This window comes from Rhinolophus sinicus, linkage group LG10 (assembly GCF_036562045.2).
Source record: "Rhinolophus sinicus isolate RSC01 linkage group LG10, ASM3656204v1, whole genome shotgun sequence".
NCBI classification, from domain to species: domain Eukaryota; kingdom Metazoa; phylum Chordata; class Mammalia; order Chiroptera; family Rhinolophidae; genus Rhinolophus; species Rhinolophus sinicus.
The window spans coordinates 42,652,478-43,224,949 of record NC_133759.1 but is presented as its reverse complement, the minus strand read 5'-3'; the positions used below and the strand labels follow the sequence as shown (position 1 = coordinate 43,224,949).

The following is a 572,472-nucleotide window of genomic DNA, read 5'->3' as shown; positions in this document are numbered from 1 at the left end:
TTTTGTTATTTTTGCTATTGAATTGTTTGAGTTCCAAGTAATTGTTTTTTTCTTTTTTGTCCTGCTTTACTTTTTAACCCTGTTATTTATTATTTTTAACATAGGTAATATAAGCCAATTGGGGAGGGAAAAACCCCACAAGAAATCTAAAAATGTTAAATACAAAGTTTCCCTCTACTCTCTGTCCTGTTTTTCAAGCATAATCATTCTTGTAGATTGTTTTCTTCTTCATACAAAAGTTGTATGTGTGTGTGAGGGCAGGCATACCTGAGTACTCTTATACATATATGTACTTGTATATTGTTTTTACAAAAATAGAATTATTGTCTTGCAGGTTGCTGTTTTTTTATTTTTATTACTCAATATGTTGTCAGTATAGTCTCGTTCTCTGTAATGGCTGCATAATATTCTTAAAATGACGATCATAATTTATTTAATCTTTTTCATATTGACAGACATTTACAATCTCTCCAACTTTACACAACGTAATTTTCCTAATAATAATGAAAATATTTACTGAAGTTGGCAAAATGATTTAATCATTTTTCTTTAATAAATGAAAATATTCAAAGTTATTTCTATAATATCACTTTCACTTGTACTCCAGTGTTTCTTAAAAGATACCAGTGGTTAATAGTTGTGGCACTTTGTTTCTCTGAAAAATATTTCTGGGTTTGTGAAAATGGATTTACTCCCAGGGGCATGTTGAGCAAGTGAGTATCATCCATTCTGTGTTTTAATGGGAAACAGTTGAGAGCTGCTGTTTTTTGTGGTAAATGTACTGACTTATTAAACTATTTTCCTGTGGTTGCGTATTTCCTGACAATAGACTTTTGACCTGGCGATGCTTATCATCATATACAGCACCAACGCTCAAACAAAGAAGTACATTGAGAGGGTGCTAAGAAATAAGATTCGATCAGGCTGCTTTGAAGAAGAACTGCTGCAGAGTGCATTTTATATTCATTACTTTGTAAGTGTCAGAGAATTGGACTACATTACTGTGAAAGGTACAGAGAGGTCATTTTAACCTTTCCTACCCAGTGTGGGAATCCTGACAACACCACCTTTGCTGGATGTGGATCTTTGACAGGGACTTCAGTATTTCAAAACATAGTCGGATTGTTACTTACCTTAATTGAGACATTGTTGACAAAACCAACCTAAGTTTTTTTTCATCTTTTTAACAAAAAGGTCACAAAATTGATTTATGTTGAGCTTAGTAGACTTAAATTCTTTTTTGTACGAAGTATTTGAATTCTGATCTTCTAATTACATACTTATGTAACTTGATTTTTAACCTGGAATGGAAGGCTTTACAACTCCCATGTAAAATTTCATCATGTTAACTTCAAGCCTGTTGAGACTTGCAAATTTTAATTTTGCAGTAATCGTTTTAATTATCTAGTTCTGTGCGATTAGCTGCTTTGACAAACTTGCCTTCTGTAGCTGTTCTAAGCAGTTTTTAAAAACCCTGAGCATAACAGGATCAAAGGAATGGCTAGTAGAGATATAATTATGCATCTATTGAACTATAACTATTTGGCCATTCAACATTCTGACCTGAGGTGATCATTCCTGTTGAAATGTAAACCATTCAAATTAGAATTTTGTAAGCTAGGAATGGTGTTTTCAGGTGAATAATTAGGATTATAATAGTGTATACCTTCTTAGAAAACTGGTAGACCAGTGGTTTGGGGCTTGGCTTAGGAACTATTGAAAATATGAAGTCGGATTTTTAAGATTTTATATTTAGAAACGGATTTAATGTTTGTATTATTTTATGGTTCATTCTGACAATGATATATGTTTTGGGCTATAATTTCCAGAGGGCAGAAACCATGTATAATATTTTTTACTACATTTTCCTCAGTAAAGCATTATACCCAGTTCAATGCTTAATTTAAGATTATTTTTTTTAATTGTGATGATATCAGTAAAGAAGCTGGACTTAATAACTTATTTTTTACTCTGGGTCCATTAAGGCATCTTAATGTCTGAAAAACATTATCATGAACAGTTCTCTTCTTGATCTTCTTTAAAAGAAATTGTTTTAATTAGCATTGAACCTTATAGATTGATTTCAAATCATAACCAAGGCAGAGCAGGCCTATTACGTCCCCAGGGAGGCAGTATGATTGAATGAGGAAATTGTGATTTAGAAGCTCTGGCTTCTAGTGCCAAATTGGGCTGATAGGAATAGTGCTATTAAGCTTGTAATTTAACATATTTGAGCTTCAAGGTCAATTGTTATTTATATGTTGAATCCCATTGATCCTGAGAGAAAACTCAGAATGATAAACGATTATTCTGAGTAAAACAAAGATGAAGGTTCCTTAAGTTAAAATGAGAGTTGGCAAGGAGAAATCTCACATCCCCGAAGGGTTAGCAACTCTTGTTGCTGTACTGAGTTTCTCCTACAGCTTGTTTTCTCTCTCCTCTTCCTCTCTCAAGGTTCTTAAGGATCTTTGTCCGTCCATTCTATCGCTGGCTCAGAATTTGTTGCACTCCCCTGACCAGAGTATCATTTTGTTTGGCAGTCTCCTATACAAATATGCATTTAAATTTTTCGACACTTACTGCCAGCAGGTATGTTGAAATATTTATTTTGGAAAGGAGGGAAAAGGGAACAAATGCAATTCCAAGTGACTTGCATGTGATCTGATATTTGTTGTTGGTTGGAGGCATTGAAGGAGAAAGCACTCTGAACTGGGAGTTGGGAAAAGGTATTTCTAATCCTAGTCTCAATAAAATGAAGAGATGGGACTGGAGGATCTAACTCTGTGTTTTGAGCTCTAAAATTTTCTGCATCTAAAATGAAGATCCAGATCAGATAAACCATGGCTTAAAGGGCTGGGGTTGACAAGCAGTTTTCACAGTATAGGAATTACAGTTTTAAAATTTAGTTGCAAATAATCAACTGCCAGTTGATCTTCAAGTGCTCTAGAAAAAAAATGTGGCAAAAAAACCAATGAAGGAGAAAGCCTGAGGGCTTAAACCTATTCTCATGAACACGAGACACAAAATTTAATAGCACACAACTAGAGAGGGAGGGCTGTACTTGTGGAAAGTAGTTATAAAAACAAAGAACGAAATGTCTCATTCTGTATTTGTTATATATACTATACCTATTATTAACAATATTAAAACACACTTGAATGGAACTCTTCAAAATGAAGTTAAAAATTACAAATTGAAAACAGGGAAATCGACTTAGCTGGCATGAGCTAACTATTGCAGCTGAGAAAGCCATGTGACTCAGTATGGAGCAGCAGTATAAAGGAAAGGGAGACTGGCCTTTAAGACATTTTTTGGAACCATCTTAATGTCTTAAAAACACTATCATAGCCCATGTTTGCGTGAAACATACAAGTCTAACCGATAAAAACTTGCACAACCTTTAGCTCCTTAAGTGCCATTTTTTTGGTAGATTAAGTACAAGTACAGCTTAAAGGCTAATATTTAACCCATATGACAAAGAGAAAGACGATTCCAATGAACAAAACCAGCAGGGCTTAGCGAGTGCTCACTGATGAATTATGGGACATGACTGAATGGTAGATTGGCAGAATCCTAAGCCTCCTGAATCCAACATTAATGAAAATTAGATACTAAAAGTAGATGATGGGGTCGGGTGGGTTGGGTTTTTAATCAAGATGAGATTGGAATGGCCTCGGGCATGAACCCCTTTAAGATGGCCGTACCATATTTTTGCCTCACACTGCCCTGTTGACTCTTCTCTGTATAGGAAGCTATTGGTGCATTAGTGACCCATGTCTGCAGTGGGAATGAAGCCGAAGTTGATACTGCATTGGATGTCCTCCTAGAGTTGGTAGTTCTAGACCTATCTGCTATGAGGCTGAATGCTGTCTTTGTGAAGGTATATCTGAGGGATACTTACTATGTTAGCAACAATTTATTTTGTACTCTACATATTGAGAACTATAATCGATAGGGGACAAGAAGGAGGTGAGGTGATGGGCAAATAATAGAAAAAAAAAATAACTCACCTATATATGGATTAATTCATGCAGCAAATACTTCTTTATACTTAGTTATGTGCCAGGCTCTATTCTGGGTGCTGTGGATACGAAAGTTAGTCCTGACTGATGGAAAGTAAGACACATAAGCAAGTCATTATAAATACAACCTAATGAATTCTTTAATAAAGTGCTAGAGATACAACAGAGGAGGAATAGTTAATTTGGATTGGGGAACTGAAGACGTCTTCAAAGAGGAGATAGCATTTCAGTGATTCCTGAAGGATGGGAATGATTTGATGAGAGAAAGTAAGGGAAGTGCATCTAGGCAGAGGACGGTTTGAACGGAAGCAAATTGGCACCTTGTCCCTGGTGTGTCTGAGGGATGGATGACAAGCAGACCAACGTGATTGGCGAATAGGTTATATGGTGAGCTGGTGGGACGTGAGATTGGGAAGACATGGGACAGGGACAGATTGGGAAAGGTCCCAAACACTGTGCTAATGAGTTTCAACTTTATAGACAGTAAGGAGCTAGTCCAGGTTTTTAACGGAGTTGACATAACCAAGTCTGGGCTTTGAAAGATAACTGTAGCTCATGTTATCCTCATATTAAAGATGAGAAAGCTGAGGCTTCGCCCAAGGTCAAAAAGTCAGTGCGTAGTTCCCTTGTGACTCCTTCAGAATAAATAAGTACTTCATGGAGTAGAAGCTGAGGAGGGATGATGTGATAAGGAATACAGTGGAGACATGACTTTTGGCGTAATATTATTTTCACTAAGAAAAATTCAAGAGTGGAGAAAAAGAGAAAAAGAATAAGGAGAACTAGGAGGTATGTTAGGATGACTAAGCAGAATGTCAGCTCTCCGGGCCCTGAGCATAGCCTTAGAGAACTTTAGCTTTTGTGGAACAGATGCCTGCCTATCTATGTATACCTCTTATAAGGATTTAATGTTTTTGATTTAAAGGAAATAAATGTTAGTTGTTAACCACATCATTGGCATTTTTTTCTCACAGGGCATTTTAGATTATCTGGATAAAATGTCCCCTCAGCAAATACGAAAACTCTTCTGTATTCTCAGTACACTGGCATTTAGTAAACAGCATGAAGGCAGCAATCATATCCAGGTAAGAGGCAGTGTGTTGAGAAAGAATCGTAAACCTCTTCCATTGAAATTTACTGAAAAAAATCACTCCAGCCTTTGTAGCAGTAGAAAACAGAGTACATAACCATAGCCCCCAGCATTTGTTTATTCTTTTCTTTACCACAGACATTAAGTGCCTACTGTGTGCCAAGCACTGAGATGTTAGGTATATGAGACCTTCTGCCCTTAAGGAACTTAGTCTGTTAGGGTAGACATGGGTCTGTAATCAGCTAACTGTGAAACGGAGTAAGAAAAGCCCTTCAGGTTCTGTGCTGAGTACCTTGGCACAGAGAATTCTCTTATTCCCTAAGGAACATCTACATCTAACATGAACTTCATCAGGGCTAGTTTTCATTTCTGGACACCATTCATTGAAAAAGCTAGGCAAAGGACTAAAAGAAGAGATTCAGGTTGGAATCATAACTCATAGCTTTTTTGTATCTTTGGTGCCACCCTGTGGCAGTAATCCACACTAAACTATGACTTTGAACAACCAGCACCATTTTTTAATTAAAAAAAAAAAGGCTAGGTACTATGCAGGGTACAAAATTCAAAAGTATAGAAAGGTAGTGAAAAATAAGTCTCCCTTTCAGTCCTCTAGGCATCTAATTCTCTAAAGCCAATCACTTTTACCATTTCACAGGTTTCTGAGATGTTCTGAGCATTTACAAATTTGTATTTACCTATATTCTACTCTTCCTCCTCTTGTTCTGCATCTTGAGTTTTTCGTCTAACAGTACATTTGGAGATTGCTTCATATCATTAATATAGAGCTATGTCATTTTATTTTTTAGTTGTAAAATATACATAGCACATTTTACTATTTTAGCCATTTTTAAGTACAATTCAGTGGCATTAAGTATATTCCCAGTGGTGTACTATGGTCACCACTATCTATATCCAGAACTTTTTCATCGTCCCAAGCAGAAATTCTGTACCCATTAAGCAATAACTCCCATTACTCTTCTCCCACCCCCTGGTAACCTCTCATCTACTTTCTGTCTCTGATTTTGCCTATTCTAGGAACCTCGTTTAAATAGAATAATGCAGTATTTGTCTTTTTGTGTCTGGCTTATTTTTCACTTAGCATAATATGTTCAAGGTTCATCTATGTTGAAGATGTTCTATATTTTAGAACTTCATTTCTTTTATGGCTGAATAATATCCCATTGTATATATATATCACATTTAGTTTATCCATTCAGCCATTCATGGACACGGGCCTTTTTCCGCCTTTTGGTTATTGTGAATAATGCTGCTATGAACATTAGTGTACAAGTGTCTCATTGAGTCCCTATTTTCAATTCTTTTGGGCATATACCTAGAAGTAGAATTGCTGGGTCACAGGGTGATTCTATGTTTAACATTTTGAGGAACCACCAAACTGTTTTCCACAGTGACTGCACCATTTTACATTCCCATGAACAATTGAGGGTTCCAATTTTTCTACATCCTCACCAGCACTTATTTTTCATTTTTTAATTATAACTATCCTGCTGGGTGTGAAGTGGTATATTACTGTGGTTTTGATTTGCATTTCTCTGGTGGCTAATGATGAGCATCTTATCATGTGCTTACTAGTCATTTGTATGTCTTCTTTGAAAAACATCTATTCAAGTCCTTTGCTCATTTTTTAAATGGATTGTTTTTCATTGTTGATGTGTAGGAATTCTTTATGTGTTCTGGATATTAACCCCTTACCAGATGCATAATTTACAAATATTTTCTCCCATTCTGTGGATTGTCTTTTCACTCCCGATAGTGTCTTTTGATGCAGTTTTGATGAAGTCCAATTTATCTATTTTTGTTGTTGCCTGTGTTTTAGAATCACAGTAAAGAAAGACCATTGCCAAATCCAAAGTCATGAAGATTTTCCCTTGCGCTTTCTTCCAAGAGCTTTATATTTTTGACTTCTAAATTTAGATCATTGATTTGCTCTGACTTAATTTTTGTATATAGTGTAAGATAAGGGATCAACTTCAATTTTTCGATTGTGAGTATCTGGTTTTCTTAGCATCTCCTGTTGAAAACAGACCATCCTTTCTCCATTGAATAGTCTTGGCACCTTTGCGGAAAATCATTTGACCTTCTATATGAGGGTTTATTTCTGGGTTCTGAATTCTATTCATTAGTCTGTATGTATTATTACGTTAGTAGCACACTGTTTTGATTACTGTAGCTTTGTATTAATAGTAATTTTGAAGTTGGGAAGTGTGAGCCCTCCAAATTTGTTTTTTCAAGATCATTTTGGCTATTTGGGGTTCCTTGAAATTCAAAATTAATTTTAGTATGGGTTTTTCTATTTGCAAAAATGCTATTGAGATTTTAATAAGGATTACATTGAATGTGCGTATCACTTTGAGTGGGATCATTATCTTAACAATATTAAGTGTTCCAGTCCATGACCATGGGGTATCTTTCCATTTTTTAGTAGTTCTTTAATTTCTTTCAGCAATGTTTTGTAGTTTTTAATGTACAAATCTTTTGCCTCCTAGTTAAATTTATTCCTAAGTGTTTTTCTGTATTATTTTTGCTGAGCAACCAACAACATTATGATAATTCACATATGCTTATTGAGCAGCTATCACAACAGTAACAATAATAACTGTTGTTATTGAGTGTCTGCCATGTACGAGGCATTGTTCTAGGAATTTTTCATAATTTTTCTTTGGTCCTATCAAAACATTCCTCATTTTATAGATGAAGAAAATTAAGACTCAGAGAGATGAAATGACTTGCCAAAGGCCACACAGGTAGTAAATGATAGAACCCTGGTTGTTCCAGGCTTTTTGGCTCTGATATCTGTAGGCCCTTTTACTATAAACCGTTCCAGCATGTTCACTTTTCTCTGTCATTGTCTCCTTGCAGGACGACATGCACTTGGTGGTACGGAAGCAGCTCTCTAGCACCATATTCAAGTACAAACTCATTGGTATTATTGGTGCTGTCACCATGGCTGGCATCATGGCCGCAGACGGGTATGCATGGTAATTCTGACTTCTGTGGCTCAAGTTCAATTAATCAATAGTACTTTGTAAAGTATTATTTTGTAATACTTTACAAAACAAAGTATTACGTTGTGCAGACATCATTATAGCAGTAGACATTAAAACCATAATAAGGAAAGTGAACAAATGTTTGTTGGTACTTTTCCATGGTCCTTTCTAGTCTTGACTGTATGTACCACATACAGTTTTTACAGAATTGTGATCACAGTCATTGTAATATATTAAAAACTAGGGATTGCCAAGAAATAAAGTTCTAGAGCTGTTTCCACAAAAGGGAAACCCTGATCCTCTTGGAATGCATTTTTCTGCATCTGCTCCTCTCCCAAGTACTAGACAATACAGGCTTTTCCATTGCTGTGTTATGCCTGTCTGGGACATCATGTTTGATACAAATAAAGTATTCCTATGGATTTTCCCCCCTTGTACTTTGATGCCACAATTGTTGCATTGAAAGAAGCATCAGATTTGGGGCTTGATAAGATATTTTCATTGCTAAATGATTTTGGAATACAGTTCATGCTGCTTGGAAGTGATTTGTCAGGAATTCTTGAGGCCTCAGGAGACAGCCTTAGAGTCAGCATTAGTAACACTTAGAGGTTACACAGTGTACTAGTTAAGAGTTCATTCTCCGGAGCCATACTGCTTGCCTGGGGTCAAATACTAGCTCCATTATTTATTAGCTGAATGATCTTGGGCAATCCCTCTCTGTACTATACGTCTCTGTGCCTTTGTATTCTCACATCTGTGAAATAAAGATAATAATAGTATTTACTTCATAGAGTTGTTGAGAGCATTAAATGGTTAGAACAATGCCCAGTGCTTGCTCTTGTAATTATTACTAATTTTAGTGTAACCTTCAGAAAAATCTGGAGAGCCATTCTTTGCTCTAATCCACAGTTTGTGTGGCCTAAATAAATACTCCTCTGTGCCTTCACGCACTTTTATCTCCACCCCTATCCCAGGGAAGGCAGGATTCTTAAACTTACTGCCATTTGTTACAAAATGTTACATAAGTGAAGCTAAAATTCCTTGTTTTTAGAAGTAGATCTTCCAGTTTGACCCAAGGGAAAACAGACCTGAGCAATGAACAGTACACACAGGTGAGTGCTTAATATGTCGTTGGATACATTTTTGAGGAATTGAGGAATTGATGCTGGTCACTGTCACTTTACCAGAAAGTGTGCTGCTTTTTTCAAAATACGTTTTCCTGAACTCATAGCTTTTGTGATTTGTACCACTCTTATGGCAATTACCATCTACTGGCTTGGGGTGCATTTATTTCTGTATCTGTCTAATCTCCCTAATTAAGTCATAAATTCCTAGGGAGCAAGAAAGATGGGCCATGTCTGGAGAATAGCAGATTGACTAGAGCATAGGGACAAGTAAGTGTATAATTGGAGAGTCGAAGATAAAGCTAGTTTGGAAATAGAAAACAGAGGGCCTTGAATGTGAATCAAGACATTTTGATTTAATTTTTTGTGTATAGATAGTCCTTAAGGGTTTCTTAGCATAGAAATGGCATAATCCAAGCTTTGCTTTAGAAAAATTAATCTGGCTGCATGTGTCTAGTGGATTGGAAAGAGACGGACTGGTTCCGAGGTTCAGGAAAACCTCAAGTGAGAAGGAGTAAGCTTTGCCAGTGAAATTGGGAAAGGAAAAACCTACTGAATGGGCTGGATGGTGTTGAGGCAGCATTGGCAGCCCAAGGGCCGAACCATCCTCTCTCTTCACTGCGGCAGGTGACCTCCTTGCTGCAATTGGTTCATTCCTGCACTGAGCAGTCTCCTCAGGCCTCTGCACTTTATTACGATGAATTTGCCAACCTGCTCCAAAAAAGAAAGCTGGCTCCAAAAGTCCTGGTAAGGTCACGTGTCTTTTCTTAGAGCAACGAAGCATGAGGGCTGCTTTATTATACATTCTTCAAGCTTTTTTCTCGGTTGCTCTGCAAAAATAGATCGTCCTCTGAGCTCTCCCATATTCTAACTCTTCTGACTCCTTCTGCCCCAGGCCTCTCCGCGGAGGCGTCCTTCCCATAATAACAGTAGTAATGGTGAGGTGTAGATAACGTTGTTGCTGATGTTGACAGCCAGCTTCTATCCTATGCCAGCCACTGTGTTAAGCACTTTTCATGCATTATGTCTTTGCCACTTCATAATAACGAGGTGTGTATTAGTGCTATTTTTAGAAATGAGGAAAGTGAGGCTTAGAAGTGAGGAAACTGAGGCTTAGAAAGGTTCATAGTTTGTCTAGGGCTCCATAGCAAGTACACCCTGGACTGTACAGCCTTTTTTGTTTGCTTCCTAAAGGAATGGGTTGGGCAGACCATCCTTAATGATTTCCAAGACTCCTTTGTGGTGGACTTGTGTGCTGTTCCAAATGGGTAAGTACTGTTTACCCACTGACTTGATTGTACTGGTGAAGGAATTATGTCAGTAACTGGTACAGACATCACAATGCCCTTGACCTCAGCCAAGTCTAGCCCATTCCCACAGTTTCTTTCCTCCCCACCCCAGAATCCCCAGCTCCAAAATTGCTAAAAGGTTCCTTAGCACTATTCTTTATCCTGTTTTTCATTTCCCCTCATAATAGGGGAGATTGATTTGTTCCAGTGGTTTTCCCCCATAGACTTGCATACCCTTGAGTCGGGGCATCAGATTCTGGGTTCTCTCCACAGTGACTATCCGTTTCCTGTGAAAGCTCTCTATGAGCTAGAAGAATACAGTAGTTGTGATGGGATTGCCGTTAACCTCCTGCCACTGTTGTTCTCTCAAGATTTTGCAAAAGATGGGAGTAGAATGACTTCACAGGACTCAGACCACAAGTTAGTATACTTTTTCTTTTCCAAAAGCTCTGCTAGTGTTTTGAATATTCACAAGGAATTCCACAGTTCTTGGAATCTTTGGGGAACTTGATTGAAAAGGGTTTCTTCCAAGACGGGTGGTATTTGGATGGGTTAGTGAGAATTGGGTAGACACCCTGTTTTTTTCTTGGACCCTGGGGTTGGGATTTGCATTGCCTCATGACAGCCAACCGGTTTCTGTGAGGCTATTTTCGTTTTCTGTTCTTTTTCCCCCTCTCATAGACATAGTTTTCTGTCTCTGTCGCTCTCACTCCCTCCTTTCACCTTGCCTCCATTTCTCCTAACATATGGGCCTTCATTCTAGCCACCTCTGTCTTCTTCCAATTTAGTTTATTTATTATTTATTTGCTGAGTGTCCATTAAGTTTCTTGTCATAAGTTCTTAAATGTAGACATCTGTTTGGGGCAAAACTCAATTATAAGGTTGGACTCCCTATAAATGTGGACTAATATGCCTATAAACTGTGATCTAGAAATGTTTTTCCTTCCCAGATTGGTGTCTCCATTGTGCCTGCCTCCCTATTTCCGGTTACTGAGACTTTGTGTGGCGAGACAACATAATGGAAACTTGGAGGAGATTGATGGTTTATTAGGTATAGGATGAAGTTATCAGATCCTTTCTTCTTTGTAACTTTTCTTTGGTAAATTTGAATAAAGGGCAGACCAATACCTGGTGTGTGTGAGAAGGAATTTTCTAACTTCACAGACTAGTATAGCAGTAATAATGGAGTTACAAAGACAAAATAATACATACAGAATTCCATAATGTCAACAGATCGATTGTTATTGTAGTTCCATGTCGCTTTTTGGTCCTTGCCCCTGTAATTGTTGTGAAGACTTCTTAATTATATTTGTTGACTGCTGCATAATATGGAAGTAGTTTTGAGACTGATCAAAGCTTGACCTTCACATACAAGTGAAGGGGGAGAAAGAGAGCTAGTGCTAGAGGCAGTATCCAGGTTCTGTTGAGTTGAACTAAAAGGAGTTAGATATGTTTGTTCTCTTTCAGATTGTCCTATATTCCTCACTGACCTGGAGCCTGGAGAGAGGTTGGAGTCCATGTCTGTTAAAGAGCGTTCGTTCATGTGTTCGCTCATATATCTTACTCTCAACTGGTTCCGAGAGGTGAGCAGAGTTACTGGAACATTTCACCTATTATCTGTAGTTCCTCTCAAAAGAAAACTATTTTCTTGGTTCTCATGAGACTCCGTAAAAAGTCTTCCCCAAACACTAAACCCTGTGTGTGTACTTCTCTAGCTGTTAGGTCCCACTCCTTCCTAATTGTACGTACCTTCAGATGTAGCCAAATCGAAATACTAAAATTCACTTAATGTTGTCCATGGTTTACTACCTCCAAGCCTTCTCATGGTATATACTTACTTCACTTACTTCTGCCTGGAATAACTTCACCTTCTCCATTGTGAAAATACTGGTCATCCTTGCACAGGAACACAATGTTTCAATTCAGTGAGATTAATTGAATGATAGTTGTCCCCTTCCTTTAGAATATATTCATGCTTAATGAACTGTCCAATAAAATGAAATATAAGGAAAATGAAATGATGAAAATGATAGTAACATCTTACATCTATATCTCACTTTTTTCACGTGCATATTATTTCTGAGAATGTTCATTCGCTTGAATTATCTCTTATCCTCATAGTTATATTATGAGTAGGCAAGAATGGGTATTATCCTTTTTTTAACACATGGAATTGCAGGTACAGAGAGTTCAAAGTCATTAAAATTTATCAAGCATTTATACTATGCCAAATGCTGGGTTAATTTCTTTACTTACACTATTTAATTCGTGTAACAACTATACTCCCATTTTATAGTTGAAGAAATAAAAGCTCAGAAAGGTTAAAGACTTGGCCAAGGTCACACAAGTAAGTAGCAGAATAGGACTTGTTTCATCAAAGTGTGTGTTTCCCTAGCTACTGCTGTTCCACCTGTTACTTAACTTGTAATAACTAGAATTAGGATGAGAAGGCAGATCGCCTATATTGGCCCAGGGCTTTTTCTCTACAGCATCTTGCTGAGAACACTTTTATATTACAGACTAAATTCACAGATCCTGCTGCTGAATCTTTTAGCTCTGGATGGACAATGTAAACAAGGTTAAATCTGAACAGTTGGAAGTATGAGGATAGAATTTGTACTTTTGCAGGTTGTAAATGCCTTCTGCGGGCAAACGTCGCCCGAGATGATGGGGAAGGTGCTCGCCCGATTAAAGCACATTGTAGAGCTACAGAGAATCCTGGAAAAGTACTTGGCAGGTAAGGGAGGTGTCCTACTCAGACAGCAGTGAGGCGATAAAGAATTTAGCTCTTCAGCCAGGCTCAATGATCGCTGTTCCCTACCCATCTAGGACAAATGTTCAACAAAATTTTAAAAATGACTGCATCCATTTTCCTCTCACTGATAACCTCCAAGAGCTTTTGCTGCTTGAAAAAATATAAAACATTGGTTGGGCTTTTGTGAAGTTACTTTGCTTCTTCGGAGGTCAAACTTCTGGTGTGATTTGCCTTCGTGAACATAATTATGAACCCATAGTAAAGCCAAAAGCTGTTCATACCTTTTGACCATTAAGTAAACTGGTCCTTTTAAAGTGCTGGCTTGATTCTCTGGTGAAAAAAATGAAGCTTCCCTCAGGCCCTCATCTAAATCACTATGTAAAACCAACTGTTACGTGACCAACTATTGCTATTATCTTTAGATTATAAATGTAAATTTATTTTTAGTCCATATCTGCTTGGATATTTTATATCATTATTTAGAATGGTTTTATGTTAATTATAATCAGTTAATATGATATTCCCATAAGTTATCTCTGGCCATTTTCCTAAGCCAAAACAGTTAATGTCAGATGACTTGAATGCATCTTATAGGCAGTCAGCCATGCCTGGTGTTCTGGAAACTAGTTTTTAAGTCAATTAGGTGATCAAACATTCCCAGTCTAATGGTGGTATATGGTTGTTATATGTTGAGCTTGTGCCTGCTATCTGTTTCAGTCACCCCAGACTATGTTCCTCCCCTCGCAACCTTTGACTTGGAAACTGTAGATGTAATACCTCATACTAGTACAGCTGTTTCAGCAAAAATCAGAAAACAAGGAATGACAGGTAAGTATGTTCTTATCTTCTTATTCTGTGTCTCCGTATGAGCTGCACTGAAGTGACGTAAGAGATTATACACATCAAGACATCAGTAATTGGAAAGATTATATAATTGAACCATTTCTTTGGAATGGTTATAAATGAGCTATAATTTGAGGTTATAAAATTACCTCCTCTGTCTTTAGGTAGTCTTTAGTAGGTTGTTTCCTGAAGGCACTGATATTTAGCAGACATGATTATTGCGTTCTTGAATCACTTGTTTCTTTTTGAAATAGGAAGAGGAAAGAAACGAAAAAGAGGTGGCAACAAAACATCCTCCCATGACACGCTTTCAAAGGAGGATGGTTCAGAATGTGACTCTACACTACCTGATAGAGGCCAGCTGGAAAAGGTATTGGAATGATGCGTATCCATAAAGGGTGTGACAGCCCAGTGAGAATAACAGAGGGCCAGCTTCATTCTCTGCATTTTACAGAGGGAAAAATTAGGACCTTGCAGTGTCCCTCTCAGTAGCAGAGTTCAGGTTAATCTGCTGATAGTGGTCAAGTTACACTACCACACACTGTTTTTCCTCATTTTCTTGAGCATTTGCTCCCTTTTTTGCACCCTAGCAGTACTTAGAATTCTTATAGCAATTTTCAAATTCTGTCTTCAGACATAGTTATAGATATACTTCTTTTAGCCTCTTTCCCCTTCTGATCCCAGATTATCAACTTCTCAGTAAATTGAAATAACATGAAATGCTTTGTTCAGTTTCTGGTACTTAATAACCAGTAGTTCCCTTTTCCTGTAACTCTGCCACTCACAGTAGGGTTCCTGTGTTTGTCGTATTGCCTGAGCCACATGGATCTTGATTATTTCTGTTTCCTTAGCTGCTGTTCATTGAGTGTTTAATATTATGTATAGCTCCTTTCATCCTCCTAAAAACCCCAGGTTAGTAATCCATAACATTTGGTAGGTGAAAAAACTAAGACCCAGAGAGGATAAGTGACTTGGCCGAGGTCATGTGGTTAGTAAGTGCTTAAGCAAGGACGTAAAGCCAAATCTTTTTTTTTTAAAAATTATTTTCCAATTGCAGTTGACCTACAATATTATATTAGTTTCAGGTGTACAAAATGCTAATTAGACATTTATATACCTTACAAAGCGATCACTCCAATAAATCTGTCTATCTGACACCATACATAGTTCTTAAATATTATTGACTATATTTTCTATGCTGTATTTTACATCCCTGTGACTACTTTTATAACTGGCAGTTTGTACTTCTTAATCCTTTTTACCTTTTTCACCCATCACCCCAACCCCCTTCCATTTGGTGACCATCAACTTGAAGAAGCCAAATCTTTCTGTCCCCTAAGCTCATAGAGGACCACACCATTATGCCTGATTTGTCTAATACTTCATCCCTAAGTAGAAACCAACCAGGACCCTCAATGTGTGACCTATATCCCAATATGAAATTAGGTGCTCTGTCTTAGGAATATTTATGGACTTTGGTGAAAGTTGGTGATGTGATGAAAATGTAACTTTACATAAGATGAATGCATAAGCACTTGGAAATCTTCATTAAAAATTAGAGTAAATAGAATCCTTATTTATGCTGTTGGTTGCTGCCCCTTTCTACCCAGGATTTCAAAGGGAAAGAAGAAAAGACAGTGGCACTACAGAACTACCATGCTTTTTTCCGGGAGCTGGACATGGAGGTCTTCAATGTTCTCCATTGTGGGCTTGTGACCAAGGTCATCTTAGATTCTGAAATGCACACTGAAGTAAGTGACAGAGATGAAATTCCAGAACTTAGTCTTCTTTCAGAAAGTGCCTCAGCTCCATTTTTATTTCAAAAAGAACACCATGACATTGAGAAAGGTTGGACTCTGGCTTCCAAAGCCTTTATGTGTGGAAATGAAGATGAATAATCATCCTCATCATCTTGATATTTATAATTCTAAGTTTTTTATGATGTTAGACATTATAAAGGATCTTGCTAAAGAGGTGATCCTTATCTTTGTTACTAACGATAAACTGTTTGGATTACTCTCACAGAGCAGCACTGTTCCAGATTATAGAGGACAGCGCTTTTTTCAATTTTTCATGGCATTTGTTCAGCATCTACAGCTGCTTATGGAGACCTTTTTGGTGTTTGCCACTAATCTAGACATTGGCACCTCAGTAGTATATACAGTATGATGCTTGCCTTCAAATCATTCATAATCTAATAAAGGTAGTAGACATAATTAGCGGTGCATGCTATATTTATTGATGGTTTGAACCAAGTACCAGTGAAACTGATGAGAGAATGGTATTTATAAGGAAATTGGAAGTAGAAAACATTTTCACAGAAAAGATAACTTGATACAGGATTTCATCAGAGTAGAGTTTCTCTAGTTTAAAAAAAAAAAATTGAGAAATAGCATGGATTTTTACCATAGATTTTTATAAGAATGTAAGCTGCTTCAGAATAGACAGTATCTTTTTTTCCCCCCAATCTTTCTATATCCACTTGTGCTTAGAGATTCTCCATAAATGTATACTGAGTTTATAGTTTGAAGTAATACTGCATTTGACCCATTCTGTTTCTGGTAATGTAATACACTTACAGGGATCCTGCCCAGAGTTGGTAGCAAAACATTAGGGGAAAGAAAATGAAAGGATTATTTGATGAACAGAGAAAAGTGAAATTCCCTTGAGTTAGTCATTTTTTTATCCCAGGGTACTTAGAAAATGCACCTTGGGTTCACAGCTGGAAGGATACACAGAGGTATTTATTTCTAGCGAAAAAGTGTATCTTTTAAAGCTACACTATTAAAATTTTGTTTTAATAATTTGAAATTTTGTTTTAATTTAGAAATGCTTAACCTTTTGATTTGTTGACAGAGCACAACAGCCATTTATATGAAGTGGGGAGAATTTTCCCCTTTTTTGGTAATGGTCAGATTCTTCACCCATTAGGAAGAGTAAACATGAAATGTGCTCCCCAGAATAGATGGCTAGGGCATGCTTGGAATTATTCTTTCTTTCCTTGTGTCAGGCTACAGAAGTTGTGCAACTTCAGCCCCCTGAGCTGCTTTTCCTACTGGAAGATCTTTCCCAGAAGGTGGAGAATATGCTGACACCTCCTATTGGCAGGAGAATCCCCTTCCTCAAGGTTAGTATAGGCAGAAGCACAGTCCCTAGTCTCTGTGGATTTGGAAACAAGGAGATCTTAATAGTGAATAAGTTGTCACTTTCTCTGTGTTTGGGTCACTGGGTAGCATGGTGGCAGCCTCATTGCCAGACCATATTCACCTTACTTTAGAAAGGAACTCTGAAATAGAAAACAAAAAGCCACCCAAAATAGGAAATATATTTCTAAATGGCCCAAGCATTCCTGAATCCTGTTCTGTGCTTGGGATTTGGCTTTAACAGCCTCCCAAACTAAGCCCAGGCCCAAACTTCAGTGTAGTGGTCGGCCGGAACCTTGCATGTGTACGTCGTGTACAGGTGCGCCATGGCATCGTGTGAAGGAGCTGAATGATGCAGACAACAAGATGGGAAAATTTTAGGATGTAATACAAGATGTAAACATTTAAACATTCATATATCCATTTACTTGATTCTTTCTTCTTTGTCCTCACTGTTTGCTCTACGTTCTTATCAGCCTAAATGATTTGTATTTCTGTGTGAGCTTTATCTCATTAGTAATTATGGGTCTATACTTCTCAAACACTGGTCATACTCTACAAAAGCCAATCTCTTTGTTACTTGATGATGGAGCAAGATTCCTCTGTCAAAATAGTTTTAGGCCAACAGTTAGTTTGTTTTTCCGCCCTTACCTGGTGGCACAAGTTTAACTAAACTCCATAATAAACTCTTAGTTTCAGAGAAGTTATTCAGCAGTTTATTCCCCAGTAACTCTGAATTTATTATAGAGTAAAGGAAGCCAGAATATTGGATTCTCACATCTCCATCAGAGATCTGCCCATGAAATTGCTCGTTGTATTGTTCAACTGCTGACCCCAATGTGTAACCATCTGGAGAACATTCACAACTATTTTCAGGTGAGAAGCCTATCTTATCCTTGTAGAGACTTAGAAATCACTAATATATTTAATTTTTGCTAAGAAATATTGAAGGAAAATGAGGGCAGTTGCTAAAGCAACTGTCCTAAAAGCATTTTTTCCTTTTAGTGCTTAACTGCTGAGAATCATGGTATAGCTGATGGACCAGGAATGCAAGTTCAGGAATACCACCTAATGTCTTCCTGCTATCAGAGGATACTGCAGATTTTTCATGGACTTTTTGCTTGGTGAGTGTGTGGCAAGTATGGTAAGTAGAGGTAATCCAGTATGTACTCGATTTTACTTGGTAATCACCAAAGCACTAAGGTATAGAAAAGAAGGAAAAGGCTCCAAAGCCTTATGTAAATACGGTACTTATTCTTTTGGAGTGTTTTTGTCTACATCATTTCATTTGATCTTACATCCTCTGTGTCATTTGAAAATGAGATGACTTGCTATTGGCTAACCTGTAATAAATCTGGCCATGTGATTCTTAGCCGATTCAACACCGGAGAGATTGTTACTTAGAAGTTGTTACTAAACAAGTTCTGGATAAATTCCAGATTATGTGGTAAAGAGCTTAGTAGCACAGTTGGAGCTGGAGTGTTTAGAGATGCCTTCGTGGAAGCAATGGGACTTTGTCAGGGCCTTGAAGGATAGATGGCCTTTTGGGAGGTAAAGGAAGGGGCTGGAAGAGCCAACATGGGCGAAAGTGGAAATGAGGGAGGTGTGTCCATTAAATGCTTTTGTTCTTCCGGGGCTGGGTCCTGGCCCCTCTGTTCTTTTCGGTTTCCTGGGCAATCGCACCCAAGCATAAATTTGTGATAAAATTTGTCTTCTGAGCTATAGGCATTTATATCCAACTGCCTACTCAACACCCCCTGAGATGTGTCATTTACACCTCAGACTCATCCCATCTGAAATGGAGTGTATCATCCTTACCACTGCTCCTTCAGCTTTGCCTGGCTAGGTCAATGGCACCACCAGCTGTCTGAACCAGAAACCAGAAGTTATTCTTTGTCCTTTCCTCTACTCTCTATTTTTTCTCTCTCATGTCGATCACAGAATTCTGTTGATTTTATCTTCTAGATAACATCGAAATAGCAGCTGTTCCCGTCCTTCTCTACTGCTTCCAGACTCCCGTCACCTCTCACCTACTAGATTGTTTTCATAGTTGGTCTCTCTGCCTCCGGTTGCCTTCCCTTGGTCCATTCTTCACATAACAGTCAGAGTGATCTTCCCAATGCAAACCCAGTGTTATCCTATCCCATCTTTGGTTTCTGATTACCCTTAGGTTTTTCTTGAGTTCAAACTCTTTTCCCTAGCTTGCAAGACCTTCTATTGTCTGACTCCTGCTATGCCACTCATTGTCTTGTACTCTGCTTTCTAGCTCTCCTGAATTAATTTCAGCACCCTATATAGCTTCCATCTGAAATGCTTCACACGTACTCATCCTTTTACTAGGATCCCCACAAACCTTGATCCCCAGTCTTTTCTAGCTCAATCTTGACATTTAGATTTAAACTTCGTCAGGGGCATCTTCTCTGACCCTTAGGCCAGGTAGACCTTTCTGCCTCTCTGACCCCGAGTTTTTTTAATAGGCTGGTATTTTCCTATGGTAAAACTTATTACATACTGTTATAATTACATGTTCATCTGTTTTCCCTTGGAGAAAAAAATAAAAAAGAAGAACCTGACCCATAATAGGCCCTCAGAGTACACTTGTTGAAAAAAAGAAAGACTATCAGTGGTGATGTGGAAATGTTTCTAGAGGAGAAGATCTAGGGGTTCAGATTGTGCTGGGCCTTGAATGTTGTCCGGGGAAGCAATTTTGGAGTTTTATGATCACAGACATGATACAATGAAAGCAGTGTTTTAGAGGAATCCTTTTGGCAGCGGTGTGCAGGAGAGATTGGAAAGGAATGCAAAAAGACAAGTTAAAAAGTATTGCTGTGATCTCCACATGTGATGATAAGGGCCTGGCCTAGAGTGATGGCCTTGGCTTGAAAAGGAAGGGACCGTAGGAAAGAAAATCTGAAGATAGAATTGTCAAGACTTGACTTAATAATATAGAAGGAGTAAGTTCTTTATTGAGCACCTACTATGGATTAGACATTGATTTAGCAATTTGACAAAATTATTCCTGTTTTTTTTTAGAAGACTGAGACTTATCTCCAACATGTAGGGAATGAAGAAGAGCTTTTTTCCCTTGAAATTAAACTTAGGTGGATTGTTATGTCTTTAAGGAAAGACTGCTTTGGATACACTTCATTTTCTAGTCTGATATTCAGAGCAGTGACTAAATTTGGCACTTGAGTACATTCAGTACTCTAGTTCTCCTTTTTCCTCTGTTGATTTATTGATGCTACAGACTAGCGGCCAGGATCCGCAAATGCTGTCCAAGCAATCTTCTTGCAACTAAGCTAAACCATCTTACCTTGATTTTTCCTTAGGAGTGGATTTTTTCAACCTGAAAATCAAAATTTACTACACTTAGCCTTTGAGACCCTTACTAACCGACTGAATCAGAGAGAGCCTGACCAGTCCTTGGAAGAACTGCTCACGTGAGTCTGACTACATATCCCAGAGAGTTTCCCAAGAAACTCATAGGAACAAGATTGGCAAGATTTCTTGGAAATAATTTGGGTGTCTCTCAGTAGTTGTAAGGGAAATTGGTATTTTTGGTTACTTTTCCTCAGTTAGATGAGCTTTCTCACCTATGTATTCAAATAAATCCTGAAGCATCAGAAACCATTGAACCATCTTCATGCATCCTTCATCTTGTAAAGTTTGCCTTTTTGGGTAATAATGATGACAGCACTGACCATCTATATAGTTAACTCTTTTATTATTTTTAATTAAAGTTTATTAGGGAGACAATGGTTAGTAAAGTTACATAGGTTTCAGGTGTACAATTCTGTAATACATCACCTATATATCACATTGTGTGTTCATCACCCAGAGTCAGTTTTCCTTCCATCACCATATATTTGATTATAGTCAACTCTTGATAATCCTGAGATGTACTCTGTCTGCCAGTAGGGTTGGGTAATTAGGTGGCAGCTAGTTATCATTGATTGCCTGTATCTTTCCCCCAGTCTTGGAAGAAGAGGAGCCTAGGTTGAGGGCAAGGCAGTGGAGGAGAGAGCTGGGGAGAAGATTGAAGGGGCGTGGCTCCCAGCCTCCTACCCCAGCTTCAACCAGACTAATGTGGTTTTTCTCTCACCTCTGCTGGTAGCCTAGGCTGTCACTGGGTCTGCAATCAATGCTTGTCATCTCTACCTTTAGGGAAGGACCTTCTTTCTTTTTTTTGGGGGGGGGGAACCTTATTTCATTTTAAATTTGTTTGACCTCCTTCCCACCAATCAATCAGGAGTTGACTCTAGTTTTATTTCAACTACAAGTTTGAATTGTGACTCCTATCTCCCATTACTTCAGTGTATTGAAAGCTGACAATATATGGTACATTTATTAAAAGCTCTGCTTTGTCTGCTTCATAATTTCCTTTCACTTTGTCCCTAAGAACCGCGGCATAATTGAATCATTTTCTCAGTGTGCTGCCTAAGGCCTTAAAGAGCACATTATTGATCCAGGGTTGCACATATAAGCATGGCCTAGACTAGTACTTGGGCACCTGGGCACGCATGACCCCTTCAAGGCCTACGTTCCACCACTGGGCTCTGTTCTGCCCTAGCTTTCGCCATACAAAATTATAGTTCTCTATCAAGGTCTTGAAAGAAGGTTGTTACTAAAGTATCTGAAAATGAGGATTCTGATTAGACCATCAAACACTTAAGTGGACTTGAACAACTCATAGATTTAGATATATCTATAACACTTGTGATGCTTTGTTTTTTTCTGTCTCCTTACAGCCAGAGCTTCTATTACTTGCAGAATTTCCATCACAGCATTCCCAGTTTTCAGTCTGCTCTTTATCTCCTCAGACTTTTGATGGTCATTTTGGAGAAATCTACAGCTTCTGCTCAGAAGAAAGAAAAAATTGGTGATGGGCCCAGATTCTCTTTTTTTTCCTTCATAAATAGGATTAATAACACAAGCTTGTAAACCTGGGGCTTTCTAGGACCTTGTATGTTTTACATGTAGATCCCTCCATAACTGTGGATGTGCCCTCTTGCTGTACCAATAGGACATTTTCCCAGAAGGAGCTATAACTGATCTCTGGTAACATTGCTTAGTCTGAATTTGGTTAGTTCAGCTGACTAGATAATTTTCTGCTTGGCTTCTGTTTATTCATGTCCTTCCTTTATTTTATTTAAATTATCTGAGACATTTGACAAAAAGAGACATAAATCAAGAGGTTAATAAAATGGGAGAAAAAAGAGAAATCGGGATTAAGTGTAAAGAAAGTCCTAGCCCCATCCATGATCTCTTTCTTTGATTATCTTTTATCATAACTCTTAGAATGCAGCCCGCTGATTATACATACTGATTGGCAGCACAGACAAAAAGCAAGAAGAAAGTGCAAAACAAACCTTTGGTTATCCCTGTTGATTAAAACGGGAGGGTTTGGTCTGAATCTAGGTGGCCACTGCTTTTTGGCCTGCTCAGGAGGAACAAGACTAGCTTTCCCACTGCCTAGCAACATTCTTTTTCTCTGTGTGTGTGTCTACATAGTTTACGTGTGTGTGTGTGTGTATGTGTGTGTGTGTGTGCGCGTGAAGATGGAGTGAGAGGGTCTTAGACAAATGGGTTTATTTCTGGTAGAACAGCCAGTGGAGCAGGCACCCATGACATTTTTTTTCAAATGATGTTAGACCAGGAACTTTATAGTCAATATAAAAACAATTCTTTTAATCAATAATCATCCCCAAAAGCCTGAAAAACAAGAGTGAGGTCTATATTCCATACATGAGGTAACTTTGTCTTGTTTCTCCAACAGCTTCCCTGGCCAGACAGTTCCTCTGTCGGGTGTGGCCGAGCGGGGAGAGAGAGAAGAGCAGCACCCCTAACGACCAACTCCAGGCTTTGCTTGGGTGAGGGACTGTTTTGGTCCCTATGCCAGTAGTCTTCCATTTTGCCACTTTTGTGGTCCCTCATCTGGTCAAAGACTGAGAAATTTCCTTGGTTAAGAACTTGGAAGCAATGAAATAGGTTTGAAATTAACAGGATTTTGAATATGTGGACCATAAGAACTTCTAATTCTGTTTTCTATTGTCAGCTAGTTTCTTATTAAATCATGCAGGAAGTGCAGAGTCTGCAGTTGTGTTCTGCCTTGTTAACCAATGAGTCGGGTGTTTATTGATTACCTATCATATCCAAGACACATTCACCACTTGCAAAGTGTCTAACTGTATTTCCAATTGAGACATCTTTTTCTTCACCTCCTGTCAAGTATCTGGAATCTTTATTTTATTTAAAAAATTTTAAATGTCAGTAGTTGTTTTAAAGCTTAATACCTGGTAATGTCTCAAGAGTCTTGACTAAGGAATTCCGTAACCTGTATTCGTATCCCTGTGGCTGTTGATGCAGCATCTACCTGGAGCACACAGACAGTGTTCTGAAGGCCATAGAGGAGATTGCTGGTGTTTGTGTCCCCGAACTGATCAACTCTTCTAAAGATGCATCTTCCTCCACGTTCCCTACACTGACCAGGTAAGGGAGTTCTCTCCTCTGGTCCTTCCCAAAGTTAGATTCACACTGTCCAATATATGTCATTCCCAAATAACTACCTTATTCTTCATTTGATTCTGATACAGATGGTAGGTACAATCATTCATTTAACACATAGAATGTCTGCTGTGTATTCTTCCTAAGGGGCTCTCAACCAGCCCATGTAAAATGACCTTATTGAGGAATAAATTTTCAGTAGTTACAGCCTTCAAAGGCAATGAATATTTGGTCGCCAAACTTCTCCTATTACTACTTTCATTCTTTAACATGACATTATTTTTCCAATATTTTAACCACCGTTAGAAGGATAAAGTGATTGGTGTATCTAATCATGTGTGTCTCACTTGATGGGTTTTGTGTCTCATAATATTATTAATGATTATTTTATATTCCTATAGTATTTACAGCTTATGAAACACTTTTACATTCTTTATGTCATTTGATCCTTTTGGGGATTTTGTGGAGTAGGTATCATTAACCCTATTTTGGGGGTTGGAGAGGGAACTTGTTCAAGCTTATACAGGCCATAAAGTAAATATGGAAGCAGGAACCTAAAGTCAGATCTTCTCACCATTACTTCCTGGCTCTTTCCACCAGCACCCTATCTCCCTTCATAAAGTTAATTCCATTGTTTCACAAACCACCTACTCGGGCTGATTTCTAAATCCTTCCTGCTCCCTCATCCTATTACAGTGGACCCCAGTGAAAGGAGACTCAGAGAGGTATGGAAGGAAGTGACTTGGTTCCCTAGCTTCTTCCCAGGAAGTTGTTTCTAACCAGGGCATCATTGTGTGGGCATGCACTCTTCCCCTCTTCTAGGCACACCTTTGTCATTTTCTTCCGTGTGATGATGGCTGAGCTAGAGAAGACAGTGAGAGGTCTTCAGGCTGGCACAGCAGCAGACTCGCAGAAGGTGAGTCAAGTACTCCCACCCCCAGAAATAGACTGGATTACAGTAAGTCTATACTTAATGTTGTCAATAGATTCTTGGAAACTGCAACTTGAAATGAACCTTTGTATAATAAAACCAGTTTTGCCCTAGAGTAATTGATGTAAACAAGAATTAAGTTCCCACGGCATATTTCAGGTCACAAAAAATCACCAAACTTCTAAATGAAGACCCAAAACACTTCTAATATTAAACATTGAAATAATTGTGAGCTATATGTACATTTAAGAAAGATTAATAAAAACAAATAAGATGATTATTTTCTAACCCGCCTGTTCTAGTTCAGGGTTACAGGTGTCTGTAGCCTATTTCAGCAGCTCAGGGTGGGTGGGAAGCCTCCCTGAACAGGATGCCCTTCCATACACACACACACAAACTCTCTCTCTCTCTCTCTCTCTCTCTCTTGCTCTCTCTCTCTCATCAAACTGGGATGGTAGACATGCCAGTTACCCTACAGTGCTCACCGTTGGCATGTGGCTGCAAACCAAAGTACCTGGAGAGAAAACCTACTCAGACAAACTCTACACAAGACTGTGGTCCCAGCCATGAATAAGATGAATAGATTTTTTCCCCTCATTATAACAAAACGATATTGAACGAAACAATGTTATTTGAGGACCTGCTGTTTTTTAAAGCTGCTGAATCTTCAATTCCTTTGGTCTAGGGTTTTTTCTAAACTATGTCCTTGATTTACTGAGATCCAGGATTTTTTTTTTTTTTTTCAAAAAGCTCCTGGCTTAATTTCCTTTCCCTCTAGTTGGAGGTGAGGCTTGGGCTCTGTTTTGCCTGGCTCCCTCCCAGAGAGAAGCCTGGACTGCTCCATAGACCCTGGCTCGGGTAAAAATCTCCTTGTTTGCAGCTTCCTGTGCCCGGCAGAGTGCTGCTTGTGAGCTGGCATGAGATGAGCAAGCCTCTTTGAGATGTGGTGGTACCGAGCCTGGGTAGCCTGCTAACCAGAGCTAAGACCGCTGAGAGCTCAGGCTAGCGTAGGGAATCAGAGAAGTCACAGGGAGCAGATGGCCAATCGAGGCTTATTCCTACTTGGAAATTACTGAAGAGAAGTCATCTTATTAGTCTCTGTAAGGTACCCGAATGTTTTCATGTATACACAGGCCTCAGAACCATCTTGGGGGAACACTAGGTGCCACATCTCTTTAGGAGGCTAATTGGCTTAAATCTCTGAATAACTGTGTAATTAGGAGGAGTACAGTAAGAGATGTTCTTGGCTTGATTCAGAGGTGCTTGTGTATTTGGCTGTTTGCAGATTCATGAAGAGAAGCTCCTCTACTGGAACATGGCAGTTCGAGACTTCAGTATCCTCATCAACCTGATAAAGGTGAAAGTGAAGGCTCCTTGACCCGTCGCATTGGCTGACTGCAGAACCAACAAGAGTCCTGGTTTCCTAAATGGACTCTCCCTGCTCCTCTCCTCACCCTTCCTTGGTGACCTGCTCTCCCCATCTTTTCCCCTTGTGCCCCTACCCATCCTGGATAACCCCTTCGTGCCCCGGGCAGTGTCTTTTTCCTTCTGTCCCTTCCTCCTTGTCATCTGTGTCACAGTACTTACTAGGAGATGGCTCCTTCCACACATCATTCCCCCACTCTCTCAGCTCACCTTGGCTCCTCTGTGACTGGGCACATGCTCCACTGTCTCCCTCTGCCAACCCTGAGTGCCTTCTTTATCCCTCAAGTACACTCTGTGCTCTGAGCCACTCCATGGTTTTGCTCAGGCTGTTCCCCCAGCTGAGAATGTCGTTTTCTCCTCTGTCATTCTCTGCCTCTACTCCTCTCTTTCCTAAGGCTTCCGATGGAGGTTTTGGACCTCTGCAATGCCATCTTAACATCCCCAGTTGGAATCAGTTTCTTGTTCCTCTTTGCTGCCCTCTTCCTTTCCTTGAACTTTAATTGTGATGATTATTCTGCTTTGTAATTAATTTAACTATTGACGGGCCTTCATTTTAGAATTCTCTGCAACACTGAGAGCTGTGCTTTGTACAATGAGAAAGAGGCTGGGGTGTTCAAAGGAGCAGACCTCAACTTTGGTTTCTTCTCCCTCCAGGTGTTTGATAGCCGTCCTGTTCTGCATGTATGTTTGAAGGTGAGAGACTAACCGGGCCCTCGTTAGTGTTATTCTCCTCTGGCTCTCTCTAGAGAGGGCCTCAGCTGGGAGGACTTGCTTAACACCTTGCCCACAAGCCACAGTTTCCCGAATCTGTGCTAACTGGTGGTAGTTGAGGAAAGACAGTGGGTACATTTTCCTATACTAGTTGGATAACTAGAGAAGCCAGTTTTCCTATGAGTCTGAAAACTTTTGGTTTGAGTCTTAGAATTAGGAGGAGTGGCTTCAGGGCAACTGACTTCAGGAGCAGTAGTCAGTTCCTACCATTCCTTCGCGGGCAACAGGGAGGAATGAGGAGCGCATGATTCTTTTTAAAGCCCATTGGTGGCCTCATGAATGTGGGAGCTACTATCCTCATTAACTACTGAACTCCTCTCCCATGGGAGTAGCCTAGATTAGCCCTACATTTAATGGTATACACAATGCGTTAAGCGCTAGTGAATGTTACGGGAGAATGCTTCTTCCCCACTTGTGGTTCCTTCCAAGTGGATATCACCCCATTCTTATCTTCTGGCCTCTCTCTACCTTTTTATTCACTCCACCCTGGTGCTAGTGTGGGAGATGGGTGAGTAGGGGGAGTGATTTATGTGGTTGGTAGATTTGGCAGTTGGACATGCACTTTCTTGGCTCTACCCAATTTTTTCCTCTTGGGAGTAAGTCATCCTCAGGGTGCTGGGGTTCCCATCTGTTCTTCTGTGCCCTCATTCTTAAGCTGAGCAAGGCCCCTGCCTTGGCTGTGTCTAGGGCAGGTGAATCTGCCTAATTCTGGGCTTAGTTAGCAGGCCCACTTAGTTTTTACATTAAGCTACATTCTCCAAATTAACCTTTGGTCCCATCCCAATTTATGTTTTATATACAAAAATAAGAAACTCTACTCCTGGGCAGGGTGATGCTCTGCTGCCTCACGCAGGGCCTCTCAGGTGAAACCCCTCAGCTGGAGGTCGTCACCCCTGTCTCTCTTCTCTTTTTCAGTATGGGCGTCTGTTTGTGGAAGCATTTCTGAAGCAGTGTATGCCACTCCTAGACTTCAGTTTTAGAAAACACCGGGTAAGAGCAAAGACATGCTTTGTGCAGTTGTTCAGAAGATATGTCCATGGTGACTCCTGGGCTGGGTAGGTGTGGGGGCAGCCCCCTTACCCGGGTTCTGGGCCACAGTTCTACTTGGGCACCTTTGGTCTACTTCAGAGATGCCCATTTAGAATTGAAAATTCCAGTGTAGGCTGAACTCCTCAGACCCACTCTGGTTCAAACCCACCTTTCCTTCGACTTCTACTACTGGGGGGTGGTTTTTCCTTTTAGCTTGATTTTATTGTGTTGCTGCACTTCCAGGACCTCATGCATCAGTGTGTTTGCTTATTCCTTTGTGAGGCTCTAGGTCTACTGTCAGGAATAATTTGAAAAATCACTGGTGTCATAAACCTTTCCTGTTATAATGGGCAGTCTTGAGAGTTTTTTTATAGCCAAGTGGGATCCAGAGGTAAAGTGGTGAAATAAGGATAGACACAAAGATTATTTCTTACACATATTTAGCAAGTTAAACTTTGCACAACACTCTCACAATATTTGCTTGGTCCTTTATAACCCATCAAGAGAAGGGGGAAGACAGCTAGCCAGCACTTCTCCTATTTGGGGGCCAGATGAAGTTGCTTATTGATATACAACTGGAATCAGCTAGATTTATCCTCTTTGGAGCCTTTGATTACAAGGATATCTGGCATCTAAAATAAAATGAGAGTATTTCATGTGGCGTTTATGAATTTTGTTGGCTATAGGAAGATGTTCTGAGCTTACTGGAAACCTTCCAGTTGAACACGAGGCTGCTTCAGCACCTGTGTGGGCATTCCAAGGTAAGAGGGAAATAGGTCATATCACCAGCCTGCCTGTGGGCTTAATCAACAGTTGCGATCGGGAGATACACAGGCTTCAATTCCTTCCTTTTTATACCCTTCTTCAGCCTTTATTTCGGGGACTGCGTCTGTCCGAAGACAGTGTGGGGACAGAGCGAGGAGTGCAGTTTCCAGGCTGTCGCTCTCACATGGAAAGGTGCTCACTCGGGTAGTAAATGGCCATCAACTGTGATTGGATGGCCGTCAGCTGTAACCAGTGAGCCATTGGCCACTAATATAACTGCCGTGGCTACGCTAGCAGCAAATGGGGGCTAGCAAGAAGATGGTGGCTGAGCTAGCAAGCGAGGATTGCAGTTAGCACGGCAGGTTATAGTTAGCAAGTGAGGTTGGTTGGCAGAGAAATGGAGGGCAGGTTGCGGATTGTGTGGCTCCTGCTTCCTGTGTCTCCAACCCAGCCGCCAGCGAGACTATAGTGGTGTGACTCCCCTATCTGTAGCTCTGTGGGCGTTCCTTTTTGGCCTCGCCATGTCCTGCGTTCTTATGTGGGGAGCAGGACCAGAGACCCCGTATGACACCCTGCATGACAGGCAGTTTATTCAAAGTGGTCAAATCCTTAGGGGCTGGTTAAGATCCCTCAATCATTTAGAGGGGTGTTTCTGCATCTGAAATTTGACTCAAACTCCATAGCCCTATTTCCTTTGGTGAGTAATATGGAATGGTGGTGGAAGTGTGATTGCTACAAAGTACACTGGGTAGGAGGAGTATTATGTAAGTGATGACTGCTGGAGACGAGGTGGTTCTAAAAGTAGCTATCTTTAGAGCTTGTCAGCTGTACTCCTTACTTGTAAAGGAACGCATCTGTCTCTTGTGAGAACATTTTAGCAGTAAAGGACTTTTCTACTTGAAGCTTACAGTTGAAGCTTTTGTCTAAAGGAGCACAGAACCATAGAGTTCTTTAGTCACTTGCAAACCAAATGATTCTTGAATCCAGTTCCTATTACTTCCTTCCTTCCCTGCTTCTAACTTTATAAGGTGCTGAACTGTGGAATTTTAGGGACTTTCAACTAGACAGCTACTCTGTTGCTTAATATTGGTATAATGTATGTTCAAGAATATTTTAGGTAAATCGATCGCTCACTGGTCAGTAAGAGGTTATGAAGAAGGACCTAGAGGAGTTGATGGTGTTTTCTAGGCTCTCTGAGCTTGAAGGACAGCTGCCATTCTCTTCAGAACACTCTGCCAAACTGCTGCTGTTTGATGGAACGTTTCTCTGGCCTGTACTAGCAGAGTGTATGCTTTTATACAGGTTCAATATGTCAGGAGTGCAAAAGTTTCTGTGTAGGAAATGTGGAAGCATGATGATAAACCCAGAAGAGCTAGATGCATTTCTTTCCATTCAGATTCACCAGGATATGAAACTCACCGAACATGTGCCTTTGCTCAAAAAGACCCTGGAGCTGTTAGTTTGCAGAGTGAAAGCCATGCTCATCCTCAACAATTGCAGGGAAGCTTTCTGGCTGGGCAATCTCAAAAACCGGGACTTGCAGGTGAGCCTGGGGCCCTACCAGCAATAATCTCCTACTCCTATTCTTTTTGAGAGCCTTGGAAGGTATGTAAGGGAGGTCACCTGAGCCCTGCCCTCTCAGTAAGTCTGCTCTTCTCTTAAGTCTGGGCCATTTAGCTCTTAAAGTTAGGGTACATTGCCTATGGGCCCTGGTTACGGACTGTACCCGTTAGCCCAGCCAGCAAAGGCCTAAATGTGCCACTGATACAAACAAGGCCTCAGAGATAGAGGAGCCAGATTAATAAAACCTCTCCCATCAGCCAGAAGGGCACTTTTAAGTCTTACCGAGGGTAGATTTATAACACCATTTTTGTACATGAACCAACTTGTTTTGGGTTTTTTCCTAAAGCAGTCTGTCTTATTCCTGAAATTATTCTCTGGCTAAATTTTAACAAGTGAACATTTCTAAGGTCTTCAGTTGTCTGATTAACTGGCTGAAATCTTGTGTTGTTTATAGTACTGCTTTGGAGTGATAGCATTTTTCAACTAGTGTCCAGGCCCTTTTTACTCATGTTTACAATACCTGCATTTTATAATCATATATGAAAAGAATAGCACCCCAGAGAATTAGCTTCTTTTTGTGGCATCAACCTTACGAGGTAGATACTTTTGTTTCCATGAGAAATTGAAGCTCAGATAGGTTAAGTAACTTAGCTAAAGTCATTTCAGCAATGAGTAGAGCCAAAGTTTGAGTCCAGACAATCCTGTTCTCAAGTTGATGTTCTTAAACCACTTCAGTGTCCACTAAATGGCCATTCGTGGTTGGTGTGTTAGAGTGCTCATATACCTTAAGGTATTTGAGAAATTTTAGAGCTGTCTTCACTTTAATTGAGTATCAATACAATCTGGCCTTGTAAAATCTAATATGATATTAGAATACAAAAAAAGCACTTTTTGTAAAAACTACATATTGTATCAAAACCACATGCATCTCAGAAATCTTGGGTTGATTATCACTTCGCTAGATGCTGGATCACAGTTTAGTGCCCATGTTTAACCATGTTTAAATGACTGAAATATCTTCCTTTGTATTTATTGCCTGTAAACTAAGCCTTTCTCCCCCTTGAGGCCCCAAATGTGATCATTATAACCCACCATTTGTCTTGGCCCATCCACATTTAGGGTGAAGAGATTATATCCCAGAATTCCCAGGCAAGCACAGCAGATGAGAGTGAGGATGACACATCATCCCTGGTCTCCAAGAGCAAAGCAATGGAGGTATTTCTGCATAAGGCACCAGAGCATGGCATTGATGTTGCATTTCCTGAAGTATTCTGAGTTGGTAGAGAGTGCAGAACTTTCCCCACTTATGTTTATAATCAAAGGCTTCTATGCCTCTCTCCATTCCCTCCAAAAAAGCTTCTGTGTTTATGTGAATTCAGTGGAGGCCCAGGAAAAATACCCGCACAGTCTTTTAATCACTCAAGTATCTCAAGTTGTGGCATATGTTACAGAGTTGAAAATTCCCTTCCATTATAGTCTCCTATTTTCCCTGAATTCATATCTAAAATTATTTTAGAGAGGAGAAAAAAAGAGGTCAAAATGTTCTCTGAGTGTTGAGAAGAATGAGTTAAACCATTTAAACATGCTGTTTGACTATATAAAATAGAAATGTGAACACATTTGGTGAAAGCCAGAGCATAGATTCAGAAGCTGCCACAACTGAGGACTGAAATAAGAGTAGGGATCTTTATTCTTTTCTGGGCTATTACAGATACTTCCAAAATTTTAAAGAAAGCTAAAGAAAAATGTGTATGTTTATAAAATTTTGTTATAATTCAGGTGGGTTATGGATACTGAGAAGCTCAGATTTAAGAACCCTTGCTGTGGAGCCTACCCATAATGCAATTTGAGGCTGATGCAGAAAGATCACCTAGTATGAAAAATTATTTTGTTACATGGTCTTCTGTTTTATTTGTATAGAATACTTCTATCTTGTTCTCAAAAAAATTGAAGCAGCCAATATCGTATTAGTTTGGTACTTTCTCCTAAGCAAACCTCCTGGATTAGAGTTGCAGACCTGAGTGAATTTTACACTGGATTCCTCTTGGGATACACAAGATTTTTTAACTTAACATTTCATTCTATATTAAATGCCTACTTTGTTCCTATGTTACATATGTACAGTAGAGCAAGAGGGCCATGGCTTATTTAAAAATTATGCAAACTTGGTTCACTTGCAGAATGGCATAAATCAGTATCAAAGTGGCTTCCCTCCATGATCTTGGCTTAGAGGTCATGATATAAGAATGAGGGAGCCTTTGACTCATTTTTCAAATGAATGGTTTAAAACCTATCATTTGTTTTAACAACAGTACAGTGCAATTTTATTTATTTTTTAAATTAAATGTATTAGGATGACAATGGGATATAGTACTATTTTAAATACTGAGGTAGTATTTCAGTTCATGGGGTCACCCAGATGACCTAAAATATTTAATTATCCTTTGCCCCTTAGGTTGATGAAGAAGGTGAAGCAAGTGATGGAGAAAAGGAGCAAGATAGTGATGAGAGTGATGACAAGACTGACTAGACCGCAGAGAAAATGATGCCCCCTCTTTTGTTCGAGATTTGAAATTGTCTGCCTTACTCACTGGAAGCATCATATTTTGTCCTTAAAGTGGGGGCTTTAATTGGGAATTTCATAGATTGTCTAACATCATCAAAGACCCTGGCTCAGAATTCCAAGGTAGCATCTTAACAGTTTGGACAGACGTGGCAGTGCTAGGCGTATGCTGCAGAGTAGTCATGAGTCTGGGCTTTGGGAGCTAGTTTTGAATTTATGGTTAGAAGTTATGTTTGTATCAGTTTTACAAATAAATTCTGTTTTAAGCTCTGCCTCAGCTATCTTTTTCCTCTTTCTGGATTTCCTTCATTAGTCAAGGGTTAGATGGAATTGAATTGGCTTTTGAGCAGAGCAATAATGAAGACTGGTGCCAACACATCAGTTCTACCAATTAAAGTCACGTTTCCTATTCTAAGGACCATCTTTTCTTGAGATGAGAAGATTGTTGTGATCTTTTTGGAGGAGTGATGAAATTTGTCAATGCCCAAAGAAAGACAAAAGGAATATTTTGGCTGCTTTTTAAAATTCTTTGGTTGTCATGTAGATATAAAATGGGGAAAGGTACTATCAAACTCATGTTAGCTCTGTATATGTAATGTTTATTTTATTTCCATGTTATTCTGAGTTAAACCTATAATCTAGTTACAACGATGCTACAAAATTACTTGAAGTTTATTAGAAATAGAATGTTCAACTGAAATGGGGAGCTCTCATGTCTTCTGCCAGAAAGCCCAGTTTCCCTGATCTCTGCACTGTACACCTGAAGCTGAACAATAATGAATGCCAACTATAATTTTATATATATAGATATATATGTATATATATGTATATATATGGTTATAGGAAGCAGAGTACAACATTAGGAATAGAGACAGTGGAAATGTAATGGCTCTGTGCGCTATCAGAGGGATAGTGGGTGGGGGGGGTTCACACAGTGTGAGGGATATAAATGATAAACGTCTAAGTATTGCTTTGTCTTGTGCACCTGAAACTAATAAAATTAAATAAATAAATAAAAAGCCCAATTTCGGTCTTGCTACCAAGTTTTTTCTTGCCAAGCTATAAATGTTATTTAATATTTGGTAATATTTCTACCCATTTTTGTATTCTCGGTGGTATAAGGGTGTGGCTGCTTAGGTTTCTTTGTTGTTTTGGTGGGGGAGGTTGTTTTTTGTTTTTGAAATTAATCCTTGACCCACATATAGGTTTTTGACCCCTTCATCTTCCTGTATACAAAAATCCATATCTTGTTTGACCCTCCTTTGTTTCCCCAATTCACTGTGGTCTTAAATGTTTAAGTGAGTTCACACTAGACTCATTGGTTTATACGGTTTATTTAATGGTTCTTTATCACATGTACATGTCAGTGCTAGTTTGACTCTCTTTTAAATGGTTGTTTAACTTTACAATGGAGATGTTGTCCCTTGCTCTGTCATTGGCCCTTTTTTGGAGGGGAAGGAAAGAAAGGGACTCCTGAATTGTCACCACTTGACAGAAAAATAAGATGGCGGGGGCAATGTCACAGTTTCCTTTACACGGACAGGTTTCTGTAAGCTTCTGGCACATAGCACAGGGCATGGTGTGAGGAACGGGAATCAGACGAGGACCCTTTACTTGGAGTGTTGCAAGGCAAAGGTACACTTCTTGTATGTAGCGTACAGCAAGAGGATAGAGCGCAGCATCTGCTTGCACATGGTCACTGTCATCTGAATCTGAGGTTCCTTAAGTCCAGTGGGCCACTGGTGCTCCCGGCTGATGATTTTGCAAAAGGCTGACTTGTCTGAAACTCGGAAGGTCCCCGTCCACTTTGGCGGCTGAGCCGTGATGACCCTGCCAAAGACGGAATCCACTCCACTGAGGCGGACAGGCTGGGGCTTCCTGACCAGCCCTTTCTTATTGTTTATGGTTCGGAGCTCTGATGTGTGGCAGGGTAACTTGGGACTCACCCCAGGTTCCAGGAATGGGCTATCTAGAACTAGAGTGACCTCTTGGAAGCATAGCTGCACTTCAAGGTCAGAAGGGGTGTGTGGGAAGCAGGGGGAAGCCCTAAAAGGGTGCTTGGAAGAAGGTGTGGGTGTTGTATGCCGTAGCCATTGGAAACTCTCGTCCAGTGGGGTCCATGGTGACCAGAGCTGGTATCCTGCCATTGACCGTCCTAAAGGAGAGGAATCAGAACATGGAATTTCCCTGGCAATGTTTTGGTGAGGGCATCGCCATTCAAATTCACATCTCTTTGTCTCATTATTGACTAACTTACTCTGTAGTTCCCATGAACACATTACAATCGATGTTAGGGTACTAGTCATTCTATAAAGGGCAGTAGGGAATGGTAACAAGTATTGAATCTGGCAAGTGCTATGTGTACTAAAACTTTATTAAACCTTATTACAAGCCTCTGAATGTAGGTTTTAGCCCATTTTACAGATGAGGAAATGGATGTGTCCTAAGTGGAGTATCCCAGTTCACCATTAGGACCTGTGCTGTGTTGATAACTGCAAAAGACAGAATCTACACCTGAGGTTGTAGAAGCTGCTGGCACTTCATGAGGAGACATTATTTGTGGTCAGAAGCTCAGAAAGGCCACATCTTACTAAATATTTGGGTATCTGAATCCCCATGTACTTTACACTAGTGGTTCTCAAGCTTTGATCCTGGAACTAACATTTTCACCATCATCTGAGATGTAGAAATGCAGATTCTTGGGCCCCACGTTAGACCTATAGAAACAGAAATGGGGGTAGGACCCTGCAGTCTGTACTTAAACCCTCTGGGGATTCTGAGTGCACTTATAGTTTGAGAACTTATTATGCTGTTCCTTTTAAGGAATTACAGCTTTTACTATTCTTAATTATGGAAACAATCTCCTCTTGGCCCTAAAAAAACTGTTTTCTGACACAGGCGAGCTGCTGTCTGAGCCCTGAGCTACTTATGTACCACCTCAGAGGAATTGTAACAGGCTGGGAGGGAAAAAAATGTCTCCAAAGACCAGTCTTTAAAAATTTCTAAAGATTTTTCTGGTTCTTCTAGTAAAATAAGACCCAGTCTTACATAAGACCCGATCTTATAGTAAAATATTTTAGTAATATAAGTAAAAAAATATAGTAAAATAAGACCGGGTCTTATATTTTTGCTCCAAAAGACGCATTAGAGCTAATTGTCCAGCTAGGTCTTATTTTCGGAGAAGCACCGTAGCAGTTTCCTTTTCTTTCCAGCCAAGTTTATTTCTCTGCCCCTTTTCTCCCAGAAAAGGTAACAGCAGCAGATCTGACCCCATCCCATCTAGTAATTGCTCAAGAAATGCTCTGAAAAATTGACACCTCCACCACAATTTGTGAGATAAAGTTCACATTTTAAAAAGAATTGGTGGCATTTCAAACCAGACCTGCCCCAGACAATGGTTAGTATAAAGGAGATTTGTTGATTTCCTCTAACTGGTGTGTTTCTCCTGACCTATGCAGGCCTTTGCATATTATGTTCAATTATCTGGGCTGCCTTAGGATGAGAAACTGACACCCAAGGAATAGTTACCTATTCCAAATAGCCTATGAAAGGCTTCTGATGCTGGAGACCATGACCCTATGAGCATGCATCCAAGGTCAGCGTACATCACCATGGCAAGGTGGGTGGAGGGTGAGAATATGACCAAAAGAAGTATTTCATCCCAGCACCCTTTTCCTGACTCACCTCCTAAGAGCAAATGGGGCCAGAGGTAAAAGGCTATGTCAAATGTCCAGCCTAAATATTCCACAGAACCAACATGGGATGAGAAGGGCTTCTGACCCCAGGTCTTTCCACCACTTTCACACAAGGTTTACATAAAGATGGTCCACCGCCATTCCCACCACCCAGGAAGTCACCATCATCCACTCCAAGAGGGGTTGAACCTAGGAAATCTGATCAAGCTGCTCTAATAGCTCCTAGATAGGGAACACCTTGTTCTCCTGGCCAAAAAGTCTTCCCCTTCATACGGCTCCTCCCGTTCCAAGGAACCGGTCCACCGATGTCCCCACCTGGGAAAGGGGAAGGCAGCGTCAAAGTGCAGCAGAGGTCCTGGTGAACTGTGAACTGCGATCCCTAGGGGCTGAAACTGCCCGGAGTGTGGGGAGCTTCCCCTCCCAACTGGAAGAAGGGGCTTGTCCCCCGGAGTTCCCTACCCAGGGGCGGGGGCAGCCCTGCTCTGCCCAAGATGGAGGTGGCTGTGGGAGCCAGGCCCAGCCCCACCATCTGGGCTGGGAGCTCACCTGCCGAACTCCGCGGGCCGCACGCTCCAGAGTGGCGGCTGCTGTTCCCGGGCCGCATCTTTCTTCCACCGGGCGCCTGGCAACCGCCTTTGTGACCCAGGACCCCGAGCCTGAGCCGCATGGCGTGGGGGTGGGGGTGGAGGACTCGAGGTGTCCCGCTGGGGGGCGTCAGGGTTGGAGTCGGAACCCCCTCCTTGGAACGCCAGGTCCAGGACTCAGCTTTCAGGGATGAGGGTTCGAACCCCGTTCCCTCCATTCGTCTTCCTTCTCTCCACCTCTCCACAGTTGTGTGCCTTTGATCTAGTCTCAGAAGATCGGCACGCTGTGGTCAGGAATCTGCATAAAAGTCCCGGGACCTGTAGTTAGTGTTAAAAGTCCTTATTAAACCCTGCTCAGTGGATATTCAGGCTGAGGTATCCAGAGTTCTGAAGGCTTTTGTTGCTGCATTGGAATCCCAGTGCAAGGAGACAGAATTTATAAATGCTCGTCTATGAATAGAAAGATACATGTCTTCCATTGACTTCCTGACTGAAAACCTTTCTCTGCCTTCTATTGAACCTCAAAAAAGATAATGCCCGCCGCACCGGTGGCTCAGATGGTTGGAGCTCCCTGCTCCTAACTCCGAAGGCTGCCGGTTAGATTCCCACGTGGGCCAGTGGGCTCTCAACCACAAGGTTGCCAGTTCAACTCCTGGAGTCCCACAAGGGATGGTGGGCTGCGCCCCCTGCAACTAGCAAAGGCAACTGGACCTGGAGCTGAGCTGCGCCCTCCACAACTAAGATTGAAAGGACAACAACTTGTTAAAAATCCTGGAAAATACTCACTGTTCCCCAATAAAGTCCTGTTCCCCTTCCCCCCAGAAAGATGATGCTGGCCCATTCTCACAAAGCTGAAAAACTGACCCTTTCACCACAGTGTGAGTGATCTGACAAGTTTCTAAGCATCACTTAGGCTAAGGGCAGACAGATCTACCCAGCTGACTCCTGTTGCCTGGTTATCTCAGTACCTGGCAGTGTGCCGTAAGTACTTGGGGAAGGAATTAACGAAGGGCTCACCTGTCCTTCCCTTATACAAAGTGTAACGGCACTTTGCAAACTGTAGAACACAGCATAAATAAGCACTATCACCATTTGGTCCTTTGCATGAAACCGAAGAGGGGAAACTGGGGAACCAGCTGAGATCCTGGTTTGAAAGGACAGATAGCCTTGAGGAACTTGTCAAGAATTATCAGATGCCCTGTGTGCGTGTTTGTGTGTGTGTCCCTGTGGAAAGAGAGGTAAGTGGAGAGTTTGGAGAAGTCAAACTGGAAAGAGGGGCAGAGAATGATGACTCGTGGAAGAGACTAAAATGATTTTGAATTACAATTTTTTTTGGTAAGTTTTAAATTTTCCTCTTGAAAGAAACCTGTTATTTAAAAAGTAAAGAAAGCAGTAGTTTTCACTGCATAGTTGTGTTTTTTAAATAAAAGTCCCCAAAGCAAAATTGTATGATTAAAAATTGTTGGCTGGAGAGGGCTACATGTGTTATGACAATCTGCACCACAGTCCCCTGTGTAGTCTGCCCAGTTCTAAGGGATGTAGTCTCAGAGGTACCATTTGCCATCACCGTGGAGTCTGATACTCCACCTAGCTCCGCTACCATGCACATATGGAAAATCTTCCATACTACACGTTACTGATGACCTACAATATCAACTTGGTTTTTTTCATGCAGCACTCAGCATTCTGGTTGCATTGTTCTACGATTTTCACGGCAACAGCCACATTGGCTGTGCTGAAAGCCAAGTTGATACTTTCAAAGCAGCCCACAACATCGTCATGGTGCACATGCCATATACATAGCTGTGCAAATGATGGTCCTAGTGCATGATTGCAAGTAGGCTTAATGCAACTGACACACTTCAAGAATTTGATTCCACACTGATGATTATACCTAGAGTCATTGACAAGATCTCCAAGTTCCATGAAGCATACGACAGACTCAAATTGAAAACACATCTGATTCCCCTATGCTGAGGCAATCTGCCACCCTGAAGCACTCCTGTTAACCCAATACCATTCTCAAAGGGCTTGCCTCTGCAGCCCTGCATCACACATTGGAAACTATTTTCCTACAATGAAGAACTACCATGCTGGCAAACCCATAACTGGAGGACTGACTGCCTGACAGCAAACTCCATGAGGCATTTAGGGGACAACTCCAGAAGTCCAAAGGAACATTCTTCACTCCAGGACAGCATTATATTCTTGAGTTGTTTGGAACTACAGGGGAGACCTGGAAAACGTGTATGGGAAGTCAAGCAAAAGGAGAAGAGCTGCGCTTGACTTGTCCATGGAAGACCATTAATCTTTTTTTTTTAAGTGGGGAAGGGGAACAGGACTTTAGTGGGGAACAGTGTGTATTTTTCCAGGATTTTTTCCAAGTTGTTGTCCTTTCAATCTTAGTTGTAGGGGGTGCCATTCAGCTTCAAGTGGTTGTCCTTTCAGTCTTAGTTGTGGAGGGCGCAGCTCAGTTCCAGGCCCAGTTGCCATTGCTAGTTGTAGGGGGCGCAGCCCACCATCCCTTGCAGGAGTTGAACCAGCAACCTTGTTGAGAGGACTTGCTCCAACCAACTGAGCCATCCGGGAGCTCAGCGGCAGCTCAGCTCAAGGTGCCGTGTTCAATCATTAGTTGCAGGGGGCGCTGCCCACCATCCCTTGAGGGAGTCGAGGAATTGAACTGGCAACCTGGTGGTTGCGAGCCCACTGGCCCACGTGGGAATCGAACCGGCAGCCTTCGGAGTTAGGCGCATGGAGCTCTAACCACCTGAGCCATTGGGCCGGCCCCAATCATTTTTTAATTGTATATGTGTATATATATATATATATATATATATATATATATATATATATATATATATATATGTATATATATATATGTATATATATATATATTTAATTTTCTGCTTTCTGCATAAAAATACATGTAAACTGATAGTAAGTGCTTTGTGAAGAGTCAGGCACTGTCTCTTAGTGCCTGACTCTTCACAAAGCATTTACTCATGATCAAACTTAGTGTTTTATTTATCCTTTCTCACATAATTCTCCCAACAATTCTAACCCATCCATGTCGTTATTTTTGTATTACCAATGCTCAGAGGGGTGAAGTGACTCTTCTATGGTAGATTTATGATTTAAAACTGAGATGCCCTGCAGATCTGACTTCTCTGACAAGTAAGCAAAATGCTGACTTCAACGGCATCAGGTGGGAAGCAGGGTCTTGAATGGCCCAGAGGAGCCTTCTGGATGTCTGGGGTTCTATATTTAGTCAGTATTTATTATTTAAAAATCATTATATGAATATGTACAAGAGTTCAGGTAGACTTTAAACTGTTTTCAGATTGGTACAGTGAAAGATATTGGAATCTGGAATTAGCTGGTGAAGGTCCACCACTTAATTGGCTGTGTGACCTTGAACTTCAGTTTTCTCATCTGTAAAATGAGAAACCTCTTCGTGACTTCCACAGGGTTTGTGAGGGTCCAGTGAGGTAATAACTAATAAAAGCAGTTTTATAGGTTGTAAAATATTCTGAGTAAAGGACTGTTAGTAATGGTTTTTCCTCCAGCTACTGCTAGAAGTAATGACTGTTTCACCACACTTTTAAAGTAAAAGGCTTTACTGCACAAATCAGATTAAAAATAAAATTGTCCATAATTCCACTACCTTAACAAACCAGATATTGACATTTTTTGTATATTGTTCTTATCCTCAAGCAGTCATAATTTTTGTGTAGTTGTAATTAAAGAAAAAATTATATTTTGTTTTTCCCTTCAACTTCTCATGTGTTATGTTGCCAGTGTTCATAATTAGCATTTAAATGACTGCATAATATTGCTGTAAATGGCTATACCATTGTTTACTCATTCCTCAACTATGGATATTTAGAATTTAGTTGTCTCTCTCTTTTTTTTTTTTTTTTAATAATGTTACAAAGAGCACCTTTGAGCTTAAAGTGTTGTTTTTTCCTTTTTCAATGATTTTCTTAATGAAATGATTAGGTCAGAGTCCGAATATTTTTACAGCTCTTGTTTATCGATTTACAAATTTTCTTCTGAAGGGATTGTGCCAAGTTTACAACGTGACCAGCTATTTACGAGTCTACTAATTTCCTCTTAGCCTCTCCATCACTGGATATTATTATTTTAAAAATACGTATTCATTTGACAAATCCAGGTGGACCATCACGCTGTGCTGTTGAAAGGCATTTTGAAAATGACTTGTATTTAATGTGGTTTAATCAGTTATGCCCAACTTAGTGCTGACACAGACCGCAACCTGTTTGGAGCAGCTGAGTGAGAGGGTGACGCGGGACCACGCGCCTCCAAATACCCTAAGCGCAAGTGACCTGGTTTATGGTGGGTGAGAGGCTCCTGGCACATGCGCACTCAACTCTCCCCGCCGGCGTTAAGGCGACTTTTCAGAGGCGTGGGAGCAGGGCAAAAACGCAGGCGAGGACGTGACATTGCGCAGGCGCATCACAATGCCCGTTGATTCGTGGGTGCCCAGGGATGGGCGTGGCCTGGCGGCGCAGGCGCACGGGCGATCTGGAGGGTCGGGGCGCTTGCGCAGTCGCTCTTCATTAAGCGGCAGCCATGGCGGGACAAGAGGATCCAGTGCAGCGGGAGATTCACCAGGACTGGGCGAACCGGGAGTACATTGAGGTCATCACCAGCAGCATCAAGAAAATCGCGGACTTTCTCAACTCCTTCGGTCAGAGGGCGAGCAGGGGGAGGTGGGATAGAGGGAGGCCTCTGAGGCAGTTTGGCGGGGGCGCTGAGACGCTTTGAAGGGGTTCTCTCTGGGAGTCCCCGGCTCCTGCTGCTTTTCGCTTCCTCCTTCAGGCCCCACCTTCCTCCTCCCTGCCTCACCCTCAGGCTGCACTGGGCAGTTCCTATAGGGTTGTCCTGCTCTAGGCTGAGCTCTTCGCTTCAGTGCCATTACCCCGGACCCATTAACAAAACGAGTCTTGCCATTTTCCAGACTCGTCAGGCAGCTCCATCCACCTTCTGCGGCTTTTCTTCTCTTCAGTAGTCTCCCTGCTTCCTTTGTGCTACGGTTTCCTTCCAGTTCCCACTTGGCATTCAGAGGGCGCCTTCCAGAAGGCTTCCGTGGCCGTGTCCCTGCCCAGTTTAAAGACTCTTGATGGTTCCCCATCTCCTTCAGGATCGAATCAAAACCCTTCAGTGCCATGCTTTTTAGTCGCCCCTTCAGCTAGTCGCCCCTTCAGCTACTCTCCTGCCTGTCCCTTCTTGTCTTCCGTGTTTGCTGTGATGAGAGTGGTAGACGAGGTCAGAAGTAAGGTCCAGATCGTGTAAGGCCATTGGAAATCTCTGTATTGCTGACATCTAGCTGGCAGTCCTGTCTGCTTCTAGCAAAATCTTTCCTAGTCATGGCAAGTGTTCTTCAAGTGTTTCTTTAAGACAACTGGGCACTGGGTAGACTTTCTTATGTAATCACAAGGTGTAGAGATGACATCTAGTGATATTTTTCCCACTCGTGTGCTTCTCTTCCACTAATTCAGCAACATTTCAGCAATTAAGGTTTCGTAGGGAAAATGATGTAAAAAATATTTTTAAACGTATTATTTATTTTCTAGCTAGAGGACTGATGAGTTCTAAGGACCGAACATTGCCAAAAAGCATTTGACAGAATTTTGTCAAAAAGCGTCAGCAAGAGAATCTAGATCTTAGTGCAAGACTTAGGCACTGTGGGGGGACACAGAATAAGAACCTATTTCCTGCGTTCAAAGACTTTCTGTATTGAGGACGAAATAGTAACTTCAGAACAAAGCAGAACATTGTTTTTGTATTAATGTATTTACATAGAAGATGTATAGAACTGTAATCTTGATGTGTCTTGGTGCGGTGGATTTCCTTACCAGGAAATGGGGGTGAAGGTAGTATTATTGGGAGAAGTACCTTTCTACTCAGGCAGTCTTTTTAAATTCTGTGCAAACGCTTTAAATGTTAGTTTTCATAATTGGTTTCTCCTGCTTTCTCGGAGCTAAAGTATTATTGGGGGTTCTTCACAGCATTCTTTACTCATAACATTCTCTCAGTGGAAAGGCCAGATAAGAGAAACCAAAATATTGCATACTAGGGAAAGAATGGAATGATGACAGGATCACAGCTTTGGCTTAGTCTGGAGAGGCACTGGAAAATAATAGGAAAAATCACTGATGTGGAGAGTTTTAACTTTAAAAATCAGAATTAAAAGACTTCATTTATCTGGTAGGAGTTAATATCCGATAGGTACACACAATATCCAAGCAAAGTATTAATATCAGTTCAGTCAATAAAGCATCTAAAATAACAAGTCAAGCTGGGGCTCTTTTTTTAAAATTTTAAAGTAATCTAGTAGCTCAGTCCCCCAAATTTGGATTTGGTAATGTAATATCTTCATTTGTGAGCACTGAATTATATTAATATTAATAAACTTTTAATTCACATACCTTTATCTTTGACATAAATCTTAGCATCTCACACCCACTAAATTTATATAGTGGGTGAGTCTTTTGGAACTGACCGAAAATTGAAGAATTTGAGCTTAGGATTTGCAGAGGAGAAATGTCTCTTTTCTTCCTTTATTAGCAAGAGAATACCTGCTCTAAGATCTTATCAAATGTGTGTGCGTCACATTTTGTGATCAGATAGAGAATAAAGACTTCTTTTTGTTCAAGATTTCCAGCAAGTCCTAGGCTGTGGAAATAGACACACAGAATTCCAGTCTTTAGGAAAGGGAAGAAATGACTTCCCTTAGCTTAGGCTGTTATTCTCCCTAAAGTAATGATAATGGCCTGATGTTTGGAGTAATTACTACCGCGTTTCCCCGAAAATAAGACCGGTCTTATATTAAGTTTTGCTCCAAAAGACGCATTAGGGCTTGTGTTTAGGGGATATCCTCCTGAAAAATCATGCTAGGGCTTACTTTTTGGTTAGGTCTTATTTTCGGGGAAACACGGTAGGTGGTTTTTGAAGATTTTACAGTGTGAATTTAGTCCTGTTAAATAAAAGAACAATTAAATTACAAGTAAGAACAGAATTATGAAGCAAGATTAAAAGTTAAAGCAATTTGATTTAGCAGTTAGGTATAAAGCTTGCGAAGATTGACAATATCATGATATAAGAATTTAGACAAAGGTCATCAGGCTGGGAAACTGGATAAATCATAAGGGTATATTTTGAGTATATTGACACTTTGAGTATATTGTCTTGGCATTGAATGACCCAGGATGAACGTGTGTGGGATGTATTTTCCCATTCTAAGCCCTTAGTGTGACTCCTTAGTGCTGTGGGCTTGTATTGAGTTTGTGATATGATTTGGTGGTGCAAAGACTGAATAGGCATTTACTTTGAGGAGGCATCTGGAACTCTGAAAATGGCAGCAATCCTCCAGTCTTCACCTAACCAGAGTCTGTAGGCCATGAGGTTTGGAGAGGGATCTGTTTTTCCAAGACAGCTAATGACGTTCTTGAACAGCTTTTACCCTTTGATTCCAGCTGGTGAGAAGAGTTGTAATCTCTTTGTGGTTTTCTCTCTGAGTGTTGGAGCACCATCTGAACCTGAGGACGCGCAGCCCATCATGCAGTGAGAACTTCCTAATACTAGGCCGATTCTGTAGTTTGAATCTGTGAAGTTTCTAAAAATGAATTGCCACAGATATTTTTATACCTTTTTTCCTGATTAAAGCTATGTGCAGAGAAATGTAACAAAAAATAGAAAATGTGACTATTTTAACAAATAGAGCATGCTTGTTGTGACCCAGCTGTGTGTCAGATGCTATGATAAGGGAGTAAGTCAGAATAAATGGACATAGTAATCACTCCTAAGAAATCTAGAATTTTGTTGCAGAGGTAAAACTTACCTGCACAAACAATTCAAGAGAAAGACAGTGTTGATTTTTGTAGACTAAGGTTATGTGCAATGAGAGCTCAGAGAAGGTGCTGTCTGCTAACCCATCTGTCAGCAGTGATAATGTACATAGGCGTCCCCCCTCAGCCGCTGTTTTGTTTTCCAGTTTCAGTTACTCGCAGTCACCTGTGGTTTGAACATATTATATGGAGTATTCCAGAAATCAGTAATTTATAAGTTTTAAATTGTGTGCTGTTCTGAGCAGTATAATAAAATCTCTTGCTATGTGCTCCGTCCCACCCAGGACGTTGTTCATCCCTTTGTCCAGCATATCCATGCTGTATATATAACCTGCGCCTGAGTCACTTAGTAGCTGCCTGGGTTACCATAGCCACGCCGCAGTGTTGCATGCTTGTGTTCAAGTAGCCTTATTTTACTTAATAATGTCCCCAAAGCACACGAGTAGTGATGCTGGCAGTTCGGCTTTGCCAAAGAGAAGCTGTAAAGTGCTTGTGGCATATCATCGGAAGGTCAGCAGTAGCCTGATGCCACATCACAGTACCTGTGTCATTCACCTCACTTCATCTCGTCACACATTATCACAAAGAAGTACAATAAGGTATTTTGAGAGAGAGACATTCGTGTAACTTTTATTACAGTATCTTATTGTCCTGTTTTATTATTATTGTTCATCTTACTATGCCTAATTTTTAAATTAAACGTTAGCATAGGGATGTCTGTATAGGAAAAAGCATAATACGTATGGGGTTTATGGTTCCCCTGGGGGCTTGGGACTCATCCCCTGCTTACAGGGGGGACGAGGACAAGTGGCGTTTTCAGTTAAAGTCTGGTGATAATGAACACATAAATGCACTCTGGTTTTAGATTTGTCTAGCTGCTGAGTGTTTTCCCAGTGCTTTGTTTGAACCAGTATGTCTTTAGTGGGATCTGAAATATAAGTAGAGTGTCCGGAGTTCAACATTTTGTATTTCTCCACATTCTCCATGTGGGCCAGTAGCATTGTGTTCTTGGATTCTGATTCATTACCAGATTGACACAGCTAGAACAGAACAGCCATCCGGAAGAAACCTTCCCTCTTGCCACCCTGCCCTCTGGATAATTTTGGCTCTTTCTATGGGAAATAACAGGTTGTCAGTGATAACATTCATGCTGTTACTCAGTAGCATACATGGTGTACCTTTGAGCTTCTACAAACAAAAGCAAAAGAGATTTGGTCCCGTTGGGCAGTCCTAGCAGTGGCAGTGTATCCAGGAAAAGGGGCGCTGAGGTGCTTCTACTCAAGCTAGACCTGGGCATTAGACGACGCAGTACTAGCAGACAAACGAGATTAAAAGGAAGAATGAAGAATGTCCAGAATAGGCAAATCCATAGAGACAGAACGATCAGTGGTTGCCAGGGGCTGAGGGGAGGCAGAATGGGGCATGATTATTAATACTAATAAAGAAAGGTTTCTGTTAGGGATTATGAAAATATTCTAAAATTAGATTATGGTGATGGCTGCACAACTCTGTAAATATTCTAAAAACCATTGAATTATATATTTTAAACAGGTGAACTTTGTGGTATGCATATAAATATATATGCATGTATCAATAAAGCTATTTTTAAAAAAAATAATGAAGAGTAGTAGTGAAGATGGATGAGTGGGAAAGGATCTCATACGGAAATAAAAAGAAAAAAACAACAACTAGAAAGTGAAAGAATTGGGCTGTAAGCAAATTTTAAGAGATGTGGGAATAAATTACAGCCCCAGAGGCTCAGAAGGGTGGTAGCCGTGTGCAGTGGGACAGTGTGATGGGAAAGGATACCAGACTAGAGCGTGAGGGAGCTGGGTTTTGAACTCAGTCCTGCTACTGTTTTGTCCCATCGGTGACCCCTGATAGGCCCTTAACTTATCTATGCCTTAATTTCCCCACTTGTAAAATTAGTGGAGTTACATGAAAGTCAAGTTTTTGTTGCATTAATGTGCCAGAATCCATCATTTTTTTCAGTAAATATCTGTATGTCAGGCAAGACACTAAGGTTACAAAGATTAATAAGAGACAGTATGTGCTTTTGATTAACTCATTCTACTGGGGAAACAGACATGTAAATAATAAATTACAAGTACATAAACATTTGGAGTTGCATGAACATTTTCTCATGTGATTATTCTTCAAATGTAATTTTAATGGCTGTTTCAATAGTCTCATATATATGCCATGCTTTCCTAAGTAATAGTGGTGAACATTTTTGTTTGTTAAATCTTTATCCAAAGGGAGAAGTGATAACCTACGACTAAGTGCATAAATAACTTACAAATCAGAAATTCAACCATAAATGTTTAGGTAAATACATAAGGGAGTGAATGTATCCATCTGGCAAAGACCCCGCAGAGGTCGAGTTTAAACCAAACCTTAAAGAAGAATGTTTAGACAGGCAAGATGAGCAAGATTTGGATATGATGCAATGAAAATTGAGGCAAGATCAGGGTGTAGGAAGATTTGTCTCAAAATGGGTACCGAAGCACTTTTGCATAACAGCCAGGGAAGCGATGAAAAGGAAGGTTGTGAGCTAAGTGTTAAGTCATTGAGTGGGAGGGTGTCGCAGAGAGTGGATATTTTAAACTTAAAAAGTGAAGATTATTGAGAGATGACTGAACAACAGTGTTGGAGGAATGATAGGAAATAATTAGCATGGCTAGAAACCATTTTCTCCTGTATATTGAGACTAGTTGGAGAAAGAATAGGCAAGTAGTTTGTGTTAGAGAAGTTTGCAGAGGAAAAGGTATTTTAGGGGAATTCTAGGCTTCATTTTGGGTGAGGTGGTGAAAGAAGATTGGAAAAGGTACAGGAAGAAAAGGAATTTTGCAGATGGAATGTGGGCTCCACAAGGTATGTAACGTTCTCCGAGTTTTCAGCCCTTCTGAAAGGCTGTGCAGATAAGAATGAAACGTAAGCGCCCTCCTAGAGCTGCAGTAGTGCTGTGGCTTCCCTGAGCTCGGAAACACTGAGGCCTTTCCGCCTCCCCACAGTCTCCTGCATTCTTGGCCTCAGCTTTTCTTCCCTATTGAGATTATTTTCTTCCTCTTGTCATTTTCCTTCTCTTGAAACTCTTAGTTTGCCTATTAGCAGATAGCCATCTGTACACCCTTGGTGTATTAGTATTCTATTGTTGCCATCACAGATTATCACAAGCGTGGCAGCTGAAACCACAGAAATGGGTTATTTTACGGTTGTGCAGCTGGGCGGTCCAGCACTGGCTCACTGGGCTAACGCGGGTCAGCAGTGTGCCTGCCTTTCTGGAGGCTCTAGGAGAGGATCCGTTCCCTTGCTTGTTGTCTTGTTGGCAGACTTCATTTTCTTGCAGCTGTAGGACTGAGATCTCTGTGTCCTTTCTGGCTGTCCGCTGAGGGCTGTTCCCAGCTTCTAAAGGTCACTTGCAACCCTTAGCTCATGGTCCCCTTCCTCCATCTTGAAAGCCAACAATGGCAAGTTGAGTCCCTCTCACACTGCAAATCTCTTCTGCTTTTCCTCTTCCTTTCTTGTCTGTATTTGTGGATTTGTCTTTGGGTTGGGCCCATCTAGATAATCCAGGATCTCAAGGTTCTTAAACTTAATCATATCTATAAAGTCCCTTTTGTCATGTAAGATACATATTCCCAGGTTCCAGGGGTTAGGAGGCCACATCTTTGGGGGCGATTATTTGGTAGGAAGTTCAACAGATCCACTCTAAGCAGCTGTGCTCCTAAGATACTTCTCACTTTGTCCTCTGCACTCCCGTGCTTTGTCCATCCATCCCATTTGTACTCTGCATGATACATTATTCCTCTTTTAAGCTTGGGTGGGTGTGTGTCTTTGTGTATCTGTGTGTGTCTGGATGACAATAATCCTGAACATCAGTCTCGTTTTACCAGATATGTCTTGTCGCTCAAGACTCGCAACATTAAATGAGAAATTGACAGCTCTTGAACGGAGAATAGAGTACATTGAAGCACGGGTGAGTATGGCTGGCAAGATGCTTCCTCATGAGGGTAGGCAATAGTTGTGCAAGAGAGAATGCACATTTCCACTTATCGCTGAAACAAACCTAGAAGCAGAAACAGGCTTAGAGAACTTAAGTACCTGGCCTGGATTTGAACCATGTGTCTGAGACTCCAAAGGTATCTTATTTTCCACCACTCCCTACTACCTAGGATTGAAAATAAGATTTTTAAGACCCTATAATCCCTTTGAATTTATCTAATTTTCAGTTTTTCTTCAACAGGTGACAAAGGGTGAGACCCTTACCTAGAACTGTGCCAGGCTGCTGCTGGGAAGTTGCTTTACAGAACGCAGGCCTACGTGGGAAAGGCCCCAGCAGCCTTCAGCTCCTTCCTCTCTTCTTAAAGAGCAACGGGGCTTATTCTTGTTTTTCTTTCTTCAACAATGTGGCCTTTGGGCTCTGCCATGTACATCTGGCAGTGTGATGTGGCATGTGGGGAGAAGTTCCAGGGGAACTGTTGAAAACATTAGGCATTTTACCTTTTCAGTAACATTTTGTAGAACTACTTGTCAATGTATTTGAGGCACTCAGAGCCAAAAGCCTGGGACTCTTCGTGAAGGTCCTCCCCACCCCTCTCTTTCTCTCTCAGACTTTCCTCATAGCACTCATGGCCTCTGCATTGAATCTACAAACAGTCTCTGTCTCCTCAACACCTTGGTTGGGGGCTAGGAGACACACATGCCCTGGCAAGGTGGCTGCCAGAGCATGTGGTTGCTAACCCACCAGTTTTTCATCCTTTTGGGGAGGTCAAGGCCAGGCCCCCACTTGGCTTGAAGGGACATTTTCAGAATTTTCTTTCTGTCACTTGGGGTGTCTTTGCCTCTCACATTTCCCTAATAAACTCCTCAACTTTATCTGACTGCTGTGATTGTGGTGGGGAGAGGAGCTAGAGATGGGGTTCACCTACAGAAATCTGATGTGTGGGATTGTTCTAACATAAAACTTTCAGGGGTAGCTGTTTGATCAAAGCCTAGGTGGCTTACCAGCTGGAGCCCCCATATTTGGACTTTAAGCTGACTAATTCATCCGGGGAATCATTCGGTCATTCAGCAGACATTTACCAAGTACTTACTGTGTAGGTACTTTATGCTTCAATAAAAGATACAGTGTGTTGAATCAGGCGTGATGCTTATAGTCTATTGAAATAACAGCATTCACACAATTTAACCACAATCCAGGGTTTTATATCCAGGTTTTATAAGGTACAGCTAAATGTCTACTTTGGTAAAGAAAATTGTTTGAACAGAAGAGTCTAAAACTTTTCATCCTAGCGTCCAAAACTTGCTATAAACTTGTGCCAACCTACTTCTAAAGGCTTGTAAGTCACATAGAAGTCACATAGAAGTCACTGTGCTCCGAGTCACATAGAAGTCACTGTGCTCCGTACACACTAATTTCCCACTATTCAAATTCTATTTGCCTTTCCAACTGTAGCTCAAGCCAAACTTCCTCCACAAAGTTCTCCAGGACTTTACTTTTTCATTCAGTACCGCCCTTTTCCTTTTCTCAGCCCCTCCCATCTTATCATGCTAACACTACACTTCACCTCTGGGTTTGTGAATTGTTCTCCAGTTTAGCATCTGTATTGTATGTCTGTCCGTGAATTGGCCAGATGGGTGCCTTGGAGAAAGCACTTAGTCAGTAAATACCAGTTGAACTGACTTGTAGAGCTCACGCTGCGTGGCACTTTTAAAACCGCTGCTTAGCCCTTTGAAAGACCATTTAAAATAGTACCTTCACTTAAAAAATGGGATTTTTACAATGGAAACAAAACTGACATCCTTTAGTAAGTGCTGTTTTTTGAACATTATTGAGCTCATTTAAGTTCATTATTCATAATATCTCCCCTATCCTCAGGATAAAGAAGTAAGTACTTCTAAAGTTTAAATTTCAGGTTATCTGGTACTCTGCAGATAATTGTGTTCCTACTCTGTAAGGACTATAACGAGATACAATAGGGGCAAAAGTGATAGTAATCTGTTACATTGGTGCAAAAGTAATTTGCAGGTTTTGCAATTATTTTTAACCTACTAAACCACAATCATTTTTATTTTTTCTTTATTTTAAGTGTGTTTTTCCAGGACCCATCAGCTTTAAGTCAAGTAGTTGTTTCAATCTAGTTGTGGAGGCACACAGCTCACACTGGCCCTTGCGGGCATCGAACCGGCAACCCAGGTGTTACGAGCATCATGTTCTAACCAACTGAGCTAACCGGCTGCCCCATAAACCACAATTACAGAAAAAGCCCTTCCTTCAATGAGATTACATGTGAAAATGCTAGATAGTTTTTTTGTGGTTCTATAGATATTAATCCTATAGATATGAATGTCAAAGTAAGATTTCTAAAATAGTTGCTGGTGTAAAGAGAGCAACTGGTAACATTTGGTATGGGAGACAAGTAAACTAACTCATCCTCCTTTAATAGTAACTCCTCCATCTTTCCTGGCGCTGTAAGGTGTCAGAGTGCTTTCCTATGTTCTCGCCCCTTTATAAAATGAGGCTCTGACTCACTCAAGGATATATATCCAGTATTATCTACAACTTACTGAGTGTTACCATATGCTAGATGTGCTAAGTGCTTTATGTACTTTTATTTCATTTGATCCTCAAACCCAAAGAAGTAGGCATTCTTATCTCCATGTAGTAGGTTTAAAACAGGTTTAGAGAGGCTGAAACTTGTCCAAAGTCCTCCGATTTAAATGAAGGTGCTAAGATTTGAACCTATACCTCCCTGACTCAGATTGCTCTGATCATTCTACTTTGGAATGTGGTATAACCAGATCTAAAACTTACTTTCTCAAACCTAGTCCAGTGCTGTTTTACTATACTCATATTAGATATTTTTAAAATAATCACGCACATCTATGTTAGGCTTAAATGCCTACTCACCATCCTTCCTTTTGTAACGAAGGCTTCATGGGTTTTTCCTTGCTGTATCTGGCAAACACTGCGTTGGATATCTATATTGTCTAATTTCACTTCTTCCAGCTTCCTTTCTCTGAAGGTTTAACAGTATGTTGTGTTTTTTGGAAGTCTTGGCCTAAGGAATGTAATCAACTCCAGCACTTCCTGTAGCTGTCTCTGGGTTAGAGATGCTTCTGGAGCCAAAAGTCGTAGTTATATCCCCCTTCTAAAAGACCTTACTTGGTCATGCTCCAGAAACTGGGATTTTACTCTGCTCACAGGTCATTGCAGTCTATAAATAGTGTTATGCTGAGCCGCCATATATTTCGTTCCCAATGTGTCACTTCAACTTGCGCAGCTAGGGTACTGATTACAGGCATACTTGGTTTTATTGAGCATCACAGATGTTGCATTTTTTTACGAATTGAAGGCAACACCCTCCACCAGCAAAAAGATTACAACTCCCCTTATTGCAATACTCAGTTGGGTGTGGTGGTCTGGAACCGAGCCAGCAGTATGTCTGCTCGAGGTCTGCCAGTACGAACATTTCACTCTCACTGAGGATGATAGTTATATTTTACATTTTAACCTATGCTTACTAAATCTTTTTTTTTTTTTTAACAATGTTTCCTTATAACCAAGATGTTGACAGGATAGTTGTTTTGATTTCAAATATAAGGAGATGGGGTTTCAGAGAGGCTAAGTAAACCCAGATTGTCTGATTCCAAATTGTTCTCAGTTGCCTCACCATAATGAAAAATTTGATTGAATTTTTTCTTCTTCCCATATTGTAGGGAAGTTATCTACACTGTGCTTCTCTTTCTTTCCTCATGAAATCTTAATGATTTCTGAAGGATAATTATGAAGGACTTCCCTATTTTCTAACCTGAGTGGGAAATGAGCTAAATAATGAAAAATGTATCTGCTATCCATGAGAGCCTTCAAAGGAACCTCCTCACTCCCTTACACTTGCAATGGTTTTCAACCTGTAATTTAATTCATATATTTATTGAAAAACTAGAGTAAGGCATTTGAACCAGCAAATCTATTAGGCATAAATAGACTACAAATCTCTTGATAATAAAACAGTTTTCAATCTATTAAAAGTAAGCTCGAACTGGATTTCAGAAGCAGGAAGAAATAGGGAACTGATTTTTTTTTTAGTATTAGAAATGTACTAAGTTCTGTCATCTTGCTCTTGTTTAAAATTCACTTAGTTCACTTAAAAAGTTCAAAATCAGTCAATATTTTGAACTTTCCACCTTTATTTCATGAGGCTAAACCCATGTTCACAAACATCTTACCGTAGGCCACACTAAGTGGATAGAAAGCCTCTTCATTTCTAGGCTCCTTCCCAGCATTGGTACTCATTCAATTTCATACTGTTGCCTGCAGAAAAAGGTCTGCCCCCACTTGCCTCTGGAGAATGTGAGTTAGAAAACTTACTCTGACAGCTTGGAGACAGCTGGTGCCATTGGTAACTACAACAGTATAGCTGATTTCTAAAGGCAGTGTGGCTGTCAAGGAGCTTATATAACAAAAATCAGATTGGATTGGGGCTCTCACGTTTACTTTCTGAAGAAAAGCTAGCTTGTACTCTAGGTTGTCCAAAGGTTAGGATTAGCTGGAACTTAACTCATAGAACTTTAAGGTGAGAAAGAATTTTAGAGAGAGTCTAGGCCACTCCTGCCTGTTGAAAAATGAAGAAACCAACCTAGATGTGTGACATGCCCATCCAGTTATGTGGTGGCAAAGCCAACACGAAAACCCAGGTCTCCTTGTTCCTGGTGCAGAGCCAGAGCCATTCAGGGTCTCCCAAGTTGGTTTTCTGTGCCATGTTGGTTTTCTGTTTCCTTTGTTAGCCTCTCCCTGGGTCTCTGACAACTTGAGAGAGCAAAAGGGCAATTGTCATGTAGCTAAATAGCATCCATTGATATCACCATATGCATTTGAAAAATTCTGGGGCAGAGTTTCCTTTGGCATCTTTGGGCTTTGATCCATATTCCTCAACCATAACATTTTTTCAAAAATAATTTTTTTATAAAGCAGTTTTCAGACTTGTAGAAAAGTTGCAAGACTAGTACAAAGAATTTCTATATATTCATCATAAAACATTTTTGAATTGAGATGTATCCTCAACTCTGAATTCATTCAATGTGACAATCCCCGTGTGACTTTAAGAGTAAACATGGAAAATAAGTGGGTCATAAGGGGAAAACAATTTTGTTAATACAATTTTTTAAGAGTTAAGATGTTTCAGTTTAATCAATGATAAGTAATTTAGTTTGGCTTTGCCTAGGAAGTTGTTCATTAGCATTAAATACATTGTATGTCTACTATGTGTGAGGCACTGAGATAAAATGGTGAGAAACAGACACATGGCTCCTATTCTTGGAGCTTATGGTATAATCATTATTTAGTGTATTTTCCCCAAGCAACCCAAAGGACAGCAAAATGATATTTGCAGAAAACCTCAGGAAAATACAAAGAACATACATGAGCAATGCAGTATCAAATTTATTAAATAGAAACATACCATAGGCCAAAATTGTATGTAGAAATCAAGCTTTTTGTTTTGGTTTATGATTATTTAAAATTTTTTTACCATTAGAAAATACATCACTAGATATAGATATGGGTGTACACTAGTGTTGAAAAAGCATTAAAAGATAGGCTGGATAAATATATAAAGAACTATTAAAATTCAGCAATAAGAAAACCTAATAAATGGACAAAATACCTGAAATGACACTGAAGACAAAAGGATGGCAAATTCATGAAACAATGTTGCATGTTAGTTGCTGGGAAATACAAAATACAACTTCAAGATACCATTATATGATCTATTAGACTGGACAAATTTTTTTTAAAGGAACAAAAACAAAAATTTAACAATACTAAGGGCAAGCAAGAATGTGGAGCAGCTGGACACTCACACATTTTTGATGGGAATGCAACAATATAGCCACTGGGAAAACAGTTTAGCAGTTTCTCATGAAGTTAAACATATACTTAACGATATGACCCAGTTATCTCACCCCTAGGTGATTTTCACCTAAGAGAAATGAAAACATATTCACACACACAAAAAACCTGTATGTAAGTGTTTATAGTTATAATAGCTAAAAACTGGAAAAAAGTCACCAGGTGGTGAGTTATAGTGTAATACCGTGTAATACCACTCAGCAGTGAAAAGGAATAAGCTGTTACATACTACAACATGGATGAGTCTCGAGTGTATTATGTTAAGTGAAAAGCCAGACCCAAAAGGCTACATACTATATGAATGCATTATATGACAGTCTGGAAAAGATAAAACTATAGGGACATAGGACAGACAGATTGATCAATGGTTGCCAAGGCATAATAAGCCTGGGGGGCAGGGTTTCACCACAAAAGAGTTTTGGGGGTGATAGAATATTCTGTATTTTGATTGTAGTGATGATTACCCATGAATAACTCTATGTAAGTGTAAAATAAACTTAGAAGAAAATGAATGTCCTGGATACATAACACATCAAACTCATGACATTCGTTACCTCTGGGGAGGAAGGAGGGAATTGGGGCCAGGGTGGAAGTTACAGGAGATTTTTGCCTTATTTTTTTTTAAGGGAAGTAAATATGACAACATGTTAATTTTATATGATGAGATCATCAGTGTTTGCTTTATTGTTTTATTCATATTTTTAATTGGTCAAAATATAAACAAGACAAAATATATTGTCCTAAAAGAAAATTTAGAAAAGATGGAAAAGTAGAAGGGGGGGCAAATCACCAGTTGTCTTAAAACATTATGGTGGGGCCAGCCCGGTGGCTCAGGCAGTTGGAGCTCTGTGCTCCTAACTCCAAAGGCTGCTGATTCGATTCCCACATGGGCCAGTGGGCTCTCAACCACAAGGTTGCCAGTTCAATTCCCGCAAGAGATGGTGGGCTGCACCCCCTGCAACTAGCATCGGCAACTGGACCTGGAGCTGAGCTGCGCCCTCCACAACTAAGACTGAATGGACAACAACTTGACTTGGAAAAAAGTCCTGGAAGTACACACTGTTCCCCAATAAAGTCCTGTTCCCCTTCCCCAATAAAATAAAAACAACAAAAAAAACTAGTCACTTTAAAAAAAACAAAACATGGTGCATTTTCTTCTGTTCCTGTTTGTTTTTGCATAGTGGAAAGTGTACTGTAAGACAATACAGTTTGTAGTTTTACTTAGTATATCCTAAACATATTTTCCTTGCTTTTAAATGATCTTTATACACATTATTTATAATGATGCAATATCACTTTTATGGCCTGTGTTTAAACAACTGCTCTGATTTTAGGGATGTAGGCATTTCTATAATATCAAAGTGGTATGATTCACTCACTAGCTTGGGAGTACGAAAGCGTATGTTTGCATGAACCCTGTGAGTTATGCTGGTTCTGAGCCATTGTAACTTGATTCAACAGGAATTCCTGTCCTTCCTTGGGGTTCTCCACAAATGTTTCGATGTTGTTGATGTTCATTATCGCTGGAAGTCCAGCATGACTGCAGGTCATGTAATCCTGCTGGAGGCCATCAGGATATGCCATACCTATATAAGGCACTGCCAGGGAGAGCCCACGGCAAAGTAACTAGGCTCAGAGTGTTGTTCCTTTGTAGACGTGTCCCATTCCTCAGATTTCACTCGTGCCATTTTCCTGCAAGGTATCATGATGAACCTCTGTGATCCAGCACTCTCCTCTGACCACCCTTTTCACACCTTATTTACCCTTCAGTTTCCTTAGCTGTAAAATGGAGGTAATGACATAGCTTTAATGCACATGGAATGCTTAGTACAGAGCCTGGCACTTCATACATTTTTTCCTTTCTCCTTGAAATTCATCTTTGACTAAAATGAAACCCTCTGAATCCTGTTATTTCTATGCTGATTGTTCACTTAGAGTCTATCACACATCACTGAACATTTAATTACGCAATTGTGTACCATCTTCCTTGATCATCAAACTTCCAGCCTTCGATAGCACCTTGTTTCTCCTTTGTTGCCCTGGTCATAATTGCAAGTTTATTTTTATTTCTGTGATTGATTATTGTGTTACCCTTCTATTGAAGTGCTGTGAAGGCAGGGTCCATGACTGTTCTCTGCAATATTCTTAACACTTAGCACAGTACCTGGCACATAGTAGGCCCGCAATAAATATTTGTAGAATGAATGAAGAAATGAGTGGTTATACTTTGTAGTTTTAATCTCCCAGAAATAAATGTCTCGTTTCTTAAATCTTCACCATAGTTTTCTGCACATAGTATATCTGATTGTTTTTCCCTCCTCACCAGTCACCTATGGCTTTCAAGAATTGATTTAGGTCAATTCTATCTCAATAAAACTGGGGGGGAGGAGAACCCATTTAGTTTAATTATAAAGGTAATAAAACTACATTCCAGAAAATGGCAGTGGGCAGTGGGGGGAATAAATGTATATGAGGACTGACAATTAAGTTTACGAACTTGTTGCCATGTCGTTGCTAACCTTTTTTGATATCAGAGAGATTATTCATTATGAATTTGTATAAACTGACAAACAGTTAACCAAGTTTACAATTTGGAAGTGCTGGAAAGGCTGCGTGAAAAAGTTAGACGACCTGAAGTTTCGCCAACAATTCATGGCTCTTACATCACAACAATGCACCAGCTCACACGGCACTGTCTGTGAGGGAGTTTTTAGCCGGTAAACAAATAACTGTATTGGAACACCCTCCCTACCCGCCTGATCTGGCCCCCAATGACTTCTTTTTTTACCCAAAGATAAAGGAAATATTGAAAGGAAGACATTTTGATGACATTCAGGACATCAAGGGTAATACGACAACAGCTCTGATGACCATTCCAGAAAAAGAGTTCCAAAATTGCTTTGAAGGGTGGACTAGGCGCTGACATCGGTGCACAGCTTCCCAAGGGGAGTATTTCGAAGGTGACCGTAGTGCTATTCAGCAATGAAATATGTAGCACTTTTTCTAGGATGAGTTTGGGAACTTAATTGTCTGATCTTGTATATTTTAGATAAATGTCATCACACTGCAAATACAATTTGATGGCGCTTTCTCCCTTTTATTTCATTTCCATATACTAAATAAGCTTTCCCTCACTTTAATGGGGTTGCCATTTTCCAACATGGTTTGTGGAGTTTGTATCAATCTTTGTGAGGCAGTTGAAGAAACTGAAAAGAGTTTGCTTAGGTGGGTGAAAATCAAATCTAACCTTCTGCAGGTTTGGTTGAGAACCAAGGGTGTAGCTAAAAATAAATTAAAAAGTCAGTTTGCTCCCTTCTCTCTGCCACTTCTTTTAAATGTGGGGCTGTAGTGCTAGTCTGTAGACATAAACATTTGGCCCTCTTTTGCCTGGTCTACCAGGTAAGTTTCCAGTAAGTGGTAGGAGTTCTGGGCTTGGAGGCAGTGGGTATAAAACCAATGAGAAGCAAACTGGATTGGGGAATCAGTGCCTACTGTGGGGTCTGCCCTGTCTCCTGGGGGGCATGAACTCTGATTTGACATCCAGGTTGGATATTTGTATGATGGGAGATAGGAAGGGAAAACTCTTAATCTTTATTCAAAGTCCATCTCAGATATAACTCCTCCTGGGAAGACTTGTCTGATTCTTTTCAGATTCAGCCAGTTACCTTCCACCTGCTCTTTTACAGTCACTATCACACGACTATAACATGTCCTGTATGCTTGCCCAGTAGCCCAAGAGCATTTTGAGGGCAGAGATAGTACATTTAACTCACTTTATAATAACTACTGCTATTTGTTGGGTGCTTACTATGTGCTAGGCATTGAACACTTTTCCACTTAATCCAAAATGCCAGTTTCAAAGATGGGCAATTCAAAACTCAAGAGAATTGCAAGTTTTGTCCAGGATCACATATCTAAAGCTAAACCTGGAATGAGAACTTCACACTCATGTAGGTGTGAATTTCGGAGGGCACACAGACTACAGTGTGAAAAGTTATTCACTTTTCAGTTTCCTTTAATTTTTCTATTATGTATGTCCAGGACAAAGTTGGTTTGACAACTAACGTTTGGCATCTGACATCTAACACTTGGCTGACCTTTTTGAACCAAGAGTAGGCTCAGAGCCTAGATAGACAATAGATAAAATATAGTAACTGTTGTTTTGTTTTCTTTGAATTTAGTTCCACTCCTCTATAGCAAAGGATCATGAATTTCCACTGATGGTAGTGATACCAAATTTTTCCCCAAACTTGTTTAATTGCTTGCGTATGCATAGAATATCTTTGAAAGGAAGTACAAAACTACTGGTGATACTTGCCTCCAGAGACTTTTTCTGGGTGGCTAGGGGAACTGGGATTCGAGGCAAATTTTTTATTTTATTATACTCTTCCGTACAAAGTTTGAATTTTGTGATCCAAAATAAGACACAACAAATTTGACTGAGAAAATGATTAAATAACTAATACTGCAGCTAGTAGGGAAAATAGGGCAAAAACACATGAAGGTCTTAAGGGAATGAATGAAGCTCCAGAAACGCTGTGTCAAGAACTTACAGCGGGGGAGACATAGCAGTGATTCCGTCCTGGTCAGGAGTACTTGGCCCAACAAGGACCAATCTTGCCCCTACTGGCTTGAGAATCAGCGGAGTGTATAACATAAAGAGAAAAAAAACTGACAGGAGGGGAAAAACCCAATTTCTAGGAATAAGCCGGGCGCCAGGGGTCCTAGCGCCGCCCACCGCCTCAGTGAGGTTGGGCCCGTGTAGTCCGAGGACTCGCCGGCTCGGGCGCACCGCCAGCCGACCCCTTCGAGGGTGCGCTGTGCCCCTTCCCCGACCGAGAGCGCGCGCGAACGGCACGTACGCCTGTCGGGGACGCGCACGCACGCACGCAAAGCCCCGCCCCGTGCGGCCCTAGGACCCGCCGGCGTCGAGACCTGGGCTGTCCAGGCTCCGTGAGGTAATGCCCCGGAAGGCGGGGGACGTGGAGGAGGCCGAGGCGGGCGCGGAAGAGCTGGGTGCTGAGGAGTCCGGCCCCGAAGAGTACGGCCGGGAAGAGGCGGCTTCGGACGAGTCCGGCCCTGAAGAGTCGGACCCGGAGGAGCCGGGCCCCGAGGAGGAGATGGAGACCGGGCGGCCGCTGCCGGTGCTGCGCTCGGTGAACTCACGCGAGCCGTCCCAGGTCATTTTCTGCAACCGCAGCCCGCGCGTCGTGCTGCCGGTGTGGCTCAACTTCGACGGCGAGCCGCAGCCCTACCCCACGCTGCCGCCGGGCACGGGCCGCCGCATCCACAGCTACCGAGGTAGGCAGGCCGCGGTCTCCCGCTCGCGGCCCGGCCGCGCCGCCCCTGTCGTCGCCGCGCGCTTGGGCGCCCGCCCGCCGCTGCCGAGCAGCTGTGCCCCGCTCGCTGCCCAGCGCCCTAGGCCCGATCGCAGCCGTCACCGTGGCACGAACTCACCACATCCCTCCACCATCTGGGGAGGCAGCTGCTGTGGTCCTTATGATTCCCATTTAGTGATGAGGACGTGAGACCCCGGAGAGGTAGTGACAGATCCAAATCGACGCTGTTCGCGGCAGAGCATTCTTCTTTCTAAGACTGAATCGTTTTGCTTTTGCGGGTGGCTTTCCCCCCCCACCTCTTGCACGTGTAGTTACCCCTAAAAGAGGTGTTCCATCCCTAATGCCCATTGTTTCAGTCCGTGCATGGGACACTATCACGTTCTCCGATGTCCCCAGTGGGCCAGGTCCACGTAGGAGAACAGTCCGGTGGGGACACGGGCGAACGCATAAAGAGATGAGAACAAGCCAGTGTCACAATTGCTGCGATAGGAACGGAGCACGGCGGGCTGCGGAGCTTTGGCTCTGGGAGCCGCTCCTGCTCAGGGAAGGGGGTGTGTGTGCACACGTGTGGTTTCAACTAGGGAGAGCTTCCCAGAGAAGAAAGGGGTGCTGTAGGGTGAATGGGAGCTAACCATCCCAGGAAAAGAGTTCTAGGCGGTGGGATCCGCATGGACTAACACCTGGAGCTTTGCAGGTAGGAGGAGAAGAAGCGGTGCAATAATGGAAGAGGAAGCCCTAAAGGTGATTGTTTACCTCTAGGAAAATGGGGGCCATTGAAAGTTTTCTAATAGGGAAATGACATTGCCAGATTTACATTCTGAAAAGATCACCCAGAGATCGTTTCTCTAATCTCCTACTTTATCTAGAAAATTGTATGAATTTTGTGTTCTTCTCCAAAATTTATCAGTGCGTGATTTAACGTAAAATGTTTCTAAAAAATGACCATGTGGCTTTTTGCTCAGGCCTATGGTGCCGGCAGGATGGGCAAGTGTCACGGTCTTCGGTCTTCATACTGCCCAGAAGCTTCCGAGTCACTGATGAGATCAGAAGTGGCATGATACACAGTACAAGAAAGCCCATTTGGGCACAATCCTGAAGGCCAACCCTTCTGGAGGCACTTCCCATGCAAAGGGAATTGTGCTGGAAAAAGTAGGGGTTGAAGCCACACAGCCAAATTCTGCCATCGGGAAGTGTGTCAGGGTCCAGCTGATCAAGAATGGCAAAACACATCACAGCCCTTGTACCCGATGATGGTTGTTTGAATTTTATTGAGGAAGATGATGAAGTTCTGGTTGCTGGATTTGGTTGCAAAGGTCATGCTGTTGGTGACATTCCTGGAGTCTGCTTTAAGTTGTCAAAGTAGCCAGTGTCTCTCTTTTGGCCTTATACAAAGGCAAGAAGGAAAGACCGAGATGTTAAGTTTTTGATGGTGAAAACATAGTAGTAATAAATTTTCATAGGCAAAAAAAAAAAAAAAATTTACCATGTGGATGTACTGTTCCTGAACTGTACACTTAAAATGGTTTAAATGGTCAATTTTATGTATATTTTCCCACAATAAAAAAATTACCAGTTTATGTTTCTTAAATTTCCCTACTAAATCTTCAAGTAAGTTTATGCCCCAGAAACACATGCTGTACTTATTCTGAGACACCTCCTCTCTCCTTCAACATCTTAGGCCTGGGGGTTTGCCTCCTTCCTCCCTCCTTCCCTTTTTTTTTTTTAATATGATGTATTTGTTTCTTAAATTTGGGTATAATTTACATGTAGTATAATGTACAGATTTTAGGATTTGATGTGTTTTGACAAATGTAACAACACCTAGATCATTTAATAGATTTAAACATTTCTATCACCCCAGAAAGTTCCCTCCTGCCCATTTCCACTCAATCCCTTCCCTCCTAGAGGCAACCACTCGTCTGAATTTTCATATCATAGATTAGTTTCCTCTGTTCCTGTAGAATGTACCCTTTCTGTCTAGCTTCTTTCTCTCAACATGTTTTTGCTCCATCTTATTTTTGAGAAACTCAGATTTGAGGATTTGGTGACCTTCTCTCTTTTAGTTTGCAGTGTTTGGTGTGATTTGCAATTCATATACTTTGCTTTTCTTCCATGGTGGCAGAAAGGGGTTGGATTTGGAGCCTCAAGTACATGCTCTTCTGCTTACTGGCCCTGTTGCCTTGAGCAGGTCACTTGGCTTTTTCAGATCTATTCTGTCATCTGTAAATGGATCTATTGTGAGGATTGAATAAGATAATATTACTGGAAGGGCTTTGTATGATATTTAAGCAGAATGACAAGTATTTCAATGTCAGTCCAGGGACATGGAAGAAATAGGTGAGTGGCTACTTAACAGCCTCTGCTTGTCTTAACAGGTCACCTTTGGCTCTTCCGAGATGCAGGGACATACGATGGGCTTCTGGTTAACCAAACTGAACTGTTTGTGCCATCTCTCAATGTTGATGGACAGCCAATTTTTGCCAACATCACACTGCCAGGTACTGATGTTCCATCCTTTTAAAAACATAAGGATGTTGTACTCAGTAGAGGATAGGCCACTCATGGGATCCAAGCCCTTACTGATTTTTGCCTGATGTTAGGTAAGGTATTCAAGCTTTCTGAGTCCTATTCTCCACCATAAATAAAATGGAAGTAATGTATTAGGTTGCTACAAAAAAAGTAATTGCAGCTTAAAGGTTAAAAAGAATTGCAAAGCTGCAGTTACTTTTGCACCAACCTGTTTGTAGGCTCTGTATTGAGCAAAGATGTCGTGGTGTCTCAAAAGCTCTTTGGGCTTGTCAGAGATGGGCTACATTAAAATCTCTGATTGTAGAATTATGAATGCATTTTGTTTCTCTGACCTTAGAGCAGAATTACACCCTGGAGTCTCAGGGGAAGAACAAAATGTAGAGAATGAAATATCATGGCTTATTTATATATGACTTCTAGTATATATTTTTTAATGTTATTTAACCCAGTGAAGCTCACAGTACCAATTAGGGGTTAAAAAAAATCACCGAATTGAACATTAACCTCTTAGTTTACCATTTGTTTAAAACTCAAGTCATTTTATTAGGTTGAACCCTAAGAAACTGATGTTCTTGTGGGTTAAAAAAAAACCACAAAAACCCAAATACCTGCAGCTTCATAAGGTTTAAACTAGTATGTGTGTATAGACCCTATTTTAAGGAAGTGGGTAGACAAAAATGACCATTGATAAGTTAGATGGAATAAATTTTGCCTCATGGGGTACCCTTAAGGAATAAGTTCCCCAGTGAGTATAAAATTGGATTAAGTTCCCCCAAAATCCAACTATCCACTGTTTTGGTTATCTATTGCTGTGTGACAACTACCCCAGTTTGATTTGTTCATAATGCTGCAGCCTGGGCTTAGCTGAGCTAGGTGGTTATTCTGCTCATTGGGAGTTGTTGGTGTGGCTGCCTTCTGCTGGCAGGTTGGCTGAAGGCTGGGCCTCCCTCGCAGGTGGTCTCAGTGCCTGTTCCTCTTTGTGTGGTCTCTTCTGCAAGGTAACTCAGCGCTTCTGAGAGAATAAAAACGGAAGTGGCCAGGCTTTCTTAAGGCTTAGGCCCAGAATTGCCATGGTGTCACTTCACCTACATTCAGTTATTAAAATAAAGCACGTCACAGGCCCAGCCCACTTTTAAGTGGAAGTTACTACACAAGGTCATAAATACCACAAGATGTCCATTAGGGCCATCATGTTGCACTCTGCCACAACACTCATTTTCTTTGCCCAAAGTAAGGTCCATCTGTAGTAAATGTAATTGCCAGAGTTGGCAAAGCCTCTTGCTCATCCCTTGTCCCAAGTCCTGCCTGAGTCTGCTGCTGAAGATTTTGGTTTTCTGCCCTTGTACAGTGTACACCCTGAAAGAGCGATGCCTTCAGGTTGTCCGAAGCCTAGTTAAGCCTGAGAATTACAGGAGACTGGACATCGTGAGATCACTCTATGAAGATCTGGAAGACCACCCAAATGTGAGGAAAGACCTGCAGCGGCTGACACAGGAGCATATTGAAAATCAACGGATGGAAGAGGAGACTGAAGATTTTAATTGAAATTTGTACTCCTGAGTCTCAGCTTTTGATGGAATTGACCAGTCTTGATCTAGATATAGGACTGGTCACTTATTTTCAGTTTCAAATTGTCTCTTTCTTGGAATGAAAAATGTTCCATTGCTTAAAAGAAAGTGAACTGACTTCACTTGGTATTGTGATGTTTAGGGGCAAGTATCACAAATGTAATTTAATGCCTGCCCATTCTAGAAGTATTTATCAAGGGAAAGTAGTTGCATTTTTGCCTTTCAGTAAGTCAAGAAAGTTTCTGTGTAAGGACTTTTGTGTAAGTAATTCAATGAGAATGGTAGCATATTCTTTGATTATAAGTAAGCAGTGGTGTCTGCTTTAAATTGCTGTATTGTGGTTGGTGATGTGTCTGCCTCCCACTTGGAGAAGACCAAGCATCCTTGAAGCAGGGACAGATCTGTTTCCTCCAGTGCCTCGCACATTCTGAGCCTTCATCAGTGTTTGTTGAATGAACAAACCAATGGATACTTTGGTAGAAAATGTTTGCTCTTTTGGGGGGGGGGACAGGGGGGACGTTAAAGTGTATACAGTAAATGTTTTAAAAGGAATCATTTTTATAGGAAGCACTTTTTATAATTTTCTAAGTTTTGCACTTTTTTCTGTTCACTATTGTTACAGTGCTGTTTTATTTCTGTTTATAAACCGGGATTACCTTTCTAAAGTTACTGTGATGATAGCTTATTTGAAACTTGACTTATGCACAGAAAATAGGAGAAAATAGCTGTCCTCTTGTTTAATGCTAATGTTAAGGAGCTACTACTGTACTGTATATAGGTTTTTGCCAAGTGTGGGCATTTGTTTCTTTTTGTAAATGTATGACATTTCTGTTTGGTTCAGCATTTTCAATCAGGCAGGATCTGGTGAAACTTTGCACCTGCCTGGAGGAGAGGCTGAAGCCCTCTAACTTCTGGGAAGTTACTCCTCACACACAGTGGAATACTTCTGTCAGGCTTCCTTTGTTTGTAACTAATAGTTTTAAAAATCCAGTAGAGAAAATTTTGGAGAAGACAGAAAAGTAAAAGGAAGAAAATGATCACTGTGAGTACACGACTTAAATACAACCACTAACTTAACATTTTGAACTTTTAACCTTTTTTAAAGGGCAACTTTTGGTTTATTTTTACATAGTTGAGATCACATTATACATCCAGTTTTGTATTCTTTCTCATTTAACTTTATAACTTAATATTTTTCCATGGTATTATAAACAGGCTTCCTTTTGTAAATAATGTTAGGATATTTCTTGGCATCTTTAGTTCCTTATGCTAACCTTTGAGCAGAAATTCCTGTGCTCTGAAATCACAGTGAAGTGAAACAAATGCCCTATAGTTTTCCCACTAAGCTTTTAAGTTTCATTCAATATTACTTCCCTTTTCCAACATTGTGCAAATAAGTGTGTTGTTGTTTTTTTTAAAGCATGTTGTAGGACGCATTCAGTGACACACCTCTAAATATCTAATTTTTTTGTTCAATTGTTGGGTTCAGAAGGCAGCTGTTCAAGGGTGGGATAGGATGGGGATTTAAGGAAGTCTGCTGGTGCTGGATTAGTTCAACATTGGTTTTATTTTTTTAAACTGTCTTTGTGTCAAAATGAGATTTCATGTTCCTCTTGTTAAAACATGCAGTTTGAGTAGTGTGTTTTGTGTTGTCCAAGGAAGATTGAAGACCTGTAGCATGAATAATACGTTTTTCATTTAAGTCTTTGAATGTATTAAATGTATAGGAGACTGATGTTTCCTATTTTGAGTTAAAAAGAAAAAAAAGCTGTTCTTTAATACATTAAAGGGTGCTGAGTAAAGGAAATAGGTAGGATGTGTGTAGTGTTATTTTAACCAAGTTCTTCTCTCTTGGAGAGTTGTGAAAGCTGCCTTTGTTTAAAGGCTTAAGGTGGGGAGGGGGGTAGCAGACACAATCAACTAGCTTCATTCTCAATCCTCTTTCCAACCCTGGATTTTTTTTTTTAAAGTTTCTTTTAGCTTTATTTTTCTCCTAAATGAAATATGACTAAAAAAAATTTAAGCACTACAGAAAAGTATTAAGAAGTATTCACATTGGGAACAAAGTATTTTTGTGTTTTCATGAAAACAACTAAATAGACATCTCACTGAAGAAGATACACAGAGAGCAACTAAGCATATGAAAAAATGCTTCACATCATACTCTATTGGGGAAATGAACATGAAAAGAACAATGAAATACCACAAGGCACCTATTAGGAAAGCCAAAATCTGGAACACTGAACACCACATGCTGACGATACAGAGCAACAGGCACTCTCATTTCCTGCTGGTGGGAATGCAAAATGGCACAGCCACTTTGGAAGGCAGTTTGGCAGTTTTCTTACTAAACGTACTCTTACCAGAGGATCCACCAATTGTGCTCCTTGATATTTACTTGAAGGAGTTAAAAACGTCTAAAACCCTGCACATGGGTATTTTTTTTAAACCTTTTTTTTAGGGGAACAGGACTTTATTGGTGAACAGTGTGTACTTCCAGGCCTTTTTTTCCAAGTCAAGTTGTTGTCCTTTCAATCTTAGTTGTGGAGGGTGCTGTTCAGCTTCAAGTTGTTGTCCTTTCAGCCTTAGTTGTTGAGGGCGCAGTTCAGCTCCAGGTCCAGTTGCCATTTCTAGTTACAGGGGGCGCAGCCCACCATCCCTTGTGGGAGTCGAACTGGCAACCTTGTGGTTGAGAGAACGCGCTCCAACTGAGCCATCCGGGAGCTCAGCTAAAGGTGCCGTGTTCAATCTTAGTTGCAGGGGGCAGAGCCCACCATCCCTTGCGGGACTCGAGGAATCGAACTGGCAACCATGTGATGGAGAGCCCATTGGCCCATGTGGGAATCGAACCGGCAGCCCTCGGCGTTAGGAGCACAGAGCTCCAACCTCCTGAGCCACCGGGCCAGCCCACACATGGGTATTTATACCAGCTTTAGTCATAACTGCCAAAACTTGGAAGCAACCAAGATGTCCATCAGTAGGTGATGGATAAATAAACTGGGATACATCCAATGGAATATTACTTAGCACTAAAAAGAAATGAGCTGTGAACCATGAAAAGACATGAAGGGAACTCAAATGCATATTACTAAGTGAAAGAAGCCAATCTGAAAAGGTCACATACTACATGATTCCAACTAGACGACATTCTGGAAAAGGCAAAATTATGGAGTAAAAAGATTAGTGGTTGCTAGGGTTTAGAGAGAGAGAGGGATGAATAGGCAGAACAGGATTTTTGAGGGCGGTGAAATGATTCTGTGTGATGTAGTGTCATATAGTGCACTACATTAATTACTACTACACTACACTACACTATACTATACTGTCTGTGACATGCACTTGTCCAAACCCATAGGATGTACAACACCAAGAGTGAACCCTAAGGTAAAATAGGACGTGTCAATGCAGGTTCATCAATCCTAACAAACGCGCCGCTGGCAGGGGATGATGATCCGAGGGAGACGGCGTGTGGGGGCAGGAGGTATATGGGAAGTCCCTGTACCTTCCTCTCAATTAGGCTGTGAAGCTAAAACTCTAAAAAAACAAAGTATTAAAAGAAGAACCAAAAGGTACATGGTTAATATTTCACCAGTGTTTATGTTGAGAAGGTGGTAAAAGGAGAGGACACTGGGCTCGGAATCAATGCACTAAGGACATGAAATAGGTATCAGTGTTTTGCACTTTTGACGGGAACACCAATGTGAGATTTTCAGATATTTTCGTGCCAGATATCTGTGTCTTAGCATTCTTGGCACCTTAGTCCCGCTCTGTGCTAGTCACGGGGCTGCCTGGTACCCCTTCAGTAATTCCCTTTTCTGTTGGAATATCTAAACTCCTTGCCCCAACAAAATATTTTCCTGGGGGCTTGGTCCCTTCACCACATACACCCAGTAATCCATTGGCAGAACACAGAAAAGTTAGATAGATTTGTGATGGTAATCAAGAGGATTGGGCAATAGCACTGGGTACATAACAGAGAAAAACCCACAAAACTTGTTTCAGAATTTGGAACATGAAACCTCAGAGCATTATCCATCAGCTTAACATAAAAACGAATAACAATATGCTCTCTCCCTAGTCTTTGGGTAGAAAACACAAGATTGTTTTGTTCCAGTTGGGTGAAGTTAAGAGTCCTAGAGAACAGGCTGGCCCCACAGATGTTAAGAGAGCTAAGACTACTGGAAGACCCAGAGGGTGAGACTATGGGAAGGTGTTCATTCTCATTCTCTCTGTCTCTGTCTCTGTCTCTGTCTCTGTCTCTGTCTCTCTCTGTCTCTCTGTCTCCCTCCCTCCCGCCCTCCCTCCCTCTCTCTTCCTCTCTGTCCCTGCTCCCTCTCTCTGAGATAATAGAATATAGAGTATTGGTCTCCGCCCCTGGTTGCTGGCACAGGACTTTTAAAACTCTTGCAAATTCCTAAGTGATGAGAGCACCACAAGCATCTTTCATTCCAGTGAGGGGACTGGGTGGCTCCTGGATAGGGGCTGGTCATTGGAAAGACCAAGCCATGATTGGAAGCTTGGAATTTTCAGTTCCATCCCACTCCTACTTGTCCAGAGAGGGGACAGGCCTGCTATGGATTAATAATTGATTATGCCTACGTAAGGAAGCTTCCCTAAAAACCCCAATAGCACAGGGTTCAGAGAGCTTCCAGGTGGGTGAACACATCCACACCAGGAGGGTGACACACCCCACTTCCAAAGTGTGCTGGGGACCATCCCAGACCTTGCTCTATGTATGTCTTCATCTGGCTGTTTATCTCCATACTTTATCATATCCTTTTAAAAACTGGTAAACGTGTTTCCCTGAGTTCTGTGAGGTAGTCTTAGCAAATTAACTAAACCTGAGGAGGAGGTCGTGGGAACCTCCGATTTGTAGCCAAGTGGGACAAGAATTGTGGGTAACCTGAGGAATATACTACTTGCGATTGGAGCCTGGAGTGGGATGGGAACAATCTTGTGGGGAATCTTCTAACCTGTGTGATCTGACGCTATCTCCAGGTCGACAGTGTCAGAATTGAGTTAAATTGTAGGACACCCAGCTGGTGTCAGAGAATGGTGTGTGTGGGGGGGAAAAAACCCCACACGTTTGGTGACCAGAAGTGTCATAGTAAAGTGTTCTGTGTAAAAGTGAAGGAGTGCCGGGGGCCCAAGACAGGCTGCCCCAAAATATCCCACAATAGCATATTGATTACTTTGAATTCAAGTTACTCGACCAGCGGCCCGTGCCAGAAAGGCACTTGGACCCTCCCTTATCTTCTTGAACACAAGAAATAAATGTCCCCTGTGAAAGTGTCCTCACCACAACTGGAAGATGGCCCCGTCACTAGGATTAACTCAGACCCTAAAAGTCTGTATAATCAAATCTTACTGCCTCTACTTTTTTTTTAACTTACTACTTTGTTTAAATTCCTCATTAATGAATATCCAGACCTTGTTAGAGTCCTTTCTAATGATCACTAACTTTTTTTATTCTGTCAATTTCTCACACATTTATTGTTTCACTGTCTAAATAATATAAAAAGTACCCAGTTCGATCATTTCTTTAAACTTCATTTTATGAACTGAGAATCATAATGTGATTTTCTTGTGTGCACATATTAAATTGATTTTTCTTTTGTTAATGTAGTCTTATGTCAATTTTATTATTTTATTACTGAATAAATAAGAAGTAAAGAAGGGTAGAGTGGCAGGAATCCTTACCCCCCTCCAACAGGAGAAATACACAGAAAGGAGAACTGCGTTCTTTCCTACACCGGAGAAGCAAAGACTAGGGTGGGGTTTTTTCCCTTAATTCACTCCTTCTCTTTTTTTGGACAATGATCATGCCCTATCAGAAAAACCAATAAAGGTATTTTTATTAGACAAGAAAAAACATGTGCAAAGTCTATAGAGAAGCTTTATTATTATTTCCTCTTCATTACTCTTTCTTCACACCCCAACTTCCTGATGTAATACTGGTTCTCAACTCTCCATGCACATAATTATAATTACCTGGAAGCTTTTTTGTTTTGTTTTTTAAATTTTTATAAGTTTATTTGAGTCAAACTTATGACATGTGCCAGGGATAAAGATCTCAAATGCTCCCCTTGGAAGCCGTTTAAAATGCCAATGTCTGAATCCCACCGCAGGACAAGTGAGTCTGGATCTTTGCAGGTAGGGCTGGGCGTGTATAGTGTTTTAAATCTCCCCAGACATTTCCAATGGCAGTGGGGATGGCAAACCACTGATTGTCATTTCAAGGGAATTAATTATGTAACTAATTACATTCAGTCTCAATAACTGTTTCTAACTGATCTTGTTAGGGAGGGTGTTGGCCTTTGAAATAGCTAATTAGGAGAAGAAATGAACTGTGCAGGATCGTAGGAAAATTTTCATCGTGAGGCAGCATAATAGAGCAAAAAGAGCACTTCCTTTGGCGTCAGATTTGGGGTGAATCCTGTCATTTGGGTAATTTGGCTTGACCAGGTTATAATGGATTTGAGCCTCAGTTTCCTCATCTGTAGAATGGGAACGATAAACTTACCTTGTAGGGTAGTTGTGTTGTGAGGGTCCCAGATGATGTATGCTAAATGTCTGGTACTTGGTAGTGAGTGGCAACTCTATTAATTAGTAATAGCAAAGACCTTACTTTGAAGAAGTTATCCTAAAGGATGGGGATGAAGATGGGCCCCTGAACTATTCAAGCCTGTCTGGAGGAGAAAATCCTAGGACTCATATCCCCAGTTTTGAGGATGGGGAGAGAAGGAAACTTGCCAAGAGCCCAAGGAGGTAGCAGAGAGAGAAGCTGCCAGGGCTTGTCTGTCTCTGACTGGCCAAGGTTGAACACAAACCTTCTGTTGTCTTAAAGCCTCATCAAGCAGAAGAGGCCTGATGGCACTAAGAGAGGAGTGCTAGACACATGCTCTGTGCTTGCAGAAGAGAGGGAGAAGCAGGTGGAGCACTTTGCAAATAGAGAAAAAGGGGGAAAGAAGAGGGCCCTTATTCTTCTTTGCCCTGGATGTAGGTGCTTTCCCACTCAGACGGTCCCTGGAGCTTCTCCACCTAAAATTCCAACTTCAACCACTGCTGAAACATGGGACTTCCCCTGAAAAGAAATCTCAGAACACTGAAACATGCCCCACTTCCAACATTAAGGACCTGGCCTCGCATAAAAGCAATCCTTTACTGGGCTCAGTACTTTACAGTTTATCCCAAGGATTTTGGGGTCATTTCAAACTTCACAGCCATCCTTCAAAAGGATAGCTGCATTACAAAAAATGTAATACAAATTTATCTTGCTCAAGAATAAAGAGCCAGACATACAGAGCTGAATTTGGACTCATAACCTGATAGGATTCTAAGGCCAGTGGGTGCTCTTTTCTTTTTTAAACGAGTTTGATGTCCTTAACTTAAGGGAAAACTATCTATGTACTGGAGGAGTATAGTACCTCACCAGCAGTGGAGCACTATCCCTCGTGCACTTTTCAATATTATCAATGGCAGTTGCTATTTTTCAAGTACATTCTCTGTGCAAGAAAGACCCTGGAGTAGCTGTTCTATATGTGCTGTATAAACTGATTTCATCCATTTCCCTCGCTCACAACTCTAAACAGTGGGAATGATTAGTCCCATTTTACAGATGTGTAAAGCAAGGCTTGGAAGTGAAATGGGTTTTTCAGGGTCACAAAGCCTGTTTTTGGCAGAACTGGGACTTGGCCCCAGGATTTCTCACTTTTATTTGTTTCCTTCTTCAGCAGCCATACTCATAGCTGATGTTTACAGCCACTAAGTGGTACTCTAGTTGCTTCTCTGGCCTCGATGATGTTGCCTACCCTCTTGGAACTTATTTCCTTCTGTGTAAAAATGGGATACTAATATCTATAGCATAGGCTTATGAGAATTACATAAAATGCTTTATGCAAAGCACACTGTAGGTGTAGATAAATGGTAGTTATTATAATAAAGAGGCAGTTTGATGCCAGTGGTCAGACTGCTAGAGTTCAAATCTCAGCTCAGCCACTTTGTACCTGTATGAGTTTAAGCAAGTTATTTAACCTCTCCGTGCCTCAGTTTCCTCCTCTGTAGAATGGGGGTAATAATCACAATTACCGTATGGGGTCATTGTGAGGAATAAGTAAAATAACCCAGGTGAAATTTGTTCAATAAATACTAGCAATTATAAGGTCTCCTCCCACCCTATTTAATAATTCAATTTGCCCCCCCCATATTCTGCTTTCCACTAGTAATATTTATCACCTAAGATAATGAATATGCAATTAGCCACTCCCACTCTCTTTCATCATACTCTACTTTTATCCTCTGATGTTACCTATCATCTATAATGCTAAATTATTTACTTATTTAGCATTTTTATTGCTTATTGTCTGTATCCCTCTAGGGCAGGGATTTTGTTCAAGGGTATCCCCAGATCCCAGAGCAGTGCCTGGCACATAGCAACTGCTCAATAAACATCAGCCATTATTATGATAAAGTCTATCTTGACTGGTCCTCCCTCTCCTGGCTCTGAATTCCTAATTTCCCTTAACCAACTTTACTTTTTTTTTTTTTTTTTTTTTTGGCATTAACACTTATTATTACCTTTTAACATACAACGTAACTTACTTATTCAGATTTTATATTATTAATAGTTATTGTTAGTTTCCTCCCACCACCTCCATCTCGATTGTAAGTCCCATGAAAGCAAGGACTTATAAAAGGTTTTCTCCATTTACGTATCTCCAATATCTAGAACAGTGACTGGCATAGAGTAGATAATTAATAGAATACTTGTTGAAAGAATTATATGTGGCGGAGCGCCGAAAGCACTGGAAGTGAAGTCAGAAGGCATCCTGGGACTGCCACGGAATTCTCGTGTGGCCTTAAACGTAGTCGTTCTCCCCTCTGGGCCTCCGTTTCCCTTCCCTGCTCTGACCCTTTTGGTTTCGCAGCGGCTCAAGTCCAGCCGGCCAGGTGGCGTCGCGCCGCCCATGGCCCCTGGGGGGCAGTGGTGCTCAGCGCCAACCCGCCCACTTCTCCGGAGGCGGGGCAGGGTGGGAGGGGTCCGCTCGCGGGTAGAGAAGTCAGGTCCGGCCGAGGCAGGCTCAGTCGCCCGCGTACCTCTCCGCCGGCCCTCGCTGTTCCGACATGTCCTGCTACATCTACCAGCTGCCCTCCTGGGTGCTGGACGACTTGTGCCGCAACATGGACACGCTCAGCGAATGGGACTGGATGCATTTTGGTGAGTGGATCCCAAGTGACCCCTCCCGGGGCCGTCCTCCAAGCCTCCTTCTCGTCTCTGTTTAAGTGGGTGGTGATCCGAGGGGCTCTGCGTGCTGCCATGTGGACCCGGGCTGCGCTGTGTGACCACAGGCGGGCCACTGTCCCCCTCGCTGGACTTAAGTGCGATCATCTGGAAGGCATTGTGAGATCTTTGAAGATTGCTGTTGTCACTCAGTCTGTCACTAAGTAATGATCATCTCGACTTTGCTGTTTACGGTAAAGCTTATAATTGCTGTCAGCAGTTACTGGAAGCTATCAGTGTGCCGCTGAGCGCCCGGCTCTGATGTAAGCACTTGGCCCAGATGATCTCATTTAGTCCCCACAGCCTCTCAAGTGCATATTTCATTAACCTCGTTTTACAGAGGAAGAAACAGATTTAGAGAGGTGGAGTCACTTGCTTTGGGGCATGGCCTTGCTGAGTAGAAAAGTGGGATTTGAAACCAGCGCCGTGAATCAAGACATTGTATTAATAATTCCTAGGTGTGTTTTGTTTGTTTGAGCCTGATGTTTGGCTGAGAGTGTATGGCGTCTAGGGGGAGTCTGCGCCGCGGCGCCAGTGGTCCTCAGGTTCCCAAGCAGAGGCCTGCCTCACAGGTCCGCCCAGCTGGTGATTTGGGGCGAGGTACTTAACCTCTCTGAGCCTCAGCTTCTTAATCTGTAAACTGGAGGTTGTTGCAAGGAATGAAAATTGTACAAAAAGCACCCAATACCTAAGTGTGAGAAATTCTTGTAAGTAATAAGGAAGTGTTAACAACGATCATTCTTAGTTTTATGTTTTAAGTCAGTGTAACTCATGCCCCATTTTAAAAATATTATCTATCTTTTCTTTAAAATTTAAATTATGGCATATACCACTTACACAAGAGTGTATAATATATATGTACAGCTGAGAGAACAATAATAAAATGAACATGTATGTGTTATCCCTCCACTTTGAGCAAATAATATGTATTTTAACTTAGTGGTTCTCAACCAGGGGCGATTTTGCCCCCTAGGGAACATTTGCAGTGTGTGGAGACATTTTTGGTCGTCAGAGTTTGGGGGATGCAATGCGTAGAGGCCAGGAATGTTGCTAAACTTCCTACAATGTGCAGGACAGCCCCTTCTGTAAAGAATGACCCAGCCCAAGTGTCAGGAGTTCTGCCGTTCAGAAACCCTGTTTGAAACAAGTAACAAAAATAATAAAAGCTGACTGCAAAATGCTGTGGGAAATAAACAAAGACAGCTCAAATCCCACCACTCAGGGACAGCCATTTTTAATATTTGGATGTCAATAATAATAAAAACAACAACAATAGCTAACATTTATTGGCTTCTTGCCATGTGCCAGTAGAGTGCTAGGTGTTTTATACCTTCTAGCCTTTTTTTCCTAAACATTTTTATTTATGTGTATAGATTTTTCAAAAACCGTATCATTTTTGTACATTCTAATAGCCTGCTTTTTTCACTTAAACATATCACAATTATTTCTTCTTGCCAAGTAATATTCTTTAGCAACATGGATTTATTTTCAGTGTATATTTTTATTAACTATTTTTAGTGGTAAAAGTAACACATGCACTAGGTTAAACGGTGTAAATAATGTACCTATGATAGAGGAAGGTAAATACCTTTCCCGGTCCTCGTCCTCAGCCTCCCTGCTCCTCTCCTTAGAGGCTGTCACTGGTAATATGTCAGAACACCTCTGAGAGTGTCTGTTGCTACTTGATTTTCTAGACTGCACTGTATCCCTTTGCTTGGATGATCTGTGACTTAACTATTTTGAATGTTTCTGGGCAGTGGACAAACTCTGTGTAAGAGACCCATGTCTCTTTTTCATGTTGGCCTCAACTGTAAATGCCAGAACAACTTCAGTTCCTAAGATGTTAATTTAGAAGGCACACTTAATGACTTTTTTTAAAAAACAGTTTTATTGAGATATAATTCACATACTATACAATCCACCGATTTAAACTCTACAATTTAGTGGCATTTAGTATATGCAGAGTTGTACATTCATCTCTATAATCAACCTTAGAACATTTTAATTACCCCCAAAAGAAACCCTGTACCCCTTAACCATCACCCCCACACTCCCACACATACCTCCCGTTTCCCCCTGCTTTAGACATTCCTAATGTGGACATTTTATATAAATGCAATCATACAATATGTGGTCCTTTGTGACAGACTTGTTTCATGTACCATGTTTTCAAGATTCATCATGAGGTAGCATGATCAGTGCTTAATTTTTATTACTGAGTAATATTCCATGGTACGGATGTACTGCATTTTATTTACCCAGTGATCAGCTGATGGACGTTTGGGTTCTTTCCCCTTTTTGGCTGTTATGAATAATGCTCCTGTGCACATTCGTGTACAAGTTTTTGTGTTGGACATGTTTTCATTTCCCTTGGGTCGATACGTACAGGGGTGGAATTACTGAGTCATATAGTTACTCTATGCTTAACATTTGGAGGGAACTGCCGTACTATTTTCCAAAGTGGCTGCGCCATTTTCTATTCCCACTTGAGGGTTCTAGTTTCTAGTTTCTCTACATCCTCACCAACACTTGTTATTGTCTGTTTTTTTTATTCTAGCCATCGGAGCAGGTGTGATCTGGTATCTCATTGTGGTTTTTTAAAATAGTTTATTTTAATAGCAAACTTACAAGAACAGCACAGAAAACAAACAAAATTAAAAACAGATACTTGAATGTAAGACAATTCAAAAAAGTATAGTGAATGGATGGAATCTACTATCGGATAAAAATGCTACAAACACCATTTAGTTGCTATCAATAAGAAATTTACTTGTTTTTAAAAAATCCAAATGCTGGCATTATTCAGAAAAATTTAACAGGTTTACTTTTATTGTTATAAAGTTGAACTGCTGAAACTTGTTCACTGAAACATTTTGACTTGCATTAATGTTTTATGCCCCTGCATTTATATTAAAAATTCATACACAAATGAAAATGGACAAACTGCCAATTCCTGACTTCTGTCCCCTATTTTTCCACTTGCAATCATATACTTAGGTATGTTTTAACCCTATGGGGAAAAAATATCTAACATTCAGAACTACCAATAACACGAAGAGAAAAAAAAATTTTTTTAAGGATGAAATGTTTCCCATTATAGTGGATTCTTAAGCATGTTCTTCACGTCTGCATGTGCTAGCTGGTTGTTTTTTGGCCTAATTGTTAAACATTGGCATGGGTGGCACACACTTGTAGGTTGGTATCTTCAAAAAGGCCAACCAGATAGGCCTCACTTGCCTCTTGCAGAGCACCAATAGCTGCACTCTGGAAGTGCAGATATGTTTTGAAATCCTGAGCAATTTCTCATACTAGATGCTAGATGGGAAGTTTGCAAATCACAAGTTCAGTGGATTTCTGATAACGTCTAATTTCACAGAGCGCCACTGGTACCAGGCCTGTCATGATGAGGTTTCTAACCCGTCCAGTAGAGGGCACACTCTCGTGAGCGGCTTTTGTAGCCAGTTGTTTCCTAGGTGCCTTACCACGGATGGATTTGCCGGCAGTCTGCTTTGTATGAGCCGTGGTCTAGAGACCTCCTTACTTACTCCCGTTCAAGTTCTGCTGGAGCTTGCTGAGCTAGAGGCTGCACTGCGGCTCATTTCTTTTTTTCAACAGTGAAAAAGTTTTATGTTTAGAATCAGCCAGCTGGACTCAGTTTAGATAATCCCAATTTTGTTGGCAACATCCAAAGCATCATAGTCAGGAGCCAATCGAACACATACAAGCCTTCTTCTCTCCATCAGGCCCGATCAGGGTGTTGACCTTGGGTGTGTCAATGTCCTAGAGCCTCTTCACAGCCTGTTTGATCTGGTGCTGTTGGCCTTGACATCCACAATGAGCACAGTGTATTGTTGTCTTCCGTCTTCTTCATGGCTGACTCGGAAGTTAAGGGGATGTGATGATGGCGTAGTGGTCAGCTTGTTTCTCCTGGAGGCGCTCTTCCGAGAATACTTGGGCTGCCTTCGGAGCCACAGTGTCTTGGGCCTTCGGAAGGTGGGTGACATGCAGATCTTCTTTTTTATGTGGCTGTGGACGCCTTTCCACACTGTTTTCTTTGTCTTCAAAGGCTTTGTTTGTTTTGGCTTTGGCTTTGGCAGAGTCAGGGGCTTCCTTCTCACCATCTTCATGAAAAACTCATTGTGGTTTTGATTTGCATTTCCTTAATGACTAATGATGTTGAGCATCTTTTCTTGTGCATATTGTCCCTTTGTAAATCCTCTTTGGGGAATACCTCTGACTTTTTAGGCTTTGGAGACACCAGAATTGCTCAAAATTCTCAGAGGCTTCTCACTGTGATTGAGGATATAATCCAAACTCCTCACCAGGCCGGCCTGGTCAGATACAATCTGGCCTCACTGGCTCCGACCTCCTCTCCGTCCACATCCTTTTGCTCCAAACACACCGGCCTCCTTGGTCCAGACTCAGGGCCATTGCACTTGCTGTTCCCTCTGCCTGGGACATTCTGCCCCCTGTGTTCCCCATGACTGGCTTTCTAGTCTGTATTAGTTTCTTCTTGCTACTGTAACAAATTATTGTAAATGTAATGGCTTAAAAACAGCACAGATTTATTATGTTTCAATTCTGGACGTTAGAAGTCCTAAAATCAAGGTGCTGGCAGGGCTGTATTCCTTCAGGGGGTCTAGGGCAGAATCCATTTCCTTGCCTTTACTAGCTTCTAGAGGCTGCCTGCGTCCCATGGCTTGTGGCTCCATCCTTCATCTTCAAAGCCAATAGTGTAGCATCTTGAGATCTCTCTCTGACCTCTGCTTCTATCAGTCATGTCTTCTCTGAATCTGGCACTCTTGCCTCCCTCGTACAAGGACCCTTGTGATTATATTGGGCCCACGCAGATAATCCAGGATCATCTCATCTCAAATGCTTAACTTAATCCCACCTCCAAAGTCCCTTTGCAGGTGCCACATTCACAGGTTTGGGGATTTAGGGCACTGACATCTTTGGGGGGGACACAGTCCGTCAGGTGTCTGTTCATATGTCACCTTGTTTGAGAGGTCCACCCTGCCCTATTGTTCTCTAGCCCATCACCCAGTTTTATTTCCTTCATTCCTCTGAAAAGCGTTGGCATTACCTTGTTCCTTGTGTGTTTGTGACTGTCTCTCCTCATAGAATGTAAGCCCCATGAAGGCAGGTACCTCACCCATCTAGTTCACTCTTCTATTCCCAGAGCCTAGGACAGCACCTGGCTGTGGGCAGATATCAGTGACCACATGAATGAATGATGAGCTGAAGGATGTAGGAATGGTGAGAACATGGTGTATGACCATTTCTTACCCCACAGAGACGGCTTTGGGACTGTGGTCAGCAGCTCTCCATGTTGGGTCAGGAGTCACGGGGTGGGGAGCCTGCTATGCCTCCCAGTTAGCTGGTCCTTGCCCTGTCACAGCACTCTCTGGTTCCTCTGCAGCAGAACCAGTGATTGCAATTGTCCTTTCAGTCCTAAAGAGTCTTGGCTTCTGCAAGTCAATGTAGAAAAGATAGTCCATTGGGGCTGATTGTGGTCCTGAGAGTGGGCAGGGGGTGAGAAAATCCTTAAAGTGACTCAGAAAATCACATAGCCACAATTACACGTGCTCTTTGGATTTGACAATTCTTGGATTTCTTGTCAGATGATGTGGCTGCCTCCTGTTCATTTCCCTATGATTGCAGCTGTATCCATGTTTGCCCTTGGGGGGAAAACTGGCTTCTTGCAGCTTCACCCCCCACCCCAGGCGAATTTTGAGGGACCCAGGGGCAGAGGTTCCTTTGTTGGACTGCTCCTCATCTTGCTCACTCATTCATGTGACAGCCTTTGTACACAGCCCTGCTTTGTGCCTGCCCAACTGTGTGACTTCAGTCAAGTGACTACCTCTCTCTGAGCCTTTGGTTTCCTCATCTGTAGAATGGGGATGAATTGCTGAGAGGCTTAGGGGACACGATAGTGGGGAAGGTCCTTAGCGTTTTCCCCTTCCCTCAACCTGGGAGGAGTCTGGTTAGTCCAGACAAGGGGCATTTGACCCTAGGGTGGGTCATTTCAGGAGGCTGTGCCAGGTCTGCTCCAGAGGACTTTGAAGATGGGCAAGCTTTTCTACTGTGTCAGGTGAATTCCTGCAGGATTCAGGAACTCAGACCTGGAGGGATGGTCTCCACATGGTGTTAACCAGCGGGGATAAAGTGTAGGTGGTTTAACAATTACAGCTAACAGTCACATCACATTTACTATGTGCTGAGCACTATTCTAAGTGCTTCTATAGCCGTAACTAATCTAATCCTCACAAAGACCTCCAAGATAGGTGCTGCTATTATCCTCGTTTGCAGATGAGGAAACTGAGGCATAGGGAGAGGTGAAGGGCCTTCCGCAAGCACGTGGCAGGTAAATAATAGAGGTAGGATTTGAACCCAAGCCTTTGAATCCAAAGTCAGCACCTGGACCATCTGGGCCTGTCCTGCTGACATAAGCACACATTTTCTATCTATAGAAAAGTCTGGAAGATTAGAAACAAAAGTATATCCAGTGCTTTCTTGAGGTCTTCCAAGTGGAATGTCATAGGGACTTTGATTTTCTCCTGTTTTCCCAGTGTTCTGTAATGACCAGGTATTACGTGTGTGTGTGGAGAAAAGAGCTGTGCACGTAGCAGGGCCCTTGGCAGAGCCTAATTGCCCCGGGACCTCTATCTTGTTTTGACCTTGTTTTAAAGGTCTAGTTAAATGCTGCAAGGTCAGTACCTTAACATATGTCACTTTCAGAGCTAAGATGTCCAAATTACAAGGCACCTTAGAGTTTAATTCCTATTTCTCCTGTGTTGCCTGTGAGGAAATGCAACCCACAGAGGCTAAGGGCTGTGGGTGAGTTCCCACAGCCATGGGGCACCGGGGGCAGCCCTTGGCATCATGCTGCCTGCAAGAGTGGGAGGTGCAGTTGACAGCTTCACTCCACTCTTCTCTCTCTGCTGCTGGAAGCAGGCCCTGACCTGCTGACATCACTTTCCACTGACCTGGAGTCTGGCCTGGGGTTTCCAGTGACTAACATTGCAACTCAAGGAACTTTCCATCCTCACAGGGCACTTCTCCTAGAAGCTTTCTTTCTTCAGGAAGCTGTCACAACCTCCCCCATTCCCTCAGAGGAGAGGGGATTGTGCAACATGATCGTGTCCCTGTCTGTCCCCGACCCCTCCACCCCGTGGCTCTGAGGTCTAACATGGTATCCGTGGCTCCTAGGAGCCAGTTCAAACTCCTAGCCTGGCATTCAAGGCCTGTCGTTTTGCTGTCCTGGGCTTCCTTTCTTGCCTCCCCTTCCTCACTCAGTTCACTTAGGTTTGTATTTTTCAAACAGAAAAGCTCCATGGGCTTCTGGTTTACTTAGGGTCTCTAGAGCGTGCCACAGACCTGGTGCTGAATCATGTTCTGTTGAATGAATGAATGACGATGTTCATAAAGGTTCCTACTCCGTGATTTCTGACATCCTAGAACTGGAGTGTGATTATTTTATTCCTAGTTTTTAAAAAAATTGTCTTTCTCATTTCATTAAACTCAGTGGGATACTATGTGACCATTCAAAAAGCCATTTATAAGGAGCTTGTTACAACTCGGAAATGCTTTTGGTAGATGGTAATAAATAAGAGCAGGGTGCAAAATCTTAGTTACAGTCGGGTGACAACTGCACTCAGAACCGTGTGTGTGTGTGTGTGTGTGTGTGTGTGTGTGTGTTTGAGAAGGGAAAGTACCGTAGTGGGATGCTGTGTAACTTGTTTCTTTTTTTTTTCTTGCATTGTCCAAGTTTTCTTCAGTGAACAACCATTAATTTTATAATAAAAAATGCAGAAGGAATGCCTTATTTTTAGTATTGCCAATGGTAGCCTCCTGTAAATTGTGTACAGTGCTTCAGAGTTGGCAAAGTGCTTTTAGATCCACAGGCTTTCTTGATCTTTATAACAGTTCTGTGAGGATGGTGGTCATGAGTGGGTGGGTTGGTTCATTCATTCATTCATTCATTCATTCATTCATTTGAGTTTCTCCGCCAGGGTTGGGACTTAGGCATGAGGAGATGCTCAGGGCAAAATTTAAGGAGGCACTTACTCTTCACATGCTCCAAGTGCAGGATAAGCCCTAAGAGTGAGTGCCTCCTTAAATTTTGCCCCCTGGGCACCTCTTTTGCCTCACCCTGGTCCTGGCTCTGCCCCCTCTCTGCCAGGCACTGTTCTCTCTTCTGGGGATCTAACAGTGAACACAACACATCAAACTCCTTGCCTACATGGGGCTTCTGTTCCAGAAGGGGAGGCAGGCAAAGTTGTTACTCCACTGTTACAGTCGAGGAAACAGGCTCCCCTGGAGAAGTGACTTGCCCAGAGCAAATAAGCAGCTAAAGCTCAAGGCCACTGACGCCCTCCTCCAGTAGTCTTTCTCCTAAGCCTTGTGTGGCAGCCAAGTCGCTCTTTATGTCCAAGGGTTAATGTGCTGGTCCTGTGGGTATGAAATGGACTCAGCATTTTAACTTGGGCTGTCTGGGGACCCCAGCTGATAGTGGGAGTTCAGGGATGGGAGGGGGCAGGTGGGGAAGATGTCACGGACAAAGCCGGCTGGCTAGCTGACACTCGCACTGTGGGACTGCCATCCCAACGCTAAGCAGATGCTCTCACTCGCCTTCCAGCCTCCTATGTGATCACAGACCTGACCCAGCTGCGGAAAATCAAGTCAATGGAGCGGGTGCAGGGTGTGAGCATCACCCGGGAGCTGCTATGGTGGTGGGGGATGCGACAGGCCACCGTGCAGCAGCTGCTGGACCTCCTGTGCCGCCTGGAGCTGTACCGTGCTGCCCAGATCATCCTGAACTGTGAGTAACCAAGGCGGTGCTGCATGGCCAGTGCTCAAGTGTGTTTCAGCAGGAGCTGCACTCTCGGGCCTTAACACCTCTTTAATCTGAAACAAACTTTGAATGAAAGGGTTTATCATCCAACTAAGAAATTAGTAACGGAGGTTACCTCTGGTCATGGGTGGAGGTGAAGGGCACACCCAGGCCATCTGGATCCAGAGGCCCTCCTTGTTAGCTTTTCTCACAGGAACATCCAGAATGCAGTGCGTGGGCTTCCAGGAAGCAGTGACGTATTTGCCTGTCAGCCTCTCTTCTGCTTAGAACTTTACACAGATCCCTGCTTTCCGGTTCCAGCTGCCTCAACCTCTCAGGGCTGTGAGTCCACCTTTCTTCCCCAACCTCCTTTCTCTTCTCCTTCCCCTTGTTCATTAAAACTATCTGAGGAGGAGAGATTAAAGCTTGTTTCCACATCCACAAATCCCCACCCGTTCTTTTGTTTTGAGAGCCTGGTTATGTTTGTACTATTGCTTTGAGTCCTCAGCAAGACACTTCCCCTTTCTGTATGTTGTTTTTTTTTTTTTTTTTTTTTATGCTTTCAATCTGTGTTACTTTTTGGAGGTGAAGGTGAATGTAGGGGGCAGGTAGGGAGCATTTTAAGTTTCTGTATTCCAACTGTCAAAGGCAGTTTCCGTTCCCAATTGTCACTTTAGTTAAACCTTATTTTGCATGTACTTGTTGAAGATTGTTTATAATCTTGGTCAGCTGCCTGCCACAGTTTTTGAGAACCTGACTTCTGCTCACCACTTTAATAAGAATAGATTTGAGTAAAACGGTGCTTAACAACCACACACACCAAAAGTCCTAGACGTAAGGTGGCTTCCCCAGAAACTTAGTCTCCAGGTAATATTATTTGTATTTAACAGAGGCGTTCTGAAGGTTGAGCTTCAACTGAAAGGTGATGTGTGGGAGCCATTGGAGGACCACATGTGCATCCAGTCCCTTGAAATCATGTACTGTGGGTGGCTGCTGGTCTGATTGTGTGAAGAGCTAGGTCTGTTGGGTCTTTGTTCCTTGACATTTTTTTGGCCTTAATTGCGAGGACCATTGTTATTCAATTTGTCAAACATTAAATGTTAGAAGAATTAGAAAAAATTAGTACAGAAGGCCTACTACACAGCTACCCATTCCTTCCTCCAGCAAATCTGCTTGCCAGTGTCAACCCCCCCCCCTTTTAAAAAAAGATTTTATTGGGGAAGGGGAACAGGACTTTATTGGGGAACAGTGTGTACGTCCAGGACTTTTTTCCAAGTCAAGTTGTTGTCCTTTCAATCTTAGTTGTGGAGGGTGCCGTTCAGCTTCAAGTTGTCGTCCTTTCAATCTTAGTTGTGGAGGGCGCAGCTCAGCTCCAAGTCCAGTTGCCGTTGCTAGTTGCAGGGAGCGCAGCCCACCATTCCTTGTGGGAGTCGAACCAGCAACCTTATGGTTGAGAGGATGCGCTCCAACCAACTGAGCCATCCAGGAGGCAGCTCAGCTCAAGGTGCCGTGTTCAATCTTAGTTGCAGGGGGCAGAGCCCACCATCCCTTGCGGGACTCGAGTTGAACTGGCAACCTTGTGGTTGAGAGCCCACTGGCCCATGTGGGAATCGAACCAGCAGCCTTCAGAGTTAGGAACATGGAGCTCTAACCTCCTGAGCCACTGGGCCGGCCCATGTCAACCCCTTTTTATTCTTTTAGCCTTTTCTTGGTAGTCTGTTGTATTAGCATTTCAGGTTCACTGCTGTTGCTAAGGGCAGACTACACGACTTAAATAAGACAGACATTCATTTCTCTCTTCTGTGACAGTCCAAGCTGCCCAGGGTATGGAGGACCAGGTCCTTTCTTTTTCATTGCTCTGCCGTCTTGGACACCTGGCTGCTGACTCACACCTGAGATTCCTACCCTATGTCCCCACATGCATATTCCAGCCAGCAAGAACAGCGGCCCTGGAAGCTGTACACCTAACACAAGCCATTGGCCAGGACCTAGTCACATGATCGCACCTAGTTGCCAGGGAGGCTGGGAAATGTAATGTTTAGCTAGGAGGTTATGTGCACAACTAACGTTTCTATTACTCTAGAAGAGGAGGGAATAAATATTGGAGGGACAGCAGTCTTTTTACAATCCTCTCCTTTGGGTTACCTAAATACCCATATATACCTGTCTTCCCGCACATAAAACATGCTTACCCTTCTCTAAGGGAGACAGGCCTGGAGTCCTAATCAGTTCCTCCCTTTAGCTCAAAGCCCAGGATCTGTGGGGAATGCGTAATTTTCTGTATGAGCCTCTGATGATCCAGTACCTCTCCCCCAGAGAGAAGTTACTTGCTCCCCTTCCATCAACACAGCCCAAAACTCATTGGTGGAATATGAACAGGAAGTCACAATCAAACCTCCCACTTGAAATCAGAAACACGATGACGCTGTAGTTACTTGTCTATAGCAGTTGACAAATCTGGCTGACAGGAACTGTAAAAGGTCCCTTGGCTAGCCGAGTAAGTCCTTTGTTTGGTGCACCTGGCATCCCCCTGTTCTCCGTAAGCCAGTGATTCTCAAAGTGTGTTTCCTTGATTTCTATGCCTCAGCATCACATGGAACGTGTTAGAAATGCAAATTCTTGGGCCTCACCTCATTTCCTGATTCAGAAACTCGAGGAGTGGGGCCTGAATCCAAAGATTCTGATGCAGATGAAGGTTTAAGAACCACTGTTCTAACTCCTGGTTCTCTAACTTCTGGCTCTCTCTTGGGGGTGGGGTGGGGTGATGTAGGCATTCTGGGGAGCGACCCTGTTCATTATTCTCTGTGGCCGCATGTAAAGTGGGAACTGGAGAGAAGGCTAGTGGCTTACACTGCCCATTTCCTGCTGGTGTGGGTTTAGAGGCCTGAGGGGAGGTGAGGGGTCAAATAATGACAAGCTGTTGTCATCCCAGCCTGTGGTTTCTTTGGCAGTACAATTCTATGAAAAGGCTAGAAGTTTCTGGTCTCTTGCCTTCTAATCAGTTATGATCCAGCGTAAACATAAGTCTGGAACGTTTGATCTTTCATTTAGTGGCCTGTGTGCTCGGCCTGCGTTGTCTCTTCTCCTAATTTAACGTGCTTACCTGCTCTCTCACTTGAGGCCACCTGAAACAATAAATCGATCGGATGGGCAGAAAGCACTCTTTTGTTTTTCTTTTTTCTTTTTCCCCTTACCCCCTCTTTTCCCCCCGCCCCCCAACTCTGAACCGAACTGGCGATCTGGTATTATGAGCATTGTGCTCTAATCAGCTGAGCCAGTGGGCTGCCAGCCAGCTGCTCATAGTGGCTCATGCCGGCTGCTCATGGCGGCTCATCTCCAGGTCAAGTCATTGTTCTCAATCCAGTTGTAGAGGGAATCGAAGCGGCGAGCTTGGTGTTATGAGCACAGCACTCCAACCACCTGAGCCACCCGGCTGCCCCAGGAAGCACTCTTAATTTGATTTTTGCCTTTGGGTTCTCTGTGGAACTGGGAAAGGTGAATGGTGATTAGAAAAGTTGGGGTCACAGTCTTATCTCCTGCCAACGCTGTCTCTTCAGGGACCCTAAAATTTAGATTGTCAACTACAGGCTGAGAGAGTCTTCCTTTGCAACTCTGCTTATACACGGTCTAGTTCCGCTGGAGTTCATCTCTCTTTTGTTGAAGCTTCCTGAAAAAGAAGCCACACACACCAACATTCAGAACATTTTCAATTTCTCCCCCTAATTACATGTGCTCTTAGTACATGGACTGCCTTCTGAGTGTCACAGGTGATGGTTTTACCAGCTTATTGCTTTGGTAAACAAGGAGTGACTAGCCTTCCAGGCTGCAATATCTGGATCCTTGCTGCCTGGAGCTCTACTCCTGGATACCAAATTCTGCATTAGTTATTATATTGTTTTGGCTGCTATAAGAAAGGCCAATAATAGAAACTTAAACTAAGCGATGGTTTCTTTCAATTAGTAATATATGTGTTGGCAATCCAAGGATGATGTGATGGATTCAGTGTCAGGGATTTAGGCTTTTTCTGTCTTATCATTTGGCTGTCTTTAACACGTATGTGGCTTCCATCTTGTTTGAGATACTTGCTTCTGCTCCTACTGCCATTTCCACAGTGCGGCCTGGAAGATGCACTTATCACTTCACTAAATTCTATTGGTTAGAATTTAGTCACATGACCATGCTTAGCTGCAAAGGAGTCCAGGAAGTGTAGTTTTTAGTCAGGAAACCATATATTTAGCTGAAGTTTCCTTAATGTAGGAAAATGGAGAATGGAGTTTCTCTACCACATTAGTACTATCTTATATTTTTATATTTAGCAATTTAAATATCCACTAACTTCGTAGAAGAGCTTTTGTTTTGTACACAACTCCCCTCCCCATTCCTCCCAGTACATTTATATCTCAATTTTTAGTTCCTCTACAATTGCTTTTGCAACTTTTAATGAATATCCTTACTTTTCTAGTTCTTTTTCCATCAGCTCTAAGCAATGTCTCTTGATGCTCCTCTCTGTAAGACAAAGATGTCCATTCCCTTGCCCTTTCTTACCTTTTCCTCCTCACGTTCACCTCTCAACTTCTGGCAAAGACCATTTGTGAAGTAGTCCTGCATGGATGTTGTCACGTCTCCAGGCTCTCCCGAGCCGACAGGGAAGAGCTAGGCCTTGGATGAAGCCCCGATCTCTGGTCAGAAGAGGAAGGGAAATGCTGCCTTTGTATCCTGGTTGAAAGATGCCTTGATGTAATGAGGAAAGTCCTGTGTGTGTATATGGCATCTGCAGGGCAAGTCATGGTCTAGAGTAGCATTTCCCAAACCATATGTCTCAGAAGAGTGTTCCAGCAAGATACCCTCCTACAAACGAAGGGTTCATGAATAACTAAACTTGGGAAATCCTTTATGCTTTATCAGTGCCACCTTTGGAGATTCACAATGTACACCAGCATATACAGGACTCTGCTAAGTCCTGCAGCAAAGAAACCTATCTAGGCCGGTGTTTTCCATTTATATTTGACCATGGAATCCCCTTTTCATTTGACACTTATTGATATTCCCATGGAACTAACACACTGTGGGAATCACTGCTCTGGTGAAAAAGTGACCATGGTGAAATTGCTAGGCAGTTCAGGGGAGACTCATGAGGGAGAGTCTGGGGGATGAGGGGCAGCATTTATATAGTCAGGGCAGCATTCAGCATCAGAAGAGTCTGACCCCAGGGGCTAGGGCTTATCATCACCCTGGGGCTTAAAACATGAGAGTCCTAATTCTAAGAGGGACTTTTGCAGACTACCAGGTTTAAGAGGGGCCTCTGAGCCAGGCTCCAGAGCCTATGTGCCATCATCTTAGGGAATTAGGAGCAAGAATCAGGGGAGAGGCCAAAGTGTCAGAGCTGTGGCTCCTAGCCAGTGGCGGTTGGGCTACAATCACTGCTGAGCTCTGGAGCTAGGTAAATGCCACCAAAGGCAGGCCGAGGAGCTGACCTGTCGATGGTGAGCGTCAGATGGCTCTAGCTATGAGGATGGAGGCCAGAAACCTCATAGGTGTGCCTACCTGTGAGGTGAAACTCCCCCTCGTTCCTCTCCATAGGGAGTTAGATACACAGAGCTGGATAAGAGACTCAATAATGAACGAAATAAATCTTTATCACGTGCCTGCTATGTACTAGGCACTGGGGACGCAGCAATGGAAATACAGGTCCCAGACCCCAAGGAACTTGCAGTGTAGCATGGGAGACAAATATTCATAGGATGATGACACAGACATGCATAACCAACAGCACTGTGAGTACTGAAAGGAGAAGTGTAGGTAGGGTGGGAAGGTAGGGCGGAGAGGGAAAGAGGGGAACATTTGATTTCATCAGGGGAAGCTTTCCCGAGGAAGTGAAACTGGAACCTCCATTTGAAGGATGCATGGGACAACTGAGGGAAGGGACCACGCGGCCATTTCTAGGTGGGGGGACAGCATATGCAAAAGCATGATGGTGGGAGGAGCAATGTTTGAGGACCCAAGAGAGGCCCTGGAGGCCTCAGCCAGAGGGCAGTGGGAGGTGGTGGGCTGAGACTGGGAAGAGGGCAGGGCCAGGCCATCCACGGTGGCACAGGCCGTGGTCACGAGTTTGCTTTCACCAGGAGTGAAGGGAAGGTTTTGGAGGGCTGGTACCTGGGCAATATCCCACTATTCTGGCCGCCGTGTGGAGTGGGGGCCTGGGTGATTCCGGGTGTCAATTGAATAGGAGGGCAAGAAGCTTCTAGAATCTGAAGGGATTTGGGAAGTGGCCAAGGTTTATTTTCCCATCTGCTGCCTACCATTCTCCTGGGTGGTTGCACAATTTTTGTGTAGTTTCTTCTTGGTTATGCAATCTTGACAGCTTCAAACTTTCAGTTTGCCATCTTATCCAAAGTCATTTCCTTCCTGGAGCTGGATTTTCGTTGGGTAGTCGAAGGGGGGAATTTTTGGCTGCTGTCTAAAGTGAAAAAGAAGAGAAAGAACTCTTCCTCTCCTGGAGAGTCTGAGCTGTTGTAAGGGCCAGACAGCGCTCGTGTGTTTGCTCTCTCAGAAGGTTTCCCAACATCTGTCCCTCTCCAACCACCAGGGAATAACAAAACATGGGTGGAAACCAGACCCTAGGTCCCCTGGGGACTTGACAATGGAGGCAGCACTGTGTTGGGCCAAGACCCCCACCCAGGTCAGGAGTCAGTGTATGTATCCGGGTTCTAGTTATAACTTTCTTTTTCTTTTTTTTAATTAAAATTTATTGGGGTGACAGCGATCAACACAACTACATAGGTTTCAAGCGTAAAATTCTATAATACGTCATCTATATATTGCATTATGTGTTCACCACCCAGGGTCAAAAAATATGGAACGCTTCATGAATTTGCGTGTCGTGCTTGTGTGGGGGCCATGCTAATCTTCTCTGTATCGTTGTAATTTTAGTACATGTGCTGCCGAAGCAAGCACGAGTTATAACTTGCATTTAGCACCTAAATATGTGCCAGGCAGCATTTTATCTCACAAATCTTGTTATCCCTATTTTATAAATGAGGATACTGAGGCTCAGAGATTACCGTGTTTACCCGAAAATAAGACCTAGCTGGACCATCAGCTCTAATGCGTCTTTTGGAGCAAAAATTAATATAAGACCCGGTCTTATTTTACTATAAGACCAGGTTATGATATAATATAATATAATAATATAATGTAATACATACCACAGTACAATATAGTATAATATATAATAAATACCGGGTCTTGTATTAATTTTTGCTCCAAAAGACACATCAGAGCTGATGGTCCGGCTAGGTCTTATTTTTGGGGAAACACGGTCAGTAACATGCCCCAAGCAATGTATTGCTAAGTAATGGGCCGGGATGGGAACTCAGGTCTGCTTGACCTTAACCCCTTCTGGGGTAGGTCCCTAGATGGCATCAAGTCTCATTTGTCTCCTCTGAAAAATAGGTATAGACATTGCCCTGTCTACTTTTCTTGTAAACTGGAAAGCTTCAAAACATAAGAGATGGTGAGGATTTTTTTTTTAAGTTATTGCTGTGTGGCCCAGCACAGGTCACCTGACTTTCTTTCCACACATTAGTTATTCCATTAAAAAAAGTGAAGCTTTAATCACCATGGGTTTCTTAGGAGTAGTGTGAGAATGAACAGAGGGGTATGTGAAGTGCATCTAAACCAGTCCCCATCTTTTTAGAGAGGGAGAGTGAGAGGCGGAGGGAAAGAAACTGTCACTTGTTGAGCTCTGGCTTTGTGCTAAGCCCTTGTAACTGGGCTCCTCTGGGTCTAAGTTTTAGGCGCATATTGAGATTATCCATTGATCAGGACAGGCTAGGATATGTTGCAGTCACAAATAAATAAACCCTGAAAACTCACTTGTTCAACACAACAAAGATTGATTTCTCAAAGTCCAATGCTGACTCCTGCATTCTTGTTGCCAGCTATATCCTCTGGAATGCTTGGGTTCCAAGGTCAGTGTGGCACGGGAAGAGAGGGATGGAAGAGGCTCACAAGCTCTTAATTGCTTTGTCCAGAAGTGACGGTAGCATTTCCACTTAAAATCTATTGGCCAGAACTAGTCACGTGGCCTCAACCTAATTGCAAGGGAGGCTGGGGTACAGGGAGTAAATGACTATTTGGTAAACACTGTCTCTGCTACAGGTTACTTCAGTTCAAGGAGGTTTCTGATTAATTTCTACTTAACCATAGTCTATGAGGTCTCACATGGTCTAACCCTTGCCCAGCTCTTTCACCTTATCTCTGCCACTTCCCCCCTCATTCATTCAGCTCAGCCACTAGGGTCATCCTTCATTTGAGGAGATACATCAAACTGTTTTCTGCCTCAGGACCTTTGTATATGCCATTCCCTCTCCTTAGAATGCTGGTCCCTCCCCAACTCCCTTGCATTCTTTCCATAACGAATTCTTCTTATCTTTTGGGTCTGTGCTTAAATGGTACCTATCCACAGAAGACTTCCCCGACCTCCCTATATAACTAGGTCTGTTAGGTACTCCTTTCTCCTCAAGTTTGTTTTTTGCATAGAGCTCATCCCAGTTTATAGTTGGATATCTCGTATTTAGCTAGCTTAGTGTCAGGATCATGTCAATTTTGATAACAGATGGCATCCTCCGTCCCTAACACAGTGGATGGATGAATGAGGAAGGACGAGTCATTTTTTTTTCTCATTCAGAATAATTTAATTACAAGGTCAGTTAATGGAAATTTCTATTACAAATACTTCATTTGCTATGTAATCCTAGAAATAATCTAAAAAGTAATCTACTGGTTAATAGGTTGTGACTTTCTAGGGCAGTGACACGATTAAAAAGAAACCATAGGCTTGAATCCTATGGACACATTAATCTAGATTTGATGTTGGTTCAGAATCTATTTGCAAAATTAAGAATAAATATAATCCATCTTGATCTGTAGGTTTTCTTTCCACGTCCATAAAATGAAGAGCTTTTCCTGACCACCAATTTTCCATACAACAAACAAGTAAATCTTGTAGCACTAGCCTTCAAAGCGAAGCTGCTAATCAGTGACATCCATAGCTTCATTAGTATTCATCATCCCCAAGGATGCTTAGTATCTTCATGTAACAGCTCCGTTACACCGACAGCCATTGTTCCGACCACACACGAACGATCCCCAAGTTCCGACGCAAAAAAAAAGGAGGACGAGTCATTTTCGTAGCTGTTGAAGTACAGGTCCAGTGGAGAACCAGAGAGGGAAGCAATTAGGAGAAGGTCGTGCCCTCAGATTTGCCTAATTTCATGTGTAGCTTGAATTGGGAATTTTGAGTGGGGTGTCTGTATTGGGGTGTGGACTTTGGATGCCCAGGAGGGTCGAGCCCAGGGAAAAGGGAGAAAGGAAAAGAGAGGGCTCAGAAAGCTATGTATGGTCAGCCAGCACCAGGGTTCTTTCAGTTATGGCGGAATCACTTCCACTTGTTGCATTTAGTTATGGTTGAATCACTTTCATCCATTTCAGCCACCTTAGTCAGCTGAAGAATAAAAACAAATGTATAAATATCACATCCTTGTTTAACTTGAGAACTGTGAAGGGTGGTGGTGGGGATTTCCAGAGTGTGCTCATGGAAGAAAGACCCTGTCAGCAGCTAGAGTTTCCTCTGCTCAAGTGTGTGACTCTTGGATTTGCCACCGTGTTAAATGTTCCCAGGCAATGGGGGAGGAGACCCCAGGCCTCTCTGCCAAGGGCCCATCATGCATAAACCTTTCACCTGAAGGAAGTGGGACATAAATAAACAAAATATAAATAACTCTTCTAGGTTCCACTTTATTGAGGTATTGAGCAGAGATAGCAATTGGACCTTTTCCCTAGAGCTGTTATCTGAGTTAAATAGGCCATGCATATGGGAAAGCACTTAGGACAAAGCCCGACCTAGAGTTAGGGATGGTGGTAATAGCCATAGTGAGTAATACTAATAGCTTCTAATTGTTGAGCACTTCCTTGTTTCATCCGCGTGGCACCTCTCTGCGGTGGGGGTACAGCTGCTTGTCTCATGTGTCAGGTGAGACGTAGACAGGTTACCTTGCCAGTGAGCCTGGCTGCGGCACGATGGAGTGCTGTGAGTTCATTTGACTGCACAGCATAAGTAGTTCATGCCCCTTAGAGGATGGGACCCCCTGAAATACAAAGCAGAGAGGAAAAGAAGACAGGCCCGTCACCCCCCTGTGAACTGGGAAAAGGGGCACAGAGAAATACTTCTTCTCCCCTACCTCTGCCCCTCTGGTGTCTGAAACTCAACCCCCATCACTCTGGGTTAAGCCAGTAGTTCTCAAATTCACCTAAGAAACTTTAAAAAACATTCAGCCTCTGATTTCATTGGTCTGAGAATCGATACGTCAACCTGTCAGTGCCCACAGCCACCAAAGCTGTTACTTCCATCACTGGCACCCACTCCGCATCCCGGGGGGGTCCCAGCAGGGAGAGGGACCCCGAACAGTCTGTCCTGTGCGTGACCTGGCCAGCTGCCATTGGCAAAGGCAGGCAGAAGCGGTCCCGCCTCTTCTCTAGCCGGCTTCCTGTGTTATGCTGCCCCGTGGTTACTGTGCCTTTTGAGATCAGGCCACTGCCCACTGAAAGTCCCCGTTTCCATTAGAGGGTTTAAAATGTTGAAAACAGTCTTCCATTCCAAATGCTTCCTTCAGAGACCCTAATTTGGTGAGCAAAAGTTTCTTTTTTCCCCCTGCTCCTTTTGGATAGGGAGAGAAGACAGAGGACAGAGGATGACCATTTGCACAATTTGTACCCTGGCCTTTGGCCAGTTGCTTTACATATCTTGTCCCTCTGAATCCTGGGATAATCCTATATTTTTATAGTCCTATATTTAATAATTATTCCGACTCTGCAGAAGACACAGATGATACTCAAGGGGTTAAGAAATTTGCCTTGGACACAGCTAGGAATTTTAGAGGCTGGATCTGGAAACAGAAGCCGCCCCACCCTTATTCTTGGTTCTATTGGTGTGTTTTTTTAATTTATTGGGGTGACAATTGTTAGTAAAATTATATAGATTTCAGGTGTACAATTCTATATTACATCATCTATAAATCCCATTGTGTGTTCACCACCCAGAGTCAGTTCTCCTTCCATCACCATATATTTGATCCCCCTTACCCTCATGTCCCACCCCCACCCCCCTTACCCTCTGGTAACCTCGGTTCTATTGTTTGATCACAATTTATATTTTTGGATCTCATGATACTGCAGAATCAACTTCATGTGTAGAATCTTTTTGAGACCATAATCCCAGGGGAAAGAGTTATTGTCCTGGAAGCCCGAGGCTGCTCCTACGCGTCAGTCATAGACGTGATCTAACCGGCCTGGCCTTGGCAGGCAGGAAACTCCGATGAGATTCAAAGCTTGTCGCCACCTTTTGTCATGAACTCTTTGGCCTCTTTTACCCTGTCCTGCCCTCAACGTGCTGTGTTTATTTCCACGGCACTCTAGTATACCAGCCTGATAGATGGGCATTATATATCTTCTCAGCTACCAGGTTTCCAGGCATGAAGGACCCAGAAACCACAATTTCTCCCTCTTCTGGTTTTGATGCTGGGAAAAGAGGCAAGAAAAAGCCTGCCAACTCTGTGCCTTCCAACTCAGATCAGGCGTCAACGACTCAAGAGTAGAAATGGAGATGTTTAAACATCTTATTTATTGTCTACCTCTAAAAGACATCTGAAAACCCACAGCATGCTAAGACGGGGGTTTCACAGGAAACCAAAACTTCTCATCAAGTTGTCACTGCCGGCCTGGGCTGTCAGCTGAGCTCTGTGGCTGGGTGCGGCCCTTGAAGTATGACTAGGTGGGAGGGTGGGTGTCAGCCTGAAAGGTGCTTACTGGCTCAGTCACAGGCTGTGTGGCCCCCGCCAGTGCTGCAGGACAGTTCTCCCCTCCACAGGTGTGTCCACATGCTTGCATGTGACCCATGGTGCCAGCTGTGGGCCACTGCATGTCACTGAGAAAGAAGAAGAAAAACAAAGAGAAAAACCGGAATCTCCTCCTTAGGATGAAAACATAATGAATCCTTTTATGTTCCCCATGGGTGGAGGCCATAGAGGTCAGCCACAAATGTTCCTGCCAAATGTCTCTGCAGAGAAGCAAAGATCTGTGCAGAAAGGGAAACAAAAGGGTCACCAGGAGTAGGACACTGAAGTTAGGTCAGGCTGGGATGGCCACCCTCACCCCCATTTGACTTATGAGGAAACAGGCTCAGCCAGGCCTCAAACAGGAGCAGTAAGGTGCTTCTTCTTCTGGGGCCACAGGCAGTTCGGGGTGCAGTTCCGACCTGTAGGAAGCTAGTGCAGCTGGGAGCAGTTTTACTGTTGTGGCCTGGCTCTGCAGGAAATGGCCGTCTTGGGTCCCATTTGCTACTAGGCTTGGCTAGGGGAGCGGGGGCTAGGCTGTGGCTGTCCTCACCTAGAGGAGAGCCACCTCTGCCTTTTTGCCTCATACCCAGATGTCATGAAGATGTCACTGACGTGGCCCTGTAAGGATCACAGGTTCCCATCCTGGCAGTTTGTGGGGCGAGGGTGCCAGGGAAGAGGCCATCTCCTGAGCCAGGGAAGGGAGGGCGGAGAAGATGAGGGCAGTGAGTGGCATGGGTGGCCCCTTCTGGGGGCAGGGGCACAGAATACATGTCTGTACACTTGGGGAGCAGGCAGCTGTGGTCCGGATCCACTCGTGAATCAGCATTCACCACTGGCGATGGTTCGGTTCTCATTTTGTACGAGGGACTGTGCGCTTGCCCCCGCCTGTGGAAGGCGGTGGTGTTTCCTAAAACAAAGATGTATGATCCGTGAGCCCGGTCTGCAGGGCTGCTGCTGGGGAACAGCCAGCTTCTAGGCCTGAAGGGCCTCAGCTGGTGGGAATTGGGGTGGGGGCAGTGTGTCCACGGACACCCTTCTGAGGTGCCTGAGGACCCCAGTGGGAAGAGATGAAGTCAGAGTTCTCCGGGGACCACACTGTGGGGGGTGCATCCTGCCTAGAGCCCTGCCTCCCCTCCGTGGTCCTGGAAAGGGGCTCCGCCTTCCTGCCTCAGTGCCCCTTTCTTTCACCGTCTTTCTCAGGCACGTCTCCTCACCTCCTCGAGTCTCAGTTTCCTTCCTTGCTAAATATCAAGTCCACGTCTGAGATAGCTGGTGGCAAAAGCCAGAAGTGAGTTACATCTGAATCTAGTGATCGCTTCCTTACTAATCTGGGCCAGATGGATTTCCCAGGGCAAACGGCTCCTTATTCACTCTAGTTGGGAAGGCTCAGTCCTAGTTATTAGTTTAGCTTGCTTACTGATTTTTTTCCCTTAAGAAACATACTTTATTGTGCAATGAATGCACTATCATTGTTGAAAAATTCTACAGTGTGAATAAACTGAAAAACAACCCCCCTTGCTCAGCCTACAATATAAAATCACTGATAACCACACCACCCAGAAATAATCAGTTAACATTTTGTGTATATTCTTCAGGTTCTTTTTCTCTTCATATATAGATGTCTTCTATACTTTTACACATATTTTACAAAAGCTAGTAACATACGCCTATGTCCGTTTTTTGTCACTCAGTATATGAACACCTTTCCATGTCAACGCATATACACATAACATCTTTTTAGTTACTATTGAAGTGTAAAAAACACACAAGTTAAAAAATGTACATGAGTAGTCAAATTCATAGAGACAGAAAGTAGGCTGGTGATAGCCAAGGGCTGGAGGGAGTGTGAATGGGTCGTTCTTGTTTAATGGGGACAGAGTTTCGATTTGGGAAACTGAAAAGCTCTGGAGTTGGATGGTGGTAATGGTTGTACAACAGTTGAATGTGCTTAATGCCACTGAGCTGTGCACTTAAAAATGGTTAATTGGTAAATTTTATGTTACGTGTATTTTACCATCATTAAAGAAATATAATAAAACTAAAAAAGAAAGTATAAACAATTCAAAGTATAAACAACACAAAGAGTTGTGTTAAATGAAAACAATGACTCGCATCCTGTTCTCTTTATACTTAATAGGTGGCTGTTAACCAGTATTTTAAAAACAGAACAACAGTAGCAATAATGAAGCCGCTGTGTTTTGAGCTGAGCAGTTTCCTTGCGCGGTCTCCCTTAGTTCTCATGAAAGTCATCCAGAGTAAACACAGCTGGCAAGTGAAAGAGCTGGTTTCCATCCAGACCCTGAACTCTAAACAGCTAAGCTCTGTCGCTTCTTTTATAAGACAGTTTTACTTAAGAGAATAATATACCAGTGACAGTAAAGGAGAAAGTCACCTGTTGTCCCCCCATTCAGCCTCCTTGTTACTTCCTTGCATTCCCTCTAGCCTTTCTTCACAGGTTCCCGCCCCGTTTTCCTGCTTTTCTGCAGGTGGGGCCCGGGGCAGTGCCATCTGCCCTAGCCAGATGGTGGGGACAGTGAAAGCAGCCCCAGGTTTAAATCTTACCAGCTGTTTGACTCAGGGACAAATCATGTCGTCTCTGAGAGTCTCAGGGTGCTCAAAAATGAACTACAGATACTTGTTACCCACCTGAGATTGTCGTGAACATCAAATCATCCGCATAGTGCCATGCAACTGTGGTGCCATGTGTTTAGGCATTATTACTACTGTTCAAGTCCCAGAGCTTGAGTTTGAAAGCGTCGGCCCCATTGTAATGATCAGTTTTGTTTGCAGAGACACAGTTTATCTGTTGGGATGAATGCTACTGGGACTCAAAGGTTGGAGACGGTTTGTCTCAGCTCCATGTGATGCACGTGTAAGAGTTTGCAGGCCGGTGGCCTTCCCCAGGACTTCGGTGTCCCCACTGTTTTGGTTTTCAAATATGGGTCCACCTCCAACCACCAGGGGGTGCAGGGCCTTGAATGCAGGACAGTAGAATTTGGATTTGATCTGGGAGGCAAGCCAGGGATATAAAAAGTCAGGTGAAGGGGGTGCTGTTTATCTGGACAATGGGAAGTCAGAAAGGCTTTCAGCAGGGAACTGCTGAGGCCAGGGCTGTATTTTGGTAAGATGTGGCCTGGAGAGGAGAACTAGGAGCTGGAGGCGGTGAGAGATGATACGAGGTGGAGAAAGCTGCTTCACATAGAGCTGTCGCTGAGAAGTGAGAGGTGGAGTAGGTGTTTGTGAAACACCTTTGGGGTTTTACAAATCCGTACAAAGGGGAAGTGATTACTCTCGTGAAGGCAGGTGACCTTCACCCACGCTTTTTTGGCCAGTCCTGCCTGCTCAGGCTTTGCGATCTTGGGCAAATCATTTAATCTGCTCAGGCCTCAGTTTCCCCATCGCTAACAGGGACGAAATGAAAAGTCCTTGTGAGGCTTTGATGTATGCCAAGCTGGACCTGGGTCTGGCACAGTTGCCACTCAGTTGACATAGCTACTGTTTTCAGCGTTCCTATATATAAAATGGGGAAGGAGACATATGTTTCCACTGCTTGTGGAAGGGGAAGCTGTAGGACTGCCAGAACTTCTATATTTAGGGGCTCCACGAGGGACTTAGCAGGATGGATGTCTCTCATTGCCCCACATGTTCAGGGAAATGTATCGTTTATGGGCTCTTTCATGTCTGTGCTCTCATATCCCCCCTCCCCACAGCCTATAAACCGGCAAGCAGATATTTTCATGATTATCATCTCCCTTTTAGATGTGAAGAAACAGGCCCTGAGAAGGAAGGTGACTTGTGTAAGGTCACACAGCTAGTAGGCTAAGAAGCCAAGTGTGTCTGACTGAGAATGTCAGAGCTGGACTGATCACAAGCGATTGTCACGTCTAACCACTGCGTTTTACAGCTGGGGAGACCAAGGCCCACAGAGGGAAAGAACTCTCCAGGGCGCACACTGAATTCAAAGCAGAGCCTGGACTAGAGCTCAGGTCTCTAGGTCTCTGGCTTCTAGACCCAGCCTCTGGACGGCTACCCCACTTCACTGAATGATAACTTTCTTTCTTTCCACCTTGTTTCAGGGAAACCAGTTCCTGAAATCAAATCTTCCATCCCGGACTTCCCAGATGCTGTGAAGCCAGGAAGGCCCTTGGCAGCTTCTGTAAGAAACACCAAGGATGAACCGACAAAGGAGCAGCTTGTGAGGCCAGCTACTGTTCTCGGCTCAGGTATTCTTAATTAAATTTCATTTTTTTATTTAAAGGAAATTTATTTAAGGAAATGATGTATCTATAAGGATATTCAGCTCAGCATATAAAGCAAAAAGTTAGAAACAACAGTGGGGGTGGTAAAGTTAATGACAGAAGGTTGTAACAACAACACTGTTAACATACTATTAACATAACAGTACTGTTAACAGTGATTTGGATGTATATACTTTCATGGAAACATGCTTACAATGTACTGAGTTAAAGAGTGAAAAAAGTCATAAAATAATATGTATCATGTGATACTGTTTTTATAGAAAGGAAGAAATAACTCAGTGAATGAAGGCTTTCTGTGTGCCAGACACTGACCTAAGCACTGCAAAGATGCTGACTTATTTCATCCTCAGTTAGCTGTATGAGTTAGGGATTGTGATTATCCCCATTCTACAGATGAGAAAACTGAAGCCCAGAGAGGCTGAACAGCCTCCCAGGGTCATAGCACGGGCCCAGGTATTTTTTTTTCTTTCTTTCTTTTTCTTTTTTAATTTATTGGGGTGACAATTGTTAGTAAAATTACATAGATTTCAGGTATACAATTACATCATCTGTAAATCCCATTGTGTGTTCACTACCCAGAGTGGGCCCAGGTATTTTACCTGTGGTTTCCCAAGTCCCCATTGCAGGCTCTGCGCTGGGAGCCTGATGACCTTTCTGTCTGCTCTCCACAGGCCTGTGGTTTGTCCCGGGCCTGGCCCTCACAGTCATGCAGTGGGGTGCTGAGGGGTGCTCCCTGCCTCCCATCGTCCTTCTCTTTGCCAGTCACAGATATGCTGCTTTGTTCTATGGCACCTGATGCACCAAATGGGAAAATGATTTGCTCAAGGTCACCTGAGTAGGAAGTAGCATCTGAGCAGTGTGATTTGAACGCTGTGTCCCTAGCCCCTGCATACTCCACTATTCCAAAGCCTTTCAGACCACTTCAGATTTGTCTCCATCCCCTCGTGCCCAGGAAAGGGTGCAGGGACAGTTTGCCAAACGATGGAAGGACTCAACCAGCAGATGACTTCTCCAAGGGGAATTGCCACTCATGCCCACATCTCCATTCTGATCACCTCTCCCTTGGAGCCTCCCTTCCACTCTCCTGCAGCCTCCTGAGTGGTGAGCCAAGGATCCCAAATCCACAAACTCTCAGTTCAGCAGTGTAGATCCTGAAGCCAAGGTCAGCACAGCTGAGGAGAGCATGCACAGGCTTTGCATTAGACAGACCTGCATTGGAATCCCACCTCTGCCACTTTTTAGCAGAATTCCTTAGCCTTTCTGTGCCTCAGTTTCTTCATCTATAAAATGGGCATCATGATAAAATATATGTCGTCACTTTGTGATAAGGAATCATACACCTCAGGGCTGCCACCATGTACAAGTGCTCATTCAATGTTAGCTGATGTTAGGAACATTCCAGACACCCCATATAGGTTGAGTCTGGAAAACTAATTCTAGCTCAAAAGGTCTGAATTATTTCCTGTAGCTAAAGAAAAAAACAATGCAGAACTTTGATCAGCAATTAAAGATAAGGGGAAATAGTCCTAAAGCAAACGTGATACTGGTTGATGGCCAACGGGAAACACAATAATCAAATAGGGAAATTCTAGGTGTGTGCTGGTCAGGATGGAGGAGGTTACAGGTGTAGTTTCTTCTTCTGATGTTCCTTATCTAAGTGACTGCAAAAACAAGCGTCATATGTCTCTGCCAGCCTTTGTACTGTTCACTTTCTTTTCTTTTTCTTTTTTTTAATGGATTGTATAATTTAATTGAAATAGAAGCAAAAGTTAAATATGAAACTCAAGGTTGAAATAAGATTTTGTCTTTAGAGATTCTACTGTCTAATACTTTATAACATTATTGTAGATTCTAAAAGTAACTTTTCAAAATTAATATGTATTCATTTTGTTACACATGACACCTTAGAAAGATAGTAACAGAAGAAAATATTTTAGCATGATACATTATACACATTTAAAGCCATAGTCATTATCTTACTTAAAAGAATAATTTGTCTCGATAAATTCAGGAACAACAGTGATGACATTAAAAAATGGCATCAATATTGAAAAAAACATAAGGACAGGATTACATTGATGTTCTGATAATAGAATTTGCTATATGAAGAAAGAAATAGAAGCAGCTAAAACCTAATAAAAAAAGAAAGTTTATACAAAGGCTAAGTTGGAAATAAATTTATACCAGTGTATTGGTTATCTCTTGCTACATAATAAATTACCCTGTCTTTTACGACCCAGTCTCTGAAGTCGTACAACTCTTCTGCCTCATTCTAATCATTAGAAGGATGTCATTAAGTCCAGCCCATACTCAAACGAAGGGGACTTAGTCTTCCCTTCTTTTTTTCTTTTTTGTAGATTTTTAGGATACATTTTAAAAATTAGTTTCAGGCGTACAAAACAATGTAATAGTTAGACATTTACACCCCTCACAAAGTGAATATACCGTTCACTTTCTTTTTTATTTTTTTTTCCTCCCCTTCTTCCGCCTCCACCCCCGCTTCCAGTTCCATTCATTTTCTTGAATGGCCCTGAGAAGCTCTTGTGCCTTGGCAGATTGAGATGATACATACAATCTGTAGACAGAAACAGGAAGTCGGTTGTCTTTCTCTAAATTGAACGTAAGAGAGTAATCATTAATTTCATCAAATAACCCAAAGTCTGTCTTCTCTTGGGAAAACCTCCAAAGTTCAAGCTGATTGATTATCTTGTAGGAGTGGAGAATGTGGGGGCAGTGGGGGCTGCGGTGGGAACAGCGGCTGCCTGCGTGCAGGAGACACTGGGCCAGAAGCTCCTAGTCAGGGCCTCACAAGTCACCCTGACAACCAGAGAGGCGGGGGCTCGTGATACCCACTTTGACAGCTAGGGAAGGATGCATGACCTGCCAGAGCTTCCTGGCTGAACGAGTGGTGGGGCCAGGATTCAGCTCAGGTGGGTTGCCCAGAGCTCACATAGTAACCCCTGTGTATACATACTGACCCCCTTGCAGTAGGTGGGGAGGAAGTTGGGGAGAGACATGGAGGAGGAAAACAGATGAGCAGGTGAGCCATGGACAGACTCTGAGCACCTCATTAAACAGATTCTCAAAGCTAGAATTCAGATGAAAGGCCTCTGAGTAGCTGCAATAACTATACAGAGCCTTAGCTATGGGAGAGGCCCTTGGGCTGTCAGTCAGAACCTGTTTATTCTTATTCTACACATAGTTTTACCAGCCGTGGTGTTCCATGTGTACCAGAGACTGATCTTTGTGCTTTATAACTGTCATCTCTTTTAATCTGGACAAGAGCTCTATAAGGAATGGACTATTATTACTTTTTTTGCATTTGAGAAAGCTAGAGAAATGAAGCATAACTCACCCAAGGTCAAATCTTTAGTAAAGATGGAGCCAGGACTTGAGCCCAGTTGTGTCTGATAAACAGAAAGGAGACTGGGAAGCTGCAGAGGCAGATCCACTGCCAGCCACTAGGCAGGGTACAGGGAACCCCAAACGAGACGCAGCACCACCACACGTTCTGTGCTCAGGCCCCCAGTGATGCAACACAGCAGAGCGAGATTGGAGGTATTCTGCTTGGGAAAGCAGATATTCTAGAAAGATTTTCATGGGAATTTTTTTTTTTTAGTAGTTTGGGTACACGAAGGGTTAACTCTTGGTGTTTTGGAAATGACCCTTATGTAGCCCAGTGTCTTCCCTGACCCAGTTCTTCCATGAGATTTGGCAAAGCAAGGGCTCGTTGTTATCTGATGTATCAGCCTTGCAGTAGTGGCCCAAACCTCATTCCTTTTATTTTTTTCCAAAACCACAGGAATAAATAGACTCAACCACTCCTCCAACTACTACTAGTAGCTCTCATTTGTCACAAGAGTAGACCTCAGTGATCCTCCCAACCCAAGGGACCTGGTATAGCCCCCAGAGTGAACCCCAAGCATCCAGTCAGATCACAAGTCCTGGCTGTGTGAGGTCAGCAGTGACCTTGGAGAGGACAGGGGCCATTGTGCAGCCCTGCTCTGATGCGAGCACTCGGCCAGGGAGCGGGGGCGGCACAGCACTCGAGGAAAGAAGCAGGAGGGAGATCGAGTTGGCCTGGAGCAGTGTTCTCGGGGTGTGGAGCCTGTGTCCCCAGTGGTACATGAGAACATGGACGTTAGAAAAAATATACATCCCATGTACAGAAACCTAGGGATTTCAAGGCCAAATGCATACTTATGTGAGTTAAAGTGGATTGAAAGAAAAACATCAAGTAACTCATAGTGAGGCAGCACAGAGACATAGCCAACATCTAGGAGGTGGATGAACGTGACCACAGTTTGGGGGACATAGGCCCAGGGTACTGGGCCAAGGTCAAGAGAAGGCAGGGCAGGGGCAGAGGTTTCATCACAGGGGTGGCAGTGACAGGACGTCTTTCTGCAAGGTGGGGTCCCTGCACCCGTGGGCCAGTGGGGGCCTGTACTCCAGAAGCCACGATGAACATGCAAAGATTTTCACAGGACAAATGCCTGAGAGAAAATGGGGAGAGAGCTAGGCAAGGCTGGGGGCACCTTTGGACCCCAGGGAAGGAAAGAGGGTGGGAAGGCGGGTGGGAGGGTACTGCCTGCCTACAGTCAAAGGCAGGCTAGTGGGTGTCCTTGAAAAGACTGGGGTCCCCATCAGAGTCCTGGCTCTCCCCTGAGGCTCCCCTCTGCACGCATGCCCTGTGGGGGGTGGGGAGCAGCCTGTGGGAAGCGTGGCCTGGGTGCAGATGTGGGCATGGATCTGCGTGAGCAGCAGGGCTCTAGGTCAGTTATGCTGCCAGCAGCTGGTCTGCGGCACGTTGCTGATGTTATTTATTCTATTTTTCATTCTGGATTTATTAAATAATTTGTTTGTTCGGCAAAAGTTTACTTCTGGAGTCTGAGCTATAGCTCTTACCCCAAAGCTCAGTTTACAGTTCGAGTGCACTGATGGACTGAGAGCACGTATGTGCTCCGGTGTGTGTGTGTGTTTAGTGCTCCGTGCTCACGTTCTCTGATACACTGTGGGTGTGCAAACATGGTACCTTCTCAAATTTAGTTCTTTCAAATATACCTAATGCTGAAAAATGTGAAAAACAAAAACAAAAAACTCCTAACAACTCTAGGAGCGGGAGCAGACCCAGGGAGAGAGGTTTAGGATGCCTCTTCTGTTGGGCTCCGTGGCGGACGAAAGAGCCTCAGGTTTTGTTCCAGGTGACTTGTTTTATCAGCTGCCTGGATCAATAGTTTAGCAGGGCTGATTCATCCTGGTACTATTTTCAGCCTTCTGAATTTTTTTTTAATGTGTGTGGCCGACGTTCCAGATTAATCACTCCTTTCCTGATGTCATAAACCAGAAATACGTACGGGAAGCTGGTGAATGTGGCCAGCAACCCTGAGGTCAGCTTCCCTTGGAAGGGCCGGCCCCCAATTACTCAGAGGCCTCAGTTTCACCCTCTGTAACAAGTAGAGGATAGTGGTACCTACCTCCTAGGACTGTGGTGGAGGTTAAATGAGGGTTAAGTGAGGCATTTATTGATTATTTATTTATTTATTTATTTAATTTATTTATGTTATTTATTTTTAAAGATTTCATTGGGGAAGGGGAACAGGACTTTATTGGGAACAGTGTGTACTTCTGGGACTTTTCCAAGTCAAGTTGTCCTTTCAATTGTAATTGTGGAGGGCGCAGCTCAGCTCCAGGTCCAATTGCTGCTGTTAGTTGCAGAGGGCGCAGCCCACCATCCCTTGTGGGAGTCGAGGAGTCGAACCAGCAACCTTGTGGTTGAGAGGATGGGTTCCTACCAACTGAGCCATCTGGGAGCTCAGCAGCAGCTCAGATCAAGGTGCCATGTTCAATCTTAGTTGCGGGGGGAGCAGTCCCCAATCCCTTGAGGGAGTCAAGGAGTCAAACTGGCAAACTTGTGGTTGAGAGCCTGCGCTTCAACCGAGTCATCTGGCACTGGCCCATGTGGGAATCGAACCAGCAGCCTTCAGCGTTAGAAGCACGGAGCTCCAACCGCCTGAGCCACCAGGCCGGCCCCCAAGTGAGGCATTTAGAACAGTCTCTGGCATGATGCTTTCCCACTGTCATACCTCCCCATGGTCTGGTGCCCTCCTACCTCATATCTACTTGTTGGAAATGTTTCCCCATCTTTCAAGCCCAGCTCAAATGCTCTTTCAACTCTGAAACCTTCCTGGATATCCCAGCCCCCCTGGCCGGCCTCTCCTGCCTCTGACCTCAGAGGCTGGTTATTGCCATTCCTACCATGGTGGAGGTTTCTGGAAGGCAGGCTTCATAGCTAATTTTCCTCTGAGTTTTTCTCTGCTCTTTGCAAGGGAAGTGGGACAATGTAGGGGTTGGATGTCACACAGATGCATTCCATTTGAAGGCTGGTACTGCCACTTACTGTGTGGCCCTGGGCAGGTGACCACCTCTAGTAACTCTGTTGATCTACTGACCAAATGGGGATCATTTATGGGACCAATCCCTAGGGCTGTCATAAGGATTCATTTAGGTAATGGCATGAGAAGTGCGTTGGGTGGTACCTGGGGGTATCAAGATATGGCAGCTGTCATTATGGACAATAAGTGTTTGTGGAATGAATCAGAGACTGGCTTGGTCTGGGGACTGACCGAGCTCCTCCTGCCTGCCTCCAGCCGGCCACTTCCTGACCCACAGTCTCTCCTTTCCAGGGCCCGTTCCAGCCAGAACCAACCTCCTGCCTCCTGAAGATGCCCCTCCTGCCTTAAAAACCAGCCTTCCTGCTTCATCTGATTCAAAGGTAAATCCCCCATCCACTAGTGATTTCAAATTACTCTGAGCTTCTAAAACTGTAAGTACTGGTCATCAATAAAGCTGGGGCTGGGTGGCGGGGGTGGGGGAGGGGGGGATTGGTGCACTTTAGTGAATAGTCTTTTTATTGGGGACTATTGGGGAACAGTGTGTTTTTCCAGGGCCCATCAGCTCCAAGTCGTTGTCCTTCAATCTAGTTGTGGAGGGCGCAGCTCAGCTCCAAGTCCAGTCGCCGTTTTCAATCTTAGTTGTAGGGGGTGCACCATCCCATGTGGGAATTGAACCTGCAACCTTGTTACCAAAAGCTCCCCTCTAACCAACTGAGCCATACGGACACCCCCTGAATACACTTTTTTGATGAACTTTTTCATTATTTGTGTTTAAATGAGAGATGATAACTGGCATCTTCCTTCCCCTCAAAATAAATTGGTTGTGGTTGTCATTGGCTTACAAACCACCTCCCCTCCAACCTTTTTCAACTGAAAATATGTCTGAGTTATCCTGAATTTTCAGTGACTTGGGTCTAGGGCCACATATGACTTTTGTGGGTCTTAGGCATTTGTGCCTTTATGGGCCCTTTCCTTCATTTAAAAAAAAATTAAAATTATATTTTACGATTGCGTTGATATAAAGATGAATGTAATTCAAGCTAGATTAAAAATTAAAACATCTTCTTCCACTCTAAAAGTTCATTTTTGTTCTTCTGATTTTAAAACAGTTTTATGGACCCCTAAAAGTGTCGTGGGCAGGGTGCCTGGTGAAGCAGCTAGCTCTGCGTGGGTCTGGTTAATGAAGCACTCCCATAAAGGAGACTGTCACTTCCACAGGGTTTTAATTACCTTTGAAAATTAATCATTGTCAAAGAGGACTTAATAGCTTGGGAGCGTGACCATGGTATCATATTAAATGAAAACAGCAGATACCAAAACTACGTGTGTGTCATGATTTCCATTTGTTAAATACATCCTTACATATCTAGTTGGGAAGAAATACACTAAGCTTTACTAACAGTTAAGTAGATAATGGGATTAAGGGAATTCCCCCCCCCCCCAATTTTTTAAAACTGTTTATTAGAGTATATATAACTTTCACAAACTTAAGTTTATGTACACCTATTTTTAAGAAGAGATTTTATTGAAACAGAGCTGCTTTTCATAGGCTTACACACGGTGTCAAGCAGGCTCTGGAGCTCGGATTACAGAATCGCGTTTGAGTAGGGAAATAGCATGTCCCATATTAATTCAGTATGAATCTCTGTCTCTTCTCTCTGAATCCCCAGGATTGCAGCACCTCTATACCTAAGCAGGAAACACTTCCGAGCCAAACTGGAGAAAGCCTTTTCTGGAGTGAGGTGGACGTGATTCAGGCAACCGATAACTTCAACCAAACCCACAAAATCAGCGAGGGGACCTTTGCTGACATCTACAGAGGGCAAAGGCACGGCACACCATTTGTCATCAAGAAGCTCAGAGAAGTGAGCACTTCTTGGTTTCTAGTAGGGGCTGGAGGCTGCACGGGTGAGGCTGGGTTTTCACCTTTCAATGTCTTTTCCCACAGATGCCCTGCTCAGGTCCAGGATCAGTTGAAAAATTCTTCCAGGCAGAGACACAAATTTATCATAGGTAAGCCTCCCCTTAGGAAAATACTTTGTTTAATAATGATGACAGCTAACCCTATGGAGAGCTTAAAACATGTGACAAACATGTTTTAAGCACTCTGTACGTATAAACCCATTTAATCCTCACAAGAACCCTATAATGTAGCTACTGTTATCACATTATTTTACATATGGTCAAATTGAGGCACAGAGAAGTTAAGTGTCTTGTCCAACATCACAGAGCTAGTAAGTGACAGAGCTGGAATTTAAACCTAGATTGGTCTGGCTGCACAGTCCATGCTTTTTCTATATAATGACTATATGCATAGATTAGAATTATAAAAGAACCTTGGTTCACTTGGTTCAACTGCTTTCATCCTGGAGGAAAGAAATACGTTTCTATCCTATTTTTTTCCTATGCCATTTTTTAAGATGGGCAGACACTTACCGATACCAACTCTAAGGGCAAATCCATTTTAAAATCCTAGTGCTCTAGAGCAGGATCTGGCAAATGACCCTCAGGCTTAATCTGGCCCTGCCTGTGTTTATATGACCTGAGAGCTAAGAATGGTTTGAAAAAAAAAGAAAAAGAAAAAGTATTTCATGATACATGAAAAGTATAAGAAATTCAAATTTCAGTGTCCTCAATAAAGTTTTATTGGAACACAGCCACGCTTATTTATTTCTGTATTATCTGTGGCTGCTTTTGTGTGACAGTGCACAGTTGTGGAATTGCAACAGAGACCATATGGCCTGCGAAGTCTAAAATATTTACTGTCTAGCTTTTACAGAGAAATTTTGCTGTCCTCTGATCTTGAGCAATAAGGACCTTCAAAAGCCATCCTCAGACCTGCTCATTTTATAGATGGGGAAACTGAGGCTGGAAAAGTGAAGTGAGCCTCCCTGTCATAGAGCTGGGTGGGGACTGGGAAAGAAAAGGGAAGGACTGTTTGGAGACCTGTGGACTTGTCCTGGTTCTGCCATCACTGACTGATGAACTTAACAAATGTATATTGGGCACCTGTCATATGCTTGACACCAGCTGTCATTCAACCTTTGCAAGTCATTGTCTGAGAAACTCTGCCAACATGCAGCGTTGGGCACGTAATGCATGATAGTTGTAGAGTATTTTAAGAAATAAAGAAAATTACAAATAAAAACATAAAAATCACCTATAATATCTCCAAATTAATATTTTGTATTAATATTTCGGTATATTCTTTAATCTTTATTCATACATATGTATGAATGCACACATACATACACATACTTATATACACATACACATTTAGTGGAAACTGGAAGTCTAATACCTTTCCACCTTGGCGTAGTGCCTTCCTGGAGTTGGCAGTCATTCCTTCATTCATTGATTTGGCAAATGTGAGTTGTCAAGGCCTTAACTTGGCTCTAGGAAGTGCAGACTGTGAAGAATACAGAGTCCCTGACTTCAGAAGTCTGGTGGGGAAAGTGAAGTGTAAATAACTCTAATGATATGAAAAGTGTGAAGTAGGATGGCTTGGGGGGAGTGGAGGAGGGCAGAGAGGTCCGGCAGTAGGCCATTACAACAGTCCTGGCGAGAGTCCATCAGGGTCTGACCCAAAGCAGAGGAGGGGGGAAGGAAAGGGACGTTTGGCAAGCTATTTATGACAATGAATGGTGACTAGTTAGATGGGGGAGGTAAAGAGGTTTCTAGGAAATTGGATGGATGGTGGTACCCTTCACTGTGACAGTAACTGTGGCTGGAGAAGCGGGTTTGGGGCTTGTTGAGTCTAGGCTGCTCATATAGAGCACTGGGGCTGGAGATGAGATTTGAGAGTATTCCTCATAGAAGTGGGAGATACCTGGCGGAGCAGCTTATAAGTCAAGATGATGAGCCTAACTGGGGAGACTCAGGTTTCAGAGGGAGGTAAAGGAGGAGGGTCTTGGTGAAAAAGGCCAAGAGTGGTCAGAGAGGTAGGAGGAGAGTCAGGAGGGACGGGTGACTTGGAGCCCAGCAGAAGGGGATTTCGGGGAGGAACTCCAGTTCTGGGAGTGAAAAGAACTACTGATCCTGGCTTCACTGCTTGTTAGTTGTAACCTTGGGCAAGTTCCTTAATCTCTAAATCTCTTAACCACCCCAGAAGATGGGGTGGTTAAGGTGTCATGCTTCAGAGGAGTGAAGCAGGATAAGTTCAAGCAACTTGCTTCCAGCTCCTTGAAGGCAGGCAATTTTCATCTTTCTATGCTGGTGCTGGGCCCTTAGGGTGGTGGAGAGGGCAGAAGAGGGGTGGGAGGTAAGGAAGTGGAGCAGCCTTTGATGACTCCTTCTGTCTGACTCCTCACCCCTGCACCGATGCCTGATTTCAGATGCTGCCACCCCAACGTCTTACCTCTGCTGGGCTTCTGCACTGGAAAACAGTTTTATGGCTTGATCTACCCCTACATGGCAAATGGGTCTTTACAAGACAGACTCCAAGATCAGGTAAGGGGCTGGGTCATGGTCAGAGAGCAGGACCAGGAAGCAACCAGTTAGAGAATCAAGGGTTAAGGACTTATAGATGACCAGAGCGGAGAGGGGCTATCCAGAGAGGCCCTTCAAGAAGAAAAGTTGGGTCAGAATATATAAGATCTGTCTAAACATCTTCAGGTAAAAACCTATAACAGATTTATTTGACAAGAGGCATTTCATTTAAGTCAAGATCAAGACAAAGGGTCCCATAGCACTAATTTTATTCAACATCGTTCTGGGGGTGCTAGCCAGTGCAATAGGACAAGGAAAAGCACTAAGAGATACAGAGTATGGAAAAGTGGAGGCAAAATTTTATTTAAAAATGCTATTCTAATGTATGTGTGTTTGCTTGTGTATTTATGGAATATACCTCTGGAAAGATACAAGAAACTGGTACTTGGGCTGCCTTTGGGGAGGAGAACTAGATAGCTGTGGCGCAGGACTGGAGGGAAGCTTTTACTACATATCCTTTTGTACCTTTCACATATTATACCACGTGACTATAATAGCTATTAAAATTATAATTTTTAAAACAAACATCCTTTCATAAAATCCTCAAACAGAGGGGAAAAAAAGTTACTCCACAACAGAATTATGGCTTTTTTGGGTGGAACCAGACAAAGCAGTTATTCATGTTTGCTTTGCTGACCTCTCACTATGTGCAAGGGCTTTACACATGTCTCCTCCAGGCTTTGCCACAACCCAAGAGGTTTTCTCCATTTTCCAAAAGAGTAGTCTCTGGCGCAGAGAGGCAAAGTGGCTTGCTCAGAGGAACACAGCTGATAAGTGTCAGGCAGTGGTTTAAACTACATTCATGTGTCTTTAAATTTCAGTTTTTGAGAAGAAATCTATTAACAAGGCCAGTTCTTAGAGGGTGTGGGACCTAAGACATGACTTGAAAACTATGGGGTGATTTAGTCTGGAAATTCAGTCTTAGAAAATAGTGGCAGCACCTGGGGAAGTGGGGGGACTTTAGCTGCGCTCTGCCACAATCCCCATCGGCCCCTGTGAAGTCTCTCCAAACACATAAAATGGGTGTAAGACCCACGTCCCTGGTGTGTCAATACAAGCTCCCTAGCTCCTCTCCCCATCAGCCCCTCCTAGAGAAAAATTCTAGAGCTGCCACTAAAATAGCTGCTGTTTATCAAACACCCAATGTGTGGCCGGCACTATGCTACGGGCCTACCATATGCTCCTTTAAATCCTTACAACCCTAAAGCATAGGGGTTCACATTTCCATTTTATATCTGAAGAAACCAAGGCTCAGAGATGTTGAGTGTCTTTTCCAAAGTTACACAGCTAGTGTCTCTCTGAGCTAGGATGTACACCTAGATCTGTCGGGTGTCAAAACTGGCACCCTGCCAGTACACCGTCCTGGCCGAGCCCTGTTGCAGAGGATATGAAGAGCTGGAGAGACAGGAGCCCAGGACCCTGCCATGGGGCTTTAAGAACTCCTTTCTTTCTCTTAGGGTGGCTTGGACCCCCTCCTCTGGCCCCAGCGCATCAGCATCTTCTCAGGGCTGCTTCGTGCTGTGGGGCACCTTCACAGCCTGGATATCATCCACAGCAACATCAAGAGGTGAGAGAGGTGGGCTCAGGCTGCAGGGATGAGGCAGCACACATTCCTGGGTCCCCTTCCTCTTCCTCTGTCTCGCTTTTTGCCTTGTCTCCCCAGCTCATCTCCCTTGAGTCTCTTTCTTTTTTTGTTATACTCTCAGAAAGAAGTATTTCTGGGTTGTGTCTCTGCTTGCTGTCAGCGTGACCTGCCTGCCTGTCACCACGTTTGTCTTTCTGAGCTGGTGTGTTACCAGCAAGCACCCCACGACCCTGATGTATTTACTTCCCACCCAGATGGTCTGCACCTGGTCCTTGGAGTTTGGGCCATGTCTGCCAAGCCCCCTGGGATTTTGAGCTCTGTGCTCAGGGTCTTCTCCGAGACCTGCTCCCCCCCGCCCCCCCCACACATACACTTGTGTACCTGTTAGTGAAAGCAACTTGAGTCAGGGAGGCTTCCTGCAGACTGACATGCACCCCAGCCTCTCAGTATCATGCTCCCAAACATCCAACAGCAAGAGGTCTTTGTCTGGGGACTGGCAGCGTGGGGGAGAGAGTCCAGAAAATACCAGAGGATTTGGCAAAATGGAGCTCAAAACCGTGTGACCCATACTTCCCCAAGGTCCTCTCTCTATTTGGCAAAGGGAAGCCTTTTCTCTGTCCTCTCCCCTGATTCTTGTTTGATCGCACAAACAACTGTAATAGCAAGAAAGGAAATGGAAAGATGAGAGGTCGGCCTGGCTAACTGCCTTGACTCCAGCCGGCCTCTATTTTTCTCTTTCTTGTTTCGCCCCTGCCCACACAGAATTCTTAGCTCTAAGGTAGCATGGTCACCTGGTTACCAATTATATTCTCTCCCCCTCTTCATTTAAACATGGTAAACATGTCCCCATATTGCATGTCATGATGTTTGGTGACTTCTTAGTCTTCCATTGCAGGGGTTGCCCATAATTTACTTACACACTCCTAATAGTGGACATTAGAATTGGTATATACTTAAAGAAAAAAAACTATGAGGTATTAGTTCTACATTGAATATTTTTGCACATGTAGCTTAGTGTTTTTGTCCTTCCTACCACTTTGCAGTACTTTTTGAGAGTTCACTCCCACGGTTTAGATGATTAGGTCCAAGAATATTTTTATTTCTCTTATTCCCCACGATCTGGGGAGGTTCAGTGCCAGAGGATGCTGGCATTTAGACTTGAGTCAGCTGGGCCAGAGCTCAGGGGCAGAACAGCGTTAGAAGGGACTGAGCCGGCACAACTTACGGGCTTGGCCAAGCTGAGGTTGACCAGGGTGGACGTCTGTGGGGATCAGGATAGCTGCCTCTCTTTGGTCACATCAAATGCCATTCCTGAGGCAGCAGGATTAATCTTAGCTCCTCCCCATTTGCTGGTGGGAGTGGGCTCTCCTCTCAGGATTGGCTCAGAAACTCCATGTTGAGGGTCTTCAGTGACCCTAACTTGCTAACGCTGACAGTATTCACTGCTAAGTTATTTTCCAAAAAGGTCTCCATGGCAACCTCTTCTTGTCCAGCCCCAAATGAGAAGTTTCTTTCTGCTTTGTTTTCCACAGCTCCAACGTTTTGCTAGACCAAAACTTGACCCCTATGTTGGCCCATCCAATGGCTCACATGTGTCCTGTCAACAAAAGATCAAAATACACTGTGATGAAGACCCACCTTTTCCAAGCCTCAGCTGCATATCTGCCAGAAGATTTCATCAGAGTGGGACAGCTGACAAAGCGAGTGGACATCTTCAGCTGTGGAATAGTAAGACCTTCTTTCCCTGCTTAGACTTGGGCCTATATTCATTTGTCGTTCCTACAGCTCCTTTGTAAGCACAGGCTATCATAGAGGCTCATAGATATGTCCCATCAAAATATAGTAAGGGTTGGCAAACTATGGCCCACAGGCCAAAACTGGCCTATGGCCTATTTTGTATGGCCTAGAACTAAGAATAGTTTTTACATTTATAAAAGATTGAATGATAATAATTTAAAAACAATGAAGACTATGTGACAGAGACTTGGTTTGTGGTTGACAAAGCTGGAAATACTTACTATCTAGCCTGTTACAGAAAAAGTTTGCCAATCCTCCAAGTAAAGGCACTCATGAGTGTCCAGATTCTAGTGGGCTACAGATAGTCTCCTGATTCCCATCCAGCCAGCCATCTATTTATCCAGTTGTATTTGTCTTTGTTTGTTCATCTATCTGTTTTGTCCATCTGTCCATCCATCTTTCCAGTCATCTATCCAACCAGTCAACACCCATCCATCCATCCATCTATCCATCCATCCAATAGCCACCCATCCATTCAGTATCCATCTACTCACCCAACCTCCCTCCTCACCACCATCCTGTCTGTCATTACAGTGTGTAGAATTTGTGTGGACTGCAAATATAATTCAAATAAATACCACCCCCAGGAGCTCATGGTCTGCGCAGTCTCCAGTGTATGTTTCTACAGCACACAAATTCCTTGAGATCTCTACAGGCTTGGTGTGTTTAAAGGTTCATGGCCAAATAGGTTTGAGAACTCTGTACTTCCTCTCTCTGACCACAGTCTCCTATCTACCTCCCCCACTAGTGCCCTTCCCCTAAGCCACCTTCTGCCCCTAGCCCAATCTCCACATGTCAGATTCCGCTTTCTTCTGTCTCCCAGCCCTTTGACCCTGCTGGTTTCCTTGGCCCCATCAGCCCCACTGAGTGGCTCAGCGAAGCTCAGCAGGGCTCGCCCAGGCTCCTGCTCTTTTAAGACCTGTTGGGACTCAACCTGCAGATTGCCAGACACTATAGTGTAGAGCTTAAATGACCTAGGGTACATCACCTATAACTCTGGGCCTCAGTTTTGTTCTCTGTAAAATGGGGGTACTGATACATGTGGAGATCAATAAGATAATATATACATAAACTGGTTAGCATAGTATCCTGCACATATCAAGATTATTATTATAGTGGTTATTTTTATTATTCCCACCTTCATACCCAAACTCCTGATTTCTGTTTACTCTTGACATTTTAGCTCAGCTCTTGGTGTAACAATTGGCTTTTTCATTCATTCATTCATTCATTCATTCACTTATTCATTCATTCACTCACTCATTCATTCATTCATTCATTCAGTGCCCACTGGCTCCCTGCACTCATTTTCTCAGCCCTGCCACCGACTGACAATATGATTTTGAATTTTGATTCCTCAGATGGGGAACACTGCATTTCTCAGTGTTTTTTTGTTTTTTTTTTGTTTTTTGGTGAGCACTAAAGGACCTCTGTAAAAGGCCCTGCACGGAGCTTATTGTGTGGAAGAGGCAGAGGAAATGTTTGTTTATTCATTTTCCCTTTATCCTCCCTCTTTTTCTGGCAGGAGCTGATGGGGGAGTCCCTTTTCAATTGGCTCCTGTCCACTTGCTGCAGGAGTGCCCTCTACTGCCCCCTCCTGGTCACTGCCAGTCTGTTATTAACCTTCGGAGCCCTTCCTCTGGGAGTGAGGAATTCTTGGCAGTAAATGTGAACCTATTATGAGTTGCTTCTGGAGAGGTTGTAGGAGAGAGATTTGACACTAAGGGTGGGGTACTGACTCTTTATATTCACAACCACTAGTTCCCCATTTACCAGATGAGGACACAGGCTCACATTTTAGTTACTTGCCCAAAGAACACTTGCACATGTAAGGAACAGAGTCAGAATTTTAACCCAGGTCTGTCTGACTATAGAAGCCCTTAACCTCCGTGCTATTATCTCTGCGAAGAATTCCTGTTCAAAGCAGATTTCCCATTTACTAAGACACATATCATGGCTTGTCAATTTTGTGGTGGCTTACACTGACTCAGGTCTGTGCTCCTTTTGTGAGCAGATAAATTAACGAACAAATGATGTTAATGAAGGTCTCTATGGATGAAATATGCTATTGATGTTGCTGAGATTTTCTGTATAGAATAAATATTTACAAATGGATTCCTTCTTTCCTGAGGTTGACATAGCAGTGTTTGCTTGCCATTTCTGATGGGTTTTTTAAATGAAATTATCTTTAAAATATAGGATGTGTGTGTATGTATGTGTGTATATAGATATATGTATATATAGATATATATGTGTATACATATGTAATGTATATATATACATTTATATACGTGTGTATATATTATATGTGTATGTGCATGTGTATGCATATAGTATATGTGTATATATATACATATGAATGATATGTGTGTGTAAGTGTGTGTGTATGTATATATATAAAACTGATGGTATTACACACTCATTTGTTTTTCCAGCCTCCCTACCTTGCTATCAATTAATCAAACCTTCTACTCCAGCTGAGAGGTATAGGTAGTTGGAGGAAGTATGGTGATAGTCTCATGTTCTAGATTTTTTGGGCAAGTGTCTGTGCTGGAAAATGGCGGAGCCAGGCCCGGAGCTCAGACTCTGTTACCTAGAAGAAGCTTCTCTCTTGGCCAGAATCTCTTGCCTGACCTTGTACACGAGTGCCTGAACTGTGCTAACTCCATGTTCTCTCCAGGTGTTAGCCGAGCTTCTCACTGGCATCCCTGCAATGGACAACGACCGAAGCCCAGTTTACCTGGTAAGGGAACCAGTCACTTCTGGCTGGGTGCTACATTTGGGTCTCACAGCTATGAAGGGTCAGGAGGGGAGGGGCCTCCACTGTACCTATTTTACAGATGCTAACGGGGCCTCAGTCTAGGGTTTAATTTGTGTCTGTGCAAAGTAGCTTTAATCTCCCACCCCACCTGCCAGCCAACAATTACTTTTTCATGATAGTAGAATTTAGAATGTTTAGGGAAAACTCATTTTTTTCTCTCTACACATCAGGCAGTCAAATAGAGTTTGTCCTAAAATTAGTAAAAGTTAATTTCAGTCCTTTTAAATTGGCTTTATAATAAATCCAATAACTTCCACTTTCGATAGGTTCAAAGAACTATCATATACTGTGTTTCCCCAAAAATAAGACCTAGCCTTATATAAGACCCGGTATTATATTGTTATATTGTATTGTATTATATTATATTATACCCGGTCTTATAGTAAAATAAGACCAGGTCATATTAATTTTTGCTCCAAAAGATGCATTAGAACTGATTGTCCGGCTAGGTCTTATTTTCAGGGAAACACGGTATGCAGTGCCATTTCAAAAATATAACAACACAGCTTGTTGGCACTTTCCATAAATTATCTTTCTGAATCATCTCAAAATCCCCATGAGATTGATAGAGGCATTATGTTGTTCATCTATAGATGAGGAAAGCAGATTCGGAGATTTGCGTGAGATCCTAGCTACACTAAGTGTTAGAGCTGTGATTCTGAGTCAGGTCTTCTGGACTGCATGCAGATCCTGAATTCTCAATCCCGACACTCTCCTGACTGTCTAATTCTCATGGCAGTCCAACCACTATTATCGTCATCCCATTTTTCAGATGAGAAAACTAAGGCCAAGGTGAAGAAACTTGTCTTGTGCCCTTCAGTGAGATCAATTGGGATTTGAACCCATGTTTTCTGCAGACTTCCAGATTCTGTGCAAGCTCTGGTCCTCTTCAGCAGTTTAAGAGGGGAGCCCCTTTTCTGACTTGTTGTTGAGGTCATTAGAGCAGTTGGCTTTTTTGTGACTGGGTCCCAAAAGCATTCCCTGAGCGTTGGGGTGGAGAGCTGACGGCCTCCTATACAAACAGAAAGTCACAACTTGTCCCTCTGCTGAACTCCCCAAGCTCCACCCCTTTTGGGCACCGAGCTCTAAATATTGCAAAGAAGACCATTTGGGCAGCTCGGATGTGGTTTGAGTGGTTTGGGGCAGTTTCTCATCTCCTGACATGAGAAACATCTTCTTGAGATGCATTCCCTAACAGTTTGCTGGGGCTCGCTGGGTGAATGTCACAGAAGGAGACTTTCGAGACGCTTATATGAAATTTGCTAGAAGGTGCTTTTTGCTAATGGTTTTTGAAAATGTGAAGGGTATAATTTTTTTAAAATCTAGTTTCTTTCTCTTCTAGACCCAAATATTTCTCTCTAGACCCAAAAAATTCTCTCATCATCTGTTGTGGTACATACACAATTCAGATTGTGCGTGTAATCAAGGTTTGAGTCAGAAATGAAAGCTGCTGATACCTAGTGTGGTCCAGGGTAGGAGGAAGGAGACCCCTCTTCCGTGATGGGGGGAGTGTTTGTGGCGACAGTGTTTTTGGAGGGAATTGAGTGGTTTCCCTCAAAATTTAAAATGTGTGTACCCTCTGATGCAGTAGTTTCACTTGTACACTAGGGAAACACACACAGTGAGGAAAGACAGATGAACAAGAAAGTTTGTTGTAACATTATTTGATAGTGAAGCACTACAAACAAGTGAAATATCTGTCATTTGAGAGGTGGTTAATGAAATTACAATATAATCATACACACCATGGAATACCATGAAGTTATTTATAAGTAAATAAACTTATGAGTGTAAGTTTATCAATATTTATAAATAAAGAGGACAAAGCATATATATGATAAATTTTGACATGTATGTATCTGTGGCATTATCACCAAACCAAGATAATGAACATACCCACTACCCCAGAAGTTTCCTCTTCTCCTTTGAATCCTCCCCCACATCCCTTCCTGCCCCTGCCATCCCCTGCAGCCATTGATCTGCTTTCTGTCACTGTACAAAAGTTTCCATTTTCTGGAATTTCATATAAATGAAGTCATACAGTGTGTGTTCTCTTATTGTCTGGCTTTTTCTACTCAGCATCGCTATTCTGAGATATGGCTATTCTCTTTGTGTGTGTCAGTGGCTTATTTCTTTTGTTACTGAATGGTGTCCCATTGCATGGATATGCCACCGTTTGTCCAGTCACCTGTTGATGGACATTTGGGGTGTTTCCACGTTTTGACCTTTACAAATAAAGCTGCTAGGTGCCTTTGTGTGGGGGTCTCATTCTGGACATATGTATGCATTTCTATTGAGGTGTAATTAACGCTTTTGAGGTGTACAGAATGGTATGAGTTTTGACAAATGTAGACAGTCATATAACTACCAGCCCAATCAAAATATGGAAAGTTTCCATCATTCCAGAAAATTCCCTTGGGTCCCTTTATAATCAGTCCTCCTTCCCTACTTCCAGCCCCTGGCAATTCCTGATCTAATTTCTCCAATTAAATATACACAGGTCAGAATTCTACATCCTAAAATGTTTATTTTATAGCATAAGAGATTGTCCCTGTAATTGTTAATAAAATTAAATTATTAATATAAGTAAATTTCTCAGCATGTAGTAATACAGTATATAAACGATAGCTATTATTACTACTAATAGACTGTTGAATGTTTACTCTGTATCAAGTATCACACTTTATGCTTTAGGTGTATTATGTCATTTAATCTTTTTGTTAGTCTTATTATCCCCATTTTCCTGATGAAGCAACTGAGGCCTGCCTAGATAGGTTAAGCCACTGCATTTATGGTATTTTTTGAGTGTACTATGGAATGCCCTGTGCATATTGAGAATTTAGCAATTCTCCAATTCTTGGCTGTTTTGCTTGTTTCTGGGATCCTTGCATTTCTTTTTTTGAAATCCTGTTGGTTTTCTGAGAAGTTTTTGCAGCGCTGGTGCAGTCACGGAGGTGGGTAGGTCAGGTGTTTTTGGGTCCCACACCCTTACAGCTCACTTGGGTGTGTCCACTCTTGTTCCCGCAGAAGGATTTACTGCTTAGTGAAATTCCAAGCAGCACCACCTCGCTCTGCTCCCGGAAGACGGGCATGGAGAACGTGATGGCCCAGGAGATCTGCCGGAAATACTTAGACAAGAGAGCAGGGCGGCTGCCGGAGGACTGTGCCGAGGCCTTGGCCACGGCCGCCTGCCTCTGCCTGCGGAGGCGGAACACCAGCTTGACGGAGGTGAGCTTGATTCTCAGCCTTTCCCCCGCGAAGAGCCCAGTCCTGGGTCAGCATGGCCTCACTTCTGGGGGCCGCATGGGTCTGCTTTTCCAGGGACTAGGTTAAGACTCAGGGTCGATCCCTTCACCAAGAAGTGATCTCATAAACCCGGGCTGTATTTGGTTTCAAGTCGTAGAATGTGTTGGAGCTCACGTCAGCAAAACAGGGCCATATATGGATACGGGTGTCTCAGGAGCCCTAGGGAGGTGTGCTGTTGGCCTCAGGGGCTCCGGATTACGCCCTCCGATGTTAGCAGAACTCTGCTTTCTCTGAATTTGCCTTATTCCTCCTCTTCTCTCTGTAGGCCCCGTTTTTCTTTTCCTTTATCTTCTTGGTTAGGGGATGTGGCTATATTCATTTACAAGTTATAGCTCTACCCTCACTGAAAGACCAAGTCTCCAGGTCCCAATGCCAACGTCTCTGAGAGAACCTGATTGGTCTAGCTAGGGTCAGGTGTCTACCTATTGGCCAATTGGGTAAGATGGGGGCGGGGGTCCAGTATATAAACCTGGCAATCCCGGGGTCAACCCCTGAAGGTGCAAGGGCCAGGTCCTAGAGAAAGGGCTAGGCAGACACCCCAGAAATCAAGCACCACAGGATAAAACAGTTTCCTATGGACAGGATATGTAGAGGTGGTAATAGGTAGAAATTTGGGGACCGCTGCTAGGTCTTTCTAAGGATAAAATTACTGCCCAAGAGGACTCTTAGAGATCATGTAGCTGAGTGATGTTCAAGTGTCTGGCAGCGAGGGACTCCTTGAAAGTATCTCATGAGTTGCTTTTGGCAGCAAGAGGGCTGTGGGGTGCTATAGGCCCCACCCATAATTTTAACCAGACACCACTTTCACTTCTTATAATTATATTGGGTTCTCAGTATTTTATCTGAGGAAAGGGTTTGGTAGCTGAAAAAAGTCTTCAAACATACCACTGCTGTAGTCCAAGCCTCCCGTTTTATAGATGGGAAAGTAAAGGTCCAGACAGGGGAGAAGATGGGGCCACAGAGTGAATTTCTATCAGAGGTCTCCGGTCTCCTGGTTCAGCTCAATGTCCACGGTCTTGCAACCTGAGCCATTGTTTTAAACCTGGGCTATTCTATGCCCAAGTGCCACAGGCTCCAGTCATTCCTTCAGCATTTGTATGCTGGGCCCTGGGGATATATGTAAACAAGCCAGGCCAGTTCCACTTTCCTGGATCTCACCGACATTGCCCAGTAATCAACTATGTGGTCAGTGCTGGGATAGTGTATGACAGGGGACTTTCCCAGGAAGTGGTATGTAAGCGGACGAAGAACTGTCTAAGCAGAAGGAACAGCTCATGCAAATGACCTTCGTTGAGAGAGATGTTTGCACGGTCAAGGGCTTAGAAGGTCAAAGTGTCTGGAACACAAAGTACCCAGGGCAAAGTCTTGTGATGAGGCTGCTGAGGAAGGAGGAGCCCAGTAATAGAAGGCCGTGCGGGCACAGTCAGGATTTTGAGGAAGTCACTGAGCATTTAAAGCAGGGGCAGGACATAATCAGATTTACGTCCTAAAACATCTCTCTCCCTCAACCACTTATTCTTTCATTCAAGCATTGATTCCTTCATTCATTTCATTCTTTTGTTCAGTGTATCAGTTAAAGTACTCTAGAATAAGCTACTATAATGAAGACTCCAAAATACAGTGGTTTAAACGAGATAGCAGATTATTCTCCTTAACTTCACAGTTTGAATGTAGGCAGTCCAGAGCTGATGTGGCAGTGCCACCGTATTGGGGACCCAGGCTCCTCTGTTGTTGCTCTGCTGTCCTTTCCAGGTGGCTTCCATTTCAGAGTCCAAGATAGCTACTCTAGCTCAGATGCATGCCAGCCACTGACAGGGGTTAAAAGGAAGAGGAGAACAGACCCCCTTCCTTTTAAAGGTGTGACCCGGAAATGCGCACATCAGTTTTTCTCATGCCTCGTATGCCAGAGCCTAGTTACGTGGCCACATGTAGCTATAAGGGAATATCGTCTTAAGCTTGGCAAATATTTATTGGGCATGCACTGTAGAGATTTATCTCAAGAGGTGACACTTGAACTGGGCCTTGAAGGATGAAGAGGCATTTGCTGTGTACAATAAAGGGGATAGAGTACTTTAGGTATAGAAAGAGGAATGAAGACTGGTCCTTGCCCCCAGTATTTTATAGCCAATCTAGGAAGAAGAGAGATCAACTGGGTCATGGACTTGAAGACAAACAGGACTGGGTTCAGTGGTCAGCTCTGCTACTCACTAGCTGGGTGGCCTTAGGCAGGGAACTTAACCTCTTTGATCTTTTAATTTCTTATCTACTAAAACCCCATTGAGCATCATGTGTCAAATGTGCTTTGTACATTGCAAGACACCAAGCAAATGAGTTTTGTTATTGTTATTAAGTGTATGTATGTATGATGCCCTTTATATGTGAGTGTGTGTGTGTGTGTGTGTGTGTATAAAGAAGAAACATTCCTTCCCTGCCTTCCTCTAATTTTCATAACCTCCCTAACCAGAGAAGCTCTTAAGGATAATATCCATATTACTTAGGGCATTTCTAGTTGAAAGTGATAGAAACTCAACTCAAACTCTTGCAGAGAGACAGAGAGAGAGAGAGAGAGAGAGAGAGAGAGAGAGAGAGAGAGAGAGAGAGAGAGAGAGATGGGGATGGAATATCAACGAGTGAATGAATGAATGAATGTATTGGCTCATTTAACCAAACAGCAGACAGCACAGGCATTGCTAGAGGAGCTAGATGCAGGGTCTCAATCAGCAAAGGTGCAGCTATCTGTGTCTGTGCTTGTGGCTGTCTCTCCATCCCTTGCCTCTGCTTTACTCTGTGTTGGGGCTTCATTTTCACCTACTGTAAATGGGTTTTCTGTGTGTGGTGAGGAGACTGGCTCTGCCAATAGAAAGGAAAGGGGAATCTTTCCTCAAAAAGCTTTAGGTGGAAAAATGCCAGAGAAGGATTTTGATTGGCCTGCTTGGGTCATGTGCCCAAACCTGGTCTGAGGAATGCGATACTATGATGGGTCTGCCTATGGCTAGGGTTGGGGGTGGGGGAGGGGGGAAGTTCAGTTCTTTTTAAAGGTTGGATGCTGTTCTTCCGGACAAAGCAACAAGCATTTAATTCTTTGGTGTCTGTCTCTCCAGAGGTCTGAGAGACCTGTTAGATTTTTCATTTCAGAAAGAATTCCTGGTGAGTGCTCTCATTTCTCTCCTCCCCTAGGTGTGTGACTCCGTGGCCGCTGTGGAAGAGCAGCTCAGAAGTCAGGAGACGTCGCTCCTTTGGGGTGGGCTTTCCGAGGGCACAGGCTCTTCCTCCAACACTCCAGAAGAAACAGATGATGTGGACAATTCCAGCCTCAGTACCTCCTCCTCCATGAAGACAGCACCCCTGTCTGGGGCTGCTGCTTTGCTTTCCCCCACAGAGGATGGAGAAGGCAGGATGCAGGCCGACTCCTCCTCTGAGCCCTGTACCAGTCCAGAACCTCCCCAGGACGGTAAGTGTGTGGGGATCTGAGTGCATATACACACTCGTTTGTGTGTCCCTAACTCAGCCCATCACCTATTCCTTCCATCGCCCTCCTTCACGCGGTCATTTGGTTCTGCAGCTGTTCACATACCAGCTGACTGCATAAAGAGAAACGTAGGGGTGTCATCTTTGACAGCTCCCTCTCCCTTTGGCCCCCGCTGTGTCCAGTCCATCACCCAGTCCTATCCATTGACCTAACTCTCTCTCAGCTCCATCTGCTTCTCTGCATGGCCCCCACCTCCCTCCCTTGTCTCAGCCACTGTCCTCTTGCTGGATGACTGCACAACCTCCCTTTGTCCTCCCTGATCCACTCTGGCCCCTCATCAGTCCTTTCTCCAGGGACCAACCAGAGTGGTTTCTAAAAACAACTCATGTCACTCCTTGCTTAAAGCTTTTGTGTAGCTCCCGTCACACTTAGGGACCAAGTCAGAACTTCCTTCAGACCGGCAAGTCTCTGTTTGGTTTGTCCCTGCCCACCTCTCCATCGTCACTTCACAGCATACAAGCCATCCTATTTCTAAAGATACCTTCTATATCTGCCTCTCCGGTCCAAATATACCAGGCTTCCGTCTGAAAGAAAAAGTTGGAAGGCCTTTTCAATGCAGTGTCCTTGTTCTCTAGTAAATGCGGTTCAATGAGTGTCCCAGGGCCTGACCACTTCTATGGCTCCTCCTCCCATGTGGAAGAGGGTGTAAGTGTTTACCCTGCCCCCTTCCCTACTTCCATAGGGAGGAGCATGGAAGCCCCCTCCTTTCTGAAAGGTGGGGGCAGGTGACAGGGCTTCCTCCAAAGGCAAAGGTGATAAAAAACCCAGAAACCTGGTTCAAGTGAGGTTCAGAGAACAAGTCTGACTTTCTAGAATTGTAATAGTAGTACCTGTTTCCAAATGCTTTTTGTTCAAGTGGCTTTTTTTTTTTTCCATTGAACATCAGCTACAGACACTTCATGGAAAATCGAGATTAACGAGGCCAAAAGGAAACTGATGGAGAATATCCTGCTCTACAAAGAGGAGAAACTGGACAGCATCGAGCTTTTTGGCCCCTGATGCCCAGAAGACAACGAGGACTGCTGTCTTCAATCAGAAAGATGACTGTCAAGTCAAGATAAAGGTCTGAGGCAGAATCCAAGGTCTCCCAGGAAACACAAACCAAACATCAGCTTTCTGGGGAGGGAGAGAAACTTCCATATTCCAGAGTAAAGGAAAAAAGAAGGGACCTCAGCCTTTATAGACACCAAAATCTATGAAGTCCTCTTCCTTTCTGGGATTTGTTAGTCAGAACTGGGTTTCATGAGACTGAAATGGCAACCCTGGTACATGGGCCCAGGATGTGGGCAATTTCGTGGTTCCGGGGAGGATGTGATGTTAACCACTCCAACAGATGCCGATACTCCGATACTCGTTCTCAGCCCTCAACCAACAGAGCTTTCTGAATGCTGATAGCACTTCCAAAGTTAAGATCTCTGGGTCATATTTGCCAACAGCTGCCTGCAAATTCCATGACCTGAAAGATTTTCAACTTGTGTCCCAGTGCAGTTCTTGACTCACTTCCCAAGGTCTCAAGTTTTATAAATGCCAGGCACCTGGCAAAGGGCTCTGTAGGTTTTCTGCTTTCTCTGTTGGAAATCTTGCAACCCACAGGTATTTATTTAATGTCCACTCTACACCCTTATCCTCCCATTCCACTAATGCTAATATTTTTATTGGAGCTTTTATTTTGAGAATATGTATTATTTATGGTTGAATATAGAATCAGGATAACTGATTTCATTTCTGATTCTGCTGCTAATTAAGTCAATCATTTAATTTCTGGAACCTCAGTTTCTTTGTAAGTAACACTTATTCATTCTCCCTCCCTGGGCTGTTGGGAAGAACACATGAGACATGGCTACAGAAGTACCGTATTTTGAAAATGCACTTGTCCTGTTTTATAAAATAAATAAAAAGACATTAAACTTAGATTTCTGCCATGTACCTAATGGTTATGCAGTGGGTATATTTCTGAAAAGTCATGTTGCAGATCTTTTTATGAAACAAATGTTATTTTAAATTCAGTGTGCCTTATTTTAAATAATTCTATAGTGATTTTTTCCTTTTTATTTTTGTAAAATAAAAATACATTGATAAAGTCAACAGATACCTTGTAATTAGTTTTGTGTCCAGATGAATTTCTTTGAAGAATAAATTCTGCATCCATGAGTGGGGTGTCATGGGGTGGCTGAGGTTGGGCACTGGCTGTCAATGTTGGCTATTAATAGCTGTGTAATCTGCCAAGTTAGGGAGTTACTCTGAGCCTCTGTTTCTTCATCTATACAATGGGGAGAATAAAAAATACCTGTTTTGTAGGTTTGTTGTCCGGGCAAGGGGCAGACCCTGTCTGCTGTAAGCAGTCAACAGCCCCCAGCAAGGTCAGCTTTGTACTGATATGTAATAAAGCCAGGTGGGCTCCAGCCCAGGTGGACAGTGAGCTGTACTGACACCCCTGTATTAAGCTCTGGTGGCTTTGAGAATTCAACGAAAGGGTGTGTCACGTGCCCCAAGTAAGACCTGGCATGTGGTAAGCACCTTACAATTGTGAGCAGCGTGTTTCCAGGGCTGTTTGAGCAATAGAGGGCAGATGGCAATAGGGTACTGGTTATCCAGACATGCATTTCCAGACTTAGGGCTTCATAAATTTCTGGAGATTCACTGAGAATCTGATGAAAGCTACGGACCTTCTTCCCTCAGCAAATTGTAAATACAAACATATACAACTGTATATGAATTCCAGGGATTCATTGGCACCACAGTGCCTTTTCATGAATCCCCAGAGGGACAGACAGCCTGAATTTTTTTTTTTAATAGATGCCCGTGACTGAAAAATCCAAAAGATTACATAGTGGAAAGGAAGGCTTTTAACCATTTGGAATTTAGTTTCTCATTTCTTCTTCCCAGAGGCAACCACTGTTACTAATTTGGTATTCTTCCAGAGATGATAACAACTTTTATCTTGTTGCTCCATTAGTCATCATGTGCGTCACATGCTGTGGAGTCGGCTGCTGGTGACCCTATGAATGAGTGAGGTCCACAATGTCTTATCCTCAACAGCCCTGCACAGCATGTAGATTTAGCCTATGGCTTCTTTATGGAATCAGTCCATCTTGTATTTGGTCTGCCTCTGTTCCTGCTGCTTTAATTTTTCCCAGCAATATTGTCTTTTCCAAAGAACCCTGCCTTCTCATGATGTGGCCAAAGTAGGACAGCTTCAGTTTTGTCATTTTTGCCTCCAGCAATATTTCAGTCTTAATTTGCTTTGGGACCCACCTGTTCATCTTTCTGGTGGTCCAGGGTATCCAAAGTGCTCTCCTCCAACACCATATTTCAAATGAATCATTCTTTTTTCCTATTAGCTTTCTTCACTGTACAATTTTTGCATCTGTACTTAGTAATTGGGAATACAAGGGTGTAGATGACCTTAGCCTTGGTCTCTAATGACACATCTTTACTCTTGGTGATCTTTCCTAATTCTTCCACTGCTGCCCTTCTGAGTTTCAGCCTTCTCTTGACTTCTTGGCTGCAGTCTCCATTTAAACTGATGACTGAACCAAAGTAACCATTAGTTAATAGGGAAATATAAATCAAAACCACTATGAAATACCACTTCACACCTGCTCAGATGGCTGGAAGAAAAAAGACAACATCAAGTGTTGGTAAGGATGTGGAGAAATCGGTACCCTTATACTTTGATGGTGATATTGTAAAATGGTGAGCTGCTTTGGAAAACAGTCTGGCAGTTCCTCAAAAGGTTCAACATAGTTTTCTTATGGCCCATCAATTCCACTGATATCTACCTAAGATAAATGAAACCATGTCCATTCAAAACTTGTGCACCACTGTTCATAGCAGTAATATGCAGAAGAGCCAAAAAGTAGAAAACTCAAATGTCCATCAGATAAAAGGATAAACAGAATGTGCTATATCCATATTATGGAATATTATTTATAAAACTTATTTAATTAAAATTATCTATAAAAAGAATGAAGTACTGATACATGCTGTAACATGGATGAAACTTGAAAAAGTTTTGCTAAGTAAAAGCCAATATATATTGTATGATTCCATTTTTATGAAATGTACAGAACAGGCAAATCTATAGAGACAGAAACTAAAAGAGTGTGTGCGTGCATGCATGTGTGCGTGCATGTGTGCGTGCATGTGTGTGTGTGTGTGTGTGTGTGTGTGTGTAGGGCAGAGGGTGAGTTTGAGGAAGGGAGTTGTAATGGTCACAAGATTTAGGGGTGATGAAAATGTTCTAAAATTAGATTATGGTTATGGTGATGGTTGCACAACGCTATATACTAAATATACTAAAAAAAGAATTATACACTGAAAAAACCGTTGAACTATATATATGGGTGAACTTTATGGTATGTAAATTATATCAATAAAGCTGTTAGGAACACAAATACACAATGGTTATTCTCAGGCCTTTAAAAATATCGTAAAGCTCCACTCTTATTATTGTTGTTATTATTATTATTATAACTACTACACACATTTCATTCGCACTGTTCTGGATCCTGTGTGTTTTCACATCTTTCTTGGCCGTACTTTTTCACCACTTCATTCTTTTGAATCACTTCATTCTTTTTGCCTGACATTCCACTGAATGTATATTCTGTAGTTATATAACTAGCTTTCCTTACTGCATATTGAGGTTGTTTTCATTCTTGTTACTACACAGTGCTGCCTTCCAGGGAGGTTGTACCAATTTGAATGTCCGTCGGTGACATAGATGGGACTGCGTTTTCCCACTATCCTCAGTTACAATGATTATCATGGTTTTTGATCATTGCCAACCTAATGGGTGAAAACATAATTTTATTTGTACTTTTTAAATGACTGAGGTGGTCATTTTCTAATATGTTAAAGAGGCTTTCATAATTTCTGCTCATTGGTTCATTTTTTTTGCCATTTTAATACTGAATTATCTCATTGCAAGAGTTTTTACATAGCAAGGCCATCCGCCTTTTGTCATGTGTTGCAAATATTTTTCTAAATTTGTACGTTGTCTTTTGACTTTCATTTTTTTTGGCCAGGTGGATATTTTACATTTTTGTGTAGTCTCTCTTTTTTTCGTGGATTCTAACTTCTAAATCCAATTCTGCCACTTTCTGGGTGTGTCACTTGGTTTCCTGCTCTGCATATGGGCTGGTGTGAGTTCGGTGTAATGTTGGTGTGAGTCCGGTGAACGTACCCGGATCTGAAAGCGTCCAGCTAAAGATGGCAATGGTGAGCAGAAGGGCGCGGCCCTCCCGGATCCCGGTGCGCGGACGCCCCCAAACCTCACAGAAGGCCAGGCCCAGGAACTGCGCCTTGCCTGAACTTCGCGCTCTTTGGACTCACGTGAGTGTCTCCGCCCCGCCTCTCTTTCGACCAATGGTCGAGTTTCATAAGGCGTAGGGTCCCGCCTCCCAGCCTCCTGACCAACAGTTGAGCTCCGTCTTGCTCGGAGTCCCGCCCCTCGCCGATTGGAGCAATGGGCGTCCTTCGTCCGGCTCAGGGCCCGCCCCCGCCGCACGCCGGGCCGCGGGCCGCAGGGCTCGTTCCGGGAGGCGGGCGCAGCGGAGGCCAGTGTGGTCGGATCTCGGGCGGAGTCCGGTCCGGGGCCGCAGGACTGGGCGGGCTGCGAGCGGGTGGCCGGGGCGGAACGTCCGGGCCGTGGGGGAGGTGGGACCGACGTCTGGGCTGCGGCGCAGGGACACAAGGGGCGGCCGGGTGGTGTCCTGAGGCGGCGGACTCCGGCGCCGCCGGCTGCTGAGGGGCGGCTCGCGCCCCTTCCGGCCCGTGCTGGTCGGCGGGGCCGCGGGAACAGGGCGGGCCGCGCGCCGATCCAGCCCTGCGGCCCGCCATCGGTGATCCAGGCCTCCGGGCCGCGCGCCCGCCGAAGGGCTGCGGGTCCGGCCGCCATGTGTGGACCTTAAAGCGCCAGTCTTGAAGCGCTTTGACATCTCTGAAGGGCTTTGCGTTGCAAACTAAATCGAAGCTCTTTGTAGTCCCGGAAGCGCTTTGACATCTCCGAGGTAGCGCTGTGCAAACTGAAGCGTTTGGTAATCGCGGAAGCACGTTGTGGGCTTGGAAATCGAACCGGAGCCTTTAGTAAATCTTGCAGCGTTCTGACTTCTTGGAAGCGCTTTGGAATCGCAAACAGTCGAAGCGCTTTGGCATCTCTGAAACCTAGAGACCTGTGATGGGCAGTGGAAAGAAGGGGGAAAGGTCAGTAGGGCCAGCCCCTGGCTCTGACCTGGCTTGCCCTCGCCCCGGGGACCCCGAGATGGCGGGAGTGTGAGGACGGGTAGCTGGGAAGGGTGGTGTTGGATTCCAGCCCGCCTCTTTACCTTGCAGGTGCCCATGGCGTCGGAGAGGCGCAAGGTCAAGTACCACTGGAGTAGCACTTCGGAAGGGTGTTCCCGCAAGCGCAGCTGCCTCCGGGAGACCAGTGATGTGGCCCCCTCCAGACGGCCAGCCCCTAGCTCTGCGTCGCGTTCTGGAGGGGCCAGCAGCCCCAAGCGCCTGAAAGCCCAGAAGGAGGACGATGTGGCCTGTACACCAAGGTTGTCTTGGGACTCATCCCGCCGCAGAAATTCTTCCTCCTCTTCCTCCCATTCCTCTGGCCCAGGTGTGGACGGGGCTGCCTCCAAAGGCAGCCTGATTCGGAGCACACGGGCGTTCCTTTCCTCAGGGGGATCTCTGCGCCCTGCCAACCCCTCTCTAGAAGACATGGCTTCTCTAGAGGAGGAAGCCTGCAGCCTTAAGGTAGGTGGCAGCAACGCCTTGCAACCGGTGAAGCCCATTCCAGGTGGCTTGAGATATTGGGAATAGGAATTTGGGTAGAAAGAGGCTAAAAAAGATCATATCCTTTAAGATCTCTGGGGTCTTCCCAGAGCTCTCTTTTGTGCTAACATGGAAGACGAAGCCCTTGGTCAGGGGGTGGGCTAAAGTTCCTTAGAGAGATAGTTTTCAAACCTGGCTGCACTTTGTAACTACTTGGAAAGCTTTAAAATGCTTATGGCTGCCTCCCACCCTGAGTTAATTGGGCTAGGGTGTAGGTAGTCTGGGCTTCCACATTTTTACATGCTCCTCAGGTAATTGTAATGTGCATCCAGGTTGGAGAATCACTGCAGTAGTAGGGGGATTGCATGCTCAAGAGACACCGATGTATTTTAGTTGTAAATTGAAGGAATTGTGGTCTTGTACTTTGAACCACTCTGAATCACTGAACCAGGGAATAAAATTTGGTTCTGGGTGTGGCTTATCACCAAAGTTAGGGTTTCCAGCATATTGGAGTTCTGGTTGGTGGGGCCAGGGGCTTGTTTTGTAGGTTAAACGTTTTGTTTCATCAATGGGAACACACAGGAGGGTTTCTAAGTATTTCTACTTCACAGGAGGTACGTTTCCTTCACTCAGTCATTTTATATTAACCTCTTTTTAAAAAACGAATAAAATTTTCCCGGTGTGTGTGTGTGTGTGTGTGTGTGTGTGTGTGTGTAAGTGTAACGTGAGTCTCTTGTAAATAGCAGCAAATACAGTTCAGTCTCTTGTAGTCTGCTGTTTTCCTGTTAGAGTAGAGCGACCACTAGCTAATGTCACCGGCCATACTGTTCAAGCTTCATCCACTCATTCAATCAAGTTTTGAACAAATGTTTATCGAGGGCCTAACTTGTGCCAGGCAGTGTTTTAGTTGCTTGGAGTTCTTCAGTGACAAAACAAAGATCACTGCCCTCTTAGAGTTTGCATTGTAGGTTTTGGAGCTCTGGGCTTTAAAAGGTGAGGAGGAGTTTGCATGTAGAGGAATGGAGAAAAAGTCTATTTGGGGGAAGAGGGGCTGTCCCTAGAGAAAAGTTATTTTACAAACGCAATAAAAACAAGGTCCCAAGGAAAGTGGGTTTGTCTTTAAGTCTTTGCTCAGTGGTTTTCCATGTGGAACTGAGAAATGAGGCTGTCTTTGGCTTTTGATGCTACCTAGGGAACCTTGGATGAAGTGCCCCAGGTGTTTTCAGTGCGGCCCTGGAAGAACTCGTGTATGAGTGGGCACCTGGATTTTTTGTAATGGTGAATTTAAAAGCTTTGTCTTAATATTACTCATATGTAAATCAGGTGAATATGGGACTTTGCTCATACCTTGTCATTAATCCTTGATATAAGTTCAGTGGATTTGGTTACAGCATAAAATAATATTGTCATGCAGGGTGTCAGGCGGGGTCTCTGGTCCCACTCCCCACATAAAAATGCAGGATATGGCTAGGCCAAAAAGGAACACCTACGGAGCCATAGATAGGGGAGTCATACCACTATAGTCTGCTTCTCTCTGCAATCCGCGCTTGCTAGCTCAGCCACCATCTCCTTGCTAGCCCCCATTTTCTGTTAGCGTAACCACAGCAGTTATATTAGTGGCCAATGGCTCACTGGTTACAGAGAGCCTGGAAACTGCACTCCTGGCTCTGTCCCCACACTCCACCCCTACAGAGTCTCGCCTCACTATCTGCGCAACAAGCGTCATCCGCAAGGGGCCCTGTGCAAGGAGCCTGGAGGTGAATGCAATATCCTAGACACAGCCAGACTCTCTGGGCACAGCCAGGGTTTCTCAGAGCACCACCAGTGCTTCTGGGCACAGCCAGACTTCCTGGGCTCAGCCAGGGTTCTCAGGGCACTGCCACTCTCTCCAGGCCTCTCAGGGTACCATGCTGGAACAACAGCGGCTCATAGTCAAGGTGCTTACATATTCTCGACAACGGCCGGTCGAGACACAAAAGCAAACCTGCCAGTTCCACTACATGGTGGTATGTTCCCAAGCAAACAGTCAAGCGGTCCATTAAATTAGGGATGGAAGGCAATTCCCCACAGTCTATAGTCATTTGCCAGGGCTGCGCATTGGCCCCACAATGTGTGCCCTCCCCACAGGGCGAGGGCTCCAGGTCCTCCCCAACCTGGGGGTGAGGGCCTCAGCAAGAACTTCCCAGCCCACAGGGCCACAACAACCTTCTCTTTCTCCGGCCTGTGATGGTTAGGGAACCATCGACGTCTTCCCACCCCTCGACAGGGGTCCAGCTCTCCGGCAGCTGCTTCTCCTGGTCTTCCTGAGACTGAGTGTTCAGAGGCACAAACTGCTCCACCACTCTTCGGAGAGCTTTGGCTGGCACCGTACCCTGCTCGTTGCGCCATGTGTCGTGCAGGGTGTCAGGCGGGGTCTCTAGTTCCACTCCCCACATAAGAACGCAGGATATGGTGAGGCCAGAAAGGAACACCCATGGAGCCATAGATAGGGGAGTCACACCACTGTACTCCGCTCCTCTCTGCAGTCCTCTCTTGCTAGCTCAGCCACCATCTCCTTGCTAGCCCCCATTTGCTGCTAGCGCAGTCATGGCAGTTATATTAGTGGCCAATGGCTCACTGGTTACAGCTGACGGCCAACTAGCCACCGCTGACAGCCATCCAGTCACGGTTGATGGCCATTTACTACCCAAGTGAGCACCTTTCCACGTGAGAGCGAGAGGCTGGAAACTGCACTCCTGGCTCTGTCCCCACAGATATCAATTGATTAAATTTAACTTCAATGACAATTACAGGTAGAGTGAAGCCTGGTATTACCAGGTTTCTCCGAAAATAAGACCTAGCCGGACAGTCAGCTCTAAGGCCTTTTTTGGAGCAAAAGTTAATATAAGACCCGGTATCATACCATATCATATCATACCCGGTCTTATGTTATAGTAAAGTAAGATCGGGTCTTGTATTAATTTTTGCTCCAAAAGAGACATTAGAGCTGATTGTCTGACTAGGTCTTATTTTCTGAGAAATATGGTAGGAGGGGTAGAAAATTAATCTTGCTTAGTCTTTCAGGGGTGCTGCATTCCTGGCTCAGGCTGTCTGTCTTGCAGCCCTGGAACCCCAGTTTTAGGGCGTGGCCTCTAAGCCAGGTGTGTCTCATCCTAGCACGAACCCACTCTTCTCTCATTTAGCTCTAAGGGGCCTTGTTCTGCCAAAATCAATTTAATGGCTAGCTGTAGGGCAATGGCAGTCCAGGCTCGTCTCAGATGTCCTCATGTTCACCAATGCCTTGCTTTGGGTCAGTGAGCTCTTAAGGGTTCTTGTGTCCCAAGCACTCTGTCCGCTTTTGGAGCCATGAAATGGCGTCTAAGGAGCACACATGGTTGGAAAAGTCATGAGACTGTCTCATGATGTGTTATGGTGGAGCAAAGAGGCCAGAATGGAGTCTGGAGAGCTAGGTAAGGGACAAATTGCTGCAGGGTTTTATTAGCCAAGGAAATCTGGATTTTATTCTAAGCCATTAGAGTTTATACAGGACTACACAGAAGGAAGGCAGATTTGCATTTTTGAAAGATCACTCATCTCATGTTGAATGAAGTTAGAATGTGAGGATGTTGATATTAGTAATCCTAACTGTCCATCTCTAGCACTGCTAAGGGTTCTCCCTGGCGTGTGTGTGTTTGAAAACAAGGTGTACAGTACTTTACTCATCTTGATGAATTAGAAAGTGCCTCTTATCTTCCCGTCAGTCTGTACTTCTTCCCCCTGTCTCTGCAGTCATGTGTGAACTTCTTTGGCTAGTAAGTCCCAAGTCCTGACAGCAAGCACAGCGGGGGGCACTCACAAAAATGGTGTGTTCTCCCCTAGGTCCTGCCACTGTTCCCGCATCACTCTTCTGCCCACGCATCCACCTGTCCTGTTTGCTGGTGACTTTTGAGGGGCACATACTTGGCTTTGTGTGTGGTCACCCCTCCCACCTTCCCATTGCCTCAGCACAGAGGGCTCTGTGCCACGTCAGAATATTCAGGGGGCAGATACTTGGCTTAGCTCGTTGTGGCTGCTGCGACAAAGTGCCACAGACTGGGTAGCTTAGAAACAACAGACATTTATTTCTCACAGTTCTGGAGGCTGGAAGTCTGAGATCAGGGTACCTGAATGGTCAGGTGAGGGCTCTCTTCGGGTTGCAGACTTCTCATTTGTCCTCACATGGCAGGGGTCAGGGGAGCTCTCTTGGGGCCTCTTTATAAGAACACTAATCCTATTCATAATGGCTTCACTTTTGTGACCTAATCACTTCCCAAAGGCTCTACCTAATGCCAGCACCTTGGGATCAGATTTCAACATATGAATTTGGGGCGGGGGCGGGGAGGATGCATTCAGACCACAGCTAGACTGGGCATTTTGGAATCACGAGCGATCTCTGCTGGCCAGCCTCACAGCGTTTGCTCATTATCACCTCTAGGACAATTGTATGAGAGGTTTCCTCAAATTCTAGGGGTGGCTGATGACCTTTGTTTCTAGAGAAGGTTAAATGTGCCTATTATGAGCACCTTCACCTACCTTATATTTAGTCCTTATGACATGTAAATTTTTACATTCAATATGGAATAGGGAAGGAAGAGTGGAAGGGATAATTTTAACATTTATGATGTGATAGACCTTGATCAAATATGATTCTCAATGTTTGACCTATAGACTCTTATATAACCCTCAGAGTCTTGTGAAATACGTAGTATTACCTTTACATATCGGTTAACAATTATTTGAGCACCTACTATGCGTAGGCACTGGGAAAATGAGCCTCAGAAAGGTTAAGTACCTTGACCAAGGCCGTGCAGCTTGTACACAGCAGAACGGTGATGTCCTCTAGATCCATCTGACTTCAGAGCAGGGCTCTTTCCACGGCCGCCCTCTGGAGCCCTGCTCTGTCCTGGCCCAGTGTCCGCTGAGGGATGGAGAGATGAGGAAGGCAAGGGCCTCTCCTTGAGGAGCTCTTTGCAGGGCGACAGCCCACACGGAAGAAATCATGATGGATCTTCACTGTCGAATGCTACAGCTTCCACGTGTGATCCCGTTTCCTGCCTCTTCCCCTCGTGCTTGGCTGGAAGTCTTGTTTAGAGGCAAGATGTGCAACAAATAAGGCAGCGGTTGACAGACTGAAAAGTCATTCATCACAGTGCAGTGTGTGGAGTTTGTAATAGCGATATTTGAAGTACTAAGGGTCAGGAATGAGTGACACACCATAGGGCAATTCCTCACAGAAGAGGTGTCATTTGTGTTCTGGGGGACAGGAGGAAAGGACATTTCAGGCAACAGGAACAATGTGTGTCCAGAAAGTGTCAGGAAATATGGCTGGTCTGAAGTGCTTTGGCCACTACTTGTTCCTGTGCGTCCTCCTTCCCCTCCTCTCCAGCAGCTTCCTTCATTCCCCAGACACCTGGTGTGTGGAGAAAGGTAGGAGATGCTGCTGGGAAGGCAGGATGAGGGCCAGCCTGGGAATGGCTTCTGATGTCTTGCTCAGGAGTTTGGGATGTATTCTGTAGGCAAATGGAGAGCCATTGAAGGGTTTTAAGCAGCAGCGTGACATTCCCCTCACTGTAGGGAAAGGATGGGAGGGAGTAGGCAGGGAACTGGTTAGGAACGATTGAAGTTGTTCAGGCTCGCGGGGATGAGCGCTGGGATGACGTCACCACTTGATCTTTCCCTTCTGCCCCCAGAGATGCACAGTTCACCAAGCAGTACTGCCAGGAAAAAATGAAATCTCTCCTTTATGAAGCCAGGCCGTTTGTTTCCGCTCTAGTACTTTCTGTCTAATCTGTGCCTTTATAGCCTCCTGTCCACTGTGGAAACCCTTCTATGGTGATCTGGATTCACCTTAGTTCCTCATGGTGTTTAGCATCTCAGTCTTTGATACTGTTTCTCCATTTTCATATTTTTGCTACTCTCCCTTGGTTTCAGTATGTTAGGGAGAACTTGCATTTGAATCCGGGTTCTGCCACTTACAGTCCATGTCCCTTTCTGTAAAGAGGGGTGACAGCTATGGCAGCTCTGTAAATTGTAAGTCCATATGAAAATATAAAAGGTATGTTATTCTATTCTTAACCTTTTCCCCCACAGGTACAGTCCTGGTCTTCTCTGCCAGGTTTGCAAACTGGCGGTCCTTAGGCTTAGTGTGGCCTACTAGGTCCTCACAGTATTTAATGTAAAATTTTACAAAGTTCTCATTAAAAATATATGCCTCCAGTCCAAATGTCCACCTTGAACCCAAGACTTGAGTAACCTCCTCACCGTCCCCATTTTCTACTTCCTTTCCTGTTTTATTTTTCTCCCTGGCACTTTTCACTCTCTAACATACATACTGCTTTTCCTCTGGTTTTCCCTTCCCTCACCAACTAGAATATAAACTCCAGGAAGCAGGCATCTTTGTATGTTTTATTGAATGCTAAACCCTCAGATCCAGGACAGTGCCTGCTGCGCGTAGTAAGTGCTCAACAAATACTTGCTGACTGGATGAAAAATGCATTTAATTTGAGTAAAATCTGGTTTTACTTGAAAAACCAGAATCTATACCTCTGGGTGTGTCCTGCCAAGTGGCTGCTGGTGGCTTGAGTTGAGGAGCTGTTGCCATTCAGAGGTGCAGGGGCTCCTCAGTTTGCTGTAGACCACAGCGTCCCGGGTCATTTTACACCTGGCTTGGGGGAGCAAGCTAGGGGCAGCTTGGCCCACAGGCAGAGATGGGGAAGTCACGGAAGGGATGTTGGGCTTTAAAGCATAAAACGAGTGAAGCAAGGGTATTGCAAGCAGGGGGAAATGGGATGTGCCTGTGACAATGTATCAGGGTGTGATGGTCCGAGGATGGCAGGTGGTTGGTGGCAGTCAGAGAAGTGGGTAGCGAGAAGTGGGCTGAGAAGTTGTGGCTGTGTCCTGTAGGGCAGGCCCAGGGAACCTTCAAGTTTATTTTTAATATTTATTATTAGACTTTCTTAAATATGAAAAGGTATAAAGGAAAAAAAATGGCCCGTAACCTCCTTTCCCAGATAATCCCTGTAGACATTTTTAAAAAATATTTTGTTCCCTATAGACATTTTTAAAAATATTTTTTTCTTTTTCAGTGACAGTTGACATATAATATATTAGTTTCAGGTGTACAATATAGGGATTAGATATTAATGTAACTTACAAAGTGAGCACTCCAATAAATCTAGTACCCATCTGACACTGTGCATAGTTATTACAATATTATTGACTATATTCCCTATGCTGTACTTCACATCCCCATGACTGTTTTGTATCTACCAATTTGTGCTTCTTAATCCATAACCCCAAACCCCCTCCCATTTGGCAGCCATCAGAATGTTCTCTGTATCTATGTTTGTTTTGTTTGTTTTATTTTGCTTTTCAGATTCCACATATAAGTGAAATCATACAGTATTTGTCTTCCTTTGTCTGACTTATTTCACTTAGCATAGTACCCTCTGGGTCCATCCATGTTATTGAAGAAGGCAAGATTTCATTCATCTTTATGGCTAAGTAATATTCCACTGTTTATATGTACCACTTCTTTATCCATTCATCTGTTGATGGACACTTAGGTTGCTTTCATATCTTGGCTACTGTAAATGAACATATGGATGCATATCTTTTCGAATGAGTATTCTGTATTTCTTTGGATAAATACCCAGAAGTGGAATTACTGGGTCCTTCTTTGTTTCTTGTTATATGTAGCCTTTGTTTTAAAGTCTTATTTTGTATGGTGTAAATATTGCTGCTCCACCTTGTTTTTCATTTCTGTTTTCATGAAATATCTTTTTCCATTCCTTTCAGGCTGTGTGTATCTTTTGATCTGAAGTACGTCTTTTGTAGGCAGCATATGTAAGGGTTTAGTTTTCTTATCCATTTAGCCAACCTATGTCTTTTGATTGGAACATTTAATCCATTTACATTTAAAGCAAATTTTGATATATAGTTATTGCCATTTTAGTATCCCCATTTTTTATCTTTTCCTTTTCCTTAAAGAAGTCCCTGTAACATTTCTTGTAATACTGGCTTGGTGGTGATGAACCCCTTTAGTTTTTCTTGTCTGGTAAGCTCTTTATCTGTCCTTCGATTCTAAATGATAGCTTTTCTGGGTGGAGTAATCTTGACTGTAGGTCCTTGCTTTTCATCACTTTGAATATTTCCTGCCAATCCCTTCTGGCCTGCAAAGCTTCTGTTGAGAAATCAGTCTGAATGAGAGCTCCCTTGTAGGTAACTTAACTGCATTTCTCTTGCTGCTTTTAAGATGCTCTTTGTAATTAACCTTTGGCATTTTAATTATGGTGTGTGTTGGTGTGGGCCTTCTTGAGGTCATCTTATTTGGGACTCTCTGTGCTGCCTGTGCTTGTATGTCTACTTCCTTCACCGGTTAGGGAAGTTTTTCGTAATTATCTCTTCAAATAGATTTTTCAATTTCTTTCTCTCTTCTCCTTATGGTACCTTTATGATGCAAATGTTGTTAATGCTTGATATTGTCCCAGAGACCCCTGAAACTATCCTCATTTCTTTGTAATTCTTTCTTCTTTTGGCTGTTCTGATTGGGTGTTTTCTGCCACCATATGTTCCAAACCACTGATTCAATCCTCTGTTTCATCTAATCTGTTGATTCCCTCTAAGGTATTCTTCATTTCAGTTATTGTATTCTTAATTTCTGACCAGTTCTTTTTTGTGTTTTGTATCTCCTTTTTTAAAAAAACTTTTATTTAAGTGTGTTTTTCCAGGACCTATCAGCTCCAAGTCAAGTAGTTGTTTCAGTCTAGTTGTGGAGGGTGCAGCTCACACTGGCCCATGTGGGGATCGAACTGGCAACCTTGTTGTTAAGAGCACCGTGCTCTAACCATCTGAGCTAACCGGCAGCCCCTCTATCTCTATTTTTATGTTTCCTATCTCTGTTGACGTTCTCCCTGAAATCACATGCCCAGTGTTTTGAACTCTGCATCTGGTAGATTTGCTTGGCTCATTTTGTTTAGTTCTGTTTCTGGAGCATTGTTCTGTTCTTTCATTTGTCTCGTCATTTTGGCTGCCTCTCTGTATTTGTTTCTAAGTATTAGGTAGAGTGGCTATGTCTCCCAGTCTTGGTAGAGTGGCCTTATGTAGTAGGTGTCCCATGGGGTCCCGTGGCACAGTCTCCCTGGTCACCTGAACTGGATGCTCCAGGTGTGTCCCTTGTGTGGATTGTGTGTGTCCTCTTGTTGTAGTTGAACCTTGATTGCTGTTGACATCAATAGGAGGGATTGATCTTCGGGCTGATTGGTTGTGAGGACTGGCAGTGACCATAGTGGGGGAGCTGTTGTGCAGGGGCTGACACTGTGGAGTAGGACTCACGTTAGCAGGGCTGTGGTGCCTGCCCAGTGTGCCCTTTGTGGAGGTAGTTGGGTGGTGCTCTGATGTGATCTGAAGCTGGCTACCAGGTATGTTGGTTCTGGGGCCTCTTGGGAGGGGCTCTGGTGCAGGTCAGGGTCAGCTGTTGCCTGTGCCCTTCCTGGGGTCACTTGGTATGAGCTACAAAATGATCTGCAGATGGTTGCCATGAGTACTGGGCTTGGAGGTGCCTGGGAAAGACTAAGCTGTGAACTGAGGCTGGCTGCTGCTAGTGCTCAGCTTGGGGCTGCTCAGGAAGAGGTCCGGGGCATGCTAAGGCCAGATGCTGCTTGTTTTGGGGTTTGTGAACCTTTGATAGATTTTAGGAAAGTCCACAGCATGAGCCAAGACAGGCTGTTTGTATGGAAAAGCCACTGGAAGCAGCTTGGGTGGGCCCACAAGTTGGGTGGGGTGGGGTCTCAGGGAATCATCAAGGAGGGGCAAAGGGTGTTAGTTAGGTTGATGGAAACTCAGATTTGGTGCCTGCCTGCTTGTGCAGGCTGGGTTGGGGTGGGCTCAACAAAGGAACAGTGGCTTCTGCTAGCATTTCTGTCTTAGAGAAAGGTGCCTCTCCAGCCCTGCCCTGAAGCTGGACAATTCAGTTACTCCCTATATGTCCCTGGTGTCTGTCGAGTTGCTTCCCCAGTGCTGGAGCCCAGAGTGAGTGAGTCCATCAGAGAGTATGTTTATGCGCGTGCCCTTTGAGAGAACACCTGGGATTCCAGTAGACCTCTGCCTTACTCAGCCATAATCACCTCTGGATTTCACAGTCAGAAGTTATGGGGACTTATCTCCCTGGCACTGGAATCCTGGGCTGTGGAGCCTGGTGTGGGGCTGGGACTCCTCACTCCCCAGGGGGGACCTCCACAGCCGAGAAATCCCTCCTGATTTTTAATTGGCACATGTGGATGTGGGGCTAGCCCGTTCTGCGTCTCCATCCCTCCTACTAGTCTGGAAGTGGCTTCTTCTGGTATATCCTTAGTTATAGGACTTCTGTTCAATGAGACTTCAGGTGATTCTCAATGATGGTTGTTCTATAGTTTAGTTGTAATTTCGATGTGATTGTGGGAGGATGCGAGCACAGGGTTGACCTACTCTGCTATCTTGACCTGGAAACTGACAATTAAAACAACATGTTTAACATGTTAGAAAATTCAGAGATATTAAAAATAAAAGTAAAAGCCACCTTTTCTGTCCATCTCCCCAAAGTTAATAGCTGTCAACAATTTGAGTACTTCTAGGAAAAAAATATTGTGCCTATACTGCTATCTAGATTTATATATATATCCCAAAAGGCTTAATGATTTACTTTATAAACAAAGATACTATGTGCTTCTTGGGAAAAAAATTCAAATAATACAAGAAGCATATAAAATAAGAGCTTAAGCCTCTTATCCTTTCCCCTTGATCCCCAAAAATATTCATTAGAAACAGTTTGTTTTTCAGACTTTGTTTGCAAATGTATATGTGTAAGGCAGTTTTGTCATTTCAAACGTGAGATTACACTGCGCTTGTTAGCTACTTTTCACTCTTACTGTGTTGTGTGGACATCAGAGCTTCCTCATTCTTTTTAAAAGCTGTGTCGTGTTTATTTAACTGCTCCCTTATTGATGGACATCTCTTGGAGTAGACTGTACTTTTCCTCAGTAGAGGAAAAGGATTAGCAGCTTAGTGTGGAGTTCCTTTCTTTAATTATATGTGCATTTGAGAGGAATTTAATATAAACGAATTATAAGTGCAAGTTGTAGGGGCTGTAGAATGCCTTGGGATAGTGGTCAATCCAGGTCACAGCTGGGTGTGTGTGGAGTTCACTGCTTTTGGGATGGTTCTGGGGAAGCTTTAGGAGCATTCTTAAACCACGCTGGAAGTAGACTGGATCTGAGTTTCACAGCACATTAACATTGCGAGCAAATAGTCTAGCTTCTTCCCTGTGGACTCCTGGAATGAATGGGTACAGAGGGGCAAAGAAGAAAGGGGCTGAGACTTCACCTGTATTTGTGTTGAGATTTGGGGTCAGGGGGTAGTTAGGATCTCTTGATTGACTGTGGTGCAGTCTCTGGGAGATGGGGCACCTTCCAACGCCAAGATTTTGATTTGGGGGAAGGAGTTTGCAGAGAACTTCAGGGAGGCTCAGGGTATACCGTGTTTCCCCTAAAATAAGACCTAACTGGAAAATAAGCCCTAGCATGATTTTTCAGGATGACATCCCCTGAACATAAGCCCGAAAGCATCTTTTGGAGCAAACCTTAATATAAGACCCGGTCTTATTTTCGGGGAAACACGGTAGTGGGAAGCACACAACTCTCAGGAGTGAGGAGATCAGCGTCTACTCCTCACGGGGCGCTTGGGATTCTGTGACTCTTAGCTGTGGGATTGGGTTGCTGGTTTCGAGGGTCCCTTCCAGTACTGAAATGTTGATCTTCTGTTTTGCCTCTGTGTGTTCTGAAGGACGTGATTGTCCTCGCCCTCAAGGAGCTTGCAGTTTAGTGTTAGTAGACTGTTGATCTCTCAGCTCATTCCTTCCACTTCTGTATGAGGATATCTCATGAGCATGAGAAAGTGAATATTAAGAAATGGCAGTAGTTCAGTCTTGTGCACTGGCACTTCTCAGTGCATGGTATGGAAATCACTACGCAGAGAAAATCTGTGTCTTAGCCACTATTACTTTCCCTTTGATTGGCGGAGCCCCCACTGATTCTCATTTGCCAAGTGCTTCATGTATGAAATCACCCTTTCATGATCTTTGGTTTTTCTTCCAGGTTGATTCCAAAGATAGTTCTCGTAATTCCATGAACTCTGAGTTTGCAGCTGAAGCTGAGGGTCAGAGTGATACAATTGAGGATCCAAACAAAACTCAGAAAAAGAAGAGAGATAGACTTCGAGACCAAGGGTCCACAATGATCTATCTGAAGGCTCTCCAGGGCATCCTGGGAAAGTCAATGCCTAAAAGGAAGGGAGAGGCTGCCACGAGGGCAAAAGCAAGCACGGGAGAGCATCCCAGCCGTGGAGAAGTACCAACCAGGAGTGGTACTGTGTCTGCGCCTCCAAAAGAGAAAGAGTCAACCCCAGAGGTCAGAGTAAAGGAGGAGAAGGCTGTGCTGGAGAGGAGCAGCTTCTGTGACCGGAGAGTGGTGATAGACCCCCAGGAGAAACCCAGCAAGGAGCCTCTTGTGGAGCGAAGGACAGTGATTGACAAGTGCTCTCCACCCCTGGAGTTTTTGGATGACTCCGACTCTCATTCCGAAAGCCACAAGGTGCGTGTGCTCATGCCATCCCGGGGTTGTTAGTGCTCTTGGTAAAATGTAGTATTTGGTCTTTCTCGTTTGATCCTAAGTGGTACTCATTAGAAGCAGTACTTTACTTAAGCAGAACTCCAGGAAAAAATTGATGGTTCACTTTCAACATACCTTTCAGAGTTATTAAGAAACTTCAATTCAGTGCTCTCCTTGGTTTTTTTTTGAGGATTTATATGTTTGTTAGGATATGGGTTTGTCTGCTGTACAAAGGCCAAAATAACAGTGGCTTAAAGAAAATAGACGTTTGGCTTAAGGGGGATGGCGCCCCAGTGTCAGGGACCCTGGGCCTTCTTTCCTGCTGCTCTGCTGCTCCTCAGTGCAGTTTCCATCTAGTGGTCTGAGATGGTTACTCTGACAGGATTCTAGAGCACAGTGCATTGACTGACAGTCCCGCCAGCAGGACAGGGAGGAGAGAAACGTATACTCCTCTTTTAAGAGGTTGGCTCAGAAGTTGTCCACACGGTATCTGCTCAGATCTATTGAGAAGGATCTGCAAGAGAGTCTAGAAAATGAATTTCCATCTGAGCTGACTTACACCCAGACAAACTTCTGTTGCTATAGAAGGAGAGAATGACATTGGAGGGAAAGTAGTCATTTTTAACATAGCTTCTAATTGGGGGTGGGGAAGCCTTCCTCTGCCCTCATTTCTGCTCATCTTGTACTGTTGCTCCCCAGAAGCAGTCCCTTTCATCTCTTTTAGCTTTTTCTTCCATATTTCTAAGTAATTTTGCTTATTGGTTTTCCAATTGTAGACATCTGTGGACTTACTACTCTGGAAGATGAAAATTTAGTTTTCTGCATTTCAGTGGCACCCACACCCATAAATATATTCATTCCCTCCCCTTCCTGCAGCTCTCTGTGTTGTTGTCATACAATTTTTGATTAAATCTATTTAAGATTTATTATCATCATGTTCATTTTCTTTCTTGTAGAAGTTTGTTTTCCTTTGGGTTCATCAGTACTTTGGGCTCCCAATTGGATAGTTTTCTGTGTACCTATCACTAATTCATCCTCAAACTGCTAGTGCCACAAAATTGTTCTCAATATTGTCAAAGTAAGTAATTTGTCTCATTTTTTTCCTTGGAAGTGTATCTCCCTTAATTATTTTCTTAGGATTCCTTTTTTTTAGTTTTCTTTTTTTTTTTTCCTTCTCTGCTTTCTTTATGAGTATTTAAGGTGAGTGTATATAATGGCAATACTTTTTTGTTTCATTTTTGACATACTTAATTTCTAAGAACTCTGGTTTAGGTTTTTAAGTATTCCTTTCTTTGAACTCTTGTTTTGAGGTTATAATACCTTCTCTTGTTTCTCTGAGAATATTAATTATACATTTATTTTGAAGTTATCGTCTGCTTTCTACACTACTTTTTCTACTTTTTCTCTGAGTTTCATTCTGGTTCTTTGTTTTATTTCCTAAATATTTTGGTTTCTATCTTTTGTGGTAGGGCTTTCCTTAGATGTCTTGGCTATCTGTTCATATTTAAAGATGAAGCATTAAAAAGCTGATTGGAAGTTCTGAGTGCATGGATGGGCTTATCAGATGCTGGCTTCAGTGTAGAGTGGTGGCTTTGGGTAATTTTTTGGGCTCCCAGTTGGATCTGTAGCTTGATCCTCAGAGGCTGCCCAGTGTCTCCTGGGAGAAACCCTCCATTCTGCCTGGGAGGCACACATCTGGCTGCTGGTGCTCTGGGAGTCAGTTTGAGAGAGAGGCCTGGTTCTCACTGTTTAGCGTGTGATGGTCCCTCCACTTGTCTATGCATCTGTTGTCCCTGATTATTCTACAGGCTCCTTGGTTTAACTTTTCCAACTGTGAACCTTAGTCTTTTGCTGGGTGGGCAAAGGGCAGACCCACCTGTATAGGATGGGTGCAGGGAGCTGGAGATCGAACTTCACAGACTTCTAACTCATTCTCCTATTGTCATCTCCACCTTCACCTTCATTTTGAGAAGTCTGGTATCTCCAATTCCTGAGTCTTTTCTGGAATCCTGTAGTGTGAGTCAGCCTGTTTGTGGGTTTCAGGTTTTTGGCCATCTGTAATCCGCTTATCCAATAACTGTTCATTTCTCTGCTTTCTAGCATCTAAATTTTGTTTAATTTGCTTTGCTGTTTATTCTACTGTGTTTCCCTGAAAATAAGACCTAACCGAATGATCAGCTCTAATGCGTTTTATGGAGCAAAAATTAATATAAAATATTATAGAAGACCCGGTCTTATAGCAAAATAAGACTGGGTCTTATAATAATTTTTGCTCCAAAAGACGCATGGGAGCTGATCGTCCGGCTAGGTCTTATTTTCAGGGAAACACGGTATATGCTTTCTCTTTGTAGGTTTATGCCCTTTCAAGTCCATTTCCTATATTTTTCAAAGGGTTTTTTGTCAAAGCCCAAAATCAGTAGGGTTTGTAACTTATTCTTTCCACTAAATACATAAAGACTGTTTCCTGTGTAATGTACGTCATCATCTTGTTTGGCTGCTTAGAATTCCATTGTATGGATGACCTTCCCAAACTTATTATATACCCAGATTTCTATTTAACAGACTGAACATTGAGATTGTCTCTGTTAAGTATATATTTGGAGGCAGCGTGACATGGTAGGTAAGCATATGAGTGCTGGGATCAGATAGGTAGGGTTCAAATCTTGGTGCTGCTACCTGAACTATGGGCGTGAGAAAGTCATTTAACCTCTGGGAGCCCCAGTTTCTTCCTCTGTGTAAAAAGACATCGTTAAATGTTACCACAGATACGTGGAAGTTTTACAGGTTCAGCAAACTTTGTCTATAAAGGATAAATAATAAATATTTTAGGCTTTATGGGCAATATGGCCTCTGTTGTTAACTATTCAATTCTGCTGTAGCAGCATGAAAGCAACCATATTTAAGTGAATTGCCTGACTGTTCTGATAAAACTTTATTTACACCAACAGGCAGTGCGTTGAATTTGGCTTGTGGGCCACAATTTACTGAACCCTAAATTAACACGTGAAAACACTTTGCTCAGTGCTGAGTGTATAGTACCCTCAATAAATGTAACTTTAACTTTTGCCATATGGGCTTCAACCTAAGGCAGGCTTGATTATAGGTCATCTCCCACTTTCCCAAAAAGAAAATCCAAAAACCTTTTCTTGGCCAGCTTGACTATATAAAGCCTTTCAGGGACTCAGATGACACGATTGTAAGTCTGTTTATGGTATTTATTTCTAGTTACATGTGCATTGTTTCCCTTTTTTAAATTTTTGTTACACATGCATTTTTGAAATCACTTTTTCTCCCACTCTCCTGTTTTTTCCCACTTTCACATGTCATTAAACCTGTTCACATGTGCCTTTGACATGGTCAGAATTACATGGAGAATTAGATACAGATTCCTTGTCTCTGCTCTGGACTTATTGAATCACAATATCTCAGGGCCAGGTGGGCCTTAAAAAGCTGTGTTTTTATAAGGCCTGGTTCTGATGTGAAGCTAATTTCAGGAACCATTGTACCATGCAGTCTACAAATTCATTCAACAAATGTTTATGAGCACGCACTATATACCAGGCACCGTTCTGGGTGTGTGGGAGACCTCAGTGAAGAAAATAAAAGTTGGTGGCTGTGGAATTTACGATTCAGCAGTGCTAGTGTGATTTAACGCCATGCAGTTGTTCTAGTGACCGTGGTACCTGGTGGTGTCAAAGAACCATTTTATTTTGCTCTCAATTTTGAATCAAGAATTCAGGAATGTCTACATTGGGCAGGACTTGCTTGAGGGGGTCTCTCACGGGGTTCCATTTACATGTCAGGAGGGCTACAGTCGGAAAGCTCAACAGAGTTAGACATCCAGGGTGCTCAGCACACGTCGCGCGTTTGGTGCTGGCGCCTGCGTGTGGCCTTCAGTGTGTGGTCTGGGTGGTGACTTCCTATGTGGGGTGGCTTCCCCCCGAGGGGCGAGCTGAAAGAAGCGGGGGAAGTAACAAGGCTGTCTGGCCTCGCTGTGGGAGTTGCATAGTATCTCACTGCTGCATTCTGTTGGTTACAGGTAAGTCACTAGGTTGGCCCAGGTTCGAGGGGTCACACATCCCACCTTTCAGTGGGAGTAGTGTCAGGGAAGTTGAGGACACATCTTAAAGCTGCCACAGTGGTGTGGTTTTTGCATTTGGAATGTATTAGAGACATGTTATTAGAGATGAGATGCCTGGCACTGCTTTTATCCGAAATCCCTTATTACGTAGTATGTTCTAGAGAGCAGTTTTTCTCAAAGAAGGGTCAGTTAGAAAGGAATGCAGGTATCGCATCCCCTTTAAGGATGGTATTATGAGTTTATTCCCTGAACATGATTTGACTATTCACAGCTGTAACCTGGCTCACTTTCTGGAAATTATAAGGAAATCAGGTGACAAAGTGAGCTAACGAGCCAGTGCAAAGCCTTCACCATGGCCAAAAAACAAGCCAGAGTTTATGTTGTACAGCGGAGCGAGTATGGGAGGCTGTCTTCACACAGGAAGGCTCACCCTTTGTTGTTTCTCTTCTGCAGCCTAAAGAAAGGGAGGTGGTGATAGAACACACCTCTTCTGGAAGCGACTGGTCCGATGTGGATGACGTCTCCTCAGTCAGATTCTCTCAGGAGGAGCCTGTCTCACTGAAACTCTCAGCAGTTCCAGAGCCTTCTGCCTTCCCCACGGACTATGTCATGTACCCGGCCCACTTGTATAGTAGTCCTTGGTGTGACTATGCTAGCTATTGGACCAGCAGTCCCAAGCCTTCTAGCTACCCCTCCATGGGCAGCAGCAGCAGCGACACATTGCAGGCTGGGAGGGGCAGCAGGGGCCTCCTGAGTGATTATTCCCCCAGTTCTACAGTGAGCTCCCAAAACGCCTCCAGAGACTTGGAGGCGACCGAGGAAGGCAGATCCCAGAGTTCTCGTTCATTTCGTTTCTCCAGAAGCTTCGAAGAAGAGGTCAAGGAGAAAAGAGCATTCCAGGAGGAAATGCCACCCCGTTCTTGTGAAGGACACACATCTAGCTCCCTGCCCAGGAGCCATCGGGAGCCAAGTCTGGAGGAGGGTTTCATTGATACCCATTGTCACTTGGACATGCTCTATTCTAAGTTGTCTTTCAAAGGGACCTTTAGCAAATTCAGAAAAATTTATAGCAGCTCCTTCCCTAAGGAATTTCAGGGCTGCATCTCTGACTTCTGTGATCCCAGGACACTGACAGATTGCCTGTGGGAGGAGCTGTTGAAAGAGGATCTGGTTTGGGGGGCTTTTGGCTGTCACCCTCATTTTGCACGTTACTACAGTGAGAGTCAAGAAAGAAATCTTTTGCAAGCTTTAAGGCACCCCAAGGCTGTGGCATTTGGGGAAATGGGTTTGGATTACTCTTATAAGTGCACCACGCCTGTCCCAGAACAGCACAAGGTAATGAGGTTCTCTTTAGCTCGCTTACGGTTTTCATTCCTCTTTTAGTTATTGTAATCGAACAATAAGGGTTCTATTTTGGGAACTAAAGAATTTAGAATCCCGAAAAATTTAATTGCTCGTATTCAGACCATGATGTTATTTCTCAAATTCTTCACCAGCTATTTCTTTCAGCTTTGTTATGTGAGAGCGGCGGTATAGGGTACTTCATGACTTCTTATGACTAACGATGCAAGTGTCAAAGCACTTGTTTTCCTTCCTTCTTGGGAAGCAACAAATGTTGTATTTGTTTAATTAAATAATATATTTTTATTCTGATTTTAAAGTTAAGTATGCCCATTGCAGAGTATTTGGGAAATACAAAAAGGTGTAAAGAAGATCATTTCTCATTCCACCAGAGATAACGACTATTACCATCTTAATATTTTTCCCTCCCAGTGTCTTTTGAGCATGGAGATTTGGCAGGATAAGAGTAGTTGTAGCGTTTTAATGGAAGTTTCTGATTTAGAAAAGAGCAGGACAGGGAGAACTACCCTCCCACTTCATCACTGCCTGCATTGCCAGGCGACTTTGCTGTGTGCTGCTGACACCTGTTAGTTAGGTCTGGGTCTGCACGCCTCACAGGCTCCAGGCCTCAGCAAGTGTGTGTGGATTCCCGCCTGGGCAGTTTGGCACACCAGCTGTCCCTTTGGTGTGGTCACCAGCCTCCATAGTGCATTGATACTGGCGTGTGTGGTGAACTGCGAATTAAGAGAAACACTCTTCCAGAGTAATGGTTTCTTTGTTTTCCTTTGATCAAAGAAAATTCAGGGATGGTGTGATGGTCTCCTGAAGCAGAAGGCTCCAGATCTTTATAGCCCTTTAGGAGGTGGAGATTTTGATTTGAATACAATTGTCCGTGAGAGCCAGTAAGCATGCCAGGCTTCACAGTTAATTTCCATAAGAAACAGCCTCAGGTGTGCAGATATGTCCAAAGCATCTTCTTTCAGATGAGTTTGCTGGGACTTATTAAGGTTACTAAGTTCAGAACAGAGTGATTTTGACCTGAGGATCTACATTTAGACAGGTGGGTGAGATTTTATTTGTGTGAATGTTTTCAGTTTTTGACTTAATTAAATTGTTAGTATAAGTAGTGTTCTACTCAGAATTAGGTGTGTTCTTTACATTCAAACAACCTCTTGCCTATCCAGAGTTCCTTTTCATTACTAGTAACACTAGGAAGCTTACAATTTCTGGTTTGAGGTGGTAACTTAGCCAGAAATGAATGGAAAAATGGCTAAATCTGAAGACAGGAAAAGATAGATTTTTAAGAAAGACAAATACTTAATATTCTGCTTTCCCAACTGGTTTCTATGGCTCAGGGCAGGTGTGGTATGGAAAGAGGAACAGTTTGAAAATGTGTACAGTAAGGTGACTGGAAGGAGACAGAGGAGTATTATGCTTAATTGTATAGATGATGTTTATTGAATGCCTACTGTGTGCCAGGAAGTATGCTAAGTATTTCACAGTAACTTTTCTCTTTATTAAATCATCGTGGTATCAGATCTGTACATAGAGGTCTGTCCCTAGGGCGTGCCACTGCACAACCAGACTTGCAGTTGTAATACAGGGTGATAAAAAGAATCTTGCAGTATCACGTGGCTTGGTGAGATGGGATTCAAGACTGGAAAATGGCCATGCAGAGGAAATAAACTGCTGGCAGGGGGAGGGCAGAACTGCACGTAGAGGAGAGGAAGGTAAGATTTTTCTTAGAGCACTAGATGCTCGTTGGCTGGATGGAGGAAGTGGAAGCCATGTTCTTGAAGTAAATCTCAATTTGGGCGGCTGCACTAGTTGGATGTCTGCGGGGAGTCACATTGGCCTAAAAGCAGAGTGGTTGGCAAATTCTTGATGTGTCCTGCTGAATATTTTCTCTGAGAAAGGAAGAAGAAAAACCTATAGAAGGACCATATTTTGCCAAGTGAGAGAGTGCCAGCTCTGGCTTGTTATAAGAAAGAGCTTGATTTCTTTTACCTAATATTTTGCGGAAGGATTGGAAAATAGAGAAAAGCAAAAGAATTGAGAAAAAATATCACTAGTTATCCTGCTACCCAGAGCAAACCACTGTTAACTTTTCCTTGTCTGTGTGTTCATTGATTTAACCATGGACCTTCCTATTTCATTCCTAAGAGTTAGGTCCTGGATCGTTTGTGTGTGGGTTGCACACATCAGCCAGTATGACTATCAGAACTCTTGGTTTCTGGAGTTCCCAAGCCAGGGTGAATAGACTCCTCCTGCTGAGCCAGGCGGCTTCTGTCTGTACTTGTGTTTGACCGGAGTTAATTACTGAGGTAATGAGTATGCAAGAGCTGCCCAGGGCCACCCACAGGAGAGACTGATGAACTCTGCAGTCCCTGGAAATAATGGATCAGTGGGGAACCCGAGCTCATGCAGGCAGAAGAGAGTAATTATGCTGAGTAAATAATTCATCTGCACTTCATTCACTCCGGTTCTTTTTCATTTTTCATCTGCGTTGCGCTAGATAGCTCCAACCCAGCCAGAAGGTCCCGCCTGCTAACAACTCTTCCATTTAACGTTTTTGAAATTCAGATGTGTTTTACAAAACATTGTATTTTTAATGCTATTGTCCCTTAGAGAATCACAAGCGATAATTGGTGGCAAGTCTTACAAACATCTGTCATAGAATCAAGGAAATGTGTGTGTTTGTGTGCTTTTTAAAAAAGAAATTAGGAAACTTAAAAAAAGAAATTGTTTTGAATGATTTTTCTACTTGTGGAAATATTCTTGTTTCATTAAATATACTTTGAAAACTACACTGTTTAAACCCTATGGCTGTAGTAGTTTACCCTAAGGAATAATTGTTTTATAAGCAGGAATTGCATGTTGGAATTAGAATCTCCTGCAACTTCCTGCCTCTGTAGGGGCCCAAGGAGGGCAGATGTGTTGGGGAGGGATCCATCCAGCTGTAGATATTGCATCTAGTCCGTCTTTAAAGCCCCTACCAAGCATTCTATGATTTTGGTTCTTATGGTCATTTCCCTTTAGTTGAAAACAGAGATTAAGCAAGAGTTACATCAGAATTGGTATTGGCTCAATGCTACTATTTTGAGAAGAGGTAGCACAAGTGTTAGACTTGAAAATATCATTCTCAACTGAATATCACCTGACTCAAATTACAAAAAGCATCTTATACGATATTAAAAATGCAAACATGAATTATATTCCACAATTGAAAAAAACTACTCATGGAAACATTAAGTTTAAGATGAGGTAATTTGTAATGAATTAATATTTTTGTTCTTTGTTCTAAACCTGAACTTGTTAGAGGAAAGAATTAAGTTCTAGCCCTACTTTTTTCATTTAAGTACTTAACAATACATGTATTTTACTAATGAAGATTTAAAAATAGCTAGAGTTAAAAAAAAAAGACAAAATATAGTGTATCTGTAGGTATTCACCTAAAAGAATATCTGATTGTGGTTGAATGGAGAAAATACATGCAGTATTTATTCTTTCAACAAATATTTGAGCACCTTCTGAAAGCTAGGCATTGTGCATATAGCAAGGGTGCCAAAAAAATGTATACGAGTAGACACTTTGGTCAACGTTGCTCAAGCAGTAGTTAGCCTTAATCAGAAGTGTCTGGAAGCTGACTGTAACCACTTTGAGCACCTCTTGTAATTGCAGAAGTCAATGTGACTTGTATTCATCTTTTGTTATTGGTATATATTATTACAATTTTAGTACAGTTTTTTCCTTTCTTAAAATGTGTATACATTTATTTTGGTGCGTGTGCACGCGCACACACACAACTCTGCCTAGGAGAAGGTGTGGAAGGTGATTACCTCTTGGGAGTAGAGGTGGAGACAGGAGAAGGACATTGAACTTGTACTTTATGTTCCTGAGCCACGCCCTGCCCCTGCAGCGCTAAATGAACATTGCATAGCGGTTGCTCTGTGGGCTGCCTGGGTTCAGAATTCAATGGTGGCCCTACAGCTTCCCAGCTGCATGTTACTTGACCTCACTTGGAGCCTCAGTTTCTTCAACTGCATGATGGGCTAAGAGCAATACCCATCTCAGGGTGCTTGTGAGGACTACAGGTTATAATGCACCTGAAGTGCTTTGAGCTCTACCTGGCTCAGTAGTAAGACCCAGTAAGCCTTAGCTATTATTGTACATTATAGTTTAAAAACACAGAGTTGGAGACGTGGGGCTGCCCATTGGACTGGCTGTTCTGGAGGTAACAGACTTCTGAAGTGGCCCTAACCTACCAGTGGTGTCACTTTGTCTTCTCCCAGGTATTTGAGAGACAGCTGCAGCTGGCCGTGTCTCTAAAGAAGCCCTTGGTGATCCACTGCCGAGAAGCTGACGAAGATCTGCTGAGCATCATGAAAAGATTTGTGCCCTCAGACTACAAGATCCATAGGTCAGGAGGCTGGGGCTTCAGTGGGCAGATGAAATGAACACCTCCCTCTGTCTAGGATGTTACTTGGGAAAATGAAAACTCAGTAGGAGAACATGGATAATAGTACATATTTATGTAGTATTTTTTTCTAAAGATTAAGTATTAGGGTGAACCATATGAAGTTTCTGATATTTGGCCATTTTTTACTTACAAAAGGGCAACTTCATGTGGTTTGACTAATACCCTCAATCACCATTGAGCAAGAAGGGGGCCTTTCGTGACCCCTGGCCCAGGTGGCAGGCTAGAATGGAGTCTCAGTTCTCAGAAATGAGCAGTATTGATCTTGGGAGAGGCTGCTGTGAGGTCTAGTGACTTAGCACACAGAGAACATTCCAGAGCGACTGAAAAGAAATTGGCCTGTTTTGAATTTGAAAGCTCATTCAAGTCCAGGCTGTGTTTTATCTGAATGGTGTCTAGGGCTTCTTAAGTTCAGTTTGGTAAACTCTCTGATCTCCAACTGTGTGCCCGTCCTGGGCATTGACTTGGGGGCAATCGGGAGGATTGTGGGAGACAGATAAGTCATCTGCTGACTTGGAGAGAGAGTGTGGAGCTGAGGTGGGCAGAAGGTGCTGGGAGAGCCAGAGGGGCCATTAGCTAAGCCTGGCCAGAAAGCGGTCAGCAGGCAGGGCCTGGGCTGGCTCTTCCAGCACAGGGTGATGGGTGAGATGTGTTAACTGAAAAAGCGGAGTGTCGAGCCCAAATCAGGTCTTGACAGGTGGGTGAGGGGGTGGGGCTGTCAGGCCTCTAGGCCATGTCTTTTGGGTGATGAGGCAGAGAGTGACGCCTCTGACCTGGCTGTGGTAGCACCTACCACAGAAGAGTCCCAGCCACTTGGCCCTTCTGGGTTGGTTAGTTGGATTTTCAATGCTTCCTTTGGGCTGACTTGAAAGGAACACTAATGGATGGTAGGTAGACAGGGCTAAGATGGTCCAACGAGGTGTGGCTGGAGGAAACCCTGAATTTTCAGATTGGTTAACAATATATATATTGTACTAGGACATGAGCAGCCATTAAGAGAAGAAAATTCACCTGTAGTCCTACTCCCCGATATTTTTTCCCCCCTTGGAGTTCATTTGACTACATGGACATATTGTTATCTACTGTACTTGTAATCTTAGAGGGGGCACAGTTTTCAGTTCTGCTTCTCGTTCCGTGTTATGAGCATACCTTACCCCTGTACTGTTGCTGTATATTCTTTGTGGTGATTATTTCAAGTGGCTGTATAGTATTCTGTGGTGTAGTGGGGTGATTGGTGAGCCTCACTCACCAAGAGTCAGGGTGGGTCTGACTGTGTTAGAGCCAGCTCTCATTTATGTTTACTGTGGAGTCCTCCCCTTGGAGGCAGTCATTTTATTCCTGGAAATGTATCCACAGAAAATGATTTAAAAGGGGTAATATGTTTAGAGGGCGTGGGGGGTGCGGCTACAATGTGGATTCTGAGAGCGCTGATCTGGACTTCTCCTTCCAGGCATTGCTTCACTGGCAGCTACCCGGTCATCGAGCCCCTGCTGAAGCACTTTCCCAACTTGTCTGTGGGCTTCACGGCCGTCCTGACGTACTCCTCCGCCTGGGAGGCCCGGGACGCTCTGAAACAGATCCCGCTGGAGAGGATCATCGTAGAAACTGACGCCCCCTACTTCCTGCCTCGACAGGTAGGGGTGTCTGCAGGCTGAGTTGAGGCCCTGAGGAGAGGGTGGGGCGGTGGGTGATCACCCTTACAAGGTTTGCAGGGCCAGAGCTCCAGTGACTTCCAGGTCCCACCCTTGGCTGTGTAGATGTCTCCTTGTTGTTGCTCTGCAGAACCAAAAGTCTAGGGGGCTGAGAAGCTGAAGGGTAACCACTCTCTTCCAGGCAGTGCAAAGCCCTACCCTGTAGAGGGTAGTCCAAGGAAGCGTGGGACCCTGCTCACCCAGAGCCCCCCATGACTAGGACTCTCCCTGCACCTGCAGGTAAAGGGGTCTCTACAGGGCAGCCCCAAAGAGGTCCTTACTGGGGAAGGGCCGGGGAGGGAGCTCTGTGTAATGACTGTGTACAGAAGGCACAGCGATGTTCTGAATGCTTGATGTCTTCCAGGTTCCCAGAAGCCTTTGCCAGTACGCCCACCCGGGCCTGGCCTTGCATACAGTTCGAGAGATTGCCAGGGTCAAAGATCAGCCGCTCTCCCGCACCTTGGCCGCTCTGCGTGAGAACACCAGTCGCCTCTACAATCTTTAAGCAGAGAGACTGCAGTCAGGAGTCTCGCATAAAAGGTCATAAAATTCACATGTATGTTTTTTAAAAATCAGGACAAAAATGTCTTTTGCTGCATTATCTTAATGACCAGCATGAGCATTAAGCCTGATTTGTCTTGAGTGAACTTGGTTTGGAAACTTATTTTCTCTTCTCTGCCCTCCAGGATGACCAGTGGCCTGACAGAACATGGGCTGGGTTTCAGCTCTGCCCGGGTCCGAGGACGAGGACGTGTTTGGAGAGCCCACTGGAAGGGAGAAAACCAGGCGGGAGGCAGGGTGTTTTCCTTGAAACCTCATCATAAGGCTCTGCTTCTGGCTACTGGGTGGGTGGGTGGGGTGCAGTGGAGTGGGATGAGGGGTAGGGTTTGCCTCCCAGCTGCAATGCTCCAGGGCAGTCAGGGAAGAAGAGAAAGACTGGTAGGAGGGTGCAGCAAGTTTGCCAGCCCAGGTCCCTGTCCTCTGCAGCCTGTGTGTTTGAGCAGTCTGTGAATAAAGTCACCCTCCTACTCGTCTAAGCACATGCCAGTGTGTAACTTGGTTCCTGGTCTCCGTTCTAAGAATGAATGAACTAGTGGGAAATCTCCTGTGGGGGACCTTTGCTGGAGACCCGTCTCAGAGGTTTATTTTCCTGCAATCAGTGGAGTCACCCCTCTTCCTTCCCTGGATAACTGTTCAACGTGGCTGTTGCTGTGTCAGCTCTGCATCGGCGCAGGTGGAAGGACCTCAGCTGCTGGTCTCCCTGGTTCCACTGCTATTGATACAGAGGGGCGCTCGTTGTCCAGGGAGAGTCCTGGCTGATGCAGGTCTGGACAGATTGGGGGACACAAGGAAGAGGCTTTCTGGAATGAGGACCCCAAAGAAGGTGTTTCCACTCACTCCCTGCCCCCCCAGGGCTGCAGCTCGGGTGTGTTAAACTGATAAGGGTCCAGTTTGCAGCAGAAGCCACCTGCTAGTGTGCTGTTGGGGTCCCAGTTGCCTTTGTGCCATTTTTGCCCCCTTCTGGAACACTGGACCAGGAGTACTCCTGTTTCAGCGCTTATGATAGGCCCTCATGTTCCCCCCCCAGGTGGAGAGGTAGACCACTGTAATTCTCCAGGGCTCTGCTGGGGCCACTCAGCCATGTTCTATTGCCCATGCAGAACAAGCAGGGCTGGTGTCTGTGAGTCTCTCGGGCACCCTCGTGTGTGTGTGTGTGTGGGGTCTCCCTTGCCTTTGCCTCCTCTGTGTCCTTTCTCCATGTTGGAAGTGAAAGCGTCTCCTTTGGCTTTTGAGCAGCTAGGTCATGTCAAGTTTTGAGCCGTGTTCTCCCTGCTGGTGCCTTGTGAAGATACATTCATTACAGGCCCTGGAAGGTTATAATGTTCAAGGATTAAGTGCGGACTCTGCACTTTGTCCAAAAGGACCCTTTACCCCAGTCTCCTGCAGTGAAATAGGTCACCCTGAGTCCCGTGTGTGTTTCTTAGAGGCCAGTAGCTTAAATGTAAAGTCCATCACTTACGCTGAGTTTCTCTAGGTGTTTTTGGAAGGTGCATTGGAACCTTGTAAGTTAAAAGGGAGTGGACTTACCATGTTTTATATTTGGTATTTCTGTCTTGCCCCTGTACACAAGTTGCTGGCCTGGGAAGTAGGCTTTGATTCACTGTCGACCTTCCATGGGTTAGCTATGTATTGTCTGTGCCTCAAATTTGGCAATGTGGGGAATCGGGGGCTCGTTCTGCTTGGAAGAGTTTGGGGACTGCTAAGTATTGAGTGCTTTATTGTCACCCAAATGAACTGCAGCATTTCCCTCTCCTTGACCACAAGCCCTGTAAGTCAGTACTGCCTGCGCAGGACACCAGCTAGCCCTGCGTTAGAGGGTTAAAATGATGACTAAATGGACGTCTCCGAGCCTGTGCAGTCCCCCTGCAAGGTGAAGCGCAAGGTGCTACAGACTTTTAGCTCTAGCTTGTAGGATCATCCTTTCTGTGCTGGGGGCATGAGGCTGCTTAGCCGGGTTTTTTATTTTGGATGGCTGACTTGATTGTTTTTGCTGTGCTGCCAGAATGCCTCTGTATTACCCCACCTCTGGCCGTGAATTTCTGAAAATAAAGGATGGACCCTCAGCCATCTCCTGTGCTCTCCACATTTGTTTAGAGTTCTCAGTGAGAACAGTGGGTCAGTTGTTGGCTGGTTTCATAACCTGGGAGTCCCAATGGTCTGGAGACATTCTTGAATATACACGTGCCTCTCTGCAAAATTACACTGGAAATAAGACATGGTTCTGCTTCTTAAATATTCTGCTGCCTTTGAGCATTGAATTTCATTTTACAGCCTGGGAACTCAGATGTACTGCTGCTTCTTAGCCTTTGGAAAGTACATAGATACCTTCTTTTCTTTTTTTCCCAGAGCAGTGCAGTAGGAGGAGGGAAAACCGAGTCCCTGGAACTCCTCAGAGGCCTCTGGGTAAACTTCGGAGGGAACTGTTTCGCTGCTTGCAGTCAGGCCTCTGATTTTCTGCTGAGGGATTCTTGAACACAGTGTGCAAGCTAAAAGTCACCTGTGAGAAGGAAGGCTCTGTTCCGAGAATGCCCAACAACTTTGAAATCTGTTGGTGCCTCGTCTTTGAGACAGTCATTGACTGCATTTTTAGCACCTTTCTTCACTTTGGCTCAGTTCCTTCCCAGTTGACTATCCACTCAGTGACGGTCTGTTTGTGGCTGAAAATCTGCTGCTCTTGGCTTTTCTGGTGTTCACATTTTTTTTTTCTGTATGAAGTTTGGGCAATGTGGCAGTCATTTGCTATCAGTACTTTCATTTTTGTGTCACGCGTTTTTATAAAATAAGGGCAAATGGCCACTGAAATATCCAGTCATTAGACAAACTCGGTCAAACAAAGAGGGCGGCAGCAGCAGAACTATTGATCAGTGGCCAGCCAGCCCCTGTGACCCCTGTAAATGCTCATTTGTCAGTGACGTTTGGAAGTGGATTCAGATTAAGGAAGGTAGCTGAGCATGAGTCTCCATTCCACTGTTTGCACGTTGTCACGAGAGAATTTCTGAGCACACATCAAGTGTATGATGAGTTAAATACACGTGCTACTTACTGATGTGCTAGGTATATCATAAAACGCAAAATAAAAGTTTTTCATTAGGAGAATTTTTTTCTCCAGTGGGTCTCTTGCTCACCCCGGGGGTCAGTACACCCCATTCAGAGAACCTTAAGGTAGTGGTAGCCTTTAATGGTGCATGGAGGACTAGGCTGGCACAGGACCGTGTTTGAAATGCTGCATTTTAAGTGTGTCTCATTTCCTTTGATAAGTTTTATTTCTGCCCATTGTTGAAATTGTCCTCACCCTAACCCACGTTGACCCAGTGTATTATGAAGGGAGATAAAAAAACAAACAAGGAATCCCCTGGACGCGCAGTAGTCGGGCAAGGGAAGTAACACTGGGAGGCAGTGGACTGTGAAAAGCGTGGACTTGAGCACCACAGCTCTGGGTGTGAGTGGACAGGGCATGGCTATGTGAGCAGTTGCTTCATTTTTCTGCACTTCAGTCCTCTTTAAGTGGCTTGTTGTGAGAATTAACTGAAATTACATTAATTACATACACATTTAGAGCACTGCCTGGTGCACGGCAGGGATGCAGTAAATGATGGCTGTTAGAATCGAATGCCTACTATGTGCCAGGTATCCTCGTGGGAGATAACTGTTCAGTTTCCATAGTTACCCAGGGAGGTAGGTGTTTTACATTTGAGGAGCCTGACAAATTCAGTGTTTTGGTCTGGATCATGCAGCTGGTATTCAAATTTGTGTCTGAGTCTGAAGCCCATAGCTTTCCACCACACCATGCCGTCAGCCCCAGGTGAGAATTCCTGGTCCAGAGTGGGTGCTTAACGTCTGTTGCTTGAATGAATGATCTACGCAAGTGGGAGAGAATGCTTGTGTCCTTTGAGAGAGGAGTCAGTCTGTCTTTGTTGGGGGGAAGAAGCATCAGGTGACCAGCATTCCTGCTAGGGCCTGGCACGCGTCGTCCTCTGAGCCTCACCCGTGGCTGCTGCTCCCCCAGGTCAGCAGCTGGTTTCCTGGGCAGCTTGGATCATGCTTGAGCCTTGGATCTTCCTGTCTAGCTATTGAGAAAGGGCTGTAGGCATGGTCAGTGGTGATCTGGGTTCCCCCCTACTAAGGGATAGAGCTGGGATGTGGTTATGCTCCAGGACAGCGTGTGGTCTAGGCCTCCGTGCTAGGGGGTTGGGGGGAGGGCGGGCTGTCGGGCTGAGGAAGGTCCTTTCTCTCCAGTTCTACTTCCTTTCTCTCTAATACCGTGAATTCCTTTAATGGTGATAACATGTTTCCCTCTGTGATCATTACTGAGACTTAGAGGCAGATGCTTTTGGAAGCAAGGACTCTGAACTAAGTCACTGTGTAGTCATATAGTCAGGGTCTATAGTCATCTGAGAAAAGGAAGAGTGTGTGTGTGCGTGCATGTGCGTGCGCATGTGTGTGCGCGCGTGCGTGTGTGCATGTGCGTGTGTGTGTGCGTGCGTGCGTGTTCTGCCCAAGGGAAGGACATGGAGTTGACGACAGCTGGAACTAGAGTGATGGGAAGAAGGTAAATGAGAAAAAACAGGACACCTTTTTCATGTGTTTGCAATTTTGTTGAGGGCCCCATCTGGCCAGGTCTGAATTTTTTGTCACGTGACAGTTGACATCTGTTGTATGCCAGGTGCAGTGAGCCGGCTGCAGTGGCTGTGCTGCCTGAGCTGGATCCAGTTGTCTCCAAGCCACTTGTTAAAATGCAGATCCTGACATAGTAGGGCAGGGGTGGGGCCTGAGAGTCTGCATTTCTGAGGTTTCCAGATGACGGTGACGTCCCACAGACTGTAGTTCCTCGATGACGTAGAGCAGTTGTGTCTCAGTGCGGCTCACGAGTGGATAGTTCCTGTAGGCCTGTGCCTTGAGTGCCAGGTGGCCAGAATTTGACTCAAGAAGATGCTCGGCTCCTAGAGCTCTCTGTGATAGAGGGTTTCCCAGAATGTAGCTGTTCCTCCCACTCCCGACAGAGGGGTGGCCTATGTATTTCTAACAGGGGTTCATATGTCTGACCAGGCAGGTTGGCAGTGCTTCTCTTTGGCGCCTCCTTGTTTTTTGCCCTTAATGATTCACCCATCCATCGTCACCAGCTCGCAATAATCAGTTCACATGTTCATGCTAAACAATAAGTGACATTCTTCCCAGGAAGAGTGGTGTCTTCACTAGAACTAGTGGAACTGAAGGAGCAAGGCTCATTTCAGCTGTGAGCTGGAGTGGACATGTCTTGGGACACCTACCTGGTATCAGTGAAGTAATGAAGGCAACGGCCAGCCTCGCCCACAGTGAGGCGGCATCTGCTTCACCAGGTCTCTTCAGTAGTGGACGAGGAGGAAGGAGAAGTAGTTATTTCAGCCCTGCCCAGCAGTGGCAAGTAGCTGTTGTTAGCACCCCACTTAATGAGACTTCAAACTCATGCTTTGCCATTCCCAGCATCCTGTTCTGGTCTTGAATGTTAATTCAGTGGACGTTAGCTCTGATCATGTACCTGCTCTTGGTCCGTGCAGTTCTCGATAATAAGCTCTCCATGCAACGTGGATGCACTCAAGAATCTGATCCTTAAAGGAACTGTCTTCCCTTCCTCTCCCTCTGCCCACCCCTTCATTCCCCCCCTGTCTCCTGCCATACATGCCCCAACACTCCATCTGCTTGTAGGAGTTAGTCTAGTTTGCTTCTCTAAGCATTCATACCTGCCTTGCTACATACTCTGTTTTTCCTCTTCCCACCCTCCACATACCAACATTTTTTTTTTTCTCAGTGAAATGTGATATTTTACTCTGGTGAAATAATTTCCATTTTGAACATTCAGCACACAGTTTGAACATTTATTCAGCTGGGAGTTTTGAAAGCAATCTAAAACCAGATGAGCTCTTCTAAGGGTGGGAGGAGAGCAAAGCTGAGCTGGTCTTGTGGATGTCACTTGTCAGTCTTGATGGTCATTTGTCTGCCGGGGCCTCTGAAAAGCAAGAGGCCAGGTCAAAATTTTGCGTCTGTGTCTGGCCAGTGCCGCACAAAATGACTTTTTTCCACAGTGGTGACATTGGAGGGGGTGTGTGGGAATGCGGGGGAAGCTCTGGCCTTGGAGTGTGGACTGTGTGACGTGAGCAAGTCAACGAAAAGCTCTGAGTCTTGGTCTTATGTGCATCACAGCCGAGCGCTGTTCTCCTGCCTCGGACGGTGGGCGGGGTGGTGGTGCTGCCATGTGGGTGAGGACAGGAGTGTACTTTGCAGACTAGGGAGCTTCGGAAGCATCTCAATCAGGAAAAAGTTGGGTGGTATCTTTTTACAAGGCAAGAGGATTCAAACAAAACCAAAAGGACTGCTTAACTGGCTGTGGAGCCTATTCTGAATGTAACTGTCACACTAATTCCTTTTGTTCATGAAGTAAAGTACAGTAAAGGTGTTTTAAACCAAGTAATTTTACACTCTCACAGAGGGTGTTAGCTCCATTTTATGCTTAAGGAGATTGGGGTTCCCTGGGGCCCTAAAGCTAGTTAATGTGCTAGTTCTTGGAACATAGTGCTTCTGCAAATACAAAGAGTGCTCAGCCCACTCTGAGCCACTCCCTCTCCGGCCGGCCTTTGGGAATGAGGGATTAGAAGCTCTTTGAGACGCAGGGCTGGGGGGAGAAAACTTCCCTTGTGTCGCCCATGGAAGGGCTCGCATTTGGGACTCTGAGGAAACTGAGTTGCCCTGACCCAGGCAAGGACTTACCATTGGCCTCTTCCCAGAGGACGTCCTGAAGAAACTTCCCCAGGGCTTGGCCATGCTGGTGGTCCTGAGCCCCTGACAGCTTGATTCCAACATCAAAGGGGGCGTTGAACTAGGAGGAAGGACCCAGGAAGTGTCAGAGTTCCCACCCTCCCACCCCAAGCCAAGCACACCCCCATCCCAAAGAAGGCCCTGGGCTCCCAAGTCTCATCGTGGACAGGGACGGAGAAGGGCCCGTGGGCCCAGCAGGCACCCCTGAAGGGCAGCTGGGCTAGGATATCCTGCTAGGCCCGTTCTTCCCCGACACCCCCACCGATCTTCAAGACTTACTCTGTTCCTTTACCTCTAAGGAGATTGCTGATAAAAGCTGTGGAGGCCCCTAGATCAAGTGCCCTCCACCTGCAATCTTAGAAGGCACGAGTGTGAATCAATCGCCAACAGGGGGATTTCTGGCCTTGGCAGGGAGACGGGGGACGAGGATGTACCGGGTGTGCATGGCACTAGCCTGGGTGATGGTTTCTGACCCCTCTGCTGCCCCCACCTCTTCTTTCCCAGGTGTCTCCCTCAGACGCACAGGCCTTTCCTTGTTTTGTGGAAAGTCAGGTAGGAGGCTGACCTCTTCCTAGAAAGATACTCTAAGCCAAATCCTTTCTTTGCCTCCATTTCTTCCCTTCCAGGAGAGAGCGCCCCATTTCCCCTACTTTCTTGGCATTCTATGAGATGATTTATTGGACCTAAAGGTTTTGGGGAAATGGAAAAAGACCTCTGGAGCCACATCATCGTTTATTCCCTTGAGAGCAGAGACTGTCGTCATCTCTTCATCCAGTAGCTGCCGCAGGACCAAGCCATGTCGGTCACTGTGATGTCCGAAGGAGTCAGTGGAAGAATCTTGGTCCTTCTGCCCCCTGCCCTCCAGACAGGAGGTGTTATCCCCGTTTACAGATAAAGCAACAAGGCCCAGAGAAGTTACGTGACTTGTTTGAGGCCCGACAGGACTTGGGGTCCACCAGCCAGGACCCTCTATTCCCTGGGCTGCAGCAGCGCCCAGCAGAGGGCCCCACCCTGCGTCAGGCCTGGGCTGTGTCTGCCCCGCATTGTATCCTGTCCTCGTACACCCCCCGCCCCCCAGGCAGGTACCACTATTCCTATTTTACAGATGTGCAAACATGCCCAGAGGAGTTATTAGAACAGCAAATAGCTGTTGGTACCTTTGTAAAAAGTTGCCTTCTCCTGTCGTCTCCACTGTGAAGCTGGAGTGAGTGGAGAATGACATGATTTTTTTTTTTTAAAGGAATTTGAGCCCTCCTGTTCCCTCCCTTCAGTAAAGATTCATTTTCTTCCACCCCTGTGGCTAATGTGGGTGATCTGATCATCCAAACACATGTTTTGGGATCCCAGTCCCAGGCCCTGTTGGCTGCGGCGGCCGCAGAGCAGCTGAGAGGCAGCATGGCGGCCACTGCTTGGGACATAAGCGTCAGGTGACCTGACGCTCCTTGGGCCTCTGGCTCATCTGCTCCATCAGGGGTGGGTGGATTGGGGAGGGGAGTGGGTAGGAGTTGGTTTCAAAAGTCTTCCAGCTGAAACTGGATTTCAGGAGGATAACATTTGGGGGAAGTGGAACCCTAGGACGGGAGTGGTTTGGGGAGCAACCCAGAGCTCTGCGGCCCCACCCAGCTTCTGAGCCCCAATGTCTCCCAGACACTTCTGGTTCTAGTTGAGGCAGTGTGGGTCATTCCTTCCACCGCCAGCCTTCATGGCAACTGGAAACTTCAGTTGTCCCAGCCCTGCCTTGAGACATCAGCCACTGAAACCCCTTCCCCATTGGGGCTAATTTAGAGCTGCTCTGAATTGGAGCTGGCAATCTCACCAGGAAACTTGCCTGGGTTTAGTTTAAGGATTTGCAGGCCATCGAGTGGGAATGCGGTGGGTTGGGGGGTCTTACACATAGTGGTGGGGATCCTGGGCTCTGGGGAGGGTCGGAGCATGGGTTGGGAGTTCATCCTTGATGGGAGAAGAGGCGGTGGATGGTTAGAGGGAGGCCAGGTCGGGACCCACTTGAGCTGCTTTTCTCTGGCCGGAGGAGACAAGCGGGGGCACTGCCTGGCTGCTGTCCATCTGCCAGACCAGGGCGGAGGAAAAGAGGCCTTGGGGACCAGAGTCAGCTCTGAGCTTGAGTCCTACTCCTGCCACGCACCTGCTGTGGCACCTCAGGCAAGTGAATGCATTTGTCTGAACTTCTGTTCCTTGTCTATAAAATGAGGGCAAGCATATCAGCCTTACTTGACAGGTGGTTATAGCGATTATACGATATGTAATAAGGGTGAAACAGTTTGTAAATGAGATCATGGGACACAGCAGTACAGTAATTACCGTTATTAGGAACCACCCCAGGAGTTGTGGTTTCTCTGCAGGGAGCTGTCTGTGGCCACCTAAATGCTGTTAGAACCGTTTCCTGAACCACAGCCAGCCTCTCAGGAAGGCTACCTACATAACCCTATAAAGCGCCTCCCTCCCCCGCCCCTTAGTCCTCCACTTTGAACTACTTTCTTGTCCCATGTAAAATTTGTCAGAGCCAAAGCAAGCCTGACTGGACTGTCCTCGTCTACAGATGGACGCCGGTGAGTGCTGGCCGCCAGAGCCCGGCTAGCAGTACCTCCCTGTTCAGGGCGCAGCCTTGGTGCACTCCAGCCCCAGGTCAGGTCTGGGAGGCCCCTGAGCCAACCGGACGTCTTCTGCGGGGAAACACCTTTGGTCTATAACCAGCCATCTTCCTGGATGTCTACCTCTGGGCATCATACTTGCTGCACCCTTTGAAATCACCTGGCGTCTGCTGGCGTGCCCTCTCTTGCTTTCAGCTCCTTGTACACTCCCCTTCTGTTGTAGGAAAGTTACTTGTCTTAGATGTTTGCCTCTTGATAAAGACCTTGTAGAGCCCAGTGCAGAGCCCACGTCAACTATGTTCGCGCTATTTTACATTTCTTGAGTAGCTGGTAAGTGGACCCTGTTCATAGCCAGCTCCCCCTGTCCCCCGTCATCCCCTCCACTGCCACAAAGTGTAAAACTACAGAGGAACCAACCCGGATTTCCAGCTCATCCTCTGCCCCTTCCACCAGACTTCCATCTTCTGGGTGGAGCCAGCCTTCAAGCTCTCGGGGCTGCAGTTTGGCTGGTGGCTTCTTGGACTCCTTTCTCTGTTGGAGACAGGAGGTGTTCTCTTTAGGGCCCTAAGCACCCATGTCCTTCCAGAAGCAGAAGTGTGGGCCTATGATCAGACCCAGAGTTCTCCTGTGTTCTAGGAGAAGACTGAAGCCCAGGTGTTTGAGCCGCTGCCCAGGCCAGCTGCTATGTGGCAGGGTTGGCGAGAGATACCCCAGTCGGAATGTGGGGCTTTGTGGGGAGGTGTCTCACCTGCGCTTTCTGATGTTCGGGGCTCAGGAAGCTGGAGCCTGCCATGGCCAAGTCCACCCAGAGCACGCTGACGAGCAGGAGGCAGCAGATGGTCCCCAGGGAGGGCATGGCCTCAGCTGGGTGGGGACAGATGGGCCTGGAGGAGAAAGGGTCTTCAAGCAACATGCTTTCCCTTCCCCTGCCTTCCCCTCTCCTCCCCTCCCCTCCCCATGTCCCAGAACGCAGGCAGGAGCCTAGCAGACAGGGCGAAGCACTTTGACCTGGGATGGCGATTGCTGAATAGAGAAGCTCTTCCCACCCCTGCCAGAGGGGCTCCCTCTACCCCCCCCCCCTGCCCCGCCAAGGTAGGAGCGAACTGAAGGGTAGGTGAGCTCTCTTCCACAACTGCTCCTTCGGAGCAGAACTCTTGTGAGTGGGACTCCCCATGTTGTTGGTCCCAGCCCCCAAGGGACTTGTACCAAGTGTCTAACAGGGATGATGGAGCTGAACCAGCAAGGTCCCCAGGAGACCTGGGGGAATCGGGGCGGCTCCTGAGTCCAGCTGTCTGAGCAGCCAGGCTACCCCACGTTGTGCAACCTCCCCTTTGTTCAGATGGGGCTGTGAATGGCCAGCGGTCACAGTGAGTTAAACCCGTAAGCAGACCTCCCCCCGGCCCCACACAGAGGGTGCCTACCTGGAATTCCTGCTGGAGGTGGCGCTTGGTGGCTGTCTGGTCCTTATATAGGAAGCCCTGTGTTTGTTTTAAACCAGCAACCTTATCTCAGGGTAGCCTAGCTTCCGGAGACCAATTTATATTCCTTGGAAACTAAAAATGCTCATGTCCTCTGGGTAAAAATCAACAGCGGAGGTCAGATGCCCTGAGACATTGCTAGGTTGGCCTGTGGCGGCCCATCTGCTCCAGCTGTCCCCAAGTGGGCCCTGTCCTGGTTTAGGTGGGAGGGAAGGGAGTGGCTGGGGGGTCCTGGCTGGCTTTGCTGCTCCGTGACTTTGGCTTACTCCCCTTTCTGAACCCCCTTCCTCCCTTGATAGAATGAGGCTATTGTCACTAGATCTCCAAGAGCTTGTTCTGTCCCCACACTTGCTGTTCTGTGACTGATGCTACAAACGTCTGGAGCATGTGGGGAGCCCGGTTCATGTAATTCTCATACCTCCCCAATGAGGGAAATCCCATTTTACAGATGAGAAACTGCTGGGATGGGTGGCAGCACAAGCTAACTGTCCTCCAGGGAGCAGGTGTCGGATCGTTCAATCAGTGGCCAAACGTGAGTCCTTCCTTCTGGGTGACACATGACCACTATGCTTGGCTGGGTATTTCTTAACATGTGGGCTTGCCTCCCCTCCCCGCAGCAGGTGCTGAAAGGGAACAGTTTGGACCTGGAGGCAGAAGAGCTGTGACCTAGTCCTAGCTCAGGTAACTACTAAACTGATTGGCCTTAGGCAGACCACCAGTCCTTGCATCAGGCCTGCCCCTCAGAGTGGCTTTGAGAACTAAATGAGGTGATGGGTGTGAAAATCCTTTATAACCTATAAAGTATATGCAGGTGACAAGGATTTTTGTACCAGGTCCATAGGGCTTCAGTCCCAAGTTCTCAGATGAAGAGTTAATGAACATGATGAGGGGCTCCTTATCTGCCTGGGGTGCTTCATCTAATTGGATGCCCAGGCAGTGACTCCTAAGGGCTAAGTCAGTTGTCCACACAGAAGTTCTAGCATTTCAGTGGAGAACCCAACTTCAGGCAGATGGTAGAAATGGCGCAGGGCTTTGAAGGGAGGGCATTGCTGTCAGAGTGGCCTGAGCAGAGCGAACAAACAGTGTGTTTGGGGCAACGGTGAGAAGGTTGGGTGGCTTGGAGGATGGTGGCAGCGGTGGGAGGCAAGGCCTGGCAGGTGGCTCGGGGTCAGGCCGTGCACTGCCTTGCAAGGTGCTAGCGCAGGGAGTTCGGGCTTTATTTGCAGGAGGGAGGCCACTGAAGCTTCTTGAACAGAGGAGTGACAGAATAATGGCAGAGCTGGAAAGAAAGACCCAGGGTGCTGAACCTTTAATTTCACTGGAAGAGAAAATGAATGCTCTACATAGACCACCCTTTCCCAGCTGCACAGCCGTCAGTGGTGGTAGGGGATCCCACCCAGTTCCTGACTCAGTTCCTGACCCAGTCCTGACTCAGTCCCACCCAGTTCCTGACTCCCAGTCCAGTGCTCTCTCGGATGCAGGGTCTTGCTTCCACAGTGACCGTGGCATTCAGGAAGGTCACTGCTCCAAGCAGGATGGGACGGACAGGGAACCAGGTAGGAGGGTCTTCAGACAGTAGAACAGCTGAATGTCAGATGACCACCAACTTGCAGTTTGACTTCAGGGGCCACTGGACCCTTGTAGAGACTCTAGGGACAGTGAAGCCCAGGAGGGGCTGGACAGCCCCTCAGTAGAATTTGGGGGACTAAGTACCCCCTGCTGAAAGACATCACCAGCGCTGCCAGTGTGGACTCCCAGCAGTGTAAGCATGTCACCAGGAGCCCTTCACCATGTCGGTCACCTGAACTTAGTCAGATCTCTTAGCTCCGGGGCCAGAAGGGTGGAGAAGGGTGAGGAGAAATCTGAGACCTCAGAGAAGACCTGCAGTTTTTTCAGAGACCACCTCCCCCGCCAAAAGGCTCCCCCAAACCCCAACTATGGTGACCAGGTCCCTACTGAGACATGAAGCCTCTGCTTAATCCTGACTCGGGAGGCTTCTGGAGGCAGGAGCTGCCAGTGTTGATCTTAGATAACAGCCCCAGCGAGCAAACACCCACACTCGCTGTGTTATCTACCGCTGGGGAACAGAGAGGTGGCCTGCCTGAGGGAAACCATCCTGACCACATACCACAGAGCCAAGGCTGCTTGGGGGAGGAGGGGCGATCTGACGATGGCAGAACCACTGAGGGAGATGGGAGGTAGCACCCAAAAAGTACCTCACTGCCCACTCACACTGGAATGGGGACAGATGGGGGTAGGGGGGTGGGGAGTATGCAAATCTGGACCAAGAGCCTGGAGGAAGACCGTGTGACTGGGAAAGGACTGACGTCCCTGGCTCACTGTCCTCATTCCTGCCAAGTGTGGGTAAACCACGGCCAGCACCTCCGTCTGTATCCTCCTCAGAACGTAGTAGGTGCGTGGCACGCTTGCGTCCTCTGGATTGCTTGCTGGTTGGTGATTTCCTCCCACGGCAGGGCCTTGAGGGCCGGCCTTAATGAGTGGAGGAGAAACACTCACCATCATTAATTAATTGCTGTGTCTAAATGGTGTTTGATTCTCTTTATATACTTTCCACCACAATTTCATTTGTACTGATAACTATTAATAGTTGGCTTGGCAAGCATTTGTTTATTTTTTTCATCAATTTGGCTAAACCTCTGTCAATGAGGCAGATTCTGGGGTTGTAGGAAGAGGTTTTATTTTTTGAGATAGGACTTTGGTGGGGTTTCTTTTTTCTCCTAGTTCTGGCTTCCATAACTTCTAGGTCAGCGTTGTTCAATAGGAATATCATGTCAGCCTCAAATAGGAGCCTCATATGTAATTTTAAATTTCCTGGGAGCCACATTAAAAAATGAAAAAAAGGAACAGGTGAAATAAGTTTTAATAACACACTTTGGTACATCCAAAATATTGTCAGTTCAACATGTAATCAACATAAATATGATTGAGGTACTTGACACTGGTTTTTTTACTAAATCTTCAAAGTCTGGTGTGTCTTATTTGTACAGCTCACGCCCATTCAGACCAGCCACATTTCAAGTGCCCAGTGGCTGCACGTGGCTCATGGCTACTGCACTGGACCACAATTCTAGATCATCATGGGTGTCACCCTTAAAACTTCCGTGATCTTAGCCATGCTCTCTTACATCCCTCCTGCTGTCCAAACCAAACCTCTCCCACTGGGGCTTCCCTGTCCTGCCATCCTGGGGCTGCAGTCCCAGCCATTTGTCTCTTTCCTAGAGAAGAGGCTTTCTCTCCAACACCTTCTTCCCTCAGCTTTAAACACCAGTCCCCACTGCTCCCCGTGCTACCATCTCCGGGCGTACTTCCCTTTCCCTGTATCCTGTTCCTTACTGTGAACGCATCCCGCAGCACCTGCGAGCTCGACGCCCACCCCACCACTGTGCCGACACTTCTCACAGCTACAGGCAGGGCAGGGGCCACTAAGAGCCATGTGATCTCAGCGTGAGGCCTTCAGTGCCAGGTGCTGGGTGCAGACCGATGCTGACCCGCCCCCGGAAGCTTGTTATAAGAACGCAGATTATTTTGTGCCTCGTCTTCTGGTTCTCATCCAGTAGGTCTGCAGTGGGGCCCCAGAATCTATTTTAACAAGTATCTCAGGCAATTCCGTTCTGATTACAAAATAATGCTTGCTTCCAGCAGAAGATTTGGACATTTGGAAGATAAACTCTCTCTCCATATATATTTGAACTTATTTTGGAAAAGTTCAAACATTAAGAAAAAGAGTAATGATAATGGGTCTCCAAGCATCTACTATGACCTTCAACACTTATTAACTCTTGCTTCATCTATTTAGTGCCCGTACAGTGTTTCTTTTGGGGGAATAATAGTAAAAGGAAATCCCAGCAATCATGTAATTTCAGCATTAAAAACTTAAAACTTAAAAACTCCCGTACCTGCTGCTCTTTCACCCAAGTCATTTATTAAAAAAAGAAGAAAATAAAAAAGAAAAAAAGAAAGTGATTTGTCCTGTACAAGTGATTCCACCTTCGGGACTTAGCTGGTCACTACCTGTGGTATCGTTCCTCTCTCGCCACTGCTTTCTGTCAGCTGTAGTTACACCTCGACATGTCGTTTTGTTAGGATTCAACTTTCACCTTTGCACACGAATACTTCATTGCTGATTTGTGTACTTACTATTGAATCCCCTTACAGGGCAGACAGTGTCTGGCTCCACTTTTACTGAAGTTTTAAGAATAAGATTTATCTGTTGGTTCAAGTGTTGTTATACGATCCCATTCATTTTAAAGTTCCCCATTAACTCTCACTTAATGGACTTATATCCGTTAATTATTCGGGATTACAAATGGTGATTCTTAAAAATTCTATTGCTCCTTTCTACATTAGCATTTTTTTCCCAGCAATTATTTTATTACCTTGATACATAATTTGTACAGGAAAGGCAAGATAAGTACATGATTTTTTTCCCATTTGTTTACTAAGTTACACAATAAGGTTGATGTCCTGTCAACCTCCAAAGCTTTATTCCTATCATTAACTCACGGAGTTTTTAAAATGTTTCAACCAATTATAATCTCATTCTTTTCAATGCTTCCATATTTGATGAGTTGATCCTTGTGTGCTTTTTGACACAGCCTTGTGGTTTTTAATTGCTTCTTTTTCTGTCCCAATAAGAAATCCTGGACTCATCTTGTGCGTGTCCTTCCTGCCTCTGGCCTGAAATCAACCATTTTTCTAAGAAATCTTGTTTCTTTTAATGAAGTAGTTCAAGACCACATGTGGGTGCTAACTACTACTGTTACTGCTTCTAGGCCTCTTCAGTGCACAGAGATTAGAAATACATATTCCTGCCACCCACCCACCCCCGTTTCCCACCCCTCCCCCCAAGTTTGAGCTTATGTGTATCTTTGAAGTTGAGACCGGTCTCCTAATGGCAGCATTTAGTTGGGTCTTGTTTTTTTATCCATCCAGCTACTCTGTGCCTTTCGATTGATGAATTCAGTACATTCACATTTAGGGTGATTACTGATACATGAGGATATATGACTGCCATTTTGTGTGTTGTTTACTGATTGCTCTGTATCTCCATTTCTTTTCCTTTGTGTTTCTATCTGCTGTTTTTGTTTGGTTGTTTTCTATGATGGTTTTATCTTTTTTAATGTTTTGTGTTTCACCTCTGGATTTTTTTTGTTACCATGAGGTTTGTATAAAATGTCTCATAGATAAAATAATCCTTTTTTATGTTGTGCGTTCATCACCAAATTGAAATAGGTATAGCTATTTTTAATACTTTTTCCCGTTTAAACTTTGTCATATTTAACTGTTTAACACCCTATTCTGAAATAGAGTTGTAGTCTTCTGCTTCTGTGTGTCCATGACCTTACTCAAAATTTTGTGTACTTTGCTTTTTTGTTTCAGGTAGAAAGGCTTTCAACATTTTTTATAATGCAGGTCTGTGGTGGTCAATTCCCTCAGCTTTGTGTGTCTGGAAAAGCCTTTATTTCTCCTTCATATCTGAAAGATAATTTTGTGGGATACATTACTCTAGGCTGATGGTTTCTATCTTTTAGTATTTTGACTGTATCATTCCACTCTCTCCTGGCTGATAAGTCTGGTAACCTGATGGGGTTTCCTTTGTAGGTTACTGTTTTTTCCTCCTGGCTTCCTTGAGAATTCTTTATTATTAACTTTTGCCAGTTTTAATATAATGTGTCTTGGAGGTCACTTTGCATTGAGATAATTAGGTGTATCATTAGCTTTTTGTACTTCTTTCCCTACATTTGGGAAGTTCACATTAGTTATTATTTTGAATAGGCTTGCTAATTCTCTCTTCCATGTGGTCTGCTCTACTCCCAATACTTTCTAATGCATTTTTCATCTCACTTATTGAGTTCTTCAGCTCTTAAATTTGTCTAGTTCTTTCTTATAGTTTCAATCTCTTTAGTACTTTCTGTTAAGTTTATTCCTAATCTCATTGAACTGCCTTTCTGAGTTTTCTCGGTTGTTCAGTTTCTTCACGACTGCTATTTTGAATTCTCTATCCTTTAGATCACGATCTTCCAGGACTTTATCGAGTTTGCATTCTGGAGACTTGTCATTTTTTTTCTGTTACCATGTTACATTGGTTGTTCAGGGTATTGAGGGATTGTTCCTTTGCTGGCACATTTGAAATCTCTTCAGGTAGCATTTTAACGATTCAGCAAATTGATATTTATAGGTTTTTGTTTTCCAGTCAATGAGGCTATAATACAAGTTTTCGTTTTGTCTTACCTGCATTACTTGCACCTCCAGGGTTGTGGTTGGGTGGGTGGGGGTCACTGTAGTCCCAGGAGTCACCTTCTAGTGTGGTGGGTTCCTTCACTTGGTGCATGTTGCCTGGGTCTCAGGGCACCACCACCATGTGGAGGAATATGGCAGGTGAGGGGGAGGCAGGTTTGCACGCCTGCATTGCTGCTACCTGGCTCCCTATGGCTGCTGGCACTGCGGGAGGCCGTAGGAGCATCTCTGCTGCTGCTGTTGGGTTCTGGCTGCACTCGGGGAAGGGAGCCAGATGCTGGGGTACTGCTGCTGCTCGTACCCTCTGCCAGCTGTGGTACGGCGGCCACATCCTAATTCCTCCATTGCTACTGTATTTGCTGGGGTTGGGGACTCAGCCGTGGAAGCTCGGGCACTGTCCCTGTATCCCCCTGTACTGCTGCCCCTATGTGTTGCAATACGTCCATCCTCAGATTTATTGATGTGTGCACCTCTCAGATGTCCTAGTGTGTTTGTTGAGCAGTGGAACTTTTGTTGGGCTACAGAAGTCTGACTGGTAGTAAATTTACAGGGAGATTCAAAGGGGTTCTCTGCCATCATGCTGATGCCACGCTCTCACCTTTATTTTTATTTAAGTGTGTTTTTCTAGGACCCATCAGCGCCAAGTAGTTGTTTCAATCTAGTTGTGGAGGGCACAGCTCACAGTGGCACATGTGGGGCTCAAACCGGCGACTTTGTTAAGAGCACCACACTCTAACCAACTGAGCTAACTGGCCGCCCCTCACCTTTATTTTTTTATTTTATTTTGTTCTTTTAAAGATTTTTTTATTGGGGGAAGTGGAACAGGACTTTATTTGGGAACAGTGTGTACTTCCAGGCCTTTTTTCCAAGTCAAGCTGTTGTCCTTTCAATCTTAGTTGTGGAGGGTGCCGTTCAGCTTCAAGTTGTTGTCCTTTCAGTCTTAGTTGTGGAGGGCACAGGTCAGCTGCAGGTCCAGTTGCCGCTGCTAGTTGCAGGGGGCACAACCCACCATCCCTTGCGGGAGTTGAACCTGCAACCTTGTGGTTGAGAGGACGTGCTCCAATGAACTGAGCCATCTGGGAGCTCAGCGGCAGCTCAGCTCAAGGTGCCATGTTCAATCTTAGTTGCAGGGGGCACTGCCCACCATCCCTTGCGGGACTCGAGGAATTGAACCGGCAACCTTGTGGTTGAGAGCCCACTGGCCCACGTGGGAATCGAACCGGCAGCCTTCGGAGTTAGGAGCATGGAGCTCTAACTGCCTGAGCCACCGGGCCGCCCCCTCACCTTTATTTTTAAAAGACATTTTCACTAGGTATAATTATAGGCTGATTTTTTTCCTTCCAGCACTTCAAAGATGTTAATTTCTTATGGTTGGCTTATTTTTTGATAAGTTGGCTGACTTTATCCAGTCGCCTCTCAGTATCTGTGGGGTTGGTTCTAGGACCTGCTGTGGGTAACCAAAGTCTGCAGATGGCCGAGTCCTTTACACAACATGGTGTAGCAGCTGTGTAGAACCTGTATTAGCCCACAGGCTACAGCAGGGCAGGCCTACACATCATTCATGTGGGTTCAGCAGTGTTCAGTGGGTAGCAAATTCAAGTGCTGATTTTTGGAACTTTCTGGGATTTTTTTTTCTGAGTATTTTTTAATCCTCTGCTCTCCCAGGCAGCAGTGAGCTTTGGGCTGCATCCGCGGCCCCCATCTCTGCACTTCTCCTTTCCCCCCTCCCCTGTTCACGCTCCTTCAGATGTTTTGATGCGTGGATCTCTCAGGTGTGGTTGTGTATCGTGCAGGAATCTTTGGAGGCTGAGTGGGCTGGGCTGTGGCCTCTCTATCCTCACTTCAACTAAAGTAGTTCCACTTTCCCCCATTTTATGTATTATGATCTACGATTTCAAAATAGGTTTTGCTGCTGACAAAGGAAGGATGAGGAGCAGGTAGAATAAAGGTCCACACAGCTTCCTGAGGTGAGTGACTTGACCATTTTATTTTTTTTCCTTTTTCATGTGGTTTTATTATCTATATTTGTATTTGACCTTTTATTTTTATCTAAGTGTATGCGTATAAAAATCTGGTATGATCACCATCCCTACATTACAGCTGAGGCCCCCCACACCCCGTTCCTGATTCTGCTTTGAGAGCATTAACTTGGGAGTTGAGATGGACGGGGACCCGAACACTGGCTTTACCATGTGGCAGCGGACAACTCTGGACAGGCCTCTTACCGTCTATGCCGGTTCCTCAGTAAACGGGGGATAGATACCTGTTAAGTTTGCTGTGTTGCATAATGTGTGGAAGAGCCAGGTGTAGTGCCAGCTCACAGCTGGTCTCAGTAAATGGTAGCTGTTGTGACTGCTGACTCAGGTGCGGTCCCAGGGCCTCTGCTAAGGGGTGATACTTGGTTCAGGGTTAATTAGGACCAGCACCATGGTCTGCACTGCAGGCCCCCAGTCACAGACAGGGTCAATTAACGGGATGCATCAGGCTTCTTTTCTGGCCAGTCTCTTAACTCTTGGTATTTGGTTAATACTACCCTGCACGTGCATGGCATTTTAAGGGTCACCTGCATGCATTCGCTCATGTGAGTCTTGTAACCATTCTGTAGATCAGACGTTATTAGTCTCATTCCACCAAATGAGAGGCTGTGTACTGAGGCGAAGTGGCAGAGCCAGGGTTAAGGGCCCTGTAACTGAAAGCCAATCTAGCACCCCTTTTATAGTGCTCTGGATGGTACCTTCTGGATAAACCGAACCACAGGATGATGAATGACAGGCCAGCTCCGTGGGTGGGTTTAGTCGGCCAACAGGGACCGGAGTGTTGGTAAATGCTGCTCCGGCACAGTGACCAACAAGAGTCAAAAGGAGCTTTTTAGGGAGGATGATGTAGGGAGAATTATAAGCAATATGTTTAATTACTTTGGGGAAAAAACAACCCAAATAATGCCTGACCCCAAAAGGTACATAAAGATGGCCAAAAATATTTTAAAACAATAGATTTGAAGATCATTTGTAGTTTTCCCTCATAACATGAGCGCTTCCAACAGGACAGGAAATTACAAACCGTATCAAATCACGTTAAGGCAGATGATCAAGCTGGTTGCAGGTTTGGCTGCTCCTGGGCAAGTTATCTTGTTGGAGCTGGGAGCACGTCCTCCCGGCTCTCTGGTCAGTTTGCCCAGGAAGGGGCAGTCCTGGAGCTGGGAGACGGGGAGCCAGGCCCCAGCTGTCTTGTCACTGCTCATTCTGCTGGCCCTCTGGGACTGAAGCTGACACGGACCCCTGGCCCTTGTTGACATCGCTGATGCACACCCACTGCCCGTCCACGGACTCCTTCCACAGGGTCACCTGCAAGGCAGCGCACAGCCTATTACAGGTCAGCACATCTTCCCTCTGCTCTCATCGCAGTGGGTCCCCTAATGAGGGCCAGGACCCCCATCAAGAACTATGGCTCACAGGGCTGGCCCGGTGGCTCATGCAGTTAGAGCTCCATGCTCCTAACGCCGAGGGCTGCCGGTTCGATTCCCACATGGGCCAGTGGGCTCTCAACCACAAGGTTGCCGGTTCGACTCCTCCAGTCCCGCAAGGGATGGTGGGCTCTGCCCCCTGCAACTAAGATTAAACACGGCACCTTGAGGTGAGATGCCGCTGAGCTTCCGGATAGCTCAGTTGGTTGGAGGGTGTCCTCTCAACCACAAGGTTGCCGGTTCGATTCCTCGACTCCCACAAGGGATGGTGGGCTCCGCCCCCTGCAACTAACAATGACAACTGGACCTGGAGCTGAGCTGCGCCCTCCACAACTAAGACTGAAAGGACAATAACTTGACTTGGAAAAAGTCCTGGAAGTACACACTGTCCCCAATAAGTCCTGTTCCCCTTCTCCAATAAAATATTTTTAAAAACAAAACAAAACCAGGGCTCACAGCCTCGTAGGTGAACAGAGCACTTATCTTGGTTCCCCCATTGAAAACCCACCAAAAACAGAAGAAAAAAAATAAATATCTATAAAGTAAGGAAAGTGACATCACCAAGATGGTGACGGGTAGTTTCTGATGTCACTCCCCCTCAAAAGAACAACTACTCATGTGTAAGACACCACTGAGAGATGATGAGAATCCTAGAACATGAGAGTGAAGCTGAAACACCTGAGAGCAGGACAGACCGCATTAAAAAGACAAAAGGAAAGGCCACACGCTAACTGCACCACACCGCCCCCAGGCTGTAGCAGCACCATGCTGAACCAATGGCTCTTCTGGAGGGAAAAGAGAGCCCAGGGGTGATGTTCAACACCCCCTAAGTTGGGGGTTATTGCTTTGTGGGAGCTCCTACTCCGGTGGAGTTCAACCACTGGGAATCTGCTTGTGATGGAGGCGGGGTGGGGGAGCTTCCCACACAGCACTCAGATCTTGGCAGACCTACTTCTGACCTGCACAGTCCGACTAGCAGTCCCCACCAGCGGCTCTGCTCCTCTGTAGAACCAAGTCAAGGGCATAGTCTGACCAAGGAACTTGGTGGGGGTACAGATCCACCTAATCCAGGTCCCCAGATGAGGAGTTCTGCCCACCCTGGAGCCTGGTCGGCCCAGGCACGAAAGCTGAGTCCTAGCGCCACTGCTGCAGTGTGGCCCCTGAATGATGGGCTGGCAAGAACACCTAGAATCCATGTGTCCTACCAACCCTGTAGCTGAGAAGATGGGTGGGCAGAGCTGGCTGCCTCCAGAGCAAAGCCAGCAGCCCTCTTTGGCCAGAGAACTTGGGGCAAAAATCAGCTTGAGTCAAAGTCACAAAAGAGCATTAGCGGCCTTACAGCTGCTTTTACTGCTGAGCCCAGGAAGGAAAACTAATTCGCAGCCCCACTTAGTGCTGAATACAGCCTTCAGACCAACCAGGGAACCTTACCAGAACAAACAGGAAGCTGGGTATCCCACCCAACAGCCCTGCTTATAGTGGCACTGGAACACAAAGCACAGACCATGGCTTTTCCTGTCTGCAGAGCAAAACCAGTGTCCTTACCTGACCAAGATATTCAATGCACAGTCTTGCCTGATTTGCATCCCCAAATGAGCTCTGGGTGCCGTCCCATTGCCTTGCCAGGGCAGGGAAGCTAATTCATAGCCCTGTCTACTGCTAAGGAGAGTATCCAGTCCCAACCATCTAGTAAGCATGACCAGAGAATCCAGGCAACCATGAAGCCCATTCTACAGACTTACTTGGGGAGGGAACCAACCTAGCCCCAAGCTCAAAGAGTAGCTGTGCCCAAAGACAGAACCTAATGGCAATCCCCACTTGCCCAAGAACATTATCAGCAGACGTGTCCAGAAACCTTAAACTGAGCTAGCTGGTAAAGAGCTGTCTCTGCCAAAGTGAACCTGTAAAGCCTGGAAGAGAAAACCACTTACTCAAATGTGCAGATATCAACACAGGGTATCACGGATCATGAAAAACCAGGTAACTATGAAACCACCGAAGGAAACTAATAAAGCTCTAGGAACTGATACTAAAAAAATGGAGATCTATGAACTATCAGATAAAGAATTCAGAATAATCCTCTTAAAGTTTAGTGAACTACAACACACCAAATAAAATTTAAAAAATTTTAAATCAGAAAAAGACAGAAGTTACATACAAGGGAACGCTTGTGAGACTAATGGCAGATTTCTCAACAGACACTTTCCAGGCCAGAAGAGAATGGGATGTCTTATTCAAAGTACTGAAAGAAAAGAACTGTCAACAAGAATACTATACCCGGTGAAGCTAGCTGGCCTTCAGAAATGAAGGAGGGATAGGCTTTTCAGACAACCAAAACCTGAGGGAATTTATCACCACTAGATGGGCCTTACAAGAAATGTTAATGGGAATTCTTTGAGTGGAAATACAAGGACCCCAATTAACATCATACAGAGGAAGGCAGTGTAATACTCACTGGTAATGGTAATCATGGTGTGTAATTATACTAGTTTAAAAGTTAAAAAACATAGTAAGCTATAACTGTAGTAATTTAATATCAGTTATACAATGTTAAAAATATGTAAACTAATATCAATAATCTAAAATGTGAGGGGGAGAAGTAAAAGTGTAAAGCTTAGGAATGCTATTGAAGTTGTTATTAGTTTAAAACAGGGTGTTATAATTTTAAGATGTTTATGTAAGCATTATAAAAATACAAAAATAGATAAGAAACAAGGAACAATGTATCTACCAGACAACCAGAAAACAAGAAAAGGGCAACAGTAAGTCCATACTTATCAGTAATTACTTTAAATGTAAATGGATTAAAATTTCCAATCAAAAGACATAAAATGGCTGAATGGAAGAAAAAAACAAGGTCCAATGATACGCTGCCTATAAGAGACTCACTTTAGCTTGAAAGATACACAGAGACTGAGAGTGAAAGAGCAGAAAAAGATATTTCAAGCAAATGGTAACAACACCAACAACAAAAAAGGGATAGCTATACTTACATCAGATAAAACAGTCTTTAAATTAAAACTGATAAAGAGACAAAGATAATTACATAATGATAAAGGAATTAATACATCAAGAAGATTAACAATTGTAAATATTTATATACCCAACATGTGAACACCTAAATACATAAAGCAAAAACAGTAAAAAATAGAAATAATCAGCAATACAGTAATAGTTGGGGACTTTAATACCACACTCTCAACAATGGATAAATCATCCAAACAGAGAATTGATAAACAGCAGACCTGAACAACACTACAGACCAAATGGACATAAAAGACATAAACAAAATGTTCTGACAACAGCAGAATACACATTCCTCTCAAGTATACACGGAACAATTTTTTTTCAGGATAGACCATATGTTAGGCCACAAAACAAGTCTTAGCTAATTCAAGATTAGAGTCACATTAACTATCTTCTCTGACTACAATGATATGCAACTAGAAGTCAGTAACAAGAAAAAAACTGAAAAACTCACAAATATTTGGAAATTAAACAACAGTCACCCCTTATTAACAAATGGATCAAAGAAGAAATAAAGTATCTTGAGACAAATAAAAGGGAAAACACAACACACCAAAAGTTATGGGATGCAGCAAAAGCAGTTTCATGAGGGAAATTCACAGCAATAAACATCTACATTAAGATGCAAGAAAGATCCCAAATAACCTAACTCTACGTCTTAAAGAACATGAAAAAGAAAAAACTGAGCCAAAGTCAGAAGGGATGAAATATTAAAGATTAGAGCAGAAATAAATGAAACAGAAAACATTAACAAAAGTAAGAGCTGGTTCTTTGAAAAGATAAACAAAATTGACAAATTTTTAGCTAGACTAACCAAAGAAAAAAGTAAACTGAACAACCTAGAAATGGAAAAATTCTTAGGCACACACAAACCACCAAGACAATCAATAAGAAATAGAAAGTGTGAATAGACCAATTACTAGTAAGGAGATTAAATCAGTGATCAAAAATCTCCAGTGAAGGGGGCCAGCCTGGTGGCTCAGGCGATTAGAGCTCCATGCTCTTAACTCTGAAGGCTGTTGGTTCGATTCCCACATGGGCCAGTGGGCTCTCAACCACAAAGTTGCCGGTTCAATTCCTCGAGTCCTGCAAGGGATGGTGGGCTCCGCCCTCTGCAACTAAGATTGAACACAGCACCTTGAGCTGAGCTGCTGCTTAGCTCCTGGATGGCTCAGTTGGTTGGAACGCATCCTCTCAACCACAAGGTTGCCAGTTCGATTCCTCGAGTCCCGCAAGGGATGGTGGGCTGCGCCCCCTACAACTAGCAATGGCAACTGGACCTAGAGCTGAGCGGCGCCCTCCACAACTGAGATTGAAAGGACAACAACTTGACTTGGAAAAATAAAAAAAGTCCTGGAAGTACACACTGTTTCCCAATAAAGTCCTAAAAAAAAAAAAGAAGAAACTGATACTTTAAAAATCTCCAGTGAAGAAAAGCCCAGGCTCTACTGGTAAATTTTACCAAACATTTAAAGAACAATTAATGCCAATCCTTCCCAAACTCTTTTACAAATTGAAGTGGAGGAAACACAAACTCATTTTATGAGGCCATCATTAATTACACTTATACCAAAGCCAGAAAACTACAGTACAATCTCTCTCATAAATATTGATGCAGAACTTCTCAATAAAATACTAGCAAGAGGAATTCAGCAGCACATTAAAAGGATCATTCACCATGATCAAGTGGGATTCATATTTGGGAAGCAAGGATGGTTCAACACATACAAATCAATCAGTGTGATACATCAACATTAATAGAATAAAAGAAAAAAATCATGATCATCTTAATAGATGCTGAAAAAACATTTGACAAAATTCCACACTGCTTCATGGTAAAAACTTAACAAAATTCGGTACAGAAGGAACATATCTCAACACAATAAAAAGCTACGTATGACAAACCCACAGCTAGCAACACACTCACTGGTGAAAGGCTGCAAGCTTTGCCTGAGGATCAGAACAAGGGCGCCCCCTCTTACCTTGAACACAGTACTGAACGCCCTCGCCAGAGCAATCAGGCAAGAAACAGGACAAAAATGGCATCAGTATTGAAAAGTAGAATTGTCTGTATTTGCCGATGACATGATTTCATGTATAGAACATTCTCAAGACTCCTCCAAAAAACTGAGATCTAATCAAGGAATCCAGCAAAGTTGCAGGATACAAAATTATACAAATCACTAGCATTTCTCTACACTAGCAACAAATTATTTGAAACGAAATAAAAGAGATACCATTTACATCAGCATCAAAAACAATAAAATACTGGAGAGAGGGGAAGATTTTAGAAAGAAAGGAGCACTCGTCTAGGGCTGCACCCCCATGAGGCTCTAAACTGAGTAAACTCCACCCCGAGGCTGGTGGTTACAACATATGCAGCTACCTCGAGTCTTTCACTGCTTGGCTGCACACGTTGGTACAAGACTTGAACTTTTAAAAAAACATAAATGGTGTCAGATTTCTGGTCAAGATGATGGAGCAGGTAAATGCTGTGCTTTCCTTCTCTCATGAACACATCAAAATTACAACAAGGTTGCTGGTTCAATTCCCACATGGGATGGTGGGCTGTGTCCCCTGCAACTAAGATTGAAAATAGCGACTGGACTTGGAGCTGAGCTGCGCCCTCCACGACTAAATTGAAGGACGACGACTTGGAGCTGATGGGCCCTGGAGACACACACTGTTCCCCAATATTCCCCAATTAAACAAAAAAAAAACCCTAGACCAGATGACTTCATAGTTGAATGCTACCAAACAGTCAAAGAAGAATTAATACCTATCCTTCTTAAACTATTCCAAAAAACTGAACAAAGTTGAAGGTATCACACTACCTGATATCAAACTACACTACAAGGCTATAATAATCAGTGTGGTACTGGCATAAAACACACAGATAAACGGACAGGAACAGACAGCCCAGAAAAAGACCCACATGTATATGGTCAATTAATCTATGACAAAGGAGGCAGGGGTATACAATGGAATAAAGAGTCTGTTCAATAAGTGGTGCTGGGAAACTGGACAGATACATGCAAAAAAATGAAATTGAACCACTTTCTTACACTAGATGCGTACACAAACATAAATTCAAAATGGATTAAAACTTTAAATGTTAAGTCCAGGAACTATAAAACTCCTAGAAGAAAACATAGGCAGTAAACTCTTTGACCTCAGTCTTAGCAATATCTTTTTGAATATGTCTTCTTGGGCAAGGGTAACAACAGAAAAAAAAAAGGGACTACGTTAAACTAAAATGTTTTTGTACAGAAAAGGAAACTGTCAAAAAAATGAAAAGACAACCTACTAAAAGGGAGAAGATATTTGCAAATGATACATCCAATAAGGGGTTAATATGCAAACTATATAAAGAACTCATACAACTTAACACCAAAAAACAAACAATCCAATTAAAAAATGGGCAGAGGACCTTAACAGACATTTCTCCAAAGAGGACATACAGATGGTCAACAGACATATGAAAAGATGCTGAACATCACTAATAATCAGGGAAATGCAAATTAAAACCTCAATGAGTTATCACCTCACACCTGTCAGAATGGCTATCATCAATAAATCAACAAACTTGTTAGGAGTGCCTAACAAGTGTTGGCGAGGATGTGGAGAAAAGGGAACCCTTGTGCACTATTGGTGAGACTGTAAATTGGTGCAGCCACTATGTAAAATTGTATGGAGATTCCTCAAAAAATTAAAAATAGAAATACCTTATGATCCATCAATTCCAACTCCTGGTTATTTATCCAAAGAAATCCAAAACACTAATTCGAAAAGATATATGCACCCCTCCTTCACTGCAGCATTATTTACAATAGCCAAGATACGGAAGCAACCTAAGTGTCCACTGATCGATCAAAGGATAAAGAATATTGGTACATATATACAGTGGAATATTACTGAGCCATAAAGAAGGAAATCTTGCCATTTGTGACAACATGGATGGATCTACTTGGTATTATGCTAAATGAAATAAGTCAGACAGAGAAAGACAAATACAATATGATTTCACTTATATATGGAATTAAAAAAATAAACAAACAAACAACAGAAACAAACTCATAGATTCAGAGAACAAATACATGGTTGCCAGGTGAGGGGGGTTTTAGGGGAGGGGTAGAAAAGGTGAAGGGAATTCAGAAGTAACAATTGCCAGTTATAAATACAGTCATGGAGATGTAAAGTACACTACAGGGAATATAGTCAATAATATTGTAATAAATATGCATGGTATCAGGTGGGTACGAGATTTATCGGAGTGATCATTTTCTAAGTTACATAAACATCCAATCCTTACTTGTACACCTGAAACTAATGTGATATTATATGTCAACTGTAATTCAAAAACAACAACAAACAAACCAGATGAATGGAGAAATAGAATATGTTACAATGGAAAATTGTTTAGCCTTATAAAAGAAGGAAACTGACACGTGCTACAACATAGATGAGGACAGTATGCTAAGTGAAACAAGCCAGTCACAAAAAGACAAATGCTGTATGATGCCACTTCTATGAGGTTGCTAGCATCATCAAATTCCTAGAGACAGAAAGTAAAATGGTGGTTGCCAAGGGCTGGGAGAGGGGAACCTGGTATTTTTGTTTAATGGGAACAGAGTTTCAGTTTGGGAAGATGAAAACAGAGATGGATGGATGGTGATGATTGCACAACAGTATGAATGGACTTAACGCTACTCAACTATATCCTTAAAAATGGTTAAGCTGGTCAATTTTATATGTATGTTACCACAATTTAAAAAATCAAGAAAGCTGCCTGCAGAAAGGAAGAACAAGCTGCTGCCTGTCCAGCTGGCTTCTTCTCAGGCAAAAGGTCCCTAACTTTGTGGTAAGTTTCAAATGCAGTGGTCATGCTTTTTCAAGTTCATTTGCGCTGCTGCTCTCCTGCCCTGTGCTGGTTTTGTTTTACTAAGTTTGCCAGGAGTCACTCTGGCTCCATGACCCTACCTTTGTATGGCTCATAGCACAGCAGGACAAGGCTTACAGGGGTGCCTAATAAGTACTCATGAACTGTACTGATTTTCTTCTTGTAAAAGCGGGACGTATTACCTCTGCAGGTGGGGGAATGAGATTGAAGGATGTAATTAAGACATGTGCTCAAAACGCAGTCCTCATGAAGGTTCCCCACAGCCTGCTGTTAGATGGGAAATTCAATCGTGCTCTCCAGTGGGCAAAGACACAGAGGGACCCGCCCACCAGGTTAGGGAAATGGGGTGTACCTTATTATCTCCACCCGAGACAGCCAGGATGTTGGCTGTGATGGACCAGCTCACGTGCCACACGACATCATTGAACTTGTGCAGTAGTTTGGGGGACCATGTATTGCTTGAGGCATCGTCACAGGTCCAGATGAACACACGACCATCCTGGGAAAAGACAGGAGTCAGGAGATGAGGGCAGGGCTCCTGCATTGGTGAAACTCTCCTAATCTGCAGCCACGTTGGACTTTTGCAGGAATTGGGTAGGGGATTTAGTACAAAGCATAGCCAAGGACCTCTGGGGTATCCACAGCTTTGATAGCCAAATTCCAGCCCAGTACCCTTGTTTTCATTCCTTTACCCCAAGAATACACTTTAAATATGTCAAGTGTCTCCCAGGTTCCTTTCCTCATATTGGTTTCAGGTATGTACTTTGTAATGCTAACTCAAATATTCTCTGGGCTTTTCCTCATGTCTGCCAAGTCACTTCCTTGTTTCAGCTCCCTCTAACTCTGTCTATACTTTCTCAACTGAATGGGTATGGCTGTCTAAAAACCAAGCTCAGAGAATGAGAAGGGAGGAAAAAAACACTCTCAAATGTAGGACCAAACAAAACAAGCTCAAGTGATGCAGAAGGCCTGGCTTAACTCTTGCCTCCAGTGTTGGCAGCGTATCAGTAAACGCTCGCCCTTGGCCTTTCTCTTGTGATCTGCCTAGGAAGAAAGGATAGGAGATGTGTCCAAGGTCTCCGAATTTCCTTGCCCTGGTCCTTGCGTGGGAACACATGCTCAGAATTGCACCTGTGCACCACTATTCCCTACTCACACCAGGGGCAGGAGGGGAAATGGTGCTGAACTTGGCCTTGCTCTTGGCTTAGTGGAGATAAGCCATTTGTGGCTTCTGTTCAAGAGTTCACTACATGATGACTTGGTTCCACACGCTCCCCTGTTTGCACTGGTCTAAAGGTGCCTGTTGCCCTGCCTTTACCTTTCTAGGACTTTTTCCTAAGGAGGCTGTAAGGGCTAATGAGACTTACTGCGAGATTAAATAACACGGGACACTCATGGGCCTGAGCTGACCTGGGAGCAGCTGGCGATGGTGCTGGTGGGCAGGCCGATGGAGGGGGCCCAGGCCACGTCTCGAACCCAGTCACTGTGTGCTTCCAGCTTCTGTTCCTCCTTCCACTGGCCATCCTCCTCCTCCCTAATAGAGGGAAAACCCAACAGGTAGAACTAGGTGCCTCTCCCACACCTCCATTCCTTCCCACTCCCATAGGCTCCACAGGGCCCAAGAAGCTCTTCCATCTTTCTGACTTTATTCACGGAACCTATAGAGTTGTCTTCAGTTCACCAGCTTTAACACTCTCTCCACAGCCAAGTCAGCTCTAGCGGTTAGTAACTAGGTGATGAGTAAAAGTGCTTGAGCAAGTTTTTTTTTTTTTTAAAAAAGGATGTCCTCTGATTGATTGAAAACAGTATTCTCTGGGCAGGAGGGGAAAGGTGATCCTGTTTCTTGTGAACTGTGGCTGTGACATGGTAGGCAGGGTAGACGGTATGAAGTGTCCCCTTGAGAAGACTACCAATCCCACTTACTTCCATAGCTTGATGAGGTTGTCACAGCCGCCGGAGGCAAACTTCTTGATGTAGTTGGGCTTCTGTCCCGACGGCTGGTCTATGAGGCTTCCAGGTACAACAGCAGGGGCCCAGCTGACGGCGTTGCAGCCAATCTGTAAGGAGAGGGCCTTGTGGTGACTCTGCCCTTTTGCTTTGCAATAGAACAGTTTCAGCAGACCACAGGCTGCTGCTCGTGTCCTCTCCAATCCTCAGGACTGAATCTGTAGGACAGTTCTTTTGATGGATTAAGGATTAGCTACTCATAGTTCCCTTTAAGGATTCCTAACAGTGCGTGTATTTCTCAGCAATATTCATTTAAAATAGGAATCAGGGACTCTCACGAATTTAAGAAACAACATTTTTCAAACATATGAAGGAAGGGCACAGATTCAGAAAACCACACACAGTAAATACACTGCTTAACCAATTATTGTGCAGCACTCTTACACCTGCGACCAGGTCAAGAAATAACACTGCCACTTCCCTAGGAAGCCCTGTCATCACGTCCTACGGGAATCACAGCCCCTCCCTGTGAGTAACCATTGTCCTGGCTTCTTTCTTTTCCTGCTTTAGTTTTGTCACCCAAATGGACATCCCTAGACACTACAGTTCAGTCTTGCCATTTAAGCATTCTTTCCGGATTTTTTTTTTTCATCTTCTAATTTATAGATTCCTCCTCTGATCCTTTTTTTCCCTCACAATTTTTTTGTTGAAGACTCAGAGTCATCTGCCCTGTAGTCCATCAGGCTGGTTCTGCTGTCACATACTCAGTTCAACATGTTCCTCTGAATTCCTGAAAATGCCAGCTAGATCGAAGACTGGATCAGAATCAGGTTTGATCCCTTTGCCAAGACTACATGTGGTGGTGTGTTTTTTCATTAGGAGGCACATGTCAGATTGTCTATGTTATTAGCACCTGTTGATAATTTATGCCTCTCTTAATTCACTAAGTGTTACAAAATGGTAATAATGTAATTCTACTCATTTCTTTGTCATTTATTACATGGAATACTCTAGATAGGGGCAATTGCCCTCATTAATATTTGGTTCCCCAGAGGTACAGATCAGATAGGAAAGGAAGGATATGCTTGATTCTGAACTAGTTCAGTCATTCTCCAAAGATGACTGATTTCTCTCTTTGAAATATCATTATGAACTCATTAATTTAAGCATATTTGATGGGTTTCGGTTCACTTCAATTATTCTCATTTTTGACACTCAAACTTTGGCAGTGTGAGCCTGTTCAAGTTGGCTCCTTTGACATAACCCTAGTATGTCAAAGTAACGTCTTTGATAATTTTTCTATCTGGTATGACAAGATGTTCTAAGCTCATCTTGTACATTTCCTGCCTCAGACCTGGAATCAGCCATTTCCTCAAGAGCTCTGGTTTCTTTTAGTGAAAAACTGTATTCAAGACTGCAGTCTGGTTCTGGTGCTAGGGATACTGCCACATTATTATTTATTTTATCTTATTTCACAGAACAGTCTCAGAATAATAGTATTGCCAATGGTTATTAAAAGCACTTAATAAAGTGTTTGCAATGCTCTTCCCATTCTCCCCCTTGCCACCCGTTTTTCTGTTTGATTTTCTTTGCGTCAGGGAGGAGGTGTTTGTGTGAATGGTGAAAACATTAAAAAATTTGAATCTGCAGCGGCTGGTGTGCCACACTGTTTTTAAGTTACTCTATCTACCTTAGCAGAGCACGTGGCCAGTGCATCCTATACTCTGCCTTCTAACTCTCATTTAGTCTTTTCTGTGGTGCATTTTATATTTATTCATTCACTAGTTTCAAGTGTATAAAACATAATGATTAGACATTTACACACCTCACAAAGTGATAACCCCAACAAGTCTGGTACCATCTGACACCGTACATAGCTATTACAATACCAGTGACTATATTCCCTATGCTGTACTTTACGTCCTATGACTATACCCATTTAGTGTTAGTTCTCTACAGTTAACTGTGTATTTACACAGGCATCCCTTGGAGATAGTGTGGTGTGGTTCCAGACCACCACTATAAAGTGAGGAGCGCAATAAAGCGAGTCTCATCTTTTTGCTGGTGGAGGGTCCTCTTGCCTTCAATTCATAAAAAAAAAAAAAGGCATTACCAGTTAAGTTAAATAAAATGAGATAGGCCTGTGTAAATGTATTTCTAGTCATTTTTGTTGTCTGAAGCTTATTCTCCAGTAGATACCCTAGGAAGGGCTCATGACAACAATAGCCCTTGAGTTCTTGCATACCAATAACTGTTTGTTATATTCCAAAATCAAAATTTAAAAACAGCTTTGAGGTATAATTGGCATTAACTGCACATAAAGTACAGAATTTAATGAACTTTGACGTAGGTATACCCTGTAAATCAAGATAACAAACAAATCTCAAAGTGCTGAAAGAAAAAATCTTCCAACAAATATTCCACCTGGCAAAGTTATCAATCAGAATTGGCCAATATCTCCAATGAACACAGATGCATAAATCCTCAACAAAGTATTATAAAACCGAATTCAACAATACTCGACGAGGGTACTACATCATGATCAAGTGAGATTTAGTCCAAGGATGCAAGGATGGTTTAACATCCACCTTGATGTAACATCAAGAAGATACATCAAATTAACAAAATGAAGGCCAAAAATCACATGCTCATCTCAATAGATACAGAAAAGGCATTTGATAAAATTCAACATCCATTTATGATGAAAACTTGCAACAAAGTGGGTATAGAGGGAATGTACCTCAACATACTAAAGGCCACATATGACAAGCCCACAGCTAACATCAAATTCAACAGTGAACAGCTGAAAGCTTGTCTCCAAGATAAGAAACAAGACAAGGATGCCCACTCTCACCACTTTTATTCAACACAGAATTATTGAAAGTCCCAACCAGATCAATTAGGCAAGAAAAAGAAGTAACAGGCATCCAAATTGGAAAGGAAGAAGTAAAACTGTCATGATTTACAGATGACATTATATATAGGAAACCCTCGACTCCACCAAAAAATATTTTAGAATTAACAAATTCAGTAAAGTTGCAGGACACAAAATCAACATACAAAACATTTTGCATTTCTATACACAAAATTAAGAACTATCAGAAAAAGAAATTTTTAAAAAATCCCATTTACAGCTGCATCAATAAGAATAAAATACTCAGGAATTAACTTAACCCAGGAAGTGAATGGACAGTACCTGAAAACTATCAGATAATGATGAAAAAAATTAAAGAAGATACAAATAAATGGAAAGATATTCCATTCTCATGAATTGAAAGAATTAATATTGTTAAAATGCCCATACTAAGCCAAAGCAATCTACAGAGTCAATGCAATCCTTGTCAACATTCCAATGGCATTTTTCAAATAGAAAAAAAAAATCCTAAAATTTGTACAGAACCATGAAAGACCCCAAATATCCAAAGCAATCTTGAGAAAGAAGAACAAAGCTGGCAGCACCAAGCTCCCTGATTTCAAACTATATTATAAAGCCAGTGATTAAAACAGTATGGTAAAGGCATAAAAACAGACACATAGATCAATGAAGACACATAGAATACAGATTGCAGAAATAAACCCATGCCTATATGGTCAATTAATTTATGACAAAAGAACCAAGAAGATACAATGGGGAAAGGACAGTCTTCAATAAATGGTGTTGGAAAAACTGTACAGCCAAATGCAAAAGAATGCAACTCAACTACTATCTTACATCATACACAAAAATGAACTCAAAATGGATTAAAGACTTGAATGTAAGACCTGAAACCATAAAACTCCTGGAAGAAAACAGATGGTAAACTCCATGATATTAGTCTTGGCCATGATTTTCTATATCTGACTCCAAAAGCAAAGGCAACAAAAGCAATAATAAAGAAATGGGACTACATCAAATTGAAACACTTCTGCACAGCAAAGAAAATCATCAATAAAATAAGGCAACCTACAGGAGAAAATATTTGCAAATCGTATATAAGGGGTTAATATCCAAAATATAAAATAACTATATAACTCAAGGAAAGAAACAAACTGATTTAAAAATGGGCAGAGGATCTAAATAGATATTTTCCCAAAGACATAAAGATGGTCAACAAGTACATGAAAATATAGTCAACAACAGTAATCATCAAGGAAATGTAAATCTAAGCCACAGTAAGATACCACCTCACATCTGGTAGAATTGCTATCATCAAAAAAAACAGAAATAACAAATGTTGTTGAGTATATGGAGAAAGGGAACCCTTGTACTCTTGGTGGGAATGTAAATTGGTGCAGCCTCTATGGAAAACAGTATGAAGTTCATCAAAAAATTAAAAATAAGACTATTATATGACACAGCAATCCCACTTTTGGGTATTTACCCTGTTTCCCTGAAAATAAGACCTAGCTGGACAATCAGCTCTCATGGGTCTTTTGGAGCAAAAATTAATATAAGACATGGTATTGTATTGTATGTTATGTTATATTATTACATTATACCCAGTCTTATATCATAGTAAAATAAGACCGGGTCTTATATTAATTTTTGCTCCGAAAGACGCATTAGAGCTGATTGTCTGGCTAGGTCTTATTTTCAGGGAAACACGGTATCTGAACAAAACAAAAACTAATTCAAAAAGCTATATGCACTCCATGTTACTACACTTGATCTTAGCCAAAAGGCCGAGAAGCGATAACACTCCATGTTCAATGTATTATTTACAACAGCCCAGCTATGGAAACAACCTAAGTGTCCAACGATGGATGGATGAATGCATAAAGAAGATGTAGTATATATATACAATGAAACACTATTCAGACATAATAAAGAATGAAATCTTGTCACTAGAGTCAACACAGATGGACCCTGAGGACATTATGCTAAATGAAATAAGTCAGACAGAAAGACAAATACTGTATGATCTCCTATGTGGAATGTAAAAAGAACTCAACCAACCAAACAAAAAACTCCCAAGTTCATAGATACAGAGAACAGATTGGTGGTTGCCAGAGGTAGGGGCGATGGGGATGGATGAAATGTATGAAGGGGCCAAAAGGTACAAACTTACGGTTATAAAATAAATAAGTACTGGGGGTGTAATGCACAGCATGGTGACTACAGTTAATAAAACTGTACTGTATATTTGAAAGTTGCTAAGAAAGTAGATCTTAAAAGTACTCACAAGAAAAAAATTTTTTTTTTTTTGATAACTAGGCATGGTGACAGATGTTAACTAGATTTACTGCAGTAATCATTTTTGCAACGTACATAAATATTGAATCGTGTTTGATACCTGAAACTAATATGTTATATGGCAATTATACCTCAATATAAAAAAATAAAGAGGTGATACAAAAATAAATAACGTGTTTTACTGAAAAAAATAGAGAACTAATATAGCCATCACTTCCCAAGTTTCCTCAGGTCCTTTTGTAATCTATCTCTCCACACCTCACCCCCTGCTCAACCCCCCACAAACTTGGCAACCACTGACCTGCTGTCTCTAAAAATCAGTTTGCTTTTCCTAGAATTTTACAACAGTGTAATCATAGTACATATATTTTTATCTGATTTTTTTTTCACTCAGCATAATGATTTTAAAATTCATTCGTGTGTATCAACAATCATTTCTTTTTATTACTAGGTAGCATTTCTATAGTATGGATACACCACAATTCATTGATACCACACCTGTTGATACACATGTGTATTACTTCCAGCTTTGGCAATTAAAGCTGCTATGAACTTTTGTGTACAAGTATGTGAACTTGAAAGCCAATTTTGCTGGTTATAAATCCTTGGCTCACAAGTTCTTTCCTAGAGTATGTGTTCTTTTTCTTATGCATGGATCACCGCTGTTGACAAGTCTGATGATAATCTAATTTTGTTTCTCTTGTAAGTCATCTGGCTGTTCTCCACTAGATGTGCAAAGGATTTTTTTCTTTAAAGGCCAATCACTTTACTAGAATTTTATCTTTTTGCTGGTGATTCTGGGTTGATGCTCTTAAGTGTAGGGTACTCTCTCAATATGTAGTAGTTTCAAATCTTTTTGTTTTTAAAGATAGTTTTCTTGAGCTAGTTTTTAGTATTTGTTCTGTTTTCTTCTTCAGGGATTTCTATTATTCACATGTTTGATCTTTGCCTGTCCAAACTTTGTTTCAGTATCTTTATCTCTTTATATTTTTTATCTTTAAAATTTTCCTCTTTTTCACTTAAGGCATTATCTGTTGTGTTTATTTGCTCTTGTAGTCCTATTTTAATTTTTATTTCTGAAATAAAGTTTTATTTTTAATTCTTTCCTGAGTTCTGTCATCTCATTTCTGACTTTTTCTCATTTTGATTTATGCTGTTTTCTCATGTCTTATATAACTTAAAAAATTGTTTTGAAATAGTGCATGATGGTTTGATTCTGTTTTATGGGCATGTCTTTCTTTCAATGCCTGTCAGGATGTTATTCTGTGTCTTCTTTTTCTTCTTATAAGGAAAACTTTGTATGTGATTTTAAATACTTTTCTATTATTTTTATGTGAACTTAGTTTTCCTGATGAAGGGAGGTTCCAGAAAGTCTTTCTAAGTTCAGAAGTCTCTGTTCTTATGTAGTGTTAACATATGTGATAGCTTGCTTTCGGGATTTCCTGGCTTGTTCCCCTTCCCCACTCTGGTCTATAGCCTCTCTTTCCTTTCTTTTTGTGTCCCTATCCAGCTCAATTTTGATTTCACTCCCAGTTTCTCCTCATGAGGGAAGCAAGCCCTGGTGGGTCATAAGGGACAAATTTCTTCACGCCCCTTTAAAAGTCTTTTTTATGGTGGGCCGCTGGCGTGATATAGTGCAAAACCCTTCCCAGTTAGTTCTCTAAAGAAGATACACAGATGGCCAATAAGCATGTGAAAAGGTGCCCAAGATCATCAGTCATTAGAGAAATCAAATCAAAACCACAATGAGACACCACTTCACACCCCTTGGAGAGCTATCATCAAAAAGACAAGTGTTGACAAGGCTGTGGAGAAATGGCAAGAATGTAAGATGCTGCAGTTAATTTGGAAAAGTTCAGCAGTACCTCAAAAAGGTAAGCACAGAGTTTCCATATGACTCAGCAATTACACTCCTAGGTGTAAACGCAAGAATATCTTCACATGAAAGCCTACACACGAATGTTCATAGCATTATTCATAATCGCTGAAAAAGTCCATCAACCGAGGAGTGAAGAGCTAAACAAAATTATTCACACAATGGAATACTATTCAGCCATAAAAGAAATGAAGCACTGATATATGCTGATATGGATGAACCCTGAAAACATGATAAGTGAAAGAAGCCAGTTACAAAAGACCACATATTGTATGATTCCATTCATAGGAAATGTCCAGAATAGGCAAATTTATAGACAGAAGGTAGATTACTGGTTCCCTAGGGCTGGGGATAGGATGGAATGAAGAGTGACAGCTAATGGGGTTTCTTTTCAGGGTGATAAGACAGTTCTGGAAATTAGCGGCAATAACTGTAAAACTTTATGAATACAGCAGGTCCTCAAATAATGTCATTTCATTCAATGTTGTTATAATGTTGATGAGGAAAAGAAATATTCCTGGTCAGGGCCACTGTCTGTGTGAAGTTTGCGCATTCTCCCCATGTCTGTGTGGACTTCCTCCCATCTCCCATCGATGTGCACGTTAGATTAACTGGCCTGGCCTGTCTAAAGTGTCCCCGTCTGAGCGAGTGCGGGTGTGTGTCAACATGCCCTGCGATGGAAGGGGGTCCTGTACACGGTGCAATACTGCCTCGTGGCCTGGGCTGCCGGGACAGGCTCTGGCAACCTGTGTCCGTGAACTAGAATAAGCGGGATGGAAAATAATTCTTGTTTTATTTAATCCTTCTTAAATGTATGTATAGTTCACATTTATTCTAATGTTTAATATTAGAAGTGTTTTGGGTCTTTATAAGTTTGTTGATGGTTTTGTGACAAGAATTATGCTGTAGGAACTTAACTCGTTTATATCAATTAGCCTAGGGTAAAACTGGTTTTGTTAAAAGCAGTTTTGCTTAAAGTTGCAGTTTTCAAGCACGTATCGAAAATGTTAAGTGAGCACTTACTGCATACTAAAAATGATGGAACTGTATACTTTAAAAAAGGGTGAATTTTATGGTTGCGTGAATTGTATCTTACTTTATCTTAAACTGGCCAGCTATGCTTGGCAGTGAATACCTGTTGGCTTTTTGGGGGGACACCGCAGGTCTGTTAGAAGGCACCCCTGTGCTTCCTTCTTCCTCCTGCTCCGATACCGATCGAATGCAGTCTTGGGGTTAGTGGTTCATTCCTCTCTACTTGTATTTTGGAGTTTGTGGAAGTGCCTTGTTACCCAATTCTGTTGTAAGTGTTGCTCATGAGGTTTCGGTTTTGCTACCTAGTTGTTGTGCTGGCTAATGCCGATGTGGAAAGATTGAAAAACTACGATGCCGCGCCTTGTTTTGCCAGAGCATCTAGCCTGTTCACTTGAAAGTTAGCCAGCAGATGGGGATCCCAGGGCCCCAAGTAACAAGACTCGGAGACAGGCTCCTTGGGCCTTGAGGACTGGGCAGACTGTGGCTCCCCTGAATTGGGGGGATACGGACTTCAGGTTTCCATCTGGGTAGATTTCAGAAGTGTCTGGGGCCATCAAAGCTGGAAGTGCTGTGTAGAGAGAAGGCACACAGTCTAGGGTTCTGACCCTGGCAGAGTGCCTTCTCCACGTCACTCACTTTTTCAGCACCTCACTTACCTCAACATAAAATGAGACGAGGACTGCTTACCTTGCAAATCTGTACACTTGTTAGTTTCTTCTTTCATTCGCGAACATTTGTAAGGATTCCATGACAAACAGCAGGGGGTCAAGAAATGTGAATTTGTCCCCTCACTGTCCATAGCGCTTTCTTGACTGTTTCAATCTTAATGTTCAATGACTGGAAGTACAGGAAACTGAATTCCTATGATGCTTTCTGTAACTCAGTACTGGGGGTCTCAGTGACTACCACAGGCACGTCAACTTGAGGTGTCTATATAGCAAAGGTGGCAGGTAGGCAGGCCACTGCTGCCACCTTGCCAGTGCCCTGGCTCTCCCCAACTTAGGAGCCTACAAGGAGGACCAGTGCTAAGAGGCTGGTGCTTCCCTGGATGCAGCCGGTCTGGCTTCAGAGCAGAGAGGCTCAAAGCTGCTCTACCAAGTGTGTCTGAGCAGCTGCCCCTGCCTTGGGCCACTGCACAGCGGTGACTCTGCTCCTGCCCCTCTAGGAGTCCAAAGGAGACACATGCCAAGTCAGCAGAGCTACCCTCTCCACGCAGGCCGGGTCTGCACTTACTGTGTGAGCGTTGTTGATCTTCTTCACTTCCCACTGGCCCTCCCCAGTGTAGGTCAGCAGGGAGATGGCCCCATCCGAACTGCCACAGGCCAGGATCAGGCCGTAGTCATGGGGCGCCCAGCACACAGAGTTTACTGCAGGAAGGAGGGAGGCACAGTGAGCAGACTTTGATTTTCCAGATTTACTATGTTACTAAATTTCTAGAAAAAAAACTGCAGGGATCACAAGGGGGACGTTTGATAATAATCTGAATAAAGGCCAATATTTAAAACGAATAATCTTAAAAAACAACAACAAGAAACTAAAACTGTACTGTCTTTGCTTTTCTCATTTGACTTTGGACTGGCTTTAGGTCTTAGGGCCTTACCTCCCCGTGGACAGACCAACAGAAAAGCCAACCAAAGCCCAAGGGACAAAGAGGAAGCATCACAAGGGGAAGGGAAGCAGAGCGTTGGCCAGGACAGAGGCCGCTCCCACCCAAGGGCCCCACGCCGTCCTCTCCTGCCACGCAGTGTACCTGAGGAGTCGTGCCCTGTATGCTCATGTGTCTTCTCCCAGGTGCCGTTTTCCTCTTTCCAGATAATGACTTTCCGGTCATAGGAGCAGGATGCCAGGATATTGCCATACATGGGGTGGGCCCAGGCCACCTGCCACACAGGACCCTCGTGACTGCAGGAGAGGACCAGAGGCTGCTCAGATGGGCCCGAGGAATCGAGTCGTGCTGTCAGCCACTCTTTGCACAGAACCGAATGGCTGCCTCGGCAGGCAGACGGCATCTCAGGACAGAACTGCCCAAGGATTTCAAAAGGGAGAGTCATAGAATGTCACTGCCAACAGGGACCTTCATGGAGCAGTGAGGACGCTGAGGCTCAGAGGTCAGAGAGGCTTTGAAAGCAAGTCAGGACTCTAATAAGTGAGCCGATCGGTCCCGATCCAGCAGAATCCTCACCTGCCCCAGACGGCAGCCAGCACCATCTACAGCCACTGTCATCATCAGTCACTGATCAATCTAGGCTTTGTACCCACAAGTGCTACCTATCTGTAGAGCGCATCATTATTTATCCCTCCAGAAGGTCAACTTCTTGAGGAGGCAGTACCTGTTTCATTTTGATATTTTTCACTACTCTTTTGATTTGTTCAGAAGGCATCTCTTTCCTCTCTCCTGATTTTTATGCGTCCACACGATAAGGATTGTCTGAGCATGTAACCTGTGCTGGGCTTGGTACTGGGGCCATCTCTCGGTCCAGGGAAGGGTGGGCTACCTCATACCAGAGGTCGCTCAGCTTAGAGGTCATGGGCCGGGCTCTTTCATACCCACTCCCTATTCACCAGCTGCTTTACTTTTAGGCAAGGACCATCTTCTCTAAGGCTTAGTCTCTTGATGGAGACATCAATGAGACTTGTTTCCTACAGTGGTCACGAGGGGAAATTATTTGTGATAACTCATGGAGAGCTTAGTACAATGCCTGGTAGATGAAAGAAGAAAACACACAAACACCCAGTGACTGTCAGTTATTACCGCTGTTCCCTGTTCACTCCTTTACCCCGAGGCGACAGGCACTGTCTCCTCCTCCCTCTGGCTGAGACAATAGTACATTCCTCGTCCCTACAAAGGAGCTGCTAACGAAATTCTCAGTAGACTCAAATGTCCCACACCTAGTAGAGTTAGCCGAGGTAAAACAGAACGAGGGTGGAAGTTTATACCTCCAATATTTCCCATCTTTCAAGCATAACAAAAGCACAGAGCAGGGAGGGCTGAGTGACAGCGGACCTGCCCACCTCTGCCAATACTGGCAGCTAGGGGCCGCCTGACAGGGACAGTGGCATTTGGCTCCTCAGCACTCAGGAAGAGGGGAACTTCCAGGCCTGTCTCCCCAAATGCCCACTGACTTAGTTATCGGATTTTGCCGTGTATAATGCGCGCTTTGTTCCCAAATTTGTGAGGGAAAAATAAGGATGCGCATTATACATGGGTAACGTTAATTCCTTACCTATATAAATTAATGTTTTTAACTCTTTTATTTATGAAAGAGATTAGTAACGATATCCAGAAACTAGTAACGATATCCATGTGCAAAATAATACCCTGGAATACGATAATCAGTGTTGTTGAACTTAGGACGAACTTGCAGCAATGAAGAGTTCTTGGCCTTCTATTATGTGTAAATATCGGAAATTTGTTACCGATACATAAAATTTCTTGTACGTTGTATCTGTTCTTGGGTTTTGTAATTATTTGTTACGTAAAATTTCGTGTACCATAATATGTTAAAAAACAAATGCTAAAATTCCTTTATAACATTAAAAACAAGTACCTAAATGTAAACAAATAAAAATTTGAATTAAAACGAAAGATTTCTCCCCCTGGAGGTTAGGGCCAAAACTGTGGGTGTGCATTATACGTGGCAGCATATTATACACGGCAAACTACGGTATTTCTTCTTTAATTCAGTTAGCAAACATGTCCTGAGCGCCTACTTGTCAGGGGTTCTTAATCTTTCTTGCACAGTCTGGTAAAGATTATGGTCCCTTCTTAGAGTAATGGATAAAATGCACAGAGCTAGGATGAGAAAGAAACCCAGTTATATTGAAATATAGTCATCAAAATGTTAAAGAACAATTTATGATACAGTGACACACGTGCTTCTTTGTTAACACATTAACAAACTCCAGTGGTCTAATAACCACTTTAATTTCAAAGTAGTAACAAGCATGGATGCTATTTTGAGACAGCAATAATACAAATATAATGTGATAAGAAAATATCTGTGATTTCTACTGGTAACAAAGTGATAGGTAGTACTATGAACACCACTGTGGTTCCAGCCTACATCCGTAATTGAAAGAAATGCTCAATATCCGTGACTGAAATAAAGATAGGATTTTTTCCCCTGCCCCAGTTCAAGCCCTGAATTCTAGCCCCAGCACCTTTGGAGATCCATGGAACGTAGATTAAGAATCCCCAGTTATATGAAAGGCAGTTAACTGAGGGAAAGCAACAGAGATGTGGTCATAAAAATGAGAGCCAGGATCTCAAGAATCTCAGTAGCGAAAAGGGTAAATCAAACAGTTGTAAATACCTGCCGTAGGCAAACAGGCAGAATTATGGGATTTATATAATCACTATTACATTCTTACATGACCACTCTTGAGTGACACTTAGATCACGCTGGTTAAACTTGTTTTTTTTTAAAAAGGAAGTTTCCCACTTTGAAAAGTAGCAGTAGCTACGGAAGGCTTGCTGTCAGCATGCTCTACCTGGGAGCAGCATCACCCGCTCTTGAGGGTGAGAGGGTGAAGGCTCCCAGAAATAACCGACTCTGTTGTCCAAGGTCTTCTCTGGGTATTTGGGTGGCAGAGCTAGGATTCACTCCTGGATCCATCAACCTGGGATGTCTGCTTAGGGCAGCAGGCTGGCTGGGACACGGTGGCGTCTCTGCTAACTGCACTTTGGGTTGCTCTGATTGGCTCAGACTGTCCTGAAAAGCCCAACCATTCTCAGACCTTGCCCAGGGCTGGCCGCACTCACCCCCTGAGGTCTGCGATGAGGATCTGCCCTCCGTTGCGCACATCAAAGATTTTGACGGACCTGTCTGATGAGCAGGTAGCCAGGCGAGTACCATAGTAGTCCATCTGGGCATCGTGCTGCAAAGGGAGGACAGCTCAGGAAGCCTGATGGCTGGGGGGAGAGGTGTGGTGGGGCTGATGGCAGTGAGGGGAGCAGTCACTAGGACAGGGACTAGTTTGGACCGGAATCTACCTGAGACTAATCTAACCTCAAAGAATCATCACTATCAGACAGGAAGCTAGCATGTCAACATTCTTACTTCTCGACGGGCAATGTATTTCTGAAAGGGATAAGACAAACCATACCCCAGCTACTCTTAGACCCTTTACACACATGGGGAAGTCCTTTGCCACCCTGTTCTGCAGGGTGGATATTAGAGAACAGCTGGCGTAGCGTTTCCCTTCCTCCTCCTTCCTCAGTCCCCACCGTTCTGAGGCTCTGTGGGTTCCCAGGGGAGATTGCTGGAGGTTCAGCTCAGCCCTGGAACCCAGGCCTAATGCTGACCCAAAGGAGCAGGCCTCTGACTCCTACAGGCCCCGACCAGGTCCCTCACAATGCACATCTAACCTAGACATAGGGACCCATTCAGTGCGGGTTCCTTCCTCCACCCCAGCCCTCCACCTCTTTGTGGACCTCTGTTCCTGGGTTTTTACTTGACCTTTTTCCTAGTAGTGTGCCCAGCACTCTAGACTTTCCACTCCACTCATGCTTTAAATGTCGCTGGTCCCACCATTGATGAACTGACTTCCTGGATGCTGATTGGCCATCCAGACCCAGGCCTGGCTCGCCCACAGCTCCTGGCCCATCCAGCGTGATGGCTCCTCTGACCCACATGCCTGCAGCCCTGCTGAACATTCTGGCCCCTCCTGTTTGCTGGTGCTGCCTAGTCCAACAAACAGCCCTTTCTTCAGCTATAGCACCTTGGGGGGGTCCAAGAACTATTAGCTGTCACTTGTGGTCATCAGGAGCAATTACACCCTTTCAATGGAAGCAGTCACCCTCTGCTTCAACGTTCCTTCCTCACCTCTCTCCCCAAGGAAAACATCCTGAGTCTCCTTTGGAAGTCGCCCTTCCCCACTATTCCAGGTCTTGACTTCTTGGAAGGCAGGGCAGGTGTTAGGATAGATCGTCTCTGCAAATGTATTTCTGCAGCGTTTCTCCTGCAGGGCACTATCACACACTTTGGGGGGAAGCAGGGCACAGCACCTAACAGACTGAAATCCTATCTCCTCAGCTTGTGTGCTGTGCAACCTTGGAACAATTACCTAGTCTCCTTGAACGGCAGTTACCTTACCTTTACACGGGGCTAATGATGGCATCTGATTCCAGGGTTGTTAGGAAGGTTAAATGAGATACTGAATGAAAAGTATTTAGCGTGGGATCTGACACTCGGTGAGCATGTAGATGTTAGTCATTACTGTTTTGCCTCATCTGTTCCTCAAACTGAACCCACACGAGTAGGTGGCACACCCATTATTTTTCCCCCTTTAGCTATGAGGAAATCAAGGCTAGCTCAGAAGAGTTAAGAGGCTGGCTAGGGAGTCTCAGATTAGATTTTCCTTACCTATGGTGCCACCCTGTCTCCAACGAGGTGTGCTCCTACCACTAGACCACACATGGCTGCATCCAGGGAACATACACCCTCTCAGAAGCCCAAAAGCAGCCACTCGTGGACGGGAACCCGGGGAGGAAATGCTGTGAGCTGACCGGCCTGGGTCTTGCTCAAAGGCTGCCTGGACTGCTTGGCCCTGCATGAAGCAGAGTCTGCGTCTCTGTTGTCAGAAACTTTAACCTCTGGACCTTCAGCCACAGCCCTGTCCCCTTATACTGAGCCCTGTATCTGCCTCTCGGGAAACACCCTGAGTTAATGACTTCTGGTCCAAAGGGCCTTATCTGGCCCTCTGTCTGTGCTTGTTCTACCTGGCTCTGTCTTGGGCTTTTGCCGAGCCTGCCCCTGGCCTTCAGATTGAGTCATCTTCCTACTCGCTCTTCTTTTAACTCCCTTTCCAGGGGAGCTAAGAAATGGCAGCAGGAGGAAGACAGGTGGGAAGACTGTTGTCAAACCTTCATACCTCCTCAGCCTCCATCCCAGAGCAGGTTACTTTGTTGGCCAGAAGACTAAAGGCCTTGAGCCACAACCCATTCCCACTTCCTCCCACCAGAGTGACCAGACCACCCAGCCTGCTACATCAGAGGGTATGCTGGGAGACTGACTATACCTGAGGCTAGTCTGATTGGCAAAGGCTGCGAAACCACAGTGGACTCATGAATGGTCAAAAGAAATGCTTCCCCCCACAGAAATGCCCGTGTCTATAGCCCGTGAGGGAGGGCTAACGGGATACTTACAATCATGTCCTCATGGGAGGTGTCCACAGTGTTAATTACTGACACCTAGAACCGAAGATATCATTGGTAAATGAACTGATGGCAGTTAGAATGCAGTCATCTTATTAAATCCACTGATCATTTCTAAAGTTCTTGACTTTTTTCATTCATTTGTTCATTCATTCATTCGCTCAAAGTACTTTCTTTTCACCAAGCACCGTGCCAGGGGCTGGAGGCATGGACACAAATAAGTACTTCTTGTCCTGAAGAAGCGTGCCCACAAGTAACCCTAACACAGCCAGATAAATACCTGAATGGTTTACATGTGCTACAGAGGAGGGGCTGGCACTGCTGGACATGGGAACAGGGGCTTTGATGGGAGGAATCTGCGAGGTGGCACCAGGCAGCAGAGTACAGTTCAAGCAGAGGGCATAACATGAGCAAAGAGGAGAGATGGCAAGCAGTCCGGGTTACCTTGAAGGGTGCAGAGGGACCCGAGGGAGTTGTGACTGGTGCCCCTTCCTGGATGACAGGGCCTGAGGTTCCAGGCAGTGTTCTGCATATGCGGTTAAGACCTAAGACTTGGAGAACTGATTCAAGTTTTCCTCAAGGCTGCTCCCTGGCCCATGACCTGTGACAGATCCTAGACTGTCACCCACTTGGATCCAGTGCTGAGCAGCTTGTAGCGCTGGCACACAGCTGCCACGGCCATTACCTTCCTACCCATTCTTTGAGGTCCAGCTCAAATTATGACCTCCTTCCTTGAAGTTTCCAGATCCCCAACTGGCTGTATTCCTCTGAATATCTTCAGTACTGAATGTCTACAATACTTTATGCTGTTTCTTCTCCTGACTAGAAGGCGTGCCCTGGAGCTAGGGTCTGTGTCATCTGCAGTTCTGAATCCTCTCAAATCACCCAGCAAAATGCTATGCAACCAGCAGGAACTCAGTGACTATTTGCTGAATGAATAAGTAAATGAACAAAAAAGAACAGGCTTACTTGGCTCAAACATTATTCTCTTAAAACTCGTGGGATAAAAAAGGGACCAAAAAGGAGGTTTCAGTTTGGAACTGCTATTTCTTACCATTTCCCCCATTTCATCTTTATATACTTTATATAGTCTGCTTTGACTTTTCAGAAAGATGGACACTGGAAGAGGATGGCTGCAAAGCAGTTCAAAAGGTACACATTAAGTAAGCACCGGTTCTCTCATCAAATTCTAGACTCCCTAAAAAGCGGGCCCACAAGGTCTGCGAAGGCCAGCAAGGAAGAAAAAGAGAACAGTCTCCTACGTGGGCCCAGCTGTCCAGGTTACAAAGTGCTTTCTCGTGTGCACTGGGGCGGTGTCTGACAGATTAAGGAACTGAAGAAGCCAGGAAGACAAAACACTTGCTCAAGTTACAGAGCTCGTTAAAGCTGGAGCTGGGAAAAGAGCTCCACCTGCCAACTCCCAGGCCCCAGAGCCTCCCACTCCATGAGGCGCCTATCTAGAACATAAAGTAGTTGTTACAGTGCATTTCCTAAATCAGTGTCTGAGCGCTAAGCAAAGTCTGGAAGAAAGTTTATTGGTAGTTTCATACCAGGATACCAAAGGACTTTAGAGATAACCACCCTTTACTTTTTCACCACTCTCACACACCAGCCAGGACTGGTGAACCATGTTTCTGAGCAAGGGCTTTATTTGTTTGTTTTTAAAGCTGCTTAAAAAAACAAAAAGTCTTTCCTCCTGAGCACCTCAAGTTGTCTGTTCCTTGTTACGTACTAGTAAGTGGTAGCCCTCAAAACAACTCAGATCTTCAGAATCACTTAATGAGTTAAAATTCATTTAGAAAGAGTTGTTGGCGCATCAGAGACACCAATTCTACTCAGCAGCTGAAGAATCAGAGGCCGAGAGATGAATAATTTAAAACCCTGCCCCCACGCAGAGCCAGCACCAACCCCTGTTACCCAGGTTTCCGGAAAACTCCCGGCACACGCATATTCCTGAGAACCCCATTTTACTGAGCGCCCACTAAGTGCCAAGCCCAGGCTGGATGCTTCTCATCCATTAGTTCCCATTCAGTCAGTCATTCACCCAATGAATAAGTGTAGAGTGAATGTACACTGTGGATTCCACAGAGATTTAAAAAGCAGCCCCTGCCTTCCGAGACTCATTCAGCTCCTCCTTACACCAGCTTCCTGCAGTGGCCTCGTACCTCAGGGCCACTGTTCCACACACATCTGCTGGGAGAGGTGGTGCCGTACGTGGTACAAAGGCATGGTTACGGGGGACAGTAAAGGAGGCTGAGATCATGCACAATGCTTGGCACTAGGGGCTCAGGATACAGCCGTTCCTACAACGTTCTTGGTTTTGTTTTCCATCACTGGAGGAAGAGAAGGAAAGGAAGGTGCAGGAGGCGCGGCCGCGGCGCGGCCCGCAAAGTTCCCGGAGGTTCTGCGGCCTCCCCCCGCGAAAGGTCCCGAGAGGCAGGGTCAGAGCCCCCCAAACCTCGAAGGGGTGGAACGGAGCTGAATGACCCCAGCCCGGGGCTTGAACCTCAGCGCGGTCGAGGGGCCCGAAACGACCGCGACCATGGCTGGAACCCCGCTCGGCGTCCCGGCCTCTGTAACACTCACCATGATTGCACCCGCGGCGGCAGCTCCCGGTCTCGGACGTGGCAACTCCCGGCGGCGTCTCCGTAGCTCACTTCCGGCGCAGGGCCGGTAGTCCGTCCGGCTGTGGCTCAGGAGCCTCCGGGCAGCAACGCGCTCTGCTCTGACAAAGGTTCCGGACTTTTCCAGGGGCAGCTCCCCCCCCCAGCCCCTCCCCTCTCTGTGAGGAACGCGCGGACCCACAGTGGGGCTCTCGTTTCCATGGCTACCCTGAAGCTATGGCCGACCTTCTCTCCTGACAAACCTTTTCCCCCCCTGAGATTCTTACGTAAAGAAAGGATTCATAACTACAGCTTCCCCCGTTTCCCTGCGGTTCTGGGAGCGACCGGCCTTATGATGAACACCGAAGGATGATCGATCTTTTGGGTCGTGGGTAGACTGGTCCTACTGCTTCCTCGTTAATCCCGCCTCAGTACCCAAGGCTGGGACCGGGGGCAGAGTAGGGGAATGCCCCCTACTGGAGGCTGAGGGACCCACGCCTCCAAACTGCCCCTTCTCTCCAGTTCTGGGATCCTGTGTGTGGCCCATCAGGTAGGTCCCCCAGGCAAGGAGGGATCGCAGCCAGACTCCTGCAGTTCGAGTCCAGGAGCCAACTCCCCAGTGTCCCCAACCCCTAGGTCCTTGGCTTCCCACGAGCACAGTGAGAGTGCTGCCCTGCCTGAGGGCTCCCCTCACCACATATGGTCTGGCAGCCCTGGGCACCCCATGGCGTTAAGGAGTAGAGTGATCTAGGGTTGAGCCTAGGCGCCCCTTGGGTAAGTCACGATCCCTCAGTTTCTTCTCCTGAAACTGGAGGGAAGAACCCTAGCTAAGATGATCACTGCTGGAAAGAAGGTGTTAAGGCTTAGAGAGTGACAGACCCAGGTCATCAAGGAGCTTTGGAGAGGGGCCAGGAGAGTGGGCCAGGCCTTGCAGAACTCAGGGCCAGGCCTCTGGGCAGCAGCCCACCCGCTAACTCCCACCCCAGCTTTCAACACTCCTATTTCCCTCTAATGGAGAAAGGAATACTGCAAGGGTGTAAGAAGGTGGTGCTTCGGCTGGAGCAGGGAATAAAGGGGGCAGGGCTCTTGGGTCTCTTGTTTTTCAAGAGACAGGCCCTGGTCTTGGATCCCTACTTGTACCACTGATCCTCTGGGTGATAAGGCCACATCCTTCTCTCCGAGCCTCACTTTCCTCAAGTGGAAACTGGGGACAATGGCATATTCAATATAATACAAATATAATGCATGGGGCCTACTTGTTATTAAAGGAATTCCCTGGTGTAGGCATTGAAGTTGGAGAGATTGGGGATTTGGGACAAGCAATGCAACTGTGTCTTATTCATTATTTGCTGGTGGGACTGAAAGGCATTATAATATAGAGGCCTTGAGTGCCAATTCTGGCATCAAGATTGTGGGGTACCAGTATTCTATCTCCTACTAGGTGGCACATCCTCACCTTCTGAGCTGCTGTCTCCTTTTCTGTTAAGTGGGAATTACAATAATACTTCCTCCAAAAGTATATTGGGATTAAATGGACCCTTGGATGTGAAACCATGTTTGGAAGTTGAATGGGTGTTTGATCTGGGGAATCAGTTCTCCCTGCGCAGATTGTGTGTGTGTGTGTGTGTGTGTGTGTGTGTGTGTGTGTGTGTGTGTGTGTGTGTGTGTTGTGCATGTGCAACCCTCAAACTTTGGACCAACATTGGGATTTAGGGGGCCAGGCTCCCCTACCCTGTAGGGGACGCCATCTACATCCTTTGTCCAAATCTCTCATCACCTCCCTCTGGTTAATACCAGATCCCAAATCAGGCCGTTCTTAGCCTTCCCCTGTTTGTGCCCCTACCCCCACACCCCCTGGCCCCTGAATCTCTTCTTCCTTAGGCCGCTACCTCCGTAGTCTTGCTCTCTGGGACTGTCAGCTGTTCCTCATGGAAGGTTAATGACTTATGGCAGGTTAAACTTGTCTCCCTCAAATGGTGGGTGTTCAAAAGATGTGACTTGCTGGAAGGAGAGAGACCACCCACTGAGCTGTGCACCCTTGGGCAAAATGCCTTTCCCTCCCAGGGATTCAGTTTCCCCTACTTCCGATCCATGGTGGGTGGGGACCCAGCTGTCCTTCGGAAAAAGGCCTTGTGATGTGTACCGTGTCTGTGTTTCCACGTGTGCATTTATTGTTATTGCTCAGTATAGTGTTGAAAAGGCAGACAAATCCCATTAATTACAAAAAGCACAAGCCAGAGATACAGAGAAATAAAGAATGTACAATAAGAGCACAGTCACTTCCCAGCCCCGATTGTCCCAGAGCCCCCCAGAGCCCGGGCAGCTTGTGGAAACTGGAGGCGGCACCATTTCCTCGCTACTCTGTTATAAAATATGTGCACACAAGAGTTAGCAAAGTGTGGTGACCCCCAAGAGGAAAGGTCCGGAGGGAGAGCACCACAGGCATTACAAAACAGACTTGGGGCGCTGAGAAGGGCGGTCCCAAAGCAGCCTCAAATGTCTTGTTGTGGGGTAGAGGGGGTAATGGCTGATGCCCAGGGATTCTCCTCCCCCCACTTGGGTGGATAGCATCTCTACATCAAAATCAGGAGAGCTTGCTTTGGAACTTGGAAAGGACCTGGGGATTTTCTGCTGTTGTCTGATTGAGGCCTTGGCTCTGGAAGACCCAACAGCCTTCAAGCAACACACCCAGCCCTGATCTTCTAATGGTGGGGTCTTGGACACCATGGAAAGAGTTTTGGGTGGGAGGCATGTCACTGTGTACCTGGTTGACAGCCTCCTGTATGTAGAGCAAAAATGGGTAGAGGGAGTCAGGGTGGTGAGAAGTACTGGACATGAAATTGCTGCATCCCAAAGGACCTATCACACGACCACTGAAAACTTTGAATAAAGAGCAAAAAAAGCAGTTCAGGAGAACTAGGAATATAGACAATTAGGCCACACATTTTGGTAGCTCTAGATCTGGGGGAGACACCTTTCTCATCTGGACTGGGCACAGCTGAGGTGGGTACTTTGGATCCCAAACTGGGATTGGGTGGGGGGTTGGTGGCCTCTCCTGATGATACCCTGGCTTAGGGAACAAAAGATAGTCTGGGAGGAACGTCGGGCTTCCCTTAAGATTTAGGACACCATTTTCGTTTCTCATTACAGGACACTCTATTTAGTGACCCTGAGTGGACAGTGCTTACAATAGCGGAAAGATGTTTGCATATAGAATGACAGGGTGGTAGGAGGTCTTGGCAAAATTTTAAAGTTTACTTGGAAGAATAGATGTGAGAGAATAACCAGGAAATTTTGTTAAAAAAAAAAAAAAAGAGTAAAGTGTACTTATCCCACCACATAGTAAAATACTATATAAAACAACAGTAATTAAAATTGTGTGGCTGGTGCCGGATGAGACACCCAGATAAGGGAACAGAAGAGAAGTTCCAGAAATAGACCCAAGTCTATCTCAGCTGTCAATGTGTGGTAAAGGTGACATTTGAACATGATTGGGGGGAAAAGTGGCTGTTCACTAACTGGGATACCCAGGATAAGACAGGTCCTGAGTCCTTGCCCCGGGAAGTCATTGTCATTGGTCTGACCTCAGAAGCAGGGCACCCTCCCTCTTGTCAACTCTGCTCTGGTTGGGACAAGGGGACCAGGGGCCTTGGTGAGGAGTTGGTGGGAGCAATCAAGGCTGCGTCTGAGTTAGAGAAAGCACTGCCTGAGTCGCAGGAAGGAAACTCCTCAGTTTCCTCTCTGCTTGCCTCCAAAGGTGGGCGACTCTACAGCCCCAGGGATCACTGAATGGGCCCCGGCTCCTCCCTCATCTGTTGGGGGAGACAAGTTGGAGCTTAGACCTCAGAACTGAATATGCTACCTTCTCCTGGAGCCCGTGTCCAGAGGACAGAAAAGAAGCTAAGTGGATGGTGCGGTCCCAAACTAGAAAAAAGTATATGTTACAGAATAAATATGTTCTGTTTGATGTTGGCTTTTACCTTTTTTCTTTTAAACCACAGACATTTCAGAACCTCACTGCAGGAGTAAGAAGAGTCAGCAACTGAAAGCATAACCATTGCATAGTATTAAATGAACAGAGACGGTGAGTTCTTTATTTACAATTATTGTCTAGATAAAAAAATTCATAAAAACACATGAATGGTCATAAATTATTTACCCCCTAATGGGGTGAACTGCCAAACGTACCCCATGCTGCTAGATATAGGACACAGAGTGCAAGCTTTATGTACTACAGTGAGTTTTGACAAACCAATCATTTCCTGTGTGTGTGAGTGTGAGTGTGTGTGTGTGTGTGTGTGTCTGTGTGTGTGTGAGCATCCATCATTCCTGACAAGAAAAGACCAACACTAAATGTGGGGCATTCTTGGTAGCTTCCTTCGCTTCCTGTTTCCCCGAGCTAGGCTCCACTAAGAGAAACCCCTTCCTGTTTTCCTTGCATCCTGGCTCCAAACAAACAGGGAGCGTGGTGTGCAAGCGCAGCCTTCCCGGTGTCATGGGATGAGGTCGGGGACACACGACTGGAACAAAGAAGGTGGGGAGATGGAAAACCTTGAGAAAGGAAACTACAAAAAACCCACCATGTTCCAAGGCTGCCCCATGTTTCACACGTGCAGGTCTTTCCTTTCACAGGAGGCAGGAGAGCAGTGGGCTGGCTTTTGGTGGTGTTGTATTAGAATCCAAAAAGCGTATCTGAGGGCTCGCCACCCCTTTGGGGATGCAGTGTCCTCTGCTGGGTACATTCAGAGATATTTCTCCATGACATTCAGGTGATGCTCTCTTGCAAAGGTCTTCCTTCCAGGAAGGTTTGCCAGGTGGGATGGGCTGACTTGGGATCCCAAACCCTCAGGTTTCTCCACAGCCGTCCAGACGGAGGCCCTCCCAGCTGACTATGGCTCTTTTCCCGAGTGGCTCTCATCTGGTGTGTGGAAGAATTCTCCGGGCCTGGAGAAGGGAAGGGGCCAGCTGACTCAGAGCAACTGTGGGAGGGGTCAGTGTGAGGAGTGGATTTCACCAGCGAGGCGGAAAGTGTTTGGTTTTCCTCGAAGCATGGGACGTCATCGATCATGGTATTCAAAATGTCTTTTGCACTGTACAAGTTTATGGAAAAAGATCGTATGCTGAAAAGTCTCAAAGCAAACTTTGTATTAAATACAAAAGTTCTTTTATGAAAAAAGCTGATACCCACAAAGTGCTTAGCAGTTAAGAGGCTGACATACAATTAAATAAGCTCTTATTAAGTGGGATTACTAGTGCTGTAATTGTCTTGAGGGAAAAATAACCTCCTTTTCTCACCTGTGATACTGTAGGGTTTCGGAATGGCTTTCTGTCTGGGAAAGCAGGACTTGCTGTTAAAAGGCTACAGTATATATTGCGACTATAGGAAGACAATTTGGTTTAAAAATCACACTGAATACATCTCAATATACACATCATAAGGTTCGTTCGGATCTAAGTAGTGCAGAGAAAAAGGCTATTCTTCTTCAAAAATAAAAATAAAAGCAGCAAGCCATAACGGTCCTCATCCAATACGCCAACAGCTCATATGCTGCATTTGATAAGGAAATAAACCTCTAAATCACTAACTAAAAAAAAAAAAAAAATCAACACAATAGCATTTATGATATTGCAACACTACCTCCATCTCTGTACAGACAGTGCCAAAGAGAACCTCTTTTTGAAATGCTCTTAGTAAACCCAAGCGAGTTTCATTGAGAGAAAAGTCTTCAACCAATGCTTTGCGGATCCTGTCCTCCTCGGGCCAGGACGGCCGTTAGCGCTCCAAGCCCAGGAAGCCTTCTCTCTCCTCTCCCTTTGTTTACGGAGCATGGTGTTAAAGCCCTCAGATGGATGCTCGGTAGCATTTGGCTTCTGCCTGAGCCTCCCGTGGTAGTGACATTATTGAACGGAAATAGCAGGCAAAAAATCAGAGCATGGCTATCGTAAAACACCAAGGATGCAATCCAGGGAAGTGTCTCTTGGGCTGAGCTATTTTTATAACATCTCAGCCACCAGTGTTCTTAAACCGTACAAATAGCCAAAGACATTATCTACAAGTTTGTAAACAAATTACATTCTTCTTTTAGGACATAAATAAGTTAAAATAGAGCAATTTAAGCGGAAACAAGGCAACATGCCGGCAAAGAAACTTTATATATCCATGTATATATATTTATATATATATATATATCTACCTATCTATATGTACGTATACAGTCTTGGATAAGTATACGTTGATATAGATATAAAGAAATGGATATAACCTCGTGAGTGTTTATGAAGTTCTTCGGTTCCATTGGTGCAAATCTACTAGGCGAGTTAAGCTCTGCAATTTCAAAAAGTTGTTAAATTAACCTATAGAACTGAGACCATGCTGCGCAAGCGGTTCAAAAACTCACAGACCAGTGGGTTGGATAAATAGTCTCAGAAAAGAGTCTGTTTGCAGTTCCCGCCTAAGAAAACAAACAAAAACACCCTCCCCAATCCCCCAAAACCAAACAAGGGGAGGACTGGAAGTGTACAGTACATTCATGCAGGGGGACGTGGCGGCCGGGGGTGCATGGCTGGTCCATGTTTGGGCAGGAGCCAGGCAGGGCTTGTTCTGGGGAAACTGCTCGTTCCCGGAAGCCCCCACAGGAGATCCTCCCCTTGCCTCAAAGTGAAAAAGAGTTCAAACAGCATCGCAGCCAGAAAAAGGGTCTGTTGGGTGGAAATGTTGGTTTTCTCGCCAGTATTTGGTTTCCTGTTGTTGCTCGTTGCTGCTTGGGTGAGTGGGTGCCTGGATGGGTGGGTGCCCGGGAGGCGGGTGGCGGTGGGGTCCTCAGCTAAAGCGACGTCTCCAGGCTGTGGATGGGGCTCCCTGGACTTGAAGAGGTAGCTGATTTGCTTGTGTCCGTCGTCAGGTTGATCCCGCTGTCGATGGCGCTGTTGTTCTTGTTGAGCGAGGACGGCGGGCTCGAGTTCTGCTTGAGCGCGGCATCTTCTTCCAGGTCGGTGTCGTCGATGAGGGGGATGTGGGGCTGGGAGTCTTCGATCCGGAATTCGGGGTGAGCCATGAAATTATGGATGGAGGTTCGAGACTCAGGCTTTTCTAGACCTTCATAGAGAGAGCTACGGAACGCCTTCACGACGCGTATCTGCAAGGGAAATGCAGGCGTGAGAAGCATTGCCCCGGGGTGTGTGTGTGTGTGTGTGTGTGTGTGTGTGTGTGTGTGTGTGTGCCAAGCTCTGCAGAGCAGGGGCAGGTGAGAGAGGTGGTAGGGCACAGCAGGTGGCTGGAATCCATAGTCGCTGAGTGTTACAGCATGGACAGGAGGGGGGGAGTGGAAGAGGGGGCTCAGGTTATATGCATCCATGAGGTTTTTAATGTACTGCTTTGGTTTTGGTCAGAACTACAGTATTAGGACAGTAGGAATCAAGCTCCATCAAAGAGATGATGGGGAACAGTGGTCAGAGGAAACATAGTCCACTCCGGTGGGCACTCAGACCTAGGGAGAGACTGAGCCTTGTTAACTTTAAAGCAGGTTAACCATGCAGAAGGGGAGTGGGGCCAGGGGGGAACAGGGGAGGAAGGAGGAGAGGCTATTTTAAAAAAATTAATCTTAAAAAAACAACAACCCCACGGAGTTAAGAAACCATACCACACAGAACAGATAACGTGTCACAAACAGAAAAGGAACAGAAAGGAGAGACAGATGGATGAACAGGGATGAGAGAAGACACACGAGAGTAGGAACATCAAACCGAGGCAGCAAAGCAAACCAAAGCCAACTCAGGGCTTTCTGGGATGCAGAGCAGAGGCAGCCAGAAAGCACGAAGGAGCCGGCGGATGGATGCCATTCGGGAGCGTGAGCATGCCACGTGGGGGGCGGGGACCACACGGTACACACGGACAGACACACGCTACACTTGGAAGCCTGGACAATGTGAACGGAGGTCGTTTGTACCCAACGTTTCTTTCCTTCATGCATTTTGGAGGTAAACACTCGAGTATTGACTCAAAGCCCTGGCCAGTCATTGGAGTTGGCTTCGGGGTCCCTTATTTCCTGGGGGGATTTGATTTCTTTATTTATGTTTTATAAACACAAAACCCAAAACCGAGGCCAGAATCAGATGGCCAAACCCAGCCCTGGGTGGGGTCCTAAGGGGGTGTGGAACTCAGCTCCAAACAGCAAGTTCTTTCATGTTCTGCGTCTTGGTGGAGACCTATGGTTCTCTGAAGAATGGAAGGAAGGTGGGACATTGCATCTTCTGGGCCAGTGGAAAGGGCTCTGGACTTGGAGTCAGGAAGACCCGTGTGTGAGTCCTGGCTGTGCCACTGCTGGAGCCCTGACAGTGGGTAAGCCACACGGCCTCGTTGGCCACCCCCGTCCTGTGTTGCAGGGTGCGGAGGAACAGGACTGGTGCTTTGAAGAGGGTCCTGGGAGAGGGAGTGGTGACTTATCTCAAGGGGCTGAGGGGACTCTTGACAAAGGTGCCTCCTCCTCTCTCCCCAGCCCCCACTTGGAGCAGAGCCAGTGGTGGGGGAACATGGCAGTATCAGCACCACCAAGGAGCCAGGGTTAGCTGAGGTGCCCCCTCATGGCTTTCCCTCCAGAGCAGTGGCTGCCTCCACACCACAGGCCTGTGAGGGGCCCAGGATTTGTGGAGCGCTCGGTAAACCCACAGGCAGCTTGTCGATGGGACGCAGGTGGGGAAAACCCTGTCCATGGAAAGACATTTTCTTGATGACTGTGGCTGATGGTTTTAAGTGTCCTAGCTCAGGGTTTATTTTACTATTTCAGAGAGGAGTCTTTCTAAAGTACCTCTTATGCTCCACTGCCTTTTAATTTAGAGTGCACAGAGAAGAACTGAACTTTGTCAAGAATCGCACAGTTTGATGTTTTTTAAAGTTCTTCTCCTTTGCTGTCAGCCATCACTTTCTAGTGTTGACTTCTCCTTGTCTTCTCAAAAGCATCTCTGTTCCTCTCCTTCTGAAGTGCTGTGGGCTGGGGCTTCAGGGAACCCTGCCACTTGGAACTGTGCTTTAATAAGGAGGCATCAGGTGCCAATGAGAGCCAGCCAGACGCTGTGCATTAGTGACGGCCATGGGGCTGTCCTGAGGTTTCTTTCTCCTTGGAGTCCCTGTTTGTGACTCTGTAGAGATTATTACATATTCTGACCTCCTGATAAGTGGGCCATACAGCCTTGATTAAGTGAAAATAACAACAGAAAGGTGTTGTGGGCCTCAGTTTTCTTATCCGTAAAATGGGAATACTAATTATCAGTGTAGCCACTCATCCTAGTGCCAGTGTGTTCTGAAGCTGAACTGCAGTAAGATGCCAGCCGGAGTGCCTGGTGGAGGAGGAGGGATGGTGGCAGGACCCTGTCATGTGACTGACAACGCAGAGGGGACGACACACAATGAGATGCAGGCCCCTCGCCCTCCCCCTGGCATGGAGACGACAGAAAGAATGAACTGCTCTGGACAAGACTGTAGGGACAAGACTTTCGGGACACCCCGCCACAGCCATCTCAAGTCTCCACTTCGGTTCTCTCCGCGGCTGAAATGGAAAGAAGTACGGGAAGAAAAAAAAGCTCTTCCATCTCTCCTCCCTGTCTACCCTGAAGCTGGGATTTTGTGGTCCTAGCCGCACTTGGGCATGGGGGTGAGGGGACAGAGAGGGAAGGCCCTGTCTGGGGGGTTTCAGGCATTTTCGTTTCATCAGCACGACGGGAATGGGAGGCCCGTGGCCGCCGTGGGAGGGCTCTGAGGAGATGCAGAGGCCGCTGTCTGGGATGGTTTGGGTCGTTCGACATACTCGAATGTTTACCCGGCTTCAAGGAAGCCAAGAGTCTGGGATTGATTCACATTCATTTCAGGCTCAAGGTTAAAGACTCACAACCTCTTTTAATTTCACTCTCTCTTGCTGAACTCTGTGTCCAGGGTTCTCTAGCCCTCTAGGGAAACAAACACATGGAATATTCAGAAAGCAGAGAGGTCTAGGGTCCCCCCCAGAAGCAAGCCGTTTTCTCACCAACCCAAGACTGCACTAAACTAGTTACCAAAACACTAATGAGGGGTCCAGCTTTCTTTCCTTTCCCTCATCCCTCCCCCTAAGAGATGCACACGCCTTGCCCTAGCCGTCCTCAGAACCGGGGTCTGAAGGGGAAGTGCGAGTAGGAGGGGCCCTAGCCAGCAGATGGGGTGTCCAGCAAGTGGCCGTGCCTGGGGTCGGCGTCGGATGCTTGCGGCCTGGGTGCTTTGAAGGAGCAGGGTTTACTGATGAACACAAGGTCTAAATACACAGGTGGCTGAAGACAGGTTAGGGATTTGAGGGGAATAAGGGAGAGGGGCTGTGGAATCCAGCAGCTTGGCCTTGGATCAAAGAGTGGAATGCTGATTTGGTCCCTGATCACCAGCGGGAAGGCGCCCTTCTCCCATTCCCTGCCATGCTGTGGAGATTCAAGTAGAGAAACAGCTTTCCTGGCCTCTGGACCCCAGACGACTGGCTCCTTTCCACTGTATGAGGCTGTGGGTGTGCACTGGTTCCAGAATGGAAATCCAACCTCTGCGGGCTCCAAGTCTGTGGGTTGTCTGGGAAGTGGTGTGGGGTGATGGGGAAAATGAGAGGCTTTGCAGTCGGACTTCTTGCCACTCACTTGCTGTGTGATCTTGGCCAAATTAGTGCACTTCTCTGAGCCTCAGTGTCTTTCTTAGTTAAATGGATGTATTGGCAGGTCCTCCCTCCTTCTATTTCAGTTGTGAGGCATATGTGAGGTGAAGGGTGTGGGGAACTGTTTGGGAAGATGTTGGTGAGGCTCAAGTATAAGGCATTAGGGGTGTGTTGTTACGTTTCCAGAGGAGAACAACAAACTCATGTTTAAGTTAGTCAGAAGAAGAAAGCAGGAGTGTGGACAGAGTTCCCTCCCAAACATTAGGGATGCCAGTCTGACCGGACTGCCCTGTCACTGCATACACCTGTCTGTCTGGGGCCCCCAATCTCCCAGTGCTGCTGGGGGAGGGATGTGTAACATGGGGGACAGTTCCTCACCCCAACGTCATGAGTCAGAAGTCGGTCCAAGCACACACTGCCCTGCCTTCCGCCTTTGTGGCCTGCTCTTGATAACCCTGGGGACAGTAGTCTGACTCCTTCCAGGGCACACAGGCCCCAGGTGTTTGCGACTCAGCATGCACATGGCCACCCTCCTCTGCTGGAGGATCCCCCAAAAAAGACCCTGCTCAGAGGAGGTGGGGGGCAGCCGACCACTTCATCCCTCCCCTTCTCTTCCTGGCCACCCGCTTCCTACCTCCCTGTGGGAAGAAAGCCTTTTGGCTGCTGAAGGGACCCTGCCTGGTATCTAGAGGGCCCTCAGAGTCCTTGGAGACCAGAGGAGGTGACGCTGTTATAGAAACTATTCAAGTAAAGGAGGAACGAGGGGGTATTCATTTAGAGTTCGCATTGGGATGGTGCTGACCAAAATGTGTCTGTTGAAACCACAGAGGTTGTGATCCCTTTTGGAACCAGTACTCTTGGGCAGGGGGATGGTCAGGCTCTTTTTGAGATCACATGCTCAAAAAAGGGTTCAAGAAGGCACCCAGAATTACAGGCCGGATTCTACATTAGAGGGTAGGAATGTAAGATTCTTAAGGAGGCACAATTCATGGGGGAGAGGCAGGTGGGAGTTGTGCCTGACCAGTCCCTTTTGGTCGTTTGAGAGAATGAGGGGTCATGGGCAAGGCCTGTAGGCTCCTTTGCAAAGGCTGTTTCAAAGCTGGGGTCACCATAGGATAAAGGGGATCAATCAGGCCTGGAAGGAAATTGGCTTAGAGACAGGAAGTGAAGGGTGGGCAGAAATGGATAGTTCTCTGAAGAAGAAGTGCTAAGAAATGATTGTCCCAGGACCGGCCTTATTGAATGGTTTTATAAATAACAGAAGAAAAGATGAGAATTCAATTTCCAAGGTTTGAGATGACTGAGTTCTTTCTTCTAGACCGTGAAAGCTAAAATGAGGTGCTAAACCCAGGGAAGACTTTCAAAGCCTGTGAGGCAGGGATGCCAGATCAGCTCTTTTGTGGCCAATGAGAAGCTGTGCTTCAAGAAGGAGGCGGAACCAAGATGGGACAGAGAACTGAGCGGGCACCCAGAAGGCAGACCTCTGGCCGTCAGCTCCTGCCAGAGGGAGGCAGGTGTCACTGGGAGGGGTGGCAGGAACTAAAAGAAAGGCCTTCTTTCCCAAGTGGCTCCCCAGGCCGGAACACTTTTGGTCACTGCATTTCAAGACAGGTGGTGGCACTGAGCGAGGCCAGAGCCAAGCTGAAAGAGTAGGCCAGCTGGGTGAGGGGCTCCCCTCAAGGCGAGGGCTCTCTGGTGTAGAGGGAGAGAGAATGGAACCAAAGTGTTTCCTACCCTGAGAAAGCCTGGCAGTGATGCCCTAGTGACACCACCTCATGGAAATGTGACTAGGACACCACCCGCTTCACCTTGGCTAGTCTGGCCTCCCCCCCATCACTGTGTTTTTGTGCTAATGAAGGAACACGAAGGGGCTTTCTCCCCTTTCCTGCACCCTTCCTATCATCTTGCATACCTGGCAGGACCGCATCCATTGAAAGGTCCTGGGACATGCGCATATGCCATGAGCAGGCCCCCTGTGGCTTGTGCCTTCTGTCGGAGGGCTCAGACGGCATAGTTCCCACCCAGCACACAGCTCGTGTTCTGCTCAGTGGCTGGGATGTGTGGTGCGTGTTCCGTGTTTGGGTGGGGGTAGGGGCACCTTGTAAAGTGTCAGAGATGAGACCCAGAGCCTATTCCTCGTCAGAGAAGTCCAAGCACGAGCTAAGTGAGCAAACGGCGGTGATCTGGTAAAACCAGAATAGGGCTCCCTTGAAGTTCGGGAGAGGCTGATTGGAGACAAGGTAAGAGAGGCAGGTGGTAAATAGAGACTTCTTATTCCCACCGGGGACTGAAGCCATAGGGGCTCAGAAAGATCTAGACAGAAAGGCGAGAGATGAGAGGCCCAGGTCAGAAGTGGTGGTGTGAGGACAGGAGCCTCACAGGAGGGAGGTGACACAGGGGGTCAGAATCCCAGGCCGTCTCTCAGACAAGGAAGGCAGGAAGCAAAGCGTTGGACTAGACCTATCCAGGCCTTCCGGCACCCAGCCGAGACGTGAGGCTCGGCCCACTGTTTTTTACCTGAGGTCAAGCTGAATGGCTCAGGGGCCTTGTCCCTTCCGGGTAGGGGCCAGACCTTCAGCATGTGAGGGAAAGGATGTGGAAGGCAGCTGATGCCATTAGGTTTGCAAGAGGGAGGGCAAAGGGTTCTGAATCAGTGTGTGTGGGGCCCCCAGGCCAAGATCTCTTTGGGAGCCTAGGACCCCTGACGGACTGTGACCTCTGACCTACAGTAACCTCTGACCTACAGTGACCCCTCTCCCGGCTGGACCCCACTGTGACTGACTGTGACCTCTGCCAGCCTTGACTCACGGGAAGTCTTTGCCTGATGTTGACTGCAGACTGTCACCTCCTGACCAACTCTGACCCTTGTCCTCATGGGCCAGGATTTTCCTGACTGAGTATGACCCTAGACTGATTGGGACACCCCAAGTCCCCGGTTGACTGCGCTGCTGTTGAATGGGACATTTGATCACTGAAACCTCCCTGACTGACGGTGAGCCTTGGACTGACCCAGAGTTTTTGACCACTTGTGACCTTCATGACCCCCACTGACTGCTTGTAAACTGAGCCTGACCCCAGCTGACCCACCAAGTGACTGATACTCTGGGACTGGCTATGATCTCCTGAGCAACCGTGGCCCCCAGCCCCCTGGGCCTAACCATGGCCGGCTGCCCCCCATGTCCTTGGAGCCCCGGCCCCTGCCCGCCTGCCCGCCCGGCGCTAGGCTAGTCGGTGGCGCCCGAGGCGGTAAGGATTCACACTCACGCCCAGCTGCAGCAGGAGGAAGGCTGGTCGGAGAGGAAAGAGCATTGGACAACGACACGCGACTAGGGCTAGAGAGATTGGCTACGTCCTGGCTCTGGCTGGTGACGGAGGACTGTCTCCGCAGGGCCCCCTGAAAGGAGGCCCCGCTCTTGAAAGTATTGACTACTTCAATCTGCAACGGAGGAGAGAACGAGACAAGTTGCGAAAACGAACACAACAGGTACACGACTGACAGGCGCAATGCCACGAGGAAGCCGCAGCCACGGCAACAATGACATCACTGAAATCAAAACAAAAAATACCAGACACACTCCAAGGCTCTGAAAGACGTCTGCTCAGGCTCCGGGCCTATGTGGAGGCCCCAGGGTCCCAGACAGGACACGGGGGTCCGGCCTGTGTCCTGCTCTAACAGCTCAGGGGCCAATGGGCTGGGTTGGGGGCCAAGGGTGGTTAAACATGGTGTTTGGAGGCAAATGGGGGTGCTTAGCCCCCCTTGAGGCCAGGCGTGGAGCCAGAGTGCTATGGTGGGGGCTCTGGGGTGGACAGACCTTGCTCCAAATCCCGGCTCTGCCACTTACAAGCTAGGTGACCTTGGGTGAGTCATCTGAGTGTAGTTTCTTGTCCTTCAGAAGGGATAATGCCACCTACCTGGCAGGGTTATCTGTGAGTGGCAAACCACCTGGCCCACCTTAGTGTTCCGTAAGAGCCAGGCTGGATAGGCACTCATACCCACTGAAGAAACCAGTGTCCTCCTGCAACCTGGAGACTCCTAAACGGCTTTGTGGCCAGGTTGGTACAGCACCAAGGCTGTGTGCAGTGACAGCTGCCCCTGGAGGGCTGGGTGCTAGGGTTTTTGTCCGGGAGGAGAGCCCAGGCTGCATCAGGCGGCTCTGGGTCTGAAACGTGCCTCTGTCCCCAACCCCAGCTTCGGGAAGGGCTGTCTCCTGAACCCCAGTCACCCCTAAAACTAGAGGGGGCATACCTACCTCTTAGGGGGCTGTGAAGGCCAATGAGATGATGTTTGGGACAGTGTACTATGGGTGTGAGGCAGCCCAGGTGATCTACTGTTCATTATGTTTGTTAAATGAAGTGCTAGGCCACTGGGCAGGACAGAGGTGGGGGCGTCTGCCACACGTCCCAGAGTATGAGAGGGTGGGGTGGCTATGAACTTGCCAGATGCAGCTCTGCCAGGTGGTCTGGGTAAGAGACCAACCCTCTCTTAGTTTCATAGCCCCTCTGTTCCTCATCTCATTGGGCTGGGAAAGCATGCTATGAACTAGAACCCCAACCCAGACCTAGGGCTGGCTCCCGTGAGAGCCTGTGGCCTGTGTGTGGGGCTGCAGAGTTGCGGCCTGTGTGTGGGGCTGCAGAGTTGCAGCCGGTGGCATGTAGCACTAGGCAGTCTGTGTCCTAGGGAAGAAAGCTGCTTCTGGATGGACACACATCCCACACGAGTGCTCTGCGGTGTTTTGGTATGCACGTGTGTCTGTGTGTGCCTGGGGAAAACCAAGCTTTGCCCTCCAGAGCTGCCTCAAAACCGGTGAAGCCCCCTGTGGAGGAAGAGAACGTGTGCGCATGTGTAGAAGCGACCAGACCTCAGCGGTTGATCCCCGGGCCTGAGAGAATCTGGGGCCAACCCTGGCCTGAAGCTGCTGCCCTGGCCTGACTCAGCCCGGTTCCCAGCCTTGCGGTGCCCTTTCTGGTAGCTGCCCTGCAGCCCCGATCCCAGGCCCCAGATGCCCTGACTACAGCCCCTCAGTCACCTCAGCCCTCAGGGTCAGCCCCTCCCCTGCCCTCAGGGGCAAACCCCTAGACACCCCAGTCTGACCGTTTGCTGGCCGAAAGGGTGAGGTGGAATGTTCCTGAGGAGGCAGCTGTTTTGTTAGCAGCCACGGGAGAGTGCGTGTGAGGAACGTGGGTGTACAAAAGGCTGGTGAGATGCTGAGAGCAGGTCTGGACCCTGGCCTCCGCGGCCCTGGGGGTGACAGGGAGCAGGCATATCCCCATCAACCCCGCCCAGCCAGGCGTGGGCCTGGCCCTGGGAGCCTCCTATACCTGGGTTTGGATCCGATTTAAGCCCCGGAACCACAGGATTTGGCCCCGCCGCAGCTCCCGCTCAGCGTGGTCGATCTCCTCCACGTCCTCGTTGAGCTCCTCCTCTGGGATCTCCTCCTTCTGCGTGAGCCTGCCCGCCTCCTTGAGGAACTTGAGCCTGCTGGTTGGGATGGTGGCGATGACCTGCAGAGGACACAGCCACCGTCAGGGCAGGGGGCGCTGTCCCTTAGTCAGCCTCCTTCCCTTCCTTCCACCCTCCTTGTTCTCTCACCCTCCCTCTCCCCTGACCTGCTTACCTAATTACAAGGTCAACTTACTCCTTAACTCATCTCACCCATTTCTCAATTCAACCTTTCAATCTCTTATTACAATAATTTGCTTGTTAATTCACTCACTTGTCCAGAGTCAGGAGGACACAGTGGAAAATCTTGGCCTTTAGGAGTTGGACAGATGTGAATAGCCCAGACCCTTCTGGTCATGTGACCCTGGGCAAGTCATTTAACCTGTCTGAGCTCTGGTTTTCCCATCTGGAGAGCTGAGGGCAGTGCTTAGGGCTGGGGGTTAAGTGACATGATGTGTCTGAGTTGCAGTGCACGAGCCTGGCCCGTGGCTGGCCCTCAGGCCTCTGGGCTCATTCCTCCTGAGGTCACTGAGTTCTGGGTACCCAACATGACAACAGGGGCTCAGGGGCTGGGTGCCCTATGGGAATGGTTGTATGGGAAGGGGACACGCCTTCATTCTTACTCTTCCTTCAAAGGGGTTGTCCATGGGGCTGAGGCCTGGGAGGCAGGCCCTATGGGAAAGCTGAGGTGGTGGAGGTCAGAGGTCCCTTATATCTCCTGTAGGGATAGACAGGGGTTGGCCTGGACACTCCGCCTCAGGGGTTCTCTGCGAGGTTAAGGTAGGTATTGCCTGCTGGCGTCGTCCTTACGCATTAGAAGTCTGCCTGCCCAGACATCCGAGAGCTCCCAGAGGGTGTGGGCCCCAGTGAAATAAAGATGGCCTGGCCCCGAGGGTGCCCAGGGAATGGGGCTGCTAAGTCAAATCTAGTTTATAACTCTCCAGAGAAGTTTCTTTTGGATGAAACTAAATTTTCTTCTTATCTTTTTGTTAATTTCTGCCACTGGAATTAACTCAAAACTGCAAACAGCTTGGAGGCAAGAACGCTGTCGCGTCTGTTGGGGCCCCCACTGCCTGGATGACAAAGCATCGTGGGGACAAAGCCCGTGTGGCTCAGGATTCAGCTCGGGGCACATCTCACAAGCACCACCACATCCTGGTCAGTTGCCTTTGAGCTGCAAGTTGTAAGCACTGTGATGGTATGTGTACGTATGTGTATGTGTGATGGTGTGTGTGTGTATGTGCACACATGTGTGTGCATTTCTGGAACTTGGGCAACAGCAGGAAAGGGAACTGGTGGGAGAATGTTCTGGGGTCATAGCTGGAAGGGCCCCTACAGAACATCCAGTCCAGGGGTCCCCAAAGCAGGAGGCTCTTAGATGGCCACAGACAGCACCGAGTAGCTCTGCGGCACGGTGGTGTTCACCCTTCTTACGTTCCCTCAGGGCCCCCGCAGGAGCCTCTGCTTGGCGTCTTGCCACTTACGAATCTCCCGTCAAAACTATCAAAACCGTCAGTCACAACACTTCCTAAATCTCCCTTTTTAACAAGTAGCCGGCTTCAGGCTCTGAGCCTTGGCAGGGCCATGTATCCGGTTAGAGTGTAATTACATTGTTTTCATTATATTATTTTTTTTGATAGCTTCTATTTATGACAAGTGATATTGATTTCCCACTCGTGTTAATAATATAAAGTTGTCTTTTGAAATAAATTTTAGTAAAAAAAAACTGATGTGATGAAAACGTTAAGTAAATGACAGGATCAGTGGTACCTAGATGTAAGGCAAACATCACTGTGATGGTACCCAAATGGCACCGTGGCCAACTCCCGTTGCTCAGATGCCCAGAGATGAGGAAGGCCTTGCCCAGGGACAGACAGCGAGTCTCTGGCAGAACTGGCACCCATTCCTGGGGCTCCTGGATTCCCCGGCAGTGCTCTTTCCCTTCCCCCACTGACAGGCAAGCTCCTGCAACCCATCCCGAACTTACCTGGCCCCAGACGAGCTCTCCGAGCCCGATGAATATGCACCACATCCACTGGTCCAGCTGCAGCGGAGCACAGCTGAACGGCTTTCCCCCAAACTGCACGATCACTATCTGCAGGTGAAAGGGAACAGAGAGGCGAGACAGACAGACAGACACCATCAGGGCGGCTTGCAGGCCTGGGCTCTCAGGGCACTGCGGCGGGGCTCTGGCTGCCCATGCCCACCCAGGCCCAGGTGAGGAAGGCGGCCTGGCTACCTGGATGGCAAAGGTGCCCAGCACGATGGTGCAGAAGATGGGGTTCCGGAAGATGCCATCAAAGACGTTGCGCTCGCCGTGGATCTTGCGGGCGTTGATCTCGTTGAAGAGCTGCATCATGACGAAGGTGTTGAAGATGATGGTGTAGTGCTCCGAGGGCGGCGAGTGCAGGGGCGCGTTCCTCCCGCTGTCGATCTGAAACATCTTCTCCCCTGAAGCGAGAGCGCAGGAGCCGGGCTGTGGGCCGTGGTGGGGGATGCAGGGCCCTGCGTGGGGCCTCTTCTGAGCAGCAGGGTGGGCTGCCCGGGCAGGGAGGCGTGCTCCAGACTCTGGGGGGCAGGCGGGCCTGTGCTGTTGGGTGGTCGTGAGTGCGATGGGGGGGTAATAAAGCCCTTACTCCTCTAGGGGAGAGAGACCTTGGATGAACTTTCTTCTGCCTTTTCTATGGAAATTTGATAAAGGTGGAATGGTGGCTGTGCTATCAGGCGACATTGCTTATAAAAGGTGACCTCCCCAGTTGGCAAACTGGAAGACTGGGCGTGAACGAGGAACACGTGGTGGGAAGCCATGGCTTTGGGCTCCCCCGAAAGGGCTGCTTCTTGTAACTCAGCATGTCCCTTGCTGAGACCTCTGAAAACTCATGGGTTATTATGAGAAACATCAGTTCCTATATGGAGGTTGGGGCTCGTAGGCCAGGCTGGCTCTGGACCCACCCATGTGGCCTTATTCTCTGACCCCTGGGCTGTCACATGGTAGAGGGCATAGTCGTCCCACTGATGGCATACCTATGTAAGCTGGTGCCACGAGGGTTTGTGGGGTTTTCTGAGTGTGAGGGGTCTAGCTGAATCCGAGGGAAAACCACCGTGAGTAGGAACATAAGGGGGAAGCCAGCAAGTAAGCCAGGGGCCCGCCCTCTTCTCCCCTCCCTCCCCCACACCTCCACCGCTTTATCTTTGAGTCTCTCCTGGTTTTCCTTTCCTGGGGATTCCTCCAAGGCTTTTCATTGAGACCTTTACAACAGACCTGTCAACATATCACCTTTGAAATTTACAGGAGGACTTCCCTTTGAGGAGCGGGTCCACGCCCCACCTGCATCTGTACTCTGGACTTTGAAGGCAAGTGCTCATCGGCGTTGAAAGCCCAGCTCGAGGAGACTCACGTGGAGGAAGTGCCCAGGCTGGGGGCTCCCAGCTGCCCCCGACTTGCTGTGTGACCAGACGCTAGCCTCTGCTCCTCTTTGGGCCTCTATTTCCTCATCTGTGACCTGGGGGTAGGCTTTGCCTGGATCATCTCTATAACACCCATGAAAACCAGGCCCGTCTCAGCCCCAGCCAGACCTGGTTCTTTGCCTGGGCTTGTCTTCAGAATGGCTGCATGCCCTTGGGCAAGTCATCTCATCTCTGTGCTTGGTGCTATTGTAATGTGGGGTGGTGGCAAAAGAGCTTGCCTCATGGAGTGGCTGGCAGCCTAAATAAAAGTGTTGTGGAAATAGGTGGTGGGTAGGCAAGTGTGTGGCACTTCCGTGAGGAAGCCTCGCTGAGGACACCTTCCACGGGACAAGGACAAAGTGTGGGAATGGGTCTGAGAAGGGGCCAGTCACTTCCCCCAAGAGCCTCAGGCTCCTGTGGGGCTGGGGTGAGGGGCATTCATTGGCGCCTGGGCACTGCCTTGCACAGTGTGTACTCAGTGTTCGGAGCTGTCATTAGTGGAAAAAGCCCTGGCTTTGAGATTGGCTGGATCTGGGACAGGGCCTGGCTCTGCCCAAGTCTTGCTGTGTGATCTTGAGCAACTAACTTCACCTCTCTGGTCCGCCACCACCCATTGGCAAACAGGAAGGTGGATGTAAATCCAGAAAGCTGAGTCTGGACCAAGGTGTCCCCGGGGGGTGGGGGGACTCACCCACAAAGAGCAGAGTGAAGATGAGGGTGAGCTGGTAGACAGCGTGGCCCAGAATGTTCTTCATCATGGTCCGTGAGATGAGGGGCTTGTTGCGGCCGTACGGCTTCCTCAGGAGCAGGCTCTCGGTGGGCGGCTCGGTGGCCAGCGCCAGCGAGGCGAACGTGTCCATGATGAGGTTCACCCAGAGCATCTGCACAGCCTTCAGAGGGGAGTCCTGGGGACAGCGACAGTGGAGAGGGCTGTCACAGGGAGGCTGCCCCACCTGCCGCTACCGGGTACCCACAGACATGGGCTTATTGTCGTGGTCTCAGCAGCTTTCTGCTGGCACCTTGATTCTGCTCTGCCCAGGGGGCCTGGCCTTAGCTCGTCTGATTGCGGGGTTCCTGAGCAGGCACAGAGCAGGTTCTCCGAGGCTTTCCTTGGAGAACAGCTCAGACCCGCCCACCTCGGCCATCTTCTTCCCCAGGGAGAAAACTGAGCCTCTGGGCCTGATGGCTACCCGCTCTCTGCCCTCCAGTAAATTTGGCCACATCCCTCCTCCCCTCCAGGTGTCTCGCCTCCGGGCTCAGGCCAAGACCTCCCCAAGGGGCTCCAGTGCAGATAACACCCCCCTCTCCATCTCCTCCTTCTGCCCTCTCCGTGCTGCCTCTTTCCCCTCAATTATCAATGGCTCCATCCTGGTCCAGTCTGGTGTGGATCCTTCCACATCTCTCTGCCTGAGACGGGATCACATATTCATATTGTTCTGTGCACAATCGGGTCTACACTGCCCCGAGTTAGTTAATCCATTGCCCCCCCCTCACACCCCTGCGTGCCTGGTCCTTAGCTGCCAGACTCAGGCCTCTCCATGCCCCCCCGAAGGCCTTTCTACAAGAGCACGAGCACCTTACTTGTTATAATCAAGGGATACGTTGTCCAGCCCCATCTCAGTGATGTCTTGTCAAGTTTGGCCCGTCTCCCCCTCTGCCCTACCCCACTATCCTGGCCTTCCTCCTTCTCTCGGAATGTTCCTTTTCCTTCCCTGTTTCCCTCAGGGCTCCTCTTCCTCTGCCTCTTAAATCTGTGCTCCCTGTGGCCCCTGCCTGGGCCCTGCTCTCTTTCCACACCTGTCCCTGGCTGCAGGCGCCCACCTCTCCCCACATTACCCCTCTCCAAGTCAGACCTCTCCCCGTGGCTTTAGCCCCATCTGCTGGTGGAACACTTCCTCCAGGACGACCACAGACCCTGTAAGTCCAACAGCCTGGGCTGAGCTGTCCATCACCCCTCTGTCCTCTCCCTGTACCTCCCGAGGCCCCCTCTGCCTGTACCCCATACATTCACTCACAGCCTAGATATTTACCGCAGCCCTTCCTTTGGCCACTTCTCCCACCTCTGCCTTGGCTCACTCATGCTCCCCATGCCCTTCAGCTTCTTCCTGCCTATCAGACTTCTGTGATTACATGCTTCTCGGGGTCAAGCCTCCCGCCCCCATCTCCTCACTAAGGCTTCCATGGTCACCAATTAAGACCTCAGGCAAACTCAGTCTTTTCGGAACCTCAGTTTCCCCATTTGGCATCCGTTGGTCTCAAGATGCCTTGTAGGAGTTGCCGAGCCATGGGAGTGTCCCCTAAACCACCACTAGAGGGAGCCTCTCACCCACAGACCAGGAGAGAAGGCCCTTGAGAGCCAAAGGGCTTCAGCCACCAGGACTCTGACTCCCAGGCCTGGGGGTATTAGGTGCTGCCATGTGTATCCTCAAGGGCTCAGAATGAAATAGAGGGGAGCAGCATTCCCAGGGCCACACAGCTATTTGGGGCAGTGCCAGTCTCAGGGCCTCTGGTGGCTTGTATGGGCAGGAGCTTGTCCGCCCACGTGGCTGCTAGGAGGGGCCAGGCCTCGGAATACCCTCGTGGCCTCCCCAGGCCCGGCTGGTCAGCCTCTGGGGGAGGGTGTGGGAGCAATGGCAGTTAACTGGCCTGTCTCTCCTCTGAGCCTCACTGCTGCATGGAGCTGGGAAGGAAGCAGGGAGGTGGCAGATGGTGGCGCCTGCGGTTGGCTTCCCCTGGGTTCAGGACACGGGCTGCTCAAGGTCTGGACTGCGGTCCCGACAGACCACAGCCTCTCTCTGTGACAGAGCCTCCGACTCCTGCTGCGGCCCCCACCCCGCCCCAGGCACTCAGGCAAACAGGCCCCTCCAGACACATTCTTTGTCAGAACTAAGGTCCGCTGGGCCCTGCCAGCTCCCTGCCCGCATCCAGCTGCCTGATGCCCCCTGGGCCTGCCTTCCTCCATCTCCTTCTGCCCTTTATGCAGCCAGGAGCCCTGCCTTCCCTCGAGATCACTTCTCACACTGCCTGGAGCCAGGGCAGACTGGTGCTCAGGTCAGGCCAATGTGGGAGTGAGGCTGACATAGCCCACTTGCCAGGTGACCTTGGGCAAACCCTGGACATCTCTGAGCGTCATTTCCTCTGCTCCGTGGAGCTGGCACCTGCCCCTGAGGTCTGTGATGCAGTTCCTGGCCCCCTGCAGGCACTCCATTGATGGGTGCGACAACCTGGGATTGTCCCGCGGGCCCCGCCCGCCCTCAGAGGACCCACCTGCGTGATGCAGGCGCCCGTGAAGGCCACAATCACGGCCACCACGTTGACTGTCAGCTGGAACTGCAGGAACTTGGAGATGCTGTCGTAGACGTTGCGGCCCCACATCACCGCCTTGACAATGCTGCTGAAGTTGTCATCCGTCAGGATGATGTCTGAGGCCTCCTTGGCCACATCTGTGCCTGCAATACCCTATGGGGATGGGGACAGGAGCCTGGGTGGGGCGACCCGGGAGGCAAGCGGCTCTAGCGACACTGTCCTCACCCCCTGCACGTCCTGTCCTACGCACCCCCCACCCCATACACACACCTAACTGCCAGCACAGCACAGGGCATCGCACACACACACATGCATTCACACTCCTGCTTCTCACAGGTCCAGCCCCTGAGGCCAGCCCTTTGCCTCCAGGACGCTCCCCCTGGCTCCTGGCTCCTCCCCCACTCCCAGACCCCAGACTCATCAGTGCAGAGAGAGGGCTGCCCTTCCATGGAGACCCGGCTGGGCTGAGCCTTGAGAGCACTGGGCACATAAGGTGGTCAGTGGGTGGGCTGAATGTGCACTGGAGGTCCTGCTCCGCCAGCTCGGGGCTGTGTTATCCATGTCCCCCAACCCCCTGCCCACAAGCTCCTGCCAGACGCGGCCCTACGCCCCTTGCAAGCTGCTCCTACCATGGCGAAGCCCACGTCTGCTTTCTTGAGCGCAGGGCCGTCGTTGGTGCCATCCCCTGTCACGGCTACCACCTGCCGCTGCTCGGTGTGCGTGCTGTCGATGATACCTGTGGACAGGCCAGGTGTGTGCTTAGGGCCCTGGGATGCTCCGTCGGGCGGGGCAGCTGGCCAGTCCTGATCCTCAGGAGGAGCCTGGGCTGCACCTGTCTGGCCCTGACCCTGCCACCCCCGTCCCTATGGCTCTTCCCAGCTCCAGGCTCACCCGTAGCTCCCAGCACCTGCAGGGGACTTGGGCACCTTAGCCTTATGCTCTGGGCCTGCTCGCCTCACCGGCACCCTTTCTTCTCTCTGCAGCCCATGGCCACACCAGCAGCCACCATGGCCAGAATCGCCTCCCCTCTGCTGGAGCTCCAGGGGCCCCTCTGTTCTCCAGGGGCCAGGGTTTTGCTAGGAGTCTACCATGTGCTCACCCCGCACCTTCTCTGGGAGGTCTATTCACACCTGAGGAGGTCTGGGTTGTGCCATTTGCAAATGACCCTTTACCCACTATTCTGGCCTTCACCTCTCTCCAGATGTTCATCCTCAATAAAATCCTCAACAAATAACAGAATGAATGGATAACATGTGGCCCCTGTCACTGAGCGGGGGCCGGTGCAAAAGGGTGTGTGAAAGATGTCATCGCTGGGCGCCTGTGAGTTGGTCGGCCCCAGAACATGGGCAGGACAGAAATTTGACTATCAACTTCGACATGTACTTCTCTTGTTCCACACATTAAATGCATCACTGAGGCCTATGTGGATCCTTCCACTTCTCTCTGTCCCTATAAAGGCCCCTGTCACTAACCCCCGGCTCCCCCTCCAATCAGCATAGCAGGCCCACGTCTTTCTAACACCTGAGTCTGGCACTGTCCGACCAGCACCAGGTGAAAGTCGTTTTCTCACTGCCCATGTGGCCTCAGCATGACATCTGCGTTCTTAGCTCCTCTCACGAAGTCCTCCGTGGTCAGAAGTTGCCTATTCTCTGATCTTTTCTTCTCTCACTTCCCGTACCCACCCTGGCCATCCCTAATCTGTGATTTTACTGCAGGAATGGCTCTCAGTCCTGTAGAGCCGGCTCTGCTTGCCCATGTCTTGCACAGGCTGTTCCCTGGCCCAGCTGTCCCTGTCACCCACCTGTAGTCTCAGCTTGGAGGCCACTTTCCCTGGGAAGACCTTGTGACCCCGAGAACCCCGCCTGCCCTCATCAGCTCCCATCCATCTGTATGTCCCCCTGCCCTGCGCTTGGCAAACAGCAGCAGCCTGTGGAATGAGGGAATGAGTTCCCTAACTTGGGGCACTATATCCCCCACCCCAGCTCTTTGCAACTGTCAAAGTTCCACCAGCTTCAAGGCCCAGCTCCAAGGCGTGCACCCCGAGAGCGGTCCCGGCGGCCCCTCTGAGCTGATGCCACAGCCTAGGACTATCTACAGCGGAAGCCTTCACCCCATCGGTTTCCTCGGCCTGCCTGGGAACTCCCCCAGGGCAGGGCGGGCCCCCCCAGGCCAGCACCAGCCTTTTCACAGCCCTCTTACTACTCCAAGTAGAGAAGGCAGCTGAGAGGACACTTTCCGCCAGACCTCTGTCTGCCACCTCCAGCGCTGGCATGGCCCTACTGTGTGTCGTCATCAGGGGCCCTTCTGCGGCCACCTCCTATTGCTCATCCCTGTCCTGTCTCTGGACGTCTCAGCAGCTGTTCACGCTGTGGGCCACCTCTTTTTCCTCACCTGGCTTCTTTCCTTGTTTTCCTGGGCACCACTGCTCCCGGCTGTCCTCTCGCCCTCTGGCTGCCTCTCCCTGGTCTCTGCTGACAGATTGCAGCCTCTGCCCATCGCTCAGGGAGGAGGTCCTGGGTTCAGCCAGCTTCCCTGCTCTCTGGCTTGGCATCCCCCACCTGTGTCTTTACCTCTGGCCAGCTCTCTCTCCTGAGCCCTGACTCCATGGCTGTCCAGATGTCTTCTGGACATCTCCACTTGGATGTCAGGGGGCCTCTAGCTCAGCCAGTCATGAACCGAGTGTGTCAGTTTCCCTCAGATGTGTCCCTTCTCTCGCAACTCTTAACACACAGCAGGCTCTCAAGCAGGTGTAGCCGCACGGAATCCTGGATCCCCCATCTCCCTCCACCGCATACCAACAGTCACTGGGCCCAGGCACCTGGTCCAGGTGTCCCCTCCCGGCTGTGCAATCCTGGTAGTCCCTCTGCTTCCAGGTCACATGGCGGGGAGTGAGCTTTCTGAGGCAGATGTCCCCCTCACGGCCTCCCGCACCCCCCACCCTGAGCTAGTGCAGGTCATTCGCACTCAGGCCCTGCACCATCTGACGCTGGCAGCCCCTTCTCTAGTCTCCCTCCCTTTCCTGAGTCTTGGCCTGGCCAGTTGAACTTCTTTCCACTCCTTGAAGGTGCCTCTGGGCTTCATAGGGCAGTACCCTGCCCTGCCTGAAACACAGGCCCTTCTGCTGGGTCCCCATCCCACCTTCCACGTCCTGTGACCGGACACCAGCAAGAGGGTCCCAAATCACTCTTCTCTTCCACCAGGGCAGCCTTTAGCGCTATGTAGGGAAGCCAGCCACTTAATATCTGCTGGATGGAACCTGGATCATGAATTCCAGGAGGGAAGGGTCATGTCTGCCAAGAGCAGGGCCCGACACATAGATTCTCAATAAACATTTATCAAGACAATAAGTGAATGAATGAATGAATGAGTGACTGAAGAAGAAATGGGGAGAGATGGGGGCCTCCTGCTTGGGAATGTGTGGTTCTGGGGTCCCGTGTTTCTGTTCCCAGATCTGCCTCTGCTAATGTGCTGGGGCAGCACCTTTGGGAGAGAAATCCCAGATGCTCTAGGGATGACCTCAGCCAGACACCTTCTCTGTATGTCCATCTTACAGATGGAAAAATTGCGTCCCAGCGGGGCAGGGACTTGCCCGAGGCCACAGAGTAGGTCGGTGGCAGAAGCAGCACTTGAACCCAGGGCTGTGGGACTCTGAACGTGCCAAGCATGTGGCCACCTGGATGGGCTCAGCAAGGGGTGTGCCTGTCACTGGAGGAGACAGGGATGTAGGAGGAAGCCGGCTGTTGGCTTCATCTCTCAGGTTGCTCTTCCCGGGACAGCCCATCCTCCATGTCCTGGTTACAGATGTCGCTTAGGGGCCTCAGAGGTGAAGCAGACCCAAGGTCTCAAACTCCCAAGCTCTGGGCCCAGACAGAACATAAATAAATGAAATGGGCTGAGTGTCAGACATAAGAAGTGGTGAAGACGGTGTCAAACCTGAGGGAGCAAGGTCTGCACAAAGTCATTCAAATTCAACATAAAAAAAGGCATTGTAAGACCCAAATAAAACACAGCTGTGGGCCCCTTTCAGCCCTCAGGCCATGAGTTTTGGCCCCTAGACAGGCAGTCCCATTGCTTCCTATAGGAGCTGAAGCCCAGAGAGCAGATTCACAAACTCCTTGCCTCACCATCCCCTCAGGAGGCCTCCAGGGCTGTAAAGAGGATAAGAGAAGGGTGTCCCCAGGTGTGGGGAGCCCCAGGCGAAAGCCCTTTTCATCCTGGAAAGAATCTGTAGACGCCAGGAAACAGAGGCCTGCAGAGGGCTGGCACCGGCACCTCAGAGCTGCCCGAGCCGCCTGGCTTACCTTTGACCAGGGTGTGCTTGTCTGTGGGGGAGGAGCGCGCCAGCACTCGCAGCTTGGGCCAGATCTTGTCAATTCGCTCCTGCTCAATCTGGAGAGGGATGCGGGAGAGGGAGGGGTGGTGAGGTTGGGGAGAGAAGCAGGCCCGGAGAAAGGAGGGGACTGGCCTAGAGTCACTGGGTTCTTGGCACACTGGCTGGCTTCTGTACAATCATGCCACACCCGTGCCTCCCGGTCCCCAGCCAAGCTCGTCCCTCTGGGCCACGTACCTCTCCCTTCTCGTTGCGGATCCTCCGGTTGAACTCCTTGCCCTCAAGGCACAGGAAGTCCTCCCCAGGATGGATGATGCCACACTTGATGGCAATGGCCCGGGCTGTGTTGATATTGTCACCGGTGACCATGCGGACCGTGATGCCTGCCCGCTGGCACTTTCGGATGGCTTCTGGGACCTGGAAGGGAGGGCAGGAGCCATGGGGGTGGAGCCACCTTGGGGGGATGCCAGAGTGAGCCCTGCTCACGGGCATCTCCACCGAAAGGGGCATAGATGACTGATGGCACAGGGACCATCTCCTCCTGTCCTGGGCTGGCAGGCACTGTTAATCGATCACAGCACCCTCTGATTAAATCATGATGTGGTCTCAGAACTCTGTGCAGAGTCCCAGGCAGCTGCCACCTACCTATCAACTGTGACAGTCCATCCTAGGATGAAACCAGTGGCTCTCCTAACCTGGACAAAGACTTCGAGGAAGACCCCAATAAACACCCCCTTAGATCTGGCCCCAGGTGAGAGTATAGCACACTCTACTACTGAAGAGGACCTTGTCCCCTGCTCTATCCACATGCACATTTCCTGCAAACTCAATGGTAAATACGTTCATGTATTTTCAGGGTTTTTTTGGGGGGGTGGGGTGGGGTGGGAAACACTGCACTTAGGAGCATTTTATTTATAGAATGTGACATTGGCTTAGAATAAATGCAAATGATTATGCATTTGTATGAAATGAGACATGACATTTCCCTGCAACAGTAAGAACTGCCTCTTGCCCTGTCTGTCACGATAGACTGATGTCTCAGCCAATCAGAAGCCAACAAGGTCCTGCCCCCTCCCCCCAACCTCCCTCCCACCCTATGCTCTGGATTTGCCCAGCAACTGGGATAAAAAACCAGCCTGCAACTGCTGTGGCCCTTTATAGACAATACAGATCAATTGAATAAGATTTTTACTCATAGACACTGACAAATAATATTATAAGGCAATATTTGCTGCAAAACATTTTTGAGTGGGAGGGGACATGTCAAGGACAGAAGATTGTGTTGTACTAAAATACCAAAGCACCTTAGAATCTCAGGCTGGAAGGGAGTGAGTCCTGCTCCCCACTCCTCCTGCATATCTTGGTGCCTGGGGAGCGTTTCCCCCAGAAACGTCTCAAGGAGCTAAGAGTGTGAAGACTGTTTTGAACTAAAGCGAGTCTGTCTGCCTCACCCCCTACTGACACATTGAAATCCTCCCTCCCCCACCCCAGGACCTCAGAATGTCACCTTACTCGGAGACAGAGCCTTGAGGTAATCAAGTGAAGATGAGGTCATTAGGGTGGACCCTCATCTCTTGTGACTGGTGTCCTCGTAAAGGGGAAATGTGCACACAGACACACACACACGCAGCGAGAAGGCAGAGATGGGCTGGTGCTGCTACGTGCCAAGGAACGCTGAACACTGCCAGCAAAGCACCGGAAGCTAGACAAGAGGCTCGGAACAGATCCTTCCCTCACAGCCCTCAGGAGGAACCAACCCTGCCGACACCTTGATCTTGAACTGAGACAATACAGTTCTGTAGTTTGAGCCACTCCGTTTGCTGTACTGTTACAGCAGCCCTAGCAAATACAAAGAGTTGGAATGTTGGTCCCCAACCCGACTGCTGACAACCCCTGCACCTCGGTCCCCTTTCTGCCCTTAGGAATTTTAGAACAAGGATCGACCTTGAAAATATCTGGCCTCTGTCCACCCCATCCACCCCATCTGCTGTCCCTTTAGCTAGAGCACTGCCGTCTCAAGCCAGGGTCACTGCCCAGCCTTCTCCAGTCTCTCTGCCTTTGGCTTTGCCCCTCTTCCCTCTTTCCACTGTCCTGAGCACCAGCGACCTGCCTGAAGTTCAGCCTGTGGTATCACCCTCCCTCAGAGACTCCGCCCTGCTGCTTGCAGAGAAAACCCAGACTCCGGAGCACAGCCATTGTGTGGTGGGATGAGGAATGAGTGCCACGGAGAGGCAGCGTCCAGGCCAAGGTAAGGGCGCCTCTCCAGCCACCAGAGTTCCCTAAGAGACCAGCTCTGTGGTGTCAGGTAGTGATCTCCCTGTCCTACAAGGACTAGAGCAGGTGAGCTGGTCACGGCCTCTTCTGCATGTATTTCCAGGGCCCAGGAGGAGCCTTCTGGGGCCCACGTGAGCAAGGCCTCTGCCTTGTGCCACAGCAACTGCTCACATAGGCAAATGTGACCTCTTTTTATAGAGCCTGAGGGAGTGGGGATGTGGAATGTCCAAGATCCCTTTTACATAATTGACCACGTCCTCACAATGGCTGTAACCGGGCTGCAGCCCCCTGCTGTCTCCTACCCCAGAGGACAGGAAGCAACCACTGTTCTTTTGGGAGCACACAACTTTACCTGGCTCCTGCCCTGAAAGGAATAATTTAGGTTATGTTTGTTTCAAAGATGTGTGAGGCCTTGGAGTTTAGGTCATGACTCTGACCCTCTGCTCACTGCCTAGATCTCCCCCTAGGTGTCCCTCACAGATGGTTGGCCAGCCTCTGCTTGCATGCTTCTGATGACACTTCCTCCAAGGCTGATTGCTCCCCAGTGGAACCATCTATCGTCTGCTTTCACACAATTGTTCTTTTTTCAGATAAGAGAGCGATTACTCTGGGTCAGACCTGTACTCTTGAATGGAGGCAGGGTCTTTGGTAAAGATCTGTACAAAGGGCTCTGGGAGCACAGAGGAGGGTGCCGTTACTTTAGAAGGAAGTGGGCCGGAGGAGAAATCTGTGTGAGCTTCCTGGAGGAGAGGGTGTTTGAGCTGCTTCTTTTCAGCCAAGACTACCTGAGGCTCAGGTACCTCGTACTCCGCCCTGGCGGGGTGACACAGACGACCACTTCATTGTGGTCCAGGCTGCAGAGATCTGTCCTGCGAGGCGCACAGGCAGAGAGGGTGGGAAGTGCGCTGCAGACAGCTTGCTTCGGGTGACCTGGAGGGGCCGAGGTGGAGGGAGGGGCTGTTGGCTATGATGCAGGAGGGGGGCCGGAGGTCCAAAGGTACCAGAACAAGGGACTGGCTCCTTCAGGCATGGGAGCCACAGCAAGTTCTGAACTGGGGCTGAGGTGACTGGTGCCATGTTTTAGAAAGACTTCTGCTTTAGAGACTGTCTCAGGGCGCTCAACGCTGCCTGCCTGGAATCCCCACCCTGTGGACCTCCCCTGAACAACCTGGCTCGGGAGCAAAAAGAGGAGGCTAATTTTTATGGCCCCCACACTTTGCACTGTGTAGTGGAAGCTTCCCTGCCTCGGGAGAGAGGGCTCAGGGAGCAAAAGGCTGGGCTGGGCTTTGCCTTGGCTCTCCAACATGGGGATGATAGTGTCCACCCTTCAGAGAGGCTGGAGGGTCCTGTGACAAGGGGCAAACAGCACGAAGCACAGGGCCAGCAGATGCTGGTGATGAGGGGCCAGGGAGGCTGGCAAGACCCCTCCCTGGGGGAAGACGTGAGTCTTCCTTGCTTGTTCTTTCTGTTCCAGGAGGGGTGGAGGTATGCAGAAGGGGTGTGTGGATGCAGACGCAGTGGGGTGGGTGCAGCAGGCATCTGGAGGAGCAGGTGTTTGGATGGTGAGACTCCTGGGTCAGGGACCTTGGGGGCCTGTGACCTGCCTCAAATGTGGGGGGATTGAGTCAAACCTGGAAACACCTGAGGAGCCTTCCCAGCCACCCTGAGATACTCCACTTCTTTTCTGGTCAGCAGCCCCCTCACTGGACGTCTTCATCCTGTCCTGCGTCATGCTCTTGTGTGTTATGTGCCTACACATCCCCCTTCACCAGATGTTGCCATAGGCTGTGGGATTTGGAGGATGGGGACCGCCGATCGCTCAGAACCCTCGCGGGGGCCTGGCACACAGTAGGCGCTCTTAAATGCATCATGAGTCCTCTTTGTGCTTAAGTCCCTTCAAACCTGACCTGGGACATGTGATTTTATACAGAGTCAGGTGAATGGATTTGGATGGGGACGTGCAACCCTCTACAATTTAGCGCCAAGCCCCCTTCCTGGTATTTTCTCTCCTAAATCCCCCTGGGATGATGTTCCCTGGTCCCCGACACTTAGCCTCCCTTCCCACCTCTTTGTCTCCTCCTTCGCCGTCCCCTCTGCCTGGAACGTTTCATCTTTCACGGGAAATGTTCTCGATTCATGAAGTCATCCTGATTCCTCCAACCCAACGGGGCACTTCCTTCAACCGCTCTCACTATGTCCCTTTATTGCTCCTCATTTATGTATTTGACAAACAACTACTGAACGTCTTACTATTTCTGGCACTGAAGATCCAGAGGTGATTCAGACTCAAGGCCCAGAGGCATCAATCTGGTTGAAGTACGCTTTCTACACAGATAAAATAGCTGTAAAATTGAAAAAAAAAAAAAATCCTTCTTTTGCTAAAATTACCCTAAATATTTCTCATTGAGGAAAACCAGCCAGGAAATGGGCACTTCCTGTTTTCATTAAATAAAGGCTTTTAAACATCTGTTGTTTCTGGTGACAGCTGTTGCCTGTGACTCCGAGGGCTCCAACGCCCCGGCTCCCCCAGCAAATCCCACACCACTGCTCTCCCCATTCCTTTACCCACACTGGCTCCAATCAGCCTCAGAAAATGCACCCGAGGTAGCATCTTCTGGTGGGGTTTTTTGGCAGGACTGTTTTCAGCCGTTTTGTCCTTTGTCTTCGTGAGGGAGGAAAGCAATCTGAGATTCACCCCCTTGACAGATGGGGAAACTAAGGAGCCAGAGTTTGTTTTCCCACAGCAGCTGCCAAACGAATCTGAACATGCTTGTAGGACCTAGAGGAGATCCAGGCTGAGGGTTTCACTCTGGCTGGCCTCAAGGTGGCCCAGGCGAACGTGACACAAGTACACTCACTGTAGGCATAGGTACTCCCCAAGGTCACCCAAGAAACTGGTGACAGTGGCTGCCTTTGAGGTGGGAACTGAGGGGCTGGGGTGGCTTGGGGGGGCTTCTTTACCCTGTCTATGCCATTGAACCTTTGAATTTGGCTCCCTGTGTATAAATTGCCTAAAAAAACAAATGAAAAACCATCCCTGCATCCTCAGGCCCTGCGTCCACCCCTGACCCTCTGGGAGATGATGAATCAACAGGTCAGAGCTTTTATACCTGCAAGTAGTATCACCAGTAACCCTGCTGTGTCCCTCACTGGCGAACATCCCACTCTCCAACTGTTCAGATGGGGAAACTAAGGCCCGGGGAAGAGATGCACCTGAGGTCTTCTGGGAAGGAGTGGCAAGGGCAGAATTAGAACGCATGTTCCTTGACTGCTGTGTCACTCCAGTAAGTCACTGTGCTCCAGCATAGCTTACACCTTCTAAATCCACATCCTGGGGGTGAGCCAAGGTGCGAGAGGTCATGCGCTGACTGAAGGAAGAAGGGCTAAGGGTAGGCCTTCCAGTCTGCGGGCTCGGAATGTCAGAGCTTGGCAGGGACCCAGGTGGTGCCTGGGCCCAGCTCCCATTTTACAGATGAGGAGACGGAGGCACAGAAAGGGGAAGTGGCTTGTTAGTGAGTGCAGGGTTGGGGCTTGGTTCCAGGCCCCCTTTCTCCACTGTAGGGGCCTCCGGGATGCAAGTGTAGCCAGCCCTGCAGGGTGGGACAGCACCTTCCTCCCACAGTCTGAGCCTGAAGCCAGAATCTCTGGATGAGCATGTTGCCAACAGAAAATGCCAGGGACCCAGCTCAGCCCTTCTCTCTCCTCTGCTCACCCACCTAACTTAGGACCACTTGCTCTTTCATTTTTGTGGCTCCCGGGAGAAGGTCTGGGGGAGGAAGGCAGAAAACCTGTTCTAATCCGGATTCACTCAGCCTCTTAACAGAGAGACTTTGGGAACCTCACTGTCCCTGTTTGGGCCTCAGTGTTCTCATCTGCAAATTGGGGGTGTATAAAGGTATTTGGACTAGATCGGCAGTGCAAACCTTGAGTCATGCCTCTTTAGTGAATTATGAAATCAGTTTAGTTTAGTGGGTGGGTGGGGGGTGTGTGACTAGCATTTAAAAAAAGAAAGACAAGAAATATAAGAGAATATAAAATATTTAAATGCATCACATTCCTTTGTGAAATTCTTATTTTGGTTAAGCATGTGTGTTTATTGAGTTATGAGATAAAAAATTCATGGCCAAAAAAGTGTGTGTCTGATGCTGCTTTCCACTCCACCTCAGGGGTGTTTCCAAGGCACGGTGACAAGCCAGAAGCTCTGGGTGTGGGGACTAGAGGGGGCATCTGGGGATGGGAAGGACAAGGGAGCCACAGGCTGGCCTTGTGAGCTGTGCAGGGACAAGTCTCTGTAAGGAGATCCATCATGGCAAAGCCTGAACACAGTAGCAGCTGGTAACGAGCTGGCGTCCCACAGGGAGGCTGAAAAACGGTCTGTCTGCCCAGGGAGAGACGCAGTCCACAGGGAAATGTGTATGGGCTCTGGTGCCAAGCAGAGGGCCACAAACGGCCTTTGCTGTGTTACTCTCTGGGTGGGAGTGAGTGGGTCTGTGTGTGTGCGCATGCGTGCGTAAGATGAGCGCAGGCACGGTATTGGAAGCCTGGGGTTCTAGTCCCATTCATCCTCATGCATTCATTCCACCAACACTTATTTGAGCGCTTTCCGTAGGCCAGGCTCTGTGTTAGGGCTGTTATGTGTCACTGAATCCACGGGGAGGGGCAGAAAGGAAGGGGACCCACAGTTATGGGCCACTTGTCTTGTGCCAGATGCGCTGCCTGTTACTTGTACATATTATGATGTCTCACTATTCTGGTGTGTGTGTGTGTGTGTGTGTGTGTGTGTGTGTGTGTGTGTGTAGAATACTATTATCATCATCCCGTTTATAGATGAGGAAATGGAGGCTCAGAGAGGTTATGTAACTGGCCTAAGGTCATGGAGCCGGTAATGCTGGGACTCAGGATCCCAGGTCTCTCTGATGCCTGAGCTCACACTCTTGACCCTTCTCCCTGCTGCCTAAATGTGAAAGTCCACGGCTATGAACTTCTAGGTTCTCTTGGTTTTTGGAACCAACATCGGGGCCAGGAACTTGGTAAGCATCTTGTCTGCCCCCTTTTACTTGAAAGAAGGGGACACAGAGATTCCGAGAGGAGCAGAAAATGGCCAAACGTCCCCAGAGAATGGTGTCAGGGCAAGTGGGGAAGACTGAAGTTGCCCTTGGTGGAGGGAGGTGGCCCTGGGGCCACTGTTTCCAAGTCCCACAGCCACGGCCAATCTGGACCCAGCCAGGGCCTGGCTGGGGAGTCAAGTCTGGACCCAGCAGTTGTGAGTCTTTGGAGGAAGGGAAGGACAGCCCTCCCTATGCCTTGCCTTGACCTGGGATCTGACCTCTGGCCCCACAGGGGAAGTTGACTCCCTCTGCCTACCACGGCAGCGTTTGGGAGACTTGACACAGCCTCTCTCTGGCCTGGGCAGCCTGACTGACCAACCACATCCCATCCTCCCCGGACCCTGCAAATCCCCAGCATGGAATTCTCAGCTCAGATTAAGCTAGAGAAGACTGAAGACCTAGTGTAAGCTGAGCACCTCTATCCTATTAGATGTACTTAGTCTATCACCTACCTTGCTCCTTATGGGAAGGGGTGTGCTGTCATTCCCCTTCCCTTCTGCTTGACAATCTGACCTTTGATTAACTTTCTAGCTCTGTTCCCCTGGAAACTGGATAAAAGTAGACTGTCAGCTGCGTCCCTAGGCAAGCATGCGATTGTAAACTGATTGGTAAACTGGACCTGGATGGGGAGAACTCTAAATGCTGATGGGGACACCACACTTAGGGTTTCCTGAGTGCAGTGACCTTTGTTACTGGCCATCTCCTTCGCAAGGACCTTGAATGTAGGCCTATGGATTTGTTACAAGAGATCCTCACTCCTGTGGGACAAGAGGTCACTAAGGCAGGGCAGCCCCCATGCCTGTCCCTTGAGGCACCAGAGGGAAAGTCTCCGGTGTTTGGGTGGATGGCTCTAGGACTGCGGACCCGAGCAGACCAAAGTCAAGTGTGGCTGATGCTGGTCTGATGAATCTGAATGTTTAGGAGCACGTAAGGAGCAATACCCCTTGGGTGTTATAGGGAAACTGAGGCTGGGAGAGATGAGGCAATTTATGCCAGGCTACCCAGCAGGCTGGACTTCCAGCCTCTACCCCTTTCCCTGATCTGCTGGTGGGGGGCCTACCTCCGGCCTCACGGGGTCCTCGATGCCCACCACGCAGATGCAGGTGAGGTCGTTCAGGATGTCATTCTCATTGTCCCAGTCGGGCTCAGGGCTACTGGGGAAGTCGCGGTAGCCCACACAGATGGTGCGAAGCCCGTCACAGGCCATGGGCTCGATCACCTTCTTCACCATCTCATCCCGGTCGCGGGGCCGGAAGACCCGGGGCTCCCCTGCCCCGGTGAGGATTTTGCAGCATCTGGGGGATGAAGGTGGGAGATGGGTAAGGTCCAGCCGAGGGCCCAAGGATCTTCCCTCTATACCTGGCTCGAGCTCAGGTCCCCCCACCCCTGGGGTGATTCCATTGTGTGGCCAGGGTTGAGAACCACTGGGCTAGACTAATCCTCTCAAGGTACAAAAGGGGAAACCGAGGCCCGGAGAGGGAGAGTGACTTGCTTAGTTCTCCAGGCTTATTGCTGGCACCTGGAGTCAGAGAAGACTGGCTAACAGTGGCCATTGCTACCATCAACCAACTCTGCGCTAAGGAAAGTAAAATAAGAGAGATCTAACAGCGACAATGGGTAGAACTTCCTGTCAGTGACTAAGGAGGAGTGTAGGACTCGCTGAAGAAATTGTTAAGAGGAAATAGTGGAAAAAGCACTGAGCAAGGGCCCTGGAGGTGGTCTTGCTGTGGGACATTGGGCGGGGCCCTCTCTGCTCCCCTGGGTGCCAGGCGGCCCCTCCTCGGGCCTGGCCTGCGGGACAGTCCCTACTGCACGCCCCTGAAGCCCCGCCCCCGCCCCGCGGGTCCCGCCCCCTCACGGCGCGGCTTACTTCTTGAGCACGATCTCAGAAGCACCCTTGCTGTACATGCGGAAACTCTCATCCGGCAGCTTGATGACCGTGCTCATGGACTTGCGCACAGAGTTGAAGGTGTACACTTTGTACAGCTTCTCTTCCGGCATCTGGCTGCGCACTGCCTCGTAGTCCTGCTTCAGGTCCATCACGAAGCCCAGCAGGCCGCACTCGGTCTTGTTCCCCACCTGCCGAGGCAGCCCGCCCTCCTTCTCTGGGGGCTGCAGAGAGAGAGGTGGGCGGCTCACCGGGGGCTGCCTCTGAGGCCCGGGGGCTTCTGCCTCGTGGTCTGAGGGGCGAGGGCCAGGCTCTGGCTGCCCCCTCTCCCCGCAGCGCGCCCTTCGTCCTACCCTCGCTCGCTCAGCCCTCAGCATCCCAGGCACAACCCTGGCTCCTGAGGCAAGGAGCCATGCAATCTCAGCTTTTAGAAAACATACGAGCTATTATTTCAAACATAAAACCTGATAGAGAAGGAGAGAAACAGTTGTGAGTCCACCACCCAGCTTTGTAGAACCTTAGCCTTGTGCTGTATTTTCTTCAGATTTTTCGTTTAAGAAACATGACAGATAGAGTTGAATCTCCCTGTGTATCTCTCTCCACCTGCATAATACACTCCTTGTCCCAGAAAGAACCTTTATCTTGAATGTAGCATTAATCATTACTGTGTGTGTCTCAATGTTTTATTTTGAGATATTTCTAGATTCACGTACAATAAGAAATAATAGAGAGCTGTCATCTACCCTTCATCCAGTTTCCCACAGCACTCACCTCCAGTATCACTGCGACCTTCACAACCAAGATTGACGCAGATATCATCACACTGACCTTCAGATTTCACCAGTTTCATAGGCACTCGTGTGTGTGTATGTGTGTACGTGTGTGTATGTGTATGTACGTGTGTGTGTTTAGTTGTATGCAATGACATCACATGTGGATTCCTATGACCACCAGTGTGAAGATATCCAGCAGTTCATGACAAAGATCCCTGTGCCACCCTTTTTATAGCCACAGTCACCTCCCTTCCATCTGCCTCCCTGGCCCTGGTAGCCACTAATCTGTTCTCCATCTCTATACTTTTGACATTTCAAGCGTGTTATAAAAATGGAATCATACAGTATGTAACCTTGAAAGACTGGCTTTTTCCCCCTCAGCATAATCTTCTCGAGGTCCAGGCAAGCGGTTGCGTGTATTAACAGCTTGTTCCTTTTCGCTGCTGAGTAGTATTCCATGCTATGGAAAGCCCATCCCCTGTGATCTCAACTTAGGTTCAAGCAAATGGAACTGCTGTTTTTGTATGTCAAAATGCTCAAACACTGGCAATTTCATGTAGTTAAATCTGATGTATGTCTGTATGTGTGCACGTGTAGTGCTGTCTTACACGTTGAAACCTTCACAAAAGGAGACCGTCCACAGTCTTCTGTAACATGCTTTACTCATGTACCATTACCTTTTCGAGAATCATCCATGTTTAGGGTGCTAGTTTTAATTGCTCTATGGAGTCTAAGCTACAATTCACTTCTCCATTCTCTTTCTTCCTCCTCTTTTCCTTCTTTCCACTCTGTCATTTGGTATACACTCTATTTTTTTTTAACTTTTATTTATTTTAAGTGTGTTTTTCCAGGACCCATCAGCTCTAAGTCAAGTAGTTGTTTTCAATGAAGTTGTGGAGGGTGCAGCTCACAGTGGCCCATGTGGGGATCGAACCCGCAACCTTGTTAAGAGCACCGCGCTCTAACCACAGAGCTAACCGGCACCCCCTGGTACACACTCTTAAGCACTGGTTAAGTGCTGGCCCCCCACCAATGCTGGGCTGCATGAGCAAGCACCCCAAGTCCCTGCCCCAAGACTCTCAGTGAATCACCAGCCACATCTTCCCCAGCACCTCTCACTTCCTTGGGCAGCTGCCTGAACACGAGCTCCTTCATGCCCCTGTACCTGTGCCCTGCTGCTCCTTCCCCTTCCCTGCCAGGCAAACTTCTCCTTGCCCTTTAAGGGCCAGCTCAAATATCTCCTTCTCTTTAAAAACTGCTCTGTAGGTCCTCAGTTTCTCCATCTGCAAAATGGAGAGACTTGAGCAGACGATCTCTAGCTGAGAGAAAAATTAACCCTTTTCACCCTTTTCCTTCAGGTGGACGGTGGTGAGTTGTATTCTTTTCCTCTCTGGGTTCTCAGGGCCAACACAGAGCCCAGCACCCATGAGACACCTACTAAGTGTTTTCTGGATGACTCCTCCAGATCAGTCTGGTGGGGAAGACTCAGGTTAACAGGTAAGAACAAGACACCTCCTTATGGGCACGCACTGTAGGCTTAGCAGGAGGCTGTGGGAAGTTCCCATCTGCAGGTAAACCGACCTCCCACACGCACCTGCACACATGTGCATACACTCACTCATACAACTGGCACAAAATTAACATGTAGCCACTCAGGTGGAGGTGGCTTTGGGAGTGGTAAAAGCTACCACAGATAAACTCAAACCCTAGAGAGACTTTGAAGAGGAGTAACTACTTATGAACATACCCGAGTCCCCGCCCCCTTCCCCGGAGCAGTGGCTTTTCATGGGTGTCAGACCAGCCTTACTCAGCCTCCCTCATATTGTTCAAAAGAGCAGCCCAGATAGGAAGAAGGTGAGGTCTAGAAGATGCCAGTGTGGACCGGCTATGCAGGGGACACGACAGCAATTAGAAATGACCCTCACGTAACTCTCCCTTCTACGGTTAGAGCTTTGGCCAAGAGCGCCGACCTGAGCCCGGTGGGGTCATGGGCATTGATAACAGGGCCGTCCTGAGACCCAGGGATTCAGAGGAAGGACAGAGCCTTAGACCCTAACCCCTCGTCCTCAGTCTCTCCATCTATAAAACAGAGAGACTTGAGCAGATGGTCTCTATCTAGCTGAGAGAAAAAAATCAACCCTTTCACCACTTTCCTTCACGTGGATGGTGGGAGGGACGGCAGAGAAAGGCAGAGCTTCACAGGAGGGAACGATCTTCGGAACACGCTCCCGCCCTCATGTCGTGCCGAACTAAGTCTCCAGCACCATGAGCCTTGAAAAGTTCCCCAAGCTCTGGTGGGATTTGATCTGAAAACAAAGGAATCTTGGATACAGCTTCCCATTGCTGATATTTGGGAAAATAAATGCTAAGCACTCCCCTTTGTCTCTATAGTATGCTGTGATGTTGTGCTTGTAAAATTTATACATTTACTTACTTTTTAGGTTATTATTTTTTTCAATTTTATAATTAACCTTCTGGTGATTTCCAGAGTTTTATGTGTTTTCCATAACAGTTTTTTCCCCTTCCACTAATAAAAGAAAATGACGACACAGAGGACTTAAATAAAAATGCCTAATTACTCATTTGCCCAAGAGAGCTGAGCAGTTATGCCTGCAAAACACCCGGCATTTTATTACCCTCTGTGAAATATTTTAATTTTCCTCTAAAAGGATTTCAAACAATCCATGGTTGCAAATGGCAGAGCTGCCTCCTCTGTAATTCAATTTGTTTCCATGAACTTGAGCTCTGAAATCGCCTACGTGCATTACTGACAAGCAGGGGTTCGCCCCTTTTCTCTCTCTCTCTTTTTTTTTCTTGACAAACCCAGAGACTTTGCTATTGCTGTAGACTTTCCAAGAGCCTTTTGACCTCCAGGGCTCCAGTTCTGTAAGGGAGTTAACGCGTGGGTATTGTTCCGGTTTTGATGGGGAGGAAGCAGGCCCAGGAGGGAAATGACTTGCTCCTGGTCATGGACCTGCAGAGGCTAGGCCTGCGGCTTTCCCTCAGCCCTCTGACCCCCAGTGCAGCCTTCATCCAGCACAGTTTCCCGGGGAGGCATTGAGCCCTTTGGGAGTGCTGGGTGTAGCCACAGGCGTAGCTTTGGGGGAAAATTCGTGCCCCTGTTTTGGGATACTGGGGAGTGAACACAGCCAAGATCAAGAAATGATGATTTGAATAACTACAAGTTATAAATAACCTGCAGAAATGAGATTAAAAAATGTAGCTAGCATTCACTACCTCATACTCTTAGGATGGCTATTACAAAAACCAAAACAGAAAACAACTGCTGGAGAGAACATGGAAAGACTGCAACCTTTGTGCATTGTTGGTGGGAATGTAAAATGGTGCAGCTGCTGTGGAAAACAGTGTGGTGGTTCCTCAAAAAATTAAACAAAATTATCACCAATTCCACTTCTGGGTATCTACCCAAAAGAACTGAAAGCATGGACTTGGGAAGATATTTGTACACCCATGTTTATAGCAGCATTATTCACAGAAGCCAAAAGGAAACAACGCAAGTGTCCATTGATGGACGAATGGATAAGCAAAGTGGGGTCTATACATACAAGAAAATATTGTTCAGCCTTAAAAAGGAAGGGAGTTCTGACACATGCTATAACATGGATAAACCTGAGGACATTATGCTAAGTGACATATCTATCCGTCACAAAAGGACAGAAACGTGTACTGTATAATTTCAATTATAGGTTGTCCCTAGACTAGTCCCCAAATTCACAGACACAGAAAATAGGATGGTGGCTGCCAGGGGCTGGAGGAGGGAGAAATAGGGAGTTAGAGTTTAACGGGGACAGAGCTTCAGTTGGGGAAGAGCTAAAGTTCTGGGATGGGTGGTGGTGATGGTGGCACAACAATGTGAATGTAATGTACTTAATGCCACTGAACTGTGCACTTAAAAATGGTTAAGAGAATACATTTTATGTTAAATGTATTTTACCATAATTAAAAAAGAAACTTTAAAAATATCCCCCCAAACAACCCAGCAATTGCAACATTACAATGTCCTGAGTGGGTTAGAAGACGCCTTTCTGCTCATTGGCTGTCTCTGGTGGCCCCGCCTCCTCACCCCTCAGGGACAGGCACTGACGGGAAGGCTTCCCAGGCTCGGGATGAACCACCAGCCGGCCTCCAGGCAGCAGCAGTGACCATTTTCTGAATGTGGACTCTGCTCACCACTTGATTAAGCTCTTCATGTGCTTCGTCTAGCTGTATCCTCACAGCTCCCTGGGAGGCAGGCTGCTATTATTCTCACTTTACAGTTGTCCACACAGAGGCCCAGAGGGGCGAGGTCACCCTGCTAGTAAGTGGCTGAGCTAGGATTTGACCCCCGGGGTTCCCTGCTCTGAGCGCACAGCACGTGCTCTCCCAGCAGCCCTGCCTCTCTTCACTAGCTTGAGATTGTTCATTAACTAGGTAACTGGTTGGTGATGTAGAGTCCACGAGGGAGAGGCTGTGTCTTTCTTGTTTACCTCTGCCTCCTACTGTGGGCTAAGCAACGAATGAAGGAACACTTTTGTGTTTGTGTGTGGGGTGCTGCCAATGGGAGGCCAGATGGGATGGAATCTTGTCAGAATTCTGGCCTCCAGCATTGCCATGTAAAGGCCTGCCTCCTCGGGAGCTCCTCGGGTGCCAGGTCTCCTGAAGAGCAGGAGGTGGCAGAGCCATGCCGGCAAGCCCCAGGATCTTTCCCAGAGGCTGGGAAGGCAGAGGTCAGTGTGGGGGTCCAGGACACACACCGGGACAGGCTGGAACCCCTGGGGAGACACTCCTGGAAAGGAGACTCCTTGGGGACCCTCCCAAGCTCACCAGTGCATTGTACATATGTGTGTGTGGTGAGTGTGTGTGGTGTGTGTGCAGGGTGAGGGGGTGGGATGTAGGTGTTAACAGCTCTGTTAAAAATCAGAATTTTCCAACAGGGGTGATTTGCTTTAAACTCTTCTCCCAGAGATGGTGTTCGCAAAACAATGAAACCAGTTGTTGAATTCTACATGAAGCCCCCTGCCATTTCACACACCAGAACTCTACCCGCTACCTCACCTGCCCATCTTAATGCCCTGCAAAGGCACTTCCAGAGTCTTCCATGCCAGGCCCAGAGCATGGCTTGACAGGCTGGCTTTGAGGCTCATTTGAATATTCAGTTGAGCCTTCGATTTGAGCCAGGAGATCTGAGTTCAAGAGTTGTCTCTCTGTTTCTCTGTCACTCCCTCCATCCCCCCTCTCCTTGGTACCCTGGTTCTAAGATTATGGGGAACACAATCAAGCAGATCCTTCCTACATTTTGAGGGTTCACTGGGGTTCTCACTGCAGCCACTGGAGTTTCGGAAGGGGGTATGCTGTGGACCTGGGGTTTCTAACTAGGTTTAGTTTGGCTGATTTATTCAGGAAAACCATCCTGCCAGGAAAGTTCTTCTTGCTCCTTCCTTTAGAACCACTTCAAGGGTTCCAGGGAGGTTTGTTTTTCTCTTAATAGTTTATATTTTCAGAAATATGCCATAACTTTCCAACAACTTAGCTTCACAAGCACTCATCTCAGTTAAATAATTCAATGTTAACCTTAGTGTTAACCTACTTTAGAAGAGTTCTCATAAAATATAAAATTAAAGGTCGCTCGGGTGGTTTCAGAATCAGAACAAATGCGGATGGAAAAGGAGAATGTTTTCCCAAGAAAGCACGGTCCCTCAAAAGTCTTAGGAAGGAGCTATTTCCATCTAAAGCTCAGCTGTGCCTCTGAGAAGCAGCTGGGTAAAGAGAAGAAGCTAGTAGAAGCCTTGACATTCAAAGAGTCGGAGATGGCAAAGAAAATTTGAGGGTGTGCCAGGATTTGTGAGGCAGGGAAGCGATTTCTGACTAAAAGATGATTCACGTAGCTTCCCTCAGAGGGCAAGTTTAGTTCCCAATGATTAGAAATAAGAGTGGCAAGGAAAAGCTTCTGCTGTCCTCAGAGGGATGAGGCATGGACTTGAGGCTGGCCCTCCGGAGAGTCCTCATGGGACGCTTTTCCTGGCCTCTCTGCCTATAGACTTGGCCCTGGCACCACCTTCTACCTGTGTCTGGAGTGGTTCTGAGCACTGAGGAGAAAGCCTATTAAGGACGTGTCTGCTGCTACCCAGCAACCACCAACCCTTCCAGCTTACCTCTCATTATTCCAGCCCGTAGGCATGCCCGGGCCCCGACCACCACATTTCCTGAATGAGCTATGCATCTTCAGGTCTCTGGGCCTTTGCAGGGCTGTGCCCCTGCCTGGAATGCCCGCTGGCCCGCTTGGTAAACTCCAGGGTTCTCTGGGCCCAACTCTGTCACTTGGTGGCCAGGAACCACCCTAGGCAGGTTACTTAATGTTTCTGTCGCTCAGTTTTCTTAGCTGCAAGATGGGAACGATCATACTGGCCTTGATGACTTGGCAGGGTGTGGAGGGCCAAGCAAGACAGAGGCTGGCGAAGAAAACTACAGGGGGTAAGGCTCAGAAACAATCAGAGGCAACAAGAGGAATCACTGTTGTGGACGGAGTGCTTGCTACATGTGAAGCACGGTGCTGGGAGCTCCACACGTCTCCCATCTGATTCTCACAGCAGCCTTGGAGCTGCCTCAGGAGAAAGGTACAGCCACATGAGTTGGGCACGGAATGGTGGTGGGCTGACAGGCTCTGGCTCCTATCGACCTGGGTTCCAGTCCTAGCTCAGCCTCTTATCTGCTCTGGGACCCTGGGAATGTTCTTTTACTCCTCCCCTACTCCTTATCTGTGAATTAAAGATGTGATGTCACCCACTTCACACTGCAACGTTGGGGAAGTATGCAGCCTTGAGCCTGGCTAGGTGAACGTGGGCAATGAGGATGAGTTATATGCTCACTTTACAGACTGGAAAACAGAGGTTCAAAGAGGTTAAGTAACTTGCTCAGGGTCACACTCAGGTGGTGAGTGCGGACGCCTGCAGTTTAAATCCTGGTCTGATGGACTGTGGAGCCAAAGCGCTTAACCATCACTTCCAGATGAGGGGTCAGGACAGCTGGATTCTAACCTTATGTACCCACGGGGTGACGTGGCACAGTCCCTCTCCGTTCTGGGTCTCAGAGTGGAGTGAGGGGGCTGGAGCGGGGGGGCCCTAAGGTCTGTGAATCCATGTAGATAACATCCACATAAACTACCCTTGCAAATACTCATCTTCTGGGTTTTTTTTTTTTTTTTTAATAAAAGGCACCAGCTAAGTAGAAGATGTCTGCATCAATGCAGATGAGAGAACGAGGGAAGCTGCAGAAGAAATCAGCTCAGCAGGCTGGAGGTGCCAACAGGACACTGGGGGTCGGGACTAGGGCCAACTCCTACTTCTTTCTGTCACAAGAACTGGAGAGTAGAGGGGGAAGCATCAGTCCTGTCCTGAGCTTCTTATCAGAGCATAATCGTCCATCCACCACTCACATATCCAACCATCCATTCACTCATCTATTTGTTCACCCTTCTATCCCTCCGATCCACATCTACCCATCCCATCCATCCATCCATCCATCCATCCATCCATCCATCCATCCATCCATCCATCCCTCTCCCTACCTACTCCTCATCTCATTGATTACACACACACACACACACACACACACACACACACACACACACACACACATTTATTAACCAATCGATCTACTTGCCTCACTCACCCACCCAACCAGTACTTCCTAAGAGCCCAAGCCAGGGGGAAACAGAGATGACTCAGCTGTGTCTTTCACTCTCAAAGAGCCCACAGCCTGAATCTGACAGCAAGAAGACACAGAAGAATTGGTGTCCTCATGGAGCGGGAAATACAGCTCTACCCAGGGTCTTATTTTCCCAGGCCAGGCTCATTTACCAAAGAAAGCTGAAGACTAGTGTGGGGAGATATTATACGCCCTCCCAGCTCTGTCTCCTCTTGCATGGTTTAGGGTGTCCTGCAGTCCAGATTTTCCAGCCTGGTTTGGAGGTGGCTGGACTTCCGACCTAGACTGAGAAGCTCCTGGCCCCACTTAGGCTTCCTTTGGGCCTAGACGGGCAGTCCCTAAGTGTGCCTTTGCCCCAAGTGGCTGGCAGGCTCTAGCTGTGAATCTGACTCTCTGGACCCTAGGCCTTTCTTCCCAAGACCACCAGAGGCTAAAGATGCGACAAGATTGGATTCAATGATCAAGAACCTGTCTGGACACCTTACTAGACAGCTGGCTTTAGGGTATCTGTAAGTTGGCTCTGCCACTAATTGGCTGTGTGACCTTGGGCAGCCTGCTGTCTATTTATGTATTGGCTAGCTTCTGCATTGCTGCAGATGGAATCCCCTTCAATGGGGGACTGCTGAATAACAACACTAACCAACTGTGTGCTGAATATATGCCTGGCACTGCACTAAGCACTTTGTACTTACTAACTCACTTCATCCTCACAATAATCCTATCATTTTCCCTAGGAAACTGAGGCACGGAGAGCTTAAGTAACTTATTTACATTCACACAGCTAGTGAGGGATTTGAACCCAGGCCACCTGACTCCAGAGGATGAGCTTTAACCACCACCTAGTCACACCAGCGGGCTCTGCTGTCCCCTCCACACCGATGGCCATCAGCCTACACCAAGGAGAACAATGTGGCCCGGGTTCTTTTAGGAATGACCCAGAAAGAGAGGCGCAGGGATCTTGGGAAGTGAGGGTTCCCAGCACAGAAGGTGACGCTGGTGCCTGAGAGGTAAGTGACCTGGCTTGATTATAAACCAAGGATGCCAGTCCCCAGGTCCCCAACCCCTCTCCTGTTTCAGCAGAGACACCTTCTCTGCACGTGTAGCTGACTGACTGACCCCTGTCCTTTCAGCCACCTGAACACAGCCTCAGTCAACCGACATCTGGAAATTCGATTTTATAGTAGCTTTGCCACCAGTGCTGTGAGACACTGCTTCACTGCGACTTATCACCGCGGTGATGTTGCCTGAGCCCCCCTGGCAGGTCCCAGAACTCCTTTTTCACTGTAACTGAGTAACATACATCTCAATCCAAGCCCACCTCACGGGACTCTGCCCGTGTGGCTGCCGTTTGCATGAAGCCTGCGCTGGGAACCACCCTGCTCCCCTCTCGGCCACATCTGAAGCATAAGGTCATTAACAGCATCTCAGTTAGTTTAGAAAGGCCTAGGGAACAGAAGAAAGCATCGCTGGCTGCTCTCCCCTGAACCCCACATGGGGGCTGGGGGTATGTGTGTGTGCTGGGTGGGGGTGAGGGGGACAAGAACACTGTCATTTCTGGCACCAACATCAGGGTTCTCTAGCACCCATCTGCATGCGTTCTCCCGACCTACTTTCTCCTTTTGTCAGTTCTGCCTCCCTCAGCCTGCAGCTCTGGGGTGATGTGGGTGGCTGCTTGCCGCAGCGGAGGGGGAGCAGTTCTCGCAGCCTCAGTATCTGGAGGCAGGAGCCTCCTCCTCTTCCTTCTTCAGCTCTTGGCCCCTTGCTGCTGACTCCCGTTCTCCTCCCCATTTCAGTAGAGCTGCTAGCAGCTTCCACAACCCAACCTGATCAGGAAGCTTCGAGCTGGTTCAGGGGCAGAAGAGAGAGGTCAGGGCTAGGGCACATTGGAGGGTGGGTGAAAAAGCTCAGCTGCTCACCCGGATGCCTGCACTGCAGAAACACCCTACGCCAGGGTGCCTGGCGTGGACAATTCTGTGTTTCTCTTCCTACAGATGCTGGTTAATTACAAAAAGGCAACCTGTGCTTCTAAACCAAGTAGGGCTCACAGCATGCTGAGTCAGGCAGCTTAGTGAGACAGGAATAGGAGCAATTTCCTTATCAGAAATGGTAATACCACGACTATTACGAACACCAACGCTGTCAGTGGTAGGTTGTGCAAACAGCTATGATTAGTCCCCTCTCCGAATCCATCCCTTTGCAATGCGACTGTGCAGTCCCTCTCATCAAGAGATGGAGTGTCTTTGCCCACCCTTTGAACCTGGGCAGGCCTCCCGACTTGTGTTAGCCAATAGAATGGGCAGTGACAACGTGAATAAGCCCAGGGTTAAATGACAACAGGCCCCAAATAGTGTCCCTTGGCCTAAGCCCAAATCACCAAACTGAGACTTAACACCTGGCCTAACTGCAGCTTCAGCCTCTCCCAGGAATGTAATCGTAACCAGTCAATCTGGAATTTCCCGGTCAGCACTAGAGAGGGAATCCCCCAATAGTCCCCTTCTGTCCCCCATGGGTAGGTTACCTAAGCCCGAAACAATCCACTTCCTCCCTTTCTGCCTATAAAAGCCTTCCATTTTGTACACCTTCTTGGAACTCCTTACTACTAGATAGATGGGATGTTGCCCGATTTATGATTCATTCAATAGAGCCAATAAGATCTTTAAATTTTACTCAGTTGAATTTGTGTTACTTAATACCAGACAAGCCTGGAGGAGGTGGGACCACACAGAGCAGGGATGAGCCATCCCAGCAGAGGCCACTCTAATCAGCCTCAGTCCTGCCAAGATCAGTGGAGACCCACAGAGACCCGAAGAACCACCCAGCTGAGCCCAGCCTGAATTACCGACTCACAGAATTGTGAGCTAAACACTTTTCTTTTTCGCCACTAACTTGTGGAGTAGTTTGTGATGTAGCAAAAGCTAACTAATAAAACAACACTCTTTTTTTTTTTTTTTTTTGTCATATAAGTATCCAGTCAAAGAGGAAAAAGTCACTTCCTGTCTGACCACCCCAAAATGCATCAGCGGGATGTAAAACCCTGAGTCCCATTGCTCCACCTGCCCTGTACGTCTTTATGCCACCACGGCTGTTGCTCTCTCGAGTGGCGCCTGCCCCACTTACCAGTATCTTGGTGGTGTAGGCGCTGTTGATGGCGATGGCGTGTACCAGCAGCTCCATGGTCTTGGCGTTGATGGAGCTGGGCTCGGGGATCTCCTTGTAGTGGACGTCACCGATGTAGGCCTGCACCACGGTCATGCGGTTGGTGGTCAGCGTGCCCGTCTTGTCTGAGCAGATGGCTGTGGCATTGCCCATGGTCTCACAGGCGTCCAGGTGGCGGACCAGATTATTGTCCTTCATCATTTTCTGGGGGAAGGCAACAGTGAAGAGAGGGAGTTGGGGGCCCAGGGAAACAGGGTGGACACATAGTAAATGAGACAGGACTGATGCAGTCTGCCCTTTTGTTTCCACACCCGCAAAGGATTGTGGTTGCTACAGCCTCTGATATCTGTGCTCCTATTTTGTGTACAGCTCTTTTCCTTCTCTTTTATGAGTTGAGTGATTTTAAAAATTTGACTAATTGACTTTATTAATTTAGAATATAGAAGTATATACCTTAGAATATAGAAGAATATACTTTAGAATATGTAATTTAGAATATAGAAGTATATACTATATTCTTTATGGAAAAAAGAGGGAAAACAATGATAAGGTTGGGTTCTTTTTGATTGTTTCAAATATTTTTCTTTTATACCATAACATCAATAACGTTTACTTATTTGATTATGAATTTTCTCAACTGTACCACCTTTCACTGGTGCCTGGTTTTCACTGTCACTTTGGTTTCACCAAAAGTAAACACATTTAGGAGATATATGTATTTACAGACATAGGACAATACCTGGAAAAATGTCAAAATATGAGTATTAGTGTCATTATCTGTGGGTGGTAGAAATACAGGAGATTTTTGTCTTCTTTTAAAAGAATCTATAGATTCGGTTTTTTTCTACAAATACATATTGTAATTTGCATGATAAAAATCACAAATTTCTTTTAAATAGACAAACAAAAAAGAAAACTAAGCAGACTTAATGCTACCACTCAGAACTGACTCATCTTACACATCAACATCCTTTCTTTTAAATTTATAATAAAAATGGAATCCTATTATACGTATTTATTAATTTTCTAATGGATTCGCCTTCCTTTCTCTCTTCCCAGCTTCACACGCCCAGCTCCTTCCAGGGTCTCAAGCAAGTCATGCAAACAAAGTAATTCTCTGAGAACCACCGGTCTTCATGCAGACCCTCCCATCACAGTGACCCTAGATAGCAAAGAGGGACACTGAAAAGCTGCCAGAGTAAAACATGCTGAATCAGATGTAGTTCTAGTCTCTGCCTAGGAATTTGATTTTTTAAATTCCTGCTCCTCATTATAACTCTTTATAACAAGGGTAAAGAAGGCGTGCGATTAGAATAATTTCAATAGCAGTTTATGTTACTAAGAAATGAGCATTGGTAGGATTATTTGCTATTGCTGTTTCTCTTATTGTAACCTGTGATAACAGTAACAGTAAATGTATGTTGAGTGGATGATCAACAGCAATTTGAATTTGCAACACACTTTACAGTGTGTTGTAAACACGTTCTTCTGCATTTATTTTTTTTGCCGGATGTTTTAAGAATCCTGTGAAACTTGGGAGGATTCTTGTCATCTATTCTGGCAATCAAAGAAGCCAAGGCAAAGTGACTTGACCAGGCTCACACAACTAGGGACGGTTAGAGCTGGGACTGGAACCCAGCTCTGTGTATCCAACCTGACAGCCTGGCTCATTCCAGCGGGCCGCTGCCCATCTGTATTCTCTGACAAGGGTTTATGTCTGTTGAGCTTAAAAATGCTTATGCCTGTGCATCCAATATGGTAGCCAATGTGACTACTGAACCCTGGAAATGTGGCTGGTCTGACGTGAAAGGTGCTGTACGTGTAAAACACACATCAGATTTTGAAGACTTATTGTGAAAAAAGGAATGTAAAATATCTCACTAGTAATTTTTATTACATTTGGCTTGATCATAATTTGGACATATTGGGTTAAGTAAATCCTATTATTAAAATTAATTTTGCCTGTTTCTTTTTACCTTTTCTTTTTAACGTGGCTACTAGGAAATTTAAAATCACACATGCGGCTCACATTATATCTCTCTTAGACAGTGCTGATCTAAGTGGTCATCCTATGCTTCTGATGGTAACTTCTGGGGGGTAGGCCCAGGCTCACAGAGGGTTGGGGTGCTGTACTAAGTTTATCTAGTAACTGTATAAGTAACACTATCTACGATGGCTGAGAGCACCAGGTGCCAGAGATACAAACTGAAGGTGTGGAGGCCTAAATATATCTGTACGTGATGCCCCCAAACCAAGTCTATATGACTTTCAGGGAGACCCGAGCTCAGCTGCGTGGCCAGGAGGGTTCTGACTAATGGCTGTGTGAGAGAGTCCATCTCCACGCCCTGGGCCCCTGAGCAGCATTGTGCGCTGACCTGTTTGGGCTTTGGTTTGTGGGATGGAGTTTCTTTGAGAACCCTAAAAACAAGGAGACGATAAGGGCCGTATCCTTTACACAGAGCTGCCACTTTCTGGCATCTGCCTAGAGATCTGTTTTCTGTATGAAATTACATCGGCAAGCCCAGCCCAAATTCCAGCTTGGAAACTGACGCTCGCTGTGCCCTCCGGCGGTGCTGCCAATGTCTCGCAGCGAATGCCTTATTTATAAACACGCCCAGGCCTCCACCGTGCAGGGACATCCTGGCATCAGGGCCCTGGGAAACAGGAGTGCAGCCTTCCTTCTGAAGTGTGAAAACCACAGGGCCAAGGGAGGACCTGGGGGGTGAGGCAGGCTTGACGTGCCCCCAGGAGGGCTGGACTCACAGTGCCAGTTAGGACGCCAGCCCGCCCTGCCCAGTGTTCCAGCTCTACAGATGGCCACGGGCCTGGGAGCAGGTGGCAGGGGTCTCTGCCATCAGGGCAGCATTTAAGAAGCTTCCACAGTCAGCACGCAGGGGCCCACTTGCCCTTCATTGAACTAGTTTTAAAACCTCATATTTTCAGCCCAACTCCTGAGAGGAGGGAGCTTTCACAAAATCAGTCGTCCTTTTTGTTTTAGGCTTATTGCTTTTTAACTTTAGGAAGCAACCTCTGAGATGAGTAGTTGTACAGGTCGTACAGGGCTATGAGGCCTGTGCCTACAGCGGCCAGATCTCTGCCTTGGTGGGACGCAGTGGGTGGGGGCCTGCACAGTGATGTCTGCATTTCATTTTCTATTTATACGTAGTTGGGATGACTGTCAATGTTTAAAAATCAGGAGGATTTATACTAAGTCCAGATTTCAGGCTTCTCTTAAAAAAAATGTACAGATCTGGCAACACTGGGCCTACATCCCCTCAAGGCGACACTTGGTTGGGCTGAGTAATGGCTGCTCTTTTAGCTAGGGTGCGACGCTCCAATTTGCCACAGGCCCCTGGACTCCCTGGAGGCAGGGACTTTTGGGTTCCTGCATACATCCTCCCTCTGGCTTCCAACGTGTCCATCCCCTTCTTCTTAACTCTTGTCCCAACCCCATACTGGCCCCAGGACCCACCCCACAGCCCCCAGCTAGTGGCAGCCCATCTCATCTGTATCCACTGGCCGGTGCTATTCTCCCCTCTCACCTTCACCGAGTAGGCCAGGGAGATGGTGACAGCCAGAGGGAGCCCCTCGGGCACGGCAACCACCAGCACCGTCACACCAATGATGAAGAACTTGACAAAGTACTGCACGTAGACAGGCGTGCACTCGGGCAGCCACGGCTTCTTGTTGACCACGAAGGTGTCCACGGTGAAGTAGAGTACCAGGATGATCACTGTGATGGCCGACATCACCAGGCCTGCGACACGGAGGGAGGAGAGCTGCTCAGGGCTCTCCTGGGGGTGGGGGGCACGCTGAGAAGTGACGAGACCCTTGGCCAAAGGGCTCTGGGCTCAGACCCATCCTGGCTCACATCCCAGCCCCACCACTTACTTGCTCTGTGACCTGGGGCAAGTCCTCCCTCCTCACGGAGCCTCAGAGCCTCCTCCGGACAATGGGGCTGCACATTTAGTTCGCATGGTTTCGTAAGGATCAAACGCAATTACTGCATGTAAAGTGCCTAGCACAGTGCCCCGACACACAGTAGGTGCTTACAAAATGTGTGCCGAGTGATCATGTGAACATAGCGCTCTCACACAGAGACGTGCAGTTGGTACCATTTATTTACTCATTCATTCAGGCAGGAGGGACAGAGCAGTCAAGAGGACGGAGCCACTGTCCTAGGAAAGCTGAGATTCCAAAGGTGGAAACAGATAAGAAACAAAGATGAACAAGGTAATTCAGACATAGTAATGCTGTGAATAAAAACTCTATGATGTGCTAGGCTGAAGCTAAGAAAACAACCTAAATGTTCCTTCACCGATGAATGGATAACGGCAATGTGGTATACACATACAACGGAATTATTCAGCTTTAAAAAAGAAGGAAATCCTGCTGTTTGCGGCAACAGGGATGGACCTGGAGGACATTTTGCTAAGTGAAATAAGGCAGACAGAGAAGGACTGATATGAGGAATCTAAAACAGGCAAACTCATAGAAACAGAGAATAGAAGGGCGTTGCCAAGGGTGGGGGCGGGGCAGAGGAGGAGTTGTTTTTCAGTGGGTATAAAGTTTCAGTTATGCAAGATGAGTAAGTTCTAGAGCCCTGCTGTACAACATGGTGCCTACACTTCAAAACTGGGTAAGAGGATAGATCTTCTGTTAAGTGTTTTTACCCAAAAAGCAACCCCCCCAAAAAAAAAAATTACAAAAGAACACAAAAAATTTGGGGGAGGTGGTGGATATGTTTAGTACCTTGGTTGGGGTGATGGTATCATGGATATATGTGTATGTCCAAACTCATCACAATGTACCCTGTGGGGACAGAGTCCTAGAAAGCAGTTTCCAGGCTCTCGGCCTCACGTGGAAAGGTGCTGGCTCGGTTATGAGATGGCCGTCAGCTGTAATCAGATGGCCATCCGCTGTGGCTAGTTGGCCGTCAGCTATTACCGGTTAGCCATTGGCCACTAATATAACTGCCAATGGAGGTTGGTTGGTTGGCAGAGAAGCGGATGGCAGATTGTGGCTCCTGCTTCCTGTGTCTCCAATCCAGCCGCCAGCGAGAATACAGTGGTGTGACTCCCCTATCTATGGCTCCGTTGGCGTTCCTTTTCCGCCTCACCATATCCCACGTTCTGGTGCGGGGAGCGGGACCAGAGACCCCGCATGACAACACATTAAATGTGTGCAACTCTGTTGTATATAAATTATATCTCAATAAAGCTAAAAAGAAAAAAAGCGACAGGTTTAGGTAGGGAGAGGCTGCTTAAGTTAGGGTGTCCAGGGAAGACTTCCTGGAGGAGGTGATATATGAGCAGATGAGGAATGATGAGAAACCACAGCCAGGTGGTGACTTGCAGGAAGAGAGTTCCAGGCAGAGGAAATAGTAGGGGACTCTTTTTTGGATGAGGAAACTGAGGCTCAGTGAGGGGAGGTGACTTGCCCAGTGCCACAGGCCAGGGAGGCATTGTAGAGTTAGCAAATGCAGGCGGCTACCTGCGGGGATCCCCTGGGATTTCTCTTGCCATTTCCATGTGCCCATCCCCATGTGCCACAGATGCTATGCAGGTGCCTCCGAGACTGCACACCTGCAGCCTCTGCCAGAGGAGGATTACGCTTGGGCGACTGGAGTCTTCTTGTCCAGATGTGCCTGGGAATGCCTCCCACCCCCAGTGGATGGCCAGGATCCAGTGGTTGATGTGAGGGTCCAAAAACTCAGCCCCCTCGCGGTAAGGCAGGACAGACCCTGCAGAGGTTGGTCTTCTGCTCCAGAGCTCCCTGTGGAGCAGGTGGAGACTGGGATTCCGCCCCAAACCTCAGCTGTATTTATTCAGCTTCTTCTCCTGCCCTGTTGTATCCCTTACCCTCTACAGGTCTCACCTGAGAGCACCCCCTCCCCAAATCCCACGCCCACCTATCTCCAGCTCTGCTTTCAGAGAATTCAGCCCAAGAGAGAAGCAGAGGTGGGATGTGAACCCAGAACTGCTCGACTCGGAGCTCCCCTCTTGGCCAAGGAGGCAGAGGGACATTGAAAGCCATGGGTTGTTCTCATAGTTTCGTTCCCTGCCCCCCAGGGCCATGTTTCCTGGGAATCTTCTCCATGGTGAGGATGGAGGAAATCCCTGTGCCCTTGCTTCCCCACTCCCACCTCCAGCTGTGGAGCCTCAGAGCCTGCTCTATCCCCGCCTGACAGTCACCAGGGCGGGAAGCCAGGCTCCCAGCAGCCGGGAACTGTCACCAGGACCCTGAGTTTAAATATAGATAGCCAAGCCTGTAATTTGCCTTCCTTCTCCACACTGCAGTGCCTATAATTAGAGCCAGGAGACAGCCATGGAGGAGCAAGCAGCCAGATGGGGAGGCCTTAGTGTGTGTCACGTCCTTACACAGGAGGGGTGGCCAAGGCCACATCAGATGGGCAGGGCTCACCTTGCAGCTGGACTTGGCTTCCTGGGCCAGAGGGGCTGTCATCAGCCTTCACCTGCAGCTACCAACTTGGTAGGGAAGGCCAGCTTATTGTGCTGGGGATTCTGGCACTGCCCTCAACCTCTTCATTCTTTGCCCTGCACTGCAGCTGGGCTGGTCACTAGAGCCCAAATGTATGCCTGCCCCGCCCTGCTCAGACCTCTTACATGGCTCCCGCGTCCTCAGGATGAAAAGGCTGTGCTGCAAAACTCCAGGCCCTGCAGGGTCTTGGAGCCTCCAGCCACCACACCCACCGCGTGCTAAGTACTCCGTGCGCATAATCTCCTTTCATCCTCCTAGCAACCTGTGAAGTAGAAACTGAGGGGTATCCCAGTTTCTCAGACCAGGAGGCAGAGGCTCAGAGCCAGGGCAAGTTACCTGTGCAAGTTCTCAGGCCCCCCAGGACCGTGCTGGGTGTGTGCCCCACACCCCAGGCTTTCAGCCTCACTCTTCTGCCCCTCTCAGTGCTGAGTGTGTAATGTGTAAAAACTCAGACGGCTGCTGCGGTGCAGAAGGTGGGTTTCAGTGAGCACCTCGTGCCTACGAGGCAGGTGAGACGCAGCCGGGGGCCCTGCCGTGTCCCCCGCTCGCATCCGCAGGGCCGCACGCTCACCTGCCTTGCCGATCTGCACGGCCAGCTTGGTGAGCTTGCCCTGGAGCACCGACTTCTCCTTCTTGTGCATGTTGGCCTTCTTCTTGTCGTCCGCGTCGCCGCCCTCCGCACTCTTGAGGGGCTGCATCTCCATAGCGGCCGCCCCGTCCTGCTGTTTGGCTGCAGGTGGCAGAGCACACATGTGCACACACACACAGGTCAGCCTACAGGGGGGGATGTTGGCACCCACCCTGCCTGCCTGGGGAGTGCGGGGAGGCACCCGCTCGCCCCTCCTGCATGGCTGGCATAGAAACCCAGTGACGGAAGCTTTGCCGCTTCCAGCTGGAGACCCTGGTCCCAGGGCCACTGGCTGCCTCGCACCTGGAATCCAGGACACAGAGGGCAGTGACATGGCTCCAACCTGGATTCCCAGCAGGAGTAGGCTGAGGTCCCCTCTGGGCCTTCCCCAATGGCCCCTTGGCTGTCCCCACATTCAGACAAGACACACAGGCTTGGGCTTTACCCGTTGATCCTTGGCCCATTTTGTTGGTATACTAAGTAGTCACCAGACAGCAGGGACAAAAAGGGGGCTTAAAAGGTAAAAGTGAGTGTCTCTGTCCACAGTTACCAAGCCCTCTCCTCTCCGCCTTCAGTGCAGGCCTCATTCGGCAGCCTAGGCCCTACCCCTTATTTCCTAAGGCTCTCAAAGAACCAGCTTCAAGGCTTCAGCTAAATGGGGAGAGTAGCTCAAAGGCTGGGAAGAAGCTGGCTGGCACGTGTCTTGTTCTCACCAGGAGATGCCGCCATTTGGCCTGGAACCACTGGAATTATAGCTACACCTCCCCGCACCCCTAAGACGGCAGGCACCCATAACTGTGGCCGTGTCTGCCTCTGGCATGGCCCTCGGAACTGGAGGGGAGGGGCTGCAGGGACCACAGGAGCCGGTTAATACAAAAGGGTTACCTTTGCTCTGGCTGGCGTCCACAGTGCCATCCTGCATTTTACCTACACGACAAAGAATTTTAACAGACAACAGAGAACAGACAATGCACATCGGTCATCATGAAGACAACAGGCCACGGACACTCATGTCACAGACGGAAGAAGGGCCAAGCCGACTCCGTCCCTCCTTACGGGGATGCTGGGATGCCCCAGAGACAAGAGCAAACCTGGCCACCGTGTTGGCTGCAGGTCTGTCTTGATTTTGTGGGGCCTTGGAGAGAGTGTTTCTGTGGGAATTATTTTAGCCCTGAGCATTTTACAGATTAAACGACAGCCTTTAAGGGTAAAGGGACCAGAGTTGGCTGGCAGGGAGCAGAGAAGTGGGAGTTCTCAGGTCTCCAATGAGTAATTTGTGTTGGTGCCTTTTGTGGGCTGAGAGGAGGCAAAGGGAAGAGAGAGAGAGAGAGAGAGAGAGAGAGAGAGAGAGAGACTCTAGACTGCGGAGAAATTTGGCCAATGTGTTCCTGGCTCCAGGAGAAATATTACTAGTTTCACCTTCTCCTGCTGAAGGGGTATGAAGCCACAGCATGGACAGATGACCGTATGCTCAGCTCTGCTGAGAGTGACCCATGCAAAGGGCAGGCAGGGGCTTCCTAGCAGTGGGCTCTGAGGTACCCCAAGTGTGTCCAGGGGGCTTGGTGGGAGTGCCCTGTCTCCCGGGGGAAGCTGCCAACCTCCCCTCCATCTGTGTGTGTGCTCTTCATTCTGAGGTCGAGCAGCTCAGGCCATAGTAGACAGGAGAGGTCGGCTTGGTGGGCTCCCATGGGCGCTCCCTGCCCCTGGTCCAGCATACCACGGCCTGATGTTGCCCAGTGCTGGGGAAAGGGCTGAGTCTGGGGCTCCCCACACCTTATTCAGGGCTGCCTGGGAGGCCCTCTTCACAGCCAGAGGCTTGTGGGCTGTGGATGGGAGGGACTGGTGGATCCTACCTGGTGGCTGAGACACCTTCCTTCACTAGTTGGCACTGTGGAGAGGGACGCCCTTCCATCCACTGAGCCTGGCCACTGAGCTCACCCAGAACTCTGCCCACATGCCTCACCACCTCTGGAGTAAGCTGAGGGCAGCCAGCCCTGGCCAGTTGCTGCAAAGGTAATTCTCACAGCTCACGCTCCAGAAGGAGCCCCAGCTGCAGGCGCATACATGCCCTCCACGATGTCATCTAGCCCTCACCACATGTCTACAAGCGTGCTCCTGGATTACACCCATTTACAGATGAGAAATTGAGGCTCGGAGAGGGAGATGGCATGCCCAGGGCTCAGTGGGTAAATGGAGAGCGGGCCCCAAAGTGAGTGCATGTTTCTGCCCAGTCAGGGAGAATGCAATCATCCCTCAGCCCCTCTGAGCCCAGGAGAGGGCCCTCGAATTTGCACTGGAGGGGGCCTGGGCTCCTGAAGCGCCTGTTGTGACACCAACTAGCCGTGTGGCGTCACCTCTCCTCGCCTCAGCTCCCACCTCTGTAAAATGGGGATGCAACGTTCACCTCCCGAAACATCTAAAAGTTGCCTTGGGAATAACCATTGGCCCATTCAGCCTTTTGCAGTGTGCAAGCGTCATTTCCAGTCAGTCTTCCCAACACCCTGCAAGGTGGGTGGGCGGGCTTTTCTCACTTATTTTACAGATGAGGAAACGGAGGCCAAGGAAAGTTCGGAGGCAGCCCTCATGTGATGAGAACCCTGTCGCTGCATTGTTAGTTCCATAAACGCTGTCGTCACCATCATCACCCATGGTATAGGTGACTCAGAGGGGGGCACTGGCTCTCTGGGATCCCAACCCCACATCCTCTCTCCAAGGAAAGTATAATGCTCTTCCCACGGCCTCTTCTAGCAAAAGCTCAGTGACCCACCTGGGGTTTAAAGAGAAAGGCGCCCGTTGCTCTATTGTAAATTCTTTCCACTGGATTAAGACACAAAATAGAAAGAGGCCTTTTAGAGCAAACGGGAATGAATTACAACAATTATTTTTATTTTTAAACATAATTTTACTAACTGGGCTAAAGGGCAGCAGAGGACTCCGCTTCAACGGTGGCTTTTAGGTGGCACAAAGGGGCCTTTATTTGCATGGCATATTATCAGGAGCAATAGCTCCTGTGTGTGCCCATTAACCAAGCCAGCAATTTCCTTTTTTATTTCCATAGTGACCACGTGGCCAGAAAAATCATCACCGATGCACATGTTGGAGGGAGGGAGCGGTGTTCTGGGGGTGCTCGGGTGCAGATGGCCTGGTTTCTCAGAAGCAAGGGACTTATTGGGGGCTCTCCTCAGCTACACTGGTACTTGTTTGACCCTAGAGCTGTGTGGGCCAGCCAGCTCTGGCCCCACGTGGGACCTGGACGATGGGCTGTATTTCAGGGGAGCTGGGATGGAAGACAGGACCCAAGATGGGGAACGAGGGTGCAGACTCAGAGCCCCCTCTGCATCAGATGCCAGAAGCAGCTTTGCCACATGGGGGTGTTCACGTCACGCATTGCAGGGACACAGGTGTGAAAAGCATGGCTGTGGAGCATTCATGACCTGCTAAACAAGCTTTGGGGAGACAGACCACTAACTAGGAGACCTGGGAGATGTCACTTGTCTTCTCCGCTTCTCCATTTCTTCCTCTGTAAAATGCAACAATTTCAGCCCAGGTGTTGCTTATGTAAAGGATTGCAAAGTGCCCTGTAAATGTCTGGAGTTAAGATTGATGTATTATTAATTACGACCATAAGCGATGCATTAAATAGTGATATATTAATAACTGTAAAGTAAATAATAAAATAACAATGGCAAACATAAGGCCTCCAAAGATGAATGGAACACACCCATCTTTCAGTTTGGACAGGGCTTGGGGGAGTAAAGGCAGGGGGAATACGTCAGTAACTTTGTTTTGTATCTCCAGGTCATCCCGATGAGGCTCAGAGGAAGGCAGGGAGAGGAACAGTCAACTCTCTCACTCACCATGCCTCAGGCCAGCGCCTCTAACGTATTCTGCCTGGAGTCTGGAGAGCTTGTCAGAAGCAGATTCTCATTCAGTAGGTCTGGGCTGGGGCCCAAGATTCTGCATTTCTAACAAGCTCCTAGGAGGTGCTTAGGCTCCTAGTCCTCCGATCACATTTTGAGCAACAGCTAAGAGTACTGTTTCCCAACGTATATTATGGGACATACCAATCCCACATGATTCAGCCAGGAAAGGTCCTACAGCCAAATCAGCCTGGGAAGCCTGCATGGCTCTGTCACTCTCCACTACACACCAGCACATTCAAGGCTCTGCGAAGTCCTGCAACAAGGAAGAAACCAATTCTATCCAGTGGTTCTTAAACATCTCTGATCATAGGATCTTTTTCTTGGGGGAAAGACCTCTTGATATCCTTGTGAAATTTACAAGACATACTCCATCAGGAAATTCTGGATCAGGAAAAGCAACACACACTTTAGAGCCAGCCAGGCCTGTCTTCAAATCCCAGCTTCTCTACTTTGTAGCTCTGTGACCTTGGGCTAGTGTCTTGATTTCCTGGAGCCTCAGTTTTCTCATCTTTAAAGTGGGGATAATAAAATGTATCACAGGGTTGTCATGAGGATTAAATGAGATGGCAAGTACGAATGCTAAAGTGCCTGGTGTACAGTAGGTGGTTAAGAAATGACAGTTTCCCATCTTTCCTGCAGTTTTTCTGCTATAGTTTGGAAGTGAAGGTACTCTTTTTTGGGACCATCCAACCCAGATGCAGGCTCATTGCCCTGGAGGAAGCAGGATGCCACATCCTGTTTCCTTCTCCCCCAGGCTGTGGGTTTGCCTACATCATTTCTCCCTGTCATCCCTGCCACCCCTCCCTGAGGCACGACACCTCCCACACCCCAAGCTGTCTTCCTTTCTCCTCCTGTGCCTGAAATAGACCCACACCCGAATTAGCCCTTCTTGGCAAGGCATTGCTTACAGAAGTGTCTTGCCCAGGTCACTTTGAATCCAGGTGGCTCAGCCAAAGGTCTGGGGCGGGGGATGGGAGGATGAGGTGGGGCAAGACCTCCATGTGCTTCAGGAGTAGTGAGGAGTAAGTGATACAAAGGTTGAGAGACCTGCAGCCAGTGCCTGGTATGCAGGGACGCTGGGGCAATGGATTCATGACAGCCCTAACAGCTTCCAGCAGTTCCGGAGCAGCTTGAGTGACTATCATGTCGCCTAACTTGGGGACAGGGGGCATATCTGAGTAATAGAATCCTCACTGCTTTGAAGATGGGAGGGTGTAGAAATAAGAAATCTTCTAAAGTCTTGGAGGCAAGTGAATGGAATTCCTTCCTGCCTGTGTGTGAGGTGGTAAGATGCAGACCCCAGGTACAGTGGCAGCCCCTTACCCCCGAGTGGGCCAGTCAGAATGCAGAGACCCAGGACAAACGCTCCAGCACAGGCAACAGCGAGAAATACCAGTCCACATCCAAGGGACAGAACGAGGCCCGAGCCCAAGCGAACCCTCTGCCCATTTGCTCAGTGAAAGAGAAGAGGAAGAAACGAGAAACGTCTACCAGTGGCTCAGCCATGCTATGGAGTGGGGCCAAGGAGCTGAACCCCGGCCTGGGTCCCCCTGCCTCAAGGAAACTTTAGAGTCGAGGACCGGAGCCTTCAGTGGGGACCCAGATGCCAGCTTCAGCCCAGTCCTGACCCCAGGCCTTCTTCCCAAAGCTGGGGCAGGAACGTGCTTAGGAGAGGGCCACACCGGTGGGGCGCTGCTTCTTGGGGCCAAATCTGAAGCCAAGGTCATGTCCCTCTTCAGGGCTCCACTCGGTGTCAAGGGCCCAACAAGAGCCAGTGCCATTTTGCCACCGAAAGTGGGCACAGAGCTGATTCCCAGTGGTGGCTTCTCTCTTAAGCACCTGCCCCATGTGAGAGGACGAGTGTCCTGGAGCTGCCCATGCACATCCAAGATCTGTGCGCTCCAGAACAGGGAGAGGCCAGCCCACTGTTGGGGGTGGGGGAGAGAAATGCCCATCCACCGGAGACCGAGAGCTCGCTGTGGGAGACGTACCATTGACTAGGCTGGCATTTGCACTATCTGCAGCATTTGAACCTGCCGCACCATCGGCCGCTGCGGGGGTGGGAGGGATGGAAAATGCAGTGTCACAATGGAGAAAAGCAACAACGCAGAACAGCAACAACAATCAAGACATGAACCAACTGGTGGCAAATAACATGACTATATTCCTCAAAGAAAAATCTCCGTTGGAAATCAAGAAACTCAAATTTGGGGGTGGGGTGAGATGTTCTCATAGAGATGCCACAGAAGTCGGGGTGGGGGGACACTCAGACATGGAGGGTCTTGGAAATAAAACATGAGGATGAGCAATATGGTCAGGGGGGATGGCACTTGTTCTGTGCTGAGGTCTGGGCCGTGCACCCTCTTGGCCCAACCACTCAGGTGAGTCCCTGGCAGAGAGGGTTCTAGGAAAAGAGGGCGTCTGGCTGCTCATCAGGGCCAGAGGGGCCCATGGCCGTGAGCCAATTCAAAATGTTTGACCACCGGTGCAGTGCGGCACTGGCCATTCTGAAGGGGTGTTACTCTGATCACCATTGTGTGCACTGGCAGAATATCTGTAGAGGGCAGTGACTTAGCAGGATTCATGCCCTTGACTCAGGCCACTGCCCATGGCCACCTACTCCTTCCTAACTAGCCCTTAAAAGATTGCCTTGGTAACCCCCATGTGAGATGCCCAACCATTAAAAAAGGTGACGTGTCACATTTTGTGCATGAGCCAGAGAAGGTAGTAGTGTTTTCCTTAATTTAGAAATTAAAAATAACACGAGATGGTCAAATTCACCCTTGTTCTTTCTTGGGGGGAGGAAATGGCTTCTGTGGGAAGGAGAGGGGAGAGACACTGCTGGGTGAGGTGGAAGCCAGCCGGGATCTGTGGGGGATGGGCAAGGGAGCAGGGCTGGGGGGTCCCATGATGACCGGCCCCTGCATGCACGTGTGTGGAGCTGTGTGGAGACGGTGGTGGTGCCATTGGCATTGGCCGGGAGGGTGAAGCACTGGAAGGGCAAGTAGGCAGAGTGGAGTGCTGGCTTGTGTCTGGGGCTGGCATCACTGGGGCACAGCTGCGGGTCTGATGGGGCAGAGGCCCTGCGGTCAGGGAGACTCCTCCTGCTGTGTGCTGGGGTCTAGGGCCCGGGGTTTAGTGGTCAAAGGCTACTGCTATTTCTAAAAGCCCCTGAGGGGTTACTGTACCTGGTAGCTGAAGGCCATCCCCCTTCTTCACACCTGTGTGATGATTTTTGAGACATATTAATGAAGGAGAAGCACACACAGCCTCATCTGTGTGCGCGTGCACGCGCGTACACACACACACACTCACACACACACGTTCCAGCACTCCCAGGGTCATCCTGTAATGGGGACCTACGGTTGGTGGGCTTTAAGAAATGTCCTTGACGGAGGAGATGGGATGGCAGTGCTTTGGGGGCCTGGCCCTGGCTGTGCTGCTCACAGGACCTGAGAGGCAAGGCTGCCCCCTATCTTCCTCTGCCATGTTGCCGCCACCTCTTCCCTCTACATTCATTCCATTGGGTGTATGTAAATGTTAAGTGAGGGACCCTGACCCATGCTTCAGGGAAAGAGAGGTTTGTCTTCCTACTGACATTTTCAAACACACAGGTCTGGCCTGTGCGAGCTTCTGCCCCTCACCCAAGCCCCAGTGAGGCCAAGGAAATGGGCAAAGGCTGCCACATCCTGCCCAACTGCCCATATCTGCTTAACTGCCTGCACCCAGGGGCCACAGCTGGCCATAGCTTCTATGTCATTGCGTGGACATTGTCCGGACATGCTCTGGGCCTCTTGGCCAGAACTTTGTCCCCAGTTTCAAACTCAGCTCTCCCCTTGCTCTCCCGATCTGGATTTCACCTTAGCTCCATTGTTCCTGCTGGTGGGGCAGCCATAATCTTAGGGGGACCCCACTAGGAAATGAGTTTCACCCTCAGGAACAAGTAACCTTTGATGGTGACCCAGGCTCTGTGCCTTGTTGATCTCTGAGAGCTGAAGGTAGCAAGGATGCCCCTAAACCTCAAAGAGGGGCTACCTGCCATCTCATCTCCTTGCCCTGGACTCCAGAGAGTCTGGGTGTTGGGGCCTCTCTTCTGGAGCCTGGGGAAGGAGACAAGACAAAAGACTGAAGATGTGAGAGGAGGGCTGTCCTGACACCAAGTGTGAGTGCTGGGTAAGGAGCCGGCTGTGCTGGGGCCAGTGGCCTGGGCCTCTTGTATCCTCCAAGCATCTCTTTTACTCTGAAAGGCATGTGTAGCCCAGGCTTCCAGCCTGCTGCACTGAGAGGGGCCCAGAGAACGAGGACTCTTTTTTACATGGGGGAGGAGGAGCCAGAACGCAGGTGAGGTGGCAGCTCTGGGGGCATAGGAGAGGGGCTCACAGCAATTGACTTGGGGCCACCTTCCCCAGAAGCTCCTCTGCCCACATCTGGGGAGAATCTATGATGGGTGGGTTTGCTGTTTTGTTCAGTGGAGTTGAGAACAGTGAAGGAATATGTCTGTGTAGGGATTTCTACTTGATATCGAGAGTGATGATGAGACCAGGTCACGCTTGAGGCTGGAGACTCAACAAATGCTCAGCACCCTTGGACTGGCCTGAGGGGAAGGAGGGGCCTCTGTGACATGACTGGACAAGACAGAGACTGGGACAAGACCCTGGAGATGGAACAGACAGAGCCCTTCTGGCCTGAGCAGGGCCTCGAGGATGTAGGAGGCAGCTGCTGGCACAGGGCGTGAACATAAAAGGCACTCAAAAATTATTTGGTTGAGTGAATGATTCAACAACAACAAAATGTGGCCTTAAGAGCTCCTCTTCTGGTCCTCAAGGGGGTTGGGCTTACCTTTCTTGTCTTTCTTCTCTTCCTCCTCGCCGCCAGCCCCCAGTAGGGTAAAGATAATGCCAGTCTGAGAGTTCACACCCACAGCAGTCACCACCATCCGTCCAGAGCCCTCCATCACGTGGGTCCCTGGGGAAGGGGATGGAAGCCAAGTTACCATTGCATAACCCAAGCCCCCTTCCCAAAGGAGTGGAAGGAATTTGGTCCCAGTTGGCTACTGGCAATTTGCCTGCTGAGGTCCTAGTGCACTGCCTACAGTTAAGATTCAAACTATGACACTTTTAGGAGGATTTCATCTTGGGACATCACTGTGATGGGCCTGGAGCTCAAATACTCAGTTCTCATGTCCCCAGGTAGCTTAGGCCTACCATCTACTACCCTCTCCTGGAGACAGGCCTCCCTCTCTCTCTCTCCCTTCTCCTCTCCCACCCTGAAAGACCAAGCAGGGACTACTCTCTCTTTTCCTTATTGATTGATCTAGAAGCGGACCTCATTTTGCCTAATTCCATAACCAACAAAGAAATGCCAACTAAGCTCTTTACAGGACTACTTAAAATGGGGTCCACCGCCTCCCAAAGATCTGGGGGGGAAAGAATCTAGGGCTCTGTGAACTTGGGTGACATCATTATTTTCACAAACATCTAACTGAAATTTAGCATTTCCTCCCATTATGAACATAAGGCAACAAATCCCAGGAGTATTAGTGGTGCCCCCATGCCAGTCACATGTTACAAGAACCACAAATCTTTTTCATATCACTTGATACAGTGTTTCCCCGAAAATAAGACCTTGCTGGACAATCAGCTCTAACGCATCTTTTGGAGCAAAAATTAATATAAGACCCGGTCTTATTTTACTATAATATAAGACCAGGTCTTATATAATATAATAATAATATAATATAATAATATAATATGATATGATATATGATATGATAATATAATATAAAATACCAGATCTTATATTAATTTTTTGCTCCAAAAGATGCATTAGATCTGATTACCTGGCTAGGTCTTATTTTCGGGGAGACAGGGTAGCTGTTATAAATATCATGATGCTTACCCTTGTTTACAACTAAGGCACTTATTAAGCTGACCATGTTAGGCAGTGTGCTAATAAGGAAGCACAGGTTACTATACCACACATTAATTTTTTATTACTTTAACTATTTCAGTCTCATCAGCTTCCTTTGTGATCCAATATATTTTATTTTATGCACCTCAAAGTGTTATTCCAAGTAGGGGTGGCACACGATGATATCAGACTTCCCCGGGGGTCCATGGTGCAAGAAAAATTAAGAACTCCTTTTCCAGAATTTTAGATTTTTCAAACTGGGTTCCAAAGGGCCCTGGAATTTTTTCAGGGGGCAGCAGGAGCAGCTGTGTGCGTGTGTGTTGGGGGGTGGGAAGTGGGGAGGAGGGGGCCTCTGGTTAGAGAGGCTCCACTTTTATGCATCTTTGGGGTTTCCGTGTCAGCTTTTGTTTGACTAGAGGGTCTTGTTGCTACTGGAAGGCAGGCCCCTCCGCCCTACAGGTCAGGGAAGAACTTGTCCAAGACCACTCAGGCAGAGTGAGGATAAAAGACCTTCAAAGGTAAACCCACTGAAAACGTGGTCTATCCTTACAATGGAATATTATTCAGACTTAAAAGGGAAAAGAGTTCTGACACGTGCTACCAGATGGATGAGCCTAGAGAACACTGTTCTAAGTGAAATAAGTCAGTCACAAAAAGAAATACTGTTTGATTCCATTTATATGAGGTCCCTAGAGAAGTCAGATTCAGAGACAGAAAGAAGGATGGTGGTTGCCAGGGGCTCAAGGGAGGGGAAAATGGGGAGTTAGCGCTTTATGGGTACAGTTTCACTTTTATAAGAAAATGCTCTGGAGATGGATGGTGGTGATGGTTGCACAACAATTTGAGTGTACTTACTGTCATGGAACTGTACACTTCAACGTGGTAAAAATGGCCAATTTTATGTTATGTTTATTTTACCATGATAAAAAAAATTGGAAAAATAATATGAAAAAAAGGAAAACTTCTGAAGCTGTGGCTTCACTGAGGACATCAGGTGACCCCAGGGAGGGTGGCTGGGACCCAGTGCAGGAAATGGGCAACAGCTACGACAGCCCAGTTCTGAGAGCAGGAGACAGACGGCCCTTTACCCTCAGGCTTGTGTTGGAGACGCACGGCCACTGCGTCTTGCCTAGCACATTTCACAGAACAGATGGGCCACTCACAAAAAGAGAGTTGGCACCTATGGCTGACTAGGCCTGAGTGGTGTCATCTGCAGAAATGGGGATGACTTGCTTCTTGAACTCTTTTTAGAGTTTTTCTTTCTTTCTCCTCAAGATTGATTGCCACTTCCCCCTGTTTTCAGGGTAATTTGTCTCTAAAATCCTTCTCTTTGTTTTCCAATTTGCTTCAGACTTGAAGTCTAGGTCAATAAACACCTTAGAATTGTATCTAAAATAAGTGTCAAGAGGTTCTGCTTAGGACTTGAAGCACTTTTCTGAAAGGTAGGAAGCTATTTGCCCTTTTCAAGAGGTTTCGCCCACCCCTTCCCTTTCCTTTTAGGATCTGAATGATAGCGTGAGATTGTAGTGTGCGTATGTGTGCGCACGTGTGGTGGTCTAGCCTCTCGGCCCCTAGGATCTCTGGATCTTAAAGTGCTTTACGGACAGACAGACACTCTCCAGTAAGTTCCATTAAGGCAGGTAAAGGTCAGTCTGTCCATTCGTGGACGAGTAAATGAAGGCACGAAGGCCACGAGCTATAACAGAACCCAGGTCCTCAGATGGCAAACTCCTCCATTCCCAGGACAGAAGGGCAGCACTCTTTTGTCTCTGGGCAGGGAATAGAGGAGACCACAGAATGAGCTGGGACACTGATCCCGGGCCAAACAGCCAATCCTGGTGTCTTCCCATCATAGGCAGATCTGGAGCCCACCTACCTCCCAACGGGCACAAATGGGGAGAACCAGGGCCCGATAACAGGACCTTGGTCATTACAATAACTTGCTGACAAAATGCTTTCTTGTGCACTGGCTCAGCTTGGGTGGGGGCTGACAGGAAGGGTCGTTAAATATCAGCAATATTGGACAGATGAGGAAACCAAGGTTGAGAGGTCATGTGGGCGTGGGGGTGGCGTCCTTGTAGATCTTTAAATAAGAAGGAGGAACACACATTCAGAGTGCAGACAGCAAGGATGGTACCAGCGTGAGCTTCTGTAGGACAGCTGCTCTGTGCCAGGCCGTGTGCTCAGCCCTGCACGTCTGTCATCTCCCGAGTCCTCTCACCGGCCCTCAGTTTACGGAGGAGGACTGAGGCGCAGGGAGAAGTGGCCCAGACTCACAGCTGGGGAGGGGCACAGCCAGGAGGCTCTCTTCTTGTCACACACCACCTCTCCCTCCAGGACACAAGGCCCTCACACCTTGGTCTCAAACACATTCGTGAAAAAGTCTGCTCTGTCTGCGTGGCACTGGAGAAGCTGCTCCCCACCTCACCAGCCCCAGAGGGATGGAAAAAGACACAGGGGGCCAATTTCCACCCAAGATAATCAGACCCCAAATCATCTTCTAATCTAATCACTCCCATCACAGCAGGGAGCTGGCAGCTCTCCACTGGGAGGCAAAGAGGGAGGGAGAGAGGAGGAGGAAGTTAGGGCAGTGGCCTCTGGCCACAACTCAGGAGACACCAGGTGAGGCTCAGCGTGCCCCCTGCCCACCTCAGATGAGCCCCGGGGTCCTACAGGCCTCAGCAGTAGACGGGCCAGAGGAGCTGGGGGCATCGACCTCCCTGTCTGGTGCTGCTTCCTTCCGTGCCCCAGCCTCAGCTCTGAGCACTGTCCCTAGCTCAGAAAACCTCAAATGCTTTGGTCAGCACCCCCTGGGTCCGACCCAGCCTTCTTCTGGCCCTTGGCCACTGATTCCTGCCCTGTGGCCTCTGCCTGGGAGTGTGCACAGCTCGCTGGAACCTTGTGTGCAGCCCCATCCCCCTCCGCCTTTGCTGGCACCGTTACCACTGTCTGAATGCCCTCCCTCCCTTTTGTCTAAAGCCTCCTCTTTAAGGCTCAGGACAAACGCCCTTCCTTTTAGGTGGCCTTCCTGATCCCCACAAAGGGACTTCCCAGATTGGGAGCCCCTTGAGGATAGGCTGTGAGCGTGAGTCTCCCCATAGCCTCCCGCAGCAGAGTCTGGCTTACAGCTGCAACTCCAGCACCTTTTGTAGCGTTACCTCCTTGTTTGTGTTTTCCACAGTGGGCATGTCTTCCATCTATAACAGAGCACACCACAACCTCAAGAAGCCATCCTGATGGTTTTACAAAGGGTCAAATTCATCTGAGCCTTGCTGCCCTCCCGACCCTTCACTGCGCCATTCCTCTCCCCTACCAGGACGTCGGGGCCTGGCTGCCCCTCCGGCCAGAGAAAGAATTGAGTGGACAGGTCATTTGCCTAGGCTGTCATAGCCCAGCTCCAGGATCCCCTGCAGAGGGCAGTGCTTACCCCATGGGCTGCAGAACTACAGGCATGCAAGTGAAAGGGTGAATGACTAAATCTCTCAAAGGAAAACCTCAAGGTGTTTGGGCAGGAGCAGAGGGTGTGGGACCCCAGAGGGCCTGGCACTGGGACCTCACTGTCCATGGTCCTGTGGGCACCATCCTGTAGCCCCTACCTCCTCTAAGCTCCCATGGAGCCCCTCAGAATATTCAAGCATGATGGGGGTTGGATAGAGAGGGCCCTGGGCTGAGAAGGAGGAGACCAGGGGACCAGTCTGGTGTCTTCTTCTGATTTGCTGAGTGATCTGAGGCCAGCCCTCTCCTCTCTGGCTCTCAGTTTTATCTTCTGTAAAATGGGAAGGTCTGGCTTATGTTTCACCTCTCAGTGATGAAGTGTGGGTTCCCTGGGGCCCCTGGAGACAAGGGTCACCCCTGGGTAGGGTAGGGCAGCCTCCATCAAAAGGCTGCACCTCAGAGAATTTGGATCTTGGTTTGGATGGGGCCAGCAGAGGCCTGTGCAGACAGACCGTGGAGCCCCCTGGTTGGGCCACAGTCTTTCATCTGATGGACAGATGTGTGGAGTGCCAACTCTGCGCTAGGCTCTGGGGTCTGAAGGGAGGGTCCCCTGCGGTGCCTGCCCTCCAGGAGCTCACAGTGTATTGGGTTTGAGGGGAGCAGACAGGCATATAGATCAACAACAGTGCAAGATAGCAGAGATCCCAGGGCCCAGGGGACTGGCGGGGGCACAGTCCAAGCAAAGGTGGGAAGGTGGGACAGGGTGACAGCAGTGGATCAGCTGGAATGAAGCTCAGGGCTCATGAGGGGAAGAGCATGAGAGAAGCTGGGTCACAGAGCAGCCTGCTTGGACGGTGGCAGGGTTGGGTGCTTGCTTGGTGTTCAGTAGGGAGCCACTACAAGTATTTTTGGGGGGAAGGAGGAAAAGACCTAATATTTACTGAGAGTTCACTATGTGCCAAGTACTGTCTGAGCTGTTTTCTCCACCTGGCTGTTAGTTACTCTGAGATAATCATCATCCCCCCATTTCACAGACAGGGAAGTAGCCCTGAGCGGCTGAATGCCCTATTGGGGGCAGAGCTGGGGGGAGTAAGGCTGGACCTCTAGTCCCTGTTCTTTCCACCTTGCCTGGAAGGCTTAAGGACAGAGTGGGAAGGCAGGGAGGGAGATGGGCTGGAGAGCGGTGGGGGAGCTGCGTCAGCCATCAGCTCCCAGCCATTCGTGAGAGAGAAGGAGCTCAGGCCCAGGGAACGCTGTGGCTCCTGCCAGCTGGACGGCCTGCCCTGTCCCACCTGCCCTGTCCCACCTGAACATTCATTGCCTTTGACCTGGCAGCACAGGGTGGGCCAGAACCTTCCCAACTGCAGTCTTAAAGCCCATCTGTTTCACACTTGTTCTGAGCAGCAAGAAATGGCCCTCACCTGGCCTGGTCCAGATGTTGGCTGTCTTGGGGCTAAAGGCAGTGGCAAGTGGGGTGCACAGAGGCCCCAAAGGCAGAGCTGGAGGGGCCTAGTTTTACAAAACGAGGTTTTTGAGCCCAGAAAGGGATGATTGAGGTTGCACAGAACATGAAGCACAGGTTAGGGCTTGGACTCAGTGCCCTTTGCTCTCCTGGTTCTGACTCCCCAGGCCTCTCTTTGAACAGAGAGAGAGGGGTGAGGTTGTACCTTCTAAAAGGCCTCTTTCTGGGGGTGGAGATGTGAAGAAAGGATGGAGGCCGTTTGGGGGCATCATTATCAGCCTCTAGGCACAAGCACCAAGCAAAGCCACACAATTCCCAGCTCAGATGCAGTTTTCCCATCATTATTGTTATCAAAGTAGTTAATAACAGTAATAAGGGACACTTGCAGAGCACTAGACAGTTGGTAAAGCGTTCCAGCGCCCGCGAACCCATCCCCCTCACAACAGCCCTGTGAGGTAGGTTTTGGTACAAGCACAACCCCAAACCCCAAGCCCTTCCACCCACCCGTGGCCTCTCTGGCTCAGAGAGGTTGAGTGATGGCCAAGGGTCACACAGTTGTGAGCGGTGGAGCCGGGACTTGAACCCGTGCTCTATCCACTACACCCCACTGCCTCTCGTGGAGAAGAGGCAGGGTAGTGTAATGGAGAGAGCACGGGCCGAGAGGCAGACGGGGCCTTCCTGAAGTCACGGTGGCGTCCTAGGCTCCCTGGAGGCGGCAGCAGTGGTGGCAGGTCCAGCTGTCCATGCCGGCCTATCACTCAGCGGGCAGGGTGGACAGCAGGTCCAAGAGGGTTTGCTGATGTCCTGTGCAACCTTGTTCTGTTAATGCTCTGGCTCCAGGGCTGATGGGGGAGGGGAGGGATCCTGCAGGGGCCAAAGCCACGGGCCTGCTGGAGCCAGACGCTGATGCTTCTGGGGGCAGCACCGACCCTGGCCCCCTGGCCCCTGTCCCTTCCACGGCCGCACTGATGGCACCTAGTTGCTGGTTTCCCAATGGAATTTACCATAAGATGCTTCAAACAGGCCATGTTGCTGGGTAATAAAAGTCATGTGGTCCTTGGAGGTGAGGTCACGCTTGGGGGCTGCAGGAAGAGCATGGGCTGGTGGGCTGAGGCCTCGCTCTGGCCTGGCCCTCTGTGGAGCCTTACTCTCCTGCTCTGGGCCTCAGTTTCCCCAGCTGCAAATCAAGACAAGAGCAGATTCTCAAGGAATCTGTGAGTCTCCTGAAAGGCTGCAAAACCAGAAGTCTGGGCCTTTATTTCTCAAAACAGGGATCACTGCTTCCATGGGACTCTCACAGGAGTTCGTGACCCAGGAAGGTTCAAAACCACTGGCCTTCCACCACGCAAAGCAAAGGAAGGCTGAGGCACTGCACCCAGTTAAAGGAGGCTGAAGGCGCAGGCCACCTAAATGCCACATAGTGTCCTGCACTGGGTCTCAGGTGGAGGACGCTGTGGGGACAGCTGGCAAAGGTGACTATGGACAGTATATTAGGTGACAGTACTGCATCAATGTTGAGTTTCCCAAATTGATAGCTGTGCTATGGTGACGCATGGGGATGTCCTTTCCTTAGGGAATACACCTGAAGTATGAAGAGGCCCAGGGCCACCCCGGGTGCAGGACGAGAGAGAGGGAGGCTCCCGAGAGAGCAGACAGGGCCAACTGGTTCCAACAGTTGAACCAGAGGGAAGGGCAGACAGATGTTTCTTGTACTATTCTTGCAACTTTTCTGAAAGTTTGAAATTTTCTTAAAATACAACACCGAAACAAGAGAAATGGGCCCAGGTCAGAGTTTGCACGCCTGGGCCACCCATCTGTTGCTTGACCCACATAGGCTTTAAAAGAATAGGGAATTTTGCCAACACTTAACATTGGGAGACTATCCATGAAAACCTGGATTGCTGGCTTCCCTGGCAAAGGGAGCATTGTAGCCGCACAGGGTGGCACATCTGTAGGCAGCAGCGGGAGGGCAGCTGTGCCCTTAGTTTGGTTCCCATGCTCTCCCTGTCTGGTCCTGGGGACCTGTGACCCTGCAATTCCTCAATGTTTCTACTCTGCCTGGTCTGAAGAACCTGACACGGGCCTGGGTTCACCTGGCGGTCCAGAGGAAGGAGCTACAGGCCTTTAGGATTTCCTTTGTGCCCTGAGTGCTGGGGACACCTGAGCCTTTCTGACAGCTAGTCTGCCCGCATTTGTCAGATGGGAGGATTGAGGTCCCAAAGGGCAGAGGTGACAGCTGGAGCTGACGGAAGACTGGAACCTGAGCGCTGTTTCCAAACGCTGAGCTTGTTCCACACCACACAGCACCTCACACTGTACCATTTGCAAAGGACAGTCACATCCATCTGTGCACATGGTCCCCACAACAGCCCTGTGGGGTAGGCAGGGTGAAGGACACCCCGCCTGCTCCTCCATTGCACAGACACGAACGTGGAGGTGAAGGGACCTGTCCAAGGTCACAGGCTGGGTGGGCATGCTGGGCCAATTGACCCAGAAACAAAGTGTCCTTTGCCTTTCTCTAGACTGAATCAGTGTGCCAAATGCCACATGGGGGTGGGGTGGCAGGGGTCTGAACTACCAACAGGCGTCCCCAGCCTGGTCCCTCTGTGTTCCCTGAGGGTCATCTCACTGGAAGGCCCAGCAAGGCCTCTTGGCACAGGAAAAGGGACTGAGATGTTTGTCATGCACAAAAACGAGCATACAAATGGCAGATATCCAGACTTCAGAGCACTGGGGAAGAGAGCAATCAAGGAAAACCTCCTGGAGGAGGCAGGCTTACGTAGGCTGAAGGTGGGAGAAGCTGGATGGTGGCAAGAAGGCTGCCAGCCCAGAGAGAGGGAAAGGGGAGAGAGAGGCAAGTGGATACTTTCCCATAACCTCATAGCTGGGGTTATTCTCCCATTTTACAACTGAGAAAATGGAGGTTCAGAAAGGGTAAGAAGCTTGTCCAGGGTCTCCCAGCCACTAAGGGGGAGAGTTGGGATTTGAACTTAGACCTGTTTCACCCCAACTCCAGACTCCATCCAAGGAATGGAAAGGGAACCAACCTGTTATGAGCCTCCATCTGCTGGCACTGTGCTAGGTAGGGCTTCACCTGCATCATAACCCAGGACACCCCTATTGTCCTCACAGGTAAACTGAGGCTCAGAAGTGAAGCAACGTGCCCGAAGCCACACAGAGTTCATTCCAGAGCCTGGATCTGCCTCAGCCTGGCCCAACTCTGCTCTCTCTCCTCACTCTGGCAGGCAGTGCCTGAGCCCCTTGGGTGTGCAGGGCCCAGGGGTGGAGCTGGGCATGACAACAAATAGCCTCGGGCTTGGGCTCCTGCCCGCTTGGACCTGTCTGGGTGAGAAGATCGATGCAGAAGTGCATCACGGAGGCGTCTGTCCTGGTGTCTGTCCATCTGCATATGACCAGGAATGGAAGGGGCCCATAAAAGTGAGACCCATTAGATCTGTTTGAGTGACAGGGCTGTGGATGGGTTTTGCTCTTTATTTTATTTGAGATGGTTTGTGCAGGGCAAAACTCAATCAACGTCATGAGGCTGTGCCCGGAATGGGCCAAGCACAGTGTGGATGTTACAGGCTCATGTGTGGGTCCCAGGCTGTATGGGGTGACTGCCGCGGGCAGTGGTGGTCAGAGAAGGCTTCGTGGAGGAGGTGGGGCCTGAGCAGACGAGCAGGAGTTAAAGGAGCAGCGTGGAAGGAGAGGGCCATTTGGGAGGAGGGAGCAGCCTCTGCAGAGGCAGGACAGAGGGAAATGCACCAGGTGGGTCTGTTGCAGAAGTCCAGGAGGAATCTGTGACTCTCATAGCTGGGAGGGGCCCTGAATGCTGCGTCCATGGAGCGCTGGGCCTTCTCTACAACACTCTCCCCCACTACCTGTCTGGGCTCACGCAGTCAGTGATGGGCAGCTCACTACCTGTCAGGTGGCCGCTTTTGTCCTACAATAGGTCTGACGGTTACAGAATTCTTCTCTTCCCCGGTAGATGGGTAGCTTTCTATTGGGCCCTCTCTGCTGCTTTCTCTGCTTTCTCACCGTCTTTCCCCATGGGCCTGGCCTAAGCCACTTGCCTGGCCCTCCCTTCATGCAGTTGTGTTTCTAAATGTCAGCGCTGCTGCTCACAGTCAAGTTCCATTTTCTTCAGTCTCGTTCGCCTGCACTCTGGCGAGCTCTGCGGGTCCTCACTCTGGCTTTCTCGCTGCGCCACCCCCTCCCTGGGCTTGTGGCCTCTGTGAACTTGATGGGCACACTTTCCATATTGTGACAGGACAGAGCTCCAGGGAAGGCCGCTAGAAACCTTCTACTAGATAACTAGCAATCCAAGAATCAGCCCATGAACCAGCTGGAATCTCCGGGCCTCTGGCACTGCCGGCTCCACCTTGCCCACCAGGACTTCACAGCAGACCGTGGCTGGTACCTCCTAACAGCCAGAGGCCTAGGGTCTACTCCATACCTAGTCTTCTAGCCAGTTGTACAGGTTGAGACCAAAGCAGTTTGTTCCACTTGAGCTCGGGGCCCCATCGTGCCTTTCTTCTGTCAGTGCTCGCAGCCCACCCACCTCCAAGCCAAGGGCCAGTGCTAGCCCCGCTCTGACCCCACCAGCCTGGGCTTCACAGGGCTCACCCAGATTCTTGCTGAGACTGGGAATGCCTTTTGTGGGCCCCTAGTCCCCTGTCCTTCACCACTGAGGGCAGAACTCACTGCCGAGTCTCCAAGGGCCTGCAGGCTTCAGCTCTCTCAGGATACTTTGGTTTCCTGGGACATCAGTCCCTTTGGAGATATCCCACAACCCTTCCCAGTGATGAGGCTTCTCCTTGACTAGAGGAAGGGATGTACCCATCCACTTACGCCCAGCGGCACCTCCCCTCGATTTCCACTGTTCCGGGTGAACCACCCGCCACTTCTCCCAAGGGTGCTCGCCGCTCTGCTGACCACTTCAGCCTAGAGGTTGGACCAGGACCGCAGGTTCTAAGCTGTCATGCAGCCCTAGTTCTGAGAGGGCATTTGAGGTTTTGCATGATCTCTCAGTCAGGCCTTTACCCTTGCTGTCCTTCTGCCTAGAATGCTCTTTCTTGTCATTATTCTGGTTTCGGCTCAAATCCAATCTCCTCAGACACGCTTTCTCTGACCAACTAAGATCCCTGTCCCTTTCCTCTGGGTCTCTATCTCACTACCATGATAGAATGTCTTTGTTTGATTTATCACTATCTGAAATTACCTTACATATTTGCTTGCTTGTTTCTTTACTGTCTGTCTCTAGGATTCTAAACTCCAGGAGGGCAGGACCTTGTTTGTTCTGTTAACTAGTGGTACACAGAAGGTGCTTAATAAGTGTTGGCTGAATAAGTTGTGGAGAAATAAATGCCTCAGGCCTGACTCATTCCTTTTTCCCATCCTACCCAGTAGACTGTTGACCTCCCTGTGTTTCCAGGATGTCCCCATACTCCTTCAGACCCCTTTCACACGGGTGCCTTTCACACGTCTGCCTCTGCTGGGAGGGTCCTCCCGCCACAGTTCTGATTGGAGGGCGCCCCCATCCTTTAAAATCCAGCTCTGTTCCACCTCCCCTTTCTGTCCCCTTTTTGGCTTCCTTACACCTTCCTCACGCCTTCACTGTGGGATTCGCTGTTGGCAGCTCAGCTCATCCAAGCCTATCTGGCCCGGGGGCTCCTCAGGCCGGGTGGGGGGTGGGTCCCCATGCTCAGCCCAGGGCCAGGTCCAGAGGAGCTGACTGCAGATGTTTGCTGAGCCCTGCTGGACAATAAGCCTTTTGGGTGTCCCTGTTGGGAGTGGGGTGTCACCTAGCTGATGCCTCACCTCTGCAGGGTTTCCTCGCCTTCTCTCTTGCCCCTGAAGCAGCCAGAGTGAGATTTTTAAAATGTAAATGTGATCAGCTTGCTGCTTGAAACCGTCCCAGAGAATCCTTACCACACTCGGAAAATTTCCAAACTCCTGACCATGGCCCACGAGGCCTGACACCTGGCCTCCCCTCACCTCCCCAGGCACCTGCCTCCCACTGTCCTGCTTTATTTCTGTCACACACCTATCACCCTCTGGAGTTTTCCCATTGCGTCTCTCCCCTCACTATATCACCAGCTCCTTGGGGCTGGGACCTTATCTGCTTCATCCATTGCTGTTTCCCCATCACCCAGCCCAGTGCCTGGCACACAGTACATGTCCAAAACGATTGTTACCTGACTGATTTTTTTTCTCATCCTTGATGAGAACAAGCTTCACTGTTTGACTTTTTCAGGAAACCAAGTCACTAGAAGATAAATTCTGCAAGGGCAGGGATTCTTTGTTGATTTTATTCGCTGTTATCCCCAGGGCCTAGAGCAGTGCTGGGTGCACAGTAGGCTCAATGCATGTTTGCTGGAGAAAAGGGTGGAAGTCCTCATTTGGGGCTGAGCTGGAGCCAAGAACCAATGTGTGAGACCCTCTAGCCTCACGAAGGGGACAATTCTCAGGAAGGCGAGCCCACCGGCAGGCTGCAGCTCACCTGACAGCAGCATGGGGTCCTTGTCCACGGACTTGCGCACCTGGTCAGACTCCCCTGTCAAGGAGCTTTCATCAATCTTGAGGTCATTGCCCTGGATGAAGAGGCCATCGGCAGGGAGGAGGTCACCTGGTGGGAGGAACGGCAAGGGAGTCAGTGGGGTCTCAGGTGGCTGGAGAGGCTGGAATAGTCCCTGGAATGAAGCTGTAATTACAAGGGCAAGTTTACCACTGGGGACTGACTGCATAGAGCGCCCAGGGTGCAGGAACCAAGATGGTGCCCATCCCAGGCCAACAGGCAGCCGAAAACTGGAGCCAGGGGAAGGGCCCAAGGCCTGGAGGGCGGAGGGTGGGCCCAACAACAATCTTAGCCCTAGCGGGCACATTCTTTGGTTTGTTAAGTGCTTCTCTTGGCCTGGTGTGGATTTGGGGCCTAGTTTTCTCAATCATTCATTCTCTGATCGCCACAATGATTTGGGGAATTCTTTTGAAAGGGATTAGTCTATCTTGGCGAGGTGGAGGATATGCTAAAGACGGGCACGTTATCAGGAAACCAAGCCCCTGAGAGCTGAATGAGGAGCGACACTCCAATCTCTCCCCTGTCTTCTGCCTCTACTTACCCAGGACATGTGTTGTCTAAACCCCTGTGGCACCAGCGTGCTCACTTTATCCATGGCAGGAATACAGGCTTAGAATGTTCGCTCATCCACGTCCACTCCCCGTAATACCTTCAGTAACCTTATAATCATCCATCAATAGCCAAATCAGGGATGGGAAATGGATTTCATCTCATAAACTCATCCTGAGTGTTGGTGGTCCTGGTGTGTTGTGTTGGAGCTTCTGAGGTTACACCTAGGCCCTGAGCTGTGATTGATTAGCAATGTCTGTGATGGGTGGCAGTTTTGAGAGTGGTGTCACATGGGTCATGTATTTGCTATTTCTGATATAAATGGATTCTGGAATCCTACCCCTTCCAGGAAGTAGCCTTCTACTTCCGAAGGATCTCAGGTGACATTTTGACTTGGGATCAGTCTTCGGGGACCCACCCCCTTCCTTGGGTCAGCCTCTTTGGGTCCCCTTGGCTTGTCCCACCTCTGCCCAGACTCTGGCTCCAGCACCTGGCTCTGTGGCTGGGACACATACCGTATTTGATTTGGGCGATGTCTCCAACCACAATCTCGGCCACAGGGATTTGGACCACCTGGCTAGCCCGGACCACGGTAAACTTCTGCTCCTGCTCGATACGGCTCTGCAGGCCCCGGAACTGCTTCTCCTTGCTCCAGTCATTGAAGGCTGTGACCAGGACCACACAGATGACCGAGAGGAGGATGGCAGCCCCCTCGATCCAGCCTGCCTCTGCCTCCCCTTCATCTTCTGCCCCGGCCTGGGCTGTTGCACATCCTGCAGAGAGCAGAAGGAAGCAGGTGGGGTGGAGTCAGGCAGGCAGAAGGGGCCTCGTGGGCCTGGATTTAAATCCCAGCTCTGCCAAGTAAAAAATGCTGATAATCAGGTGATCATGATCCATTTATGCAGTGCATCTGGGTGCCAGGTCCTTTGCAAAATGTTTTACACACATTATCTCAGAGCATTCACTCTGCCCATTTCACAGATGTGGAAGTTGAGGCTTCTTAGAGGACAAGTGACTTGTCTAAGCTAGGAAGAGCAAGTGGAGAACTACGGTGTCTGGCTTTAGAGCCTACCATCTTAGCCACTTCAGTCTTCTCTCTTCGTTCTAGCTATGGGATTGTGGGTAAATGACTTCACCTCTCTGAACCTCAGTTTTCTCATCTGTAAAATGGGAAGAATATTCTTTATCTTGGGGACCTATTGTAAGGGTTAAAATTTAATAAGTTAAGCTCCATGGTGTCTTTAGCACAGACCTGGCACAAAAGAGAGGTCTGATTCACGAGAAAAGAGAAAAAGATGCAACAGAATGAAGTCAATGAATGTTACATGTGTATTAGGGTCTAAAACACAGTTTTGCTGATGTCCTTTCTTATATTTTTCCAGCAATCGTAAGGCAGGTCTCTAGGCGGGAGGGCAGGAACCACAACCCTGGACCTGCCCTATGACAAGCTGATCCTAATTCTGCAGCTGTCCCTGTGCTGTATGACCCTGGGTAAGTCATTGTGTTCCCTGAGCTGCAGCGCCCTCATCTGCAAAACGGGGGTTACTGAGACCACTTTCTGGGTTCGAGGAGAGGAAGGAGAAAGCTCTGGCCAGTGTCCCATCACAGGAGGTTCTTACTCGGCCCTTGTTGGATGTGAGCCTATACCACACAGTGAGGACACCTACACTCTGACCTATAGTGACCCTGCACTTCACTGAAACTCCCAGTCTGGGCCCTCAGATTGAGACCTGCCAGGCCCACGATGTGAAAAAGAAAAAGAGAAAACACCATACACCTTTGATGCAAAGGCCTCAGACTCAAAGGCAGGTTCTGCACACCTGGTGCCGAGCCCTGGGGCCTTTTTGAGCCATTCCATACATCCCATCTCCTGCTTCCCCACAAGGATCCAGAGAGTGAGTGGTATTGTCCCCATCAACAGATGAGGAAACTGTAGCCCAGGGAGGTGACTGACACAGCCACGGTGGGTGATGCAGCCAGGATGAGCCCAGGCCCTCTTTCCCACTGGGGGTGGAAAACGGCCCTCTCCATGGAAAGCAGCCACAAGCGGCGTCTGACCATCCACTCCTGGAGAACTCAGAGGAGTGCCCTTCCACGGGGCTGGGCAGGGGCTGGGCTATTTGCAAGGCCTGCTGTATGCCAAGCATCCACTTTAATCCTCAAGCTGGCTGAAAAAAGGACAGCAGTTCAGAGGGGCAGCATCTCACCCAGTGTCACACAGACTTGGTCTGCCCACTGTCCCCGAGCCCAGCGTCCCCTCTGTCATGTGGTGGCCTCACATGGGAAAGTACAAAATGTTGCCCTAAACCTATGGCCGATCACTGGACGTCCAAGTCCATCCCCAGGAAGAGAGAAGAGCAGTATAAGAGACTCCAGCAGGAGAATCTGGGAAGCCAGGGGTCAGAAGCAACATAACAAGAAGGCCAGGGGTGACCAGGGAAAGCGTCTTGGCTCTGAGCTCCTGGGAAGGTTCAGGCTCAGCGGGTGGGTCCAGGCTTGGAAGAGCAGAGAATCATTGCGGCCCAGCAGTGTGTGTCCCTGAAAAATTCCACATCTTTCGTGGAACCAGCTGTTCCTTGCAGGCTAGTTAACAACTAACGTCATTGTCTGGGGCTCGCAAAGCCACTTTTTGTTTCCTTTGGGAATTTTAGACTGTTCCAGTAATTTAAAACTGTTTCACTGGACCAGCCTTTGGTAGTAATGATACAATTGTGCTGACACCTGACAGCAGGCCAGACCTGAGTTCAAATTCTAGTTGTGCTACTTAACTGCTATGTGCCCATGAGCTAGCTGCTAACCACTGTGCCTTGGTTTTCTTATACACAGAATGGGGGTAATGAGAGGCGCTCCCTCCTAGGTGGTTGAGAGGACTCAGGGAGAGCCTTTAGGTAAAGCATGACCACAGCAAGCACACAGTACATGCTCAGTTAACGCTGCTGCTTCCTCTTGCCCAGCGTTTGACGTGCAATATTGCATTCGAGCCCCCAGCCAGCCTGAATGGAGCCTTGAGCCCTGCGTTACAGAGGGAATCCAGCTGGATTTCAGACCACATGATGACAGGAGGAGGGGAACTAGGGTGCCCCTCTACCACCATGAATGGTGCCAACAAAAATCCCCAAATGGGGAAACACAGGTGAACCTTGCTAAACAGAAACCCAATACACAGAAATGCGTTCTCTTGGACTTCGAGGGAGGGATTTAAGCTACAGAGCCCAGTGCTTCACTTTACAGGACTTATCCCCTGCCCTTGCCACATATTCCACACGGGAAGGCTGCTCTTTCCCTGTTGTGTGCTTCGTCAATGTACCCCACCCCCCATTAGTCACTGCAGCATTCAGGGCATGTAGAGACAACGCAGCACAATGGAAAGCCTTTAGGTTCTGGAATTGGAAAGCCCTGGCTTCAAATCCAGGCTCTGCTGTATGACTGTGGGTAAGTGACCTAACATCTCTGAGCCTCAGTTTGGACAGCTGCAAAGTGGAATGACCCCAGGGACTCTGTGAGTTCTGGACCTAGTAACAGCTGGCACATGGCCTGGCACCTGCTAGGTATGGGACAAACACTAGTCCTCTTCCCCTTTTCATGAACTGCTCTCCTTAGACTGACTTCTGGAAACCAAGGCACGGTGGTTAAGCAGGATTTGAACCCTGTTCCCTTGACTGCCAGTTCTGCCTGCTGCCCTTGCTGATTCAATACCAAGGAGCCCTTTGGCCCTTGAGGGCACTCACTCTGCTAGCAAAAGCCCATTAGCTTTTATCTCCTCCTGAGACTGTCTGATGACTACATGGTGCCTTGGGATGGCCAGACAGTGGGGATGCAGATCACTGGGTTAGGTCTTCAGCCACCGGGAGCCACTGCACCCTGGAAACAACTCCTGATGCCCCTAATGCATTTAGGGGGAAGAGTCGAGGAAGGGGAAGAAACAGGGGAGTGGGCAGATCTCTTCTGGACTGGAGCAGTGACAGGATCTAGGGATGTGACCACATGGTCTGGAGAACCTGCAGCTGCTTTCCCTGGACCTGGGGTTTTCTAGGGTGTGGCCTCTCACTGTCTGTGACCTTGGGGAACCTGCGTGGCCTTGCTGGGCTTGTTCACCAGTAAAATGGGGAAGCTACCTCTTAGGTGGTTAGTAGGGCCTGGCCTTGAGTAAGGGCCCTCAAAACTGGTCAAGCCGCAAACGTTTTCTAGGCACCTACTAAGTGCCTGTCCCCTTGCTGGCACTCTGGCACTAGGGGAGCTGCCATGGGCAGGGAGTAGGGAGCGCTGAGTGTGCCAATGCCAGCCCTGCCACAAACATACTGTTTGACCTTTGACGAGTGTCTGGAGGTCTCTGAGCCAAGAAAGCAAACAGGGAAGGGCTGTGGGTGATGTGAGGCACCCTCCAGCCTGTTAGTCTATCCCCAGAACCATTTTATACATAACTGACCTGGCTGGGTGTCCTGGCAACAGGGACAGTTCAGAGCTCAGAGCTCAGGCCTGGCTGTTGGGGAGAAGTAAGTATTGTCACAAAGTGCAGGAACCTCACTCTAGGGGAGGATTGTGCGCAGCTGCCCTCACTGACCCAGAGTGTGGTCTGAGCTACTGTCTCAGCTGGGGTGGGGGTGCCGGGAGGGGCAGTGGAAAGAAGCAGAAGACTTGGATTTCAAATCTGGCCATACCTCCTACCAGCTGTGTGACCTGAGGCACATTCTCCCCGCTGTGGGCCTCGGTTTCCACCTCTCAAAGATGGAGGTGATTGTAGCCATCTTTTTGAGGGTGGTGGGGAGGCGCCCCCTGGCACACACTGGGAACTCCATGCCGGCTCCCACCTTACCCCCTCCACCTCCTGCCCTCTGAGTCCTAATCTTGTACTAAATTGGGTCACGTGAGGTCTGGCACTGTCTCAATTCCGCGCCTTTCTGAGGAAATGCAGCTGAGGGACAGGAACGAGGGCTCAGAAGTCAGAACGTCTCTGCCTGAGTCATGGTCCTGCACTTCCTAGAGCGTGACTGAGCAAGTCATTTCCTATCTCAGGGCCTTGGTTTCCTGGATAACAACAGCACCTTCTCACCGGATTGTTTTAAGGATCAAATGAACTTCTACTGTAAAAGCTCCCAACTAGTGGTGGCTATAAAAATAGTAAGAACAGGCATCGTTATTATTATGCTTCTGTGTTGCACTCTGAGCTCTGCTCAAGGTTATTCAAGTAGCCATGTATAATCTTCTACATTTTCTATAAAACTTCTGCAACAAATGCTGCCCGTCACGTATCTCATAATGTCTTACGTAAAAGTTCATCTTGGAGTTCTTTGTCAGGGGACATACCATGTTCCTAAATAACTGTTTTTCCTCCGATGGATAACTTGAGCTATGCAAATCATCCTAATTCCCTTTCTGCCTTGGCTGCCAGGAAGCTGAAAGTCAAATTTATATCTCACTCATGGCAGCAAATACAGTTGGTTTATTTGCTTTCATTCTTTTTCTGTCTATTTGATCTCATCTTGTGAGTTGTGTCCTTCTTATGTCTTTAAACCCTCTTTGGAAAGAGATCATGCAGGAAAAAAAAGTCAACTTAGTAATATTATGTATAAAATTGAGGCAGTTGGCCTAATAGACTTGGTTTTCTGGTTTCTCAGGCAAATCTGGCTTGGGAGGGTGTGGGGAGAACAGGTATTCAGGGAATCTCAGAGACACCTCTTCATTTGGGGAAAGGAGGCCCATAATGGTTATTTTTTACATGCTATTCCCTTTTTATTTGCTTTCCTGAAGCAGCGAACCTAGTTCGACTATTTATGCATTACATTCATTAGGAAATGTCAAGTCATAATTAATAAAGACATGTGTTTATAATGTCCTACTAATGAAAAATCAGGTTATAAAAATCTAACAACAAAACAATATATCTTATGTGATTCCCGTATATCCTATAATATTTGTGTGTATATCTGTCTAGCTATCATGTGATCAAGGTTTAAAAACCTTTGCCATCATAAAGGAAAGCAGTCATCAAGTTGGTAAATCCCTAGCCCGTAGCAGGTGCTCAGTTTCTGGAATGAAAAGTTGGGTGGAGGTCCAGGTTTTCCATTAGGAGTCCTACGTCCTGACTTTGAGAAGAGTGGGTTTGTTCCAGGACCCTCCCAGGGTGAGTGGGGTGGTGCTTCCTGCCCCCATGGTACAGTGTCCCCCCTCAGACTTGGATGCCCTCGCAAGACCGAGATTCCTCACGTGGGAACACGATGTAGCATCTGCCTCACAGTGTGTGCATCGCGCTGAACCAAGCCCGGCCCGAGGACGTGAGGTGGGGGGGTGGGGCGCAGAGACTGAATCCTTCTCACGCAACGCACAGGAGATAAGGTCCCAGGCGAAGACGCAGAGAAGGACGCCCAGGGCAGCCACACCCATGATGCCAGCAGGTCCAGCACCCACCGGGCGTCTGCTATGTGCCAGGCTGTCAGACACTGACCACGTGTCCCTTCATCTCCACGTCGTAACAACCCTTCCAGGTGCGATCACTTACCCTGGAAGGGTTATTATGAGGAGGAAACTTTTGCAGATGAGGAAACTGAGGATCACAGGAGGAAAGTGACTTGCTTAAGGTTACACAGCTGGGATGTGATGGAGACAAGTTTCTAACCCAGGGGAGCTTGACTTCAGAAACTGTGTCTTCAACCATTTTATTCTCTTTTCACACTGAAAGGGGAGAATGGTGGGGAGGGGGAGAATGGTTTTCTTGAGGCAAAACGTCCCACCCTGACCTTCTAGGAGAGAGGTTGGCAAACTTTCTCTGTAAAAGGCCAGACAGTAAATATTTCAGGCCTGTGGGCCATGCAGCCTTTGTCGCGGTTGCTCACCTCTGCCACTGCAGTGGGAAAGCAGCCATAGACAATACGGAAAAGAAATGGGAGTGTCACAATAAAATTTTACTTTTAAACAATGAAATAAATTTCATGTAAAAGTCACACGTCACAAAAAGTATTATTTTGATTTTTTTCAACCTTTAAAAAATGTAAAAACCAATCTTAGCAAACGGCCCATACAAAAACAGGAAAGTGAGCCTGCTTTGGCCTGTGGGCTGTAGTTTGCAATCCATGTTCTAGAATATCCAGTGCAAAGAGCTCTGATGTCATCATGAATTTTGTCATCGTTGCAGGCCGCAAGGAGCAAGTGACTTGGGGTTCTGAGGAGAAGCCCAGCTTTGGAGCTGAAGGACGGTCCCTCAGAGGCTGGAGTGGACCCGAGGAGGATATCTGTGAATGGGGTTGTCAAGTACCATCAAATCTAAGAGTGTGAATGCAGCTCACTGGGTAAGCAATTTGGGGGCTTTGTCCTCAGACGTGAGAGTGGGGAGCCCTCAGAAAGCAGCCTGGACAGAGGTCTGAGCACCCTCACTTGGATTCTGTCCAACAGAACCAGACTCTCTCAGGGAGGGGCCTGAGCAACACTGTTTTGAAGAAGCTCCACTGCAAAAACCTAAGGACTCTATTAGCTGGGTGACCTTGAGCACGTTAACGCACTTTTCTGTGCCTTGGTTCTCTCGACTTTAAAATGGACATAATCATGGCCCCTACCTCATGGAATTGTTAGGAGAGCATCTCAGCCCAGAGCTTGGCATACCGTAAATGCTCAATAAATGCTCACTATAATTATTCCTATTGATGGTCCAACCCTTGCATTTCACTGGGGGTGGGGCTGAGCCTGGAGTCTGGCTTGGCCACTCACGGGCGCTGTGCCTTGGCCTTGGTTTTCTCACCTGGAAGGAGCAGTAGCCATGAGCCCTCGGCTGTGGCAACCCTCCATTGTGGCCGGGCATGCACATTGCAGGGAGGGAAGTGGGGGTCCGAGGCCCCCCGTCTTACCTTCACTGCTCTCGCCAGGCGGGTGGTAGAAGGAGAGCCCCAGGGAGATGATGGCCGCGATTTCCAGGATGATGAGCGTTACATCTTGCAGCGCTTCCCACACGAGCTGCAGGAAGGTTTTTGGCTTCTTTGGAGGTATGAAGTTTTGCCCAAAAATCTGCTTTCTCTTTTCTAGGTCTGAAGCGGTGCCCGGCAAACCTGTGGACACAGTGCAGAGAAGTTGGTCTGGAGGGCCCAGGAGAGACACACACACGTTGCTGGAATTGTCCCAAGTGGGGCTGGTCACATGGCAAAGGGCAGAGACAGGGAAGAAATAGAGCAGGAACCTTGCAGGCACCAGCGAGGATCCCAGCACCAGTGCTCGATTTGGGCCCAGAACGGGCACCTGGGAAATGCCAGAGATACCTCATAGTGGGGTGAATGGTGGCCTCCCCCAAAGATATGTCCAAGTCCTAGCCCCCAGAACCTGTAAAGGTGACCCTATTTGGGAAAACGGTCTTTGCAGATGTAATTAAGGATCTTGAGATGAGATCACCCTGATTATCTGGATAGGCCCTAAACTCAATGACAAGTGTCTTTGTAAAAAACAGAGGGGAAAAGACACAGACACAGAGAGAAAAAGTCCATGTGAAGACAGAGGTAGAGATTGGAGTGATGCAACCACAAGCCACGGAGGCCCAGAGCCAACAGAAGCTGGAAGAAGCATGAATGCAATGTTCCTCAGAACGTTTGGAGAGAGAACGGCCGACACCTTGCTTTTGGACTTCGGGACTGCAGAACTGTGAGGGAATACATTTCTCATGTTCAAAGCTACCCACCTTCTTTGTGCTCATTTGTTACAGCAGCCCCAGGAAGTGAATACACACCACCATGCCCACCGGGCACCTGCACCCTTGCTCCTGCTTTGCACTCGCCTTCCCTGTTGAGCACAGACTCCGAGGCCTCCGCCTGGGTGAGAATCCCAGCCCCTGCTCCTAGCGCTCTGAGCCTCACTGTCTTCCTCTTTAATGCGGATGGTGATCGCACCTCACCCATGGGAGCCTGTGAGCATCTCATGAGATAATGCATGCAGTCAAGTGAGTGTTTGTTGAGCACCTACTATTTGCCTGGCACTGTTCTGGACACTGGGATAGAGCAGTGAACATGACAGACAGAGCGCCTGACCCAAGGAGCTGACCTCCCAGTGGACACCTGTGTCCAGTACCTGGGGGATGGTGGACGCTCAACTGATGTTAGTGGTTCGGGCGCCATCTTCCTCCAGGTGCATCTGTGCCTTAGAAGAGGAGCCTGAAAGTGAACCTTTCACTGTGAAAATTCAGCTGTGTGGCAGACAGAGGCCAACTCCAGTGGGCGGGGCCAGCTGCACTGTCTACGGGGCCCCTTTGCTCTTCTCCTTCCTTTGGTGCTGCCCTGTGTCACCCCAAGTCACTGGCATGTCATTTACTTTTCCCCTAACAAGTGCCCTGGCACACTGCCTGCCTTGCTCATGCTGTGCAGTGAGCCAGAAGAGCCCTTCCTGCCATGTCCACTGGTGAGCCCATTCTCAGAGCCTCTGCTGAGAAGACTTCCCTCCACCCCAGGCAGACCAAGGTTCCCTGCCCTCACGTCAAGCATGGCCTTGAGCACAGCAGGGCTTACCTGTTCACTGACCCACATCCCCCCTGGGCCTTCGTGTCTTGGGGGTGGACCACTCACACTCACAGTCTAGCACTCAAGGCACTCACCACCTTAGCATCCTCCCACCGACAGTACAGGTGACATGCCTGAGTGTTACAAGCCTGGCCTGGGGTGTCATCACAGAGACTGCAGCATGAATGGGCCCCTGCAGCGGGGCAATGTCTGTCCTGTCCTGGAGGCCAGCCCAGCCCCAGCTTACCTGTGGCTTCATGAGGATAGCTGGGGGGCGGACAGAGAGGGGAGGGAAAGGGGCAAACCCTTTATGGGACCTCTGGTCTCAGGCTGCCCTGGGGGGGGTGTCCCCAGAAGAGCACCCCTACGAGGATGCTGGGGTCAGAGTGATGGAACTTTCTGCTGTTAGTTATGGGGTGAGTGGTCTCATGCCAGATGGTTCTGGGGTGCTAATAGTCTGTCATTTATTGGCTCATTTCTCCATTCATTCATTCAACCCATGTTTCTCAGGCCTCCACGCGGGCCTAGCCCAGTGCTGGGTGCTGGGGAGAGTGTTGGGAAGGGAACAGCTGGTGGCTCATGGACGTAAGAGCTCAGTGGTCTTAGGAGTCCAGCAGTCTATGGTTCAGGGGTACAGGGAGGTGGCCATGTCCCGTCTGGGGTTCTAGGAGCAGAGCCTCTTCTGATGCTGACAGGAAGACTTCCTTCAGGAGCCTCTAAGAGCCAGACTGGCGAAGACCTTGCAGGAGAGCTGGGGGTGGGGGTTAGCTTGTACCTGGGGAGACCCTACACCCACTTTGCCTGTCAGTGTGGATAAGCTCTGGAGATCCAATTTCATGCCTGTGCACTGAGAATGAGGGAGCCCAGAGCAGGGTTATGTCCATTTTATAGAGAGGGAGACTGAGGCCTTCATGAGACCCAGCTGCTGTCTTGCGGCAGCTCCTTGGTCCTGAGAACCCAAGCCAGCCCTGTTCTAAGCACATGGAGATGTTGCCCGCCCCTTCCCATGCCGGGATGGCTAAGCTGCCCATATACAGAGCAAGCGGGCACGACAGTGTGATTCTAGGAACTGCTGGAAGGCTCCTTGTCTTCCCTCCTTTGTCTAATTCTACCCAGAGCCAACGTCTGAAGTTCTTCTACTTGGGCTTCTTCATTCTTTTCACTGAAGCTGTATTTCCTTTGGAGTCTGCGGGAGGGGGAAACCATCATCAGTTCTGACGCCGTGGTGTGGGGGGTTTCAGGCTTTCTCCTGGGAGCAGGTTTTGAGAAAGGGAAGGAGGGCGAGTTCAAGCGGGTGGTGGGTCTCTGAGGAAGGGGGCTATGACCGCTCAACAGTGGCCTCTGGGAGCAGTTTGGTCACCTAGTTCCTTTCTGAGACTCAGTTTCCCCTCAGGGGGAGTTGGATAGGATGGGTAGGCCCTAAGGATACAGGGTTCCCAGGTCTGCAGGCCCTGAAGTGCTCACATTTTGGGGCTCTTCCTAAGACTTGGTGTAAACAAAGAGCTTCACTAAGAAGAAGCTTGGAGGGGGTAGGGCCAGCCCATCTCCAGGGCCCCTCCTGAGTGATTCAGAGAGAGGCGGGTCTCCGAATCTTCTGAGGGTCTGTATTCAAACATTCTGGAGCCTATAGAGTGAGCCACTGAAGACGTGGATGTTCTCTAGTTCTGGGAGTCTGGCCACGGCTCAGAGGTTCTGTCACGCTAGGGATTCAGAGGCTTGGCGTTGAGACCCTGGGTCCTGGGAGACAGCAGAGGGCAGGGGTTGCAAATTCGAATAGCTGTGAGGGCCAGGCAGGCTTTGTGGACGAGTGCAGTGGGTGATGGGAGACAACAGAGGGGTGGGGCGTGGGGCAAAGTGAAGACCCTCAGTCCTTCTAAAGGGGGCAGCTATCGCTCAGCTCCTGTGGGGAGTGTGGGCCCAATGTGGCAGGTCTTCCAATCTTCTAAGAGAAGCTGGACACTTGGAATTTAACGTAAACACTCCCCAGTAAAAATATTCCAGGGCCAAATACAACAGACCCGTAGCTAGATTCAGCGCCCAGGTTGCTAGTTTGAGACCCCGGAGGCTGTGGGTTAGGAAGAGGGCGGAGGCTGGAAGGGCGAGGTGACAGAACAGAATAGCCTTTCTGTCACTTCCCCTCTCGCCTGGGTTGCTCCCTCCCCAGCACCAAGCCCTGTCCTACTCCCCACAGGCCTCTGAGAGGTCCTCTGTTCTTCAGACATAACAGCTCTGAGAATAACAATGTTTGTGCGTTCTGCTACAGCTATTTCCATAACAATAAACACCCCAGTATATAAATCCAAGATGGGAACCTTCAATGTTGAGGCTCATAGGGGGTGCCTGAGGTGGCAGATGGTGGCCATAATGTCTCATTCACCCTCTTTTCCTGAGCTGGAGTTAGGGATACCAAGCCCCAAGAACGCAGGTGGGGTTTGGACTCAGATGTCATGGATTCAAATCCTAGCTCTGAGTGACTTCACCGCTAGTGCCTCAGTTTCCCCATCTGTAAAATGGACAACAGCAGGGCCTGCTTCACAGGGGTGGGATGAGACTTCAGTGGGACACCTTGTGTAAGGTGCAGTGCTGTGCCTGGCATCAGGTGAGGATATTATACTATATTGTCCAGCTTTAGGCAGTGTGAGCAATTCATCATGCCCTCCTCGAGGAGGGAGACTGGACAGGTGAGATTTCAATAACATGGCGGCGGGGGGGGCAGTCCAGGTGAGGATAGTGCCCAGCAGAAGGGCTGTGTGGCCACAGATAAGCCGCTTCTCCTCTTTGGGCCTTAGTTTTCCCACACGTGACATGAAGGGCTGGCTTAGCTGGTGGTTCTGAGGACCTACAGGTGGGACAGCTCACCTGGTCCAGCCCACCTGTCACCCCTTTCCCAGGAGCAGGATTGTGTAGCCTCCCCGCCTTCTGGCTGAAAATTAACATGCGTAGCTTGGGGCACAGAAGCAACCGAGGCTGGCATGAGCGACAAATGGTGTTGGAGATTCAATTTAGATTAAAGGACATCTCACCATTAGCATATTAAAAATTAATACACTGTGTCAAATATTGCTGGACGAGGCCAGCCAGGCACTGAAAATTCAGAAACACAAATGCATGGAAATTGATGTCAGACGCTGTGTGGGACTGTGGGTCTTCAAACGTGTTTCTTTTTGTACGAGAGGCAGAGGACAGAACACTGAGTGACGAGTCCGGTTTGTGGGTGAACGTGGGCCAGCTGCTTCATCTTCAGAGACTCAGTTTTGTCCTCAACAAAGTGGGAACAAAATCACCCCTAGGCTGTGGTGAGCCAAACGGAGAGGAATGTGTGAACGCTCTCTAACCTATACGGGTGCCAGGACTGTGCCTTCACAGTAAAAAATACTCCAGCACTTGTGCCAATTCCTCTACTGCAGTCAGAAGTTGTGTGTTCTATTAATTACAGAAAAGGAGAAAGCCAAGTGCGAAGTGTGGGGGACGTTGGTTGTACAGGAATTATTTGCTGTAATGGCTGCTTGCTGTCATTGGACATTTGAGGAATCCTTGCTCCCAAATTCATCTCTATCCAGTTGTCCAGGACACAAACTGGATTTTTTCCCAGTCTTTAAACCTTTGCCTCTGCCAGTTTCCCCATTCCTCTTCTTCGAATGCCTTCCTCTCCTTTCTCAGCTATTTTGGACCCAGGGTTGAGTGCTGCAAACGGTAGCCTCAGGCTATCAGAGGGGATTTTGTTTGGTGGACACTGTATTTTAAACAAACAGAAATTTGTTGCGAACATTAGGTGATTCCACATAAACATCCTGACATCTGGCTCAGCAAGGGCATGTGCCTGGACCTCGGGGAGTTGGAAGCTGTGAATGAAAGCTCTCTGACCTGAACATTGGGCCCACCTTGGCTCTGCAAGGAAAGCTCAGGGGGACAGTGAGCGCCAGCTTAGGTTCTTTCGTGGGCAGAGGGCAGGACCTCCTCAGAGGTGAGCTAAGGTGGATGGCTGATGTAGGGAGGGAGGGGAGAATGCATGCTCACGTTGGACGGCCCGTGCTGGGCACCTGTCACCAGATGCCAGGGCCCCAGGGACTCAGGAGCCTCCTAGCTAAAGAGGCCCGAGTTCCCCCTCTCCTATTCAGCCCCTCTCAAGGTAGAGAAAGTAGTTAGGGTTGTATTAGATGGTGTGCATCCAATCATCCACTTGCTCATTTAACCAACTAACAAATAACATTTATTGAGCACCTACTATAAGCCAAACATTGTTCTACGTATTGGGGATACTGCAGTGAGGAAGTGGGCTGCTAGGAAGGTTTCTTGGAGGAAGTGTAACTGGGTGAGCTTGGAAAAAAAAGTGGGGGTTAATCAGGTGAAAGGGTGTGGGTTGGGGGAGAGAGGAGCTGCAAAGGCCCCAAAGAGCTTGGAAAAAGCCAATGTGGCTGGAGCATCCCTAGTTTGCCCCTCAGGAGAGGGGGCAGATGGTCCCCACAGAGGAGAACATATCTATTATGTGTCACACAGGGTCATCATTACACAGGCCTTGGGGTGAGAATGAGGGGGTGACCTACTGGAGACTTTGGCTCATGGAACTCAACTTGTTTTCCTCTTCCCCTTGCCTGCCTGGTAGCTCTGCAGTGACTGTGGTTCCCCTCTTGGAGGTGCACTGGAGTGGCATGTATCGTGCCTGTGAATCACCATCTTACTTTTCCTTTCTTCCCTTTGTCTGAACTTCCTCAAGTTGTTTAAAATCTTTCTGTATGAGAAACACTTTCATAAGCTGCCTTGGAGGACATGCATAGTTAGTCAGGATAAAAAGGGGCTATTGAGGTAAGTAGAGGCACAGAGGCTGGGTTAGAGGTCAGAGTGAGGGGGCGAGACAAGAGAATAGAGACATATAAAATATAACTTACTTTCTGCCCTGGTGACTGGGGACAGGGGTTTGTTCTTCCTGTGTGTGGGGCACTGAAACAAAGCACCTTATGCTGACAGGCTGGGCTCTACCAAAAGTAGGGGCTTCTGGCCATTGGGAGGGGCTTAGGGTGAGGGTTCCAGGCCCTCTAGGTGACCTCTCACCTTTTTCTCTGCTCTGAGACCCTCCGGAAGCTGAGCATCCCTGTTTCCAGCCAAGGGACCCCAGAGAATTTTTTTAACCCCCAGTAGGAGCTGGAGTGAACTCTGCCCACTGAACCCGGCCGATATTCGGGGTGTGGGGTGTGTGTGTGTGTGTGTGGGGGGGGTATTGTCAGACTGAGTGAACCTGTCTGCTGCCTGAGCAAACGATTTCAAGTAAAAAGGAAGCACAATAATCACGTCGCCCAGACTTTCCGCCTGCCGTTCAGTGCTGCCACAAAACGAACTGCTCCGTCAGATGCTGGGGCAGGAGGCCACGGCCTCGGGCAGGGGCGAGGGGAGAGGTAGCAGGGAGACTAGGGCGGCTGCTTTCAGAAGTGGTGTGGGTGGGAGCCCCTGTTTCCAGTGACCTCAGACCTGGGTTCAAATCCCAGCTGCTCTTTGGTTCAGAGTTAGTGCCTTGGGCAAATCAGGAGCGTCAGTTTCCACCTCTGTACAATGGGGTAAAAGTACACGTGGCTTGCAGGACTGACAGAGGACCAGGATTATGATGTATGATGTGTATAAACAGTGCCTGGCACACACTGGCCCTCATACATGATAGGTGCAGTTAGGTAACCACCACGCTACCACGACTCCTGTTCCTCTGGGCCCGGAATATGCCTCCCGGATAGTTCTGTCGGCATTGCCACTGTCTTAGATGTGTTTGAATTCACCATCACAGCCACAACACACCCCTACCTTAGTCCTGTGACCTGGTTTGGATGCTTCTTTACTTGCTGTGTGACTTTGAGTAGACCACTTACCCTCTCTGGTTCTCATTTGAGGATCAAACAGAACCAAGGCTCTGACAGTGCTTTGTGAACTGTAAAGCTCTCCTCTTCTGTTGTGATCACCCCATTATGCAGGAGTGTACACTGAGGCACAGGGTCCTTCTGTTGGGAGGGCAACAGAGTCAGGCCTCTTGCCACAGAGCTCAGCTCTCACACCTGCCCTGCTCCAGCTTGATCTAGTCAGGGGTGGGCTCTGTCTGCTCGGAACGAATGCCTTACAGTGACCCTCCCTGATTAAGCTGATGTGAGTCATTGGTCCTGTCAACTCTGGGGTGCTTAGGACATTTCAGATGAAACGAATTGCAAGTGCTTTCCCAGTAAACCAAAGGTGGCTTCATGGGCCTGCTGCATGTATTTAAAAACCAGAAATAAGATTCAAACCAGGCGGTGCCCGTGAGGCCTCCCAGAAGGCAGATGTGTCACTGAGTGTGTGAGAGGCTGTCTACACAGGTATGTACAGAGTCGGGGGTGTGGCTGTGTGTGCGTGCGCAGTGTGGGCACACGCAGGAGTGTGGCACGGGGCTGCATGCAGGAAGGGGCGTCCACATGCACATACCCTGTCAGAGGCCAGGAGAGCGGGCCGCTTGACAGGCATCACTGCTGGGTATTTGGGGAATTCCTGATGTTCCAGACAAAAGAATGAACGGGAGGGCAGACCGGAGTCAGAGCCTCACTACTTGCCAGCTCTGTGACCCTGGGCTGGTGACTTCCCTGCTCGGGGCCTTAGCTTCCTCCTGTGTAGTGTCTACCTCGGAAAGTCGGTGGGAGCACGCCTACTGCGCATGGACCGGCACCGGCACATGGTAAGAGTTCGGGAAGCACTCACGGCTACTATTGAGTTACACTCCCACCCGCTCCTGAAGGCACTGGCTCCTGACTCGATTGTCCATTAGAGTCACAGGGAGCTTGGAACAACATTAACGTCTGGGCCCCAAACCTGGAGATCACGATGGATTGGACTGGGGCATGGCGTGGGGCCTTGGGAGTCTAAGAGCTCCCCAGGGACACACAGCCAGGTGGAGGTGTTTGTGGTTCAGGGACCAGTGGCTTCAGCATTACCTGGACACATGTTAGAAATGCAAATTCTCAGGCATCTGCATTGTGACAGCCCTTCCCTGGGGACCCGAATACAGGCCCTGGTTGAAAAACCACTGCCCTGGGGAGAGGGAGAGGGAGCCAACCTGCTCGGTGCTCTGAGCCACACCAACAACGCTGGCACTGGGGGTTACTGTCGAGGCTGAGGGCAGCATCTTGTCCAGGTCACTCAGCGGCGAGGGACAGAGCCTGGGCCTGGCCTGAATCTACCGTTCCTCACTTCTGCAGGGGCTGCCCGCTCCTGGAGGGCCGCTCTCCCTCCCTGAAAGCTGCCCACAGTCAGGCTCACAACCTGCCCTGAGGTGGCAGAGGAGGGAATCGTGTTGTGATTTGAAAAGCTGACAAACCCAGACCTGAGCTAACTGTGACGCAGAGACCACACTCAGACTCTCTGTCTTCTGTTGGTGGTTGAAAAAGTTTGGAGAAAGAGACATTAGAAACAAGGTGGGGAGAGACAGGAGAGCAGAAGAGATCGATGGGGCAGAGTGGGTTCAGGAGCTCACGTTCAAGGTCGCTCTGACGGCGTCCCTGCCCTGCTCTACACCCCTCAGTGGCTCCCCATTCACAGCTGCATCCGTCTCCTGGGCTCACGGGAGCCTCTCTGATGTTGTCCAAAGGACTCTTCCCGTCTCACTCAGTCCTGCTGTATCCATCCCACTTTCCTGACAAGTGACAGGCCCCATAATATGCCTGGCATTTATCTGTATCTGTCTTGGTTCATCTGGCTCCTGCCCAGGACACCTACCCTTCCCCTCTGTTGAGCTACCATATTTAGTCTCCTGAGACCCAGATGAAAGTTTACCGCCACCTCCTGAAAGCCTTCCTCAATTTACCCAGCAAGGACAACCCATCTGTTAAGCCATGTTTAGGCCAGGAGCAGAAACCTTATCTTAAAAGCCATCTTGTCTTGAATCCTGTCTTGCCATATCTCCTAGGGGCCTGTGATCAGCGGGCCTGGGTGGTCTGGACAGCGACCTGGGACCAGGATATGGAGCTGGTGGGCTTGGTCACGCTCTGAAACCCTTTGTTGTTGAAGGGGGAACAGCCTCGTTCACCCCCTCCTATAAAACTCCACACCCCTCTTTGCTCGGGGAGGTTATGATCTTTTCCCTCTGCTCTCGCCTGTCCTCCTGCTGCTCAAATGCGCCAAATCAATTCTGACACGTAGACCAATCTTGGTCTCCCGCAACCCAGTCCTCCGGCCGTGCCTAAAACCACCCTTCTTGTCCTTCCCTGGTAGCATCTGTCACCTGGGTCATTCATTCACTAACACATTTATTGGGCATCTCTCCTGTGCCAGGTTTTGGCCCTGGGGGGTCAAATGCCAACTGAGATCCACTTTTTGCTGCCACTATCATTTGGACACTCATTCCACCATCCCCTAGAGGAGGATTTTCACAGCACACAGTAGGCCTGCACACAGTAGGCCTGCAGAAAAACTCCCTCCCAATCCTCTCCTGCCTCCCTGGGGATCAGACATGGAGATGTGGGTGCTGAGGCCACCCAGAGCTGCCTGCACACAAGGGAGGCCATGTGCCACCTGTAAGAGCCACTGAAGAAACCTGAGCCCGACAGTGCCTCTGCGGGAAGAGCCCAGCATGGGCACCCCTGTGGCCTTAGGCAGTCACTCTCAGTCCAGGACAGAGCTAAGGCCAGTGGGCATGGCGGGCATATGTACAGTACTTGGCATTTACCATCATATCATGGTGTTGTTCCTGAAGGGCACGGTGCAGGGGGAAGGGTGAGGGGTGTCTCTCTGGTCCGTAAGGGTCCCAGGTGGGCTTTTCTATGGATCCAGGGTCTCTAATAATTCCAGGTGCTGCCATGGGTAGTGTTTCCCGGTTCGTGTGCTCACACAGACCTGGCATCGAGCCCTGCACAGGCCCACGCAGATGCAGCACACAGCTGTGGCTGCAGCACTGGACGGCTGGCGTGAACGTGCACGGCCACTGCACTGGCTGGTTTCTCTGTAAACACAGGACATGGTGTCCACTGGCTTATGTGCACGCACATGGGCGTGGCACAGAATGGGACTGGTCACTTGTGAGCACCTCAGACACCATGTCCCTCTAAGCACCTTGACACATGTGCATAAGGATTTCTCCACTGATTTACATCCACCACTTGTCTTTTCCCCAAGACAGGCTGCATTTTCACCCCCGTCTCCACTGTAGAAATTCTTAGACTCACCAAACCTCTTAGCTCATGGCTCCAGAATTTTTACATGGGCAGGGAAGTAGGAAGGGGGGAGTATGGAAGCAGGTGGTGGGGATTTGGGTGGAAGGTAGGTGGCCAGTGAAAATATCAATTATCTGTACCAAAGAATGGAGGGGTTCAGTGGAGCTGGGGGCCTTGAATAGGGTTGCCAGATAAAATATAGGACATCCAATTAAATTTGAATTTCAGATAAACAGCAAATAGCTTTTAGTATAAGTTGTGTCCTATATAATATTGGGGACACACTAATAATAAAAACGTTATTTTTTGTTTATCTGAAATTCAAATTTAACTGGATGTCCCGTATTTGTCTTTTTTCTTCTTCTTTTTTTAGTTGCTTATAAGTTTATTATTTCCTATATGAAAAATCTTCATAGTAAACTGTTGTTTGGCTTATTAGCTCTCAGCAGCCTGTTCCTGAGCTCTGAGGAAGCTTGCCTTCTTCTGTGCTACCCTATCTTTCTTCTGGCAAGCGACATTTTGGGACGGCGCCACCTCTTCTTTTTAACTTCTTTCTTAGGCTTCTCAGAAACTGGATTCTCTCGTATAGCAGCATGAGCTTTCTTTGACATCTCCTCCATCATGTCTGGAGTTACGTTGTTCTTTATGTATTGAGAGAACTGTTTCTTGTAAGCGTCTTCACCTTCTTCCATTAGATAACGCGTATAATCTGCAACGTTCTGACCCATGAGGTGCTTCCCATGTACTTCTGCACTGAATTCATGCTTTCTGAATCATAACCAGGGAATCGTTTGATATTGTGAGGGATAGACAAGCCTTGGTCCACAGCTCCCTTCAGGGTCCCCCAAACTCTATTTCCAGTAGTAGTGCTGGCAAGCCCTGCATCCAAATACCAGGTTGACCGTCAATGCTTTCCACATTGCATTCATCTCCAGTCACCTCCACTTGACCTTCATAGATCTTGTCCATGCCTAACCTAACCTATTGAGAAGCCTGTGGGCCAGCAGCAGGCCAGTACAATGTGCTGCAGCGTAATTTGTCAGGCCAACCTTCACACGGTACTTTGGGAGTTCATGAGCATAAGCTGCATGGCTATCATATCTCTTTCTCTACAGGCATAAGCAATCTGACAAATGATATCTCTGTCGCTTACCCGAACAATCATCCTATATTTGGGTGTGCTGTATTTATTTTTATCCTGGATTACCAAGCATTTCGGGCATAGTAATCAGTTTTACCCTCATGGTGTCTTCTAAATTTCACTTGGTATCTCTTGAAGTAGGCCTTATTCTTGACAACTTTAACAAATCCCATCCTGCTGAACAGAGCCCCACGTCTGCGGCTCACCACAGCCCACCTGCAGGCCCAGCTCGGCTCCGGGGGAGAAAAGCCAGTATTTTTCTTTGTTAAATCTGATAGCCCTACGCCTACAGCTACCCCAGTCACCTCTGCTTGGTTCCCCCACTGTTAGAGCAAGACAAGTCCTGTGGCCATCCAGGCTCACACTCCTACTTGACAGGTGGGAAAATTGAAGCGGGAAAATGACTTGGCCCAGATACAGGGTGATCCAGCGGCAGAGCTGGGTCTGGTCCCCTGACTCCTGGTCCAGGCCCTTTTCACCAAGGAAGGGGACATTCATCTTAATCAAGTGTACTTTAAAGAGCTGAGCCTTATTGCACACACACAAATTATGGTCATTTCATATTCTCTCTCTGTCATTTAAGAGATTTAATTCAGACTGTCCTGAGGTGACCCTGAGAAGCCTTTATCTCATCCCTTTGGATGAGGAAAATGGAGGCCAAAAAGCCATTTTTCTCTCCTCCTGTGAAGGGTCTTGATGGTTGAACACAGATATCTGAGATGTCATCAAGAGAGGAGCTTCCCTATTACTCCAGGAGGGGGCGCTCTGCAGAACTGCTGCTCGCAGCCTCCCAGCGCGGCTTGCAGAGAGGCAGAGGGGGCCACGTGCCAGACTTGACTCTACCACTTCTGAGACCTTGGGCAAGTGGTGTCATCTCTCTGAGCCTCAGTTTCCTCATCTTCAAATTGGAGCAGAGGGACGACCTAGTTCTGCCCACTGGGGTGAAGATGAAAGGAAGTACAAGATGTGAAGTGCCTGGCACACAGTTAGTGTCCAGAATTTGGGCAGAAAAATCCCTTTCCTCCGGTTGAACTCAAATGCCACCCTTAACACTGCATCGCCAGCTGTGGCAGAGTATTCTTGTCTTCTCACTGTTTTGTGACCTTGAGTAACCCCTTACGTGATGCAAGATCCCTCAACCCCCCTGCCCAGTCTCTCCACTACACTGGGGCTGCAGATGGGGGGAGGGGATGGTGCTATATGCACATGTATGTGCTCTTATGTGACCATCATTCTACACAGGTGACTTGCATTTAACACTCCTGGCCGTTTTATAAGATTGGGATTATAAACTCCATTTTATGGATGGACAAACTGAGGCTCAGAGAGGAAAAGTGAGTTGCTCAGAGCCACACAACTAAAGCCAGGATTTGAACCCAGGTCTTTGAGGCTCCACAGCTGTACTCTTTCCACACCATGCCAGGCTGCCTGCTTCAGCAATGAAATCAAAGCCGACACCTCCACCATTCTCCTTGCTGCTCTTGAGACAGACTTTTGCTATAAACGGAGACTTGGCAATGGACAAGAACTAGTTCCCAGGGATGCCAAGCACCTGAAGGGAAATGGGAAACTTAGTCACCAGGCTGGGTGTTGCTAAATATTTGTGTTGTCACTGTGATGTGGGTTCCTCCATTGGCATAAATAAAAGTCGTATATTTTTGAAAGAAAAAAAAAATTCCACAAGCATTTCAAAAGCTTCGACATTTATAGAAAAATGCATTTCTGTCTTTGGAAAGCGAGTGGGCTAAATAAATTGTGGTACATCCAGTCCATAAAATACTATGCAACAGTTTTTAAAAAATGAGATCCATTTATATGTACTAACATAGAAGGCTTTCCAAGACAAACTGTTGAGTGAAAAAAGCAAGTTGCAGAGCAACGTGTATAGTTTGATTCCATTTATGTAAAACAGAAAACTCAACAAAACAATAGTTTATATTTTCTATGGGTACATATATATGTAAATGTGTAGCAAGATGTCCGTAAGGGTCTGCTCCAAACACATGAAGGTGGGACCTCTGAGTAGGGAAAGGATAGTATGATTAATTGCAGTGGACAAGGGGAGTTTAACTTTGACTGAAATATTTTAATTTTAACCAGGAGAATGTGTTTGTGTTTTATTTGACTAATTCAAAGTTTAACCTAAAGGGGGAAATCAATCCATACGGTAATAAAATATAGGTTTGTTTCCATATAACCTTTGGATGGAATGGACTTGGGGACATATATTCCTGGGTTAGAATTTTGCTTTTATCATTTACCACCTTTGTGTACCTCTGCCCAAAAAAACACTTATCTCAGATCTGACCACTCTCCTTCACCACCCGAATATCAGTACAGGGTGACTGCAGTAGCCATCTCACTGGTCTCCCTGCTCCCACCCTCCATCCATTCTACACCCAGTGGTCAGCTGGAAGTTGTAAAAGGTAAAGTGCACTGTGTTAATTTCAGGCCCTTGCTTAAAATGCTATAGTGGCTTTCACTGCACACAGCGAAAATCCAATCTCCTTGCCGAGATATCTGGAAGGCCCTGTACAGTGTGGCCCTTGCTTTCTTCTGATATCTCATCCCTTTCAGCCTATTTTCTGTGGCTTCAACACAAATGCTTTTCTGTCTCAGGGTCTTTGCATGTGCTGTTCCCTCTACTTAGAATGCTCTTTCCTCATCTCACCTAACGCAGCACTTCCTTTGGCTAAAACCACCATTTCCCCACCCCAGGTTGAACCCCTTTTTGAATGTTCTCATAGCTCCCTGAAAATAACTTTCATTTTAACATTATTTTAAGAACTAATAATGTAATTGGTTTTCTTAGCGTGTGACTCCCCTGCGGAGTCCAAGCTCCATGAGGGCAGGGCCTGCACCTGATACATTAATGTTCAGTCCACATGTGGCCTCTCCTAGACACATTGCATAGGAAGGGAGCGGGAAGGTGTGGGCAATGCATAACTCCAACGTCTGCTCTAAGGCATTTTCAGACTGAGGACTGGGGGCAGGGGAGATACTTGGGGTCTTTTCGAGTAGCTCCCCTCTGTGTCCAATTGCCTCAGTGGACTCCTTTGTTCTTGTTGCTGACGGGAGGCATGTAGGAGCCTCCAGCCAGGTCCCCACTAAAGGACTTGGGGAAGCACACATGTCTAGCCTCAGCCTCACCCGGGGGCATCCCTCACACTTTCCACTTAGGTGTCTGAAATTACTACTGGGGGACAATTGTTGGTAAGATCCAATATCAGAAATAAAAGCCAGGAAAGCAGAAGCTTTCACTTCTGTAATACTAGCTTCTCCTGCTCTTAAAAATGGCAGCTTCTCTGAGGACCAGAAGGTGTGTCTTAGATTCTCACTCAGGATGAAAGAATTCTGGGGGGAATGGGAGACCTGGGAGTGGGAAAGGAAGGTAGTGATGTGGCAGTTATGAAGCAAATCAGAAAACCCATGAAGACCCTAGAAAGTTGAGAGGAATTCCCTTGTGAAAGTTGTTTTAGGAACTGCGTCTACATCCATTACCATGTGTGGGCCCTGCGACTCTACAAGGCATGTATTAAGAGGTCCCCTGTTGCAGATGAAGACACCTTGGTCCACAGATGTCTCACACCTAAAGGTCAAAGCAGTGATGGCCTCCATGGCAGCCCTGAGCACTTACTCTGTGCCAGGCCCCATGTGGGCATGATTCAATTTACATCTCATGGTTTCCCTATGACTTCATTTTATTACCCCCATTTTACAGATGGGGAAACTGAGGCACAGGGCTGTAAAGAAATGTATCCTCCGAGTTTCAGCTCCAGACCTATCTGAATCTAGAGCCTAAGTCTTAACTACTGTATCATGTTCCCCAGAAGGTGAACCTCACTGTAGAAAATTTGTGCAATCTCTTCCCACCAGGAAAACCCTCATGAAGGAGGCTGGAAAGGTATTATAGTAGCCCATCTTATGGATGAGGAAACTGAGGCACAGACAGGAGAGAAAGTGTCTCTCTCCAAGGCTATTTACTGAGGGCGTCTGGATCCGCACTCTGGGCTGTCCACGCCAGCATGCTGCCTCCTTTGAAGAGGAATGTTTCAGAGCCTTGAACCCTGACATGTTCCTTATACCTGGGCCACCTAGAAGGTTCTGATCACCTGGGAGGCTGGAGGCTTAAGGAGGCTTAAGGCTGGAGTCAGACAGACCTGAGTTTGAATCCTAACTCTGTCATTTTCTAGCTGTCTGACCTGAAACAAATTACAGAAACAGCTCTGGGCCTCGGCTTCTGTACCGTGGGCGTCACTGGTAGGTACCTCCCAAGACAGGAATGTGCATTACATGAGGTAATACCCATAATGCCCGCAGCATGACATGTGGTGCGGGGAAATACCTCAATTAATGGAAGCCATTATTGGTGCTATCGTTATCTCCTAAGGAGCTGTGACATTCGTCTTTGGTTCCCAGGGCCACAGCCCCTCCGTCCTGGGAGACTCCACGCCGTGGCCATGGCGGGCAGCTCCTGCGCACGGTGGCCATACTCCTCATGTGCCCACTGAACCTGCCCTCCAATTCAGGACTTTTCCTGTAGCTGGGAGTTCATTAGGTGCCCCCAAGCAGGGGCCCAGAGGCGCCGAGTTACCCAGCCCGTGACCAGCAGGAGCTGGGAGTCAGGACAAAGGCTTAGCCTTGCACGGTTGGAGGGGCAGCTCTGAGGTGCAGCCCGCACGCTCCCTGAAGGGGTGTCCCTGTGGCCCAGAGCAGGAAGCACCTCAGTCGCACTCCTTACACAGTTGTTTCTTGTGTTTTCCTCTCCTCACTCTCACTGCTGAGACCACACCCACATACACACAGCACCTGTACCTCATCCTGGACTCACACTGCTATTTGGGGAACCCAAGCGAGGACAGGTCCGTAGGTGAGCGAGTGTATGAGAAAGCCCTGGGGTCTGGCTCTCAGGTTGCTCTTCTAATCACTGGCCAGGAGGCCTTGCTAGGCCTCTGCTTCCTCTTGACTGAGGGGCTTCCATTAGCTCTAAGGGTCCTCGGAATTTGAAAATTCTGAGATCCTCCTTCACACTTGTAACCGTTTCACATTGATGAAGCCATTAACCTTTTATGAGGGGCCTTCTAAGGCTGCTGGCTCAGAGGGTGCTGCCACTGAGTGAGGGGACGAACCTGTGCTGTGTGGGGCACACAGCACGCAGGGCACCCCACTGACCAAGTCACTTTGGTGACAGACGTCTCTTCTTGTGCTGCCTCCAGTGTGCCTGCTCCGTCTATGCCTGGCCGCTCACCTGACCAGCTGCCCTTCCGGCCCTCACCCTCCTTGGACGGCCACAGCACCTTTTCCAAGAAGCACCTTTGATCACCCACTCTGATCCAATGACCGCTCTCCACTGCCTTGTCCCCCATACAAGTTATCAAGTGGTATTTTAACTAACTCTTCTGATTATTGAATTTTGGGCTCCTGAAGGGCAAGGCCTGTGCCATTTCATCTTGTGTCTTTGCTTATGTCTGGCACACAGTAAATCCTCACTATGTATTTGTTGGGGGAGAAAAGGCAGAGGGAGAGAGAGGGAGAGAGGGAGCGAGGCAGAGGGAGGGAGGGAGAGAGTGGGAGAGAGGGAGGATCCTTGGCTGTGACAAATGATCCTTTGGGGCAACAGCTATAACAATCACAACATCCACATGAAACCCGCTGGTTAAATCCCTCATCATCACAATCATCACAGATGACACTTACATCTACTCTGTGCCAGCTTCTACACTACCTGCTCTCACATGTATAAACTCATTTAATTCTTGAAGTGACTCCTCATGGGAGGGACTATCAGCATCCCATTTTACACAACCAGTAAGTGGCAGAGCTGGATTTGAATCCAGGGAAGCTGGCTCGAGTCCTGTTCTGAACTACTACGTGTTTGGCCTCATTCATTCATTCATTCATTTATTCAATACATTGTGACTGTGCACTTCCTCGAACCAGCACCCCACCCAGCCCTGGCCAGACACTGGTGAGCAGAAAGTTCAGTTCCCACCCTCTGTGGATTTTCTGCATCCACTTGGGGGCTTAACTTTGTAATGCTGTTACCATGTGTTTTGAACTGTGTGGCCACAGTGTCCAATGATTAACTGTGGTTCGAACCATAGCACTTTCCAGCTGTGTGACCTGAGACAAGTCACTCACCTTCTCTAAGTCTTTCAGGCTATAAAATGGGGGAGACCCTGCAGACCCCAGGGGGCTGATGGGAGGGTTATGTGAGGCAATGCACACAGTGGCACTGATAATTATTCCCTAAACGTACCCAGTAAACTACATAAGGCCAACAGACTTGTCTACACTCCATGGAGGACGACACTGAGGGTCAGGGAGGTGACGTGACTTGTTTGAGCTCATGCAGCCATTAGTGGCATAACCAGGATGAGAACCCAGGTCTGGAGATGCCAAGACTCCATGCTCTTGTTGACCCATTACACTGGTGTGTGTGGGTATCTCGTTTGGGAATAGCTAAGCAATTGCACCGGTATCTACCATCATGCTGATGTTTAACTGCACACTGTTGGGTATTCTTTTGTAAATTGTTTGTGTGTCTCTCCAATAATTTGACAAAGGCTGCCTGTGCAACAGAGAAGGATTAGCACCTCTTTCATCTCATGTGCCAGGCACTTCCTGTGCGGGCCTGGCGTGGTGGGGAGTGCAGCACCAAGGCTTGATAAAGGTGCTGGACTGACCCAGGCTCACACTAATACGCTAACATGAGAACCACAGTGACCGCTGGGAAAACATGCTCAGTGAATCCCATTGGAGCAGCCACTGTCATCCCTACACTGATCTAGTGATTTGTGGCAACACCCACTGAAGTCTCTGTCTGGAAACCTGCCACATTCTCTCCTAAGTGTTATTTAGAGGTGTGTTGTTTTGGGAGAACATGTGCTTCCTTTGGCAAACTGTTTCTGAAGTTTTGGTCATTCGGAACACTGGAGAAGTTGCGTGTGTCTGGTTTATGGATTCAGTTCCTGTCACCTGAGGGCCCACAGGTGGGCCCTCTTCACTCCTGAGCTCATCATCTGAATCCGGGCTCCCAGTGTGTCCCATTGGGCTATTCCTGCAATGGGTCCTTCGGGCTCTCCCTCCCAGTCCCATCACCTTCTGTCCCATGACACAGGCCGCTCTTATCTCCCACTGTGGACTTCTGCTTCTCCCTTCTGGAACTTACAATGGCTCTAAATGAAAACAAATGGTGTCTAACACCCGCTGTTTGACAGTGAAGACCAGTCTCATTCATTCCCCTTTCCTTCATCTTTGTTCACATATCTTTTAAACATTTTTTTTTTTTCTGAAAACAACACACATTTTTTATCTTAACAGTTCTGGAGGCCCCAAATCTGTCTCACCGGCTGAAGTCAAGGTAACAGGGCTGGTGCCTTCGGAGGCTCCGATGGCCAGATCTGTTCTTTGCGTTTTTCTATTTCTAGAGGCTGACGACATGCCTTGGTTCCTGGCCCCCTTCCAAGTTCCAGCAGTGTAGCATAGTTTCTCAACAAGTTACTTCACCTCTCTCTGTCTCAGTTTCCTCATCTATAAAATAGATACAGCGTGCGTTTCTCTAAAGATGAAATGCCTATGTGTGAGGCACTTGGAACAGTGTCCTGTATTTAGTAATCAAAATGTGTTTTATCTATTATTTTTAAAAGGGGCGTTGTAGGCTAACAAACATTTTGTGATTGCTGCATCCAAAATGTCAGATGTGTGCTGTCTTCTAAGGACACAAAGATAAATTCGCATGACCCCTGCTTTGAGTTGCTCGTGGTCTGGGGTGGTGATGGTAGAGTGGGGACAGACACCTAAAAAATTAGTTTCCATACAAGGTGATAAAATGCCACCTGAAATGCTTCTCCTTCCGTCTTTGGGTCCTTTTCCATAGCTGGGTCTGTCACCTTTCCTTTGGGATTTGCCCCAGTGCCATCCTCTCCCAGCATCTTTTCCTTCTCTCTCGTAGTATCTACCACACTCTGGTAAATATTATGAGGGCCTGTCTGTCTCTACTCTACCAGCTTGAGCTCTTTACCTCAGTTCTGTAGAAGGTAAATTGTCCAGCACACAGGAAGGCTTTAAGAAGAGTTGAATCGATTCCACTCTAGTTTTTGAGTAAACCTCTTGTGTGTTCTAGTTCTCCTTGCTGACTCCCAATCAGATGTCTCAGGTGGACCATCCATCCATTTGCTTCAGTGCTGGACTTGGGCCAGAATGCCTGGCCCTGCCACTTACAGGTTGGGCATGTTAACCCCCAGGTGCCTCAGTTTTTCCATCTTTACAATGGGGAATATGATAGTATCTACCTGATAAGGTTGTTGTGAAGATACGATGATAAGTTAACGTGCTTAAAACAGTGTTTGGCACATGGTAAAAGTGCGGGCCACTGTTGTGATCATAAGAGACTTTCCCCACATATTGGGATAGGTCCTTCTCTATTTTTCCTTTGGAGCCCATTTAATGTCTGTTTGGAACTGTCACCCTCTCCTGTTTTTGTCTACTTTGTATTTTGCCCTACTGGTTGTGAATTCCTGGGGTTCTCCTGACTGGCTGGGAGGGTCTGGGTCTTGGGAGGTTTTGGGGAGGAAAGGGTGGGTGGACCAGCCACTTCTCTCTGGGAAGAATCATCATCCCCACTGCTCACTGGGTCATACCTGGTTGCTTAGCAACCTGGAACACACATCTCTGCTGCTGCTTGCAATTTTATGGGGAAACAGAATGTTCCCAGTGAACCCTCAAATCACATCCCATTGAGTTTTATTCAGCCTGAGGCCCAGCAACAAAACCAGAAGGAACAGAACAAAGCGCCAAGACATTTGGAGGCAGGGCACTGTGCTAGGAAACGAGCTGCGGTTCTGGCCATGCCCACACCTAGCTGGCTGGGTGATGCAGAGATCCTCACCCAGGTCTGGGTTCAACAAGTAGCTTTGTCACCTCCTCAGTGGCTGAGCCATCTTTCCTTTCAGCCTCTGTCACTGCTCAAGTGCTAGATTGAGGATCTGGTACCTGCTTTGCAGGGCCTTGGTGAAAATGAATGAAATAATGTAGTATGTCACTCTCTTGTTCTCAGCTCTCCAGCAGCTGCCTCACTTTAGAGGAAAAACCCACACTCCTTCTGCAGGCTCCCATCAGCCCCTGCTCACTGTCCTGGCTTCACCTCTTGCCAAATGTCCCCTCAAGTCCCACGTCCGATCCTTTGCCCACTCTCCCCCTCATTCCACGTGGCGGCTGTCCTTTCGTTCTCCAGGTCTTTTCTGCCTCCTGACCCCAGGATTTCAGAGAATCTGTTCTATTATTCTCGTGTCCAGGCTTTTGCTTATTTCCTCCAGAGCCCTTGCTACAACGGACAATCTTAGTTATTTTCCATTTACTTTTTTTTGGTTTGTTTGTTTGTTTGTTTTGCTCACCACCCACAGTTGAATGCAAGCCCTATATGGGCAGTGACACTGATTGTGTTCATGGCTGCACTTATCCGCAGGGCCTAGAACTATGTCTAGCACATAGTAAGTACTCAGGAAACATCTACTGAAGAAGTGAATACACAAATGAAGGAGCTTTCCCAATGTCTGGCGCTTAGTAGGTATTCATGGGCCTCTTACTGTTCATTTCACTTTAGGCTTTTCTGCGAACCAGAAGAGAGGGGCGGGTGGGCTGACACCCTTAAACCCTGTACTGCTTAGTCCCAAATCTATTGAAGGCAATTCTTTTTTGGATATTTAAAGCAAAAGGTAAAAATCCCCATTAACTGAGAAACACTTAGCAAAAAATCATCATTTCTGGTATTTTTCAGAGACAAAATTTCAGGACAGACTTGGCATGATGTGTCCCAAGAGGCTCTGAAATGTAAGTACATGAAATAGGGAGAGGGAAGAATATCTAAGATTCCAGGGCACCTGGAACACATGGAAAGACCAGGGGCTTGGGCCGGGCAGGCCTGAGTTTGAATGTCATGTCTGCAACCTGTTGGCAAGTGAGCTTGGGTACACCGTGCCTCAGTTTCCTCATCTGTAAAATGGTAATAATACTGAAATGAGATGCAAGTCCCCCAATCTGCCCCAGAACTCAGACTGAAACTGCAGGACTGGGACTCACTCCAGCCCCAGGGAGGCCTCTATCAAGCTCCAACCTCAGGGCGGTACTTTCTTCATTACGGAGCGGAGGCCGGAGGCTTGGCTGGCTCCCCGAGATGGTAATTGTTAGGACAAGTTAGGAAAGCTTTTGGGGGGCTGACAGAAAAACTGGCAGTTCCAGATCAAACAGCTAGCCATAGAGGGAGCCCATCATCAGGACATCAGAGGGACAGTTTTACAGCTTGGCCTCGCATTAACTGCAGCAGTCAGAAAAATGATTATTCCAAACCCCGGCCCTCACTCGCGCAATACTTTCTCCTCGCTCGGTAATTAGATCTCCCAGGACTTCAAGAGGATGCTGTGGGCTTTCTGCCAGCTCATACCTCCTTGAGTCTGGCAAGGGGGCAGCAGGAGGTGCATCTCTGCTGGTCAGATCATGGCCACTCCCAGGCTGGTGTCCTCCCCCGGGACCCAACCTCTAGGCGGGGATGAAAGGGACATCCCTTTGCACGTGGGGACAGAGGGAATGAAGGGACGCTGGGAAGGGTTATGTGCAGGGGGGGGGTGGAGACACTCCTCGAAACGTTGGCCACGGTTACATTCTCTGATATCTCCACGGTCCTCAGGCAGAGCTGGGCTGTGGGTTCTAGTTGGGGGAGGTGGACTGGGGAGTCCAGCCCTAACATGCAGTTGTTACACACATGCAGTTGTTACTCATGTTCTCATTTACTTAGAATCCATGCTAGGTGCTGGGGTTTCCGAGGTAAATGAAACTGCCGTTGTCTTCAGGAAGCATAAAATTTGAAAGTCTAGGACAGGGCCTGCCTACCCACCAGATATGCTATAGTTGCCTCTCTCAAGTGGAAATAAAATGTTTCAGCCCTTTAGGAGTTGAGCCAAAGGGTGGTAATTTACAAAGCTACCCTCACTGCTCTATGGTTTGCCTCAGCAGGGATTTTTTTTTTTTGCAATAGGGCTTGCCTGGGATTTTTCTCATATGCCTATTTCTCTGGGATTGGGCCACATTTCTCTGGGATTTGGTAACCCCTCTTCTCACTGAACACCCAATGGCCTCCTGGGACTTAGTGATCTCCCAGCTGACAACACCAGCTTCTGACAGACTAGGAAACTTTTTTCCCCAACACCACAATTTCTCCAATCACATCCCAGTAAGGAAAGAGGCACAGGACTGGGCAAGTTAGGAGACCCAAAGACAAGTTCCGACTCTGTCACCTACTCACTGTGTGATCCTGTGCACCTGTGCAAGTCCTCTCTGAGCCTCTGTTTCTTTACTATAAAATGGGGGGCTGAAAATGCTTATCTCCCAAGGCAGCTGTGATAGAAAAAGAGCTCATGAAGGCTATAGGGCCTCGCAGATTGCCTAACAGAGCCCAAGAAATGGACATAGGGGATGTAAAACACTGAAGAATAGGAGTCCCACGGGAACTCACCCTCAAATCACAGGAAGCAATTCTTAGGCATCCAGCACGTCAGCTGAGACTCAGGTTACAGGTCACCGCCATAGGGAAGCCCTCCTTGACTGCCCATCTAAGCTGTCCCTCCTCCTGGTTGCCCTTAAAGCCCTTACCACTAGACGTTCTCTTGTTCATTTATTTCTTTATGCATTTTTTACTGGACTCCTGTAAACTTTGTGAGGTGGGGACTTTTATTCACTGCTGTATCCCCAGCAGCTATGACAGCACTTAGCATCAAGTTGGTGCTCAATAAATGCTTCTTTAAAGGTTGTGTGAATTTATAAATGAATGCAGTGATTCTTCACCAGGGGGTAGGACATAACCCACCAGAGGGTGTGTCAAAATTCCGCGGGGGATAGTAAGGGGCAGGGCATTTATAGTCTCACCACTACCATTATTATTATTGATTTTCAGTTACAATCCCATTTATTCTTGAATCCCAAATGGCACTTACGGAGGCACGAGCTCTATAGTTGTAAAGGAAGCTCTGGGTTTCTATAGGTTGGGGACTCCCATCTCCTATGGGAGCTGGTTCTTGAGGACCCTGCACCAGGGTAGTGGGCAGATCAGGTCAGGTCTGCAGACCACAGTGAGGAGTTTAGATTTCATTCTAAGAGCAGTGGGAGCTATTGGGTTTTGAGCAGGTGGTGGCACAAGTTGACCCGTATTTAAGTTTACTCGGGCCACTGTGGGAAGAAGAACTTGGAGGCGGAAAGGATGGAAAAGGAAGGAGCTTGCTTACATATCCATTATTCTCATTTAATTTCCCTAACAATCCTGTAGGGAGGCATATCTAAATTCCCTTTGCAGATATGGAAAGTGAAGCTTCGAGAGGGCAAGGGGTTTACCTGAGGTCACACAACCAGTGAGGAAAGGAGCCCGCGACATTGGGCCCTCAGCCAGTACTCCCTGTCCAGGCCCTGCCAAATGGCCCCAGGGCTGACAGCCTCCAAGCCCCGGGTCTGGGATTCTGGGCTCATCGTTTACAGCCCATGAACCCTAGGCCCGGGACCCTTGAGAATGTTTTTGGCCTCCCACTGGCAGATCAGATGTCTGCCTGCCTCCTCTCTCATATTTGGGTCCAAGCTCCAGTGCGTTTTGGAGCAACTGAAAACTCCTAGGCCTCTGGGCCAGAGTCCCAGTGACATTCTGTGGGGAGCATGGGGTCCTAAGGACAACCCCTCATCCCCTTTGACAGATGGTTAAGAGCATGAGGTACGGCCTCATCCAGGCCTGGGTTTTACTCCCATAGCTGGGCAAGTCCGTCAACACTCTGTGCCTCAGTTTCCTCATCTGCAAAGTGGGGATAATGGAGGAATTTTGGGATGCTGCTCAGTATAGGTTGCCGACAACTTGGCTATTCTTGGAGGATGGGAATAGTACCTTCCCGCGGGCTCCTTTCTAAGTCAGATCTCCTGGCCCGCCCTAGGCTGAGCCTTCTACAGGCCACCAGATGATCTCCCACGAGGGGGCAGCCAGAGGTGGTCAGGTTCTTGCGCATCTTCCTTGAGGGTCACCGGGGCTCCCCGGTGAATCATGGATTCATTAGGCTTACGATGCCCACTCTGCCCACAGTTTTGAGATCAGGCCTAACCTTTCAGAGGTACTTCCCTTTATTGGGCCATTCCTGACCCCTGAAGGTCCCTGTTAACCCTCATCTACCCTTAGGGGTACTTGAAAAGACTCTGCCATAAGATATTCTTCAACTGGGGGTGTCTGCATCCTCTTGGGAGAATGTCTAAGGGTGGGCTCTCAGGCAGTGTGACAGGAGGTTTCGTTCATTTACTTTTCCTCCCTGGAGAAGGTAGGGGGCTGGGCTGGGCTGGGGCGTGGGCTGGCTGTGGCTGCTCTGAGCTCTGTACCTCTCGCTGGGTCCTTTGGTTTGCTGTTCTCAGGATTAAGCCCTGCATTCTTTTTAAAGACTCTGGGACTTTAAGGAATGGTGATTTTTTTTTTAAAGGAAATAAAAAAGACATCATAAGACAAAAAATACAACTTAAAGAAATTATCAAAAAGAGAAACAAAAGCAGGTGTTGGGTTTTAGCTGTTCAGTGGCATTCTTCTATCCTTTTGGGAGATTAGGCCCCCACTAGGTCCTAACTGGTAGCTGTCAGTCAAGATGTCTCCCAACTTCCTGGCCAAAGGGTGGGCTGGCGACCAAGGCAGGCTGCTTGCATGCTCTCGTCTTGGCCTTGAAGTTAATCAGTGCACGTACCAGCTCACGTCTGCTTGTGAGAACCCATTGTCACATTTTCAGGTATTTTGGGTTGTTAGATATAACCATTATTAGTATTGAAAGGATACAAACTTACAATTTAAATAAATTATATTTAAAAGGGTAACAAATGCCCCACACTCATCCCTTTCTAATTGTTTTACTACATGTCACTAGGCTGCCTGGCAGAAATACTATACAATGGTGTGTTACTGCACCTCTCTTCCCACCTCCTCAGTTAATGTCATTCTGTTGGTAACACGGCAGAGCATTTACACTACGGAAATCAGCACACACTACAAATGAGGACTCCCTCCCAACCCAGAGAGCTGGGTGCTACACATGTACCAGCACAACACAGCTTGGAATCCTGAGTGATATAGGGCCCCAGACAGTGGATGTCCCCCCACCCCACACTCCCCAAAGGGGCATCTGTTCTGTCAGTCCTGTCACCCATCGCTGCATGTTCCAATTTCACTCTTGAAAACAGAACGAGGTTTTCCAGCCTTTGCTCCAGCTTGAGGAGACCACTCCCATCCTGTGCACGGGGCTTTATGACGCTGCCCAGACGACTTCTGCTGCTCACCACCAGTGTGCATGCGGACCCGCCTAGGACGTGGTCTCCGCCAGTGCAGAAAGGGAAGCTGAACCACCCCCCCCTCGTCTCATCCTGCAACCCCAGCGTTGGCACAGCCTGGATGTTTCCTTTTAGCCTCTTCCCCTCGCATCTGTCTTTAGGAGCTGTTGCCACATACCATGCTAAACCACTCCTTTCACATCACAGTGTTTCACGAGCCCCTTCCACGTTGCTTTATGTCCTCTGCACCCACCATTTTCCGTAATGTTCCATCAGGCACACGGAACAGCTGAAAGCGGTCTAATCACTCTCCTAATTTGGGCATTTAGGAATTACTTCTATTTTTTTAATACCGCACAGGGATGTGGTTAAAAAAGCGGGGCTCTGAGTTGGGAGAGCCTGAGTTCCCACCTGGTTTTGTGCCAGACTGCTGTGTGAACTTGGACAAAATCTGGCCCTCTCTGGGCCTCAGCTTCCCACACCTATAATACGTTCACGAGGAGGGTGATGACAGTAATAATAACAGGGGCAGTTTCCATTCCCTGGGGTCTTCATGCTGGGTGTTCTTACTCGCACCAGCTCTTTTACTCCTCACGACGGCCCAGGAATCAGTACTATTTCACAGAGGAGTAAACCGGTTCTGAGAGGTGAAGTCATCCCTCGGCACAACACAGCTGGGATTCAGCCCCGGGCTGTTTGCTGCCTAACGCTCAGGCTGCACTGCGACTCCCAATGCCCACCGTGTGATGGGCAAACGGAGACACGCGTCCGTACAGGAGCGAGCTCGTCTGCTGTCACAGTCCTCGTTTGCTCCCATCTATGTCCTTGCTTTACAGGAGATGCCTGTGGCTCCAAGAGCAGAAGTGATTGTCTCAAGTGAGAATGTTCTGGGTTAAGCTATCCTGCGCCTCCATCCATATGTTGAAGTCCTAAGTCCCAGTGCCTCAGAATGGGGCCATATTGGGAGACGGGGTCATTGCAGAGGTGAGTAGCTACTAAGTTAAGATGAGGGGTTCGGGGTGGGCCCTAATCTGATGTGACCGGTGTCCTTATACAGAGGAAATCTGTGCACAGAGACAGACACACGCAGGGGGAGACAACGTGAAGACGCAGGGAGAAGATGGACATCTACAGGCAAGGAGAGAGGCGTGGAACAGATCGTTCCCTCACAGCCTCAGAGAAAACAAGTCCTATCAACACCTGATCTCAGGCTGGTTTAAGTCACTCAGTTTGTGGTCCTTTGTAATGGCGCCCCTGGAAACATACACAGTGGCAGGGAAGGGGTGGATGAGAGTGCTGAGGGTCTGGGGGGAGGGGGAGAGGCTGCCGGGGGGACAGGGAGGAGGGATGTCTGTCCCCTTTATCACGTGTAGGGGTGACTTGGGGGACCCAGCCCTGGGTTGGGTCCTCACCCACAGTGCGCTTGGGCAGGCCCCTTCCCTCCTGGGTCTCAGAGCCCCATGTGTACCCTAGGATTGCTGGATGAGATGGTCCCTTAGAGCCACTAAGGGTCAGACCTGCCGTCCTATGGGTCCATGAGTCCCCCAGGCCCTTGTGCTGTCTGCTCTGACCTGATTGAGCCGATGCGTATGTGTAGGCAGCCCTGGGGAATGTTCCCTTTTGTTGTTTTGTCCAGCACACGTTTCCCAAGAGCTCATCCAGTAGCCTGTCCCTGAGGCTCTTACTCCTTTATTGTCCTCATTGAGCCCTGCTGCAAACCCTGCATCTAACTGATTGCCTATCCAGTGTGAGACACCCTGATCACACCCTACCTGCAGGCGCCACTCTCCTTCTACTTCTCTGACTTTTACTCTGCCTGCTGCCTGCTCCCTTGGTAGATGACATTCCCTAAGGACTTATGCTTGATGAGCACCCCAGGTGAATTCATTCCTCACATTTATAGAGTGTATTCTGTGATGGGAACTGTTCTAGGTGTCAAGATACAGCAGGGAACACTACAGGCACAAATCTCTGCCTTCCATGGCTGACCTCCCTCCATGTAGGTTTTGGGACGTGTTAGCAGAGACAAGACTTCTCGATAGATGTCTCTGTCATCTGGATGTTCCCCCTCCAGGCCCAGCCTTTCTCCAGGGTTCCAGGCCTGCTGTCCTGTCCTCCAAGCTCTGAGAGTGTGCGGCGTCCAGCACGAACTTTTCATCTCACCCCGACCGTCTCTTCTCCTTGTCGGCTCATCTGCACAAGCAGCTAGTTGCTGTCTTGAAAACGGAGTCTGCACTGACACCTCTCCCTCCCTCTCTCAATCACCCTCACTCTCAGAGTCGCTCCCACCTCTCCATCACCGCCTCCCTGGCCACGCCCAGCCCTGTCACCTCTCTTTGGATGCCTGTCCTTCCCTCCCGCTGTCGCTGTCGTTATCTCCCATCCAAAACAGAACTCATGGCTGCCAGACCAACTGTCTTAGTCACCTTGCTCCTCTGTTAAAAAACCTTCTGGGATCCCTCCTGCTTCTTTAGTTAAGCCCAAACTGTTTGGCTTCACATTAAGAATCCTAGTACGGACTCTGGAGTTGCCTGTGTGGGTTTGAATCCCCGTTCCTCTGCTCCTGAGCTGTGTGACCATGGACAAGTGATTTTACTGCTTTGTGCCTCGGTTTATTTATTTGTAAAAATGAGGATAATACCAGTGATTACCTCATAAGGTCATTGGGAGGACTAAATAAGGCAAGAGGTGTGTGAAACTCTTAGAATGTGTCTATAGTGCTTCGTTCCTTTTAATTATCACCACGACTTCTGCTCGCTCCTTCCAGCCACACAGAGCGATCGGCTCCTTTTACACTCCCTTCTTCTTTGCCTCTGTGCCTTTGTCCATGCTTTCCCCTTTACCTGGACCTGGAGCACTCTTCCCCACTGCAAACCCTGCCTATCTGTCCACATCTTGCTCAGCACTGCCTCCTCCAGGCAACCCTCCCAGGTCCTCTGGCTGGAAGAGCTTGCTCCCACCTCTCAGCTCCATGGCCTGTTGTCCAATGTTATCCCACAGAAAGAGCAGAGTCTTCTCTGTTCAGAAATGGTCCCTGGGAGCATTTTGTGGGACCATGGAAATTTCCAGGGGGCCTCCCTTAGGGGTAGAGGCTGACGCTGGTAGGTGGGTACCAGGGAACCATTTGCAGAGGTGCTAATTTCCATTGACTATAAATAACTCTGGGTCTGAAACCACAGCAGGGGCCTGGATTGTGCCAGAAGGAGTAAGATAATCGTTGTGGGGTGAGGGGGGCCTGCATAAATAACTTACCTGCCCTGCTGGGGCCTCTCGTGTGACAGGAGGGCCTGGAGGGAGAGGTTGCTTCAGCTCTCTCAACCTTTGTGGGACCCAAGCTGGTGGACAACTGAAGGTGCCTAATGTTAGAAATTAGTCTGTATTACTGAGCAACACGTCTCAGCCCTCAGCCCACTTGACAGATGAGGAAGAAACTGGTGTCCAGGGCCCTGGGCTTCTGGGAGCCAGGCATCTATTGCCAGGGAACACCCACAGGCCTTTGGAAGCCAGTGTGGGTTCCAAAGCTGCTTGGGAGGAAAGGTTTTCTGGTCTGGGGTTTGGGGTGAGAGGCCAAGGGTACTGCCCCTGCCTGGGCTATTATGGGGCCTAAGCCACCCCAAGGATTGGAAGTCACAGTGTTTCAAGGGAAGAGGGATCTCGGGTCTGGCCGTGAGCCAGCCCCTCTTCTGCCAGTCGGTGTCTGCAGTGCTGGGTGGCACTGAGACAGTGAGTCTCACAATTCTAGAACGTCTGAGCCTGGAGGAGCTGCAGAGACTACCAGACCCACCCTTTTATTGGTGGGGGGCTTGGAGAAGGGCTTAGTCAATAAAGGCCAGTCAGGCCAGTCTCACACTTGCGTCTTCCCAGCTCAGCGTGTGTTCTGATACAGGCGGGTGGGCCAAGCACACGAACCAGACCATGGCCAGGGGGCGGTGGCTGTAAGATGGACCCCCTAGAGGGCCCCTGGGGCCAGGCACTCTGTGTGTTTTCTCACTCAACCCATAGACCAGCATGGACCCTGGGAGCGGTATATTACCCGATCCATTTTACAGGTGTAAAAACCGAGGCACTGATAACTTAAATAACCTGGGCCCCAACTCAGGCTTTTAGACACTCTAGTTTAGCATCTTTCTCCTGTTAGATGTTTTCAAATTTTTTTCTTTAAAAACCTTTTTTTTTTTTAAACATTACCAGATTCTTCACCATGCACACAGATAAAAAAAGAGGTGCTCTGGTACATGGTGGGGCAGGAAAGCCAGAGCCCCACCCACTCAGCATCTCCCTGTCTCCTGGGGCACCTCTGTGGAACCAGCTCCCCAAACCTTCAGTTCCCTGCATTGAGCGAGTTCTGTGGTCCATTCGGTCCCTGGAGAGGAGCTGTGTTCATGGAGCTCACAGCCCATTTCACCCGCACATGACGTCCTAGTCCCAGACACAGTGAATTCCTCACGTCTTCCACACACATCCTGGTTCTTGCCTTTGGGCCTTTGATCAGCTCCTTCCCTCACTAAGAATGTGCTGCCTCCATCCCCCCAACTCCTCCTCACCCTTGGAGACCTCGCTCAGGGGAAGCCTCTCCTGATGTGTGTCCCATCAGGCAGGGGCTGCGCCCCCCTTTGACCTTCAGCACTCTCTCTCTTGCTGTAGTTATTTTGTCAGTTAGAGGCCGTAGATGAAGGAGGTCACATGTGCATGTTCAAGAGCCAGCCTGTCTGGTACCAATCCTGGCTGGGCCCCTGGTTAGTGGTGGTGTCCTGAGCCTCAATTTCCTCATCTGTAAGTTGGGGACAGTAACAGTTCCTGTTTCACAGGGTCCGTGAAAATTCAATGAAGTAATGAGTCTCTGGTATACAGCTAAGTAGCCAGCATCGCAAGTAGACTGGGAGAGTCTTTAGGACAGTGCCGGCCTACAATCCAGCTCTGCACCCCCCTTTCCTGGGAATCTTTAGGGAGCTCTGGAAGGGGAGGGTGTCAGGAGGGGGCTCCTTCCTTCTCCCCTCTGGCTGGACTGAGGCCCTGGCCCCTGCCCCAGGCTGCCATCTTTCCTCCTGGTCCTGCCTGCCTCTGTCTCTGTGCCCCTGGAGCTGTCTTCTTTCTGACCCCTAACTCCACTCCTTGGACTGAGAGGGAATGTTCTGGAAGGCTGACCCTGTCCTGGCCTCCCCAGCTGTCCCATGTAGAGCCGCATCACACAAACACCACTCCCAAGGAGCATATGGAACATCTCCTCTCAGAAGAGCAATGTGGCCCAAGCCTACACACAGTAGGAGCACAACACATCTGTTCAACAAATAACTATGTGTCAGCTTATAGCTTCACTTGGCACGACAGAAGCAGGGGAACAACAGGACATTCACTGAACACCTGTATCCTTTGGTTTTGGGAGGTGGGTATTATTATCATGCCATTTACAGATGGGGAAACTGAGGCTTAGAGGGATGGAGTGACTTGCTTAAGAGTCTCAATGGTGGAACTGAGACTCTGGAATGCTCTTCCCATTGCTTTTCTTTTCTGAGAACATAGTAGGCACTTAGTGTTTAGTGCGTATTCATTCTGCAAAGCAAAGAAGCCTTCACAGAGATGGCGTCCTCTCTAAGCCTTTGTTTCCCACTCAGGGGCTGCTGTGAGGGCCACACGAGACAATTCATTGAAAGGGCCTGGCCCTGCACATAGTACATTACAGCCGCTGCGTGGCTTTGGGACTCAGGCATTACGCCCGGTGGGTCTGTCTACTGCCCACATCCACTCGCCCTCGGGGTGTCTGACTGTGCAAAGCACCTACCAGGCCAACAAGCACCGTTCATGGGACACGAAGTCCCTCTAGTCCTGCTGGCGCCCATGCAGAAGCCCTCGGTCAGGGGCAGGTCGGGCCCCTTCTCTAACTGTTCTGCACCCTCCCGGCCACCCCCAGGCCAGCAGGACTGTGTGCCTAGCACACACTTGCCTGCCCCAGCCTGAGAAAATGGATAGCACGTGGCAATCAACATGTGGGTTTAATTTATTGATGATTGAGAAAGACGGGTGGGTGGGATTCTGGACAGCACCCACAGGTGATTCGTCAGACTTTCACAGAAAGCTGTGCTTTTAAAGGATTTTTCCCCCCTTGGGGTGGGGGGTGGAGGTGTATAAGCATTGCAAATCAAACATGGCACTGACTTTTTTTTTAAAAACCGTAGATTCATATGTGTTGTTCAAGCCCATTGATCTGCCCAGGGAAGCTGCCTCTCTTATCTCCACTAATTTAAACCCAACTTGTCTCTCACAGTCACAGTGAGAGGTGCTGGTATAGAACAATACAACAGCTGACACTGATACAGCACCTGTTTTGGGCCAGGCACTGAGCACCTCACACATATCACTTTGATCTTCACAGAAACCCTGTGAAAGAACACTGTTATTATCCCATGTCACAGATGGGGAAACTGAGCCAGAGATTGGTTAGAGAACTGGCCCAATGTCTCACAGCTGGGTAAGAAGTGGAGCCAGAATCTGACCATGACATGAGCTGGCCACTTCACTGCTGGAACATGAGTTAGAGGCCTCCTTTGCTTGGACAGACCCAGCTTATACCTTGTGTACTTATTAGCAGTGCTGCGGTTTGGCTATGATCGCTCTGTATTTGGTGCTCCCGAATCCTGCCTTCACTCCTTAGCTGCCTTCTCAATGCTGTTCTTTTTCCCCATCAGGCCAAGCACTCCTCAAGGGCATGGAGCATGCCTGCTCTTTCTCTGTACCCTTCCCAGCACACAGTAGGGGACTTCCACACAGTAGGCCCATAAGCATGTGTGATTTGTGCCTCCATTTCCCTCCCTTCCCCCAGTCTTCATGTGGTTTGAGTGGACTGACCGCTCCCCTCTTCTGTGAGCATGTGACTCAGGTCTGACCTATCAGCCTAGTCTATCCTTTTGCCACAGGGATTGGTTCAAGAGTGGCCATGTGACTCCCAGTGGCCCAGTGAGAATCTGCTCTGGTATTTAAGGGGAGAATCTGAGGAAGAGGTGCCTTTGGCACAGTGGTGGCCGGGATGGGGGGGTATCAGCCTGAAGCTGCTGGGACCCTCATTGGGTGAGGGCCTGCCTGAGAATGAAGCCAACACAGAGGACAGTGGAGGTGAAAGATGGTAGGAAAAAGATGGACAAAGCCCTCCTGCAGCATTAGAGGCCCTGGATCCAGCCATGCCTGAGTCCAGAACATTCCCTGGACTTTTCAGTTGCACAAGTCAGAAAAGCCCCTTTTTTTTGCATAAGCCAGTTTGAGATGGGTTTCTATCAACCAGAATCCTGCTAGATAGAAACACTCAGTAAATGCTGAAAGATGATGATTCTTTTGTGGAAAAGTTTCAAAGCACTTTCAACTCACTATCTCTAAATGGCAGAGAGTGAAGTAGCACAATCCCCATTTTACAGACTAGAAAAGTGAGGTTGTGAGAATCTAAGTCTCTTGCCCTAGTGATAGTCTAGGCTGGAATGGCTCCCTAGTCTTATTGCCTTCCCCTGCCCCACCCTTGCGTGTATTTGGGAAGGTGGCTAGTTTCCTCAGCCTCTTAAATACATTGATAAGTTTTTCTCCTCCAGACATTAGAATGGAGCATGGGCCACTCCCCACGCAGACCCCGGGGGTGGTGGGGGGGAGATGTTCTCACTCTTCTCTGCTCATGCAGTGAACTCCCCACCTGGACCCTGTGTCTGGGAGGCCCCCAGCTTTACCGTCTGGGACATGGCTGAATCTGTGGCTGCCTTGGGTTCCCTGTCGATCCATCAGGGCCCAGTGATCCCTGGGGAAATGGACAATGATCTCACAGTGACAAACGGAAGACCCCTACGCACTGCCTCCACACTCTCCTCTGGGCCAAGCTGGTGGCAGCTCTGTGGATGACGTGGGCCCTGCTGGGTCTGAGGGGCGTTCTCAGCTAACATTTACCAACACGAGGCATCACTCCCCAAGGCCTGTCCTCTTGGCCCCCCTCAGCCCCTCTCTCTCCTCCACTTGGGCAAGCTGTAGGATTCATACAAAATTAACCGGAGGTTCCGTTTCACAACACTCTGAAGTATCCAGTTCCCACCCCACCTGCTGCTGCCCCATCTTCTTTGTCCCTCTCTTTCCCCCACCGTGAACCATGCCATGCAGAGAGCGCCCAGGGACCTATCTGAGCTGCCCTTTCTGACAGTCCAAGGTGCAGGTGTCAGGAAGTGAAGGGCAGGGGCTGTCTGTGCCGAGTGGCTCAGGTAAGTGCCACTCTAGGCTTGGAGAACTGAAGCCAGTTGTTCCACGGGTGACGCAGGGTGTCCTGTGTCCTGTCCATCCCACACAGGGAGGGGCACTAGGGCATCCCCACCTCTTCCTTCTTCCTTTCCTTCTTTCTGGGAATGTTTCTGAGCCCCCAGGCACTGTGCCAGGTGCTGGGGACACAGTGGAGAATGACAAACGGCTCCTGCCGCCAGGACCTCACCGACCACCCCAACACCTACTATCCATCCTTTTAGACCCATCGTGAAACCACCTACTCGGAGAAGTCTCCTCTGAAAGCACATTACCTCTTTGTTGGGCACTGTCTTAGTTAACTGCCCAATTCTTTCATGGAGAAGGGGCCCATGTATGTTGTTTTCAAAAAGAAATCTTTGGGCATAATAATAACAATGAAAATATTTTGTAAGTGTCTAGGGCTTACACTGCATTAAGCCCTCCATGTGGATTCTCTGATTTAAGTCTCACCACATCCCATGAGGTAGGTAGCTTTCTTATCCCCATTTCACAGATGAGGCAACTGAGACTCAGAGAGGTTACACTGAATTCTCCCAGTAACCCTGAAAGAGTAAGCCAGTCAGGATCCAAACCTGGGTCTCCGGGGTACTACCATTCTAGGCTGGAAGGCTGTGGAAGGAAAGGGAGCAGAGGAGGGCCGGTGGGAAGGGCAGTACCAGAATGGAACAGAACCAGTAGTAGAAGAGGAAAGGAATGGAGCTCAGATTGGGTGCAGAGGTCACTGCTGGGCCAGTGTTTACGCAACAGCTGTCGCCAGAGTTGGGCCTTTACGTGGAAAATCCAACACTGCCAGGCCTGTGCCAGCAGCAGGTAGTGCCCTGGGTGGGAATAGCTTTCGATGGCTTTAAACCCCCTCTATTACTTGCAGAGATCTTTTTGCCTCAAATTAGCTGGATGCGAGGGGAAAGCTAATTGATCTGAGGCAGTTTCCTGCAGTGTGACTCAGAGGCTGGCTCCTTGCTCATGTCAGCAGATTGGGGGTGGGGGTGGGGGCGTCAGGAATGGCCACGGCCAACCTGAGGCCCTGTCTGGAGCAAGCATTTCTTAAATCAGAAGAGGGCCAGACAGGTGGGACAACTGCTGAACAGGAGAGAGCATATATAGAAAAGTCCACAGATGGCCCCACCTTACTCAGAGAGCGTCTTCAGAGGACTGTGCCCAGGAGTACATGCTTGGCTCCGGGCTGAGGGGACACCTGGGGGTGGTGTCTGTCAGAGCTGCGTTCAAAGTCTGCTCTGACGTAAAGTGTGGTGGTGACCTTGAGCCCTCACGCTCCCCATCTATACAACGGGATGACAACACCTGCTTCCAGCACACATGTCATAAGGATACAGAACAGCCTAGGGAAAGTGCTGTACCATACGCAGACATCTTCTGGCCCGTTAACAGAAGAGTCAGATGCCTCCCTTTCTGGAGAATGACTGCTTCTTCCAGAACAGTGATAATCATAATGAAAACGACAGCAACAATAGCTGAACCTTATTAAGCATTTCGATCCTGGGCACTTGGCCTGATCTAAGCAATGTTTATACCCATTTTACTGATGGGAAAATGGAGGTTTTAGTGTCTGGGGATGAATCCTAACACACAGCACTGCCTATATGACTGCTGCTGTTCTAAACTACTTCATGTGTCCTTACAACAACCCTATGAAGTAGCCACTGTCATCCCTATTTTACAGATGAGGAAACTGAGGCATAGAAAGGTTGAGTGACTCACCCAGGGTCCCACAGATGGTGAGTGACAGGGGCTGAGATTTGAACCCGGGTTGCCCAAGTCTGGGGTCTGTGGCGTTATGCTCTCTGCCCCTCCCCAAACATTTTCCAGCTCTACCTGCACCACCCCGGGAAATCCTTGTAAGGACCACTCCAGCAGGGGCTCTGGTTAATCCTACTCCTTAGGGATCTTTCCCATAAGAGATCTCATTTGGTCCTCATGAAAAATTAGGAAACCAAGGCCTACAGAGGTCAGACCGCAAGCTCAAAGTCATACACACAGTTGTCAGCAGGCAGCGCACCAGTCAGAGCTGTCATTATTCTTTCCATTTTACAGATGAGAAAATTGAGTCCCCTTTATTTTTCACATAGTGCCCAACTTCTTGCAGTATACCATTATTCTGTGGAATCCTAAGAAATGCTGCTCTACACCATGCTACATGCTTTCCCTTCTCTTTCCTCCATAGCCAAATTCAAACACTTCCTCCTCCAGGAAGCCTTCCCTGACCTTCACTGCCCACCCACCTCACCTCTCCTCTGAGTTCTGGGGCTCTTGCTGTACTTGGTTTAGATTACCTGCTGTTTTGTTTGCTCAGATTTCTGAGCTGGTCCTGTGGGCTGGAGACTCAGTGGCCATATCTCAGGGTTTTATGGACAGTTATCTACCCTGCTTTGTATCGGGCACCAGGCTGGATGCTGGATGTACAGAGCGGAGCAGGACAGGATTTATGCCCTCAGGTATGCTCATGATCCCTCCAGCGGGGTCACAATGAGTTAACTGGTAATGGTCCTGTGCGGTGCTAGAGCTTAGTCACGAGTGCCTCAATTTCCCAGGGTTTGAGAGCCTGTCAGGTGGGAGGGAAGGGTGGATTTCCTAACCTGGGGTCCACGGCCTGGCTTCGAGGGGCTCTGGGAACACACTGATGATGTGAGCCACATCTGTCGCAGATCGGTGGATGTTTTTCTGGGGAGAAGGGCCACAGCTGCCATCAGGTTCCCCATAGGGTCTGGGGCCCAGAGACACGTAAGAATTCCTGACTTAAGAGAATCTCCTGGAACTACTCACAAGGAAAAGATCACTGGGCCCAAGAGCCCCCTGGCAGAGACCGCGCTCTTCTCAGGGCCACATGTGGCCGTTCTCAATCCCTGAGCTAGAATCACACAGCGAAGGAAGGATGTTTCCTCTATTCCCACCCTCTCCACCAAAACACAACCAAACAATGCCAAGAAAGAAAAGGTGTTTCTAAACTTCTGCCTGGGCTCAGGGACAGGAGCCAGTCTGGGAAGAAGGACCAGGCTTAGCTCTTCCCCCCTGACCTAAGAGAAGAGGGTCCCGGATGAAGAGACCCAGATGCAGTGGGGTGCAGGCACAGGCAACCACTAGATACACCCGCAGCCCCAGGTGAGCAGCTGGGCCCAGAGAAAGCAGCCTCATTAGGAAATGCATTCAGGGCTCGTGCCCAGCCGTGCCCAGGGCGTGGGGAGTGGGGTTAGGAGATGGCATGAGCGGGACCTCCAGCCTTAGATTTGTCCTCTGTCATATGGGGAGGAGGATTCAGATGCTGCCCGCCCCCCAGGTTGTGGTCTACACCAGGGAGAGGAAATCAGAATAATATGTCTGCCACTTATTGAATGTTTACTGTATGCACGGGTCTCCACTAGGCACTGTGAGGTAAGCATTGGCCCCACTTTCCAGAGGAAGAAACTGAGGCTTGGTGCAGTCTCTTTGCACAAATTTATAGGATTGGGGCGTGCTGGGGCAGGGCCTCACACCCATGTTTTTGGGGTTCACGTAGGGAACTCTTCTCCCTTATGGTGAGGGGAAGGTAACTGTGGGGTTAGGGATCCAAACTGAGCTTGGTGCCCAAGCTGGGCTGGGGTCTCTCCTCTGTGCTTCACGGCCAATGATTGAGCTTTGGTCCCCTCCAGAGGAGCCCCCAGGAGGCTAACACCCTCTCTCTGGAGATCCCAGGCCTGCTTATTCTGGTGGTTGCAAGAGCATCCCACACTCAAGGGCAAGACTCACATGGGCATCTGTCACCCTATCTTCCTGCTGGCCCTGTCTGCCCGGCAGCTCCATGGCCTGCTGCTGCCCCAGAACTCAGAGTCCCCAGTCAGAGCCTGCATTTGGGACAACGGGACACGACCCAGCCCACTGGCAGGGGTTGGGGAGCTGGAATTGGCTGCATGGTGGTAAAGCTGTGGTTCCATGCTCAAGTCCAGACAAGGGGATCTGGGAGCAGGAGGCCAGGGGCTGGGTGGCTAGACCCCCGATTCCAACCACTGTAGATGGGGTGGGGGAAGCAGGAGCCCTTCCTGAGCCTGGACGCAGGAAAGCAAGGCCTGGTTCCTCTTCTGGCCCCTCAGGTCTCCATCCCGGCCCAGTCTTGGAGACTGGGTGCCTCCCAGGTTTCCAGGATGATGAGCCCACTCCATGTCAGATGTGGCTGATTTTGGCACCTGGTTTCCAGAACACAGGCTTGACTCAGCTCTGTTCCCGTGGTTCTCTCTGCAGGTGCATTGGGCCAGATCCCAACCCATAATGGGGAGAAAATGGAAGAAGCCCCATCCCCTGACCCTCAGCTAGAACACACTAGAATGGCCATACTGGCATTTCAGCCCACGTCTGAGATAGTCCTGTGGTTAAATGTTAAGAATACTGCCCCTGGAGCCAACTCAGATGGCAGTGGCCAGGGCTGCAGCCCTGGGTTCGAGTCTCCCACACCTACCTTCAACAGGTGAGGTTTTGAGGCGCCGGCAGATGGCTTCAGTGTCCCCGTAAGTCTCCTTGATCTTGACCACGGCCTCGGTGCCCCGCAGCTCCATGAGGGAGCGGAGCTCCTCCAGCGTGCACCCAAACTCGCCCCCATGGCTCGACTCGTTTCTTTGGTTTTTGGAGTAAAAGTCGCTGTTGGTCATATCACCCATGTTTGCCACAGTCCCTGCTCGGGGTCGGCCCGAGGGTCAGCGCTGCACAGGAGGCTGATGAGTGATGGCTCTGTGGGGCTGTCCTCAGCACGACCTCACTGGACAGCTGTGGCTCCTGGTGGCCGACTCCGGGTCCCGGGGGGACAGGTGGCCCAGGTGGGCTGATGACAGCAGTGGTGAACTCCAAAAGGTATCCCCAGGAATGGGGAGAGGTCCAGGGGCTGGAGGGGCTCAGGGCTGTAGACCCAGTAGTCTCCATTCAGCGGTGCCCATGCTGCTCCCTGGAGCTGCCATCTACATGGTCAGGGGCGGTGGCTCCTGTGGGGGAAGCACAGAGTGGTGACAAGGGTCAGGCCCTGCCGGCCTCCTGGGACAGGCGCTCATGAAGCCCCGTGTACGTGTGCATGCATGCTCACCCAAGTAACGCCCGCATACCCTACCATGGGTGCTTTGTACAACACCCATAACACCAGCATACAATGTAAATCCAAACATACTGGCACTTGCCTAGACACCCCATGATATACCACCCACAAGGCACAGCCCGATGCACCTGCATAACGGACCCCAAGCCCCTAATTGTCCACTGTGCTATGTAACACGCTGACCTCACAGCACATACCCTGGTGCACACACACCCTCTCACACACACTGTGCGAGGTGCCGTGCCACCTATTTTTAGGACCCACTTACTACCGTATACACAGTGATACACAAGCCCCACTTCACACACACTCTGGGTGACACTTCCTCCCTGCCATGCAGTGTCACGTGCAGTCATACATTTAACACCCCCACCTTCCCTCAAAAGTACCCCCTGTGCACACACAGATCCCTATTTCCCTCACTATTCTCAACATGTTTACACACATCCCATGCCCACGCAATTTGGGACACACACACCCTCCCCAAGTATAGATGCTCCCCGTCCATGCCACCAACACCTGCTGATATACACTGTTCTCTCCATTTGGGTGGGGATGGGAGAAAGCCACCCCCCTGCCCCAGCAGCACCCAACCACAGGAAGGAAGGCCCTCTGCTGGGCCAGAGGAGCCAGCTCACGCATCACTGAGCCCACAGCGTGGCCCCCAGCATGAGCTGGGGTCCACAGAGCCCTCACCTGGGGGCCCCCACCGTCCAGCACCACAGACAGCGGTCTCCACGTCCCTCTGGGAGTCCAGGAGGAAGAGGAGCGCTGGCTTCTTTCTGCCCGCCTGGCCACCCTTGCAGCAGTGCAGCATCTGCGGGGCTGCCAGGAGAGAATCCAATCTGCCCGGACACCCAACACCAGTGTCCAAGGCCCCGGCAAGCGTTGGGTGACAAAGGGCCCCTGCTGAGCTCGGCTGGGCCTGGCACAGGGACCGGCTCCGCCCAGCAGCCTCAGACAGCTGGCCATCCTGGGTCCAGGACAGGGAGGGGGCAGGGGCGGGAGAGGAAAATGGGAGTGAGCCCCACCCCAGCCCCAATTTCTTCCTCTTTCCCCTCTCCCCCGCCCCGTCTCTCCCCTTCACAATCCTTTCCTCTGGCACAGAATTTTAGAGCCGGTGGCATTGTCGAGTTAATCTCATTTGCCCTGTGAAGAAGGTGAAGCTTGGAGAGGGAAAGGGACTTGTCCAGAGCCACAAAGAGCAAGCGCAAAGGGTCCCCGAGGTGGCTGCTCTCCTGACCTCAGCCCCAGGGGGCACTCTCTCCTTTCTCTCTGAAGAGCAGAGGCTGCTGGGTGGACTCTTCAGTGAAGAACACCGAATCTGGACGAGCAATCCCGTTCAAATCTGAGTTCTCCCAAATCCTGGCTGTGGAAGCCTGGGCAAGTCCCTGTACTGTACCAGCCTGTTTGCTCATCTGTAAGGCGACAGTCATTCTCCTCTGTCCCCTTGCTACCTCATTTGCCGGGAGCTAATTACAAACCATGTTCAAATCTGGTGTGTTTACACCTGGGGTAGGGGCCTTCCCAGCCATGGGTCAGGGTGCTGGAGCTGCAGGAGACACCTGTCCCGCCTCCCAGGAGGGCACGTTTACCCAGGGCTGCAGTAGAAAGCCGTCTTTTTACCCTGGGACCAACAGCTGAGGCAGGACCAAGGATGCATGCATGTGGAGATGCTGTGTTGCTTAACAGGAGGGGCTGCAGAAGCCACAGTTTCTGGTCAAATTCTGGCTCCCAGCAGAATGGGAGGCAAATTAACTTTAGTATAATTATCTTAGAAAAGTGGGGGAGGAATAATGGTATCTATCTCATAGGTGTTATGAGGCTTAAAGTAGTTATTTCATGTAAAATACTTAGAACTGAGCCCAGTAATTACTGAGTAAGCACAGTAGTTACTGGGATCATCACCAATTCGTACAAGCACTTTCTGAGATGGTCTTATTATCCCCGTAGAATCTAGGAGGACACTGACACCAAGAGAGGTGATGTGAGCTGCCCAACATCACACAGCTAGCAAGTAGTGGAGCTGGGATTTGAACTCAGGCACCCTGGATCCAGAGACATTCTCTTAATCAGGGTGCTTTGCTGCCTCCCCTGGTGAGTCTCCTCATGAGGTTCTCAGGATGCTTAAATGAAATGCTGTATGTGAATGAACGTGCTTTGCAAGCCACGAGGGACTTTCTAACCCTGAGGCACTATTTTCTATCTATCCACCTGCTACCTGTGGCGTAGCTTACAGGCACTGATAATTACACCTCTGACAGCACAAGCTATGAGAATCATTAGCAGTAATTAGATTTGTGACGACAACAGTAGGCATGAGTTAATGGCCTACTGGCGATTTTAATGACTACTGTGCTAAGATGAACAATGATCTTCAACCATCTGTCCATCTGTCCGTCCGTCCATCCATCCACCCAGTAATTGTATTTTGGGCATCTACTCCATGTCAGGTACTTCACACTTTATTGCTTGGATGGCTTAGCTATCTCCTTTCCCCAGGAGCCTGAGAGCTCTGAGTGGGCAATAGTCGTGTCACTTTTGCACCTAGTATGGAGCCTGGCACCCAGAAGGCACTCAATCAATACTTGATGAAGGAATGAATATCTGCATTAGCTCTTAGGCCACCATCCATGGGAGGTTCTTGGACCTCAGTTTCCTTGTCTGCAAAATGGGCTAGTGATTCCTACCCTGTCTACCTTACAGGTTTGCTGGGGTCATGAAAGATATCACACTCAGTAGTCATACGTTGGTGTTTGAGATGCAACCCCTGCCCCCCATTCCTCAGCTTTCCTTCATCACGATGAGGCGTGTGTGTGAGGCTGATGCAGACAGCTGTCCTCTCAGCCAGAGCCCATCAGACTCTGCCATCCTTGCTGACTCGTCCAAATACCACCTTGCTGCCTACTTCTATATGGCTCAGGCATTTATTGAGCAGTGTGACCTTGGAGAACTCATTTAAGTTCACTGGGTGGGCTTCACCTGCAAAGTGGAGCTGACCCATCTGTCTTACAGACAGGATGCTGTGAGGACCCACTGAGACCCCTCGGTGCAGCTCCTGGCCCGGAGCAGACACTACAGCACTGGCTTCTGTGCCCCCCGGCCCCCCTGCTACCCCATTATTAGCAAGTGTACCTCCATTATGGTTACTCATCTGCAGCCAGTTCTCAACATTGCCGTGATTCCTGCCACCAGAAAGGGGCACACAGGCTGCTATGGACTGAACGTATGCCCCCCCATTAATATGCCACAGCCCTAACCCCCAATGTGATGGTATTTGGAGGTATTTGGGAGGCGATTAGGGCATGCGGGTGGAGCCCTCAGGAATGGGATTGGTGTCCTTATAAAAAGAGACAGGAGAGATGGTCTCTCCTGGCCATGTGAGGACACAGCCAGAAGACGGCTGTTTGCAAGCCAGGGAGAGGGCCCCTCACCAGGAACCCCATCAGTTGGCACCTTGATCTGGACTCCCAGCCTCCAGAACAATGAGAAATAAATTTCTGTTGTTTAAGCCTGCCAGTCTGGGGTGTTCTGTTACAGCCGCCAAGCAGACTGAGACACAGGCCTGGGCAGGGCCTGCGGTAGTCCTGGGTCCAGAAGGGGTGAGCAACACGCCAGGGGTCACACAGCCTCGGCTGGGGCCCACTGAAAAGCCTTTCCTTGTTTCCCACACTCATGAAATGTGACCTTGACTAAGCCCCTGTCCTCCCTGGGCCTCAGTTTCCCCTTGTGGAAAGGGAAGGGGCTGAACGAGGTGCTCTCTGGGACCCCTCAGGCTCTGATGTGCCAGGACCTTCAGAATCTAGAACATTCTGACAATATTGGATTTGTGCATTTCGGTTTCATCTTATTAGCATTTAAATGATTCTGGATTGTTACATTTCCATGACTCAAGAATAGGTTAGAGATTTCTTAATAAAAAGTCTTTGCCAGGAGGGACGCTGGCGGATGAAGGAGCTTTTTTTTTTTTTTTGAGTTAACAAAGAAGGAATCTATCTTTCGAAGGAAGGATTAAAAAAGAAAACAAAACAAAACCCCAAACCAACAGCTTTTTAAATCCTACTGAAAGATGGTAGCTGGGACAATTGCAAATGAATTATGTGCTAAAAATAACTTTCGAATGCTGAATCCTTCTGTCTTAAGATGTGCTGGATTTAAATGCCACCTTAATATGTAGTTTTCAAGTTACCTCTTCTTTGAATCATCTCTGGCAGCCATGACAAATGTAGGGGACACAGGCCCCGTCTGGAGAGCCTGGGTGACAGGCCCGATGCTGCCATGGATAGTTTTGTGACTTGGGCAAGGTTCTTAGCCTCTCCCTGTGCCTTGGTTTCTCCGTCCGTGACAGAGCCAACTCACAGCCTATTGCAGAGGGTTTTGTGAGGACTAATTGAGATAGAGCTTAGCCCGGTTCCTGGCACAGAGGAAGAACTTGTTACATGGTGACTGTTCTTACGGTGATCACTCATTCACTGCTTCTATCCTCTGTTCAACCAGAATGTCCCTCACTCGGCTGTGCTTAATGCGGAACTCAGCCTGACTGGGCCACACGCACAGGCCCCTGGCACTGCTCAGAGGGTTGGGGAGGGTCCCAGCTTGTTGGTGCAGCAGACAGAGCCAGTCTTCCCTCTGCTCTGTGGCTGACTTCCTGTGGGTAGGACATTTCCTTTCCTCTCCAGGATGCAAAGTCTGGCCATTTTGCAGGACTTCCTGTCCCAGCAAGGGAACCCTGCACCTTGGGGGTGACCCAGGGAACCAGGTGAGCTCAGCCAGCAGCCAGAGGCAAAGGGACAGCTGCTGCTGCACCCAGAGAGTTGCAGCCATTGTCTTCGATGGCCCTCTCCAGGGGAGGGGACGATCACCTGTGTGTTCACGTGTGTGAGGAGAGCCTGATGGGTCTGGAGTGACTTGAGAGTGGAGTGAGCGTGTGCATGACAGGGTCAGTGGGGTGTGTGATGGTGCACGTTCAGCCTGGCCAGTCCATAGTCTGGGGCACACCTGGGTCAGGAGTGTGAGAATGCTAGTTAGTGTTGCGCTGGGCTCATAAGTGACTCTGTATATGTGTGTGTGTGTCCCTGTGGTGTGTCAGTAGATGTGTGTTTAGTGTGGGGGACCCCAAAGGATAAGGGTTTATGTGCTGTTTTACTGGACTCGTCAGGATGAGTGTAAGTGTGAGTGAGCCAGAGGTGCCTGTGCTACGCCGATCTCTGAGCACACAGGCTCACAGTGTGCGCGTGTGTGTGAATCAAAACTGATGATGAAAATCTCAGCTCTGAGCTCTCACAGTTGAGGAGTGAGAATGGGGAAAATTGGAAGGAAATTGAAAATGAATACCTCAGAAGCAAATTTAGTGTTATTTTTAGAAAATTCCTATCCTGTTAACCAGAAAAGAAAAATCAAAAAAAAAAAAAAAAAAAGTCTGTCAGAAAGAGCCGTGCATCAGCCCGAAGGCACAGATGGCAGATGCAGGGTCGGGGGTGGACTGTTAGGGACCGAGGGCTTCTCCGTATCTTCTTATCCCCACACCTGTCCTGATGGAGGGCAGGTCCAGTCCTTAGCTTCCCACCAGGCTCAACACCTCCACTGCCTCTGTTCTCCAGAGGAGCTGCCAATGGTAGATGGTAGGAAGAAAACCCCATTTCTGGTCTTCCAGGTGTCTCACACACCTATTCATCTACCCACTTTTCCATCCATCCATCCATCCATCCATCCATCCATCCATCCACCCACCCACCCATCCATCCATCCATCCATCCATCCATCCATCCACCCACCCACCCACCCACCCATCCATCAGCTATCCATCCATCTGTCCATCTGTGTGTCTCTCCATCTTTTCACCTACACTAACCCTAAGGAGGTACATCTCAGGCCCTGCCCCCGGGAACTGGTGTTCTGAGGACAGCTAGAGAAGTGCTCCGACCCTGCTGTTTAAGATGCGATCATCCTGCCGTAACAAGCCCCCTCCAAGACCCCCGTGGTCAGCATCTGTAGGCTGAGTTGAGTGATTCCTGCACAACTTTCCCTTCAGATTTTGGGAGGATGTAACCCACACAGCACTTGCCTGGGAAGCAGACCCGCTGGGTCCCGATCTTGGCTTGACCAGCGCTGTTAACAGGCCTTGCTGAGCACATGCTTCTGAGGGCTATGTGGTATCACTGTCCTTACCTTACAGTCATGGAAGCTGGGGCTTAGAGAGGCCACAGATGTCCAAGGCCACACAGTTTATATGCTTGCTCCAGTCCAAAGCCTCCATATTTCCTCTGTGCCTTTCACCAACTTGCAGTGTGGCCTTGGACCAGAACTTTCTCCCCTGTGCCTCAGTTTCCTTTTCTGTAAAGTGAGGGTTGGACAGATACCCAGTCTCAAAGAGCCATTTTAGCGCCATCCTCAAGGATTCTCCCGTAATCTGATACTTGCTTCTCAGGACACACAGACTTCCCTGGGCCTCCTTGCTGCTGCGTCATCTCCAGCAGGAGCAGCCATCCCCACTGTGGGCCAAGTGCTGTTTGGCTGGAGGCCGAAGGAAGGAGAAATGTCCTAGAACCTGGGAGTCACGCGCTGATCAAAATTCACCTGCTGCCTTTGCATCTACTGCTCCCCTTTGGGCCTCTGCACGGCAGCGTCTGCTTTCTAAGATTTGTACTCTTTATATGCTCCTTGTTTATAAATATTCCCGTAAAACATCTTTGAGGATTTTCTGATGAAGCTAAAACAGTAAAGTCACCAGCAATGGAAACAAGAAAGCCTCGCTGAGGCAGAGAAGTTTTGGGGAGACTTCACTTTGCCTGCAAGAAAGGGGACGTGCACTGAGCATGTTTGGGATGGACCAGCTGCGCTGGACGTTGTTCTCTGGTTTCAGCCACTGCCGTGGCAACCTCCTCAGCCTCAACTATCGCCTACCCAACTCTCCCTGCAGTGCACTCGCCACCTTGAGGCCCCCTCTGCAGCCCTAGCAACCCCCAACCTCCAGGTCCTAAGTGGCTAAGTGACACTGTCCCATGCTGCCTTCATCTGCCTCCTTCTTTCCCATGGTTTACAAGCAAAGGACTGAAGGAAGAACAAAAAACGATAATAACAGCAACGCTTAGATTATACCTACTATGTGCCAAGCGCTGTTCTGTGCACTTTATAGTTTAATCTCATTTAATCCTTCCCAACAACCCCATGACACAGTAACTCCCTGTTTCACAGAGGAGAAAAAAGAAAACGAGAGAGCATTGACTGGTATAAGGTCCTTGGTGAGGGGTGAAAGAACCAGATCTCACACACACACCTAGACACTTACGGGACCCCCAGGCTCACTCACATTCATTTCTCCAACATACCAGGCTCCTGCCCTTTCCTGTGGTTTCTATAGTGAAACCGCGTTCTGCTGTCAGTGCTCTGGCCACACACAGCAGGTCACTTGTTGGTTGGTAAGCCCTCAGGCTTCACCTCTGACCGTGGAGGGCTGGGGCCAGGGAGGTGTCTCTGGGGATGAAGTGCTGATGGATGAACGGAGGTGGGTGCTGGGGAGGGATTGGGTGGCTGAGGTCAGGGAACTTGATACCTGCAGGCCCCCTCCCTGAAGGCTGACAGCAGGGGTTGGGAGCGAGCGCTGTCCACGTGGCCCTGGTGCTGACTGACGGCGCGCCTGGGGAGGACAGAGAAGCCGGCATTGGGAACCAGCTCCACTGGGAGCTGTCCCCAAGGCCCCAGTGCTGACTGGGGATTGGGTGGTCTTTGAGGACTACGTTTCCAGGTGCTGTTTACATGCTGCGGTGCTGACCTAGAGCAGAGGGTTGTAAGTGCCCTTAGGAGCTTTCTAGTATAGCAGTGCTGACCAACGAAGTGTGGGGTTGGGGAGCCTGAGGTTCTGGGTGGGGGTGGACTGGGGAGGCCATAGGCCTTTTCCGCGAGCTCCGTAAATAGGCATGGGAAGCTGACCCCAGATACTTGGTGCTGACACTCAAAGCTGGGTTCTCGGGCAATGGGGTGTCTTAATAAACAGGTGTGAACCAACAAAATGACACTATGCAAAAGGCTACTCAGGGCCATATAAGTGCATGCACAGAGGACCCACCTTGGCTCATCAGTGCCATCTGTCCCTGATGCCAGAAATCCCACCACTAGTGAGTCATTCTTTTGCACTGTGCATGGTCCTTTCCCTTTGGTTCCTGCTGGGACCATATTTAAGTGGTGGCATATCAGTCTGACCGAGTTTATTAAATTTTTTCCTTCATTCATTGGGGTAGGAATATTCATCCACAGGCATGCCAGGGGATGAGCGTAAGTCGGGAGATTACTTTTGAATAGCCAGGGAGTCCTTTCGGGTCCAGACCAGAGAAACAGGAAGCTAAAGTGTGGGGGAAAATCATTCCATGTGGATTGAGAATGCAGGGGCCAGGGAATAGAACTACATGGAGAGGGGGAAACTGTATGGAGAGAAGAGCAGGACTCCTGGATTCAAGAGAGGAGGAGAATCAGAAAGATGCATGTGCTGGCAGGGATGGTGTGTGTGTGTGTGTGTGGTGTCCTTTAGATTCTATTTCTCACTACTGTGACCAGTCTCGTGGGCTAAAGAAAAGATGCCCTGGTTTGGTAACTGCACTCACCGCCTCCCCTGCCTGAGCCTAGGTTATCTCCTGCGGAGTCTCCCTGGTGGAAAGCCAGAGATCTGTCAGGCCATCGACTCGGCCCCAGACCTGAAGGAGGGGAATCAAAAGGTCGGGAAGCCAGAGCAGCAGCTGAGAGCAGGAGCTGCCTCCATGGGGCCAAGGTTTCCTGTCCTTCTCCTCTGATAGAAGCTTCTTTGGGTGGAGCTTGGGACCCCAGAGCAGAGCTGCTCAAAGTGTGGTTCCCAGAGGGCCACTCGTGCTGGCATCACTTGGGGGCTGGTGGAAACTCAGGTCCTCAGTCCCAAGCTGGCAGAGATGAGTCCGGTTCTGGTGGTGGGGCCGGGAATTTTAAACAAGCAGAACCACTGCCCTAGCACTCTGAGGTTCCCATTCCAGCCCCTATTTCTGCTCTCTTCCTCTTACAGCCAACACTCCCCTGGTTCTGGGTTCTAGAATCCTAGAACTTTCGTGGCCCAGCTTCTGGCTCAAACACCTCTGGCTCCCTGTCTCTGCCCACCCAAATGCCACTTCCTGCCAGGACTTTGGGTGGCTCCAGGGCTGTGTTCAGTCTTCACGCCCTAACCCATGGCTGACAACCCCCCACCCCGTCTTCCCACTCGCCTATGGTGTCTCTGACCACATCCGCCCAAGGGTCTTCATGGCTTCTTTGTTTGGGGTCATGGCCCTGCCCTGGACACTCAATGCCTTTTCTCTCCTAGGCAATGCCACCCATTGGCATCAACTTTCATCCTAACATGGGTGGTTCCCAAACCACCCTTTCCACCCTGCTTTTCTCCTAAGCTCTACAGCCCCTGACTGCCAAGTCGTCCCCAGGCTCTCAGACTCCCCCAGATGTCCTCACCCTTCTGTGACCCCTGTGTCACCTATGGCCTCTAAAGCACCCTCCCAGGTCCCCAGAGTTGGCCTATGGGGTCACACTTGACTTTGTTCCTTCTTTCATATCTAATCGGGCGCCCACATCCACTCAGCTGGGAAAGGGCCAGGCTCCCTCCTCTCTCCCCTCTCCGGGCTCCTGGCCCGCGTTCAGGCTCCACGTCCATGGCCTCCCAACTGGCCCCTTCATCCTCGTGTCACTCTCCCTAGAGTGATGCTGATGGTGACTGGCATTTGCTGAGAGTGGCTTCCACGTGTCAGGCTCTGAACACACCTTACCCCACAACAAGCCTATGAGGGAGGCATTACTACAATGAGTAAACTGAGGCGCAGAAATAACACCATGCGCAGGGTCACACAGCTAACGAGCGGCAGAGCCAGGAGCAGAGCGGGACCTGTCAACTCTGAGGCCACTACAATGTGCTGCCTCTCAGATTCAGTAAAAACCATCACCGGCTCCCCGATGCCACGCGGGGTCCTGCCTGATGGGTATGGAGCCAGCCTTCTTGGGCTCTGTTCTGAAGGAACGCCTTACATTTCTTGAACAACTAAAAGCATACTCCTGCCTGCGACCCTACGCACACACTGTGCCCTCTATCCAGGACTGTCTACACCTACTTTCCCATTCATCAAAACTTTCCTCTCCAAGGCCCAGCATGCCAACTTCTCTAATTCCTCTGCCATAAATTTCAACCCTCTTCCCACCGCCAGCCCATCACGTGTGGCTCATTCCTCGAATTCACACCCTCCACCTCAGTCTCGGGGTGGGTCTTGCCAAATTCTCCCCAGTAGACCTTGAACTCCTTGAGATCAAGGCCTCCCCAGCCACCAACGCTGGTTCGACAACTGAGAAAGCAATCTGACTGTGGACGGACACTGAGGACGACAAATCTTAGGATACGCTCCGCATCTGAAAAGTGGAAGCTGGTCAGCTGGACGGTAGGAGGAGCTGACGCCCCCGCCCCGCTGTGTGCCCAGCCTTAGAGGCATCCCATCAGCACACCTGTACCAAGACCCTATAGAGGAGCTGCTACTGGCGTCCCATTCCACAGACAAGCAAACAGAGGTTCTGCCAGGTTAAGGAGGTTGCCCAGGGTCACGTAACTGTTCGATCTGAACCCAGGTAGTCTGCCATCAGAGCCCCTGTTCTCAATCCAGCCTAAGTCCCTCCCTGGGAGACTCAGAAGCCCTATGTGTGGTGGCTCAGGCAGTGGGACACACTGAAGCCTTTGGGGTCCAGTGGGGGATGTGGCAGCCCTTCTGGACCTCACTGCTCAGGTCCGCGTCTTCTGCCCCACCCAGCGTTAGGTCCCAGAGAGGATCCTTGCGGGCTGGCCATCGTCCTTTTCTCCTCTTGCCTCTTCCCAATTCTATACCGAGCTGGAGGTCAGGGATACGGCCAGGCAGGACACACCGCATCTCCCAGGAGGCAGGCCCTGGTTCGGGCCCAGGGACCAGGCTGGGGGCACAGGATGCCCCCCACGCCGAGCTCGTCCTCTGCATTGGCTGCCCGGCCCCAGAGCCACACCAGCAGAACCCCGTGCCCGGAGGGCCTGTGGAATCTCTTTGGCTCCTGCACCCAGCAGGCTGGCATGCTGATGAGTGACCAAGCCGCCGGCGAGCTCTGCAGTCTGCCCCTGACTTGGCATGGCTGTCCCGGCCACTGCGGAGACGAACAGAATCCACCCGGCACCTTGAACAGATGGTGCCACTTCTAAAAATAACGCTGCACCACACTCCCCGGCGCAGCCCGAGTCCTGGCGACAGAAGGGGGTGCGGGTGGGGGTGGGGGCCGCTAGCTGTGCTCACCAGCCATCTGCTCAGGGACAGATGCGAATACAGCCTCCCTAGGGGATGCAGGCCCAGGGGACCCCAGCCTCACTGAGGCTGTGCAGAGCCATGGCATGATGCTGAGGCTCTGAGCCCCCAAATGAAAGTGAGCAAGGCCACCGAGTTTGTGTCTGCCTTGCCCCCCTCTGTCCCTCTCGTGTGGCCGTCACAGCAGCCCCATGTCCATGTGTTTCATGGCTGGGATCCCTCCCTGGACTGCCCTCTCTGCCTGTTACATTCCACCCCATGTCTGGGTCCCTACATCTACCATCTCCAGTGCCATCTCCTCTTGGGAATTTCCTCCCACCCCAGAAACTCCTTCCCTCTATGGATTCTTAAACCACTTTTCACTTGACTCACAACTTAGTGGGGTCAGAACCCCTTTATTTGAGGCTTAGAGTCAGAGAGATGTGGGTTAGAACCCTTGTTCTGCCATCACTGAGTGACCTTGGGGAAATCAAGGCAGCCCTCTGGCCTCAGATGTCACATCTTTAAAATAGGGACACCAGTCGTCCCTACCTCACAGGGGTGTTGGGAAGATAATATAAGTCTCTGCAGGGCCACGAGTATTTGCAAAGCTTGACAGAAAAGCCAGAAGAAGCCCTGATTTCCCAAGCTCACTTGAATCCAGAGACCAGAAGGGACCTCAGAGGTGAAAATCCCTGTGATGCCCAAAACCCTTCACAGCACTTGTGCAAAGCCCTGCTTGCGCTTGCATGCCTCCCTTGACAGGGGGTTCACTCCTTCCTTCCATGATAATCTGTGCCAATGCTTTTAGTTACAAAATTCTTTGGGTTGAGCTGAAATTTTAAAATTATTTTTATTGTTTTGTAGTTAACGGGCATTTTCTGACTCATGCAGAATATACCTGCTCCCTCTTTCCCACTGTAAGTTCATGTCCATGAGTGCATAGACATGTATGTGTCAGGGTCGGGCAGAGTGTGTGCACGGATGCACAGCCAGGTGTGTACAGACATGTGCCTGTGCCTGTCAGGGCAGAGCAGAGAGCATATGTGGTTGCATATGGGGTATGTATCTCCTGTCTGTCACAGATGCCTCATCATGGTCTCTGGGGCTGTCTACAAGTGGCAGGTCTTGCAGAGAGTGACATCTTCAGGGAGTCACCTGGGGGCTCAAGATCCTACACAGAACACGCGACTCCAGAGCTGGTTGCCCCTAACTACGGGTGGATACGCCTGGAGCAAACCTGGCTAAGAGGTCTGCCATTAGCTGTCCCTACTCCACTGCCTGCCCTCTTTGGGCCTCAGTTTCTCCATCTGTAAAATGAGGAGGTTGGACTAGGTGGCTTCTAAGACACCTTCACATTCTGACTTGTGGTAAGTCTTGGACACTGGATCAGGCCAAGCAAGGGGGCCTCTCTGGCTCCTGGCACCCCCCACCCCACCCCAACAGGCCCAGTTATCTTCTGGACACTGAGACATCTATCAGGGGAAATTTTCTTGTTTTAATAATAAAAAATCAACTCAGAGCTGCCTTATGGACCACCTTCCATGCCTTAGCACAAGCTGTTCCCTCCCTTCTGCCTCTCTGCCTGGTGGACTCCTATCCACCCTGCAGGGCCCAGCCCAGAAGGCCCCTCATCAGTGAACACGATGTTGACCCCACTCTCCAGGCAGCGCCAACACATCCCTCCATGGGGCTTGACCATTCATGCCCTCCAGGGCACGGGGCTGTGTTCATCCATCTCTAGGTCCCCAGTGCCCCTGACAGACAGAGTTGGTGCCTGACAGAAGCTTGCCAAGTGGCTGTAGGAACATGTAACTTGTCCTCAGAAACTAAGAGAGAACAAGATGCCTGGGTCATGGACTCATCCATTTCTTCAACAAGCATTTCATTTAAATACAAAGGCAGAGAGCATGCAATGAGCACCTACTGTGTACCCAGCACTGACCTGTAGGAATGATCAAAGATGTGACTGAACAAGAGGAAATGAGAGAACATTTCTGGTAGGAAGGTGGCCGGCCACAGTAATAAGGGCACCAGAACACAGAAGTAACAGTAATAAAAATAATTGTAAAAGCAGCTAAGGTTTATTACTGTAAGTGCCACTCTTTGTATTCAGCTTTTTCCAGACATGATCTCGCTCATACCCACGACAGCCCCTGAGGTAGATACTCTTCTTCATTTTATAGGTGAGGAAATTGAGGTTCAGATGGTGGGGTGGCTGGCCACGCTCACATTGGGGTCTGCGTCTCAAGGCTGTGCTCCCGACCTTGGCACTCAACAGATTCCTGGACCTAGAACCAGCACAAAAGGAGCTGCCCCACCAGTAGAGTGAAATGTGGTGCTTCGGGGGAGAGAGAGAAAGCCAGAGCTACCACTTCTTCCCGAGTGGGGGCACAGTGCCTCGCATCCAAGTGGCTGGGGGCTGGAGGAGGCCTCCAGGGTATCGCTAGCTTTAGCACCCACTAGGGAACCCCCAGTGGGGTTCTTTTCCTTGCACTGCTGACAGGTGTGAGGCAGGGGCTTTGGCTGACCTGGCAGTCTGGGTGTGAGGGGCAGGAAGCAGATGGCAGCCCCTTCCTGTGTTTGGAAGAAGTCAAGGGTGAAATCCTGGAGCCATCAGCCTGGCTGCATGACCTGCTGTTAGAAACGGCCAGGGCCAGAGGGCTGGCGGCCACCCAGCGTGGCCTTTGCTGACGAATGGTCGGCTCCGGGGAGGCGTGGCCACCAGCCCAGCCCTCTCCTACAGATAGCGTGTTTTCTTCTTCTTAATAAGGTCTGTGACTGGGAGGAATTCTTCTCAGTACAACCTCCTTTGTCTCACCTGTGACCCCGAGGCAGAGGAAGCAGGGTGACTGTTTTAAAAATGAGGGGACTGAGGTTCAAAGAGGACAAGAGACTTGCTTCACATGGGCCCCTCAGACACAGCGCTGGGACCAGGGTGAGGTGAGTGGGCGCCTAGGGTGCAAAACGTGAGGCACTCGCTCTTAGGTCCCTGTAAATGCCAGACCCCTCCCTCCGAGAGCTGTCTGCCCTGCTATGTAAGTCCACCCCAAGCACCTGTGGGCCCGCTTGTCCCACCCCCACCCCAAACACAGGTAGAGATGGAAGGCTACAATGAGATTTCAAGCCCACTTTGGTAACTTGGTGGATGATACAGCCTATACCAGAATTGTACAAGATGTTTAAAGCAATGTCTCACAAATCAGTTCCCTGAGCAGCAATGGATTTCAGGGGAAACAGTTCACTTCCTTACCTCTACTCATTTGGCAGTCTTTTGCTGTGGATCTACTGTGTGCCTGCAGCTGTGGGACGCAATGTGGATAGAGAGAAACTGGACACAGCCGTGTTCTCAAAAAGCTTTGCATTGTTCCCTCCCTGTCTGGCATGGTGCCCGCACATTATAGCAATTTAACAGATAATCATGGTAAAATAAGCTAATATTTATGGAGCACTCCATACATGTCATCTCATTTGATCCACATCACAGCTCTATGAGGCAAATATTCTTATTATCCCCATTTTGCAGAAAAGAAAAACACTAAGGCAAAGAGGTTAAGTAACTTGCCCAAGATCGCTCAGGCAGAACACAAAAGAGCAGGGATAGGTGCTCAGTAAAATGATTTGTTGAGTAAATGAATGAAAACACGGGAGAGGTCGTGCAGGCAGGCCAGGGAAACATAAGGGTGATATGATTTGTTAAGTGTGGCCATGCAAAGTGCCCTGGGAGCTCCAGGAGGTGGCATCAGAACTCCTGAGGGCAGTGCTAAGAGAAGGTCAGGGAATTCTCCATGCTTTTGGGCAAACTTGGGCTGCAAGCTTCCACGAAGATGGTGATGGTGACAGCCGCTGTATCAGTTAGCAGTGAGAGAGGTCTCCGGTTTCTCTCTCTCTAAGCCTGACCACGTGCCTACCTATAAAAATACCCCAGGCCAATGGCCCCTTTTACCCTGAGAAAGCGGACTCTCAGACAGGCTGGACCTGGGCAGATATGAGAAGAGCAGGAGACTCCTCCTGGTCTGGTCTGGGCAAGGGTCCCTGGCCTGACTGAGCCCGTCCGCTGGGCCTCTGGCCTGCAGGGAGGCGGTTGCAGGTGGACACCCTGACACCCAAGCCTCCTGTGCTCACGCCTCAGTTGCCAGGCAACCACGCAGCTCAGGTTTCGGGAGCTGAGGACAGGGCCCCGTGGGGACGTCAGTATATAATATTAGATACGGTCCAGTCTCATGGGGCTGCTCGAGATACACAAACCTCAGACCCGGGCAGGGCCTGAGTGGTCCTGTGGTCATTTTGCAGACAGGGAGACTAAGATCTGGGGGGAAAGGAAGTCATCTGAAGTGACCAGTGAGTAGTGATATAGGCAGGGTCATGTCTGCCAAAGAGGGGATAGAAATAATAGTTCAGAAAGTGATGGGCAGTGTGGCTGCCTTGTGCAGGGCACTGTTACCAACAGCTTCTCCCACCACACCCAATCCATCCTCAAAATAACAGTGAGGGGTAGACGCTGTTTTCACACTTATTTTGTAGATGGGGAAACTGAGGCTCAGAGAGATTGTGCAACCTACTCGAGCTCATCCAGCTGGTGAACGGCAGTGGCCAGACTGGGACGCGGGTCAGTGTGACGCCGAAGTCTGCAAGCTTTACCCTGCCCCTGCACTGCCCCTGGGGGCTAAGAAGGAGCATGAGGCCTGAGGGACCTGCCTCACAGCTGGAATCTCTGATCTCTTCAGCCACATCTGGAGGTGGGAGGAGGAGTATTACTCTTCCTATCTCAACATTGAGGATACTGAGCTCAGAGGGTTAAATGGTGGTCCCAAGGGGACCTAAGGAGCAGGTGGTCATGTATGATTGGAATGCACAGCTCTCAGGCCTGGGCTGACCCACTGTCCCAGTTCACTGGGCGAGGGCTGGGGTGGCGCCCCTCTGCTAGGCCTCCCAGTATCAGACATTTTTGCGCCCCCACCTGTCCCCCAGCAGGGTGAGATTTCTGTAGGACAGGACCCCTCTCCCAGGCCCTAAGAGAGCCGAAAAGCCCCAGCACAGAGCTGTCACTTTCAATTCCAGGCCACTGGACCTCTCCCTCAGTTGCCCACACCCCCACCTCCCCGCAACCTGAGCCTAGGCTGGACAGGCAGGTTGCTATGGTGACAGCACATCATCGGACACTGACCTGAGGACCCGCTGGCAGCACAGGGGAGGGGCAAGCCTTGTCTCAGAGGGATGGCTGGAGGGGTGGAGGACAGGGGTCCCAAGGACCCTGTGGCGGCCGAGGGTGCTCTGTAGACCAGGCTGGGCACAAGCTGCTATTTATAATTCTGCTGAACGGGCCCAACGAACTGACCTGCAGTCTGATGCTCGGAAGCCCAGCAGCTGCACTGAGGGGGGGGACACAGCTCAGGAACCTCCTCCCAGCCCCCAGCTCTGAGCACAGGGGTGAGGGACGGGCAGGGGAGAACAGAACCCTCCTTCCCCTGACGCCTCCAATAGCCTCAACACCCCTCTTTCTGCCCAGTCCTGCCTCCATCCTGTGTTCTGGGCCAGGCTGGTCCGGCGGACAGCCTGGGCTGTGGTCCTAAGGAGGCTCAGATAGCGTGCGCCTGCGTGTGTGTGTGTGTGTGTGTGTGTGTGTGTTCCAGGATGCCTCCCACTGTAGGGAGAGGAGGGGGTAGGTGGAGGGGAAAGAAAGGGGAGAAAGAGAAGCTGTAAAGCAGGGAGGAACTTGAGAGGCTGGGGGTGGGAAGGAGAGGGGGGAGGAGGGAGAGAGAGAGAGAGAGAGAGAGAGAGAGGCAGACTTCAAAAGAGAGAAAGTGAGACATAGAGAGAGGGAGGGAGGGAGAGGAAAAGAGAGGAGGGGGGAGGGAAATAGATAGAGAGAGGAGGAGACCATGGAGAGAGGGAAAGAGGAAGAAAGGACAAGGAGAGGGAGAGGGAGCGAGAGAGACAAAGAGCAGAGGAAGTGAAGCAAAGACATGAGATGGGAACATGGAGAATGGGAGTCGAGAGGCGCAGAGGCAGAGGGCAGGGCCAGAGCTCCAGGGCACGTCCTCTTTGGCCCTGGTGGTCACTCCACTGGCCCAGAAGCCGAAATGCAAACATGACTCGGGTTTCATGGGGGTCGCTCCTGTGTGTGGGAGGAGAGAGCGCTATGCCTGCAGTGACCTCCTGCCCCCTTGGCCTAGGGGGCGGCTCTAGCCTGGGCATCCTTCCTCCGGCCATCTTTCCACCTGGGGGCAAAGGGCAAGGCCAGGACTACTCCAAGGGTGCTGGAACCTGGCCAGGAAAGGCACGGCGGCAGCTCCTGGGGCTTGCCTGGCTGCCCGCCCTTGGATCTGGGTTATTTTGGGCGCTGAGCAGCCACAACACATCCCCCTCCTCCCTGGTTCATGGGGCAGTGGCTGCTGACTCAAAATATTCTCTCAAGGAAACTGTCACACCAGCAATCCAATGTCATTTCTTCTGGGAGGGCTTCCCTGACTCCCAGATTTAATTCTCTGCTCGCACAGGGCCTGGTTTGTACCTTCAGTACAGCGCTTACCCTGGGCAACCAGAGGAAGAGCTTGACCTGCCCGGCTCCCCCATCAGACTGCGAGCTCCACCACGGGCAGCGCTGGTCCCCATCACCCAGTGCGATGTCTGACGCACACAGCCACGATAAGCAGCACCCACAAGCCTACAGCAGCCGCATCGGCCAACGTGTATGGAGCACTTCCGACATCCCAAGAACTTTACATGCACCATCTCATTTAACACCTTAGCAGCCCTATGTCAGCTTTGTTAGTGGGCCCCGTTTTACAAAGGGGGGAACCCAGGCTCAGAGAGGCTAAGCAGTCTGCCCAAGGTCTCACCGCCGGGAAGTTGTTGAACCAACATCTGACCTAAGGCAGTTCGTGTTCAGAGCCCAGTCACGTGACCCCCAGGCATACAGCCTCCCTCGCTCTACTGGTCACTTCCACTTCCATGACTGTGTTCAAGAACCTTCTGTGGCTCCCCAGTGTCTCTAGGATCAAATCCAGACATCCCATCTGGTGCTACCTCCTTCCCTCTACTTGCCCTTCCATTCTCCTTTCAGGTCTCATTCTCTCTCCGCTGAGCTACTGCTTCTAGCCCCCCTTCTGCTATTTTCTGATTTATTCACAAAACAGTTATTTAATGAGCATCTACCGTGTGCCAGGCAAACTGTGCTTGCTCCTGGGGAAGACAGACGATGAAAAGTGCTCTGAAGAGACTAAGGCATTACAACTGACTGCCAGGGAACCTATTTCACCGGGTAGACGTGCAAAGAATGAACTGGGGCCAGTGTATTCCAGGCAGAGGGAACAGCACAGGCAAAGACCCTGAGGTGGGAAGGGGTGGGGCATGATTTAATGACCCAGAGAGGACCAGCATGGCTGGGGCTTGTGAGTGAGACAGAGTGAGACGAGGTGCGCTCAGAGACGGGCAGGGGCCAGATTGTGTCAGGCTTTGAAGCCGTCCTGGGGAGCTGGATTTTATTCCAGGTGCAGAGGGGTGCCTCTAAAGAGTTTTAGGTGGGCAAAGTAACAAAGATTTTTTGTCTTTTTGTTTTTAAAGATGCAGCATTCATCGGAGAACAGACGATCAGGGTATAAGAAGGGTCACCGGGAGAAAGAGGCGGCTACTGCATCATCCAGGCACGTGGGGACAGGCCGCCCACGGCAGCGGCACAGTGGTGCTGAAGAGATGTGGGCAGCGGGAGGCAGGACGCAGAGCGAGAGGCAGAGCGGGGAGGAGGAGCATGGCCGATACAGGCTGCCTCAGCAAGAGCGGGGACGGTGGTGCCGTTTGCTGGGATGGGGAAGGCGCGGGTTTGGGGGGTGGGTGGACACGATTGAGCATCCTGTTTTGGACTTGTTAACTTTGAGATGCTTCTGAGATATCCAAGGAGAGATGCCAAGTGGCCAGTTGGATGACGAGTTGGGAGTGCAGAAGAGAGGCTCTGGATGAAGATAAAAATACAGGGATCAGCAGATGTATTTAAAGCCATGGGCCAGGGTGAGATCATCAGAGGAGAGGGTGTAGTGAGAAGGGAAGAGGCTCAGAGCCGAACCCCCAGCAGCCACCCTGGCAGACCTGATTAGGTGACTTCCTTGCTCAACAGCCTTCACTGGCTCCCTACTGCCCTCAGAACAAGGTTCAAAATCCTTAGCCTGACACACAGGCCCTGCCTACCTCTCCCGTCTCCTGCCCTTTGGCCCCTCCCTTGTATCCTTCCTTCCAGTCATAATAAACACCTTGTGAGGTTCCACACCCCCGGGCTTTTGCCCAGGCAGTCCCCCCTGCCTGAAGTGCCCTCCTACGGGAAAAGGTGAATTCTAACTCTTGCTCTTCTGAAGTTTTCTCTCACTTCTAGGGCAGACTGCGTGTGACCTGCCCCTGTTTCTGTGGCCTTCTGGGTATACCACTATCACTGTCATTTTGGGAGCTCCTTGAGGGGAGGCGGCTGGTCCGCCTGTGCCTCTTGGGCCCAGCATGCCCATGGCTCACGGTGAGTCCTCATGCCCTCAGCGTCTGTCCCCATGTCACCCACGAGGCTGAGCTATACCATCACAGCTGGGGAGGGCTGAGCATACAGACTGCATCACTTTCAGCTTGAGTCTGGGCTGTTGCTCTGAACACCCTTGGAGGAAGGAAGGTAACAGAGAGACGAGACAAGTGGGCATGAAATGAGGGGTGGCCATATTGGGCATGTGTTGGGCCTCCCACCTTCCATGGCAGCGGGAGGGGGGAATAATTAAAAGACAAAAGCAGGGAAAAAAGAGCAGTGAAGTTAATCTCTCACTACTGCCCGGAGCTCATGATGACAGACTTCACCGCGTAGGAAATCAAAGGGCGTATGGGGGACTTGGTCTGGAGGGGTCACGCAACGCTCCTGCACCCTCCCCGGGTCACTTTTATTCTGTCTGTAATGTTACCGGCCGCAGCTCCTGCAGAAAGCTCTAAGGCTTGAGGGAGGGCTGGGAAGGACAATTTGCCCGTTTATTGAGCACCTATTTGGTGTTGACACCATGCATTTGGCCAAGGGCACAGATGGGTTAGGTGGGACCTGGGCTCTGATCCCAGCTCTGCTACTTGCCACATGGCCTTGGCCAGGTCACTGCCTTATGCGGGGCCTTAGTTTCTTCATCTGTAAGATGGGGCTATTTATACACTTTACACACCCCTGCTGAGGCTTTGGGGGAGGTGATATGTGACAGTACCCATGAAACACTGAGCATCATGCCTGTCACACAGCGGTCTCCTTTCATCTTGCTAACAGCCGTGTTAGGCGTGTTGAGGTCCCTATTCATTCTGTACATGGAAACTGAGGCTCAGAGAGACCCAGGTCACAGAGTAGCATGGACAGTGCTGACGTCTCAGAGCACTTTTGTCCCCAAAGCCTAGGCCCCTCCTGAGGTCTCTTGTCATTCAGCTGGTTGGTTCCGAGGCCTTGGGTTGGATGCTGGGGACTCACAGTAGATTCAGACCAAGTCCCTGCCCTCCAGAGGAGGAGGCACGCACCCCCTGCCCCACAGCTACTCTACACCCCTTCCTCCAACTCAGAGGAGCTGGGGGGTGGGGGTGGGGCCTCCTGACTGTATAGGAGGAGAAAGTGGATTTGGGAATTCCCCGCTCACAGGGCCTGTTGCTCCTTTTGGGATCAGGCAGACAGCTTGGTGACCCCTCTGAGCCTCAGTTTTTTCATTTGCAAAATTGGCATAATCATACCTTCCCTAAAAGAGAACCAGAGGGCAAAACAGGCAAGCACTCTGGGTAGCCTTGGCACCGTTCCAAGGAGCCCAGAGCGGGCTGCCTTTAGCTGAAGTCCAGGGCAATTTCCTCTGTAAAGTTTTGTATAGATTTACATTTCTATGAGGAGAAAGCCTGTGGCTTTCATCAGCTTCTCCAAGGAGTTCCTGAGCCCTTCAGCCCACAAAACCCCAGAAGCACTGTTTAGCGGGACCAAGTCAACTCCCTGCTGTCCAACGAATGCTGGGTAGAAACAGCACCAAGATGGCGGAGCCAGGAAACCCAGGAGCCTGGGGATGTCTGGAGAGAGGTTCGAGGCTGGGACCCCATGCTCGGAGCCTCTCAGCAAGACAAGGCCACTTGCAAATCACCTCTGGATCCACAGCTTTCTTATGGTCCCATGACTCGGATTCCTGTAATAACCAACTCCCCTTCATGCCAACATGGCGGAGGAGAAAACACTCAGATGCTGTTCTTTCTTAAGCAAAATGCAAAGCTAATTCTTCCAGACAGCAAGTTGATCAGCTTCTAGTTTAGAGGAAATTAGATTTCATCTGACTCCTTCATTAGCCCCGGGGACAGGAGTGAAGGCAACAGAGCGCGGCAGAGAGCTGTTATCACAGACGCACCCCAGTTTTGGCCAGAGATGCAGATGGATGGTCTAAGGTGCACCCCCGTGAGATACCACTCAGAGCAGGTCCTGTGGGAAAAGACTCAGGGGGCTCATTTGCTTGGAAATCCACAGCTAGACCCATTCCAGAAGTGGCCCAAAGTCACTTAGTCTAGTTTGGTGGCCACAGGGTAGGTGACCCCACCGTGGGCCCCAAAGACAGGTTGCAGCTTGAAAACTCAGCTGACTGCAGGAGCCTCATATGGGCTCCTCCAGCCCAGGCCTTACCACGAGCAACAGATACCACCTTCCTGGGTCTCCACAGCTCATGCGCAACAGGTTTCAATCCAACCTGTCAGTTTCTTCTTTTATGATAGTGTTTTTTTATGTCTTCTCTGAAAAATCATCTCTTACTCTTAGGTGCTCAAGATGTCCTCCTATGTTTTCTTCTAGAAGCTTTATAGTTGTAGATTTTATGTTCAGATCTATGAGTTGTCTCCATTTAATTTTTTCATTTTCTTTTTGTTGTGGTTAAATCTCCATAACAAAGTTTGCCATTTTAACCATTCTTAAGAGTATAATTCAGTGGCAGTAAGTACATCCACATTGTTGTGCCGTCACCACCACCATCCGTTTCCAGAAACTTTTCATCTTCCCAAGCTGAAACTGTTTACCCGTTAAATAGTAACTCCCCATTGCCTCCTCTCTGCAGCTCCTGGCAACCCCCATTTCACTTTGTCTCTGATTTTGACTAGTCTCGGGACCTCATGTAAGTGAATCATACAATATTTGTCCTTTTGTGACACTTAGCACAGTCTTTGAGGTTCATATATGTGTTAGAATTTCCTGCCTTTTTAAGGCCCAATAATACTCCCTCGTATGTATGGACCACATTTCGCTTATCTATTCGTCTGTCCATAGACAGTTGGATTGCTTCCCCACTTTGGCTACTGTGAATAATGCTGCTATGAACAGGCGTGTACAAATATCTGTTTGAGACCCTGCTTTCAATTCTTGTGGGTAGATACCCAGAAGTGGAATTGCTGGATCATGTGGTAATTCTCTGTTTTTGTTGAAGAACCACCATACAATTTCCCACAGCAGCTGCACCAACAGCACATAAGATCCCAACTTCTCTGCCTCCTCACCAACACTTGTCATTTTCTGTTTTGTTTTGTGTTTTATAACAGCCATCTCAATAGGTATACAGCGGAATCTCACTGTGGTTTTAATTTGCATCTCCCTAAATGATTAGTGATGTTGAGCATCTTTTCATGTGTTTATTGGTCATTTGTGTATCTTCTTTGGAGAAATGTCTATTTAAATCCATTGCCCATTGTTGAACTGGGTTGCTTGTCTTTTACTTGTTGAGTTATGGGAATTCTTTATACCTTCAGGATATTAATCCCTTATCAGATATATGATTTACAGGTATTTTCTCCCATTCTATAGGTTGTCTTTTCACTCTGTTGATAGTATCCTTTGAGGCACAAAAGTTTTTAAGTTTGATGAAGTCCAATTTATCCATATTTTTCTTTTGTTGCCTGTGCGTTTGTTGTCACATCTAAGAAATCATTGCCAAGTCCAATGTCATGAAGCTTTCCCCCTGTTTTCTTCTACCTCAATTTGATTTGTGCGTGGTGTGAGGGAGGGGTTCAAACTCAACATTTCTGAAATCCAACCCTTAATCTTCCTCACCCCCACTCATTCTCCCCTGGGGTTCACTGTCATTATGTCAGAAAACAAGAGTCACCCCTGTCACTTCCCTCTCCACCACCCGAGTCCTGTTGATTTCGCTCCTTTCTACATTTCCTTGAAAGCACTCATTTCCCTGAATCTTCACAGCCTCTGCCCCTGTTCAATTTTTCTCATCTCTTGCTTGGATGACTACAGTAGCCTCTTAAGTGGCCTCCCTGCTGGCACTTAGAAAAGCCCTTCTGATCACATCACAACCTTCCCCACCCACACTGCTCTAAGGACAAAGACAAAACTTCCCGGGATCTTCAAAGGTTTAGGAGGCCTGCCCTGGCTCCTTTAGGCCCAAGGCCCCCCCCCCCCCCCCTTTTCCTGACTCTCCCTCCAGCCACAATACGCATTGCCCCCACCAGGCCTTTGTCTGTCCTGCTCCCTCTGTCTGGATGCTATTGGTGTTCCCTCCTCCTCCTCATCTAGTAAACTCCTTCTCATCTTCCTACTCTGAGCTGAATCTACCTCCGCAGGACGGCCTTCCCCCAATTCACTACTATGTTGTATGTTACATGCATTTGTGTGATGGTTGGATTCGTGCTGGACACTAGACCACTGAGGTGGGGGCCCGTGTTTTTTAATCACTATTGTATTCCAAGGGCCTAACATAGTTTCAAGCACATAGCAAGTCATCTGTAAATAGTTCTCGAAGAAAAGAAAGTGAAAGAAAGGGCGGGAGGAAGGACGGATGCATGCAATGAAAAGATTGGTTTCCTTTGCTATGAATGTTCTTCTCAAAGTAGGAAGCCATGATGTTCAGTGCCTGATCTCTGGGGGGTAGGGAGTGACAATGACTTTCTGTCTGTTTCAAAACTTCTCGGAACTTATGTGACAAACACCGTGCAGGCCCTTTCACAGCTTCAGTTTCCTTATCTGGAAAACAATGCCTCCCCACCCCACAGGATTGTCTTATTAGAAGAGACGATGTATGTGAAACTGCTGAGCTCCAAAGAGGTGCTCCATAGATGCTCTTGAACCCAGCCGTGCTCCCAAATAGAGCCAAACTCTCCCAGGGTCTTGGCGCCTAGTTAGCTACAAGATCTGGGCACGGACATACCCCTAGAATGGTACATGGAGAACTGAATCCCTTCTGAAAGATGAAATCTTTGAGAACTGCACCCAGGTACGTGCCCTGGGAGGTTTAACTCAGCTACACCCAGATCTGGCCACACTTCAAGACCAGTCAGCACAGGTCCCTTAGAAACATATTTATGGTTCTTTGGCTTAGACATCCAAAACTAGACCCATTCTATCAGTGGCCCAAGATTTGGTCCCACCTGGTGGGTCAGGAGGCAGGGAACCCCAATGTGGGCTCACTGTCTCCTACAAGCCTAGACTCTGGGCAATTCATCCCTTGCGTGGGACTTGAGCTGTGTCCCTGGTGGGCAGGAGACTCCTTAGCTGCCCTCGGCACAAACGGAAGGCCGGAACAGGGCCTGAGAAGCTCTGGGACCCAGGCTGAAACCTGATGTTTTTCTCAGGGGACTGTGGTCTGCCCTGGACCCAGAACTGGAGGAATGGCGCAGGACCATGGCTACAGGAGGAGGCTCCCTCAATTCTGGGTCCCATAGTCTGCTGGGTGGGCTCCCTGCCCTCTCCACCCTTCTTTCCTCAGAGCTGGGGCCACTTGGACCCCACCTACAGGCTCCAGGCTCTGGGCTCAGCTGACCCCGAACTGGGAGAGGAATCAAAGATCTCAGGCCTCCAGCTCAAGGGGCTTGTGTCATTTGGGCAAATAGGCCCCAACTGTAGGGACTGATTCTTGCCTTGTGCCTGATACAGAGCTCGCTCCCATACCCCAGTTCCTTCAGGGCTGAGACACTGCCATGTTCTCGCCAGTGTCCCTACCCCCACCTAGACCCCAAGCTTGGTCCAGACTTTCTCCTAAGTCCCTCTCAAGTCCATCTCCTTCTCTCCATCTCTGCTTCCATCCTCAGTGCTCCCCTGGGTGATGATACCAGCGTCCTCTTCGGTCTCCCTGCTGCGCCCTTGCTCCTACAACCTGTTCTCTACACAAGACCCAGATCGCTATCCCTAAAGTATAAATTGGATCCTACCACTCCCTGCTTAAAACCTTCCAATGGTTCCTAGCACGCTCAGAACTAGGTCCAAATCCTTACCGGGTCCACCAGGCTGGGCCCAGGTCTCTGGCTGTGCTGAGCCTCCTGCCTCCACTCCCACCTCTTTACCTCCCAACTCTCTGCTCCCACCCGCATGGCTGCACCCCAGAACAGAGCTCCCCTTTTTGCTGCAGTTACAGACGGGTAGTAGGTCAGTCTGCAGCTGCTGGGACCTTTCTGAAAATGAAGATAACATAGATGCAAGCGGAGTTGAGTAATGAGAAGACGTCACTTGAACTCTAGGATACAGCAGTAATGAAGCCAACACCCCTGCTTTTCCTTTTCCTGTTGGGTTAGCTAACGTGTGATTTTTTCTTAGGTTAACTTGAGTTGGCATTTACATGCTTCTGAAGGGAGTCTCAATTAATTCAACTGGTCAACCCTTCCTCACCCCCCACCACATCTGTTCCTCCAACATTCTAGCACATTCCCACCTCAGGGCTTTTTCCTACGCTGTTCCTTCTGCCCAGAGTGCTCTTTCCCCGGATAGCTACATGTCTCACTCCCTAACCTCTTGAGGTCCCTACTCAAATGTCACTTCCTTGAAGAGGCCTGCCCTGACCACCCCATCAAAAATAACAAGACTTGTCATCACTCCCTACCCTTTGCTCTGCATTATTGCTTAAATAACACTTTTAACCACCAGGCATGTTATATATTTATTTATTGTCTGGCTCTTTCCACTAAACTTTAAATTCCAAGAGAGAAGGCACTGTGTTAGTTGACCAGCTGTCCTGGTTTACCTGAGCCTGAGGGCTGCTCTGGGATGCAGGGCTTCGGTGCTAAAACCAGGAATGTCCTGGGCAAATCAGGGCAAGTTGATCACACTAGACCGCCTGGCTTGTTTACCATAAACCCCGCTGCCCAGAGCAGTGCTGGCACCTGGTAGCTGCCGACTACAAGGGTGAGAGCCTGGCCAGGCTGTGCCCTGCTGTGGTTATGTACATGTTCCCTCACAGCCAGCCTGGGAGGTGGGCCTTATTGTTGTCCCCATCTCACAGATGAGGAGCCTGAGGCCGGGGCAGCTTGCCTAGGCCACCACACTGGGAAGTCAGGCCTGGAATCCAACTCTGTCAGCCTCCAAAAGTCAAACCCTTAACTGTTCTGCAGTGTGTGCCCCCAGTTACTGCCTGCTCAGCTCACGCCAACTGACCCTTAGCCCCTGTTGTCTAAAGGGCTGCATTTGGGCCCAGAGAAGCCCACCCCCTACTTCGTTCCACCCAGGTGGGTGAGAACTGGCCCAAGGGTGGTGGTGAGGGGGTCAGTTCAGGGGCTGGCATTGAGCTGTGCTCAGGCTGGAACCCCAGAGTATGGTGGCCACTACCCCTGAGCTGTGTAACCCCGGGGCACCTGCCGTCTGAGCCCCACTGGCTCCATGTCTCCCTAACGACTTGTCAATCACAGCTGTCTTCTCAGCTGGTCCTAACCCCTGGTTTGAGCTTGAGGAAACCTGTATTCTGCCCACCCACAGGCCTACACTGAAACACCATTCCCTCCCCAGTTCAGGAAAACGCCTCTCGCTGCCATCCCAGACCTGCCAAAACCCCTGCCCTGCCCCTCCTGGTCAGAAAAAAAGGAATAACATGGCGGGGGGCGGGGCAGTGCTTCCCTAGGCCAATTTGACTCTTATCTGATCCCTACAATCCACTTGCTACAGGTGCTCTTTTTTACCCCCATTTCATGGATCAGGAAACTGAGGCCCAGAGACGTGAAGTCTCTTGCCAAAGGTGACACAGCCCACAAGGGGGCTTCTCAGAAACAGATTTGGGGCTGTCTCCCAAGCTCATGTGGTACTATTCTACCTCGTCTTGAGGGTGACAACGGACATGATCAAAGTCACGGCTGTTTATTGAGCCAGGGCACGTCACATGCATTATTTCCCATTTCATCTCCCCCTTGAATAGTAGGTATAATTGCCTCCATTTTACAGGAAGCTGAACTGCCTGGACTGAAGTGATTGACCAAGATAGCACGGCACAAATAATTCCTAATGGAATGTATCTTACCCTCCCTGCCCCCGTCTGTCCTATCTTGTTATCACTCTAACAATGCACCTCTTTAACCACCAACATTTACTGAGCATCAGCGATGTGCAAGGCCCTGCCCGCCCTGCCAACACCACCCAAGCACTGGCAGCGGGAGGAATTCCTGGGCTCAAGAGGCACCTGGCTTCTGGCCCAGAGCAGCTGGAAATCCCTTCCTGAGAGGCTGCCTGGATTCTAGACTGGGATCCCCTGGGTCCGATTAGCCATCTACTTGGGAGTCTCCCTGGGGAATTCTCTGCAGGTTTCATTCTGAGATCTCAGCTGCTCTGTCCCCTGCCTGGCCACCAAGGAGCTGTTTTTCATAACTAAGTGGGGTGGGAGAAAGGCCACGGGAGGTTTTCATAATTCCATTGTTGGAAATTTCCATGGCAGTGGAAAAGACCTGCTGGCTGGCCTCCAATTACCTCTCTGAAAAAACTTCCAAAAAGAAACTGCTGGACTAGCCCACTGCAGCCTGGCCAGGCAACTGGATCTGCCACCGAAGGGCTTGGGGGCCAGTGCACTACCATCAGCCCCCAGCAAGGAGCTGGGCACTCAGAGGCCCAGGGATCAAAGAAAATGGGGACCCTTTTCTCTTCTGGACAGAAATAGAGGTGCTCCCTTAGGAGTGTCACAAGTTCAGAGTCCATTTTCTCTGCTGCCTGTTTGCTGTGCGACCTTGAGCAATTACTAGATCTCTCTGAACCCAGCTCCTCCCTGTGAAAGGAGGCAATTGATGGAATTCTCTTTAAGTTCTGAAGCCTTAGTGATGTGTGCTTTGACTTTGGGTCTTCTGAGTTCTCTGGACTGAGGCCAGGAAGGGTGCAGAGAAACTCTGGAGGCATCTGAAGGGACCAGAGGTTTCCTGGGAGGGAGAGAAAGACCTGGACACTCGGCAGGTCCGAGAGGGTACAAGCTGGGGGGTGAGCAGGCACCCTCCTCACTGCCTGGCCACCACCGGCCTCTCCTGTGGGCACACAGCTCCCCTCCACTGCCTTTCCATGAGAAGAAGGGACGGGCTGGGAGTCTGCACAGAGGTAGGGATCCCGGGGCTGCCCTCAGTGTCTCCCCTGCCTTCACCCCCACAGTCATTCCACCAGCGGAGGCTCTGGGGGAGGGTCGTCTCTGGCGTTCTGAGCTCTCCATCCCCACCTGCTGCAGCCAGTACCCCTTCCGCCTTAGTTAATTCCTCATCACCTGTCCCAGGCTGCCCACCCGGGTTCTGTCTTCACTCACCAGCCAGGCTGGTCTTTGCTCATCCCAGCTCTGACTGTCCTGCCAAAGCCTCCACAGGACCCCACAGCCTGAACTCCCCAGCGACAGCAGAACTGGGGCAATGACTCAATGCAGCAGCTCTCCCTTCATCCAAAACCTCTCCTCAAAATGCAGGGAAGTCTCCTTATATTTCAAAGGCTCTCCACGGACAGCCGCCACTGCCAGCCCAAGAATCCCCAGGTTAGAGCCCTGCTCCTCACTTTCTGTGCAGACTCCTTCACAGCTCCGGGTCTCAGTTTTCTCAGCCATGAAATGGGAGAGGGGTTGTGAGACCAGGGAGGCAGAGACAGCTGGCAAGAGGCCAGGAGACTGTAGGAGGCGGGGCAGCTGTTATTCCTGCCATCACAGCGATGGTGTCTGCTTTTTAAACTGAGCACTTACTACATGCCAGGCACTGAGTGAAGGGCTGCTTGCGGCTTCCTCACTGAAGTCCTGCCCGGATGGTTTATTACCTCATTTTACAGCTGTTGAAACTGAAATTCAGAATACTGAGGTCACCAGTGGTGGGTAACATAGCAGTGCTTTTATCCCTGAGCTTTGCACTGGGTGAGAGCACTGGAGGGGAGCAGTGGGGTGACGAAAGGGATTAGAAGAGGAGGCAGTGACCGCCTGTGGGCAGCTGCTCAGGGCAAGCTGGGATCACACCTGGCACAGCCCCCCACTGGCCTGCAGACCCCTGACAGGCTCCTGTCCTATCACCAGCCCCCTGGATCCCGCTTCCTGTGCCTCTTGCTGGTCTCCTCATGCAGGCTTTATAAAGCAGGCCTTCGTGAATCACAGCAAAGAAACCAAATTTACTCTGCCTGTCTCCAGATTTTCTCCACAGAGGCGGGTGGGGGTGGCAGAGCCTTCCTTGCCCATTCTTCCTGCTCATTCCACAATCACAAAGACGGGCTGAGCACCAGCTGCCCTGGCCTGCTGTATGGCCCGAGAACAGGCCTTCCCCAAAGGGCCAGCACTCAGCGCCTAGGAAACAGTCTGCCCAATGGCCATGGAGACACAAGGGCAAGAGGCAATCCTGAGGAACCTTCCTCTGGTCAGCATCCTGGCACCGCATCACTGCCTGGTCCAGGAACCTCCAGTGGGTGCCCACTGATCCAGCGCAGGATGTAGCCATGCAGAGGAGGGTTCAAACCTTGCTCTGCCACTTACTAGCTGTGCAACTCAGTTTCCTCATCTGTAAAATGGGACTTTCATCACCAACTGCCCAAAATTGTTGCCAGGACTGAATGAGATGACAATGCTTTTTTCCTATAGCAGCCAGACAGCGCGGCCCTGTGTGTGCGTTTCACCCCTGCATAAGACCCTCCAGTGTCAGGATCAAACCCAAACTCCATACAGTGCCTTACAAAGCCACACATCCTTGGCCTCTCACTACTCCTGCTTCGTCCACCTCTCTCCCCTTCATGCACTTCACTGCAGCTACAGTGGCCTCTGATCTTTGAATACACTTTGCTCGTTCCACCTCAGAGCCTTCGCACGTGCCGGCTCCTTGGTGGAATTGCCAGAGGGTGGCATGGCCAGGTACTTATGATTTCAAACTTTGCCTTTTAAGTGAGACCCTCCCTGACTACCCTACTCAAGCTGTCCCAGGCAGCCCCTTCGATTCCCCTGTTAATTTTCTTTGTAGCACTCATCACTGCCTCAAATTATTTATTTTGTTTCTTAGCAGGACCTCCTCTGTCTTGCTCACCAGTACGATTGACTCTTGAACAACTCAGATTTGAACTGCACGCGTCCTCGTTATATGCGGATATGTTTTCAATAAATATGTACAGTACTGTAAATGTATTTTCTCTTCCTTATGATTTTCTTAATTTTTTTCTCTAGTTTACTTTATTGTAAGAATACAGTATATAATACATATAACATAAAAATGTGTGGATTAGTTAACTGTTTAAGTTATTGGTAAGGCTTCCAGTCAAAGCAGGCTATTAACTAAGTTATTGGGGAGTCAAAAGTTAAACTTGGATTTTTGACTGCATGGGGAGGGGTTGGTGCCCCAACCCATGTGTTGTTTAAGGGTCAACTGTAGATTCCCCACTTCCTCAAACAGTGCCTGACCCGTAGCGAAAGTTCATGAAATATTTGTTAAATGAACAAATAAATATGGAATGAGTGTGAAACACAGCGGGCATAAATTGCACGCTGGTCCCTTTTCCTCTACCTGTTCCCAGGACAGCTTTCCTCCCAAAGACTGCACACACATACACACATGACCAAAATAACCCCCCAGATGAAACGAAAGAACAAAAACCCCAACAAGAAAACCCTGTCCTAGGATGAGGATGCTAAGTGTCGCCCCCCTGAGGCTGCAGGAAGTCAGTCACTGGAAAGGACAGAGGGCAAGAAGCCATCACTTCTCAGCATGCAGCTGGTGGGCCACTGAGCCCCAGGAGTCACCTGCGCCCTGTCTCTGGTTCTATGGACTGTGGAAGGTGAAAAATGTGTTCTACAGGCAGAGACTGGTCTGGTCACTCACACCATGCATGTGTCTAGTGCCCTCCGCCCTCAGAGTAAATGCTCACTGAATAAATGAATGAGGGTGGGCGATTAGACAGCAGGAAGCATAAAGGATTGACCATCAGTGTCCCTGAAAGTTACCAGCTTGGGACATGGTGCCAGGCAATGCCCGGTGCCACCATCTCAGAGTGTCTCTAATGGTACTCACAGCCTGTCATGCCCCTGCTCAAGAACCTGCAATGGCTCCCACTGCCTCTGAGACAAAGTTTGGATTCCTTAACCTGGCTTTCAAGGCCTGGCTGCTTTCCTCTCTCACCGCATCACTCCCTCTATCCATCTCCACCCTCTACCCACCCATCTATCCATCTGCCTACCCATCCATCATTCCATGCCTCCATTCCCCTACCCACCTACCCTCCCATCCATCTATCCTTTCATCCAATATTTATTGAGTGCCTATCATGTTCTAGATAATGTGCTCGGTGCTGGGGTCAACCCAGCTCTTCAATTCTAGAACGAGATTATCTCACCAAATACTATCTGCAAATCCTGTCTGCTCCACCTTCTAAACATACTCCAAACTTCCACTGCAATAGCCTCCTCTTTGGCCTCCCTGCCTCTCACTGCCCCCACCCCCACTCCTCAGTCTCTTCTCCACACACAGCTAGACACACAGCAAATCTCTCTTCTGCTCAGAACCCAGAACGAGGAAAAGCTAACGTTCCCACAACAGCCCACAGGCCCTGCCTGATCAGCAACCCCACCCACTACCTTGGAACTCGTCTGCTGCTCTCTCCCGCACTCACTTCCCTCCATTCTGCTGAGCACGCGCCCACCTCAGGGCCTTTGCACTGGCTGCTCCTTCTGCCTGGAACTCCCTTCCCCAGACAACCACATGGCTCCCTCAGGTCTTTGCTCAAATGCTGCATTCCCAGGGACACCGTCCCTGACCCCTTATTTAAAACAGCCCCCCTAGTCTTCCTTCCTCTGTCTTATTTTTCTCTATATACCCACCTTTCTTTGACATGCCACCCTTGCATCGTTATCTATTGGCCATCTCCACTCCCTTGAATGAAAGCCACAGGGCAGTGAACTGGCCTGTTGTATTCAGTGTGATGTCCCTTTGCCTGGCGCATAGTAGGCCCTCACTGATGGCTGTGGAAAGAATGAATGCTTCCCACCCCCAACTGCCCTTCGGTTATGGATGCTTATTTTCATTTTATGAAGGACTTTCCCATTCCTTCTGGCAGTGGTTCCCAATGTGTCTTCATGATCATCCCTCTGACCTCGCATTAAACAGATTAACGGCTTCTCCCCCACCTGCTTCTCCTCTAACCATGTCCATCCCTTTCTCAATCACCCCAAGACCTCCATCAGCTGGGACTCACCGTGACCTCCCCCTCCCTGCCCCCCATCAGTCCCAAAGCCCGTCAGCTGTCCTGCCCCTAGCTCTTGAGAACCTGCCCTTGGTCCCTGGCTGCCTGTCCGGCCTCCTGGTGGGCCTCCAGCTTCGTCCTTCCAACCCATTGCCACAGGATCTTCCAAATGGTCAGTCTGGTCACATCACTCCCCAGCTCAAAGCTGTTTGGCTCACAGCCCTTGCCCTTGGCTTGGCCCGGCCACCTCTCCAGCTGAGTGTTCACCAGCCCTGCCTGGATCCTCTGAGCTGCTGGTGGTGGCTGGTCTCTACGGTATTCAAGCCCGTGCCCTTGCATGGAGCGGCCTTCCCACCTCCTACCTTCCTTCCAGCTGGTACCTCTTACTTAGCCTTCCACTCAGCTGGCTGCTGTGGAAGGCCCTCTCCAGGTTGTTCCCTAACAGCCCAGCCAAGGGCCTGCTGGGGCCTTCCCCTGGCCTGGTGCTCATGTTGGTTTGCAATTGCTGGTCTCCCTGCTAGACTGAGTGTTCTGGGATGTGGGGCTGCTGTCATGTTTAAACTGGGTGCTCTGGAGGCGGGCCTGCTGGCTGGGTGCCCTTGGGTAAGTCACTGTAGGTTGCAGAGTCTCAGTTTCCTCATCTGTAAAATGGGGATAATAAGTGCCAAGGGGATGTTGTATAAAGTAAGTCCCACAGAGCGCTTAGAACAGCATCTAAGTCCATGGCATTTTGCCATCTGTCAGCAGCATGTTGATGCAGAAAGCGGCGGTGGGAAGCAGCTCAGGGGTCTGGTGGCTGCCAGGGTCTCCTGGTGGGTGCTAGAGCTGCATGTGGTGGCGGCTGAGCCAGCAGGGCTGGCTTGGATTTTCTGTGCCTTTCTCCTGACTAAGAAGCCTCTGTTTGCTTCCGTTGATATTTAAAAATATGTGTTATTTGCTTTGGGGTGAGGGAAGTGTCTTTTCAGGTTCATGTTTTCTGCCCTTCTGTTATCTCTTCTGACCTTTGAGCCTATTTTCTGACTTTACCTTCTGCCCTTGTTTGCGCGTGGCTTTTTAAAGCTGACTTTTTATCTAAACTTTTAATTTGAGCTCAGACTCCCTGTGCCTCCTCTGGGTCTCAGGGCTACCTGGTTGGGCAGGGGGCAAGCACCTGTCCTGCTATGCCACGCCATCCAGGCCTGGGGGGGAAGGAAGGAAGCACCAGCCCTAGGTGCACAGTTGGTGGCAGCCTGTGTTGGGCACCGCATGTGTGCCCGTGCCTTAATGTGGGAATAGGGGCACAGAGAGGGCATAGCACAGCTGAGAAGGGCACAGCTGGCAGCTGCCAAGCTCACATCTGCACTAGCCTCTGTCGCCTCTCACTGAAAGCCTGTCGAGCTACCAGGACGGCCACACACAGCACACAAGAGGACAAAATAGTCACGGGTATGAATAAAATAACCCCACAGAAAAGAACCAGAACCCCTCCGAATTTATATCTGCCAGTAAGTGAAAGAAAAAGCAAGGGAAAGAAAGAGCACATTGCCAGATTTTGTTGAATTTAAGTTGCATCATAAGTCACACCACAATTTTTTGTACCACTAAGAAAGGAAAAGCATTTCTGATAAAACTATGATGTGCCACCAGCTCCCACATATATGCCGATCTCGGGGATGTACATGTGGAAAAAAACATACATTCCAGAAATGACAAAACAGGATATGAACAGTGGTTACAGCAGGTAAACGTAGGATGTGGGCAGAAGAAAATTAGTCATCTTACTATAGACCATTCTGTATCATTCCATTTGTTTCAACAAGCTCGTGTTGTTATTTTTGTAATTAAAGGACAAAAATTTGCTGTTTAAACAAGGAAAATAGGGTTTGCCAAATGGTTGCTTTTCTGGCCACCTCATGGGTTGCGGACACAGTAATTGGCAGCTCTGGGGTGCCCTGCTGGGGGAGAAGGCTGGGGACGTGTGGGGGACAGGTAAGCATCAGGTGCGCTCTTTTCAGAGCTAGGCCTGTGTGGGTCTAACCAGCAGAAATTTCCTTTTATTGAGGCCTGGTCCCCAAACCCATTATTAAGGTGTCTACAAGCTCGAAAGTACACAGTGGAGCTATAAACAATGTGACAAAACCCAATTTCCCAGAGAATAGACTGGGAAGCTCCTCTCCCCACACCTTCTGCTTTCTTCGGCCTTGCCCATCCATCCTGCTACCTGGTAGGAGACAATTTACAGACCCGGTGGTCTCTTCACTGCCTTCTCCCCAGCTAGGCTGTAAATGCCAGGAGACTAGAAATTGCATTTGTCTAACTTACGGCTGCACCCATTGCCCAGTCTCTCCCCTTCTCTCCCTCCCCCTCCCCCCAAAGAGGGGCAGAGGAACGCTCACTAACAGCAGGTGGGTGAGTGTGGGTTTCCTGGGCCAACACCCACAATCACTTCTCCCCATCTTGCAGATAATAGGTCAGGAGTGATGCTGAGGGAGGATACTGCTTTCTCCTTCACAGCTACTTCTAAAGTCCCCTCCCCCACCCTAGGCTCTGGAATACAACAGTCAATGAGACAGATACACTCCTTGTCCTTAAGGAGCTGATTGTCTAGAGGGGAGACAGATAACAAACAAGGGAATAAATACTGAAAAGAATGTCAATTGTGATAAATACTATTAAAAATGAAAAACAAGTGCAGTGACAGAAGAAGCTCTTTTAAATAGATTAGGGATGGCCTCAGTGGGGAAGTACCACTTAGCTTGGTGAGAAGGAATCTATCATATAAGAAGAAGGAGAAAAAGCATTCCAGATGGGGAAATAGCATGTGCAAAGGTCCTGAGGTAGGAAAGAGGCAGACGAGTTTGAGGAATGGAAAGGAGACCAGGAAGCTAGAGAAGAGTGAGAGGTGGGATGAGAACCAAACCTCAGAAGGCTTATTGGCTGTGGAAAGGAGTCTGGGTTTTGTCCTGTGCATTGTGGGGAGGACTGTAGAGTTTTAAGCAGGGAGAACCAATCCGATTTACATTGTTAAAAGGATCATCTGGCCCCTGAGGGAGAACACATGATTGGGGGGGAGGGTGCAAGAGAGGACATGGAGAACCAATGAGGAAGTTCATCCTTTCATTTATTCATTGTGTTTATTCAAAAATGTTCTAGTGAAATCTCTGAAAAACACATAAATGAAAACAAACCAAGCTCATCAGCTGGGGCATGAAGGTCCTGGGTCTGCAGCCTGGGAACTCACATAAAGGGAGAGGCAGGAAGGCTTCCTGAAGAAGGAAGCATTTAAGGGGGGCTTTGAAGGATGGCTCAAGGGTGATCGGGGATGGGCACAGCTTGGGCAAAGCCTCAGAGGTGAGTAAAGGGTCAGTATGAATGGGAGTTGTACTCAAGCCCTACTGAATGACTAAATTCCTGACCGACTCAGTGAAGTAATTAACTGAGGAAGGAGAAGTGAAGTGGTGTGAAGGTGAGTCATGGAGGAAGATGCCAGAAGAGTAGATGGGGGCTGAACCACAGAGGCACTGAGGCTGAGGAGCCTGGGCCATATCTGCTTGGCAGAGGGGAGCATTGAAGGCCTTGACCAGAGAGAGCGTGGCAGGCCAGATGACATTCTGAGAAGGGCCCCCTGGTGGCCATGGGGGCCATGGAGGAGGCTGGGGCAAGACCTAGGGAAAGAGGAAGAAGGGTGGGGCCTGGCTCCCCCACCCACTCTTATCCCATGATTAATAAGAATAAATAGCTGATGCTTCACTGAGCTTCCTGTGTGTCAGGCACTGTGCTAAGATCTTTACGCGTATTCAATTATTTAATTCGCACAAGAACCCTATGAAGTTCGTACTATTATTCACGCCCTTTTTGCAGGTGAGAAGACTGAGGCACAGAGAGGTTAAGTCACTTGTTCAAGGTCGCACAGCTAGGAAGTGTTGGGCTGGGAAAGAAGCCCAGGCTCTCAGGCTCTAGGGCTTGCTCTTAACCTGTGCAACCTCCTCCATCTCTGATCCATCTTTGCCCTGTGCTGTCTCCTCCATCTACGATCCCACAGTTCTGCATCCTGAAATTTTGTCTCCCTGGCAGAGAAAACCCTCTCTGAACATTAGGTCCCTGGCTGCCTTCTGAGACCTCAAGAATATGACTCAAAGTACATGAACTGACCAGCTCCCACTCACGCTGCTATTGCTAACCCGTGGGACCAGCAGCAAGTCCCTGGATCTCTCTGAGGGACCCGTGTCCCGTTTTTAAAGTGAGGATAGATGCCTTCTTCACAGGACAGACACGAGGGGTGCATATGGCTAGCCACGGTGGTAAGTACAGTGGCGACCAGGCATCAGGCAGGGGCTGCACACAGCCTTTCACTCGCATCCTGCCTATTGTCCACGTGGCCAGTCATTTTCCCCACTACACAGAGGTGGAGAGACTGAGGCTCAGAAAGGAACAAGCAGTCGCCCACAGGGATACAGCATGTCCCTGGCAAAGCTGGGGTCTGAGCTATCGTTCATTCGATAGTTACTGCCTGGTAGGTACTTAGGAAACGTAAGTCCTCTCTTCCCAAAAGGAGGACCCAGTGTACCTACAACTTGATGAGGGTTATCTGGGGTCTTTTGGGGATGGAGGATGAAGAGCAAGAACACGGTTGATTCCTGAGTCCAGGCCTGTCGTTGCCGAAGGGTCGGCCTCAAGGGTATCCTGAACTTGCCCCTGCGCCCCTGTGGGCAGTTGTGTTGGGGACACAGGCTGGGTCTGAGTGTCTCTGTTCCTGGCTTGAGGTCTGGTCCTTTCTCCTGGAGGGCTGGGGAGGTACATGAGCACTGGGGGGGGGGGGGCAGCCAATACCATGGGCAGAGTCCTGGGCTTCTGGACTGTCCCTTGTCAATCTTGGGCAGCTCTGCTCTGGGCCTCAGTCTCTTCTTGGAGACCAGTCTCCTCCGCTGTCAATGGGGCCCATCCTGGTTGGGAGGGGGTAAAGGAGCGGTGTGCATGAAGAGCCTAGCATGGAAAGCACTTGGTTAATAACAGCTGTTATGACCATTCCAGCGTAGCTTGGAGGCTGTAGGGAGGCTCAGGGAAGATTGCAGTACGAAGGCTTGTTGGCCCTTTCCAACCCTAGCATGTGCATTCATGTGTAGCTGCTGCAGTCCCATTTTACAGGTTTGACTCGAGTGCAGAGAGATTCCCTACAGGAGCTTTTGGAGGTCCCAGGGCAAGGGAAGCCGTTGGAATCCCCTTCCCCCAAGGCCACAGGGGCAGACTCAATCTCTGGGAGGGCAGAGGAACACCCCGAAACGGCCCTGGCCCCCAATGCCCAGGCACATTTAATTCTATTACCACTGCCTGAGCATAGAGGTGGCCACGGATTCCTTTCTACACTGGCTCCATTTTATAGGTGAGGAGAGAGGCCCTGTGGGATCCAAAGACTGGTTGGTGAGGCCAAGTCTCGGGTGTGGAAGTTACTCATGGTCCAACCCCCAGCTGGGTACCTGCTCTCAGCTGCCGTCTTCCCCTGGGGCTGCCTCAGCTCCCCAGCAAGAGCTGCTTCTGGAGCTGATTCATCTCTGGGTCGGCGAGGAGCCCGGCACACACCAAAACGCTCAGACAATATTGGTTTTATTGATTTATATTCTCTCCCATCTCCAAGATCCTCCAAGTTTGGAAACTCAAAATTGGCTGGGGGTGGGATGGAGAAGGGCTTCATTTTAATCTGAAGTGAGTCATATAAGTTGATAAATTTAGAAGTGGCCTAAAGAGCTCTTAAGCTCCTGCCTTCAGATAGTTGCTAGGAAAAGACTGGTTCCAGCAACCTTCGCACAGAACACACACATGACAGTGTGGACGTGCCCTGCCCTACCTGGCCCCCCTCGCCAGCCTGCAGGATCCGCACCCCAGCTGCTGGGCTATCTACCTCCCGTCTGCCTCCTTCTCTGCAGAACCACCCTGGAAAGAACAGGATCTGCCGCTGGGTCAGGCTGGCCTCTACGACCCCCACCTAAGATCCACACGGATGTGCACACACACACAGCCACGAGCGCCTCCCCTCCAACCCTGTCCCTTCCTCGTGACCTTGACTATCAGTAATGCCTTGGCAATTCTGAATCTTAGACATTTAAAGTCCCAAGAGGCCCATCTGGCTCCCAAGTCCTTGTTTCAAACATGGGAAACAGGTGCCCACAGAGGGAATGGGTCCAAGGTCACTTGGCGTGCTTGTCAAGGCCGGGCTGCACCCAGGTCTCTGCTCCCAAGCTCCTGCCCCCATCTTTTTAGTGGCCCTGGCCTGGCATGGTGGCTGGACCAGCTGGCCAGCCAGGGCTTTTATTGCTACAGGAGGGAGTCTTGCTGTGTCAACTCTGTAGCAGCCACCGAGATGGCACTTGGAGGCCAGGAAGTGTTGGCTGCTAGGCTTACGGGGTGGATTGCAGGCTCTGCTGATCTTGGGCACAGCCCAGCGCAGCCCCTTGCCTTGTACTGAACAGAGACATGAAGGAAGAAGGAAACCACTTCTGATGAGCACCCTGCCCCAGTGGGTGCTGCATGTGCTGCAGCTTCTAGAAACCATCTCTCCCTGGCAAGAACCCCCTTCTCCACAAGAATCAGAGTCGTGGACCAACATGGGCAAGGAGGCAACATCAGGCTGATGCCTGGACCCTGGGGTCTGGCTCTAGCGCTGGGAGAGCCAGCTGTGCAACCTTGGGCAACCCAACACGCATACTGGGCCTCAGCTGTGCTATCTGTAAAATGAGTGTGCTCTGCATTGTTACTACTTTATTGAGACCAGTGTCTATTTTAGTTGCCATTTATTGAACTAGAAGAGACTCATTAGAAGTTCATCAAATAATAAATTGCCTACACTCTTGCCAAGCACTGCCATAAGCACTTTAATTTTATTTAATTCCCATGGCAATGCTATGAATTGGGTACTTTTGTTATCCCTATTTTACAGATGGTGGGACTAAGGCACAGAGAAGTAAGAAACTTGCACGAGGTCACACAGCAACCAAGTGGTGGAGCAGGAATTGGAATCCCAGAGTCTGTGCTTTAAACTACTCCTTGTACTAGCGTCTTTGTTTGTTTTGAGCTGCCGTTTATTAAGTACCTACTGCAAATGGGACTCTGCTGGGCATGTGATTCACACATAAACTTGCAGGCTTCTCACAACAGCTCTAGGAGGTGGGTATTTTCATGCCTAGCTTTTCAGAAGAGGACACAAATGCTTGTGTGAGGTGCACAGAAATACCCAAGGTCCCAGTATAACTGAACTGGGGAGACAGCTGGGAGACTGGCTTGTTCCCACCAGCCTGGTGGCTCTGTTCGAAATCCTTTATATCTTAGTCACCATATTGCACGGAATCTCAGAGGCAACCGTTGTAAGATGGATCACTATTACCATTTATAGTTAAGGCAAAGGCATGGCTAGCTCTACTGTGACATGCCACCAGTTTAACAGGCACCTCTGTTTCAGAGACATCAAAACATCATCTGGAAATCCACACAATGCAGCTTCAATCCCAACAGCCTCCAGGGCAGGCACTACTGTTGTCCCCATCTAGCCGCTGAGGGAACCGAGGCTCAGAGATGAAGGCCGCACAGCTCGGCAGCGCCCAGGCCTCAGGTTTGACCCTGGGCAGACGGGGCCCAGACCGGGTCCTGAACCACCTGCTACGTCACTGCTATGTCAGGCCACATGGTCCTGCTCCCTGCCCACGGGACAGAGGAGAACCCTGGGAAGATCAGCAGGAGCCCAGCACCCCTTGCTCCAGATGAGCCTGCGGCAGCCTGGGGGACACCTCCAAACGGTTTCCCAAAGATCCCCCACCTCTCCACAGCTTTGCCAATCAACTGAAAGCTCAGCTCCTCATGTCACCCCTGAGGCAGCCCAGAGAGGCAGGGGTTGGAGGGAGCCAGGCTGGAAGCGCTTCTCTGGACGATGCTCCCCATGGTCCCTGTGAAGGGACCCCTCTGGCGGCCAGACATGGCGCAGTGGAGCAGCCAAAGCCCACATGGAGAACACCACTTTATGGAAAACTGCTCCTGGGTGGCATGGGAACCCTAGAGAGATCTGCTTCCTTCCCTCAAAGCTATGTGGTGTTTGGACCCAAAACGGACCCATCCATTGACAGGTTCCAAACCCCTGTTCCATCACAGCATGACTATTCAGGGTCTTTGCAAAAATCAAATCCAGCCTCCTTGGACCAGGATTGCCTGTTCTTAGGACATAGTTAAGGAAGCCCTCTGGGGGCCTTTTCCCAGAAGCAGGACAGAAGCTCGATGTATTTCGAATGTCTGGTATGACCAGGGCTGCATTTGTGACAGGATTCTATCCATCACATCACTGTCTTGTGAGGCAGGTTTCCTCAACACTGCTTTACATGTCAGGATGCCAAGCTCAGAGAGGCAAAGCTCCTGGCTTAAGGTCACACAGCAGTAAACACTGGCACTAAAATTCGATTAAATTTCTGACAGCACGAGAGGAGATCACTTTAATATTGATCTCTGGACAAGCCCTGAGCCAAGTGCCTCCTCTGCATTACTTCACGAAATCCTCACACAACAAATAATAACATAATAATAATAACACTGTTATTACCCCAATTTTACAAATGAGGAAACATCCTCTGAACCTTTAACTGGACCATAACACCAGGCTAGGCACTTTACCTGAATCCCGTTTGCCTCTCACAACAACTGGGAAGGTGGGAACTAATGTTACCCCCATTTTATGGAGAAGTAAACTGAAGTTAAGTCACTAACTCAACCACAGGCAGCTGTTTAATGGTAGAGTCACCCATTAGGATATAGATTGGAGTAAGCAATTACCTTCCCACACATGAAATGAAAAAAAATGTTTGCAAAGTACATGAGGATACATTTTCGCTCTTAGTAAGGAGGATTATGATTAACATTCTAGAACCTGGCAATTATTCCACAAATTCGGTGTTATTGTCCCCATTTTCCAGATGAGGACACTGAGGTTCACAGAGAATAAGTGACAGATTTAAAGGACTGTGGATTCTCAGCCTGCTGCTGTGCAGGTCTCCCGGGGCCAGGAAGGTCCCCTAACACCTCCCAATGCCCTTGCCCATTTCTAGCTCTTCTCTCTAGGGCAACACAGGGCTGGCTGGAGCTCCTGCTCCATGGGTTCCTGGCTATGGGCCGCTCCCAGCCAGCACCAAACAGGTGTAAAGCAGAAAGAGCACCAGAAGCCGGGGTTCAAACCCTGGCTCTGCCTGTCACTTGCGGTGTTACTTGGGCATCTTCTTAGCCTCTCTAGGCCTTGGTTTCTTTATCTGTAAAATGGGTAATAGTGCAGAAGACATGAGACACTGTGCAAAGGACTTACTAGCATTAAATACTCAATAAATATTACTGACTGTAGTGGGTTGAATAGCATCTCCCCCAAAATTCGTGTCCACCTGGAACCTCAGAATGTGCCCTTATTTGGAAATAGGGTCTTTGCAGATGTATTTAAAGATCTCGAGATGAAATCATCCTGGATTTAGGATGGGCCCGACAGTCAACGGCTGGCGTCCTCATAAAAAAAGGAGAGGACACAGAGACACACAGAGAAGAAGGTGAGGTGAAGATGGAAGCACAGGTTGGAGTGATGCAGCGACAAGCCAAGAAACGCCTACCAGAAGCTGGGAGAGGCAGGGGACGGACTCTCCTTCAGAGCTTCCAGGAAGAATCAGTCCTGCCAACACCTTGATTTCAGACTTCCAGCCTCCAGAACTGTGAGCGAATCAACTTCTGTTGTTTTAAGCCACCCAGTTTGTGGTAATTTGCTATGACAACCACAGGAAACAAAGTGGCTCTAACTGCTGTTGCAGACTTGCAGTGTCTCAGACCCTTCACCCTAAGGGCCAGCTGGCAGGAGAATCTGCCCTCACTGCAGACACGAGGAGGGCAGGCTCACTGTCCCCTCTTTCAAGGGGAATTCATGAGACCAGGAGGCTAATATGACTTGCCCAAGGTCACCCACTAGTGGCTGAGCTGGGCCCAGGACCAGCTCTCCGGAGCCTCAGACCAAGGCCTTCTCCCCATACGTGGGGACCTCTGCAGCATCGGGGACACCAGCCCTGGCCCCCACCCCCAATCCCATTAGGCTCAGCCATCTTGTCCTTCCCTCTGATCCTTCAGAGGCTTCCTGGACTGTGTATGATGCTTCTAAGGCCTTAACACTGCCTCCCTCCATTGCAAGGCTCCCAATCGGAGACCACAGCGAAGCCCTCAGCATACAGCCTGGCATCCCCTAGGTTCTCAGGAGTTGTTGCTGAAAGTGTCACCCCATTGTTTATTGTTGTCAGCCTAGAGAGTGCGCAGCCTGGGTGGCATACTTCCACTGTACAGATCAAAAACCAAGGCTTGAAGAAGAGAAGCGACTGATCAAGGGCACCCTTAAGTGGCAGAGGTAGGTGTTGAACTCCTACCTTTGGATTCTCAGTCCCGACAACTCCACTCACTGAGCCATAAATATGGGCCACACCCTGAGCTCAGTACTTTATGTCCATTACTTCTCCCACTTGCCCCTCACAATAGCCTGAAAGGTGCATACTATTATTACCCACTTTACAGCCAGGTAAACTGAGGCTCCACCTGCCGCTGTGACCGCCAGGCCCTTGCCATCTTCTCCATCTACTGTCAGCTCTTATAGACATCCGATTGACTATGTCCAGAGGGACCTTCTCCCTGTTTTCTTGTTTGAGGTTCCCAATGGGAGGGAGAAATGAATTATTGCAGGTTTACTGTTCTGGCCTTGGAGAGAGCAGGATGGGCTGGGGTGCCCAGATTCCAGGCAGGACACACAGCCCCACCTCCCACAATGCACGGTGCCCGAGGTGGGGCTGGGGGAGGGGGCCTGCCCACCCTCCCACAATGTGAGTACGCATGTAACATCTGGCGCCTATATCCCAGACAGCTCTGCTGCAGCCATAGGGGCTAAGGACCCTGCAGCTCAGGGTGCCCTAGCGCCCTCCACCGTGACCCTGTACCTATGTGCCAGCTGCTTCACACGCATTATTTAAACTCTTCCAACAGCCCTGCTTTAAATCTGTCCTCTTTTTAAGGAAGGTAAGATTAAGGTTTACAGAAGAGGAGCCATTCCCCCAGTCATCTGGCTGGGAGAGGCTTCACCGGGACTCGAAACCAAGCCCAGTGAGTCTCTGTGGAGCACCCCTCCCAGCCACGCTGCTGAGAAGATAGCCTTGTTTTGGATTTGAAGTTTGGCCTGCTTCCAGAAGGGCTATGCAGGGTGAAGCCAGGCCTAGGGGTAGGACAGGGGTAGGACATGGGACTGGAGGGCTGAGGGCCTGAGTTTCAGTCTCACTTTGCTACCAGGTGACCTCAGTTACCCCAGGTGTGCCAGGAGTGGGTGAAGAGCAGGATGCCCAGGTGACTTCCAGCTCTGAGAGCTTATGAGCTTCCCCCAAGCCCACTCTAAATCACCTTGGCTCCCTGGGGGACAGAGCTATGGAGATTCAAACCCTGGGGTACCTGTAGCAATGCATCCCCCAAGACCTGAATTGGGGGGAGCAGAAATCTGTCCCCCACCAGGTGATTCTTTAGGTCTATCAACGCTTGAGACCCAGCAGCCTGGAGATTTCCCTTCCTTGCTTCCCCTCATGACCTTGGCCAAGATGCTCCCCGGTTCTGGCCCCAGACCCTGGCACCAATCATACTTCTGTGAACAGCCCTCTATAGTGCCCAAGGCTGAGAGAGGGCAGGATATGCGTGCCTTGGTCACAGATGAAAAGACTGAGGTGCAGAGAGACAAAGTGACTTGCCCAAGGTCACACAGCTGGGCAGGAGGAGAAGTTGGGCCTGGTGTGCTCATCCTTTTAATTTGGAGTCAAGCATCTGAGGAAAACCAGGGGCCTACACAGGCTCCTGCTGCCTCTTCCCTGGGACCTGAAAGAGGTTGGCGAGACACTCCACTCTCCAGAGAGCACAGTGTGACCTTAGGCAAGTCCATTCCCTTGGCTGGGCCTCAGTTTCCTCTTATCAATGGGCCTAAGTCAGGTAACCTCAGAGTGTACACATCTGCTTTGGCTTTCTAGGTGTCACCAATTACACGAGGTAAAAGGATGGCAGAGCTGTCTGGCTGCCTACAACAGGGCCACACGTGCCTAGGGAAGGCTCTGCTTTTATTCACAGGAGACCCTCTGGACCCTTTCTTAGATCCTTGCTAAAAAATCCAAGGTTCTTGGCTTGTTGGTTCCCAAGATGTTGGCACCTCCAATTGGAACTGGACTCACATGGGGGGAGGGTCTCAGAGGGCAGGCAGGGAGCCCGATGGCCTGGCTTCCACCCCATCTCTACCACGGTCCAGCTGTGTGACCTTGGGTAAGTGTCTTCATTTCTCTGAGCAGCTTCCTCATCTGTGGCGTGGGAATAACAAGGCTAAGCGAGGCCCCGCTTTAACTATGAGCACAGAGCATTTTTCTCAGGGAACGCTTGCTGAGTTATTATTTACCCAAGACCCCCAACCCATACTTGTGCTGCGTGTGGAGACAGGGAGAGGAGGCAGTGGGAGAACAGAGGGAAGGGCCCAACATCTCAGTCTCCAGAGTGTAAGCCACAGGCTTGTTCTGCCCTTCTGTCTAGAGAGGACTCTGGGGGATGCTGGAGGCATCTGGGGCTCCAGCTCTCAGTGATCCCACACCAGAGTGTCAGTTTCCTGGTGCCAGAGAAGAGGGTCTGGGGTGTCCTGGTGGTCTGGGCCACAGGCAGCAGTGGCACCCGCCCCCCACTCTGTCTCCTTTCCCACACTGGGTAGCCTTCCCTGCAGAACATCAGTCACTCAAGATGGCCTTGCTGAACTCAATCACAGCTCCCTAGGAATGTGGGCTGGCCTTCCCCTCAGTCCAGTGTGGGGCTGTGGCAGCTATTCAGGGGCCAGTGTCCCTCTATCCTCATGGGCAGTCCCCTGAGGGGCCAGCCTCTCCCCCGTGCCCAGAGGTACGTTCAGTCCCAGGAGGACGCCTGGAGGCTGAGGGGCAGGGGTGTGCACGCAGCATCTGCAGAGGTACTGCATCTGTGTGCCCGCCTGTCTTTGTGTGCAACCTACATTCACCTGTGGGCGCATTCCAGCATGCCATGTGCCTGCCAATGCACGGATGGGTATGCAGCTGGTATCTGGGACCCCACATGTGTGTGCCTGTCACTTTCACATGGGGGCCAGCCCTCACATGGGCACACGCCACATTAGTGGCTGTTGCAGCACACAATGTGCAGGCCGACGCGCCCATGTGCAGCCCACTGCATTCCTATGTTAGTGCTACATGCCTGTGTGGGCACGCTGCATTCACAGGTGTGTGTGTGCATGCTGGGTTTCGCAGGTGAGCAGGTGGTATTCAGGCATGTGAGCTGGATTCCCATGTGCTGGGGTGTATCTGTGGGCGTGGGTTCTCTGTATGTGTGTATATGACTGGAACATGTGATGTGCTACAATGTACACTATATTTGTACATGTGCATCTGTGCACATCTGTGGATGTGTATAGGCCCCGATGAGAATGGGACTGGGCATATGAAGGTGGCTAAATAATATGGGCCATGAGCATCTTTCCTGGACGCCCCCTGCAGGGTTCCCCCAGAGCCGCAGCCCCATCCCTGCCACTGCCCCTTCAAGGAAGTTAACAGGCCCCTGCAGTTTGTACTTCAAGCCCCCTCCTACTGCACACGTCAAAAGAGAATTTCTCCGGATGGCGTCTGCCACTCCTGGAAATGCCCTAAACGTCAGCTCTGCTTCCTCCTGTGATTTAGAGAGCAATGCAGATGAGTGGAGCCCCTTCTGCACCGGGCCAGGGGCGTGCAGCATCACACCAAGACCCTCTGCTGGCCAAGCTCGCCTGCTCACTTACCCTTCTGAAGGTCGAGCCAGACTGGGCCTCTGCGTGGGGGCCCCGAGACCCCTGGGTCCCTGGCCTGACTGGAGCAGGCCAGTTGAAGAGACCCCTCCCCACACAACTCGGGTGAGCAGAGGACAGCAGTGGTGTGCAATGGCCACTTGGCTAGCAAGGGATGGCTGCCCACAGCAGCCCACCCTTGGGGAGTCCAGAGGCCCCCTGCTGGCTTTTCCCAATTCTGACCCTGCGGGGAGGAGCCCCAGGTGCCTGAGTGCCCAGCCAGAGGCCACCCAAGCTGGCACAGGAACTGGGTTTCCCAGCAGAAAGTGCCAACTCCACCACCCAGCATGACTGCTGCAAAATGGCCTAGCCATCCCACTCCTGCCCCCCTCCTGGCCATCTCGGGAACCTTGTTCCTGGCACCACATGCCCTGGCTGGCTGGTCTGACCTGGTGGGTCAGCAGCCCACCCCACCAAGGGGAACCTCCGTGGGGGGTCTCCCGCTGCCTCTTTCCTGGGACCCTGGCTGGGACAGGCAGGGGGCACCCTTTGGTCCTCTGCATTTCCCAGGTCCAGCGGCTTAGAGGGAAGAGAACGTTGCCCCCCACCCCCTCCCTGCCACCGGCTTGCTGGCCCTTGCGTAACATCCATTGGGGGTATTTGCTGTCCAGAGGCTGCCGGAATCTACCTGAGACCCCAGGCATCCGCCCGTCCGAGGCCCCCCTGCCCGTGTCCCCAGCACCCCAGCCCCCCCTCCCCCCGCAACACACAGACCCTCACACTAGTGTCTCCCTCAGCGGCAGCTCCCAATGCAGCCTCAGCTGCTTGCAGATAAACAAGCCCAGCTAGCACCCCCCTCCACGCTGCCACCGCCGCCACCATCAGCACTGAGGAAAAGCAAATGAAATGAAACAAAATAAAATGGGTGAAGGAGAAAGGGGAGAGCCGAGTGGGGCGCTTTTTATTTTTTATTTTCTCATGCTGGGGGATGCCGGTACTTACTTGGCTACGAAAATCCCCACAAATCCGGCACGGTTTCCAGGCGGGCAGCCCCGGAATCGCGGTGCGGCAGCTGGAGCCGCGGCTGAGCCCAGCCAGCGTGCCCGGTCCCTCTGCAGACTGTACCATCCTGCCCGAGCAGGTGGGGGGGCGGGGGGCGGAGGCGCGGCACCGGCTTCTAGGAGTGCATCGCGCCGGCAAAATGCGATCTCGGGGGAGGCAGAGGCCGCCCCTGCCGCTGCGCCGCCCGAGGCTGGGGGAGGGGCGGAAGGGCCGGGGAGGGCCGCGGGGATGGCTTGTTCTGCTAGGGGGACTGGGGAGGAGAGTCGGGGCCGGGGGTTCGTGGACCGAACCACCACGGTGTTGTTTGCGGTTTTAATTCCTCCCGTGGGATCAGGAGGAACTAAAACTGGCAGAGTCCCAGGAATCTGTCCGCTCCCTCGAAGTAGGAGGGAATGTCAAGGGCATGGTGAGGGTGAGCTTGGGGCTGAGGGGGAGGGGAGGGGTCCCTCCAGGGACGGACTGGGTGGGGTAGTGATAGCAGAAAGCGGAGAATTTTGATCAAATGACCCTAAGTCCTCCACTACTTTTTGGGGAGACGCCTGTGGCGGCGCAGGGCGTCTGACCCCACCCTCTTTTGGGTCAGGACACTTCCATACCTGGAGGGCAAATGTCACAGGGGGGAGGAGTGGACTTAACACAGACTAAACACATCTGTGGTTGCAGGACCAGCAGAGCAAAGCCTGCAGTGAGCTCCGTGCTGCCACCTAAATGCTACCCCTGCAACCCAGCCACCTGCCTGTGTGTACCCCCACCTGCTTTTGCAGCCCTGGCAAAAGAGCCCCTCAAGGGGTGATTTCTCTGCTGACAGGTGCCCACTAGCAGGGTATCTGCAAATGTCTTGGGCATCCACATAATCTTCAGGGACATCTGAGACAAGTTGGGAAGCTGTCATATTGGGGGACTGACACTGTCCAGAGGACCCCAGGGAACCCCAACGAGGAGTCTGCAGGAATGGACTCCTCCCAGCCAGCTGCCCACTTTCTGCCTCATCTCTCACAGACCTGCTGCTGCTTTAAATCCCGACTGGTGGGAGCACAGCCCTAGGAGCCAGGTTAGGAGGGTCCAGTGGGCGAAGGGGCTTCTCTTAGATTCTGAAGCCTCCCTCTCCATTGCCATGCCCCCTCCAGGAGGGGGTGCCCTGCTGGGGAGGAGGGAACTGAAGGTGGAAGGACCTTCAGGACCAGTGTCTCAGGGCACCTGTCAGTGTGGAGGAGGTGCATGGGGGGCAGGGCTGGGAGTTGCCCCAGGAGGCAGCTCCAGATGGCAGCTGCCTCCTTCCCCTGCCCCCACCCCCTGCCCACTTCTGAGCTTCCCGCCAGAGTGTCCCGAGCTACCGCCCCATCCCTGGGCTGGCACAGAATATCAATTTGTCTCGTTAAGCTGAAAGTCTGCACTGCACCAAAATCAGAACCTGGCGGGGCAGAGGGGCCGCAGGAAGCAGAGAACTGGGAGCGCCAGCAGCAGGCCCCCCGCCAGCAGGACCAGGCTGATACCCCCTAACTCTTCACACACACCCCCAGCCCCACCAAAGGGTCCCATTCCACCCCCGGGCCATGCAAGTGGCCTCAGTGCAGGGAGGATGCTGAGAAACAGGATGCTGAGCAGTGGGATGGCCCTGGGCTCCACTAGGGCAGGCAAATCTGGGGTGACAACAGAGCAGCCCAGAACACCTCTCCGGCTCTTGCCCCCCCCACCAACAGCCGGGGACAGGGAGCTCCCACATAGGCCACCTTCTTGGGGGTGCAGATGGGGGGACTCCGCTGGGCCCCCTCCAGGCAGACTTCTAAGCCCAGCCTCCAGGGGTGGGCCAGGCCAAGAGTCCCCTTTTTCTCCAGGATCTAGAGGCAGCTTCTGCCCCCACACATGGGCCAAGTAAAAGTGTTCTGGGATGGCTGGGATGAGGGTGCGCAAAGAAGGGCAGAGAGTGAAAGGCCCATTGCAGCTCACATGTGGTCTAAGCAAACGAGTCGGTGCCAGGAATCCCACCATTATTACTGCGACATCACTGGGGGCCAACCACTTTCCCTGATTATAAAACAAATAGCCCCACAAGGGGCTGGTTAGGAGCCACCATTTCAACAATCATAATCGCTCCCATGTCCAGCATACTTTACAGTTCGCAAAGGCCACCTGCAAAACAGTACATCACTTGATCCTCACAACTACCGCTGGAGCGGCTACTGGGAGCACCCAAGGTACAGCTGCGGAAGCTGTGTGTGGCTCAGAGGCGTGTGGTGGCCAGGACAAGGTCCCTTGGGCAGGAAGGGGTAAGCCAAACTCCTGGCCCAAGGCTGAGATCCAAGCCCAGGGCTCCCCCTGCGTGTGAAGGTCGGCATGGCCTGGGCGGGCTGGGAGCCCCCACACTCATCCACTTGCAAGTCCTGAGTCCTGCTTGCTCGCTAGCCCCTGTTTGGGGTAGGCCAGGCCTTCACCCACAGACACCAAACTCTCAGGAGCTCATGAATTTTGGTTCCCAGAATTGAAGCCTAGAACTGGCACCTGGCTAAGCTCCCATCTCCTTGACATTCCAGGCTTGTGTATTTCTGCATCCACACCCTCATTACGGGATACCCCCAACTTCTGAAGCAACCCAAAGGTTGAAGAGCATAGTTTGAAAATTTTTCTTTATGCTAGGCCCATGAACTCTTATACAACCTCCAAAGTCCAATTCAAATGACCCTTCCTCAGACAATCCTTCCTGATTCCACCAGCAGAATTAGTTCATGCCTCTGTCCTACCTCTGATCACACCGTATTGTGATGGTCTACACATCTGTATCCCTCACTGGGCTATGACCACATCAGCTCTAGAGTCCCAGCTCCTAGCTCCCAGCATGTGTAGATACTGTAGTAAAACCTTGAATGAGTCTTCTGCTGTGTGATTTTAATTCATCAAATGCCAGAACTACTGTAGAAGGACCTTCAAGGACACCTGTCTAACTCTCCCATTTTACAGTTGAGTAAACTGAGGCCTCAAGAGAAGGATGGCTTGCCCATGGTCATCCTTGAGGGTGGAATCTGGTCACAGACATTCATCCCCCTGCCCTGCCCTGCCCCCTGTATTTCCCCTTCCTACAGCAGACATACCTGGGGCATTTGGCCTGTCCTTCCAGGATATGATGGGAGCAGGGAGCCTGGACAGGCAGAGGTGTTGTGAAATCAGACAAACAATGGCGCTATGTTGTAAATCCGGGAAGGTTGGACATGACAGGTCAGGGTCACCCGCAGGGAAGAGTGGCAGAGAGGTAGGAGGCTGGCCAGGAGGATTCTGTCTCCAGCATGATTTGGCTTATGGTGGACATGGAGCGAGGGTCAGGGTTGGGGGAAGGCATGAGAAATAGGTCAGGGTGGGGTGGGGAGAGTCAGTCCAGTCTGATTTTCAATGGAGTTTAGTGGTCAGACCACATTTTCTCCCTTGGGACAGGTGCTAGGACTGGGAAGTATGGGGAGTGGAGAGGGTCAGTCTGCCGAGGGATCGGGGTGGGCAGCTTGGAACAGTCTGATGGAGGCAATCTGAACAAAGTAGACAGAGGAGGTAGGTCCACACAGGTCTGAGGGAAGCAGAATTAGATGCACTCAGAGGCCAGCTGTTCCTCTCTGTGAGCTATGGTCTCTACATCACTTCCTGTGTTGAGGGAAAGCTGGAATGAAGGCTATACCTGCCCTCACCTTGCCTAGCTCAGGGTCTTCTGACACCTGGGCAAGGATCTGGGGGCACTCTGGGGTCAGCTGCTGTCACAAAGAGCTGCTGGCTAAACTCCTCAGGGGACGAGAATCTATTTTCAAAGGGTGCTCACATCCCTGCCTGGCCTGACTTCAAGTCAGCCTCGGAGAGACTGGGCTTCTTCCCATTTTACAGAAGAGAAAATTGAGTCCTGGAGACCTCACAGGACTTGCTTAGGCGTTATACAGAGCCAGCGAGGGCAAGAGGTAATATTCAAACCCAGATCTGTCCCATTAGAGCGCTAGATCCTTCCCTCTGTCCCTGCCTAAACTTACCCAAGTGTGACGCACGTGGTTCAGGCTCTCTTAGGTCCATGACTTCGAGGGGCCATGGAATGTACATATGGGGGACCAGATGGCCTGGCTTGTCCCAAGTCTCCCCTCCACCACCTGGGGGCCCATCCTTACTCCCACCAAAGTCCAAAACTCGCTCAGCCAACCTGATCTTGGGCTGGGACTTTGTGGCCAGACAGACCTGGGTCCTTCATTTACCAGCTATGTGACCGGCAAATGACTCAACTTCCCTGAACCCCAGTTTTCTCATCTGCACAATGGGGACAATGACACCTATTTGGCAGGGTTTCAAGCTAAAGGAGAAGGGCAACTGTTGTTAATAGAAGACACAGGGAGGGTGGGTATAAGATTCTCCAGGAGGCCTCTGAGAGACACTGGGGCGTAGGTCTCTTCTAGCCCCTCATCCCACTGGGGTAGGGTGGTTCTCATACACCTCCTGTGGGGGCTGGGCAGGGCTGGTCTCTAGGGTATAGGCAGCTCTGCTGACTCATGAACCCAGGACCCCAATTCCCAGCTCGTCTCCCTGGTCCTTGCTGCCTCGGTAGGGAGGGTGCAGGCCTGACTGCTGGCTAACCCCAGCCACCATTTACATCAACAGCCTATTGTGTGTCTCAAAGGGGTGAGCTTTGCAAAATCCTGGGTGGTAGGTCTTATTTTTATCCCCATTTTACAGGTGAGGAAACTGAGGCATAGAGAGATGAAATGATGGTTGCCCAAGGTCACAGAGTGAGTAGGAGAACTGGGGTTTGAAACCAGGACTGCGTGAGGCCCCACCCCTAGCCCAAGCACCCTATGGGAGGTAGGTGTCAGCTTGGGACAGGAGAACTATGCTGGACCTGAATTTCCCAGAGCTGTGGGCATGTCCTCTCAGCGACACAGGTCAGAAAACCTCATCCTGGAGGGCCTATCCCAGCCTTCCAGCTGGGTGGGACACGTGTGTGGTGATGGCTGACCTTGCTGCCCCTCTGTGAGGCCAGAGGCTGGCCAGGAACAGGTGCCAATTAGGGAGCTGGCACTTTCCTTCCTAGGAAGACACAGAGCCTGGGGAATCAAAAGCTACCCTGGGAGGACGCACTGGAGGAGACTGCCTTTTCCAGGCCTGGGAAACACATCTCATCCACATCACCCCTTTGGGCTAAGGCCACCTTGCTAACATGCACATGCGCGCATACACACACACACACACACACACACACACACACACACTGCCTACTCCCATCCATCAATCCATCCATGAATCGGACCTCCTCTCCTGCATCCTCCTCCTGTTTGCCCACTGCCTGCACCTTAGAAAGCTTTCTCAATTCCTCTAGACCCTTCTTTGGCTCCCTTGTGCCCTCAGCATAAAACCCAAACTCCTTACCATGGCTCATAAGGCCCAGACCCCTCCCAGTATTCTCTGTCTGCTTTCCCTACACCAAGCCTCCCTTGCTCCTCACATACACGCTTGCATTTCCATGTCTCTGTGTCTCTGCATGCACCATCCACTCTGCTAGGGATGCCTTCCCACCCCACTTCTCTGCCTTGAGAACTCCTGTTCATCCTCCAAGAATCAGAGCCAGCAACCCTTCCTCCATGAAGCCTTCCCTGATTTTCCCTCCATCATACTCCCACCCCCAAGAACAGATTCTTGCAATTAACCTTTTTATGTGCATCTGTCTTGTCCATCAGGCTGGGGGGCTCCCTGGGGATAGGGAATGGGTCTCCTTTGCCTGTTGTACCCCCAGTACTGGGCACCGAGCCTCAATCGATATTGACTGAACTGATGAGTGCTGGTTTGCTGAATGAAAAAGCAATTCCCTTGGTGGTTTTGAACTGGTATTTGCATCTCTCTGTGGCTCTGGAAATATTCTTTGCACTTGCTTAGACGTCCTGGCTTAAGAATTGTTATTTCCTGAGTCTGTCAATGAAATGGGGTTCCCACTGCCTGCCCACCTTGGGGAGTAGAAAGGAAGACCCCAACTTCACTCAGATACCCATATCCAGAGATGTCTCAACCGGGTCTAGGAGGCCTGAGCCCACAGTTGGACTCAAGGTGCATTGAATACCCAAAGGAGGAACCCGTCCCTAAATGCTCCCTCCCAGCTACCCATGGCCTGACATTTCACCATTAGTAATTCATTCCTTTGGATTATTCAATCAGCAAATATTTATTCAGCTCTCACTGAATGTGAGGTACTATGCTGCAGTCCCTTGTTAACACCTTGTTAATATTTGCATGTGTGTTTTCACTCCTGCTGGAAGGCTGACGCTCTAGAAGGACAAGAGGAGGAGGAAGAAGGAAACAGAGGAAATGGGGACAAGGAATCCAAAGTATCAGGAGAAGAGGGGAGGGGCCTGCCATTTGTTGAGTGCCTACTATGTGCCAGGAACTTAACACATGAGCTGTCATTTACTCCTCACCACTACCCTCAGGAGAATTTGGTGTTATCAGTCCTCAACTTAGAGATGAACAAGCCCGAGAGGGTGAATGGTTTGCCCAGGGGTGCACAGCTGTGTGGCACAGGACTGGACATTCAAACCACTGTCTACCCTGCAGTCTGCAATCTCTGGATGTCATCCCGCTGAGGACACTGTGGAGACCGAGCAGGGAAAGAGGGTTCCAAGACGATGGGAGCAGAGAGGGTGACAACTGAGAATGCAGCAAGCTGAGAGGCCCACTCACTGGCTGGCTGACTGGCTGGCTGGACACTGCTGGGACTATAACCAATAAGAAGTCAGGGAATGACATGTGGCCGTCCCAGCTGCCGGCACGTCATCAGGATGGGATGGAGGCCATAGGGCCAGCATCGGCTGTCTGTGCAGAGCACTGTCCTGTGTGCTAATGCACATTTCTACGTACACACTCTTAACCTGCGATGTGGAGAGGGTCATTCCCATTCTACTGATGAAGATACTGAGGTCTGGAGAGTGGAGGTGACAAACCCAGGATCACATAGCTGGAGGCAGAATTAGAACTCAGATCTTTCCCGGAAGGCTCGCAGAGGTGGAGTGGGATGTGGCCTCACGTTTCTAAGCAACTATGGCTCTCAGAGGAACAGAAGCCCTTGCCCTGTCACTCTAGCCCCCTCCTTCTGGGATGCAAAGGGGCTCACCTGCTTCAATTGCACCCAAAGGGGGCAAAGGAGTGGGGCTGGGTGCCAAGAACTTAGGAGCTGGAGCCCAATGGACCAGCTGCAATCCCACTCCCCCAAGATGAGCTGTGTGACTCTGGGCAAGACCCTCAATCTCTCTGGCCTCAGACTCCTCATCTGTAAGATAGGCATGCTTCCTGCTCCTCTGCCTGCTCATTTGTTCAACAAATACCCATTGACACCTACTACTTGCAAGGTTCCGTGCTATATGCTGAGAATACAGTGGTCTACTCTCAAGAGGTGTAGAGACAGATGTGAAATGAAATGAACACACAAACCCATGTGAATTTACACAGGGGTCCGAGAAGACGGGACAGAGACCATGAGCACAGTTGTCTCTGGTGGAAGTGGAAGGGGCGATCGCAGAGGTTTCCCCACTGGGGTGGTCACTGGGCTGAGTAGGAGCTACCTAGGTAAAAGGAGGGGGTGGTGTTCCTGGCAAAGGGAATGGCATATGCAAAGGCCCTGAGGCTGGAAAGAGCTTAATAATTTTCAAGGAAGTGAAAGAAGGCCCAGATGACTAGAGGAGAAGAGTGTGGGCAAGGGGCAGGAGAGGGGGTGGGGGCCTTGTGGGCTGCATTAACAGATTTCTGTCCTTATCCCAGGAATAAGTGGAACCTTAGAAGGGCTATAAGGATGAAACAGGATGAGGAATGGATAGCCCTTGGTGAGGGGCTTGTTGCGTGACAGAATTCCACGCTGTCTCAGACAGCCACACCACGGCAACATGACACCTTCCACAGGCAACCAACCATGACTGGGGCAGATTCAGAACCGGGGGCACACCAGCCAGCAGGAAGGGGGTCCTGCTTGCATGGAGGCACGATTAGAAGGACAAGAACATCTAATAGACATTTATGGAGTCCGAAACGTGCTGGGAGCTGGGGGGAGCCACCGGACAGAAGGAGAAACTGAGGTCAGAAGTGATGAGTCCTCTAACCCATGGGGTCATGGGGGATTGAGGCGAGAGCTGTGGATTCAGGACTGTCAATCCAGTGCTCCCTCCAGGCCCCCAGACTGCCCTCAGTGGTAGCCCTGCCTGAGAGCTGCTGGGCAGAAGAGACCGTGCACACAGAGGTGGCATTGAGTGAATAATTACTACGTGCCAGGGAATGTTTCTTCTCAGAACTTTTCATGTCTTGGCTCCTTTAATTCCTACCCTGAAGGTAGTCAGATTATCACCTCCGTTTTACAGAAGATGAAGTTGAGGCACAGAGAGGTCACGTACGTTGGCCAAGGTTGCCTAGCTGGTAAGTGGCTCAGACACCTTCTTCACTACCCTGCTACAGGTCTGGGAGCGCTTGGGCCCTGCCAGGGTCCAGATGTGGCTGAAGGGAGCAGGGTACAAGCCGGGTGTGGAGAAAAAACTGGGCCTGAGGGAGGTGGACAATGCGGCAGAGCCTGGTGGCCTCCAAAGTTGTCCCCATGGGGCATTCTGCATTCTTCCCCGAGGGAGTTCCCTTTGAGACCTGCCTGCAGAGCCGGTTTCTGAGGAATTGTAGCCCATCAGTGCCAGGAGCTGCTGCTGTGCCTGTCTGTCAGCCCTACCCTTCCATTTTATAGACGTGGAGCCTGAGGCCCAGACAGGGCATCCACCTGCCTTGGACACACTGCAGCAAAGCCGGGGCTGCTCTAGGGCAGCCCTTTAACCCGATACGAGAAGGCCGTGTCACCCCGTGGGCCGCCTTGCTCAAAACCCTTCTTCATCAGATAGGACTCCAAAGAGCATTTGCACAGAGGCCAGGGCTGCTCTCCAAGGGGACCCTGCATCAGCGGGGACATCCCAGGCCTGGCGGCCCATTCTTTAGGCCCTCTGTGGATGGCACTGCCCCCAAGGCTGGGCCAACTCTCTCACTACAAGACCAGACAGATTGCCCTGATGGCTGAAGGGTGAGCACTAGACCAGGAGCTGGCCGGGGTGGGACTAACTGCCATGGGCCAGGGAGTGTCCTGTTCTCCTGAGCCCACCGTCCTCTCCGCCAGCCTCCCTGCCCTACTAACCCCACAGACTGATTTGCAACAAGGAAATACAAGAAGGATATGGATTATGGATGGGTCTTGGCAAACTGAAAGCAGCTTCTCAGATATGCTATTTCTTTCTTGGGGACACAGCACAGTAGAACAGGGGCTTGGAGATCCGAGATATGGGATTGAAACCCTGTTCTGCCACTTAATACTGGGTGGACTTGAGCTAATTACTTGGCTAATTTGAACCTCAGTTTCTACATCTGTGAAATGGGAATAATAATACCTGCAATTACGAGAGTGTTGGGAGGCTCAAATGAGCAACATGTATATACGGGGCACACAGGACAGTGCCCGGCAAAGGCTGGTTTACTCCTCCATCTCTATTTTGCAAAGGTGACAACACTTTTAAGTTGTAGGAAATCTGGTTTTTGATTTCAAACAAAATGGCAGAGAATGTGAAGATATTGTTTGTTCCTTTCTTCATTTATTTAGCAATAAATGAGCACTTACTACTTGCTCAGCAGTGCAGGGCTTTGTAGGATACTCAGTAACAAAGAAGGGCAGGAGGGAGGGAAGGTTTAGGGAGTCCTGTGGGAGCCAAGTGGGGGCTCTGCCCTGGGGCTGTTGCTTCCCCTCCCCATGTAGGGGTGCTTCAAACCTCTCAGGACGTCCCCCAAGGGTGGTAGCCATCTCCTCTGGGACTTGGTCGGGGCTCTCAACTGCCATCCCCACAGAGAAACCCATCCATGAACCCCTGCCTGAAAACCCAGCCCCAACTCAGGTTCCAGAACTATCTTGACTAGAAGCTGGGTGGTATACGGCTGGGTGTAGGCTATGAACTCACACACACTTGGGTTCAAATCCAGGCTCCACCACTCACTGGCTGTGTGACCTCGGGCAAGTTGCTTCACCTCTCTGAGCCTCAGTTTCTCCATCAGTAAAGATAGAGATACTGTCTACCTCAGAGGATTGTGCAGAGAGTTAACTGAGATACTGCATGTAAAACACTGCCTGTCATGTGTTGCAGGCATAATTAATGGTAGCTTAAAATGACCCATAAGCCCCTCCTGTCTTCCCTTGAAGCAAGCAGGACCTAAGCATCCTACCCTGGTGTCTTGTGTGGTGGCAGCCTGGCCCACTGGTGCCGAGTCATTTGTACTGGCTTATGAGAGCCGATTATGCGTATCAGCGGTCTCACGTTGGCAGCTTGCACTCTGCCAGGGTGGGATCATTTACCCCAGAGAAACTGGCAAACACTACAAAGCAGGCCCCCCTCCCTGAGAGCTGGTCACTACACATTCACCGCACACCCCTGAGCCCTGGGCGGGAGCTCAGTGCAGCTGCCTGGAGTCCATTGCCTTTGGCGCCCAGGATCCCTTTCTGCTCTGGTTCCCCTTGGCCTGCTCGTCCACGCCTGCTGCCCTTGCACACCCAGCATTGGGGACCTGCTCATGGGCTGTAGCTCTTATTCTCCCAGGCGGGGCTTGCCGCTGATCACCACTCTGCTCAAAGGGATTTCAGTGTCACACGAGGTGACTCTGGTTTGGTACTGCCCTAGAAAACTGTTGGCCAATTATCTTGTCTCTCCCCCTCCCTCTTTGCCTCTCTCATGGCTGAACCCTTTTTAGCTCTGCCTCTAGCCCTCCAGCCACTACCTTTTCACTCAAACTCTCATCCAGAAAGTTCCATAATGCCCAATGCCCATTCCTCTGATTTTTCCACATCTGCCTCTTCTCCCGCTGACCCCGTAAGACCCACTAGCATCCAGTGTGGCCTCTGGCTTTTGGAGACAGGTGGCGCCATGGCGGCCCTGGTTCCCCTCCTTTCTCCCTGTAGCCCTGGACAAGCTATCCAACCTCTTGGAGACGCCACAATGAGGACAGTGATATATGCCGGGGCTCTCGTCCTGTGCCAGGCACGGCGCCTGCCAGCAGCTTTACTGGCTGATCTCATTCTTATTTCCTCATCCGCAGAATGGGGGCGAGGAAGTGTCTCCCTCAGGGAACGTGTGGTGATCCCCAGCCATGGCTTTCGTGACATTGTCTCATTGATTGTAAAGCGCCTTGCTAATGCTGTTATTCTGCTTTGAAGGGCAACGCTTGTTTAGATCTACATTTTTTAGATGTGTTAAAAAAAATAACAAACTGCCAGAGGCATGTTATTTATAGTCAGCTCCCGTATAGGTTTTTATCATTCCTCAGCCTGTTCAGCTAAAAATAACAAATGACAAAGGTCACGTCTGCTCCTACCTATCAGAAGAATCTACAAAGAATAAGGCTTTTGATTCACTGGTCCGTGAAGTGAGAACTCTCCTGCCTGCCACAGCCCCTGGAATTCCTCCCTAGGAAGCTGGCGGGGTAGGGGTTGAGGGTGGATGAGAGGGTGGGGGTGGGTGGGGGTGGGGCAGGTGCAGCAGTCTCCCTGTAGTACAGGGGAGTCCTGGCCTCAGTTACCTCTTTTCCCAGCCTGGGGAGGGAGCTGGTAGTGGAACAAGCATAGATGGGAGGGCAGCACCCCTGGATCCTGGTTGCAGAGTGGGGTGTGGGCCTCAGTTTCCCCATATTCAAAATGACAGGAGTGGAGGAAATAGGTGCTGAGAACTTTCTTTGGATCCTAAATGCAAAGATGCTCTAGTCTTGCCTCCCTCCCCTCCACCTTGCCCCACTGTGGACTCCCTTAATGAATATGCACTGGCCCCCCCATAACGACAAGTCTTGATGATGAGAACAGTCAGGCTCGGGTGCTGACAACATGTCAGGCACACTCCTCTGGGTCCTTTAGGTGGAGTCAACTCACTGACTCCACGCCCCGCCCCAGAAGGGAACTTGTCCCATCTGTCAGGTGAGGGGGGACCTAGTCCTGAGAGAAACTGCACGAGCACAATCTGGTGGCAGGCAGTGACGGCTCCAGAATGTGCCCAGGTGTCAGCTTCCTGGGCCTGCGCTCGGTGCCAGGCACTGAGCTGGGCACAGCGGGTGGGGGGACAGACACCCAGACCTTGCTTCCCCATCACAGAGGGAGTGATGAGCCCATCCGTGGTGACTCTCAGGCGGTGGGGAGTGGCAGCGGGTGGACCAGACCCGTGGAGGAGGAGGCTTCCATCCAGCCCCAGGAGCTCCAGCAAGGAGCTTATTTCTCCTGGTCCTTGCCAGGTGAGAGGTGGCTGGGAAAGGCATTGCAGGTGGCAGGCACAGCGAGAGTGGAGGCAGGGTGGGGTGCAAGTGCCTGCGATGTTTGGGGAATGGTGGGGCTGTGTGTGGGTGTGGGAGTCACAGAAGGCAACTGGCATCCCATAGCCAGGACATTAGCATTGCATCGTGGGCCACAATCCCCCCAAACCTCAGTAAAACTATTTCCCAGTTCCATGTGTACTAGCACATACTTATACTTCACAGCTTTCTTTAAATCAACTCCCTTTTTAAAAAATATATACACCTACTTAGTATTATCTTCAGCATTCAGAGCCACGAGATCATAGATTTCCTTTGCCAATTGTATTTTTCTCCCAACACATTAAAATAAATGCACAGCTATTAAAATAGAAAGGACATGCTTGTTCGCTCCCCAGAATCGTGGCCTGGCCCTGCTTTTTGGGAACCACGGCTGTGGCCCATGCCCGCGGGTAGGGTTAGGCAGTTCATCTGCTCTGGGTTACAGAAGGATTTCTTGGCAATTAGAAGGGGCAGAGAAGCATTCCTGGGGGTTGGCCCCTGCTCCTATGACAAAGGTCGGGTGCCAGTGTGCCCCCTGAGTACTGGTGTGTCCCTCCTCCTTGGTTCAGCTCTCCAGTTGCTCCTGAGCTTGGGAGAGCGCACTCCTGGAGACACTCTTTTCCCAGCTAAGAGCCGCTGCGGCCCGTTCTGACCTCAATGACTAACACACATTCTTGGCCTAGTTAGAAAGCCCCTCGCCTCTCATATTTATAGCCACCTCCCGACTCTGCTCTCTCCTCTGAGGCAGGCCTGGCCCTTCTTAGCCACCCCTCCGCTGCCCCAGCCCTGCTTGTCCTAACAGGCACTGCCAGACCCTCTTTGAGAGAGAGGAGTGCAGCAGGGATTTCATTCTGGGTGCAAGTGGCTTCTCCTCCCTGAATGTCATCTGTAAGATGGCAGCCACCAAGCTGGCTGGCTGTGGTACGGACTCAGCGAGATCCTGGTTCAGAAATACGAGTAATGACTAACGCTTTGGGAGTGCCAACTATGTACCAGGCTCTGTTCTAAGCACTTAGCACGTATGAATTCACTTAATTCTTACAACAACCCTATGAGGGACATGCTATTATTATCATGCCCATTTTTCAGAGGAAGAAACTGAGGCATAGGAAAGTTAGGTAACTTGCCCAAGGCCACAGAGCTAGCTGGGATTCAAACCAGACTCCAGAGTCTGTATCCTGAGCACTGTGCTGGCCTTGGCACACATTGTGGGACCTCAGCCACACAGGGGCATGCCCCAATGTGTTCTTTGCCTTTGGGGGGTCTCCTTGATTAATTCAGCATGTCACTCACTGTCTACAATCAAGTGGCTGGGGCAGGTGGCAAACAGTGAAGGCCATGTGCTGGTCTTGGACATCGGCCCCTTCTAGGAAGTTAGTGTGGACACAATTAATGGAGTAATAGAGCAGGGAGAGGCTGAGAATCACAAACATGAGAATCACAAAAAGCCTTGCGTCACTGTGCAAGTCACTCATTCTGAGTGACAGTGAGCAAGTGGCTTCTCTTTACAGTGGGGGACGCTGAGGCCCAGAAAAAGGAAAAGCAGGCCATGGGAATGGAGCCCTCAGTTCCCACCCCTCCCCCGCCCCACCCCTTTCTGACTTCTTTTGCCCTTGAATCTCAAAGAGGGAAAACATGAAATACATTTATTCACAGAAAGATTTTAGGAACTTAGCCACCTTGTCCCGTCCCATGAATATTCAGAGTTACAAGTGGGGATTCCAAGAGGGACAAGATATTGTTTGGTGTTTACTCTGTATGCAGCATGGTGGCAGGCACTTTGTAGTCGTTTGTTCATTCAACAAACATTGGCTCGGCACTTGGTCCACGCTGACTGCTGCAGGTGTCATCTCACATAATTCTCAGCAACTCTGAGGTAGGCACTGTCATTACCAGACCAGGAAACAGGCCCCAGAGGCAACGCCTCCTGCCCGAGGACCTCCACCTAGCCAGTGGCAGGACTGTGACCCAAGGCAGCGCTTTGCACTCATGCCACACACTTCCTGACGTGGATGCTGGGGCATCAGTACGGGGGGGTTGCCAAGGAGAAGCCCTCAGCTACTTTGTCTCTGTACACACCTTCCCCTAGCACAGGGGTGTCCAAACTGCGGCCCACGGCCCAACTGCGGCCCGCAATCCATTGTTAACTGGCCTGCAGCAAATTCCAAAAATATATTTAGTTTACTTAAATAAACCAGGTGAGGCAATACGTACTTCACCTTGAGTGAGTGGCCCGGCTGTTTGTGTATTTTACCGCATATGGCCCTTGGTGAAAACCATTGAAAAAAGTTTGGACACCCCTGCCCTAGCAGTACTGATCTGGCTGTACCCCGTTCTTTCAGGCCCTAAACCTGATCCCACAAGGTCACCCTGACATGGGGTGAAGGAGCAGTTAAAAAAATGTCCGGTTTTGCTGTTTTCCCTAAAATCAGCCCTAAGTGATAAAACTCAAACTCAAAAGAAGGTGCCAGCTGTGGTTTCAGGATTCTGGAGTGGAAGAGAGGTGTCAGACTGCCTGTCCTGAGCCAGAAAATTGATGGCCGACCCTGATTTAATTAGCTTTACCTTAGAACGATTTAGGGAAGCCTGTAATTAGCTAAGGGGCCCAGAGGGAGAGGCCAGGGGTGGGAGCCAGCACTGGAGCAGGCGGTAAGGGGTGGGGGTGGGGTGGTTTTAAGCTCAGATTCTCAAATTTGGAATTTGGAGGGTGAGCAAATTCCTTCCTGCCCATGGAAGGTGGGTAGAGAGAAATCTTAAATAAATGCAGAGAAAGAGAAGGGGGCTGAAGGGGCCAAGAGTGGGCTTAGAGACTGTGCCCCTGCATTTTGATGTGTATTGGACTAAACTGTGTGACTTCTGCAGGCAACACCTCACCACGGGCTCAGAGGGTAGCAGTGAGGCTACACTGTTACAGATAAACTCTCCACGGCCTGCGCAGATTCTTATGGCGATCCTCCAATAGTGCCAGGCGTGAAAGCAGGATTTTCCCAACTAATAACAAGGCACACCCTGTTTCCAGTTCTGAGGAAGAGGCTCCCAGAACAAAGTCTGCACTGAATGTAGAGTAAGAAGACGCTAGCCAGACACGGACAAGCTCTGGGCTGATACCTTCGCCAGCTTCAGACTTCAAGGGCACAAACAACCCAAACTCCCCCTTTACAGGCCCTAGCCCCACAGGCCCCATCTTAGTAGGTTTCCTGCCACAGGGAGGCAGAGCCAGTCGCACTTTCAGAATTTCAGCCTGACCTGCAGGTACTAGAGAAGTACCTGTAAATAGTCAAGCAAAAGCACAGAGTTTACAGGCCATCCTTGAGAGTCAGACGTGGGATTTGGGACCAGAAAGCCCTTCATTCATGAACTGTCAACCTGAAAACATTCACAGACACTAATAAACCTGCAGCCAGTGGATGGTGTTAGTGATTATGGATGGGCGTTTTACTCCCTGACGGCAATTTCTTCCTTGATTCAGAATGATTTGCCCATGGAAGCTCCTTTTTGAGGTGCTTCCTGGATGCTGTTGCCCTATGGTGTTCGATCAACACAGGAGCAGTGTGGAAATGGTGGAAAGACACTGGGAACAGGTGACACTTCCTTCTTCTTGGATATATACAGTCTGGGTGCTTGAATTGTGTCATCTGAGACATAAAGACAAATTGTGAAGGCCGTGGAGAATTCAGTCTGTATGTGAGCAGAGAAGGCAGAGATGGGCTACACTTACATGGAGCAGCAGCATTTACTGCTGCCATGTTCAGAATGCCCACAGTGTGTCAGGGACCATGTGGGGTTCTTTCACATACATCGTCTCTGACTCCTACAATAACTCTGCTCGGGAGGCAATATTAGCCCATTTACAGATTAGGAAACTGAGAGTCAGAGAGGGGGAGGTAATTTGCCCAAGGCTACCCAGCCAGAAAAGGGAGAGTTTGGATTTGAACCCAAATCTGTCAGGTACCAGAGCTGGCCAGTGCCCTTTCATACTTCCCAGAGGTAGGCCAATAGGTCTGGAGACTGAAAGACTAGGAGGATTACATGGGTGGATATGAGGCAGAAAGGAAGGTAAATGTTAAATTCAGTTTTAAAAATGAATCTATGTACCTGCTGTGAGTCAGGACACTGAGATGGGTAGTACACAGTTCCTGCCATCCAGCTGCTCACGGCTCAGGGTATGTGTACTGCTAAGTCCTACTTGACCAGTCTTCCCTTCCGGGTTTAGCCGCTGACCCTTCTCTGGGTCCCCTCGACTGGTTTCCATCCTGCTCCTCACTCCATGCAAAGTCTGCAGCCCCATCCTTGGACTTGGTACTGGTCTCATGGGATGTTTGTGGACCCCAGTGCTTTGCTTCTTCTCAGCTGCCGTGACTATGCCGTTCATTGTAACACTCCTCTGTGTGAGGCTCAGAGAGGTTAACCAGCTGGCTCAAGGTCAGACAACTAGCAAGTGGAAGAGCCAGCATTTGATCCCACATTTCTCTGACTCTGACTCCATAGCCTGAGGCCTTCTCTGTGATCCTGTTTCCCATGGGATCATCGTGCCCATCTCCTTTCCACCTCCCAGGTCATTCCACTGGAAGTTACTTGTTTTGAGCATAGCCCCTGAGGAAGCCAGCTTTGCACCTGTTAGCTGGAAAAGAGGTGATGAATTTTGGAAACCATCCAAGAAAAAGACACTTGAAATAACTTTTCTCCATAGCTCTTGCAGCCAAAATGCACTGAACCCTGAACAGGAGCAGGCCTCTGCAGGACTCACATTGATGCTAGCCGTTTGGCTGGGATTTATAGCTGACCACGCACTTTCCAACTCATTACCTCACAGATCCTCACAGCAACCCTGGGATGGGTGTCCTGTACCTCATTTTACAGATGAGGAAGCTGGAGGCTCAGGAAGGTAATGGGGCTTACTCAAGGTCACGTCCCCACCTGGGGGTGAACTTGGATAAGTCATGTTCCTTTCCAGAGACTCAGGTTCTTCATCTGATGTCACCATCAGATGGTGTTGGCTTCCCAGGGCTGCTCTGAGGGCCAAGGAAGAGAAAATGTCTAGCACAGAACCTGACCTCCAAGAGGTACTCTACAGCTGGTAGATGTACTTGACTCTCCAGACAAAGCAAAGATTAGAAACATGTAGAGAGTTAGGGCAAAGAAAGGCCAAGAGTGAAAGGTTCTCAAGCCACCACTTGTGCAAGCAGGCAGGCCGGGTACCACTGACAGTGATAACGACTAATTTGCACTGTTTAATCCTCTGCATGTGTCATCTCATTCCATCCTCATTACAAACTGCAAGAAGTGAGTACAATTTTGATCCCAATTCGACAGATGAGGAAACAGAGGCGCAGCGTGTTAAGTAAAGGGGAATCAAAGAGCAGTTTTTCCGTAGAAAAGAAAAAGCAACTCAAGTTCAGAGTATCATAAGCCTCTAAATGAACCCTCTTCCCCCAAAAAACCCCTCTAAAATTTCTCTCCAGAACCCGCCTCCTTTCCTTCCTCAACCCCTCTAGCTCTCACTTAGTGACCTCCTTAGCCATAGAGGTCACAGCTAGCTCCCTCCCTCAGCTTGAGATCCAGGAGCCCCTTGGAATCCTGGCCCCTCACCTGCTAGGCCAGGGTTAGGAGGGAAGCTGGGGCTCTGAACACTGTGAATCTTAGCTATAGCTTTGGAAGTGGGGGAGGCCCCTGCTTAATGCTCAGCTGTACCCCTGACATGTAGTGCAGGTGGCATCTGGTTAACAAACAATGCATTTCAAACATGCTACTGGAGGAACCCCAGGCTGAACTGCAAGGAAAATCCCCCCTTGAGTTCCCCTCCCTCACCTGATTCAAAGTCTGGTTGATTATTACCTGGGGACCCCCGTGTTACTTGCTACCAGGATTGGGGAACTAGGAGACTGCTTTTGGCTCCACTAAGTGGTCAGACAATGGGTCCAAGCATTTCTCGCTGGGCCTCAGTTTCCTTTGCTCTAATATGCAGGAGTAAAAATAAAAGAACCAACTGCTTGGGAGAACAGCCAGCTTAAAATAAATTTGTTTGTTTTGCTCAGAGCTTAAAATAAAATTGAACTAAGTGCCAACGTTTAAAAATTGGGAATTATGCATAAGAATCTAGAAATATTGGAAGTGCTTCCTACTCTGGGGTTCGCGGGAGGTGGCTGAGGCCATAGAGATGGGCAGCTGGCTGCTAGTTCAGCCTTCTTCTTATCTGCCTGCATTAAGGGCGGTCCTCACCTAGATGCAGGAGGGGAGTGAGCGTACAGTGCTTGGAGGGTCAGGGCTTCTGGCATAACACCTTTCCCATTTACTTAATAAATATTCATTATGCGCCAAGTATTGTTTTAAATATATCAGGTATAGTCCTAAGCGCTGATCACATGCCAATCAACTATTTGATTCCATAACAACCTTGTGAGGTGAATACCACTGTTCTCACACCCATTTTACAGAGGAAGACACTGCAGCACAGAGAGATTAACTGGCCCAAGGCCCTATGGGTAGTAAGTGGTGGCCTTGGGACTTGAACCTTGGCAACCTGGCTCCCGAATCTGTGTTCTCACCACTACTTAATGCTACCCGTTCCCTTTTCTGGGTGTGGCCAGACTCGGGGCTTTGTCTAAGTTTCTGTGTTCCAATATGAAAATTAAATATCACCCCTCCCCCATTTCTCCGTCCATCCTCTCCTAAGTTATTCCTTCCCTTCCTCATACGTTAATTAATTCCTTGATCCTCTCAACAATTCTGTAATGCACATTATTCCCATTTTAAGATATGGAAATTGAAGCACAGAGAAGTTCAGTGACTTGCCCAAGGTCATCTGGAGCCAGGGTTTGACACAGGCCATCTGTCTGCAGAGTCTGTGCTCTTGGCATGCTTTATCTCCCCCTACCACCCCCCTGTGCCATTCATTTCTTTCCTTCTTCATTTTTTCACCCACCCGTCCATTCAACATTCCCCTCAGAGCCTGTGCTGCGCACGGTGACACCTGCACGGTGCACTGACACTGGCTGAAGCAGGAAGGCCACGTCCTGCTCCCAGAATAGGAACTGCCCATGATACTCCCTCTATGGCTGAGGACAGTGGGAGAACTGGTTTTCAACTGGAAGTTTTGGAGACCTCAGAAGGAAGCAGCAGAGGGAAGTTAGGTGGCGCCTGGCAGCTTCTTACAGGACCAGTCCTCTGAAGGCACTTAGAGAATCAGGGAGACCCTCGCAGCCCCTACCCACTACCCAGACCCCACTCCTTACAGCTGGAGCACTGACCTGTGGGGCCCTGCACAAGGGGCTTCCCCTTTCTGGGTCTCAGTTTCCCCATCTGTAAAATAAGGCCATTAGATGACTGGGGGTCAAAAACTGACAGCTCAGAGGCCAGGTCCAGCCCACGGACACATTTCACATTTCACTTGAGTATTTGCAGAATGCTTCTTCTTCTTTTTTTTTTTAAGTAAACTTTTCATTTTAGAAGTTTTAGATTTACAAAAAAATTGCTAAGAAAGGTACAGAGAGCTCCCATCTACCCCACATCTATTTTCCCTTTTTAGTAATAGCTTATATTAGTATATTATATTTTCACAATTAATGAATCTATATTGATATGTTAATATTAACTAAAGTCCATACTTGATTCAGATTTCCTTAGTTTTTACCTAAAGTCCTCTTTTCTGTTCCAGGATCCCATCCAGGTACCACATAATATTGAGTCACCATGTTTTCTTAGGCAAATCTTGACTGTGACAGTTTGGCAGACTAAAAAAGAATTTTTTGAATGCTTAGAAGGAGCGTTTTGGGATACTATGAATAGTCTATGTTTTGATCTGAGTGGTGGTCGCATGTATAAATATATGTAAAAATCATGAAGGGGTACATTTAAGATTAGTGCACTTTACCCACTTTAATGTACGCACCTCATACCTCAATAAAAAAAAAATTGAATGTCTCTCTCCAATTTGCGACAATCCCTATTATATTCCACTCCAATGCTATCATTCTTTGGTATCATCTACTAGGCATCTGTGGTAACCGTACGGTATATAATAAGTAAGCCACTTCTAGTTTACTCATCTGTAAAATGGGTATACTGACATTTTCTACCTGATAAAGCTGTAGTGAAGATTAACTGAGATAACATATGTTAAGTTCTTAGCACAGCACCTGGTACATAGTAAGTGTTCTCAAATGGGAACAATTATTATGATTGCTCATATAACATTTATATTATTAAAATAAGTACACACTCTTCTTTCTCCTTAAAGTGAGCTCCATTGTCCCCCTTCTCTAGCTCCTCTTGTGTCCTGTCCCTCCCTGCCAGGGAAGGCCAAACTCTGATGGCCGGAAGGTGGAGAAGACAGAGTCAAATCTGCAGAGATGGCCCACATCTGCCAACAGAAAAGGGCCTCTGGCGATGAACCCCAGACCTGGCCCCTGTACCCAAGGAAAGTGGTGGAAGTTGGAGTCCCAATTCTTTCCTTCTTAAGGAGCCTCTCAGGGCGCAAGGAGTTCTGCAATTTCCAGACATCTGCCCTGAAAGGCTGTATCCTGTCCCCTTTAGGGATTCCCCCTGGCCAGGGATCCCTGGGGACACTGGAGACACTGGAGGGCTTTTGGAAAGGGGATGTGGAAACCCTGTTCTCTGCTGGCTTAGCCTGCTGGGGATGCCAGCTTTCCCTCTGTGATGCCCCCAGTCCTGTGCCCAGAAGCAATGTGGTTAGTGCTTTAGGGGTCTCAGATGCTTTAGGGGGACCGCTTGCAAGGAGGAACCAAGCTCTCGGCAGGGTGTGCTGAGAGGCAACGAAGACCAACAATAAGGGCCAATGAGATGGCGAAAGGAGCAGAAACAACAGGAACAGGGGTTAGCAGGCCAGGCCAGGATCTGTCCTGCCCCCTGAAAGGCTATGGAACCACTGGCAAGTCCCTTTCCCTCGCTCAGTCTCCCTTTCCTGATATTAATTATAATAATAGCAATAACAACAACACCAATAAATAGTAACAATGGTGATGGTAATGATGACGATGGTGGTGGTGGTGACAGTGGCTCCCAATTTAAGTAGGAGGTACAGGATAAGCCCTTTATGTGTGCAGCATAATTTTATCCTTACAAGTATCCTATGAAGTAGGTCCCATAATTATCTCCACTTCACACAGGAACAAAACGGAGGTCAGACAGCAAGAACTTGTCTAAGGCTTCCCAGCTGAAAAGTTTGCAAGCAAAGGGTTTGCAGCCTGGTCTGTCTGACTTGGAGCCTGAGGCCATAACCTGGGTTGTCTCCTTGTAGTTGTACTTACAAAACAGGCAGGTGGCCTAAAGGGTCTTTTCACTTTACTTTCAGGGCTGACCTTGTGGCCTCTGAAGGACAGTCCCACGTTCAGGGAGTAACAGAGAGCAGTGACGACGCTCAGAGCTACGGAGCACTTACCTGTGCTAAGAGGCTGCATCTAGCATCTCATTTGTTCCTCACAACAGCCAAATGAAATAGGTACTGTTATCACCACCTCCATTTTCCAGGGTGGGAAACTGAGGCACAGAGAGACCAAAATAAACATACAAAGTTGCACACAAGCAGCAGGACTTGAATCTGGGCAGCCTGGTTTCAGAGCTCACGCCCTTACCCGCTTAGAGCAGCCCTCTGGAAAGGCACCAGAGACTGTCCCCCCAGCGGGGCTCCTTTCCAATTCCAAAGGGCTCAGGTGGGTGGACCAGGCCTCACCCTCTAGCCTCCCTCCCAGCCTAGGACTCAAAGCCTTGCAGGTCCCTCCACTTACACTAAGTTGTTTTCATCTCAGCAACACCCTGCCCTGGAGACCCAGGCCCCTAAGGGGCCCAGACAGTCCAGGACCCTGGGCAGTGCCTGGCAAAACCTCCCATACCTGAGCTGGAGATGGTGGAGAATCCCCTGGTGTCCCCGCTGGGTTCCAGGCCACAGACACAAACCCCTATTCTGACCTCTCGGCTTCAGTACTAACAGCCACTGCAGAAGACTGCAGCCGGCAGCTACACCCTGCACAGTACCCAGTCTGGCTGCCAACAGGGCTGCTTCCCTTTCTGGCCTTGAGATCAGCAAGGAGGGAGGCAGGGGTGGGAGGGGCGGGGGAGCATGGCCGGCCACCAGGTGCGTGGGCTGGCCTCCACAGAGCCGTGTGCCTGGCGAAACAGTGACCTCTGCCAAAAGCAGTGTGGGTAGCGGGCATTTGTCTGTCCCTGGCTTCCTCCTGGGCCACTGTTCACTTGACGTCTCTGATCCTATCAGCAGTGCCCTGGCTCTAGTCCTGGTTACCTGGAAGTGCTTTTGTTCTGAGGACTCACTGTACGACTGGCTGGTGTAGAGAGTGGCCCTGGGACTGTGAGGAAAGGGGGGCCGTCACGTGTGCATCTAGCTGGACCCAAGAACGGAGGCTTCCAGGGAAACAGGCCATGAGAGTGTGAACAGTGGGGAAAGGAGAGGAGAGGTGGGGAAGGCCTGGGTCAAACAGCCCGATCTCACCTCCTCCAGGAAGCCTCCCTGGTCTACAGGGAAAAAAGGTGACTGAGTCTCCCACCCACCCTTTCTCTTGGCCCCAGACACTCCTTGCTTATTCCCTCATAACATCCCCAATTGCTTTCTCCGGGTTTACAGAGAACAGGAAGAAAAGATTTCTTGTTTCTCGTGAAGCAGAGCTCACGTCCTTCCTCTAACATCACTGGAGAAGGAGCATTTCCACATGAGTGGTTTTCCAGCTCCTGTATCTTCCCCTTCTCATGCTATTTGTTTTATTTTAAACATTTCAGGGGTGAGGAACTTGCCCCTGACTATTTATTTTTCATTTTTAAGTGAATTAATATTTTGCTAAGCACAACAGCTCCTGTTTGACAAATAGTTTAACATCTATGCTGCAAACATATTCTTTAGTCAACCTATGCACTTCCTTCATTTCCTAGACTCTTCCGCTTTTTAAAACACAGTGTCCTTCACACAGGTAGTAAATGAGTACTTTTCTGTTGAACAGGGACCACGGCACTCACGACTCCTGCGGGGCGACTGCGGGGCGGTGATGTGAGGCTCTCCCGAGCGTGTCTACCTCTGCTGTCCCTTCACTAAGTAGCCCCGGACTGCTGCACATTTTAAGCATGTGTATCTTATTTTCCTGGCCGTTGTATCTCTGCTCTTGGCTTCAACTCTGCAAGCTCTCCACAACTGCAGTGTGTTTGCTTCCAGTAGCAAACTCCCTTCCCTGTCACTTCACAATGGACCCCACCTGGTGGCCTCCTTGACTTCATTTACTCAACAAGTGCTGAGCACCTACTGTGTGCCAGGAACGAGGGATACAGAGATAAGCAAGACTTGGACACTGGTTCAGGGAGGGAGAGGGTCCTGAAGACACTGGCGCTCAGAGAGGTTAGATCACTTCCTCTGGGTCACACCGCTGGGAGGAAACAGGGGCTGAAAGTCAGACCTATTTGAGTCGAAGCCCCAAGCAAGTTCTTTCTTCTACTCTGCCCCTCCTGGGGATTTTGGAATTTAGCAGGAGAGATGTAACTCAACAACCAAATAAAACACTATATGATACATTCCGCAACAGAGGCACATCTGAAGAGCTGCAGGACAGAGAGCTAGAGAAAGTGATTAATTTTCATAGGGGTGAAAGTTACCTAGTGGATGGTTCCAGGAGAAGTGAAACCTGAGCAGGGTTTTCTATTCTCTAGATTAAGAAATCAGACAACTCATGTTGTCAGAACTGTGCCTAACGTAAGCGTCAAAATGCCCTGAGTGAGGAGTGCCAGGTTATTTATGCATAAAATGCCTGCCATCTCCAGGCTTTGCCACACAACAGGTAGTGAGGTCCCCACCCTAGAGGTAACCAGGAAGAAATAGAAAAGTTACCAGTCAAGGACTGGATAAAGCTTTTAGCAGTGGGTGGGATTTTTGAGGAGTTATTTAATTCCTTCTAACAATAAGATCCCACAAGTTTTATTATTCTCGGTCTAGTGAAGGAAAGGTGGGTCCCTTCTTAGTTCCCCTACTGACCTTGGGGAGGGCCACCCTAAACCCCAGGCAGGCCAAGGCTGAGAGAGAGGCCTGAGGGAGCTCAGTGACCTTGGGAACGTGGTAGCCTTTGACCCCATTGGATTCAGATGGCGCAAATAGTTTTGAGCAGAGCCCTACCAGGCCCTTCTGTATTGGTTAGCTCAGCACCCCCATGCCGGCCCGAGGCTGGGGCACCTCACTAGTCACCAGAACCACCAGGCCTGTGCAGAGCAGGCAGCAGTTGCTCCAGGTCACACAATAGCTCCTGGCAGAGCAGGCCTGTGGGCGTGGGAGGTTTCCTCTGCCCCTCCAGATGCTGGACTTCCTGGAGGCCCCTCCCAGAAGCCCTACGGAGCTGGCCAGAACCCACCTGGTCCAAATCCCTTGTTTGCAGGGGAGGAAACTGAAGCCCAGAGAGAGAAGAGGGAGCGTGCCTGCTGGTGGCCAGTATCACACAAGGTCCTTAATAGACTTGCCTCATCTGGGAGGTAAGAACTGTCCCTACTTTGCACATGGGGAAACTGAGACTGAAAACGTGTCAAGATTCACCTATGATCACAGAGCTCAGACTGGCAGCGCTGGGATTCGAACCCAGCACATAGCTGTGCTTGTGCCTATTCTGGTGCAGGTGGACCAGCTCTCAGTGCATTGTTCTCAGTAGTCACTGTGGCATTGGAAATATAGGTTGTTGGCTCTCAGTTCAAGTGATGTGGGACCTTTATATTAAGAATGAGGACCTGGGCAAGAAGCGGGAGTGTCTACCAGCAGACCCCTCATCTCTCCTGGCCAAGCTGAGGACGCTGTGGGGTGATGGGCTCGGGGTTCCTTGCACTTCTGGACTTCTGTGTAGGCAGGGACTCAGGAGCGGGTCTCATCCCACAATGAAAGCTGATCAGTTATCTGACAGCACAAAGAGCAACTGGGGTTCTCCCACGGACCTGGAACTCTCAGGAAGCACATTTCCCTCTTTAAGGGACAGACAGAAGCAGCCTTTTGTCCTCACCCTTGAAGATCATTGCTGGGAAAGGCGCTGGTGGCCACAGCCACCACCTGCCCACTAACAGCCCGCTGCATGCCTGCCTCTCCCTCCCCTGTGACCGCCTCCAAGGCTGGGACCCTGGCATCCTGTGTTCCCAGAGTCCAGCACACAGTTGGGCTGACAAAAAGTGTGGGTTCAAACCCATTCACTCTTGACGTAAGATAATTGCCAGAGACCTAGATGGGAGTGTGTGAAGGCCAAGAGTCAATGGGGAATCTTTTGGAAACTAAGGAGTCTGTGATTTCAAGAAGCATGCTGCTTTTTTGGAAAATGATGTAAAATGTTCTTTAAGTCTATTTGAGAAATGTCATGAATAAACTGGCAGCCCATTCAGAATCAGCTTCAAACAATTATGACAGTGTTATCGGTTGAATTGCATCTCTTCCTCTCTCAAATAAATGTGGAAATCCTAACTCCCCCCCACCCCGCCCTGTACCTGTGAATGTGACCTTATTTGGAAATAGGGTCTTTACAGAGGCAAGCAAGTTTATATGAGGTCATTAGGGTGGGCTCTGATCCAATATAACTGCTGTCTTTATAAAAGGGGGGAAAGTTGGGCACAGAGACAGACACGCACAGAGGGAAGGTGGTGTGAAGAGGGAAGCAGAAGCCCAGGAACGCCAAAGACTGCCACCAAAGCTCCAGAAGCTGGGGGAGAGGCCTCCTGGGGCTTGGAAGGAAGCAACCCTGCTGACACCTTGATGTTGGACATCCAGCTTCCAGAGCTGTGGGACAACACGGCTGTTACTTTAAGCCGCCCAGTTTGTGGTGCTTTGTGACGGCAGCCCTAGCAAGTAATACAGAAGGCACACTGCCTATTCCCAGTGCTTGTGTAGTTAGAGAGACCGACATGGTCCCAGAGGAAAGGGGCCTGGGGGCTTCCCAATTTGAGGCAATTGTTCCCCCTGGTGCCGCCAGGAGAACAAAGACCTAGGCCACGTGCTGGATACATCAGATTTTCTCTCCTGCTCAGTCCTGCCAAAGTCTTCAAAAGGAAGGACTTCTTACTCCCATTTTAAAGAATATAAAACTGAGGTGGGACAGCATTTAAACAAGTGCTGAGGACTGCACAGCCAGAGTCTATGAGCAGTGCAGCCAGGTCATCCACACTGAGCCTCACTGCCTCCCAGACGGAACCTGCACAGAAGAGCTTCCTGGAGTTAACAGATTGGTAACAGAGGTTTGGGGTGCACTGATCCAACCTACTGGCTCCATCCCTTGTATTTTGGACTCTGGCTAGGCAGAGGGCGTATGGTTTTCTCCATTCTCTCACTGAGGAAAACAGGAAAGAAGGAAATGTTCCACCTCCCTAAAAGGATAAGGCATTTAAGAAGCCTCAAGGACTTTTAAAGCCCTAGATTGTATAGTGCAAGCTTTCACCTTTTACAGAGCACTTTCACTTGCATTGTCCCCCGGCTGCCAGCACTGCCCCTCAGATGGGGATTGCTGCCCCCCTCTGAGGGGGTCTGAGTTGTTTTGCAACCTGGTGTTAGTTATGCCAGCCTAATACATTGTCCCAATGTGCAAATTCTGCTAATCGGATTTATTTATAAGGAAGGTTGCCTGTAATTTTTACTTAAAAGGGATTTCCACTGAGGATGTTTTGGGTGTTGCTGTGGCACCGAGTTGGAGTAAAACATTTCCCATAAACGTTCTCAGACTCCATTAACCTCTCTCAGTTCATTTTCTCTCTGGATGTTCTGAAGGGATTTCCCCATTCCCTGCTCGAGGAGGTGATAGTTCTCTACTCAGGCCGTGATGGCTCATCTCAGCGGTTGCAGGCAGGTCAGTCTCCGGGAGGCCCTCTGCTTTGGCCCCTGGGGAGCCAGGAGACTCTGGGGAGGCCAGTTCGGCCCTTCATGGCCGCCCATGACTCCAGGAGGGCCTGCCCGGATTCGCATGCCTACCCACACCCCAAGCCCCGCCCAGACAGGATGCTGTTGAATGCCTGTGAGCAAGTGGCCAAGAGCCCAGACTTGGAAACACAGACCTCACTTTCCTTTCCTCCACTTCCACTGCATTTTGCTAAAAAACTGTACTCTGGAGTCAGACCTCCTGGGTTTGAATCCCACCTAGGGTAAGTGGGTTAGCACTCGGTGCGTCAGTTTTTGCTTTTGTAATATGGGGATAGTGGTTGTGCCTACCTCATGGGGCTGTTGTGAAGACTAGATGATTAATATTTTTAAAAGCACTTAGCATAGGGCCTGACACACATCCAGAATTGTATTAAGTGACTGCTATCATTACTGCTATTGTTGGTATTAATTTATTCAGCCAACATGGATCGAGGCCCATACGTGTGGAGTCAAGATGGACTAACTTTGCTACTTACTTGCTGAACTACCCTGGGCATTTTACTCAACCTCTCTGTGCCTTGGCTTCCTCTTCTGTGAAATGGGAACAGTGAAAATATGCATGTCACAGGCTGGTGGTGAGGATCAGGGCACATCCTGGCTCATGGGAAGCGCTTAGTAAAGCTGAGGTACTGTTACCATCGTTGATGTCATTGGTGTTACTGTGATGCCTGGGTCAGGCCAGGCCCTCCACAGCTGCCCTGGAGAAACTCGTGATCATGTTGGACAGATCTACTAGCATTTGGGGACCGGGCAGCCCCTCCCGTGCCTTCCCTATATTCTCCCTGACCACCCCCAGGATTCCAGACCCAGACCTTTGACCCAGCCCTTCCTGGCGTATGGAGCCATACGCCCGTCACCCCTGGTCCTCTCCCAGCTGAGAGGGATATTTTGCAAACATTCAAATTGCTAGGAGCCTCCAATAGCTCTGCCACTGCACACAGATTATAACTCATACTCTGCGTGGGGTCCCTCTAGGCCTGGTGCGATCAGCCCTGGGCAGGCATTCCTCTGCCCTCACCACCTGGTGGGGCCCTCGCTCACCATTCTCCAGGCTCCTGCCTTCCTTGCTTTTCCTCAACCCCACTGCACCTCCCATCTACTGGGAACGCTCGCACTCACCCTGGATCTCTGCAGGGCTGGCTGCTTCTAACAGTGAGACGGCGCAGTTACCTGCCACCCACTGCTCCCCACCCTGCCACCCATTTTGTTTTCTTTACGGTGCTTGTCATGCCCTGCAGCCATCTTCTTTATTTGGTCACCTGTCTGCTGGAGTGTCAGCACCATGAGGACAGGGTCTCCTTTGTTTCATTCTGAGGGTCTCCCAGGGGCGAATAAAAGCACAACAGCGACTGTGCATAGCGGGTGCATAATAAACACTCGTAAACAAACAAACCCGGCTCCAAGCATCCTTTACGGAAGACATAATGCATCTTTGTTATTACGTAATAAAAGAGGTTGAACCCCACGGTGAAAATTCCACTACAGGAAGCCTTTCACCCATCTCAGGAGGAGGAGAGCGGAGATGTCGCCTCCTTCTCTGGTGGATGGCTCATAGATGGCTCTCCTCAACCTCCTTCCCTACCCACGCTTGTCAAAAGCTGCTGGGTTTAAAGGCCCATGTTTCTGTTCCATATTATCAATTGTTTAATATTCAAGAGATGGCATTAAATAAATATGTGAGCAATTATGTAATGTGTTTGGAAACAATCTGGTTAGTCTCAAAGTGCTTGGGTGATAAACAAAAGTTCAGCGAAGCAAGAGGTCTGGGTGATCTCTGAGGGGGGACGGAGGCACGTGGCCAGCTGCCCGTCGGCTCCCTCCCTGGTTTGGTCTGTAGTTACTCATCTTCCCGGCCCTGGCAGGGTAGGCAGCGAGCTCAGAATCATGGAGTTGTGTCCTGGCTCTCCCACCTCCTGGCTGGGGAGTGACTTCTCTCTGGTCTCAGTCTGCCCATCTGTGAAAGGGCTAACACTGCCTCCTGGGAATGTCAGATGAGATGATGATTCTCAGCTTAGGCCCAGAGGATGGTTTTGTGAAAGGTAAGTTGGGTCTGATGCCGAAAAAAGAGCAGTGTGAGCTCTGGTCCCCCCCAGGGATGGGAATGGGGATACAGGGCATGGACTTCAAGGTTCATAGATACATAATGCAAGGTAGACTGAGCAGGGCAATGACAGAGGCCCAAAGAAACGGCTTCGGGAGCACAGAGGAAGATGTGCCTAAGCCCAGCTAGGAGACAGAGAAAGCGCTCAGAGCTGTCAGATGGGCTGGCTTTGGAAGAATGAGTAACATTTTGACCCCAGAGAGAGGAGTGCCACATTTAACTAACATGCATTAGGCACCTAGCATGTCTATTCATTCAACAAGCATTTATTAAGCACCCATTATGTTCCAGCTACTCTGCTAAGCACTTTACATGAGTCATCTTTGCTTGACCTTCACAAGGAGAGGCTGTGCTGTCCCCATTTAACAGATGAGAGAACTGAGACTCAGTTCACTGTGCAACGTGATGCTGTCCTCCTTCTTTGCATTCTGTGTCATACTCCCTATGCAAACGCAAAAGGGACGTGTGGGAATTTCCCCAAAGCAGTATAAGGGAGCATGCATAATTCTTGTGTCCCTGCCAGAGTGGCAGAGGAAAGGCAGTTGCTGTCAAACCTCCCTTTCCTGCTCAGCTGACCATCCATTAGCAGCCCCCTCACAGCGCTCTCTTCCCAGATCTACCCCACCCCCAGCCCAAGTAAAACCCATCTCCAACTCACCCCTCCACGTGTTCTGCTTAAATGGAAGGCGTCAGGGTTTGGAAAATGGAGCCCATGTCTTGCTGGCTCTGGGGACTGGGTGATGAAGTTCAGCTCTGGAAAAGGGTAGATGGCATTGATTAGGGGTGGTGACTCAACAGGGACATGGGTCAGGAAGGAGCAGGAAGGGATGGGTGGTGTGGAGTGTCCCCTATGTTCTGGCATGGGGCTGGGGCCAGAGTTGGATGGGGATGGAGACAGAAGAGAAGCAGGGATGTCCCTTCTCCCTCCCTCCCTCCTAGAAGCTAACCCAGCCACATGGGGACACAGCCCGGCCTTCCCCCATCAAGATTTGCCAGGTGGGCTTCACCCTTCCCGGGCCCTGTCTGAAGAGAGCAGGTCCATATGCCGGCAGGGGTGTCAAGATGGGGTCTCTGTGTCCTTTGTCTGCTGGCCGGTGTGGCCTGCAAGGGCAGAGGGAGTGTACAGGGTGGTCATGGGTGAGTGCTCTGGAGAGACAGAGGCCCTGGGCCAGGTGGCTTAACCTTTCCGAGCCGCCTTTCCCCATTTGTAGGATAGAGATAATCATACCTCGTTTTACAAGTGCTCGAGTGTGTGTAGGTCTATGCAACTGTAATCACGTGTGTAGTTACATGTACCCACCACGACAAGATACAGAATTGTTCTATCAGCACAAGCTTTCTCTGCGCCCCCTTATAGTCACACCCATTCCCTCCCCACCTCACCCCTAAACCTTGGTCATCATGACTCTGTTCTCCATATCTATAATATTGTTCTTTCTATAAATGGAATCATGCTTACATGTAACCTCTGGGATTGGCTTTTCTCACTCAGTATAATTCTTTGGAGATTCATCATGTAGCTGTGTGTACCAATAGTTGATTTCTTTTTATTGTTGAATACTATTTCATGGTATGGATGCACCACAGTTTTTTAAATCATTCATCCACTAAAGAACATCTGGGTTATTTCCAGTTTTTGGCTATTATGAGTAAAGTTGCTATAAACATTTGTGTACAGGTATTTTGTGTGAACATACATTGTTCATTTGTTTGGGATAAATGCCCAAGAGTGCAATCAATTGTTGGGTCCCATGGTAGTTGTGTGTCTAGCCGTTTGTTTGTTCCGGAGTGGCTGTACCATTTACATTCCCAAGAGCAATGTTTGAGTCATCCAGTTTTTCAGCATCCTTGCCAGTATTTGGTGTTATTTTTTTATTTAGCCATTGTGATGGATTGTAATACCTCACTGTGGTTTTAACTTGCATGTCTCTAATGCCTAATGATGTTCAACATCTTTTCATGTGCTTATTTGCCATCTATATATGCTCTTTGGAGAAATGTCTCTTCATGACTTTTGTCCATTTTTAAATTGGATTGTTTGATTTTGTTTTTACTGTTAAGTTTTCAGGTGATATATATATATATATATATATATATATATATATATATATATATATATATATATATATATATATATATCAGTACTTTGGCAGATTTTGTGGCTTGCAAATACTTTCCCTCTGTCTGTAGGTTGTTTTTTTCATCCTCTTAATAGAGTCTTTCACAGAGCACAAGCTTTTAATTTTGGCTCAGTCCAATTTATCATTTTTTTCCTTTACGGATCACGCTTTTGGTGTCAAGTCTAAGAACTCTTTGCTTAGCACTAGATCTACACGTCATCTCTATGTCAAACCACACAGTTTTGGTTTCTATGTAATAAATCTTGAAATCAGGTAGCCTGACTCTTTTCAATTTATTCTTCTTTTTCAAAATTGTTTCAGCTATTCTATCTCCTTTGCCTTTCCCATATACACTTCAGAATATTTTCTATATTTACAAAAATTTTGCTGAGATTTTGGTAAAAATTATAGAGAACTGAAATCTTTACAATGTTCAGTCTTCTAATCCATGAACACATTATGTCACTTCATTTGTTTAGATATTCTTTTATTTCTTTCATCAGTGTTTTGTAGTTTTCAGTATACAAATGTTGTACATGTTTTGTTAAATTTACACCTATGTATTTCATTTTTTGAATGGATATAAGTGGCATTGTACTTCTAATTTTGGTGTCCACATGTTCTTTGCTAATATACAGAAATACAATAGATTTTTCTACAATTATCTTATAGCCTGCAACCGTCCTGAACTCACTTACTAGTTCTAGGAAGTCTCTTTCTCTCGCTCATAGATTCTTTGGTTTTTTTTTTGTTTGTTTGTTTTGTTTTTGTAGAGAATGAAAGTTATCTGCAAATAGAGGCATTTTTATTTCATCCTTTCCAATCTGTATGCTTTGTCTTGTCTTATTGCACTGGCTAGTACTCCCAGTACTATTTCAATATAAGTGGTGAGAGTTGACCTCTTGCTAAATTTAGGGGAAAGCATTTAGTTTTATAACCATTAAGTATTATGTTAGATGTAGTTTTTATAGATGTTCTTTAAAAACGTTTCCTTCTATTCCAATTTTTCTGAGCATTATATCATAAATGGGTGTTGAATTTTATCAAATGCTTTCCCTTAATTGATGAATATGATCATATGAATTTTATTCTTTAGCCCATTAACATGGTGGATTATACGAACTGATTTTTAAATGATGTTGAGTCAAACTTGCATTCCTGGAATAAACCCTGGTTGGTCATCAGGCATAATTGTTTTTACACATTGTTGTATTCTGTTTGTTAATGTTTCATTAAAGATTTTCACATCTATATTGATGAGGGATGCTGGCCTGTAGTTTTTACTTTTTATACTGTCAGTCTGATTTTGAATCAGGGTAATGCTAGATTCATGAATTGAACTGGAAAGTGTCCCTTTCTCTTTCATTTACTAAAAGATATCATGTAGAATTGGTGTTCATTTTTTAAACATTTGGTAAAATTCTCCAGTGAAATTATCTGGTCTGGGGATTTAATATAATATGTTAATTTTTTTTTTTTTTTGTCATTCTCATTTTTTTTTTCATTTTTTTTTAAATTTTATTAGTTTCAGGTGCACAAGACAAAGCAAAACTTAGACATTTATCATTTATATCCCTCACACTGTGTGAACCCCTCTCCCCCTATCCACTATCCCTCTGACCTCGCACAGAGCCAATACATTTCCACTGTCTCTATTCCTAATGCTGTACTCCGCTTCCTGTAACAATATACATACAAATATATAAATATACATACATATATATATTTATAATATGTTAAATTTTAAGTTTACACTTTTATTTTTTTGTTTTCTGTTTGTTCTTTCTACACACACATACAACCACATATAAAAGTATTACAATTTTTGCTTCAACTGTCAAACATAATTTAAAAAGCTCAAGTGGAGAAAGAACGTCTATTGCATTTACCCATATTTTTGCTTACCAGATTCTTTTTTTTTTCATTCCTGATGTTTGAAGATTCCTCCCCCCCTTATAAAATACAAAGATTCCTTTTTTTTTTATTAGTTTCAGGTGTTCAAAACAATGTAATAGTTAGACATTTACCCCAAAGATTCATTTTTAAAAATGGTTTCCTTTCTGTTTTTAAAACTTCTTTTAGCATTCTTTTAGGGTAGATTTTCTGGCAACAAATTCTCTTAGTTTTCCTTCATTTGAAAATGTCTTAATTTTCCTTTAATACCTGAAGGATATTTTTGTTGGACATAAGATTCTTACTTGACAGTTCCTCTCTTTCAGAATTTGAAAAAATAATGTACCACTTCCTTCTAGCCTCCATGGTTTCTGATGAGAAATCCACTATCCTTCAAATTGTTTACCCTCTATAGGTGAGTAGTCATTTTATCTCACTGCTTCCAAGATTTTTATTTTGTTTTAAGTTTTCAAATGTTTAAGTATTTTATGTGTTAGTGTAGATTTCTTTAGCTTTATCCTCTTTGGAGTTTTCTAAGCTTCATGAATCTGTAGGTTTATGGCTTTTTATTATTATTATTTATTTATTTATTTTGCCGAATTTAGGAAATTTTCAGCCATTATTTTGTTAAGTATTTTTTTCAGCACCATTCTCTTTTCATCTCTTTCTAGAAGTTTAATGACATACACATTAGATCTTTTTTATAGTCCCACAAATCCTTGAGGCTCTGCTCATTTTTTAAGTCTGTTTTTTCTCTGTTATTCAGATTAGATAATTTCTATTGTACTATTTCCAGGTCAATGATTTTCTCCTCTGTCCCCTCCAGTCTGCTGTTAAGCACATCACTGAGCTTTTTTTTGCTGTTGTTAATTACAATATCATATTTTTTAGTCCTAAAATTTCCATGTGGTTCTTCTCTATGTCTTCTGTTTCTTTGATGAGACTTTCTAATTTTTTATTTGTTTCAAGTCTGTTCATAACTGTTCCTTGAAGCATTTTTATGATAGCTGCTTTTAAACCTTTGTCAGATAATTCCAACATCTCTGTCATCTCAATGTTGTTATTTATTGATTATCTTTCTGTCATTCAGCTTGAGATCTTAGTTCTTAGTATAAGTAATTTTCAATGGCAACCTGGGCATTTGGAGTATTATGTTATGAGCTTTTCAATCTTATTCAAGCCTTCCATTTCAGCCGACTTCCTCTGACATTACTCCAGTAGAAGAAGGGGATGGGCAGGAAATCCAGCTCCCCATTAGGCCCCCAGTGATACCTCCCTGGCTTGGAAAGGTAAGAGTACCTTGCTCCTACTCCCACAGTGCTCTCCACTAACATCACAGGGGGTGGGGGTGAGAGCTTGTTACCATCCAATGGGGAATGAAAGTCCTGGCTCCCTACTTGGCCTTCTCTGACACCACTGCAGTGGAGGATTTGCGGTACCTCATTATAGTCTGATGAAAGTGGAAGTCCAGTTTCTCCACTGGATCATTGCTGGTGGGGGTGGGGCCGCAATCTTTTCTGTTATGTTTGGCTGGAGTAGCAAATTCTGTCTAGAAGTGCCTGTTTTGCTAGGCTGCCCCTTTCCTTGTTCTTTAACTAGAGAGTGCAGGCTTTTGTTGGTGTTTCCTTTGCTTAACCATCAGCATTTCCTCATTTCTGGCTTCTTCAGCTCCAACTCTGGAACACAGGAGGCAAAAAGAAAACCCAGGAACTTACTACTATGCTGTTTCTTGGGTCTTCAGGTCCCTAGTAAGTCTGTCCTCTCTTTAGCTTTCAGAGTTTTCTAATGTTTGTTTTATATATAAGGTGCAAGGGTTTTAGTTGCACTTAGGAAGAGGAATAGAGAGAAGTACCTCTATCCCATCTTCACGGAAGCAGAAGTCCACCGGAAGACCTTTTAACAAGTGCTTCCTAGCTCCCTGGAGTTTTCCAGAATCACCTCTATCTTCTTGACGTTGCTAATCAAATCAGATTTTCTGAAATGCTTGTTATTTCTCATGAGCTTCTGGCTTTCTACACGATGCAGGTGAGTGCATACCTGTCCAGTAGAAGACAATGGGCTATTTGGAATTTTAGGAGGCCTTTTCTTTTCAAAGCCGTCGATGTGATGATGGGAAACTTGGAGCAGAGCCTCCAAAATGTCTATTTGTTAAAACTAGAAATCCAGCTCGGCATCTCTTTCAGTACCTCCAGGACTAGCCCTTGCAAGGTCTCTTCAGGGGAACAGAAGGATCTGAGTAGTGTTTCTAATCATAAATGGCTTAAGCCAGAATGTGAAATTTCATAACTTTGTCTCATTCCCCAGCGCTGCTGGTTCCTCCCGGGCTGTGCATCACCATTTATGAGGCTCTCAAGGCTGGGCCTCATTTCCTCCCCTCCCCAGCTCTGGGAGGCAGGAAGCAACTACTATTCTTTTTGTGTAAAGTGTCTGGCTTCCAGAGGGCAGTGATTTGTCCAGGGCCACTTAGTTACACAATGGCAGAGCCTGGGTCACACCATGGTCTTGTGACTCTGTCCCCAATGTTATTTTCTAGGCTGTACACTGCCTGGCTCCAAATTTTCTCTGTATTTTTATCTAGGCCAGCGGTTCTCCAAGTGTGATCCACGTGCCCCAGAGGGTTCCTGAGACCCTTGCAGGGGGTCTGTGATGTCAAAGTCGATTTTCTAATAACACTAGTATGTTATTTGCCACCTTCACTAGGTTGATATTTACACTGCTGGTACAAAAGCAATGGTGAGTAACCCCGCTGGTGGCCTAGCCCGAATCAAGGGAGTGACACCAAACAGTACCAGCAGTCATTGCATCCTTCATCACCACACAGTTGCAGGGAACCAAAAAAATGCTAGCTTCACTTAGGAATGTCCTGGGAAAAGCAGTAAAAAGGATTAGATTAAATCTTGACCCTTGAGAACACAAAACTGGAAGCATGCACGGAGTTGGAAGAAAAGCTCTTGTACGATGGCTTGAGTTGCGAGCTGAATTAGCCTCTGTTTTCACGAATGCCATTTTTACATAAAAAATAACTGACAAATGATGGTTATTCAGACTTGTGCATTTGGCAGACATATTCTCAAAAATGAACAAAGTAAGCTTATTGCTTCAAGGAAAACAACTGACAATATAAAATTGTTGCCAATGATAAAATTTGAGCTTTCAAAGAGAAAATCAGAATTTTGGGAATCTTTATCTGCTATTGTGCAACTGACAGCTTCCTAACACGTAACGTTTCTGATGAGGTCAGTGGTGAGATAACAAACATGATTTTTAAAAATCTTGTATAATAAAATGTGTAAACATTTGAAAGAGCTGTGTAACTCGGTGAGCCAGCATTTTTTTAAATGACTGATGCATGATGTCACAAAAGTATGTTTGGGTAAAAGGTTCATCAAAGTGTAAGAGAAAAATGGATTTTAATGTACATGAGGAAAAATTCATTGACATGGCTTCAGAGTCTTCATGGCAACCAATTTTTAAGACGCTATCTGTTATGGGCTGAATTGTGTCCCCTCTACAATTCACATGTTGTAGTCCTAAACCCTAACACCTCAGGATGTGACTGTATCTGGAAATAAGGCCTGTAAAGAGGTGATTAAGGTCAAATGAGGTCATTGGGGCATTAGGGCGGGGCCCTAGTGGAATCTGACCGGTGTCCTCTCAGTAGAGGAGATGTGGACACACAGAGACAGTAAGGATGTGGGTGCACAGAGAAAAGAGCATGTGAGGACGTGGTGAGAAGACACCATCCAAGAACCAAGGAGAGAGGCCTCAGAAAAAAGCAACCCTGGGGCGGCCGGTTAGCTCAGTTGGTTAGAGTGCGGTGCTGATAACACTGAGGTAGTCGGTTCAATCCCTGCATGGGCCACAGTGAGCTGTGCCCTCCTTAAAAAAAAAGAAAAGGAAAGAAAAGAAAAAAAGCAACCCTTTTGACGCCTTGCTCTTGGACATCAAACCTCCAGAACTGTGAGAAAATATGTTTCTGTTGTTTAAGCCTCCCGGTCTGTGGTACTTTGTTATGGCAGCCCAGGAAACTAATACACTATCACTTGTTGAGTTTGGGTGTAGTACCAAAGAATAATATCTACAACTATCTGAAAAGGTTATTAAAATGCTTCTCTCTTTGCCAACCACAGATCTCTGTGATGCTGGAATTTCTTCATATAAATTAACCAAAACATCGTGTGGCAACAGATTGGATGCAAAAGCAGATGAAAATCCAGCTGCCTTCAATTAAGTCATTAAAGAGATTTGTAAAAATATAAAACATTACTTTTTTCACTAATTGGAACATATAGTTATTTTTCATAAAATATGTTGTATATGCTACCATAATGGGTTTATTATTGTTATTTTTAAATGAATTAATAAATATTAAAATTTCAGTTTTAATTTCTCACATGGTAAATATGGGGAGACAGTGTTCACATAAGCAAAACCTTTTGGGGTTCTCAATCACTTTTAAGAGTGTAAAGGGTCCTGAGACAGAAAGTGTGAGAATAGCTGATGGAGGTCAGTAATTCCCACACCTGGGTTAATCAGATATGACTGTCAAGATGCCTAGTGTCTGTCCTTTAATTGAGCTCATGTTTCTTAATAACTTGCTTGGTTAAAACTTAAACACATTTATTTTAAGAAGAAACTTTGTCACTACCATCAGTGGAAAACCAATGCCACTCACCACAAGTAAAACATGACTGCAACAAATAAATGCAATGGGATGTCTCCGTTTAGTGGACCTGATTGCCCCCGTAAAGCCCTGAGCTCCGAGTCAGCTTGCTCTATGCTCAGAATTTAGCCAAATGTTTAGGGGGGATGAGGCTGTAATTAAAGATACACTAGTTCCAGACAGAACTTTTTGCCTTGATGTGACCTGAAAAACTGAAGAACGGAAAATGGACTAGTTTCCCCATCAGGTGGTGGCTGTTGTTGCATGCCACCTACTATGCTCCTACGTGCCATCAGAGGCTCACGCCCCACACTTAGGGATGCTCAGATCCAACAGCACCGAGGCTGAAAGTAGGGGAGCTGCTCCCTTCATAAACCCTGCTTCTATCTCCTTGAAGGCGCTCACAAGCCCACGATCACCGACCTTGGCAGCGAGGCTTGAGAAATGGTGCACTCTAGCTCAGGCAAGCCCACGAGATGTTGTTTGTTGCAGTTCTAGAAATCAAATCAGTTCCTGGCCTGCAGACACCTCAACTCAAGCTTGTGCGTGCACCACTTCTGATTCCATCCCCTCCCAAATCTGCTTTCCCTCCTGTGTTCCTTTTCTAGGTAAATGGCACCATGACCAAGAATGTTCCCAGAAACATGGTGCGCAAGAGCTGAATGCTGGAAACAACCCACACGTCCACCAGCAGGAGGATGAATCAACAGACTGTGATGTCTTCGTGCCAGGGAATATTATACAGCAATGAGAATACAACAGCTCCAGCTGCAGCCACCACATGGAGGAGTCTGAGAAACATAATGCTGCGTGGAAGAAGCAAGTTTCAGAAAGTTGCAGACTGTGTGATGCATTTAAAAGAAACTAAAACAAAAGCAAAACTAAACAATAGGTGGTGTAAGCACACACACACACAAGATAAAAATGTTTAAGAAAAAAAGGCACAGGGGAATTCTCTGTACTTTCTGCTCAATTTTGCTGGGAACCTAAAACTGCTCTAAAAATACAGTCTATAGGGAAAAGAAGCAAGGAAATGATAAACACAGGATGGTTGTTTCCTCTGGGAGAGGCAGGGGGTTGGGATGGGGATACTCACACAGGAACAGACAAATGATTGGTGATGTTCTAGTTCTTGGGTTGGATTGTGGGTCTATGATATATACATATATATATACACTGTATTATTAAACTAGCAATGTATGCTACATAATTTCTTTTGTATGTATCAAATATAATACTAAAAATATAATAAGAGAAAAATGTGCAGTCTCTGAGCCCGTAGTTTTTCTTCTTAAGAACCTATCTAAAAGAAATGATTGGAACTGCAAACAATATTTCAGTCATAAAGACGTTCATCACAGTGTTTTTCCTTTTAAATCACAGCAATAATTCGGACACAATCTAAATGTGCAATCCTAGGGGATTAGTTAATTACTGAGAAGTCATAAAACAGAAAATATGCATCTATCAAAAATCATGTTTTCAAATAATTTTGAATGACCCAGGAAAAAAAAATTAATAACCTTGAGTGAAAAATGCAGAGTACAGAATGGAAATAAAATAGGATCTCAATCTTCCTGACCCCAATAAGAAGCTTATTATATTTATAGTATAGATAGAAAAAAGATATAATGTTGAAAGATATAACATTGAAAGATATAGTGCTCCCCAAATGTCAACATTGGTGGGATTAAGGTTGTTCCTTCTTCGACAAAATGTCTAGCTATTTACCCATTTTCTACAGTAAACACGCAGGAAAACACTAGCACATGGCACATTAGTACAGGAATATCGGCTTGTCCATCTCCCAGCGCGCTCCCAGCCCTCTCTCCTAAATCATTATCCAACTGTCCTTGAGGCTGAAGATTACTGTCTGATAAGCCCCCATCAACCTGACTCCACCAGGGGACAAGAGATGGAGGGAAGGAGGCAGCAGACAGCACTCAGCACACCCTGTCCTTCCCAGCCTTCAGTCTCCGGACTGAAGCTCCCATCAGGAACCCCTCCCACCCCACCTTGGCCATCTCAGCCCAATCCCTTCTTCCCTAGGCCCATCTCACCCAGCTCCTCTGTGTAGGGTCACCTACTGAGAATGGAGGAAGGGACCAGGTCCCCTGGGCTTTGCGTGATTCTGCCCAGCCACCAGCCTCTCCACACGGCGGGCCACTCAGCCCTTATATGGGGGCATGAAGGGACAGCACCTTGGACAGTTCCACTTCAGGCCCTGACTTGGGACCTTCCAGGGACTCCTCCCTCCTGAGGTCCCCACTTTCCCATCACTTCCTCTCCCGAGATAGAAATCAGCCCCCAACCCCCCCCCCCGACCATACCTTCATCCTCTCTCACTATGAAGCCACCTGCTTATCAGATTGATGAGGGATGGCCTATTGACATTATTGCCCCATTTTACGAATGGGGAGACTGAGGCTTTTAGGGGGGTAAGAACACATATCTGAGGGTGGCCAAGCCAGGAGGTGTGGCTCCCCAAACCAGTAAGTTCTGCTGCCCCATGCTCCAGACCTGATGTCCCCCATCAGCAATGCACTTGTGCGATGGCCTCTGAGTCAAAAATAAACCGAGGCTCAGTTCTGCTGAGCCATCTGCCACACACTAACTCAGAGGCAGAGATATTGACTTGCTGCAGAAGGGAACATGCCTGCAGCCGGGACCTGAGCAGCAAGAGGCCTGCACCCTCCCAGGCTTCCCTGGCTGGGGGCTGGTCAATTATATGGGCATGGGGATGGGAGAGGTGCTCGGAGCAGAGTGGGGGGCAGAGGGGCCAGTGGGGGGCAGAGGGGCTCTTGGCATATGTGGGGGAGAGCTGTGGGCAGTGAGTCCGTGGGCCAAAGCTGACTGCCATTGAGGCTGGGTGGCCTTGGGCAAGTCCTCTCCCTTCCCCAGGCCTCGGTTTCTCCACCACAAGGCGGTGGAACATATGGTTCTTTCAAAGCCTGACAAAGTCATATTCTGTGGCTGCAGGTCTTAGGGGGCTGCCTTCATATTCCTGGTCCTTTGGGGGTGACAACAGCCGATGGGGAGGGGAGAGGATTCTTAGAGAGAGAGGAACTGGCTGGTCCAATGTCACACCATTCCTCACAACAACGACGTCAACAACAATGGTAATAATACTCCCCTACCCAAAAGATGTCGGCAGCTTACATCTCCCAAAGCCCGTCATTTCATTCACAGTCCCCATTTTATAGATGAGGACACATAATCAGAGAGGGAGAGAGAGTAGCCAAAGGCCACACAGCGGGCCCATGGCCGGGAGGTCAGATCCTTGTTCTCATGCATTTGTTTCATGAAACGTCTACATTTTCAACCTCCAAGAAGCTGCAGGCATGGACTTACCAGTCACCTGTCCAGGGAAGCTGAAGCCCCTTGTAAGCAAATCACCTTGCACCACAGGTGGGAAGGAGTCCCCACACATGCAATTTCTCAGTTTAGCCATTTGCTGAACATGTTTCCTGTGCTACATAAACAATCACTAAGCATCCCAGCCGGAGGGTTTGCCTAATGCCCTTCCCATGTATGACGCCCACCCTGAAAGCAGCTGGAAGGAGCACTGGGTGAGGGGTGCAGTCTCGGCACTGCCCCCAAAGCCATGTGCCCTGGGACGAGGCCCCCTCTGTAAAGTGAGGGGATTGAACAAGGCAGCTCTCGGGGTCCTCACTGCTCCAGGCAATGTGTGTCTACCATTCCTCATTCACCTTCTGTCAGCCAGGAGGGCTCATGAATGCTGGATGGCTCGGACCATGATGGCTATGCTCATTGCTGTACCCGGGCCCTGGCACTCAGTAGGACCACATCCCTGCTTGTAGATTGGTGACAGGGTTCTAAGGAGCAAATCCCAAGGGCTTCTGTTTTATGTCACACAGAGGGAAAAGGCCCCTCGAGGCTGCCACTCACTGTGTGCTTACTATGTGCCAGAGCTTGTTCTCCACGTGGATTAAGGAACTACTGACGCTAAGAGAGCAGAGATGCTATGGGCAGAGACCCTGCCCATCACCCCCCAGAGCTAACTAACGACTGTGGTACAATTGCCCCCACAGCATCTGCACCTCTTTGCCTGACGGCCTTCCCTGGTGGGCAAGCTCTAGAGAAGTAACAACATGGGAGTCGGTATAGCACTGTGAGCTGTGGGCTGTCCTCCCAGCGTCCCCAGCGCCATCGAGCCCATTGCCCACAGTGGTGATTAACTTGCCTGAAAACATCTCCTTCTTCTTGTTTCACTTGTCCACCCTCCTACCAGCCTTCCTGTACCTCCACATAGATTCCTTGCACTTGGATTGCTGCCACGTGGCCTGCTTCCGGGAGAATGCAGCCAGAGAAAGGAAGGCACTGCTATTATCCCATTTTGATGGGGGTGAAGCTGATGCTCAGAGACGTGACTTTCCCAGGGTAACACGGAAAGTCCAGACCTGAAGCCAAGCCCACGTACACTCAGACGTTTTGTTTAATCAACACATATACCAGAAAGAAAGAACTAAGAGTAAGATTGAGAGTCTAATTTAAGAATGGCCATAGGAGAATATTAATTAACTTCATTCATTTATTCATTCATTCACTCAGAGACTCTATATTGAAATCAACTACTTATCAAGCCCTGAACTGGGTATTGGGGGCACACTGGTTAAATGCACTGGCTCTGGATTTTTGGGACCTGGGCTCAAATCCATGCTCCAACCATGTGCCAGTTGTGTCATGTGGTGAGTGATTCAACCTCTCCTTGTCCCTACTTTGTCATCGGTCAAATGGAGGTGCCTACCTCCTGGACTGTTGGGAGGGTAAACAGGCTTAAAGTATAAATAAGTGCTCAATACATATTAGCTATGAGGTAACAGTGGTGTCAGCGCTGAAAACTGGGAAGTGCCATGTCTCAGCAATACCGTCATTTTTAGCGTGTCTTGTCACTTAAGTGAGTCTGTGATCATAATAAATGTGAGTTGCATTGGAGTTTAAAGTTTGCATTTCCCCCTACTTTTCCTTCCTCCTGCCATCCTTTCCTTCCTTCCTCTCTCCCTCCCTCCCGCCCTTCTTTCCTTCCTTCCTCCCTTTCCTTCTTCCCACCCACCCAAACCCCTGCCCTCTGCTCTGTGCCAGAGCCTATGCTGGTCACTGGGACACAAGGATGACAAGACTCTGCCCCTCGGGAACTCTTGGGGCCTGTGGGAGATGGGGAGAGACACAAGGGAGCTGCACAGCGCAGTGTGGTGAAGAAAAGCCAGGAAAAGAGTGGGGGAGCATACGGATGGGCGTCTGACCTTGCCTGTGAACGCTGGACTTGAGGGGAGGGAGCCACAGGGCTCAGAGAGATAAGTCACCTGTTCAAGGCCGCATAACAGGAAAATGGTTGGTTTGACTCCAAATCTCACGTGATTTCTAATATCTTGCTCTGTGGCCACGTTCTGTTATGAGCTCTAAAAGAACAGTAACAATGATTTCTATTGCAAGACAGTTCTTGGGGACTCAGACCAAGTGGGTCTTTTCTTGCTGGCCAGCCATAGAGAACAGAGCTTCTGAAGTCTCGTCAGAAAGAACGATGGAAGAGTTGCAAACAATATGAAAACAATAAATATTTATTTCAAAGGGAAGCTGATAAGACATATTAACTTCTTCTGAGACTTAGAACCTGAGCGAATAGCAGAAACGGGACAAGATGCCTTGCTGAAGAATAAGGACCATGTTGGCGGTTAGAGCATCTCACCTTGCTGCAGGCTATTGTTTCTCTTCTCAGTCACTTCAAGATGAACTTAACTACATAACAATACCTTTATTTTTTTTCCTCTGTGAGGTTTTTTATTTGACACAGAAATAACCTGGATCCTAATTCTATAGATCAGATTTTTGTTTGTTCATTTTCAGAAAGCACACTTTTCTCTATGTGATTCCTCTTTTTTTTTTTTTTTTGTATCCAGTGCAATCTGAGGTGTAGATCTCTTATCACTCCCAGAAGAACACATTCTCAATGAAATGCTCCAATGAAAGTCAACAAGGACGCCGGTTCTGATATACCGGAGTTTATCTCACAGGGACTCTGTCGAGACTTCATGTGCCCGTTCCAGGAACCCAGGCTGCCGAGGCACCAACCTCACACACTTTCCTGATTGTGGCGAGGATCAACGTCACCCTGAAGTCTACAGAACTGGTTGCGGAAGAGTTTTAAATAGTAGGAAATCCATGCCGGGTGAGGTCATGGTGCAGACGAAGGGGAAACATTCACAGTCGCTCTGGGAGAGAAGGAAGCTGTTACGTGTAGTGGCCGAGGTCTGACGCACAGCACACACCCCAAGCAGGCCAGGCTGCTGGCAGGATGCCCCTCAGCCTGCTGCTTCTGTGGCTGACAGGTGCAGTCTGGCTGTTTTTGACTGGAGTCAAGCAAGTTTAAGGCTTAGACAGGACTGAGGAAGGTGGGGATACATGTGGGCCCTTTCTGTCCCATTCGCTCTCATTTAGGGCTATTTCTTTCTGGCCAGGGCAAGATAGCAGAACTGTTTTATCAAGAGGACTCTAGCTGAAGGCAGCCAACATGCAAAATCACCCGAATGACTATGCAAGTATTTTCTACTCCCCCTCTCCCCCAACATACAGCCTCCTGGAGCTCAGCTCTGATTTGTAATTAGCTCATAGGCCAGAAATAGATTTTTCTTTCTTTTTATCAGAAATCAGAGTTCAAACTTTCAGCCCAGAAATGGGACATAATTGCTAACAATTAAATTCCATTTGAAAAAGAATAAAATGTATCATATTTACCTGTTGCTCTGTCTCTGGTTCTAAAAGCTAATTAGGATAGCCACTGTGGGGAGTTTTGAAGGCTAGTGTAGAAAGCCAGGCTGGGCGTGTCCTAGTCATGTGGCCTCAGGCATGTCTCAGTTTCCCCACCTGTCAAATGTGGACATTAGCCTCTGCCAGAGCTGCTGCACACAGAACATGAGGTCTGGGCTGGGCCAGCTTTCCAGGGCCCTCGGCAAATGGAAGCTAAGAAAATTAACATTGCTTTTGAACAATGTCAAAAGTTGCATAAGAAGGGTTGCCGTGCTTATCATGGGGCCTGGTTTTGGTTTTCTGGAGCAATCCTGCAGCAGCATTTCTGCAGCTGGAGAGGGAACACCCTTCCCACAGCCACCACTGCCACCTCGGCGCTGGGTAGTGACTCACAGCGCTGGCAAGCAGTGTGGGCGGGAAATCACTTAGGTGTCACCATGGAACCTGACAGATTAGCCCCCATGGAGCTGCTCTATAAAGAAAGGGGGAAGGGAGGCCCCTTCTCCTCCCCAAGGTGAGTGGGGCACGGAAGGAACAGCTTTCCTCAGCTAAACCCCCTCACTGCCAACACGGCTGGAAGAAGACAGCCAAAAGTGTGTGCTGACACAGGCTCCTGGAGTGGGGAGCAAATCCATCCCTCCCCCAGGTTCAAAGACTCCTCAAACCCTGAATGTCAGAAAAGAAATATGGACCCTCCCACTTTGAGCACCATCTCTGTGCCCAGCCCTCTACCAAACCCTTTATATGCTTTGCTTCATCATATCCTTAGAACTACCTGTTCTTATGCCCATTTTACAGACAAAGAAACTGAGGCTGGAAGCAGGTCACACAGCTCCTGGAGGCAGAGCTGGGATTCCCACAAGATCTGTGTCGGTACTCTGAAATGTATCAAAAGGCCTGCCCAAACTGGTGTCTGTGGGTACGTGAAAAGCAGGCGAATGTTCCAGAAATGCAACTGCCAGGGCCACAACAGCTCAGCGTAGAGGTGCTCTTTTTTGGCAGGTGCCATTGGTTTCTAAAGGACTTTCTATGTATTCTCTCTTTTCCTTTTCCCAACAGTGCTATGAGGCAGGTGACAATATTTCCATTTCACAGGTGAGGAGGTGGAGGTTGAGCTGCTTCCCGCTGCTTGCTGTCCTAACCACTGCCCACTACGACCTCCGGCCTCCTGCTCCCTGTCTGTGTAATGGAGATAGATGAAAATCACAGCCTCAGCTGATGTCGGGGTTAAATGAGGTAACAGAAAGGAAATGCTTTAGAAACTGCAAAATGCTACCCGAATACTAAGGAGTATTATTATTTACTAAAATAGCTTATTGAGGAGAGTGCTGGTGAGGCTGAGAATTACCAGGTTCTGGATTCAATCCTAGATGTCTGCAGAGTGCTTAAGTGGCATTCTGCCCTGGACTGGGCGCTTCCAAGAGCAGGGATTGTGTCTTGTTTGCCTCAGTTTCCCCAGCTCCCAGCTTCAGGCATGGCACAGAAAGAGTCCCTGAAAAATCTTGGCTGAACTATACAGGATTAGTTCAGGTCAGGCAGGGGAAGAGAGTGGAGGGGAAGAAAAATAGAATCAAGGGCTGGAAATGGTCTTAGGGGTATCAGAAAATTGATCTTCCAATTGGGGGACACTTTTGAGAATGAAAAGGACACTTTTAATAGTCATAAGCTGCGACAATTCCGGGCCAACCAGGACATATGGACACCCTATTTGTTGATCGTTTAGTCTGATCCACACATGGCGGGGGAAACTGAGTCCCAGGTAAGGCACAAAGTTGGGACAGAACCAGGGCCGTCTGCTCCCTCCTGCTCTTAGAAGAGCCAGGACAGCAGCCACCGGTGGGTGGAACTTGCATTCGAGGGCCTGTGGCTCTCTGGAAGGAATTGGGCATTAGCTACATAACCCAAAGTTTCGATTGGGTAAATATCAACACTTCTGGGCTGGTTACTAAGGGCCTGAATGGTTGCTAAGCGGCCGTATGACCTCATGAGGGGCTATTGTTCAGTGCTCAATAGGCATCCTTGAGTGACATTCTCCAACTCCCAAATCCCAGGGGCCCCTGGGGTTCTATGAAAAGAAGACAGATTATAACACGCAGGAGCAGTTGACAGACCCACGTTTGTTTTCTCAGGGTGGGGGGGTGGGGTTGGTAGGGGGTAGGGGTGGGAGGAGGCTTTAGCCTTTCAGAGCAAAGCATAGGAAGGCTTGAGTACCCGGTGAGAGCACTCAGCTGCCATTACTAGTGACAGAAACACCCCGGGAATAAAGGAGGAACCCCACGCTCAGCGCCTGACCCTCTGTAATCCACCTGAACATACATCGTATCTCAGTTTGTTTACAGAGCAGCTGTACGGGGTGGGGGACATAAGGATCACCTCCATTTCAAAACACGGGAAGAAACAGCTTGCCCAAAGCCTCCCCCAGGTGCCTCGTTTTCCAGGTGTGGCGGGCAGAACCGTGGCCACCCAGAGACACCCGTGCTCCACCCTGGAGCCTGTGACCGTGTTAGGCTGCAAAGCACAATGAAGGCCGCAAATAGAATTAAGGTTGCTCATGAGCTGACCTTGGGATGGGAGATGCTACTGGATGGATGGGCCCAGTGCAATCACAAGAGGGTCCTTAAAAGTGGAAGAGGGAGGCAGAAGAGTCGGTCTGCAATGTGAGAAACCAAAGCAATGCTGGCGTGAAGATGGAGGAACATGGCCACCGCTAGAAGCTAGAAGTGGCAAGGCTTCATTCTCCGCAGGAGCCTTCGGAAAGAACGCAGCCCTGCAGACCCGCACCAGGCTTCTAACCTAGAAAGGTTTTGAGCTGATAAATTTTAAGCAACTTGGCTTATAGGAAGTTGGTATAGCAGTGATGGGAAACCCACCATGGTTAGAAATCTGCACGGTCTGAGCCAGAAGCGGGGCTTTGGACAGCATTTAACTTCTTGGAGTTAAGAAAATAGGAGGCCCAGAGAAATAAAGTGATTTGCTCAGGGTCACAAAGCAAGCGACACAGACAGCAACAGAGACCTCTGGGGGTGGGTCAGACCTCCCCAAGGCGACCGAGACCACTGAGGCGCTGCATCTTCTAGATGACTTTTCTGCTGATTCTCACCAACTGGCCTGATCAGGACCCTGGGCCTGAAATCCCATCCACTCTCTCTTTTTGCCTGTGGCAGGCAGCCTGTTTTATGACGGACAGGAGGTGCTCTCCCCCTATGTGTCACCATCAAACACATGCGACCTGGAGCCAGAAGTTGCAGCAGATGGCCTTAGAGCCTCAGTTTCCTCATCTGAAAATGGGCATAGTACCCTCTGCATCACATGGTGACAATACAATGTGAGAGGACAAAGGGAAGCCATGGCACCGTGCCTGGCACGTGGTGGGTGCTCGATGCCTGCTCCTCCCTTTCTCTCAGTTATGTCTAGGACCAGGCCCCGACCAGGATCCCCCAAAGCCGCTGGCTCTAACTCCTTAGCTTCCTTCAGAATTTGGGATTTGAGGGTCTCATTCCCAGAAGGGAATTATCTCTGTCTCTTCCATCATTATGTCACCGAATGCTCATAGCCATCCTCTGGGGTGGGCACAATTGTCCCCATTTTGCAGATGTGCAAAACTAAGGCTCAGAGAAGGGAGGGGCTTTGCCTAAGGTCACACAGTGGCAGGTGGCTAGTCAGGATTTGAACCCAGGACTGTGCGATATTTCAATTCTTGCTTTTTCTCCCAGGACACCAGACAGGAGTGGTATTCCCGGTCCCTGATTCCTACTCTCCCACAGTGAGTCACTCCTGGCCCTGGGGGTGACTTCTCCTTCCTTCCATGGCCAGGTATTTATAACCGGTATTTATAGCCTGGGTCTCTGTTCTGAGACACAGAGTGAGCATGAACAGTAGGCCCTGGGAGGGCCACTGCGGGCTCTGGAAGGCAGTTCCAGTTCCCGGGGCCCAGGAATGTGCCGGCTGAGGAGAGAAACGAAGATGCTGGAGGGTAGGCAGATGCAGGGAAGCATCAACCTTTAATTAAAGACTTATGAAAAGTATGTCAGAAACGTCAAACGCGTTGCCGGGTCAGCTCAGCATCTGGGCTGCCTGGGTGAGGCACGCTTCCGAGGGTGGCCCTGCCTCGGAAGGAGCCAGGGGAGCCTTCCAGTCGGAGAGTGGTGGAGGGAGGGGCAGAGTGAGCTAGGGCAGGGCTCTAGGAGAAACCAGGCTGCAGTGAGAGGCAGGGGGCAGGGGGGAGGGGACAGGATTCCCAGAGGACAGGGCACTGGAGCTGGCTTCACAGGGAAAAAGGAGAAACAGACTGCAGAGCACAGTCACTGAGCGCTGTGTTCAGGGCAGGGAGAGCTGTTAGCAGTGGCTAGAATGGGCACTGTACCAGAGGGCAACGTTCTATACCACTGTTCTATTTTCATCCTTCCCTTATCTTCAGTTATCTCAGTCAGTGGCAGAGCGGGGATTCAAACACAGATCTGTGTGAGTCTGAGGCCCATGCTATTTCTGTGCCATCCTTCTAGGAACCGGAAGGTGGGGCATCATGGTGGCAGGACCAAGGTGGTTGGGAGGAGGGGGGACCAGAAGGTCCAGTGGCAGGGCCAGTGATGCCCCCCAGCTGGGAGTGGGGCGGGGCTGCACCCTGGCTGAGGAGGGGACTAGGATGGCACCATGGCAAGAAAGTTGTGCAGGGACATTCTGCCCACATGCGATACTGGGCGATACGGGGAAGAAGGGACAGGACCTTAATAAGGAGAAGATGCCTGAGGATGAAGCCAGCAAAGGGAGTGGCAGAACTGAGAAATGGAGAGAGGAGTGAATAAGTTCTGATAACTGTTCTAGCCCCTGGATCCAGCTGTACCTGAAGCCTGTTATTCTAGGACTTTATAGTTACTCAAGCCAATCAATTTCTTTTTGGGCTTAAGCCAGCTTGAGTCACTTTCAACAGAAAGATTCTTAACTTATGCAGCTCATAACTTTCTTGGGACAAAATAGGGAGAATAGAACTTAGAAGGAGAGAAGAAAGATGGAGGGGGGAGAATTGGTGTAGTGGGTATAGAGTTTCAGCTTTGCAAGATGAAAAAGTTCTATAGATCTGTTGCACAACAGTGTAAATATACTTGACACTAATGAACTATGCATTTAAAAATGGTTAAGATGGTAAATTAAAAAAAAATGAGTGTGTAAGAAAAAAAGATGAGTGAGGGGAGACAGTAGAAGAACAGAAGGGGAAGACAGGAAGGCAGGAGAGGTGAGGGGAGGAGAGGGTAGAGGAGAGGAGAGAACAAGAGAGGAGAGTAACAGAAGGTGGCCCAGCAGCCTCCAGGAGGGAGGCCAGCTGCTCCTGTCACCTACTCTGCTATTTTTACACCTTGCGGCTCTCAAGGTAACTTTACACCTGTTATTCCTGCCCTTCAAATACTAATTTGTTTTCCAACATTTTAGAAATGCTTTTCTTCCCTGAGAAACATTGCCTGCACATCGAAGTTCCCTATTTTTATTTTTCTTAGTATTTTATTTATTTATTTTTAATATATTTTTTCAGGAATATAATCAATAATGTTGTAAAGATCATGTAGGGTGCCAGATGGGCACCGGACTTATCAGGGGGTCACTTCATAGACCGTGTAGGTGCCTGACCGCTGCGCTCTACACCTGAAGCTGAAATTCCTTATTTTTTTAAACGCAAGTATCGCTGGGAGAATAAGAAGCTGAACAATAGTAACCACTAATGTGTGTGACGCTTCTGTTTACAAAGCACGTTCACATTTTGCGTCTTATTGAGGCCTCTCAAAAACCTCGTGGGATAGACAGGGAAGTTACCAGCCCATTTCATAGATGAGCAAACCCAGGGCAGGGACAGACACGGTCAAGGTCGCCTGCCTGTGATGCTGGGGTTTGCATCCAGGTCCCCCGACTTCCAATCCTGCTGAGAAGATGAGGGGTGGGCTGGGTGGAAGCTTGGACAGAATCTGCAGAACTCATTGGCTTCTCAAGATTCATCCTGGGCTTGATTTGAAAGAAACTTCCAGGAGGCACAAGGCCCACAAATGACATCTCTGCACGTGTCCCCTCATGGGGAGCTCAGGACGAGGCCTCAGTATTCCATTGCCAAAGCAACGTGATTTAAAGATGCAGCAGCCACTTCGAAAGCTGGGAATTGCCTAACACTCGTCCTTTCAAGTGTCCGTGCTGAGTGATTTGCTTTCCATTTTGGGAAGAGTAAATTTTCTCCGCATTTAAGGACGCTGTGGCCTCCTCGCAGCCTTTGATCATGGTGCATTTAACTCTGACTTCCCAAACCTGAACAGCTGGTCCAGGCCCTTTCAAATCCAGCAGGCAATTAAATTTTCACAAAAAGAAGTAGAAACTCCGGAGATAATGAGACGGGAGCAACTCAAAGGCAGCAGCTGGGCTTCTGAACAAACCAGGGAAAACCACTGTGCTGTGCACGCCCTTTATAAGGAGGTGTCACCGGCGGGCCAGGCTGGGGAAGCCTGGAGAGGGCGAGCTCTCCAGTGGGAGCGCTGCTAAGACCTGCCCTCCTAGGAGGGACGCAGCCCAGCGGTGCACAAGAGAGGAGCTGACAACCTGCGGGGTCTCGCTGAGGCTCTCTCTCGGAGGCATTTAGAAAACCTAAGGCACCTCCTCACGGCTGGCCCTTTCTGAGTGCCAGGCCTTAATAGCTGAAACGCACCTCAAACGTCCCAGGGCTTTGCCTGCGCCCCATCGTTCTCTCCAGTCTTTCCATCTCAGGATACGGCTCCTACAGCCAGTCAACCAGCTGCCTCAGCCTGCCATCCGTCACTGCTGACACGCACACCACGCCCCGTCTGGCAGATTCCACCCCCAGTACCTCTGACAGCTTGTCCCCTGTACTGTCACCAACCTCAGCACTCTACCATCACTGCTCACCTGAATAAATCAGGACCTTCCACCTGGACTCCCAGCCCCCACTCCTGCCCCTATAATCCACTCTCCAGCAGAAAGGTCTGCAAGCGGAATCCTATCACATGAAGCTTCGGTCTTCTGATGGCTCTCCTGCAGTCAGGAGGAAGTCTAGACTCCATGCACACCCTGCAGGCCCCTGCCCTCCCTCCTGCCAGCACCATCTCCTGCTTTCTAGGTGCAAGTCAGTGTCCCTAATGCACAAGACCCCTTCCCACCTCAGGGCCTTGCTATGTACGGCTTCCTCTGCCTGCATCACTTGGGCTCTGCTTCCTTCTTGGCAAATCCTTGGGGATCAACCAGGTCATCACTGCAGAATGGTCTTCCCTGACCCTCTAATCAGAAGCCATTCCTGTTGGGCTCACATAGCATTCTGCACATGTCTCTCGTAGCACTTACCAGGGACAGAAATTGTGCAGTTATCTGCGTGATGAGTCGTTTGATACTTGTCTCCCCCACCAGGCTGAAAGCTCCAGGGAGCAGAGAGCACTTCTCCTGTATTCAGTTATACTCTCAGAACTAACACTGTACCCAGTATACAGTTGGTGCTCAATTGATACTCTGAATAAATGACGGGGAAAAGTCAGCTGATCTATGGATGCCTGGTCAGAGTGGGGTGTGGCAGCAACTGCTGTGTTGTATTTCATCATAGTGACTAACTCCCCAGGAGTCCCCTGACATTTAAATAAGCAAATATTTGCCATGTGTGGTACATGGATCAGAACATGTCAGCTAGTATTATTATTATCACCATTTAACAGATGAGGAAGCTGAGGCTCAGAGAGGTGAAGTGATTTGCCCAAGGTCACACAGCTGGCAAGAGGCAGAGCCACGATTTGAATGCTTTCTGACTCTAAAGTTGCTGCACGTAACTGTAGGCTATCCTGTATCTTCCAGAGCACCGCACACAAAGCTCCATCCTTTGTTAAGTTCTGCAACATGCTTCCATGAGCGTCTCAATAAGACGACATCCTGCTTTTAGGGAACTCAGAGTCTGGGGGTGGCTGAGGTTCACCAATACATAAGCAGTCGTGGCACTACATCGTAGGAGCGGGCTATGATCATTTGAGTGCTGTGGGTGGGGACAAACACCTGCATGGAAGAAAGATGATTGGAGCCGCATCTTGAGATGCTCAGCAGGGGTCAGGACCAACAAGAGGGCATTCCAGGTCGGAGGGACAGCAGGAGCAGAGGCATGGTGGCACGACAGGGAACTGCGTGGTGTGGCGTGGCTGAAGAGCGTGGCATGAGCCTGTGCATGGGCGGAGAGTGAGCCGCTATTCTCAGTCTCATATATCTGGTACGAACTCAGGATGAGCTGCCCCCGCTGTGGTGGGGATTTGGCCTCATTTCCCTTCTTAGTCCCCAGGATCCCTCCCTCTAGGCCTTGGGGAAGTAGGGAAGACTCAGCAGGCAACAAAGGCTGGATGTCTGACTTGCTGAATCACTTCTAGCCTTGCCCTCTCCTCTCACCAGCCCTTCTCAATCTCTAGTCCTGAATCTCTTCTCAGGACCCCCAACCCATTCAATCTGTCTTTTCTCTTTAGGAAGACTTGGTAGGTCTGAGCCTCCACTTGGCACTGAATTGGTAGCAGTGTTAGGTAAATATTCAAGACTCAGTAAAACGTGGGTACTAGGATATTCATTGTAACACTGTTTATAATGGAGAAAAATTGGAAACAACCTAAATGCCCATCAGTGGGGATTAATTAAATTATGGAATACCTACTCCTATATTCTATAATGACTATGATTGTTTTTACAGTAGGTATGGTTGCAAATATATATGTATGCATAATAAATCTGGTTTCCTTCTTTGCTTTGGCTTCTAGGAAACTCAAAACTAAATATAAGGTATACATGCAATGAACTAACCTTCCCATGGTTCTATCTTATTTTCTTACCACTGTTTTCTGATTCCCTAGTTAATTTCTCTTCAGTCTTATTGCACTGTATAAACAGGCTAACATAAATCCTTTCGTTGTTAGAGTAGTAATGATACAAGCACCTTATACTGAGTGTGGCTATGGCTCAACAACTGAGCTAAGAACTTTGCATATATTATTTCATCCAATTTTCACATCAGCCCATGAGGGAGATACTACTCTCATCACCACTTTACAGACAGGGACACTGAAGCCAGAGAGGTTAAGTCATTTTTGCAAGGCCAACTGCTCAGTAGTGGCCGGACCAGGACGAAGGCTAGTTTTGCCTAACACTGACAAATCAATAATCCAATCAAGCCACCATGGAACCACTCTGACCGTCACCATTTGAGTGGCCAAGATCTTACGTGGCTTTTACCCTTCTACTCTCATAGGTGAGATGGCCAGGCCTTGCTCGTTTGTAGATAAAACTTGTAAAGTTTGAGAATCAGAACCTCCTTGAACCTGGGTGGCCCTCAGATTGCCCCTGAATGGGTGCAGGAAATACACCAATCACTGCTTTTCAGGGCCGCAGGGACCTCCGAGGGCATCCAAGGCAACCCCACCTTATCTCCAGGGGGTTTCTTAACCATGACAAGCGATTATCAGGCTTCTACTTACATCCCTTTTATAAAAGGGAGCTCAGCATCCACCAAGCAGCCTCTCCACATTGCGTGGCTCAGACTGTTGGAAATCTTTTCCTTACACTGACATTTGCCTCACTGTAACCGGGTATCATTAACAACAACAGTGAACAACAAAAACCAGGCCACTGTGTTAGCCACCTTGTTATGACTATTTCATTTAATCCCTGTAAAGAATTCACCCAAGGGCAGTATTAGCATCCTCATTCTGCAGAAGAGGAAACTGAAGCTCAGAGAGGCTAAACAACTTGTTCAAGGACACACAGCTTCTAAGTAGTGAAGCCAAGTTTAGAACCAAGTCTGCTTATGCTTTCACTTCCAACCGTGGAGCCCAGTTCCACCTATGGGAGCCACAGCAAACAAACACACACTTCTCACCAAGGTGGCCCTTCAGATATTTGGAGGCTGATCTCTTCTGTCTCCTGGACATGGGAGATATGTTGAGGCAGGGCAGGCAGAGGCTCAGGGATGTGTACAAGGGGATGAGCAACAGCTGTGGGCAATGACACTGGGTAGTGTCCACATGGAATGTGTTTCCATAACGCTGCCATTCCAGAAACTTCCCCCAAACCCTGGTGAGAAGGAAGTGCCAAGGATACAGCCAGATCTCCATTCTGGGTCTAGTCTCAGCTCTGAGACTTGGAATCTTGACCTGGGCAGCTAGGGCCAAGTGCCTCTGTCCATTGGGAACAGACTCACGCTAACCAGACTCTTCTGGGCTAGTAACACCCACGGGGTCACGGCAACTTTCTGTTGTTGCTAATCCCTGGGTTGTCCCCCGTCCTTCAGGTGGCTTCTGTTCTTCTGTTACCATGCAACCAATCTCCTGCATTAAACTCCCTCTTTCTGAAGCACGTGGAGTGGTGTCTACTATCCCAGCGGGCCTCCTGCACCTCATGTCTACACCTGAGCTAAGCGGGCTCCACAGGTGAGCGGTTAGGCCAGGGCCCTTGCCCTCCTCCCCAGGGAGGGGCATGTGCCTTGCCAACATCCTCTGCCTTCTGCTCAACCCTGGTTCCGGCTGACCTTGTCTCCTCCTCTCTTACAACATTCCCTCTCTCAACCCCACCTTGCCCAGATTCTGAGGTGAAACTGCCTCTAGATGTCTCTGATCTCTTTCACCACATACTGATTTTGTGGCCAGACTCTCACCGTTCTGGGAGCACCTTACTAGGCCTTTATGTGCCCCTTGAACATCCATTAAGAAAAATGGTGATGTCATCTACCATTTTTAAGTTTCTACCTCATGCCAGGGGTGTGCCAGCTGCTCCATGAACATTATCTCATTTTGTCCCAAGGCTAACTCTGCATCCCAACAATTCCCAGATATGATCCATTCCCTGTGGTCGTTTTCCTCTTCGCTCAGAGGAACTGAGATTTGGCGGGGCACATGGCTGCTCACATAGACTACACTTCCCAGCCTCCCCTGCAGTCGGTGTAGGCATGTGACCAAATCCTTATCGAGAGGCCTAAGAGTGGAACTAATGTGTGTCACTTCTGGACCTTGGCTTAAAACACCTGGGTGCGTGTCCTCCACCTGGTCCCCTTCCCTGTGAGCTGGAAGGTGACATGCATGGAACAACATCCTACGTGGTGGCAGAGCAGTAAAACAGGGAACCCGAGTCAGTGAGTGAGCTCATGGAGCAGAGCTGCCAACGGGTATCCCAGAAAAATGCTTCCACCGTGGTTAGGCCACGGTCCTGGGGGTCTCTTTGTTCCAGCAGCCTGGCCTCGATTGCCCCAACTAACACAATGGATGCAGCAGGCAAGGCTCAGGAAGGGGAAGGGACTGCACTGTGTTCAAGGTCACTGAGATGCTGTGATTCCTGCTGTTTCTTTTCTCTCACATGGGCTTAGTCACCAGGTTCTGACAACTTGAATTCTGGAAGCCTCTTGAACCCATTTTTTATTTTATTTTAGATTTTTGTTAAAAAATATAGCTAACAGACAACATTATATCAGTTTCAGGGGTACACCATAGTTGTTCGACATTTATACACCTAAAGAAGGGATCACCATGGTAAGTCCAGCAACCACCTGACACTGTACCACGCTGTCACAGTATTACTGACTATATTTCCCCTGCTGTACGTTACATCCCCAGGACTTGTTTTATACCTGGGAATTTGGACTATTGATTGCCCTTCACCTTTCCCCCCTTTTAATTTTTCAATTACGGTTGACATTCAACATTATTTTATATTAATGTCAGATGTATAGCACAGTGGTTAGACATTTGTATAATTTCAGATGAGATTCCCCCCACCTAGTCTAGTACCCACCTGGCACTATATGTAGTTATTACCATGTTATTGACTATATTCCCTATGCTTTGCTTTACATCCCCATGACTATTTTGTAAATACTAATTTGTAATTTTTAAAAATTCCTATTTATTTAAAAAAATTTTAAATTAGTTTCAGATGTACAAAACAATGGATAGTTAGACATTTATCGTTTACATCCCTCACACTGTGTCAACCCCTCCCCCCATCCACTACCCCTCTGACATCACACACAGCCATTACATTTCCACTGTCTCTATTCCTAATGCTGCACTCCGCTTCTTGTGACTATACATATATATATAAACTTATAGTTGACATTCATTATTGTTCAGCTTCAGCTTCAGGTGTACAGTGCAGTGATCAGGCATCTACATCATCCCTGAGGTGTTCTCCCTAATGAGACAAGTGTCCATCGGATACCCTATAAAATCTTTACATTATTGATTACGTTCCCCAAATTGACTTTTGTATCCCTGTGGCATAATTTGTACTTCTTAATCCCCTTTCCTTTTCCACACAGCCCCAAATCCCCTCCTATCTGGCAACCATCAAAATGTTCTCTGTATCTATGAGTTTGGTTTGTTTGTTTGTTTTGTTCTTTAGATTCCACTTTTAAGCAAAATCACATTGCATCTGTCTTTCTCTGTCTGACATACTCCACTCGGCACAATACTCTCCAAGTCCAACCATGCTGCCACCAATGGCAAGTTCAAAACAATGGTTATAAGGATGCTCAAGAAACCTAGTGAGAATGTCAACAGAGAGATAATAAGCATAAAAAAGGACATAGAAACCATAAAAAAGAACCAGTCAGAAGTGAAGAATACAGTAACTGAAATGAAGAATGCACTAGAAGGAGTCACCAGCAAACTAGATGAAGCAGAAGACTGAATCAGTGGTTTGGAAGACAAGGTAGCAGAAAACACCCAATCAGAACAGTGAAAAGAGAAAAAAATCCAAAAAATGAGGATAGTTTAAGAGACCTCTGGAACAACATCAAATGTTACAACATTCGTATCATAGGGGTACCAGAAGGAGAAGAGAGAAAGCAACGATTGAGAACCTATTTGAAGAAATAACGACTGAAAACTTTCCTAACTTGGTGAAGGAAATAGACATACAAGCCCAGGAAGCACAGAGAGTCCCAGACAAGAGTAACCAAGCAGGCCCACACCGAGACACATTATAATTAAAATGGCAAAGATTAAAGACAAAGAGAGACTCCTAAAAACAGCAAAAGGAAAACAGTTAGTTATCTACAAGGGAGCCCCCATGAGACTGTCGACTCATTTCTCAACAGAAATTTTGCAGGCTGAAGGGATTGTCACAAAATATTTAAAGTGATGAAAAACAAGGACCTACCACCAAGATTATTCTGCCTAGCAAGGCTGTCATTTAAAATTGAAGGCCAGATAAAGAGCTTCCCAGACAAGAAAAACCTAAAGAAGTTCATCACCACCAAACTGGTATTACAAGGAATGTTAGAGGGACTTCTTTAAGACGGCGGAGAAAGATAAAAAATATGAAGAAAATGGCAGTAACTACATATCTTGAACCCGTTCTTGCTTCTCTGCCCTCTTAGCCGTATCTCGCTCAACTCCTCACTGACTATTACTACAACAGGCTCTGATGGCTGGGCTTCCCTAAAACCTGGCCACTACATTGTTGGGTGACTTGCCTTTCGAAACTCAGAAACGATGGTGTGACAGCCAGGCTTAAACAAAAGCCCTTGTCAGCTCCCTCATTGCCTCAGGACAAGGACCAAGCCCCTGTGGCATTCCCAGTTGACCCCCAGTGTTGTTCTCCAGTCTTCAGCCAGTGGGGTAGAAATGGGTCAGACGGACCTGGGTTCAAATCTTGGCTTCACCTACTCCTGGCTGGTGACTTGAGCAAGTTACTTCATCAAATGTGATGCAGTGAATAAGCGAACGGGCTCTTGAGTCAGACAGCCTGGGTTCCAATCCTACTGACTACCTGTGTAACCTCGGGCAGGTGAGTAAACCTCTCTGTGCCCCACCTTCCACCTTCCCTCACCTTATCCACCTATTCTTCCACCTACCCACCCACTCACCTGTCTGTCCCCCCACCCACCCACCTCGCCATCTGTCCATCTCCCCATTCATTATGTCTGCCCCCCATCCACTCATCAGTCCATCTGTTCACCGCCTGTCTGTCCCCCCACCCATCCATCCACCCATTTGTCCAGCTTCCCTCTTATTCCTCTGCTCACCCACCCACACGTCTCTCTGTCCACCTACCTCATCCTCCCTACTTGCCTCTCTGTCCATGCACACATGTCCACCCATCCGTTCATGCACCTCTTCAAATGGCCATCATCCATTTGCTGTCAGCACCTAGAATAACCCACTAGTCCAGTGGGGAGACCAAGTGAAATAAATGATTTCAGGCCTTAGGATAAGAGCTACTGCTGTGCTTCTATCCGCGGTCCCAACAATCAGGGGCAGGGCAGTACCCACAACCCCATTTCTATGCACTTTGCCGGTGGTTCTCGGCCCTGTCTGATCCAACACCCCTTTTACTATCTCGAAAGCAAATGCACAGGCAATATACCTACCAGTACACATAATTTTAAAAAGGTGTATAAAGCCTCAAGTGTAATACAGAGGAGAAATGAAAGAAAAGGCATCTATAATAACACAATGCGCATTGCACATCTCAATGCGTAGGCGTGACGATGCCAGAAGACATAATGAGGCAGTCAGATGATAAATCCTGCTTGAGAGGAACTGGTTTGGATGAAAGAGACGACACTATTAACAGAGTATTGTCAGCTCTTTTCTTTATGTGTTACATTTTGAAGTGAGGGTTAAATAAATCCATTCCCAGATGTACATTGAATCACTAGAAACGTGACAACACTAACACAGAAAGGGCTGTTGTATCAGCATCTCAAATACCACGGATGATACCGCTGGTCCTGAGGCTTAAAATGGGAACAGCTCTTGAAATTCGGAACAAAGTGCAATACAATTTTCCCTCAATTTACTTGGCAGTTTTACTCCTGAAAATTCCAGGATATACTAACGTGTGAATATGTAACCGAGTTAGGTTCTAGTCATAGATACCAATGAACGGGAGTTTCACTGACACGAACATCCAGTGACACATTTAACACTCTGCTGGACTCGGGACAGGTCTCGGGTGTGCATGGCAGGGCCTGTAACACCTCTGCTCCTTGCCCACAAATGCCAGCAGCCTCCAGCCATTGTGACAACCAGAATGCTTCCCACTCCCACACTGACAACCAGTCCAGGCCCCCCGCCCCCCTAGAGCTGATTCTTCTGCTGCCAGTCCTTCCTCCTAGCCAGAGTCTGACAGGGGCCAGGGGCCCAGGGCATATTTTGTAACCCACAAGACTTCATCTTAGCCCTAGCTAATTAAAGCCCACTGAGGGGGAAAAATGCCCTTTTGGGATTTAGGGGTCACATGCAAAAGGAAATTTGCAACCAGAAGTCCCCAAACCAAAATCTCAGCTGGGTGACTTCAGGGAAGTCTATTGGCCTCTCTGAGCTTTAGCTTTTGGAATGACCAAAATCGGAACAGTAACATCTGCTGTGTTAGGAGGAGGCCAACTCAGACTTGCATTGGCTAATCCTGATTTTGTTCATGCTGACAGGAGAGCGCCCAGGAACCCGCCAGCCTGGCTTTGCAATCCGGGGGTCCCACTTATCAGCTGTGTGGCATTGGACAAGACGTGTGACTTCTCTGAGTCTCAGTTTCCTCACCTGTAAAATGGAGCTGATAACAGGGGCTGCTTCACAAGACACTTGTGAGGTTTTCATGAGAAAATTAATGCAAAGTGCTTCGCAGAGGAGCTTCAGCCAGAGCAAGGCCCCCATAAACGTTAACTAGATTACTCGTTTCTAGTTATTATTACTGAGAACATGAGGCATATGTGCTGGGCTTGGGGAATGGGATGTGGTGATAGAAAACAATGACTAGACTGGAAAGTCCATGCCAGCACCTAGTAGGTGCTCAGGAAATGAGTAAATGGTTACTGGGTTCATGGTGAGCATCAATGAATTGTCTTACTGTACCCAGAGGGTCAGTGAAGGCGGAGTGAACTGACCGAAGGAGGCAGTATTGATAGTCTCCCGAGGAGGGCTGAGATAGTGTGTTTGGTTAACTGCTCAGCAGGTGAGCAGAAGGCAAGATGCAGAGAGCCTCTGTTACTAGAGCCAGGCTCTGTCACTCAGGGGTGTGAAGGGGGATTGGGGAGGATGCTTCTGGTCCTTTCCAGGCATGGGGCCCAAGGCTTGGGCCGTGCCAGCATCAAGTGTAGAGCTGCTGCTGAATAAAAGGCAGCCCTCTTGCCTCTGTCTGACCCCCAAAGGGGACACTGGGGAGGATGATGGGGGGCCTTCCTGGACCCTGATAGTGCAGCTAAGCCAGCCTGCTCTCACCCTTCCACCTCCTACACTCCAAAAGCACGTGTGTCCAGAAGGCGATATTCAAAGCAAGCTGGGATTTTAGGCCTCTGGTGGGATCAGGGCTTAGAGGTGACCTGTGATATAAAAATCCACACACTTGACATTCAAAGATAGAAAAACTTCTTGAACATAAGGCCCAGAGAAAGCCTGAATTTTCTGAGATCTAAAGAGACAGAGGTTGAGGTGACTGGCACTCAGGGAAAGTTTGCCTCCCACACCTCCATTCTGACGACTGACAATCAGTTTACTACCAGCTATTTTTGGGTTCCACAGCTTCAGAAATGTCCTTTGGAAGAGGGGCCTCAGGGAGCCATCACCTCCTGTTTGGTTTGAGAATCATGGGTGACTTCCCTGATAAGATCAGGTAACATCCCTTAACAGCTGTTCTGGTGATTCTGGTAACACATTCCCCGCTTTGGCCTTTTGTTCCAACCCTAAAGCGAACTCTTTCCATTTATGTGGTTCCGGCTCTTTAGAATGCAGACATGTCGCCTTGGTTTTCCATTTTCCCTGCCTTATTTCTGTTGGAATAACAGGCAGGCACACCAAAAGCCTACTGACTGACCAGTGTCCGTGGAAAAGAAAGAAAAGATCGAGCTCTGTCATCAACAGGGAAGGCAATCAGGCCAAATATAACCACAGCCGCTATTTGCAGAGCCCTTCCTATCTCAGCTGAGCCACCAGTTAACTCTGTGACGTGTTTGCTGTCCTCTTTTTCCAGATGAGGAAAGGCTCAGAGAGGTGACATGAATTACTGAGCTCACACTCCAGGGAGCATAAGAGCCAGGCGTCAAATCCTTATGTGGCTCCAAAGCCCACACTCCAGCCTAAAGTAATACTGACAAAGGGGACAATCTTGAAAACAATAGCTTCTCTTTATAGAGCACCTACTACGTGCAAGGCACTGCCCTGGTTATGCAGGTGATGTGTTTTCATTGGCTCCATACCTCACTCACATTCTGTTTGGAAGAATTCTGCCTATTCTGCAGGCAAGGAGATTGCGGCTCGGAGAGTAAAATGACTTGTACCTGTGTCCTACGGGAAGAATTGGTAGAAATAGGAATGGACTCCTTTCCTCTCCAAAGAGGGCTACAGATGATTTTAGATGGTACCCTGACAAAGAGTTTTTCTTATTTTCGTAGTCATGGGTTATTTTTATGAACCAGAAAGATATAAACGCTGACCTCCTGGGTATTCTTCCTTATGACAAAGCTAAGGATGATACTGAAATGATGAAAGTGAATTCAAGGAAAAATGTTAATGCCCTGATCCAGAATAAGTCATTTCTTCAAAATGCCATTCAGAGCCTGTGGAGTATCTGAGCTGGAAGAGGCTCGGGCTCTACCCTCTGGGGTGACGGTGGAGGAGGCGAGGCCAGAGAAGTGAAGGGTCAACACTGACAGATGGGTGGGGTTCACAGCACAAACGATCTCTCTACATCCCCTGGGGCTGCCTCTACCTCCTGACTCTACTTGACAAACACAGACTGGGACACCTGCTTGGCCAAACGACTTCAGAGAATTTCCTTAGTGGAAAAAGGAAATGACATTGGGACGCTAAACTGGTGTTCTATTGGGGACCATTTTGTGGCTTCTCTGGACCATAGGAAGGATGTTTAAAATCTAACCTGGCCCATCGCATTGTCCCTGGGACACTTGTCATGTACTTTGGCCACCTGCCATCTGAACCCCTTCCTCTATTTGGGGATCTGCCCACCTAGGGACTCAGAGCTTACTCTCCCACTCAACACACTGAAAATGCCGATGACAGGCTTCCCTACTTCCTTTGCAGCTCAGGGTCAGCCATGTAACCCAGGCTCCACACTCCAGAAGCAGCTACCCCAGAATTGGCACTGGGAGCTTGTGGGAGCAGAGACAGTGACCCTGGGAGTGGGGTCTTCCCCAGGCTGGTTCTGCTGCAGAGCTTGGGGCCCTGATCCTGGTCAAACAGCCCTGAGCCCAGTTGCCAGCCCTTCCTGAAAGTTCCTACAAAGCACCATGTGCTTTTACTAAATTCCTTTCCTGCCCAGATCATCCAGGATCAATTGCTGTTGTTCGCCGTCTAAAACCCAGGCAGACCTGGCACTTCCTGGCTGACTTGGCCAGAGGCGTTTACGATTAAAATAAGAGGTCACTGCCTAACTTCCACTGGGAAGAAGTTGACTATCGGAGAAAGAACAGAAGCACGGGGATCAAAGGGACCCAAATTCCACTGCCACCTCTGTGCGAGCTGCACCACTTGGGGTAAGCTGCTTGTGCTCGTTTTCTGTTGCTGTCATAAATTACCACAAGTTCATGGCTGAAAACAACACAAGTGTATCATCTCACAGTTCTGTAGGTCAGAATTCCAGCACGGGTCTCACTAGGCTAAAATCAAGGTGTCTGCAGGGCTGTGTTCTTTTCCGGGGTCCTGAGGGGAATCTGTTTCTTTGCCTTTTCCAGCTTCTAGATGCAGTCTTCATTCCTTGGCTCAGATCCTTTTTCTCCACCTTCAAAGCCAGCAAACATTACATCTCCCTGACTCTCTTTCTAGCCTCATGTCTCTCTCTGACCACAGCTGGGAAAGCTTCTCTATTTTTAAGGACTCATGTGATTAGATTGGGCCCACCTGAATAATCCAGGCTACTCTCCTTTCTTTACGTTCCTTCACCGTAACCACATCTGCAAAGTCTCTTTGGCCATGTAAGGTCACGTATTCACAGGTTCTAGGGGTTAGGGTTTGGATTTGGGGGCTATTAGCCTGTCGTCTGATCCTCTGGTCCACTAATAGTCATGTCCATCCCACATGCAACATTCATTCACTCCATCTTAAGGTTTCCCAAATTCTCATCCTCTTATAGCATGACTTCAAAGTTCAAAATCTCATCTGAATCTCTTCACCTTAAAAGTCCCAAATGTCATCAGCTAAATCATTTAAATTGGAATGGGTGGGGCTCTGGGTATGTTCCATCCTGGGGCCCAATCCCTCTAAAGAAACAAGTTATCTGTTCCTAAAATATGACAGGACAGATATAAGATAACAGTTATAGACATTCCTCTTCAAAACAGGAGAGAATAGAAGGAACAAAAAGAGCCACTGGTCCCAGAAATTTTGAAATCCAGGCAGGTAAATTCCATTAGGTCTCACGGTCTGGGGACGAACCTCTGTGGCTCAGGGCTTTGTCCTATGGGCTGTCACTTCACCCTCTAAGTCATCCTTCCTTTTTCATGAAAGGTAGCATGCGTTTGCAGCTGAGTAGTTTTACCAGCCTCTGTCCTGCCAGTAGAATTTTGAGGGTCTGAGAGCCTTCTTTCAGTTCATATTCTATTTCAGCCCAAGACAGCAGTGTTTCCACTAGTGTAACATTCTCAAGAAATCTGTGGGTCTCTTATCTATGTCATGAGCGTTCACTCCATCAGACAGGAGGCTCATCTGTATATCTTCCCTAGATAATCCCTTCTTTATTTTTGGCATTTGATGAGATGGCTGAGGAATCACTGCACTTTAAGCATCTGAAATACTCTCTGGTTTGATTGAAGGGATCTGTGACTCACACCCTTAAGCTCTTTAAAGAGCCTTTTGTGTGACTGAATACTTTGAACTTTTGCTCTTTCTAAGATGTTAGCCGAAAGTTGTATAGCTGTACACTCACCCTGTTCTCTAGAACATGATTTCCTGACAGTGAGCCTCTTAATTGTAGCATCTTTTCCCAGTGAGAGGCAGAGAACTCCTCAATCATCAAATCTTGCTTCTTTTTTGTTTACTAGTTCTTCCCTCAAATTTAGCTTTTTCCTCTCACATTTTTCCATAAGCAGCAAGAAGTAACCAGTACACACCTTAACACTTTGCTCGAAAATCTCAGCTAAATATCCAAGTTCCTTATTACAAGTTCTGCTTTCCACATAACCACAGGACACAATCCTGCTAAGGTTTCTGCCACTATATAACAGGGATTCCCTTTCTTCTAGTTTCCAATACAATGGTCCTCATTTCCTCCCAAGCCCTCACTGGCAGCACCTTTAATGTCCATATTGCTACTAACAGTTTCTTCCTGATGTTCCGCATTTCCTTCTGAGTCATCACTAACCAAGTTGTTAATAACCATATTTCTACTAACAGAGTATTCAGGGCAAACCAGGGTTTCTCTAGCAGGCCTCTCAAAATTCTTCCAGCCTCTACCCACTGACCAATTCCAAAGCTACTCTACATTTTTAGGTATTTGTAAAAGCTACAACCCACTCTGGGCACCAAAATCTGCAATACATTTTTGTCATGACAAATTGCTGTGATAACAAATGACCACAAACTTCGTGGCTTCAAACAACACAAATGTGTCATCTCACAATTCTGTAGGTCAGAATTCCAGCACGGGTCTGTCGTGCAGGGTGTCATGTGGGGTTTCTAGTCCTGCTCCCCACATAAGAACGCAAGACATGGTGAGACCAAAAAGGAACACCCACGGAGCCATAGGTAGGGGAGTCACACCACTATAGTCTCGCTGGTGGCTGGGTTGGAGACACAGGAAGCAGTAGCCACACTATCTGCAATCTGCCGTCCACTTCTCTCTGCCAACCAACCTCACTTGTGGTAACCTGTAACTGAACGGGAGCGGCCATCCCAGTAGAAGCTCTGCTACAGAGTCTCACTCTAAAATCAAGGTGTGGGCAGACTACATTCTTCTCTGGAGGCCCTAGGGGAGAGTCTATTTTCTTGCCTTTTCCAGCTTCTAGAGACGTCTGCATTCCTTGCCTCATACCCCCTCCCTTCCATCTTCAAAGCCAGCAAACATTACATCTCTCTGACGCTCTTTCTACCCTCATGTCTCTCTCTGACCACAGCTGGAAAAGCTTCTCTACTTTTAAGAATTTGTGTGATTAGATTGGACCCATCTGAATAACCCAGGATACTCTCCCTGCCTCAAGTTCCCTAGCCTTAATCACATCTGCACAGTCTCTTGGCCATGTAAGGTCACGTATTTAGAGGTTCCAAGAATTAGAGCACTGACATCTTTGGGAGGCTATTATTCTGCATGCCACATTACCTAATGCTCTGAGCCTCAATTTTTCTCATCTATAAAATGGGGATAATAACATACCTCCTAGGATTGTCATCAGGATTGCATGGGAGACCTTGTTAGAAATACAGAATTTCAGGCCACACCTACTGACCCAGAATGTGCATTTTAAACAAAATCCCTAGGAGACTGAGGTGCACAGCAAAGTCTGAGACGCACTGGTGCCGGGAATTTAGCGTTAAACTGCGACTCTCATCCCCTGGGCTCTTAATTCCAGCTCCGCCATGAAGTCACTCTAAAATAAGAGGCCTGTTCAGGTATTCTCCACGAGTACTCTGAGCCAGTACATTGAACTAGACAGGTTCCGAGGTTAATTACAACCTGACATTTTACAATTTGATGCTAATGGTGGAATTGCAGACAGCAGCAACTTATTGAGTGGGAGCGATTGTCAGCAGGGGAGCTTCCAGGCAACACTCACATCACATCACTGAGGTGACCACCCACTCTGCTTTCTCTGACCAAAATTATGTGAACACAAAGGGAAGCTTCTTGGTGGAGAGAGTTACATGGAAACCCCCTTGGCATGTGGAAACTGAACTGGTACAGGATGGCGCCCCCGCTGGAGCCTAGCCCAGTGCTCCACTGGCTGAGAGTAAGGGCTTCCTGCCCCCTCAAGGACAGACCACTGTCCCCCTCAAATCCCACCAGCTTAGCCCAGGCCTGAAAGCCCCCTCCTTCTGCCAGGCCCAGAGAGGCCGAGGCCCGCTTTGCCCACTGGAGCCCATCCTGCCCCCTGGTCCTTAATGAAGATAAATTCTCACTGTCATTACTGAAGTGCATACGGAAAGCTGGGTTTAAATATAAAATTCTGGGTCAGTGAGCTGGCCTACTTCATTCTTTTCATCTACCCTGGGCCACAAATGAAAAGAGAAAATTTTCTACATTCCAGTTGCTCCAAGAACCCCCTCTGAAACCCTGGGTGTTCTGGAAGGTCCTCATGCTGTGGTCACCCCAAGTGAAGAGGAGAACAGTCCCAAGACTGACCTGGTGTCTGTAGGGTCAGTGCCATCACCCTGGCTTCTCCAGCTCCCCTGAGACGGGCAGAAGCTGGGGAAGGCCCATGCCTCGGGGCTGGGTGGACTACCCAGTGGCACCAGGGACAGAGCCTTCAGCAGGGATGCAGGATGGGACAGGTGACCTGTGGCCTCAGGCCCCATGGGCTGTGAGAGCCAGTTGTGCCACATAAGGCTGGGGAGCCAGCTTTCCACCTGGAGTCTCTGATGGCAGACAGCCTGGAGGAGGGGGCCCTGACCTGGTTTCCACAAAGAAGTCCACACGAGCAAAAGCTAACAATCTGGCAAGTGCTAGGGGCCTGGGAGAGGAGGGGAGACAGCTAAGCTGGGCCAGGCTGTTCAAGCTCAGCTCCCAGAAGCACTGAATGCCAAGCTGAAAGCTTTGCATGGAGTTGGAAACTGTTGAAGAAAGCTGAAATCACTGCGGGACACCCTGAGTGACTCCTCACCTAAAGGAAAGGAGCATTGGTGGACTCTTTATACCCAGCAGGGCCCTGCATGACTTCCCATGGCATCCTGGCTCCTCCTACAAATGATGCTGTGAGGTAGGGATCAGTAATGTCGATAATGGAGCTCTGGAAGGTCATGTACATAACTAGCCCTCATTCTTGAGCTTGCCCTGGATTCATGCTTTTGCTACGTGACTTTGCAGTTACTCCCATTCAAGGAATACAGTCAATTTCCCTGCCCTTGGCTTTGTGTTTGGCCATCTGACTTGCTTTGGTCAACAGAATGAGGTGTGCCAGTTGGGGTCTAGACCTTAAGAGGTGTTGTGCGTTTCCATCTGCCCCCGTGTGCCTCTGCCATCACCATGAGAGGAACCTTCCCCTCAGTGAGTTTGCTGGCTGCAGGCAGAAGCTCAGACAGAGATGAACGGAGCCAGCCTGGATCAGCCAACCCCTGGCCCTCCTTCAGACTCCTGAGCTAAAGAAGTGCTTCTGATTGTATCTGGCTGAGGTATTGTGGGTGTTCAGTACGTAGCATGACCGTGGTGACAGTGAACTGATACACAGGGATAATAACAGAGCTGTATCTCACAGACCTGTAGTGAGGAGTTGATGAAAATAATTCACATACAACTCTTAGAACAAAGGTCTTCCTAAAAGAGTTTGGGAAGGTGAAAATTTTCTGGAGATGGATGGTGGTGATGGTTGTACAACAATGTGAATGTACTTAATACACTAAGCTATACACTTAAACATGGTTAAAATAGTAAATTTGATGTTATGTATATTTTACCCTGGTTTAAAAAACCCTTCATGCCTGGTACATAGGGAGAGCATGATAAATGTTAGCAATTATTAGAAGGCATGTGGTGAAACTACACCCTCCAACTACACTACAAGGGGTGATCAATTAAGTCCTCCAGGTGAATGGCTCGGGGGTGACTGGTACCTCTCTGCTCAGTACCTAAAGGAAGGGGCATGAACTCATTCCTACTAACAGAGTGAAGGGGTATTTGCTGCAGTGGTAACACGGTAAGGAGAATAATGTCAGAGCTGGAATTGTTTAGCAGTGTCTAACCCCCTCAGTGGGCGAAACAGGCTCAGAGGGGCAACCAAGGTCATGCTGGGTCCCTGGACTCCTACCCCAGTGCTTTCTATTCTGCCACAGACAGGGACACAATCAGGCTTCATCTAACCACTAATGGTGGAATCTCAGGCACCTGCAGACAGCATTTGGGAATTCCTGGTGCATCTCAAACCACGTGAGCATGACATCAACCAACACGCAAAGCAATTCCAGCCTGCGGGGTCCTTTGACAGGGTGATAAGGAGATGAAATGCTTTTTTTTTTCTTCTCTCCTGCTTTTTAAAAATTAAGCTGAATACATTTCTGCATGGGATTTTTACTCCAGTTTTGGATAGGGTTAATTAAAAGAAAAAAATACATATTAAAAGGCCAATTTAATTACTGCTACACATTACTAATGCAATGAATAATTGATTGAATGTCTATGTTAATTGCTTCCTGAATCAGTGATTTTGCTACTGAATACCGAAGAGCTGTTGCTATTTTGAAATTAGTAATAATTTCTCCACACGGAGATGGCAGAGCTCCCCATGTGAGTGTCCTCCTGGGTTTAAATCTATCTCTCCTTCCTGTTTGCTCCTGTTTAGTGCATAAATACATCCCACAATACACAGCTATATGGGGCACAGGTGAAAACGCCCTGTCCCTCATCCCACTCTCTCTTCTATTTTCTTATTTATTGAGAATGTTGAGGAAAATAACTGAAATTGCTTTGTTTCAACTCATTGTTAAAAACTTCACCAAATGTCAGAGCTGGAAGTCCCTTTTAGGATCACTGAGCAGATGGGGAAACTAAGGCCCAGAGAGACAAATGGGTTTGTTCAAAGTCACACAGTGAAGGGTGCACAGGTGAGAGGACAGCCGGGGTTCTCAAATCCCAGTCCCACGGCCACGCCAGCCTCCTCGTGTCCTCACGCCCCCCCCCCCCCCCATATACACATAGGTTATCGTCCTGTCTCAGGGGGCCGGAAGCTGCCCAGAAACTCTCTTTCTTGGACTCTTCAGACATTTATAACTGAGCCCCCTCTCCCAGCCCTCCAAGTCTGCACCAGCCTGGGCTAGGGACGGAGGTTAAGGGGTGAGCTACTATTTATCTCCAGATGCTGGAGCACATAAGGAATTTGTTTTCTTTTAAAAACTTTAAGGGAGTTTTTTTGGGTTTTTTGGTTTGCTTTCTTTTAAAAGCACTATGTTAAGAAAAATGACTCTATAAGCAATCAAGAATCTTGGCTAATAGAGAGCAGGCTAGTTCTTTGTGTTTTTTTCCTGCTGGAGCCCGTTTTCCTCACCTGTATAATGGGAATCTCTCAAAGAATTGAGAGAATTAAGTGAGACACTTGTAAATGTATGTGGCCTAAAGCTAAGTATACCATTGGCGATCAATAAATATTCACCCCTCTCTTCCGCAACATAAGTGTATAGAGTCCTCAAGTGTGCACTTGAGGGGGAAAACTTGGCCATTCCACTGGATGCTGGAAGCAGCCACATGAAGTAGATATAAGGCCATAATCTAGCTCACCACAGTGTTATTTATAACAAAAACTTATAAGCCCTGTCATGGTCCAGCAACACAGAAACAGTTCAGTAGATCGTGGTACATTGACTTGATGTTCTAGGATGTGGCCATTTATAATCATGGCAACGTAGTGTTGGTTTTGATTGAGCACTTACTATGTGCCAGGCCCTGTGCTTTGCATGCAGGATGGCATCCCTTCCTCACACCAACCCTGTGGGCTAGGCAGCATTATCATCCCCATTTTGCAGATGAGAATATTGAGAAAATAAACCAACTGAAAAATACAATATGAAATTGATTGTACTTCATAATTATGTCTGCATAATAATAGAATGCAAAAAAATAAACAAAACAAAAAACGCCAGAGGGAATACAAAAAATGATAGTGGTCATACTTTTCCTTTTATTTAAAAACCTTTCTATAATGTTGATTTATTACTTTTTAAATCTTTAGAAAAGTAGTTTGAAATTGAGGCAGTGTGGGGTCAGAGAAAATCAGAGACCTGATCCACACCCCAGCTCTGGCACTTGCCAACTGAGTGACATTCAATGAGTCATTCTGTGTGTCTGTGCCTCAGTATCCTGTTTGGGAAATGAGTGAGCTATTTTGGGTGATTACTGTATTTTTTATTTTTTCTTACCTCTATTTTCTAACTGTTCTTTTGGTTTCACTATACCTATATTACTTGCATAACACAGAGAAAAGATATTTAAAAATAATATCTACTTTGCCTGATATTTGTAAGATTAAATTAGGTCATGAGTATAAGGAACGTGGCAAAGCTTACAATGTTAATTTTAAAGATTAAACAGGTCTCAACAGGGTGGGGAAGGGGAAGACCAATCACTTGGGGAGTCAGGGGAGGATGAGTGGGGTGGGAGACCTTGGGGGGTGGATACGAGGGTGGGAGATTTGGCTCGTCTGTCCCTTGTAGGGTGTGCAGTGGAAACAGCTCCCACTGCCGACTCACTTGCCTCCTGGGACCGCCTCTCGGGGGCTACAGGGCTGGGCCACACCGGGTCCCTTATGTTCACAGGTCCCCGACTAAGCAACAGCAATTTCTGAACGCTTGGTGAAGCGACCCCCTCCTGACTGCTCAGTGCCTGGGGTCACAGTACAGCTCGTTTCCTGGGGAGTACCTGAGGGGAAGGCATGGAGTCAGGCCAGGTTCCCCAACCCTCCCACTCAGGCTCTACCACCAGGAAAAGCCACCTGCACCACAATCTAGAATTGCTGGGCGGAGAGCATATCATGGGGAAGGTGCGAGAGGGCTGAGCCTGTGGGCCCTGCTATTGTACTCATTTTGCAGATGAGAAAACTGAGGCAAAGGGGGCTCAAATGAGGTAACGATTATAAGAAGTCACTGGAAAAAGCACTGAGCGTGGTTCCAGTACCAGGTAGGACTAGCTTTAGAATTGGCAGGAGCTAGAAGCACTACACACACCACACACACACGTGGTGAGAGCTGATTAGAGCCGAAGATGGGTGTACGTGTGCATATGTAAGTCAGAGGTAGAAGAAAACACATGTGCGCTATGGGGGAGGTGGAGGCAGGGGATTGGGCATGACAGAGACAGGCCTTGGTGGAAACTGAGAAGGAAGAAAGGCACATTCCAAGTGGAGAGAGGAGGGGTCAGCAGAAGCAGAAACCTGGAGATGGGCAAGCTCAGGGAATGTTCTGGGGAGAGCACGTTTCTCATATCAGAATGTAGGGGTGTGTGGAAGGAGCAGAGAGGCTGGAAAGTTATGTTGGAGCTTTGTGTCTATGGTGAGGGGTCTACATAGAATCCCAGAGGTGCTGGGGAATTGTGGAAGGTTCTTGAGCAAGGGAGTGATATGTGGATCTTAAGTTACATTTAGCTGGCGGCTGGTGTAGGCCAGACAGCGTCTGGGGGAGGGCAGGTGGGAAAGGTGCACAAAGGTTCCTTGTTCTTAGCGCTAGTACTTGACAGGGAGAATTCCCCTTGGGCTGCCTGAACTGTGATGCTCCTACCTTTTCTGGGGGTGCTGGGTGAGAGGGAGACTCTGGCTTTCTGATACAACCACATATGGGAGTTTCACCTAAATCTATAGCCTTCTAGGATAACCTAGAGGAGGGCCAATTACTTGAGGGAGAATCTGACTTCTGGAAACAGTCCAAAGCCTGGGCCCCACAGACTGCTGATGTTCAGTTCCAAACAGGGTAGGAAAATTAAAAATCATCCCTTATTCACAAGTCACACATTCCAACTTAACATGCCCTTCATATGCATTGTCTAATTTTCTCTGCACAGTGGATGGTTCCGTGAGAGCTGCTAATGCACTTATTTCACAGAAGAGAAAGCAGAGGCTACGTCCAGGCGCTTTGCTGGTAGAGTGAAGTCTCAAACCCTGGTCTCCTGACGGCATCCAGCCTCCAGAGGTACCCACCACCCTGTGCTGACTTCCTTGAGTGGACGGACTTGGAACTGGAGAAAAGGCAGGGCCTGAAAAGCTCTTACTGCACCCTTGACCGAACATCCTCCACATGGGCAAGGATTTCACCTTATTATTCAGGCTGAGCTCAACCAGAATGGTTACTTGAAGGGCCAGAGTCCATCTAAACAGTCAGGCAGTGAGAGGAGCTTGGTGTATAACCTGGGAGGCCGTCTGTATGACAATGGTTAATGTGTGCATTTCATTGTGTGTTTGGCAAAAAATATGCCTGGTAGTTCAAATCAGTGGTTCATCTATGTTACTGGTTAGGATAAATCTAAGTTTAAAAAATATGATATAAACAAACACGTGGATATTGGGAGAGGTGCCTCGGCTCTGGCTATTCCACATGTGGTTCTCAGCCAGCAGCACCAACGTCACCTGGGAGCTTGAGAGAAATCCAGGATCTCAGACCCGACCCCCAGACCCCCTGAGTCAGAATCTGCATTTAACAAGATCCCCAGGAGAATCATATGCATGTTAGAACTTGGGGTGCACTGGGCTGTGTGGTCCACAGGTGAGGCAAAACCAGCAAATTGCCACGGGGAATCCTGAGAGAGGCCTCCAAGCCCCAGACTCCTGACTTCTTAGCCGGTCTCTCCATTTTTATGCACAGTGACAGGAGCTCAGAGAGGGAAGGTGACTTTCCTGAAGTCACCCAGCAAGACAGTAGCAGAGCTGGCCTAGGATCTTGGGCTCTTGGTGTTCCAGTCCCCAGCCTTAATTCCCAAGGCACACTCAGGGGAAGACAGGGCTTAGAAACCCAGGGCTGGGCCAGAGCCACCCAGGAGTACCAGGCAGCCCCAGCGTACCCATTAATCTCCCGGCCTCAGAATGGGCTGTTTTCCTCAGAGGAACAATCAGTGCCTTTGGGGACAGCAGAGTCCCTGGGCTGGGGACTATGAGAGGGCCCTGGGCTCAGAATGTCGACTGTGTCCTGCCAGCTCACAAAAGAACAGTCCTTCCTGGCAAACCCATGGGGACACGTTCCTGGCAGTGTGGCTGGGAGAGCAGGGTTACCAGGGAACCCGGGCTCTCCCTGGGGATATTGGAGGGGACCCAAGGCACAGTGCCATGGGGAGCTGAGCACTGGCCTGGCTTGTCACTGCCACTGACGAGCATTCTGGTTTTTACCCATCTGCGTCATGTTCAGAAAACAGTTACAAGTACCTCTTCCATTCTGATTCTGTCCTGAGCTCCGTGCCTTAAATTCTGGCTATGGCACAGTTCCAGAGTTAAGAATCTCAAAGAGCCTGAATTTCTGCTCTGATGTTAGTAGCTGTGCAGTCTGGGGCAAGTGGCCCAGCAACTCTGAGCCTCAGTATCTGCTTCTATAAAATGGGTATGAGTATATCCGCACTGCAGTGGCTAAAATGAAAATGACTGATTGTACAAAGAGTTGATGAGGTTATGGTGCAACAGCAACTTTCACACATTGCTGGTGGGAGTGTGAAATGGAATGGTGATTTTGGAAAACGTTTTGGTGGTTTCTAGGAGAGCGAAACCTACACCTACCATATGGCTTGAGAATCCCAAATAAGGGAAATGAACATACATGTCCACACAAAATTCATAGAGACTTAAGTCATCATAGCTTAAACCTGGAAACATCCCAAACACCCACCGACAGAACAGACGAATGACTTGTAATGGATTCATGCAGTGGAATACTACACAGCACTGAAAAGTAATGGGCTACAGATGCCTGTAACAACATGGATGAATCTCACAGACATACTGAGCGAGGGAAACTAGACTCAAGAGATTCTATTGATACGAGGTTCAGGAGTAGCCAGAGCCAATCTGTGGTGATCAAGTCACAGCAGAGGCTGCCTCTGGGTAGGTGAGGGGGGAGCGATGGGGAAGGGGCAGGAGGGAGCCCCGGAAGCTGGGACTGTGCTAGGACTGGACCTGGGTGGTGGTCACACAGGTATAATCAGAGGTAAAAATCCATCCAGCTGTACACGTGAGGTTTCTTCCTTTCACTGTGCAATCTTAGTGAGAGGAAGAGCGAGCACATGTGAGAGAGATGGGAAGCATCCTCCCGACTGCACTGGGGTGCTCTGAGAGCAACATTACAGAAGAGAAAATGTCCAGCCCCTAGCGACTCCCAATCAGTGATCGCTACAGCTAAGTCGTATGTAGTCTAGTGGGGGAGTACCTCTCATCCTCTCAGGCCTTGGTTTCTTGCTCTGTAAAATGGGAAGAAGGAGGGGCTCATCTCTCATGGAGCTAACACCTAGAAGGTGCCTGATCTGGCCTGAACTGACATCCCAGACCCCTCCCAAGATAGCTCCGCACATGTGCCCTACACTCAGCTCCTCCACCACCCTCTGCTTCCTCACCTCCGGGCCTTCTCCCAGCCTTCAGTACCTGCTCCCGCCTCCCCACACCCCGTCTGCCTGCTCTCATGCCCTGCTCTTCACAGGAAGTGTCATGCCTGGAGGGGAGGGGAGCTTTCTCTTTTCTGATCTTCTATAGCATGTCAGAGATAATCATAATCTAGGCTGCTCTGTAGACCAGGTTAGAGCAAATTATAGCCTGTGGGCCAAATTTGGCTGCCATCTGCTTTTGTAAATAAAGTTTTATTTGAACATAGCCACATGAATTCATTTATGTATTGTCTATGGCTGTTTATACACTACAACAGATTTGAAAAGTTGTGACAGAAATTGTCCAGTCTGCGAAGACTAAAATATCTATCATCTGTCCCTTTACAGAAAGTTTGCTGACCTCTGCCATAGATTAAGTGCAGACTATGAGATTTTTATATGCACTATTTTTTACATTTTCACAACAACCCTAAAGGAGCTTGGGAACTACTATTATGCCCATTTTGTGGATATGTAAACTGAGGCTCAGAGTTAAAGGGACCTGCTCAAGGTCATGCAACCAGTAGACGGCAGGGCTGGGATGTGACTCCACCAATGTCCTCTATTCCAGGAACAGAATTTAACTGCAAACACAAGACAAACACAACAGGACTAGTTTGCATGTTGCAAGTAGATTCTACAAGTACAAGAGAAGTTCTTTTGATGAGGGTAAATGGGGCCAGCGGAGCCCAGAAGGCTCTTGGAAGAGGCGGAAGCTGAGCTGAGTCACTCAGGGAGAGGAGATTTAGCCGGATGGAGGGAGGTGAGAGATCTGGAAGAGTACATAAAGGAAATCTGGAAGGATGGGCCAGGTATCTGGGACAAAGCAGGCACGAGCCAGCTAGGGAAGGCTGGTCCAAAGCTGGGGTGTTGGGAAACACAGGAGGACACTTAAAATAATGCATATAGGCGATTTTTCTGCAGGGCTCAAAAGGCTGCCAAGTCTACAGGCAGGATGAGGGAATGCTGCAGGAAATGCCTTATCTAGTCATTGCAAGGAATTCCTAATTTCCTAAAAAGGACACAAGTGAAAGTTAGGTGGCATTTGGCAGGGCAGGTTATAAGCAAGGTTTTCCCTGTGGCCAAAATGTTGGCTGAAACTCACCAAAGGGCACCACCTGTATGAGCCTGGGCAAGCAGTTTAACTCCGTGCCTTGATTTTCTCAGCTGTAAAATGGGGAACGCCATGGCCTTGTGTGAGGATATAAGGCACTGGTATTTGCAAAGCACATCCAACTGTGCCTGGTGCAGAGTAAGGACCACAGAAGGGTTTGGTAGGTAAATGCAGGACACAAATAAGATCCAACTTTAGCAAATATCAGCTCCTACCTTTTTTGCCCCAAATGATTCACACACTGTTCGGAATTCGCTTGGTGCACAATGTGGTTAATTTAAACAGTGCCGCAGAGGGCCGGGCCTGCACGGCATTTCAATGAACACAAACCTTATTTTTAACAAGACACACTTTGGCACTTGCAAGAACATTTAAAAATACTTTCCCTATTCCAAAGTAGCATTATGTGGTAACCGGATCCAGGGAGAAATCCTTAGTTTGGGGGTCACTGCTTTCTTTGGGACCTGAGCTTTGGGGAAATAGGGGTATTGGCCAGAGTTGCCACAGAGGCTGCTATGGGTGCTCGTGGCTGAGAGCTGGAAAGAGACTTTGCAGACCGTTCATTAACCCTCCAAGTTGACAACAATCAATCAGTCTGTTTGCTCCCTTCTGGACTGGGGGTCCTCAGAGAGATTCTGCATCTTCTTCCATTCAGCAAACACATAGGGACACGTGCTCCACTGTATTATCTTTTCTGAGTCTCCATCGCCCCAGGGGGGCAGGTGTTATTGTCGCCACTTTGCAGATAAGAAAGCTGAGGTTCGGAGAGTTTAAGCAATCTTCTTACCACAGCTGGCAAGTGGTGGGAGTTGAACTCTATATTGCCTTTCTAGAAGAGACCTTGACGTTCCTCCAGAGAATCTTTTCCCCATCCTTGAAAGTCCGGACCTTAAATGCCTGTGCATCCTTCCTGTCCTTCTCAGGGGAAGACAGTGCTTAGGAACACACCATCAGCCTCTTCTCAGAGGTGTCAGAGGGAGCCTCTTGATGGATGGCATTTCCAAAATAAGAATGCCTGCCATTTCTCAAAGCGTGATGGAGAGAGACCTTCCAGGGGAGGGTGGTGCCCGTCTCTGCTTTAAACACACACGACATCCACATTGGGTCCATTCATCACGTCCTGTCCTGTTCCCTGGTGTCGCTCAGGTTCCTACTCAAAAGTCACCTCCTCAGAGAGGTCTCCTCCGATCAGCTCTTTGTCACACTCTTCCCCGAACCCCGCTTTAGCGTTCCTCATAGCACTTGTCACCACTAGCAATTCTGCTCTATTACAAATACCACATCTTTATTTGTTTAGTCCTTTTTTGTCTCTTTCTGCTAAAACATAAGCTCTAAGAGGGCAACTTTGTTTGTTTTCCTACTTTTATGTCCCCAGTGCCTATAACCATGCCTGGTAAGTAGTGGGGGGTCAATAAATACATACTGGTTAAATGAATGAATTTAATTATGATATATATTCAGTACACATTTTATGCCTTCCTGACTTTATTCTGTTTTTTCCTCCTTAAATAAAGTTTTCACTATATAAGCAATACAAATTCACAGTGGGAGATTTTTCAAAAACACGGATAAGCAAAGAGGAAAGCAAGAATCTTCAGTGATCCCACCATGCCATAGGTACATTTACCGTGTTTCCCTGAAAATAAGACCTAGCCAGGCCGTGAGCTCTAATGCATCTTTTGGAGCAAAAATTAATATAAGACCCGGTCTTATCTTACTATAAGACCGGGTCTTATATAGACTGGGTCTTTATAATATAATATAATATAATATAATATAATATAATATAATATAATATAATATAAGACCGGATCTTATATTAATTTTTGCTCCAAAAGACACATTAGAGCTGATGGCCCAGCTAGGTCTTATTTTCGGGGAAACAGTAGCAGTATTTCCTGCCAGATTTTACTTATCCATAGTCCAGATGCAGCTTTTCCCAAGCTCGTTTATTCAGAAACGAGGTATTGCATGCTCACGGTATTCCAGGGGCTGTACAAAGCCCCGGGCTCTTACGATTTCTGCGCTAGGGCCGGATTCCCACCCAAGGCACGGTGGGCAATTTGGGCTGCATAAGTCTTTGTTGGGGCGGGGGGCCCTGTGTGTTGGCCTCTACCCACTGATGTTAGTAGCTCCTCCCTAGTCATGACAATCAAAAATGTCTCTCGACATTGCCAGATGTCCCAGCGTGGGGTTGGGCAATAGTTGCCCCACTGATAACCCGCTGGTCTAAAGGAGGAGACAGATGTTTAAAGAGGATTGTACCTTGGGTGTCCAGAAGTAGGCACTCACCAGTATTTACGAACCCACTTCCATATCCCCAGACATTTCTGATGGCTGCCTGTCCTGCAATTTACATCAGGTTATGTATTAGGTTGGTGCACAAGTAATGGCGGCTTTCGCAATTATCTTTAACCTTTTAAACCACAGTTACCTTTGCACCAACCTAATACTTGACTCTGATTCAAAGGCAGACCCAAGAATCGCAGTGAGCCCCGCTGCCGAACTCTGGCTGGCCCCACCCAGCCTATCTGCCACCAGCATCGCCATGGATTTCTGGAGGAAAAGAACTTGGGCCACTTAACTTTTGGCTGCACCAGGCACCAAGATCCCAAATCCTGTCCCTGAGTCTTCTCACCACCTCTACTCACAGCCACAACTACCAGAAGAAAAGGGATGTGGAACCTGGAAGAGAAAGATTTCTAGAGCAGCGGGGGCTAGTGTGAAGACCATCCTGTTCAACACTCCCAATTCTGCAGATGTGGAACTAAGGCTGGGGGAAGGTGAGGCTGGTAACTAGGCATGAATATCCTAAGGGGATTTTGGTACCATTGTTTGAGGGCCATGATGAGACGCAAATGAAATGGAGGCTCCAGGGAAGGAAGTTTCTGCATGATGATGGCTCTCACCCCACTCTCCCTGAGCTCTCACTTGGGGCTCCCCTGTCAAGTGATTATTTCACTGAATCTCAACCACAATCTTAAGAGGTAGAGATGCTTTTTATGCCCATTTTTACAGACAAATCAAGTGAGACTCAGAGAGTGATTGGAAATTAATACTAAGAAGAAAGAGAACTAGATATAGATCCAACTGGAAATAATCTTCCTGTTTAGATTTCAAGTCCAGCTGGATTCCCAGACTCGTCCACAGCCAGCAATGCCTCATGAGCCTATATGTTAGCTATTAGGAAACATTGGGAGATGGTCTCAAGTTTTGCAGATCCTGACTTCTCTTCTGGGCATGAGCTAGGACAGCAAGGAGGGAACCAAGCCCAAAGCCGAGGGGGCAGTCGTGCACCTGGCTCTGAGATGCCAGTCTTGGGGAGGGCAGCAGGGTTGGCGGAACTGCCCACACCTGGCCTGCTGCATCTGACCTCTGTTGCCATCTTCCCAGTAGCTTCTTCTCTAGGGGATGAGAGGAGTGGCCCAGAGAGGCCACTGAATGCAGGGAAGAATAGGTAGAGGCCCCTCACAAGTCAGCATAGGAATCAGCCTTGCGGCAGGAACTCAGACACGTGCTGGCTGGCTGGCTCTTTTCTTGGGCTTGACCCAAACCTGGACATACATAAATGATGAGGGCACAGCCCCTCGAAGGGCTGACAGGCCATCAAAGGAGGCAGACAGGCTAAAAAGTGACTGCCGTGAGAGACACGCTAGAGTAGCGGGAGAGGCTAACCCGATTTTCCTGTGGTGTGAGCAAGCATTGACACATCATGACAGACTCTCAGGATGGCCCAGTGGAAAAGGTTCACCTTCAGATCGGACAGTCACAATTCCACCCTTTGGTACTTGATGAGATAATGTGTGTAGAGCATCTAACTTAGGACCTAGCCCTTCGGAGGTAGTTAGTAATGCTTGTCTACGTGAATGGCTAAAACCAAACAAGAATAAATGATGACAATACTAAGTGCTGGTGAGGACATGGAGCAACTGGGGCGCTTAACGGTTGCTGGCGGGGATGCAAAATGGGGTGCCCACTCTGAAAAAGAGCTGGGCAGGTTCCTATACAAGTAAACATAAGCCTATCCTACAACCCAGCAATCCCACACCTCCATATTTACCCAGGAGAAATAAAAACTTATGTTCATACAAAAACAAAGTGGCTTTATTCATAATTACCCCAAACTGAAAACAATGCTGATGCCTCTCAATGGACGACCAAATGACTGGATAAATGAACTCTGGTGCGTCCATAATGGAATACTACTCAGCAAGGAAAAGAAGAAATTCCTGACACATATGACAGAATCTCAAATGCACTACGGTGAGTGAAAGAAGTCAGACTCAAAGGATACGCAGTGTACGGTGCCATCAATATGGTGTTATTCGTGGAAAAGGCAAATCTACATAGATCAGCGGTTTCCAGGGACTTGGGGGAGGGAAGAGGTCGACTGCAAAGCGACAGGGGGGAAATTTAGGGGGTGATGGAATGTTCTATAGCTTGATTAGAGTGGTGTTTATACAACTATGATTTTGTGAAAAGTTGCAGAACTGTACATTAAAAGAGGTGAATTTTACTGTATGAAAATTACACTTTAATAAAAAAACCCCAGAAAACAAAAAAGCCTTCTACAAAGTCCTTGACCTGCTGAAAGCTCTAGGACACTCCTGGACCAATCCTTCCCCCCTAGATTGCTCAGGACTGGTGGCGCCTCACTTCCTCCCTCCTGGCAGCCCAAACTTTCCCACCCTGAGATGCGGAGGGAGACAGCTGCTTTGTATCCATTCTGCCCCGTCTGTAGCATTCACTTCCCTCAGCAGCCACCCCGGGCCATGGGAGCCATGGGTCCTCTCAGTGCATCTGTGTGGAGCCCCTGTGTGCCCCTCCTCTCCAGGTGAAGGCGCTGAAGCTGAGGGGAGGGCAACTGTGCTCACAACTGGCATCGGGAAAGCATGTGCACCTGTGCATGTGCCCGAGACTCATGGAGTGGGGACCAGTCTCAAAGACCAGCTGGCCACGTCCGCTGACAAGAAGGCTGGGTTCCTGGGCTCCCGCCCTTCTGATCCCCACATTCCACAAGGTGTGGAGAGGTAACACCAGCCAAGCAGGCCTTCCTGTTGAAGGCTCAAAAGCACCTCGTTATCCCTGGTGTCCCTCCACAGGCGGACAGCTCAACATGCGGAGGGAAGCAGGAAGGACACCAGCCAGGCCTGAGTGCAGGAATGCCAGAGTAGGAGGCCTGACAGGGCTCTGGGCAAGTCGCTCCACTCCAGCACCCACAAGCTGGGCACCGAAGTCTTGGGGACACTCTGCTAAGAGGTGCAGCAGACATTGGAAGTCAAGCCTGGTGGCTCCGAAGCCCATGGGACTTCCTCTCTGCCCCACAGTAACTCTGCCCATCCTAGTTTTCTGCTTTTCTGTTAGAAAAGTTTCAGGCATTCAAAGGGCCACAGCTTTATTCTCCTTCCTCAGTGAATATGGAAACATTAGTAACAAACCTCACAGACATCTTTGCTCTTACACCTGTGCCTTCTGAGAACAGATCTTTTTCTTGGGGTCACGTCCATGAAACACTGATGGTCACGTGCTTTAGACTCCACCTAAGACTGATGGTGTCCCCTCAGTGGTGATAGCTACTCAACACAAACACAAGTCAGGGTTCATTTCATCTCAAAGTATCATGCTGGAACATGACCATTTGCTTCCATTTACACTTTGCCTCCTCTTAATGGGGTTCAGGGAAACACCATAGACCTGCTGTTAGGTAAGAGGTGGAGTCCAAATTCACATTTGTTTTAAAAAGAGAAGGAAAGGAAGGTCGCCTGAAAATTCAACCCAAATCCACAAGTCTTTGTTGGGTACTTACTAAATTCTAGCTATCAGACCCTATTAAGTATACAGGATTAGCCCATTTTACAGGTAAGGAAACTGAGACTTAGAGTGGCTTAGTCACTAACACAGCCAGGAGGAAACAGCTGGAATTTGTACTAACTAGGTCTGTGGGACCCCCAGAGTCCATACTCTCATAACCAAAACTCTGGCCTAGAATAGGCTTCTTTGAAGGTTCACTGCCTGGGCAGAGACACATTGACTTAATCAGCATCTATAGTTATCTGATATTGCATTAGGTTCTTTCAATGCTTCAGTTCATTAACTCACACAGCCAATAAGAAATATGTATCACCATTCCCATTCTACAGATGAGGAAATGGAGGTTTAAGTGGATAAGGTGATCAACTGGTTAGAGGTTTAATCCAGGTCCGCAAGATCCCAAATGTGGTTCTTTTTCCAGATACTTGTTCTTGGTTCAGAAGTGGTAACTACAATCCATTTCTAAGACAATGCAATTGGAGCTAGAGGTGAATGAAATGTTCTGGGAGCTCCTGCTTGTCAGCACCCTGGAGAGCTCCAAGCACCTCCATGCTGATTGGCTCCAGGATGATGACCTCAGAGTACTCTAAGGCTTTCATAGGCCCCCCACCGGACAGGTCCCGCCCACCCAAACCCAGAAGGCGTTGTAGGGCTGGCATCTTCAGCTATAAGTAGGCCTTTAGTTACAGGTCACTGACAGGTGTCTGAGGACCTTTGGGGGAAGTAGGGTGGAAATCCTCAGGGCATGAGGCAGGGTGTTAGATATTCTTCTTAGATATCTACTCTCCCTGCCCCCTCATATCCCCACTCAGTTTGAGGTCATTCAACACCTTCCCCCCTTTTTTTTATACGTCTAGTGGGCATTTCCTCCCCTACGTGCAATCTAAGGTTCTAATTAGTAAGGGGTGTTTTAATGGAGAGTTCACAATGGAATAATACACATTTATAGCTGCATACTACCTGGCACTTTATAAAATACTTTTTTTTTTTTTTTTTGGTGACATTATCACTTTCCAGTTTCACAACAGCCCTGTGGGTCAAATATTACCCCACTGTGCAGGTAAGGAAACAGAGGTTCAGAAACAGTAGATAATCTGCCCAAGGTCACACAGCTAGGAAATCAGAGCTGAAACTTGAACCTGGTGATCCTTATGCCAAGTTGCCAATGACTCAAGTTGCCAGGGTCTCATTTAAAGAGATCCTGTCACCTCCCATTAAGGATATTACACCTTCATTAAACTTATGTTTAGCTGATGCTTGAAAATTTTGTTTCAAGAGCAAAAACAATAAACATGACCATAATCTATCACCTTTCCTGGACTCAAACATCATTTATTAATCAACAGAAATGTAATCTACTCAATGGAATAAAATCCAAGCTCTCTGCGTAGCCTACTAGACTTTACATAAACTGGCCTCTGCCCAGCTCTCTGACCTCGTCTCCCACTGCTGTCCTCTTCCTTGCTGCTCCTGGAACTTGCCAAGCTCATTCCCAACTTGATGCTTTTGCACTGACTGTCCCCTCCGCTCAGGATGCTCTCCCCTCAGATTGCAAAGTTGCCTACTTGTCACTCCACTCTTAGCTCAAAAGCCCCCTCTTCAGAGAGGGCCTCCCTGACTACCTGAGCTAAGCAGCCTCTCATCACTCTATCACATCACCTGTGCCATATGCTCCCTGGCACTCATCACTATGCAACATGATCTACTTGATTTGTTAGTGTCTTGTCCATCTCTCCTGTATAGAACCCAATTTCCCTGGGGGCAGGGAGTGTGTGGGTCTGAACAGAGCCTTAAGTCCAGCATCATGCCCGTGTAGACACCCAGGAAATCTCTGCTAAATAAAGTTCGTCATTTATCTCATGCAGTTACCACAGACTTAGATTTTGCAGGTCTCCAAGGTGTCTCTGATTACCTTGAGAGACATGCCAAGACTTTGAAAACAAGTTCTTAAATTTTTGTGTGTGTGTACATGAGAATACCCCATATCACAGTTATAGAGCGAGAGGCTATCACTTCAGAATGGTTAAGAGTCACTCTAGTAGTTAAAAGAGCCCGTATTTCTTCAGAGGAAGAAACAGTCCCAGGCAGGATTGCGATTCCTTGGCAGCCACTCCTCTGTGGCTTAGTTTCAAAAGAAAACCAGAGTTTCCCGAAGAAGGCTCAAATTATTTTAAAAGGCCACTTCTCTCTGTCCTTTAAGATGAATACTCTATAGTTAGCTGCCAGCAGCAGCTGAGGGACGGGACAAACACAGTCAAGAAAGCCTTCCTCCCCAAATGAAGGTGGCGGCGGGGAGTCAGAGAGAGCTCTGCCGCGCTCGGCTTCCCCCAGGCAACTCTACAAGGAATTTCAGCAAAGTGGCACGTGGCACACCACAGGCACATCCTCTCGGGACTAATAGTACTTAAAACCAGCCCCTGCGGCATGCAGCCTGTGGGATTTCATTGTGGCCGGGGCAGTACAAAAACCTAGGCTGAGAGGGAAAGAAAGGCAGACACTAATGGAGCTAAAGGAGGGGTCAGTGATGAGCAATGAAGTCATCCCCAATATTTGCCATGTGCTTCCACTCTCCTCCCCCTCCCCATGAGGGCTGTGTGGCAGCTGAGGGAAATAATTCAGAGGGCAGGTTCTGGAGCCAGACTTCCTGGGTTTGAATCTCGGTTCTACCTCTCACTAGCTGTGACCTTGGATGCGTTGCTCTAGAGCTCGGTGCCTCAGTTTCCCCATCTGCTAAAAGGAAACAACAACAGTATCTACTGCTTACAAGTAAGCCTTGCATACATTTTAGCCACTGTAATTTTTATTGTTGCCATTGTCCGCAAGTCTTTGAGTCCTGGTCACTTCCTCTGGTGGCCCTCAAACCACCAATGCTCAGAAGGATGTGGAAAGGATTAAGCGGGGAAAGGACTTACAAACAGTGAAGGTCAGTGACATAATTAGGAGGGGAAGGATTGGACTCCCGGCTGAACTACTGGGAAAGGCAGGTATCAGGGGAAGATAAGCGACAAGACCACCAGCAAAGGAAACTCCTCAGAATGCACAGGCCTCCCTGGAATTCAGGGAAGGGCCAAGGTCCTCTGAGATGTGTGTTCTAGAAAGTCCTCAAAAAGAGGTAGATTGAGCATGATTTGGGGTTAACTAAGATAGCTGCAGAGGTTATGTGGAGGACAGAGTGTTGCTGTAGTGGTTAAAAACAGGGTTTGGGGGTACAGAGGGTCTAGGTTCAAAACCCAATTACTCTGCTTCCAAACTGTGTGGCCTTGAGCAGAGGACTTGCCCTCTCTGCACCTCAGCTTACTCAGCAATGAAATGGACGTGATCACAGTTCTTATTTTCAGGGGCTGTTATAAAGATTAAGTGTTAACCTAGGTTAAGCACAGAGCCTGATGCCACAAACTTTATGTGCTTCCATGACAAAATGTGGGGGGAGCACAAAGAAAGATGGTTTCTACACCTCCCAACTGTTCACTCTGCTGAGAAAAAGAGAACTCCATCCCAAGGCTACCGGCATTTAAAATAAAAGATCCTTAGCCTCCTCTTCAACTTATTTCAAACTTATTCTTATCTCTGAGCCTTTTCCATGCAGTGCCCGCCCCATCCTCTAGAAGGGTCTGTGGTTGAATAGAACAAAGTAAAAATGTAACCAAGCAAACGGACAAACAAAAACCGGGTTTGCACTAAGTAAGTGTTTGTTTACAACATACATTTAACCAAGAAGATGGCATTTCTGAGGTGGCTTCTCAGTCCTAGAATGAACAAGCAGGGGTGATGACCGGCAGTGTCAGGCCTGGAGAACATACCCAGGGAACACTCATGTGGTACCTGTCCTGTCGGTCTCTAATCTAGGAAGACATTCATCCCCTTCAGAGACGAGCATATCTTATAACAGGTAAATGATCCCCCCGCCCCTGCATTACTGCCAGGCCCTCTGCAGAGGCCTGCACTAACAGTCGTCCCCAGAGACGGGCCCAGTGCCCGGGATCATATTCCATGGCCCCCGTGGGAGCAAAGGCAGCCGTGAATCCTCTGGGCCTCACTCCACACGCCAAGCTGCTGCTGCAGTAACCTTCCTAAAGAGCAGCGCTGTGTTTCTCCACTGTCTTCACTGAACAACCTGCAATGGCTCCCTACTGCCTTCAGAGCAAAGTCTGGAGCCTGAGCGGGGCATTTGAAGCCCCTGAGAAACCATGTACCTCCAACTCCTGGCTTCGCCGTTTCTCACCATTGTTCTCAGGACTGGCCTCACCCTCCTGGGCACTCCACCTTTAACCGTGGGCTCTTCTCTCTCCAGTGGACTCTTGTGCATCTTCCTCAGATGTCCCTTCTCCAGGAAGCCTACATTTCTCCAGCCTAGGCTCTCTCCGGCCCTCCGTGACAGCTTTAGCCTGCTCAACTGTGATTTCACCTGCGTCTTCCCCTGGACGTAGAGCTCCTTGAGGGTGGGCAAGGTGCTGCTTCATCTTTGTACTCCCGACACAGGGACCGGCACAGAGCGGGCCAGGGCTCAGGGAGCCTCCGCTGGGTGGACAAGCCTCAGAATCAGGGAGCTCACAAAGGACTGTTACACTCTTGAAATTACGTCCATTTTTAGGTAAAGTCTTTGCCCCCCAGGCAAAGTACACTTCACCTAAGTGTATTCATTCAACCATTACTGAGTACATGATCCATGCCAGACACTGAGGGAATAAAATAGACCAAGCCCCTGTCCTCATGGAGCTTACATTCCATAGGGGAGAGGCAGCCAGTGTGCAGGAATTCAAATAAGCAAATCAGAAGATTTTAGAGTGATGAGGAACATGGAGCGAGGGATGGTGGGGATAACTCAGATTCCGGAGGGCTTCTCAGGGGAGGAGACATGTGAACTTCAGTGACGTGGATCAGGTGGAGGGGAGATGGGTAACTGGGCTGGGTTTTCCCTCAGGCCTCTCAGTTCAGAGTTTTGTCTGTGCTGTCTGCTGAACAGTGGACCGTTTCTAGGCAAGAAACCAGCATGTGGCAGGCAGAGAAGATGGTATCAGAGAGCAGAGGGACGGGGGCCGACAGGCTGCCACCCCAGCACAGCTCTCCCTCAGCTCCTCCCTGAGCCAGGCCTGTGTATAATAAGAAATATCTTCCTCCTGCCCTTGGGTTTAATTTCCCAAATGTGTCCCTTAACTGGATGCCCAAGGAAGGCTGGCATTCTGCAGGGTGAATTTTTCTGCACTGAATATTAACTAGCTGCTGACCAGCAGGCAACTAACTACCTGCCCAGGGCTCTCCGCCCACCTCCTGCTCACCATTCCAGCCTGAGCGCCCCCTGCGCCCCCCCCCCTTCGTCACTCCCCCTGGGCCCTGGGGCAGAGGGCTCTGGCAGCTTGCTCGACCCCAGCTGCTGAGTATTTAATTAAAATGGAATCACTGCTCACCCAGGAACCAGGGGGTAAAACAAAAGGCCCTTTCATGGTGGGAACTGGCTCAGTGGCATCAGTGGCGTCGGCTACAGCTTCACTCACAAGCCTCTGGTTTCAAACTCCAGACGGGTTGGTGCTTTGGTTTTCCATCAGCAGGATCTATAGTTCTCACCCTGCCCCTGGCCCAACCTGTGCCAACTCTGGCTCTGGCTTGGATGGGGGGCTCTCAGGCAACTCTCCTGGGGGTACCTGGGCACCACATATTTTGCTCACCAGAAAGCCAACTTTTTTCCTCACTGCAAAGTGGGGGAGGGCCTGAGAGGATGAGCTGCAATGAGTGGGGTGACCATGGAAAACAGATGGAGGTGAGACAGAAGACTAGATGAGGTGTTAGGGGCAGGGCAAGACTCAGGAGGCCCCAGGAGAGAGGTTGGGTCTGTAGTTGTGGCTCATCATCCAGGTTAAGGACCCCCATCTTGTAGCCAAATAAGACTCCCAGACTCCAAGACCTGGACACACTCTGAGCCTGCACAAGTCAGCTGCTCTGAAAGAGGAGCTGCAGTGCACACAGGGAGGGCACCCTCAAGGGGAGGTCCCCTCATGTGCTGGGAACCTGCATGGCCTATCACTTCAAGACCCCTGAATATGGAGGAGACTTTGTGTGTCAAGCCTGCCAAAGGGCAGGGAAAGTGGCCACTATCTCTAGGCAGAAAAGGGGGAAGGTGTCTGCAGTGGCCATGACTGGAAGTGAGTGTGAGCAAAGACACTCCTGGAACACTCAGAATCGGCAGATATGAGGTTGAAGTCTGAGCTCAAGGCCCGTATAAGGGGGCACCCACCTAGCCGGTCCCTGGAGTATGTTCTGAAGCCACTCATATCATATTAAAGCATCAGGCCCCTGAGAGGAGGAATAATGCAGAGAGAAAGGCCTGGAAGCCTAGGGTCTGGCATGGCTCTGTCCCAAGGCTGTTAGACCTTTCCCTCTCGGGGCCTTGGTTTCCTCATTTGTAAAATGCAGATCATAATTTGAACCCCTGGTTGTGGAGTAACAATACACTCCAAGATCTTTCAATGGAACATTCTGTCCAGTCTCCCTCCCATCCCTTGTCTCCTCTCCTCATTGAGGCCAGTATCTGAGCAAAGCCAAGTAGGGAAGGCCCCCTCAGAGGCAGCAGAGGACACTCATGAGCAGGCACATACCACACAAGCTTGCACATGAGAGCCGGGAAGGCCACAGGGGTGACCCACAACCCCAGGACTTGGGCAGAGCCTGACGGAGGACTAAGCCCTACTCTGACCTCATTAGGAGCGATCGCCGGTTCCCCTCCAGCCTCCCAGGGAGCGAGGCGAGCGATGCTTAGTTTCCTTCATTCCCCCCACTAAGCCTGCTCCTGGGCACATAAATTCATTAATATGGGATTACAGGGATTACAGGCTGCCCCACCCGAAAGGTGACCCAGGGCAAACTTGTGGAGCCTCAAGATGTCCTCCTCACCAGGCAGAGGAAGAAACTGAGGCTGGAGCAGCTCTCGCAGGAAGGCAGAGGGAGTGCTGGGTTGAAGACCTTGGAGCGCCTCTGCCTTCCCCACCCTTACCAAAAGGGGGCAAACACAGAAAGCTTGCCTACCTGCTGGGCACAGAAATGGGGGCCATCCTGGAATCCTACCCACACCCTGTCCTCTTTCGCACCCCTCTGTGGGCTTCTCAAGCCCAGATTTCCCCAGGCTCTGTCAGTGCTGGAAGGGTTACAACATGACCGTAGACTCTGGAGACCACCAGAATGGTGATTTCAGGAGGCACTAAATGATATTGCCCCATGGAATGGAAATGGGGTTCGGGCTCCCTTCCATTTCTGTTGGTTCTTTCCAGGAAAAATGACTCAGCTCAGAGTCAGTGTGTCTTTAATACCCACCTGCTGCCTGCCTGTACTTGCTGACTCCCCTCCCTTCTAAGAGAGAGAGAGAGAGAGAGAGAGAGAGAGAGAGAGAGAGAAGACCTCAGGCCACAATAGCTGTGGAGAATTTAGTAACATGGTTTTTTAATTTCTTTGTATTTGATTGTTAGCTTCTATGTATGACAAGTGATTTCTATTTCACTTATGTTGCATAATAAAGTTTATCTTTAAAATAATAATCATCACATAAAATGGTGCGTGGGTAAAAGCAAGACTAACTGGGGAATGTGGCAGGTGGTTTTCAGATATGGTGAAAATTGCGAGGCAGAACACACATGACTGCAGTTGGGGGACGCTGATATGGAGGACAAACTCCACCCTTTGCAGATGGGTAAACTGAGGCCCAGAGAGAGAAAGAACTTGCCCAAGGGGCGCTTATGGCAAAGCCGGGATTTGAACCAGGCCACACTTGGTACCAGCCTTCAGAGCCTCCTTCTTCCTCCATGTTTGGGGGTTTCATTTCTTTCCCTCTGAACTGATGGGTGGGTGGACAGGTCCTTCTCTTGACTTCTCAGCTCCGTCTCCCACCTTTTCCCTTTTCCCCTGCTCTCCGTTTCAGACCATCCTTACTCTGCTCAAGGGAGAGAAACTGGAATTAGAGAGACAGCACTGTGAGGTGTGTTTAGAAAGAACTCAGACGTTGGTCGCGGGCCCTGGGTGCCCCAGCCATCGCAAGCTGAGCGTGTCTGCACCAGCTACTCACCGTCTCTGGGCCTGGCTGCCTTTCCTCCGTCAGAAACGATAACCTCGCCACGCCTCTGGGGACCGCGGTGAGGCTTAACTGGGTGGACGCCACTAAAATGCCCAGCATCGTGCCTGGGGTATTTGGCAGACGCTCAATACATGTTAGTTCTCTAATAGAATAGTTTCTTTTCGAAAAGAGTGCAGCGGTGCTGTGAAAGTCCTTGGTATGCTCAGTGACACTCTTAACAGCAGATGAGAAGTCTTAAAACCATTTTAAAAATAGATAAGAAGTCATTTATAATTTGTACACTCATTGTTGGAATGCAAATGATGCTGCTAAAAGCCTGCTCTCCTAAGTGGGCTTGTTAAACCATCAATCTGCTTAGCAAATCCTTTGCTTCTCTCAAATGCAGGTAAAATCCCCGTGCAAGAGTTCAGGATAGCCGAGCTCACGGACTGGCCCCTGGGAATGAGGTTTTATTACGTAGTAATTGTGGGTCCTGGGTAACCCATATGCTCTCTGCTCCCCCTCCCCAGTTCCCTACATCGTGGGGTGGGGCAGGGTGGGGAGAATTGGTCAGAGCTGACACATATGTTCACAGGTCTTCGTTCGGGCATTAAGGATCAATCTACCTTCTCCCTCTTTGGTCTTTCTAGGAACTAAATACAAACCGAAACCCCAGAAATAAACCTCTCAACTCTCAGACTACAGAGCAGCCACAAAGAGAACAAAGGTCCTACGGGTCCCTGCAAAGAGTGGAATCCAGGTGGAGATGTAATTCTGAGTCTTCAGCGTTCCCATTCTTGAGAGCTGCCTGTTTGGCCAGGGCCACATCTTCCCGTGGGTGTCCCCCAGGCATCTAAACTTAACTCGTCCCAAACCAGACTCACTGCCCCGCCTCTCCTCGCCCCTGTACACTGCTCAGCCCCAATTCCTCACCTTGGTGAGAAGCACCACCAGTCACCACGTGGGCCAGGGAGCTGGCGGGGCTTCCTGGTCTCCCCTCTCTTATACTCTCCACGTGGATCTCTGCACAGATTTGATTCCTCTCCTCTCACCCCACAGTCTTGGTCCCGGCCATGAGCTTCTGACTGGAGCCCTGTTAAGCATCCTGACCCCCCTCTCCGCCTTCTTCTGCCCCCACCAAGCCAGCCTCCACACGTCAGGTGGAGTGATGGCTGTAAGACAAACTTCCCATCATTTCACTCCTCTGCCCCAAACCTCAGCATCTCCCCTGACCTTCTAGATAAAGTCCAAATTCCCTGACTCATCTGCAGAGCAAGCACTGATTAGGCACCAGCTATGTGCCAGGTCTTGGCCCGGACTGTCAGACACAGCCTGGCGGCACGAAGCAGAATCTGGACAGCACAGCTACACTCCCGCTGGTACTACCACCCACCCCGCTGCGAGGGTCTACGCTAGAGGCTGCAAATGGCAGGTGTATTTTGTTTGGCTTCCCCAGTGTTGGCCCCATGTTTCAAAGTCAAGAGATTTCACATAAAAGCCTAGGTTGCTGGCATCTCTTGAAAACCTGGAAGACCTGGCCACATTTGGCCGGCAGTCCTTCACAGCAGCAATCGCCCGGAGCGGAGTCCTAGTTCCCCTAGAGCCACCAAGCACTTTCCAGTTGGCCATGGTCCCCACCACTCCATATTGCCTTCCACCTAGCCTGCTTCGCTCTCTTCTCTCTGAGCTCATGTGCCTGCGTCCTGCACATATTAGAACCTGCTCCTCCTGTTCCATGTCCAGTTTCTCCAGTGCATCTGACTCTTCTTGCCCTGACCTTTTGCCTCTGCTGGTTCCTCTTCGTGAAATCCCCTTTTTCATCCTGTTGGATGGGAAAATACCCCCATATTGCATCGAAGCACCCTTGTTTATTCATACTCTGTCTCCCCCACTAGAATGTGAGCCTGCCCCATCTCTCTCTATAGCATAATATACTGACTCCCCCCACCATACCAGACAGTCCCACAGAAAATCACTGGTGGGTGGATGAACAGATGCTAATAGTAACAAAACAATAGCGCTGACCTGTGTGTGAGCTCTGGGCGAAGCATTTCACATGTGTGATCTTATTTAACACTCAACAGAACCAACATGGGATATGAGTATTATCCCCATTGTACAGACGAAGAGACTGAGGCTGGAGTTGGGTGGGGTGGTGGGGGTCTGACTGCAAAGCTGGGCTGATCACCACCCCTGAGCAGTAGCCTCCTGCCCCTCTGGGGGGCTCAAAGTCCTTTTATCTTCCCACCTGATAAGTCAATGCCCAGGGGGCCAGGCTGGGAGGAAACTGGACAGTGGCTCCAGGAACCAGGCCTGGGGCATCAGGAAAGAAGTTCCCGAGTCCTGGGAGGTCTCAGCTTATCAGGAAGTGACAGAAAAGACCTGAAGACTCCCCTGTCCAAGGTGGCCCTGGGCATCTGGGTCGTGCAGCACTGGGCTGCTGTTTGCAGCAGAGGAGCTCAGGGTTCAAGCCCGGGCTCTGCTACTCATGAGCGAATGAGACCCTAGGCGAGATGCTCCATGTCTCTGAGCCTCAGTTTTCTCACCTATAAAATGGAAGTAACGACTGTACCCCCCTCCAGGGGGGGAGCAAACGTGAAAGGGGATGATGCACGCCAAGCGCCCAGGCCGATGTGTAATAGAGGCTGTGGTAACGGTCCGCAGAATCCCCGGGCAAAGCTGCAGTCTGCACCAGCCAACTCTGGGAGCTCAGCCTGGCACTGGCGGTGGGTGGAGGCAGGGGCCTGCACTAGGGTCCTAGGCCGGCCTTCATGGAGACAGAGGGCAGGCTGCTCCCAAACTCCTGCTACCGCATCAGGCTGTAGATCCAGGTTCCTCTCCTTAGTTCACTCCTGTGGGTGAACATGAGTGCCTGTGGCTGTGCATCGGTGTGTGAGCCTCGGGGGCAGGTAACTGTGTGTACCTGGGAGGCGACTGTGTCTGTGCTCATGGCTTGTTTGGAACACTACTGCATGCCTGCTCATGTATATGCCCACCTGTGACTCCCTAAGGGCCTGGACAATGTGTGCCTTGGTCACTTTATCCCCAAAGCCTGCCACATAGTAGGTGCTCAGTAAATACAAGTGTGATGAAGGAGTCTCCACACACATACACACACACCCTCTGCTGCTCCCAATCTGTTTTAACAAACAATTTGGTAATTCTAGGATGAATTTCACACTGTTTTTAAATGTTCTGTCTTTCTCAACTTCACCCAGAGACTGAGATGCACCACTGACATGATGGTCAATTCGATGGGGGGAGAGGAGAAGCCCACACCTGAGTTGACCAGGCTTGAGCAGGAACCCAGTTCTACCAGGTACTGGCTGTGTGACACTGGTCAGTGGCTTTACCTCTCTGATCCTCTTATGTGAGGACTGAATGTGTCTGGACAGGAGAAAAGCCCAGCACAGAGCCCAACACAATGAAGTTGTCTTTGCTGACTTTGACCTGGGGATCCCACACAAAGCTGGGCACCCCCAGTTCTTCAGCACTGGGGCTTTAGAAACACTTAGAAACTCTTTAACCAATGTTTCTGTTTCTTCTAACCCCAAGGACTGTTCCCAAGCTAAGCAGAACCCCTGGCCTCTCAGGAGAAGGGTCAGCAGTGGGCGGAGGCAATGCTCACTTAGCTATCCTCTAGTTACCCCTCGCCTGCCTCTCTGCCACCCTGTCCAGGGTCTCCTGGCACCCAACTAGGACACAAGGTCATTCATTCTAATTGCCCAGTTTCAAGCTTAGGCTCTGCAGCAACCTGAACAGTAGCATTTCCATTCAATATTTGGAAAATCTGTCCCAAAGTAGGGACATGACACCCCTTTTTCGTTTTCTTTTTTAAATTTATTGGGGTGACAATTGTTAGTAAAATTACACAGATTTCAATGGGATTTATAGACGATGTAATACAGAATTGTACACCTGACACCCCTTTTTCATACTTGCACTCAGTATATTATTTACTCCCAAGCAGTGAAGGTCAGCCTCAGCACACAGTAGGTGCAGGGTCAGAGTTTACTGTCTGACTGACGGCTGACATCACGAGTTCAGTGTCTATGTGGAGTACCAGGAATCTGGCTTTGACGAGGCATCTCCAGAGGTTTTCTCACGGAGCCTGCTGGGATAAGGAACTGAGGGTACCTGCAGGTGACACCATCGTGAAGTGATGTCCCTCTAGCGTTACCTCTCCTGCCTCCCCCCCCACCTGCTTCTCCCTCCTCATCCCCTTGCTCACCGAGATGCCCCATCGCCTCCCCAGTGCCCACTGCCCCCTTTGAAATCACCCCGGCTCCTCCTTTTCCCTCACAGCTGACCCCCCAGCCAGCCCTGCTGCTGGTCTCAGAAAAGAGCAGCGCTGGCCCCTGTTCCCCACCTCCCCACCGCACTGCCTTGTTCAAAGCACCGGCCTCCACGACTCTGAGGTCCAAGGTTCCCCCTTCAGGATCTCCCTGTGTTCCTCCTCACCCTGTTCACACTATAGCCAGACTGATTCTTCCAAGATGCAAAACAGATCACATCACACCACAGTTTTAAAACCTTCAGTGCTTGTCACCTGCCTGCAGGACTGAGTCCAGACTCCTTTCCCTGGCATTTGGGGCCTTTTGTGATGTGGTCCTGCCAGTCTGTTCTGCTTACTTTCTGCAGCCTCTCTCCTCAGGCCTGCTGAGCCTGTCACCACACACGATGACATTTTTGTATGTCCAAATCTCTTTGCCATCACTCATAACATCTTGGCTGCATTCTGCAGAACTCCTACTCATCCTTCAAGACCCAACCCAAATGGTCCCTCCTCTGTAAAATCTTCTCTAGCATCCGAAAGCCCAGTTGTCCAATTCCTGACCGGGACAGACCCTCTCCTATCATATACCACATGGCACTACAGTTATCTAAGCAACCATCCTCCTGGCAAGACTAGGGGCATTTCTGGGTAGAGGCCTCATTCTAATCCTCATTGAACCCCCTGGTGCCCAGAAGGGAGCCTGGCATGTACAAGGCTCTCAGTAAACATCTGGCAAAGGATGAGGGAAGGAGCTAAGGTCCTTCGGGGAAGTCTTATAACCGACTTTGGGTGCGAGCCAATAGCAACCTTCCTTCCCCAGAATCCCGGCCACCTCAAGTGCAGACAGAGCCAAGTCCTGCTGCTGCTTCACGGAATCACTAGGAACAGCGCTCGAGCTGTTTCCTCCTTTAAACTCAGCAGCAACAGCTTTATCAGCTTTGTTTTTCTAGAAGTCCTGGAGTCCGTGGCTCCTTCCTAGCCTCCATGGTTCACGGCACGCACAACCCCTCACTTACCCTTCCGAGCGTGTCCCAGGACAGCTCTGCCAGACGAGTGGGCCTCTCCCGTGCCCTGAGCTCCAGACCAGAGGGGTCTGCAGGGTGAGCAGCTGTCCAGAGCTCTGGCTGCCAGCAGCGGAGGCAGACAGAGCCACTGCTGCAGAGCCCGCAGCCACCCCCACCCAGGACTGCGGCTCTGGCAGCTGCAAGGAACCTCCCAGCATCGATCAGTCCTGCTACTACAAGCCTCCTTGGCACGCCTGGCTGAAGCCAGGAGCTTTGTGAGTGTACGTAAAAAGAAGTAGAAAATTAAAGAAAAACATATAACAAAAGGTCATTGGTGGGGGTGGATAGCAAGCCATTTGCCAACACAAAAATGCCACTGGACGGGGTGGAGGAAGGCCCTCTGACCACCCATGTGAGGGGCGGGGCTGCAGAGGGTATTCCAGGTGACTGAAGGTGAACCCTACAAGAGCTACCTCCTCTGCCTACCAGGGTTTTTCTTTTCTTTTCATGGGAATAGGTATAAACTCACAGCATCATTTGCAGCAGAACTCACTTGTAATTTCAGCATCTTTTGATGACTCAGGGCTAATGAGGTGAATGTCGCTGGGAAACCGCAGTGCCTTCCGTCTGCTCAGGGGTGAGTGTGGCGTTCGGCCAGATCCAGAACGACCCCACGGGCTGGGGCACTCCTCAACCACCCAGCTCTCCAACCCCCACACGCTGCTGCTTCTGATGTCACCGCACATTCCCAATGGACTTATCACAGTTCTGAAAAAAGCTGTGACTCAGTCTACCCTCTCTGACCATTCCTGTTTCCTTTGTTTCTCCCTGCCCCCCGTTTTTTCTTCTTGTGTCTCCCTCATCTGTCTGTCTGTCTGTCTGTCTGTCTATCTATCTATCTATCTATCTATCTATCTATCTATCCATCCATCCATCCATCCATCCATCCATCCATCCATCCATCCTTAGAAAAAGATTCCACTATTGTAGGCTCTGGCCTGAGCCTCGCAGCCTGACCAATCAGTTCTGTCCTCCGGACGCCTAAAGCTTCTCATTCCCTTTGCTTCATTTTTTGAGTGGCTTCATTTAGGGGCATTTCCAGGACATTGGGGCTCTTCCAGGATTTGACCAAGGGATTCCTAAAGTGGGGTCCAATGTGAACTGCGTTTGAGGAGAGCCGGCCTCTGGGGCTTGCAAAGACGATGGAGGTGAAGGAGAAAGGAGCAGCCAAGCCAGCTGAGAGACCAGCTCAGACCAATGCCAGCACCAGCCTCAGAGGCCCAGAGCGTGGGCGTGCACGTTGGGCAGAAGCCGGCAGACTCCAGACCCAGGCTTGGGGTCCCAGGGACACCGCTTCCCATCCTGCTCCCCCTGCTTATTGGCTGGGTTATCCAGGGCAAGCTAGTTGGCCTCTCTGAGCCTCAGTGTGCCTGCATGTGAAATGGAGAGAACGATGTCCTCCCCTTTCAGAAGGGGTACAAGTCTCTAGTGAAGTTGCGCCCACAAAGCCCCGGGCACGGCGCTAGCACACAGAAGCTGCTCACGAGACGTGAGTTCCCCCCTCCTCAGTACCCCTCCCCCACATCTCCCTGGGGGCTCATGGAAGACACTGAGAACTAGGTAGGAAAGTTCCAGAAAGCTGTGAAATACCACCTCAGCCAGGAAGAGCTGAGCACTGGCTTTTAAAGAACTGGTCCTGAGGCTGCCTGGGGAGGATGGGCAGGAGCAGGAGGGGCCGGGCATCCCCCAGCATGTTCACCATCTGCCTCTAGATCCCAGACATTTCAAACCCATGCCCCCTGCCCATGTTTTGAGCTACTTTTACAATCATGTGTGTGTCGGTAACCTCTAGCCCATATCACTAACTGCTTTTCTCCTAGATGCCTCTCCCCGCAACACCTGCGATTAAACCACCACCACGTTCCCTGCAGGAGGATGATGAAATAGCGGGGTCACAGGATTCCAGGTAAAGTGACTGGCTTGACAGGTTCCAAACTGAGAATGTCATAGGCCTCGCTCGCTCTCCAGGTGTCTGATGGAGCCAGGATTCCTAATAACCTTCTTGAAAACAAAGGAAGCCTCCATGCTTCCAAACCCATGTATCATCCTGGGTCTCATCTCTCTCTCCATCTCCTCTTTTTCTCTTTCTTTCTCTCTGTTCTTTCTTCTCTCCACTTTCATGGTATATTAAAAGATTTAGGGAGGAAATATCAATACCTACTAGAGGGAACCTTGGCCCAACATCTCGGAGACTGTCTACTCCTCTGTGAAATGGGAGGTGTGGGGAGGGTCCTCCCAGCCTACACCTGCCATGCGTCTGTGTTAAGCCGGGCGGAGCCACACAGGTAGCTGGAGGCACCAGTGGAAGAGCTCCCTCAGTGATCATGAATTTACAGAAGCGCATCCAGCTGGGCTGGCTCCTGCCCCAGCCCTCTCAGCAGGTGGCACGCAGCCTGACTCAGCCAGGATGTGCCCATTTCACAGGTGGGAAACCAGGCCCCAATGGCTCACAGGTGCACCTCCATAGACCTGAGACGTTTCAGAATCAGTTGCCAAATGTCACCTTAGCAGGAAGGCACTCTCCTGATTTTGTCCATCGGTCTGTTAGAACTGGTGTTTCCTATCCACTCCTGAGCCCGGGTTTCTATCGGGCACTTATGCTAAGTACTTTCTCCCCAGTATTATTTTAAGTCAGGACTATGCATGCTGGCAGGGGTGGGCAGGCCACTGCTCCTGTTGTACAGATGAGGAGTGATGAGGGCTGCAAGCGGAAGCGTGTCCCTGTCCCGGCTCTGTGCATGGTGGTGGCAGTGGTGGCTGAGGGGACAGGCAGCGGTGTGCGGGACCCATGCCTGCCTCTCTGGCCCACAGCCTTCCTCCAGGAAAGTGTCCTCACACATCTGCCTTATCTAGCCCCCACCACACTCTCTTCCTGGGGTCTCCCGTCCTTCTCATCCATGCCCTTGACAGATGGAGGCAGCCTGAGGGCTTGGGAGCCTGCTGAAGGCCACACAGAGGTGACCCGAGCAGAAGTATTCTCGAGGGAACTAGATCTCGCTCCTGAGTGACTCAGGCAGGATTTAGGAATTGTCCCATTCCCATTCCAAGCGAGCCTGCCCACACCCCACACTCAGCTCGCATAGGCTTTTCTGTCTGAGCTCTCATTCCAGCCTATCCCCTCTCCCTACTTACCTCTTGTAAAACTCCTTTTCAATACACATTAACTTCTATCTCTGGCAAATCCTAACAGTGTGGCCTTGGATAAGTGACTCAACCTCTCTTGCCTCAGATTCCTCACCTGTGAAGTGTCCTAAGAGCATTAAATAAGAGAATGGGCCCGACATGTTCCCAAGCACATAGAAGATACCTGAAGTTGTTGTTGGCCTGTCCCTAATCAGGAATGATTTCTCCTGGCTCTACGTTTCTGTCATCCCCCATTTCCATTTTCACACTCTATTCTCCAGCATGGGTAGCGACTCCCATCTCTCCTCTGCCATCCCTCTGAGCTGCCAGAAGATGCCTACCACCTCTGGCCCAGAACTGGGCACTCAGCGAATGTTGGACCCCTCTTTCTGGCCGCCAGCCATGCAGTGCTAGCTCCTTCACCCCTCCCTGGGTCCCATAGCCCATCGGGGGGCATCTCTGCTCCATCTCTGCTTCCTCACCGCCCCACCTTGGTCCTACCCAGTTGGCTTCCATCACCTCCCCGCCCCTCCCCTGTCCTCCCCTGGAGCCATTCAGCCCCATCGTGCCAAGTCCAGTGGCCATTTCTTGGTTCTCCTCTTCCTTGACTTGCAGCGGCATTTACGCTGACGCTCCCCCCTCCACGTGAAACCCTTGCGTGGGGCCCCTGCTCTCCCTGGGTCTCCGCCTGCATCTCAGGCCACTCAGGCTGGCTCCACCTCTCCCCGACCACCAGCTGTTGGACACCTCCCAGCACAGCCCTGGGCTCTCCTTTGCTCACTAACTACATTTGCGTCCTGAGTTAGCTCATCCAGTCGCCTGCTAACATGCGATCTATACACCGCTCTGTGCCTGCGCTCCAGGCTTGTAGATCCGACTGCCTACTCCACGTCTCCACTTGCGTGTCTCATGAACATCTTAAAGTCAACATGGCTAAAACCTCCCCCTCATTTCCCCACCAACCCACTACCTCCCACCCCCAGCCCTGGCCTGTGATCTGCTAGAGCTAGTAAATGGCACCAGAATCCAGCCTGTTGTATAACAAAGAATTGGACTGGCTTTTGTCCCTGGTTCCTGCGAGGGAGACTCCAAATTCCTTGGCCTTTCCCAAGCAGAGAGTGTGCTTGTTCACGAGCCCCAGGGACCATACATGAGTTTATGCCAACCAGCTAAGTCAGGAGGGGGCCGGGCACCAGAAAGACCAATTGTGGGGTTAGAGGGTAGAGCTTTGAGCCAGCCCACATCCAGGGAGGGAAAGGGAGAAAGAATGGAAATTGAGTTCAGTCACTCATGCCTGCATATTGAAACCCCAATACAATCTGAGGAACTCAGTGGCGCTTCCTGTCTGGTGAACAGCTGATGTGCTGGGAGAGTGGACGTGTCCCTGGTGGGACGCTGCCAGACCTCACTCTGTCTCTCTCCATTTGGCTGGTCCTGATCTACGTCCTTTATAATAAAGCTATAATTGTAAGTACAGTATTTCCTGAGTTCTGTGAGTCATTCTAATGAGTTATCATACCAGAGGGTGCATGGGAACCCACAGATTTGTAATTGGCCCATCAGAAGTGGGGTAGCTTGGGGACCGCCACCTGAAGTGGAGGTGACCTCCTGAGGAACTGTGTCCTTTAACTTGTGGGGGTCTGGTCTAACTCTGGGTGCTTAGTGCCAGATTTGGATTGGTACCCAGTTGGTGTCAGAATACACCCCAAGAGTCACCCATGATTCCCCTCTTTCCCTCTTCCCCCACCACATGCACTATAAGAGTAGTTCCAACCAGCTCAGTCTTCACATCTATTCAGAATATGGTGGCCCCTTCCTCACCTCTATGGCTGCCCTCCTGCTCCAGCTCCCATCCTCTCTCACCTGAGTTCCTGCAGCAGCCTCCTTCCCGGTTTCCATGCTTCCACCTGTGTCCCCAGCAGGCGTCTGCTAACACGAAAGCCAGCCTGCGTCACTCCCCTGCTTGAAACCTCACACGCCCCCAGCCCACATAGAATGAAGTGCTGACCATCTGGCACCTCACCTCCCTCCCTGACCTCACTTCCTATCGCTTGCTCCCTGCTCTGGACCTCGCCGTCCTGACTCCTCCATGCTCCCCAGACAGCCCAAGCCTAGGCCTGCCTTAGGGCTTGGCTTTTCCCTTTGCCTGGAATGTTCTCAGTTCTCATTCCTTTCATTCCAGTTGGAAAGGTTACCTCCTCAGAGAGGTCTTCCCAGCCCACCTTCTGTGAAATAGCCCTATCCCCCCCAGCCACTCTCCTCCTGTCTCTCTCTCCTCTCGCAGGCTTATTCTCCCTGACAGCCTTTATGGCATATCATACATGAATCTGTTTAACTGCTTATTGTCCATCTCTCTTAGTAGAATCACAGCTGTCTGAGGGCAGGAACTACAGCTGCTTGGGTTGCTGCTATATTCCCAGTACTTGGCTCAATAAATATCTGTCAAATGAATAGGAAATATGTGCCACCAATAAAACTGTCCAGGTTCAGGGAAAGATATCACACAAATGATCTGGTGTCTCCTGGAATTTCTTGTTTTGCAGCTGGGTTGTTATAGACTTATTTACATAGATGTGGAAGGAAATACAATAGGGCTATACAGTTTAAACAGTTTGAGAAAGAAAATACGTGCTTTGTTAGCAGGTAACATATTTTGCTCTGAGAGCAAAGTATGCCAGATCAGTTACTTCAAATGTTATTGAGAGATTAAATACAAAAACATAATTGAAAAAAATGCATTGAATGTGGAATCTCCTAACTTGGGTTTTAGTCTTGTTTCTCCCATTACTGAATTGTGTGACTTTGGACAAGTGGCATCCCCTCCGTGAGTCTCAGTTTTGCTATCTATAGAATGGGAGAATGCTCATACCTCCTGGACTGTGTCCCAGAGTCACTTAGAGGGTGGTGGATGGAGCAGACCCATCGGATGTTACTTAGTTGACTCCTGTGTGAACCTCTACCAGGGGAGGTAGTCCCAGGACATTTGAGCAAGAAATACAGAGTCAGTACCAAGCAGATCTCTAGGAATAATACTCAGTTATCATTCTCCCAGGAATGGGGCTGAAAGAAGAGGTTTTGCTGAATCGGAGGAAAATGCTGAAACCAAGCTGTCGTGTGTCGTGGGGCCAGGTTTGCTTAATCATTCATCCCCTCCACAACTCCAAGACCCTGGACACAGTCCTGGGAACAAGGCTGGGCCCTGGGCCTCAGGCTGGTGGCCTCTTCACCTCTCTGGACCTTGAGACAGGCTGAAATGTCCTGCCATCCCTGTTGGCTGACTACTGGGGTTGCTGTGAGTCAGAACCGCTCTGAGGGGCTGGCAGCGGGGCTGCTGGAGCTCAGTGGGGAGTGAGTTTGGCAAAGCCACCCCCAAATATCCCTGCAAATGTCTTTCTTTCTGCCCTTGCCTCAATCCCAGCCTGGGCTCACCCCTGGCTTTCCCCCTTTCTGTCCACTTCTTGACTATCATTATTTTCTGTCCATTTCTCACCACCTACAACCATCATCAAGTCATGGCTACCACCATTTCTTCCCTGGATAATGTGTCAGCCTCCCAACAGACCCCATTCCTGCTCCCAGCCATCTATCCACTCCCTAGCAGCAGCCAGAGCAGTCTTTTAGAAACACAAATCTGGAGAGGAGATCCAAGATGGCCAAGTAAACACTGTGCCTGCTTCCTTCCATGAACACATTAAAATTACAACTAAATTACAGAACTATCAACCTGAAGAACCATCTAAAGTCTAGCTGAACAGAAGTTTCGTAACTAAGGATATAAAGAAGAAGCCATGTTGAGACAGGTAGGAGGGGTGGAGGCGTGGAATGGGCCCCAAACCTCCATGTGACAGTTGAGAGCCGGGAGGGATACCTTAGTTATGGAGGTTCCCCACTGGGGAGGGAGAGACCCCAGCCCCACACTCCCTAGCCCAGACTACTAGAGCTGGGAAGAGGAGCCCCCACAACATCTGGCTGTGAAAAACTGTGAAGATTCCAACCATCCGGGTAGGACCAAAAACTGCAGGAAACCCAGATGTCCTCTTAAAGAGCCTGTGCACAGACTCTCTTGCAGGCAGTCACCCTGGACTCTGATGGAGGGACAGTAACTTGGGGGTGGTGCGATGTCAGAGGCATACGGGGGACAGACTGAGGAGTGTGGCTTCGAAGTGAGGACTGGAGGACAGTCACCATTTTCCCTGTGTGAAGTTTTTCTCCTGTGCAGCTGGCAGGTGGGCATCATTTTCCTGTGTTGAGCCCACCCCAACAGGAAAAATCTGAATCTGATTGGCCTGGTGAGCTCTGCCGCTCCACACTGCTGACTCCCTGAGACCCTGTCCGACCCAACTCTCCCGACACCTGAGGCACTTTCTCCAAGAGCAGCCAGCCCCACCCACATGACACTCTTTCTTGAAAAACTATGAGAGTCTGCAGGACCCAGGAGAGCAGAAGCTGGCCTCTGTGTGCTCTGAGACCTTTCCTGAGTAGCTCCAGACTCAGCACTGGCAACAAACCAGAGTCTATATTAACCTGTTGACCACAACTCTTCCCACTCTAGTGACTCCCGGAGACCCTGCCCCACCCAACTCATGTACCGCAACAGGCTTTATCTTTTGCAGACCAGTACTGGTGGTAGCCATGCTCATTGTGCATCGTGGTCTCTCCCATGCACCTCCAGGGTTAGCACAGGTAGAGGGTGAACAATAGCAGATTGCTTTGTAGCTCCTACCAGACAGTCCCCAGCCAGTCACAGGCAGTGGGTGATCTGGGCCTGCACTGGAGCCCCTCACAAGAGGCCCAGAACCAACGTAGTTGGAGGTTGTCTCAAACTACTGCAGAGCACCACCCAATTAGCCCCAAAATAGGCACACATAAAGGGGAGTCAACAGGCACCAGAGACTGCTGAGGTGAATCCCACTCTGTGGGATAAGCCCCCTGCACAGCAGCATACAAGCTGTGGACGCTGCCAAACCCTACAGCCAATCAGCCTGAGGGTCACTCCCACACACTGACAAGCCAAGGGAAATCAAGGCTCAAGTATAAAAGGAGGACATACATAAACCACACAAGGGACACTCCTGGAGCACCCAGAGCAGGTGACCAGGGAGACTGTGCCAGGGCCCCATAGGCACATACTACATAATGCCATCTGGCAAACACTGGGAGATATGGCAGATCTACCTAATACATAGAAACAAATACAGAGAGGCAGCCAAAATGGGGAAACAGAGAAATATTTACCAAATGAAAGAATAGGAGAAAACTCCAGGAAAAGAACTAAACAAAATGGAGGCAAGGAAATCTGCCAGAGACAGAGTTCAAAACAGAAAGTTATAAAGATACTCAAGGAGCTTAGTGAAAACTTCAACAGAGAGACAACAAGCACAAAAAAAGGACATAGAAACCATAAAAAAGAACCAGTCAGAAGTGAAGAATACAATAATTGAAATGAAGAATGCACTAGAAGGAACCATCAGCAGATTAGATGAAGCAGAGGATTGAATCACTGATTTGGAAGACAAAGTAGCAGATAACATCCAATTGGAACAGCAAAAAGAAAAAAGAATCCAAAAAAAATATGAGGAAAAAACCCCACAAAAAACACATAAACAAACCTCTGGGACAACATCTAGTGTAACAACATTTGCATCATAGGGGTACCAAAAGGAGAAGAGAGAGAGCAAGGGATTGGGAACCTATTTGAAGAAATAATAACTGAAAGCTTTCCTAACCTGGTGAAGGGAACAGACATACAAGTCCAGTAAGCAGAAAGTCCCAAACAAGATGAAGCCAAACAGGCCCACACCAAGACACATTATAATTAGAATGGCAAAGATTAAAGACAAAGAGAGAATCCTAAAAGCAGCAAGAAAAAGGCAACTAGTAATTTAAAGGGAGCTCCCATAAGATTGTCAGCTGATTTCTCAACAGAATCTTTCCAGGCCAGAAGGGATTGGCACAAAATATTCAACATGATGAAAAGCAAGGACCTACAACCAAGATTACTCTATCCAGCAAGGTTATCATTTAGAATCGAAGGACAGATAAAGACATTCCCAGACAAGAAAAAGCTAAAGGAGTTCATCACCACCAAACCAGTATTACAAGGAATGTTAGAGGGACTTCTTAAGAAGGGGGGGAAAAAAGATCAAAGTTATGAAAAATAAAATGGCAATAGCTACATATCTATCAACAATTACTTTCAACGTACATGGATTAAATGCTCTACTCAAAAGACATAGGAGGGCTGAATGGATAAGAAAATAAAACCCTTACATAGGCTGCCTACAAGAGAATCACTTCAGATTGAAAGACACACGCAGACAGAAAGTAAAAGCATGGAAAAAAATACTCCATGAAAATGGGAACAAAAAGAACAAAAAGAGCTGGAGTAACAATATTTGTATGAGACAAAATCGACTTTAAAACAAAGGCTATAACAAGAGACAAAGAAGGACCCAGAGTATTTATCTGAAGAAACCCAAATACGACTTTGAAGGGATGTGTGCAGCCATATGTTCATTGCAGCATTGTTTACAGTGACCAAGATGTGGAGGCAGCCTGGGTGTCCATCGATGGAAGAATGGATAAAGAGGAGGTGGTACATATACACAATGGAATATTGCTCAGCCATGGAAGGGAATGGGTTCTTGTCACCTACGGAGGCATGGATGGGCCTGGAGGGTATTTTGCTGAGTGGAGTGTAAGACAGATAAAGACAGACGCAATGTGATTTGGCTTATATGTGGGATCTCAACAACAAAATAAAAAAACAAAACAGAAACAAACTCATAGATACGGAAATCATATTGATGGTTGCCAGATGGGAGTGGGGTTAGGGGATTAAGAAGTACAAATCGGTTGTCACACAGTAGTCATGGGGATGTAGGGTATAACATAATATAGTCAATAATATTGTAATAACTCCATACATGTAATGACATGTATGGTATCATATCAGTACTAGATTTGTTGGGGTGATAGATGGGAGAGGTTTGGGGGGCAGGGTGAAAAAGGTGAAGGGATTAAGAAGTATACACTGCTAGTTACAAAATAGTCATGGGGATTTAAAGTAAAGCATAGGGAATATAGTCAATAATATGGTAATAACTGTTTGTAGTGCTAGTTGAGTACTAATCAGGGGGATTATTTCTTAAATTATATAAATGTCTAACCACTATGCTGTCCACCTGAAATTAATATAAAAGAATACTGAATGTCAACTGTAATTGAAAAATTTAAAAAGGGGGGGGAAGTTGAAGGGGTATAAGAGGTCCAAATTTCCAGGTATAAAGCCAGTAAGTCATGGGGATGTAACGTACAGCATATGGAACATAGTCAATAATATTTTCTGATAGCGTGGTACGGTGTCAGGTGGTTGCTGGACTTACCATGGTGATCACTTCTTTAGATATGTAAATGTTGAATAACTATAGTGTACACCTGAAACTAATGTAATATTGTATGTTAACTATATTTTAATAAAACTTTTAAAAAATGAAGTACCGATACAGGATAGGGCATGGATAAACCTTGAAAACATTAGGGTAACTGAAAGAAGCTATCACAAAAGACCACATATTATATTATTCCATTCACACGAAAGTGTACAATAGGGAAATATGTAAAGACAGAAAGTGGATTAGTGGTTACTTAGGGCTGGAGTGTGGGGCTAGAAAGAAGCTAAAGGATACAGGGTTTCTTACTGAGGTGATGAAAACATTCTACAACTGACTGTGGTGATGGTTGCTCTGTGACTAGACTAAAAACCATTGAATTATGCACTTTAAGCGGGTGAATTGTATGGGATGTGGATGATCTCACAATAAAGCTTTGTGTTTTTTAAACCACAAATCTGTTCCCATCACTCCCTGACTATAAACCTCTAGTAGCTTCCTGATGTTCCTGGGCTAAAATCTAAACCCTCCTGACAATAGTGGCTTTATGAAGCTGTCCTCCTGCCTTCACTTTTGACCTTTTTCCTCACCAGCCCCACCCCCATCCTTGCTTTCTGTGTTCTAGTGAGGCTCAGAGTCTGGGTTTCTAATGCTTCTTGCTCACTGCAGGACCTTGGCACAGGCTGTGCCCTTTGCAGGAATACCCTTTTCCCTGCAAGAAGGCTTCCATTTTCCTCACCTTCATCTTGATCCGTCATCTACCATCTATGACCTGCTCAAGTAGATGCATTCTCAGACATCTTGCAATTTTCACCTTAAATACGCACTTCCTCACGGAAGCCCTCCTTGATTCTACCACCCCTCCCCCACCATTGGACTCTCATAGCAGACTGGCTTCACAGCATTCATCATGTTGTCATTCTTATTTTATTATCTGTTTCCCCCATTAGGGGAAAGCTCCATGAAGGCAGGGATAAGTCTGTCTTGCTCACTCCTCTCTCGCCAATGCCACACTCATAATAGGAACTTGATCATTTGTAAAACTTTATAGACTCACCCTGGAATCATATCTGAATCTCTCATGCTCCAACTACCTCTGCAGCCTACCTCTGATCACTGATTTCCCTCACATCACCAATCTTGTCCCACGGACACTTGCTGAGCACCCACTTCTCAACCCAGAGAGGCCTGGCAGCAAACACGGAGAGGGAGGTGTGCAGACAGACCCCCATGATATAGTATGCCAGTGCTCTAATGGGGGGCAAGCCCAAGAGGAGGAGTGACTTCCTGGGAGGTCAAGAAAAGCTTCACGTCAGAGGGGCTTCACGAATGGGGCCTTAAAGGATGCTTAGGAGTTTGCCAGGTTGGGGGTGAAGTAGAGGGAAAGGCATGGACAAAGACCCAGAAAAATGAAGTTCCACTTCCAGAATTTATTATCTAGACATTCATCCTAGCACTTCTGCAAAGCCTCCTACCTAGATTTTGTTTTTTTGCTGCAGTCTTAGCTCTGTCCTCACTTTGCTCCACCTTTGCTCAAGAACCTGCGGTGGCTCCCTACTACTTTCCACCTTAAATGTAAGGTGCCTGCTTGCCACTGGATGCCTGCCTCAGCCTCTCCCTGTCTCTCCCCCTCTCAGTGACTTTCTCCCTTATTACTTGCTGATATAATCAGTGTTGCTCCCACTAACTCAACAAGCCTTCCATCCTTGACTTGCTCATCTTATTCCTTCTCTCTACCATTGATTCTATACATCAAACTCACTCTTCAGTTGACACTAAGAAGAATTATTTTTGAAATTTGAGTTTTCACGTCCAAAAGCCCATTTGAATGATTTAATTGTTTATTGCTACCCCACTGCTTCTTAGCATAGTAGAAGTACATGAAGAGTTTCTTAGTAAAATTAATGTTTGTGGGCTGAACTCTGACCTTGAGCAGCTAATTCGTGGTGGATGGGCTCAGTTAGGAAGGGTTGCACCTTTGCTTCTGGGTCCTGCTGGAGAGGGAAGGTGTGCTGCTCGCATTAGATGTCTGCATCACACCTCTCTGGGGACCTCTTAAAGGTGGGGACAATGTGTCCTCCATCTACACCCCCTTGCTCCCACTCCAGCTTCAAGCTCAGCGCTCTGCAAAATAAATGGCCACAGTCACCAGGCTGCCCCTGTTATGGGCTGAGTTGGAACCTCAAGATTCATATGTTGAAGCCCTAACCCCACAATGTGACTTTATTTGGAGAGGTAACTAATGTAAAATGAAGTCATCAGGGTAGGCCTAATTCAGTATGACTGATGCCCTTATAAGAAGGAAAGATTAGGGCACCGACCACACAGACAGAGGGAAGGGCATGTGAGGACACCGGCCAAGGAGAGAGGCCTCAGAAGAAACCAAACCTGCCAACACCCTGATCTTAGCCTTCTGGCTTCCAGAACTGTGAGAAAACAAATTTCCATCGCCTAAACCACACAGTGCGTGGTATTTGTTACGGCAGCCCTAGCAAACTGCAGCCCCCGAAGACAGTTCCCTCAGAATCACAGTCCTAGGGACAGAAGGCAGACCACGTTACATTGACATTGGCTTTGAGTAAAAAACAAAATTGAAAAAAAAAGTTTTGAGAAAAAGAACAGTTAGAATGAAAAGTGCCAATATAATAATTCGTATATAGCTCACTGGCAAACACACACATATTGTGGGGGGCTGAGCATTTTTTCTTAACTATAACTACTCTTTGTGATCATATAAACAGTGAACATCCCACTATGGGAAATTTAGAAAATGCAAAAAAGCACAAAGAAGAAAATAAGTTACCTGTCACTCTCTCACTCTTCGATATCTTTTTCTCCAATTTTTTCCCCCACCCCCATTCTCTCTCTCCTCTTTCTATTTTACTTACTTATGTTCCTTTCTACCTATTTTTTAAAAATGCAATTAGAATTAATTTTGGCAAATTGCATTCATGTTGTTACCTATTTTTTAACTAATAGAAACAGTGCTGTGATAAAAATCTCTGTAGAAAAGTCTTAGTACGCAGCTTGGGCTTTTTCCTCAGGACAAATTCACGAGAAGTAGAATGACTGTTACTTAACATTTTGAAAAAGGAAATTTTTAGAGTCTTAAAACGTTTGAGAAGGTTATGCCACTTTCGGGGGGCGGTGTAACAACTTCTGACCACACATATTAAAAGCTCCCCAGAGTCTGTGTAGTAATTTTAGATCCCTATATAAAAAAGAAAAAAGAAAGAACAAAGAAAACCTAGGTTATCTGGCTAGGGTCAGTGACAGAGAGTGACACCCATCGCTGGCTACAATGAAGCTCCTCTTCAGGTTAGAGGCTGGTTACTTAGAAAGGGAAGGGGCGGCAGTGATCTGGCTGTACTTACAACACTCTGCGGAGTTGGTATGCATTTTACAGATTAGGAATCGAAGGCACAGGGAGGTAGTCACTCACTTGCCCAAGGCTACCTACGTCTGGGAGTGAAGCAGTCAGGACTGAAATTCAGTTTTCTCTGGCTCCAGAGATGAGGGGCTTCACCATTCCACCGCACTGCCCTGGGGCAGGGTCTGTGGGGCTGGTCTGAGCACTGACACGAGCATCTGGACAGGACAGCTCCGGGAGGGCTCCGGACCCAGCCCTGCTGTCCTGTTCTGCCTTCCGATCTTGCCGGCAACGTGAGGCGCTGGGTGTGCAGGGCTGGGCAGAGGCAGTGTGGGTGTGTGCCCCGGGGGTGCATGAGCAGCAAGGCCCACCTGACCCCACCAGGGGATGGTGCACGCACTCACTGGCCATTTGCTCGTCTGGATCACAGATTCTCACTGACGCACTGACTATTAGAACTACCACAGTGGTGCGACAGCCGGGAGAAGACAGCAGCTTTAGTGTCAGAGCAGGAAGGATAAAAGCCCGTGGCAACAAGGAGGTAAAACTGTGAATCAATTGTTATCTGTATTTTCCAACCTTTTAAAAAAGTGATGTTGATTTTACAAGTGTGTGGTGGAAAAAACAAGGCATTTGAAGTCAGATTGACCTGGGTTCCAATCCTGCCTCTCACCAGTTGTGTGACCTTGGGCAAGTCACTTCACTTCTCGGAGCCTCAGTTTCCTCACCTGCAGAATGGGGACAAGCATTCCATCTTGTTCTCAGGATGAACTGAAGTAAGAGATTCCCATCTCGTCCTTAGCATTATGCCTGGTACAGAGCAGGGACTCAGCAAATGAACATATACAAATGAACACCTTGCTGAGCCCTGGAAATGCAGAGAGAGGTAGACAGGGCCCTATGCTGGGCGGAACTAAGCTGGAGAGGCACTGGCAACTATATCCTGAGATGATAAGCGCTATTGCTAAAGGGAACGAACCAGGTCTACACTGTTTTCAGAAAATGACTTGGCTCTCCAGCTTATGACCACAGCAACGTCAGTGAAAGAGCCCACATTCACTTTTGATAGATCTTTAATCCTTCCCTAATATCACCTTTTACTTCTCCATCAAAATGTGCGTGTCCCATGGCCCAGTTCCCCCAAACCCTGCTATCTGCTAGGGCCAATCTGGTCAGGTAATTTCTATGATGGACATGAGTACCCCTGGGTTACTAGTACACCCCAGGTAGCATTTGGAGGCGGAAAAAAAAGCAACACATGCTTATTACGTAAAACAGGAAACCCAAAGTGCCCATACTCTCATAACTTAGAAATAACCACTACTAACCTACAGATGACATTTTGACAGACGCTTTCAAAGCTTCCTCCTCCTTTCCCAAGGAGGGACACAGATGGTGGCAATTTGGGCGCTCTGACAGGTCGGCAGGAAGGGGGTGTTGTGTGGAGAAGGCTCTAGCCTATCAAACACTGGACCAACGGCTTATTCCACCCAGGAATGACGCCAGATCTGCACATGTGCGCGTACACACGCCATGAGGGACAATTTCTCTGCTTTCTTAGAGGTTGCTGAAGTAGCAGCCCGGGGCCACTGGCAGAACTGGCAGGCAGTCCCCCAGGCAAGGGGGCCATGTCTCATGTCTCCAAATGCTTATTAGTAAATGAATGGACCCCCAGCCATTGAGCTCCCAGGCTGCCCCCCCCCATTCTGCACAGTGCTCCTTCTTCTCAAGTCCCCAGATCAAAAAGAAACCTCTCAGTGTGGCTGACCTCAGTGAGATAATAATTGAGAAATAATCTGATGGTGTTAAAAGATACTAAAGTGTGAATGACTAACAAGACAGCCACACAACCCTCACAGGAATATTGCTCTCTGTCTCAAAAGGACGTTTACTAATCCAAGGCACCCTACTTTGGTAGAACATCACACCAAGGTCACGGGGACAACACTCAGGCTCTGTAGGGGTCTGGGAAGAGGGAAAGCCACAAGCGTGGGAAATACGCTCAGACAGTAGCTTCACATCTGCTTGGGGCTGACTTCTTCCCCCCTTGCTACCCCCAATCTACAGGCTTTGGGAGAGGCTGCTGAGAGAGCCAGTGTTGGGAAGGGGGTAGGGAGGCTGGGGTGGTCTTGGCAGGATGGGTGGGGACAGCGGGGGTGACTGACCATACAGACAGACGGTTTGCAAACCAGTGTTTCCAAACTGGGGCCACTAACATGCCTGATGTGTGCGTACAGGCGTGGTTGGGATGCTGCGTCCCCCCAGGTGAATCAAGGGTCTTGCTCTCACACTCACCTGTCTCCTGGGCTGCTCTCAGTCTGGCTCCAGGTGTGGGAAACCTACGAGCAAAGGAGATCAGAAAGGCCCATCAGAGGGGCTTGTATTTTCTAGGTCACAAACTGGTAGCCAGGGGTCTGGAGCTGGCTGTTTCAAATTTAATATTTGTTTAAAACTTAATATTTGAACTGATACCAGTATTTAGAAACTGAGGAATTTCACGCAAAAGTCTCGCTTTCTGACTCCTCTGGGGGCGGAGCTGCCCCTCTGGGCCACGTGCCAGCAGGACACCAATGGGCTAGAGCCCCGCGGGCCGCCCCTCTAGGCCGGCACATGCTCCCCTACATCCCAACCTGTCTGGCCCCCCTGGGAGCTCAAATGTGTAGCCCCTCTCTGCTGTCGGCCAGGGAGTGCTCCCCTCTCGGGACTGCCTGGGTTCCCACTCCTCCTTTCCCTTCTCCCGCTCCAGACACACATGGAGAAGTCGGGAGACCTTGCTGCCCCTTCTCCAGCTTTGCTTTCCAGTATCCCTGCGCTGTGGCTGGGGCTGAATCAGGGGCCTGAGGGTTTAATAAAGGACGTCTGCAAAGGTGTGGGCAGGAGGGGAGCAGAAGTGGGGATCCTTTTGCTACTATCCCTACTGTGCGTTAAGACAGGAGATTGTAATGGTGGCACTAAATCTTCTATTTTGAGATTTGGATCTCTGGTATAATTTGATTGAACAAGTGTAATTTAGCTGGGGACTTTTTGAAAGCTTTTCTTTCTCTACTTCATTTCCACCATGTCGTGCAGGGACTCACACAGGGTCTCTGGTCCCGCTCCCCACATAAGAACTCAGGACATGGTGAAGCCAAAAAGGAACACCCATGGAGCCATAGATAGGGGAGTCACACCACTATATTCTTGCTGGCAGCTGGGTTGGAGACACAGGAGGCGGGAACGACACTATCCACAACCCGCCACCCACCTGTCTCTGCCAAACAATCTCACTTGCTAGCAATCCGCTTCTCTGCAATCTGCAATCCACACTCCGCCGCTTGCTAGCTCAGCCACCGTCCTCTTGCTAGCCCCCATTTGCTACTAGCGTAGCCACAGCAGTTATATTAGTGACCAATGGCTCACTGGTTACAGCTGGTGGCCGTCCAATCACAGTTGATGACCATTTACTACCCAAGTGAGCACCTTTCCACGTGAGGGCGAGAGCCTGGAAACTGCACTCCTGGCTCTGTCCCCACACGCCAGGACTTAATGATTCTGCTTGCTGTATGTTTACTCTGCAGACCAGTTTCCATGTTTCTGGTTACTTCGGGCCCAATGCTGGCCCTGGGACTTGGGAGAGGTTTTGCATCTGTACAGGATCCACTCCTGGCTCCCACTTAAATCTACATAACATATGCAAAGGTTAGGATAACCAGCCAAACACAATAGAAAATTCTACTACAGGCCAAAGCGATTTACATCCTGGTTAGAAAATATAGAACTTGAGACCAAACAAAGACTGACACAGTAGTTTGCAGTAGTTTGCAGCAAACTGCCCATCTTCCTTTTATATTTCTACCTGCCTCGTGAATTCTTTCATGACCCACGAGCGAGCGAGTAGCCACAACAGTACGGAAGGGGATGGGAGGAGGAAACGGTTCCCAGACCCAGGCACAGAGAGGGCTGCATGGAGAAGACCCTGGCAGGAGTGGTCACCTGTGGTGAAGGCATGCCTGAGGGAGAGCGAGAGCTGGGAGACTGAATACCCTAACCTCTCCACCCCCAGCCCATCTTGTATCCTGCCAGAGCTCCCCAGAGGCCGAAGCCAGAGGGGGAAGCGGGCATTGGTGTGTACAGGTCACCATCCCAGGGCACAGGTCAGGGTGAAGAGGGCAGAGAGTGGGTCTGTCATGCAGGGTGTCATGCAGGGTCTCTGGTCCCGCTCCCCATACAAGAACGCAGGATATGGTGAGGCCAAAAAGGAACACCCACGGAGCCATAGGTAGGGGAGTCATACCACTATATTCTCTCTGGCGGCACTATACTCTCACTGGAGGCTGGATCCACACTGTCCGCAAACCGCCATCCACACTTGCCAGCCCAGCCGCCATCTTCTTGCTAGCCCCATTCTTTTTTCTCTCCCTGAGCGTAGCCACAGCAGTTATATTAGTGGCCAATGGCTCACTGGTTACAGCTGACGGCCAACTAGCCACAGCTGATGGCCATGCAATCACAGTTGGCCATTTACTACCTGAGCCAACACCTTTCTATGTGAGGCCGAGAGCCTGGAAACTACTCTCTGGGGCTCCGCCCCCACACTCCACCCCTACAGGCTCTCGCCTCACAATCTACGCGACAAGCGTCTTCCGCGAGGGGACCTGTGCGAGGAGCCTGGGGGTGAATGCAATATCCTGGACACAGCCAGGCTCTCTGGGCACAGCCAGGGTTTCTCAGGGCACCACCAGTGCTTCTGGGCACAGCCAGACTTCCTGGACTTCTTAGGGTACCACCTGTCTTCCCGGACACAGCCAGGGTTTCTCAGGGCACCACCAGTACTTCTGGGCACAGCCAGACTTCCTGGACTTCTTAGGGTACCACTAGTTTTCCCGGGCACAGCCAGGGTTTCTCAGGGCACCACCAGTACTTCTGGGCACAGCCAGACTTCCTGGACTTCTTAGGGTACCACTAGTTTCCCCGGGCACAGCTAGGATTTCTCAGGGCACTGCCACACTCTCTGGGAACAGCCCGACTTCCTGGGCACAGCCAGGGTATCTTCAGGGCACAGCCAGACTTCCTGGACTCAGCCAGGGCTCTCAGGGCACTGCCACTCTCTCTGGGAACAGCCCGACTTCCTGGGCACAGCCAGGGTATCTTCAGGGCACAGCCACACTTCCTGGACTCAGCCAGGGCTCTCAGGGCACTGCCACTCTCCCGCTCTCTCTGGGCCTCTCGGGGTACCCTGCTGGAACAACAGCGACTCACAATCAAGGTGCTTAAATATTCTCAATGGCGGCCAGTCAAGACACAAAAGCAAATATCCCCCAGTTCCACTAACAACAGTTCCCAAACAAACAGTCAAGCTGTCCATTAAATTAGGGATGGAAGGCAATTCCCCATAGTACATAGTCATTTCTCCAGGGCTGTCCTGGGGTGAAGGACGACCTTGACCTCACCCTTATCTCCCACAGAGGACTCAGCAAGCCTTTCCTCCTGGGACAAGTCCCGCATCCGGGCTGCCTGAGCAGGAACTTCCCAGTCCACAGGGCCACAACGACCTTTGCTTTCTCCGGCCTGTGCTGGTTGGGGAACCGTCCACATCTTTCCACCTCTCCACGGGGCTCCATCTCTCCAGCAGCTGCATGGCTTTTCCTGTGCTGGTGGGAGAACCGTCCACGTCCTCCCACCCCTCCATGGGGGTCCAGCTCTCCAGCAGCTGCTGCTCCTGGTCTTCCTCAGACTGAGTGTTCATACACACAAACTGCTCCACCGTCCTTCGGAGAGCTTTGGCCAGCACCATACCCTGCTCGCTGCGCCATTTGTCGTGCGGGGTGTCATGCAGGGTGGCCTGCGAGGTCTCTGCTCCCGCTCCCCACATAAGAACGCAGGATATGGTGAGGCCAAAAAGGAACACCCACGGAGCCATAGGTAGGGGAGTCATACCACTATATTCTCTCTGGCGGCACTATACTCTCACTGGAGGCTGGATCCACACTGTCCGCAAACCGCCATCCACATTTGCTAGCTCAGCCACCATCTCCTTGCTAGCCCCCATTTTTTTGCTAGCGTAGCCACAGCAGTTATATTAGTGGCCAATGGCTCACTGGTTACAGCTGACGGCCAACTAGCCACAGCTGATGGCCATGCAATCACAGTTGGCCATTTACTACCTGAGCCAACACCTTTCTATGTGAGGCTGAGAGCCTGGAAACTACTTTCTGGGGCTCTGCCCCCACAGGGTCTCAAGAGACAAATGACAGATGCCTAGCACCGTAGTCCTGACCCCCCCCCCCCACACACACAGGCCACAGGCCCTCAGGCCCCACGGCGGTGCCAACCAGGTCCTCCCAAGTGTCAGGAGTTCAGCTCCAGCCCAGCGACTATTAGTTGGCACGGACCCTTCCCGAGCCTCTGTCCTGCTTCCTACCTGGCTGAACCTGCGTTCTCTGCACCTTCCTCCAGGGCCCACTCCCGCCCCTGAGCTCCCCTCCCCGCCTCCACCTATTTATTCTCTTCCACTGGACACTCTTCACATTCCTCCCACTATGGAGGTGGGCCGTCCCCTTCCTGGAAAGATGGCCCAGCCCCGAGTTCCCAGAGATCCAGGGGCAGAGCTGCAGAGAGCCCATAGGCACGAGCCTGACACAGCAGTCACGGGACACACGAAGTGGCCAGCTGAGCACTCCCTTCCCCAAATCTCTTCTGGGAAAAACACTAGCCTGACAAGAGGCAACGTGCAGCATTTCATGGAACCCAGAGTTGGAAGTGACCCAGGCGATCACCTGCTCTGGCATCTGCTTTGTACAGGGAAACTGAGGCCAGGAGACGAGTGGGGCTTTCCCAGGCCACAGAGCCAGGAAGTGGCTGAGCCAGTGTCTCGTTCATCTGCCAGGCTGTCCCTTCCTCCTAGCTCAGGACACGTGAGGGCCCAGCTCAATTTTACGCCATCAAAGGATCCCAGTTCATTCACTGCTCACCCCACCTCTGCGAGGCTGGTACTGGTATGCTTCCCGTGTTACTGATGAGCAAGGTCAGTCTCCGAGAAGATACCTCATACGCCTTAGACCAGTGCAGTGGGTGAGCTCTGCAGCAGAGGCAACAACATCGACGGCAATAATAACAACTAGCATCGCCCACGGGGGTGCTTTCTCCAGGCTGGCCCTGTGCCGAGGTCCTCAAACATATTACCCTACTGAAGAGTTTCTATTAACTTTTTCCACTTGGCTAAAACATGGAGGATATACATATTTTTTCCACTTTTATTGAGCTATAACTGCCATATAACATTGTATGAGGTTAAGGTGTACAACATCTTCCTCTGATACACTTATGTGTTGCAAAACTTTTACCAACCTAGTGTTAGCCAACACCTCTACCACGGCACATAATTACCATTTCTTTTTATGGTGAGAACCTTTAAGATCTAGTCTCTTAGCCACTTTAAATCTGTCTCTCTCCTAGTTTTAATTGGATAAGACTGGCCATGTGGTTATTCAGAGGCCTCCTGACTGTTCTGCTCCACACAGACCCTCTGTGGGCCTCTCCCTGACGTCTCAGGTCACATGAGGCAGAAAGCTCAGAGCTGGTCACCTGTCACACGCAGAGTGACACCCTGTGACATTCAAGCGGCCTGCTCCCCTCCCAAGGCCCTGAACTCATGCACATGGTAGCAAGGTCCTAGGCTGTGGGCAGCCAGGCCAGTGTCCTTTCCTTCCCCAGCAGGGACTGTCGGGATGAAAGATTGATGAGCAATCTGTCTTCCCTGGTGCATTTTTAATTACGGAAGAAAGGAGACCCCGGCCCCTGGCCCGAACCAAGAACTGTAGGCCCGGTGCTGCTTGGGTGTCACCACTGTTAAAATTTCATTCACACTGACAACAGCTGTGAAGTCTGGGTCCCAGTTTTTCTGCCCATAAATAAAGGTGAAGGGCTAGGATGGGCAGTAATTGGTGGGAAGACTGCCAGACCCCCAGCATGGAAAGTTCTGGAGTGAAATGAGGGTGAGTAAAGGACTGGGGCAAGTCCGGGCACAGGGGCAGTGGGTCTGGGGACCCGGGGGCCATGCCAGCTGTACTCTTCATTCTTGCCCTTCTAAATTGCAGGTGGCCACACCTCACACCCTGGATCCTCTTACAGTCAACAAGCTGAGACAGGGCTGAGCTTGGAACACGGGCTCTGGGCAGGGGTCCCAGCCCCAGCCTTGGAGAGACAGGAGAGACCAGGCTTCAGGTCGCCACTCCAGGAAAGCAGGATACCAGAGGGATTACCCACCACCCAGTTTTGTTCAATTTCACAAGCCAGCCATTTAAAGAGAAATGAAGGCTCGAGCCTCTGCACCATTTACTGGCCCATGTTCTCAAGCAAGTTACTTCAACCTCCCAAGCCTCAGTTTTCTCCTCCATAAAATGGGGACAGAAACAGCTACTGTGGAGGGCAGTGGTGAAGGTAAAATGAGAGGATCCAGGGAAAACTGAGTGCTGTGCCTGGCACACAGTGAGTTCCTGAGAAACATTAACCATAACAAGGAAGAATAAACCACCAGCTCTGCTCTCAGATCATTTATAAATGAGTGGGGCTCTCATGCTGGCTAAAACAAAACTCAGAAGGAAGAATGGAGAAGCGTAAAATGACATTACAAAATACCTGGGGTTAGAATTCGAGGGAAGGATTATTTTGACTTGGGGACAGCAGTCAGGGAAGCCTTCCTGGAAGAGAGGACCTGGAAAATACACCTCCTGCTGCTTGCATCTCCTGTGAGTTCAGACTAATCTCCCCTGGTGGGAAGATTTCCTGAGCCTGAAGTCCTCTCCAGGCAAATTGGGCATCAATGAGTGTGTATCTGATTTTCAGTGATAACTGCTGTTTAGTCAATAAAGCCATGAGTCATTGGCTCCCCAGGGGCCCAGACTTTCTAGCTCACATCCTACTGCCTCCAGGAATCTTCCGAGGATTGCTTCAGCCCACATGGGTCCCCCTCTTCTCATGTGCCACTAGCACGCAAAGCCCAAACCACACACCCTAACAAACCTGCTTGCAGGAAAGAAGCCCTGAATTTTAGCCCGAGCTTGGCTCCCTGCTCCCTGTAAGATATTGGGCAAGTGCCAACCCCTCTCTGGGCCTCCATTTCCTTATCTGTGAACAAAAGAGTTGGACTAGATTAAAGTCTCCGGGAGTGAGCACTAATCTTTTGAGAGACTCCTTAAAACGTGGCACCATGATTCATGCTGGAGCCCCCACCACCCTTGCAGGTTTCACAAAGCAATGAATACATCAAGGCTCTGATAAGTCCTGCAACATAGACTCTGACTGAGTTTTGCTTGACCCAGCATTTCCCAAACTACCTTGACCTTGGAACCTTTTCTGGAGCAATGTCTATTAACACACCACAAGACTGGCATTCCTCAGAACCCACTTTGGGAAAGCTAGTCTCAGGTACCTTCCTGCTCTGTCAATAAGGGGATGTAATAAAAGTCTAGGGTGTGGAATTTCACCTTCTGGGTAACTTTTCAAAAATGTCCCTGCTTCATTTCTGGCCTCTAGCTCCCACGGTAGCCTCCCTATCTGGATCTCCATCACAACCATCCCTGCACTGCAGTTGTGGGTGTGTCTCGGTCTGCAGTGGACCATAAGCATTGGATGGAGGGACCGTGTCTGGACATTGGTGTGTCCCAGGGCTTGACAAGCTCAGTGCCTGAAACACACAGTGTGTGCTCAATAAATATTTTTTTTGCTTCTTAAATTTTATTCTCAAATATTATTTTTCAATAAATATTTTTGAATATAAGAGTGAGATTTACAATATTTGACAAGTAGTGTGGCCTTGGCATGTACCAAGAGGGACACCAGCTATAAATAACCTACAGGGCTCTCGTGACCATGCTTGTCAGTCAAACGTCAGCATGCTGGGGTGGGTGAGTGAGTGAGTGAGTGAGTGAGTGAATGGATTGCAAGAACTGCATGAGAGAGTGTAACTATTACCTACAGAGGAAACCCACTTTCTAAGGCAAAGCTCAGCGCTGTGTTTTTAACCTTGTCCCCCTCTGGGCTTTTCTGGCTTGGCTGTTCAGATCTAGGAGTGGGGGTTGGGGGCTGCAAAGACAACCCTTCCCCCCCTGGGCTCTGGCTGGAGCCAAGGCCAAATGAGAAAGTGGGCTTTTCTGTGTCCTCACAGAGCTGGCAGCAGCTTTAGTATTTCAAATATCCTTCTGAAATCTGAATCCAAAATGGAACATTTTTTCAAGTAAATAATACCCTTGATGTCAGTGTTTCTGCAGCAGGCTGAGCAGCCCCCAGAAAACCAGAGTCCAGGGAGCTGACAGAGCACAGAGTAACCCAAACCTGGGTCTCTTGGCTCCATCCACCAGACCACCTGCCTTCCAGGGATGTGAAGAGCTCGTGAGGCACTTCGGGCATTGGCATAGCTAAGAAACATTCTTTTTCCGATCATGCCTGATATGCCACAGGGAAATTCAGAAAGGCTACACCATGGGGACCCTATACTGTCATGGGTTTTGGGGACCTCAAGTCAAGAATGATGGGTGATGCAGACAGGATAGAGGAGTTTTGTGGATGAAGGTAAGATTAGAAAGGGTCAGTGCCCTCTCTGAGTGATGGGCTGCACCTGCTAACCTCCTGGATGGTCTGGCTTCAGATTTCCATATTGGTTTCCCTCAGTAAGGATTTGTAGCAGATACCACCGGGGTTGAGTTACAGAATCCGGCTCATGGCTTCCTGACCCTTCTGGGAGGCTGGCGGGGGAGGTGTGAGCTCTCCAGAGGGGCCAGGCCCCGGGCACATCCAGAGGGTTCAGAGCTGGTGGCCAGGACAGCATCTGACCTGAAGCTTCCTCCAGGGCAATGTTTCCACTTCTGGAGCAGGAGTGGCATCCATACTCGGGGACCCTTTAGGGGTGACCCCACCCCAACAGTCACCCCCTGACATTGAGGCACACTGCAGGGAAAGCACTCCAAGGGGAGAGTCGTAGGTTACCTTTGCCACCTCTCCAGCATCTGCTAAGTTCTCTCCTAACCAAGGAGAGCAGGCCTCCCCTGGTGGGAAGCAGTGTGTACCTAGAATTTAAAACCTGCAGTTTGCCTTCTTTTTTTTAAAATTTATTTTTACAGTTACTTTCTATTTATGACAACTGTTAACATATTTTCCCACTTATGGTAGCAATAACGTTTCATTCTAAAATTTAGTTTGCTAAAAAAAGTGAGCTCATTTGAATAAAGACATGAAGTACTTTTTAGAGCAGGTGATCTCATCTATAGGTGTGGAGAGAGGTGTATGAATCACTGGGGTCTGAGAAAAACTCATCTAGTCTGACCTGCCCACATCACAGATGGGTACACTGAGTCCGGAGGTATACACACGGCCAATTAATAGGAAGAGCTGGGATGCAGAACTCAGGGTCGGTGTCTCTAAACTCTTTCTGCTTGAGAAGCCCAGCTGTGAATGTCTCCCTTAGTGTGCTCCTCACAGAGCAGCAGAAATGTGGCCTCGCACATTTACTGCCTCCAGAGTATTAGGGGCTCTGCAGAGGTCAGAACTGGGCCTTATTCATCTTTTTATCCCACGGAACCAGTCGAAGAATTGGTGTTCAGTGAGAATCTGGTAAAAGGATGGATGGATAGATGGGTAGAGAGATGGTTGGAGAGATAGATAAGTGGATAGATGGAGATATAGGTGGAGAGAGAAGAGACACGAATGAATATTTTGTTTGGTGGATGACTTAGGGTCTCTCTCCCAACTTCACCCATCTAAGGGTATGAGGTGTGATTGAAAAATACAGTGAATGCTGCCGAGTGCCATCCAATGGAAAGGCAGGATCTTCACGTGAGGCAGCAGGTTGAACCTGAGGAACAGTGTGTAACAAGTTGCAACTTGCTTGGTGCAGTCAGTCGGGTGTGAGCTACGGTTGAGAGAAGGTGTGTTTTAAAGTGTGCTGTAAATCATCCTTCATCATGACAACGCTCTCTGTCACACGTCGCTTCCGGTGTATGGCAATTTTTGCCAAATAAAAACATTAGGGTGTGTCCTCATCCACCTTATTCACTGGATCTGGTACCGTGCAGCTTCTGGCTCTTCCCCAAAGTCAAAATGATTCAGGACATGGACGCAGCCACGACAGTGCAACTAAAGACACTCACGAAAGAGGACTTCCAGAACTGCTTCAGAAAGTGGCAAGAACAATGGGATAAGTGTGTTCAAGCGAGGGGGAGGATTTTGAGGGGGATTAATGGCAATGTGTCTTTTACTGTAATAATTTTTTTTTTAAACATTCACCGTATGTTTTGATCACACCTCGTATTATCATTCTGTTAGAGAACTAGCAGAAGTTACTCTAAGACATAAAAACTAATGGTGAAATTTCAGAAAGCACAATAGACTGGTAGAGACAAAGAACTTTTGCCTGTTCCCATTTTGCCAGTGAGACCTCGAGGCAAACGCGAGCGATACTGCCCAGGGAGACCAGAGCCTCAGCTTCTCATTTTGCTTTTTAACTCACTCTCTGACCTTGGGTAAATTCTCCCCCTTCCCTGGCCTCAGTATCCCCACGTGTATAATAAGGCAGTAAGTCAAATGAATCCCACCGTCTCAGTATCCCAAGGCTCCCCCAAGGCCGTCCAGGGGCCAAAGCCTTCTCAAGCCTCCTCAATGCTGACAGCAACCACTGAATCTGCCCGTTGAGCTTGGCTTCTGCAATGTGCTGTGCTGAAGGCAGACAGTCAAGTTGCCCCCAAGAACAGAATCAGCCTGGGCTCTGTCTGGTTCTCCTTTTGGAACCAGCGTAAACAGGAGAAAACATCAGAATGGCTGGAGACGTGAGGTCGGGTCCCCAGTCCCTTCACATACAAAACTGTCATGTGCAGGGTGTGGGCAAACCAAAGGTGGCAAGGTCAGCGCAGCGCCAGAGGGAGAGGCTCGGAGCACAGGCTCCTGGGCCACGCAGGCCTGGGTGCACATCTTACTCTTGCCCCTTCTGAGCTTTCGGACCTTGGGCCAGCTCTCCCTGTCTCTCTGAGCCTCCTCCTCACTGTCTCCCAATACAGGGGACATATTAACTCTTCACTTCATTGGATGGTTGAGGGAATCGAAGGAGAAGATCGTCGCATGTGGTTGGGCTCTGCAGATGGTAGCTCACTGTCCTTCCAGTGTGTGAACTGCAAGGGGGAGGCTGGATCTTGTCCAGGACGGTTTTCCCCAGCGGGCAGCATGGGGTGGATGTTTGCTCATCTACTAAGTGTTCACTGAGCACCTACAATGTGCCAGGCCCTCTCCTCTCCTCTGAGGACTCGGTGGGGAGCTAAGGCAGCCCCAGTGTCTGACCTCATGGAATTTAAAGTCTTGGGGAGTGGGTGGGAAGATGGTCATTCACCAAATGGTCACTCAAACACATGTGAAGTGTCAGGTTCTGTAAAGGGGAGTGTGGTGGAGTGGGGGCTGCGTCATGGGCCTACCGTGTCCTGGGCAGGGTCATCAGGGCAGCGACTTGAGCTGAGTCCTGAAGGACATGCAGGCTGTGAGCAGGTGAAGGTGCCGGAGGTGGGGGAGTGGGTCAGAAGGACAGGCAGGGAGGGTTAGCAAGTGCAAAGGCCCTGTGGCAGGAGGGGCGCAGTGCATTCAAGGCCCTGAGAAAAGCCAGTGTGGCTGCAGCAGAGAGCGAGGGGCAGCGTGGTGGCAGTGAAGCTGGAGATGTAGGCGGGGGCCTAGCCTCCTAGGCACTCATGGGTCACAGGCGGAGATTTGGGTTTTTCCTGGGAAAAATGGGAAGCCATTAAAGTGGAAAGGAGAGGGGTCCAGTCCCTGCGATGTGGCGATGCATGTAGAGAACCCAGTGGGGAGGCTGAGAGCAGTGAGGCAGCCATGCGACTGTCCACGCCTGAGACAATGGTGGCCCAGACTGGATGGTGGCCATGGAGCAGACAGGAGACAGGAACAGCCCTCATCGAAGCCTGGCAAAGACTTCATATGCAGCAAAGTGTCCCCTTTCAATGTGGTCTCTGATGGTCTGAAAGCTCAGTCTCAGCCCCAGGGACCAAGGCAGGACTTTCTCAGCGGCCTCAGTGCAGGACCACTGCCCTAGAGTGGGGTGTCCATGCGATACTTAAAGTGAGGCCATTTACAATGCCTACCCACAGACTTTACAGTTCACAACCACCTTTCACAGCTTTTATCATATTTGATCCTCACAACCACTGTCAAAATGGAAGAACTCCAAACGCCAACCTCTTTCCTGATTCCCTTTTGAAGAATAAAAACCATAACAATCGTAAGTATGGCCATACAATTGATTTTCAATATTAGCAGTACTTCTGTTTTACAAAATCTCCACCATCACTGAAGTAGCGAATGCTGAACCACGGCTCCTAGGGGACGTCCGGGGTTAGGTTCCTGTGCACCTCTGTGCACAACGCCTCCGTCAATGGATCAATACATCCCTTTGTTTCATGTGTGTTTCTGTATAAAGACACCTTGTTTAATATCTACTGCTGACTCCTTACCATTGAACTCATGGCCAACAGCACCGTAACGCCCATCTGAACAGAGTTCATTGAACGCACTTATTTTCTCCGTAAGACACGTCACGGCCTTCCTGACTGAGGAACACCAGGCAGCACTGTGCTTAGGGATCACTGAAAACAACAAAATCACCAAACAAACAAATAAACAAACAAACGGCAAAAATGAGAAAAACTTGGCACCAAGAGATGCAAAAGACAGCACACCTGTGTATATATGAAAGCTGAGACGAGAAGGCAGAGCAACCCCTTGTCCACCTTCCGCTGGGAACACGTGCTTTGGGTAACTCAGAATTTTCACTACTCTGCGCATCTCTGCAAATGACTGCGAAAGCACCCTACCTATGGATCTTGGGGTCACAAACAAATATGAGCAAATAGGTGAATTTAGTAAGTAACATGGAATCTGTGAAGAACGAGAATCGACTGTATTTACCATTCATTTGTTGACTGGACACATTTGCATTGAGGGCCTTGCATGCTCCACGTGCCCTTTGGGTGCTGGGGGCGCAGAGCCTGCTCTCATCGGGCTGACCCTTCCTGTGTGGAGTGCATGCTACATACCAGGCGCCACGCAGCCTTGCCACGGGCACCATCTTGCCCCACCAGCCTGGGGTAGGAGCTGTTATTTTCCACAGGAGATAGAGTCCTTCGGCTGCAGGTGGAGAGTCCCACAGTTGGGAAACAGTCCAGCAGGGATGAAAAGCAGACACACTTCCTACCGAGCCCGGTTCCATATCCCCAGGCTTCACGCGCACACCCTCATTCTAAAAACTGACTTCACACCAGATTTCTCAAAATCCTGTTCACTTCCCCCTTCTTGCCAAGTAAGCAGTTCAGCTCACAAACTATATTAATCCATGGCATAAATTCATTTAAACAAAATATTGCTGAGCAGCACAGGGTAGAAATCCTCTTCCGACCCACATGGGTGTAATGCTGTGCTATGAGGGAGCGCTGAGCCTGTTAGTGGCTGACTGACTGCAAGCACCTCAAGTCCTGGAGCAGAGTCCACACAGGGCCAATAGGACAAGCCGGGGAAGCAGCCCGCAGCCCTGGGACAGAACAACCACCAGCCGTGGCAGGGCAGGGGCTGCTTGCATTGTGAGTCTCGGATCCTCACAGACAATGGGGGCTGACCTCTAAGTGCGGGACACTTTCTAGTGAAAACCAGCTTTATGACCCCGACAGTTTAACTCCTCCAAGCCCCAAAGACTGCATTTAAGACTTTATAGAGCACTTTCACATCCATGGATGACTCCACTTCCCTCCAACTGAGAAGCAGGTGATGCTACTAGCCCAGTTTAGAGATGAGAAAAGCGAGGCTCAGGGGAGGGGGAATTCCTTGCCCTGTGTCACACAGCCAGGCAGGAGACAGCGCGGGGATTTGAGCCCAGGTCTTTTGTCTCCCAATGGCACAGTCCTTTAACTACTTCCTCAGGTTGAAAAAGAATGGCATCTTCCTCTGAGCCGATCAATTCCAAATTGGAAAATGTGTCTCAGAGTAACAAAGCAGCGGAGGAGCAAGTAACGGTTATGTGCACAACCCCTAAGCCACATAGATTGGGTTTTGCAGCCCAGCTCGGCCACTTGTCAGCTGCATATCCTGGAGCAAGTTAATCACTCTCTCTGTGTCTCAGTTTCCCCATCCGTAAATTTGTAAAATATTATCTGCCTCAGAGCGTGGGTGCAAGGATTAAATGAGTCAATATTTGTAAAGTGCTTAGCACAGAGTTTGCCACTTAGTAAACGCTACATAAATATTTGTTAAAATTAAAAAAAAAATTAACCGAGGCATAAATCAGAAGGGGAAAGCATTTGCCAAATTGGTTGTTACCCCAAATTTTCCATTCTTAATTCAGTGAACTACATGTTGATTTGTTGTAATTAAAATTACTGTTAATAGCCAAGTGACACATCCCGCTTTCCCACCTATAGGAACTTTCGGTCCAGGCGTTGGGAGGTCTGTCTTTGCCGACCGTCTGCTGTGGACACAATGGGACAGACCATGCAGAGTGGACCCGACTCCCACCCGCAGGCTGGCACCACACAGGGCCTGGCAGCTCAGAAGAGAACTGGGTGCTCCCTACATCATGAATGAGAGGCTCCCCTAAAGGGGCGGCATAGGGTCCCCTGCATTTTGAGAAAGAAGGAATAGAAATGGCTCCATGTCAAACAGCTTTAGCGTTAAAACTGCAGGCCACTCTTCAGAAGGTGCCAGAAGATTTAACACGACTTGCTGTCAATTTCCAAATTTGTGTCTTATAGAAGAAGTTTTTAGGGGCTGTAATTCTCACCCCAAGTGGTTTGCGCCCAAAGCTAAAATATCCAGAAGAGAGAATGGACTTAGAAGTGAGTGTGAGGCAGGGCCATGAGATCCCCTGCTCGGACCAGGAGACGGGATTGGCCGCGAGTTGCTGTACGACCTCAGGAAAACCCTCTTCGTTTCTGTGCCTCATGAACAATGGACGGTGGCCATGGGCTGAGTCTGGCCTGCAGATGACTTTTTGGTGTTGTCCTGGAGAGTTTTAAAAATTAGGAAAATTATAGATAAAAGTAAAGATTTCTGGATTTTCTTAAAAATGGGAATACCTGACTCCTGGATGCCACACTCTCACAAGGCGAACTACTGGATGGTACTGAGGGTGACTGCTCCCTTAGAGGGGCCACATGCCCCACCAGTCCCCACTGCCCACCCCACCTCCACACAGCATGGCATCAGCCTGGCACTGGGGACATTTGAGTTTGCCACCCCTGAGCTGGGTCAATATCCTCTGTGGCTCCTTTAAGCACCAATGTTTACTGGTTTCAGGAGCGTCCGTCCACGGTAGCTGTCATTGTGCCGAGCCCAGTGGAACAAGGACCTTGCATTGCTCTCACCCTGGTTAGCCCAGGGCCTGCCACTTGGCAGGTGGTTCAGAAATCTCTAATGAAATTCTCTGAGACAAAGTTGATTGTGGGAAACTGGAATCAGTCAGGAGGCCCTGGCTTTGAACTCCGGCCCTGCCCAATAGGGACAGGCATAGATGTGTCCCTTCCCCTCTCCTGGGCCTCTGCCCCACTCTTCCACCCGCCCACAACATCTAAAGAGGATGGGCCAGCTTGCCAGGCGCCCTGCTGGTGGCTTGGGTGATTAGGCCCTGCGAAAGCTAGGACACTGAGGTCCTGGCTAGATCCCCTTGGCCCTGTGCTGTGGTGACAGCCCTGGCAAAGTGAGGCCCAGCAGATCTGCTGCTGACCTCTGCACCCCTGACCAGCTCTCCTGCTCACCCCCCTGCCCCATGCGGGCTGGCTAGAGTGCACAGAACTGCCATAAGGCCTGGCTTCACTGGGAGCTGCAGTTGTAGGACTTCTGACTGCGCCCTCACAGACTTCAGCTGAGGGAGTGAATGAAATGATAAAAGGTAAGGTATGCAGGAGCTGTATGGGACCAGTGGCCCTAGGCAATATGGGCCTGGGGTTGGAATCCTCGCTGCTACTTCCTAGCTGTGTGACTTTGGACAAGTGACTTAACTTCTCTGAGCTTCTGTTTCCTCATCTATAAAGTGGGAATCCTAATCACTATCTTACAGTGTCATTGTGAGACTCAAATGAGTTAACACACATCTGTGCTTCGTAAGTGCTATTTTTCCCACTGTACTCGGGCTTCCGAAAGGTTTTGCTGTCCCATGATGGAGTAACAGAGGACGTCCTTCTCTCCATCCCAGATTTGCCGCCCCTCCCAAGAAACAATTGATTTTTCTTTCCCAAAGCCCACCTTCTGTAAACCTAACACTGACGATTTGCTCTTTGAGGTAAACAAGCCTCCTTTGTTAGTGGAAGGGGACCAACACTGGAGCCTTTCAGCCACTAACACTTTAGCACGAATCTGTTCAAATCAAATGCCTTCTTCCCTGACAGTAAGATATGAGGTTGGGGATTTTAATGAAGAGAAGGCACAATATTGAAGTACTGGCCCTTTACAGGGGCCACCAGGTGGGTGAGAAAAACTGGAACCTGCCAGGCGAGGTAGACTAACTTAACCTTTAATATTCTAGTACTTTCTGAAATAATAACCCTGAGCAACAAAGCTTAGATAAACGTGTATTCTTGGGCATCTGACAGGACTCCCAGGACAACCTCAGTCCAGCCTCCTTTCTGTAGCTGAGGCAGGTCAGCCTTGGCTGTTGTCTACACAATAGCCATTTTCCTCCCCCGCTCCACGCTGCCAGGACATAGCAGAAGCAGGAAAAATCTGACACTTTCCTAGATTCCTTCCCACCTAAGGGTGCCCTCTGATCCATTCTTTAATACTTCTGCTAGAGGGATCCCACAAAGATTTCCCTCCCCAGTAGGAAGAGAGAGACACAAGGAGAACCCTTCTTCCTCACCCACTTTCTTCCTTTGGTTTCTTCCTTTGGTTGCTTCCCTGTGAGGAGGTGAGCCTGAGGCTGACACACTGAGATCACACCTGGATCCCTACTGAATCAAGCTGGGACCTTCTACTATTACTTTAGTACTTTTAGTTACATATTCTGTTACCTGCCAGCAAAAACTGCTCCTTCCTGATGCACAAAGTTACTGAGGCCATGTGACTTGCTTATCGCCAACTCACTATTAGCTGGCGGTGGTGACTGCATGGAGAGACCCTGGTTTCCATGGTTTCAACACCTGCCATAGCACTGCATCCTAAGGTACCCACTGAGGCCCTGTCCGACTCAGCAAGGCGGACGTCCCCAGGGGCGGCCCAAGCCACTTCTCCCTCAAGAAGTGCACCTTCTGTGGCCTCTCATGGAAGCTCCAGGCCAGTGCCCAACCTCGACAAACCAAACAACTTCCCCAGTGATATTAAGAGGCCCCGGACTCTGTGGCCCTGAAGAAACATCTTTTGAGGTCACTGTGACATAAAGAAAGTCCAAAGGCCATCCCTTTGGGAGCCTCCCATTATAGGCGTTGAGGGCTGAGAGCTCAGCACAGGCATTTGGCTCCTCCCCCGCCTCCAGAGGGATGGTCTGTCCTCTCCGCGGGAGAAGAGGCCATGACTGCCTTCTGTACCCTGGCCCCATGTCAGGCCAGCCAGGTCACTGAGAAGGACCTTGCCCCCCAGATACCTCCCCGTAAGCCTCCCAGCACCCTGAACCCCACATGACTAAGTCCTGCCTGTGGTGTAAGGCCTTGCCCTCTGCCCAAACAAACTGCTCCAATTTCCTAGGAATGAGCTTCAGATCCCTTTCTCAAGGGGCAGGTTTGGTGGGGAAGCCCCATTATATGTGGAGCCAGGGCTTTTTGCCAGAAGGCCGGGAGGTCTGAGTTGGGTGTGTCAGGGAGACATGGCGGTGTGTTACTCAGTGTGAGGCTGTCATAAAGGAAAGGGAGATGACCCTTCTATGCAGTATCAGGGACCTCTTGCGTGGACATTGGATGGGGACAGGCTCTACATGACAGAGGGCAAGGCCTCCCCACACTTACAAGATCACGAGGGGAATGGCCATAGGACGCCATGAGTGCTCACTGGCCCTGGTGTGTGGGAGGCGACAGGGAGTGATGGGGACTCTGGGGGCCTGGACAGTGGCCACCGCTCAGCTCTGTTGCCTGAGCTTCTAAATTTTTAAGAGAGGTTAGAAATCCAGGTTTTCCCATGACATCTCCCAACGAGGGGATTTGGGTGATTAATTCCCGTTGAAAACAGCAGGTGGGATAACGCAGTACACACAAAAGTCAACGCGCAGCCTCAGGATTAGTCTGCAGACTCCCAGTTTGGAGGCTCTGATTTAGAGTTTCAGTGGTTAGGAGTGTTTCAGGTCAAGTCATCAGGAAGCAGCTCTGGAAGCCACATGCGGTTCCTTTCCCTCCACCACCAATGACATCTGAGGACACCAAGCAACACGACTCCCTGGCTCTTAGGTGTGTGCACAGTGGTAAAGCTTCTCCATCTCACCCCTGTGCCATTTTTCCTGTGTCCTGAGACTCTGAAGCCCACTTCTGCCTTCCCCCTACCCTCTCCAGAGTTCTGAGCTCTTGGCATTGCAGGGACAGACCAGAATTGGAGGCTGCTGTCTGATGCAGTCTGCCTGGTTGGGCCTTGGTGGAAAATTCCGCTGGCTCGTCTGAGGGAGCATTTTGCATGTAGTGACGACACAGCATCCACAGGCCTCCTTCCATTAAAGCTCTGCTCTTTCCTGACAAGGACGGCACCCTCTCAGCCATCCTCATCAATCCCTGCCAGCTTTGCCCCAACCAGGCCAGGCCAGCCTCTGCAAACAGTGCCCGGAGGGGGTCTCACTCAGTGCTCCCAGCCTCAGCTCGGAGACATTCCTGCCGGCGAGGGAGGCCATGGCGGTGGCTCTCAGTCCCTCCCAGCTATTCCTGCTGGCCTTCTGGGGACATGGGCAGAGGTGAAGGATCCCTCAGAACCACCCAAATCACTGCCTTACTTCCCCAAACCTGCACAAGTGCTCAGAGACACGAACTGTGCCACTTAGCAGCTGGGTGACCTCCCACAACTCCAGCCTTCTAATGAGAGGATAAAAGTCCTCTGCCAGCTGACCCCCTGGGGGTCCGGATGTGGCCATGCCTGATGCGGAAGTGCTGTTCCAATGTAAAGCCTACTTCCTCTTTCCCTGGTCCAGGAGGATCTTCCTGGCATCGACTCCCTCACTCTTGCCAACACAATGACAAGTTGCTTCGCTCACCCTAATGCTCCCTGCCTCTGAGTGCCAGGGACCTGCAGACAAGAATGTGAGGTGACAGCAGGGGAGGCTGGGCCACTTCCCAGGAAATGCAAAAGGCTGGTCTTGAAGGGCTGGCTTCATGCCCACACCACCTTTCTGGGCAGGAGGAGGCTGGGAAAACGAGCTCACTCAGGCAGAGGGGCCCAGATGCCGAAGACCCCATGGAGATTAGGAAGAACTTCTGGAAACAGGGATTGTTCAAAAACAAAGCTGCCTCATTGCTTCTCTGATTTAAACTGCTCAGGGGACTTCTACTTCTGGCCAATTTACCCTCATTCCTGCAAATAACTAAAAATGGGCAAAACATACACAACAATAATTTGTTTACAACTGGACATCAGACAATGATAGTGTAAGTAATAACTGAGAAACGGGAAACAAGCGGTGAGCCCAGTAACTGCCTCAGTTTACTGCCTTGAGGGGTTTCCAGGCCACTGCTCAGGAAGGGAAACCCAGGTGGAACCTAGTGTCCTCCTTGAATTGAGGAGCTGGTGCTGGGAGCCCAGGACAGAGAACTGGAGAGATGAGAGCAATGCAGAGAGTCGTCTCTGGAGATGGGTGGGGGTCCTCCCCCAGTATTTAGCTGAGACCGATCTGGCCTATGTGTGCGAAAACTACTTAAGGCCAAGGAAAAAACCATCTGAAAGGATTAGAGGGAACAGAGCCTGGCACTCAGGCAGGGCTGGGAGTACTGCCTGTTGCCACCAGCCAGACTGGCAAACCTCAGGATTCATGGGAGATTGAGTCAAGTACTCACAGGGGTCTTGCCAAAGCAGGGGGGAATATGAGCCCTACACTGAGCTCTGCTCTGGTTGCATCTAACAAATATTCAAAGCCAGACCCAGAAGGATCAAACTGCTTCTAAGTAGCTTAACTGCATCTCAGACAAAGCTCAAGAATATTGATAGGGATACAAAAGTATCTAGCACCCAACAAGGTAAAATGCAGTGCCTGGAATCCAGTGAAAAATTATCAGGCATGCAAAGAAGAAGAAAGTTATAATCATAATGAGAAGCTCAATCAATCAAAACTGACCCAGAAGTTAGAATGAGTAGATAAGAAAACACTAACAGTTATTATAACTGGATTCCATATGTTCCAAAAGTTAAGTAGAGATAAGGAAGATATAAAAAAAGACACAGATCGAACTTCTAGAGATGAAAACTACAACGTTTAAAATGAAATAAATACATTGGATGAGATCAACGTCAGATTAAATAGTGTGGAAGGAAAGATGTGAAAGTGAAACACAAGGAGAAGAGAGAATAAGAAATTGAAAAGAGCATCAGTGAGCTCTGGGACAATGTTAAGTGGCCTAACACATGTTCAATTGCAGTTCTCACAGGAGAGGAGAAAGGGGAGGGAGTGCAGAAAAAAATATTTGAAGAAAAAAATGGCTAAAAAATTTCCAACATTTGATCAAAAGTATAAACACACACACCGAGGAAGCCAAAAGAACCCCAAGCACAAGAAACACAAAGAAAACTATACCAAGGTTCATCAAAAATCAAATGTCTCAAAACAGGTGACAATTAGAAAATATTAAAAGCAGCCAGAAAAAAGCTACATTACAGAGAAACAAAGATAATGATGACAGATTTCTCACCAGAATCAATATAAGTGAGAAGGCAGTAAGACAACATCTTTAAAACACAGAAAGAAAAGAGGTGTTAACTTATCAGCAAACAGATCTTTCAAAAACAAAGGAAAAATAAAGACATTTTCATACATACAAAATCTGAAAGAATTCATCAGCAGCAGAGTAGTACTATAAGAAATGTTAAAGGAAGTATTTCAGAAAAAAGGAAAATGATATCAAATGGGAATACAGATCCTCACAACGAATGGAAAGCATTGGAAATGATAATTACATAGGCAAATATATAAGATTTTAAAAAATTATTCAAAACTTAAAAAAATATATTGACCGTTTAGACAAAAATAATTTTAAAAAGTAGTGTGGTGTTTATAACATACACACAAGTGAATATATGACAATAGTAGTACAAAGTTCCAGTGGGGGGAAAATGGAAGTATACTATTATAAGTCATACTACATGTAACGTGATATCACTTGAAGATACTGAGATAAGTTAAAGATTTATTCTATAAACTCTAAAGAAGCCACTAAAGGAACAAAACAAATAAATAGTGCTAATAAACTAACAAAGGAAATAAAATAGAATCATAAAAATATTCAATCAATTCAAAAGACAGCAGAGAAGAGAAAAAAGGAAACAAAGAACCTGGGACAAATAGCAAGAGATGAGACTTAGAGCTAATGGTGTCTACGATCTAAATAAATGTGAGTAGTCTAAGTTGCCCCAGTGAAAAAGCAGAGATTGTCAGACTGGATTCAAAAACAAGACACAACTCTGTGCTGCCTACAAAAAATGAATTGCAACATAAAGACAAATACATTAAAAGCAAAAAGATGGAAAAAGGTACACCATGCTAACACTAGTCAAAAGTTGGGGTGGTTATATTAATATCAGACAAAGTGAATTTCAGAGCAAGGAATATTAGCAGAGAAAGAGTAGGTCATTTCACAATGACAAAGGTGTCATTTCATCAAGAGGACAAACCAGTGCTGAATGTTTAAGTTTCTAATAAGAAAGCTTAACATATACAAGGCAAAAACTGATGAAAATGCAAGGAGACATAGACAAGTTCACAATAATTGGGCTGCTGTGCGCTGCCATGGGCTACCGTGTGCCGCCATAAGCTGCTGGTGGCCAGTGGGAGCGGCCGGCAGCCGGCGAGAGCTGCCGTGAGCCGCTGTGAGTGGCCGACCGACAACTGGCGACCGCCGGCCTCAGCGGGGGGGGCGGGAGGGTGAGCACAAGGCTCATAACACCAGCATGGGCCAGGGAGCTGTGTTCTACACAACTAGACTGAGAAACAGCGGCTTGAACCAGAATAGGGGGGGAGGAGGGGAGGCGGAAGAAAGGGGAAAAAAATTTCAATATCCCTCTCTTAATAGTTGATAGAACAAGGGACAGAAACCGGAGGAGAAAAAATTTTGCAAGCTTAGACAAAGATCTAGGCAAGTATTTCTTACATACACCACCAAAAGCACTATCCATAAAAGAATAAATGGATAAATTTGACCTCATCGAAACTTAAAACTTCTGAGGCGATCCAAAATGGCGGATTAGAAAAACACCGTGCTTGCTTCCTTCCCTTAGCATGTTAAAATTAAAACTAAATTATAGAGCAATCAACCTGGAGAACCATCTGAAGTGCAGCTAAGCAGAAGTTTTATAACTAAGGATATAAAGAAGAAGCCCTGTCGAGACCGGCAGGAGGGGCGGAGACACGAAACGGGCCCCAAACCTCTGCGTGATGGTTGAGAACCAGGAGGGATATCTCGGCCATGGAGGTTCCCCCAGAGGAGGGAAAAGACCTCAGTTGCAAACCAGCCTCCCCAGCCCATAGTACTGGTGCTGGGAAGAGGAGCCCCCACAACATCTGGTTGTGAAAAACAGTGGAAATTCCAACAAACAGGGTGGGATGAAAGGCTGCAGGAAACCCAGACATCTACTTAAATGGCCCAAGTACAGGCTCTCTCACTCGCAGGCACTTACATTTGGTTCCGGCGGATGGGATAGGGACTCGGAGGGTGTTAGAGACATTTGGGGTGGTGGGGGGAAGGCAGCAGACTGAGGAGTGTGGCTTCAAAGTGAGGGCTGGAGGATAGTCGCCATTTTCCCTGTGTGAAGCTCTCCTGTGCAGCCAGCAAGCAGGCGCCATCTTTCCTGTGTTGAGCCCGCCCCCACATGGACAAATCTGAATCTGATTGGCTGGTAAGCTCCACTCCCTCCAACCTGTTGACTCACCGGGACCCCGGGACCCCGCCCCATGCAACTCACCCAACACCAGAGGCACTTTCTCCGAGAACAGCCAGCCCCGCTAGAATTACACTCTTTCTTAGAAAACTATTGGAGTTCACAGGTCCTAGGCAGGAGGCAACTGGCCTCGGTGAGCTCTGAGACTTTTGCTGAGTATCTCCAGCCTCAGCACTGGCACCAAGTCAGTTTACAGTAACCTGTTGACCACACTTTTCCCACTCTCGTGACTCCCTGAGACCTGTGTCTCCCCCAATTTGTGTACCAGATGAGGCTTTATCAAGGGCTAAACCTTAAGGGAGCTGGCAGGTGGATGCAGGCCTCAGGGTATCCTGGCTTTTTGCAGAGCTACCCCAGGCCCAGTACTGGTGGCAGACATCCTTGGTTCACAGCATGGCCTCTCCCACTTGCCTCCAGAGTTAGCATACGCAGCAAACAACTGTATATTGCTTAGTAGCTCCTACCATGTAGGCCCTAGCCAGTCACAGGCAGTGGGTGACCAGGGCCTGCACTGGAGCCTCTCACAAGAGGCCCAGAACAACATACTTGGAGGCTGACTCAAATCACCGCAGAGCACCGCCCAATTAGCCCCACAAATGGCACACACAAAGTTGCGGTCTCAACAGGCACAAAAGTGCATTGGGGAAAATCCCACTCAGTGAGGTAAGCCCCCCGCACATATAAATCTAACATATAAATGTTGAATAACTATGGTGTACACCTGAAACTAATGTAATATTGTATGTTAGCTATATTTTAATTAAACCTTAATAAAATGAAAACTTCTGCTCTTTGAAAGATACTGCTACAAAAATGAAAAGTCAAGTCACAAACTCAGAGAAAATATTTGTAAACCATACAACTGATCAAGGACAAGTATCCAGGAGACATAAACAACTCAAAACTAAGTAATAAGGAAACAACCCAATACAAAATGGGGGAAAGGTGTGAACGGACACTTCACCAGAGAAGACATACAGGTGGCAAATAAATATTTGGAGAGATGCTCAACATCATTAGTCATGACGGAAATGCAAATTAAAGCCACAATGGCATACCACTACTCAAGTATTAGAGTAACTAAAGTGGAAAAAGACTGACAACACCAAGTGTTGGATGTGATGCAAATGGAACTCTCACAAACTGTGAGTGGGACTGCACAATGGTCCCACCACTCTGGAAAACAGTTTAGCAGTTCTTAAAAATGTATTCTACACCTATGATATGATCTAACCATTCCACTCTTAAGCATTAACCCAGAAGAAATAAAAATATATGTCCACAGAGATTTGGATACAAATGTTTACAGCAAGATTATTTGTAATACTCTCAAGATAGAAAAAAAAACCAATTGCCCATTTATTAGTGAACAGATATACTGTGGTATATTCCTAAATGGAATACTAGTCCATTGGAATAAAAAGAAATGAGGTATTCAAATGTGCTGCAACATAGAGGAATATTAAAAATAATTACGTTGAGTGAATAAAGCCAGGCCCCAAAAGAAGAGTACAAATTGTGTGATTCTATTTATATAAAATACAAGTCTAGAAAATGCAAATGAATTCATAGTGAGAGAAAGCAGATTAATAGTTCACTGGGGATAGGAGACCTGGGAGTGGCAGGATGGAGGGGGCTACAAAGAGACGGATTTGTTCATTACTGATATTGGTGATGGTTTCATTGGTGTACACACAGGACGAACTTAAAAAAAATAAACGTTTCTTCAGGAGGTCTGCAGAGCCCTTAAGCTGAAGCCCAGATTCCTACAAGACCCTGGGAGGGCAATTTGTCACTTATCTGCCCTCTCCAGCCTCACCATGGCTGCTCCCTGTGCCACTCCTACCCCAGCTTACCCCACCTCTCTACCCCACCTCCAATGCCAGCCTCTAGCCATGCTCAGCTTCTCCTTCCCCAAGGCAGCATATGCAGTCTTGTCTCCAGGCTTTTGTATTTGCTGTTCCCTCTGCTAGGTACGCCCTACCCACTTCCAAATTCACCGAGATAACTCCTGTTAATCTTTCATTTCTGTAAGCACCCATTAGGTAACTCCCCTGGGCTCTCACACTTATCAATCTATATTATAATTACCCAGTCAATTGATCTCTTATAATAGGTTTTCAATCAGTATGTATTGATTAAAAGAACCCCAGCCCACCCCCAGACTATGTACACCATAAGGGCAGGTAGCAATTGGTCAGATTATCTTGGAATCCCCAGCACCAAGCCCCACACACACAGAGAATCTACTATATGCCAGACCCTATTCTAAGCACGCAGGAAAGATTAACCTATATCAAATTTACAGCATGCCTCCCAGGTAGAAACAATTATTGTTTCCATTTTCTGGATGAGAAAACTGCAGCTCAGGAAGGCTGATTTACTTGTTCAAGTTCATACAGCCAGAAACTGGTGCAGCCAACACTTGAATCAAGTGATGTCACTCTTAACAATAATTGTATGCTGCCTGTGAAGCAAACAAGTTAGAATTGCAAAGGCTTCAAACATTAGACTTCAGAGTGGTTTTGGAGTCAAGTCCAACTTTTCAATATGCCCCGGAGTTCTAGGGGGACCTGTCCCCCTGTCATGCCAGGTTGGGCACCAGGCCCAGCTAATCAATCAGATCAACACATTCCCTGGGCCACAGTGATTGGTTAGGAGTGGTCACATGACCCACATTTCATTGATCGAGCTCAACAAAACCGAATTTCAGGACTTTTGCTAGAGGTATTGAGCAAAGGGCACTTGCTTTCTTCTGGGGTGTCTGAGCTGGTGAGACATAAGTTTGGAGTTCCTGGGAGCCATCTTTAAATGTCACAGGGAAATGTAAAAGAGATCAAAACTGACAGGTGAAGGCAGACCAATCAGTTGCAACAGAGTTGAAATCCCTGGATCCAGCCTTGCCTGAAGCCGTGCAGTTTTAGTTATGAGAACCTTATATTCCTTTTTTAAAAATTTACAACAGTCGGAACTGAATTTGTACAACTTACAACCAAAATGATCAAATAATGACACGAGCCAGGGTACTACTAACAGAAACAAATGTGGCATGTCACCGAGCATTGTGATAGGGGACACAAGAACCTTAGAGTCTCAGGGCTGGAAGAGATCTTAGGGTTCTAAGTGTGTCCTATGCTACTCATCACACCTGCCCGCCACACCAGGCCATTCGCCTCGATAAGAGGGTTCTCTAAACCAATGTTAAGTCCTGGACCCCTTCTTTCCCTACGTCTCTGGGACACACACGGCGGTGCTGAAAGGTGGCTTCTCAGATTCGGCTTCAACTCACACAAAGCGCATGCCTGGGAGGTGCCGTGCCATTCCTGCTTCACAGATGAGGAGCTGTGCTGATGGATTGCTGGCAGAAGCCCACACTGTACAGCCCACTCTCGACCTTCCAGACGGAAAGGATGAGTGAAGGGGCTGCTGTGGGGCCAGAGGCCAAGATAGAAACTTTGGAAAACAACCTCTGTTGTATTTGTCACCAATGCTCAGCTGGGAACAAACGAGGACAGAGAAGCCACATTTCCTCATCCAGATGTACATCTTTGAGGGCCAAGAGGGGTCCTCATCGTGTTCATAGGGCAGTGAGGGCCACAGGGACGGTCTCACACCACCAATCACCTCTTTGGACACCAGTCAACAGCCAGAGCTGGGGTTACTGTTAATAACCCCATTTCACAGATGAGAAAACTAAAGCTCAGGGAGATGAAGAGATTTGTTCAAGGTGATACATTCAGCACCCACAAGTCCAGTACACATTCTAACACATCCAGATAAACAAGGTGACAACTAGAAATGAGCGTGATGATGAGAATAAACAATAAAAAGATTAGTGAGCACTCACCTCAGGCCAGCCACTGAGCGGGCTCCTTCAGACACAGAATATAATTTAATCCTTATCACGCACCCAGGAGAACTCACCCCAGATGGCTCAAATGAGAGACTTAAATGCAGGGGATATTTCCATCCCGGGAAAGATGTTGAGGCACTCAGAGGCTAGCAGTTGGGTGAGGGTTTGTTCCCTTGCCGAGGCCTGAAGTGATAAGGAGGGGAAAGTGTCCCTGGAGCCCAGTGAGGGCTGGAGTCATGGTGGAGGCCCAGAAGCAGAGAGGGAGCAAGGAAGAAATACCCCCTTCTCTTCTCCTACCCTCCCATTTCCTGCTGGTGCCTGCCCTTGGCAGAACCCAAACAAAACCTGGCGGGCAGAGGAGCTCAGGGATACAGTCCCTGGTCACAGCCCCCCAGGTCACAGAGCAGGCTGGGGAGTGGATCTAGGTAGGGCCAGAGAGAGACCAACCGTCCTAATCTTCCCAGGGACTGTCTTGTCATGCACCGAGTCTTGCATCCCAGGAAACCCTTTCGTCTCAGAGAAACCAGGACGGCGGGTCACTTTGGTGGAGTGGCACATGGACAGGAGCCAGCACACAAGCAATGTTCTCACCCGCCTTGTACAGATGCAGAGACTGGGCTGAGGGGCTGAGTCATTTGTGCACATAGCAAGGCAGCAGGATTTGAGATCACCTCTATCCAAGGTGCTCTTTGACCCTGCAGAACTTGCTCTGAAGGTGGGGAATGACTCGGGCATGACGCCAGAGCTTGGGACAGAGACTCAGGTGGCCCAGGGAGAGAAGACAGTGCAGCAGCTCCTCTGTAAATTGGCTTCTGTCTTCTCGGTCAGGGAGAACCATCCTCAGGCTGCAAACACGGAGTCTGCAAGAATGTGGCGCTGGCCTGGGAACACGTGGCTTCTCTAGGGGGCATTCTGGGGACGTGAGGGTCCTGTGACATGATCTTCAGTGGCTGTCCGGGATCTAAGGGACTATGGGGGGGCTAGAAGGCAGGAGAGGCCAGAGGCTTCAGAGAGACAGCAGTGACCTTCGTGGGGGTTCCTGGCAGGTTCAGCGATGGAGGAGGGCACCTTGTAACCAAGAAAGAGGGGCGTACGGCCTGGACGTCCTCAGCCCCCCACCACCCACCTGGAACACTCCCGCCTCCTGCTGTCTCTCCCAGGGCTCTGGGCAGGGAAGCAACTGCAGTGCAGTGGCTTGGTGTCTCCTGATGCGACAGAGGGATTCAGTGTCTGGACGAGCAAAGGAATTTGGAAGTGGCAACCAGAGGGGCATCTTTGATAGCACATGGCTCTGTCCTGCCCCTTCAACATGTTCGTCAGTGACCTGGCTTCCTGACCAAGTGGGGGTGGGGAGTGTGACCCAAGGCAGGAAGGACTGGGGCACCGCGAGGGTGAGAAGCAATCTCAGAGTGTCCACTGAACTCAGGGCAACTAACAACCTTGGGACCACAATTGAAGAGAAGGAAACACACAGACGGAGCAGCATCTTCTACAACAGGGCTGCGCTTGGAAGATGGGACAACGTTTTTTATAGAAAACAGTTGGCTCAACAGAGTCAGCGGTGGAACGCTGCAGCCAAGAAAGTGGCTCTCCCCTTGGACTGGTTGACTAGGAAGGCAGTGTGGAGACCTGGGCCTCCAGGGCTCAAGTAGACGATGAGTGAGGAGGGCTGGGTGGGAGCCGCAGCGAGCACACGCGGACAGCGTCAGGCAGCCTGTGTGAAACCTGCAGAGCCCTGTGCTTACACATTGTCAAAATAGTCCACTGCTATGTTTAAAGAACTCGTGTCTTTTCATGACCCAGTAGGCCCTCCTCTGGAATTTATCACAGGTATGCACAGAGATTTGGCTAACAAGACATGCAGCATGAAATAACGCCTGGGGCCCATCTGTTTTGAGTACTTGCCGTGGGGCTGGGTGGTTCACACGAGTGACTACAGATGATCCCTGTGGCACCAGCTTCCCGTAGGGAGGCAGCTCTGCCTCCCCACCCCCACCCCGCACCACAATGCACCACGATGTGTGGAGTGGGCCTGGCAAAGGTGTGTGCTCACCTGGTGCCCAGAGCTTGCTCTCTAATGCCATTTTCCTCTAACAGGAACCATAGATCCTTGGAGACCATGGCTGATTGCAGGACTAGGGCAGGATAAGCTTAAAAGGAGCCAGGAGGAACATCCTGCGATGCCAGAAAATTAAGGCGGTATTTACACACACACACACAAAACAAAAACAAAACAAAAATGGAAGCATGTAACAAGGACACAAACACAAACTCTCATTGGCCAAATCTGAGCTTATCTGAGTACCAAAATAATTAAATACAGTAATGAAGTATAAGCCATTGGGGGGGGGCAAGGGGGGGACAGGAATTCAAGAATTCACATAGAAAAAAATAAATCTATAAGTCAATGGGAACAAGAAAGAGCTGTTGCTTAGAGGCCGCGATTCGCCTGATAGATGTAGAGAGAGCGCTGGAATTGCAGAATCAGCATTTGGCAACCATCACGGTAAGGAATGAATCAGGCGAGGAGTATCAATGGACGCGAAGTCGAGGGAAAACTGTGGAGAAACAAGACATTCACATGGTCTTTGCGTATCTCCCCACAGGTTGGAGATAAAAGAGTGAGGATGCATTGGAGAAATTAAACAACACCTTGCCAGGTAATCTAAACTAACGGCTCTAGTGTGGGGCACATGGGAATCATGTGCCCTAGGCTTGATGTCTTGGGAAGGACGGTGTCGCCGAGGCAGCATTCTGGCTGCAAAACCATAATTGGAAGCTAATTATGGGGAAATATGAGACAAACCCCAAATAAGAAACATTCTATAAAAAAGAGGAGGTACTGTATTCTTTGAAATATTTCAGTGTCATAAAAGACTGGATAAATGTTCCAAATTAAAGGAGGCGAAGGAGACATGACATCCAAACGCAATATCTGACCTTAGACTGGATCTTGTACTACAGGGGAAAAGATGGGTCAATTGACAAAATTGAAACAGAGGCAGCAAATTAGATAAAAGAATTTTATCACACACCAAAAGCATAAGAAATAAAAGAAAAATAGATAAACTGGACTTTGTTAAAATAAAACTTTTGTGCATCAAAGGACATGATCAAGAAAAAGACAACCTATGGGATGGGAGTATATATAATGAGAGTCGAGTATCCAGAATATATAAAGAACTGCTATGGCTAACAACAAAAGAGAAACAACCCAGCTCAAAAGTGGGCAAAAGACTTGAATAGACATTTCTCAAAATAAAATAAAATAAAATAAAAAAGATGTACAAATGGTCCACAAGCACCATTGTGAAAAGATGCTCAACATCATTCACCATCAGGGAAATGCAAATCAAAACCACACTTCATACTTACTAGAGTGGCTCTAATAAACAAAAAGCGGAGAATAACAAATGTTGACAAGGATGGGGAGAAATTAGAACCCGTGTACATTGTAGGCAGAACAGTGAAATGGTCCAGCTGTTGCGGAGTTTGGCTGTTCCCCCAAAAGTTAAACATAGAATTTCCATCTGACCCAGCAATTCTACTGCTAGGCATATGCTCAAAAGAATTGAAAACAGGTATTCAAACAAATATATATACACATGTTCATAGCAACACTATTCACAGTAGCCAAAAGGTGAAAACCACCCAAATGTCCATCAATGGATGAAGAGATAAACAAATTGTGATATAGCCATACAATGGAATAGTATTTAGCCATACAAAGGAATGAAGTTCTGATATACGCTACAATGTGGATGAACCCGGAAACAGTACACTAAGTGAAAGAAGCCAGACACAAAAGGTCACATATTGTATAATTTCATTGATATGAAATATCCAGAATAGATAAACCTATAGAGACAGAACAAGACTGATGGTTACCAGGAGCTGGAGGGCGATATGCAATGGGGAGAAACTGCTTCATGGGTACAAGGTCTACTTTTGGAGTGATGAAAATGTTTTGGAACTAGATAGAGAGATAGAGGTGGTGGTGGCATGACATTGTGAGGTACTAAATGTCGCTGGATGGTTCACTTTAAAATGGTTGATTTTATGTTATGTGAACTTCATAAAAAAGTATTACATCTGTGTTAATTTTATGGAGTGTGTAACTGTACTGTGGTTAAATAAGACAGTGTCCTTCTTCTTAGGAAATACACACTGAAGTACTTATATATTGAATGCAAGTCACTCCCAAATGGCTTAGGAAAAAATGTTACGTATGTAGCTAGAGAGACAGGTAGATAGATAGAAAAAAGAATCTGTGTAAAATGGTAAAGCAAACGGTGTAAAATGTCAATAATAGGTGAATCTAGGTACAATCTATGGACGTTCTCTGTAGTCTTGCGACTCTTCTGTGATCTCAAAATTATTTCCAAATAAAAAGTTAAAAATAAAAAAGGGAAGGTGTGTGCTCAGAATGAGTCCGGGAAAAAGCCTTAAAGAGCATTACTGGGGCAGTTGACGATGTGACTATGGAGCGTGACTGAGCAATAGCACTGGGTTCATGTTAAATGTCCAGGTTTGATGACTGCGCTGCTGGCTGTCTGTTCTTAGGAAATACGCACTGAAGGATTTAGAGGAAAGAGTGTGTAGGTCTGCAAGTTGCTCAGATGCACACACACGTGAGCACACACACAGAGCAAAAGAGGAAGATGTAAATAGCAGGTGCTTGTGAATAAAAGTAGATGATAATTCTTTTTATTATTTTTGCAATGTGAAATTACAACCCCCCCGAAAAAAAAATTACAAAAAAAGAAAAAAAGAAAAAAAAAGAGGCCACCAAGAGGCCACCGTGGAGACAGGTGTGAGAAACAGGTCTGCACACTGGGTTGGTGTTTCTCTCCTAACACACCCTGGATGAAGCCAGGAAGCTTGGTCCACACATTCCCCCCACAGTCCCCATTTCTCCTTCATCTGAGGCTAGTTCCTATTGGGGTGATAGTCTGGGTCTCCTTTCATCCTAGAACATTTCAATCTCCTTATGTGACTAGAATAGAGTCAAAGGGAGGGCTAGGCGGCTCCACCCTCCTGCTGGTGACACAGGCCTCCTGACGTGCTCACAGCGTCTTTGATGTGGCTCCACTGAACCTGGAGGACCCGCCTGACTGCAGCAGGGTCCCGTTTGCACAAACACTGACGCTAGTGCCTTGCTCAGGGCTGCTTGGTACCCCCCTGTCTATCGTACATAACCAAGGGACTGGCGGGCCATCCTCCCCAGAGACAAGCACCGAAAGCCCCCCCTCTGCCTCTCTGGATTCAGATGCCGTGGCTGAGCAGGGCTGAGGCTGTCCCATGACAGGAGGGGAGCTGAACTGACAGAAGATGGGACAACAAGTGGGCTGTAGAGAAGATTCTGGCTGCATCACGGTTTGTGAGTTTGCAGGGATGAGCTGGGTGACACTGCCTATTCAGAGACATCAATGACCCTTCTAAAATCTGTCGAGACTCCCAGGTTTCTGCAAATCACTGGTTTCTGACCTCACATTGTCCTGGGACGCCTGAAAGGACAAAAGTGCTGCACTGATTGTCCTGGCAGGTGCATCACTTTGTTCCTCAAATTCTCCTTGCCAGGAATTTCTTGATACTTTCCTGTCCCAAACCTCCCCATCCAAGAGACCCAACTCAAGCCCTTCCACCTCCCGAATTCGGCTTCGATGATGGGAGCTCATTAGAACACCCCCCCCCCCCCACTGCTCTGACTTCCCAATTCACCCATTTTATCGCTTAATTCCATATATGCCTTCACTTGTGAACACTTTCTGAGCATGTCAGGCCCATGGGGCCTCTATCAGCTGTTTCTTCATTCGCCCCTTCTTTACCCTCGAAGTCTCTACTTAGTACCACCCACCCAGCAAACACTCAATAAGGCTTGCAGACTGAATTGAAGGAGCCAGATGCGTTACGTAATGAGAACAATCCTTGAGAAAGATTTTTCTGACAGCAGCAGAATGGATGGGCTGGAGAAAAATCAACAAGCAGCCCATCAATCATCACGCATTTATTGAGCATCTCCTGTGTGAGCCTCTCTGCTAAGAGCCTTGGAGGATTCAAAGGCAGATAAGACACTCGGCCTACTCCCCACCCCGCAACTGGAACGTAATTCAGGTAGAAGAGAGAACACGTGGGGAGTTACATAATCATACAAGACATGAAGGGCCCTGCAAGTCAACAGCATCAGAGATGGGCACAGCGGGATGTGATTAATTGCCAGGTGAATGACAGACTACAAAGGAACCTTCTATGATGCTGTGATTCAGCAAAGCGGTGGGGCTGTGGTGCATGGTGGGGGGCATGGGAGTGAGGGCGGGTGAGTGGGCAGCCCCTTCTGCAGGGCGAGGGTTTGGGAAGGGGCAGGATTGCGGAGAAAGGAATTTGAGTTGTGTCAGCCTCTGGGGGTGGTTTCCCAGGGAAGACAAGCAGAAGGAATTACCGACAGGGAGAATGGGCCTATCAGAGTGAAAAGGAGGGAGAGGTGTGCTCAGGGGCCCCCGGTAGGTAATCTGGGAGCGAGAAAGGTGGGTTGGGGGAGTCTGGCAGGCTGCGGTGGATGGGAAAATGTTCTCCTGTCTGAATGTGAAATCTGAACAGTCTTCACCTCCCTGCTTTGCTTCATTCTGTTTTTCTTTTCTTCCTCCCCCAATCATCTAGGTTCAAAACTTGCCATCACAGAAGCTGAGGAACAGAGTTTTATGAAGAAGAGGACGGGTGGGTCTGTCCCCACCACGTTACCACAGCTGCTGCAGGGAAGCAGGGAGCATGGACACGGGGGAAAGGTCCCTGGGTTTATCCACGACAGGATGGGAGCCCTGCTAGGTTGTCAGAGGCTGGAGGGTAGGGAGCTGGGTAGCAGATGTACAGCTCCCTTTTGGAAACTCAGGCTAGAGAAGACAGGAGAGGTTCAAAGATGATCCATGGACAGTGAAAGTAGCAAAGGAAGAAAGATTTTTCCTTGGTAGAGGAAGCCTGAGCTTGTCTGAGAACAGAGGGAACAATAGTCGCTTGTGATCAATCCAGGAGCAGGCAGGTGGGGAAATAAAACCCAGGGGTCAAGTCCAGGGAAGTGCACGAACGGAGCTGCCCTTCCCACCTCACAGAGGGAAGGGAGGGTGGACAAGGTGCAAAGGGACGATGGTGAAGTTCACACCATGGTCCTCATCGCGCCCTTCCAGGCTGCTCTCTGCTTTCCTCCGTGGCGCATTTCCAGAAAGATGGCCTACCACGCGTAAGTGGAAGACTGGCAGCAGAGCAGGGAGCGTGTGGTTGCAGAGATGGGAGCGCCTGAGAGTCTGAGTTGGGAGGAGAAGGTTGAAGGCAACCTTCTGAGCAAATCCACAGGGAACTCAACATGACCGCTGGGCTGACTGAGGCGATGGGAGGTGCGGAGAGGATGGCAGTACAAGTTGTAGTTATAGTCAGTCACGACTCAGCTCTAGCCAAGGGATGGTGATGGTCTACAGACAGGAGGCACTCCTCACACAGCCATTTCATGGTCCATGTCTTGCTGGCCAGTCTTCCCTCAGGAAAGAGTTACCTGTGTGCTCTTTAATCCATATTTGAAAACCATACCAGATTTGTGTCTGCCCAGTATGCCCAGCCCTTTCAGGGAACTGTGTCTCCCTTCACTCTACCCATATGGTTACTGAGGAAGCTGCCATATATAGCATAACCCCACACACTCACAAAGTTGATTGGTTCAGGGGTAGGCACCTGACCTAACTAGGCCAATCAGATTTCTTCCCTGAAATTTTAGAACTTGAATTGAGAAAGAGAAGTTAGTTTCTCTCTTCTTGTGGCCAAAACTGAGGACTGGTAAACTCAGGAGCTGTTGATGGCTGGGTGGAGCGAGAATCAATAGAGGGTAGTTGATGGTAAGAACAAAAGATGAAAGACTGACAGAGAGAAGACCAGAACAGGCAGAGCCCGTCAAAGAACATTCCAGAGTTCTTGGTCCTCTTCTCTATCTACATTTACTACTTAGATGATCTCATCGCATCTTAAGGCTTTCTCTATGCTAATGACTCCCTAATTTATATCTCTAGCCGGGACCATTGTATCCCCTGCCTGGTGGACATTTCTTCTTAGATTTCTAACAGGCATCTCAAGTTCAATATATTCAAAAGGCAAATTCCTGATATTCCTCCCCACTCTTGCTTTTTACGATCATCTTTTCCATCTCTGTTAATGACAACTCCATTCTTCCAGTTCTCAAGCTCAAAACCATGGTATCGTCCTTGAGTCCTGTCCCACAGCCAGTCCATCTTTAGGAAGTAATCCAGAATCTGACCATCTCCACTGCCACCTACTGTCTCTTTCCACCACCATCGTCTATGTCCTGGATTATGGCATCACTGGTCTCCCTGTTTCTGTCCTAGGTCTCCTCCTAACAGGACTGGTCCTGTTCAACCCAAGTCACATTATGTGACGACTTGTCTCAAGACACTCCAATGGCTCCCCATTGCCTTCAGAATGAAAGCAAAGTCCTTGCAATAACCTTGCATGGTCTTGCACCCCATTGCCATTCTGTTCTCACCCATTGTAGTCCTCCCCTCACCTCTCTGTCCGCTCCAGCCACACTGGTCTCCAGACACCCAGGCCCACTCCTGCCTCATGGCTCTCTCCTTCACTCCTTTCCAGGCTTTGTTCCAATGTCACCTTCTCAGTGAGGCTCTCCCTAATTGAAAACGGCAACCTTCTCCCTTATCACTCCCCAAATCCTTCCCAGATTTATCTGCCTCTGTACTTATCACCATGTGACATACAATATGCTTTACTTGTTTGTTTATTCACTGTTACCCTTGTGTACAGAACGGTGCCTGGCACATAGCTATAACACTAAAAAAATGAATGAATGAGTGAGTGAATAAATGAATGCGTTCCTTGCAGCATGCCAATTCCCCCATTTTGGCATATGGCAACCAAAATTGGATTCTATCTCCACCAATAAAAATGTCCTAACATATATAAAAATGATTGGGAAAAGTGAGGTGAACACCTGTGCGGGAGCAGAAGCTGTGGCGCTCAGGAGGAAGTCCGTGGTCATTCAGGCTCTAGATGGGAATGAGGATGGCGAAAATGCAGATCAAGCTAAACTAAGGAGACAGTGGAGCAGAACCAGCTGCATTTATAACTAACCAGACTTGGGGGACCTCCCTTCTTTGTGACAGTAGCTGTCAATACTGTTTCTGGAACTTGAGGACTGTTGTATGATGCCCCCAAGAATATGGAAAAAAGGGAACCAGATTCTGGCTGAGAACCTTCCTGTAAAAATCAAAACCAAGTCACCGTAAACCAGTCCCCAAGTCTGCAAGGCTTGACTGTAACTCGGTGGAAGTTATCAGCAGCTAAAGAAATCAAGTGTTGTGCAGACATGGGCACACAGAAGTTGGAGGGCACAGAGGCAGAGGCTGGCTGTCCCCAGCGGACTGTCATGGAGCTAGGTCACCACTGACTTCCACACCCACACATGGGATGGACACGGCTGTTCCCACCTGCTTGACCTCTCACCAGCTCTCCACCCCATGCCCCATCCTTCCATTTGGAAACGATGGCTCCCCTTAGGCTTCCATGACTGACAAGTCCTGGGTTTCCTCCAACATCTCTGGCCATGTCCTCTCCATCACCTCTGCAGGCGCACCTTCCTCCCCCAGCATCGGGGTTGGAGGCCCTCAAGGCTTGGCCCTGTGCTCTCTCCTCACCATTCACGCCCATGTTCTCAATTTCTACCCATTCACAAATGACTCGCATCTTTCTATCTCCAACCTATACTCCAGCTCCCAACGGACATTTCCTTTTAGACAACTCAAAACCACTCGTGTTCAATGTGACCCAAGCAGAACTCAGGGCCCCCACACGCCCCCAATCTGGTCCTCCTCCATGGTTCCCTGTCTCAGAGAAATCACTCTTCTCCATCGCAGAGTCAAGGGGATTACCCTGATGCCTCCACTTCCAAATCACCGTCTCCCTGGTCACCAAGTCCTGCTGATTTCCCATCCCTGGTCTTTCCCAAGTCTCCTCACTTCTCTCTACCTCCATCTCACCCTATCCCTAGCCTAGGAGGCCACTCTTGTTCTCTGGACGACTGCAGAAGCCTCCTCACTGGGCGTCCCCACATCTTCCCTTCCTCTTCCCAATTCATTCTTCATAAGCAGCCAGACACAACAGTGCTCATGCTGATACACCCCTTGCTAAAGTCCTTCCCATGGCTTCCCACTGTTTTCAGGGTGTAGACCTGCACAGTCTGACATGGCAGCCATGAGCCACATGGGGCTATTCAAATTAATTAAAATGAAATGAAAAGTTCAATTCCTCAGCCATACTAGCTACAAATCAAGTGACTAGTGGCTATTATATTGGACCCACAGATAGAGAACATTTCCATCATCAAAGAAAAGTTCTATTGATACCACTGGTATAGTCAGAACTACCTGTGGTCTCCCACAGGCCTCAATGGTCTGGCCCCTGATCACCCCTCCAGCCTCATCTTGGGCCACCTTCCTACTACTCTCTCTGATCCAGCTCTACTGGCCAACAAATTCCCTCCTACCACAGGCCCTTTGCACATGCTGTTCTCTCAGCTTGGGGCACTCGTCTCTATCTTATTCAACCTCAGCTCAGGGATGGATGGATGGGTGCATGGATGGATGGATGGATGGATGGATGAGTGAATGGATGGACTGATGGATGGCTGGATGGATGGATTGGTGGGTGGGTGAATGGGTGGATATAGGTAGTAATAGATTGGCTAGAGTCAAAGATTGTAATCTTCTGGCCAGTCCCTGCCCATTGAGTGATAGAGTCCTTTAGCTTCATGCCATCCCACACCTTCCTTTGTACTCCCTTGCTTCAATTTGGGGCTATCTTCTGATGCCCACGTAACCTTGTACACCAGGAGAGAATGCATTGGTCATGCCAGCCCCAGGGTAATGATGGTTCCATGGTAAATCCATATAACGGCCTTCTATTCTGACCTGGTTTCCCGTGGAGCCTGGGGCTTTGAGGAGAGAATATTCTGGTCCAGATAATGGGACTGTTTTTCATCATAAATGAATAAGTGGGTCTTTTTGTGTTCACCCCAGCCCCATATGTGGCCTGGCTGGTGCGAATTGCCTCTGAAAGCTGACGACCCCACATACTACTTTAAGGGCAGTTGCTCTAGCACAGGGGTGTCCAAACTGCCGCCCACAGGCCAACTGCGGCCCATGATCCATGGTTAATTGGCCCGCAGCAAATTCCAAAAATATATTTAGTTTACTTAAATAAGCCAGGTGAGGCAATACGTACTTCATCTCGAGTGAGTGGCCCGGCTGTTTGTGTATTTTACCGCATATGGCCCTTGGTGAAAAATGTTGAAAAAAGTTTGGACACCCCTGCTCTAGGACATCCTCAAGCAGAAAGCTTCCATCATTTTCAGCTGAAATCCATCACTCATCCATAATTACATCAAGGAAAATAAAGGAAGAGCAGCCCCCCCCCCCCGCCCCCAGGAGTCAGACACGAGGTAAAGCTATAAGGTAAGATCTTCTATACGTACAAAGCAGACTTATCCCATTTCTGGTTATGTGCACTTCAGCAAACTAGACATTAGCTTTAACTTAGTCACTTAAGAGTTGTTCTAACACCACACACTGATGTTACAGAGTGACCTGAATCCAAGGACGTCTTAGCTGCGTAAGTACTTCGAGGAATACAGCAAAAGGCAGTGCCTGCCCTTGGTGCAGCCGCTGTGGAACACAGTGTGGGGGTTTCTCAAAAATTTTACAGTAGAATACCATGTGTTCCAGCAATTCCACTCCTGAGTAGACACACAAAAGGATTGAAAGCAAAGACTGGAAGAGCTATTTGTACACCCATGTTCGCAGCAGCAACATTCACAAAAGCCGAAAGGTGGAAACAACCCAAAGTGTCCATTGACAGATAAGTGGATAAACACAATGTGGTGTGTGTATACAGTGGAATATTATTCAGCCTTAAAAAGGAAGGGCGTTCTGACATGTGCTATAACATGGATGAACACCGAGGATACTACGCTTACTGAAATAATACAGCAACAAAAGGACAAATACTGTATAATTCCACTTATATGAGGTGTCCCGAGAGCAGTCAGACTCATAGAGACAGAAAGTAGGATGGTGGTTGCCAGGGGCTGGGGGGAGCGGAAATGGGGAATTAATGTTTACTGAGCACAGATTTTCAGTTTGGGAAGATGAAAAAGTTATGGCGGTAGATGGTTGCGATGGTGATGCTACAGTGTGAATGTACTTAATGCTATCGATCTGTACACCTAAAAATGGTTAAAATGGTAAATTTTATGTTTTGTGTATTTTACCGCAGTACAAAAACATCAGAGCAAAAAAAAGTGGGGGGTACAATGTCCTCTAAGGCAGGCACTCATAGCAGCAGGCTGGCACAGTTCCTGTATCGGGGCTGTGACAGGTCCTCACCGACTTCTGTTCAACGGGTGTGCCCCAAAACAGTTAGGGTGGAAAGCCAGAGGCTATGCAGTGATGTTTATCTCACTGCTGCTATCCATCAGCCAATCATGGGAACATCATTTTCAAGACTTAAAAATGCTCAGCTTTCATTGGCTGTGGGTGAATTTGCAGCCTTAACTAGTAACTCCGTATTACTCAAAGGATAATGTCCAAACGCCTTGCCTTGGCATTCAAGGGCTTTTATCGCCCAACCCTGGACTCTCCACAGCTTCTCATCCTTTCACACGCACCAGTCAAACACAGTAATTATTCCTGAGCACCTACTAAGTGCCAGGCATTGCTAGAGGCGCTTGGGATAAAGAGGTGAGAGACACAAGGTCCCTGCCCTCAGACAACGCACATTCCCGTGGAGAGATGTAAGATGGACAGGGAAACAATGAAACAAGTTATAAGTGTTACGAATGAATCCAACAGGGCAATATGCTGAGCTGTGACTTCTCTAAGGTCTGACATAATTGAGACCTGCAGGGTGAGAAGAAGCCAGCCCTGTGAAGATCTGGAAGAAGAAAGTTTCTTCCTCTAGAAGAGAACAGAGCAAAGGCCCTGGGGCAGGAACAAGCTCACAGTGTTCAGAGAACAGAGCAGGCCAGGCTGGCGGGAGTGAGTGAAGGGAGTGGGACAGGCGATTCGGGCAGATCCCCAGGGCTAGTTGGACATGGAAAGATGTTTAGACTTTTTTTTCCAAGTGGGAGAGGAAATCACTGAAGGATTTTTTTGAGGTGGCTTAATGAGACATGATCAGATTTACACTTTTTGAAGACATTTTTATATTTTATATTTTTAAAAGCCTCCTTGCTGGCTGCTTCTGTTTGGACAATAGATTGGAGGGGTTTGTGGTGGAAGCAGGGAGGCAGGAAGTGAGAAAGGATGAGGCTGGAAGAGGGGGGTACATATGGCTTCTCCAACAAGCAGCGTCTTTCCCAACCCTGTGCCTTTGCACGTGCTGTTCCCTCTTCCTATAACGCCTTTCCCACCATCTCCACCTGAAAAGCCCCACCTGTGCTTCCACAGACTGCTCAGCGTCGGCCACACACCATCGACCCTCAAGCCCAAACAGGACAATGTGCTGCCCCTTCCTCTGGCCTCATGTGAAAATGAATCTCTCTCTGCTTTAGCCCTTATCACATGTGCAGCTTGGAAAAAACCTGGAGTCAGACCACAGCTGGCCCAAGGCCCGACTCAGCCACCCCTGGCCATGGGACACCTGAGGAAGCAGCTGAAACCTCCTGCACCTCAGTTCCCTCACCTGGAGAATGGGAAAACAGTGACACTTACTGTAGATGCTAAGACAAGGTTTCCCATTCGCGTGATGTATAAAGAAAGCGCTCCCAGGGAGACCAGGAAGGGAGAGGGGGAAGCAGGCCAGGAACCGGAAGGGAGCAAGCAAGGGTGTGATGGCGGCAGGCAGAACTCACCAGGGGTAAGAGGCACCTGGCAGGGGAAGGGATACTGCAGAGGGGCCCCCACCCTGGCAGTTTTGATTTTCTGCAGGTGCCGGGAAGGAGGCTCCAGGAACGGGAGGGGAGGCTGCTGAGGAAGAGTCACAGTTGCAGGCGTTTGAGGCAGATGCTAACTCCTGTCGGGGGAGGGGTGTGAGGGGACATATTAGGTCTGTGCTGTGCCCACTACACCACTCACTGAATCTGAGCGTGGTATGGGTCACCCCCTGGCCCTGGGAAGTGGAGGCTAAGACAGGATTATCTTATTCAGGAGACTTGGGGCTCTCTGAGGGCAGGGCGGGGTCCCCTCCGTCTGTGTCCATTAAAGGACATTGTTGAATGACAAAGTATCGTGAGGTCAACAATATTGTTTTCCAACGAGACCAACTCACCCCGAAGCCTGTGTGCCGGGCAAAAGAGGGAGCGTGTTACCGGGGTCCTGTTGGCTGCTCACATCTACCCCCAAAGTCAGGAACGGCATCGCCTCCATGTTACAGATGGGAACTGAGGCCCCGGGAGGTAGAGCTGGAGGACCCTTCGCCAGGGAGTGGGCCAGGGGGATTTGACCCCTGAGTGTTTCACCCCACAGCCAGGACCCTGCCTTCTTCCATCCTGTGCACCTATTACCTCCCTGGCAGGTTTCTTGGGGGATGACCACACCTCCCGTTCTCAGAGGCCCCCTGGGGCCCATGGCTGTGAGGACTTGATTTGCTCTTAACAACAGAGTGGCTTCTAGGGTATCCAAGGAGATCCACACCCCCTATGCCCCCTTCCCACCAAAGCAAAGCCCCTCTCACCTGGCCCCCCACGCCAGGGCAATCGAGCTACTTACTCACGAAGACGGAAGACCGGAGCTCCTTTACTGAAAGATTTGTGTCTGGCGACAAGCGGGCGTCACCAAGGGCACCTCTGAAAGGTTCCCTGGTCATGAGATTCAGCTTCTCTGCAGGTTAGACCTCCCCTTCCGCCCAGCCCAGCGTGACCCCACAGCTTTGCTGGGACTTAGGGACTAATCCTATTTCACCAAAACCCTTTTGTGAGTCCGGGACCTGGGTCTGTGGGGCATATTTTTAATTTGCTTTTTCTCAGAAGTAAGAGAGATGATAAAAGATCGTTGGAAACACAAGAGCAAAGGTATTTGATCTCCTGGGTGCCTTGGAAAGGAAAGGAAATAGAGAAGGCCACCTTTGCCTAATTTAGGGAAGAAGAAAAAGTTCATCTTTTCCCCACAAATGTTAGTTGTTGTCCAGTCTCTCCCCTCTCAGAGAAGGGCATGAGCAATTGCCCAGGGGCCTGAACCCGACCCGGGACTCACCCGGACACCCTCTCCCCCACGCACTCTATCGCCAGTCCTGTCACTCACACCCCAGTCATTTGCAGACTGAGCTGCTGGTCTCCATTCCTGTCGCTGCCACTGCCCTCCTCTGGGCCTCTCCCCAAGACAGCGTCCCATCCAGACAACTGCAGAAGCTCCTCCCCAGGCTGCCCCGTGCACCCCAGCTGCTTATCACCTGAGCTTGTGGGAACGCAAACTGGTCTGCTCACCTCGTGCCCTGCTCCCCACTTCAAACACCCGTGAGACTCCCCTTTGCGTTGGGGTGAAGAACAAGTCTCACACAGGGGTGGCCAGGCTCAGGTCCAGCCCCACTCATCTCAGCCTGCAGGACTCGGTTCTTGTTCTCAGAGTTCAGGCCACAGGCCCATTGCACAGGCGGAGCTCTGTGTCTTCATTCTCTCCTCAGCCTGGCGAACTCCTCCCCACCCCGTAAGCCTTGGCTCAACGTCACTTCTTCAGGGAAGCCTTCCTGACCGTGCTGCCTGCACTGCACAACTGAGATCCCACAGCTCCGTGCATGGCACGTGTGCATCTCTCACCACAGACATTAATACAACGTTACACATAGGCGTAGGATTCCTTCATTAACACCTGTCTCCCAGTGGGACAGGGAAGGGTGTTGCTCATCACTGTATCCCCAACACATCCACAGTGCCTGGTACATAGTAGGCCCTCAATAAATATTGCCCAGGTGAGCGAATGAAAGAAAAATATGTGGGAACTTATAGCTGATATCACTTTGGTGCTTGCACAGAGGCCATGCCCAAAATGAATTTCTTCCTAAAATTTAGGTTCCACATCCTCCCCTGACATCTTAAGCTCCTGAAGGAATGACAGGCATGGTATCATCTCTTGCTTTGAGGGTCCCACCCACCCACCTAGCACGGGACAGGCAAGTGTCAGAGCTGGCAGCAGAGAGAAATCAATCACGGAAGGAGAAACAGACCGAGGGCTGCCACTTGAGCCAGCCCTGGGAAGGGCTCTGCTCCGGCCTCACTGTCAGGTACACCCAGTGAGAGATTCTTCCAGATGGAAGGAACTTCCAAGAGCCTCTTGAATGGCGCCCACTATCCGTTTCATAGAGAAAGCAAGCTAAAGTCAGATACGGTTAAGGACTTGCTTTTGGTTTTCAGAAGCCTGTGGCAGAGCAGGGATCAAATCCAGTTCATGGCTGCTTTGCCTGAGCCTCCAAAGACCTTACTTAGAAATGCCTGAGGGGTTTGGCTAGTCAGGGACGTCCCCGCCCTATGCTGCTTCTAAAAGCAGAGACTTGGCAGCAGCTGAGAGACACCAGCGGGTCGGTGGAAGCAGCTCTTCCAATTGGGGGTGAAAACAAACACTGTGACCTCGTGCCTGAGGCTAGACAAACACCTTCTCCTATGTGTCCAGAGCCCCTCTACAGCCTTCTCTGCTATGCTGTCTGCTTCCTTCCTGGAGCCCTGGTGCTGATTTGCACAGAGCTGCCAGTCAGTAACCAGGGCCCTTCCCTGTCCTCGCCAACGCCCACCTCTTGCAGGCAGCCCCCCAGGCCACCGCTGGTGGTGCCTGGCTCTCATTGGCTCACAATCTCTGTGGCCTCTTGCTCACTAGGAATTTCCATGTGGACCTCCTTTCCCCTCCCCCCAGAAGAAGGAACTCTGGGCAGATCCCACAGTCCCCTCTGTCCAGTTACCAGATGCCCTGGTAGAAGCCCAAAGGAGCAGCGAATGGGTGTCTGGCTGAGGCGCAGACCCCGGCAAGCCCGCGGCCATCTTTCTCCCACTGCCCTCCTGGCTCACAGCGGGGTGGGGGGCCTGCATGTGGCCTAGGGACACAGGCCCCTACCCCCACACCCGCTTTTCTCCAGAGCTCAGAGCTCGGTGGGTATGGTTAGCACGGAGGGAAGGGTCTCTCACCCCTCCAGGAACATGGAGTTCTGCCCAAATTACTCTCCGAGCTTTACAATTCCACCACCTGATGTTTTCCAGGCTTCCCACTTTACTGGGGTTACCAGGCAACAGGGACTATTTCTTCTCCTCCCCTTAGACTTCTGTGAGGATCCAGGGAGGGTTTCCACCCTCACTGAGGCTCCAGCAAGACAGAGCCTGGAGTCCCAGGAGGCCCAGCGTGGCCTCTGTCTGGCTGTGTGTCATTGAGCAGACCCTTTCCCCTCCTGGGCCTCAGTTTCCCCATTTGGAAAATGAAGAGTCTGGGCAGGACCATCTCAGAGGTGATCCCTACTGTTTGCTGAGCACTGTCCAGAAGGCCGTGCCATGGCCACAGGAGCTAAATACTCTCCCCACTTTATAGATGAGGAAACTGAGACAGAGGTAGTCACTGGCTCAAGGTCACCCAGCTGGTCAGCAGTGAGGGCGATTCAGTCTGGGCCTCTAATTCAGAGCTGTCCGTGCTCTCAGATACCACAATAGGATGTCCTTGGGTGGTTCTGAGACGTCTGTGGGGGTTGAGGGGCCTGGATGGGTTCCTGAGGCCGACCTTTCTTAGTATAAACCCCCCGAAACAAGGCTGCAGGAACAGGTGGCTTAGAGCATGGCCTTTTGGGGTTCCCTGCTGTTAGCATGTCAACCTGGGCAGTATTCCACATCAGAAGTCCCACCAAGGTGCCATGCCACCGGAATGCTCAGCCAGGTCACCCCTCATGGGGACCTTCGCACAGCTCCTTTCCTTTGATCTTCACAAAGAGCCGCTGAGTTCAGCAGGACACCTCACTGGGGACTTCATTCTCTAGGTGTAGGAATGAGGTCCAGAGAGCGAGGCCCTTGCTATGTTAACAGTTGCCCCAATTCACACCCAAAGCTTTCCACCCCAGGTCCAGTGTGCTCTGCACAGGAGCTACATTCAGAAAGGACGAGATGGAGAGACAGGCAGACTTAACTGGTGGCCAAAAAACTCTGTCACCTTAGGTCTCTCTCCAGCCCTCTGGGTAAATTCCAAGCTCCCTTCCTCACTATGCACATAAACAACTGGCACAACCTAATGAGAGGGAGGAGAACTCTGAGTGGTCGATTTTCAAAATCAAGGGCTGTATTTCATAGTTGAATTAGGATAGAAAGTGTGGGGGTGGGGGAACTTGCAGGCTCTCTTGGGGCCATGTGACTTTGTGTGGCAGCACTGGGGCATGGCTTCCCACCTATAAGGTGGGAAAGTGACGCTTTGGGGCTCATAGCTTACCAGGGCCCTACACTTTAGGGTCAATGGCATGGTTCTGTGCATTTTATCTCCATGACAAACTTGAACAACAGGTCTTATTGTTCTCACCATTGGTGGAAGTTCAGAGGGGTAAGTGACAGGCAGGATCCTCACACTGTTTGAGAATTGTAGGTGGGGTTTAACCCCAGTCTGATCTAACTCCTGATTCATGCCCGAACTGCCAGCCGCTTCAGGAGGGAAATATATGGCTCTTCCAAGATTATTAATACTAATAATGGTATGAATGATAATAATGAGCAATGAAATCACATACTATGTGCCAAATCACCTTAAACTAATCCTCGCGCCCCCAGGCATGCCTCTGCCTCGGGGCCTTTGCACTGGCTGTTCCCATTTCTGGAAGGCTCTTTCCCAGTTATCCGCATGGCTCCCCCCCTCACCTCCTTCAAATCTTTGCTCACACGTCACGCTCTTGATCCCCTATTTAAAATTGCATCCTTCTCCACCCCAAATTCCTGATTCCTCTGTCCTGTTTTATTTTTTTATCAGTGGCTCTTCTCACCGTCTGAAACACTCAGTGTATTTTGTTTGCGGTTTGTCTTCAAAGAATTTACCCTCGCTCAGGGCAGGCCCCACCTCTGCTTGCTTCTTGCAGTATCCCCAGCCCTGAGCACGGAGCACAGCACACAGGAGGCAGCATACACAGGAGGCGCTCAGTGGATCATGTTTAATCATGACTGCTCACAGCAACCTGAGGAGAGACGTACTGTTTTATCCTCCTTTTACAACGGGACACATTAGATAACCTGACCAAGTGATACTGCTGGTACAAGCTAAATTCAACTCCAGGCAACAAACACCCAACAATAGAAATACTAAGAATATAATGGAGTGGGGTAGGGACCCCTTTGGAATGTGGGGGTGGAGAACCCAAAGTCCTCCAGGGTGTGGTGTTATTTGCCACATGCTTTTCTCTTCTTGTCCAAAAGAGGACTCAGTTTGGGACCCCCGGCAAGGCTACTGATGGTATTTTGAATGCAGGGCCACATCCTTGGGGTTACAGCATGCAGATGCTGCGGGATTTTCCTGAGCAGGGCAGGAGTAGGGCACGCCTGCAGGCCGGCCTGCTGGGCCCCACCCAGTACAGTGTCCAGAGCCCTGTCTCCCTGTGCTCAGGCCCCATCCTTAGTCCGCATCTAGAGGGCAGTGCCCCCCCTCCTCTGTGCTACACCCCCCCCCCCCCAGCTCCTCCCTGATCCCTGTGTCCATGCCCGGCTCACCTCATTCAGCCCTTTCAACTGTATATTCTAACTTTAGCTTGTTTCACAGTCAGGAACTACAAATTAGGGCCTGGGCCCCTCCGCCAGACTCTGGGTCCCTGAGCTGAGTGGGTCCAGGTGCTTGTATTTTTGACAGGCTCCTGGGCAATTGTACTGCGGGTGATCCACAGACCTCCCTGAACAAGAGCTCCCCCAGACTGTGCCCCCCACCCTTGGCCTTGGTTTGCACTTGCCTCTGTGCCCTGGAGGTGCACATTTCTCCACCAGTGTGTAAGCCCAAGAAGAGACAGGAACATGTGTCCCATGTTCATCCTCTAACTCTGACCCTGAACGCTCAATAGGTGCTCAATAAATTCTTCAGGGTTGGCTGAGGTCAGCCCAGCTGGGAGGGATGACTAACTCACAGTGTAAAAGATTCAGGAGTCAAATTTGTCCCAACAGGCAGAAACCCTGGGCCAGACGGAGAGAGAATGACATTCAAGGATAGATGAAAGTCAGGCATGTGGACTCAGACAATTGAGTACAAATCAGTGCGAGAATTTGCATGGTAGTAGTTCGTGTGAAAAAAGATTTGAAAGGACTATTTGACAGGATTAATAGGAGTTAACAGTGTGATGTGGTTGCTTAAAATAAAAAAGCCAAGCCAAAATTAGGTTGCATTAAAAGAAGTAGATTATCTAATCAAGGGAGGTGACGATGCCCCTCTTTTTGGAGTAGGCCAACCTGAGCTGGAATGTGATATTCGACTCCTTTAAGAGGGCTATTGACAGGCAGCTATTACTCTGAAGATAATGAATGAGATGGTGGTTTGGGGTTGCAGGGAGGGGGAGGCATCTAAAAATCATTTACTCAAAGAACAAAGTAAAACAGGGAAGATTATCCGGGGGAAGGTAAGTCCTGATACCAGTGTTTAAACATCTAAAGCAGTCTTGTGTGGAAGAGGGCCTGGGCCTTTTTAAGCTACTCCTGAGTGGAAGTACGATTGGAGTAGAAGCTTAGCAAGGAAGAATTAAATCTAATATTGGAAACGAATATAAAAATGATTAGTGTTTTCCAACAAAGGACCTGGTGGCCTCTGAGGTAGTGACTTCCCTGTCACCACAGGCATCCAAACAGAGCTGGCTGGCCTTGACGCCAGGAGGCTCTAAAAGGGTTTTCTCCACTGGGTGAGAAGGTGTATCTCTAAGCTCCCTTTGATTCTGAGATCCCAGAATGTTTTAGGTTTGAATGTGGTCATTTCTCATCTGAACAGATTTACTTTCTGGGCAGCAGGTGTGACCAGCAGGCCAGTATGCTGCCCTAGAGGTACCCCAAGAAGTCAGGATTGCTGCTGTCTCCCAGAGAGCGCAAGCATGGCAGAAAGCACAGTGGGAAGGCAGGCTTGGGGTAAAGGAGACGCTGTGGGCAAGAGAGAGCAGCAGAAAGCTGAGAATCCTGAGAACTGGCTTCAGTTCAGCTACTGACTTGCTGTGTGAATCGGGGCCCTCTGTGGCCTCAGTTTCCAAAAATGCAACAGGGAAGTGTGGCCTAGGTCAGCATGTCTCAAACTTCCCCTGGCAGGCGGGTCCCCTGGGGCTCTGAAAGGCAGATTCTGACTCCGTAGGTCTGGTACCAAACCTGTTGGAGCCCTGGATCCCTGAGTCCCTGGAAGCCCTGTCTGAGCATCTGCATTTATGGAATATTCCCAGGTGACTCTCCTGCTGCCGCTGGTAGTGGAGGGGGCACGCTTCAAGAAGCCAGGATCTAGCAGTCTCCAGTCCCTTTCGTTTAGAGGCTGGGATTCCAGAATCCCTGCTCCATGCTCCACAAAGAAAGGAAGTGTGTGTGGGGGGACGGCCCACACGACTTACAAATGCTCCTTCTTCCCAAGGAAATTGGTGGTAAAGCTCAGAAGCCACCCAGCGTAGGGTGAGGTGGGGAACACACTCCCACGTAGCTCATGGGAGACCCACGGACACTGGTGGCCTCAGAGAAGCCCCGTACCTACAGGAACATACATGCCACTGAAGTCCCCATGGCGCATCATTCCCCGAATCCCCAGTAATGAAGAAAGGGGGCCCCACAGTGACACTACACTATTTGTGCAAATGTCTGTAATGGCTGTTACAGAGCTTCAGAGCCAAAGTGGTATGATTTTACGCAATGCAACAGTCAAGCCAACATTCGATAAGGTGTTTGGGGCCTTCAACCTTTTGGCAATTCTTTGGGATTATAAGCCCCACTGGTTAAATCAGCTCAGGTATCTGCGGAGAGAACCATGAACAAATGAGATGCTGAAAACCCAGGTCAACCCTGCTTTCCCAGCCTCCCTGTGGTGCTCCGGTTTCCAACACTGCAAGCAAAGTAGACACACTCGTGGGTTCAGGGGAGGCCCTTGGATTTTGTCCACAACAGCTGAGTAGTGTGGGGTGCACTTTATTTTTGGCTCCTTGCTCTGATAACATGGAGGTAGAGAAAGGCACAGGGTGGGAGTGGGGGAGGGGGCAGGCAGGTGGGGTTAAGTTTGGTTAAGTGCTGGTTTCATGGGCTCTGGGAAGCCCAGGTGTCTTCTAGTTCCTGCTCTTTCTAGGATTCCCAGCCCCATGGCCTGCGTCAAGAAAACAGCTTTGCATTCGGCACCAGGAAGTTTGGATTCATTATTCATGCCCTTCCCATCACTTGGAACAAGACCCCTGGCGGGGGCCCAGGCCCCGTCACTGCATTTTAAAGCCTTGCAGATTTCTGGCCAGTGAGCAATGATCTGACCAGCCTGTGCAGAACAGGATTATCAGGGTCATAAATTTTTATTAAAGGTCACTAACAGATTTATAGAAAACACTGTAAAATGACACTTGTTTTTATTAGCACAGATCCTACTCCTTGACAGAAAGTGCCGGGGCTGAAGCAAAGCCTAAGGGCTTCTCCAACAACAGAGGGGCCTTTGATTCAAGTTCTTATAACCCATGGGTGGGGGGTGGGGTGGGGTGGGGGGGCATGCACCCAGGATTATTCAAAGCAGCCCTGGTGGAAGTTCAAGGCTGTGAGTCACAGAGCTGTCACAGGGCGTGGCTTGGCTCCTGCCTCTGCCACATGCTGGACGGTGACCTGGGCCAGTCCTCGCTCCTCCTCTGAAAACCAGGGCTCGCAATGTGCACGCTCAGGAATGTTGTGAGGGTTAAGATGTGCTGTGATTGCCCATGTGAAGCAGGGTGAACACGCAGGGCTTCCCACTCATTCTGGCACCGTTGCTTTTATTTCCCAAGTATGTGCCCGTTGCCTGACTAGACTTGGTTTACCAAACGGTAAAGGCAGCTCTGGAACCCTGCACTGGAAAGGGTTAACCTCAAATTCAGACTGGAACTCCTGACCCCAGATGCTTTCAAATGGAAGGTGTCCAGGTAGCTGGGGGTCTCCAGGTATTCTCACATCAACATCTAATTTCAAAGTGCTTTTTTTAAATAAAAAAGAAGGGAAGAAAGAAAACCTTTGGAGACGGAGAAAGACTGGAAGAGAACACACAAAAGGGACGGTGTCGGGGTGGTGTTGTGTTCAGGTGCTCTTTTCCCTGCCATTTTCCCAGACTTTTTATAATAAGAGGTGGTTGTACAAAAAAGAAAGGAGCATAGGCTTTGGGGACAGGGAGAGCCAGGTTCAAATCCCAGGTTTCCTTTCCTTGTGGTGAGACCTTGGACAGACTGCATAACTTCTGTGTGTCATGGGTTCCTGATATACACAAGGGGGTAAGACCATCTGCCTCATGGATTACATGCAAGTGTGGAAGCCATTTTCTAGCATCCTCTTTCTCCTCCCGTTGGGGAATTTACCCTCTACCCAGTTGGTTCTGGCAGCCAGCGAATGCTCAGGAGAAGAGAATTATGTCTGAAAATGAGGCCAGACTAGTAGAAGCAGAGCAGAGAAACAGAGAAAAAAATGGGTTACATCTTTTAGGTCCTGGATCAAACCTGACCTGAAGCCAGTGGCCTGGATTATTCAGCTATATGGACCAACAAGTATCCATTTCAGTTATTTGGTTGTATTTTTACTACTTATAAAGAACTAAAGGACTACCGAGACTGTGTATAATGCATATTAACTGCCTAACAGGCAAGGGACACTGTGCTGTAACTTGATGAGTGGTAGACTTTTCTCTTTTTAAAAAAATAGGAAATATGTTTTTCTTCATTTTCCCAATTTTTATTTTGAAAATTTTAAATCCTGCAGAAGATTTGTCAGAATATTTTAATGCCTGTTCACCTGCTCTTCACTTCATTCACCAACTGTTAACGTTTAACCTCCCTTGTGCTCTGTTTCCTTCCCTACTTCCCTCCTTCTCCCCTGTATTGAGACATCAGTCCCTTTCAACTCTAAGTACTGAGCACGAATCTCCTAAGATCACACGACCATAGCCACACCGTCCCGTTTCCATCCCAGGAAGTTCACCAGTGACACAGTGTATCATCTAATCCACTGTCCTGTTCAAGTTTCCCCAGTTATCCCATCGCTTTACAACGACTTTTACTATCCAGGATCATGCATTATGTTTCATTGTCATGTCACTTTAGACTCCTTTAATTTAGAGCAGTTCTCCAGACTCTGTCTTTCTTGCAATGTCGATATTTGGGGGTAGTCCCTCACTTGGATTCATTTGACTGTTTCTCACCGTCAGATTCATGTTAAATTTCCTAGACAGGAATACTCCATAGGTGATGTTAAAGGCAATAGGATTTAATTACGATAACTATTTATGAAGTCTCACAAACGTACGGAAAAATGACCAAGTACTGCATTTCCCCAAACTGAACACACTTACATGTCCAGCCCCCAGGTCAAACCACAGCCATGAACCAGCCTTCCAGAAGCCCCCTGCATGCCCCTCCCACTGCCCCTGTGAGTTCTGTCATCATAGATTAATTCTGCCTGTTTTTGACCTTCATCTGAATGGGATCAATCAGCAGCTTCTCTCTGGGGTTTGCCGTTTTTCACTCAACATTGTCTTTGTAAGATTCACGTGTGTCACTTCATCTGTCTGTGGTTCACAGCGTTTATGTATATTGATGTATTGTTTTTATAGGAATAGAGAGGGAATCAGGCCCCATATGTTTTCAATCAGAAGAGCAGGTTGCTGTCCTGGCCCTCCAAGCCAGCCTGGTCTGCCAGTCACAGGGCACCTCCTTGCTCGTAAGTTGGGCAGCAAATACAGCCAGGGGTCCCGGCACGGCCCAGGATGCCTGAGGAGCTGGTCCTGGTCTAGTCTTATGCCAGCTTTACCCACCTCAGATCTTGGCCTTGACCCCAAGCTGGGTCACCCATCCCATGAGCCTCTGGATTTGCTGTTCGGAACGGAAGGCCCTGGTGTCCCTCTCCATTCACTGTAACTTCACCAGAGGCACGCAGCCACGCTCGCCTTCTTTCCGTTCCCACCTCGGCCTTTGCACATGCTGAGCTCTCCGACAGGAATACCTTTCCCCCACTCTTTTCCTTGGGATCATAGTCATCTTTCAGGCCTTGGCACATATGCCACTTCTTCGGAGAGGTCATCCCCGAAGGCCAGGTGACTGTCAGTTCCTGGCTATTCTCTCCCATGGCAGTTCAGACTGCCCCTTCAGAACCCTGACCCCAATTTGCCAACGCCGCATTTGTGAAATTATCCATTTTCTATCCATCTCGTCCACTGATTCCATGAGGGCATAGATTGCGTGTGTTTTGTTTTTATGGTCCCCTGGACACTTAGCACCAAATCTGGAAATTTCTAAGTTCAATGAAGAAGGAAGAAAGGAAGGAGAGAGGTAAAGAAGGAGGGCGGAAAGGAAGGAGGGAGAGAAGAAGGAAAGCAGGCCCTGGTGTCTGGACCTTGGTTTTGCCCTGGACCTCAGCTGGCTCCCCCTTGTGGGTCCCAGCTACTTCTGCTGCCAGGGAGGGGGTACCACATAGTACTGGGGAGCCCCTGGCCACCCACAGTGGTCTCGCCTCAGACCCTCCGTGAGTGAGACTGTGGCAGGCGGCTGATGAGGAGACATCACCCCCAGGAGCAGCCCCTCACTCACTTTCCGGAAGTCAGTTTGAACACTGACCTGTGTGTCAGGGGTGGGGGTTGGGAGCTGGGGGCGGGGGGAGGGGGGACGGAACCCTGCACAGACTCCCAGTGAGGAGTAAACCGGTGACAAAGTGTCTCCAGAGGTCAATTTGACTCTGTGTGCCTGGCACTCCGTAGGAGACCATGGGGATTTCTCCAAGGAACTGAACGGCCTTTGGCCCATGGATCCCACTTTGAGAAAGCCGTTCTACAGGGGAGAAAAGTAAGGATTACACAAAGCCCTAGCTGCAAGGCAGTTCCCTACAGTGTTATTTATAATAGTTAAAGAATGCAAATATATCTAGGTCCAAAATAAAGGATTGCTTAAATACATGAGGCAGAAGGTGATTCATCCATTTTAAATTATGTCATGGGTGAATATGTATTGGCAAGGAAAGATACGTGATGTGAAGAAAGGTTATAAGAGAGTATATTAAATAGGATCCTATTTTTTATCAAAACAATATTAATGACTAACAATAACATAAAATGTACTGTGTGTCAGGTCCTGTCTTAAGTACTTTCCATACATGATTCTATGTACTCCTCCCACAGCCCTGTGAGGCAGGTACTAGTGACATGCCCATTTTACAGATGAGAAAACTGAGGCACAGAGAGGTTAAGTAGCTTGTCCCAGAGGTCACATGGCTGGTAATGGGGAAGCCAGATTTAAAACTAGGCCTAGAGGCCCCCGCATCTGGGCTCCTAACTGTTAGGCTGCGCTGCCTGCTGAAAGAAAGTGCTAACAGTGGTCTTGCAACAGGCTAGGATTCCAAACACTTAAAACATTTTTTATTATTACTTTGCTCATTGGTATTTTCTGTGCTAAAATGAATATGCATTGCTTTTATAATAATAATAGAAACCATAAAATGTTTAATAAAGTCTGGATGGGCACCCTTAATTTAACTGGAGTGCTGTGTCCTCGCCAAACTGTCTGTGAGATAAAATTCTGTAGCATAAATCCTGTGTTCCCTGGAGAATGAGCGATGCACTCAGCAGTCCCCAGAAGTGGCCAGCTTAGAGGAAGAAAAGGGAAGGAGGTACATGCTTTCCACAGCAAACAAATATGTGCTGGGCACCTACTGTGTGTTGGGGCTACGTTGGTGGCGAAGGGGCTGGCCCTGGCTTCTGGGAATCCAGGTCTAACTGAGGAGGATGGTCTTTCTCTTAGAGGGGACCTGGGAAGGAGCAGCGCCCAAGAAAGCACATGTCTGTGTGGCTTGGCAGGAGGGGTCCCTTCTCCCCTCTCAGAAAAGCACTGAGAGAAGTGTGCTCCCAAGGTCGGCTAGGATTTGAATCCCAGCTCCACCCACCTGCTTACTGTGTGACCTGAGCTAAGCAATTCACTTTACTGAGTTGAAACGTTGAAACAATAGCATCAAACTGGGGTAGGCAGAATTTTAAGTGGCTCCCAAGATTTTCACCCCCTGGTAGACATACCCCCTGGTGGACACACCCTGAATAATTCCCTCCCCTCGAGTGGGCACGGCCTGTAGATATGATGGGTCATGTGGTCATGTTAGGTTATATAGCAAAGGTGAAGGGATTTTGCAGGTGTGAAAACGGTCCCTCATCAGCTGACTTTAAGTTAAGCCAAATGGAGAGTATCCTGGGTGGGCCTGATCTAATCAGATGATCCTTTAAATGAGGGTTTGGGCTCTCTCATCTGCGGGCCTTGGAGACCAATGAGTTCTACAGCTGCAAGGAAATGAGTTCTGTCAACAACCACTGAGCTTCATGGAGGACCCTGAGCCACACAGGAGACCCCACCCCAGCCTGGATTGCAGCTTGGTGAGACCCTGAGCAGAGGACCTGCTAAGCCTTGTCTGGACTCCTGCCCCATGGAAATTGTGAGATAAATGTGTGTTGTTTTAAGCCATTAAGTTTGTGATAATTCGTTATGAAGAAAACCAATACACTATGTCACAGGAATGTTTATGAGATAATGCACATGCTCTCTCTCTCTCTCTCTCTCTCTCTCTGTCTCTCTGTCTCTCTGTCTCTCTCCACACCCCCCCAACCCCCCACACACAGAGTCTATGCTCAGCTATTTGACTTCCTTACCCTTTTTTTTTTTAAATGACAGGGACCAGGGCATCTCTAGGGAGGTCTCTTCAGCACTGGTCTCCCCTTAAACTCAGCACCCCTGCTGGGGACCCCTGGATAGGCTTGAAGGAGCTTGCAGGGTACCCTTCCCGGAGAAGGCCACCATCGTCACGTCACCACCCCTTGTCACAGCTAACCTAGGCCTTGCATGGTGGATGCTTGGTAACCAACAATTTACTTGAATAAATAAAGGGAGCTGCTATCCTTTTTGGCTTCCGACTCCTGTCCCATGTGGGGAATAGTCAGGAGGGGGCAAGGCTGGAGTGTGAAGGGGAGAGAAGCTCTTGCCCATGTGCGTAAGGAGATGCGCACAGGAATATCCACTGCAGCTTCGTCACTGTGAAATGTTAGCAGAACAAATACATTGTCAGATTTCCATACAGTGGAATATCATACAACAGGAGAAATGAACTTGAGGTACTGATGTGATTACATTCTCAAACAACAGCGAGCTGCAGAAAGATATGTGCACTATGATATCATTTACGTGAAGTTTAAAAACACGCACATGTGCTGGGAGTACAAAAAGATGCCTGGGGATGATAAACCTCAAGATCGAAATGGTGGTACTTCCAGGGTGGCAGGGCACGTGCGGAATAAGTGAGCAGGAGAGTTGAATTATATTAATAATGTTTTATTCTTAAGCTAGTGGTGAGTACATGATACAAGAACGTTAGTAATATGTCAGCTCTATGAGGGATCTTTGGTTTGTTCATTGCTGGAGCCCCAGCACCTAGAAAAGTGCTTGAAACATATTAGGTGTGCAATGAGCATGAGTTGAATGAATAAATGGTGTTGGTTACATTATCCTCTGTTAGATTCTGAAATGTAACTTTGAAGATCCCCTGGCACCAGACAGCCCATGATCAGCTACCAACTTGCTCTGTGGCCCTGGGGGAGATCACTATCCTTCTTGGGGCCTCCACTTTGCCATCTGTAAAATGGAACACTGCATGGACAGGCCTCCATTTCCTCCTGCAGCAGGAGTCTGTGGTCTCTGAGGAATCCGGAGTCCCAGGTGAGTCAGGTTATGGGGGCATCACAGACCAGTGCAACTATCTGTCCCTGTGGGATTTCCCATTTTATGGAGCCTAAAGTCACCGTCATTCATTGCAGGGCTCGGGTCAGACTTTGCCGGGATGCATGGCCATGAGCCTCAGCTCTGGCCTTTGCTAGCATGTGACTTTGGACAGACTGTCCACTTCTTGATGCCTTAGTGTTCTCATCCAGAAAGTGCGGATTGTATTCCACCCTCAACCTGCCAGTCAGAGGCTATGACCGGTGTGAGCGGTCCTTTTAGGTCTCACTCTCTGTCCCTCAAATGCAAGAACTCCGGTGAGTATGCTAATCCTCTCTCGTTGAGTTTCACATATTTTTCCTCAACAGAGCTCCTTCGTATGCTCAAGTTTCCTGGGGCAGGAGCAGAGTGCTCCCAGGACTCAGCAGAGGCTGGCCCCTGCAGGTGGGACGCCCCAGTCAGCAGATTCCTCCAGTTCCCCGGCCCGCCCTGAGTGAACACACACTCCCAGGCTGAGTTCCGTGCTGGGGTCCCAGAGGCCCAGCTCCACGTCATTTATCTCTATCGCCAACATGATCACAATCTCTCCACTGGGTACAGGGCACTTCCCCGTTTCCAAGGTGCTGTCACGTCCCGTGCACCCCCACTAATCCTCACAACAAGCTGGGAGGCAGACTCACGTGCAGAAGGGTGAAGGGTCCAACTCCCTCTCTCGCACCTGCCCTCTCCTGTGCACACAAACATTCATGGGGTACCTACTGGGTGAAGGTGCTGTGTTTGGTCCTCAGGAAGCAAATATGAAAACAGCCTCAATAACAACTGGTAACATTTGTAAAGCACCTGCTACCTGGCAAGAATGATTAGGTACCTATCATATTCAGACATAGTAATTCAACTAATTGAATTTTTACAACCACATTCTGAGAAGCAGATACTATTTTTAGGCTCATTTAACAGAGGGGGAAACTAAGACACCACGGTTAAGGAATTTGCCCAAAGTCACCATGCTGGTAAATGGAGGAACCAGGATTCAAACACATAGTCTAGCTTCAAAACCTGAAAAGTAACAATTCTGCTAATGTGGTCCCTACCTTTGAGAGTTTCCAGTTTAGTACAGAGAACTATGATCTCCAGGCACACAGCAGGTGCTCAGAAAGTACTTTGTAGGTGAGTGGATGGTTAGCATTGCAGGGGATCACAGATGTTTGAGGCACTTAGCGGGGAGGCTTCCCTGAGGAGGCAGTGTTGCAGCTGGGTCATGAGGGATGGGTAGGAGCTCACCAGGACTCCACATCCATCCCTTCTTTCAACAAGCCACACTGGTTCCCTAATAATCAGAGACTGTGGGAAAGGGGCTCCCACCCACGCCTTCCTGAGGTCTGCCATTAGGGCCTTTCCACCTATTTCCACCACCAGGTCTGAAATCCTCTTTGCCCTGCATCAGACAGCAAGTTTGGAGCACTGAGTCCCATTTAAATGCATGTGTTACCTTGGAAGGTAGGGAGAACGCCAAGATTAAAACCTAAGATTGGCAGCATGAATCAGAGAGGTATAGAATCAAATACTGGCCAAGAATATGGGCTTTGGAGCAGAGAGAATTGGATTCAAATCCTAATTTCCCCATTAACTCACTGTGTGACGTTGGGTACGTTACTTAACTCCTCTGTGTTGTAGTTTCTTCATCTGTAAAAAGAAGATAACAACAGTACCTACCTTTAGGGCTGTTGTAGTGATTAAATAAGTCAGTAGAAGTAAAGCATTTATAAAGTGACATGGGAAATGTTTAGTAAGCATAGCCTATCTTTTAAGTGAAATTAAATTCATTAATTTAATACTGCAAATCTGGAAGCTTTCTGGGAAGACAGAGCAGCTGCATGAAGGTCCATGAAGAGGGCCGACCCAGGCAAGGGGTCCCTGTGGACTCTGAGTATGAGGATTTCCAACTAGGGCAGAGCAGGGTGAGGTGGGAGTTTAGGTGAATAAATCCAAGAGAAACACAAGAAATTCCAGAATCCTCCTGTCATGAAGGGTGGCCTGCGGGGTCTCAGCTCCCACTCCCCACATAAGAACACAGGACATGGTGAGGCCAAAAAGGAACACCCACGGAGCCATAGATAGGGGAGTCACGCCACTATATTCTCCCTGGCGGCTGGGTTGGAGACACAGGAAGCAGGAGCCACACTATCTGCAACCTGCCGTCCACTTCTCTCTGCCAACCCACCTCACTTGCTAGCTGCAATCTGTCGTGCTAACTGCAACCCGCCCTTGCTAGCTCAGCCACCGTCTTCTTGCTAGCCTCCATTTGCTGCTAGCGTAGCCACAGCAGTTATATTAGTGGCCAATCGCTCACTGGTTACATCTGACAGCCAACTAGCCACAGCTGATGGCCATCCAATCACAGTTGATGGCCATTTACTACCTGAGCCAGCACCCTTCCACGTGAGGCCGAGAGTCTGGAAACTGCACTCCTGGCTCTGTCCCCACACCTCCATACCTAATCTGCGCCTGGTTAAAGAAGGACTGAGGATGGGAGGCCACACGACACGGGTCAGTTCATGACCCCACTGGCTGGACAATGACAAGGTACCTGGCAGGAAGCAGCTTTGTAACTGGCATGAGGATCGGAAGGGGACACCAACCTGTTCCTGTGCATACCGTAGCGCTCTCTGTGGGATCTGACATGCTAAAGGACTGTGGTTACGAATGATGACCTACATGTGTGTGCCCACTGAGCCTCTGCTGTGTGCACTGCTCCCCCGTGATCTCACTGACCTTCACAAGGCCCCTGCCAAATAGGTCCTGAACCACAGTCTTGGGACTAGAACCCCGGTTCAGGTGCCTGCAGGGCCTGTGCTCTTAAACACGCTCTGTAATCCCTAGGATGAATCAGAGAAAGGGACGCAGGTGGGGACGGTGAGGGAAGATAACATTACTAAATTACGGTAGTGGAAAACTTCCTCACGGGCTGGGAAGACGGAAACGAGCATCAGTGTTGGTTAAAGATGAGTTTTGCTGCCTTTTCTGCATGTGGAATAAGGGTGGGGGGAACTGGTGATTGACTGATACGAACTCCAACCTCAAGATTCTCTGCCTGTCAAAGCAGTCTCCAGGAGAAGCATCAGACTTGTTCTTTCTGGAAGCTACCGCTGAGAACATCACCACCAAAACCTTTTTCAAGGTTGGTGGTGAATCATCCATGAAAATGTTTCTTTACTTTATTTCTCATTTTGACCCAAAGCCTTATCACTCGACTTATACGTTTTTACTAGAATGTGCCACTGACATTTTGCCCTTTTCAGAAACTTCATCTGCCTTTACAGTAAGTATCTACTGTCTGCGGAGCCCCGATTTCCATTAGAGAATGGTCTCTTTCACATCCCCAGGGGCTTGGGTGAAGCTGTCAATCACTGTGCGTACCCTGGCCAATCACCACAGTCCATCCCTCTGCCCACAGTGATTGGTCTAAGAGGAAGGCACATGATCTAAGCTGGGCCAACCCCAGTCCATCCATGAGATTTGCTTTGTGGACAGGGAAGGGAAAAGACTGTTCTTTGTCTAAGTTTGTGAACTGGCTGTAAGAACCAGGTCAGGCCAGAACTACTGGTACTCATCTGATCTACCATGAGGAAAGAACCCCTGAGAATGAATCCAACACTGGAAGAGGATCTGAGAGAAGGAGAGAAAAGCCAAGTCCTCCTAATATGATTTGAGCCTCTGGATTCAGCTGTGCCTGATGCCCTCACACCTGTGCTTTGCAGTTTTGTAAGCCAATATGTTCTTTTTTTTTTTTTTTCTTAAACTAATTTGTGTTGGGATTTGGCCACTGGCAACTGAAAGACTTCTATTAAATACCACCCTCAAAGGATTCATCAATTAATTGCCTCATTCATCAATGATCTATTTAGTACTCACTCTGAGCCTGGCACTGATATGCTTTCTGTCTAAATGGAAATTAGAGTGAAGATTTATCATTTTAGGATATTTGGGGCAATGGGACCCAGGCTCTGAAGGGAATTTCTAAATAGAGACGTTCAACATGTCTGGGTCCAGGTCCAGCTCTCGGGAGCAGGTTAGTAGCAATGACTGACCACAGCAGTCACCACAGCAGGGATCACACTAGCAAAAGGCTGAGTGTCTGACAACAAGCTCCAATACCAATCATTGTCAACTGGATGGTTGTTACTTGACAAAATCAAGACAATGGTTGAGTTTCTGCCATTGTGAGTGCATTATGGAAGACAGTTGGTCAGAATGAGGGTTCCGGTCAGAGGAGACAGGAGAAGGAAAGCTAAGCCTGAGAGGTCGTGAAGATTCACACTTTTGAGGGAGTTGGCCAGAAGGTAAATTGAGCTGTAGAATCACAGACTCTAAATCCAGATCAGCATAACGTTCTGTCTCTCTGAGTTTCCTCTCTTAGAGCCCACTTCCTTTTCTATAAAATGGGTACATTAAGTCTCAACCATCAAGCCCTGAGGGTTGCTACAAGGATCAAATGAGGTGCGCTATAAATGGTAGGGCCCCAAACTTGTTTCCCAGTGAAAGCAGGTACCCAGTTGAAATAATAAAATCTGTATCTGGAGTCAAACCAGTAAGTGTGCTTGCTGGGCCCAGATGTGCCAGGAAGAGGCACAGAACAAAACAGATTATCTTCAAGCAGGCGGCTGAGCAAGCAGAGCAAAGCTGTGGGTTTTGTAGAAATGACTCTTGGAAAGCAAGTACTACCGTGCATCCCGTGTTGTCTCTAGCCAAGGTGTCTCCACTCAGCGGTGAGATTTCCAGACCTCAGCTAAAGGTCTCCTCTCCCGCCTGACAGAGTGTGTGTGTGTGTGTGTGGCCACACTCACTGCTGTGCAGGGCCACATGTGCCTGGCTGAGAAGGCAAGGAAGGTTTATGTCTAGCCCACTGTCTGCTTACCAGCTGGTGTGCCCTGAGGCTGCCCCTGCCCAGAGGGGCACCGTTTTCCTAGTGTGCACAAAGGCGCCCTGTGGTCTCATGGTAGGTGTGTGCACGCACTACACACACATGAGCACATACATGTGTGACCGTAGCAGGGAACTATGTGCGAACTTGATGATGGACAAACCTTCGGCAACCAGAACTACTAGTTCCATTCTTCACGGATTTGTCCGTTAGACCCTAACTCAAAGTCTTCCCATTTCTAAAACTAAATGTCTTTCTGTACATGTGGACTTTTTAGCTAACGACGCCGAAGGACAGCCTTTAATCATAGGGACCCACCAGGAACTGGAGGACTTTGTGTTAATGGCCGTTCATTCTCCTCTCGTGGCCACTGGTAAGACGCTAATTCCATCTCCTCTTCCTTCTGTGTCCCGTGTCTTACTCCCCTTCCTTTTTAGACTCCCACTGATCTAGAGCCTTGTGGTTGCCCCCATTTGAGCCATATAGGATGGGAACTTTAATTTGCTTAAGTTGACAGCAGTTAATGCGCCTCTGATAAAAGGCAACCCGGCATGTACTAATCTCCATAGAAAAGCACCAACAGACCAGGCAAACTCTCTACGTGGTGTCCTGAAGCCGATGTTGGGCTTGTGGAGGACAGAGGCTGTCGGGACCCCCGCGAGTATCTGTGACATGCATCTCAATAGAATAGGACCACTTTTTTAAAAATCAGCCGATATTAAACACTCATTATGCACCGGGATGGTGCTAGGTGTGTGTTGCATTCTCAGTAAATCTTCACAACAACCCTATTTCACAGATATGTAAACTGAGAACATTTCCTAAACAGTACTTTCTATGCCCTCGAGATAAAACTAAGAACAAAAGCAGTTAAGCTCCATTCACGGAAGCTTCTAGTTCTGGAACACTGGGGTAGGGGTGGTATGTAGTACTGATGCCACCTAACATGCTCATTTTACAGATGGAGAGACTGAGGCCCAAAGAGGAGCGTGGAACGTTAGAGGCACAGCGGAGGGCTGGAAGCACATAGGGTACTGAGACCACAGGGCCATGGCTGACCTGTTATACATGACCCAAAGGGGTGGCGTAGAGAAGCTGCTTCTCCATGGAAGACCTCCTCATACACATATGCCTTCGGAAATAAAGAGCATGGGTTTGGGGACTCAGTTCTGCCTCTTACTGGTGGCACTGGGTTGATAATTAACCCCTCTGCACCCCAGCCTCCTTATATATAAAATGGGAACTATACAAATACCTTCTTCAAAGTACTGTTATGAGGATGAAATGAGCTAATCCATGTAAAATGCTTAGCGTGTTGGGTGGTATATACCCAGTACTCAGCGACTTGTATTATCTTGCTGGGCTAAAGAACCCTTTCAGTGCTTCTGTTCCAAAATGAATCAAATATAAGATGCCATTCTAATGGCATTTCAGGCCAACACTGGTTTCCTCAGGTTAGAATCTTCTGGGAATAACTCTCAAAGAAATTTGCTCTAATCATACTTTTCAGTCTCAGTAGAACAACACAGAATTAGGTGATAAAACAGTGGAAATAAAAGGGGTTATTGGGGCTTGAGACACCTGCCGGTTATTAGTTTGTGGCCTGGGAAGTAATAGTAATGATGGTCAGTACCAATGTTTATTGAATATTTCCTACGTGTCAAGTACTTGATCTGATTTTATATATACATATGTGTATATTCATTACTATTATTCACATTATACACTCAAGACATTCTCACCACGACCTCTGTGAGGAAGGTATTAGGCGTGTTCGCTATTCACTTCTCCCAGCCTCAGTTTCTCCAACTGTGAGAGAGTCTGGTGCACACTGGTCCACCTTGAGGGCTTATCGAGAAAACCCAGAAGATGAGGTATGTCAAGTTGCTTCTTAGTCACAAAGGCCTAGAAAACGACAAGGGCCAGGCCCTGCTGCCAGATGCCAGCCATTCTCTGAGAACCTCCAGCCACAGAAAGGGCCCCAGTGGCCAACTGTGGGAAGAACACCCCGATTCTAAGGTGTGGCACCTGCTCCGAAGGAACCTGTCATCAGCAGCATGTTGACTCTTGAGCACAAACCTAGAATAACGGGCATGTCTTACTTTGCAACACTCTTCTATCTGTCCTTTGCCTCAAATTTCTACCGGTCAAGATCAGAAGGGAAACGTTTTATTCAGAACGTAGTCTGAGTCCATTTTAGTTATAGATCGTCTCTGTTGTTTTGTGCTAAATGAACCGAGTCCTCCAAGATAGCCACCAGAGAAAGAAAATTCGCTCTCCGAGGGAGACAAAGTTAAGGCACACAGACCTCCACGTCGTCATGATTTATCTCTTGCCTACGGCCGGCCGGCAGAAACAGCCCAACCAGCAAAGTCATTTTACAAAACCCGCCAAGTGCTTGCTCACCAGAATGCAGGCCATTCATTTCCTGTGGACGTCAGACGGGCAAGATGGAAGCCCTGGTTTGACTGAGGATAGAACTGGAGTGAGGAGAGAAGGGGATGTAGCCCTGAAAGGTATTAATTAGTGTGTCCTCAGTTTCAAAAGGCAAAGGGAAGGGGTCATGAGACACTTGCCCTTCACCGTACTGATGTGAAAACCACCTGCGCCAGTGTTGGTGCTACAATTACCTGGTGTGAGGGGCTGGGAAGGAGAGCAGGTCGGTGACCAATGGACGGGAGCCACTCAGGGCTGTGTGTGAACATCAGATCTGAAGATTCAAGACCACCTACTCATTTGTTAGCACCATTCAGCTGAAGGGGTTCCTCGGGCCCTCCGTGGGTCTAAAAAATGAATTAACCCTTGAGTTACCCAGGGCAGATCTCAATATATTCTACTAGGTCCGTCACCTCTACTCTCCTGAGCCTCTTAGAATAGCCCGGGGGGGGAGGGGCATGTGAGGGTTTTGGTGTGAGTCAGAACTGGGTGTGAGACTTGCTTTTGCTGTTATGAATTCAGGGACAGCCACCTCTTTGCACCTCGTTTTCTCACCCATGCAATGGGAACAATAGTGTCTATTTCACAGAATTGTTGGTAACATTAACTAAGATAAACTCCTCCCAGAATAAGATAACTCAGTGTTTCCCAGACTTAGGGATGTATTGGGCCAGTAAAATGTAAAAAGCAAAACAAAACCAACTAACCAAATAAACAAAAACCATTACGCAAATCAATCTATTGTTGCCAAACACAAACATTACAAACAAATAAAGACTTCCTTCTGGCATCAGCATCATAGAAAAAATGGCCATTTTAACACAAAAAGAGGCAGCTGGTAATCAGGACAAAAGGGCCTCCTTTGCTCTTAACTTTACAGAAAGGCCCCCATAGTCCCTCCACCCCACAGTCCCTCCACCCCTAGGACCAGAGACCCGGCGGCGGCCGTGGACCAGCACTGGCCCCCATGTGGTTGCCGGGAAACCACTTAGGAAGCCTGTGGATGCCAGTACCCTGCCCTAACTAGTGCAGCCCTCGGCCGTGCTCTTAAGGCATTTGCTGCACGCCCGCCACCCGGCAGCAGACTCTGCGTGGGCAGGACCCAGGTGCTCGACCGTAAGGGCTCATGAGGGTAGGGCGCATGGGAGAAGGAAGAACCTCCTAGAGACAGTGGAAGGCCAGTCCCAGAGATCAGAACTGAAGGCCTATGAGCCAACACACACCAATCCAGCCCTGCTATGTCCCCGTATGCAGAGGATTCTGTTCTCACGCTGCAGAGCAGACACAAAGGCTCTGGGGACAAACTGCAACCATAATGCTCATGTCAAAAGAATACAAGTCTTCATTTTCAAAGGTCAAAGCAGAAAAAGGACTGGGAGGGAGCTGAGTCCCAGCTATGACGTTGTTTACCATCTGGGACTGACACAGAAGATACCGCCCTGATTCAGGAACAAGCCCCATTTAAACATCGATAGGAGACTCACCATCTAATCCACAGGTGAGCTGTAGTTACTGTGGAACCTTGGACTATCGTCCTCGTAATAGCAGACAATCACAGAGCATTCACGTGTGCCGGTATAGACTAAGTGATGGAAGGATGGAAGGATGGATGGATGGATGGATGGATGGAGATAAGCAGACATAGCTATATACCTCTATAGCTCAATCTCACTTTACAAAAAATACTACCCTCTCCATTTTACAGATGAGAAAACTGAGGCATCTGAAGTTTAAGATACTTGCTCTAGTCACGCACTCAAGCTGTTAAATGACTCAACTCTTTCCCTTTCGATGATTAAGCTGTGTGAGGTAGATGCAGAAAGCTTTTCTCAGAACTACCCCCAGAGACAGAGAAGGGTCTTTGATGGGGCCCAGGGTCCACCTGCATAGCAGCAAAATTGACTAAATAGAGGAAAATCATTCACTTAATTATAGGAAAGTTCAGGGCTTGATAATTTTCACCTGGTTATGAATTAAGAGCTGCCCAAACCCATTCTAGAAGAGCTCTGGAATCACGTTGGTAAACTCAACTCACAGCTTACTGAGCGCCTCTGTTCACTGGTGAACCCCACACACCTAGTACAGTGCCTGACACGTGGCTGCTGCTCAGCAAGTATGTGTGGAGTCTTTACTGAATTGTTTACCCACTGGAAGGCACTTTCTGAAGGCCCACTCAGGGTCTCCAGTTCTTCACAATCAGATTCTTTCAAGTCAAAATGGGAATATTTACTTTAAAACAAGATGGAAACAGCACAGGCCTTGGGAGTGGCAGGGTGAATTCTGGCCAAATTTCACTTGTTGGCTGTGTGATTTCTGGAAGGTTCCTTCGCTTCTTGGAGCCTCGTGGTCTCGTCAATAAAATGGGGATAGAGACATCTCTCCATCACAGGACTGTTCATAGAGTGACCATAAATAACCACACAATGGCTCATGCCATAAAGGAAAGCATTCCAGGCCATGTGTCCCATGAGGTGAGCCCCCCGGCTACCATGTGAAGCCACTCCCCCTGACTGGTTTCCAGGCCTCACATGCCTCAGCAGCTATGGGAGGCCAAGCCCAGCAGCCCCATTGGCCAGGAGAGGGCCTGGGCCCCTGGCTGCTCCAGCTGTGGCTCTCTGGACCCACTGCCAGGACAGAACCTGTGTGGGCCCCTTGGACTTCGCCCTGACAGCCTGTGCTGTTAGCACCTGACTCACATGTATTTCTCTTGGTCCTGGCATGTCCGCGCTCTACCCAGAGCCTGACACAGTGAACTCCCCCGAGGGGACATGCTCAGGTTTATCCTGAAAACGAACTGCTGCTTTTCAGAAAACAACTGCACTGAACACAGGTCCCTTCCCGTGCCGTGCGGGCCCAACATTGAAGGCCAGCCCCAGAAGACACAGGAAGTCACTACGGTCGCCAGTGCGCAGCACAATCTGATAATCAATGAATGTTATATTTCCATTTCTCTATCCCACACCTGGACCCTGAGGCAGAAGGATGGAGATTTTTCTTCCTCCCACGTCTCAAGAGGATGAACGTAGTGATGTCAGATTCCCCAGGATCACACAGCAGCTCCTACCCAAACCTCGACATTCTGAGGCCACACTCTTCCTGGAAAGAAGGGGGGCAATGGTTTTCTTTATAGATAAGGGGTCTAACAGCAATGAAGGGGTTACAGGTGCTGGGAACTTCCCCATACAGTATCTCCCTAATACTCCAACAATGGTACCTCCCAATCCCCACTTTACAGTTCAGAAAACTAAACCTCAGAGAGGTCGAGTGACGGAATGTAGAGAAGTGAAGATGGGAACGCAGGTCATGCTGACCTTCGTTTGTACTGGCTGGCTCAGAGAAGGTTTTGATGAATCACATTAAGTCAGCAAGACAGAGAATGAGAATCCATCTCTGCAATTGCTCCATTTCTTTTATTAATTCAAAATCTGCATATTTTTACAGGACATACAAACTTGAGGAGCTTAGAGTTGGCGAGCAAACAAAACTCAGGCCAGTGTGATTTCGGTTTCTGCTCGAAGTTAACACACAGATGCAGGCGTTAGGATCTGCTTTGGCAGAGGGAACCAAAAATAGCTGCTGTCCTATGCCTTGCCTCTCTGCCCAACCGTCATTCATTAATTTCTGCTTTGTGGGCGCCGAGACGCACCGGCTGCAGACAAGTCGTCTGGCCTCGCAGTCTTTTTCTGCAGCACGGTGATAAATGATTCCCAAGGGCCTGGCAGAGAAACGGATGAAGGGACACGTTGAGGTCATGATCACAGCTACTTGATGCCCATGTCCTGGGGCATCCCTGGGTCCAAAATGATTCCTTTGGTGACCCCAGAGCACCTTCATGTTTCAGTGTCTTGGCCAGCACTTGGCAGGATGGTTTGTGGTCTTCTGAGGGGGACAGCAAGGCGTGACAGCAACTTGTGTGCTGTGGACCCTGTGATGAAGGTTCCTGCTTCCTCATCCTGAGGATGGCGTTGGGTCAAAGCCACACATCCAGGACCCGTCATGGGCTCCCACGAGGCCCTCAAGACATAGTTAGTGAATGAATGAATGAGTAAATGAGGGAACTGCCTTGAGTCTTCATGTCCTCGCTGGTTAACTCTCGTGCGGTTTACAGGAGATGACCACACTCTTTTTTCTTACCTTAAAAGCTAAGTGCTGTACAAGTGTTACTTGTGATTGAAAATTCAGCACTTGCTTTTTTAAAAAAAATCTCAACTCATAACAACGCAGCAAACAGTTCCCAAGTGTCTGTTCTGTGTTCTGTTCTAAGTCACACACAGGGGTTACAGAGATGAAGAGACACAGTGGGTTGTAGAAGACGCCCTCCCACCTCCAGCTGAGAGTGAGGAGGCTTCCCCAGGCCTCAGGACACTGGTGGATTCTCTAATGGGCTGAGTGGGGAGTAGAGAGAAAAGGGAATGCACCCCAGCCTCCCAAGGCACTCACACAGGTTTCAGGAAACTTCTGTGTCTTATAACAAACCCTTCTGCTTCCAGCCATCTACGAGTATTTCTGTGTGCATAAAAACTTACATGATGGGCTGGGGCCTGAGATCAGATAGAAAATGTATGAACATCTATTTTCCCCAAACAGGATGGATGGGAGGACTCAGTAATGCAGATAGGCGTGCAGGCAGGTAATGCAGGCAGACCTTGTGGTTCGTGTATATCACCATTTCACAGCCTACAGCCAGTGTGGACAAGTAAGACCTAAGATTTGACAACCACAGCTTCTTGGGGTTGGGGTGAAAAACATGTTCCTGATGACAAAGTTGAAAGAAAAGTATGTGGTATTCTCAAAGTCATGGGCATTCAATCAACACTTCACAATTCCCTTGGCTGATAAAGCTAATATATCATTGATAAGGAACTCCTGCTTCCATTGGCCAACCTGTAAAATGGGTACAATTATCTCTTTCCCTCAGTAGATATTTGAGTGCCTTCTATGCCAGAATGGGTGTACTGCAAGGAACAAAACAGCCACAACTCCCTGCCCTCCTGGGCCCTACATTCTAGTGAAGTGGGCTGGCTTAAAGGCCAGCAAAGTGCATGTCAAAGCTTGGCCCTTCCTTTATTTGACTGTAGTTTTTTGTCCTTTCTGCCCCCGCCCCCTTTTCTTCTTGTAATTGATGTCTAGTTTCATACCATTGTGATCAGAAAAGACGCTTAATATGATTCCAGTCTCCTTAAGTTTATTGAGACTTGTTTTGTGGCCTAACATATGATCTATCCTGGAGAATGTTCCATGTACACTTGAAAAGAATGTGTATTCTGTTGTTTTTAGATGGAATGTTCTGTAGATATCTATTAAAGTTCTTTGCTCTTTTTTTAAATGAATGGCATACTAAATGCCTGATTCTGCTTCTTGCTCTTTCCTCACAGTGATATGCTCTGGAGATAGAATCATATTAGCACGCAGAGACAGGGGTCTACCTCATTCTTGTGTTTCTGCCATGTGGAATTCCTTGGTGCAGCTACTCTGTGGTTTATTTAATCACCTGTTGTGAGACAATCACCAAATTGTGAGCCCTACATGGGCAGGAACTTGGACTATTTTGTTCGTGGCTATACCCTCAGAACCTGGCATAGTGCCTGGCACATAGGAGGAGCTTAATAAGTGATTATTAAGTGAAAGAATTCATTTGGGTTGTTTCCAATGCTTCAGTATTAAACAGTGTTCAGTCACCCTCAGCATAAACCTCTCGGGGCATGGGATCACATCGCCATGGCAGACACTAACAGTAATGTGGACTCACCGGGCCAGAGAGCCTGTGTATTTATTTTTAACTTTTTATTTGGAAATAATTATAGATTCACAGGAAGTTTCAAGGAAATATACAGGGAAGACCCACGCACTCTTCCCACAGTCTCACCCAAAGTCGGGATCAGGCGTAAATAGAGTATAATATCAAAACTAAGACAAGGACATTGCTACAGTCCACAGAGCTTACTCAGTCTACACCAGTTGTAAAGGCACGTGTGTACACGTACGTGCTTATGCATAGCTCTAGGCAATTTTATCATACGTGTACCTTCATTACCACCCAAATACTCAACTGTACCATTACCACAAGGCCTCCTACAGCCACCCCCCCCACCGCCCTTTGTAGCGACATGCCCTCTCCTCATCCCTAACCCCTGACAAGCACTAACCTGTTCTCCATCTCTGTAATTATGTCATTTCACTGATGTTCCCTAAATGGAATCATGCAATACATAAGCTGTGGGGATTCGCCTTTTTCATCCCCTGAGGTTCATCCAGGTGGTTATGCATATCAACAGTTCATTCCCTTTTATTGTTGAGTAGTAGCCACGAGATGGTCATACCACAGAGTGTTAAAGCCTTACCTGCATTCTCAATTCTAATCAGTGCTGCAGAATTGCCCCCCTCAGACGGGCCGTGGCGTGAGAACTCTCGCCAGCAGTGTATACAGTACCTATTTCCCCCAAGTTCTCACCAACACTTGACAGCATCACACTTTTTAATCTCTGCCAGTCTTGTGAATGAAACTTGATCTCTCACTGGTTGGGGGCATACATTTTCCTGATTCCACAGATAAGGCTCTTGTTGAAAACTCTTTGCACAGCAAGGGAGTCCTGGGCTTTAGGAGGACTTTAAGGAGGGTGGCCATCCACTGCGGCAGTGGCAGCCCCAGAGGCCAACACTAATGCCAGCCGTTGTGCAGGACCTAGCCCTGCACATGCCTGAATCCAAGCCCTTTCCACTGTGACCATGTCATCAAGAGGTGCCATTACATTTCCTCATCCTTGAATTTGGGGTGACTGCTTCATTTGCTTTGGTCAATAGAATTCACTGGAAGTGATACCATGCCACTTCTGAGCCTAGGTCTCAAGCCTAGTCCTTGCGTGCTTCTGCTCTCTGTCCCTCATAACCCTGCCACTGCCACTGCATGTGAACAAACCCATGTGAGACACTGCAGGATGAGACACTGCATGGAGTGGGGATGAGCCTTTCCAACTGAGATCATCCTAGGCCAACCCAGAGCCAAACAACCCCCAAATATGTGAGCACCCACCAAGATCAGCAGAGCTGCCAACCTGACCAACAGCAGAGCACACACATGTGAGGGAACCCAGCCCGGACCAGAAGAACCATCCAGCTGTCCTGTAGATTTTTCAGCAAGAATACAAATTTATTGCTTTAAGACACCGAGTTTGGGGCAGTTTGTTACATAGCAATAGCTAACTGATACATCAGTACAGGAGAAAAGTCTCCAGTCAGACAAAGCTCCCTGGGCACTGTGACTACTGCACAAGATGGATTTGCAGGAATCTGGCAAATTAAGTTCCCGATATCTCTGTTCCTATATGTAAAAGTCCCAGACAAGTTTCCCTACTCAATCCCCGGCCCCCAGCCACCCACTCTGAGTAAGGAACTTAAAACAACTTCTGTCGAAGACAGTTCCTGTCTTAACATGACAGTGGGTGAGAAACCCAAAGTGGTGAGACTGCCTCCTCCCCAGCCTCACCCTATGAGACATGGTGTTTGCAGTTAAAAATATTCTTTCCCCTCCTCTCAAACATGGAAACTGTCCAGGGTCAGCCTCCCACACACTTCCACTCAATTTCTGACTCTGGTTATAAAACCTTGTGCCCAAAAATAGATTTCAAGGGAATTTCATAGACATGTTCTCAGGCATAATTGCAGTGCTCCTGCAAACTTTGGAGAAATTCAATTTCAGTCTTTGAACACACACTCTTCAAAGCCCTGCCCCCCAGGTATTAAGCATCAGGAAGAGCTGTGATTGATTCCTCTCCCTCTGGTTCTTCCACAACGAGTGCAGGTGGCAGACGCAGTTGTTCTCAACATGCTTCTGCCTCATTTGATTTCAGCTGTTCACCTCTGTGCCCACCTCCAAATTGCCCATCCTGGGGTTTTGCACCCCTGCCTGGTGCTTGCTGGCTACTGGGCCTCCTCTAACTCCCCCTTGCTTTTCCTTCCACCTTCTGCCCTTCCCTTGCTTTGCTTCCCCAGAACAAGGCATCCCCCTCACTCCTTATGATCCCTTTTGTTACTCAGCCTCCCCCTTCCATCTCACACAAGTGCAGGGTTTAGAACAAAAAGGGATGCTAGAAGTTAACTGGTCCATCCCCCTTAGTTTACAGATGAAGCTTGGGGAGCCAGGCTGGGAGGGATGAAGTCAAGGTCAAATGTGAAAGTGGTGACCAAGACAGAACTGGAACCCAGGACCCCCAACCAAAGGAATCACCTCTAAATCTGGTTACCCACCAAGTTCTTTTTTTTTCTTCCCCCCCACCAAGTTCTAAAACAACAGCAACAACAGTGATAATTATAAGAGCCCCATTTATTAGATTCTTGCTGTATTCCAAGCATTGGGCACACATTTGTCATCATCATTTTATAGATGGAGAAAGTAGATATAGAAAAGGGAAGTGTCCTGCACAGTTACAGCTATTAATTGGCAGATCAGGGATGTAAAGTTAGGTTTGATGCCAAGGACCATGGCTCCTTACGCCCACCCTGAATCCTTGTATAAACACCTCTTCGCTGGGTTTTTCTCCTGCATTTTCACTGCACCTAGCCTTTGCTGGCCCCTCCTGTTAGTTTCCAGGCTCCCTTTTTGCCATCTATTCCACCACCTGCTGGTCTTAGGTGGGTCTTCTATGGTCATCAGGGAAAAGGGAGCCAGCTTTTCATAATAGATCTGCTTTCTAAGCCAAATTCCACTTCCTGGCTCTGTGAAATTGGACAAGCAACCTCACCGTCTGAGCTTTGGCTTCCCCGTCTACAAAATGGGGATAGAGTGATCTTCTTTGTAGAGACTTAGGAAGGATGAGACACAGTATGTACCAGTATGATGCCCAGCTTGGGTGATGGCCTCTAGAACATCCTTTCTGAGCCCTCAGAAATGAGTCTTCAGGCCTAGTCATGTCTTCACTGCCTCAAATCCATCACACTTACATCTACTCTCTGAGTACGCAGGTGTTTTCCTCTACCACCCACCTCTGCCCTTCATGGTATCTGGTCCCTAATGGGCCTCATCCTGCTTCTCTAGGCACCTATGCAGGCATTTACTTCTCATGGCAGGTCCAGTTTGTGCCAGTCCAGGCCCCAATTCCACATTGTTTTTAGGTTCTAGAATCTTCCCCAAACTAAATTGTAACATCTTAGAGGGCAAAGCGATTCCTATATGCTATAAAGTACCTAAGCCAACCCACCAAACTGACAGCATTGGCATTGCTGGTGCACAGAGAATCCTAAAATCGCAGGTCTGATGGAGTCTCGAGAAACAACTAGTGATTCATTTCATTCATTCATTCATTCATTCACTCATTCCTCAATATGTAGCATGTGCAAAACCATGTGCTAGCCTGAAAAGGACAGGGGAAGGAATAAGCCCCAATCCCCTGTCCTCTCACAGTTCCTCGGCTACTGGGGGAGCCAGGAGAGTGAGCACACAGTTGGCTGGATTGGGGGGCCATTCCCTCTTCCTTCCTGGCTGGCAGTCCTGTGTCCCCAGCTGACTCAGAGATAAGGCCTGGTCCTTTCAAGCCTTTGGTCCCATTCTCTTGGCTGTGATTGGTTTAGGAATGGCCATGTGACCAAACTCCAGCCAATGGGGAAGTGGGCCGGGGGTTCTGGGAAAGAATTCCTTACTCATCAAAGAGACAGAGAGATGCCCTCTGCCTTCTGCCTCTCGGGCACTGTGACATCTGCAGGGGATGGCTGGTATACAGAAAATACTTCTGGTTGATGATGGCAGAGAAGAACAGAAAGACTGGGGGTTTTGATGGCGTGGATGAGCGGCTGAATTACCCACTCGCAGAGTTTTGATTATATGCAATAAAGAAGTGTCTTCTCGCTTGTCAGTTGAGTCAGGGAATCCAATTCACTGAAGCCAAAAACAGTCTCCCTGGTTCAACAGTTACTACACAATAGTTCAAGCTCTGATGATGGCCTGTGGAGTATCCTTCTGAGCTCTGAACAGCCTTTCTGTCTTGCTTTCAGGGGTGGGTAGGAGGTTGTGAGGAAGTTTCACCAAGAAGTCACATATGATCAGTCGTCCTTTCCAAGACAGAGGAAGTGGCCTGTCAGACAAGATGGCATCTGCAAAGCCTGGAGGCATGAGCTAGTCCAGCGTGTGTGCAAAAAAAAGGTCTGAAGCTGTGAAGAAGCCCACATACTGTAAATGAAGACAACTGCTCCTTTCACCACATCCTCTCGAGGCCTTACTTTGCTCCTCTGTAAAATGGGAACAGAGAACTTCCTCACAAGGTGGTGGTGAGGCTCGAATGGGAGTGTGCACACCAAAGTACTTGTAATCGCCTGGCTTTACATACATCGTAACTGCCATCCGCATTTTGTCGTGCCTGGGGGATGCCGCATTGAAAACCTGGGGTTGGGGGCATCTAAAACATGCTCCCCATGCACTCTTCCTCTTCCTCCAACCTTCCAGCCAAGTTTCAACCTCCCTTTCATCCTTCTCTTCCTTCAGATCCTTTGCGGGTTGCCCTTAAGCCAGAAATGATTTCTCTACCCGATCATACCACAGCTCTCTCTTCTTTCTTGTCAGTTTTGCCTGGTTCCGTGACTCCACTTCTAGGAATTCACCCTCAGGAGATGCCTGGACACATGCCCAGGGGTCCACATACAGGAATGTTCATCACAGTGTTAGCTATAATACCAAAATTCTGGACAACCTAAGTGCCCATCAGGAAGGTATCCATGAGATCAATTATGGCAGAGCCACTTACAAAGGATGAATAGAGGTATGTTTATTGATATTTAAGATGCCCATACTCTATTATTGAGTGAAGAGAAAGGTACAAAAAAACCCCATGATCTACTTACCTATCAATCATAGAGAAATGTCTGGAAGGACATTTGACAAAATGTTAATGGAGGTTAGCTATTTGATGTCATTTTATTTGAATTTTTCTTTCTTCTTTATACTTTTCAATGACATTTGAATTTTCTATAATCATTACGTAATGTGTCTATAATCAGGGGGTAAAAGTTATTTTTATTTTGAAAAGGGAAAAATAGAAAATTGCAGCTGAGATCTACCCTCTTTGGGCAATCTCACCTAAAGTCACGCAGGACAGAATTGGAGAGTTTGCACTGGTTCTCCTAACCTTGAACCCCCTCCATGACCCCCACCTTTGCTTGGACACCTTCTATTGTGATGTGTCACTACTATGCCAGGCCACTCTCTAACGCTAGAAAACTCACCTGGAACAGGAATCTCACTCACTCCTAATTATGCTTTCATGCCTCACAGAACAAGCCTAATGCACCCCTACACCCCCATGCACTTGTTCCCCTCCATCCCAGCCACTCAGGTGACAGGATGCCACATTCTAGACAGAGCATGAGCAACGGCCTGGAGATGGACAACACCGTGGTGCATTTCAAAGAGGGTGTGGACTTGTCAGGCAGAGCACATGTGGGGGCCAAAGCACATGAGGCCGGGGTGAGATTGGAAAGGTCCACATATGCCATGCTAGGAAGACTGGCCGTCACCTCATAGGGTAGTGGTTCTCACCCATTTTGTGTTCATAACACCTTCAAACACTAAAATTTTTGGCATAATACTTGAAGGAATTAAAAAACTCATGAATATTTCTAAATAAGTTGTGATTATTTTAACTCACTCCCTACCCGTATTAGTCAGGATAGGCCAAGTTATGTTGCAGTAACAAATAAGCCCAAAGTGCCAGTGGCTTAAAGCAAAAGCTTACTTCTCACTGATGCTACATGTCCATCATGGATTGGCTAAGGGCTCTGCTCTGCATAATTCTCACTGAGAAATCGGACTGAGGGAGGCTCCATCTCCATGCTGCCTCAATTGCCAAGACAGGAAAAGGGGAAAGGGGTAAACAGCATGCTGGTTATTAGAGCTCCCATGCAGAAATGACACTTCTTTTCAAAGTTCACTGGCCAAAACAACACACATGGCTACAACTAATGTGAAAAGAGGTGAGGAAGTTCAATTTATCATGTACCTAGAGCGTAGAGAACTGGAAATACTTCTATATCACTAATGATTAACCAAATTACTACATTAAAAAGATGAGGGAGAAGTGGATGAGAGGGAGGATGAAGAAGAGGGCAAGGGAGGGAGATGATATTTATGATCCAGGCTCTTTGCTAAACACTTCACAAATCTTAATTCTTAAAGCAATCCTATACTTTTATTTTCATTCTTTACTGCTGAGGGAACAGAGGCACAGAGGAGTTAAGCTACTTGCCCAAAGTCACACAGCTAGTAAGAGGTCTGTCCTACATTTGTTCTAGGCATCCTAACCATCATTATATTACTGGACAGTCAATAGTGAATCAGTGCTGTTAAAAACATTCAGTTATTTTGGAGTTCAGCTGGTTGTCCTTTGCACTGATTCACTGAGAGAGAAGTTCCCTGGCCTCATGTTTTTATCTACCCTTGATGGCAACATTTGGGAGATTCAGTTCAACATGGCATCTATCTCCAATGCTGGTTCATCATATAAGACATGGCACCTCTTTTATCCCATCTAGCTATTGGACCCTCTTTACACCTTCCCCCATCACCACATGAAACCAGAAAGTATCCAATAGCAACACCTTCACACTAGTGGGCTGGAAGCTGGTGTTTATGGAGCCACATCATAGGCTTGTTGTGAAGACTGAAAGCTAGAAAGAGATGTGAAAAGAGCTCGCTAAGTTACAAGATGGTGCGATGGGAGCTGTGATCATCGCTGCCATCTAGAAAGTGCCTACAGTGTGCCAGGCACTGTTCTAGGAACTCTACTTGTCTTAATTTCCGTCATTCTCACAAAAGTTCCCATGAGGTGGGCACCGTTAATATCTTGTTATATATATATATATGAACCGCCAGAGAGAGCTGAAGCCACCTACCCAAGATCACGTGGACACAATCAGGAAGTGATGGTGCTCGGAATGTAAGCCAAGCAGGCTTGTTCACATGGGAGATGCTGCTGTATCCCCTCGGACTGTTCTCTCTCTTATGTGGACGAACAGTTGTTGCGGTTGTTTTATCCTTGTATAAGACTTTTGATTCTTCAGAACTGGTGGTAACTTTAGGGGAAAGGGGAGCTTATTCTTGTCTTAAATCATAAACACTCACTTACTCTTTGGTTCCTTGTTGTTGTGCGTTGAATTGTGTCCTCCCAAAAGATATGTGGGAGTCCTAACCCCCAGTACCTGTGGATGTGACTTTATTTAGAAATAGGGTCTTTGCAGATGTAATCAAAATGACGTCATACTTGATGAGGGTGGGCCGTATTCCACAATGACTGGTGTCCTTATAAGGACAGAGAGATTTGGAAATGGAGTCACACACAGAGGGAAGATAGGCATGTGAAGACAGAGGTAGAAATGGGAGTCATGTAGCTATAAGCTAAGGAAAAGCAAAGATGGCTGGCAATCATCAGAAACTAGGAAGAGGTAAAAAAGATTCTTCCCTACAGGTTTCAGAGGGAGTGTGACCCTGCTGACACCTTGATTTTGGTCTACTAGCTTCCATAACTGTGAGAGAATAACTTTCTGTTGTTTCAGGCATCTCAGTTTGTGGTAATTTGTTATAGCAGCCCTAGGAAACTGATATCATTGTGTATTGAGCATCTACTATGTTCCAGACACACTGGGGATATGATGAGACAGGAACTCAGACCCTAACATGTTCACAGTCTTGTGGATCTGGCTTAGTTATAACTCTGCTCTATAAAAAAGTAAATAATAATCAGTAGTGGTTTAAATAGCAGGAGACACGAATTGTAGTTCTAGTTCAGCCCCCTTAAAATGCTATGTGACCTTGGAGAAGTAGTTTTCCTTCTCTGGGCCCAACTTTTCACTTTTTCTGTGAAACGAAGGAATTGGCCCAGATACTCCTCAAGGGGTATCTTAGCTCTAAAGTTCTATGACCTGCTGAAGTGAGGACAGGTAGGAAGGGGCAGAGAAAACATGAGCAACCTCCCGTACTCGTCCTCACTTCCTTTATGGCGCTCCTGTACTCTGGGCCACTATTCGCCTGCCCTAATCACCCCAGGGCCAGGTACCAGTCACCTAGGGGCAGCTCTTAAGTCACAGAGCCACTGAAATTATTCAGGCCAGCCAATCCCAAACCTGCGTACCCTCCTCTCCCATTCCTTCCTGCGGGAACCACAGTAAAGGCTCTTGCTCACAGTTTCCCTGCTCCCCATCTCTTGACCCACGCTGGTGCTTCCTCGTGTGCCCCCCCCCCCCACATTGTGTGGTGTGCCCCTTCCTCCTGGGAACTAAAAGTAAGAAACTGTCTTCTCAATGGCAGTTGTCTCTTGACTTGCTGGCCTCTCCTTACCTGCATCATAATAAAACCTACATTTTACAACAGGGACAATATTACCTACCTCATAGCATTGTGATGAAGATTAAAGTACATACACATGGAAAATAATCTCACAAGGCATCTGGCATATGGCAAGGCTTTAAAATGGTACTTTCTTTTCTCTCCCCCCACCAGTATCTTCTCCCTCTTCCTATTCCCGTCTTTTTCTCCCTCCCCAGATTGGCTACATAATTTGTGGGACCCAGTGCAAAATGAAATATGGGGCCCCCTGTCCAAAACTAATAAAGAATTTCACGATGGCAACCACAGAGGATTAAATCAAGCTTGTGGCCGTTCTCAGCACAGGTCCTGTGTGACTGCACAGGTTACACACTCCCTCCTGCCCCACCTTCCATCAAGTTTTTGTCTGCTTCTCAAAGCTTTCTAGCCTGATTTTCCAATCCCAGGGCCCTAATAGTTGACCCCCTTTTTTGGTTCCTCTATTAATGGATTCAAATTTTTAGATACCATAAAGCTTTAATAGTTCCACTTCATTAAGGAGGAAGGAAATTAATGAATTAATGAAAAATCTGAGAAATATGACATTACGCACGAAATACAGTTTTATTACTCTCAGGTTTATATGGTGACAGAGGTGACATGGAGAGTTGAAAAAGGGAGGAAGTTAGCATTTTTTGGATATGATTTAACAAAGAGAAAAGATTTAACTTATGATGAGCATATTCCTTATTTGCAAATTGTGCTACTAAAACCCCTCTCCCTTAAGTAGGTTAGTATTTCTCTTGCTGCCATTCACTCTGCCTGGTGAAACCTTTTTGCTGGTAAAATTCTTCTGCAGTGATTCCATATACCAAAATTATTTCCCTGACCTTGTGGGCAATCCATAGTATAGATCAGGCTATAGAAACTCTTGTCAAAGTGAAATCCAGTAGAACAAATTCTCTCTCTGCTCCCGGCCTACAGAATAGTCCCACCTTTCGAGCATCCTGCGGAAACGCCACAGCGCACCGCTCTAGGACTCAGTCTTCACCGGCTCCTACTGCTTCAGCACTAATTCATATCCTGTCCCAACTGGATCCAGACCTACTTTGGGTGGTATTCCCAAACAGTCCACATATCCCATACTTCCAAGCCTTAGTAACCTGGACCTGGAATGACCTCCCTTCAACCTGCACAGTCTGTCAAAATTGTAACTCATGTCTCAAGATCCAGCTCAATGGTCCCCTCCTTTGGGAAGCTGCCTCTGATTTTTCCAGGTAGTATCTGTGCCTCCATTCCTCCTCCTCCCCCCCCCCCGCCCGGGCCCCCGCACATCTACTACACCATTTGTGCTCCTAACAATAGCCTGAGAGAGAGAAAGAGCATCCTCAGGCCCTGGGGCTCAGCCATCTCTGGTGAGGCAGTGCTGCCCAACAGTTCAGTAGCAAAGGTGCTCCCAGCTCCCCTAGTAACCAGCTGCACGCTGATGGGAAACCAGCTTCCCAGCACTGCGAGGATTCAATCAGATGATCACCTGAAAATGCTTCGCACCAAGCCTGGCAAAAAGCAAGCTCAAAACATGAACAGTCCCCCCTGAACGCTGGTGTAGAAACATGAGGTCACAGGGTGGCCATGCATCCCAGTTTAGCTGAAAGGCCCTGGTTGATGCCTGTGGTTCTGGTGTTATTATTACTAATGCCCTTAAGTGTCTCAGTGTGAATGACAAATTAGATGCTCACTCTAGACGTTCGGGAGGAAGTCTGTTTTATTTACTAGTGTCCCTGGCACATCGAACAGTGCTTAGCACATATTTAGTACTTAATATAAATTTGTCAAATGAATGAATGTGTCGCCAGTGCCTAGCAAATGCCTGGCACCTGGTAGAAGCTTCATAACTGCCAGATATGGCCCATCTCTCTGTGTGTCTGTCTTAGAGAAGGCATGAATCAAGGCTTGGTGAGTGAGTGAGTGGGGGAATGAATGAATGAATGAATGAATCCCCCCACACACACCATTTCCTCTGTTGTCAATAGGACCTCTGGGGGAAGGAATCCCATCTCACAGAGGTAGGGAGAGAGTGGGTCAGGTGGAGAAGGTGAGGATGGTGCCTCTCCCAGGAGACTGTGTGCAGAGGGAGTGTCTTCCTGGGGCCACAGCAGAGCCCTGACTTCAGAATAGAAATTGGGGATTGGTTCCCCATGGAAGCAGCAGGAAGCCACAGCCTACGTTAGCCTGACCAGTGGGTCCAGCAGGCTCTTAATTGTGCTGGAACCCTTGCCTTCACCCAACATTCCATATACAACACAGGTGCTCAGGGTTCCAGCAAGCACAGCACCCCCACACACCAGCAGTCCACAGAGCAGCAGGGGTGAACCCACCTAAATCTAGGTGCCAGCAGCAGAAGGAAAAGGATGGGAAGATTTTTTTTTTCCCTTCCAGGCTCAGACAGGAAATTTCACATGTCGTCTAACATTTTGGGACACAGACCATGCACTAGGCATGATGGTAAGAACTTAGAGAACATTAACTCAGCCATCAGAACAGCCCTATGAGGTAGCTACCCCCATTTCACACATGGAGAAAGTGAGTCAGAGGGGGAAATGTCTTTCCAGAGATACCACAGCTAATAGGAGACAGTGTCCCAGAGCGAAATACCCCAGGTGGAGGAACCAAACATGAGTCTTCTGCATCCTTCCCCAGCCCATTATAAGCAAGTCCAGTTCTTGCTCCTCTGGGGCTGGCTGTGTGACCTTGAAGCTGGCTCACCCTCTCTGGGCCTCACTTCCCCTTCCCAAGGCTACTGTTCTAGGAGGCCAGGACATCCCTTCCTTCTGAGACCACAGAGCTCCAGGGTAACCAGGCCCTGGGTGAGTCCAGGTGTCCAGACCATATTGACCCACCATAGGGGCTTGGTGGGGGGCGGTGGCTGGCAACTGCCTGAGCTCACTTTCTGAAGGAGTCTTTGCTGCTGGGCTGAAAAACCAAGCTGTAGATCTGATAGCCCAATTGAGTACGGGGCTTCAGGGCTCTTATGTCTCTAGGCAGGACCCCCGCCCTCCACCGTGCTAGGAGAAAGGCTGTGTGCAGGGTGAAGGGCTCCGGGAAAAGGCAAGGCCGGAGACGCCGGGAGCACCTGGCAGAGGGTCCTCCGGCGCGCTTGAGCTCTTACAAGCGTGGAAACTACCCTCGGGGAGAGGAGAAGCTGGGGGCCAGGGTCACCGTGCACAGCTCTGATCGTGTCCCCGGCCTGCAGGAATCTGGGCCTGGATAAAGGAGATCGGGGCCTCAATACTGGGGGTAAAGCAGGTGGAGAAGTCAAACCAATTGGGAAGAAGAAAATCGGGGGGTTCTAGCGTCTTGGACACCCCCCAGCTCCCGGGCTGGTCGGAGCCCGGAAAGTTTGAGCGCCGCAGGCGCGCTACGCTCCCCCTTCCTGCGTCCTCAGGCGCCGGGTCCGCAGGCGCCCACCTCTGCCCGCCCCGCCCGCCGCCTGGTGCCCGCTCAAGGTCACCGCTGACAAGGCGCCAGCCTGTGCGGGGCGAGAGAACCCAGGACGCGCTCCGGGTTGGGCTCGGGCTCTGGCCCGGTAGGGATCCCCAGGGCCGGGCACCTATGGAAGGGAAGCCAGCAGGGAGGTAGATAGAGACCGAGGGAGAGGGGAGGAGGCCCAGAACCCCGGGCCCGGCTCTCCTGCCTCACCTGCGCCGGATCCGCGGGCGAGATGCTGCCGCTGCCGCTGCCGCTGGTGCGCGCCCGGCCCGGCCCCGCTGCGCTGCGGCTCCTCGGTGGCCGCTGCCCCGCGCTCTTCTCGCCCCGCGGCCCCGCCGCCGCCCGCCTGCCTCCCTCCCTCCGCCGCCGCCTCTGCCACCGCTGCACTGCGCTCTGCCCGCCTCCCTCTCGTCCTCCCTCCGCTCCCTCCTCCCCCGCGCGCTCCCCCTCGGCCCTCCCCAAACTCAGCACGGAGAGCGCCCCGCAGGACCCTAGCGCGCAGTCTAGCCCGCGCCCTCCTCCACGCGCACGTGCGGGGCGGTCCGGAAAGGGTTTCTGGCCTCTGCTGGGCGCCTTCTCCGGGTACCACGATCAGCACTAGCCCCTTGCCCCACTCCACCCCACCATCAGCGCTGCCCTTGAAGGCATTCCTCCCCACCCTTCTCCCTGGGTCAGGGTGCCCCAAGCCCTCCTTCCCCCAACACTAGAACCTGTGCCTACGGTCACACAGTGTGGGGTGAATTTAGGTGTGGAGCCCGCATGTGGGGAGACCTAGCTTTGAGCAAGGATGCGGTAGGGCAGGGGCACCTGTTGGCCCCCAGCCTCCAACCTGGCCGGGCCTGGGGCCTGCAGGAGGCTGGGACAGAGTCCCTGCCTGAGGAGAAAGGCAAAAACCCCAGGCACCCGAAAGCACCTCCCCAAAGCAGGCTTCCCCTCCTTGGCGCAGGCCCCAGGTCGCTGCAAAGCCTCGCTCCCCCAGGAAGCTGGGCCACCTGACTCCCAGCGCCTTGCTCTGCTCTATGGCATCAATTAATCATGCCCGCTTGCTTATTTATTTATTGGTTTTATAAAAAGCCAAATGCTCTGCTCTGCGGGCAGGAAGAGAGCACAAGATGAGCCCCCAAGGGGGTGGGGACACGGAGGGGATGACTATGGTAACTCCCCCTTCCCAAGCCCTGTTTAGTGAATGAGAAGCTAGGGCCTGGCTAGCTGCTGGACTCTGGCTGTCTGGAACACCTGCTTCTGGGGAATGGCTGGGATCTCGCCACCATGCATGGGGCCAAAATGCATCATGGCCAGTGCTCTGCAGCCCTGGGATGGGGCAGAGGATATTCACTCTTGGGGGCTCAGGCACAGTACGAAGGAGACCTGGGAAGTCATAGCCAGAAGGAAATCCGGCAGGTGTGACGGGAGAATCTCCAGCTCTTCTTGGCTCAGGGCACTCTGTTCTCACTGCTCCACACCTGGCTTGGCAGGCGGCTCTGCAGCTCCCGCGGAGGCCCTGTCCTCTCTCTGGAGTGCCCAGCAAACAGCTCCCATGGATGCCCCATCAACCGTATTTCCTCTCACCTTCCCCATCCCAGCTAATGACACTGCAGTGCCTCCAGATGGCCAGCTCCAGGCACTCCCACCACCAAGGCCTGGCTGTTGGTGACCCAGCAGTCCCCCGGAACCTGTTCTCTGCCCTCTGTTGACAGGCTCTCCTTCTGGCACCAACCTCTCTTCTGGATTCTCACAATGTCATCCTCTCTGCTCCATCCTGCTGCCACGCTAGATCGTGTCTGCTCCTGCTCTAAAACCTTTCATAGCTTCCCTGTGGCGCCTCAGACTGCCTTTCAAGGCCGTTCATGCTCTGGCCCCAAGTGCCCTTTCCATGCCTTTCCCACCTTGGTTCACAAAGCCCCTCCTCGATCCACATTTAGCACTATACCATGTCTGTGTCTCTCTTCTGTTCCTTGGGTAAAAATGCCTTTCTCCCTCTCAATCAGTCTTTGCCTAGTCATAGTATCAAGGCTCAGCTTACTGTCTGTTTTATGAAACCTTCAGAAACCAGCAGGTAAGTTGAAAAGGCAAAAAGAATGGGTGTGAAAAGCTACAAAATGTGAGGCAACTCAGTGCAAAAGTGTGACACCATAAAGTCCTGGTGATAAAACTCATCAGCTGTGTGACGTTGGGCATGGCTTCAACCTCTCTGAGCCTGCCAGTTCATCTGTTAAAGGGTGATAAATTCCATAGCCTCCTTGAGAATAAGCACTCAACAAATGGTAGCTCTAGTTATTCTTGAGCACCTACTGTGCGCTAAGGTTCTAGGATCTGCAAAGATGCTTTGGTAGGGATTTGAAGGCCAGCAGAGATTGCAAACTTAAATGCCTATAAGGACCAGGCAATACTGAGTGAGGTGGGCTGGTTCTGACTCATGGCTCTCTTGTCTGGAATCTACCAGTAAGAAAAAGGAGCCATGCATGTGAGGTGACAAAAAACAGCTCACACTGGCTCTGCCTGGGGAGGTCACAGGGAGTGGTGGGGACCGTCACATCTGCCTTGTTTAATAGGTACAGCCACTACTCAGCTCTATTCGGCTGTGCCCAAGCAGGGCTATGAGCCTAGACTGCCAGTTTTCTATTTTTTCAAGAGAAGCCAGACATCTGGAATTTTATGTGAATACTCTTGATCTTTAAATGTCATCAACTAATTTAAAACAATTTAAAACTCAGAGAGAACTGAACATAATAGAGCTGTGGTAGGTCTTTGGCCAGCAGGCTGGCAGCTTATGACCTCTGGGTTAGCAGGAAGAAGATCAATGTTCTCTATTTACACACACTCCGCCTTCTCGTCTCTCTGGCAGAATGTGGTCATGTCCACCTCCGAGGCACAAGGGGTCATGGGAATGGAGGGGAAGTAGCACCTCACGGCAGCTGACAGGACGGCGGATCAGCTGAGGCACTGGGATTGGAACCAGAGCGAAAGGCCTACTACTTCACTCAGGAACTTAGACAAGCCACCGCTCCAAGCTGAGCCTCAGTTTCCTCATCTGATAATAGATGGGGGGAGAGAGAGGAAATACTCAGATGTGGCAAAGGTTATGTGAGGCGATGACCTTCTGAGAAGTGAGGACACAAGAGGTTGTACTGACAACACAGAAGTCCATCTGGTGGTGAGGGAGCTTCAACAGTCTGGACACCCAGGAGAAGTCCCACTAAAACTAGGGCCCTGACGGACTCTTGAAACCTGAAGACTTCTTAAAAGATGGAATTGGCAGCAAATTATAAGGGAAATGGCCTCTTCCTTCTGTCACACAAAGAAAAAGAGATGGGGAAATGACTGGTGCTTGGTGAGCTAGTGAGCATGTCATCTCTGAGTTCATAAGAAGAGAAAGAAGCATGAGTCTCCACTGGCCTGTTAGAGAGGAATGGGCCGGAAATGGCCAACAGCAAAACTGGGAACGACGGTGTGGTCCCAAGGCCCCATGAAAGTCCCTCAAAAGTGGTTTCGACGGGCTGGGATTAAAGCTGACTTTATTTTCCAATTCCCCACAATAACCATGTCTTGCTATTTTAGTCACAGTCAAAATCATTAAAAGCACACATGCGAAATGCTCATCCTACTAAGCCGAAAGAAGGAGACTTCTGCGTAAATCAATGAGTGAGATGTTCATCAGATGGACGCCACCTTGAAAACAACATTCTCTAAGCTATATTTTTACCTCACATACCTGGAGACCTCGTCATCGGAATCTGTAGAGATTCCTGGGGCTGACTCATATCTCCAGAGTTGGAATCTCTAAGGGGGGAAGATTGGAAATGTGTATTTGACACCCACTCCCATCCAATGATCTAGAAAGTTGGGCTGACTCCGAGCTGAGCAGGGGATAAAGGAAAGAATAAGTCAGATGCCTCTCGTTAAGGGACTCGAAACGCAGCCAGGAAAACCCAACTCCTCCAATACAAGGCAGGCCAGCACACCTGAGGCGCAAAGTGCCACCAGTGAAGACTTCACAGGGGTTTCCTCTGGGGAGGACGCAGGCAAAGAGGAGATCACTCTACCCTATAAATTTCAGGCCCTGTGTGACTCTGTTACAATAGCAACACTCCTGTATTTTACTTGTGCAATTTTAAAACAGAGAAGGAAAAACACCGAGTGCTGAGGCAGCCTGGGGCGGGGGGGGTGGGACGACAATTGATTCTCAAGACAGCGAATGAGGAAGACTTCAGAGGTGGAATTTTAGCTGGGTTTTTTGTGGTTGTTGTTTTTTTTTTTTTGAATGTGAAACTCTTTTTAATTAGAGCTGACATACAATATTATATTAATTTCAGGTGTACAATATAGTGACTTGGCATTTATATACCTTATGGAGTGATCACCATGAAAAGCCTAGTAACCATCTGTCACTGTACAAAGTTATTGCGATATTATTGACTGCATTCCCTGTGCTGTACGTTACACCCCCATGACTCATTTACACTATAAGTTTGCACCTCTTAATCCCCTTCACTTTTTTGTCCATTTTACCCACTGTCCAGCCCTATCAACTACCAGTTTGTTCTCTGTATCTATGAGTCTGTTTAGTTTGATTTGTTTGTTCATTTGTTTAGTTTAGATTCCACATGTAAGTGAAATGATACAGTATTTGTCTTTGTCTGACTTATTTCACTTAGCATAATACCCTCCTGGTCCATCCATGTTGTCTCAAACGGCAAGATTTCATTCATTTTTATGACTGAGTAATATTCGATTGCATATATGTATCACGTCTTTATCCAATTGTCTATCCATGGTTACCTAGGTTGCTTCCATATTACGGCTATTGTAAATAATGGTGCAGTGAACATAAGGGCGCACATATCTTTTTGAAATAGTTTTTATAGGATAAATACCCAGAACTGAAATTGCTGAATTGTATGGTAGTTCTATTTTTCTTTTGACATTTCTTTCATTCATTCATTCATTCATTCATTCATTCATTCATTCATTCAGGTAGTTTTATTTTTAATTTTTTGAGGACTCTCCCTACTATTTTCCATAGTGGCTGCACAATTTACAATCCCACCAACAGTGCACAAAGGTTCCATTTTCTCTGCATCCTCGCCAACTCTTGTTTCTTGTCTTTTTGATGATGGCCATTCTGAGAGGTGTGAGGTGATATCACTTTGGTTTTACCTGCATTTCCCCGATGATTAGTGAAGTTGAGCACCTTTTCATGTGTCTGTTTGCCATCTGCACGTCTTCTTTGGAGAAATGTCTATTCAGGTCTTCTGTCCATTTTTGAATTGGATTATTTGGTGTGTTTTTTTTTTTTTTTTGGACGTTGAATTGTACTTGTATATTTTCTTTATATATTTTGGATATTAATTCCTTATCAGATATATTTCATTTGCAAATATCTTCCCCCATTCAGTAGGTGGCCTTTTCATTTTGTTGATGGTTTCCTTTGCCGTGCAAAAACTTTTGGTCTGAGGTAGTCCCGTTTGTTTATTTTTTATTTTGTTGCCCTTGTCTGAGGAGACACATCCAAAAATATATTTCTAAGACTGATGTCAAAGAGTTTACTGCCTATATTTTCTTCTAGTTTTATGGTCTCAGGTCTAACATTTAAGTCTTTAATCCACTTTGACTTTTTGTATATGGTGTAGTGGTCCAGTTTTCCCAACATCATTTATTGAAGAGACTGTCACTTCCCATTTTATATTCTTGCCTCCCTTGTTGTAGATTAATTGACCATATAAGTAAGGGTTTATTTCTGGGCTCTCTATTCTGTTCCATTGGTCTGTGTGTGTTTTTGTGCCAGTACCATGCTGTTTTGATTACTAAAGCTTTGTAGTATAGTTTGAAATCAGGGAGAGTGAGGTCTCCAACTTCAATTTCATTTACTTCTGCTCTGGTCTTTATTGTTTCCTTTCGTCTACTAACTTTGGGCTTTGTTTGTTCTTCTTTTCCTGGTTCCTTTAGATGTAAGGTTAGATGATTTGAGGTTTTTCTTGTTTCTTGACATAGGCCTCTTTGCTCCAAACTTCCCACTTAGAAAGGCGTTCACTGTGTCCCATAGATTCTGTA

At 48.0% G+C, this 572,472-nt stretch overlaps 9 protein-coding genes, 1 long non-coding RNA gene, 1 other non-coding gene and 3 pseudogenes across 34 annotated transcripts in view; 7 read left to right on the top strand and 7 right to left on the bottom strand.

Annotated features, from left to right (window-relative positions):
* The window catches only part of FANCD2 (FA complementation group D2), a 51,117-nt gene extending 18,020 nt beyond the window's left edge, over positions 1 to 33,097 (top strand). For 4 of the 7 annotated variants that reach the window (XM_074312997.1, XM_074312996.1, XM_074313002.1 and 1 more), the window contains 30 exons: positions 830 to 973; positions 2,455 to 2,589; positions 3,749 to 3,880; positions 4,997 to 5,107; positions 7,993 to 8,111; positions 9,175 to 9,232; positions 9,872 to 9,991; positions 10,439 to 10,512; positions 10,807 to 10,953; positions 11,484 to 11,584; positions 12,001 to 12,116; positions 13,162 to 13,270; positions 14,006 to 14,116; positions 14,386 to 14,501; positions 15,742 to 15,882; positions 17,142 to 17,258; positions 18,022 to 18,150; positions 18,280 to 18,398; positions 20,604 to 20,714; positions 22,023 to 22,153; positions 23,051 to 23,144; positions 23,641 to 23,763; positions 24,601 to 24,694; positions 25,995 to 26,066; positions 26,789 to 26,827; positions 27,821 to 27,895; positions 28,621 to 28,695; positions 30,096 to 30,242; positions 31,382 to 31,477; positions 32,718 to 33,097. In XM_074312997.1, coding sequence (XP_074169098.1) covers positions 830 to 973; positions 2,455 to 2,589; positions 3,749 to 3,880; positions 4,997 to 5,107; positions 7,993 to 8,111; positions 9,175 to 9,232; positions 9,872 to 9,991; positions 10,439 to 10,512; positions 10,807 to 10,953; positions 11,484 to 11,584; positions 12,001 to 12,116; positions 13,162 to 13,270; positions 14,006 to 14,116; positions 14,386 to 14,501; positions 15,742 to 15,882; positions 17,142 to 17,258; positions 18,022 to 18,150; positions 18,280 to 18,398; positions 20,604 to 20,714; positions 22,023 to 22,153; positions 23,051 to 23,144; positions 23,641 to 23,763; positions 24,601 to 24,694; positions 25,995 to 26,066; positions 26,789 to 26,827; positions 27,821 to 27,895; positions 28,621 to 28,695; positions 30,096 to 30,242; positions 31,382 to 31,477; positions 32,718 to 32,792 — 3,231 coding nt within the window. In that variant the 3' untranslated portion in view covers positions 32,793 to 33,097. Of the gene's footprint in view, positions 1 to 829; positions 974 to 2,454; positions 2,590 to 3,748; positions 3,881 to 4,996; positions 5,108 to 7,992; positions 8,112 to 9,171; positions 9,233 to 9,871; positions 9,992 to 10,438; positions 10,513 to 10,806; positions 10,954 to 11,483; positions 11,585 to 12,000; positions 12,117 to 13,161; positions 13,271 to 14,005; positions 14,117 to 14,385; positions 14,502 to 15,741; positions 15,883 to 17,141; positions 17,259 to 18,021; positions 18,151 to 18,279; positions 18,399 to 20,603; positions 20,715 to 22,022; positions 22,154 to 23,050; positions 23,145 to 23,640; positions 23,764 to 24,600; positions 24,695 to 25,994; positions 26,067 to 26,788; positions 26,828 to 27,820; positions 27,896 to 28,620; positions 28,696 to 30,095; positions 30,243 to 31,381; positions 31,478 to 32,717 lie in introns of all 7 variants that reach the window. The other 3 variants (XM_074312999.1, XM_074312998.1, XM_074313001.1) reach the window with 3 other exon arrangements.
* A 1,079-nt stretch (positions 33,098 to 34,176) lies between these two features.
* FANCD2OS (FANCD2 opposite strand) lies at positions 34,177 to 37,498 on the bottom strand. 2 transcript variants are annotated; one of them, XM_019732681.2, is made up of 3 exons: positions 37,067 to 37,498; positions 36,758 to 36,835; positions 34,177 to 34,980 (listed from the first exon to the last, which is right to left on the bottom strand). In XM_019732681.2, exons 1-3 carry the CDS (start codon positions 37,320 to 37,322, stop codon positions 34,436 to 34,438), a joined length of 879 nt encoding a protein of 292 aa, XP_019588240.1. In that variant the 5' UTR covers positions 37,323 to 37,498; the 3' UTR covers positions 34,177 to 34,435. The 2 variants fall into 2 exon arrangements, with proteins under 2 accessions (XP_019588240.1, XP_019588241.1); XM_019732682.2 differs by lacking the exon at positions 36,758 to 36,835.
* Positions 37,499 to 41,656: 4,158 nt separating this feature from the next.
* On the top strand, positions 41,657 to 49,853 carry BRK1 (BRICK1 subunit of SCAR/WAVE actin nucleating complex). Its single transcript, XM_019732692.2, has 3 exons — positions 41,657 to 41,815; positions 48,872 to 48,954; positions 49,222 to 49,853. The coding sequence occupies exons 1-3, from the start codon at positions 41,698 to 41,700 to the stop codon at positions 49,246 to 49,248; spliced, it is 228 nt and encodes a 75-aa protein (XP_019588251.1). The 5' UTR covers positions 41,657 to 41,697; the 3' UTR covers positions 49,249 to 49,853.
* A 9,919-nt stretch (positions 49,854 to 59,772) lies between these two features.
* On the top strand, positions 59,773 to 65,828 carry VHL (von Hippel-Lindau tumor suppressor). Its single transcript, XM_019732691.2, has 3 exons — positions 59,773 to 60,189; positions 62,603 to 62,725; positions 64,105 to 65,828. The coding sequence occupies exons 1-3, from the start codon at positions 59,850 to 59,852 to the stop codon at positions 64,299 to 64,301; spliced, it is 660 nt and encodes a 219-aa protein (XP_019588250.2). The 5' UTR covers positions 59,773 to 59,849; the 3' UTR covers positions 64,302 to 65,828.
* On the top strand, positions 61,208 to 61,802 carry LOC109447926 (small ribosomal subunit protein uS12; annotated as a pseudogene).
* A 7,532-nt stretch (positions 65,829 to 73,360) lies between the features above and the next one.
* IRAK2 (interleukin 1 receptor associated kinase 2) lies at positions 73,361 to 124,596 on the top strand. The gene is made up of 13 exons (XM_019732668.2): positions 73,361 to 73,541; positions 82,246 to 82,428; positions 98,411 to 98,557; positions 105,277 to 105,365; positions 106,656 to 106,850; positions 106,934 to 106,998; positions 109,320 to 109,434; positions 110,931 to 111,040; positions 112,591 to 112,786; positions 115,536 to 115,598; positions 118,704 to 118,904; positions 122,160 to 122,433; positions 123,398 to 124,596. Exons 1-13 carry the CDS (start codon positions 73,448 to 73,450, stop codon positions 123,508 to 123,510), a joined length of 1,845 nt encoding a protein of 614 aa, XP_019588227.2. The 5' UTR covers positions 73,361 to 73,447; the 3' UTR covers positions 123,511 to 124,596.
* On the bottom strand, positions 89,288 to 89,394 carry LOC141567401 (U6 spliceosomal RNA). Its single transcript, XR_012489985.1, has one exon. It is a non-coding gene; the product is annotated as a U6 spliceosomal RNA (small nuclear RNA).
* Positions 124,597 to 128,007: 3,411 nt separating the features above from the next.
* TATDN2 (TatD DNase domain containing 2) lies at positions 128,008 to 154,567 on the top strand. 2 transcript variants are annotated; one of them, XR_002137438.2, is made up of 8 exons: positions 128,008 to 128,718; positions 128,848 to 129,258; positions 141,423 to 141,917; positions 146,470 to 147,351; positions 151,650 to 151,777; positions 153,285 to 153,468; positions 153,668 to 153,765; positions 153,890 to 154,026. XR_002137438.2 is itself a non-coding variant. In XM_019732669.2 (8 exons), exons 2-7 carry the CDS (start codon positions 128,854 to 128,856, stop codon positions 154,028 to 154,030), a joined length of 2,235 nt encoding a protein of 744 aa, XP_019588228.2. In that variant the 5' UTR covers positions 128,008 to 128,718; positions 128,848 to 128,853; the 3' UTR covers positions 154,031 to 154,065; positions 154,212 to 154,567. The 2 variants fall into 2 exon arrangements, 1 of the variants encoding a protein (XP_019588228.2); XM_019732669.2 differs by lacking the exon at positions 153,668 to 153,765 and adding an exon at positions 154,212 to 154,567 and having other exon boundaries at positions 153,890 to 154,065.
* Positions 154,568 to 159,945: 5,378 nt separating this feature from the next.
* Positions 159,946 to 165,004, bottom strand: GHRL (ghrelin and obestatin prepropeptide). The gene is made up of 5 exons (XM_019732694.2): positions 164,906 to 165,004; positions 164,233 to 164,368; positions 163,902 to 164,015; positions 160,828 to 160,936; positions 159,946 to 160,069 (listed from the first exon to the last, which is right to left on the bottom strand). Exons 2-5 carry the CDS (start codon positions 164,338 to 164,340, stop codon positions 160,050 to 160,052), a joined length of 351 nt encoding a protein of 116 aa, XP_019588253.1. The 5' UTR covers positions 164,341 to 164,368; positions 164,906 to 165,004; the 3' UTR covers positions 159,946 to 160,049.
* An 8,179-nt stretch (positions 165,005 to 173,183) lies between these two features.
* SEC13 (SEC13 homolog, nuclear pore and COPII coat complex component) lies at positions 173,184 to 202,569 on the bottom strand. Of its 4 annotated transcripts, XM_074312994.1 has the most exons (10): positions 202,381 to 202,454; positions 201,960 to 202,127; positions 199,786 to 199,830; positions 197,401 to 197,516; positions 194,389 to 194,540; positions 193,872 to 194,005; positions 184,534 to 184,667; positions 184,021 to 184,144; positions 182,963 to 183,109; positions 173,184 to 174,564 (listed from the first exon to the last, which is right to left on the bottom strand). In XM_074312994.1, the coding sequence occupies exons 3-10, from the start codon at positions 199,789 to 199,791 to the stop codon at positions 174,451 to 174,453; spliced, it is 927 nt and encodes a 308-aa protein (XP_074169095.1). In that variant the 5' UTR covers positions 199,792 to 199,830; positions 201,960 to 202,127; positions 202,381 to 202,454; the 3' UTR covers positions 173,184 to 174,450. The 4 variants fall into 4 exon arrangements, with proteins under 4 accessions (XP_074169095.1, XP_019588230.1, XP_074169093.1 ...); XM_019732671.2 differs by lacking the exon at positions 201,960 to 202,127 and having other exon boundaries at positions 202,381 to 202,569; XM_074312992.1 differs by lacking the exon at positions 201,960 to 202,127 and having other exon boundaries at positions 173,184 to 174,583; positions 202,381 to 202,504.
* Positions 189,026 to 189,231, bottom strand: LOC141567424 (U2 spliceosomal RNA; annotated as a pseudogene).
* A 3,890-nt stretch (positions 202,570 to 206,459) lies between the features above and the next one.
* Positions 206,460 to 566,783, bottom strand: ATP2B2 (ATPase plasma membrane Ca2+ transporting 2). Of its 12 annotated transcripts, XM_019732644.2 has the most exons (27): positions 566,632 to 566,783; positions 485,800 to 485,843; positions 404,358 to 404,452; positions 326,249 to 326,765; positions 287,299 to 287,496; positions 279,979 to 280,236; positions 278,840 to 278,965; positions 266,370 to 266,495; positions 264,719 to 264,751; positions 263,522 to 263,581; positions 258,493 to 258,534; positions 257,551 to 257,709; positions 254,021 to 254,235; positions 250,440 to 250,682; positions 238,828 to 239,069; positions 238,018 to 238,252; positions 229,813 to 229,992; positions 229,547 to 229,634; positions 225,875 to 225,981; positions 225,207 to 225,398; positions 222,631 to 222,844; positions 220,732 to 220,943; positions 220,480 to 220,587; positions 218,372 to 218,554; positions 216,317 to 216,488; positions 212,282 to 212,336; positions 209,397 to 209,533 (listed from the first exon to the last, which is right to left on the bottom strand). In XM_019732644.2, exons 4-26 carry the CDS (start codon positions 326,445 to 326,447, stop codon positions 212,329 to 212,331), a joined length of 3,600 nt encoding a protein of 1,199 aa, XP_019588203.1. In that variant the 5' UTR covers positions 326,448 to 326,765; positions 404,358 to 404,452; positions 485,800 to 485,843; positions 566,632 to 566,783; the 3' UTR covers positions 209,397 to 209,533; positions 212,282 to 212,328. The 12 variants fall into 12 exon arrangements, with proteins under 12 accessions (XP_019588195.1, XP_019588201.1, XP_019588200.1 ...); XM_019732636.2 differs by lacking the exons at positions 212,282 to 212,336; positions 216,317 to 216,488 and having other exon boundaries at positions 206,460 to 209,533; XM_019732647.2 differs by lacking the exons at positions 263,522 to 263,581; positions 264,719 to 264,751.
* Positions 210,265 to 221,921, top strand: LOC141567226 (uncharacterized). 2 transcript variants are annotated; one of them, XR_012489696.1, is made up of 3 exons: positions 210,265 to 210,374; positions 219,522 to 219,650; positions 221,785 to 221,921. It is a non-coding gene; the product is annotated as an uncharacterized LOC141567226 (long non-coding RNA). The 2 variants fall into 2 exon arrangements; XR_012489695.1 differs by lacking the exon at positions 210,265 to 210,374 and adding an exon at positions 219,142 to 219,272.
* LOC109447906 (large ribosomal subunit protein uL18) lies at positions 298,515 to 299,393 on the bottom strand (annotated as a pseudogene).
* Positions 566,784 to 572,472: the final 5,689 nt, after the last annotated feature.

What these genes read in the sequence shown, in the direction of transcription:
- FANCD2OS (XM_019732681.2), bottom strand. Translation starts at nt 37,322, where the DNA reads ATGGAGGGAACGGGGTTCGAACCCTCATCCCTGAAAGCTGAGTCCTGG. An exon ending in CGGCCCGCGGAGTTCGGCAG is followed by an intron (nt 36,836 to 37,066) that starts GTGAGCTCCCAG and finishes CCCCTTTCCCAG; the next exon opens with GTGGGGACATCGGTGGACCG. An exon ending in TTTTTGGCCAGGAGAACAAG is followed by an intron (nt 34,981 to 36,757) that starts GTGTTCCCTATC and finishes CCTCTCCTTTAG; the next exon opens with GACGGTCAATGGCAGGATAC.
- BRK1 (XM_019732692.2), top strand. Translation starts at nt 41,698, where the DNA reads ATGGCGGGACAAGAGGATCCAGTGCAGCGGGAGATTCACCAGGACTGG. An exon ending in GGACTTTCTCAACTCCTTCG is followed by an intron (nt 41,816 to 48,871) that starts GTCAGAGGGCGA and finishes TCGTTTTACCAG; the next exon opens with ATATGTCTTGTCGCTCAAGA. An exon ending in TAGAGTACATTGAAGCACGG is followed by an intron (nt 48,955 to 49,221) that starts GTGAGTATGGCT and finishes TTTCTTCAACAG; the next exon opens with GTGACAAAGGGTGAGACCCT.
- VHL (XM_019732691.2), top strand. Translation starts at nt 59,850, where the DNA reads ATGCCCCGGAAGGCGGGGGACGTGGAGGAGGCCGAGGCGGGCGCGGAA. An exon ending in CCGCATCCACAGCTACCGAG is followed by an intron (nt 60,190 to 62,602) that starts GTAGGCAGGCCG and finishes TTGTCTTAACAG; the next exon opens with GTCACCTTTGGCTCTTCCGA. An exon ending in TGCCAACATCACACTGCCAG is followed by an intron (nt 62,726 to 64,104) that starts GTACTGATGTTC and finishes GCCCTTGTACAG; the next exon opens with TGTACACCCTGAAAGAGCGA.
- IRAK2 (XM_019732668.2), top strand. Translation starts at nt 73,448, where the DNA reads ATGTCCTGCTACATCTACCAGCTGCCCTCCTGGGTGCTGGACGACTTG. An exon ending in CTGCTTCATCTGATTCAAAG is followed by an intron (nt 105,366 to 106,655) that starts GTAAATCCCCCA and finishes CTGAATCCCCAG; the next exon opens with GATTGCAGCACCTCTATACC. An exon ending in TCATCAAGAAGCTCAGAGAA is followed by an intron (nt 106,851 to 106,933) that starts GTGAGCACTTCT and finishes CTTTTCCCACAG; the next exon opens with ATGCCCTGCTCAGGTCCAGG.
- TATDN2 (XM_019732669.2), top strand. Translation starts at nt 128,854, where the DNA reads ATGGCGTCGGAGAGGCGCAAGGTCAAGTACCACTGGAGTAGCACTTCG. An exon ending in TCAGACTACAAGATCCATAG is followed by an intron (nt 151,778 to 153,284) that starts GTCAGGAGGCTG and finishes TTCTCCTTCCAG; the next exon opens with GCATTGCTTCACTGGCAGCT. An exon ending in CCTACTTCCTGCCTCGACAG is followed by an intron (nt 153,469 to 153,889) that starts GTAGGGGTGTCT and finishes GATGTCTTCCAG; the next exon opens with GTTCCCAGAAGCCTTTGCCA.
- GHRL (XM_019732694.2), bottom strand. Translation starts at nt 164,340, where the DNA reads ATGCCCTCCCTGGGGACCATCTGCTGCCTCCTGCTCGTCAGCGTGCTC. An exon ending in CCGAACATCAGAAAGCGCAG is followed by an intron (nt 164,016 to 164,232) that starts GTGAGACACCTC and finishes TGTCTCCAACAG; the next exon opens with AGAAAGGAGTCCAAGAAGCC. An exon ending in AGGATGAGCTGGAAATCCGG is followed by an intron (nt 160,937 to 163,901) that starts GTTGGTTCCTCT and finishes CCTTCCTCCTAG; the next exon opens with TTCAACGCCCCCTTTGATGT.
- SEC13 (XM_074312992.1), bottom strand. An exon ending in AACCTCATCAAGCTATGGAA is followed by an intron (nt 184,145 to 184,533) that starts GTAAGTGGGATT and finishes TCCCTCTATTAG; the next exon opens with GGAGGAGGAGGATGGCCAGT. An exon ending in TCTCGGGTGGAGATAATAAG is followed by an intron (nt 174,584 to 182,962) that starts GTACACCCCATT and finishes GACCTGTAATAG; the next exon opens with GCTGTGCGCTGCCTTGCAGG.
- ATP2B2 (XM_019732636.2), bottom strand. Translation starts at nt 326,447, where the DNA reads ATGGGTGATATGACCAACAGCGACTTTTACTCCAAAAACCAAAGAAAC. An exon ending in CCTACACCACCAAGATACTG is followed by an intron (nt 239,070 to 250,439) that starts GTAAGTGGGGCA and finishes CTCTCTCTGCAG; the next exon opens with CCCCCAGAGAAGGAGGGCGG. An exon ending in TGGGCACCTTTGCCATCCAG is followed by an intron (nt 220,588 to 220,731) that starts GTAGCCAGGCCG and finishes TTTCACCTGCAG; the next exon opens with ATAGTGATCGTGCAGTTTGG.